General features: G+C 45.4%; 4 protein-coding genes and 3 long non-coding RNA genes across 18 annotated transcripts; 4 read left to right on the top strand and 3 right to left on the bottom strand.

The window, feature by feature from the left end:
* The first annotated feature begins 286 nt into the window (after positions 1 to 286).
* Positions 287 to 30,803, top strand: HIKESHI (heat shock protein nuclear import factor hikeshi). Of its 8 annotated transcripts, none has more exons than XM_042855991.2 (6): positions 367 to 489; positions 6,537 to 6,774; positions 18,488 to 18,639; positions 27,392 to 27,510; positions 27,751 to 27,813; positions 30,585 to 30,803. In XM_042855991.2, the coding sequence occupies exons 2-5, from the start codon at positions 6,624 to 6,626 to the stop codon at positions 27,809 to 27,811; spliced, it is 483 nt and encodes a 160-aa protein (XP_042711925.2). In that variant the 5' UTR covers positions 367 to 489; positions 6,537 to 6,623; the 3' UTR covers positions 27,812 to 27,813; positions 30,585 to 30,803. The 8 variants fall into 8 exon arrangements, with proteins under 8 accessions (XP_065437767.1, XP_042711925.2, XP_023963272.2 ...); XM_024107504.3 differs by lacking the exon at positions 367 to 489 and adding an exon at positions 5,028 to 5,183; XM_024107505.3 differs by lacking the exon at positions 367 to 489 and adding an exon at positions 5,041 to 5,175.
* Positions 30,804 to 35,033: 4,230 nt separating this feature from the next.
* CCDC81 (coiled-coil domain containing 81) lies at positions 35,034 to 83,007 on the top strand. 2 transcript variants are annotated; one of them, XM_065581690.1, is made up of 16 exons: positions 35,034 to 35,336; positions 36,352 to 36,413; positions 37,503 to 37,659; positions 39,354 to 39,610; positions 40,945 to 41,030; positions 42,707 to 42,834; positions 44,365 to 44,482; positions 49,629 to 49,752; positions 56,650 to 56,796; positions 58,226 to 58,333; positions 58,937 to 59,106; positions 61,489 to 61,567; positions 62,495 to 62,721; positions 63,397 to 63,522; positions 67,652 to 67,794; positions 82,655 to 83,007. In XM_065581690.1, exons 1-15 carry the CDS (start codon positions 35,258 to 35,260, stop codon positions 67,791 to 67,793), a joined length of 2,010 nt encoding a protein of 669 aa, XP_065437762.1. In that variant the 5' UTR covers positions 35,034 to 35,257; the 3' UTR covers position 67,794; positions 82,655 to 83,007. The 2 variants fall into 2 exon arrangements, with proteins under 2 accessions (XP_065437762.1, XP_023963271.2); XM_024107503.3 differs by lacking the exon at positions 82,655 to 83,007 and having other exon boundaries at positions 67,652 to 71,525.
* ME3 (malic enzyme 3) lies at positions 70,069 to 259,526 on the bottom strand. 2 transcript variants are annotated; one of them, XM_005287523.5, is made up of 14 exons: positions 259,071 to 259,526; positions 163,827 to 163,960; positions 161,480 to 161,629; positions 144,384 to 144,459; positions 136,603 to 136,764; positions 128,952 to 129,055; positions 101,221 to 101,330; positions 85,271 to 85,368; positions 82,396 to 82,509; positions 81,600 to 81,705; positions 80,192 to 80,334; positions 78,741 to 78,914; positions 77,788 to 77,886; positions 70,069 to 73,158 (listed from the first exon to the last, which is right to left on the bottom strand). In XM_005287523.5, the coding sequence occupies exons 1-14, from the start codon at positions 259,251 to 259,253 to the stop codon at positions 72,997 to 72,999; spliced, it is 1,815 nt and encodes a 604-aa protein (XP_005287580.2). In that variant the 5' UTR covers positions 259,254 to 259,526; the 3' UTR covers positions 70,069 to 72,996. The 2 variants fall into 2 exon arrangements, with proteins under 2 accessions (XP_005287580.2, XP_005287582.2); XM_005287525.5 differs by lacking the exons at positions 80,192 to 80,334; positions 81,600 to 81,705 and having other exon boundaries at positions 259,071 to 259,401.
* Positions 259,527 to 327,058: 67,532 nt separating this feature from the next.
* LOC112059929 (uncharacterized) lies at positions 327,059 to 335,590 on the bottom strand. The gene is made up of 3 exons (XR_002889201.3): positions 335,495 to 335,590; positions 334,577 to 334,655; positions 327,059 to 327,487 (listed from the first exon to the last, which is right to left on the bottom strand). It is a non-coding gene; the product is annotated as an uncharacterized LOC112059929 (long non-coding RNA).
* An 87-nt stretch (positions 335,591 to 335,677) lies between these two features.
* On the top strand, positions 335,678 to 347,741 carry PRSS23 (serine protease 23). 3 transcript variants are annotated; one of them, XM_065581691.1, is made up of 3 exons: positions 335,697 to 336,099; positions 342,311 to 342,375; positions 344,388 to 347,741. In XM_065581691.1, exon 3 carries the CDS (start codon positions 344,401 to 344,403, stop codon positions 345,517 to 345,519), a length of 1,119 nt encoding a protein of 372 aa, XP_065437763.1. In that variant the 5' UTR covers positions 335,697 to 336,099; positions 342,311 to 342,375; positions 344,388 to 344,400; the 3' UTR covers positions 345,520 to 347,741. The 3 variants fall into 3 exon arrangements, with proteins under 3 accessions (XP_005287579.1, XP_065437763.1, XP_065437764.1); XM_005287522.4 differs by lacking the exon at positions 342,311 to 342,375 and having other exon boundaries at positions 335,678 to 336,099; XM_065581692.1 differs by lacking the exons at positions 335,697 to 336,099; positions 342,311 to 342,375 and adding an exon at positions 337,158 to 337,181.
* A 26,403-nt stretch (positions 347,742 to 374,144) lies between these two features.
* Positions 374,145 to 389,048, top strand: LOC135984031 (uncharacterized). Its single transcript, XR_010601968.1, has 3 exons — positions 374,145 to 374,280; positions 375,525 to 376,135; positions 387,306 to 389,048. It is a non-coding gene; the product is annotated as an uncharacterized LOC135984031 (long non-coding RNA).
* Positions 389,049 to 393,920: 4,872 nt separating this feature from the next.
* LOC135980938 (uncharacterized) lies at positions 393,921 to 438,219 on the bottom strand. The gene is made up of 2 exons (XR_010597905.1): positions 437,998 to 438,219; positions 393,921 to 398,184 (listed from the first exon to the last, which is right to left on the bottom strand). It is a non-coding gene; the product is annotated as an uncharacterized LOC135980938 (long non-coding RNA).
* Positions 438,220 to 438,813: the final 594 nt, after the last annotated feature.

Genomic DNA, 438,813 nt, shown 5'->3' with positions numbered 1-438,813 from the left:
TTGCTGTCTGGAACCAATTTATCTCCATTCTTTTCACTTGCCCTCTTCTGACTCTATAAACATGCACAACCCAGGAATAATGTACTATGGTAATATAGAAACAAACACGCCATCCCTAATAATGCATCGGGTGCTCTTTTTTTTGGTCTGTAGAGCTGGCTCAAAGGTTGTCCTCCACAGCACCAATTTGAGGCATGTCTGGCTCTTCCTGTTAGAAAAAGCCACTTCAGCTATTTCTTAACTAATCCTGCGAGATTGTAAATGTTTCACTTTCACAGGATCACCTGTCCAGTTAGGGAGTAATATGACCAACACTCATGTTAGAATTTGCTTAGTGATGTCTTCTAATATCTGCAGGCTCTCAGGAAGAATAGAACTAAAGCTGAAAGGCAGCTCGTAAGTGTTCAGTACGTGAGATTCTGAGTTTTAAAAAATACTACTTGTTTGGACATAAAGCGTCGCTGGAATTGGAGAAACTATACTTCCCACGTAAGTCTGCCTGAGCATCTCTACTGAAGTTGCCTGGGTTCTAGACCAGCGGTTCTCAAACTGTGGGTTGGGACCCCATTTTAATGGGGTCGCCAGGGCTAGTGTTAGACTTGCTGGGGCCTGGGGTCAAAGCCCAAGCCCCATCGCCCAGGGCTGAAGCCCAAGATTTTCAGTCCTGGGTGGCAGGGCTCAGGTTACAGGCCCCCCGGCCAGGGCTGAAGCCCTTGGGCTTCAGCTTTGTCTGGCTTGCCCACCCGGGGTGGTGGAGCTCGGGCTTTAGCCCCCCTTGCTTGGTTAGGCTCAGGCTTCTGTCCCCCCTCCTGGGGTCACATAGTAATTTTTGTTATCAGAAAGGAGTCACGATGCAATGAAGTTTGAGAACCCCTGTTCTAGACCATCTGACTGTTTTGTACTGTATTTTGCTGCTTTTAATTTTTGACATGCCCAGCAAACTAGTCGATTCATCCCTCTTGCACTATGCGTTTCAGCTCAAAGTGAGGGAGGGGATTAGACAGATCTAAGGAAATAATCCTTCATCTTCTCTGCTTTATATATGTTACTGTCACCGTGAGATGTCATGGTTAATGCTGTGAAAAGTCACAGAACGATGGCACAAGCCAGGAAAATCTTGGCAAAAACCCTGAAACAGCAAGGGTGGCCCTATCCCCAGCCTTATTAGCCACTGCAGTGGAACCCTTGGCTGCACAGTAGGGCAAATCCCCAGTTATAAAGGGGTTCAAACCATTCAAAGGGGAAGAGATTTTTAGTCAAACTTTCTAAGATTTATAACAAACTTAACAAATACTTGAGAGAAGAGCTCCATGAAAGGTTAAACCACTACGGTACATTGAGAGCTCCCACTCTCATTGAGTCTGCTAGCAAAAAACAAAACACTCTCTCCCCCACCAACACACATGGCTTCATCTTCCTCTTGTATCTAATAAGGTATAAAGCACAGTGCTTTCAAAATCCTCCTCTCAGGCTGCTTTTATAAGAGCATAATTATGTTCTTCCCTCTCTTTCCCTACCCTTTTCAAGCCACCTTTAATTCAGTGTTCATCTCTTTGCCAAAGTGCATAATTCACTGTCTCTCATCTTGTCTCTGGGTTTGCTGGAAGTGGGATAGGTAGGGTCATGGCCCCTCTTCCTCCCTACCTTTCTCTGCCGCTCATAGGATGGTTTGTGGGCCAAGGAGGAAGTTGTTTCAGGAGACTGCAAGTTTTACAAATGTACCCCATTCGAAGCGGCTGTAAGTTGTGAAAGTTCTTGTAGCCTTTGCTCCACTGCACCCACACTTTGTGCACCCACTTATAGGTTGGCCACACTTGGTCTCCTTGTTTACTCTCGGCGCACTGGGGTCCTCCTGCCGGTGTGGCTGGGAGCTCTGGGGGCCACTTGCTGCCCGCAATGACTGGGAGCTCAGGGGACCACCTGTGGCATCTTGGACCTACATGGGCTCCTGCTGTGGCTCAGCTCTGGCGGCTTGGAGCTCCGGGCAGGCACCTGGCAGGCTCCCTACTGCCTGCGGGGGCTGGAAGCTGTGTGTGTGTGTGTGGGGGGCCCGCTACAGCCTAGAGCTCCCGGGCTGGCAGCTGCAGGGTTCCTGTAGCTGACAGCTCCAGCCCCCCCGCTGGATTCTGTAGCCTTAATTATAAGTATGGTCAGTAGAAGCGCCTACAATTAAGGTAGCCCAACTCTTCCCATTATAAGACTTTTCAGTTGCTTGGACTTATACTGTTTGGGATGAAATTTTCCATGTCGGATGCTTTCCCCAGGGTGAGTTTTTCTTTTTTCAATTTCAGTCAAAACCGTTCAGCCATTTCCAAGAATGAGGCTATGGAAATACATGTTTTGTCCATGTTAAATTCTAGTGGCTTTTTGAACGTCTCTAGCCCCTGTGCTTTGGAGCAGGAACTTGAAATGTGTGTCAGGGAAGTGCCTCTTGTTATCCCCCCTCCGCCCCCCAAATCTGCCCCAATTTGCAAGCCTTTGAAAAATCTCAGTTCATACTTGCTCACCATAAGCTTCTTAGATTTCACTAGCTATAATTAGGCCCTACCAAATTCACAGTCCATTTTCATAAATGTCATAGTTAGTATTTTAAAAAAATCTTGAATTTCACAATTGTAGATATTTAAATCTAAAATTTCAGAATTGTAACAAAGCATGAATATTTATTGAAAAATTGCAAAATACAAACATATAAAGCCCTTAAGTCAGCATTTCTCAAACTGTGGTCCTACCCAAAAGGGGGTTGCAAAGCTTGCGTCTGTGTGTTTGTGTGGGGAGGGGGGAGTTATAGTATTGCCACCATTACTTCAGTGCTGACTTCAAAACTAGGTAGCTGGAGCACAATGGCTGCTGAGCTATGAAGGCAGCACTGCTACCAGGAGCAGTGCAGGATTCAGAGCTGAATTCCCAGCCATTCCCACCAGCTGCCGCTCTCCAGCCACCCTGCTCTGAAGGCAGCACAGAAGTAAGAGTGGCAATACTGTGACCCCTTTTCAATAGGCTTGAGTCCTCCAGTCCGAGAAACACTGTGTACTTGTATCTATGTTTACCCTACAGTATAAAAGAGTATAGTATAAGGTAAAAGTATAAAAAAGACCACATTCACAGTCGGTCCAGGATGTGTTTTTCACAGCTGTAAATTTGGTAGGGCCATAGCTATAATCTCCAAAGATTCTGTCCAGCCAACACTTGCAGCTGGTAATGCTGCCCAAAGTACACATATGCTATCCCCACTGAACATATTCTAGCCAAGGGTTACAGGGGTGAAGATGAACTTTCCCTATAATTAGTGGTCCGGGCTGGGCACCAGCTAAGAGCATGGAACCTGTCTCCTGTGCTCTCAATAACACCCCCCTCCCTTTTTGGCATCCAAGCACTGAAGAGGAAGAAGCTGCCTAGCTCAAGCAGAAGAAACAAGAGCTGGACTGTGGGGCGGGAAAGGAGTAGAACAGATGGGATAAAGAGCCCGGTGAGATGGTACTCTGAAAAATCAGGTCCTAGGCCTCTTGTAAGGGGCACCCTAAATTAGTGGACAATTTTGATCTTAATATCTGTGCTTCCACTCCTCTCTGAGGATAACAAAGTGAAGGTTATGGGGTGATTTGATAAGTCTATAACAGGCGTTCTCTCAAACTGGGGGTTGCAATGCCTCAGGGGCTTGCGAGGTTATTACATGAGCGTCATCAGTTGTTAGCATCCACCCCAAACTCTGCTTTGCCTCCAGTATTTATAATAGTGTTCAAAATTAAAAACACCTTTTTATATATTTAAGGGGGATCACACTCAGAGGCTTGCTATATGGAAGGGGTTACCAGCACAAAAGTTGGAGAACCACTGGTCTATAATTACCATAGTGAGCAAAAAAAATTGATAATGGGTTGTTCAATCCAGCAGACAAATGTAGAATAAGATTAAATGGCTGGAAGTTGAAGCTAGAGAAATTCTGGACTTGCAGATTTTTAACAGTGAGGGTAATTAACCATTGGAACAATTTACAAAGGGTCATGGTGTATTCTCCATCTCTGGCAATTTTTAAATCAAGAGTGGATGTTTTTCTAAGATGCTTTAGTTCAAACAGGAATTAATTCAGGGAAGTCCTGTGGCCTGTGTTATACAGGAGGTCAGTTTAGAGCACTACTATAGCCCCTTCTAGTCTTATTTATGATTCTGTAAAATGGGGATACTACCTGTTATAAGGTCATTGGCTCTTTAAGGGATGATAGGTCCAGCCCCACTTGAGAGAGACTTAGCTCACATCCTCAAGTGGAGAAAATAAGCAAAGTCACACGACAGGCAAGTCATTTTATGGCTTATTTATAGCTGCTTCTTGTGCCTTCACAAATACTAGTTTTAGGCGCCAGGAGAGAGCATGTTGAAGGAATTGCAAGAGATGAAGATAAAGTGCTGGAGAACTGTGCTTCACATGCTCTAGTTTGCATGTGTATTTGTTATTCCATGTGGCTCTTGCTAGCGAAGCCTGTGCAAATTTAATGGCTTCTGAAACACGTTTAGGGCAGTACAGGGCCCCCAGAAGCTGTTGCATCATCTTGATGAATAGATGCAATATGCGAATTTGTGTCCTTGCAACCTGCCCACATGATCACAATGTGGTATGGTGCTTTGCTCTTGTATGTCAGGGTACCTGGGTACCAGTCATCCACTGTAGAGAAACCCTTAGGACAGGGCTACCTACAATCTTCTCTGAAGGACCTTCTTGGCAGCTAGATACAAATCCAGAATGCAGCATGCACCACCCGGTCTCACCCCCATAAAATCAGAGTCTCTAGCACGCTCTAATTTAGAACCCAGTAGGACCCAGACTGACAATACATATCCCAGCATGCATTGCTCCACAGCTATCGGAGCGGGGGCGTTAGGTGACAGACTACACGTCCCAGCATGCACTTCCCTATCCATCCGCGGCGCAGCCTGGGACTACAGGTCCCGGGATGCAGCTCCGGTAGCGCGGTTCATACTGGGATGTGTAGGCCTCGACGAGCCTAGACGAAGCCCCGCCCCTTCCCCGGAAGTAGTTCCGTAACCAGGGGTCACAGGCAGGGGCTGTTTCCGGGGGGACCAGGCATTATGTAGGCTGCGGAGTGGTCGGCTGTTTCGCGAAGCTTCTGCGGCTGTAGGGCTCTGTGGCTGCCGCCATGTTCGGCTGTTTGGTGGCGGGTAGGCTGGTGAGCGGTTCCCCGGGGCTTGGCAGGGCGGCGCTTCCGGAGGGGCGGGGCCTTGGCGGGCTGGGTGGAGCCTCTGGAGAGACTAGGGTGGGGGAGGGGCTCATGGAGAGGGGCCTTTGGGAGGTGGCCGGAGAGGCTGTGCGGGAGGCCTCGTACCGTTCTGGGGCAGCCTGGCCTGGAGGGCGCCTGAGGGAGGCGGCTCCAGCCGCTGGGGGTGGGGTTCAGGGGAGCGATCTCGGGAGGGTCCTGTGGGTGGGAGTGTTTCTGGGAGAGGACGGGAGTGGGGGGCTCAGGCTATGGAGTAAGGGGTGTCTCTGGGGGAGGATCTTGAGGAGTGGTGGGGGGTGGGGCTCAGCCTATTGAGTGGGGGTGAGTGTTAGGGGGAGGATCCTGTGGGGAAGTTGGGGGCTCAACCTGTGGAGGGTGTTTCTGGGGGAGGATCCTGAGGAGTGTGTGGGGCTAAGTTTAGGGAGGGGGATGTCTCTTGGGGTGTGGGCTATGCCTGGTGATAGCATTGGTTGTGAGGAAGTTTGGGAAGGGCCATACTGTGGAGGGCAGGTTCCCAGCTGGGGTGGCTCTGATTTTTATTTCCCATTGTTGCTTTTTGGGAGCAGCTCCCATATAAATGAAATGTGTCACTGTGTCTTCCTCCCTCTCCAGATGTTCAAGTTCTGTGCAGACCCCATCCCAGTGTGCCTTCCTTCCACTCATACAGGGTGGCACCCAAATTTTATTGGCTAAGGGGTGGGTAATGTCACCTTGCCAGTAGATTGCCCCAAGTTGCAGCAGTCTGCAGCCATGTTTGGTAATATCGATTTTTGGGCATATGGGAGGCGATAGATAGGGCCAAGCATTTGCTCCGAGTAGGAGCTACCTATATCAAGATGTATGCAGTGATGTGTCATGTACATGGAGTCAGTAATAAAGACAAGGGTGGCTCTGTGCCCTGACCTTCAGCCATCCTTGAACTAAGTGTATAAAGTCATGTCTTATTTCTTAGAGGTTTCCGTGATTAGGATTCTGCTAGCCATGTGGTTGACAGCCACTACTTTATAGACTTGGGGACTTCTTCTGCACCATATTTTACCACTATTCACATTGGGGGCTAAGGTACTCTGATACTCCAGCCCTAGGTGTGATCTAAAGCCTCTGTAGCTAAAACAAGGACTGTGAATCCTTGTTAGCAGCCTATTGCACAGTTCCCATGCGGTTGTGTTTGCCACTCTGTTTACAAACTAGGACTGGCATGTGCCTCACTTCCCCTTCTTTCAAACACTAGATGGATTTCTGAAAAGAGGGCTCACAAGTTTCAGAATTAAGATTTCTAAACTAAAACTTGGTTTTATATTCTAGGTGCAAGCAGTGGCACAACAGGTGGCCCAGGATAAGTTTGTATTTGACTTGCCTGACTATGAAAACATCAACCATGTGGTGGTCTTTATGCTGGGAACTATCCCATTTCCAGAGGGCATGGGAGGATCTGTCTACTTCTGCTTTCCTGACCAGAGTGGGATGGCAGTATGGCAACTCCTGGGATTTGTCACCAATGAGAAGCCAAGTGCCATCTTCAAAATTTCTGGTTTAAAATCTGGTAAGAGCAGTGAAATATAGCAGTTAAACAGCAAACAGTTAGACAATGAAGTGGATGTTTAGTCTCTAATGAATAAATGTAATAAGATCTTGGAACATATTGTGTTATTTTTTTTTATTTGTATTATGTAGCACCTAGGAACCCTGTTACTACTTCATACAATGCACCATCAACTTGTGGAACTTGTTGCTGGGGGATGTTGTGAAGGCCAAAATTATAACTGGGTTCAACAAAAGAATTAAATTCATGGGGGATAGGTCCATCACTAGCTGTTAGCCAAGATGGTCAAGGATGTAGCCCCATGCTCCAAGTGTCCCTAACCATCTGACTGCCAGACTGGACTAGTCGACGGGGGATGGATCATTCGATAATTACCCTGTTCTTTCTCTTTGAAGGATCTGACATTGTCCACTGTTGGAAGACAGGATAATGGGCTAGATGGACCATTGGTCTGAACCAATATGCCCATTTTTACGTTCTTATTCATAAACCAGGATCCCATTGTGTGACATGCTATATGCTGCAATGCTACTTGAAAAGCCAAATATATGTGTCTTTTCAAGTGGCTCTTAGTAGACCTAGCACTTATATTCTAAACAAAGCGACGAAGAGTCCTGTGGCACCTTATAGACTAACAGATGTCAGATGCACGTAGTGGAAATTTCCAGAGGCAGATATAAATATGCAGGCAAGAATCAGTCTATATTTTAAACAGTTCATCAAAACTGGCAGTTGTAGTATCTGATTGTAAATGAATGCTTGTGGCATTGTGTTTTTCACCCTTCAGAGTTTGCAGGCAGTTTTCACATGGAAACTTTGAAAACTAGAAGCATAGAAAATTAACATGGCACGCTTTAAATGGATTAAAAACTAGCTACTTGATAGATTTCAAAATGTAAATGGGGAATCATTGAGCAGGAGTGTTTCAAAAGGGCTCCCACAAGGCCAAGAAGCAATCCTTATACTATTTGTGAGAAAACCAAAATTGTCACTGATAAAGTTTACAGATGATCCAAAAATTGGGTGAGTGGTAAATAATGAAGAGGACAGGCAGCTGATACAGAGAGCTCTAGAGTGCTTAGTAAGATGAGTTTAAGCAAACTGTTTTAATCCAGCTAAATGCAAATGTATTAATCGAGGAGCAAAGCATGTACCTCATACTTAAAGGATAGGGGACTCTATCCTGGGGAGCAAACACTTTGAAAAAGATTTGGGGGTGGAGGTGGTTAATCAGCTTAACACAAGCTCCTGGCGTGATTCTGTGGCCAAATGGACTAATGTGATACCGGGATGCATGAATGGAAATCTTGAGTAGGAGTAAAGAGGTTATTGGGCCTCTATATTTGGCACTGGTTTGACTGCTGCTAGAATACTGTGTCCAATTCTGCTGTCCACAATTCAAGAAGGATGTTGCTAAATTAGAGAAGGTTCAGAGAAGAGCCACCGGAATGATTAAAGGATTAGAAAACCTGCCTTGTAGTGAGAGACTCAAGGAGCTCAATCTATTTAGCTTGATGAAGAGAAGTTTAAGGGGTGACTTGATTACAGTCTAGAAGTACCTGCATGGGGAACAAATATTTGGTAATGGGCTCTTCAGTCTAGCAGAGAAAGGTAAATGTGATCCAATGGCTGGAGATTGAAGCTAGACAAATTCAGACTGGAAATAAGGTGTAAATTTGTAACATTGAGGGTAACTAATCATTGGAAAAACATATACTTGTACACTTTGAGGTAAGAGGGGGACCATCATGATTATGTAGTCTGACCTCTTGCACATTGCAGGCCACAGAACCTTGCCCACCCGCTCCTGTAATAGACCTGTGACCTCTGGCTGAGTTACTGAAGTCCTCAAATCATGATTTAAAAGCTTCAAGTTACAGAGAATCTACCATTTACACTAGTTTAAACCTGCAAGTGACCCGTGCCTTATGCTGCAGAGGAAGGTGAAAACCCCCCAGGGTCTCTGCCAATATGATCTGGATGAAAATTCCTTCCCAACCCCAAATATGGCAATCAGTTAGACCCTAAGCATGTGGGCAAGACCCAGCAGTCGGACGCTAGATCTGTTCTGTGTGTATTTAGTAATATCTGCTCACTTTATTGAGTAAAATATGTTTTTACTACTCTTAGTGTTGCAGAGCCAACTTAAATCTGATAGAGCAAATTGGAGTCTTAGTTTTCTTGACTATCATCAGTTAAATTGTTAATTAAGTTTAAGTTGCAGAATCTTTATTGTTGAAGTCAGTCAAAAAACCAAACCTTGACTGTGGGCTCTATGGCTGAGTTTGCAAGGCTTGCAGTTATACTGTTCCTTCTTGTAAACTGGGTAAGATACCTGTTGTAGTTGAGATAAATGTTACCCCACAAGTCCATACTTAGAGTAGAACCACACTTTACTTTGACGCTACTTCCTCTTCCCTACCCTATCCCCAAGAATCCCAACACATCAATCCCCAAAAGATAACTTGTGCTCAGTGCCATAAAGATACAAAATTTATGACATCATCCACGGTATAAAATGCAGAGGGATAAATCCTACTAAGAGGGCTAGGAGAACCCTTCATCTAATCTCACAATTTCTAACTCATACCATAACCAGTTGGAGGATGGTCACCTGACCAGTTACAAGTAACACGATTCAGCTTGTATTTATACAGCAGCTTTACTGTCACAACTGAGTTAAAAGAAGAACAGGAGGACTTGTGGCACCTTAGAGACTAACAAATTTATTAGAGCATAAGCTTTCGTGGACTACAGCCCACTTCTTCGGATGCATATGCATATATCCGTGGGCTGTAGTCCACGAAAGCTTATGCTCTAATAAATTTGTTAGTCTCTAAGGTGCCACAAGTCCTCCTGTTCTTCTTTTTGCGGATACAGACTAACACGGCTGCTACTCAACAACTGAGTTAGTGCACCTGCAGTTACCAGTCTGCCTATCTGGGTTTCTATTGGTGCACTTTGGGAAAATCTGGACAGCTGTCCTATGTTGCCTCAACAGGAGTTAAGGTGCTCAGGGAGGTACCCAGAGAGCAGAGCCAGTCGCAGGAAGACTGGTTATGCACTTTGAAATGTCCTACTATACATGGAGCTGAGAGGAAAGATGACTGGCCAAACTGGCACATTTAGGAGTCTTGTCCATTCTGTAGAAAACCTAAACACATGCTGAACTGGATACAGGAAGGCAATCATGTGCCAGCCTAGCTCTCTGACAGAGGCAAAATCCAGTAACAAGGCAACTAAACATTTTTAACCATGTGTTGTGCAAATGCATCTTGTGTTTAGAGTTAACTATGCCAGTAACTGGTTATAAAGTTTGTTCAGTTGTGACTTGGACTGGGTTTTTACTTGCCTAATGACCATGGGGTAGCAAAAAAAAATAAAAATTACTCAAGTGGATGGGAGTGCTAAAACTTAAATGTATTGAAGGCCAAGCAGTACAGCTGTGAGAGATCAAATTCAAAATCTCCTACCTACCACATGTTAAGATCACACTTAAGCATAAAGTCAGGGAATATAGATGTTAGCTTTCACAATGTAACTAACTTGTCCAAGTTGCACATAATTATGATGACTAGTTGGATTATTAAATGCATACATTAATATAGTGTGTGCAATTGTTTTACTATTATGGGAACTTCACTAATGCATTTTTTAACTCTTTGTGTATACACTAAAATTGCATTGACAAAGATTTCTCTTTAGTTTCCAAGGAGAGAGCAAAACTGCCTGTGCATGTGAATATTTTCCTTCCAATTCAGCTTTAAAGTTCACACCTCACTGAGGCGAGGGCAGGATGACATTTTTGTAAAGGTGGGTCAAAGGGGTAACAGCACATCAGAGAGAGTAATGGGGACAGCAATAGGAAGAGAGGAAATTAGTACTTGGTCCTGCAGTCCCAACTGTAGTTGGTTACAGTTCCCAATTAAACCAATGGGAGTCTTGTCTGAGTAAAAGATTGCAGGAATGGACCTCTAATTTGAACCTCTTGGATGATGCAGCTGTGTTTCAATGAGACACTTTACAATCTTTCTCCGGCGGACAGGTCCAGCAGCAGCCCTCTCAGGCTGTGCAGAGAAACTATATTTTAATGTCTGCTTAAAATCTTAGATGTTTACTGAGTATGCTCCAAATTACATTATTTTTTTCCATTGTTTAATGTTCTAATTTCTAAACTTCCCAGAAAATCTACTATCATTGAGACTACTCTAAATTAGTTGCATGACAATTTGAGAATCTTTGTACAGTAGTTTGTATTATTGATGAGTAAAAAGTCTTGTGGGAAGTATCTGTTTTTGTACCTCAGTAATTCAAGCAGGTGAAAGAATTTTTCTGTTTCTTAAAAAAAAAAAAAAAAAAAATCACTTTGAAACCAATCATGACAGGAAAAGCACTTCAGAAAGGTATAAAAGTGTGATGTTAGACTTGGAAGTCCTGACAGAACCTTTAACTGCTCTCTTGCTACAAAGTGATTGTGAAGTCTAGACCACAAGCCACAATATCAAAATAAGTTATTGGTAGATTTAATTACAGAAATTATCCTACTTTGTCAATTAGAAGGACTTAAAGGAAAAAAAGAGAAGACCTTAGTTATATAGATGTAATCGCTCTTAATAAACCTAGACTTCCTACATTTTTACCCTCTTTTGTTCCTTTTTTTTTTTTTTGAGGTTTAGTTGACATGAATGCTGACGATCATCGTAATAATGATAAAATCTAAATCTTTTTCTCTTCAGTTTGGCCGGAAACAAGGCAACCATATCTAGCTTCAAATCAGAAGTCCCTCAATAAAGAAATTATCTATCTTCTGTAGGCCTAAGTGGCTCTAGCAATGTCTTGAAAAACATGAACGCAGTGACCATGGTAACAAGTCACTGGCTTTTCCGAGATTGCTGTGATCCATTTTTGTCCCCATGTTACCAAAAGACACAAATCAGGGGAATATTTCTGGTTTCTCCCTACAGGATTTTAAGGTAACCTGAGTAGATCAGAATTTTTAATAGGGAATCCAAAGGTCTCTGTTTAATGATACATTTGTATTTTTTCCTTTTGATCCCTCTATCAAACCTACAGATAGGTTCTTAGTCCTTTTCAATAACATGAAGGGAATGTTTCATATTAAATGCAGTCCATTTGCAGTACTAAATGTGTATATGTCCACTTAACCAATGGATATGGGAGTGAGCTTCTGGCAGCTGTTTAGTCTGGAGCAGGGGGTAGTTGAGCTGAAAGAGTAGACTTCTTCTCTGGGTCTCAGAAGTAAAGCAGGGTCATCCACTGCTCCAGGTCCCTTTCCTGCAGCCTAATAAAGGTGGTGAAAGATCGAACATGCTGCTCTGACCACTGCTGATGTAACACATGCATTGGATCTCAAAAGTTAGAGAAAATGGTGGTATACTCTGAACAAAGTAAAAACAATGTCATCTTAGGGATGCTTTGTATTTTATCAGCTCAGTTCATATAGAAGTTTTGGTTGCTACCAACACTGTAAACTCCTCCAGGGATTTGACAGTCAATCTGTTGCTCGTTTTGGATCCTGCATCTTCACCAGTAATAAGGATTCTGCAGTGGGGAGTGATTTAAGTGCCAGACTAGAAACTTCCTCACATTGCCAAAGCTTTATTGCCTCTGCAACACAAACAGGAGTAAAAAGAAAATAAATGTACATTTATGGGAAAAGTGAACAGATAGGATAGAAATACACAGGGAGCTGATCTTTTTAGTAAGAGATGTAAATTTTACTCTTTCTGATCAAAGCTACTGTTTATAAGTGTTTTTAGTAACAAAGGCTCTGGGGTACCAGTTTGTTCTGGTACAATAAGCACCCAGTAGAGTTAAGTGCCCCTAGCGTTGAATTAGGTACTTAAATATCCTTGCCATGCCATGAACTGATGCTGGGTCTTCTCACTTAAATCTTCAGAAGATGTCCTGCTTTCAAGCTCATTGCAGCATTTGACTTTTTCAGCTTGATACTGTGATCTCCTTTTAGGATTTGCTTATTCTCCAGTAGCAAAAGTGGGATCAGATCAATTTTGACTACGCTCCTAACTGAGTTTAGAATCTTTGAAATCATTCTTGTGGATACTGTACTGGGTTCCAATGATATATCATCATCTAGAACTTCTTGGCACAGAAATGCTGAGGTCTGAATGCTTCCTTTCCTGCTAGGCATGGGTCCAGAGGACAGGAACTTGTCTAGCAAGCCTTCAAGATTGTCTTTGCTATGCTGTTTTGGTGGCCTTTTTTTATCAGGTAGGAATGCCATAAGGAAAAGGTGCAGACCAAAAGCAGCAAACTTAAATGAGAACAAAATGGCACTGATGGAAGATGCTACCTCTCACAGCAGTTGTAGCCAGCCACCAGATCTTTAGAGCAGGAGCAGCTGTGGTAACACCATAGCAAGTGCAACTGCTTGCAGCTGTCTGCTCACTTTGTGTGCCAGCTTCCAAATCTTCCTTTAAACAGTGACTAACTTAAACAAATTACATTTGACTCTCACCAGGAAAGCGAGTGTAAAGATGATGTTTCCCTCATGAAGTGGGGAAGTTTGCTTTTATTTATTTTTTGCTGTGCCTAAAGTGCTAGGCACTTTGCTGTGAAAGAGGAAAAACATGCTCTTGACACCAAAGAGCTACAGTCTGATTGTAGACATGAGATGACAAGTGGGGGTAATATTTAGAGGTATAGGTCACCATTTTGCTCCCTCTAACTTTGTGCTATCCGGTGGTGTGATGGTTTACATCAATCTTTAGTCTCCCCCTCTCAAAACTTGTGGTGTAAAACCATGTTTGCATTTGATTAATGGAAATGGCTAGGGAATAAACACACACTTTCTGTTTTACCCAAACTAATTTCAAAGCCTGAAAGCACTCTGAAATGGCTGAGTACTGTGGCTAAAAGTTGGATAAAGGGAGAAAAGTGGGAGATCAGTATGAAGAGCCTATCCCTGCTTGCTCTTTTCCTGAAATGCTGAGATCTTTTGCAGCATTGCTGCAGAGGGTAAAATTGTGAATCAAGCATATTTAGTAGTCTGTATCTTGAGAAATATTTTGAAATACTGCATGTTCCTTGAAATTTATGATTTATATGTTGTGACTAGAAGAGCTAGGTACTCAAAACACATGTATTATTTTATAGGGATTGTGATGGTAGAATATAATCCACATACAGAAGAGGATAACTTCATTTTATCCCCACAAGTGGACAAATCTTGAGTATCTGTTCTGTGCTGTGTTCAACACTAACAATGTGTGCATGCTGGAGCATTGCACGGAGGAGCCAGCAATCCAAAGAGGGTCTGGACTTGCATATGAAGTGGGAGGCTGGGTATGCTTTTGGTTTCAAGTACACTGATGTCCTCTGATTATTTAGAAATATACTAGTGCTCAAAAGTTGTTGGATTGTTTTATACAGATGAAAAGCTGATTTGTTCAAAGGAAAGGGAATTGTAAATTTAACATCCTGATCATAAAGATATGGAGAATTCTACCAACTTGATTGCTATCAGCATTTTCAATCGGAGAAAACTGGATAGAGTTGGAATTTGAATATGATCTTCAGTTAGTCTGGTTTCCAATGGCTTTATTTTCTACTCTTGTAGAGCCTAATTATATAAAGCAAAGGGCTGTGATGTCTCTCTGCAGCATAGGCTGACTTTAAGTAAATATGCTACACAAAGCACTTCTAAGTAGTGGGTTAAAGCACCATGTCTGATTGTTACTTGCCTTGTGCTAAATTTATGTATTGAAGGACCAGTATGTGCTTTTCTCATGGGAGACTTCATATTACAGATTTTAATATTCAGTCATGGAGTCAGATTAAGGAAGCTGTCTGACATCTGAAGGTGTGCGTGTATGTACCAAACAGATGTCAGTTGAGGAGGTGATACTTGAGACAACTAGGGAAGAGGAGGGCAACAGCATGTGGGCGGGTTAAACCACCAGTAGATAGTGAGAGGGCTCTGGCAGCTGCCGTTTTTGGTGCTGAGACACTTGTGGTATGTTTGGATTGGGTTAAACTAAGAAGATCTCTTGTGAATCGGACCGTCTCTTATTGAGCTCAGTAGCTATTATTTGGCAAAACAAATCTAGATTTAGTATACAGTAAAGGTGGCAGATAATGTAACTGCTAGACTTACTTCATTGCACACTGTAGTGCTACATGGAAAATTAACAGACTCTTAATTGAGTTTCTACATAAGCCATGCTCTCCCCTGCTTTTTCAAAAGTGGGTGTTAATGAAGAGTTTTGGATGTGCTTTCCTAAGGAAGGACAGGGTACCGCTTCCTACATACTAATGATTTAGGCTAGGGGTCGACAACCTCTGGCACGTGGCTCGCCAGGGTAAGAACCCTGGCACCTGGGCCAGTTTGTTTACCTGCCGCGTCGGCAGGTTCGGCCGATCGCGGCTCCCACTGGCCGTGGTTCGCTGTCCCAGGCCAATGGGGGCTGTGGGAAGTGGGGCGGGCGAGGGATGTGCTGGCCGCGGCTTCCCGCCGCCCCCATTGGCCTGGGATGATGACCCACGGCCAGTGGGAGCCGCGATCGGCCGACGCGGCAGGTTAACAAATTGGCCTGGCCCGCCAGGGTGCTTACCGTGGCGAGCTGCGTGCCAGAGTTTGCCAACTCCTGATTTAGGCCTTCGCTGAAGAATTAACTGTCTTCTGGAGTCTTCAGATTTCCTTGATTCCTTTGAGTTGGGGTAGGGCAGAGACTTATGCTAGTTTCACTGGGTGAAATTTTAGCAATTGAGCTAGGTCACGTGGTGGCGTAGTCTTCATTTAGCCCAGTCAGCAGCTTGTGATACCACTTATTGGCGTGTGGACTATGGCATAGCTCTTAAATGGCTCTGCTCTTCCCTGCTAAGATGACCCAAAGGCTGGTATTGAGCAGTTGCTTCTTTATTGGGAGGATGTTCTTCTACAACATTCACTAGAACTTACGTGCAGCTGTGTGTCTCGTTCACATCTAATGGCATTACAGGCATTCTCTCTAGCTTCCCATACACGTTGAACAGGAGGGAGTGACCGATTTCAGTGAATTTAGATGATTGTCTTTATTTTTGGTGAGCCCCTGAGACTTGGGTTTAGAGCTGATTAAAACTCAGTTTAGAAGAGTCCGAAGTGATGCTGGAAGTCTGGGATGATGCCTGCACAAAAGGTTTGCTATTTATTAGTGCTTTTCAGCCGGATTGTTAATGGATTCTCTAATGGCTTTTGTGACCAACAGGGCCTCTTTATTTTGCAACCATTTCTTTCTGATGTGGACTTTGTTACAGTCATTGATGGCTTTATAATGCTGAGATTGGATTACTGCAGTGCATGCTACATGGGATAGCTTTGAAGATCACTCAAACCTCAGAAACAGCTGCCTACCTGTTTAGTGCAGTGTGAACCTCTGGAGTGAACCATTATACCAACCCTCAGAAGTGTTCACTTACTTTTTATTTGCTCTTAGGTGCTGTTCAAGGTGGTGGTTTATTTACATTCATTAAAAAAATTATTCAGCATCCAGAGACCATGATGGGGGGCTGTCTAAAAATAAATGCTGCATAATAGTTGTGTGATCCAAGGTGCAAATATTGTCATTTCTTTAGTTTGAATGAACGAACTAAAGGACTGTGGATCAGTACCAGGGGCGGCTCTAGGCACCAGCAAAGCAAGCACGTGCTTGGGGCAGCCCATTTGCAGGGGCGGCAGGGATCCAGCATGGGAGCTGAGAACCAACAGGGGGCCCTGGGAACTGTAGTTCCTTGGTTAGCTCCCTGCCTATAGAGCCAGCCCTGGAGCAGGGAAAGAACTATATTTCCCAGCATTCCCTTGGCCACTACCAACAGGAAAGAGGGGGAGGGAGTGAAGTAGCTGAGACCTCATGCTGCAGCCTGCTATGAATGGAGAGCTGCAATCTGAAGGGTAGGGATACCATATTTTAACATTCAAAAAATAGGACACTCCACAGGGAGGGAGGGTAGCCCCACCCTGCCCCCATCCACCCCCTCTGACTGCCCCCCACAGAAACCCCAACCCATCCAACCCCCCCTGCACCCTGTCCCCTGATCACCCCCTTCTGGGACCCCTGCCCCCCAGGACCCCACCGCCTATCTAAGCCTCCCTTCTCCTTGTCCCCAACTGCCTCCTCCTGAGACCGCCCCAACTTCCCCCCCTAGGACCCCACACCTACCTGTCCCCTGACAAATCCCCGGAACTCCCATGCCTATCCAACCACTGCCTGTCCCCTGACTGCCCCCCCAACCCTGACCCATCTAACCCCCCCTTCTCCCTGTCCCTGACTGCCCCCCCGAACCTCCGCCCCATCCAACCCCCCAACCCCCTTACCGTGCCACTCAGACCAGCATGTCTGGCTCCGCACAGCGCCAGACACACTGCTGCATACGTGCTGCCATGCTCCCCTGTGGAGCCACAGCCCCCTTACCCCCCCCCCCCCCCCCCCAGCACCTGCCTTCCAGATTTGAACACCTCAAAATTCAGGAGTGCTCAAGCTCAGTTTGGGCAGCTGTTACTTCATTTCTCCCAAATCAAATATACTGATCCACTGTAACTTGCTGTAGAAAAAGTAGGATAAAATTGAGCAAGAAATGCTTCCCAGTGGTTATTAGAACTGGAATTGCTATTTTCAACAGCCACTGCCTTTTTGTTTGTTTGTTTAAAAGGAAGACAGTGATATTGCATTGGCAAATTCCCCATAGAAAGAAAGAGTGGAAGAAAAGAATAATAAAGGCACCTCAACTTTTCCTCATTTATGTAGGACAGTCTTACAATATGCATCCAGATATCCTCCAATCACGCAAGCTGAAAATTGTTCCACTTTACTGCAGTTCTGTAACCATATGGGAACCAATCCTGTCTGTGTTCTGTGCACCTCTAAAATTCATGCTGAATGACCTGCCGTGGGAGCGAGTTACCAGTGACCCAGGGCTGCTGCGTAAGGAGGGTGCAGGTGGGGGAGGGGGGAGAGAGCCCAGGGCTGGGGCGGCAGGAGATGTATGTGGGGGGCAATGGTGGGGGGGAATGAGGGAGCCCAGAGCTGGGGCGGCAGGGGGCGTGGGTGGGTGGGGAGAGCCCAAGGCTGGGGCAGCAGGGGGTGCGGCGAGGAGCCCAGGGCTGGGGCAAGGGGCAGCCAAAATGTTTTTTGCTTGGGGTGGCAAAAAACCTAGAGCCGGTCCTGATCAGTACTTACTGGTTCTGGATTTTTCTGTAAACGTTTCTGTGGATATTAAAGGATGGGGTAGTACTGTAAAATCATACTCAGAGCTTTAAAAAAAAAATACACCCTGTTGTACTGGAAAAGTCAGTAATAGTAAGAGGTTCAAACGCTTCTGAATCTTGCATACAAATATACGACCCAACTGGTTCAATGGGGAGGTTAATTTACTACTTAAGGGATTTTAAAAACTGATTAACTCTTCCTTACAAAACTCCTTCCCTGTAAGGGTCTGTTAAGGATTGTCACTCTATTCCTCAGTTATTAGTAAGAGAAAAGATATTTTTATACATTAAAATTATCCATTGCATTTTTTCACACGCTTAGTATATGAGCTGTACACATTTTTTTTCATAATTCTGTATGTAGAGAAACCTCTACTTGGCAAGTAACAAGAAACCTCACACACAAGAAATCTTGGTGACTTAAGTTTAATATAATAGTTGCGCTGATGCCAAGTTTGACATTTCTGCTGCTTATGCTATTTCTTTCAGGGAAAGGCAGCCAACACCCCTTTGGAGCAATGAACATCCCTCAGACACCATCTGTAGCCCAGATTGGGATCTCAGTGGAATTGCTGGAACATTTGGCCCAGCAGACTCCTGTAGCAAATGCTGCTGTATCATCAGTAGACTCATTCACGCAGGTAATTTAAAAACATTGTTTCCAGCAGTCTTTTGCCCATTAGCATAAGAGCCAGTTAAGAATCAAGCTTTCTGTGAAGGCAGGTGTGAAAAATTGGCACAAGTAGTTCCAAAACTACAGCCCCCAGTTGTATGTTATCAAGCTAACCATAATCTGGTAGTCTGTTCATTCAGCAGAATACTTCAGATGAGTTTTTTCCTTAGGAAAATATAGAAATTGTGTATTTTTTGCCATTGCCATAGTCTGCATACTTACTCTAGCGTAAAATGCTGGTATATTTCCCTCTTCAGTCAAGTAGTTCTATGTACATGATTTATAATTCAAGTAAAATTTATTTAAAAGAATATTTTAAGCCTTTCCATCACAAGAGCTGAAACTGAAGCTTTAGTGCATTAAGAAGATAGCTAAAGTAGGACTCTCTAGGCTCCTAACTGTTGGGGGATCTTAAATACAGTGCCTAGACTTGGGGAATGGGAAACACTTGGGGTGGAATACCAGCTCTAATAGTGAGGTAAGTCTTCTGTCACAGAGTTACAGGGCTAGCTGCACCTCTGTCCCCTTCCTGGTGTCTCCAACTTCACTTGCCTTAGGCCTTGTGCCTTTACCAATTTCAGGGCAAAAGTTTGCAATTCCCCCACTTTTACACCAGGCACTGAGGTAGGTGTGTGTGTGTCAGTCAGTCAGTCAACTACACGTACCCTGCAGGTCTGACTGAGTTTGGGCAACTGTGGTTCGTCCCTTGGGAGTCTGTGACCAGTTGTGTACAGTGATCAGACAGTTTTCTTAAAACAAAAGTATTATTTTGTTTAGTAGTAGGCCCAAAGCACTAGAGGTGGGGAAAAGATTTTAACAGTCTACATACATGTGTGTCTAGAGTCTTAGGGTATGTCTACTCTACCCGCCAGATCGGCAGGGAGTGATTGATCTATCGGGGATCGATTTATTGTGTCTAGTGTAGACGCGATAAAATCGATCCCCGATCACTCTGCCGTCAACTCCGGAACTCCCACCGCGGCGAGAGGTGGAAGCGGAGTCGACGGGGGAGCGGCAGCGGTCGACTCGCCGCCGTCCTCACGGCCAGGTAAATCGACCTAAGATACGCTGACTTCAGCTATGCTATTCGCATAGCTGAAGTTACATGTTTTAGGTCGACCCACCCCCCCTCCCCCAGTGTAGACCTAACCTTAGGGCAGGCCTACACTGCAGGACCTATATCGGTATAACTGCATCGCTCAGGGGTATGAAAAAACACAACGCTGAGTGACATAGTTATACTGACCTAATCTGTGTATAGACAGTGCTATGTTGATGGGAGAGGTTCTGCTGTTGACATAGCTACCATCTCTCAAGGAGGTGGATTAACTATGACAATGGGAGAAGCTCTCCCATCTCAGCATAGGAGCATCTTTACTTAAGCACTACAACGGCGCAGCTGCATTGGTGAAACTGCATTGATGCAGCATTTTAAATGTAGACCTCCCCTTGCTGTCCCCTGATGTAACTTTGGTAGATCTAACATCTTCAGGCACCCCCACTAGGTCCCAGGCTGTTTCTCCACTAGAAAGACTATGCTGACATAACCCCCTGGTGCAGCCTACATCAACAGAAGAAGTTTTTGCATCATTATAGGCCCACCACCTCCCCAAACAATACGGTGTGTTGACAGAGTCACTCTTCCATTGACATCACCACTTTTGCATGGGAGTTTTACTGGCATAACTATGTTGAGGGGGGGTATTTTTTCCCCCACACTCCTGACTAAAGTAGCTATGCCGATAGTATGTTTCAGTGTAAATCAAGCCTCAGTCTGGTTCCCCGAACACCTACTGCTTCTCTTCTGAGAAAGGGTCCCTTTTAACCCTGCTATAGGTGTCTTTGTGGGTTTTTTTTTTCTTCTGTTTTCCCAAGGTTTGACTCTCCTGTTTAAAACCAATCCTGTAGGTACAGCAGGATAATGAGCCAGTGATTCCTGCATTGTCCTTTAACAGCTCACGTGTTTGCTGAAGAATGGCTTTATCTTGAGCCATTTTCTTTCCTGCTTGTTTTTCCAGACACTCTTGTCGGTTTAAACCAATGTAGTCATATAATAAATATTCCAATAACCAACATGCATTATTTATAATTATTACTGAGAAGCTCCAAATCTGTCACCAACATACTCTGAAGAAATTTACTCTTGATACACGACTCTGCTGCACATTGAAGCTCAGGACTGTTACTTGGGGAACAAAGGGAATGGCCAAAGCAGTTGGACTGGGCTTGAGGCAGATATTGTGATATCTCCATCAGCAGGCTTGTGCTGCTGCCTTAGCTAGCTGGATCCTCCTGCTTCTTGTGATATGTCGATGCACAGCTTTGCTGCTGGTGCAGGGACCCTGATCTACTCTATGCTCAACTGGATATATAGTCCCTTTGCCACGACCACCCTTTCTTCCTGCTCCAGCACCTCTGAGCAGTACCTCTGGCCCATTCTCTCCTCCCAGTCTCCTGACCATTCAGTGAAAAGGTACCTTTAAAAGCCCCCCCTCTTTTCTAGGGAAACTGCCCTGTACACTGAGGACTGCCATATTTTGGGCCTAGATTTAAGCAATGTCCCACCTCTCCAGGCTCATCTCAGACAGAGGGGGAGGTAAATGGGTTTTTGATGTTCACCTGGGCAATTGAACAGAGAGAGGGGATGAGTGTGCAGAACCACAGGAAATTATGCCAGTGGCAGCTGTTTGGGACAGACCCAGCTTTGGCTTCTTGATCCAGACAATAAATTGTTGCTTCAGTTCTGCAGAAACTTTTCAGGCATTTATGATCAACTTCGCTGCAGATAATTAACGGTTGTGGTGTGATAGGATCAATGACTCCTAAAGAGCTGTAATTGAGCACTTTGAGAAGCCTAATTTATTAGCAGTGTTAATCACACTGTTCACTGCTGTTCACAGTTGCCAACTTTCACGCGGTAAATAAGCACCCCGACTTTCACAATCAGCCAAAAATCAAACTAATCCCATTTCAAAACAAGGCCAAAACAAGCCAATCCCTAAGAACCCCAACACTCTGACTAGATGACCCCCGACGTGCTGTCTGGGACTGTGATGGGTCCGCTATGTACCACTGACTCTCTTTTCTCCCCCCTCGCCCCTGCTTCCCAGGAGCCGATTTAAAAAAAAAACAAAAACTTACAAGCCAAAAACTAGCCAACAAGCAACTCACAAGCCAGTTAAGCCAAAAACAAGCCCAATTTCTGCGGGTTTTTTGGTGGGTTTGGCATGTCTGCTGCTGCTTCCTCCAAATAAAGGTATAATCCAGTCTGCCATCACAACTAACTGTGGAGGTGTGATGGACTTCAGAGTGACTTTCAAGTGAGGAGTACTCAACAGGCGTAACTGGCACACCTAAACAAGTCCAGTTTTTATGTAAATATACTAAACATGCATGGGGAGGGAGAAGAGAAAAACGGGATGGTTTCTGAACAATATTTCTCTGAAGCACCAAATCTTCCATTACTGTTTGTTGCACCACTAAGATAATGTACTTGTGGGATAATTGACAAAGCAGCTAATGCCTTTTGTTGGTAGTTACAGTTAAGGGAGAGGTTTCAGAGTGGTAGCCACGTTAGTCTGTATCAGCAAAAACAAGGAGAAGTCCTTGTGGCACCTTAGAGACTAACAAATTTATTTGGGCATACAGCTTATGCCCAAATAAATTTGTTAGTCTCTAAGGTGCCACAAGGACTCCTCGTTGTTTTTTTTGTTAAGGGAGAGCCAGTTATTTGCAGATTACTTTTTACAAGTATATTCCAAGTTCAATTAATATCTAGTTATAAAAAATGTAAAAATGTGCTTCAGACTTAGTCTGCACTACAAAGTTTTGCCAGCATAGCTGTGTCGGCTAGAAGTATGGGGGGGAAATCACACCCACTAGCCAACACAGCAATGCTGATACCTCCCCTCCCCCTTGCAGATCCAACTATATTGACAGCAGAGTACTTCTGTTGGCTTAGTTAATGTTGTTCAGGGAGATGTTCTAACTATGCTGTCAGAACTCCTGTCATCTCCCACTATATCTCCACTAGGTGGCTCTGCTGGCACAGATATACTGGCAAAGGCTTGTACTGTTTCTCCGGAATATGGTTGCTCTAACACTAGGGATTATGACTAGGATGAATTACAGCAGTCCTTGGATTTACAACACAATTGGCTCCTGAAAATTGTGTCTTAAGTCGAAACGTCATAACTTGGAAACGCAATACACTCCATTGCATAACTGAGCATCGTAAAGTTGAAACCAATTGCTGTAAGTCGAATCAGGGTATCAATTCAGAAACGTTTGTAAGTGCCGTTCGTCGTAAATTGAACGTCACAAAGTCGAGGACTGCCTGTACTAGTTAAGGACCAGTTTGCAAAAGGAACAGTTGCAACTCGCCTGTATTAAAAAAAAAAAAAAAAAAAAAGTGATATGATTGGAAACATAGTTTTTAAGAGGTGGTTGTTCCATTTTATATTTAATCTTAATTTATAGCAAACTAAAATTAAGTTGAATTAGCTTGTATTGAACTTGGATTGTTCTTCTTCAAGAGATAGTCCCTGTTGTATTCCACTGTGGATTATGCATACACCCTGTGTACCCGGAGTTGGAGAACTTGAAAGTAGTGTCTGTTGGCCTGTGCATGCACCCTGGCTTGCCTCGTGCTTCTGACCGAGGCGATAAAGGGCAAGGCAGACTGACCATCTCCTTAGTTCCTATGCACCACGGCATGGTCAGGGTCAGAATCTTTAGCGTCCTCAGCCCCATCCTTCCCCATATCCCATTTGAGTACCAGACTTATGCCCGGTACTCTGGGCTTCAAACTCTGCACCTTCAGCCCAGGATCCTTCTCAGTCAGCGATGACCATCAATGCTGCCTCTACTGTCTCGGAGAGGCTCACATTGCGGCTCAGTACAGTATTTGTCAGTCCTTCACCAGCCGTACCTGAGAAGGACGGGCACTTTGCCTCTGTAAGTACCTCATGGAATTGACCATGAGGCCTCAATCGGACCCAGGCTGGGGACATCATTCTCCCTGCTCCCCCGCCTGGGTACCTGGGCCTGAATCCGCAAGGATTGCACCTCCTGCTGCAAAGTGTGACTTCAGTGGTGGAGGATCTGACCCCACAGCAGGCCCTAGTTGGGAGATTAGGAAGCATGGGACTAAATCTTCATCTAAATCCATTCCAAAGATACCGGACATACCTAGAAGCAAACCCACTGGCTCGGCTCATGAGGATGTCTTATGTCCGGATACCATCATCATCGCTGCCACCAATGGCCTGGACAGTAGGAGTCCCTCTTACGCTGGGAAGATCTGCACCACAGGATGTTTTTTCTGCCCTGGACCCAGAATTCCTCCTTCCATTGGGATTCTCCATTTTTAGGGAGCTTGTATCACCTCCGAGAGACCTGCTGCTGGGACAGAATTTATCACTCCCACTTATACAAAATGTACACCTCTCAATCAGCACCGACAGTACCACCATCAGAACCCGAGTCAACTGTTTCTTTCTCAGGAAACTTGGAACCATCAGAGGAACCACTTTTTCCTGTCCTGCTATTCCCCACGAGGCCCACATGACCCTAGGACCAACCACCACCTCCCCTGAATCAGTTTCACTGGTACCTGATGCCACCACCTGTCCACCCCACCTACTGGCCATATTGTATCCCCCTTTGGAATCTTTCTGATCCACTAGTGTCATCACCTGCCTCCCCTATGAGAGAACCTCAAATTTATCCCCAGTTCCAATAGAAGAGGCAGGGTATTAATTACACCCTGGTTCTGGCAGTTCCACCTGAACCAGCCAGACTGCCATCACCATCGCTGGATGAAGTGGTGGCTTTGGCATCCCCCACACCTGTGTCACTCCATTTGCAAGACAAAACCTTTGTTGCTTTCAGGCATGGCTACAGTCAGTTTACTCCCCAAGCCCCCATTCTATGAACCTCACACTGAAAGTTCCCACTAAGGTACCATTGTCCCTCCTTGGTATGCTTAGGGGTCCCCTTTCTCCCCTCCTTCCTGGACAAGGCCATTATTACAGATGTGTCCCTACTAAGTTGGGGAGCCCATGTGGGCAACCACATGCCACAGGGAACATGAACCTCTCAAGAGTCCAGAATGCACATCAATGTCCTGAAATTACAGGTGCTATTGAAGGCATGTGAGTGTCTTCTTCCTTTCATCAACTCTCACCAGGTATGTCCTCATAATGTCAGAAAACACTCCGATAGTTTTCTACATCAACAAACAAGGGGGGAGTGAGATCGGCCTCTCTGTGTGCAGAAGCAGTCAATCTTTGGAACTGGTGCATCAGCAATCAGATCTGCCTACCTTCCGGGTATGCAGAATATGCTTGCAGACACTTTGTGATTGACCACAAGTGAGAGCTTCATGACATGGGGCTTCATGACATTTTCACATGATGGGGGAACCCCAACCAGGGATCTGTTCACTTTCCGGGCCAACAACAAGTGTGCCACATGTTGCTCCAGGGGAGTCCTAACTTACTGCTCCCAGGGCGACCCTCTCCTTTTTCACTGGTCATACCAATTCAACTATGTCTTCCCTCCGCTATTGCTTCTGCCACAAGTGCTATGCAAGATCTGACAGAGCGACAGTCATCCTGATAGTGCCTTTCTGGCCCAGGTAGTTTTGGTTCCCCAAAGACTCCCATGCCAGTCATCTCATCCTCTGATTACCTTCCCAATCTTCCCTGAGCTCCTGACCCAGTGCAATGGCAGGATCAGGCATCCCAATCCACTACAACTTCACCTCAGGGCGTGGTATTAGATGTTCATCAGCCCTAGAATGGGTGTGCTCCTCGGCCGTGTAAGACATCCTTTCTAATAGCAGAAAGGACTCCCCTAGGAAACGTTACCAATCTAAATGGAAATGCTTCTCATCAGCAGAGAAGCGTTCTACCAGAAGCTATGGGTATCCCACTCATCCTAGACTGTATCCTATCTTTGAAGACATCGAACCTATTCCTCAGTTCCCTGAGAGTCCACTTGGCAGCTATCGGTGCATTCCATCCCCCTACGGAGGGTTTCTCTTATTTTCGCACACCTGCTAACCACTCGATTTTGGAAAGGACTGATAAGAACTTGCCCACCCTCTCAAAAGATAATACCCTATGGGACTTGAATCTCACTCTTTCAGTTCTGCCACAAGCTCCTCTGCCCCTTTGAATCCTTAGTGACTTGTTCCATGTCCCTCTTCTCCATGAAGGTCGCCTTTCTTGTAGCTATTGGCAAGGAGGGTTGTTGAACTTGGCACAATGATGGCAGACCTTCCATACACTGTATTTCACAAAGATAAAGCTTCTTTATACCTACACCCCAAATTTATCCCAATGTGTTTTTGGAATTTCACCTTCACCAATCCATTCCTGAAACTACACACATATATAAAGAGCATAGGCTCCACTCCTTCGATGTTTGACAGGCCGTGGCCTTTTATCTGCAGAGAACAAAACCATTCAGAAAGTCCCTGAGGCTGTTTGTCGCTGTCGTGGAGAGAGTCCGAGGTTATGCCATCTTCATCCAGAGAATTTCCAAATGGATATCCGTTTGCATTCTACTCTATCAGCTCTCAAACCTCCCTCCTCCATGAGAGCTCAAGCCACGACTGTAGAGTCTCTTCAGGACGTACCCCTCTTAGACATCTGTAAAGCGGCCACATGGAGCTCCATCCACATGTTTTTACAAGATGTTAATGTTCTGGTACAAGATTCGGCTGCTGATGCCTCATTTGGGATGGCAGTTCTCCATATGACCTTACCATCCTCATCCTTGCATCTCCTCTTACTTAGGTACTGCTTGTCAGTCACCCACTGTGGAATACCATAGGGACCATCACTCAAAGAAGAGGAGGTTACTTACATGTAACTGGAGATTCTTTGAGTTTTGTGGTCCCTATATGTTTTCCATAACCCCTCCTCTTTTCCCTCTACTTTGGATCTTATCTGATTTGTGGTGGAGAAGGAAGTGATGTGGCTGTTGGTCCACCCTGCCCTTTTTTGCCTTGGTCAGAAGCATAAGGTGAGCCAGGGTGCATGCACAGACCAACAGATGCTACTTTAAAATTCTCCAACTGCAGGCTCATGGTGCACATACATAACCCACGGTGAAATACATATAAGGACCACACATCTTGAAGAACCTCTAGTTACAGGTAAGTAACCTCTTCTTACATGGAATTATTACGAGGTGAGCAAATACAAAAAATGAGGTACTTGTAGGCAAAATCATCAACAGCAGGTGCTATTGGTAGGCTGCCACTAACTTGCTAGTCTAGTTTGTAGGACAAGGCCCAAGTCTTATCACTACATCATCCATTAGTCCCATAAGACTTTACAAATTTTAATTATGTTTATCTTGAGGTCGTTTAAGGCTTTCCTTCAGAAACTTACTCCAGGAAACTAATCTTTTGGAAAGAAACAATAATTGAATAAAAATCAAAATACTTTTAAGTTTCTAAGAGATAATCTCTTGAGAGAGGCGGTGTCTGAGGACAGGACTGTAAACTAGTAACTCTAGATCTAATCGTCTCTTAACACAGACTTCCTTTTTACTTAACCTCTCTGCCTTCCTTTCCCCCATCTGTAAAAGAAAGATTTAATCCACCCAACATGAGGCGTAAGGATTAACAGCACTTTAGATATCAAAAGCACAATCAAAGTTCTAAATATGGATTTGATTTACAATGTGGTTTTTTGGTATTTCAGTTCACTCAGAAGATGCTGGATAGCTTCTATAACTTTGCCTCATCGTTTGCTGTCACACAGGCCCAGATGACACCGAATCCCTCTGAAGCTTTCATTCCTGCAAACGTGGTTCTGAAATGGTAAAGGAAAATATCTCCAGCAATAAGCTAATTTCTAGGCACCAAAATTATGGGTTTCATAGCACTGAATTAACTTTCATGCCATACTGCAATCTTACTTTGAAAATACGTAACTAATAGTTCTCCTGTTAACTTTGCTACACTATAGTAGTTTCTTGTATTCTGTTCTATGTAGCCTCCTTAAATACTAAACTTAGGTACAGCATTTTAATTATCCATCTCACTCTTGTTTGCTACCAGGCAGTTTTACCCCTACTTGCAGTTTGTGGCTGATTCCGGAAGCTGCCTTTGCTCCTTGTAAAGGTACTGACCATGGGAAAGCAGAACACACTGCCGTCTCTTGGGCTACAATCAATGTCTCTTAAGTTCTCAGGAGTACTTAGTTAACAACATTGTGTGAACACTCCTAGTCCTTTCCCCACAAAGTCATCACCTCTTGGCCCAGGGTACATGTATTCAAAGGATGTTGACCTAGACTAGGTTTTAAAACACTACTTAAAAATGATTCAGACTGCCTGAACATGGTTTGATCATCTAGCGTGGGCAGGGCAAAGTATGTTAAATTAGTTTAGCCTAATTAGTTAAAAATTATGCCCCAAACTGGTTTGGGTAACAGTTCCTAGCCACTGTAGGTCTGGAAGTGTTGGGGGACAGACTTTTAATATACAGTAGAACCTCAGTTATGAACACCAGAGTTATGAACTGACTGGTCAACCAGACACCTAATTTGGAACTGGAAGTGTGCAATCAGGCAGCAGCAGAGACTCTCCCCCACCCCACCCCCCCAAAAAATAAAAGCAAATGCAGTACAGTACTAAAAAAAAAGGAAAGTTAAAAAAAATGATTTGACAAGGTACGGAAACTGTCTTTCATTTAAATTAAGATGGTTAAAAACAGCATTTTTCCTCTGCATAGTAAAGTTTCAAAGCTGTATTAAGTCAATGTTCAGTTGTAAACTTTTGAAAAAACAACCATAACGTTTTGTTCAGAATTACGAACATTTCAGAGTTTATGAACAACCTCCATTCTCAAGGTTTTTGTATCTCTGAGGTTCTACTGTAGTTAGTGGTTCTCCTTTGGGCTGGGAATTTTAAATCCTAAGATTTACCCTGAACATAGCTGGTCCGTTCTTATCCTTTGATTCTAATAGTACCGAGAATGTGCTAGGCACTGTACAATTGTAAAGGAAGGCAAGATCCCTGAAAGAGAAACAAAGGGTAGGGGAAAGGAGTTAAACAAATAGTCAGGATAGTGACTGGTCAAGTCCTGATACAATTTTGATAAGTCACAGGGAAGCTGGCCCTTGAGTGGCAAAACCCCTAGGGATGCCCAATCCCAGCAAAAGGACCTTTCCAGAGAACGGTAGGAGGTCCATTTCACTGGGGAGCTACACTCTATGCCCCTGCTGGGATTCTGGCGTGAAAACTTGCTTAAGTGTCCTTTTGGCCTTTGGTTAAATAAGTTAGGTTCCTGACGGGACATTGTTCACTACATAAATGCCTCATTGAATCTGTTGAAAAGCCATAGAGGCAGGGATGCACCCATTGCATTCAACCAAGCCATCAGGGGAACATGAAAGGTTAGGCCAGGACAGGCACTCTGGAGGTCTGCACAGGCTATACCAATACATTTAAAAAAAAAAAAAATTAGAAATAGAAAAACTGAAGTGGGCCAGAGCAAGACAGGATAAAGAAATCTCCTTAGCTGACAAAAGTTGAATTGATCTATTAATCTGATCACAGCCATATAGGGTACCAGTAGTTTGACCCAGCTGGAGCAAGAGTTTGAAGAGCTTCACACTCTGCTCTCATTTGAAGTTGTATGAGGTCTTTTCAGAGATGACTGTTTCTTTCCTGTGGCCATTGACTATTTCATCAATATGATCTGTGAAGTGTGAACAGCTTGTGTTGAAGTGAGGATTTTGAAGCTTGTTTTTTGGCTTCTGCAAAATCAAAGCCTGTAGTATATTTATTAAAAAGTCACACAATAAGTCTCCTATTCTGCCCTGTTTTTGGAACCTCTTAGATCATTAACTTTGATTATAAAAATTCATTGTTTTCATCACTTATGCTCTTTGTCCAAGATGGGAGCAATAGAGAAAGTAGGATGGTCTGTGAATAGTTAATTTCACTAAGCGTTAGCACACTGTAGGGAATGTTAGCATCTAAAAGCCCATTATGTCTTTAAATTCAGCACTGGATTTTTGTGAAGTGTACTTGTATTCTTAAAACATAAATGTTGGTGTTGAAACTACTGTCATTTCAGCATACATAGAAAAAATGGCAAACTACTTATCTGGTACTCTTCCTATGAATTATAAGGGAACATGACGCATATGCATTAATCTTCAATTACATAATCAGATATGATATTTTCCACAAGAATCAAGAGCCTCATTTATTTCACAAGATGGAATCAAAGGGGACAAAATTAAGGGTATATTGGCCACCTTTACAGGCCATTTTACAACTTTTGAATGCTTGACTTCGAAACCTGAATAATATTCTTATAATGTAGTTTAGTATGTAATCCAAGAAATGTTTTGGTTTTGTTAAGTTAAGCATGACTGGGAAAACAGGGTTTGAGAAGACCATCCAGGGGAAAGATATATTTAAACAGTTTTCCATGTGGTGTGTGGGGGAAATATTTTAAATATTGCCTCTGTACAGATGACTCTGTGGGTACATCTACACTACAGCGGGGAGTCGATTTAAGATACGCAAATTCAGCTACGTGAATAGCGTAGCTGAATTCGACGTATTGCAGCCGACTTACCCCGTTGTGAGGACGGCGGCAAAATCGACTTCTGCCGCTTTTTGTCTGCGGCGCTTACTACCACCTCCGCTGGTGGAGTAAGAGCGCCGATTCGGGGATCGATTGTCGCGTCCCGACGGGACGCGATAAATCGATCCCCGAGAGGTCGATTTCTACCCGCCGATTCAGGCGGGTAGTATAGACCAGACCTGTGATCTGGGCTAGTTTTTCAGTAATGGTTTGGAAAATTGAAAGCTAAAATTCTTGAGTTGCATCATTGGGAAGCCATTTTAATTGTGACAAGCTTTTGTCTCTTCTAGGTATGAGAACTTCCAGAGACGACTGGCTCAGAATCCTTTCTTTTGGAAAACATAAACTTCAATCAGGTCTTTTGAAGTGCTTTCCGACTATAGTCATGTCTTAAAGATACAGTAAATCACCCCACTAAAGAAAATTGGTGGAGTAATCAAAGTCAAAGCAGACTACGTGGATTTTGTAGTACCATTGAAACTTATTTAAAATTAAAAACCTGAAAACAACTACTCATCTTTGTTTTTTCTAGCTAAAAAATATTAAACTTCAAGAAGCCAGTGTTGTATCTATATCTTTATAAGTGTAATTGTATCAATTTGTAATTATGTCCCCTTTTAAAATGGCTGTACACCATATTTGTACAAATTTTATGAAGTATTGCAGCTTTTTGTTTAATGGTAAAGAAACCAAATTGAACCCTGTTCATCTTATTCTTAAGAAATGCTGTCAGCTAAATCACATTTTTACATTACTAATATCTTGGAACTAGAGATAAGAAGTGATCACTTCTTATGTTTTGCTCAGCATAACAGTCTAAGGGCTGGATCCCCAACTGGTCTAAACTGGCATAACTTCATTTTCCCTCTTCCTTTCAAGTCTTTGCAGGGCTTGATCCCAAGGGGTATGTGCTTCCTTCCACTTGTGGAATTCAGGGGCCCAAATTAATATTCTGTAATGTCAAGCAAAGGACTTGTTAATGGGTGAAAGAGGGAGGAAAGTTTGGGCAACAGAGGCTATTTATACTGGAGGCTCTTGTTGGGTTCCTACTTAGCCCAAGGGGTTTACTTTTTGTTTATGATGCACGATCTACTATGCAGGGAGGGGAAAGTTTAATACTTAGTATTCAGAGTTTCTTTTTCACTAGTATATAATAGATAGTGAGGTTGCAGCAGTATCTTACAACAGTAGTTTAAAGGGTCTTGGTTCTCATAGTCTTGCTTAAATAAGCTTATCATATGCAGTCAGTAACAGTCTTGTGTTGGCCTTGCTCAACGTGAAGCTGCCCTGACAACCAGTTAACATCTGTTTGACATTCTAGTCTCCTTTGTACTTTGCTGTGATTCTATTCCAAGGAAAAACAAAGGCACCTCCTATTGTTTCTGGTAAACTTTTCCTTCCCTTGTGTATTCCCAGTCTCAGGAATTTGAACTAAATCAGTGCCTTTTCATAGCCTTTTGTTAGAGGGAATCTTAACATCTGTTTCATGCTTAATGTCTCAGTAAAGTTCCGAACGCTGCAAACAACATTATATATTAATTTTACACACACACACACACACACACACACACACACACACACACACACACACACACACACACACACACACACACACACACACACACGTGTTATAGCTGCATTATACATTGCTCTCAAATTATCTAGCTCTTCACCCCTAAATTCTTATGCTGTTAACCGGTTTGCTGTGAGGCAGTGAAGTATTATTCCTATTTTACAGAGGGGCTAGAAATCAGTGAGTTGCATAATATGTTGGGTAGAAGATACTTTGCAGTAAATTGTTCATGCCTAAAAATAAAAAATGCAATTTGGAATTTTAAAGTTCACTTTAAGATTGTTTAAATCTAGTCTGTCTTGTTTTTCTAAGTGAGACAGTGGCTCAAATGTCAGTGGGAAGGAAGATAGTCCAGTGGTTAGAGTATTAGCCTGGGATTTGGAAGACCTGCTTCAACTCCCTGTTCTTGTAGACTTTGTAGTGACCTTAGAAAAGTCACTTAATCTGTCTGTGCCCTATCTATAAAATGGGGCTAATAGTACTTCCCTTCCTTACCTGGGTGTTATTCTTAACACCTTAAAGATTGGGAGGTGCTTTTAAGAGGACAGCTACTCTGCACCTCCTGAAGATCATTCTGCTTTACAGGGTCTCAGATTTGGTATGAAAAAGCAAGGCATTCAAAAATCACTAGTCACTTCTGAAAATCATGGCTGAGTTGTTTAATTGCCTGTTTCTCTGTGTTAGGGTGACCAGATGTCCTGATTTTATAGACAGTCCCGATTTTGGGGGCTTTTTCTTATATAGGTGCCTATTACCCCCAAACCCTTGTCCTAATTTTTCACACTTGCCCTCTGGTTACCCTCTGCTGTGTGTAAAAAAGATATTTGCCTTTGCAAAGTGATTTGCAATCTATGGGTGTAAAGCACTGTATCAAAGATGAGTTCTAGGCTTTATTGGCTAAATGAGATTCTTGTGTGTGCATATACACTCAAAGGAACATGTGCAGGGTAAGATACCAATAAATCAAAGTTTTACAAATGCAAGACTGAGGGACTGCTTCCAGCCTACTACGGGAAGTGCCTAGTTTATTTCCATTGTCCAAGGAAACAGCAATGCAGAAAGTAAACAGCATAAACAGTAGTGAGGTTAGTGGTCTATTACAGGAGTAAGTGGGTGAGATTCTGTGGTGTGCCATGTGCAAGGAGGTCAGACTAGATGATCATGATAGTCCCTTCTGACCTTAGTCTATGAGCACTAAAAATGAAAAGGAAACTAGATTTTAAAACTACATTTGAGTTTTAAAACTCATGTTATTCTTTTTCAGCAGATAATGTTCCTTTAATTCCTAAAATGTGGATAACTATTCCTCCACCTCATTAGTTGTTTTTTCATATATACTTATTACATGTGACAATACCCTTTCTTTATAACTCTCCATTTCCTTTGTGGCAATCTAAGGGCTTGGAAACGCACACATTGTACTGCTTTACATATACTAGTCTAGTTAAAAAGTAGTGCACCTCCCTTTAAGGTGGATGCAATTATACTGGTATATTCCTGGAAGGGAAAACAACTACACCACTCCAAGGCAACTTTCATACCACTCTAACTGTCCATGCTAGGGGTTTTACTGATATAGCTGTTTTGGTAGAAAATCACATTTCTGATAGCTAAATCAATAAAAAAAACTCGGTGTAGATCAGGCTTTAGTCCAGTCCCTGTAAAGAATAGTGTGCATGAGGAGGCAGAGGGGGGGGGGGGGCTGTTCCCATGTCAACCTTAATACTTTTCCTGGCATAGCTCTGTCAGTGAAGAGTGGCAGGGATCCCACCCTTTCACCAGATATAGCTGTGCCAGCAGAACTATGTAGGGTAGATGAAGTGATAATAGCAAAATTACACTTTTGAGAGTGTAGCTTATCTCGCTTGGGGGCTGGAATAAACTATACCCACTAGGAGTGCTTTGCTGGTATAGTATAGTGGTATAGCTACCCTCACAAAGTGCTCCTGCTGTAGACGTGGCCTTGATCTCCATCTTCCATCTAATGTACAGAACAATGCTACGTAAAGAACACACTGTAAGCAATGCAGCATGTTAGTTTAAAGGTAAACTGTGGGGGTGGTTTCGTATTTAGATAGATCAGCATGCATGTCCCAAAGGAGAGAGTCTGCATTACTCTCCCCAGTTGACAGATGGAGAGATAACCACATAGAAAGTGACTTGCCTGAAGTTGCACAATCAGAGGTGGAATGGGGGGGGGGAGAACCCATCTCTACACCCTTTCAGGCCTTATTGAACCCACCAGCACCAATGTATATAGCAAAGGTTAGGGCTTTTCTGTGGAAAAGGATAGCTTAGTTCTCCCCAAAGCTCTTCCTTTTTAAATGCTTAGTTGTGATTGATAGCCCAAGAGAGGCTAGTCTGACCACCCTATACATTACAATGTATTTACATGTGTCATTTTGGGGCTCTAGTAATGTGCTGTCAGCAGCTCTAGGAATTCCTATGATGAGATAAAACTGTCCTGGGAATGTTATATAGCTGCAACTGGGTCTTCTACTGTCTCTGTTTATGCAAAAGAAAATGTGTGTGCACACACTAAATCCTCACTCCCACTAAAAATCTGTATTCACCCCCCATTTAAATACTAATGTGAACTGTAGGCAGCTAAGCTCTGCCCTTTGCCCTACAGCGTGCTGCCTTTCATTCTGAATAGATTTTGATGACTATAAAAATTATTCCCAAACCACTCCCACAATACACAGATATTTTACACAGCAGTATTTTGCGCTTTTGTGCAGTGGTTATCTGCATTTTGAAGAGGATTCAGGTTGGATTTGCTTTTTAGTCTTTTTATTATTATCTGCTGGGAAGAGAGAGCAAACTAACTTCACTAAGGGAAAGGGGAAATGTTGTCCTCAAGCAACCAGGGGCTGTGGCTATTTGCATGGTTAGGTCTTAATGAAAGAGCAAATACAAATAAATCCTTCCTTCCCAGACTCTTAAGCAATGCATTAAAGTTCATCCAAAAGGAGGCAGAGTGGGCAGGTAAGCTTTCCACTGCCTGGCTGATGCTTGGAGTGCGACACACCCACCTGGGATCACCTCCCCTTGCGCTCCAGGCAGGAACTCACGGGTGGGCGGGGCCCTAGAGCCCCTATTATGACGTAAGCACTAGCAACAGTGAGCTTCTCTCGCGTCCTGGATACGGCTCCCCCCTCCCCCTGAGCAGCCCATTGAATCTCTGGCCCCAGCAGCTAGGTCTGTTGCCTTCTCCTTCCTTCTCTCCTCAGGGGCTCAGGGAATGGGGGAGAGGCTAGGAGGGCAGTGTGCTAAAGTAGAGAGAAGGTGAGAGGTGGGGAAGGCAGGAAGGTGACAGCCTCCTGGAAGAGGAAAAGCAGCACACGCCTCTCTGCTTTCTGCTGCTTCACCTTGGTGGGGGATGTAAAAATGCTGGACAATATCCATGCTGCAATCCTCGAGTCTGGCAGGACCGTGTTCCCAACGCTCCCGAAGCTCACGGCGGACGGTAAGGCCTTCACGCCCCCCGGAGCCTGATTCGTGTGAATTTCATCGGGGAGACTCCTAACTACAACAGTGTTCTCCGGAGGGCCTTTGTGTGTCTGGTGCATGCCGGGGATGCCCATCCATCCCGCCACTTGCCCTACAGCGCTATGTACAGTGCCTTAGGCACAGACATGGCAGTCAGGGTGTCTGGGTTCTAGTCCTGATTCTGCCAATGACTTTCTGCATGACCTTTGAACAAAAGTCACTTGCCAAAAGTCTGGGCCTCGGTTTCCCCATTTGTAAAATGGGAGAAATAGTAGTCTCATGGGAGGGAGATTTGTCCAACTTAACTCATCTTAGTTAGTGTTTGGTGCTCTAGAAGAGTATAGTGTGTGTATCTATCCAAGGATAAAATACAGCTTAAACATAACATGGTGTGTGAAATATAGGAGGATTGTTGGATCCTGTTATGCCTCTCAGTAGTCCAGTTCTCTCACGAGCATTTGCATGGAACTTCCATTGACAAGTTTCCCTAGTGACTGGGTTTAAGGTTTGCTTTTGGAAGGAAGAGGGGTATTAGGTTTTTTAATGAAAGCTTTAAGCTTCCTATGGTGCTTTGCTGTGCTGTAGTGACATTGCCAGAAAGGACAGGTCCTGTTCTAAATTAAAAATCTAAGCTTGTGAAAACTAGTTTTTAAACTCTGAACACCCGTCCACTTTTATGTGTCAGGCTGCAAGAACCCCTTGCCCAAATCATTTAGAGTTTGTAGAAAAAATCTTTTCAACTCCAGACTCTCACTGAGGGTTTTCGAAGGGACTGAAGTCCAAATCAGGTTTAAAATGGAACTTGATTGAAAACTTAACTATGGAACAAGTACCATTGCTCTGTAGTGAATGTATAAACTATGCAGGATGCTTGTGATTACACTGCAGTCTTATTAGTCAGAAAAGAAGAGTCCTATTTTCCATGGAGTGTGGTGAATTTGTGTGCTTGCCATCTAGAGATCATGACATATTGTGTTTCACTTGCATTTCAGAAGTCTTTAGTATTTGGGCCAATGTGTCTGAATTTGTGGAACGGCAGCTCTCCATGAACAAGGTGGGACTCACATCTTATTCCTCCTCTTGAACCCAAATGTTTCTAATGATTCTGATGCACGCCCATGCCACTAAAACCTGTTACACACGCCTCCTCTTAAAGCAAGAGGCATGCACAGGCAGATCAAACCAAAGGTACATTGTAGTCCACAAATGTGCCACAGGCTTCTCTTACCTAGTTTACTGGGTTATTCAGCACAGTGTAGCATAGTAAAGTTAGATTAAAAAAAAACCCCATAGATCTATATGTAAAGAAGCTTAACACTTTTTACAGAAGTGGGAATTTTAGCCCTTTATGCCTGTTTTACATGCTAAGAACAGATTAAAAAACCCCATTGTGCTCATTTCTTTTGTTTTTAAAGGGGAAGTAACCCCCTTATTTTAAAAATTAGCCATCCACAAAATGGCAAATATATTAAGATTGGTACCAAGCCAATAGATTGCTCTGGGGATTCCAGAAAAATCTAGCAGTACCCTAACGCACATCTTTGCCAATTTCAATTCACTGTGTCTAACATGCATCCGAAGAAGTGGGTATTCACCCACGAAAGCTCATGCTCCTATACGTCTGTTAGTCTATAAGGTGCCACAGGACTCTTTGCTGCTTTTAAAGAAATATACGTTTCATAAGGTATTTAGATTGCTAAGTTAAGCACTTAGATCTTGCTCCTGCCAATCCTTGCTTGTAGGAGTAGTCCTTACTCGGGAATGTAGTCCAACTATAGCCTCTGGTGCTACTTGTGTGGGTAGGAGGCTGACTCATTGGGGTGAGGATTTGCAGAGTCGAGCTCTTTGGGGCTTCTCTAGATTAGGGATATTTATTTTGCTGTTACTACATCAATGATTTTTTTTCAAATAGCGAAAAGGGAGGGAGAGGAGAAAAATAGGAAATATTTGGTGCTTTCAGGGAGCTCTGAGAACTGCCCCATCCTGCTCCCCTGCACCGGAAAACATAAGGTGTGGATGGGATGTCAATCACCACCATCACAATGCTCTGGCATAGAATGACAAATTATGAATTGATTGCGATTATTTAGAAGCAAAAATGTTTCCCCTCCTTCCTGAATACTTATTATTGGTTATTTTTCAGGGTGTCCAAATACCAGGGCTTGGAACATTCTCTTTTTTAAGACAAAAATTAGATGTTGGCAACAATAAATTTATCCTTATTCAAAGACCTGTGTTTCTTCTGTCTGAGAAACTAGCCCAGATTCATGGACTCAAACTTGCCAAAATACACACTCCTGGTAAGAAGTTTGATTATGGCATTTGCCTTTCCTTGAAACATATTTGTCCTGTGCTATAAAATATCTGACAAGGTTAATAGTTAAGAAACCAAATGTGATACATGTATAGAATTCCTTCACTGATAACAACTTAAGCTCTGTTGAAAAGACACCAAGAGGGATTTCTTTACAAGACACCGTTGCTTTTATGTTTATATCTTGTGTAAGGTTAGAATGTTTCTGTTCGAAATGTTCTTTTACCTTCTGACTGTATAATGCCACATCTGTGGAGCTTTTATGGTAGCTGCAATATATTCTAATAAAACTTTATTACCACTGAAGTTCCACATGCATCTTGCACAAGACTTTAGCTCTGCAAATTCAAAGCTTTGTGTCAGGTTTTACGCATGCACAACTCCAAGTCAAAAGTGGCCTGCAACAGCTTTTTTATTTTATTTTAGTGGCACACACCTTAATATAGTAATCAGCTGGAGACAGCTTAAAATAGACCCAAACAAACAATAGATTTTATGAAGCACATGTACAGCCGTATGCATTCTGAACAAAAGTAGTTTCACATCAATACCACCATGTTTGCACAGAGTGGGGAGCAATGGTATTGATTATGCCTCTTCTGCAGCACCATGGGGTTGCTTTAAAAAAAAATCCTCTTTTGAGTTTGAGTCTCAGTCTGGTGCCCCCCCGGTGAGAGAGCACTGGTACTGAAGGCAGAGAAATTGGCAGACAAATTGTTAGGGCACTGTACTGTCGAAGGTAACAGATCTAAGAACTGGCCAGCACAGTCTTTCTACCATTTTAGCTATATTGGTTTGAAACTGGTATCATTAAATCGATGATGAGTATGGATGCAGTTACACTGTTTTCAAGGTGCCTTATATGGGTATGGCTTCTTATGGGAATAAGCTGCGCTTATACAGTAATGCTTATTCCCATCATAAGCAATGCAGATATACGGTACCTTTATACCTGCATAAATAGTGTACACACTTGGGGTTGTCCTATTTAACTATATCGGTTTTAAAGAAAATTGCACTCTTAACTGGAACAGTTAATTTGGTACAAAAACTGAGCGTAGACCAGGCCTGATTCTCCTCTGCATTATGTTGGGCTTATGCGGATTTCAATAGTAATGCGGAGTTAATAGTTACACTGGTATGCAGCAAAGGGTGTAATGGAGTGCAGAATCAGCCCCATATCTCTAAGATGAGTTGCAAAATGAAAGTTCTGATCACTTGTGGTTATCAAAGATCACTGTATTTAAGAATGGGGTCCTGGTTAAATTCTCACTCTGGTTTCATGTTCCATCCCCCTGCAATTTCAACTGCACACAGTATTCTTCACTTCCTGTCCTGAAATCCTGTGCTGTATAGCTGCCATGTTTCATTTTTGTATTTTCATATTGAGGAAGTCATCCCTGTATAGCTGGCATATCAGTTTGCTTTTAAAGAGCTTGGGGTCCTTCAGGATGACGAGGTATATGGAGTTGTAAGAAGGTTAGTAAAACGGATATGATAATAGCCTCATAAAGGTTTTGTGAGGCTTTATTCAAGGTTGTAAAGTGCTTTGCGCCTCTTACAGGAAGGTGCTACGTAAGTGCAAAATGTGACCCATTAATTCACAGCCTTGTTGCTGCTGTTATTTAGGAAGTCTGCTTGCTGTTTGAATTACTGGGTTCCCCTGATTGTTGATTTCAGGTGATATCCCAATTATTCAACTGAACTTCATCATGTTATCCCTGGAGGGTCCCTTTAACAGGGAGATAGTGGAAGGATGTGTAAAAGAGACCCTGCTTTTTTTCTCACGATCCATCGCTATCAAACAGAATGTTGAATTCACTTTCAAGGGAATTGGAGTTCTCGTTATCCGGGACAACAAAGTGAAAATGAAATTTTACAAAGATTTCCTTCAAGCCATGGATGGCAGTGGCAATCTCGTGAAAGCTCTTTCCAATGTAAGTTTATCATTTTCCCAGGAGAACTTAAATTATTTTGAGTCAGTATCAGTCAATAATGCCTATTAGGCAAGTGGTGAGTCACTCTGTGCACACAGCCAGTCTTGTATTGTATTATTCTTACCTTGTCCTCCCATATTATTATAATTTATTTATTATTTGTTTTCTGGTAGCGCCTAGTGGCCTCCACTAAGTTCAGAGCCCTGTTGAGCTTGGTGCTGTGGATACACATAGTAAGAGACAGTCCCTGATCAGCAGTGCTTACAATCTCAACAGACAGGACAGCTCAAAGGAAACACAGTTATCCTTATTTTAAAGATGGGGAACTGAGGCACATACAAAGTCAGGGTATGTCTACGCTATAATCGGAGATGCAATTGCAGCATATGTAGACATACCCAAGCTAGCTTTATTCTAGCTAGCTCAGGTGAATAGCAGTGAATCCATGGTGGCACGGTATGAGTCTGCTAGGGGGTCTGAGTATGGACGCAGGTGGCTAGCCTGTGCTGTCATGATTTCACTGCTATTGGTACCTGAGCTTGCTAGATTAAAGCTAGTTTGGGTATGTCTACATGTGCTGCAATCACACCTCTGATTGTAGTGTAGACATGCCCTAAGTGACTTGCCCAAGGACACGCAAGAAGGCTGTGGCAGAGTCTGGAACAAAACCCTGATCTCCTGAGTCCCATCCAGTGTCTCTCTCCCAATCCTATGTATTGCATCTTGTCATAATGCTCTCTGGAACAGGGACCATCTCTTGACTACATGTTTGTTCAACCTTTAGCACAACAGGGCCCTGATCAGCACCTCTAGGTGCTACTGTTGTACAAATGAATAATAGTACTCTGGGCAAAGAAAAAGAAGGCCTGAGTTTGTGTCCTTCCTTGGTACGAGGACAGACATTTTAGTAGTGGGAAAGACTTGCTGCAACTTTGTGAATGAAACCTTAACTGAACTAATTGCAGTCTGTTCAAATCCATAATCTGCAGGAACTGTACAAACCAACCAACCAAGCAGTGCTTTAAAACCATGCTAGTAACATGTGTTAACCATGTACCTGTCTCCACTTGCTTCTCTACTGGAAAGTAAATAGCCTCTTTATTGAGTCTAATGATTCCTGACCACTCAGAAATCATGACAATATTATCATTCATTATCAGTGATTGGCTGGGACAGTTTCTATCAGTTACAATGAAGGGCAAATGTGAATGAAATAGGATTTTGTGACAGGATTTTGAAGTAGCAGCCTGTTGTTTTAGAAGTAGAAAGGGTTGCCTTGTTTGTTACCTGCTAGACAATGTCCTCTGAGTTATCTCAAATGTTTGTTGTTGTAGAGGCCCGGGACGGGGGATTCAGTTATTTCAGGAAGAGAAACTGCAATGTCTCAGTCCCGTGCTTGCAGTGTTGTCATGTTTCCAAGGTGAGTACTTTTGCTTCTTTACCAGTTCACTGACCAAGCTAGCATCTCCTATCTTACATTTGGGAGCCCTGAATCTATTGTGTTAGGGCTTGTCTCCACATGGAATTATTACTCCAGAATACCTATTCAGGGTAGCTATTCCAGGATAACTCTGTGTGAGCACTCTTATTCTTTAAAAAAAGATTAAGCTAAATTGGAACAAGGCACTTTTATCCCAGGATCAGAGAGTCCACTCATGGAGTTATTTAGGAATAGTTGTTGCACTTTAACTTCACACTTTAACATAATCTGAATTAACTTCCAAGTGTAGACAAGGTTAGATAATGATTTTCATAATGCTTCACTTGCCTCATCTCTTTCTTTTGTGTAAGATTTCAAAAAGTTAAAATATGTACACTGTCTGATTTTTACATGAACAGCTTCCCTTAAATTATGGATCTGGCCTTGGACTTACAAAAGTCATATGGTCATGTAATTTTACTGGTATTTGTGGCATTCAATTGAATGAATACCTACCACCAGTCTTCCTGGGTAGAAGATCCACAGTAAAAAGTGACAAGTCAAAAAGATATCTTGCTTCCCTCTTCAATAGCAATGGAATATGGTAATTCCCTTCCCTTCCTAACCTAACTGAGGTACACAACCTCCCAGGGAACCATTTGCTCCTTTCCCCCAGAGGAGGAGTTCCACCCTTTCTCCCCCTTCCTGCCCCCATGACACTGGTTCAGAACAGGAACTATCCATTCATGTAACAGTTATGGGCTTAAAATATGACACGTTGTGAATCATCGGGGTAGATTTTCACCATTAGAAAACAAGGACTTTCCAATAGTATAAATCATTTATTTCTAGTCCTAGTACCTCATGATATGTTGAACTGTAAAATTACAGCACTGTCATGATATTTTAGGTAATTTTTAGAGGTTTTTAAAATATATTAGTTATATTTTTTCCTCTCCCTCCGAGTCCCATTTGGGTGGACTTTAGGTAACTGAAGGGCTGATCCTGAGAGGTGCTGAGTACCCATTACCACCTTTACTTCTGCACTGCAGCTGCGGGGGCCGCTGCCTTCAGGGCTGGGTGCCTGGCCAGCAGCTCCTGCTCTCCGACCACCCAGCTCTGAAGTCAGTGCAGAAGTAAGGGAGGCAATACCACAACCTACCTACAATAACCTTGCGACCCCCCTCCCCTCACAACCCCCGTTGGGTCAGGACCCCAGTTTGAGAAATGCTCGTCTCCCCCATGAAAGCTGTATAATATAGGGTAAACGTACACAAAAGACCAGATTTCACGGGGGAAGACCAGATTTCACAGTCCGTGGTGCGTTTTTCATGGCCGTGGATTTGGTAGGGCCCTAAACATAGAGCTTTGGTGTCCTTCAGTATAAAAGGGGTTATAGAAATGTAAATGCTGAGAATAGTTAAGTAAATTGAATACTTTCTGCCTTACTTCATGACATAGATTGCCATAAAGAATAATTTTTGTTACTGTCCATTTTTATGTAAATCATTTTACATGCATAATCCTTAAGGCTGCTATATATTCTGCTTTTGAAAAGTACAATCTTTACAGTCGTGCTAAAGATACTTGTGTGACCAGGTTACTAATACAACACTGTGCCTTCTATTCTGGCATAGGTTCTACAAAAGAAACTGACGTCTTTTCCTTGTTTCCAGGATTGAGTTGAAGGAAACAGACAACAAAGCAGCCATGGAAACCATCATAGAAGAACGTGAAAAGTCCAACAAAGAAAAGGAGCTAATAGAAAAAGAGAGAGCTCATAGTAACAGTAGCAGTAAAAAAGGTAGGTTGTCAATTGAATATTGATACAGGTTCATTGTCATTCACTTGTTAGACAATAGGGGCCAGGTTTAAAATGTGCAGTTTGCACATCGTCTGGGACACATTTAACAGTTGTAAGTATCCATCGTGGCAATGATCAGTCATGCTAACCATCGTGGAAAGGAATCACAAAAGGGTCCAGCCTTTTCAATTCAAGAGGATATTTCCACTCAACTCTAATACCTAGGCTGTATTGCAAAAGGCTCTCTGCAGTTTTATGAGTTTGGCTAGGCAAAAAGCATTGAAAGTTGAGAAAATCTATTAGCATTCCAATATGGTGTGTGCCTCGTACAAAATCACAGCTGGCTTTTCTTTGGAGAGAAAGCATCCTCCTGTGATGATCATTTGAAGGCTGCCAGCCTATGCCAGTACCGAATTCTATCTTTAAAGCTGGGAAGCAATTTTCATTCTAACCCTCACTTTCAAGTTGCTCATAAACTTCACAAAAATAATCCGTTAGGGCTGTAAATTCTGATGCTTAGGGTTTATCTCCACAGGAAAGTTTTATCAGTATATTGGTAAAAATAAACTAGTATAACTCCCTGTGTGGACACTTTTATTTTGGTATAACTACAGTATATTGGTTTACAGTCACACCTTAGCTTATACTGGTGTAACTTTCCTGTGTAGACAAGTCATGAGTCTCAGCCCAATGAGCCACGTTTTGCATTGTGCTTTATCGATGGACAGGGAATGGGGTCTGAGTCTAGCTGGTCAATTTATGGATAAGTTAGGAAGAGACAAATAAATCAGAAGTTATTCAGAGAAAAGCAGCTAAAAATGCTTTAACCCGGAGGGATTGATAGCATTGATAGAAAGTGGCTGGCGTGCTTTGGAGGCTCTGAGCACCTGCAGCTCTCATTGAATTCAGCTGAAAATCAGTCCACTGCTGTATAGTTTTGCCAAATTAAGCAGGGCTGAGATAACCATCTTCAGTTATTTATTGTTTTGGGGCTATAACCAGGGCTTATGGGATGAAATTAAGCAGAGGAAAACTTAGACTAACTGAGCCAGATGCTGGAGCTACATCATTTTATACCGGCTGAGGCTCTGTCCCACTCTCATGGAAAATATTCCTGACACTGAGATCTATTAGGCTGTGCTACAGTCTCCCTATGGCACTGATAGCCCCATTCGTTGGAGCACAGTATAGTGTGGGGAATGATGCTGCACTGTAGAAGTTAAGAGCTGGGAAAGACCCATGATATGATTTTGTGTCAGACAAGTATTAAAACCTGTAGGCAACTGAAACTCCTCCATAACTAATGTAGTTCAGTGGTAAAAGAATGGTTTTACGGCACTGGAATCAATGGATGTACTCACAGAATAAGTGACTGCTAAGGCTATCAGAATCTGTTCCCAAGGCATTTTTAAATCATGGAAATGCTGCAGCACATCTATTGTGTGTGTCTTGTGTGAGCTCCCATGCTGTCCTGGTCTAAGTTGTCACAGAGATGCTGTTCTTGGGATTTTCCTTGTTTCACAATTACAGAGAATCTTCCCATTAAGCGCCTTCTGTCCCGACAATCTATTGTTCCTGCCAAAGTGTCAGGGTTCAATCTGACTGATGAGCTGGAGAAGAACATCAAGCAAAAGAATGCCCCTGAAAGGTGAGACTCCCTGGGAGCTGTGGATAAGGGTAACTATAAGCTTTTCAGTGTCTTGATCTTGCATTTAAATGCAGCTACAATGTCTGTATTAATTGTGAAAAGGAAAAAAGAAAATTATTTATTAAACTAATGAGGAAGGGGGATAAAATTTTCAAAAGTGCCCAAATCCCATTTTCAAACATGACCTGGGGGCAGTTTTCAAAGATATTTAGGCAACTAAAGATGCAGATAAGCGCCTAGTGGGATTTTCAAAAGCACCAAACAAGTTCCACCACTACCTTTTCCTGCTCCTCCAGTGGCTGTGTTTTGGGCGGGGCCTGATCGATAGACATGCTCTAAAGTGGCCCCTGAGCGTGTCTACTAAATCAGGGCCTGCAGGTGAGACAGGCAGGGGAATGCCTAGTTTGTGAATCCCATTGGGACTTATGAGCGAGTCAAGTTCTGAGCTTCTTGGTGGTGTCAGGACACCGGCTGTGCGCTGACAGAAATTTAGGCACCTAGTGGACTTACCAATGGAAACCTTGGTGCTTAGGGACCTTAGACTCCGACAAGGTTAGCCAGTGGCTGAGTGGGTTTTGAGGACCTACGTTTTGGACTTAAATGCCTAAAGTGGCAGTTAGGCACCTAAGTCCCCCTTGTGAATCCCACCTTTAGGAGCCTAAGTTCCATTGGCTTTCAATGAGATGTAGGCTCCTAAGTCCCTGAGTCACTTTAGAAAAATGGCAAATAAGCTCCCACGTCATTTAGGTGCTTTTGAAATTGTTACCTGAATCTGCTTGATGTGGCAGACTCAGGCTCTGAGTAAAGGCTTTAGAATGTGGCCAATATTTTGTATCTTTGTGTCCATTAGCAGTAATCCTCTGAAGTTGGCTAAGTAAGTAGATTTAATTTGTGTTTATTAGAATTATTGTACAAACATGTCAAAATCTAAGCTATTTGGGGATGAATAGTATAAATGGGCATCTTCCGTACAATGTCCCTGGGATGCCAAGTTCCAGCTTATCCCTCGATCAGTGGATCAGTGTACCAGTTTATTTTCTTGAGATAAAAGTTAATTACCTAAGTAAACTAAGATTAAAAATTCCCGTTGACTGAAGCTTTTATCATGCAACAGCCCTTTAAAAAACCCCAAGTCTACGGTAAGGGTGTGCTATTGGCTCATCTCACAGTGCCATTGGGTCATCTCACATTTTCTTGCTGGCTGGGAGGTATGGTACAGGTTTTTGTGAACGTCTGGTGTCTACTTCGTTTTTGTCTGACGCCATCTCCATTTTGTATCTGATAGTTTGGTAACTAAATGCAAACAATTATTCAAGAGGTTCAGGATCCTCTTACTATTCACTGTGGAGTTGAGTGAACCTGATCCTCCTCCTTGCTGAGAACAGTCTGCAGAGTTTATAAACATTTAATGGACGAGAGACTCAGAGTGCTCGTCTAATGGCTTCTAAATGTTTTCACTGCTTGTCTGAGCTTTGTTCGACACTATCAGTGTTCCGGGAGGTCACTGAGACCCAATTCAGCCATGATTAAACATGTAGGAGCTCTTTGTTTTAATTTGATGGATACTGCTTTACAGAGCAAAGTGAAATTCAAACTTCTCATGCACCAAGGGGATAGAACAGTGCCCGTCTCCATTGTTTGTCTGGGGTTTAATCAGTTAACCTAGAGGCTTTTTCTTTTGTACTAAAGCTTATTACTGTGATGGGCACAATAGAATCACCAGAGATCGATAGGTAGATAGAGTTGTTTCTCTCACCACATTGCTTTCTCTTCATTTACAGCTTTCAGAGTAGCAGCCGTGTTAGTCTGTATCCTCAAAAAGAACAGGAATACTGGTGGCACCTTAGAGACTAACAAATTTATTAGAGCATAAGCTTTCGTGGGCTACAACCCACTTCTTCGGATGCATATAGAGTGAAAAGTTTTCACTCTATATGCATCCGAAGAAGTGGGTTGTAGCCCACGAAAGCTTATGCTCTAATAAATTTGTTAGTCTCTAAGGTGCCACCAGTACTCCTGTTCATTTACAGCATTCGCCACTAGCAATCTATCTATACTGATCTTAGGTACTTATATGGCCCCCATCACCGTAGTGCCTCACAATCTGTAGTGTATTTAAATGTATGTACAATGCCGGGTGTAACTGTCCCCCCAAGTGCCTGACATTTAGATTACGCTGTTAGTTAAATAGCGAGAGGGGCCTGGATCTGAGACACCTTCAGCTTTAGGGAAGTTCAGACAAGATGAGAGTTGCTGTTCAGGATCGTCGTCTCCCCTTCTCTGTTCATTTGAATACAGTCAATGAAATAGGAGAAAACTGAATGCAAGTTTCCATTCCCTGCCTTATTTATTGGTCATTTAAAGATGTACATCGCTGCTTTGCATCTGAACCATCTCTCTGCCTCTGTGTCCCTTATCACCACAGCAGCTGTGCACCTCACAGACTCTATTGAATTTATTCTCGCCATGCGCCTGTGAGGGGGCAAGTGCTGTTATCCCTGTTTTACAGTCACACAGGGAGTCTGCATCAGAGCTGGGAACTGGGCCATTGGACCATTAACCATTGGACGATCCTCAGTAGACGATGGATTGGACCCTAAATGATTTGTAGCACATTTTTTATTCAGCAACTATAAATGCAAGTGAATTCCTGCAGAGTTCTGTGTACTGCTTTTCTGTTTCTCCATGTGGTAATTTAGTTTACTGAAGACTTGTTTATCCCTGTATTTAGGTATTCCTTCCTGGGCACATTTGGCTAACTGCGGTTTTACTGTGTTTCTACTCCTAGAATTGTTTCTGGGTCAGGCTGTGACGGGGTGCATGGTAAAGCATCATATGTGCACCCTGATGGCAAATTAGTTACTGGCTGTGACACAGGGTATGACCACACTGGCACTAGAGGTTTATTTCCAGCTCAGGTAGACATACCTGCACTAGCTCTGATCAAGGTTGTGATGGGTTGGATCACAGAAACCCCCTTGGAAGCTGACAACTGATGTGCCAAGGCTACCTTTGCTCCTGTTTTCCCTGCCAGCTCAGGACTCCAGCACCCTGTCTTGCTGAACCAGACACTCCCGTCTGCTCCAACAAAGACCCAGGGTCTGAATTACTTGTCCCAAAGCTGCAGGTTTACCTGAAAACAGCTCACTGAAGTGTGCTTGTCTTTATCACTCAGATGCCCAACTCCCAATGGGGTCTAAACCCAAATGAATCCGTTTTACCCTGTATAAAGCTTATGCAGGGTAAACTCATAAATTGTTCGCCCTCTATAACACTGATAGAGAGATATGCACAGTTGTTTGCTCCCCCAGGTATTAATACATACTCTGAAAAAAGAAGAACAGGAGGACTTGTGGCACCTTAGAGACTAACAAATTTATTAGAGCATAAGCTTTCGTGGACTACAGCCCACTTCTTCGGATGCATATAGAATGGTGGGCTGTAGTCCACGAAAGCTTATGCTCTAATAAATTTGTTAGTCTCTAAGGTGCCACAAGTCCTCCTGTTCTTCTTTTTGCGGATACAGACTAACACGGCTGCTATTCTGAAACCTTACATACTCTGAGTTAATTAATAAGTAAAAAGTGATTTTATTAAATACAGAAAGTAGGATTTAAGTGGTTCTAAGTAGTAACAGACAGAACAAAGTAAGTCACCAAGCAAAATAAAATAGAATGCGCAAATCTATGTCTAATCAAACTAAATACAGATACTCTCACCCTTAGAGATGCTTCAGTAAGTTTTTTCCTCAGACTGGACACCTTCCAGGCCTGGGCACAAGTCTTTCCTCTGGTACAGCTCTTGTTCCAGCTTAGGTGGTAGCTAGGGGATTCTTCATGATGGCTCTCCTCTCTCTCCCTTTGTTCTGTTCCCACCCCTTTATATATCTTTTGCATAAGGCGGGAACCCTTTGTCCCTCTGGGTTTCCACCCCCTCCTCACTGGAAAAGCACCAGGTTAAAGATGGATTCCAGTTCAGGTGACATGATCACATGTCACTGTAAGACTTCATTACCCACTTGCCAGCACACACATATACAGGAAGACTCACAGGTAAAACACAGCCATCTGCAGACAATGGTCCTGGTTAATGGGAGTCATCAAGATTCCAAACCACCATTAATGGCCCACACTTTGCATAATTACAATAGGCCCTCAGAGTTATATTTTATATTTCTAGTTTTAGATACAAGAGTGGTACATTTATACAAATAGGATGATCACACTCAGTAGATTATAAGCTTTGTAATGGTACCTTACAAGAGACCTTTTGCATGAAGCATATCCCAGTTACATTATATTCACTTATGATCATGTTTTTATAAAACCATATAGACTGCAACGTCACAAAGGTAGCATGCTAAAAATAGAAGTGTAGCTGTGGCGGCGCTTGTGGCAGGACAGGCTAACTGCCCCAGTACGATCCTGTCTGAAACCCTACTTGGGGGGATAGCTGGTCCTGTGGCTTGTGTTGCTGCAGCCACCTGGCTATTTTAGCATGCTACCTCGGTCAGAGCTAGCGCAGGTATGTCGACTGAGCTGGGAATTACACCTCCTACTCCAGCATAACCATACATTGGAACAGTCTGTCAGTTGAAGCTTATGGTCCTGATCTTATGGTTTTGAAGCCAATGCAAAGACTCCCCATATAAGCCCATGAGTTCAGAGGCCGATTAAGGCAAGGTCCAGGCCATGTAGCTGAGGAAGTGCAGGAGCCAATATTGCAGCTGTGAGCAACCAGGGGAGTAGCACACACTTGAGCACTGCTGAATGACTCGTGCTGCAGCAGGAACAAGACAGGGGCTAGCTCTCCAGTGCTCTGGGTGACAAGACCTAAGGGAAGAAAGGAGGGCAGCAGTTGAGAGCCCTGTGACTTGTGACTGGCTGTTTGGGAGCACCAATGAGGTTTTTTCTTTGTTCTTTTTACTCGAAGATGTAGCAACTATTTAGAGAATTTGGGCCCCGCTTAGTCTTAAGCCACCTCTTTATGTGTGGACACTATCCTCTGGTGTGCATTCATGAACATGTGTTTAGTGAACATGTGGTGAAGCAAACTCCACTGCAAAACAGCCTTATGCCCAGTGTGTTGGTGTCTGTACACAGCACTTGTAATAAACTGATGCACATGTCCTGTTGTGTATTCCTAGTGCAACATCACCTGCTCCTCCGTGTTTCTCAAAGACAGAAACTGACTGCGGTCCCAACCTAATTCATGCTACTGGACCCAGAACCCCATCCCCTCTTTGTCAAGATCATGGTAGGGCTGGACAGGTACAATATATGGATTTTATGTACTTATTATGTCACTTTTTAATCATAGCAAAATGTGGTTACCTGGGGATTGATTTTAAAACTGTCCCTAATGGCTGTTCACTATAACATTCAATTACTGTTTGTATAGGCCATATTGGATCTTACTTAAAAGAAGGGTAGCCGTGTTAGTCTGAATCTGTAAAAAGCAACAGAGGGTCCTGTGGCACCTTTGAGACTAACAGAAGTATTGGGAGCATAAGCTTTCGTGGGTAAGAACCTCACTTCTTGCATCTGAAGAAGTGAGGTTCTTACCCACGAAAGCTTATGCTCCCAATACTTCTGTTAGTCTCAAAGGTGCCACAGGACCCTCTGTTGCTTTTTACTTAAAAGAAATGCATTTCATTATACATGTATGAGCAAATCTTGTCCACCACTGTATTTTGAAGAAACATATAGTAATACATTATTTGAGACCTGGTTATTATGGAAATGTTAACCATAAGGCTCTTGATTCATTAGCGATTATGGGATTTAGAAAATAAATAGTTTCCCTTTTGTGCACAAGTGGTTTGCCAAAACAAGTGCTAAGGTTGCATATTTTGTCAATTATTGAAGTTTTCTGGCAGCTACTAAAGCAATGTGGGGACACTGCACTTCGCTGGTAATTAGTAACAATGGTCAATGATGGGATATTAAAAGTTACTACAGAGAACTTTTTCCAGAGGGTCTGGCTAGAGAATCTTGCCCGCATGCTCGGGGTTCAGCTGATCGCCATATTTGGGGTTGGAAAGGAATTTTCCTCTAGGGTAGATTGGCAGAGGCCCTGGAGGTTTTTCGCCTTCCTCCGCAGCATGGGGCAGGGGTCGCTTGCTGGAGGATTCTCAGCGATTTGAAGTCTTTAAATCATGATTTGGGGACTTCAACAGCTGAGTCAGGGGAGAGAATTATTCCAGGAGTGGGTGGGTCAGCTTTTGTGGCCCGCATCATGCGGGAGGTCAGACTAGATGATCATAATGGTCCCTTCTGACCTTAGACTCTATGAGTCTATGATTTGAAAAGGGATTAGATATTTATGTGGATATCAAGAAGATCCGGTGTTGTCATAATTAATGACAACAAACATTTTTAAAAGGATATTAAACCTTGTGATTCAGGGTTTGAGCCAAACTCTAAGAGAGACCAGGATGAGACCTGTGTGTGGGGCAGATTATCCCACATCTGCCTACTTAGGGACTCTTACACCTTCCTCTGAAGTTTCAGAGTAGCAGCCGTGTTAGTCTGTATCCGCAAAAAGAACAGGAGTACTTGTGGCACCTTAGAGACCAACAAATTTATTAGAGCATAAGCTTTCGTGGGCTACAGCCCACTTCTTCAGATGCATACAATGGAACATATATTGAGGAGATATATATACACATACAGAGAGCATGAAAAGGTGGGAGTTGTCTTACCAACTCTAAGAGGCCAATTAAGTAAGAGAAAAAAACTTTTGAAGTGATAATCAAGATAGCCCAGTACAGACAGTTTGATAAGAAGTGTGAGAGGGGCATTGCTGGCACATGATGGCATATATCACATTGGTAGATGTGCAGGTGAATGAGCCCCTGGTGGTATGGCTGATGTGATTAGGTCCTATGATGATGTCTACCAATGTGATATATGCCATCATGTGCCAGCAATGCCCCTCTGCCATGCACATTAGCCAAACCGGACAGTCTCTACCCAAAAGAATTAATGGACACAAATCTGACATCAGGAATCACAAGAACCAGTAGGAGAACACTTTAACCTGTCTGGTCATTCAATGACAGATCTGCGGGTGGCAATTTTGCAACAGAAAAGCTTCAAAAACAGACTCCAGCGAGAAACTGCTGAGCTGGAATTGATATGCAAACTAGATACAATCAATTTAGGCTTGAACAGGGACTGGGAATGGCTGAGCCATTACAAACATTGAATCTATCTCCCCATGTAAGTATTCTCACACTTGCTTCTTATCAAACTGTCTGTACTGGGCTATCTTGATTATCACTTCAAAAGTTTTTTTCTCTTACTTAATTGGCCTCTCAGAGTTGGTAAAACAACTCCCACCTGTTCATGCTCTCTGTATGTGTGTATATATATCTCCTCAATATATGTTCCATTCTATGCATCCGAAGAAGTGGGCTGTAGCCCACAAAAGCTTATGCTCAAATAAATTGGTTAGTCTCTAAGATGCCACAAGTACTCCGTTCTTTCCTCTGAAGTGTCTTTTAACAGTGAGGGTAATTAACCATTGGAATAATTTACCAAGGGTTGTGGTGGATTCTCCATCACTGGCAATTTTAAAATCAGGACTGGATGTTTATCTACAAGATCTGCTGTAGTTCAGACAAGAGGTATTTTGGGGACATCCTATGGCTGGCCTGTGTTATGTAGAAGGTCAGACTAGATGATCACAGTGGTCCTTTGTGGCCTTAGAATCTATGACTCTGGTGCTGGCCACTGTCAGAGACAGAATACAGGATTAGATCATCCACTGTGGCTGTTCCTGTGTTCAAACCATGAGTGCTGGCAACACTGATTGGGTCAGATCTTCAAAAAAACAGAAGTATAAAATTAGGCTCCTAAATCCATATTTAGGATCCATAAAATAAGATTTGTCAAAAGTTCTGGGCACGCAGCACCTCTGATTGAGGCTTATGTCCTAGTAATGCTGGCATAGTACTTGCTGAGATCAATAGGAGCTGGTGTCTGCTCAGCAGTTTTGAAATCAGGCCACTGATTTAGGAGCTTAAATATGTATTTAGGAGCTTAACTTTAGGCTTTTTTTTTTTTTTTTTTTAAATCTTGGCCACTAGCTATTGTGTCCTGTTTTTAACTAACCAACCAACGGAACACAGACAACAAATATACTAACAGCTGGGAAAATTTTCTGTTCCTCTCACCTGCAATATGCGCTGTAGAACCCTGCTCACTAATATATATAAACGGTGCAAAAACAACAAAGAGTCTGGTGGCACCTTAAAGACTAACAGATTTATTTGGGCATAAGCTTTCGTGAGTAAAAACCTCACTTCTTCGGATGCATAGAGTGAAAGCTACAGATGCAGGCATTATATACAGACACATGGAGAGCAGGGAGTTACTTCACAAGTGGCGAACCAGTGTTGACAAGGCCAATTCAATCAGGGTGGATGTAGTCCACTCCCAATAATAGATGAGGAGGTGTCAATTCCAGGAGAGGAAAAGCTGCTTCTGTAGTGAGCCAGCCACTCCCAATCCCTATTCAAGCCCAGATTAATGGTGTTGAATTTGCAAATGAATTTTAGTTCTGCTGTTTCTCTTTGAAGTCTGTTTCTGAAGTTTTTTTGTTCAATGACAGTGACTTTTAAATCTGTGATAGAATGACCAGGGAGATTGAAGTGTTCACTTACTGGCTTGTGTATGTTACCATTCCTGATGTCCGATTTGTGTCCATTTATTCTTTTGCGGAGGGACTGTCCGGTTTGGCCAATGTACATGGCAGAGGGGCATTGCTGGCACATGATGGCATATATGACATTAGTGGATGTGCAGGTGAATGAGCCCCTGATGGTGTGGCTGATGTGGTTGGGTCCTCTGATGCTGTTGCCAGAGTAGATATGGGGACAGAGTAGGCAACGAGGTTTGCTACAGGGATAGGTTCCTGGGTTGGTGTTTCTGTGGTGTGGTGTGTAGTTGCTGGTGAGTATTTGCTTCAGGTTGGGGGGTTGTCTGTAAGCAAGGACTGGCCTGCCTCCCAAGGTCTGTGAGAGTGAGGGAGAGAGGTTATGGGACAAACAACATCACTTGTCCCATAACCTCAGCCGTACAGAACGCAATGCCATCCACAGCCTCAGAAACAACTCTGACATTATCATCAAAGGGGCTGACAAAGGAGGTGCTGTAGTCATAATGAACAGGTCAGATTATGAACAGGAGGCTGCCAGGCAACTCTCCAAGACCACATTCTACAGGCCACTATCCTCTGATCCTACTGAGGAATACCAAAAGAAACTACACCATCTGCTCAAGAAACTCCCAGCTACAGTACGGGAACAAATCTACATGGACACACCCCCAGAACCCCGACCAGGGGTATTCTATCTGCTACCCAAGATCCATAAACCCGGAAACCCTGGACGCCCCATCATCTCAGGCATTGGTACTCTGACAGCAGGATTATCTGGCTATTTGGACACTCTCCTCAGACCCTATGCTACCAGCACTCCCAGCTATCTTCGAGACACCACCGACTTCCTGAGGAAACTACAGTGCATTGACGTTCTTCCTGAAAACACCATCCTGGCCACCATGGATGTAGAAGCACTTTATACCAATATTCCACATGAGGATGGACTACAAGCTGTCAGGAACAGTATCCCTGATGAGGCCACAGCAAGCCTGGTGGCTGAGCTTTGTGACTTTGTCCTCACCCACAACCACTTCAGATTTGGGGACAACTTATACCTTCAAGTCAGTGGCACTGCTATGGGTACCCGCATGGCCCCACAGTATGCCAACATTTTTATGGCTGACTTAGAACAACGCTTCCTCAGCTCTCGTCCCCTAGTGCCCCTCCTCTACTTGCGCTACATTGATGACATCTTCATCATATGGACCCACGGAAAGGAGGCCCTTGAAGAATTCCACCTGGACTTCAACAATTTCCACCCCACCATCAACCTCAGCCTGGACCAGTCCACACAAGAGATCCACTTCCTGGACACTACAGTACAAATAAGTGATGGTCACATAAACACCACCCTATACCGGAAACCTACTGACCGCTATACGTACCTACATGCCTCCAGCTTCCATCCAAGACACATCATACGATCCATTGTCTACAGCCAAGCCCTAAGATACAACCGAATTTGCTCCAACCCCTCAGACAGAGACAAACACCTACAAGATCTTTATCAAGCATTCGTAAAACTACAATACCCACCTGGGGAAGTGAGGAAACAGATTGACAGAGCAAGACGGGTACCCAGAAATCACCTACTACAGGACAGGCCCAACAAGGACAATAACAGAACACCACTGGCCATCACATACAGCCCCCAGCTAAAACCTCTCCAGCGCATTATCCACGACCTACAACCTATCCTGGAAAATGATCCCTCACTCTCACAGACCTTGGGAGGCAGGCCAGTCCTTGCTTACAGACAACCCCCCAACCTGAAGCAAATACTCACCAGCAACTACACACCACACCACAGAAACACCAACCCAGGAACCTATCCCTGTAGCAAACCTCGTTGCCTACTCTGTCCCCATATCTACTCTGGCAACAGCATCAGAGGACCCAACCACATCAGCCACACCATCAGGGGCTCATTCACCTGCACATCCACTAATGTCATATATGCCATCATGTGCCAGCAATGCCCCTCTGCCATGTACATTGGCCAAACCGGACAGTCCCTCCGCAAAAGAATAAATGGACACAAATCGGACATCAGGAATGGTAACATACACAAGCCAGTAAGTGAACACTTCAATCTCCCTGGTCATTCTATCACAGATTTAAAAGTCACTGTCATTGAACAAAAAAACTTCAGAAACAGACTTCAAAGAGAAACAGCAGAACTAAAATTCATTTGCAAATTCAACACCATTAATCTGGGCTTGAATAGGGATTGGGAGTGGCTGGCTCACTACAGAAGCAGCTTTTCCTCTCCTGGAATTGACACCTCCTCATCTATTATTGGGAGTGGACTACATCCACCCTGATTGAATTGGCCTTGTCAACACTGGTTCGCCACTTGTGAAGTAACTCCCTGCTCTCCATGTGTCTGTATATAATGCCTGCATCTGTAGCTTTCACTCTATGCATCCGAAGAAGTGAGGTTTTTACTCACGAAAGCTTATGCCCAAATAAATCTGTTAGTCTTTAAGGTGCCACCAGACTCTTTGTTGTTTTTGTAGATACAGACTAACACGGCTACCCCCTGATACTTGATAAACGGTGCAGTTTGTGCATGTCTGACCATACGTAAAACCAGGCTCTTCTGTGATTTTGTTGCCTCCATGTTTGATTGCCAATCTGAGCTAGAAAGATTCTACTTCATGTTCTGGGTTGGAAATTATAAAGTCTAAACCGACATAGCTGATAAGGGTAGGTCTACACTTGGGGCAGTGAATAGCGCACAGACACTGTGCACTCAGCTAGCACAGGTATAAACAGCAGTGGAGACGGTGAGATAAGGCTTAGGTGAGTAAAGACATGCCAGAACACTTACCTTTGTGGCTCTCTACACACCCAAGCCATGCCTCCCAGGTCTCTATTTTTAGTAGTGTAGTGTCCCATTGCCTTCCCACTGCTAGAGCTTTTCTCCACTGCAGTGAAAGACGCCAGCAGCAGGGAAAGGCTCTGGCAGAGGGAGGCAGCGAGAAAAGGCTCCACCACTGGGGAGCTGCCGGAGCCTTTTCCCACTGCCAGAGCCTTTCACTATGGCGTGTAGCTACATGTACCCTGCACGTCACTGCAAGTGTAGCCATTGCCAAGCTTTAAGAGAGAGGCTGGTAGCTTGTTTTTTTTTTTTTTGTCAATTTCATGTACCTCTCCTGCTGTTGGTCCCATGTAATCTTTTGCACGGACAGACTGTTCCACATCTAGCTGTGCTAATAGTTATCAGGGATGGGATTTTCTGAAGTGCATACAGATTTAGGAGCAAATCGAATTTCAAAATACGTTTTTTGCCACTACACAGGAACTGTGCATCTAGCTGCCTTTAGTAAGGAGGAAATCATTTCCCCCTAGTATTTGTAATTAAAACACCACTTGTAAGAAGGTTGGATTTTTTGAAGACTTGTGGAAGTTCATTGTAGGTGGAGAGTGACTAGAGGGTGAAAAATTAAAAGAGATGAAGGTAATGTGCATTCTTTTATATTTCTATGGGCCTCCAGGAAATGTGCTACCTGTGTATGCAGCGTGCTCAGAGGAACATCCCAGTGTACTTAAGCGAAGAGAGGCGGAGGAAAGAGCTGGATGATGACAGAATATTGGCGCAATACCAAACTATGAAAGACCAAGAGGCTCTTCATAGGCAGCAGGTATTCCATGCATCTGAAGAAGTGGCTCTTTTTACCCACGAAAGCTTATGCCCAAATAAGTCTGTTAGTCTTTAAGGTGCCACCGGACTCTTTGTGGTTTTCATTCAACTTGAAGCACTCAGAGAAACAGGATTCCTACCACCGGGGGGGACTGAGTTTTGAATGTTTCAAAGAAGTAGGCAGGAAAGGTGTCTGTAGATCAGTGGTTCTCAACCTGTTTGCCATTGTGGGCCACTTATGCTGCTCTCTCTTATTTCATGAGCGGGAGCTTAAGAAAAAGAATAAATATCACAAGACTGCCTATAAAATCCCAAGAGTTGTGAATGCTGAGCTCTCAAAGAGACATAAAGTGATCACTGCAAATATACAGCAAAATATCAACACACAAATCTGCTAGGTGGATTGGAGAAGAGACTTGTGCCCTTAGGGGCAGGGCCGGCTCCAGGCACCAGCCAACCAATCACGTGCTTGAGGCGGCACCTTGTAAGGGGTGGCCAATCTTGGGGTGGCGGGGCGGCGCTCGGGTTTTTGTTTGTTTGTTTGTTTTGTTTCGGCGGGGCGGCGCTTGGGGGTATTTATTTTTTTTTGGATCAGCGGGGCGGTGCTGGGGGGTTTGTTTTTGGTTCAGCAGGGCTGTGCTCAGGGTTTTTGTTGTTGTTGTTGTTGTTTTTGGTTTGGCGGGGCGGCGCTGGGGGGGTTGTTTTTGGTTTGGCGCGGCAGCGCTGGATTTTTTTGTTTGTTTTGTTTTTGGTTCGACGGGATGGTGCTGGGGTGGGGTTGTTACGGCGGGGCATTTGTTGTTGTTGTTGTTGTTGTTGCTTGGGGCGGCAAAAAAGTTAGAGTCGGCCCTGCTTAGTGGAGGTTGTGTGGCCTAGTAAATAGGGCCCTAGTGGTCAGGAGACCTGAGTTCTGTTCCCAGCTCTGCCACTGACCTGCTGTGTAACCCTGGGTAAATCATTTAACCTCCGTGCCTCAGTTTCTCCATCTGTAAAGGGAAGATGATGATACTCCCTTTGTAAGGCAGTTTTAGGTCTATGGAATGAAAAGTGTTGTAGAGAGCTAAGTGGTATTATCATTATTCACTATAAATATATTAGTTTTAGAAAGTATTCAAATGTTATCAGTAATATTCTTATTTTATGTAAATCTAATCTTTTAATGGTCCAGTAATAATATTAGGACCTAAACTATTAGGACTTGATCCAAAGTCCATTGATATCCATGGGAGTCTTTCCACTGAATTCAATGGGCTGGGGCTAAGGCCTTTAATGTACAGAATTATCTATTTCATTATAAAAGGAAGAACTTTAAACTGCACGTCCAGAGAATAGACATGTCATGACTGGAGGATTTCCTGGCTGTGCAGTGACATTACTTTTGTTTACACCTTCATTTAAAATGCCTCTCTTTTCTTTTCCTCCCACGACAGATGAAATTCTTGGCGAACAGAGAACAGAACCAAAAAAACGCTGCCTTTAACCTGGGGGTGGCTGAAGCAATGAGAAACCACAAGAATGAAAAATCCACAGAATTTTATGTAAGAGCTTTTATTTTGTTTTGTTTTTTAAGAAGAATAGTGCCATCCTGGTAACTTTTCTGCCCAAGCTGTGTATTGACTTTCCATTAGCATATATAACATGGAAAGAAACATCAGAAACTGGGTCACCCAAGGCATTAATAGACAAACCCTTTCAGTGTGAGAGCTTTCAGCAAGGGAGACTATTAATGCATTAACAGTGATGCTCAGATTTTGTCATCATTTAGTCTGACCTGCCTAACACAGGCCACAGGACGTCACCAGTAATTCCTGTAATGGAAGGAATTATTCTTCCCTGCGATGTAAGTGAACATTATCTAGCACAGAGTAACTGGAGCACAGTAATAACAATAGTGATAGTGGTGGGGCTACTTGGGGGCATTAGTGAGACCTTTGTCAACATTTTGCCACCAACCTAAGGGGAATTTTGGGGCGATTCCCCTGGTTCTGATGGGATTGTCTCCTTTCTGGATACTCCAAATGCATCTCTGCCTGAAATGATTCCGCAGTGTTCGTATTTAAGGAAGCGATGCCATGTTTTCATGGTATTGTCTTCTATCTTGTTTCTCCCATCAGATATGAAACATGTTTCTTTCCTTGCAGAAATCATTTGTTTTTGTTAAACGGCCGCCCAGCCCTCCCCCCTACATCAAGCAAGAGGAGTATTCACAAGACTTGTTGAAGCAAATGGAGGAGAAGAAGGAGAAGGAAGCAAAACTAAAGCAGGACAAAGAGCTGATGGATCGGCTGGAACAAGTGCAGCTTGCAGAAGAGTGAGTCTGCCTGTTGTCTCTGCCTAGGGTAGGAGCTGGATGTGGTGCTGGTGGGAGTGGGTCCGTTCTACACGTCTCTTGGCCTTGGCACTAGAGTTAGGACCCAAAGGCAATGGTAGTAAAGCCAGTTTTGTTTAGAGCTGAGTGAAAAATTGATTTTTTGGTTCTGTTGCCAAACCACTTAGTGTCAAACTGAAACTGAATTTTTCATTTTTTCTCGCCAAAACAAAAAACAAAAAAAGTTGTGTTCGGGCTGAAACGGAATGTTTTAAATGTCGATTTGAAATGACATTTGGAAACGAACCATTCCAACATTTCAGATTTTTCTTTTCCATTTTTTTTGTCCAGCTGAAACTGTTCACTGAATTCGACCTGAATTTCATGAATAGCTTTGGTGCCCTGAAAAAGGCATGTGTCAATGAAAGAAGTATATGCACGAAAAATGTTACCTACCCCTTGTCCTGTTCTGGTTTGAATGCTGGATTGGAACCCCCTTGAGAGTGTGATCAGAAATATGATTTTACAATATTTCTATTGTGTCTCTATCCAGTCTAACCTATCGAATCATTCCACACACCTACTGGTGTCTAAGCACCTGATGTTACAGGTCAGTTCTACAGCACAGGTCAAAGAGATACATATTGAAATACAACAACAAACCATCCCATAAATATCCTTAAAAATCTACATTCACCAGTTCACTCCTATACAGTTAGTATGGGGAATGAGGGGAAGCCACTGCTGCCTTATATGAAATGGCACAAAGATCAGGATTGTTGAGTTCAGAGTGACTTGGATTACTCTTGTATGGTAGAAAAGGGTCTTCTTGGGGGTAAGGACTGTTTTTATGTGTCTTATTCAGTGTCATTGCTAAGGTAGAAGAAAGTAATATTAGGCTCACAAATAAACATAAGGATCGAGATTCTGATTACGCTTATGCTGATGTAAATCCATTGAAGTCAATGGAGACACTTCTGGTTTTACACTAATGTAACTGAAATCAGAATCTGGTTCAGAGAGTAGTTAAGATGTAGATTTAACAACGTTTGAGTGCTGTGAGTGTAATGCAATATCCCTACAAGCAATTTAGGCAGAATTTATGCGCATGGGTGTGGAGAGAGAGGCTAATAACGTGGCACTAGCTTCCATGTTGATTTGAGCCAAAGGTTTTTGTAGCCAGAGCTAAAATTCAAGCTGAACCACTGTATGGGATTTGAAAAGAAAAATATGTGAAATGGTGAACGAGGACATTGTAACCATGAGGAATCAACTCTGGTTTTGTGTGTCTGCCCTGCATTTCATTTACAAGCAGGCACTTTGAACCAATCAGGGCAATGGGTAGCAGCCATTTCATTCCGTTATAGAATTACTCCAATCAGCGTTCTCTACAATAAAACGTTATCACCTCACCTTCCTATTCTATATAGCGTTCGCTTCTATGGAGATTCTTATTGCCGTAGTATCGAAGCGCCTTCCAGTCATGTATTAAATGACATGATTATATGTGCAGTGTAACTTCTTGATTTGGTCTGGGTTCAGTTTTGGGTTGTGTGTTGTTTACCTACATGCTACTCTGTGTTTGTGTTAGAGAAGGCAGGTGGAAGAAGTGCTCCTTGCATTTGAAGTGGAAGGTAGGGGGTGGTTTGTGATGGTTCTTGGTTCCTAGGGGAGTTCATCCCATGGTCTCGGACTGGCCCTGAGAATGCTCTGTCTCCTACACAGATGAATTTTACTCTTATGGTAGGAAATTCTAGAGGTTCAGACACTTGTGAACTGTTTTTTTTTTCTTCAAACATAAGGACAATGATTTAACAAACTAGCTGGCTAGGGTTCACTGTATGCATATCATTGCCCCCTGCCAGATGGAATCAGCTCATTTATGTTGTGTGTCTTAGGCCCTATACTGCTAATAGCCAATGGAGGCTTTCTTTGGATCAGATTGTAGGGGCTGACTGTGTTTTTGGAGCACGAGGAGGTCTCAGTTCAATTCCTGCTGAATTTAGGAAATTCCAAGCTACCGAAGTATGCAGCAGCATAGTGACAATCCTAATAATCTGACGTGGCCAGTGATTTGTTGCTATATTATCGCATGTAACCCAGGGTGATGCACACAGCTCAAGCTCAGTGTCATAAGTTGTCTTACTCTATCATGGAAGTCATCATTATTAATAATTATTGTTATAATCATTTTTGAGGGAGCAGAGCCATCTTGGTAAGAGAGAGAATCATGGGCTATAACCAGTAGCTAAGTGTTATGGACTCAGATGTACTATTGGCAGATCTGTAGTTCACAGGGCATGCCTGGATGAATCCTGCACACTTATTTCTTGGAAATATCATCTCAGTAAAACTCTTGTGACTCTTTTGTATTTTTATTTCTAGGCTAGCTGCCCAAAGAGCTAAATACCTGAAGGGCAAGATGGAAGAAATGCAGTGCTATAAGAGGGCCTTGGATACACAGGTAAAAACTTGTGATTAATAATTATGTGTTCCTCACCAGGCCAGGTCCACTGACCTGATAGTGACAAAGTTTTTAAAATAAAAAAAAAAATCCTGTGTTTAATAACTTTCTTACCTATTATGTGGCTAAGTGATGTGTCTTTAAAAACTGGAATGTTTCTCAGAAAGTTGTGGAGAAGGGTGGAAATACACCATATCTGAAGTGACATATTAAAAAACTCTATAATGATCTAAGCCATAATAAGATCTTCCGAAGTTTTAAGAATTATCACTATAGCCAGTATTTTAAAGCTGTTAAGATGGTGAGTCCATTTAGCACCTAAAATGAGGCGCAGTTTACAATGTTTCTATTGCTGGCTGAGAAATAGCCCGTCCCCCCTCAGACTAGTTATCTAGAAGTATCTGTTTGGATTGAGTAGAGCTATACAAAGTCATCATGGAATGTTTTGAGAAATTTTGAATGAAATTGCCACTAGATTCCAAGAGCTTAGGTAGCATTCAGTCCCTGCCCTGAAAATCTTACAGACTAAAGGGACAAACACACAAAGGGCAGGAGGGGAAACAGCGTCACAGAGAGGTGAAGGGATTTGCCCAAGGTCACAGAACAGGTCAGTGGCATAGCTGGGAATAGAACCTAGGGTGTTCTGATTTCCAGTCCAGTGCCTCATCCACTACATCATGCTGCCTCCTCTATAAGGTGATATTTAAAAAGGAAAAACATGGACTTGAATATCAATAAAAAATGCTTCCTGACTGAACTATAAAATAATCAAGGGAAGTGGTAGAATCCTCATTGGGTGTGGCATTTAAATCCAGAATTGAGAAAGTGGATTAGCTGATTTAATAGGTCTTTTCCCATCCCTACCTTCTGTCATTCAAAGTTTTCAGAGCCATGCATGAGTAAAATCTTCATATCAACCTAATACAGATAAAGTTGAAGCCGATACAGTTGCCGGTCTGTGAGCCTGACTCAGCAGATCTCATCTTTGGGAAGAGTGATATGACCAATGAGAAGCTTGCGGAAAAAAGGCAGCGAGCCCAGGAGTTCTACAAGCACCAGCTGCACGCCACAGCCCAGCGGAAGAGGACAGCTATCCTCAATCAGTTGGTGGAGCAGAGGAGAGAAACTGACATGCTGCAGAGAGCCAAGAGAGAGTAAGCCTGCAGCTCAGTCCAGTACACCATTTCCAATGAAGCCTTGAGAAAATTCAACAGCAGTAATGAAATTGCCTCACAGAGCTCTGGGGTAGGGCAAGAGGGTGCATTTTCTCCTCTTTAAGGCCCCAGTCTAGCAAAGCATTTAGGCACAGGCTTAAAGTTAAGCATATGTGTAGTCCTACTGTCTTCAGTGAGAACTATTCACATGCTTACAATTAAGCCTGTGCTTAAGTGCTTTGCTGGATCAGATCTAAGTGGAGAGACTTGGAGCCTTCTGCTGGGATTAACTCAGTCAGAGCTGAACTTTGTGGATTGGGCCCATTTCTGGCTGAACATTTCAGACCAGCGCCTGAATTTGTAGTTAATCTTCTCAGCTGAGCTGGTGGCCTTCATAGGCTCTGCCAAGAGCAGCCAGATCTGCACAAGGCTATGTGGGGTTTCTAAGCACCACAGGGTTTCTGGCTCAGGTAGTGCTCTCGGTCCACGTGAAAGTCATTAACTTTGTCACAGCCTCCAGCAGCTCTGTGGCTGGCAGGGAGGGGGAGTCATGTTAGACAGCCCACCACGCTGGGGCTGTGGTTAAAGAAACCCAGGGACAAACTGAGAAAGCGGGGGAGTGGGAGGTAGATTCATCCATGAATCATAGGAGAGACATTTTTAATAATGTTTCAGGTGGATTGCAGACAGAGGAGCGCAGTTTGAGAAAATATTCCAGATGAATTTAGCAGTGCAGGACGACTGGCAAAAAAGCGCTGGAATGAAAAGGCTAAGGGAAGTTGAAGAGAAGCTATTTGAGCGGTAAGATTCCCAAACACTGAGGGGATTTCCCCTTTCCCGTCTTCCTTTTTCTCCATTTTTGCCACTTTGCTACAGAGCCCATCTTTTCGCCAGTCATACCCACTGCAGTGCTTTGCCTTCAGTGCATGGGGAAGTGGCAACCCCCTAACTGATCTCAGTACTGCTTTGTGCTTGAATGGGTTAGAAGCAAAACCATATTAACGCAGTACAGGCCTTTGTCCCACTGTAGTAGCTGGACCACGTAAGAAATTTGAGTCCACCATGATCTCCAAGCTAATGGATGTAAGGACCAGATTTCTAAAGGTATTCAGGTGCCTAGAGATACAAATAGGCACCCAGTCATAGAGTTTAAGGCCAGAGGGGGGTCACTAAATCATCTAGTTGGACCTCCTGTTTATCACAGGCCACCAACACCAGAAGCTGGGTATGGGTGATAGGAGAGATAACTTGATGATTGCCTGTTCTGTTCATTCCCTCTGGGGCACCTGGCATTGGCCACTGTCAGAAGACAGGATACTGGGCTAGATGGACCTTTGGTCTGACCCAGTATGGCCGTTCTTATGTTCTTATGTAACACCACTCTGCACCTGCACACTACACCCAGCTACCAAAATCAGACCAAAGTATCACAGCCCACAGGAGACTAAACTGTTATGTGGCCATAGGCAGAGAACAGGAGGGGACAAGGTGCACCAGGGCCCTAGGCCCCTGCAATGGCAGGGACTTGATTAAGTGAGATATACCCAGTTAATCCTGGCAAGTGACCTGTGCCCCAAGTGCAGAGGAAGGCAAAACTCCCCACCCCCCACCCAGAGTCACTGCCAATAGGACTTGGGGCAAGAAAACGTTTGCTAGTATACTCAGTTTGAACAGAATCACGGGATTAGCATTCTTCACTTCCAGGATTTTTATTGCGGATTTGTACTGACATTTTATACTGTCTGTTTTTTGTTTGGGTGGATGGCAAGAAAGCAGGAGACGACAGTTAGTGGAAGGCTAGCCAAAATAATCGAGTTTTAAAGTGCAATTCTTTCCTATACAAGTGGCTCCACATACACTGTTTCTCACTGATTTACGGATCACACTTGCTCAAGTAAAAAGATGTTATTTCAAACGGGCAGCCCTGGAAACTCACTGAGGGCTCTGACAATCAAGCTGGGACTTTGCCATCCTGTGCATCATCACCAAGGCTCTGCAGGTCAAATTATGGCCTAAAACAGTGGTTCTCAACCTTTCCAGACTACTGTACTCCTTTCAGGAGTCTGATTTGTCTTACCCCCAAGTTACACCTCACTTAAAAACTACTTGCTACAAAATCTGACATAAAAATACATACGGCATACTATTAATGAAAAATTGCTTACATTCTCATTATATAATTATAAAATAAATCAATTGGAATATAGATATTGTACTTACATTTCAGGGTATAGTATATAGAGCAGTATAGCAAGTAATTGTATGAAATTTTAGTTTGTACTGACTTTGCTTGTGCTTTTTATGTAGTCTATTGTAAAACTAGGCAAATATCTAGATGAGTTGCTGTATCCCCTGGAAGACCTCTGTGTACCCCCAGGGGTATGCATACCACTGGTTGAGAACCACAGGCCTAAAATACATGTTAGAATCATAGAATATCAGGGTTGGAAGGGACCTCAAGAGGTCATCTAGTCCAACCCCCTGCTCAAAGCAGGACCAATTCCCAACTAAATCATCCCAGCCAGGGCTTTGTCAAGCCGGGCCTTAAAAACCTCCAAGGAAGGAGACTCCACCACCTCCCTAGGTAACGCATTCCAGTGTTTCACCACCCTCCTAGTGAAATAGTTTTTCCTAATATCCAACCTGGACCTCCCCCACTGCAACTTGAGACCATTGCTCCTTGTTCTGTCATCTGCCACCACTGAGAACAGCCGAGCTCCATCCTCTTTGGAACCCCCCTTCAGGTAGTTGAAGGCTGCTATCAAATCCCCCCTCATTCTTCTCTTCTGGAGACTAAACAATCCCAGTTCCCTCAGCCTCTCCTCATAAGTCATGTGCTCCAGACCCCTAATCATTTTTGTTGCCCTCCGTTGGACTCTTTCCAATTTTTCCACATCCTTCTTGTAGTGTGGGGCCCAAAACTGGACACAGTATTCCAGATGAGGCCTCACCAATGTCAAATAAAGGGGAACGATCACGTTCCTCGATCTGCTGGCAATGCCCCTACTTATACAGCCCAAAATGCCGTTAGCCTTCTTGGCAACAAGAGCACACTGTTGACTCATATCCAGCTTCTCGTCCACTGTGACCCCTAGGTCCTTTTCTGCAGAACTGCTACCTAGCCATTTGGTCCCTAGTCTGTAGCAGTGCATGGGATTCTTCCGTCCTAAGTGCAGGACTCTGCACTTGTCCTTGTTGAACCTCATCAGGTTTTTTTTGGCCCAATCCTCTAATTTGGCTAGGTCCCTCTGTATCCGATCCCTACCCTCTAGTGTATCTACCACGCCTCCTAGTTTAGTGTCATCTGCAAACTTGCTGAGAGTGCAGTCCACACCATCCTCCAGATCATTAATAAAGATATTAAACAAAACTGGCCCCAGGACCGACCCTTGGGGCACTCCGCTTGAAACCGGCTGCCAACTAGACATGGAGCCATTGATCACTACCTGTTGAGCCTGACGATCTAGCCAGCTTTCTATCCACCTTACAGTCCATTCATCCAGCCCATACTTCTTTAACTTGGCGGCAAGAATACTGTGGGAGACGGTATCAAAAGCTTTGCTAAAGTTGTCAGCTTATGCCCTCAATGTTACCTGTGCTAAACCTATTGTCTTCGGATTACTCCTTCAGTAACATCTGTCCAAGCCTGCTTAAGGTTAAAATCCTAGTGGGATATCTAGGCACTTTGATATACACAGGTTCCCTTCCTATCTTCTCACCTGTCTACTCTGGTTTTCCAGAGGTGGGACTCTTTGCTGCATAAAATGCCAAACAAGGTGGATTTAAAAAGATTTCTGAAAAATGAATAATAGTGTAAAGAGCCTAATAACAGGCATATCTAGGCACTTCAAATTGTGTTTTAGTGCTCCATTACCACAGCTCAGGTGGAATGTCTTAATGCCAAGTTATAAAGCACTTTAGCATCACATAGCCAGTCAGATCTCTGACATGGCTGGACATGGCTGGACATGTCAGAAGGGGGGAAGGATAGCTCAGTGGTTTGAGCATTGGCCTGCTAAATCTAGCGTTGTGAGTTCAGCCCTTGAGGGGGTCACTTAGGGATCTGGGGCAAAATCAGTACTTGGTCCTGCTAGTGAAGGCAGGGGGCTGGACGCAATGACCTTTCAGGGTCCCTTCCAGTTCTATGAGATAGGTATATCTCTACATATAATAATTGCTAGCCTTCTAATGCAGTACAGAGAGGGTGATACCTCCTGCTGTGTGGCTAGTGCATAGAGGGATCCCTTTGTTTACCAGGTCTGTTTGAAGGACTCACTGACAGGAGCCAGCAATCTTCATTTGAAAAAGACCAACAAAAACTAAGTACATTAGGTGTTTTGTTGTTTGCCATAGATGATGTATAGATGGCCTTAGAGGTGCCTTTGAGTTAGTGGGTCTTCTGTGGCCACCTCTTGTGGGCCAGAACCACTCTGCTCTGCCTTGTGCGTTGGGAGCCTTGTATCAGAACAGCTGATCAGACACCGCTCACACACAGAGGGGCACTTCTAGAGCGCCCTATACATTAAGACAGAGGTGGATTGCGTCTAAAGGGCTCTCTAGATTTACCAACAGGTGGGCTCCAAAGTCCAGCTTAGTCTGGTCTTTCTCTCATGCCACCTCCCAAGCAACCAGACTGGCAGCAGTCAGCTGTGTACTGCATTGATGCCTTCTGCACTGGCTTACTTCCGTTGAAGGGCCCAGATCCTGCCTTTCTCAGCCCCTATATGGATAGCTGCAAACTTTACCCTCCAGTTGTATTGTACAGGAGGGCTCTGTGTGATCCGTGACCCAGACACAAAGCCAGTTCTAACTCTGGCATTAGCAGGTATAATTCCCATTGACTGCAGTGGGGATGAGGCTGAATGGGTGCAGCTTATTTCTCTGTTTTCCCTTAGTCAATAACATTTAACACATTTCTCTTTACCTTTAGTGCCGGGGACAAGCTCATGCTACTTGATCAGTGCGAGAGGTACCGACGCTGTTTCCAGTGTAAGAGGCGCACGACCAACTGCGGGGAATCCAATGTGTGGTCAGAGTCTAGATACATTCCAGGATCCCGGTTAATGGTTTGAAGCAAGTTTTCACCCTATTTTTGTTTTCTTCGTGCGGATTTTTTCCCCCCCGAATGTGGTGAGCTATGTCTCACAGCTCAATGAAAATTGCTCTAAAGATTGTTGCTTTTGGACTTAGGTTTTTATGAGAATTATGTTGAATTAAACAAAGTTCCAAAGGAGTAATTTCCTTGCTTTGGTACCAGATCTGTAGGTTAGCTGAACTGATGGTAAGATCTGGAGGGGCAGAAAGAAGACAGCGTGGGAAGCAGGAGATTGTTACCCTGTCAAGTTGTCATTGAGTGATCAGCAATTTCTACTCCTCTGATCACCATTTAGTGCCCTGTAGGAAAGGAGTTGGTGTCCTTGGTCCAGTATCTAGGGGACAGCTACCATTATTTAACACCCTTCTTAGCAATCTCAGCAGAGATGAAGAACTGAATCAGCATGGAGACTGACCTAATCTCACACCAAGTGGTTGTACCTCCTGATCCGAGAGCAGGCCTTGAAGGTAAGGCAGCTTGCACTGCCACTGTCCATGGTGTCGTCTATTTGGCTGTCCACAATTTCACTCACCAGGGCTGTCATATAGACTGGTGCTTTTCAAGCCATTCAATTCACCTAATCATTGACCGTTGATGCCAGTAAACATTAATCTCTGCTGTGGAGTCTGATAGCAAGAGGCATTCTGAAAGGAAGTTCTGTTACAGATCCTGCCTGCTGTCCCACAAATATTGGGGGTACTAAGTGGAATAAGTATTTCCAGATGAACTCCTTCACCCCTTCTATGTGCTACAGTGTGGTGCTTGGGTGTGAAGAGCCCTGTGGGCGCTCTGCTGAAATACTAGCTCACGCAAGCCTTTTAGAAAATCCTAAACTCCTAAGTCTCATTTTGAATGCAAGCTCTGCAACGGAGTCCTCGGCTCTTCAGGCACTTGTCCAGCTGGAAATGCTGAATTGGAATCGGACGTGTTTAAAGGCTGAGATGCTGTGCGTTAGTGGAGACTGGCCAAGAGCTGGATCACAGCCATGGAAGCAAGGAGAGAAATGTGCTAATTAGGCGAGAGATCAACCAATACTGCCAATTTGCTACAGAACCCAAGAGAATACAAATTGTCCAAATGCGTGCCCTGACTCGCACTCCAGAGCGCAGCAGTGCTCTCTCTCACTATTGCTAAAGCCCTTGAGATTTTAAAGCCTGATCCTGCAGTATTCCTGCAAAGCTTGTTGAGCTCATCAGGCGTTTTGCAAGGGCTATAGCATTGGGGGCCTTACTTCTAGCTCTTCTTCTCCTTCCCTTGGTAGGGTGCAATAGCTGGTCTGTTACTGACAGCTGTAGGCCCCCCCCCCCCCCCCCGAAGGACATCACCAGCTACACCATTCTACTGTCTGAACAGACAGATCCCCAACATGAGCAGGGACAGAGATTGTTTCTGTACACTGGAACTGTATTATTATTGAATAGTTATACTGCAGTAGTTCCCAGCAGTCCTACACAAGCCCTCATTGTACTAGATGCCGCAGAAATGCTTTGGGAAGACATTGTCCCTACCTCAACTAACTCACTTTAGCAATCTGTGCAATCAGTTAACTAAGGCCTCCAACAGCCCGGTGAGGTAAATAAGAGAGACCCAATGCAGGCCTCCTTTGGGGCTGCAGGGGCTCTTGGACAGTGAATAGCAGTGCTGCATAGCAGGCTAGGACAAGCACTGAGAGTATCCTATCCAGTTGAAGCTGTAGTGAGGCATGTATGTGAGCAGGGCTGCAGGACTAACATCCGTAAGGTGCCATGGGATACATAATGGTCACAATTGTTCTGGTCTAGACAGGTTCTTAGCCCGTGCTCATCACCGAGCACTATGCAGGAGTGCATTAACCGCTGTGACTACCCATCTGTCACGTGTTTCTCTCATGCGCTCCACAGGTGGAGAAGTGGCTGGCGTGTTCTGTTTTGGAATTGATTTTTCTATACAGTGAGACGTTGTGAGGCTCATGGCTTGCTGTCTGAAAGGCGGGCGCTCCAACAGCACTCTGCCCCTAATGCACAGGTTCAGTCCTGACTAAGCAAAGAACTTGAACACATGAGCAGTCCCATTGACATTAATGGGAACCCTCACCTGCTTTGCTGGATTGGTACCCAAGAGGACAGGCAACACTGCATTAGCTTCCATTTTCAGGTGTAGTCTGCATGCCTGGCTCTCACTGACACATGTCTAGTACGGCATATGCAATGAATTTAAAATACCCTTCAGAAACCATTTGGCATACATGGTTTTTAAAAGAAGGGATGGTGTTGCACTTTTTAAGTAAGCTTTAATTGATTATACAAATGAAACATACACAGTACAGCAATCTGTCATTGCATTACAAAAGCACTGCATGTACAATCACTTACAGGAGCTGTTTAATGCTCTCTAATAAAATGGCCAGCACATTTAGCTTGTCTGAGGTCTTCATAAAATAACACTAAGAATTACTGAGGCAGTTTAACACAGTTTTACGGACAAAGTAACAATGAAAGGGTTCCATTGGACCTGTACATGGGAAAGCAGAAGACTATTGAGATTAACCTGTTATTATAGCACCTGATGACTGGAGGGGAGAATAAAGACAATGCCAAACTCCAGAAGGTGTTTTGGGCTGGAAGTGTGCATTGTTTTGGGAGTGCTTTCTTCTCCTGCTGCTTTAGTCACTGACTGAATTCAAAATGTGGTTTATGTTAGCTCATGAGCAGAGTGGGGTGGGAGCATGCCACCTGGGGTGTTCTGAATGCTCCTCACAGATTGTAGGCACTCATGCAAGGTATGCAAATAGCTTGAAGTAAGGGAGAAAAATCATTAGTGATTTCAGTTCAGATACCGACTCTTGTTTAGCGACAGCTACAACCTCCACCCTCTGTCCCGGTGGGATGCTGAATGTTTTCCTCCAAAATTTGGGGGTGATCAGCTCGGATTCTGGTGCATGCCCATCACTGGAGCTGAAAGTAAAGCTTTTATTGAGCCAAATACTGACTGAGGAGAACCTAAGGTTAAACCCTGAGAAGCACAGTAAAGCTCACTGCTTGCTGAAACATGAAGTCAATGGACTCAATGTAGAGTCAGACAGTCCGAATGGTTTAGGCCCTGATCCTGCAAAGACTTACACACACACTTAACTGAACCCACTGTGAGTAATTGATCCCATTGATGTGAGTGGGACTACTCAGTGTGTAAAGTTAAGTCTGTATGTAAAGCCTTGCGTGACTGGGACCTTAAAGCAACTAGAAAGCTCTCAATTTTGGCTTTACATATCAGATATGTTGCCAGTTTTCATTTTAACTGATATTTTAATTGGGAAAAGAAGTTAGAGGTCTTAGCTAATCAGGAAACAAACATTTACATTGCTGAACTGGTTGCAGCAGTTCAGAGAAAACTATTTGACTGCTGTGATATTAATGGGGAGGCATCAGATGTGATCTAACTGGTTCATCAGCGTTGCACATGGCAGCATTGCTGACTTTTGATACGGTCATGCTGAATTTCATTATGTGATGAGTCTTGTTTTCAGCCAACCATGATCTAAGACTTTTTGTTTATGCATCAATTAATAACATTTTAAAATAGATCAGATTCTGTTTTCCTTTTTTGTGTGCTAGTCTGAAAATAAACAGATGTCCATCCCTTTGCATTGGCAGTCAGATTTGATGAGGCAAGACTTGTATGGTTAAAGCCTGTATTTAACCCAGCAGCAGAAACATAAACTTGATTTATTGGATATGATGCTTTGGGTGCTATTTTATGTTAAGTAAAAAAAGACCCTCTTACTATTCCCTGAGACCTTTCTTGGCCATATTGGAGCCAGGTAAGGAGAATGTGTTAGGAAAATCAAATACTCTTAAATCTGTGGAGTGTAGGATCTTGATTGTCATTATATAGGTTACAGACATTTGATGATATGAACCAATAGAATAAGGCTTTAAATAAACAGAACAAACTTACACAAGGTCGGTGAAGTAATATATTATTGGACCAATGTCTGTTGGTGAAAGAGACAAGCTTTTGAACTACATAGAGCCGTTCTTCAGGTATGGGAAAGCAGAGTGTCACAGCTAAATACAAGTTGGAACAGATTGTTTAACGTAAGTAGTTAACACATATTTTAAGAAACCATTCAAGGTGAAGTGGCCCCATTAACATCTCTCAGTCATAGGACCAAAAATGAGGAAGAATTTTTGGACAAATGCACCATGAAACCAGCCATATGCCCTATCTTGTATTTAGCTGTGACACTCTGAGTACCTTTTCCAGACCTGAAGAGGAGCTCTGTGTAGCTCAAAAGCTTGTCTCTTTCACCACAGAAGTTGGTCCAATACAAAATATTACCTTACGCACCTTGGCTCTCCAGTATCCTTGGACCAACATGGCTACAACAACACTGCAAAGGACAAACTTGGAACTTCAAGTTATCATCTCTTTAAACACATCTTCAGGTTGGGCTGATATTATTCCCTTTTAGAGGAATCAATAGGGAAAGGATACTCCTCACTAATACATTCAAACTGATTGTTAAGGGACATATGCAGTGTTGTTGTACCCACGTTGGTCCCAGGATATTAGACACTCAACGTGGAAGATTTTTGAAAGGTCTTCCTAAACTTACAGCAAACTCCATTGGCTCCAGTGCAGCGCCTTCTGATTTCTGCTAGTGTCACTAAAAGGAGACTAGAGCGCCAAAACAGTAGTGATGCCACAGTGCCTTTGATTGCAATTCTTTTTGATTACTAATAAAAATAAAAAAATCACTGCGGCACTCTGTGTATCAAAGAAATGAAACGTCAATGACAGTTTTGGCCTCTACCACCATCGCTTTGTAGAAGAGAGCACCCAAGCCAGTTCCTTGGGAGCTATGTTTCCTGTGTGATTTGCTACTTTACAATTCATTCTTTTGATACAGAAGTGAGACAATTTGTTTAGAAGAGAATACTGTTTATGCAAGGTCACAGGAGTGCTTTGAAGGAAGGTGGAAACTACGGTGCAGGACTTCTTGGGGTAAGCCTTTAGACATATATGTCTCTGTCACTGCACATGTTGGCTCTGGCCTGTTCCCTAGTCAGGTACTTACAAAGTAAAAAGGCAGCTGCAAGTAAGAAAGTGCTTGTTTCCAGATACAATACAGTTTTGCAAGCCTGAAGATCGGCAATGATGGTAACAACTAGGGAGTATTAAGGATCAGAGTTTTAAAAAAATTATACATCCTGAATGTGCATGGCTGCTTGTGGCCACCTGTAGTTATCGATAGCAAATGACTCATATTCAGTGCTATAGATGAGGGCTTTGACAAAGGCTTCCTTGTCTTCTGGTTCTGGGTACCAGGAAGCCAGATTATGTTTGTAGGCGTAGTCAACAATCTGCAAAGAAAAAAAACCAAAACAATAATGAATAGCTCAATCTCTACTGCTATTTCTCCCCAAGACCTGGTCTACACTATGAAGTTCGGTTGACGTAAGCCATCCTGCGTTGACGTAGTTGTGCCTGTATCTACACTTTAATTTGTCTCACACCGATAGAGCCCCATTATGGAGACATGGTAACCCCACCTCCCTGAGCAGTGTTGAGGCAGAGTTGATGTACTGAAGTTGACACAGTGCAAGTGTAGATACTGCATTATCTATATCGGCTCTAGCAGTCCTCCAGCAGCCGTCCCACAATGCCTGACACTGACTGCTGTGGTCACAGTTGTGAACTCCACTGCCCAGAGGTCACAGAGACTGAAAGGCCCCTCTCTCTCTCTCTCCCTCCCCCACCCCCATAAAACCCTGCAAATTTTTGAAATGCCATTTTCTGATTGTCCAGTTTAGCAAACACACCTAGCAGTTCTCCACTGTTGTGTGCAACTGCCTGGGTGACCAGGCGGGCTACATGCTCCAGACTCGCTCTGGCCAGAAGTCGATGGGAGATCTTGGATCTCCTGAGCCTGCAGGGAGAAGAGCCTGTGCAGACATAGCTACGGACAAGCCATAGAAATGTGGACAGCTACGAGCAGCTTACGCAGAGGACGCAAGAGAAGGGGTATGACAGGGATCAGCAGCAGAGCCGCGAGAAAGTGAAGGAAATGCGGCAGGCCTATCAGAAGGCCAGGGAGGCCAACAATCGATCCAACACCGAGCCGCAGACCTGCTGCTTTTCCAAAGAGCTACATGCCGTACTTGGTGAAAACCCCATCAGTATCCCATGGATACCTCTGAAGAGCCTAAGACACAGACTCATGGCATGCACAGCGAGGAGGAGTGAAGGAGACTGGGGGACATGCAATCGGGGTTCCAGCTATGTCGTGAGCCAGGACCTGTTTGAGACTCCACCACAGTCAAGTCAGTGCCAGCAGTTGAGCATCAGTGAGCCCAATGCAGGGGAAGGAACCTTGGGTAAGTGTGTAAATGTATTTCCCAGTACCATGATGTCCCCCAATGTAACAGGCCACAGCTATTGACTTTTCATTAGTTTACTCATCCTAGAAGAGGTAGTGGCACAACAAGGAGAGGTAGAGTTGTTAGCTGCTCTTCATTCCTCTGTAGAGTTAGGCGGGAGAGTGGGGGTTTGTAGAGAGGTTTGTTTATGTACACAGGGATGTTCCTTGAATCTGCCTGAGAGATCTCAAAGAAATGTTCATGCTGGTACCCTGCAATCCTCTCCCGAAGGTTTCTAAGGATGGCAGCCTTAGGTCTTCCTCCGTAGCAGAACATTTTCCCACGCCAGTTGGTGATGACTTTGGCAAGCACCATTCCAGTCAAGAGGCTAGTGGCATACGGGCCCGGGCGACTTCAGGACACCAACTGCAGCTGGGCTGTCCAAGCATTTGTTACCCTCAGGAGTGAGATATCAGCTAAGATGACCACCGCCTGTGGAAATTGGTGCCAGTATTCAATGCCACTGCCCTATACTCAGTCCTTCAAGCAATTCCTTTCTTATTTCTCTCGCCCCTGGGGGGCCATGCTCACATGGCTGGTGCCAGTAGCGTAGCTAAGGGGGTTCAGGGGAAGCAGCTGCTTCCCTTCAGTAAATTTTTCAAAAGCGGCGCCTGCCGGGCCGCCGCTGGGGTCCTGCAGGCAAGTGGGGGGCAGCACAGCCGGACTCCGGAGGAGCCATTGTGGGGGGGCGGCGGGCGCGGCCAGAGGAGCGAAGGGGCCAGCTCCTCGGCCATTGCGCCCCACGCGGCCCCAACATCGCTGCCGCAGCCGCCTCCTGCGGCGGCTCAGGGCTCGACAGCTGAGCGCTCCGCAGTTGGCGGGCAGCTTCCCTCTCCCCGGCAGCTATGAAGAACAAGCATGTCTTTTTAAAACTTTAGGGGAACAAGGGAAGGGAGTTCTGAATCTTAATTTTTGCTGTCTGTAGTGACTATTCTGACAACCTGTGTGTTTGTTAGGGGTAGCTTGAGGGGTTTCCCCTCCATACTCGCAGGGTGCCTGAGCCAGATATGGAGGAGAAAGAAGAGGACTTAGAGTGACATGTTCAGCAAGATCCGGCAAGCCAGCGCTGCATTAGACCATGAACAGAGGGCCTGGAGGGTGAATACTGCAGGATGTATAGACAAGGAAAGAAAGGACAGGAGACAGGCCCAGGAATCCCAGCAGGAAAAGGAGAGGGAGATGCACCAGGACATAATGGGGCTTCTCTGGCAGCAAACACAGATGCTGCAGCCTCTTGTGGACCTACAGATTCAACAGCCACTCCCTTTGCCGTCTATGGAGAACTCCACTAGAGCACCTCCCTACACACAACCCCTTCAGCATTCCACGCGGCATCAGGAGCTGTGTCCCTATCTCGGCTACTCCACACCGGGGGACAGTAAGGCCAACCACAGCTTCACATACACTGACCTATTGGAGCCAAGGTTGCTGTATGTGTGTAGCCAAAATGGACATAAATGCATGACAATGGCACCCACCATGGATTTTCCAACTCCAAAATGATTTCCTGTTAATCGGTGGCAATTGGACATTGCAAGTTTCCACAGGGCGGTTGCCACTGGTTTTTCCACTTCAGTGCAGTTCTCATTCTGGTGTCCCTGCGATGGAAGGCTGCGGCAAGCTCAGCACATAGAGCCAGGAATGTGGCCTCCCTTGCACATGGAAAAGTTCTGCCGCGGCTGCTTGTCATCCCAAACTTGCCTTATGATGCGATCCCACCTGTGTGCTTGTTTCTTGGGCCCAGAAGTGGCGCTTCACTGTCTGCAGCTGCTCTGTGAATGCCACCAACAACCTTGCATTGGTTTTCACTATATCCCATGAAATCATCGTGTTCCCTGCTGATGTGGTTCTTTCTGAGGTTCTGCAAATACCGGAGGATTGTGTGTCCGGTGCATGGAACACTCATGACAATAGTGCAGAATTGTGCGGGTTCCATGCTTCTGTCAGAGATAGTGGAGAGCAAGGAGGGCCACGTAGGTTCGTAGGTTGTTTTTTTTTTTTTTAAAAGGCACGGAAATTATGGGATAAGTATGACATTACAGGAGGGAGAAAGATGCATGCTAGGATGTTGTCCCCTTGCTCCCAGTCACCCCTGCAGGACTCATTTCTGCCCCATCATGCATTGCCAAAACTTTCCAAAAGACAGTGCACTGGATGGTGGTGAGTTGCACCCTGGAATATCTACCCAGGAGGAGGGAGATTTCATTATCTGAGTTGCACTAAAATGCGGAAGAGAAGACTAACTGTTCAAGATCAGCCACGACTTCTGTGCTAGAGGCTGCACCATTAGTCTGTGAAGCAAGATGTGCTGTTGTATGTTTTGCACGGAAAGTGAGTGGTTTTTCTGCTTTATTTTCAAAAATCTATTACTGATCAGTTGCATATAGCACTTTACAGACTGCTGGATTCTCAAGACACCTCTGGGGGCAGCTAAGTATTAACATCCCCATAGTCAGAAAAGGTGAAACTGAGGCATGAGGTAAATTTTCAGAAGTGGTCTCTAAATTGGGGGGTACTATAGACACTAAGGCCAAGTTATTCAACCATGGGTGCCTACATGTACCCATAAATCCATATTTAATCACTGGCCTTGACTCTTCGTGGAACACTTGCAGCTCCAAGGATGATGGAACATGCCCTGGGTGCTCAGCACCTCTGAAAATCAGGCCACTTATTTAGGTGCCCAAGTTTAGACACCCAAAGTCTGACCATAAGCTCACTGAAATCAGTGAGCTTATTACTTCAGGCATCACTGGATCAGGCCCCCAAAGTCTGCAAATGTTGGCCCTGATTTGCCGAGGTGTTGATCACTCTAAGCTCCCACTGACTAAGTGCAGTTAGGGATGATCTACAATTCTGAAAATCCAGCTGCTTGCACCTGAAGATGGGCCACTTTTAACATTTGGGTCTCAACCATTTGCCCAAATACAGAAAGAACCACTGGAAAATCTCGGCTGAAACTCAGGAGTTTGTGAGTACTATTGCTTTGCTCACATCACACAAGAAAGCCACACAACTTAGGACAAGAAACAGAGCATGGAGCTTTAAACCACATGGGATTCATTTTCTTAGCATTATTAAGACTCTCTTCACCTCAACATCCTGATTCAGTATTTACAATGTCAGTAATTTGGAATGGATAAGGAGGCTTCACCGATGTGTGATGGAAGCTAATTTGGAATTAATGTCAGGCACATTGGGAGCCAACTGGGAGTTACACAGCGTGGGGCTACCTGGAATTGTGATTGGCCCATGGCACTGAATCAGCTCTGATAAACCTGAAAGATCTACTCTATCCCATGGAAAGTCACGGGGGGAGGGGCTGAGAGCAGCGAGCGAAGGTGTGGCCTCGGCAGGAAGAGGCGGGGCTTCAGCCAGAAGAGGCGGAGCAGGGGGCTAACCTCCCCAGGGGGAAGCGTCACCCACCGCCCATGTTTCTGGGTCTAACATAGCCAGTGCATTTATATTGGTAGTCATAACCACATCAAAGATGAGGGCAAGAGAAAAATCCTTGCCAACGTTACGAGAGGTTATATATAAACAAAAACTTCACAAGAATACTCGAATTCTTACTTCAACAGCAATTTTGAAGGACACCTCTCTGATGGTACTCAGGGGAGGATAGAGTCTCCCTTCAGCAAGATGCTCCTCCGTGACCTCTTCAGCAATAGACTAGAATGAAGAGAAGGTAGGTTATAGATGATGTTCTCAATCAAGTACAGCATGCACCCTCTTAAGGCTTTAACAAGGCAGTGTGGAGCTGAGACTTCAGTTGCTACGAGAACCGGGAGAAGTCCTTGTAATCAAAAGCAAAACCACTCAAAATTCAAATTTGCATACATTTCATTCTGAGCTTGAAAACGCAGCCCTTTCAGCAAAAAATGTGTGCACGACTAGCTACCATTTTTGAAAGAAGTGAGTCCATTTCTGAGAAACAGTTGGCTCTGCCTCCCAAACATGCCGCTTGGCTATATGTTATGATCTGAAAACAGACATTTTCCTAAAAATACAGCCTACAACAAAGGCTGAGGAAAATGCAAAGTAATGTCTTTGTGAGAGCTGCTGGCATGGCGGGGAACACTGGCTGCTTGCTTTTCCCTCCGCTGACGGGAGCCAGGCATCTCCTGCAGTAGGGGAAAGGCTATGGAATAAATTCAGCTGTTTCAAATATGATCAAAGGCTTTGGGGGATTTTTGTTTTCTTTTGGATTTGTTATTTTTGCCTGTAAGTAAAAATACCCAGGACTCCAGAGGACATGTCCCCTCGCCCCCCCCTCAGCTCCCTCCACAGAGGGGAACCAAATACTGGCTCATGCAGAGGACTTCTGTTGGCACAATGGAAGCTCTAGCATCCTGCTGTGTTGGGAAAGTCTGCAGCCTTTTGCTGAGGGGTTGAAGTTCACATGATACACATTGCCCTGGGCCCGTTCCTAGCCAAGGACTTAACTAGACTCCTGGGGCTCAACAAGCCTCATTCAAGCTGCTTTTTTATTTTTTAAAAGCACCAGTTAAATATAGATCTGAAACCTCTGCCGTGGTGAGGAAGATATCGTCGGAGATATGCCGGACCCCGCAGGCAATGACTCCCAGCGCCACTCCGGGGAACACGTAGGCATTATTTCCTTGGCCGGGGAAGAAGGTCTGTCCATTGGCCAGGGTAACTTTAGGGAACGGACTCCCACTTGCAAATATGCCTCGGCCCTGTTGAGAGAGACAGACACACACAGATATTGGAGAGGCAATGTCTACAATTGAGGGGATCCCAGAACCCAGCTCTGGGAGTACAGTGACTGTGATAGCAAATTCATTGATTATTCAGCAACAGCTCCACCACCATTAGGATCTGACTGCTGTTTAAACTGACATACAGTTTGTTTGCAAAGGGGAAAGAGCCATGTGGCATTTAGTTTCCATTTGGCCTGGTACCAGACAACGTCTCATTCTAACCTATTTATCTAGATACATACATGGCTCCTGTCAACACAGTGTCCTGTGATGCAGGAAAATATTCCCATTTTACAGAGGGGAAGGAGATGCGCAGAGATATTTAGGCCCAGATCCTCAAAGGTATTTAGGCTTAACTTCCACTAAAATCAATGGAAGTTAGGAGTTTAAATACCTTTGAGGATCTGGGCCTAAATGACTTACCCAAGGCCCCCCAGAAAGGCTAAGGTAGACCCTAGACTTGAATCCAGATCTCCTGAGTTCCAGTCCCGTGCCTTACCCACTCTCTTTCCCCTTGCCTGATCCAAATACCAAAGTTGCCTTCCATGAATACCTGAGCTAGAGCCCTCATGCATTTGAGGAGCTCACTGAGGAACACAGCTCTGATGGGCCAGCCTGAGAACGGAGTTTGGGATGGGATCAGGGCCTCCCTCCTCTCCACCTAATAAAAAGATTCAACCCCAACAAGGTTGTGTAGCTGGGCCCTGGAGGGGAGGAGGGTCTCTACATCAGGAACGCCCCCCTCAACAAATCACCACCATTAACGCTAAGGGTATGTCTCCGCTGTGCCAGCGTAGATGCTTCCTACATCGAAGGGGGTTTTCCATCGATATAGTTAAGAATTCTTCTGTCAACCTAGCCGCAGTCACTCTGTGTGTGTGTGTGCGTGTGTGCGCACGCGCACGTACCGGGGGTTAGTTCAACCTAACTATGTCGCACAGCGTGCAACATGTTTCACAGCTCTCCGAGCCGGGTAGCTAGGGTCGACCTAATTCTGGGGTGCAGACTAGGCCTGAGAGTTTATGAACGGAAGTTGCCCCCGCGGGACTGATCAACTGCAAGAGCCCCTCAGGCTGCCATTTTACTCGACATGAGCTGTACGTCAGTGGGGCTCTGCCAGGAGGTTACATTCATCTATGACCCACCAAAGAGCCCTCTGATCACTGTAGCACACAGAGAGGTTGCGCTGTGTGTTAAGTCTCTTTGGTTGTTCCACTCAGCTGCTGTGCTGGGAGAGACAGTCGCACATTTACCTCTGTTAGGTGATAGCACTGCTCGGCTGTGCACTCTGCTTTACTCGTGGGGTTACTTAGGGCAAATACGATGGGCCTGTCATTGAAAGACGCCATGTCCTTCAAAATCTTCTCCGTGAAAGCTCCTGCAATGGCAGCTACACCTGAGAAGTGAACAATTAATTCCTGATTCACTCTATGATTTCCAATGGATTGGGCCCATGTTTCCTTCAACCTCCGCTCTTGTTAGTGCTCAGTAAATTGAACTGTATGACTCTGAGGGAAAAGGCCACCCCTTTCCAGAGACCCCATGCAAGTCAGATTTACAGCGGCAAAACCACCTTCAGGACAAAGCCCTCCACTCCATCGAGCAGAGGATCAGCAAACAGCCCAAACCAAGTGTTTGTCTGGGTTGGCTTTGTGGCTACGCTCAGCACTATCCTTCAGGAGGCCTGGCACTGGTAACTGCCACCAGACTCTTGCTCTGCTGGTCAGTTGGGGATATATAGGGCCCTACCAAATTCATGGTCATGAAAAACGCATCACGGATCATGAAATCTGGTGTCCCCCTGTGAAATCTGATCTTTTGTGTGCTTTTACCCTATACTATACAGATTTCATGGGGGAGACCAGCGTTTCTGAAATGTGGGGGTGCTGATCCAAAATGGAGTTGCAGGGGGGGTTGCGGTATTGCCGTCCTTACTTCTGCGCTGCTGCCTTCAGAGCGGGGCAGCCGGAGAGTGGCAGCTGCTGACTGAGGGCCCAGCTCTGAAGGCAGCAGTGCAGAAGCAAGGGTGGCAATACCATACCAGGCCATCCTTACTTCTGTGCTGCTGCTGGCAACGGCTCTGCCTTCAGAGCTGGGCTACCGGGCAGCAGCCACCGCTCTCCAGTTGCCCAGCTCTGAAGGCAACGCTGCCACCAGCAGCAGTGCAAAAGTAAGTGTGGCAATACCGCAACCCCCTCTACAATAACCTTTGCGATCCCCCCACAGCTCCTTTTTGGGTCAGGACCCCTACAATTACAACACCATGAAATTTCAGATTTAAATAGCTGAAACCTTGAAATTTACAATTTTAAAAATCCTATGACTGTGAAATTGACCAAAATGGGACTTGAATTTGGTAGGGCCACAGGGATATACATGCTCAGCCTCTAGGAGCAGCAGAACTCTGCTTAACTCACGAGTGCCCCCTGTGGCCAATTAAGGGCAGCGCCGATTGGCTCCCAAGGGATCCCTATTCAACAGAAGGAGGGAGCTTGTGCTTCATAGCCTCAAGAGATGGGGCATGCTGGGAAGTAAAGGAAAAAAATGCAGGCAGGGAGGCCTTGGAAGTCGGACTGGACAACAGAGGAGCCCCTGGAACAAAGAAAGAAACCCCCCAAGAACTGGACAAGTGAGACGGAGCTCCCTTTTCTGGGACTCTACCTATAATAGCTGTCGGCTTCACTCTTTGCACTACCTCCTCCAGAGTTCTCATCTGGGGGTGATCTTGGGCAAACATTTCCTTCTCGTGGTTCAGGTGACTTCTCCCCTGCAGGGAAAAAGGAACAAACCAGCCTCTGGCAGGTGAGAAAAGTCTAGATCGATTATTTGCAAAATCTTGTTTGCAAGATTTCAGTGCCTCACCCTATTCTATATTCTGCTATATCGCACTTATCCCTGTAGTATCTGCGCACCTTCCAGTTGTGCATTACGTGACTAACATCTGTCACGTGTGGTTTGTTCTCCCATCCTCTCGCATGGGGGAGGATTGTGTGCAGTGGAGTGGTTTGTGTTGGTAAGTTTCTTTTTTGATGTGCACCTTGCACTTTGTGTGGAAGGCGGTGAGGTTTCTGATGGCCCTTAGTTCGGGTGGAAGTTCATTCCAGTGTCTTGGACCAAATCTCAAGAAAGCTCTGTCTCCTGGTGAGGAGATTTACAAAGTCCCCTTGGGCCTGAGGAGCAGAGTGGTCCCTGACCCTGCAGCTGTAGCTATCCCCAGAATGTCCCAACGCTGCTGGAAAGGGCATCAAAAACAGGAAAGCAAAGTCTACCCTGCTGTGTATAAGCAAGTGCAGCTCCATTGACTTCAACAGAATTGCAACCACTTACTCCAGGGCTGCCTGTGGCCCACTGGATCTGCTTGCTCTGGGTTAATGAGTCAGGCCCCATTGTACCCTGTGCCTGTTACACTGCATCTATCATGCACCACAGCACAGTAGTGCAACAGAGGCAGATTTACCTTGACAATTAGTCCCTTGGAGTCCACCATCCAGATTTTTTTGATGGCGTCTTCCCTCGAAATTCCTTCCTTTTCCATGGCCATAACGATGAGCTGGGCTATGCCCATGGCAGCCTGAAACCCATAAGCAGAAAGCAAATTCCGATCATTTCCTCAGAGGAACGTGCCTCATTTTGGAGAGGTTTAAAAAGATGACAGTTCCCCCCCCACTCCTCCCAAAAAGCACATGGATTGTAAACTCTGTTTTTGTTCTGTACAGCACCTAGCACACCGGGGCCCTGGGCCATGACTTCAATGCACACAGTAATACAAGTCATCATCATCTAGCTGAAACGTGTGAAGAAGGAGGGAGTGATTGATGGCTTCGAACACAGCAGACTGGTCAAAGAGGTTGAAGGTGGAGCATGGCCCTAGGATCTGACCAGGAAGAGGTTGTCTGAGACCTTCGTACTAGCAGTTTCAGTGGAGAGAGGAGGGTGGAAGCCAGACTGGTGTGGCTCCAGGATGAAGCCAGCAGAGAGGAACTCTAGACAACAGTGGTAAATTTGAAATGTTGAGAGGGGAACAGTCCCCTCTTTCTTCCCCCAGTCTCATGATAAAAAAACAAAACAACCCTGACTTGCTGGCTATAGTTCTTGGCATTACAGTTTCACTGAGAGGCCCCACCTGAGAGCTGGGTGGAAAGATGCTGAACACACCCATCTGTCGTGACTGTTAGATTGTAATCTCCATTTTACAGAGGGGCAACTGAAGGGTTAAGTGATTAAGTGATAGGGGGCTGGAGCACATGACTTATGAGGAGAGGCTGAGGGAACTGGGATTGTTTAGACTGCAGAAGAGAAGAATGAGGGGAGATTTGATAGCTGCTTTTAACTACCTGAAGAGGGGGTTCTAAAGAGGATGGATCTAGACTGTTCTCAATGGTAGCAGATGACAGAACAAGGAGCAATGGTCTCAAGTTGCAGTGGGGGAGGTTTAGGTTGGATATTAGGAGAAACTTTTTCACTAGGAGGGTGGTGAAGCACTGGAATGGGTTACCTCGGGAGGTGGTGGAATCTCCTTCCTTAGAGGTTTTAAAGGTCAGGCTTGACAAAGCCCTGGCTGGGATGATTTAGTTGGGGATTGGTCCTGCTTTGAGCAGGGGGTTGGACTAGATGACTAGATGACCTCCTGAGGTCCCTTCCAACCCTGATATTCTATGATTCTATGATTTGCCCAAAATCACACAGGCAGTTGGTGACAGGAATTGAACGCAGATCTCACAGGCCTCACGCCAGAGCCTTAACCACTAGCTACCCTCCCTCTCCCTGTTGTGCTAGGCACTGTACACATACAGAAGTAGAGATGGCTTCTGCCTCAAAGGGAAAGTGTGGCTCAACTCTGACAAATGATTATAAAAGTGGCCTGGGGGAGTTCTGTGTTTGTTGTTCCTCTGTGACGGGCTCAGATTACAAGGAAGAAGATTTTTGTTTTCCCTAACTGCCAGCTTGACAGACATGCCCTGATAGTCAAGCTGGACTCCTTTCAGTTCATGCATCATCAGTAATAAAGGTTCTGCAGGCCAAATTAAAACCCCATTGACACCTGGGCAGCCTCATGGCATTCAGTGGGTTTGCACGGAGTTGACTGTAACTTAAGTAAACCATTCTGTTGGTGATGCACAAGGAGGAACAGGCCCCAGCTCCAGCTTCATTTCAGATGTGCTGACTTCGGGCTAACAAGCAATGAAGACCACTCCTGGTCAGAAAGGTACACTAAGAGTAGGTTTCCCCTTTGCTTCTCCTTACTGAATTCCAGCCTGGCTGAAGACTTAGGCCCGGATCCACAAAAAGATTTTGGTGGAGCACTGCATGAAAAAAATCACTGGAACAACACTGATCTGCAAAGCCAAGTGAGGCACCCACGCTCCCTATATAATGCATGGGGAGAGACAGGTGCCTTAGAATGTGACCCCCACAAGCCAGCATGCTAAGCGAGGAGCTGCCTAAACTAGCCAATGGGAGAAGCCGGCAAGAGGGGTGTGTCCTAAGCCCTGCCCTCTGACGGAGATAGGCACCTGAGATGTTTCTTGTAAGAATGAGTTAGGTGACTGCTTCACACCACACAGAACCGTGGGGGAAGAGAGGAGGTGGTGCCCACCCGCTGGGAGATTCTGAGGTGGGCTCCCTCACTCTCTCCAGTTGAAGCTGTTCTATTTTGTATACATAATTAAACAGTGATTGAAGCAGGTGGACTGACCCAGGATCTCCCACGTGGGTGCCCTAACCACTGGAATACAGAATTGTTCTCATCCTTTCTCTGGCCCCATGACTCTATATATCCATAGCTTCCACAGGACAGACTGAGGGACCCCCACTTCAGAATATCCCAGAGCGTAGTGGTTAGTACACTCCCCTGAGAGGGTGGAGGCGCCTGTTGAGATCCTTCCCCACCTCTGCCTCAGGGGAGGATAGAATTTTAGGTCTCACACCCCAGGTGAGGGCTCTAACCACTGGGCTACAAATTATAATGTGGTGGCACCTCCTTGATTTTGAATGGGACCTGATCCAACAGGTGCCTCTGAGCACGATTACCAGATTGGGCCCATGGGTGAGACAGGCATTCTTCTGCCTGTCTTCCCCTGCTTTGTGGATCGCTCTTGGAGATAGGCCTCCAGGGACCTGGAGTGGCGTGGCAGTGCGCACACCAAGAGTCAGAAACTTAGGCCCCCACAGGATTCGCGGCAGCTGAGTGGGACTTTTGTGGATCACAATGGAACCCAAAACTGGGACTTAGGCACCTAAGTTGGTGGATCTGGGCCTTATGCTTCAATTTTTACCCCCTTCAAATGAAAAGACAAATACTGTATTTAGGGCCGAACCCGGGTGAAGCCTACCTCTCCGGCTCCTTGGAAAACAAACTTATGGTCGGAGAGCTTGTTCTTTGTGATTCTTAAGGCTGCGAAGATGCCAGCTACTGCAACAGAGGCAGTACCTGAAAAGAGACCAGAGACACAGTGAGCAAGAGGAGCAAAGGCAGAAGGTGCCATTCACTAAATCCAGCTGCTAGTTGTTTGAGAACTTGCAGGAAACCATCTCGCGGGTACTTAATTGGCCCCCTGTCACTGTCGTAGTATCTGAGCACCTCACAACCTTTAATATATTTATCCTCATAGCCCCTCTGTGAGGCAGGGCAGTGCTATCATCTGTTTTACAGATGGGGAACTGATGTGAAGAGAGACGTAGGGTGTGTCTACACTGCAATCAGAGATTGGATTACAGCTTGCCTGGGTATAGCCACACTAGCTTTAATCTAGCTAGACTAGTTTATTATAGCTAAAAATAGCAGTGAAGACACGGTGGCCTGGGCAGTTCATGCCCTCCTGCAACACTGGGTACATACTCATGGTTCTAACCTGTGCTATTGCGTCTTCACTGCTATTTTTAGCCATGGTAGCTAGATGAAAGCTAACCCGGGTAGGGCTACTTGGGTAGCAATTGCACCTCTAGTTGCAGTGTAGACATACCCTAACTGACTAGACCAACGTCACCCAGGAAGTCTGTAGCACAGCTGGAAATTGAAGCCAGGTCTCCTGAGTTCCAGGCTACTGTCCTAACCCCTGGACCTCCCTTCTCTCTTCCAATTCCCTTTCAGCTCCCTGCTATTTCTCTTCTCCTTCACTTCCCTCACACTCACTCCTGGCTCAGTGCCCAGCCTGTCTATTAGCCCAGAGCTGGGGAGAAAACTACCACTCCAGAGTCAGCAGGAGGAAGTTGGGTGGTGGCGGGGGTAGGGGGGGCGGAATTAGGGTTAGGGGGGAATGTATGGGGGGGGAGGGAGAGTGTCATGAAAAGCACAGATCAGCTGGGCATTGGCTACACTTGGGGCGATGTGTAGGCCGGGTATCCGTAGCTACACACCGCAGTGAAAGGCAGGCTGTGTCCACACTGCGGTGTGTAGCTGCATACAGCAGGGAAAGGTTCCAGCAGCGGGGAGGCAGTGGGACACTACACTGCTCAAATAGCAGTGTTGACATGGGAGGTAGGGTTCTGGCGTGTCGCTACTCGCTGAAGAAGTGCCTCAGTGTCTAGGCTGCCATTTATAGCCACTTACAGTGTGAGTGTGTGTGTGTGTGTGTGTGTGTGTGTGTGTGTGTGTGTGTGTGTGTGTGTGTGTGTGTGTGTGTGTGTGTGTGTGTGTGTGTGCGCCATAAGTGTAGCCATAGCCTTAGATCCACTGGTGTTACAGCCTCAGCCAGATGCTCTGCACCAGGGCCGGCTTTAGCAAGAGCGGGGCCCGATTCCTGGGGGCGGGGCTTGCAGCAAGCCCCGCCCCCAGGACCCAAGCCGCGCCGCGGGGGAGGGGGGGACGGGGGGGGGGGGGGGACCCGAGCCGCGCCGCGCCGCGGGGGGGACGGGGACAGGGGGACCCGAGCCGCGGGGAGGGACGGGGGGACCCGAGCCGAGCCGCGGGGGGGGACGGGGACGGGGGGACCCGAGCCGCGGGGGGGGACGGGGACGGGGGGACCCGAGCCGCGGGGGGGGACGGGGGGACCCGAGCCGCGCCGCGGGGGGGGGGGACCCGAGCCACGCCATGGGGGCTGCGCGGGGGGTGGGGGGGATCCAAGCCGCGCCGCGGAAGCCGCGCCGGGGTGGGGGGACCCGAGCCGTGGGGACCAGGCCGGGCCGGAGCCGGGCCGCGGGGGCCGGGCCAGCGCCGCTGGGGCCTGCAGGAACGGGCCGCGCCTCCCCGGAGCCCTTCTCCCGCCCCCACCCCAGCTTACCTCGTGCTGCTGCCTCGCCCCTGCTTCGTCTCAGACTTCCCATGAATCTCTGATTCGCGGGAAGCAGGGGAGGGGGCGGAGCGTTCAGGGGAGGGGAGAAGGGGGAAGTGAGCTGGGGGTGGGGCAGACAGCTGCAGCGCGGGGCCCTCTTGGTGCGGGGCCCAATTCAGCCGAATCGGCCTAAAGCCGGCCCTGCTCTGCACCATCCCAGCTGCTTCATCAGGACAGTTCAAAGTTTCCTCCATCTTCCCCTCAAACAGGGTTAGAGTATCTTGGACTGAGTCATTCCCCACCCACCCATGAATCACCAGAAGGGTGTATCGATGGAGTCTGGCCAGGCAAAGGGCCACAGTGGAAAGGAGCAGAGGGAGTTACAGGCTGGTGAGGTGCTTGTAATTGCGACAGACGCAGGGTATATAATATGGAAACACAGGCCCAGAGTTATGTACAATGTCTTGTGCTGGTGCAAAGGCTTCAATGGATATGGCGGGTCTGCTCCTATGCCCCTCCCCTGCTGGGCAGCCTGGATCTGCTCGAGGGGCCTCCCACTAGCCTCTCTGCTCTCACCATGCACAGTTAAGTAAAGAACCCTCCATACTCCAGGCAGGCTAAATACCCTGTTTTCCCCATGCTTCCAGCAGCTCACATTTTCCTGCCCTTCCTTCCCCAAGTCCAGCCAGGCAGAGTTTTCATCAGCCAGAGAGAGGGGGTGAGCCAGCCCAGTGGCTCGCCCTGATGTTAGCGCAGGGGAAGTGCAGCTTTCACCCCTCCACCCACGCCAAGGAGCTTAATGGAAGATGATGCTAATTAAGGGTGCATGAATGTGAGCTGTACAACCACCAGATGGCGCTGTACCTATTTCAATAGTAGGAAATCTCCCAGCAAAGATCATCATGGGATTGTGTGTCTGAAGCTTTCTAGTGTTAAGTGTGTGTGTGTGTGGGGGGGGGGGGGGGCATCAGTGCAAAACGACTGTTATTGCTTCAGTTTGATCCCCCTTCTCTTTCCTCCAGCTTGCACATAAAGCAAGGCTTTGGGGATACTGCAATTTAGTGCCTTATCGCCTACCCCCTGCATCTGGTCCACTTCAGAGAGTGGCTGCCTGTGGAGCAGAGAGAACCGCATGCGGTTGTGTTTTTGGAGGTATCTAATTCATGGTAAAGGCATCCAACACTCTGATAATTGCCATAGAAAAGCATATAATAACAAGCAACTGCTACTATAGAGAAACCCTCCGTCGGGGGACTAAGCAAGTTCCCAGGCTATTATAGAGATTCCAGTGTCTCTGCTTTACAGAACAGGCTAGTTGCTTTCTAAGTAGGTAATAGGGTTGCCAGGCATCCAGTTTTCGACTGGGAGGCCCGGCTGAAAAGGGACCCTGGTGGCTCTGGTCAGCACTGCTGACCGGGCCACTAAAAGTCCTGTCATAGAATCATAGAATATCAGGGTTGGAAGAGACCTCAGGCGGTCATGGAGTCCAACCCCCTGCTCAAAGCAGAACCAATTCCCAACTAAATCATCCCAGCCAGGGCTTTGTCAAGCCTGATCTTAAAAACCTCTAAGGAAGGAGATTCCACCACCTCCGTAGGTAACCCATTCCAGTGCTTCACCACCCTCCTAGTGAAAAAGTTTTTCCTAATATCCAACCTAAACCTCCCCCACTGCAACTTGAGACCATTACTCCTTGTTCTGTCATCTGGTACCACTGAGAACAGTCTAGATCCATCCTCTTTGGAACCCCCTTTCAGGTAGTTGAAAGCAGCTATCAAATCCCCCCTCATTCTTTTCTTCTGCAGACTAAACAATCCCAGTTCCCTCAGCATCTCCTCATAAGACGTGCTCCAGCCAGGGGCGGCTCTAGGGTTTTGGCCGCCCTAAGCAGCCAAACCAAACAAACAAACAAAAAAAAAAAGCCGTGATTGCGATCCGTGGCGGCAATTCAGCGGGAGGTCCTTCGCTCCGAGCAGGAGTGAGGGACCGTCCGCCGAATTGCCGCCGAACAGCTGGACATGCCGCCCCTCTCTGAAGTGGCCGCCCCAAGCACCTGCTTGGTAAGCTAGTGCCTGGACCCGGCCCTGGCTCCAGCCCCCTAATCATTTTTGTTGCCCGCCGCTGGACTCTTTCCAATTTTTCCACATCCTTCTTGTAGTGTGGGGCCCAAAACTGGACACAGTACTCCAGATGAGGCCTCACCAATGTCAAATAGAGGGGAATGATCACGTTCCTTGATCTGCTGGCAATGCTCCTACTTATACTGCCCAAAATGCCGCTAGCCTTCTTGGCAACAAGGGCACACTGTTGACTCATATCCAGCTTCTTGTCCACTGTAACCCCTAGGTCCTTTTCTGCAAAACTGCTTTTTAGTGATTCGGTCCCTAGTCTGTAACAGTGCATGGGATTCTTCCGTCCTAAGTGCAGAACTCTGCACTTGTCCTTGCTGAACCTCATCAGGTTTCTTTTGGCCCAATCCTCTAATTTGTTTAGGCCCCTCTGTAGCCTAGCCCTACCCTCCAGCGTATCTACCACTCCTCCCGGAAGCAGCCGGCATGTCCACTCCTAGGCGCGGGGTGGCCACGGGGGCGCCACACGTTGTCCTTGCCCTGAGCACTGGCTCCGCAGCTCCCATGGGCCAGGAACCATGGCTAATGGGATATGCTGCGTGCTTCTGGGAGTCGCCTCAGGTAAGCGCTGCCTGGAGCCCGCATGCCTCACCCCCTCCCACACCCCAACCTCTTGTCCCACCCCAGATCCTGCACCCCAAACTAGAGCTCTCACTGCCTCCTGCACCCAACCCCCTGCCCCAGCCCAGTGAAAGTGAGCGAGTGTGGTGGAGAGCTAGCGACAGAGGCCAGATGGAGTGAGTGGGGGCAGGGCCTCGGAGAAGGGGTGGGGCAGGGGCATGGCCTTGGGGCAGGGATGGGGGAGGGGGCAGGGCAAGGGTGTTTGGTTTTCTACAGTCAGAAAATTGGCAACTTTAATAGGCCATGCTGTTATGTATATGAACGCTGTGTATGTGGTGGGCAGACAACAGAAGGCTGTTGATGAAGAATGATGCTCTATATCACTCGACTGGGATTCAGGAGATCTGGGCTCAAGTTTCTGCTCTGCCACAGACTTCCTGTGTGACCTTAGGGAAGTCACTTAAGCCCTCTGGACCCCAGGTCCCCACCTGTAATGGTGGGCTGGTATTTTCCTCCCTCTGGTGTTATACGGATAAATTCAGTTAGGTTGTGATGTGCTCTAATACTCCAGTAGGGATGAGTGTGACGTAAGAAACCAGAGAGAAAGGCAGTTTATGTTTCACAAGAGTAAAGACACACAAAAAAACCCAAAGCAATAGGGATGTGCAAATGTATGACTGGCTATTGGGTGTATTTCATCCTTTCCTCTAGCATCTTAGGCCAGGTCCCCACTAGAAACCTTTGCCAGTATGGTAATGTCTGTTTGGAGGCCTTGCGATTTCTTTTTAGTGACATTTCTATACCGGCAAAAGCCCTCATATGGACACAGTTATTCTGGCATAAGAGCGTTTCCTGGTCTAATTTGCTTAGGGAACCCGGTATGAGCAATATCAGGAAAAGCACTTTTTAGCCAGTAGAAGCTGCATCTACACTAGGAAGGTTTACTAGTAGAGCGATACCAGCAAAAAATTTTTAGTTGTGACCTAGTCTAACCTACAGGAGGGAAGAGCTACTGCCACCTAATCAAGATTCTGACTTAGCATAAATATTGAGGTCGCTTCCAGTCCTACACCTCTATGATTCTACCAGTGGCAGAGGCCTGTTTCCAGAGCAAATTGTCCTGTGCTATCACCATAATGTGTGCATCTAGGCATGCAGCTAGGGACTGGTAACAATGTAATTTATCAGAGGCAACAGTAATTTAAGCATATAATTCCTAGGGATAGCTAGAGTAGACGGATAATTTAATTTCTCAGGCCAGAGTCTCTGAAACCAAGAGATCCTCAGATCTGTACCAAAGAGGAACCCCCCATTGTCTGCTCAGAGAACATCTCGTGCCAGTTTGTTTCCTGATATGGAACTTCTGGATTCAATCTCTTTGAAAGGAAAAAGACATCCACATCTTTAAAGGAATTGCTGTAATTGAATGTCCTGCTCAGAGGGGACTAAAGTTCATCAACTCTGGAAACCGAGGAACCGGAGGATCCTCGGTATGTGGGAAGCGTTTCCTCTTTGTTCCTCCTGTAATAAATCATCATCCCCTGGCTGGCATTGTTTGGAAAACCCAGTGGTCTCTGCCCACCGAGATGCCCATTACCTATGGCAGAGGAGAATAATTAACCCTTTCCTCAATGCAAACTTTTACACACTCCATGATGTTTATGGGAATGCAGGGAAACTGTGCCAGCTTCGATGTTGCCTTCCCATGGTGTCACTTCACTTGGCTTGTTAATGCTTCAGTTTTCTAGTATCCCCTTTGTTCTGCTTGTTCACTGGATTTCAGCAAACCCACGACCAATAGCGGCTCAGCTGCCACTGAGTCACAGAATAGGACCGTTCAGAATTCCTGCCCCAACCTCTTGAGCTAACAGAGAATGCTCCAGTATCTGGCAGCAGTACTGGACCTATGACCCCGAGATGAACAGATCCAGTTCCATTCAGGACAAAGGTATTCGCAGGCCATTTCATTACAGCGTTTTGACTGCACAAAACTCCAAACACCACAATGAGGTGGGGCAGAGCAATTGATCTGGGGAGAAGCAATTCTGGCAGGTGCAAGGGCCATGCAGGTCTCCATAAGGCACACAGGACTAGCAGTGATGGAAGCCTGGATATGGCCAGAAAGTGCATGTGGAAGAATATTAGAGAGAGAGAGAGAGAAATGAAACTGGAGAAACTCCATATTTCTCTTGGTTCTGGCCCATGTGAAATTGCTTTAAACCCCAGTGGTCATCTAGGGGCCAATAGGGAGTAACCCTTATTGTTGGATGTGTCTGTGAACCCGCATTAAAACCAGTGAAAACACAACTGGAACATGCTGCAAAAGAGACTTGATTCTTTTTAAACACATGTTATTTAAGCATTGTGGGAGAAGAGTGAATAACGGGTGCCCTGACTCAGGCTGCTATGTGATGTGCTTTCGAGCAGCCCATATGCCTATGGGACAGGGCGTGCCATTACTCATCCCTCTGCACTTTAGTTGCAGATATGCCTGAGCGATGGCTGGACTCTGCTCAGCTTTGCTGTTTATAACAATTCTCCTCTCTCTCCAATGTGTTTCTAATCCTCCTTCCTCTCTCCCCAACTGCAGCTCCCTCCCATTACTCAAGTAACAAAATTATGGTACCTTGGCTTGGGATCAATAGTTATCTTTGAAATTACAATTTCTGCACTTGAAGCAATAAAGCATCTCTGTGGAGAAGGAGAGCTCACAGCTGGTTTCTGTAAGACATTGGCTAATCAATGCGCTAATTCCAAAAGGGCCACAAAGGGAAAAACCTTACCAGAGGCTGTGGCAAGAAAAAGGCCTTCAGCAAGTTGGTCTCTGTTTTCCAAACAGATTGAATGTCATTATTTCAGATAACTACTTCCTGAAGTAATTACTGAATGAGGGCCAGGTTGGCTAGTCTGTTTTTGAGGCGGGGGTGGGGGGAGGTGTGGAGAGAGAAGGGTGAACGTTCATAAATCATGTTGTTCTTCAATCTTGAATGGAAAGCTCAACAGAGTATCACTAAATAGCTGACCAGCCCTCAGAGCCCCTCCTGGGCGTCCAGAGAAAGTGTCAGGAAAAGAAAATGGTGTCATATGTTTAAAAACAAAGCTGATACAGGTAACCAAAGCCAGTCTAGTAAGAAGAACCCCAGAGGCCATTTCTGAATATTGTTCTCATTGAGGGCTAAAATACTCAAGGCCTGATTCTCCTCTCACATTGGTGTAAATCGGGAATAACTGCACAAGATGTCAATGGAGTTGCGTTAGTGTAAAACCAGGCAGAGAGGATCACGCCCCTCACAATTATATACAGCAAATTACATCTTCGGGGCGTTGGACAGGCATTAAATAATTAAGCCCAGAAACACCCATGTGGGGAAGGCAAGTATTAACCCAGGTTTGCAAATTGGGGAAGCAGTTATGGAAAGGTTACACAATGAGTCAGAGGCAGAGATGGGATCAGAGTTAAAGGGAGAGTTAGGTCTAGCACTGATGTCACAATCTTTCCAGCATGACAGACACTAGCGGTTAATTAAGTGACACCCAAAGAATTGGCATGAACCGCGATCCTTTCGTCTTTAACCACAGTCTACTTCCACTGGGCCCCGACAATACTTTTGGGCAGAATAGTTCCTTTTTGCTTTGAGTCTTGGAGCTGGTCTTTCCCCCCATGGTCCTCTGAACCAGTTACTCTGCTGCGACAGATTAAAGGAGGAGCGGAAGAACCTCCACATTGTGATGGGCTGGCGACGGGGCTGATCCTGCCCAGGAGAGTGGCGTGTGGGAGTGGAGGGGCTTTGGGTATCTCAGCAGATGCACCAGGAGACATTGCGGGAGAAGAGAGGTCACCTCTTTGCATGCCTCTGGGCTGTGTTTATATACCTCCCGTATGGGCCCCACGTCTAAGTACACGAGGATAAGCGAGAGAAAGGGGCACAGAGCAGCCGCAGTTGTCTGAATAACTGGAAATACAAACCCTAGCCAGCCCAGCAGTAAGCAGCACAGGGCGCAGGGCTGCCACTGTGTCTACTGTAGCAAGTCCAGAGCCTCTAGAAGTACCCAGCTGCTGCTCTGCCACACACCATCGCAGAGCCAGTGGGGCAGAACTCAGAGCCGCCTGCTCCAAAAGCACAGATCCTACCACCTGAGCTCAGGGGGGGATCTCTAATAGCTATTAGCTGCATAGGGCCTGTGACAAACAATTGAGCAGTTCCAATTCCATCCAACAGGAGCAGTCACTCACACACGCGCACGCCACTTCACCACATTATCTTGGCCTTCGGGACAGGTGATACTCCCTAGCAGCCTTTGTATCTCCCTTGACCACAGTGTCCAATGCACCTGGTGGAAGGAGCTGACACTCAGCTGAGCCAAAATTCTAATCTCTAAGCCGGGCTCTCCGCCTCCTCCTAGTTCACTCCACCAAAGCCTCTCAAGAATCTGACCCTTAGCAAACATCAGGCACAAGGGAATAGCAAATGCCATTTTAACTGCTTTGTGAAAGGGGCAGCCAAAAATATGCGCTTTTATGGACATGGAGCAAACAAGCCCCAGCTGTGCAGCTTTTCCAAACCTGCCTTCATATTAATCCTCTGCAGCCGTTGCCATTCAGATGGTTATTGGTGAACGGCGAGTAGCCGTCCCAGATGCAATCCAAATACATAATTGAAAGTAAAACATAGCAAAATTATAGCGAGGTGAAGATCTCCGAATATTTTCAGTTTGACCTCCTAATCTCCTCTAAGTGTAACCAGAGTGCTCTTATTCTTCCCAAAGAGGATCTAGATAAAAGGTTAAAAAATAAACCATGAAATGGTATGGAGCCAGTCAGGCCGGGCGATCTAGCAGTACAGTAACGTGCTGACACTCAGAGGATGCTAGTTCAGACCCTTCACTCTCTAGTGTGACAGGTTTGGGACCACTGGAGATGCCGAGCATTTCTCACGGTGGGGGTAGATCTGCTCAGCTCATCAGTGACACTGAAGAGATTAAACCTCCTTCCCTTCAAAGGAAGGCAGAAGCCACTGCTATCCATTGCCCCAGCAACCTTGCCGGGGACAAAACTGCAATAGGAGAGTCAGTGCTGAGACCGGGCGTCAAACACCTTTTTAACACATTTTTAATATATATAAAAATCTTGTCTCCCCTGGAAAGTGACTTTGTATCATGCGCTTCATAGGAGGAGCTTAACAGGGAGGCAAATTATGTTGGTCTTTACAGCATGGGCTATAGGAATGGTTCAGAGACAGGGTTAGTAACACTGTCCAGTGAAAGACAAAAGCTGAATACAGTCTCAAATCTGTGCTGGTGTGTATGTGTGGGGGAAAGTGCAATGTTCCATACCCGCTTAATGGATCATACACATTGGGCCAGACCCTCAGCAGGTCTATATCAGTGTCGTTCCACTGAGGTCAAGAGTCTGGTCTACTATGTAAGTGTAACGCCGACAGACCCCAAGTTGTCGGCGGGCGGGATCGAACCTGGGGCCTCTGGAGCTTAGTGCATGAGCCTCTACCATATGAGCTAAAAGCCAACCGGCTCTTAGCTAAGGCTGTAGAGCAGACTCAATTAATGCTCTCTCTAAGGGCTGGTCTACACTGGGAGGGAGGAGGGTCGATCTAAGATACGCAACTTCAGCTACGTGAATAGCGTAGCTGAAGTCGAAGTATCTTAGATCGATTTACCTTGGGTCCTCACGGCGCGGGATCGAAGGCCGTGGCTCCTCCGTCGACTCCGCTACCGCTGCTTGCTCCGGTGGAGTTCCGGCGTCAACTGGAGGAGCACGTTCGGGGATTGATATATCGCGTCTTAACGAGACGCGATATATCGATCCCCGATAAATCGATTGCTACCCACCGATATGGTGGGTAGTCTGGACATACCCTAAGTGCTCTCGGTGCCACTAGAGAGGACAGAACCCCACACCCAGGAGGTGTGTGGGTTACATAAGCAGCCCACACAAAAGTCAGTGGGACCTCTGGGTGCATAAGGGATGCAGGAGGGGGAGCTGGTCCTTAGTCAGCAGCAGCAACTGCAAAGTGCTGGAGCCTCGTCTCTCACAGAGCACAGCAGGTCAGAAGGGGCAGGATAATGGAGAATCCCGGCAGGACTGAGAAAAATCTCCCCCTTTGCCTTCCCACGAAGGATGGGAAGGTCCCTACAGGGACATTGCCCTGTTCAGAAGCTGTCCAACAGCACATAGTTTGCTTTGTTTATAGCATTATATCTTCCAGTGCTCTCTTCCTATTCTGCTTCTCTTCCCTCTTAGTTTCCTGTCATAATGACCAATGCATATTCCATGTCAGCTGAAACAACAAAATAAAATACTGTACAGTTCAGTCTGCGGAAATTACAGAGCACATTGCCAGACCCTAGTCCGAGTCTACTCGGCCTGTGGACCTGTGCCTTCAGCCTGGGTCACAGCATGGAGCTCTGGAGTCCAACCCACCCAAACAGTGGAGTGATTCAGACTGGGAGGGCTGCAATAAACACACCTCTCATCTCACCTAAGACCTGGGAGTAGCATTCTCCTATAGTCCAAGGACTATGAGAAGACATAAAGAAGTTCTGAGGAATGAAATGAACCCTGTGCACAGAGTGCATTTCAGTTTCATTGTGCAACTGCTTTATATAAATAGCCAAGATTTTCAGAAGTGGCTAGTGATTTGGGGTTTTCATCCTGAGACACCTTGAAGAGGTCTCATTTGCAGAGGGCGGGTGTGCTGCTCTTTCTGAAAATCAGGCTGGCCATAAGGACACCCAGAAATAGAAGCACCCAAAATCAATTGTCACTTTTGAAAAATCTTAGTAAATATTATTATTCCATCAAAAAACTAATGTAGAGAGAACATCCAAGTTACTCAAAAGTAAGGAAATGCCAAAGTAGGGACAGCCATGCATCCTTATCTCTGCCCCTACGCATGATCTAGTCCTTTAATTACATGATCAAATACTACTTGTCAAGAGCACATCATAATTCTTTTCTGCAAGTGTAGATACACTTTGCACAGCAACCTATTCTACTAGGTACTGCTCTGGGCATGGCAGATGATCAGAGCCCACAAAAGTCATCCATATACTTGATATGCAGCAAATAAGTGGAGCTACTTGGTCCTGTTCCATGTGAGGAGTACCTTTACTGAAGCAAGGGCCCCTGGCAAGACCTGTTCCTTTAATCCATTGGTGTGTACAATTTTCCAAGACATGGAAAACTGTGTGCTGGTTGCACAAAAATTTCAGCGGTGTAAGCCAGACCTCCCACATTCAAGTCCACAGAAAGACTTCTATTGGTTTGGATGGCGCTGGATCATCACACACTTCAGCACACACTTTAGAAGGCTGAGTTGAATGAGACAAAGCTCTTGACTGAACAGTGAACGAGGCATGTGGCCATGTAGCTTTAGAACTGGGCAGATTTGCATGAGGCAGGGCTCCGATGGGCTCCTGCTTAATTCAACAGGTGCTTTCCTCTATACAGTGACGAGGCAGAAACATACGGAGCCCTGTCTCAATAGTGCACAAGATTTATTCCACTGCAGGAGTTCTGAATTGTTTCCTTTCTCTTCCCCATTGTCTGTGGGTAAGGGAAGTACACAAACCACAGAAGGGTAGGATATTCCTGATGCCTCTCCAGTCAAACATCCTGCTGCTCAGCGCATCCCTGACTTTTCAACGGGGTGAGGGAACAGGCAAAAAATAATCCCTTGTAGCTGAAATCCCAGCTGCTGCCCCATGAATGAACCGAGACTGGGCTGGGAAAGGAGTGATGTCATCATCCCCGGGGAGAAATGAGGAACAGTCCCTGAATGGGGAACTCCCACACAGCCGGGCACTGTGAGCCAGCGCCTGCCTCAGGCCTGGGCTAATGGGTTTCGTAATAAAAACAATCACCTCTTCCCAGTCTGTGATATATACATGGCAAACGTCCCACTCCGCGTTAGCAGTCTGGACAGGGCGGGGGAAGGGTTTTTATCCTCGGAGTCACTCTCACAGTGTTGCGTTAGGATGCTCTCTGAAGGAAGTCAGCATTGTTAACCAAACAATGGTGGGAATTAATCTTTCAAGAGATGGCGTCTTTTCTCTCAGACACCCCGGACCAAAGAAAGGGAGGCCGAAGCGATTCTGAGGGGTGGGATTCAGTATGGGCATTCGTCAGACCTGCTAATCCTCCCAGATTCCCGTTTGGCTGCACTGCCACTACAGAGACTAAGCCGGGACAACCCCGCAGTGTAGATGCAGCCTACTCCAATGGAAGGGGTTTTTCCATGGCTGTACTGCCTCCCAAAACGATGGCAGCACTCTTCTGTCAACGTAGCTTTGTCTACACTGGGGGTAGCACAGATAGATGTTTTTTTCACACCCTGCCTGACACCGCTATACCAACCTAACTCTTGTGTGTTTACCAGGCCTTAGATTCAAATCCACTTACTGATGGTGAATTTCCCCTGGGACTTTGGCCAATAAGCTTGAACTGTAGCCTGGTTGCACCATTTTAGCTAACAACGTGTTTTTAAATCTGATTTTGTTAAACCCGTGCAAACCCCTGTATGGACACTGTTACACTAAATCTATATAAGTCAGGTTCAGGTTGAAGTAAATCTATTCCTTAATGACTTGAGCTAAACTGAAGCAAGAGTGCTTACACACAGGGCCAAGCACTGGTTTAACTAAATCATTTAAAACCCGATTTAAGTTAAATTGGCACAACTTTGAAATGTAGACAAGGCCTGAATTATAAAGGGATCAGAAGAGGAGGCACAGCAGGAAAAGCAGGAAACAGGAGGGTATAAATTAAAGTCAGACTCCCCCTACTTTATCCCACACCTGAGCTTAGGGTGACCAGACAGCAAATGTGAAAAATCAGGACAGGGGGTGGGGGGCAATAGGAGCCTATATAAGAAAAAGACCCAAAAATCGGGACTGTCCTTATAAAATCGGGACATCTGGTCACCCTACCTGCGCTACACTTCTGTGCAGTCCCATATTTCTGGACTTAAGTATCAGAGGGGTAGCCGTGTTAGTCTGGATCTGTAAAAAGCAATAGAGAGTCCTGTGGCACTTTTAAGACTAACAGATGTATTGGAGCATAAGCTTTCGTGGGTGAATACGTCTGATGAAGTGGGTATGACATGCGTCTGACAAAGTGGGTATTCACCCACGAAAACTTACGCTCCAATACATCTGTTAGTCTTAAAGGTGCCACAGGACCCTCTATTACTTCTGGACTTGTCCTCCCCGCCTTTTGCTGTCTGACATACAATTAAAAGGCAACCTCATAAACCCTCCAAGACAATGGTTAACTTCCCTGACACATCTCACTGCTACCCAAATGATTAATGAGCAGTTGTGTCCTCATCTGCTACAATGCAACCAGCCCCAGCTGTGTGCTTTGCTGGAGGGGAGATCAGGAAGTTTGGAAAGTGGGAAGTGTCTATTGTTTTAGCATGTGGGGATTTTGCCTATCAGCCAATTTCCTAAGGGTCAGATCTTCAAAGATGCACATGTGCAACTGCACATGCCTAATGGAGGAGCACCAGCCAATACCTGTGCGCTGGCAGAGCCCCGCATGGCCACCCCCAAATCCTGCCGTCCTTCATAGTGGAACCACGCCAGCAGTGCTCTGGCGAGTTAGATCCAGAATTTGCTCCCAGGCACTCAACTGTGGGGTCTCCTCAGAGAGGGTGTTAATCCTCTCCCTAGATGGGCTCTCCACACCATCTGCCCTGTCCCCCAGGCTCAGAGCTGCCATGTCCTTTTCATCTCCTCCCTCTCTTCCCTCACACTGACAGTCACCAAATCCTGCTACTCTTCCCTTTGCAAATCTCAAAAAAGTCTGCCCAACCCTCTCTAGCCCCCTCACCAAAACCCTGTGCTCCAACCAAGCCCAGTCCTTCTTCTAATCTCTTTACTAGCGCCACACCTCTTCCCCTCTCTCCCCACCCCGCATATCAAATGTAAGCTTTGTCCTGGCTCTCAAGGCCTTGCAAAATTTGGCTCCTGCTTCCTGGTCTGCTCTCACCTCCTTCCTCCGTCACTCCACCCAAGCAGCATGGACTTACCATCCCCTTTTGTGTTCTTCTCCTACTCTTTGTCACTTGGACTTCTTCCCTGTTACTCCACATGTCTCCCTTTCCCAGTCTGACATGTCGCCACAAAATCCCTCCTCAGAACATGGTTCTTCCAGGATGACTGCTCATCCTACCTCTCTCTGCCATACACCTTCATCCCCCAAAGTCCCTCTGGGGGCCTGATCACTCTTGGACCTTCATCACTGTGAAGGACCTGTTAGACAGCATTGCAGGATGTTGCTGGAAGGAGTGTGTACATAGATACCTCTGGGAAGCACCTTGTGTAGGGACAGGCCTTGTGTGAAACTGGTACTGGCACAACATTTCCTTTCAATCTTTTTCAGACACAGATTAGGACAAGTCCCATTGTTTGTAAATAGCTGATTAAGATCAACCCTCTGAAACTCCTGCGTGTGCCAGTCAGGATGAGAAAAGGAAGAAAAAGGTGAGGAGACAAGAAGGAGAGGAAAAGGGCAGCCAGTTTCTAATGTGATAGGAAGATCCTGCTCTTAACTTGATAGGTGGAAGCGTATTTATCACAGAGACTTAAAACAAACAAAAAATCCCCACATGTGAAACACTGGCAGTGCAGCTGTCAAGGAAAGGAAGAGTTTATGCATTTGTTACGGAGACAGAGGGAGGAGGTCTAATGAGCTGAGCATCAGACTGGGACACCACCAGCTCTGATACTCACTCCCTTCCACATGTTGAGGAAACAGGGGGCATTGTGGGCTCTGGGACTGAGACAGGACACGGGTTCTAATCCCGGCTTTGTCACTCTCGCTGTTCTGTGGTTTTGGAAGAGTCACATTAATCCCTTTGAGGAAATTCTTCTCTTAGTTTCCTTAGTGAATACCCAGAGTTGCTCCATTTAACCTGGATTTACCCCAGTGGGGCTGACTGCAGAAGCTGTATACAAGGAGGAAGTCAACCGGCAAGATAATAGCACAGAGGATTTGCAAGGTTTAGGCTTGTGGAGCATTTGAAGACTAAAAGCCCTACAGAACTGCTAAGTATCATTTGTATTGTCTCAACCAGATTGCAGAAAATTAAGTCAACTCACTGAACTAACTAAAGCACTGGGAGAGCACACATGGTACATTTTCTCGCAGTGACAACTGCTGCAGAAATTTGCAGAGCAGCTAGCTTACTGGAAATGACAGGCACACTTTTCAAAATACATTACTGTGCTTTTGTTTACATTGTTATTGCTTGTGCGTAAACTCTATCAGGCTCTGAGGAAATTTGAGCTCAGTATATTTAATGGCCTTGTGAACTCAGTTGCATTTCCCTGTGAACCGGTCAGGATTGCATTGGCACTTACCCTGAATATCATCGTTGAATGTACAATATCTGTTGCGGTATTTGTTGAGAAGACGGAAAGCGTTGGCATTGGCAAAATCTTCAAACTGGATCAAGCAATTCATGCCATACCTGTAGTTTAAAGGACAATTAGAAGTGGATAAAAAACCCCACAACACAGGAAGAAAAGTATATATCTGCTAAAAATGTTTATAAAGAGAACATGGTTGTATGTACAGAAAATATATATAGAAAAAAGACTAGTGGCGATAACCATCCAAGGAAGTGGTATATTGAGAGTGCCTATGTGAGACATCAAAATCATCCACTCTAATCAGAGGGCTTGTCTCCACTTACTGGGGGATCAGCGCGCGGCAATCAATTCATCAAGGGTCTAGTGAAGACCCGCTAAATCAACCGCTGATCGCTCTCCCATCAACTCCAGTACTCCAATGGAACAAGAAGCATAAGGTAAGTCACTGCAATAGCATGAGGTAAGTAGACACCACAATAAGTTGACCTAAGATATGTCGATTCCAGCTACGTTATTCACTTAGCCCCGTAGTGTAGCCCTGTCCAGAGACTTTGCTGCCACTCTAGGGAAATGTATTTTAATTTGCACTGCATCAGGCCCTCCCATCTGAGTATCTCAATGTACTACAGAAATGACAATGAGTTAAACCTCATAACATCACACCTGGAGATAAAGAAGTTTTCAAGAGGAGGAAACTGAGGAACAGAAAAATTAGGTGACTTCCCAAGGTCACATAAGGAGTCACTGCAGAAATTGGATCCCAACTTGCTGACTCCATGCCTGTGTTTTAAGCATGAGATTATCCTTCCCATTTGTACTGATTATACAGAAGGAATTATGGCTAAGGCAGAGCAAGCAAGACATCTTAGTTCTATTACCTGGTCTGCCACTGATTTGCTACATAATCTAGGGCAAATCACGTAACCCCTCCTTGCCTCAGTTTCCCCCTGGGAACAACAATATTTTCCTAACGAGGGTATTCTGAGTATCAGTGCATTCATGTTTGTGACTCTGTGGAAGATCCCCAGAGGGAAGGCACTACAGAAGGACTAAGAAGTAGTATTACAAAGTCCCATCCATAAGGGACATTGAATTTGTATTTGGGATAATGTTAAATACTGAACTGACCAATTTTCAAAGGAGAGTTTGCATGCAAATCTCAGAAAGGGAAGGAAATCAACTTTTGAGCTTGATTCGGGTTATTTCTTTAGAAAGACAGTACCCTGCCTACAAAAGAAATATCAGTTAAAAGAACACCATCAACACCACTTGAAATCTAGGTGCTTGAAAGAAATTATTTTCACTGCATGCACCAGCCTCTGATCCCCCTACCATTGTGTGATTTGACTACTACATTCTCCTACATTAAAAAATGTTCCTCTCTCCCATGTTGCACTGAAGAAGATTGAAACACAAACAACGTTATACAAAAATCACAAAGTAAATGAATTAGAGGAAAATCCTTCTTTTCCCCTAATCTCTTTCTGTTACAGTCACCCTAGTTGTTACTTGTAGATAATTTTTTTCCAGACAGCAGTATGATTTCAGGTTTATGCATCTCTTTAAACTTTCAACAGTCATCTGACGCCTGTCTTTACTGCTAAACTAGTAAAATAAAAGAGATAGTGAATAGGGTTGTCTCTCAAATAACCATCATCAGACAACGGGAGGAGCATGAGGAATGAGCAATGCAGCGATTAGCAACCTCAGTGCTGTAGTTATGTCAAAGGAGGCTAAATGATTGTTGAGGTATTACAAAAATGACCCTCTCTGGGACCTTAAGCAATGCAAAGGCAGCACTTCCATTCATACCTGCCAGTCTCTCCCTTTTGCCATTGACATTTGACATGAAAAAGTGGGACACCAATACTTTAAACTAGAAAGTGATACCAGCGAATCATGCTTTGTTTAAAAGCCAAGATTACAGCCATCAAAAGCTCCATTCACAACTCTCCGAGTGGCTAGGCTCAGGCGCTCTCAGAGTGTCCCAGATTTTTTTTGTGCTACTTTCAATTTCTACCATGTCTGTCGGCAAGGAGACAATGACAAGCACATTTATTGTCCCTATTTACCACTCCATCATGAGAAATTTAATCAGGCTGGTCAGACATGTTTTATAAACCATCTGGCCTCTCTAAGAGGCAGCCTATCAACTTTCTCTCTCCCCACTTCTCCTGCCCCTCAAGAGATGTAGGGTAACATTTGTCAAAAAGTGCATAAGTGACTTAGGCACCTGCATCCCATGTCTAAAGTGACTTAGGCACTTAGAAGCCTAAGGCACATTAACTTTCAATGAGACTTAGGCTCTTAAGCCCCTACATTTTCTTTGAAAAATTCACTTGTAGTCAGTCTCCTTTTCCACTGGTCTCTTTCTTCCTCTTTTCAGTCCAATACACAGAATTGATCTATAAAAAGCATTGCCCTGTTCTCCATGTCGGTGTTTTTTTCACACCCCTGAGCGACAAAAATTATATCTACGAAAGTGGTAGTGTAGACAAGCCCTTAGTGCATAGCAAGTTGAGGTGTAAATCTACAGTGCTCCTAGCTTGCTGGGCACTAACTGGCTGTGTGGACCCTGCTACCAGGCACTAAACGGTCTGTAATGTGCTTTGGGGTACTGCTTGTGGTGTATTGAAAACTGTAAAAATCACAAGCTGCCACTTTATACCCTGATCCTGCTGACAGGCTAGAGGGCTCTGTAGGGAAGAATCAGGTTTTAGGCAGCCAGCTAGGTGAGTTGTGCCACGCTATTTTAGGGAGCAGCCTGCTTTGTTTCTCTCTGTTTTGGGGTTCTTGTGTTTTCTGCATTCTAAGCAACAAAGAAGTGTTATGTTTCAACCTTCAAGCATGAGCATTTTATGTTTTTATCTAATGTCTCTGGGTGTTGCTGCTAGTATATCAAAGCACACTAGAGAACTTTTAGTGCACAGGAGCAGGGTCCACACAGCCAGTTAGTGTGCAGCAAGCTAGTGCGCTGTACATTCACACCTTGGTTTGCCATGCACTAAGGCTCTGTGTAAACAAGCCCTAAGTCACTAGTTGGCAGAGCAACAAAGCAAGTCCACATTTCAGATACCTGGGCCTGTGTAATGGTTGTAGTTGGAGACCATATAGCAGGACTGGGTCCTATTCCTATCATTTACACTGACTTACTATGTGACCTTGGGTAAGTCACCCAGACCAACATTTTCTTACATGGTTGGCTATATCTAGGCACCTATTTACTTAGGTAAAGATTTTTCCCTGGTGCTTGGCACTGTAGTATTCGAGCGCCTCACAGAGAACAGCAGATTTCTCCTCACAACACTGCTGCAAGGGAGGGAAGCATTATTATCCCCCTTTTAGATGAGCAATTGAGCACAGAGCAATTAAGTGAGTTGTTTCAGGTCACACAGGAAGCCAGCCCACTGCCTAAGCCACAAGTCCATCCTTCCTTTCACAAAAATCTGTTTTATTAGTTCTAGTGGCCATAATGGGCTAGGAGCTTTCCAAACAGAAGGGAAGGTCCCAGTCCCTGCCTTATGGAGGTCACAATCTAATGAGAGACAGACATTTTCAGAGGTGCTGGACACCCACAGCTCCCAGGGATTACAGCTGGGTGGGGGTGCTAAGCACTTCTGAAAATCAGGCCCAGGGTGCCTCAGATCAGTCCCCCCAAAACGGAAAGCAACCAAACTTAGGGGCTGCTTTAGAAAGAATTGTCCTTACTGTCTAGAGCATGGGGAGGGGGGTAACCTATGGCCCGTGGGCTGGATCCGGCTCCTTGCTCATTTTCATCCGGCCAGCAGGCCAACGTACAACTCACCTGCCAGGGGGCGGGAGGGGGCTGAGACTCAGGGCTTCCTCCCATGGCAGGGTGAGCTGGTGCTCATGGAGGGACGCTGAGTTTCGGTGCCCCCTGTGGGGCTGGAGCCGCGAGCGCCGGCTTGCACCACTGAGGGGGGAAGCCCCGAGCCTCCGCACCCTCCAGCAGGTGAGTTGAACGTGTGTGGCCCGCCATTGATTTTTTTCAGTGGGTCAATGGCCCCTGACACAAAAAAGGTTCCCACCCCTGGTCTAGAGAACTGTTCCGCTGCTGAACGATCGGTTGCCCTCCTTCAGCTATTTTGGCTCATAGGTCACTTTCCTACCTCTACTTTGCCAACTTCTGGAATGGATATACTGCATCAGCCAGAAGAACATGAACCTTTGGGTCATGCTGCCCCCTTTAAAATTATTTTCCCGCTAATAGAGCAACCATTGGCTGAGATGAGAATGCCCCTGAATTCAGATATTGGGGTATTCCCTGACATCCTCCTCCCTCTCCCATTCCCTTTATCACACCACCCAAAGAGCTGTGGACTCCATCCTTGGGAATGGCTGGAGAATGCCTATTCTATTCTATTTATTAGAGCATAAGCTTTCGTGGACTACAGCCCACTTCTTCGGATGCATCCGAAGAAGTGGGCTGTAGTCCACGAAAGCTTATGCTCTAATAAATTTGTTAGTCTCTAAGGTGCCACAAGTCCTCCTGTTCTTCTTTTTGCGGATACAGACTAACACGGCTGCTACTCTGAAAACTATTCTATTCTGTTCTCTTTGGGTTCTTAAACTGTGCACCCATCACCGTGGCTTCATAGAGTCTTAGATGTTAACGTCAGAAGGAATCATTAGATCATCTAGTCTGACCTCCTGTATAGCCCTGGCCATAACATTACAGCCAGCTGTCCTTGTACTGAGCCCAACAGTGCTTGTTTGGCTAACACAGACCTTCCAGAAAGGCATCCAGTCTTGATTTGAAGACATCAGGAGATGGAGAATCCACCACTTCCCTCTGCAGTTTGTTCCCCAGAGGTTCATCACCCAAATTTCTGTCTTATTTCTCATTTGAATTTGCATGGATTCAGCTGCCAGCCACTGGTTCTTCTTGTCTCTTTTCCACTAAATTGAAGAGCCCTTTAATACTCAGTGTTTTCTCCCCGGGAAGGTACCCATACGCTGTAATCAAGTCGCCTCTCAAGCGTCTTTTTGATAAAATAAACAGATTGAGCACTTTAAGCATCTCACTATAAGGCGTTTCCTCCAGCCCTCAAATTATTTGTGTGACTCTTTTCTGCAGCCTCTCCAATTTTTCAACCTTCTTTTTAAAATGTGGACACCAGACCTGAAGTCAGTATGATAATTATTTGTATTATCGTATTGCCTAGTAGATGCTGTACAAACACAGAACAAAAAGATAGGCCCTGCCCCAATGGGCTTACAATCTAAGTAACAAGACAGAGACAGCAGATGGATACAGAAACAAACGGGGGCGTACAAAGAAATAATGAGACAGTATTGGTCAGCAAGCGTGATCTCAGCACATCAGCAGCCTAATCCTTAAGTTTTCTGTATTCTACTCTCAATCTCACCAAAGAGGTAAAATAACCTTCCTACTCACTACTCCCCTCTTTATGCACCCAAGAGACACATTGACTCTTTTTGCCACAGCCTCGCCCTGGGAGCCCACGTTCAGTTGTTTGACCACTGTGACCCCTAAATCCTTTCTAATATCTGGGTGCCTTCCAGCAGTGCAGCAACACAACCAGCATCCACAGTGTTTGGCCTTTCCTCCTCTCTCCAAGAGGAAAGGGGTGTGGATTATTAAAAAATTGCTTTAATAGTTGTTTTTATTGTGCTGTCCTACAGCTGCAATTGAGGGGCATTTACTCTAGAGACGACAGAGTCGTCTCTGGAGCTGTAGAACCCAACAGAACTTCTATAGCCTGATGGACCCATCAGGCCTTACTGTAGTAAACCAGCTACTTCTAATCTCATTTGGTCTTCTCTTTGGGGCAAATTGCGTTAGCTCTGGTTCAGGTACAGAGTGCTCCATCTTCCCATTATAATCACCTCTCTCCCTCCCTCCCCCCAAACATTAGAGCTTAAGGTTGAATTTTCAAAGGAGCCAAAGGGCTTTGAATTTCAATGGCAATGAACTGCCTTAGACTTGCCTAAAATATTTAGCTGAATGAAACTAGTTTTCATACCACTTATAAAATGGTTTGTATAATTCAGGGGCGGGCAAACTTTTTGGCCTGAGGGCCACATCAGGTTTCAGAAATTGTATGGAGGGCCGGTTGGGGGAGTCTGTGCCTCCCCAGACAGACAGGCCTGGCCCGGCTCCACCCCCTATCCGACCCCCCCTGCTTCTTGCCCCCTGACGCCCCCCCCCCCCAGGACCCCTGCCCCATCCACCCCTCCTGCTCTCTGTCCCCTGACTGCTCCCGGACCCCCCCGCCCCTAACTGCCCCCCGCCGCCCCATCCAACCCCTCCTCTCATTCCTGACTGCCCCCCCGGATCCCTGCTCCATTCATCCCCCCTGCTCCCTGACCGGCCCCGGAACCCCCACCCCTGACTGCCCCCCGCTGCCCCATCCAACCCCCCCTCTCCTTCCTGACTGCCCCCCCCCCCCGAGACCCTGACCCATCCAACCACCCCTTCTCCCAGACCGCCCCCCGGAACCCCTGCCCCCATTCAACACCCCTGTTCCCTGCCCTCTGGGACCGCCCCGACCCCTATCCACACCCCTGGCCCCTGACCACCCCCCAAACTCCCCTGCCCACTATCCAACCTCCCCTGCTCCCTGCCCCCTGCCCCTGCCCCTTACCACGCTGCCTGGAGCACCAGTGGCTGGCAGTGCGGCTGCACCAGGACAGGCAGCTGTGCCACCTGGCTGGAGCCAGCCACACACCATGCAGCACAGAGACCGGGTCAGGCCAGGCTCTGTAGCTGCACTACCCCAGGAGCTCGCAGCCCCGCTGCCCAGAGCATTGCACCCCGGCGCAGTGAGCTGAGGCTGTGGGGGAGGGAGGACAGTGGGGGAGGGGCCAGGGGCTAGCCTCCCGGGTCAGGAGCTCAGGGGCCGGGCAGAACGGTCCCACGGGCTGTAGTTTGCCCACCTCTGGTATAATTACAGCATAATGGGATAAACCAGAACAAAAATGGGGAAATACACGGTGTAAACAGAGTGAAGGAAAGAGCTTGACACCCATTTCTAACAGGACACATTCTTTTCCTTGCCCTATAAGGTTTCAAAGGGTCTGAGACCATGTTGTTTCAACTGAAATACCTCGCTGATCTTTTTAATTCCTTTCCTAGAGGCCACCAATCTGCTGCCAATTATCTGTGAGTTACACAGTATCTTTTGGGGGTGGAGCAGTTACAAGTTCCATGCACTTTTAATCTTTTCACATCATTGATTCTGGAAGCTACGGAGGAAACATCCAATACCATAATTCCTCCAAAATGCTGACCAATGACCAATGCCCCTTCCTCGTAATTGTGAAGCTTCCCAAATTTCTCTCCTCCACTAAAGCTTGGCAGCTAAAAGGGGTAGTCTGGGCTCCCATGGAATATATTCAAGGAATGAATAACATGGCAAGTATCTGGCAAATATAATTCTCTTATCGATTATCTGCCAAGTGAGTGGTTTTGCACTTGCAAGGGAAAAAGTCATGATCAGCAAAATGCCACATCACCGTTAACATGTGCTGACATTCGCCAGAGCTGAAGAAAAATACCACAATTGGACTATGTGGTAGGTCTCCTCTTGGCACAATGCAACTTCAAATACTATACAAACAATGGGATTAGCAAATCTTTAACTAGGCATGCAATTTTTAGACCAAAATACCAGGCAAGTTATTTCCATTAAAACCAGTCTGACCTCTGAATTAACATTAATTGGTTAGGAAAAATGGTGTTCTCGCACAGCAATAATTTGTGCAACCAGCACTTCAAACATCACAATGGTGGGATGGTCTCTATGACTATGAGATCATATTTTCATGAGGATTAATTACGCCTGAACCATTTCTTTTCTGTGTCAGGCACATAAATCTTTTCCTACCACACACAGTCCTCTCCAATAGCAGGCAGATGTGATGATACGGGGAAATTGTCTATGTACAGTTATGAATTCTGTTTGAGACTGAGGGGCTGGTTATGAGTATCTGAGCCAGACTGCAGCCTCCATTTTGAATGTGTGGTTTGTTTTCCTTCCCTGTTGTCCTTTTACTTCCATGTTGAACTGGAATTCCAAGGGGCAGTAAAACAATAACAAAGGGTTGTTAGCTTAAGTGCTCTCCCATTGAAATGGAACCACTCTAAACAGCGGGCTGGCTCCTATCCAGAAGGATGAGTCTACCCAGGTGGGTTAGTAACTAAGTAATAGATTAGCTGGTAGAGGATTCTGATCACCTGATGGGGCTGATCAGAGTCACTTGACAAAGGGGCTGCTGGGTCCCCATTTGAAAATATTTCAGGCTCTGACGAACACTTCCCGCCCCACCCCCAACATCCCATGCCACCCTTACTTCTGTGTTGCTGCTGGTGGTGGCGCTGCCTTCAGAGCTGGGCACCCAGCCAGCAGCCGCTGCTCTTGCAACCCCTCCCACAATAGTCTTGGGACTCCCTTTTGGGTCAGGGCCCCCAGTCTGAGAAACATTGGACTACGGGATATAAAAGAGAGGGTCTCTCGACAGCCATTTGAGAGAGAGTGGGATTGATTGGTTGATTGATTTATTCCATATTCTGGAAGAGAACCCATGTGCAGAAGGGATGAGGAAGGATCGTGACTTCCTGCGAGGATTCTGGCCTATTCCCAAAAAACTCTGCTGAGTGGTGAGGAAACTGAGGCAAGGAAATGTGTATAGGTGTGTTTATTATTTTGCATATGTCTATATATTTCTTGTGCTACCTGGGTAAAGAGCAATTGGGTTCTAGAATCCTGGGCAAAGTCTGTCTGTCAGCTTTCACGGTTACTAGCCCTGAAGAGGTAAACGCTAAACCAGAAGTCTCACACCGTCGGTGGGATTCTGGGGAATGTGCAAAAGCTGCTAATGAGGCTTGAGGAAGATGGCACTCGAGTACTGGACCGTGGGTTTCCCACTGCAAAGAGGGGTATTAGAGGTCTGTTCCTGGATTGTGTGCCTAAAGGCCCCAAACCAGGGACAGTGCCTGAACTCTGCCCAGCCCCAGCAAGCTGACACATGCAATTCAGCAGTCTGGTGAGTGTCCAACAGGGGGCACTGGAGCAGCTCTCCTTCCATCTATTTTTATCTTTAACAAACATTTCCTGAGGACAGTGCAAAGAGAGTATGATGCTCCATAAATATTTAATTTCTCTCTATGCCCCTTCAAGTATGGCAGGACAGTGATGGAACGCTGAATCTTTTTTCACCAAGGTATTTTTGAAGGTTCAGAATGGAATCAATATTGCCAACCCCAAATGTTCAAAAATCATGAGTCTGCCCCTCTCCCCCACAAAATCATGAGATTTTAAAATATTTTCTTTGCCTTCTGGTTTGTGAGATTACAGGCATTCTTAGGTCACATTTTCAGGCTTTTTCACTGTAACCATGAGGACTAGAAACTCAAGAACAATAATGAGAGGCGAACAGCAGAGGCTAACAGCGGGAGTTTGCCTGGGAGTTCGCGTGGGGAGAGCGCACTGAGGCTTTCATCTGCAGGTTTCTCTGAGTAGTTCCTGCAGCAGTTGAGGAAGCTCTTAAGAGGACTGTGATATGGAAGGTGAGCGATCAGCTGTTGTAACCTGCACAGGTTGTGCCATGTTTGTCTTTCTTCCACAGGACAGAAGCGACTTTGTCTGTACAAAGTGCAAGCTGGTCTCCATGTTGGAAGAGAAGGTTCGAGGGCTGGAGAAACGAGTGTCGACTCTGCGTTGCATAAGGGAAAATGAAGATTTCCTGGACAGACGTCAGGAGATGCTTCTACGGCCACAATGTTCTGAAGATTCAGAGCAGGCGCAGCAGGGACAGAAGGATTGTGAGGAGGTTTGGCAGCATGTGACCTCCAGAAGTAGAAAGAGGAGCGTCCATGCACCAGCAATGGAGATACAGGTGAGCAATCGTTTCCATGTTCTCTCTACAGGTACTAATGCGGAGAGTGGACTAGATGACCCATCTGAGGGAAGGGAGCAGAAGGAGATTCCACCGATTGGAAGACAAAAGATGCACTGTCCTAGGGATGGGGGTTCCACGACCACCACTCCCAAGAGGAGGAGGAGGGTGGTGGTGGTCGGGGACTCCCTCCTCAGGGGGACTGAGTCATCTATCTGCCGCCCCGACCGGGAAAACCGAGAGGTCTGCTGCTTGCCAGGAGCTAGGATACACGATGTGACGGAGAGACTGCCGAGACTCATCAAGCCCTCGGATCACTACCCCTTCCTGTTTCTCCACGTGGGCACCAATGATACTGCCAAGAATGACCTTGAGCGGATCACTGCAGACTACGTGGCTCTGGGAAGAAGGATAAAGGAGTTTGAGGCGCAAGTGGTGTTCTCGTCCATCCTCCCTGTGCAAGGAAAAGGCCGGGGTAGAGACTGTCAAATCGTGGAAGTCAACGAATGGCTACGCAGGTGGTGTCGGAGAGCAGGCTTTGGATTCTTTGACCATGGGATGGTGTTCCAAGAAGAAGGAGTGCTAGGCAGAGACGGGCTCCACCTAACGAAGAGAGGGAAGAGCATCTTCGCCAGCAGGCTGGCTAACCTAGTGAGGAGGGCTTTAAACTAGGTTCACCGGGGGAAGGAGACCAAAGCCCTGAGGTAAGTGGGGAAATGGGATCCTGGGAGGAAGCACAAGCAGGAGAGCGCAAGAGGGGAGGACTCCTGTCTCATGCTGAGAAAGAGGGACGATCAATGAGTTATCTTAAGTGCCTATACACAAATGCAAGAAGCCTGGGAAACAAGCAGGGAGAACTGGAAGTCCTGGCACACATGACTGGAGTACTGTCATGGATGGATATAAACTGTTCAGGAAGGACAGGCAGGGCAGAAAAGGTGGGGGAGTTGCGTTGTATGAGAGAGGAGTATGACTGCTCAGAGCTCCGGTATGAAACTGCAGAAAACCCCGAGAGTCTCTGGATAAAGTTGAGAAGTGTGAGCAACAAGGGTGATGTCGTGGTTGGAGTCTGCTATAGACCACCAGACCAGGGGGATGAGGTGGACGAGGCTTTCTTCTGGCAACTAGCAGAAGTTGCTAGATCGCAGGCCCTGGTTCTCATGGGAGACTTTAATCACCCTGATATCTGCTGGGAGAGCAATACAGCGGTGCACAGGCAATCCAGGAAATTTTTGGATAGTGTAGGGGACAATTTCCTGGTGCAAGTGCTGGAGGAACCAACTAGGGGCAAAGCTTTTCTTGACCTGCTACTCACAAACAGGGAAGAACTAGTAGGGGAAGCAAAAGTGGATGGGAACCTGGGAGGCAGTGACCATGAGATGGTCGAGTTCAGGATCCTGACACAAGGAAGAAAGGAGAGCAGCAGAATACGGACCCTGGACTTCAGAAAAGCAGACTTTGACTCCCTCAGGGAACAGATGGGCAGGATCCCCTAGGAGAATAACATGAAGGGCAAAGGGGTCCAGGAGAGCTGGCTGTATTTTAAAGAATCCTTATTGAGGTTGCAGGAACAAACCATCCCAATGTGTAGAAAGAATAGTAAATATGGCAGGCGACCAGCTTGGCTAAACAGTGAAATCCTTGCTGATCTTAAACGCAAAAAAGAAGCTTACAAGAAGTGGAAGATTGGACAAATGACCAGGGAGGAGTATAAAAATATTGCTCACGCGTGCAGGAGTGAAATCAGGAAGGCCAAATCACACTTGGGAGTTGCAGTTAGCAAGAGATGTTAAGAGTAACAAGAAGGGTTTCTTCAGGTATGTTAGCAACAAGAAAAAAATCAAGGAAAGTGTGGGCCCCTTACTGAATGAGGGAGGCAACCTAGTGACCGAGGATGTGGAAAAAGCTAATGTACTCAATGATTTTTTTGCCTCTGTCTTCACGCACAAGGTCAGCTCCCAGATTGCTGCACTGGGCAGTACAGCATGGGGAGAAGTTGACCAACCCTCTGTGGAGAAAGAAGTGGTTCGGGACTATTTAGAAAAACTGGACGTGCACAAGTCCATGGGGCCGGATGCGCTGCATCCGAGGGTGCTGAAGGAGTTGGCGGGTGAGATTGCAGAGCCATTAGCCATTATTTTTGAAAACTCATGGCGATCGGGGGAGGTCCCAGATGACTGGAAAAAGGCTAATGTAGTGCCCATCTTTAAAAAAGGGAAGAAGGAGGATCCGGGGAACTACAGGCCAGTCAGCCTCACCTCAGTCCCTGGAAAAATCATGGAGCAGGTCCTCAAGGAATCAATTATGAAACATTTAGAGGAGAGGAAAGTGATCAGGAACAGTCAGCATGGATTCACGAAGGGGAAGTCGTGCCTGACTAACCTAATTGCCTTCTATGATGAGATAACTGGCTCTGTGGATGAGGGGAAAGCAGTGCTTGTGTTATTCCTTGACTTTAGCAAAGCTTTTGATACGGTCTCCCACAGTATTCTTGCCGCCAAGTTAAAGAAGTATGGGGTGGATGAATGGACTGTAAGGTGGATAGAAAGCTGGCTAGATCGTCGGGCTCAACGGGTAGTGATCAATGGCTCCATGTCTAGTTGGCAGCCGGTTTCAAGCGGAGTGCCCCAAGGGTCGGTCCTGGGGCCGGTTTTGTTTAATATCTTTATTAATGATCTGGAGGATGGTGTGGACTGCACTCTCAGCAAGTTTGCAGATGACACTAAACTAGGAGGCGTGGTAGATACACTAGAGGGTAGGGATCGGATACAGAGGGACCTAGACAAATTAGAGGATTGGGCCGAAAAAAACCTGATGAGGTTCAACAAGGACAAGTGCAGAGTCCTGCACTTAGGACGGAAGAATCCCATGCACTGCTACAGACTAGGGACCGAATGGCTAGGTAGCAGTTCTGCAGAAAAGGACCTAGGGGTCACAGTGGACGAGAAGCTGGATATGAGTCAACAGTGTGCTCTTGTTGCCAAGAAGGCTAACGGCATTTTGGGCTGTATAAGTAGGGGCATTGCCAGCAGATCGAGGGACGTGATCGTTCCCCTTTATTCGACATTGGTGAGGCCTCATCTGGAATACTGTGTCCAGTTTTGGGCCCCACACTACAAGAAGGATGTGGAAAAATTGGAAAGAGTCCAGCGGAGGGCAACAAAAATGATTAGGGGTCTGGAGCACATGACTTATGAGGAGAGGCTGAGGGAACTGGGATTGTTTAGTCTCCAGAAGAGAAGAATGAGGGGGGATTTGATAGCAGCCTTCAACTACCTGAAGGGGGGTTCCAAAGAGGATGGAGCTCGGCTATTCTCAGTGGTGGCAGATGACAGAACAAGGAGCAATGGTCTCAAGTTGCAGTGGGGGAGGTCCAGGTTGGATATCAGGAAAAACTATTTCACTAGGAGGGTGGTGAAACACTGGAATGCGTTACCTAGGGAGGTGGTGGAGTCTCCTTCCTTGGAGGTTTTTAAGGCCTGGCTTGACAAAGCCCTGGCTGGGATGATTTAGCTGGGAATTGGTCCTGCTTTGAGCAGGGGGTTGGACTAGATGACCTCTTGAGGTCCCTTCCAACTCTGATATTCTATGATTCTATGATATCTGAGATTCTCACATACTCACAGGATTCCAGGAACTGGGGCTTTACATAAAACATCCAATATTGCATGACTTCCAATAAAATTGCGATAGTTGACACCATTGGAATGATTTTCAAGGACAGGTACTATGCTGAGGCCTTGGCTACACTTACCCGCTAGTTCGGCGGCTGGCAATCGAACTTCTGGGTTCGACTTATCGCGTCTAGTCTGGACGCGATAAGTCGAACCCGGAAGTGATCGCCGTCGACTGCGGTACTCCAGCTCGGCGAGAGGAGTACCGCGGAGTCGACGGGGGAGCCTGCCTGCCGAGTGTGGACCAAGGTAAGTTCGAACTAAGGTACTTCGAACTTCAGCTACGTTATTCACGTAGCTGAAGTTCCGTACCTTAGTTCGAATTAGGGGGGTAGTGTAGACCTGGCCTGAGACTTTCAGAGGATTTTAAGGGATTTAGGTACTCAAATCCCACTGAAATTAAATGAGTTAGACACCTAGTTTACTGGGGCCGGGTTGAAAATCTCACCATTAATGTTTACTGCTCCTTCCTAGCAATACATTTGCAGCTTTGTTTAATCAGGTCCATCCCGAGCCTGGTCACAATTCTGAGGGTGTTTTCAACACAAATTAGTTTATTTGTGTTTGTCAGAATTTCTGAGGAAAAAAATCTCCATTGCTTGACCCGCTCTATTCTGCTTACCTTGTGAGAGCTGCTGTGATCTCACATGCCCCAGGTGAGATAAGGCTGCAAGCGTCCATGACTTGCTTTATTATCTGCAGGTGCAGGATGCCTCTAAGAAAAGCAGTTGCCAAATGAGCAGTGTACGGATTTTGAGGATCTGCTCTATTATATTTCAGCACTCTTAAGTTTATGACAACGATCAAGGACAGCCAGAGAGAGAGCACCTGCAGCAGCTTCTAGTTAGAGGAGAGTCCTCAGGTCGGTCCAGCTGGCATGTTACCAGGTCTCATACAGCCATTTCAGACCCCCTCACTTCCCAGTTATGGCTCCCAGTCTGAGGAAGGATTGGGAGTCACATTAGGACTGATTGTTTTCCAGCAGGGGAAAGGCCAGGTGAGTTAGGACAGGCTTCTTCCAGGAATCTCTCCCTACCTGCTATTTGCTCCTCTTCTCTAGCATGCTCTCCTGAAGTCCATCTGAAACCCTAGGAAAATGTTCAGTGCCTAAGGAGTTAACCACCCAGAGTTTAGCTACCTTTATCATAAAGCAAAGCTGCAGTACAGGGATCGGCAACCTTTGGCACGCGGTCCGCCAGGTAAGCCCCTTGGCGAGCCGGACAGGTTTGTTTACCTGCCGCATCCACAGGTTCGGCCGATCACAGCTCCCACTGACCGCAGTTCACTGTTCCAGGCCAATGGGGGCAGCGGGAAGCAACGGCCGGCACATCCCTCGGCCTGCGCCGCTTCCAGCAGCCCTCATTGGCTTGGAGCGGCAAATCGCGGGCAGTGGGAGCTATGATTGGCCGAACCTGCGGACGCGGCAGGTAAACAAACCAGCCCGGCCCACCAGGGTACTTACCCTGGTGGGCCGCATGCCAAAGGTTGCCGATCCCTGCTGTAGTACATAGTATGTGGGATTTTGGTTTAACCTGGCTGGGGAAGCTTGAACAGATGGATGCCAGCATCCAAATTGCCTACTTCCATCCAATGGATATGCTGAGCAGATTGTTTATTCCCCTCTTCCAGTAAAATGCAGCTTTATTGCTTGACCTTCTCGTTTTGGACTCCAATATATTCCTGTTCCTCGAGGGCACATTAAAGTGTGTATTTATTGGGACTATCTGCTCTTGTAACTCTCTTTATGTAAAGGCGCCTTTCCAGTTTGCATGAGTAATTTTCATCTTCGCTGGCTCTTAAAAGTTAAGTTTTGGGAGACTGTTTTTGCATTTCTCAGCCCTCCTTCCAAAGAGCAGAAGACAGACTTAAAGGAATTCAGGCACTTTAAGACAGAAATGTAGGTATGAGTAGCAAAAAAAAACCAACCGTCCCCACACTAATATTAAACAAAATTTTCGTTTAAAAATATTTTTAAAAATGGGCTGTTTTGGAGTTGCAGCTGGAACACTGCAGGACTGTTTTAGTGCTTGAGAACTGGGCAATTATACTGATTGCAAATCGATGAGGCTAGTTTCAGGTGCACATTTTTAAAGTCCATGCTTAGGGCTCTGTATGAACTTTTGCACATGTGCAGAACACCTGATGTGCACGCACACCTGGGCCGTGTGGGTGGGCAAAGCGTGTGAATTCCCAACTTGGGTACAAATCACCTGAAGAAAATAAGTGTATGAGCACTTCTGAGCATTGGTTTTAGGTCTTCACCTCGCTACAAGAAACATCTGTATAGACCAGAGCTTGTGCACCACTGGGCAAGTCTGATTAAGTGCTGGCAATCCCAAAACACGGTCATGTAAGAGATCGGGAGGTAGATGTGAGCTGAGCACTCATCGAACGAGCCAAAGCCTGTCTATTTCCAGAGCGTGCGGCAAAGCCCAGCTGTTTGAAGAAGCCTTCTCACAACAGCAGGAGCCCACGGACTACGGGAATGGCCTGGGGCTTAAAACAATTCCAAGTTTAAGCAGCAAACTCATGGATGGCAGGAGCAGAGGCTACTAAGGACTAAGCCCTAATGAAAGGTTTCAGAGTAGCAGCCGTGTTAGTCTGTATCCGCAAAAAGAAGAACAGGAGGACTTGTGGCACCTTAGAGACTAACAAATTTATTAGAGCATAAGCTTTCGTGGGCTGTAGTCCACGAAAGCTTATGCTCTAATAAATTTGTTAGTCTCTAAGGTGCCACAAGTCCTCCTGTTCTTCTTTAAGCCCTAATGGTTTCTTAATTCTGTGCTCACCAGCTAGAGCTTTTGGTAAGCAGCACTCTGCAAACTTTGCCATCAGTAAAACTCTTATTTCTCAGCCTAAAGCAGATCATACATGCCAAGTTCCCTGCTATCCATCCATTCATCCCTTGAATACTTATACAGACCTCATTGCTATAGTATGCAAACACCGAAGAGGATGAGGTTCTCTCTCTTCCCCCAATGCTATCAAGAAGCAGGTTTATTATTTGTTTTGTTTTTTTATGAATCAGTGAGATTGAGGGTGCTAAAGCAGCAAGGTCCAATGGTCACTCTTATCTGTTCTGGCACCGAGTTCCATGTTCCTGGTCCAGCTCCTGTCTCCCATGGTCACAAGCCTCCTCCTATTGGTTGAGTGAACCATTGTTCTGGTGGAATGCAGCTGTTGTAGGAGGTCCTGCTTGCAGCGGATGAGACTGTCTCTCCGGTAACCAAGACTGATGCCATGCACATCTGTTAGGTTAGTATATACCATATTATACAAATGCCTGGCAGTTATAAGAGCTGAATGGGCCTATGTTTTTTCCAGAGTTCTGTTCACTCATGCTAAGCTACATCCCACAATCCCTTGTAATAGTGCAATTCAGCATATGGCATAAGCAGATAGGAAACATGTCAAAATCAAGATCCATTCGTTCTACGTCTTAGTACAAGTTAGGGAGGTAGTTTAATGGACTAGTGCCTGGAATGTTAGTATTAAAAAGGAAGCCATAGGTCTGGGTTACGGACTGTTGGGTCAGCCACGCTCACAGGGACTCCTGGATGCAGCTCTGTGCCTGGAAGTTTTGGTGCCCAACCACTCCTCCAGAAGAGCCCAGGCACTGCACCATGAGCCCAGTAGTCTGCCTCTGTCTGTGAGATGCAGCTCATTGTGATCTAATTGCCTTCACTTATTCCAGAATATATATTCCATTCTAATACTGAGCAAGAGTCAGACTGGGTCCATGTCAATGTGAATCCAGGGGCTGGGCCCTAGAGGCATAAAATCTGCTGAGGAGTAAGCTAGGGTTATACCAACGAGGGTCTGAAAGGGATAGTGCAGCTAAAATGGGGAACAGCACGTTCTGGGATTGGGAGTGGCCAGGGGATGCAATAGAGCTAGCATGGAGTCCTGGGCACAAACTAACCCTGCCTCATGGCAGAAAACACCAAAGGCAGCAAAGCCACCTGCCCTCCCTCCAGACATATCTTTTACCTAGAAAAGCTACAGTAAATCAGGTCTAGCTGTAAATGCACAAGCCAGAAAGCCCCAGTGAAGGATAAAACTGTTGCATTCCAAATCAGTCAAGGTCAAGTACAAAGTGTGAACGCCCATTACCAGAGGGACAGCATAGCAGCAGTGGCTGAAGTTCAGTCCTTAATCAGTAACAGGAAGTCGTGCTAGTGGAGCCAGGAGTACAGTATCAGTACTGCTCTCCCACACTCAATATCATACCCATCTCAAAAGCAAGTCACTCTGATCATGTGAGGAGTTCAGCTCTTTCACTTCATCACAGGGGTCACTCGAAGAAGGTCACTGGAAGGACCACAGGGACATTCCCGTTTAGGATTCCATGGCTGATCTGTCTTGTCTGTTTTGAGAGCCGTGCTGCAGCTTGGTAGTTTCGAAAGGGCTGCTCTGTGCATATTTAAAGCCACTTCACTCCAATTCCGGGTGGACGTAGAGGAAATTCAAGCCCCAAGCACCATTGAGGTAGAGATGAGGGACATGCAGCTAGCTCTCTGTGAAACCTGCACATCAAAAACTGAAACTAAGCCAATCTGGCCTTGATTTGAGGAGTTATTACTAAGCCCAAAATGGGGCTGGGTTCACAAAGCAGGATCCATTTATAGCTCTGGCCGAGCATCACGTTGATATTTTCAGTTCAATAAACGATATTAAATGTAAAGTCCAAATAAATAACACAGGGGATACTGTACCGATTATTTCGCATCATAAAAGCGACCACTGGATTCCCAGTCTGATGCATTAGAGAGCTGCTGAAACCAGAGGAACTTATTGCAGAACATATGCCCAGCTTCCTGCAGGGCACTTGGGACCTTGTCTTTAGCTCTGTACGTGGGTAAACTACTGGGCGGAGCTCAGGGGAAAACAAATCTAGTTCAAACCAAAATGAAAAGAACTACTTAGAGCTACTTCCCCTCTCTTTCCATTCGAATTCCCCAACACTTGGTCTCTGATTGTCTCCTGCACCCTGTCAAATGGAACAGGCTCATAAAAGAGACAGCTTCTGTTTTCACAATTACCCTGGTAATCAGCTGTGATGGGAAAGGAAAAGGGAGAGAAGTTATGACAGCTTAATGAGGCTTCAGTGACACAATCTGCTGGAGTGTGGAAGAGCCTCTCCCAGGGTCTATACTTTGTTTGCTCAACATCTGTCAGCAAGCGAGCGAGGCTGGCTTTCACAAGGGAGGCTGTTCGCTTTGGGATGGCCCATCCATCAGCACTTCTGGCCATTTGGAATCACGGTAACACTGTTACTTTACAATGGGACTATGGAAGAGATGATGGGAGGTGGAAGTGGAGTAAGAAAGAAGGAATTCAAGAGAAAGGGAGGAGGAAAAAACGTGACAATCTTTTTAAAACTCCACAGCTCAATCCCAGATCCTGATTAGTTTTTTTTTTAAGGGAGTTTGCCAATAAAACACATTATTAGTGTATAGACTGAGTCTCATCACACTGCAAGGGCATCTAACTCTCCACAGCACAAAGAAAATATACCCTGGCACATCAGCACCCCACTCAGGTCTTTAGATTTCGAGCAGTTTTCTCTGATATGTGGAGATTATGGGATATTCCTTCTGATAGGATCCCTGGATGAAGCAAGTGAGTTTTTATTCCAGCCTTGAAAATGTACCAGTCCAGGTGCGAAATCTACCCAACTCTCCTTTTGCTCCGGTGACTGAAGATAATGTAGATAGGTATATGTTACATGCCCATCATGTAAAATAAACCCCACCCCAATTACTTGCTGTGGGCAAGTAGCATTTTGCAAGGCTGCTTAATCCTAAATCCAGCCTGAGCTCAGTGGGCCAAATTCTGGCTTCCACTGGGGATAATGAGAGCTGCAAATACAAAAATTTGGCCCTTAATAGGAAGTCCTTTCTTGCTTTCTAGGTGAAACAGTAACAAATGGAGGTTTAGACACTGGGAAAATGCAGATAATTCTTCCAGCTGTTTTGAGAAGGGCCTTCATTAATAATTTGGTCTAAAAATGCACATAAGTCTCATTTTATTGGCAAATACATTAGTGCTAACTGTGGAGCTACTGCTATACCCATCCATTATTCGGTGGCTATTATGAAGCCTTGAGCCTTTGCCTCTGAGTGGAGATGCCTCCAGCCATAGACATTGGAATAGCATCTGTTTGATTTTATTCATACATTAGAACAATGACTTCACTCTATTCGCCTTCCTGTGTTCTGACACATTCCACTTCCTTGACACATGTCGCTGAAGCAGTAGTTACTAGCTGGGACAGGAGGTGCTCCGGCAAAAGAGCTGATCACTGACTTACATGAGAATTTAAAGGACCCTCATAAACTAGATTAAACTTTTTACATGACTAGCATGTCTCCATTTTGGAGAATTCAAGAATTGTTCTTGCAATACCTCTCAATATGAACCAAATTAACCTGGTTAATTAATCATTAGGGACCCAAAAGATCCCCCCCAAAATAATCAGACAAGCGCTCCCTTCAGATTGTGGGTTTATTCTCAGATGATTCTCGGATGATTCTGAGAAGTGCTATTCTTATGAATAACAAAAGACAGAGCCCAGAGTCCGGATTTCAGGGATCAGAGCTTTTCAAATTCAAAGGTCGCTGTACAAGTACCACTGAGGTTAGCTACAATATGACAGCACTTTCATGCCATTTTCTGCTTCATCTCATGACCTGGATGGAAGTTCAGGGTAACTGTTCAGGTGGTAATCCAAGACCAAATGAATGCATTGCATTCAAGCCTGCTGAATCCAGTTCAGCCTAGAGTTACCACCTTTCCCAACACCAGGGTCTTTGCAATAAGAATAACTATTAGAACAAGCACTAGAAGAAGTGGTAATAATACAATTCTATAATGCCTTGCACCCAGGTCTCAAGGCACCTAATGTACACAAATGGATTTGCCCTCCCAATACATCTGCAAAGTAGGTATACCAATCTGGAGATAACCTCTCTGGGTCTCAGGCTGTCTAAGTGATTTGTCCTGCATCCACTGGAAGAGTTGAGATCAGAAGCCAAGGCTCTTGACCCCAGCACCTTGCTCCAATCACTAGACCACACTGCCTGGGCATGTCATTCCGCTGAGTTCCATGGCTGAGTCCCCCCTGCCTTCTCCTCTGGGATTAGCCCATCTAACCCTGCCATAGGGAAACAATGGGCAGTCTTTTCCCAACAGCAAGCCCAGAAGAGGCATGCTGCCCGGGAGCACATTCCGATGGGTCAGGTGGCAGGCCAGGCCTGGCTAGCTGCCTATCTGTTTTGCCCTGTTCCCAAAATACATCTCGCAGTGGTGTCAGGGTTCATATCCTGCATGCTCAGCAATCTTTGCCATAGACACCACAAACAAAGCCCAGAGCCAGACAGGTGATGGGAGGGAGCCATTATCTAGGTCCTTATACCACTCATCACCATAGAAACCAAGTGTCTCAAGCTGTTGTCGCAGGACCCTGCTGAGCTCTGAATTCTCTCTCCCTGGTCCTGTTGTGGCCAGAGGAGAAGAGGAAACTTTAGGAGACATCCTTTCTCCACTGTGTTCATTAGAGGCTGGAGTTCAAATAAGAGAGCGTGCCAACAAAATACCAACTGTAAACAATCAGACGACAATTCCCTTCACCTCCCAATTGCTTTCAGTCTCTTGTGATTCCATAGATGTGTTTCTCTACTGCCAGAGTCTTCCAGATTAGACAAGACAGAATTCCTAATGTCAACACAAGCCACAAAAGATCCAACTTTTTAAAAAGAATAATCAGGCCTTTGTCCCTTATAAAGAACAAAAAGGCATAAGCTCAAATTTTCCCACTCTCTTTTAAGGTTCTCTTTTAAGCATTTCTAATGCACCCCTTGCCGAAGTGATAATGTTTATCACTAGTATTTTTTATCCACAGATCCAGGGGCTTCTAAAGCTATGTAATAATTATTAGCCCACGTTGCAGATGGGGAATCTGCAGCCCAGAAGAGGTGAAGGGCCTGGCCTAACATCACACAGTGAGTCAGTAGCAGAACTGGGAACGGAAACCTGGGGTGAAGTCCTGGCTCCACTGAAGTAAATAACAAAACTCCTATTGACTCAATGAGGCCAGGATTTCACCCCAATTCTCTCAGTCTAGCACCCAATTCCACTGGACCAAGGGCCAGTCACAAAAACTGAGGGTTGCACAGACACTGTCTCTAAAGCAGTCAGCTCCTTCAGGACCTACAGCTGCTGAAGGCACTGACCAATCCTCACCATTTCCCTCCTTACTGCTCCTCCCCACTCACCTGGGCATGGGGGAAGGGCACTGGTCATTTTTTTTTATAGGTGTTGCCCATAGAACCCTCCAGTCCTCCCTTATGAGAGACATAAGCCTACAGTTCGCAGCAGTGCACGCAGAAACAGCCTGCTGAGACAGAGGGAAACCTAATTCATTTAACTGACGTGGTGCCTTTAAATGCAAAGAACTGAAACAACAACAGTGTGGAGGGAAGACAAGCAAACATGAAGCACCTTATAAATCACTCTGCAGTCCCTGATTAACATCATCTGTTACTTTAGCAGAGGCAGAAAATGATGCTCAAGAGGTTAGGGCTTTTCCAGTCTGTTTTAAATAGCTGTTTTCTCTCTCTTCCTTCCAATATCCCCTTCAGTGAGTCGAGGGGATTGTCATGTACTTTCACCGTCCCCACCTGGGCACAAGAATGCACTGCAAAGCACGTAACCAATAGCCATGAGCGATGGTTCTCAGCTTTTCCCATACCATAACCCTGTGTTACAACAGAATACTATTCGGGATGGCCATCCCCTCCCTCCCAAATAGCCAGAAAGAAAGGAGAGGTGGTCGTGACCTTGAACCTACTGTAAGGATGAGAGTCCAGCGGAGATCAGCCCCAATCTGCAAAATCTGAATCCAAATTCCCCAAAGCTCAGGACAAGCAGGTAGGAGACTTTGGAGTGCCACGTGTAAAGCTCCAATCAGGACCTGAACTGCAGAGGTGTTTTTGGTCTGCTGTGCAGGTTTGGGCCCATATCTACAGATTTAGGGTCCAGTGCTGCAGTCCTTACTCTCGTGAGCAGTCCCAGTGATTTCAATGGGAAATGAGTGAGAGCTACAGGACTGGGCTTCATGCTTATGTATCAAACTCATTCAGTGGAGAGGGCTTACCTCCATTTTGAATGATGGTCCATGAGTTGAGGTATAAACAGAGAAACCCATACTCCCTTAGTTCACAGTGGATCTCCCACTGATGTCAATGGAAGGTTTGCATGAAGATCAAGATAAGGGGAGAATATGGCCTGTATATAGTGTAGGCCTTGCTGGAGCACTAGGCATAACTAACAGTGTGACTCAAAGGCTCTGAACCAGAGTAGGCCTGGCCTTGGCAAAACAACAACACACTAGATATTCACAGAATCATAGAATATCAGGGTTGGAAGGGACCTCAGGAGGTCATCTAGTCCAACCCCCTGCTAAAGCAGGACCAATCCCCAACTAAATCATCCCAGCTAGGGATTTGTCAAGCTTGACCTTAAAAACCTCTAAGGAAGGAGATTCCACCACCTCCCTAGGTAACCCCTTCCAGTGCGTCACCACCCTCCTAGTGAAAAAGTTTTTCCTAATATCCAACCTAAACCTCCCCCACTGCAACTTGAGACCATTACTCCTTGTTCTGTCATCTGCCACCACAGAGAACAGTCTAGATCCATCGTCTTTGGAACCCCCCTTTCAGGTAGTTGAAAGCAGCTATCAAATCCTCCCTCATTCTTCTCTTCTGCAGACTAAATAATCCCATCTCACTCAGCCTCTCCTCATAAGTCATGTGCTCCAGACCCCTAATAGTTTTTATTGCCCTTTGCTGGACTCTTTCCACATTTTTCCAAATCCTTCTTGTAGTGTGGGGTCCAAAACTGGACACAGTACTCCAGATGAGGCCTCACCAATGCTGAATAGAGGGGAATGATCACATCCCTCGATCTGCTGGCAATGCTCCTACTGATACAGCCCAAAATGCTGTTAGCCTTCTTGGCAACAAGGGCACACTGTTGACTCATATCCAGATTCTTATCCACTGTAATCCCTAGGTCCTTTTCTGCAGAACTGCCTCTTAGCCAGTTGGTCCCCAGCCTGTAGCAGTGCATGGGATTCTTCTGTCCTAAGTGCAGGACTCTGCACTTGTCCTTGTTGAACCTCATCAGATTTCTTTTGGCCCAATCCTCTAATTTGTCTAGGTCTCTCTGTATCCTATCCCTACCCTCCAGTGTATCTACCACTCCTCCCAGTTTAGTGTCATCTGCAAACTTGCAATCCATGCCATCATCCAGATCATTAGTGAAGATATTGAACAAAACCAGCCCCAGGACTGACCCTTGGGGCACTCCTCTTGATACCGGCTGCCAACTAGACTATTAGCTAACACCAAGTAAGCATATTCCTGACTGGAGAGGATGGTACAAAACCACACAGATCATAGAATCATAGAATCATAGAATCATAGATTATAGGACTGGAAGGGACCTCGAGAGGTCATCGAGTCCAGTCCCCTGCCCGCATGGCAGGACCAAATACTGTCTAGACCATCCCTGATAGACATTTATCTAACCTACTCTTAAATATCTCCAGAGACGGAGATTCCACAACCTCCCTAGGCAATTTATTCCAGTGTTTAACCACCCTGACAGTTAGGAACTTTTTCCTAATGTCCAACCTAGACCTCCCTTGCTGCAGTTTAAACCCATTGTTTCTGGTTCTATCCTTAGAGGCTAAGATGAACAAGTTCTCTCCCTCCTCCTCATGACACCCTTTTAGATACCTGTAAACTGCAATCATGTCCCCTCTCAGTCTTCTCTTCTCCAGACTAAACAAACCCAGTTCTTTCAGCCTTCCTTCATAGGTCATGTTCTCAAGACCTTTAATCATTCTTGTTGCTCTTCTTTGGACCCTTTCCAATTTCTCCACATCTTTTTTAAAATGCGGCGCCCAGAACTGGACACAATACTATATTGAACTGCTCCTTAGTATTGTCCAGGGTGCCTGTGTATGGCTTCATGAGCCATGGCATTAAGGGATAGGCTGGGTCCCCAAGGATAACTATTAGCATTTCAACATCCCCAACGGTTATTTTCTGGTCTGGGAAGTAAATCCCTTCCTGCAGCTGTTCGAACAGACCAGAGTTCCTGAAGATGCGAGCGTCATGTACCTTTCCCAGCCATCCCACATTGATGTCGGTGAAATGTCCCTTGGGATCCACCAGTGCTTGCAGCACCATTGAAAAGTACCCCTTGCGGTTTATGTACTGGCTGCCAAGGTGGTCAGGTTCCAAGATAGAGATATGCGTTCCGTCTATCGCCCCACCACAGTTAGGGAATCCCATTGCTGCAAAGCCATCCACTATGACCTGCACATTTCCAAGAGTCACTACCCTTGATAGCAGCAGCTCAGTGATTGCGTTGGCTACTTGGATCATAGCAGCACCCACAGTAGATTTGCCCACTCCAAATTAATTCCCGACTGACCGGTAGCTGTCTAGCGTTGCAAGCTTTCAGAGGGCTATCGTCACTCGTTTGTGAACTGTGAGGGCTGCTCTCATCTTGGTATTCTTGCGCTTCAGGGCAGGGGAAAGCAAGTCACAAAGTTCCATGAAAGTGCCCTAACGCATGCGAAAGTTTCGCAGCCACTGGGAATCATCCCAGACCTGCAACACTATGTGGTCCTACCAGTCTGTGCTTGTTTCTTGGGCCCAGAATTGGCATTCCACGGCATGAGCCTGCCCCATTGCCACCAGGATGTCCAAATTGCCGGGGCCCGTACTTTGAGAGAAGTCTGTGTCCATGTCCTCATCACTCTCGTCACCGCGGTGCCGTCACCTCCTTGCCTGCTTTTGCAGGTTCTGGTTCTGAACATACTGCAGGATAATGTGCGAGGTGGTTACAATGCTCATAACTGCCATGGTGATCTGAGTGGACTCCATGCTTGGCGTGGTATGGCGTCTGCAGGAGAGCAGAGTTGCAGCGGAAGCGGTGGCTGATGACAGATGCCACAAGAATAGATATTTATAGAGAACGACGAGAGGACCTGCAAGGTGGATTAATGACAGCAGGAGAGCAGAGTTGAAGCGGAAGCGGGAGCCCATGACAGCCAACATGGAGAAATTCGCTATCGATCGAAACAAGAGCAGGAGAGCAGAGTGGCAGCGGAAGCGGTGGTTGGAAGACCAGTTTTCCAGACCTATTGCACCGTCTGCTGCCAGCAGCACCAGGACACAACAGCGGCGGTGTCCGTTAGCTGAGCTGAGAGGGCTGCACGCTTGCCATGGTATGGCGAGACAACAGCAGGAGAGCAGAGTTGCAGCAGAAGCGGTGGATGACGACGGTCATATAGAGGACCTGCGAGGTGGATTCATGGCACCAGGAGAGCAGGAGAGCAAAGTTGCAGGGGAAGCGGTCATTCGATGATGATGGTTAGCAGTCCTTCTGAACTGTCTGCTGAAAGCAGTATGGCATCCGCACGGAAAAAAGGCGCGAAACGATTGTCTGCCATTGCTTTCACGGAAGGAAGGGCGATTGACGACATGTACCCCAAACCACCCGCAACAATGTTTTTGCCCCATCAGGCATTGGGAGCTTAACCCAGAATTCCAATGGGCGGTGGAGACTGGGAACTGTGGGATAGCTACCCACAGTGCAATGCTCTGAAAGTCAACGCCACCCATGGTACTGGGACGCGCTCTGCCGACTTAATGCGCTTAGTGGGGACACACACAATCGACTATAAAATCGCTTCCTAAAAAATCGACTTCTATAAATTCGACCTAATTTTGTAGCGTAGACATACCCTAACGATGTCTGGAGTGAAATACGTAACTCGTTTGTATAAAAGGATAAGTCATCGGAGGGGCAACTTTGTGCCAGCCTTGGGAACAGCAGCATTGTGATGTGCTGACTGAGCAGGTACCATTGCTGCAGGCGTACATGTGTTAGTGTACCTGTAGCTCCTCGGGGCGCTAGCACCTTGCTTTGTTGACAATAAACCTGGTCGGGCACCTTCACCACTGTACCAAGCCTGTGGTCTTATGAATAATATCGAGATCTGCTGCATGAACATGCTGCCCTGTCTGCTAGTGCAGCTGACACCGGAGCTCCAAGAACAGCAACCCTGGCAGCAGTAACAACGCTGCAGCATCAGCAGCAACATTCACAGAGTCACTTTGTTATTAAGTACCTTGTCGTGGCAGTCAGGCTCGCACAGTGGGAAAGTGGGCTCCTGCACTATTTCTGCCTTTCTCCTTCCAGTTTCGTTGCCCTAGCTCCTGGGATATTTGTCTATTTTAAATATTTATATGGCCCCCACTACCACGGTATCGGAGCACATCACCATGTTTAATGCATTGCACTACACTGGACAGGGGAGATGAGGCACAGACAGACTAAGTGACTTGGCCAAGGCCTCACAGGAAATTGAACCTGGGTCCCTAGTCCCAGAACTATCACACTAATCACTGGACCATCTTTCCTCCCGGTTAGTGTGTCTCTTCTCTTTTCATTTCTCTGTACTTCTTTCCCTTCCACTTCCACATTCTTTAGCCAGGGAATTCACTCCTAATACCTTCCCTGTTCCACCGCTAAACTAAGCAATATGATGGTTGATGCTTATATGTCTTCAGGCTTTAGGGTTAATACTAATGTGGTTACTGGCAGGCAGGGAAGCTCACACCTCTCAGAGAAAGTCATTTACAGGCTGCTTGCAGATTCAGGCAGACAGCCCCGCATTGAATTACACCCTGTTTACTTTTAGAAGGTTTACTTCACAACCATGACAGCTAGACACTTAACAAAACGAAAAAAAAAAAGAACGCTGAGATCGTGAATCTGCTATGTAGCTCACGTAAATACACCATGGAGACCGGATACAGCCCACAGGGCCCATTTGACACCTCTAGCCTAATGTATGGACAGGAAATGGATTATAGTCAGTCCCCTCTCAGCTCTCTAAAGACATAAATAATTTTGACATGGCGCGTTTGAGCACCCAGGGTCATTTCCAGACCACCCAAGGGGTTTGCATTAATGGATTTTCTTTGCTTAGCTATCAACTAAACTAGTGTTTACTTTGAGTGTTTTAACATCTTTTAAATGGAAGCAGCTAAGAGGAGACTCACACAAAGCCCCACTTACTTGTTAGTGACTGCTTGCATAAACTCATCAATCAGTTCATCGTATTGTTTCCCACGGACCCGCTTGTGTTTCAGTCCAATATAGAGTGGATCATTCAGGAGAGCCTAGGACACAAAGCATTCTGTTTATGGCACCTGCTTCTCTGCTAGACAGAGATTTACATCCAAAATGTACATGTGTCTCAAATTTATGTCTGCTTCAATCATTATTGATAAACAACAAAACATGGCGGCTGTCCAGTTCCTGGGCATGATGCAAACACAAATCCCTTCCTGAACACCAAATGTAGCTTTAGTTCATGATAAATAAACCCACACCAAGGAGCGTCTCACTGTGGAAATACAATCATAGGAATTGAGTGCTTGCTGGACAGCACTGGGAAGCAGAGTCCTCTCTCCACAGGATGAGGAGAGCTCATGCAGTGACAGTGCTTCCTTACGCCACCTTCCTGAAGTGTTTCACTCTTGCCCTGTAAGGCCCAGCTTGTAGGTAGTTCAGTGTCCATTGCTCATTCAGTTCTGGGTTTCTTACCTGAGACTGCTCATGTGGGGTTCACTAGGGACAGTCATGATTTTTGCAACATGGACTCCTCTCCATTAGGAACTAAGGAGGCCATCAATCCATTTCTTCTAAGCCACCAGATGCTAACAAGCTTTCTATTTTATTAACCTGAGCTGGATTTGAACCAGTGATCTGATTGCAGAGCCCTTTACTCATCTCCTGAACCATTTAGTCCTCAACTTCACCTGTATGTCTTTGCTTGTCTCCTTGATTTTGCTGCCATTTTCTAACTTCAGACTCAGATTTCTATTTCTCAAAGCCTTTTGCAGATATTGGACACAACTGCATACATTCAAGAGACTTACAAAAAACTGTTTTTCCAATCAACCCAACAGGTGCTGAACTGGGACCTGCATCCTATCTATGGCTGATAAGAAGCAGTTGCCTCCAAAAGTGGCGATTCAGCATGGAAAGAAATAACATCCGGGAGAATGTGACAGAAATAGCTGTAGCAGGAGACAGATGGGCCAGCTAGCGGGATGTTTTGAAGGTCTCAGTGAGTCATCAGAAAGAGATCCCACTTCCCCCGGCCTCAGGAACTGAATCATGGCTATCAGAGGGGGGCATCCTACCAAAGCCTATTGTCCTGTATCTTTGCAAACCTTAACTGTTGGCAGGTATGTTAAAACTAACTCTGTTTCCAGAGCCACAGAAACCCAGCTGTTTTTCCTTTAGCAGGGAATATGAAAGGGGTTTTCCGTTGATTTTGATTAGGTCTGTTCTTCTATGCCATGGTTCTTTAAAGAGAAGACACATATTTCCATTACTATATAGCACTTGAATACATTTTTAAGTGGTCTATGGCCTGTTGCTGGTTCTCTAAAGTGAGCTACCTGGGCGATTCCAAGTTCTGAAAACCACAGGCTGAGTTGCCCAAGCAGTACATGGAAGTATTCTGTAACACACTGACCAAGTATCCCAGTAGATGTGGGAAACTTCTGATTTAATAATGTTATCTCCTGCATAAAAATAACAAAAACCATCAATTTATGCCAAATTCAAAAACTCAGCTACATTACCTAGAATCATACATGTCAGCCCTGGGTGTGCATCAGCATAGGCTGTGGAGCTGGCATTGGGAGGCAGACCTGAGGCATGGCCTGACCATGTTTGGCCAGGCCAAACCTGAATGTGCATGACTCCATGGGCCAGATTGCAATGCCACTCACTCCAATTTGGCCTGGCCACCACCACAAATCTTCCTGAAATTAATTTGAAAAGCTTGATCTGTATGCTCTGGAGTACCAGAAAGATGGCAGGGAAGTGCTTTTAAATGGATCATTATGCACTAAACACAGACAGAGGCAAGTCATTTAAAAATTAAATTTATTATTTTTTTCATGAGAGTAGGATAACCTTGTGGTTTGAGCACAGACCTGAAAGCCAGGAATGCTTTTCATAAAAAGCCTGAGTACCAACCCAGTGTGGAGAACATGGGGAATATCTGCATTATTTTTATGAAAAGCATTTGTGATTCAGTTTCCCTCTCACTTTTGTATTGTTACCCCCTAGATAGGAAGGGGATAATGTCTTTCCTGGAACAGGGGATAAGTAATGACCCGACTGTGTGAGAGTCACATAAGGGTTGGTATGAATGGTCTATCAAGGACTGTCAACATGAGAATGGAGCTACAATGGAGACTAACAACCTGACCATTGACTTTTAATGAATGCCGACCAAAGGGGCTTTTTGGATCAGGATGGATAAATTACTTGTCTGACCCCAGTCCCTCTCCTGCCTGAGCCAGGGGAGCAGGGGAAAGTATCTGTACAAACCATGTGACTGAAATTAGAGACAAACAACTGACTCTGAGGTGTGAGCAGAGTGGAATAAGAATCTTGCTGGCCCAGTGGCCAGTGCAGGGTGATTGAACCCAGGGCAGAGCCATGGGTCTTCCCCTTGTCCGATATGGAGACCCAGCGTACGCTCCCAGAGAGACTGTACAAAGGCAGAGGGACAGTATGCCCTGTGGATCCAAGACACCCCAATTCTGACACTTACTCCCCTCCTGCTGCTGGCACGGGGAAGTCACTTAGACCTGAATTTTCCATAATGGCCTTTAATTTGGCTTCCTCAGTTTTTAGGCGGCCCAACCTGAAACACTGGGCCCCCCATCTAAAGAGGTGTTGAGAACCCACAATTCCAAAGGAAGCCCATGAGTGCTGAGCACCTCTCAAAAAATCAGGCAACTGATTAAGGTGCCTACGCTTGGATTGAGGTGACTGCCTTTAGGCATTCGAGTTCGAAATGTTTTCCCCACTGGTTTTTCTGTGCCAGCTGAGATTCATATATTCAGATGGCTTATGGTCAAATGAGAAGCAAATACATTTTAAAATAGTTTATTGCGTATTTGACAAGCATTGGCCATAGCAAATATCCACAGGAATTTATTTTAAAAACATATCCTCACAGCTGTCTCTTCTGGCATCAGTAAAATGTTGCATTTCAGCCCTTCTGAGCCAGAGTCATAAGGCAGAAAACTGTGAACAGATGGAGTCCTCCTGTCCTGTTATCATGTGCAGTAAAGTGTGCAATCTGACAAAACACTGCCATTAATTAAGCCCAAACCACCCAGTGGGGGTTCTCCGTTTGCTGAAATATAATCGCTTCCAAACACACCCAGGGATGTGTCAGTTTCCTTATGCTTTTCACAGGAAAAGTCAGTCTGTATCTGCATGGCTGAAATCTTTTAACTCACCTTATCATGCTGAAAGATGGAGCTGACCCTTCCACTCCCGTTGGCCCAGCTCCAGCTTCGCCTTCCCATCAGTGGAACATGAGGACAGCCAGTGTTTATCTGACCTCATACTACGAGCAAGAGTGCAAGCTGGCAACAGGGCTGGCCCACAACATTTTGGCACCTGAGGCGGGGAGCTCAAATGATGCCCCCTTGTCCCCTCGCTTGGGTCAAAACTTTGAAAGGTCTCAATTCTGCCTTCTTCCTATTCTGCTCCTCTCATGGTACTGCTCTGCTACCTACCTCAATAAAGGAGAACTAACAACTGAAAATGCCTTGTTCAAAAATTTTAAGTAACACATAACTTTCAAACACCTGAACAGCAAATGTAACTTTTCTTGTCTGCATAGTAAACGCTGGCATTTTTATCTGTTTGAATAATCAAAGTGGTGCTTTCTGTGCCTTCTTGTTTGCAAAGATTTGAACGGCTTCCTGCTGAAGGTCCACAGTCTGGGCCAGCTCATGCTCTATTGAGATGGTTGCAAGGCCGACCAGCCTCTCCTGTGTCGTTGTGGAGTGTAGATGTGTTTTTATTAACTTCAGCTTGGAGAAGCTGCGTTCTCCTCTGGCAACCGTTACAGGAAGTGTTAGAAGTATGCGCCGAGCAACAAAAGCATTTGGAAAGAGGATGGTCATCTTATTTGTGCACATATATTCCAGAGCAGCCTTTGGAGTTAATCCTGCTGAAATGTATCTTGAAAGTGTTTTCAGTTCATCACCTCAATCACTCGCATCAATATTGTGCATGTCATCATGTGTCAACACTGTCCCTAGTGCCCTGCATTGCTGGTGTAGGTCTTCTTCAGGTATAGTGAGGAGTTTTGGAATATCATACAACATCCCAAATATACTGCTGTGTTCCCTGAGCTGCCTGAAATGTTCTTCAACTGACTGTATTGCACAATCTAACACCTGGTTAAAGAATTCAACTTTGAATTGTTGTTTGGGGTCTCTTATGGGATTATCCCGTGCCTTGTAACCAAGATGTCTTCTTCTTCGGTGACTCTTGTATTCTTGAATGGGTGGGAAAATAGCTTCAGTGTGAAGTTCCTCTGCCAACTTCTGTGCACTGTTCAGAACGTTTTGAAATCCCTCATCTGACTGGTAAGACTGTAGGTATGATTTTGCTTTGTCCAGTTGTTCCATTGCTCCAGATATATCAAGGTCAACACCTTGGAGTCTCTTGCTTACAACATTTATTTCAAACAGTATGTCATGCCACAACACTAAGCCACACAGAAATTTTAAGCTATGTATGTTTCTGGTGATTCCATTTCCCTCTGCCACTGTTCTCCCACGAACAGTTCCTGTCATAGCATTATCCTCTATAATGGCAACTATGGCATCATCTATCTTCCCAATTTGGTGTTTGATAGGCGTTATCGCCTCCACTCGACTTTCCCATCGGTGGCACTCAGTGGTTTCGGTGTCAGAGAGGATGTTCCCAGATGTTGCTTCAAAATTTGCCATTGATGAGTTGATGCAGAGAAAAATACATAGATGCTTTGAATTACATTAAAAAATTCAGCAGCCTCACTGGAAGCTGATGCTGCATCACTGACCACCAAGTTCAATGAATGAGAACTGCATGGGACAAAAAAAATCTCAAGGGCTTAACTCTCGGATCTATGTCTGCACACCTCTGTTCTTTCCTCTCATGTTGGCATCATTATCGTAGCCCTGACCTCTCATGTCAGCTATCGCAATTCCCGTAGCTTCCAGCTTTTTAAGAAGCATATTTGTCATACCAGCTCCTGTAGTATCATCAATGTCAATAAATTCTAGAAAATGCTCTCTAACAGTCACCATTGCAGGGACATTTTCACTAGGTTCTGTTGTTGTTACAAAACACACCATTCAAGTCATTTGTTCCATATGGCTGATGTCAGGTGTGCAGTCCAGAATAACAGAGTAATATCTTGCTGACTTCAGATCTGCCACAATCATCTGTTTGACTTTTGTTGCCAGTAACTGAATGATCTCATTTTGAATTGTTTTTCCATGGTAGTGGTGTGTGTACATTTATTGGATGGTGACTCTTCTTAGATGCTCCTGGAGTACAGCATCAAACTCAGCCATCAACTCCACAATTTTAAGGAAGTTTCCATTGTTTGGCACATACAGCTGATCTGAAGTGCCACACAGTGCTAGGTTTTGGGTAGCAAGCATTCTCACAATGGCAATGAGCCTTTTCAGAACATTTTGCTAGTAAAGAGACTCTGATGCAATCTTCTCTTGATGCTGATCATCTATGGTGGCCTTTAACCTTAGTCTCATCTCAAGCTCTTTCCACCTATGGATGCTTTCTGGTGATTTGCTGCCTTCTCATGGCATGCCAGATTTCTAGCTAGATTTTTCCAGTCCTTTGTTCCTGTAGAACCCAATGTGGCTGGAACATTAGACTGGAAGAGTTTGCAACAAAAACAGTATGCAGCATTCTGGGTTTTTGAGTACATAAGCCATGGCCTCTCCACTTTGTCACCATTGGGGATGTCACGCCAGTAATGTGTTGGATGGAAACTTCTATTTTCATTGTCTTTGGGGAACATGTATCAGAGGGGTAGCCGTGTTAGTCTGAATCTGTAAAAAGCAACAGAGGGTCCTGTGGCACCTTTAAGACTAACAGTAGTATTGGGAGCATAAGCTTTCGTGGGTAAGAACCTCACTTCTTCAGATGCAAGTAATGGAAATCTCCAGAGGCAGGTATAAATCAGTGTGGAGATAACGAGGTTAGTTCAATCAGGGAGGGTGAGGTGCTCTGCTAGCAGTTGAGGTGTGAACACCAAGGGAGGAGAAACTGCTTCTGTAGTTGGATAGCCTTTCACAGTCTTTGTTTAATCCTGATCTGATGGTGTCAAATTTGCAAATGAACTGGAGCTCAGCAGTTTCTCTTTGGAGTCTGGTCCTGAAGTTTTTTTGCTGTAAGCTGGCTACCTTTACATCTGCTATTGTGTGGCCAGGGAGGTTGAAGTGTTCTCCGAGGTTCTTACCCACGAAAGCTTATGCTCCCTATACTTCTGTTAGTCTCAAAGGTGCCACAGGACCCTCTGTTGCTTTTTGGGGAACATGACGTTTTTCACTTGCTGTGGCCCATGCAGTACAAGGAAGTCCCTCAGACTACTGCTCAAGTGGGTCCACAGTCCTGGATCATCTAGACTTAGCAGCAGCTGTTTCTTGCGCCTCCACCACACTCTTCTCTGATCTACACTTTTCTTCTGGAATGTGCATGGTTACATCCATTTGAGATGGAGATATGGATGCTGCAGTAGCTGCCAGGTCACCTGCACTCTGACTAACAGGAAGATCAGGCATCTCCTCACCACTCACATCCTCACTGGGACCGGAAGGCTCACCGTGAACATCTGTGTCTATGTATCTCAGGAGAGCTCCTTCCTGCTTAGATAGAAAAGCTTCCTTTGCTTTCTTTCTTTTTCTGAATGCTGCCCCAGAGGGGCGTTTTCTTCTTTCACTCATGACTCCTGTTCTGTGCCAGCTATAATGGCCTGATTTAGGGTGTACTGTAGCCTGATTTAAGGTGTACTGATAATATTAATTTGGATAATATGGGAATTTAATTTAATATTAATTTAATTTTAATAAATAATAATTATTAATATTATTATTATTATTATTATTATTACAATTAAATTAATAAATTAAATCCCCATATTATCCAAATTAATATTATCAGTACACCCTAAATCAGGCTACAACACTCAATTGAAGGGGACAAATAAGCAGGCTGGTAGCAGGACCTGAGTGAGGGAAGATATCAGCGTCTTAAGGTCCTAACTGACTCCTACTACTTCAGTTGACTGCCTGTTCTCCTCAAGTGGGTTCAGGGAAGCAGCAGGAAACAGGAAGCTCCCTGAGAAGCTGGTGTTAATTAGTCCAGGCTCCTGGGGGTGCTAGAGAGGTACATAAGAGGCTCCTCCTCCTTTCTCTCCCTGCAGCTCCTGTTGCTTTCTGTTATTCTCTCTCACCGCTTCTCCTGCCTGCCTGTTATGTCTCTTGTGCCCTCCTTCCTCCAGCACAGCACTCCACCATCTCTGTGCATCTAGAGCAGAGAGAATACATATGCATCAGCAGCAGACACAATTTTCTGCACTCTGGGTCCTAGTGGCGCCCCCACCCCCACAGTCTGGCACCTGAGGTGCCGCCTCAGTTCACCTCATGGTAAGGCCAGCCCTGGCTGGCAACTTCCGTACACTGTTGGGTTAGCTGTCTTCTTATCTTAGATGTCTTTGACTCTAGCTCCGAATTCAAGGATGGAATCTCTGAGTTAAGAACCCAGCTTTAAATAAAACAGCTATTCTTTTTTTTAAATGCACAAAATAAGCAAGTAATCTTACCTCGTTGTCTGTGCCAACATCAAGCAGGACAGGCAGACACTGTTGTGGGTGAACTCCACCACAGGCTGTGTACAAGGCAAGTTTCCCTACTGGGATCCCCATGCCATAACTTCCTAGATCTCCTAGGCCTAGAATTCGCTCTCCATCTGTCACCACGATGGCCTGCAGATAATGAAGAGTGTCCATTATATAGCTTTGCCAATGCTTTATTTAACATTGTTTGCAATACCAGCTCCCTAGATTTTTATAACAATGCAGTTTTGTAGCCACAGTACGGGATGGAAGTTTCCCCCTTCATAGGTTACTGTACTACTAGTTATCACAAGTCAGCCATGGGGAGATGGCTAGGAGGGCAGCAAAGCATGGTGGAGAACATCAGTGAAGGACTCTGAGCCCTGGTCTGCCCTGCAAACGTATGTTGGTATGACTATGTCACTCAGCGGTATGGAGAATCCACACCCCTGAGCGATGCAGTTACGCAGTGTAGACAGCACTATATCGATGGGAGGTGGCGTACCTGTGCCTACAGGAGAAGCTCTCTCTTTGGCATAGGTCGCATCTTCACTAAGTGCAACAGTGGCACACGTGCACTGGTGCAGCTCTATAAGTGTAGACAAGCCCTTAGGTCAGCATTTCTCAAACGGGGGTCCGCGAGGGTACTCCAGGGGGTCCGCCAGCCCCACTGATCAACTCCTCCCCCTCTCTCCCTCAACTCTTCCCCCTCCCTCCCAGGGCCTCCTGCACGCCGGGGAACAGCTGTTCAGTGGCGTGCAGGAGGCGCTCTGAGAGAGGGGGAGGAGCGGGGATGGGGCATGCTTTGGGAAGGGTGCGGAATCATGTCCGGGGCCACTGGCCCCGCTGATCAACTCCTCCCCCGCCCTCCCAGTGCCTCCTGCACGCGGCAGAACAGCTCTTCAGCGGCATGCAGGAGGCGCTGAGAGGGAGGGGGGCATGCTCGGGGGAGGGGGCGGAAAAAGGCGGGGAAGAGGAGGGGCAGGGATGGAGTGGGGGGCGGGAAGAGGCGGGGTGGGGTGGGGCCTGGGGGGAAGGGGTGGAGTGGGGCCAGGGCCTGAAGCTGAGCAGGGGGCTTGGGAGTCCATGCGAAATTTTAAATCAAAATGGGGGTCCTCGGGTTGCCAAAGTTTGAGAACCGCTGCTTTAGGTAGTTAGTAATTATCCCGCTCCATGCCCCACCCGCCTTTATCTATTTTATCCACCTATCAGGTCCCTCACTAGCAGTCTTTGAAATGAGCCAATTTTGAAGACATGGGAAGGGCGAGACTGGATTAAAATGATATAAACTTGTTTAATTAAAAAGCCGTGTCATTTAATTACGTCTCTTTGCCAACGTCATCTTCTGCATCAGCCAATGCTATAAGATCTCACTTGTAATTCTACACTGGGTATAGTGATCACTATTCCCTTCACAGAACTGACCCAGACACAGGTCAGCTGGCATTAACCTAATGTTCTCTAATTGTTACAGCCAAGTTCATAAAGAGACAACTTGGCATTCATGTAGTGCCTTTCACCCAAGGATCTCAGAGCACTTTCTATGTATTCAGAAATTAAGCCTCACAGGCCCGTGACCCGACACCTTGGTCAGTATTATTGTTCCTGTTTTCCAGATGGGGACACTGAGATAGAGAGAGAGGCATAAGTGGCGTGCCTTAAGTCATGGCAGAGCTTGGAATGGATACTTGCTTTCCTGACTCTCATTGCGGTGCCATAACCCCAAGACTATTCTCCCCATCACGTTTTTCTTCTCTCCACTCTTAGGCCTAGCTTGACCTAGCTATGTTGCTCAGAGGTGTGAAAAATTCACACCCCCTGAGAGATGTAGTGAAGCTGACCTAGGCCCTAGTACAAATACCAGTAGGTCAACAGAAGAATTGTTCTATTGACCTAGTACTGCCTCTTGAGGGGGTGGATTAACTACAGTGATGGAAAAACCCTTTCATCGCTGTAGCAAGTGTCTACACTATGGTGCTAGAGAGGCCCAGCTGCAGTGCCATGGTTGTACCACTGTAGCATCTGTAGTATAGACGTAGCCTTACTTTAGACTTTTCTCTCATCCAGGCATTGACATCTACACTAGATTTGAGCGTGAGTTAGTCAATTGTCAGGTAACACTAGTATCTGACATGTGTGTAGGCGGTTAGTGTAGACACTTCCCATTCTACCAACTTCCCTTTTTAGCACTACGATGGCAAGCAAATATCTAGGTTGATCCCTAAGGGAATGTCCACTGCACTTATGTGTTTATTTGACTGGTGGTTTTGTTTGTTTCTCTGTGACAACCAGGGGGAAAAAAGCGTGGCCAAGATTTTCAAAATTAGAAGTTTGAAGTTAAGCAATTTAATCACCAGTCTGAGGTTAAGAGTGTCAAGGACCCAACCACAACTCTACCCGAGGTTAATTAGGCTCCTATCTTTGCCAATCTTGTTGGGTATAGGTGTGTGTGGTGGTGGTGAAAATTAGTAAGAACAGGACAAAATGGCAATTCTGCCTTAATGCAGGAGGAAAGTGCCACAGTGCCAAGACCTGGACTTCCAAACCTGGCCAGGAGCTTCAGGGAACGGAGCATTCAGATCCAGATCATGTGGATTATTCGATTGAGGGTGACTTAAATACCAATCTCTCTTGGATATCAAAGGAGAAGTACATGGCAAAATTGTTTTTATTTACTGATTCACTGACTTAATGCCAAAAGGAGACCCACATGCACTTTTAGAAGAAATAAGAGAATGAAGGATTATAAAATATCTCAACAGATCTCCTTTCTTTGGTGGGGGATCATAAAGGTGGGTTTATTGGCTAGGTCTATTTGCTAGGGCAAACGGGCTTTGTGAACTCAGGGAAAGAACAAATCACGTGATCAACTCTTTTAGTTCAGGAGGAAAATTTATTTTCGAATGTTCTCTTTCAGCATATTTCTGATGATTAAAGGGAGATACCATTGGAGGATTTAAACTTGTGCCATATGGTTTTAATTTCATTGCTGATGAACGGTCATACACTGTTATTCAACGCACACAATATAGATCTCCCAAGGATCCTGCAGTTCTTTTCTCCCCCGAGTTAACCCGTAATTTTAAACTGGAAAAAACAGAACTGCACAGAATTGGCTCATGAAAAATCATGAGACGGGTGAAAGAAATGGCTTGTTTGGCACAATGCATCCATGCATATATTTGTGTTTTGTCTCCCTGCCAAAAACTGCCGCACATTTGTGTAATATTGGGTGTACTAAAGTTATCATGAAGTGTATGCTGTGGTTGCTCTTGTGACAATCCCTGAGTAGGTGCCAACTAGGGTTGCCAACTCTCTAATGGCACAAAACCGAACACCCCTGCCCCACCTGCTGTCCAGCCCCTTCCCCGAGGCCCTGCCCCCACTCGCTCCATGCCCCCTCCCTCTGTCACTTGCTCTCCCATACCCTCACTCACTTTCACTGGGCTGGGGCAGAGGGTTGGGGTGCGGGAGGGGAGTGAGGGCTTTGGCTGGAGGTGGGGGCTCTAGGGTGGGTCTGGGAATGAAGGGTTTGGGGTGTGGGAGAGGGCTCTGGGCTGGGGCAGGGAGCTGGGGTGAGCAGGGGGGGTATGGGCTGTAGACTCAGGGTGCTTGCAGGCTCCGGGTGGGGCCAGAAATGAGTGGTTCAGGGTGCGGGACAGGGCTCTGGACTGGGGCAGGGGGTTAGGGTGCAGGGAGGGATAAGGACTCTGGCTGGAGGTGCAGACTCTGGGGTGGGGCTGGGGATGAGGGGTTTGGGGTGCAGGAGGGGGCTCCGAGCTGGGGCCGAGAGGTTTGGAGTACAAGAGGGGGTGTGAGCTCTGGCTGGGGGTGTGGGCTCTGGGGTGGGGCCGGGGATGAGGGGTTTGGGGTGCAGGAGGGAACTGGGGCAGGGTGTTGGAGTGGGGTGTGGGCTCCGTGAGGGTGTTTGGGTGCGGGAGGGGACTCCGGGCTGGGGCAAGGGGTTGGGGTGTGGGAGGGGGTGCAGGGTCCCGGTGGCACTTACCACGGCTCCCAGGAAGCAGCTGTCAGGTCCCTGCAGCCCCTAGACACATGGACAGACAGGGAGGCTCCGCGCGCTGCCTTTGCGCCCACAGGCGCTGCCTCCGCAGCTCCCATTGGTTACGGTTCCCAACCAATGGGAGCTGCAAAGCCGGCCCTCGGGTCAGAGGTAGCGCGTGGAGCCTCCCTGGCCGTCCATGTGTCTAGACTCTAGGGACTGCAGGTACCTGGTGGCTGCTTCCGGGAGCCACATGGACCTAGGGCAGCCTGCCTTAGCCCCAAGCGCCCACCACGCCGCCAACCGAACTTTTAACAGCCCGGTCGGCAGTGCTGACTGGAGCCACAAGGGTCCCTTTTCGACCGCGCAAACCGGATGCCTGGCAACCCTAGCGCCAACTCCTTCCTACCAGGAGTCAGGGTGAAGTTTCAATACAAAATGCATTAAAAATAACAGCAGGGCTGCAGACCTAGCAGAGGTTAAGCAGGGAATGCCATCAAGTCATTACAAGGCCATTGTAGTGGCAAGCCAATCACTAAGGGAAAACAGCACATGTCCTCTCTGCAGTAAATGCATTCATTTTCTTGCATTTGGGGAGATTTTCCTATTTACTTTTCTTTGTGAGTCAACACTAAGTGCTAGCCAGAGCTAGGAAAGCCTCTTTTTGGGTGGGCTCCATCTGTTTTTGGGTGGGCACTCCCTCTTTAACCACACCCGAGGCACACAACTGGCATTGGAAGATGGCAGATGTGGGAATATGGAAAGCAAAGAACACCTGCTTTGATGGCAATTGATGGTGAATCTAATGCAAATTCCATGAAAATTCTCTATGCAGAGATTCTTGTTTAAAATGCAAGTCATAACTAACCAAATGCACCACGAAACCAATGATATACCTGAGATAATGATATTTTCATCCTGTAGATGGATGACTTAAACTCCACCATAGTTTTCCACCACAACTTCAACAACCATTACCCATGAATTAAACTCTCTTGAACACTCCCACACCAGCATCAACTTCCTGGACAATCAGCTTCAACACTGGAATCTTACAGACAACTATATATAAGAAACCTAGGGATCATCCGATCTACCTCATAAATCCAGTAACCACCCCAAACACACCAAGAAATCTTTATTTACAGCCAGGCACTCAGATACCACAGAATATGCTCTGAGGAAAATACAGGCACTCCGGGATATACACTTTAACACACTCAAAACCACCTTCACCAAACAAGGACCAGAGAAGTAGATCACATCATGGAATGGGTCACCCAAATACCCCGAGAGAACCTGCTTCAATACAGAAATAAACCCCCCTCCAACGGCACACCCCTGGTTGTCACCTACCCCCACACTGGAACCCATATGGGGTTTTACCAAACTATAGCCCATGCTCAATGAGGAACCCATCCTGAAAGAAATCTTTCCTGAACCCACTCTCCTGGCCTTCAAACAACTCCCCAGCTGCTTCAAGCTCATCATCAGAAGCAAGCTCCCCACAGACCAGGACACAGCAACTCAAAGCAGCACCAGACCTGCCAGAACAACAGATGCAAAACTTGCAGACATCTCTCCACTGTACAATGATCAACCCCCCCACGACACCCCTTTCAAGATCCCTGGGACCTGCACTTGCCTATCATAACATGTGGTGTACCTCATCCAGTGCACTAAATGCCCCAATAACAACTATGTGGGTGAAAACAATCACTGCACTCTTGAATGAACTCACACAGGAAATGATAAAAGACAAAAACACTACATCACCTGTGGGTGAACACTTTTCACAAAAAGAACAGGAGTACTTGTGGCACCTTAGAGACTAATATCCAGGACACACCACACGATCCATTGTCTACAGCCAAGCTCTAAGATACAACCGCATTTGCTCCAATCCCTCAGACAGAGACAAGCACCTACAAGATCTCTATCAAGCATTCTTAAAACTACAATACCCACCTGCTGAAGTGAAAAAACAGATTGACAGAGCCAGACGAGTACCCAGAAGTCACCTCCTACAAGACAGGCCCAACAAAGAAAATAACAGAACACCACTAGCTGTCACCTTCAGCCCCCAACTAAAACCTCTCCAGCGCATCATCAAAGATCTACAACCTATCCTGAAAGATGATCCCTCACTCTCACAGATCTTGGGAGACAGACCTGTCCTCACTTACAGACAACCCCCCCAACCTGAAGCAAATACTCACCAGCAACCACACATCACTGAACAAAAACACTGACCCAGGAACCTATCCTTGCAACAAAGCCCGATGCCAACTCTGTCCACATATCTATTCAAGTGACATCATCATAGGACCTAATCAATCAGCAATACCATCAGGGGCTCGTTCACCTGCACATCTACCAATGTGATATATGCCATCATGTGCCAGCAATGCCCCTCTGTCATGTACATTGGCCAAACCGGACAGTCTCTACACATGCTCAAATAAATTTGTTAGTCTCTAAGGTGCCACAAGTACTCCTGTTCTTTTTGTGGATACAGACTAACACGGCTGCTACTCTGAAACTTTTCACAAAGCGATCACTTTATATCTGATCTCTCAGTCCTCATCCTTGAAGGAAACCAGCACAACACTTTCAAAAGGGTGAGTCTGGAGCTTAAATTCATAACTTTGCTAGACACTAAAAATCATGGACTGAACAGAGACACTGGATTTATGACTTATTACAACAATGTGTAACCCACTAACCCCTCCTTTTTGTCCTATGACTGCAGCAGTGTTAACAGGCCACTTCACCTTGAATGGTCCCTTACAGAGTATGTGCTAAACTGTTTGAGCTTGTATTTAGCTGTGACACTCGGAGTACCGACCTTTCCCAGACCGAAAGAAGAGCTCAGTGTAGCTCGAAAACTTGTCTCTCACCCTAACAAAAGTTGGTCCAATAAAAGATATTACCTCACCTACCTTGTCTTGCTAATAACCAACCAAATCATTTTCCTGAGTCTCAGATCCTGTCTCGTCCAGCTTAGCATCCTCAGCAAAGCATGCACATTTTCATTTAGGTCTTGTATTCCCATTATAGTGGGCAATTTCTTGAATCACAGATTCACCAGGCCAGACTGATGGTGCTGCACCCACTATGCACAAGTGCCATTGACTACACAAGGTGTGAGGCTGAGAATTGGAGAATTGGGTTGGCAGAGTGCAGAATGCAGAAGTTGTGCATGGCTGTATGGATTGGAGAGGAGAAAACTCACCCAAGTTTGCAAAGTGCTTTGGAACAAAAGGAACTATATAGACATAAGCTCAATAGACCAGCTAGTGTAAAGTTCTTAGTTGTACAGCTCCTAATGAACAAAGCTCAATGAACAGGGCATTTGCCTGTAGTTGAGAAAGGCAGGCTTGTGACTGAACCCTAGGATTAGGACTCAGGATTTCTGAGTTTTTTCCCCAGCTCTGCCACAGATGTCCTTTGTGACCTAGGGTGAGTCACTTAACGTCTCTGTGCCAGTTTCCTCCTTGGCAAAAACATATTTATCAGCTTCAAAGGGGTGCTTTGAATCTTAATTAAATAATGAATGGAAACCACTTTGAGATCTTTGCAAAGAAAGCCTACAGAAGAACAAAATACTTATGAGTTCTCTTTTGATTTGTTTGTTCCGATGCAAAACTTGAGCTCAGAGGGATGGGCTGCATTTCCTTTTGGAAGCTTCAAACTCTGTTGGATTATTGTGAGAAATGGAAAATATTTGAAAGCTTTTCTCAGCTCCATAAAAAGAAGTCAAACATACCTTTATATCTTCTTCAGGCCAGGAGTTTAGCATTGTTGCAATATGGCCTTTGTCATGAATGGTGATAAACAGTCCACTAAGAAATGAAACAAAAACAAACCATGCTATAAAATCAGTAACTACAAGGTAAGAGAGGACAGTAGGTGGGAGCTGATTTACTGAACCTAATCATTAGACAGTTATTACTTATTGGTGTGGAAATACTACCCCATTGTTAATATCAATGTTAGGGCTGATCTTATAACCTTTGGGCTTAAAGGCTACATGATTAGGCCTTTAATGTCACCTATGTTCAACCACCGAGACCAGTTTTGTCACTTTTCCATTTCAGTCTGGCAAGAGTCAGATTTAGCTCAATGGAAATTTCCTTAAAATAAGACCTTAAACATAGCAGAGATTGGTAATTCCACTTTTAGACCTTTAATAAGTGCATGGTTTTGGCTACAGAACACATGAGGAGGCAATGTGGCTCAGTGACTGGGGATACGGAGACCTGGGTTCCATTCCAGACTCTGCAAGTCATTTCACCTCCCTGTGCCTCTGTTTACTCACCCACCCTTTGTCTATTTTGTCTATTTAGACTGTAAACTCTTAGGGGGAGGCTGCATCTCCTTATGTATTTGTCCAGCGCCTAGCACAATGAGGCTCCCAATGCATCTAGGACTGTAGGCGCTTCTGTAATACAAATAATAATAATGGACTAAATTTCCAAAGGTCTGCACAAGGGGAAAACTGAAAGATACGTGCACTTCTGTTTCACCCCCCCTGCACTGGGTTTGTAGACACATTAACATGCAGTTTCATTCAATTACCCCGCTTGCAAACACAAACCCCTTGTTTGCCCAGCAAAATCCATTTTAAGTGAGTCAAGGGATGTATGTGCATTCTACGCAGCTCTCCCATTACGTAGTTCCGATGGCTGCGATGCCCAGGGTAAAATTTCAATATTCAAATATTTGCGGTAGTAATGGTGTACACCGTTCATGCTAGGTACCTCCAAAGACAAAGGTAGCCACCTGCCTATTCACTGGGAAAACAGATCAAGATGACAGCATTACCAGACCATCTCTCTTAACAGCTGCTTAGTGTTTTCAGATATAGTGTTTTCTTTGCTGTCACTCCGAGATGTACTACCCTCTGAAAGTGGTATTTCTAGAATAGCCTCTGCAGTGTTATTCAGAGTAACTGGCTTATGTTGTGATGTCTTTTTTTGAAACACTACTTTACCAGCGATAACGCAGAAAACAGCAGCCTGATGTATCCATTATATATATGGAAAGTAGGTGCCCAATCCTGCAAGGCTTGGTCTATACTGAGCTCCCTCCACTCCTGTTGGCTTGCAGATTAGAGCCCTTGATTTGGACTGGGTGTAAGAAATTAGAGGCAATATAAAAATGTGCTTTGGATACTTTGCCATATATAAATATATAGATCCATTATATTTTTATTTTTTATTATATATATCAGAAAGCAAATTTTTATATTGCCTCTAATTTCTTACAACCAGTCCAAATCAAGGGCTGTAACCTGCAAGATTTCCTGAAGCCAACAGGAGTGGAGGAAGCTCATCACTTTGTCAGATTTCCATTTCACAACCCTCTCTCTTAGGGCTACAAAATTAAGTCGACTTAAGTTGATGTACAGCCACCCCAATAATTAAAGTGGTGGTTCACATCCACACTTGCTCCTTCTGCCATCGGTGCGCGTCCTCACCAGGGACACCGACAGCTGGAGCCTGGCAGCTCTGGGGCTGACAGCGTGAGGTGTCAACACCATGTGCTGACAGCCACCCCAGCACTGACAGCCTGAGCTGCCAGCCAAGCACGGGTCTCAACTGGTGCTCGGCTGACAGCTTAGACTGTCAGCACTGGGGAAGGGGAGGGAGGGCACCAGCTGTCAGCCTCACTTGGGGTTGACAGTCAACAGGTGATGTAAATAACGCAGTGTCTACACAAACACTGCGTTGCCCTAACTACATCGACATAAATGCTACACCTCTTGTGGAGATGGAGTTATTATGTTGGTGAAGCAGTGGACTTACTTCGGCAGAAGCAGCATTCTAGTGTAGACACTGACAAATTAGGTTGACATAAGCCACCTTGCGTCACACTAACTCGGTATTGTAGACCAGGCCTTATAATGCTGCAGCTGTGTCACTGTAGCGTTTAGTGTAGATGCTATCTACGTTGATGGGAAAGCTTCTCCCATCAGCACAGGTACTCAACATCCCTGAGAGGCGGTAGCTAAGTTGGTGGGAGAAGCCCTCTCATAGCGCTGTTGCACCAGGGATTAGGTTGATACAACTGCGTTGCTCAGTGGAAAATTTAATTTAATGGAAAATTTAATGGAAAATCCACACCCCTGAGCGACGTAGTTATACTGACATAAGTTTGCAGTATAGACCAAGCCTTACTATCTGTCCCAAATCAGGGAACACATGCTAGTGATAAGTATTATTCTGTAAGACAGTTATAATTATTAACAACATAGCATCATGAGGGAGCTCTGGAGCCGCTGGAGAAGTAGCTCGGCATTTCTAAGCCACAAAAGCTATTCAGTCCATGCAAATACAGATCATTTAATGGTTTTGTCTTCCAATATAAAAACATTAGCTACAAAGGAGATATTTTATAGGGCTTCGAAAAACCATCTCCATTCCAAGCCCAGAACACTGCTGCATGAGCAAACCTAACTGGAAAGCAATGATTCATTTGAGAACAATTAAAACAGAAGAGTATACAACTTTTTACAGCCATTAGTTGCTTTTGGCAGCAGACAAAAGGAATTTTGCTGTGCACTAGACTCCTGCTGAGAATCTTGATAAAAAGACCATACTCTTTTAAAACAGAGGAAATACAAAATATAGTGATAATTTCTGTGGTAATCAAAACCTGAGCACACAGGAAAACTGGAAATGTAATAAAATTGAATCTATCGGTCCACGTACAATGCTTTTAAACAGTCCCCACTAACCAACAACAAGTTAACCACATACACATAGAATCATAGAATCATAGAAGATTAGGGTTGGAAGAGAGCTCAGGAGGTCATCTAGTCCAACCCCCTACTCAAAGCAGGACCAACACCAACTAAATTATCCCAGCCAGGGCTTTGTCAAGCTGGGCCTTAAAAACATCTAAGGATGGAGGTTCCACCACCTCTTTAGGTAACCCATTCCAGAGTTTCACTACCCTCCTAGTGAAATAGTTTTTCCTAATATCCAACCTAGACCTCCCCCACTGCAACTTGAGACCATTGCTCCTTGTTCTGTCATCTGCCACCACTGAGAACAGCCGAGCTCCACCCTTTTTGGAACCCCCCTTCAGGTAGTTGAAGGCTGCTATCAAATTCCCCCTCATTCTTCTCTTCTGCAGACTAAATAAGCCCAGTTCCCTCAGCCTCTCCTCATAAATCATGTGCCCCAGCCCCCTAATAATTTTCATTGCCCTCTGCTGGACTCTTTCCAATTTGTCCACATCCTTTCTGTAGTGGGGAAAAATTGGATGCAGTACTCCAGATGTGGCCTCACCAGTGCCAAATAGAGGAGAATAATCACTTCCCTTGATCTGCTGGCAATGCTCCTACTAATACAGCCCAATATGCCATTAGCCTTCTTGGCAACAAGGGCACACTGTTGATTCATATCCAGCTTCTTGTCCACTGTAATCGCCAGGTCCTTTTCTGCAGAACTGTCTCTTAGCCAGTTGGTCCCCAGCCTGTAGCAGTGCATGGGATTCTTCCGTCCTAAGTACAAGACTTCGCACTTGTCCTTGTTGAACCGCATCAGATTTCTTTTGGCCCAATCCTCCAATTTGTCTAGGTCACTCTGGACCCTATCCCTACCCTCCAGTGTATCTACCTCTCCCCCCAGCTTAGTGTTATCTGTGAACTTGCTGAGAGTGCAATCCATCCCATCATCCAGATCATTAATGAAGATGTTGAACAAAACCGGCCCTAGGACCCACCCGTGAGGCACTCCGCTTGATACCGGCTGCTAACTAGACATAGAGCCGTTGATCACTACCTGTTGAGCCCGACGATCTAGCCAGCTTTCTATCCACCTTATCCACCATTCATTCAATCCATACTTCTTTAACTTGCTGGCAAGAATACTGTGGGAAACCACTTCAAAAGCTTTGCTAAAGTCAAGGTATATCACGTCCACCACTTTCCCCATATCCACAGAGCTAGTTATCTCATCATAGAAGGCAATTAGGTTAGTCAGGCATGACTTGCCCTTGGTGAATCCATGTTGACTGTTCCTGATCATCTTCCTCTCTTTCAAGTACTTCAAAATGGATTCCTTGAGGATCTGCTCCATGATTTTTCCGGGGAATGAGGTGAGGCTGACCTGTCTGTAGTTCCCCAGATTCTGCTTCTTCCCTTTTTAAAAGATGAGCATTATATTTGTCTTTTTCCAATCGTCTGGGTCCTCCCCTGATCGCCACGAGTTTTCAAAGATAATGGCCTATGGCTCTGCAATCACATCAGCCAACTCCCTGAGATCATGCAGATCTCCTTCTCTGGCCTATTTCAAAAGCATTAACAGATGCTAATCTCCATTATAAAGATATACAGTAATCAAAAGCATATTCCTTATGATGGTCTTCACATAATTCTGCATGAAAAAGGGACTAGTTGACCAGATTTTAAAAGTACAAATTAGCAACATAACTAAAAAGCATATCCAAAAATAAATAAATAAATAAAAAATGTAAACTGTAGTAAGAATGTATTATTTCATGTATTTAATAGAGACACCATTGTGTTAATTTCTGGGCAAACTTTACATAGATTAGAACATTCATAATTTTTTTTAATAATAAAGCATATAACCTTGAAAATCCCATAGGATCTAATCAGCTATTTAGCCTCTTTAAAATGTCCATCCCTAGACATTATATGTGCCTTTACAGACCAAGAGCCAAATTTAGTGATGAGTCTAATTTGCATGATAACTTGCCACAAATTTAGTATAAAGTGTCCTCTGGGTTTGCCCAGGTGTAACTGACCAGCTCTGTCAGTGGAACCCAGCAAACAATTCTGTTGATGACTGCACAGGGAGGAACAGCATCCAGCTCCCATTCTGAGCTGCACTGGCTATGCAGGGACTACAGCAGGGAGTGGATATAAGGCAGGGTCATTTTTACAGTCACTTTTCAGAGTAGATGTAACACAGAGAGAGACACAGTTACTTGCTAATGAACTGGGAAATCCTCATACCTAATTAATGCCACCAACCAGAACACAAGAAGTATCTGAGTTACCGAAAGATAAAGTTCACTTAGAAGAAAACATGTAGCCTGAAGAACAGACTCCTGCTTCTGGCGTGCCCTCTATTCTTCTTTGGATTAGGTTTGTTTCCTGGAAATTAAAAGATAACTATATTCATGCTAGCCTACTTGGCACTTAATGAGAATGAAATTAGTTAACAAAAGGCCAATGACATTGCTCAAACCACTCGGGGGAACTGAGTACAGTGCATGTGCAATTCTTCTGACAGACTCATTTTTTTACTATTAATCTGTCATTCCAAGCATATTTCACTATAATGCAATGTGTGGTCCCTTCTCCCCACTCAAAAAATAAAAGAAGTGAATATATAAGTGGCTAGCTAGAAGCCAAACAGGTCAAAGGAAACAAAGCTGATTAAAAATTAACTGCGGTAAAATTAACCGAGTCCAGCCAGGATGCACAAACTCTGCAATTATCCCAGCTAAACAATAACCTAAGGAAGGAGCTAGCTTCATGGGAGGTAAGGTCACATGCCTTTCTCCAATATGCAGCACACAGTGATCCAATCTACACTTGTGACTGGGCTTTGGAGCAGGGCAGTTGGCACTGATATTGTATTTGGCTGCTTCCTCAATGCTGGTTTCACTCTAGTCTGCTCAGGGATGATGAACGCATATTTAATTCTAACATGCCTCTCACCCATTCAGCCTGCTAAACCACATGACCTCTATGGAGGACCATGAGATTTTACTCTTTCTTCTTTCCCAGATCTTCCCTCAGAAGATGGTTAGTCTCAGGCCTGGGAGACAGGAGACCTAGGGTCCATTTTTGTCTTCTCTGTGCCTCAATTCCATGATCTGTGAAATGGGGATAAAAAAGCTAATCTGCCTCACAAGGGCATTTTTCATCCACATGTCTGAGGCAGTCTGTCCCTTACACTTTCCTTTCTGCTTCCGTTCATAGAAGTGCTCTCTGAATAAACTCTGAAGCTAAAATTTTTTGCCTTTGCATTTGGTTACTTATCTCGCTAGCCATCCAAAACATACTGTTATCACTTAATATCTGTTAAGCCTGGACAATGTTCTTGGCACTATACAAGACCTGAAAGGAAGACAGTCCTGGCCCTAAAGAGCTTCCTGACCAGTAGACCAAACCCAAGAAGACAGGACACACTCCACGCCCGGCAGAGGAAACTACATCGGTTTATTGCTGATTTTTCTAAAAATAATGTTTGAGTGGTTCACTTCTCGTGGGCGTCCTGGAAAAAGCATAGCAGATGTTTGCAAATAAGAATGTTATTTTTCTGCTTTCATTTAATGAGATGCTAGTTTTCCAAAGACAAACTACTAACAAGAATACTGGTTAGGTCATTGGCCTAGGACGTGAGGGAGCTGGGTTCAAGTCTCTGCTCCACCAGACTTCCTTGGGCAGGTTACTTAGGCGCTCTGTGTCTTGGCTTCCCATCTGTAAAACCGGAATAAGAGCACTGCCCTGCCTCACGGGTGTTTGTGAGACTCCAGCCAGTGGGAAACGCAGAAGCCAACGCAGGGACTGTTCTATTAAGGGAAGGGGGTAAAATGGGACCCAGCTGGGCAACCCCTTCCCCCAATAACCTCTGGACCCCAAACTGTGCAGGGAGACCCTCTGCCCCAAATCTGGGGACACTAGGATCCCGGTGGTGCCTTCCCTCCCACCCACCATGTGGTCTTGGGGGAAAACTGCAGAGAGGAGCCAGTCAGAGCCCACAGCCAGTAGGGGCAGAAGCAACCAAAGCACCGGGCCTTTTTTCACCTCTGGACATCCCAGTCAAAACTGTTCTCTGGCCTGTGCTGGTTGGCTGTTTGCTCCAACCTGCTGCCTCCCCCCCCCTCACAGTCTCTTCCCCTGAGATTCACTTCACATCTGCCCTCTTCTCCCCTGCCCTGGCCCTGTTACCCCTTCCCTTTTCTAACTACCCCCCCAAAACAACCTAACAAACAGCCCCTTCTCCACTGCCCACATAGAACTAACCCGACATTGGCTGCTATCACACTGCTCGCTTTGCTTGTGTGTTCTACCCCTTCCTGCACCCTGGGTCTCTCAGGTCTATTGCGATTGTAAACTCTTCAGGGCTGGGACACCTACTACCGTGTTTGTACAGCGCCTAGCACTGGGGCTCCGAGATGCTACCATAATACACATAGCAATAATAAGTAAACTATATTAAAGATTGTGAGGGGCTCAGATGCCATGGTCATTGGAAACATAAGTACCCAAGATAGACAGGAAAACACAACAAACTCTAAAGCCCCCTAAAAGGGCTATTCTCATCTCAGAGGGAAAAAAGCATGATCAAGTGAGAGAGGAATCAATTTCTATAGTATTATTAAGCATTTCGATTTCAGCTATCGGCATACGTGGTGCTTCTCAGAGGGATGCGGTCCCTGGATCAAGGACCTTATTGTCTAGCTATTGGAACATGAAGAATGCAAAGTGCTTCACACACAAGCAATTAATGGAGCACCTTATCGTACAGCATTAGAGGAGAGAAACTGAGATAACGTGCCTGAGTCTCTAGGTAGCCACTCAGACATGCGCAGAGTGAGTGCCGCAGATCAAAATGGACATGCAAGGCCCCTGATCCTGCAAACACTTGTGCACATTCAATTGGGTCATCCAGTCTGACCTCCTGTATATCACATACCATTAAATTTCACCATGTGCATAGTCCCATTGAAGTCAATGGGGCTGCACACAAAGGCACTGCTCTTCCTGCATACCGTGAATTGTAGGACTGGGACGTAAATGACGAACAAGGCAGAGAATTATGGTTTATTAAAAACTCTTAAAATTGTGCTCTGTGTCTTTAACTTCTCAGGGGTTTTCTCAGACCTATGTGCAGGCAAGCAGGGGGTTCTGTATGGAAGCATGCAATCAGAGTAATCTTGCAGCCAGCCAGCCTAGAGTAAGGTGGGGAGAGTTGTGCCTCTCTATTTTTTTAAAGGAGCAGCCTGCTTTGTCTCTCTCTATTTGTGATTCTTGTGCGATATTGTTCCGGATTCTAAGAAATAAAGTAGTGTTACGTTGCAACCTTCCAGCAGAATATTTTATGCTATTTATCTAACTTCTCAATGTGTCTGCCATAAGCATAATGTGAAGAATCAGTGTTCTATTTTTCTATTTTGAATACAGGGATGGTGCTCAGGTATAACTGCAATGAGGACCTTATAGTAGACAAAAAGTAATTGAACATATCAGCTATCAACAGAGCAATATACATTACAGAAAATAAATGAAACAGATTTATTTGGGCATAAGCTTTTGTGGGTAAAAAAGCCACTTCTTCAGATGCATGGAGTGAAAATTTTGACGAACTGACGAACTGACTGAAGAAGTGGGTTTTTTACCCACGAAAGCTTATGCCCAAATAAATCTGTTAGTCTTTAAGATGCCACCGGACTCCTCGTTGTTTTTGTGGATAAAGACTCACACGGCTACCACCAAATACTTGAGAAAATAAATGAATACACCTAAACAATTTTGGCTAAGGGCAGACTGAAATACATCACAATTCAGTGCTACTGTCCAAAAAGGAAGATTGATTCTACAGATCAAACTGCTGACACGCAACAGGCAAATTTCTACATTCACCATTTGACAATTAAAGATAGAAGGTTGAAATCCTGGCCCCAGTTAAGTCAATGGACGTTTTGACTTCAGCAGGACCAGGATTTCGCACAGCGGAAGTAAGGAATCTGTGGAAAGCCGCTACTTACAAAATTATGGGCCAGATCCCTGGCTACATCTGAGGACTACAACATGGAGTTCAGAAATGGGCTACGAAGGTGGCTTTAAGCGACTTTTGCTTCTCTGATTCTGGGCTGACTGTGCACCAAGCCTAGTCCAGTACAGTAGATTGCTGGCTGCCAATAGCTGCAAAGGGGCCTATATAGCAGCTGGGGCTCAGCAGGGCATCAGTGATGCCCCAGCCACACCTCCTATCCTGGCCATTGCATAGTGGTGAACTACTTCATCCCTTTTCCTAGCTTTATGGGCCTGGCGGATTCCCCCTTCAGGGAATTTGGGGCCATTTTGTACTGGTGATGCAGTGCAGAGCAGCTACAGCACAGCCAAGGCTCTGGGCCTTTATGCTTCCAAAATCAAACATGAAACTGACACATTATGCAGCTTGGGTCTCCAGAGCCTTCTCAGTCAGCCACACCCCTTATTATTATGATTATTCTTTTGTAATCACTGTGGTAACAGGATTAGATGCTCTGATATAAACTTTAAAACTGGCTCTTTTTGGAAAGCTAGAGTTTGTAACATGCCTCTGGGATATCGTCTTTGGAGCCATTATGTTTTAATATGCACGTATTTGTCTCAATATTGTATAATCAATCACCAAACTGGACAAAATCAACATGGTAACTCAGTGATTTTTAGAAGTTTGTTTACATGTAGATGGAAGACTTTTTGGCAATAGTCAGATTTATTTATAATTCATGGAAATAATAACGTGTGGGTACTAATGAAAAACAAATAATACAATCCAAAGCAAGAGTGATTCTTATTATAGTCAAGTCAGAGACTTATAGGACAAAACCCTACTGTCTGTACATGATAAGCTTTATCCTGAAATAATCCATTTGTGGGAGAGGGAACAGGGCTGCCTTCACTAGTCATGTAAACATTTCTAAAGCTGTCATCACATACTTCAGATGGGAAAACCAGAATTTAATATCAGACCCAGAAGATGCAGTTTCCAAAGTTCATGATAAAAAGCCCCACATGTTTAAACATCCAGGATCCTGAGGGACTGGAAGTAGATATGCAGTACAGAGCATTTAAAATACTGTTTATGAATAAGTAAAGACAATTAAAAAAACAACAGATTCTCAATACTAATTAGTGCACAAGTATTTCAGATGGAGACCTGGATCCTGCAACTTCTTTCATTGGCATGGGCAGACTCCTTGCACATCCCTGGAGCGCCATTCACCACTTTGGGGTTCTGTGGAGGGGAGAACCCATGGCAGGATCAGGGCCTCTGTCATAACTTTTTGATCCAATTCATAGTTTTCCTCATAATTATCAGATTTTTTTTTAAATCACCCTAATATAGTACATAAATAAATGAGCCTTTCCCCCAGTTCAGAAATGGAGGGGTTAGCGGCAGGGACTGAGAGTGACAAACATCACGCAGAGCGCTTGTGAAGCAGCATGGGGGTGGACTGGATGCTCTAAATCCATCTCTAATTCCATTCTAAATTCTGATTAAGGATCGGTAATGAGCCACACGGCTGTGTCTGATCACAATTAGTTGCACTTATTCGAGCCTAATCACTCTCACGGGCAGGCTCTGCTACTAAGCAGAAGGGCTTTAACCCAAGTGCTCTCATGTATCCTTTGCCAATCCCAATGGAATGCTTCACATTATGATATTCAACAGTACAGGCCCCTCTTGGGTTTCAAGACTCAATTGAAGGCTTTATTCAGCCTTAATTTTCAGCAATTGTCGTATTTTTAAGTATAACCCTGGGAATGACCCTTGCATTTTAGAGGGCTACATGAGGATTGAGCCACAGAGCTCCTATTAAAGTCAACGTGTGGTTAAAATCTGTGCAATTCTGAAGATTTACAGCCTTCATTTTTACATGTTTGGAGCAACCGCAGCTCCCACTGGTTCACCAGTGCTGACTTGTGAAAAATTAGGCCGACAGTGGCTAGTCTATTGTATGATGGAAATACATAGGTGTGGATGGATCAGAGCCATGCTTCTGGCAAGACAGGAGATGCTGAGGGATCCCATCCACCATCTAATCAGTGTGCAGGTCAAGACTAGACTCATTAGACACTGCCCACGCGTGAAGAGCAGAGTGAGCCATAGGTTCAGGCTCAGGGATAGAAGGCTGAGTTCATTCCTCAACCTGTTCTGCAGCTGAGACCCCCAATCCCAGCCTCATAGCATGATGGACACTTGGCAATACCTAGGCAACTGAGAATTAGAGAGGGGAAAAGTGTACCAGTTTACCAGCATTAAGCATTGCAAAGGGAGGCAAACTGCTGCCTATGGCCTGTCTTCATCTATTATAACTGTCAGCACATCCTTTATTTCATTTTACGGGCTCATGCAAAGGTTAAGAGATCAAGTTTGCCTGGGGAAGTTAAACTAAATCCTAGCCTGATTGCATTTCCTTCTCATGCTGAGAAAACTCCACTGAGACCCACACCTACACTTTTCAAATGCACCGCAGGGAGCCCCAAGGATAAATGAAGAACTTGGACAAAGTGTGACACAGAGAACAAAAAAAGGAAAGAAAAATATTTGTACAGCATCAGGGCAATTTGCCTTCATTTGCCTAAATGAAGTCTAATCTGGCACATTCTGTCCTGGCTAAGTGGATACATTTATAAAAATGTCCCAATCTCTATTTTAAATTGCACTTATCAGACACACAAACATTAATGGCTATAAATTTTTCAAGTTACGTGCCTAAGATGTACATGGCTTGCTGTATCCTACGTTTAGCAGTTTATCTTCAGGGGTCTGCATATCAGGCATAAGACATGAAATGTTCGGAATTACAGCATTAATGACCCTCTGTTCATCCCACTCATAGAATTATAGCTGGAAAAGACCTATAAGGGCCTAGCTACTAGCCCCTTGGCTGGCACAAAATCGCTCCCTACACTTTATTTTCTAACGTTTTGTCTGGTCTATTTAAAAAAGCCTCGCAAGACCCTGATGCACCCAGAACTTCCTTTGGGAGACTGTTCCACCACTTAACAAATCTCTCCAGTAGAAAGATTTTCATGATAATCAATTTATCTTTTCCCTTTCACTTTCATCCCATTACTGCTTGTTATACACCCAGGCACCAACCTAGATATTTCTTCCCCCTCCTTGGTGCTTATCCCACTGTAACTCCTCCTTATATCGAGATGTACAAACATAGACCAGGGCTAAATTAACTGCTCTGATTCTCTTTCCTGAAAGGCTCCTGTACCTCAACCCATGGCATCTCTTTTCTATTTTCCGTTTCTCTATCAGCCCTCCTCCACTTCTCCTCCTTCCCGTCTCTGCCTAAATTCTTTACTAACAAAACTGATGCCATCTCACAAGAGCTCTGCTCCCTTCTGTGGCTTCCCTACCCCTCTTCTCCCTGTCCAAAGCCCTCCTGCCTTCATTCCAGTCACAGAGAAATCTCTCCTACTATACACCTCATACTCCACTTGTCCTGCCTCCTTGACTGCATCCCCTTCCACCCTGATACATATCCACCTTGCTTTCTCAGCTGGCACCTTTCCTTAGTCTGCAAATACATTCTCCTGCATCCCCTATCCCTGATCAACCCTCGCTTGACCTCCTCAAGCTCCTCCTTTGAACCTACCTAATCAGAAACTGCTTAGGGAATTCCACTGGCCTAATTTCAAAACAACTCTGACATCTGGAGTGAAATCCTGGCCTTCTTCAAGTCAATAGGAGTTTTGCCATTGACTTCAATGGGGCTGGGATTTCACCCCTGTGTTAGGCAGTTAGTTTTGATCTCAAATGTCACGGGTGCATATTCTGCCCCCGAGAGACTAGCAGGTGAGAGAGGAGGATGAAGAGAAGCAGAGAACTTTTTCCAACTGAAACAAATAGCTGCACTACATTATACACTATGTGCCAGCCATCCACTTAGGCCTGCTTGGCTTTGAGGGAGCATGTGGAAGGTTCCTGAACCTAAGACACAGCACAGACTTCCCTTAGCTAGAAAAACTCTTGAAGATATTGAGTTGCCTTGAAAAAGACCCTATGAGTTTAAATTACAATGTGGGGGAGAAAGGATGGTGACTCTTCCTTTCCCTGTCTCCCTCCTGGTTAACCCAGCTTCCTGCTTTGGGGGTCCCAGGGTGTGTCTACACAGCTCTTGGATGCATGTTAGGTAATTCACGGTATGGGAGTAGGGTTGCCAGATGTCCGGTTTTTGACCGGAACACCTGGTCAAAAACGGACCATGGCAGCTCCATTAAAAGTCCGGTCAGTGGTGCAGCAGGGGCCTTGGGCTAAGGCAGGCTTCCTACCTGCCTTGGCTCTGTGCGGCTCCCAGAAGCGGCCGATAGATCCTTGCAACCCTGGGTGCAGGGAAGCTCCATGCATTTCCCCCGCCCGAGTGCTGAGTCTGCAGCTCCCATTGGCTGGTAACTGCAACCAATAGGAGCTGCGGGGGCAGTGCCTGTGGGCGCGAGGGCAGCGTGCATAGCCTCCCTGGCTGCCCAGGCATCTAAGGGCCGCAGGGACCTGGCGGCTACTTCCTGGGAGCTGCGGTAAGTGCCGCTGGGACCCTGCACCCCCTCCTGCACCCCAAACCACTCATCCCCAGCCCCAAGCCACTGCCTGTACCCCAAACCTCTCATCCTTGGCCCCACCCCAGAGCCCGCACCCCCAGCCGGAGTCCTCACCCCCTCATGAGTCGCCACTGCTATCTGGAAGTTGGCTACTCCAGAACGCTTCCGGTCTGTAGCCAACCGATTTGGCATGGGGAGATCAATTGTGGGGGCCATTCTTAAGCAGTGGTGTCAAGTATCAGAGGGGTAGCCGTGTTAGTCTGGATCTGTAAAAACCGACAAAGAGTCCTGTGGCACCTTATAGACTAACAGATATATTGGAGCATAAGCTTTCGTGGGTGAATACCCACTTCGTCAGACGCATGTGGTGGAAATTTCCAGAGGCAGGTATAAATACACAGGCAAGAATCAGTCTAGAGATAACGAGGTTAGTTCAATCAGGGAGGATGAGCACCAGGAGCGCTGAGGAGCTGTTGAGGCTGCCACTTGCCGTTTACCCTGCTCCCGTCAAATTTTGAGGGTCCCACTCCCAGTGATTTCAACCGAGAAGTACTGGCCTGCTGCATTGAGCCAAATACTCTGTCAATCCAACCGCTTTGCTCCACAAGTTCCTCCACAGGAACAAGCACTACCACACAATTATAATCAGATCTGAATAAGAACAACAACATAAAATGAATGTTTCTCATGTGAATCTCATCACTGTAAATAATAAAATAGGAATTTTTCTTGTTCGAAGAATGACTATTTGTAAATAAGACTTGGGAAAACAACCTTTATCAAAGTCAAAACTGAAATTAGACTGCAGCTCACAGTATACCAGAAGAGAAACAGTATCCTCTGTAAAATAAGAAATCAACTGCAATCAGGGCATTATGGTTTGCCCTTTTCTGCAGAAGCCACAGGCTGGAATCCATAACAGTTCCTTGCCTAAGTTCAACAACAGAAACTCTTTGCAATGGGACACCAGTGCACGAGAGCAGATGTTCTTACCACAGTGGCAAAATAATGTAGGCTTTTAAAAATGAGTTATAGGAAGGGAATTCCTCCAACAGCAACAACTGCACAAAGTCCTGCGTGAGGAAAGACACTGCTGCTTTCCCTGAGATAACAAGAGGATTGGGAACAGAACTGAGGACAAGCCAAAGACATGGTTTAATCTCAGTGTTTGTTGTGTAGACTTTAAATCAAACTTCTCAAAGGGGGAGGCAGTGTGTTCTAGCAGTGTGACCATAGGACTGGAGGTCAGGAGCTCCCAGTTCTAACCTTAGTTGGTGAAAAGCCAACAATGTGCTGTGAATAGTGCAACAGTCCTTGTCTCAGAGTGCTCACAGATAGTGATATCCAGGAGGAGGGGCAACTTTAGGTTCTTTTCCCTTAGGACAAGGGTTCTCAAACTTTTGTACTGGTGATCCCTTTCACATAGCAAGCCACTGAGTGCAACCCCCCCCCCCCCCTTATACGTTAAAACACTTTTAAAAATATTTAACACTATTATAAATGTTGGAGGAAAAGCGGGGTTTGGGATGGAGGCTGACAGCTCGTGACCCCCCATGTAATAACCTCATGACACCCCCAGTTTGAGAACCCCTGCCTTAGGACCAGATTGAGGATCTGCCTGCACTACAGCAGCACATCAGCTGTAGCATCATAGTGTAGATGCTTCCTACATTGATGGAAGGTTTTTTTCTCTAGATGCAGTTCATCCACCTCACTGAGAGGTGGTAGGAACAATTCTTCCGTTGACCTAGCTGCATCTATACCAGAGGTAGGATCGACCTAACTACTACACTCAGGGCATAAACTTTTCCACAGCCCTGAGCGAGGTGACTAAGTCAATTTAATTTTTAAGGGTAGACCAGGCCTGGGACTTTAGTCTTGTCATGTGTAAAGGGCAGCACACCACAGGTCCTTCTCTTGTTTCCCTGTGCTTCAGGGCAAAGGGGTGGGGATGGGGAGGCAATCTGTTAGCTAGAATGGGCAGCACAGATGACGTCACCTTCTTCACTGCACACTGGTCAGTGAGTTTGAGAGTCAGGAGGGACATTAAGTTTCCCCCCACCCATGGGTGGTGGGTGAAGCTTCCCCTTGGGGAGGTTAGCCCCCTACCCTGCCTCTTCTGACTGAGGCCCCGCCACTACCCGTCCGCCCCTGGTGGCACAAGGTTTGGTGAGACTTAGCCTCCCCACGCCTCCATCATGCGCCGCCCATGCCCCCACCTCTGTGCAATGGAGGCAGGGGGAATAGCAATCCCATTCAACCTGCTTTCTCACACACAGAGCAGCGGGCCGGGTAATCCACTTAAGGGAGAAGGGTGGCTTTTCATTTCTGCATGGCATCATAAATACAAATGAAACCTGTCCCTAATCTATTCTTTTTCATATTTTGTGGAAATGGTCTTCAGGCCTCACTTACTCAAGGCCTTCCTCATACAGTACCTTCTGGGTATGTCTACACCGCATCCGGGAGTGAACCTCCCAGCCAGGGTCCACAGACACGTGGTAGTGAGGCTTGTTCTTGCACCTTACAAATAGCCCTGCAGATCTTGCTTTGATGTTGAGGCTCTCACAGGCTTCAGAGCCTGAACGCCAGCCCATGCTGCACTATCTGTACAGTTATTTTCAGAGCAATAGTATAAGCCCTGCTAGCACGAGTCTGCAGATCCAGGCTAGGAGAATCGCTCCCAGATGCAATATAGACATGCCCACAGTGACCTTGGGCCAGTCACATAAAGCCTGCCTCAGTTTCCCCACCCCTTATATAGGGGTCATACTCCTCACCCACCATCACTGGAGGTACAATGAGAGTGAAAATAGAAAGTGATATATTAATTATTATTATTATTATTCCACTCCTTTATTAGATGCAGATATTCTTGTAATACAAGTCTTTAGAGTAAAGCCTATGTTTTTAGCCTAGTGATGCATTTGAGGGATGGAAGAATAAAACACTTTAAAGGAATCTTCACTATTGAACTTTCAGGAAAGCACTAAAACCCTCATAGCTAACAACTATTATTAGAGCATTAGCTAATCAAAATTATTTATTTTTTAAAACTATATTATTACAAGGAATCATGCAGAATATTTCTCCCAAAAAATGCACTTTGCTGTGCAATCCATTGCAGGGCATATGAAACAACACAGGTTCTCCGAGTCACCAACAGGTATTTAAAGCCCAAATGTTCCTCAAAGGGCCGTGCTGTCAAAAGAACTTCAGTGCTATGGAGACAGCAGAGGAGAGAAAGGAGGGCAGGGAGTGGAAGGGTGTGGCTTCGGAGTGACATTTGTGGCTAAGTTACACAGACTGTACAGTACTGTTTCAGAACAAAACCACCCTCTGTTCACAGTTTACAGGAAGACAGCAGAGTTACTCCCGGCTACCCAGCTTGTCATTAAAAGCACAACAGCACAAGCTGTCTGACAAACCATCTTTTGATCAAGAATCAAATTTTATTTTTGCTGGGCCACGCACAGAAATATGGGTGCTCAATACAAAGGAACATTCACATCCAACTAAAGAAGGAAAAAAATAGTCAGTCTACTCACCGTGGCCTTCTGAAAGCTAGACCATACTGCTGACAGGCCAGGCCGACGGTGGGAGTATAAACTATGGGCATGAATCTCTCAATGTCAGAGGTCAGCACTTTGTAGAAAAGCTTCTCGTTTCTGTCTTGGAGTGTCATAAGAATAATGTATCTAAAAAACAAAAAAAGAAAAAAAACAGATACACACATCAAAGAACCTGGGTATGCATAATTCCACCAATGCCGTGTATGACTGAAGAAGCTAATGGACTCTAGATTCATAATGTCTCACTTGCTAAGAATGCAGGACACTCCCACAAGGGCCAAGTACCAGTCTTTTGATGGGCAGCCCAAGCCTGAAGTTCCAGAGGTACTCAGCTTCCATAGCCCCATTACCTTCGACAGGAGAGGTGCATGCTCAGTGCCTCTGAAAATCAGAAACTGCAGTATCCTCAGGATTTGCAGCACAAACATCGCTAATGAGGAGGATCAGAAGAACTATGCTGAAGGCATGGTTATGAGGGCCAGTGCCAGAATTAATCTATATCTGATTTAAATGTATCAAGTGATCTGCATGCTATACATATTTTAAGGACTACACATATACAAACTGCAATAGATTCATATTCCTAAAACTCTCCAACCTACCCCCAATAAAATTCCCGCCCATCCACCCACAGTCTTCAACACACATCAGCCTTCAAACCTTACATACCCCAATCAACCTATTCCCTTAGAAAGAGTGTGGGAAGATATCAGTGTTAAAAATGAAGAAGGATAGTTAAATTCCACACCAAAAAAAGAAACACTCAAATAATAATAATTTTAAAAATGAGGTAATAAAAAAAAAAGTTAGGTCACCTCTGTAACCTTAACTTTGCCCACCTGTGCATATGCATCATGACACAGTCTTAGATGATCACATATTATTTTTTGTGTGGGATGTAGGATTCGCTGATGTGCTTGAGCTATGTCAAAACATCTCTCCTATACTCTCTTCTTTCCTGAAAATGATTCCTGGGCTGAGAATGAATTTGTCAAATTTCAGCCACAAAAGTGCAAGTCTGAAAATATTCTAAGCAACTGGAAATGGCCCACTTACAATGGAAACGTGCAAACTTAACCGTACTATGTGTTCAGGGCCTAATCCTGCAAAGTATAGCATGTGGGCAAACTGCTGGGCTCCTCATAGTCATCGCAGTCTGTCTGCATGCTACATAATGCAAGACTGGTGCCTAAGTCTACGATAAAGATGGGCCAATGCTGCTGTAGCAGAAGTGCTAAGCCAGAGAGCAGGGTACAATTTGTCTGAATTTCTCAGTTGCTAGGCCAGCAACAGTGATGTAAAAGCAAAACACACAGGCACTGGGGAAAGGAAGCACCTAACATTTTTCCACAGTAACTCTTATGAGTAAGGATACGATTTCGTCATGAAGGTCACTGATTCCGTGACTTTAACGGACCGCTGTGACCGCCTGCAGCAGTGGGGCTGGAGGAGCTGTCAGCCCCTGCCACAGTAGTGAAGCTCCAGCTGTCAGTCGCCCCCAGACAGGTCGTGAGCTTCTGTGAATTTTTGCTTATTGCCCGTGACCTGTCTGTGACTTTTACTAAAAATAACCATGACAAAATCTTAACCTTACTTATGAGCAATACTGAAAGTGATGGTGGGTTAGGAATAGGAGGAGAAGCAAATGTTTATCACTGCATAGGATTTTTAAATTTCTCTTATCTGCTGGCAGGTTATTTTTGTTCTTCCATCAGGCATTTTACTGAACATGCTGATAGACAGAGTTAAGTGAATGCACTATGTTAGTGATCATGTTCTGTGTAGTGTCATATCTACCTTGGGAGACAACTGGAGTGAACAGAGGAGACAATGAGCAGGCTAGAATAGACACAACTGGCAAACTGTTAGGCCTTGGCTACACTTACCGGCAAGTTCGACGGCTGGAAATCGAACTTCTGGGTTCGACTTATCGCGTCTAGTCTGGACGCGATAAGTCGAACCCGGAAGTGCTCGCCGTCGACTGCGGTACTCCAGCTCGCCGAGAGGAGTACCGCGGAGTCGACGGGGGAGCCTGCCTGCCGAGTGTGGACCAAGGTAAGTTTGAACTAATTCGAAATAAGGTACTTCGAACTTCAGCTACGTTATTCACGTAGCTGAAGTTGCGTACCTTAGTTCGAATTAGGGGGGGTAGTGTAGACCAAGCCTTAGTTAACAAAGTATCCTTAGCTGGAAGAACAGTGATTCTGAAGAAGGGCTCTGAGCATGTAAGGCTTAAAACTGGGGATCCTCACATCTCCATGCGGATTGTAAAGACCACAATCCCAGCCAAAAATTGAAAACGGAGGAGACTTTTTCAACATACTTGTCTAGATCACTGGATTTGGTCTCGTAGCTTTTCATGACACGGAGAACTTGAACATCTTGGCTCAAGAAGCATGGAGGAAGCAGACCATGAATTCCAAGTTGTAGCCTCTCTTCAAGTGTAAAGGCCATCCCCTATGAAGGAAAGGCAAAGGCATATTTAAATAACAGAATATATCACAGTCTGCTCTTACCAGCCACAGTGACCCCTCTTCAGAATAATCTGCAGACGAGCCTGTCTTGATAAAAAAATATCATCCAAGGAACTTGCAAAAGGTGTCCTTCTACATTAAATGCTAAATATCGACTAAACTGTAATTCTACACACATTTATTATGGCAAATAAATAGGTTAGTACAACTGAAAATAAAAAGATGTAGACACTGATATAGAAATAAAAATAGAAACTTTAATACAGGAGGACCTGAGGTGAGCTCCTCCACAATCGTGTGTGTCTGGCACACTCCTCTGAAGGAGCTAACATCAGACAGAGTTGAAGCTAGGACATGGAACTGGATAGACCATTTCTCTGTTCTAATAGCACCTCTGAACCCTGTTTATACAGTAGTGCACTCCAGATGGATATGCAAAAAATGCATTATAAAACAATGGAAAGAGACTAAGATCTTCTGAGAGCAGTCCAAAAAATATTTCCCAAAAAAGCATGCCTGATATTGCCCAACTAAAACAGGAAGAAAAGTGTATTTTTCTCCTTTGTACTTTTGACATTTAGTCTCCAAACCTGCAAGGCTTCTGAAATAATAGAGAATAAAATCAACCTTGGACACCAGCTCTAAGTCAGTTCTGGGCTGTACAATGAAAATATTGTGGCAAAGCAGGGAAAAGGCTCACAGCTACTACAAATGTCAAAGTTTAGCTACAATGGATGTCAAAGAAAGAGATAATCACAAGTTCAAGCCATCTATTTCCTACAAATACAGAAGAGTGACAAGGCCAGCAGAAATGTTCAGCATTAAAGCAAGGCTTGAAAAACCCACATGCCCAAACAGAATGATCAATTTGGAGAGACTTATTAAGGTTTGGGAACAAAGCAGCTGATTTCATCCCTAGAGGGAAAGGGACAAACCTAGAAACAAAGAAATCCAGTGGCTGCTGCTCCTTTAGAAGAGAACTGGGTATAGTTACTGGCATAGCTATGTCTGTTAGGAGTGTGATTTTTTTAAATCAATATAGTTATGCCGGTAAAAACCTTAGGGTAGACAAAATTATACCCATATAATGTGCTTTATACCAGTATATCTTATTTTGCTTCACTGAACTAGAATATGCTATACTGAGATAGGAACTTTTATACTGGAATAATTACATCTACACTAGGATTTGTTTGTTTGGGGTTTTTTCATTTGTTTTGTTTTTTGCTGCTTTAACTACAGTTACAGCAGTAAAAGTTTGCAATGTAGGCAAGGCCTCAGTCACACAAGGAGGAGTCTGTGGCAAAGCTCGGAATAAAACCCAGGCTGCCAGTCCTCTGGGAGCATTGCTCCAGTAAGGTTATTAGAAGACTTAAAACAGGGATCGGCAACCTTTGGCATGCGGCCCATCAGGGAAATCCACTGGCGGGGCGGGACGGTTTGTTTATCTGGCCATGGTTCGCTGTTCCAGGCCAATGGGGGCTGCGGGAAGCGGCAGCCAGCGCATCTCTCAGCCCATGCCACTTCCCGCAGCTCCCATTGGCCTGGAACAGAGAACTGCGGCCAGTGGGAGCTGCGATTGGCCGAACCTGCGGACGAGGCAGGTAAACAAACTGTCCCAGCCTGCCAGCGGATTTCCCTGACGGGCCACATGCCAAAGGTTGCTGGCCTAATAGTAGGTCTGTGCAAAGAACCACTTGGTAAAACGGTTCTATGCACTGAGTTAATACAGCATAGAATAAACTTGGAAACAGACAATGTCCCAGGTCAAAAGCTTTGATTCACTGAGGTTTTTTGTTTTGTTTTTGAGATTCAAGAGTTGTGCCTAAAAGCCATATTGCATGGGTCATTTTTCTTGTGTTGATATCATTGGTAAGTAATGTGGCTACCTACTTCCTAAAAGAGCTAAAACCAATCAACAAGCATTCTGATCATTTTAAAAAACATATGGAAAATGAATCATTGTAGTGGATGGCTATCACTTCATGAAAAATAAAACAAAAAACAAATGGGAAAATCCAACCACTAGCAAAGCATAACATTACAAGGAAACTTGTTGGGGGGGCGGGTATTGCTGTAGATTCTAGCTCTAGTTAAGCCTCCAATGTTTAGATGATCATGATGGTCCTTCTGACTTAGTCTGTGAGTCTATGTTCATACCCGCTCTTATTTGAGAGGGCATTTAACGAGTAGATAGCAGCTTCTTTGCAACTGTATCCCATTCCCCATTTTCCAAGACGGGGAAAGGAAGATACAAAATGTCAGTTACAGCAAAACTACAGGGCCTGATCCTATTACTACTAAAATCAATGGAACACTCCTACTGCCTTTAACAGGAGCTGGATCAGGCTGTTGGAGTCTGATCTTATAGGAAGCCAAGTGTTATGTTGAGGGCATGCAGAGACGTTAGATAAAAACATAAAAATGCTCTTGCTGGAAGTTTTCCATGAAACATAACTTTATTTTTTAGACTCCAGAATGATAACACACAAGAACCTCAAAACAGAAAGAGACAAAGCAGGCTGCTCCCCAAAACAGAGAGGCACGTCACCCCTCTTTACTCTAGGCTGTCTGCCTGCTTAGCAGACTCTGATTGCACACCTCCTTTCAGAGCCCCTGACTGCAAACAGGACCAAGAAACCCCAGAGAATTTAAAGTAAGGAATCACAATTTTAACAGTTTTCAATACACCCCACTGAGCACCCACAACACCCATTAAAAGTCAAAGCCAGATGTAGGTGCTCAGGACCTCTCCAGATCAAGGCCTTAATTTGCATTGTCCTTCAAAAGCTCTGTATCCTACAATGCAACTAATTCCCACAGTACCTAGCAGTCCAGGGGCTGGTTGGGTGGCAGGACCAGTGATTCTGTTACAGGGAGCCATGGGCCAGTGCTTAGGAAACATGGCACAGAATGGCAATTTCCCTGTCTGATGAGAGCAATGTGATTGGCAATGAACATGGGTGAAATTAATTTACCTTCCCAATCCAATAGGGACAGAATTCATCCTGTAAACCACAAGCAGGTCTGTAGCGATACTGTTCCAGTCTATGGGCTGCAAGAGTGGCCAAAACTCCTTTGCAACCACTATTTGGTCAAGCTTATGGGAAAGCCTTACTGAATGTAATGAACTAAAAACAATTGGGTTCTACATAGACATTTAATAGGGTTCTATAGATGCTCTTTAAAATCTGTAGAGAATAACATCCTTTCCATAGGTATTTGGACCTATAAAATTCTATAGCAGGGCTATACTTAGATTGTAAACTCTTTGGGGCAGGGACTGTCCTTTTGGTCCATTTGTACAGCACCTAGCACAATGGGTCCTGGTCCATGACTGGAGTACCTAGGTGTTAGTATATACATGCAATAATTAAATAATAATAATAAATCTCTATTAAATTCAAATAATAAATTCAAAGTTTATTGTTTTCTGCTATGGTCAATAGCATTTTCCATAAGGGGCCCGCTCCTCTGACCCCCTCTGCACCAGCCAACTAAAGGTGGGTGCAGAGTACCAGTCTATCATGCATGGGATAGGGGAGGGATGGCGACCACACCTTGCACAGCTCCCATCACTCCTCAGTCCTTTCCCTGCAGAGCTCTATGGCAAAGCTTTAGTGGCACAGAGGGGCTTGCACAACCCCTCCCTTGCCCTACAGGAATTGTATTTTTTAAATATATATTGCATGAGTGGCGCGTGAGCCCCCCCTTTCAGGGAGGCTAGCCCCGCGGCCCCGCCCCTTCTACCTGAGCCCCCGCCCCTACTGCCCCCCATCCGCTGGAGGTTGGAGGAGCCCCGGTTGAACTGCCCAGGGCCACCGGCCGCCCCCAGCGTTGGGCCGCCTGCAGCACAGCCACAGCACAGGGCCGCCGGCCGCCCTCAGCACCAGGTTGCCGGCCGCCCCCAGTGTGGGCCCCAGCACTGGGCGACTGGCCTCCAGCGGCAGCTGAGCTCCCATCAGCTTGGGGGAAAGGGCGGAGCATGGGCAGGACTTGGACTTAGGGGAGGTTTAGCCTCACCTGGCATATTATACCTGCTGCCCATGATATATTATTTGTATAACATGGATCGAAGGAGCATGAAGGACATGGGGATGGTGCCCTCTGTTTTCTTATATCTTGTGGAGTATTGCCATTTTGATTTTTTAGTAAAAAACTAAAAAAAAAAAAAAAAGACAGTACTTGTTGCTTCTGGATTTTCAGGCGGCTTTACTCAGCATGTTTTGAGATCTCCTCTGAAACCCCAGAAGGATTTCCCATTACACATTCCCACTGATTATTGTTGTGCAAACCTTTTGTTGACCATGATTTACAAATTCCCTTTTAACAGTTTCTCTCTCTGGGTTCAAATCCCACGCTCCTGGTCATCCCTTCTTTACAAACCGGTGCAATTGTTGTTGGTTTCTAATCCAGTCGGACGGTAGTCCTTCCTCTCCCACGGAAACTAGGAACTTTCAAAAACGATCATTTAGCAGCTCAACTTTTCCTTTGCTTTGTAAAGACCTTTAGTACAAATATCGGAGTCTGGGGATTTAACTAGAGAAAGGTCCACTGACCTAATTATGGCATCAAGTGTATTAACTGCCATTGGGGCTGTAATGATATTTATTGCTTTGTGCAAGTTTGATTTATTTGGTTGGGCTACAACCCCAGGACCAAATACTGCTCTTGTTTACACCAGTTTCACAGCCGTGCAACTCCAAAGACTTCAGTGCAGTTACTCCTCATTCATGTTGAGTAAATGAGCACAGAATTGGGCCTATAAATTAAAAGAAGGTCCCTGTCCCAAAGTGCTTGCAGGCTAAGGGCTCATCCTGCAAACTCAACACAATTTGCATTTCCATGATCAGGACATCCCTAATATTAGATGCGAAACAATGAAAGAGTGACAAACAGTCAGGGGCACAAAGGCGAAGTACTGATAGTCCATGGCATTATTGGAAAGTTTGTTTATTTCACATTTTCTTCCACGTGTTAATTCAGAACCAAAGTGTTTACAAGGTTTTATTTATTGAACCATATGAACAATTTTGTTGTAAAGATCCCAAATCCTCACATTAGCCCTGCAGACCCCAGTGATGGGGTTATGCATGACACTTAGCAGAGAGCTCATTACTATTTCCCATGGGTTGCCAGGCCCCGGGGCACCAATTTTTCCTCACAAAAAAACAAACAGATCCATATGTTAGAAATTATAAGAGTTTTGACTCCCTTTAATATCCAGGCAAACAGATTTTCAAAACAGGTCTAGGAAAACTCCATAAAGAAATAATTACTAGTCCGACTGAATGCTTTTATAAGGGATCTTCCAACTGTATATATATTTAAAAATACCCTTACTAGTGTATTAGAAGGGGATATTGAGATGTTTTGATAGATAGTTTTTCCAAGGTGACTGTCAGGTAATAAATTATCGTAATTGGTTCTTAGAAAGCTCGAATGTTGGCCTGATTCATTTCCTGTTTCTTCTGAAAAAAGCCCCCAGCATTACCATAGGCCTGAGAAATAAAAACAACACTTATAGAGGCTGATCCAATAACTATTCAAGTCCATGGAAACACTTTCATCGATTTCATTAGTATTAATTCAGGTCCATAGTTGTTTTTCCATAGGAGATTCTCAGAGGGCTTTATAAACACCAGTTCAGTAAGAACCCTCTATACCCCAGTGAGATAGAGAAGTAATACTGTACCCATTGTACAGAATGGGTAAGCTGAGCCTAACGGGCACTCTGGGGTAGAACCTGGAAGATGACAGAAGAGACCTGACACATTATTATTTGTATTACAGTAACAAAGAGGCCCCGATCAGAATTGGAGCCCCATTGGGCTGGACGCTGTGTATACAGAGTAAGAGACAATCCCAGCCCTAAAGAGCTTAACATCCTAATACACCCACTTGCTGCATCCTGTCATAGAACAATCAGAAGGAAAAGGTAGGCGAGGGTAAGGCAAGCAGTAATGAGACTGTCAGCTTACATATACCAGCTATGTGCATAGCTAGATCTCAGGGAAATATTCTCCACATAAGACCTCTGCATCCTGCATTGGGAAGTCTCTCAATTCAGAAAGAAAGAAAAAACCTGACCCCAAACATATTGAAACATGAACTGGTGGCTTTCTGGTTCCTAGGCTCACCAAAGCTTCTGGCGGAACAGTTCCAAGCTCAGCCAGTAAGGGGCTCTGTTACACACATTATTACACTACCCCTAACCTTCTGTGGAGTTACTTGGGGATAACCAATTCCTCTAGTAGTGAAATACCACAACATCTCCAGTTTCATTTGCTAGGATCAAAGCTATAATGTTTGAGATCTTCTAGAGCATACGTTGATCACCAGCTGAGGGAGGGAGGTGGCTGATGGAGCTCTCCCTGACCCTATGGTATAGTACTTCATAAGTAGATACATTATGCTATGCATAGAATAATAGAATCACAGAAATGTAGTGCTGGGAGAGACCTTGAGAAGTCATGTAGTCCAGGAACTATGCTCAGGCTGGACCAAGAAAGACCATTCCTGACACGTGTTTGTACAACTTGGTCTTAAAAACCTCCAATGATGGGGATTCCACAACCTTTCTTGGAAGCCTATTCCAGTGCTTAACTACGCATCATGTCTTCCTTTGAAACATCAGGCAACAGCCATTGTAAGAGCTCCTCTAACTAGATGGAACATTTCTCAATTACAGTACAGCAGTCTTTATGATCTTATAAAGTCATGCTGATCCCAAGTACAGTACACACTCCCCCTGGACAAAAAGAATTCTACTTATTGAGGACTGCAAATATAAAATATAAGTATGAAAAACAGCCCCCCATGTTCAGGTCAAACAATCAAACCTGTATCCGGACAAAGATCAAGGCAACATCAAGATTTAAATTTGATCCTGAAATTTTGAATGGAAAGAGTAGAGTTTAAAAAGTCATTATTTGAGCTTGTCTGGTAAATGCCTCTGTTATGCAGACAGCAGATCATACTTGCATGTTATAGGGATTCCAAACTATTGAGAGTAATAACTTCATTTAGAGATCCTAGACACAACTGGAAAGCTAGCTAGCTAGTTAGCTAATTTTACTGTTAGCACAGGATCAGCACTTTAGTTTTTGGAGGACAAAAGTCTTCATGCTTACAGCACACAACTAATTCACTACAACAGTCATTCTGCCCCTTCTAGGTTTGCCCCTGTTTGAAGCATTTTGAGTTTGCCGTAGTGGTGGCCAGTTGTAGTCCTATGCACTTGAAGAGCATAGATGGAGTCTACTGTAGGTCACTGCTCATGCCATGGTGCCACAGACTAGCTTTATTAATTACTTGTATCACGGAGAGGCTTGGGAGCCCCAATCCTGGACCAGGATCCCACGGTGCTGCACACTGTACAAACAGAACAAAAAGGCAGCCTTGCGATACAAGTAGGGATGGGGTGTGTGTGAAATCCTAGCCCCACTGAAGTCAATGATAGTTTTGCTGCTGATTTTAATGGGATCAGGATTTCCCTTACCGTGATCATTCCCACATCAGGAATAACTACAACTGCAAAGGACCCCAAATTCAAGGGAAAGTATGGACATGGGGAGACTCCCTTTTCTGACAACATCTCAGTACACTGTAGTGCTCTCTATTCACTGCTGTGAGATCTTGTGCAAGACACAGTCTCTGTCCCTCAGTTTCCACAGCTGTAAAATGGGGTCATACTTGCATCCTTCACAGCCCACTGAGGGACATCATTAGTATATTCACCTCTACCTCGATATAACGCTGTCCTCGGGAGCCAAAAAATCTTACCGCGTTATAGGTGAAACCACGTTATATTGAACTTGTTATATCCGCTGGAGTGTGCAGCCTCCACCCCCCAGAGCACTGTTTTACCGCGTTATATCAGAATTTGTGTTATATCGGGTCACGTTATATTGGGATAGAGGTGTATAAAGCACTTTGACATCCTCAGACAAGAGGTGCCACAGAAATGGGAAGCATTAAGTCTCTAGACCCTGCCTGTCCCATCTTATCTTAAATGTGAAATTTCCTCACATCTTTTAAGTAAAACTAATACACTAATGAAAGTAATCCTAAATACTGTTTTCTCTATGTTATTTAACCACCAACACTCTAAGATGTAGAGCTGAATCTCTGAGACCCAGTGACAGTGCTGAAGCTAGCTGGGGGCTGAAACCCTGTGCCCTGTGGGCTGAAACCCCGCCCCCACCCCCAGCGGGGCTGAAGCACAAGCCCTGGCTTCCTGTGTGAAAGGTGGAGACTCAGACTTCCGGGTCAGCCCCTGGGGTGGGAGTCACCCTGCCTGCAGGTCAGCCTTAAGTACTTCTGGCCCAGCTCTGACTCTGCCTCCAGAGACTTTGCCTGCAAGGACTTCACTCCTTGGTTTCTGCCCATGGCCCAGTGAGTCTGATGCCAGTCTTGCAAGTTAGCTAGCTCCCTTTTCTGGTCATAAAGGAGCTATTTCAACAGGAACGGGACAAGTTCCACAGCACAGGGAAAACATTTGTAAGTGCAAACAATAAATATCAGATATGGATAAATTTGTAATGTGACCATCAGCTTTCAAAACAACAAAATCCACAGAGTGATGATAGCAAACTTCCTTCAGCAAGTTCAACCACTATAATGGTTGAAGAACATCAAGAAGGTGATGTGAGTAAGATACATAAAGCTGTTATTAACCTTGCAAAATGTAGTTAATATGAAGACAGCTATTTGAATTTCGGTTTGGGAGATATACCTCAGCCACAGTGTGTAATTTGTGCACAAGTGTTATCCAATGAATGTCTGAAACCCTCCAAATTACAGAGGTATTTAATTACAAAACATGACATCTATAAGGATAAGCACCATTCATTTTTTGAGCAAAAGGCCAAGGAACTGCTTGGTACTAAAGCAGTAATGAAATTCACAACTATTGCAGATAAAAAGCTTTTAAGGTCATACCACATAGTGGTGTAGAAAATTGCTTAAACAAAAAAATTACATACGCTTGCTGAGATTTTGATAATGCAATGTGCTATTGAAATAAATAAGGAAGTATTTGGAGAGGAGAAGGCCAAGGTACTGACAAAAATACCGACATCAAATGACTCTGTCAGACGACGGATCATTTCTATGTCAGAAGACACAGTTTCTCAGTGTATTGATCAGCTGCATGACAATGATTTTGCTGTACAACTAGCTGAATCCACAGACATTTCAAAAATGTCCCATTTACTTGCCTATGTTTGGTATGTGTAGAATAAGAAAATAAAGGAAGACTTTTTGTTTTGCAAAGAGCTCAAGACAACAACCAAGTCAGATGACATTTTCAAACTGTTAGATGATTTTTATAATTTCAGCAGAAATCAGCTGGACTAATTGCATTGGGGTCTGCACTGATGGAGCTGCAGCAATGACCCGAAAGCATTCTGGTGTTGCGCAAAAAATAAAAGCCGTTGCACCTCGCACTATTTGGACACACTGCTTTTTACACCGAGAAGCACTTGGTGCAAAAGATATTGAACCAGGTCTTCACAGTGTTCTGTACACAGCGGTAACCCTGGTTAATTTTATTAAATCCAGAGCAACAAACTCTAGGTGTTTTGCTGAACTTTGTGAGGAAGTGGGTGCAGAGCACCATTCCTTGCTCATGCATGCAGAGGTGAGATGGCTGTCTCAAGGCAGAATGCTTGCCTGTATATTTAATTTCAAGGAAGAGTTATGTATTTTCTTAGTCGATAAGAAAACTGAATTTGCCAAAGTGCTGAAAGATGATGTGTGGCTGGCAAAACTGGATTACCTCACAGACATATTCAGTGAAATGAATAAATCGAATAAAACTATGCAAGGTGGGAAACACTAATTGTATTGCCCAGCATGAAAGAATTGAGGCATTCAAAAGAAAACTACAACTCTGGAAAGTTCGTGTCTGTGGGGGCACTGCTGATATGGTTGAGCTCTTACATTCTTTCATTCAGAAATGAAACATTGACTTTGACGTCATTAAACCTCAGCTAGCAGCGCATCTGTCTGGTCTGCTTAACAAATATAATGCTTATTTTCCCAAACTCACACCAGAACAAGCTGCTACAGATGTGTGCACTACAAACACCTTTAGTGAGAACACTGAAGCTAAACTTCCATCTGCTGTTCCATCAAAATTGTTAGAAGAGCTCATTGACATTTCGTCAGACAGTTTCCCTCAGAACCAGGTTCAAAGAAATGCCCCTAGAGACATTTTGGTGTGAGTGTTCCGAAGCATACATCACAGCATCTTCTGCAGCGCTGAAAGTTTTGATCCGCTTTAGTACCACCTACTTAAGCGGAGCTGGATTTTCAGCCATGACATCAATGAAAACAAAGTACCGAACCAGGATGAACACTGATCATGACATCGTGTGTGCTCGTCAAAGATATGCCCAGGTCTTGACAGAATTGTTGATCAGCACCAACAACAAGTTTCAGGCTGAGTAAATAAAAAAATAATATTCAGTTTGTTTTTGTGCCTATATTATCCTTTTATGTATATTTTGTGTGTGTGTGTGTAACTGTATAACAATCCATTTAATACAGCTTTTAATCTATGGGATATGCAGAAAAAATGTTGTTGTGGCACAGGTGGGCCTTGGAGTTTTTGTAGCATTGTCGGGGGCGGGGCCTCAGAAAGAAAAAGGTTGAGAACCCCTGATTTAGAGCCTCCTTCTGCTCCCACTAGTCAATGGGACATTTACCTGAGCAGGATTAAGCCTTTAGTTTCTTCTACCCTTTGGCATTGGGACTAATTCCTGCCTCCATCTTCCCTTTAGAACAGTGGTCACCAACTGGTCGATCGTGATCTCCGGCCGCTAAAAGTCCAGCGGTGCAGCGGGGCTACCACTAAGACAGGCTCCCTGCCTGCCCCGGCCCCACACTTCTCCCAGAAGCGGCCAGTGCACCCCCGCAACCCCGGGGGAGGAGGAGGCAGGGATCTCTGTGCGCTGCCTGCAAGCACCGCCCCCGCAGGGCCCATTGACCACAGTTCCCTGTTCCCTGCCAATGGGACCTGTGGGGGCAGTGCCGGCAGAGAGGGGCAGCGTGCAGAACCACGTGCCTCCCCAGCACCTCGTACCCCCTCCTGCACCCTGACCCCCTCCCAGAGTCAGCACCCCATACCCTCTCCTGTACCCAAAGACTCTGCCCCACCCTGGAGCCCCCTCCTGAATCCAAACCCACTCCCAGGGCTTGCATCCCTCACCCCTCTTGCACCCCAATCCCTTGTCTCAGGTTCAGCCTAGAGCCCCCTCCCATACTGCGAACCCCTTGGCCCCAGCCCAGAGCCTGCACCTCCCCCACACCCCCCAACCCCCTGTCTCAGCCTGGTGAAAGTCATTGTGGGTGGGGGAGAGCGAGCAACAGAGAGAGGGGGGTGATGGAGTTAGTGGGGCAGAGCTTCAGGGAAGGGAAGGGGCTTCGGGGAAGGAGTGGGGTAGATCCTGGGTTGCCCTTAAATTCAAAAAGAGATCTTGGGTGTAAAAAGGTTGGCGATCGCTGCTTTAGAACGAGCTGTGAGAGAGAGGAGCCCTTTGTGCTGTTCTGATTTGGCAGCTGTCCCCGAGCATCTGAACTTCTCTCTTTTCAGCTTGAGGACATTTTTCTTTCTCTTCCCCAGCCTCCCATAAGACTGCACCATGGTTGTCTTCAGCCTGCTGCAATTTTCTTTTCTTTCAAGGCATCAAATGCCCTGCGCCTCTTTTTTTTTTTCTGAAGAGTGATAAATGAATAAATAAAGAGAGAAACTATATATGTTACTCCAAGATCATCTTTAGTTCTGGAAGGGCACTAGGCTGGGAAGCAAATCTGCTTCTCAGTTTTAACTTGTGTGTATCTCTCTCTCTCTCTGTTGCTCACTCACACACACTTCCTTCCCCGCCTAGCACGCTTACAACATTAACGGCCGTCTTTGTCCTGACGCCTGGGGGTGTTATTTTGCCAACACATGTTTTGTTCAAATGCTGGACTCAATCCAGACACCTCTATTGACGTCATAAAGGAAAAGAAGCTAGCTTTCTGTGACTGCCCTCTGACCCGAACCATCTCATTCTAGACTTTGGCCTGATATTTTAGTATAGTCCATTTTGATTTCATCCAAAGAAGAGCCAGGATGTCTAAGTACCAATAAAGATTTCACTTGACCTTTGACTTTTGTAACCCTCATGATCCTCGTATGCCCTCTTCCTGCACCTTGTGTTAATTATCAGCCTTTGCTGTGTTCATTCTAATTACATTGTGTCTAAATTTTATCCTATATATATAGTATTAGCCAGATGGTCAGGGATGGTGTCCCTAGCCTCTGTTTGCCAGAAGCTGGGAATAGGCGACGGGATAGATCACTTGATGATTTCCTGTTCTGTTCATTCCCACTGGGGCACCTGGTACTGACCATTGTCGGCAGACAGGATACTGGGCTAGAGGGACCTTTGGTCTGACCCAGTATGGCCATTCTTATGTTCTTATTATCCAGCATGATGGGGCCCCCATACAGAATGGGGCCTCTGAGCACTATTGTTATATAAATATTAAACAATGTCTCACACTTCTATTGCACTTTCCTTGCAAGCAGCTCTGAGCATTCCACAGACATTACTGAGTCCCAATGCCTTCTAATCTTCATGCCTCTCATCATCCACTACACCCATTTCTGCACCCTTTCTATCTCTGCTCTGTCATTTCCCCAGAAGGTCTGATCAGAACTGTACACAGTATTCCAGGTGAGGCCATACCATAAATAGCTTTATAACATTTTTATTATTATTGGATTTGGTAAAATATTCTTTTTTCAAAAAGTGCCCAGAGCACTAGAGAGGCACCTACCACTATAAATCAAATAAATAAATGAAAATAAAGTCTCTGAGATCATGCAATGAAAAGGGCTAAAAATCTAAGCTATGCATCTCCTCCTCCTCCAATTGTTTTTGATCAAGGACACCAATATAAAACAAAGACTAAGTTCTTCCAAGAACAAGATGGGAAGAAAATGTCTTGCATTGTTCAGTGATGAAACCGACAATAAAAATGCTTTCATGCTGCCAGTTGTCTGATAAACATTTCTATGAAACAAGAATTGTGGCAGAGATTTTATAGAATGTGTGTGTCAGTTTGCTTTACCATATGTCGATCAAAACAGCGATTGTTATTAGAAAGCCGTAAATCACCCTTCTGGTAAAGCTTCAAATAGGTTTAATAAAAAGTTTCAATTTTTGATTCCCCTAATATATGGAGATATACCTTCCTCATAGAACTGGAAGGGACCCTGAAAGGTCATTGAGTCCAGCCCCCTGCCCTCACTAGCAGGACCAAGTACTGATTTTGCCCCAGACCCCTAAGTGGCCCCCTTAAGGATTGAACTCACAAGCCTGGGTTTAGGGGGGCCAATGCTCAAACCACTGAGCTATCTTTGACCCCTGAGATTGGCAACCTTTGGCACGCGGCTCACCAGAGTAAGCAGCCTGGTGGGCCAGGCGGCTTTGTTTACCTGCCGCGTCCACAGGTTTGGCCCATCGCGGCTCCCACTGGCCGCGGTTTGCTGTCCCAGGCCAGTGGGGGCTGCGGGAAGTGGCGCAGGACGAGGGATGTGCTGACCGCGGCTTCCTTGCCCTAGATGCTATCACCTAAATGTAACGATATTGTTCTTGGCACAACTGCTGGCTGTCCAGCACAGCACAGCCATTGCTACAGCCTCTGCCTGCTAAGAGGAAGACTGGCTGAGGCCAACAAAGCAGTTTCCTTCCTCTGGCAATACAACTAGTCACTTTGATTATATCGCAGAGTAAGTCAAGTGATTCAGAGGTGAACCGTGACTATAGCAGGGGAAAACAAAGAGTGTTTATTCAAGGAATCTAGACTAATGTTAAAAATCTTTAATATGACGATCCTGAAAGGGAAATGGCAGAAGCAGCGGCACAGGAGCCAGCAAACAGAGCTAAAAACAGGGGAGTGGAGCGGGAGTTCGGGGGAAAGTGTGTGGCTTTTGGTGTGGGTGGGTGGGTTTCTTGGCAGGAGTTTAGGAGGGAAGTCTATGACAGCTACAGAGGCAGCAGTGGTAGTGACCAATAGAATGGAAGGGACAATGAAGATGACTGGATGTGGAAGCTGGGGGCAGTCTGCTGATGGGGGAAGGGGAAAGGGTTCAATTGCTCAAGGGGCTTGGCTACTTAAAAGGGCTTGGAAGGATGGGATAGTGGCCAGGCTCCTGCCGGGGCCTTTTATAGGCACCTCCTGCTGTACTGGGCCGACCGCTGATGTCACCCTGGCCCAGCCCACCAATCAGCAGGTGCCACTGCAAATGCTGCAAGATCCCTGCAGCATCAGCACCAGCACATCCCTCGCCCGGCCCTGCCTCTCCCCACCCGGCGCCCAGCCACAATGCAATAGCTGCCGCGCACCAGAGGGCAGCCAGGGACCCCCCAGATACAGCTGTGTGGGAGGGCTGGCTCAGAGTCAGCAGGGCTGTCTCTGTGCCTGCTGGCAAGGAACCCTCCATGGGGATATTCCCTGGGCAGTGGGGCCAGACAGCTGCTTTCTAGGGGGGGCATTGTCTGTTCTGCCCTGGGGCCTGGAATTGCTGTCAGTGGGCCTATCTGGGGGATGTACATTATCTTGGAGCGAGTATCTGAAAAGTGCTTCGTTTGTATGAAGTGCTGCTTGACAGATCTGATGGAAGGGAAGATCCAAGGTCTGGAGATGCAGGTAGAAACTGTGGTTGAGTTTTGAGGGGGATTTGAATGGATAATGGCGGGAAGGCAAGAGGAGGCTGAAGGGAAAACTCAAGACTTGCAGATGCAAGTTGAACTGGAGAACTGCGAAGATAGACTGCTGGATGAGGAAAGTGGCCAATGGAAATATGTGACTAAGAGACCCAGGCAGAGGAAAAGACTGCTAGTGAAGGAGAAATAGAGATGAAGAACTGGTTTGCTGAATCGGAGAAGCAGCCAGTAACAGAAGGTCGGAGAGCAAGGAAGAAGAGAAAAGCAGCTAGCCCTACAAGAAGAGGGGAAGAGTCAATGAAGATAGCCAGAATTTGGAGCCCCAGGAGGATACAGGATGACTTGCAGAAGACTGCAAATGAGAACAAAAGGCAAGAAGACTTCCAGCCAGAAAGAATAAAAGGAGGAAGGCTGGAGAATTGCACCAACACCAGGAAGAGGCAGGTCTACATGACTGGGGAGTCTCTACTAAGAACAGACAGATCTGTCACCAGAGCTGATCCCAGGCACAGAAGGATGTGCTGTGCACCAGGAGTTGAGATATGGGCTGTGGACCTGAGGCTGAAAGGATCCAAATGGGAGCAGGAAAGAATCCACTGATTGTCCTTCATGTGGGAACAAATGATACTGCTGGATTCTTGCTGGAACATATCCAGGGAGACTATGCCAGACTGAGGAAGATGCTTAAAGAAATGGAGGCTCAGGTGATCTTCAGTGGGATTTACCTGTCCCTAGAGGAGGAGAGTGAAGGCAAGACAAGATTATGATGATCAACAGATGGCTCAGGCAATGGTGCTATAAGGAGGGCTTTGGGATGTTCGACCACTAAGAGGCATTCAGCGGACAGAGGATTGTTCTCCTGGGATGGACTCCACTGAGTCACCAGGGGAATAGATTTCTGGGATGGAGGTTGACACAACTGATTAAAAGAACTTTAAACTAGGAATTCAGGGTAGACAGTTGGGAGATGCTCATGTAATCGCCAAACCTGATTCTAATATTGAGTGGGTGAAAAATCAAGAGGATACAGCAATGGAGAAAAGAAGAACAGAGGGTAGGAGAATGGATATCAAGAGGAACGATAGTGTCATTGGTATTGGCACTAACAGTCAGGTAGGAGATACTGGCAGTAGAATGACTGTACCTAATCAGCTGAGGAATCTGGGCGAAGTGAAGCAGAAACAACTAAGATGTCTGTACACCAATGAGAGGAGCCCGACTAGCAAACTGGAGGAACTAGAAGTACTGGTGCAGGATGAGAAACCAGATATTATAGGGATAACAGAAACATGATGGAATGATAGTCATGACTGGAGTACAGGTATTGAAGGGTATATGCTGTTCAGGAAAGACAGAAGAAAAGGTAAAGGTGGTGGAGTAGCATTGTATATTAATGACAAGGTAAACTGTAAAGAAATTAGAAGTGATGGAATGGATGAAACAGTATCTGTTTAGGTCAAAATCACTTTGGGGAAGAAAGCTAACAGAGTCTCTACTGGGATAGTGCTTGGGGTCTGTTATAGCCTCCCAGGATCCGATCTGGATATGGATAGAGACACTTTTTATATTTTAATTAAACAAATTCTCCTGGGAATTGTGTGATTATAGGAGACATTAATAGGAGGGGCAAGTGCTACTAATAATAGTAGGGTCCAGATATTCCTGGATGTGGTAGCTGACAGATTTCTTCACCAAATGGTTACTGAACCAATAAGAGGCCATTTTAGGTTTAGTATTGGTAAATAGTGAGGACCTCCTAGAAGAACTGATTGTAGGGGACAATCTTGGTTTGAGGGATCATGAGCTAATTCAGTTTAAGCTAAATGGAAGGATCAACAAAAATAGGTATGCAACGAGGGTCCTTGATGGAATTACTTAAAGTCAAAGTTGCAGAAACTACCTGAAGCCTAAATCCCAAGCAAGGGGGAAAAAATGTGTAGGGAACATTTGGAGACGAAACTGGATGAACAAGCATCTCAAACAGGTGATTAAGAGAAAGCAGAAGGCCTACAAGGGATGGCTCAGCAAGGAAAACTACCTCTTGGAGGTCAGAAAGTGTAGGGGAAAAGTGAGAATTGCCAAAAGCCAAGCAGATCTGGACCTTGCAAAGGGAATTAAACCAATAGTAAAAGGTTTTTGTGCCATATAAATAAAAAGAAAAGGAAAGAAGTGGGACCGCTAAACATGGAGAATGTGGTGGAGATTAAAGATAATCTAGGCATGGCCCAACAGCTAACCAAATACTTTGCCTCCATTTTTAATAAGGGTAATGAGGAATTTAGGAGTAGTGGCAGGGCGGTTTATGGGAACAAGGATATAGATGTAGAAATTACCACATCCATGATGGAAGTCAAATTCAAACAGCTTAATGGGAGCAAATCAGAAGGCCTAGATAATCTCCATCCAAGAATATTAAAGAAACCGGCACATGAAATTGTAAGATCAATAGCAATGATTTTTAATGAATCCATAAACTCGGGGGGTCATACCCTATGACTGGAGAATTGCTAATATAGTTCCTATTTTTAAGAATGGGAAAAAAGTGATCCAGGAAACTACAGGCCTATTAGTTTGACATCAATTGTATGCAAGGTCTTAGAACAAATTTTGAAAGAGAAAGTAGCTAAGGACATAGAGGCAGGGCGAGTGCAACCCATTAGGTGACCTAGGCGGTTGCCTAGGGTGCTACAATTTGGGGGATGGCAACTGTGGCGGTATTTTGGCGGCGGGACCTTCCACCACCTCTGTGGGGGGCGGCATTTCAGGGCGGGACCTTCCGCCGCCTAGGGCAGCAGAAAAGCTGGCGGCGCTCCTGCATAGAGGTAAATGATAATTGGGATAAAATACAACATGATTTTACAAATGGTAGATTGTGCCAGACCAACCTGATCTCTTTCTTTGAGAAAATAACTGATATTCTACACAAAGGAAATTCAGCAGATCTAATCTACGTGGATTTCAGTACGGTATTTGATATAGTTCCATATAAGAAATTATTAGTTAAACTGGAGAAGATGGGGATTAATATGAGAATCGAAAGGTGGTAAAGGAACTGGTTAAAGGGGAGACTACAATGGGTCATACTAAAAAATGAACTGTGAGGCTGGAGGAAGATTAGTAGTGCAGTTCCTCAGATTCCATCTTGGGATCAATTTTATTTAGCATTTTCATTCATGACTTTGGCAAAAAAAGTGTGTGCGCTAATAAAATCTGCAGATGACACAAAGTGCAAATATGGAGAAGGACTGCAATATATAAAAAGATGGCCTGGAAAACTGGAGTAGAAAAAATGGGATGAAATGTAATAGTGCAGAGTGTAAGGTCATGCCCTTAGAGACTAACTAGAATTTTTGCTATAAGCTGGGGACATACTAATTGGAAACTACACAGGAGGAGAAAGACCTGGATGTACTGGTAGGTCCCTGGATAGCTATGAGCCTCCAATGTGATGCGGCTGTGAAAAAGGTTAATGCAATCCTAAAATGCATCAGGCGAGGGATTTCCAGTAGAGATAGGGAAGTGTTATTGCCATTATACAAGGCACTGGTGAGACCTCATCTGGAATACTGTGCGCAATTCTGGTCTCCCATGTTTAATAAAGATTAATCCAAACTGGAACAGGTGAGAGAAGGGCTACTAGAATGATCAGAGGACTGGAGAACCTACCTTATGAGAGGAGACTTAAGGAGCTTAGCTTGTTTAGCCTAACCAAACAAAGGCAGAGAGGATATATGATTGCTCTATAAATACATCAGAGGGATAAACACCAGGGAGGGAGAGGAGTTATTTAAATTAAGGGCCGATGTTGGCACACAAATAAATGGCTATCTACTGGCCATCAACAAGTTTAGACTTGAAATTAGATGAAGGTTTCTAACCATCAGAGGAGTGAAGTTCTGGAACAGTCTTCCAAGGGAGCAGTGGGGGCAAAAAATCTAACCAGTTTCAAGACTGAGCTTGATAAATTTATGGAGGGGATGATATAATGAGACTGCCTACAATGGCATGTGGCCCATCTCCGATTGTTAGTAACAAATATCTCCAACGACCAGAGCTGGCACACTAGATGGATGGGGCTTTGAATTACTATAGTGAATTCTTTTCCAGTTCTCTGGCTGGTGGATCTTGCCCACATGCACAGGGTCTAACTGATCATCATATGTGGGGTTGGGAAGGAATTTCCCTCTGAGTCATACCGGAAGAGACCCTGGCAGTTTTTCGCCTTCCTCTGCAGTCTGGTGCATAGGTCACTCGCTGGTTTAAACTAGAGTAAATGGTGGATTCTTTGTAACTTTCATATTTAAATCATGATTTGAGGACTTCAGTAACTCAGCCAGAGGTTGGGAGTCTATTTCAGGAGTGGGTGGGTGAGGATCTGTGGCCTGCAATGTGCAGGAAATCAGACTAGGTGATTATGATGGTCCCTTCTGGCCTTATAGCCCATGAATAGCATTGATTTGATCCATGTGCTGTGTGGCTTCAGCAAACCTCTGTCCATACATCAAACCCGATAACATGCAATACTCCAATTAATTCTTGGCCTCAGTTGAGCAACTCCCACCTTGCTGAAGTTGCACCAGATGGTGTGCTGTGTTACAATGCCCATTGGGGTCCACAGTAAGTGACAAGGCCAAAATAATTTCTGCTTACGACCTACTATCGAGGATCTGATCCTGGAAGATGCAAAGTGATCATTGCTTCTACCTCTTCAAAGGCAGGTGCTGGAGCTCAGTACATCTCTGCCTCAGACCCCAGAGTTTGGATTTTATTACCTAGGGGCTTGATTCTTCATTGCCCTGCACCTTATGCAGTCAAGGCACTAGTGCAGAGTAGGTGTAAAAGCTACTGATCAGAAAGGTGAAGTTTTGGGCCTACTTAAATGACTTCATAAGGTACAGGGCAATGGAGAATCAGGCCCCAACTAGTCAGCGCTGAAAGGCTTGTGTATGTCCTAGGGAATCTAAAGTTAAAGAGAGGCTGACATGGATCCAACAGTGCTCGATGGACATGTGATGTAGTATGTACACCTGATAGTTATATTTAATGTGGCCTTTACTGCCTTTTGAAATGAAACTCATATGTGACAAATGTGCTGCGTACTAAGCAATTCCCACAAGGCCAAATCCTGCAGCTTCTTACCAGGCCATGAAAGGCTCTACTTCAAACGCAGCAGAAGCACTGTATTGACACTGTCCAATGAGGCCAGGAAGTACCGGTAGAGGCCAGAGAGCCAGCTCAGATACTTAGGAGAAGGGCATCCTAAGGACCTATATTGATAGACTTCACAGACCCTCATGTCCCAAGAGAGTGAAGAAAGTGAGTGAGAGAGTGTGTTCAGTGTGAAAGAGAGAGGACAGGATGAACTGTGAGGGTGCGCATGGCCAGTGGGTTTGTGAATTGCACACATCCACAACCCCACATGAAGTGGATGGGGGAAATCCAACAGGTGGTAACAGGCTGACCAGCTGTGCCATACACTACCTAATGGGAGAACTCCACTGCCCACGTGCCGGTGTGTTTCCTCCTTCTTTGACTTCAGGTTTGCACAGCATCCAGAATTTCATCCCGACAGCAGTTTTATTTTTTATCTTCTTCCATTATGTTTGAGCCATAGTGTACCTTTTACACTCATGGGTTCAAAACCCCAACCCTCTTCATCTCTTCCTTCAAGCATTCCTGGGGACTTCCTTTCAAAGAAAATGCAAGACGTTTAAATGCAAAGTCAGTCCCAGTTTTTAATTCCATAATCAACAACTAACAAGTTAATTTACAGACCAAGAATGGCTACACATGAACTGTAGTAATATCATTCAAATGAAAATAAAATAATCTAATTCCAGGATCTATAAAATCCTGGATATAGGGTGTGGGCCTCCCATGAAAGTCAGTGGAAATTTTGTGCATGTTATAGCAGTAACACAGCATGGGTGTTCCTGTGATGATTTCCTGATGGGGTATTTTTGATTTTTGTAAATATTAGCATGAAATATGCGTGTGTCAGAACCCAAGGAAACAACATGCATTTAGTGCCAAACCAGCAAGGTCAGCTTTGCTCCTCTTGGACCAAGTATTAAATACATTTCCCTACTTGACCTTGGTTAATATTACAGCTTATCATGCACTAAACTTTATTAAAAACAAAAATATCTGCCACTTAGTCCTCATAATAAACACGCCAGAAATATCTGAAATTTCTCTGTCTTACAAAAGGTACCACAAACAACTAACCAGCATCTACTTTCATCTCAAGATGAGCTTCTGGGTGCAAAGTATGAATTTCACCTAAAACTAGAACTAAGCATCATTTTTGCTTGACAGATTGAGTTAACAGCAAGAAAGTGAATACTATGGGCTTGTTGAACTGGAAGAACAGTGCTTCCCTAACAGTCAAAATTGATATGTAGTCTTGCACAAAAAATGCCAATTTTCACAGAAGAATAATACAAAGGTGTAATATGAAAGTCTATCCAATTTTGAAGGGTACTGATTGTAACAGGACTTTTGAGAGAAGGTAACAAGTATTTGTAAGGTACAATGTTTAGTGGTATAGTTGTTATTAAAGATGGTTAAAAATTGTTCAACAATGTTTTTAGCTAACAAAAATACCAAAGATGTTGGGTGTTGGCTTTTGGAACTGTGGTGGTTTGGTGTTTTGGGGTGCGGAGGGGTTCTTTTTGAAAAACCAGAAATCGTACACAAATTTTTTTGAAAAAAAGGCAATGCAATTTTTTCTTGTCTTTCTATATTTTCCCACAGAAGATATTTACCACTTTCCAAGCAGCTCTAGTTGTTGTAATAAATCTCTTTTTGAAAGCATTTAACTGTCTAGCCATTGATTGCTATTTAACAGAATATCAAAGTTAGAAAGGACCTCAGGAAGTCATCTAGTCCAACCTGCTGCTCAAAGCAGGACCAATAATCCCCAGACAGATTTTTGCCCCAGAACCCTAAATGGCCCCTGCAAGGGATTGAACTCACAACCCTGGGTTTAGCAGGCCAATGTGCAAACCACTGAGTTATCCCTCCCCCCTTCTACTCACAGCCCCCTAGGGGGGGGGTGGTATCTGCTCATCACCGCTCTCTCCTCCTTCTCTTCCCCTCCCTCTCCCAGTGTTCCTATGCCGGGAGGGAGCAGGGAGAAATCTGGGCGCCACCCCAAGCAGCACTTCCCTGCCAGCCGGGCGCAGTTTCTGACTTTACACCGGCAACACACACCTCTCTGCTACCATATAGCACCGCCCTTGACCCTGGTACTCCGGGGCGATTGCCTGGTGGAGCCCACCCCTAAGGCTGGCCCTGGCTATGGGCTTCAGAGGGAGTAACCAGACCAGGCGGCCATGGAGAGATTCAGCCCCTATAACATATAACACCACAGGTGGGCCTGGGATATTATTCCATTGTACTGACACAAGCCTCTTACCGGCACAAGTGTCATTCCACTGGATTCAGATGAGTTACTCTTGCTTAACATGTGTAAGGAGGAGGAGAATCAGGCCCATAGTCTCTGCCATGAGGAGCTAGAACCAGCTTGGGTAAGAAAACACAAAGCCAGGAGAGATGATATTAAGCAAAGGAGACAGAGGAAGCCTTACATAAAATACAGCTTTGTGGTGAGGACAAGAGTCCAGAATATGTTATCGAAGAAGAGGTGAAGCCATTTCTCTGTCTTTGCAGGGTTATGAGTTAACTGATCATCGGGGTCCATCCAGCAAAGCATGAAGCTCAATGGGATTACTCAAATTCTTGAAGTTAAACACAGGCTTAAATTCTTTGTTGGACTAGTGCCTTGGTTATGGAATGTAAGTAAATGATTACAAACAACAACTTCTTTATTGTATACTTTGTTTTTAGTAAACACTTAAGATGAAACAGTAGTCAGAGTAACATGTACCTTTGTGCGTGCAAGAAGCACTGCTACCATGATTAGAAATACACAGAGTGTGTTTTTTCCACCAGAAAAAGGCCGATATGCATGAATAATACTAAAGCTTCTAAGGACCATGCTCAAGTCCCCAGCCAGCTTCTGATGCCCGGTTAAGTCCTTGGTCCTAATTTTCAAAGCAATCAATGGATCAAGCCCTAGCTACACCAAAGGCTGAATTTTAATCTATGAACCACTGTGACAGATGTGTTCTTCTGGGACAAGGCAGATCACAAAGCCCAGGATGAAGCATTTGAGATCTGGGGACAAAGCATTCTCTGTCGAGGGGTGTCCTCAATCTTCCAGAGGAGTGCAGGCAAATCCAAAGTTTGACCATTTTAGGAAACATGGCAAAATCTTCCTCTTTGAAAAACCCTTTTCACCCACAATTCACATATCCTTTTTATTCCCAACCCCCTGCCAACTCTGCCTCCTTCCAAGAAAGACCCCCCCCCAAACCAAAAAAAAAACCTATTCCTAGCAAAGTCTCTACCTCATAAAGGGAGAAGTCCCAGAGACTCCATGAAGTCCATTGGGGACTTTGCTATTGACTTTATGTGGAAGACACTCAGATACTATGATGATGCTGGGCAGTATAACACACTAAGATAGTGCTAGTGTATATCTCATGCACAACACTTTAAAGCCAACTTAAAAGGGTTTTCTAAAATCTGAGCAGAAAACAGAAGCTGGCAGAGTTGTTTCAAGCATGGTGCAAACTTTGCTCAGCCAGGATCTGTGACTGAAATGATGAAGTTTGTGGCTGCAAAAAGCCACTGCCACACCCTGTATGTCCTGAAAAGAAAGAAGAAGAGAAAAGTGAACTAAGACTTCTTTGTTCCTTAGCTGGGGGGTATGGCTTAGTGGCCAGCCCAACCCTTCTTCCTCCAAGTTTAGGCAAATACTGAACTCCAGTTGTGAAATCTTGGCTCCACTGAAGTCAAAGGCGGCTCCCACTGACTTCAATGCAGAGTGAATTATAAACAAATTGTGTCCCAGATCTGAGCTATGGCCTTGAACAGGCTCTACTGACTCAGTTGTTTTTTGTCATGTAAACGAGTCCTTAGTTATATGGCTGAAATTTTCCAAAGTGACCTTTCAATTTTGGGTGTCTAACGAGATTCCTAGGGACTGGTTTTCAGAGGCACTGAGCACCCAAAAACTCCCCAGGGAGCTGTGTGTGTTTAGTACTTCTAAAATAACAGGCTGGAGATTTCTCAAGCTGGGTATCCCCAAATGAGACACCCAAAACCAAAAGTTACTTGGAAAAGCCTCTATTAATGGATTTAATCATTTAATTTAATGGAGAGAACAAACAAACAAACAAATCACAACACACCTTTTCAAATTTAACCACCTAGACTTTTCAACAATTATTTTTAGTTTAGAGGAATAGGAAACATTAATCCGCAGATATGAATAGCCTTGGATACAGATGCATTCAGTTAACATGGTTTTGTCAGCAAATCTGATTACTTGGAGCTGTCTTGGAGCCTGGAACAGTGCCAGTGGAGTGCTTGTTTACTGTGTAGGTCAGTCACTAAAAGAGATCCTTCTGCTTCCACCCACTGCCAAATCACTTGGAAAGGTGGCTGATGAAAACAGCTTGCTTTTATTGGTTACAATGCAATTCTTTCAGTGCAATGCTCTCTCCTCTCAGACATATTGTCAGCATGTACACAGGCTGGCGCTTCGTGACTTCAGTAATGAAGTCACCATAGAAATGAAATGACAGGCATTTATGACCTCTCAATAGCCTTTCCCGGTTTTGACATAAACTCAGCCTCAGTGTTATTTTGGCAACAACTGGCTTTTTTTGAAAACACTCAAATAGCTGGGCAGTTCAGATGGAATCTTTTCTTAGGCCAAATAAATCTTGTCCCCATTGTAGCCTATGGGAGTTTTGCCACTGGACTTCAATGGAGCCACAACTTGGCCAATAATACATGTAGATTTGCTACTGTTACTCAGGCCTGCTTTAGGACCCTGCTGTTTGATTCATTCTGTATTGGCTTGTTTCTACTGTAGAGGGAAGGGCAATGTGACCAGATAGACTCTGGAAATAACATTGTTATTCATGGGAAACTAAACACTAAGAACTGAGTAAGATCAAGGAACATCAAGATCTGGCCTCACTAAAAACAAAACAAACTATGCTCCAATTATGCGGGTTGGGGTGGGGAGGGATTTTAAATTCATGAATAGGTCAAAAGCTTTTTTTAAATTACAGCCTCTCCTGCATCTGGCTGTTGGGGCGACAGGGACAGTAATACATTTTTCACAGGAGCTACTTAACAGGGTATGCTGCTATTTAGTTAATATAGGATTTATCCAATTGGAGTAATCATTGGTATAATCATGCCCTCTTGAGGAATGTCCTCTACAGTCTATAAGTGTCTGTGAGGGAGCGGTTTCCACCTTTTCCAAGGATGCAGCAGAGAATTTGTCTCCACTATCTGTGTGGATTTCAAGTATTCTGTTTGAAGCACAGGGACATAAGAACGGCCATACTGGGTCAGAGCAATGGTCCATGTTGCCCAGAATCCTCTCTCTCAACAGTGGCCAGTACCAGATGCTTCAGAGGGAATGAACAGAACAGGGCAATTATTGAGTGATCCGTCCCCTGTCGTCCAGGCCCAGCTTCTGGGAGTCAGAGGCTTAAGGACACCCAGATCAGGGGGCTGCATCCCTGATCATCCTGGCTAATAGCCACTGCTGGATCTATCCTCCATGAACTTATCTAATTCTTTTTTGAACGCAGTTATACTTTTGGCCTTCACAACATCCCCTAGTGACCAATTCCACAGGTTGACCAAGCTTTGTGTGAAGAAGTACTTCCTTATGTTTGTTTCAAGCCTGCTACCTATTAATTTCATTGGGTGATCCCTGGTTCTTGTGTTCTGTGAAGGGGAAAACAGCACTTCCCTATTCACTTTCTCCACACCATTCATGATTTTATAGACCTCTGTCATATCCCCTTTTAGTCATTTCTTTTCCAAGATGAACATCCCAGTCTTTTTAATCTCTCCTCATATGGAAGCTGTTCCATATCCCTAATAATTTTTGTTACCCTTCTCTATACTTTTTTCTAAATTCTAATATATCTTTCTTGAGATGGGGTGACCAGAACTGCAAGCAGTATTCATGGTGTGGGCATACCATGGATTTATATAGTGGGATCATGATATTTACTATCTTATTATATAACCCTTTCTTAATGGTTCCTATCCTAACATTCTGTTAGCTTTTTAGACTGCCACTGCACATTGAGTGGATGTTTTCAGAGGATTCCACAATGACTCCACAATCTCTTTCTTCAGTGGTAATAGTTTAGGCCCCATCATTTTGTTTGTATATTTGGAATTATGTTTTCCATTGTGTATTACTTTGCATTTTATCAACACTGAATTTCACCTGCCATTTTGTTGCCCAGTCACCCAGTTTTGTGAGACCCCTTTGTAACTCTTCGCAGTCAGCTTTGGACTTAACTATCTTGTGTAATTTTATATTGTCTGCCAGCTTTGTCACCTCACCGTTTACTTCTTTTCCCCAGATCATTGAAGAATATGTTGAACAGCACAGGTCCCAGTACAGATCTGTGGGGACCCCCGCTATTTACCTCTCTGTGAAAACTGACCACTTATTCCTACCCTTTGTTTTCTGTCTTTTAACCAGTTACTGACCCATGAGAGGACATCCAGATAGATGCGCCAGCTCATTGTTTCCGTGCTGCTCTCTCCATGGAATACTGCCAGGGCTTCCTCAGCCAGCAGCTCATCCCAGGAAAATCCCGTGGGAAATGAGCCACAGCTAGGGGAGCCTCTATTAAGAAGCCATTATAGCTTTATGCTGTATTAAGTCTAGATTTACTGCTGGATGCTGAGGGAACCGTACAAAAAACTCCATTCCACCCCAACCCTCTTCCACACGTGGATTTCCCAGACTTGCAGGGAGCCAGCAGGTCCAGGGATGACACTGATGACAAAGATGCCTCTCAATCCCCTTCAACACAGGAAGACCAACCCCACCTTCACACACACACACACACACACACACACACACACACACACGTTGGGCCAGAAAAGCATCACTCGATCATCTAGTTTGACCTTCTTCAGAACATCTCTAATAAGGTACAGCATTAATAGTGTCAAAATATAGATATATATAATAGCATAGGCGGGGATTTTCAAAGCCATACATTTGAGAATGGGAGTTGAGTGGCTAAGACACCTAGTTGGCTCTGAAAACTCTCCGCTGTGGAGTCTGCCTGTCACTCACAGAGAACACTGGCTAATTTTAAGCCAGTCCTCAGACTTCCTATTCATATCAAAATTCTTTAACAGCTGTAGAAATACCATAATAACAATGGCAGAGAAATCTGTGGAAGGGCATAATGTTAGAGGACATCCTGGCTTGAGTGTCTCCTGGTAACAAGACTTGAGGCACTCTTCCCCTCATGTTTAACAATCCACATGAAGCCAGACCCCCGGTATTGAAGTCAATGGGACTACACGCATGTAAGTTAAGCATGTATGCAAATCTTTGCACGTTCAGATTTTCTTCTTTGGTCTAATATCTTAATTTTTCTCTCCCTCTGCCACTGCTAACTGAGGTCTACAACATGCTATCCATTTTTAAGCAGAACTCCCCTTTGAAAACAGTGATGAAACACTACCACCACTTAGCACCAGGGCCGCTGAGAGCGGGTTCGGGCCCCGGTGAAAAATTTTTTTCAGGCCCCCCAGCAAGGGCAGACCGGCTAAACAGGGCTGACAAGGGGGGGGGGGGAAGCTGGGCCCCGGGCCCCCTTCTGGACCGCCGGGCCCCGGTAAGGCGACGGGGGGGGGAGGGGGAAAGCCGGCTTCTCCCCCTCTCTCGTCAACCCTGCTTAGCACTTCTACAGCATTTTACATGTTCAAAAGCCTTTACAAAGTAATTCATCTACCTAAATTCAGGATTAAAAAAAAAGTGATCCAGCCCTTTATTGAAACAACTCCACACTGAGTATTTGGACAGAGTTTGTACTGAAGACTTTTAAAATGATTATTTATTATTTGTTTTTGGCAGCACCCATAGCCACAGTACTTTCCAAACATTCAAAAAAGGATAGTCATTATTCCAAGGAACTCACTAAAGAGACCCAGTCAGACAAAGATTAGGGGGAACAGGGACTACAAATATTAAAGTTGCGTTTCACAGTGTTAAAGCCCCCCCCCCACACTATTATTTGTTTTATGGCAGCATTTAGGAGTCCCAGTCATGGTCCAGGATCCCATTGTGCTAGGTGCTGTACAAACACAGGACAAAAAAGATGGCCCCTGCCCTGAAGAGTTTACAATCTAAGTTTAAAGCAAGAGCCAACAGGTAGATATGACAGTGGAAACATAAGGAAACAATGAGACAATGCTGGTCAGCATGATAGGCAGTGGCCTCAGCACAGCCTAACCATTGGTAATAATTATAAAATAAAACAATATCAGCTGTATTTTTATAAAAGATACACTTCTGTGCAAGTAGTTTTGCTCTAGGCCATACATTTTCCCTTAAGTACTGCAGAAAAGGTGCCTGGCTGAATTTTTTCTGTAAGAAATGAGCAAATCTCCCCATGGAAGGCGGATTTATTGTTTATTGGCCCATTGAAATGTTAGCATAGGAAATTACTACTACCCCTAAAAGACTACACACAGCCAACTGAGCATGCCGCGCAAACTAGAAACGTTTCTGCTGCAGTTCTCAGCAATAGCTGTGGGGAGAGACGCAGCTTAGCAAGAGACCAGGCTGAAGAAGACAGATGATGAAAGAATTTTTCCTCCAAGGGGCAGCAAGGCTGCTGAACAAACACTTGGGACTTGTGGGGAGAGAGCATGATTGTTTATTGTTTTTTTTTTAAAAAGGGGATCACATGACAAACCTGGCCTGTAATTGGGATGTGTTACCAGTCACAGCTGGTGCTTAATTAGCATAATTTACTTGATCATTATATAATATAATATAAGTGATATACCTATCTCATAGAGCTGGAAGGAACCTCAGAAGGTCATGGAGTCCAGGCCCCTGCCTTCACTAGCAGGACAAAGTACTGATTTTTGCCCCAGATCCCTAAGTGGCCCCCTCAAGGATTGAACTCACAACCTCGAGGTTTAGCAGGCTATTACTCAAACCACTGAGCCATCCCTTCCCTGTCTAATGAGTAACAGCTACACTCAGAATTAAGCAGGTGAACCAGAGAGTAAGGCCCAGCAAAGTAAACAAAGATGATAGTTACAGGAGGGTGGACTTTTTTTTCCCCTTGGCATTCCCCTCTGATATGGCTTACCTGCTGGTAAAAGTACTACATATCTGTGCTTTAACCACTGCATGGTCTAGAAGTGTTCAGAGAAAGTCTAGAAAATATGCTGGCTAAATGTTGGTGACTTCCCTACAGTAGGACTCCCACTGCTGGAGCTGGGGAAATTCCCAGGAAAAGATTCCAGTGTAGAGGAGGCCTATCTCTTTTTGATGGGGACAGCGGTTTGAGAAGATAGCACTTACCTTAAACAGACTACTGTAAACCTGCACTAGGAGGAAGGCACCGAGTATTGCTATGTATTGCTTTATGTATCATCAGGCTTAGTACCTGGTTATAGTCAGGTGGATGATGGATCTATACAGATACTACTTCTGGCAGGCAATACAAATAAGAAGGGGCATTAAAAAAATCAGAACACTAAACAAGTGCTGAAAGGGATAATTGAATGGTCCAAGCATCAAGTGTAAAATACCTAGATTCTCGGGAACCACAGGTCTGAATTCCAAGAGAGCTGATATTAGTCACTTATATCTTTCCAATGTAAGTGAATTCAGTGACATGCAGGTCATTGTGTAGGGATCCTTCTGAGGAGACTTTGAGAAGACCGCCAGTCCTGTTGAATCTGCATATGTACTAAAGATCCGGTGGCATTTTTATAAGAACTAGGGTTTGCCCCTATTCAGGAAAATTCCCTCTGACTGTTATGCAGAGCTGCTGGGCAACTGTTTGCTGCTGCTGAAGACATGGTCTTGTGGTTCAAGCAGTGAAGCAGGATTTGGAGGTCGGGGTCAGTTTCTGGCTCTGGTTCTCAGTTCCCCATATGTAACTGGGGAATCTCACTGCCCTAGATCATAGCGGAGCTGCGAGAATAAGTTAACTAATGACTGTGGAGATACTCAAATATTACACTGAGAGCCACATAAGAAGATGATTGCTACAGATGTTCTGACTCAGATGGCAGCTGCACTTCAATGCTGCTGCATTTATATACCTTGTGACGTGCTTCGGGATCTTTTGAAATGGACATACACTAAATGCATGCATGTACTGATTGACCTCGATTCTCCCAGTCTCACCTTCCATAAACATTTTACTGAAAATACGGACACACTTAGGCTTCCCAGTGCTGCTGCAACTCAAATGTACAAATAGCATTTCTTGATCTGTCTCTGGAGCATATGATGAGTTTTCAGTTTCACAGCACCAGAGGGATTTTTTCTGGGCTGGAGAAGAGCTACAGCCAAAAATTTAAATATACAGTTTCAACATTTCTATGACAGTGTACAAAATGTATTCCAGCACATTCCTTTAGGGAGAATGCTAGTTACAGTTGCATAGCACTTTATAGACCAGAGTGGTATTAATTCATTGCCTGATTTTACTTAATAAAACAGTAAGAAAACAACACTTAGAGGCTAAAAGAATGTTGTCTTTCCTTAACCCTTGGGCCACTGGGGAAGTCATGTGATGATCTGCACTACACAGATTGCAGACAGAAGCTACTCGTGGGTAACAATATTTCTTCTTTGCCCCAGTCCTGATGGGTGCAGTTTTCAGGAAGTAGGTGCTTGGGGCGGCCAATGGAGAGGGGTGGCACGTCCGGGTCTTCAGTGGCAGGTCTCTCAGTCCCTCTCGGAGGGAAGGACCGGCTGCCGAATTGCCGCCGAAGAATGAAGCGGTGCGGTAGAATTGGCTTTATCTTTTTTTTTTCTTTTTTTTCTTGGCCGCTTGGGGCAGCAAAAAAGCTGGAGCTGGCCCTGCACTCAAATTAGCTTCATCATCATCATCACTCCCATAACCACATTGGTCATTGGGGCACCATCATTGATGAGCAATCAACCAATTGTCTCCACCCCTGATGATTGTGTGTCAGTGCTTGAGTCTCCGCAAAGTCCATTCCTGTCTACTCTTTTATGTTGTCAATCCATCTCTTCTTCTGTCTACCTCTTCTTCTCTTCCTCTGTACTCTCCTTTGGAGGATGATCTTGGATAGGCCAGATGATCTTGTTACATGGCCGTACCACTTCAGCTTGTGCTTCTTCACGGTCATCAGGAGGTCTTCATATGACCCAGAGCATTGGGTGATGATGTTGTGGACCTCTTCATTCGTGACGTGGTTGAAGTAGGAGATGCCCAGGATTTTACAGAAGCATCTCATCTCTACTACCTGTAGTTTCCATTCAAGTTCTGCCGTAAGGGTCCATGTCTCACACGCATACAGAAAAATGGAGATGACCAATGTGTGCAGCAATTTCAGTTTGGATTCCAGGGAGATGTTCTTATTCCTCCAAATTGGCCTAGCACCACTGAAAAGCCCTCTTAATGCTCATTAAGAGGCAGGCTGAAACCAATGGAGGCATCTTAGTTGTGTTGTAGCTTAGCTTAAGTTACAACACAGCCGGCTGATTCAACTGAACTAAGACGATGGAAAACCACACCTTTTTTGCCCATGAAGACAAGGCCTTAGAAGTACTACGGCTTTAAGATTATGATTATATATACAGAGAGAGAAAGAGAGAGAATGCATTTTTAGAGCACCGTTTCAAAACTTCCCCTCCACAGCTCCCCATCCATAAGGCTGGAAATATATCACTATATTAGAGACGACCGTCATCCTTTCCAGAAAAGCTGTATCTGAAGTTACCTTAAGGTAAGGACTTTCATCATAGATTGTTCCCTCCTCCCTCCTCCCCCCTCCCCCCCAGTATCTCAGACCAAGTATTTAATCCATTTATTGGGGCTTTCACACATTCTTCATCATTCTTCCTACCACGTTTATTTGAGAGATTGGGGCAGAGGACAATTTACTCCCTCACAGTCCCTCCATGTTCTTCTCTTTTTTGATCATGGGGTCAAGTGATAAAGCCAGTTCAATGTGGCCCTTTGGGGAGAATCATAGCAATGCAGTGCAGGACTGGAAAGGACCCCAAGAAGTCATCTAATCCAGCCCTCTGCACTGAGGCAGGACCAAGTAAACCTAGACCCATCCCTGACAGGTGTTTGTCCAACCTGTTCTTAAAACCACTCCAGTGATGGCGATTCCACAACCTCACGTGGAAGCCCAGTCCAGAGCTCAACTACTCTTACAGTGCTGATTACTTCTTGTCCTACCTTCTGTGGACATGGGGAACAATTGAACACAGTTCTCTTTATAACAGCCTTTAACGTATTTGGAGAATAATTCCCAAAGCCACAGAACTGACACTCGACACAGGGACTCCAGTGGGTCTTTCACACTTTCAGTGGCAGAAGGATGAGCGAGAGCAGGGCTTAGAGGTCAGCAGGTGAAACCTGCCATTTTAACAAGGATTCCTGGATACTCCCTGTGATCACTATACATCATTCTTTTATGGGGATCATGTCTGTTTCCAGTGTAAGCATCAGCATGGTTGCCAGAGTCCTTTAGAACACAAAGGCATGCTGCAGGAACTGGGATTTTGTTGGTGCTTGTTATTTATTTCAAAAGGGTAAAAACCCCCAAAGCAGCCAGAATTTGGTCCATTATCTTGAATTTTTTTAAATTAAATTAAATTAATGGAGATATCCCATCTCCTAGAACTGGAAGGGACCTTGAAAGGTCATCAAGTCCAGCCCCCTGCCTTCACTAGCAGGACCAAGTACTGATTTTGCCCCAGATCCCCAAGTGGCCCCCTCAAGGATTGAACTCACAACCCTGGGTTTAGCAGGCCAATGCTCAAACCACTGAGCTATCCCTCCCCCAAATTTGATGTCGTAGTCATTTCCGCTGCAACAGACTGTGATATAAAAACAGCTTTACAACTTCCCGAAATAGAACCTGGGCTGCAAGGGAGAGGAGAGTGACTGAAAACACAACAAAACCACAGATGGGGTCAGGTAGAGCAAATGGACCAGAAATATCCTGGCAGATATTTTCCCAACATTGCTTGTTACAAGTAAAGTTTTACTAATTTCCCAATGTGAAGGTCTGCCTTTAGAACAGCCCCAAATCATGATAGCATGCTCACTCTCTACCAAACAGCCCCTTTAAGGGGTCTTCAGTTGTGCACCCAAAAAACTCACTAGTCACTTTTTAAACTGTTTAGCCCATTTTCCAAAATCCTTGACGTTTTTAGACAGATAACCAGGGCCACGTCACCGGGTGAGCATTACCCACAATGTGGGGCTCCTTGGCATAGATCTCCTTATCACACAGAAGGACATTTAGCCATCGCTGCAGTACTGTGCCCATCAACCTGGATCTTGAAGACCCACCATGGTCAGGAATCAGTGGCTGGGAAGTGGGCAGCAGCCTGGGGCAGGAAGGGATGTGTGTTATGAGACATCCCCCTCCCCTGAAAAGCCAGTGGTGAGTCAATGCAGTGCTCCCCTCTGCCCTGAAGGGGAACAAAAATCCCAGTTAAAGACTGGATCTAGGAAAAGCAGAAACTGGAAAAAGCCTCTGTAACATGGTTCCCATGCAGCTGCCCTGTCAGGAAGCTGAGGTGATTCATTAGGGTGACCAGATGTCCCAATTTTATAGGGACAGTCCCGATTTTTGGAGCTTTTTCTTACATAGGCACCTATTACCTCCCACCCCTTGTCCCGATTTTTCACACTTGCTATCTGGTCACCCTATGATTCATGAGGCGAAGGGTGGTGGGTAGACACGTCTTCAGGAGACTCGTGGTTTGGAAGGATTTGTCTGACACTGCCAATGACTAGTGCATGAAGCTCAGTCGCTATGCACAGCTAGCTTCTTTACTGAACCTGCCAACAAAGCAATGCTGCTGTCAATCAGGGTGGTGGTTTTTGTGAGGTGGGCACCTGTCTGGGGGAACTGAACTGAGATCCTCAGCTCTGCCAGGAGCCTCATTTAATTAATATTGTGACAGAGCACAGAGATCAAAAGGGATTTTTCTTTTTTTTTTAAATTTTCTCTGAATCCAAGAGCTCATCATTTATGACACTTGGATCCAAGGAAAAAAATAACTTGAATTTTCCTAACATAGGAAAGTTATTGCATATTTTTCCCAGCAGCACAGATCTTTGCTTATAGTTCCCTTGACTGCCATCCACTTTCACTGTTCACACCACAGAACATTTTATATTTATAAAGCGATTTTTCATTCAGTATTAAAAAAATCATGCCTTAATTACAGCCAGATGTATACTCAACTCTGTGACAAGGCTTTTCTCTACAAGCTTCACTTATTTTATTCCTGGGTCTGCTGCATATTTCAGGAATGAGTAAAATGCTTGATGAATTCTCCTTCTCTCATCCAGTGTTAATATTTTCAATGTGTTTAAAAAAATCCACATGCATACACACACTTTCCATTTTTTAATTTATTTACATAACTTAATTCCCAGATCTAACCTAGAAAATTCAGGGATAGATTGGAGCCAAAATACATCCATCCACCCACCCAGACCAACTTTCCTGGTGCTCCCACTGAAGCCAGTGGCAAAATTTCAAGGGACTTCAATGGAAGCAAGTTCAGGCCCACAAGAGCCTCATGATTTTTTCATCTCCTTTATTTATGGAGAAGGCAAAAAATCCACCAGTAAATTATTTGTACAAGTCAATAGCAGAGTCTGAGTTAGAACTCAAGAGTTCCAAGCTCCCAGACTGTGTTCAAACTACTACGCTGCTCCATGGTGCCATCATGTCAGAGCTAGGGGGGTTTCTTAGTTAGTTTTATGTTGAACTGGACCCCAACTTCGATTTCTCCCCTGCCATCCAAGTAAATATGCAAGGCTGCCACAGCTGCCTAGATAAATCCCAAATGATCTGATATTTTATGATCCTGAAACACTGGAGAGAGAAAAAATAAAATCTTTTTGATTCCTTAAAGTGTGGAGGAAAGCTGGTTCATATTGGGAGTTAAACAGCAATCTTGTTAAAAATCAGCTTTCACCAATACCAATGTTCCTCTTGGTGAAAAGGGCCATTGTTGTGTGAGGGGAGGGGGGAAAGCAGCTGTTTACAGGGCAGATGAGAGACCAGATTGGAGGGGATGTGAATGTCAATGAGCAAAGGGGTGCTGACCTGGGTGCCACATACACTTCTGTGTTTAAATTCTGATCACAGAATGCACTTGCAACTGAGGCACTAACTAACCTCAACTCAGCAGCATCCAGGGCAAATCTGATATTTTCAGTTGAACTAGTAACACTCACACGAAAGCTAATTCTCTTCGCATTTCATTGTCCCAATTGTGTGCTTCAAGGAACAAATTCAGCTCCCTCCTCCATGACAGTTCCCTGCCAGCAGAACTAGGCCGACACCATTATGTGGTGGGGGAAGGGGCAGAAGGCATTTGGAGGGAAGCCACACAGAAAATTCCCTGCCAGTACAAATCCCCCTGTGCAGCAGTGAGTGGATGAGGAAATGGGTGTGCGCAGCTACAGGTGTCCCAGCTCTTTGGACCCTCTGGCAGTGGTTCTCATCCGTGGTGGGGGTCTACTGGAGCTATAAAGTCTGGAAAAGCCTCTGCTGACCTGGGAAGTGCACCCATTATGGATCCGAATGAACAAAGCCCCAGCACACCGCTTTTTCTGGGGGCTGAAGCATAGAGCCATTCCAGCAATTCTCCAGCACCAAGAGAAGCCCCTTATGCCAGCGGTATTCCCCAGGCCTTTGACGTGGCTGGTTCACGGCCCTTTATGATGCTGGAGCAGCCAGGCAGGAACCAAGAATCAAGCCCTCAGCCATAAGTATTTGCATGAGGACATCACAATCATGTGCTGCACTAGGGGGAGCTCACTGGAGGAGAGTGTTTAACTGCAGCGCAGCAGCCAGAGTTGGGGGCTGGGTGGGTGTCTCTTCTCTCCTGGACCTCGGAGAAGAGCACAGAGGCAGCCAGCAGGGTTTCTAGTACCACCTCAGGACTCCTGTAATGGAGCTGGAGGAGCAGCAAGGTTAGGCCAGCAGCTCTCTTCCTTCCCTAGCCTCTCCACAGAGCCAGGGTACAAAGGAAGGGGAAGCAGGTAGGTGCAGCAGGGCACCTAGAGTGCAGCCTAGAGTCTCCTGGGATGCTACAGGCAGCTTTTCAGGAGCCTCGGAGGACAAGCTATGTCCTACTGCCTCAAGCCACCACCTCTTGCTCTGCCAGGGCCCTGGGCTTTGTGTCAGCCTCGCACTCTGGTGCCTGACGACACAACTCTGCTGTGGGAAGGCCGAGCCAGGAGCAGGAAGGCTCCCCAGTAAAAAAGAACCCATCTTAGCAGAATCTCCCTGGAGCCTGGGTGGACAACAGGTGGCAGCAAAGGGGGCAGGAGTCTGTGGGGCTGGAAAAAATCCAGCAAGCAGGGTGGCCTGCCGCCAGGTGTGTGTACACAACCCGGGCTCTGAACCCCTGCACAGAGGAATGGGGACAGACTAAGGGCCTATTCAGTCCGGTAACACCCTTCGGACAGTGGCCACACCTGATGCTTCAGAAGGAGGTGCCATAAATACTGAAGTGGACCAACTGGAAATTGCCTTGCCCATAAAGGCAATCTTGACCCAATCTCAGGAAGGTGGTTTATGAACTGAAGCCTCTATTTCTCTTTCGGTGTTTACAGAGCTCTATCGGTTAATGTATTTAACCTCACAACACCCCTAAGAAGTAGGAAAGTGCTAATATCCCAATTTTACAGATGGAGAATCGATGTACAGGGCATATTAAATTACTTGCTCAAGGGCATACAGTAGCTCAGTGGCAGAGCCAGGAAATGAACCCAGGGTTGCCTGCGTCCCAGTCCAGTGCTCACTGCCCTAGATCATCCTTCTAACAGGAGACCATGTTATACTTGCTCCATGCATAAAGTTTTATGTCCCCTATCCATTTTAACCTTATCTGGTGTAACTGTATTAGAGATCAATATTATCCATATTGATCTCTAATTGTTTTTTGAATCCTATTGAATTCTTGGCCTATTGTAATAACTTGAGCCTGACAGACCTGCCAATTGTGAGCTCAACTGTGAGAAAGTGGCTTAAAAGTTTATAAAATGTTCTCATCACCTATAACAAACGTTGATGGGAAAAGGTACAAGAGGGAGACACAAGACCAGGTTAATCCGAACAAAAAGGCCCACTGATAACATAACTCAAGGGCGGTTGTTAAGATCACATGTTGTGAGCAAGAGAAGTGGGGGATCGGAAAAAAATGGACTAATGCTGGAAATCAGACCTAATTGGCGAGCAGAATAATGAGAAGATGGGCCCTTTTGGGGTCCTTAAAAAAAAAGACTTCACAGGGAATGATCATAATACATGGCTGGGAGATGGGTGAACTGAAAGGAATAAGTTTCATCAGTACGGCTGCCACCCCCATCATTCCCTGGGTTCCCTGGATCCACCATGACATCACTGGACCTTCACTATCCTGTTCCTAAGAGAAATGTCCTGAGCAGAGAGAGGGACCCAGGTGACGTCGCCACCTCCACCAACTTTGGCTAAATACCAACCACCACCCAGGACGTGGGACTCTGGCATGTGCCCTTTTCTTTCCCCCACCTTATTTCTTCTCTTTCCTGTCTTGCTCCCTTTGCCTTACATGTAAGAAGAGTCTGGCGTTGATAGACAAGACTTTTTTGCAACACTGCTGTGAGCCTCTAATCAGAAAGGCAGGTCACAATAGCTACATCTTAAACAGCCCAATGCTGGCACAAGTTTGCCAGCTCTCAACGTGGCTGATACGACCGCATGGTGGGCCCCGGGGATCTTTAGAAGAGGGGTCGCATGGATTCAGCAACAGAGAGAGAAGCTGCAGCCTCTATCTTTGCTGTTCTTTTCTCTCCCTTAGTGTGTGCTTGGCTTGTTTTGTCTTCTAGGAAATGGGATCCAGCTTTAACAACAACAGTCATAGCAGCTCCAGCCCATCTTGCGAACTTTTCTCATTTCCCCAAAAAGGGTCGTTAGTGCCATCTTTAACGCCAGCAAAAGGACTGCCAAACCAAAGAGAAAATACAATGAAACAAAAATGGACAGCAGCAGGTAGAGTAACTAAACCCACCTTTATTTTTTTTTAAAGCCAAACTCATCTGAATTCAGTTGACAGTGTCCAATTTTATAACTCACAACATAGCATCTCCCTCTGTACTGTGGAAAAAGCAAACCACAGTCACAGTCCAGTGGTTTCATGTGTTCCCAATAGAGCCATTTAAGGTGCAGAACAAAAGCTGAATGGAGCCAGTTTAGAAAGCAGGGGTTGGGGTGCGGGGTGGGGGAGGGGGCGAGAGGGGAATGTACAAATCCTGCAAAATAGTCAGCATGTAAAAATGCAGGTCAGATGGTACAAATGACTTTAATTAGGAAAGTGAAACATGTTAATGGAATTGCTCCCTGTTTGGGTTCCATGTCAAGGCGTTTCCGCTTGACTGTCCCAGCAGACGTTTGGGTCTAACAAAGGAGATGAAAAAATGACAGGAAATGTATGCTCTGGCTGTATCTGTGTAAACCTGCTCACAGCAGAGATGTTATTGCAGGCTTCCGTCATCACAAGGGTACAAGAAACAAGAAGTGCCAGACCCCTGATGTTGCGTGGCTATTCTTCACGTAAAAGCCCTTCAACAACCTGCATCCGTATCCAATTAAAATCTCTGGCACGTTAGCTTATGGCTTTAGCAACTCTGGAAAGTTGCAGCAATAATATGAACAATGCTATGGCTCAGGGTATCAGTTTTGATAATGGAAGAACAAACAAGTTGTGTCACTGACTGCTAGGAAATTACTTTTATCCAAAGCACCTGAGCTAGTTTCCAATTGCAGTGGAACGAGCAACTCTCAAATACACCTAAGCAGTGGAGATAAAGGATTTCTCTCTCTCTCTCTCTTTTTTTTTTTGGTTAAAAATAATATTGCTCCTTGAAATCACTTACTGAAATTTTTTTTAAAAGGAACCAAATTATTTCCTTGACGTGTCACAGAAACTGAATCAATTACTCCCTGACTTTAATATACCTGTAGTGATAGAAACTGAGTAGTACCCCTTTAAATACTTTGTGAGCCTTCTAGTGACCCTTACTGTCTTCTGTGTTTCAGAAGCCTCCAGACTTGGTGGATGGGCGAGCTAAGGCATAGGTGCTATGGGTATGTCTACACTGCAGCTGGGAGCGAGCCCCCTCAGCCTGGGTAGCCAGACTTGTGTTAGCAAGGCTCACACTAGAGTGCTAAAAACAGCTGTGTGGCTGGTGGAGGTTTGGGTTAGCCACCCACGCTCAAGCCTTCCTTTCCCCTGGGTCCAACCTCAGGTGGCTAGCCTGAGCCTCTGCCAGTGCCGCAACATCCACACAGCTGTTTTTAGTGTATTAGTGTGAGTCAGTCTCCCTGGGCTGGTTGGCTCTCCCCCAGCTCCAGTGTAAACACACCCTGTAGGGCTGTGCCTAAGGTCCCAGCACCCAGAGTCACATGAGGACATCAGGCTCATCTTTCATATAGATATAAAGAAAAACTCAAAACACATGGCCTGAGTGTAACCAATAGCTTCCTGAATCCTAGACACTGCCAGCTGTATTGGTGGGGCAGGGCGGGGCAGGGAGAGGGGGAGCTACAGAATATTTAGATTTCCCGAGGAATTCCACCCAACTCCACACATGCTGGCCTGGCGGACAGTGTCCTTGAAGAAGGCTTAGCAAACTGTCCACTGCTCTGCTAGCTGGTATGGGAGGGACATCTCTACCTAACTGATAAGTCTAAAAATGTAACTGTAAATGGAGAATCATAATCAAGTGGGTCTGTTTCCAGTGGGGTTGCACAGGGATCAGTTCTTGGCCCTATGCTATTTAACACTTTTATCGGTGACCTGGAAGAAAACATAAAGGCATCACTAAGAAAGTTTGCAGATGACACCAAAATTGGGGAAGTGGTAAACAATGAAGAGGACAGGTCACTGGATTGCTTGGTAAGCTGGGCTCAAGCAACCAATATGCATTTTAATATGACTTAATGTAAATGTATACACCTAGGAACAAAGAGGTAGACCATACTTACAGGATGAGGGATTCTATTATGAAAAGCAGTGACGCTGAAGATTTGGTGAGATGGGTGGATAATCAGCTTAACATGAGCTCCCAGTGTAATGTTGCGGCCAAAAGAGCTAATGCGATCCTGGGATGCATAAACAGGGGAATCTCAAATAGGAGAGGTTATTTTACCTCTGTATTTGGCACTGGTGCCACTGCTTCTGGGATACTGTTCTCAGTTCTGGTGCCCACAATTCTACAAAGATGTTGATAAATTGGAGAGGGTTCAGAGAAGAGCCACCAGAATGATCAAAGGATTATAAAACATGCCTTATAGCGAGAGACTCCAGGAGCTCCATCTATTTAGCTTAATGAAGAGAACATTAAGGGGTGACTTGATTACAGTCTATAGGTACCTATCTGGGGAACAAATATTTAATATTGTGCTCTTCAGTCTAGCAGAGAAAGGTATAATGCAATCCAATGGCTGGAGATTGAAGCTAGACAAATTCAGACTGGAAAAAAGGCGCAAATTTTCAATGGTGAGAGTAATTAACCATTGGAACAATTCACCAAGGATCATGGTGGATTTTCTATCACTGACAATTTTTAAACCAAGATTGGATTTTCCTAAAAGATCTGCTCTAGGAATTATTTTGTCTGATGGGCTGTGCTCTGAAGGAGGTCAGATTAGATGATTGCAATGGTCCCTTCTGGCCTTGGAATCTATGAAAAAACTGTCTCCCCATCCTGCCTCATTTTAGGAACATACCATTAAAAGAGATTCGCAGGGGGAACAGGAATTGTACTTCCCAAAAAAATGTAGGCTGGGGGGACAAGCAGAGGCAGAAGAACCTTTGTGCTCGCCTTGCCCACCCACACTCCCTTCCACAGAGGCTGACCAGACTATGGAGATGAGCATTATTAATTGAAACTGACATTACCCTTAAACAGAGGATTATAGAACAAGGCAAACCAGCGTAGATTTTGTGTTTTTAAACAACATCAGTTATTCCTGAGTGTTTAATTAGGTTTGTAGCTGCCCTGGCCATTAGTTTACAAACAGTGTGTGTGAAAAATATATTCCATATGTCCATATTTCACCGAAGCACTGGAATCTAATACAGATTCTGCCCAGCATGAATGCAGAAGGTACTTGGAGCACATATTTTTTCCAAACCTGGGAGACAAAAGCTACCAACACATTTCTCGGCCTTAAATCTAGCAGATTAATTCTGACAAAAATTTCATTAGTTGGGACATACTTCACCTCCTGCAAAGGGTGAAATGGGCAGAGATGGTAAAAAGTGCTCCTGTGAACTTAGCCAGGCCTGAAGAAATACCAGAGAGATTCCACTGTGGGGAGCTGCAGACCACACCACCCTTCAGTTCACTCAGTGTACAGGAAAATAAATAAAATCAGAACCTAAGACCATCAAGTATGATTTGAAGAAAAGAGTGGCTCCTAGGAGATTGTTTAAACAAATAGCCCAGCGAGCAGGGACCAGAAGAGATGCATATCTACAACTATAGGAACAATCAGACCCATGATCAAGCCACTGGCCAATCCAGTCTTGTATGTGACCCCCAGCAGTGGCCAGTAGCTGATGCTTTAGAGGAATGTGAACCCTTCCCTCCCTCAGGAATGCTCCAAGCTAATTGTGCAAGGCTCTTGAGGGAGGAATTCCTTCCCAACCCCCAGCAGGTGATCAGTTTATGAATGTGCATTAACTCATTGACAGCCTGGTATTCTAGCCAAGCATTCTCCCTAAATCCTTCAAGTTTACATCAGATCATAGCTAATGGCCAAGAAAACATACATTCACTTAAAACTATAGCACAAGTGGGGAACCACATGACCATGAACAGATGACCTGATTTTACCTGGCAACGGGGGAAAGGGAAAAAATAAAGTAACAACGGCTATTAACCAGGAGAACTTGAGTTAGTGAGGCAAAGTAGCCAAAGGATTTCTCACTCAAGCCAAGTGCATAACAGCTCAGCACGCAAGCGGAAGCCAGACGCAAGTATTTGGGTCCCAACAATAAAGCTTTCACAGAAACGTGCTGGGTACAACATAGAAAGCCATGGATGACTGGAAACAAGTCAGCCATATTCGGAAGGGAAGACGTCACTCCCTAAGCTAGGTCCAACTCAAACATTTAAAATCTAGACTGCCTGTGTGCCTGGGACTAGGAAATATATATATATATATAGAGACATACCTATCTCATAGAAATAGAAGGGACCTTGAAAGGTCATTGAGTCCAGTCCTCTGCCTTCACTAGCAGGACCAAGTACTGTCCTTGAGAATTTTTTGTTTGTTTGCCCCAGATCCTTAAATGGCCCCCTCAAGGATTGAACTTACAACCCTGGGTTTAGCAGGCCAATGCTCAAACCACTGAGGGGTGTATGAGGACACCTGCTTCCCACAAAGCTTGAATCCTCAACAAGTAACAGATAAAACAGGATGAGAGTAGTTACAACTTTCCAAATGCCCAGACCTAATGGGAAAAATCCAGCCCTGTCATCAACGGAGTTGTGTCCTCTTGATCCAAAGTCACCCCTGTCTGAAATTGACGGAGTTCTGCTCACTTACACTTTGGCTGACTTTGACCCAATGTGTTATGGTCTCTTCCAGTTTCTTTATGTTTAAGCAAAAGTGGGGGGGTCCCAAGTCTACCGAGTTTGGTGGATCCTGAGATGGAGGAGGGTATAAAGTAACGGGAGGGGGAACTAGGTCTCTGCAACCAGGGCCGGCTCTGGCTTTTTTGCCGCCCCAGGCAAAAAAGCCTCCGGCCGCCGCCGGATAAAACTGATCAGGAACTATGGCTGGAGTGCATGGTTTGGGAGCACCCTTTGATGGGACCCCACACTGAGAGTGGCCATATACTAGTAAAGTTGGGAAGTGAAAGAGGGGACAGGGCTGGGCTCAAGGCGCTGAAGCCTGACCAGCTGAGGCTTTCTTGCTGGGAAGATAATGAGACAGAAAAGGGTTTTCAAGGATCCTGTAGGTTTCAGCACAAGTGCGGGCATTGTAGAGGTGAGCACGTGTCATTAGGCTGCCCGTGTGTTATGTGCGCTTTCCCTGGGGTCTGGCTCAGCCCAAGACCATGTGCAATGGGGGTTGGGCCAACATGGCTGACAAAGGCATCATCTTCAATGTCTTAGCCTCCCTGTTAAGAGATTATACCAAGGAAGAGGTTGCAATATTTTTGTGGAATGGCTTTGTTCAGGGGTTTAGGCTCCTTTATGAAGGGGAGAGGGTGCATGTCATGGCAAATAACCTCAGATCTGTCCAATGCATGGAGAATATGGCCAGGGACAAGATTCAAAGTCTCACGTGCAAAGAGCAACATTAAGTCACCCTTCTGCCTCCACCAGACCCTTCAATGGATTTTGACCTCTTGGGCATTTCTTATGATGGCCAGTTTTATGTGGACAAAGCAGTGCCCATGGGCTATGCTACTTTGTCTGCCACCTTTGAAAAATGTAGTACAGTGCTGGACTGGGCAGTTAGGAGGTGTGCAGAATGCCAGCAGGTGATGCAATGACTGGACGATTTCTTGTTTGTGGGGAGGGTTAGGTTGGGCAAGTGTGGGTGGCTGCTTCAGGTTTTTCATGAGCTGGTGGATAAATTAGGGGGCCCCTACTTAATTAAAAAACTGGGGGCCCTGCTACCACATGGATGGCACTGAACTCGACACAGTCCCAGGGCAGTCCTGACTTCTTCGAGACAAACTCACAGAGCTAAATCATCTGGTCATCTGTGTAAGCAGGGCCAAAAAAGGTTTGCCTGGGGGATCTCCAATCAATCACTGGTGGACCATTTGAATTCTGCATGCAAAGTCACACCCCCTGTGTTTCACTACTGTGAGCATCAGGTATGGACCATGGGCCACTTTATAAGGGTTACGATGGAAATGGGGGAAGACCTGGCAACTCGGCACAGTTTCCTCACTCACTATAACGGGATGTCCATGTGGAGGGATGTATATATGCTCAGTGCTGACCTACAGGTGCACTTGGACACAAGAGGTGTGATAGGTTTCAGTTTGTATTTCAGGGAGTGCTGGTGTGCCCATGAGTGGTCCTGGGAGTGGAAGGAGGCTGGAATTTTGAAGGACATCACATTCCTGGAGTTCTTCCTCATTCTGCTGGCAGTCACCATGAGGGGTGGGGAATTCAGGGAGAAGAGGGTCAGCTGTTGGTGCAGCAATCAAGCAGTTGTCCACCTGGTGAACTCTGAGTCTGCTAAAACTGCCAGGGTAATAAGATCGGTGAAGCCTTTCATTCTTCTCTGCCTCTAATGCAATATTTATTTCACTCTTAACGATGGCATAGTCAGAGCTCTCCCTGGACTGCAGATCAGCAGATTCTGAGCACTAGCACCAGGACCCATGGAAATGCCAAACAGATGTCGGCAGCCCTATGGAATCTTGATTGCTAGAAGCAGTACCCACAGCCCAGGGACCACTTACACTATATACACCTTTTTAGCCTATATAATGGTGTTTGAGGTGTTTCAGGCATTCGGGGAGACCGTGAATCTACTCAGAGCCCGGCCTATACCAGAACCCCAAATTTGGCGGTTCACAATCTCACTACATAGGCAAGGGCTGGCTCCATCAACAACAGCTAACCAGTTAGCTAGAGTGGCCTTTAATTGCAGGTCTGCAGGTCATCTGGACCCATTGGGGATTCATGGTCCACAGGATGCTGGAGGGCTGGGCCTGGACTGCCAGGACACGAAGTGACATCAGGAAGCCAGTGACCTCACAGTACTATTTGCAGAACATGATCTTAGGGAAAGCTCAAATGTAGCTCCATATTAATTAACCATATATGCAGTCATACTGAATAGAAAAGTGACCTAATCAAAGCACACACTTTAATCGGGATGGTTCTCATTCAGGAATAGGCATTTTAAACTATGGCCAGATCCTAATCTGTTTGCCAAGTAGCACATAAAACATCCATTATTGCAGCTGCATATGCAATAGAAGTCGCACATTATTCAGTCTAATAGCCAGTCTGCACTATGTATCTGAGATCAAAGTCGGGCCCCTGGTCTTGTCTTCACTTCTATCTTAATTGTAAGGCTATCACCCTTACATTCCTAAGGCAAATGTGACTAACTTTCAAAATTCTCTGAGGCTTTCAAAATCAAGTTTTACAACAGCTTTTCAAAGACTTCAGAGAAAGGGAATAGCTGTTCCCTTCACAGTTATTGCATCACATGTACAGCAACATTTTGATATACAATGTATGGGATTTCACCTGACAGCCCAGACTTCTAAGTGATTCAAAATTAATTCATGCTGATCCTTATTAGAATGCTTGAAATGTTTTAATGTATCCCACATGAGCACAACAGGACTTTTATTTTCAGGGCAATGATTTAATGCTCACTCCCACATAATGAAGTAACTGTTTTTAAATGGCTCACTGGGAAAAACTAACAGATATAATTCTTTGGCCCACAGTATTTATGGGAGTTTCTTTACTGATCACTAATACTTCTGAAACAATTCTTATGCAAATAAATGTCAACTGTATTTGGGCTGGGTTGCCACATGAGTGCTGCCCATCCTTCTAGCCACAGTTAAGGGAACAGTCTCACTTTGCAAAAAGAACAGGAGTACTTGTGGCACCTTAGAGACTAACAAATTTATTAGAGCATAAGCTTTCGTGGACTACAGCCCACTTCTTCGGGTCACTTTGGTGTGTGCAATGAGCCTAATTTACAATGGTCAACAGATATGAGGTTTTATTCTGATCTCACTTACAGCAAAGGAAGTTAGGATCAACTCTCATGAAGTCAACAAAATCACAACTGCATAAAATCAGGCTAAGTGAAAGAAAGAATCAGGTCCACAGACATACCTCCTAATATTTCCAGTGGCTAAAATGGTGCCACTCAGCTTTGGCCCATCCACCCCTCTGTAGATGGAGATGGAAAGGTGGACAGGTCAAACATGACTGGCATTGTGACCCCCATACAGCAGATTGCAAGGCCACTGAGTTTGGGGGCCCTCTCAAATAGGAGGCCACGAGCACATTGCCCTTTTTCCACCCCCCACAGGCAGCCCTGAATGCAGACAATGTTCACTTCAACCGCTGGGGTGGTGGAACAATTTTTTATAGTGGGGGTGCTGAGAGCCATTGAACCAAACTGTAAACCCTGTATATAATGGAAACCACTTCTAGCTAGGGGATGCGGTAGCACCCCTAGTTCCAGCACCTATGTTCAACAGGGACAGGGGATTTTGGACATCAAAGCAGGATAGTCCCATGAAACCCAGGACTGGTGGGAGGTTTGCATAGACATCAAGAAAGTTGCATCTACATATGCCAGGCCTCAAGCCTCAATTTGGCCTGATCTGTGTAACTGCTCTTTATGTTCATGTGAGGCCAGCATGTACAGTGGAGGGGAAAACAGGCATCAGTTTGGGGAAATAATGCATGTTGAAACAATATTCTTGGTTATTTCTACTCTCTGGTTTCCATGTTAAACCCGTTGACACAAACCATTTTAAACATGAACTTCATTCTGGATATAAATAAATATATGAAGAAAATTTCCCCCACATAAATTCCTCCTTTCACTCTTATGGAATTAAAACATTTTTCAGAAGACCATAATTTTAATTACATAGCCTGCATTTTTACTGCTGCGTTTCATACCAAACTTCATCTGTTGTGTGTTTTAGAAAAAGGTTATGAAAGCTACAAATTTACTGTGTTCAGTTCTGAGTGCTGCACTTTAGGAAGGACATGGACAAACTGGAGAGTCCAGAGAAGAGCACCAACAATGATAAGTTTTAGGACCTATGAGGAAAGGCTAAAAATCCTGAGAAAAGAAGACAGATGGAGAACCTGATAGTCTTCAAATATGCTAAGGGCTGTTATAAAGAGGACTCTAATCAATTGTTCTCCACGTCCACTGGAGGTAGGACAAGAAGTAATGAGCTTAATCTGCAGCAAAGCAGATTTAGGTTGACTATTAGGAAAAACTTTCTACGGGTAGTTAAGCTCTGGAATAGGCTTCCAAAAGAGGCTGTGGAATCCCCAACACTGGAGGTTTTAAAGAATAGGTTAGACAAACACCTGTCCGGGATGGTGTAGGTATACTTGGTGTGACAGGTTCCTCTCGGGGTGCCATCTGGAATTGGGGTACCACTGAGCCCTCTGACTCACCAGCCTGGGGTCCCTTTTACACTGTGCTGCTGTGACAAGCTGCAGACATGCTCCCGGTCTTACACTTCCACCAGCACATACACACGTAGGGACACACCGAGTTGCAGTTACATGCAGGCTCTCTGACTAGCCACTGCACAAACCAACAGTAGAAAGGCTAAAGCCAAGGTAATTCTCAGCTCATAAGAACATAAGAGTGGCCATACTGGGTCAGACCAAAAGTCCACCTAGCCCAGTATTTTATCTTCCGACAGTGGCCAATGCCAGGTGCCCCAGAGGCAATGAACAGAACAGGCAATCATCCAGCGATGCATCCCTGGTCGTCCATTCCCAGCTCTCCAGGCACGGACCCTCTCTAGAGCATAAATCCAAAATTATGCCATCCTGTGCTGCACAGGGAACTGTACAGCGTAAGCTCATAGAATTCACCCCCTCGCCCCGAATGTGGAGAGGAATAGGCAACAGCCTATGCCCCTTGAGCTACAATTTACCACACACTTCACTCCAACTCACTGGTTTAGACAGAGCAAAAACAAGTTTATTAACTCCAAAAGATACATTTTAAGTGATTATAAGTGACAGCAAACAGATCAAAGAAGATTACCTAGTAAATAAACAAAAATGCAAACTAAGTTTAAGATACTAGAAAGATAGGATATGAATTAGCAAATTCTCACCTGGCTGATGATACAAGCAGGCTGCAGATTCTTGAGGGACAAGCTGCACTTATTTTACAGCTTGGAATCCCCAGGTCTTCCATACACAGGCTAGAAATCCCTTTAGCCTGGGTCCACCACTTCCTCCAGTTCAGTCTTAGTTCCTTGGATGTTTCCAGGAGTCTTCTCATGTGGAGTTAAGAGCAACAGATGATGCCACTCCCTCCTTATATAGCTCTAGCATATGGCAGGAAACCTTTGTTTCAAAACTTGGTTCCCAGACTGGTTTGTGGAAAAATACTGACATCCCAAGATGGAGTCCAGAGACATGTGGTCTGGTCACATGCCCTTGCAGTGTTATAGTAGCCATTGCTTACAGGCTGGCCAAAACGTTCACAGGAAGATTAAGTTCTTCCAGGGTCCATTGTCTTTGCTGATGGGTCATCAGCACTGGCTGGCTTCTACATTGTTGTATCAGAAAGGCTAGTCGTGGGTGTCACCCAGAATAAGCATGATTGAAATACAGATACATAGTCAATATTCCTAACTTTAGATACAAAAGTGATACATGCATACACATAGGATAATCATATTCAGCAAATCATATCTTCTCCAATGACACCTCACGTGACCCATCCTGTACACAATGCATGGTAATTATGATATAATCATGTAATGATATCAATATGAAGAATATGGAGGCCAGTGTCACACTTGGTCCTGCCTCAGCGCACGGGCTGGATGACTTCTCAAGGTCGCTCCCAGCCCTACGTTTCTATGATTCCATGATAAATCTAGAGTTGGTGGGAAGTATTGGACTGACAGCCCTGGAAAGTGATGCCTTCTAGCCACAGAAGAGTTACACAGTGGGCAGCAGCAAAGCAATCTTCCACTACTCCCCACCCCAAGAAAACACCCAAATCCTTCTATTAGGAGTTTGTTTGGCATATTGTTGTGTGCTGTCTTGTTGATAAAGCACTGGGCTGGGAATCAGTAGATCTGAGTTCAATACCAGCCCTACCGCAGACTTCTTGCGTGACACTGGGCGAGTCACTTAGGCCAAATGTGTTGAAAGTGGCCACTGATTTGGGGCACTCAACTTGAGATACTTTGGACTTAATTAAATAGGAGGTGCAGAGTACCCGCAGCTCCCAGTGATTTCAGCTGGCATCAAGTACCACCTGAAAAATCAGGCCCAGAGTGTCTGAAGTTGGAGCCCCCCAAAATAAATGGACTGAAAATCACTGGCAGCTTTGGTCTCTTGCTTCTCTGTACTCTAGTTCTTTTTCTATTCAAAGTGGATGAAGATACTTCCCTACCACCCAAGTGAGTTGTGAGGATAAGTTCATTAATGCTTATGAGGCACTCAGATGTTATGAGAATGGGGAGTGGAGCATACAAAGAACTTACATAGATTAGATAGGGGAAGTCCAGCGGCATTAATATAGTAGCATAGCATAAGCTCCATTAGTGGACCAGGATCTCACTGGTGTTACACAATGTACCCTGGGGCGCTTTAGGGGACTTCCTCTTTTTTTGATGTGAAACTTGTAACTTCAAGAGCTTTGTCCCTAGGAAAGAGGGAAGGAAAATGGAAACAGACGTTCTATTTGGCATAGATTTTAAGAAAATATCACCCAGTGCCAAGAGTTTCAATTTAATGTCTGTCTCCTTTGAAAAAATAAATGTTACAGAACATTAAAATCCTACATTTTACATTTCTTTGCTGCAACAAAGTATCAATTAATGTCAAATGACATAAAAAGAATCCAACCAGTCATTTTTTTAACTAGTCATATGTTATACATTGTTCTTTAGACTCTTTGCTCGTGACTCAAACACAACCTTCAAGAGTAGACTTGCTCTCCTTGGTCTTTAGGACAGTACTGAAACAATACCCAACTGCCTAATGACTGGACTCCTCCATTACCATGTCTAAACAGTCTGAGGGGCAGCTGCGCTGCCTATTAAAGAAACATTTCTCTCAGCTAGAGGAACATCTCCTCTCAAAAATGAACAAGAAGCTAGGAATGGGGGACAGAGGATGGATCACTTGATGATTATCAGTTCCGTTCATTCCGTCTGGGGCACCTGGCATTGGCCACAGTCGGAAGACAGGATACTGGGCTAGACTGACCTTTACTTTGACCCAGTATGGCCGTTCTTATGTTCTTAAGGAACAAATAGCATTGTGGTCTGAAGATAATGGGGCAAGTTCTGTCATCGCTTATGTAGATTCACTTTGTGGGATAAAAAGAAAGAAAATGTAAATCATGTCCTTAAAAATGAGTCACGTTTCTGAAACTCTCATGAGCAACAAAGTTTTTTATAAACAAACCAATCAGGAACACACACCCCACCTCTCCAAAAAAACAGATCTGGACACAGCAGCCCGAGCAGTCTGACCCCAGTCAGGCAAACTGGACACCCTATGCCCCTGATCCTGCAAGTTCTACACAATCCCTCATCCACTTCAGGGGGGCTCCACACAGGTGTATGGGTCCCAAAGTGCAGGATCAGAGTCTGTGCACCCCCATGATCTAATGTCATTCTCATTGGCACCGACTCCGTGGGTGCTCCAGGGCTCAAGAACCCAGGGAAAAAATAGGGGTTGCTCAGAACCCACCAGCTCCAGCTGTTCGGCGGGGCTGCCAATCAGCCGGCAGGAGGTGCTTGGGGGAGAGCAGCCAGCAGAGGGTGGACAGAGGGCCTCAGGGAAGGGGCAGAGCCATTGCGGGAAGAGGTGGGGAGAGGGCGGGACCTTGAGGGAGGGTACGAAGTGGGAGTGGGAAGAGGTGGAGTGAGAGTGGAGCCTCAGGGAAAGGGTGGAGTGGGGATGGGGCCTTGAGGCAGTGCGGGGGTGGAGCACCCACCAGGAAAAATATAAGTCAGCGCCTGTGCTCATCCTTCTGCCCCACTTCTCTCCTTTTATCACCTCACTTGCTACCTGTGATCTTAAATTGTGAGTTCTTCACAGCAGGGAACATTTCTCACTATGTGTTTCAATAGCTCTTAGTACAATTGAGCTACAGGCTGCAACCAAATTTAGGGCCCCAGATGCTACTATCACACAAATAATACAATAAACTTAGTATAAGGTATTTAAAGATCATGCCTATCTCCAATGTATCTCTGGTGCTTATCCAAATGGTTATTTACTTCTTCCCCTCTCTGACTTTGCCTCATTTCTTTCCCACCCACCATGATACGGCAACAACAAAATCCCTCTTCTATTTTCCTTCTTCAGAAGAGCTCTGTGGAGCTCAAAAGTTTGTCTCTTTTGCCGACGGAAGTTGGTCCAATAAAAAATATTACCTCACCCACTAAGACATTTTATGAAACTTAGTAAGTAAAAACCCAAAGGTCATTTTTAACTTACAAAATGTTTTCTACAGTCCTTCTTTACCACTCCCCACTGTTTATTACCTCTCAGCTCATATTCGATCTATTCCCAGCTCTGCCATTGATTTGCTGTAAGTCCTTAGACAAATAACTAAGGCCCAGTTATTTTTAAAAATACCACTAATTTTCTGAGTAACAGCCGTGTTAGTCTGTATCCGCAAAAAAACCAGGAGAACTTGTGGCACCTTAGAGACTAACAAATTTATTTGAGCATAAGCCTTCGTGGGCTACAGCCCACTTCTTTGGATGCATAGAATGGAACATAATATTGAGGAGATATATATACACATACAGAGACAGGTGGGAGTTGTCTTACCAACTCTGAGAGTTGTACCATGTATATTGGCCAAACCGGACAGTCTCTACGCAAAAGAATTAATGGACACAAATCTGACATCAGGAATCATAACATTCAAAAACCAGTAGGAGAACACTTTAACCTGTCTGGTCATTCGATGACCATTCTATGCCTCCGGGTGGCAATTTTGAAACAGAAAAGCTTCAAAAACAAACTCCAACGAGAGACTGCTGAGTTGGAATTGATATGCAATCTAGATACAATCAACTTAGGCTTAAATAGGGACTGGGAATGGCTGAGCCATTACAAACATTGAATCTATCTCCCCATGTAAATATTCTCACACTTGCTTCTTATCAAACTGTCTGTACTGGGCTATCTTGATTATCATTTCAAAAGTTTTTTTTCTCTTACCAACTCTGAGAGGCCAATTAAGTAAGACAACTCCCACCTGTCTCTGTATGTGTATATATATCTCCTCAATATTATGTTCCATTCTATGCATCCGAAGAAGTGGGATGTAGCCCACGAAAGCTTATGCTCAAATAAATTTGTTAGTCTCTAAAGTGCCACAAGTACGCCTGGTTTTTTTCCACTAATTTTCTGTGCCTCAGTTTTTGGTGCCCAACTTAAGTTATCCAGGGTACTTGACTTCAGTGGGAGGAGCCTAATGGTATGTCAACACTGCAATACAAGACCCGCTGCATGGCCATGGTTGGGCTGCAAGCTTAAAAACTGCTTTGTAGATATTTGAGCTCCAGACTGAGCCCAGGCTCTGAAACCCTGCTCCAACCTGAGTCCACACATCTACTTCGCAGTTTTTAGCCCTGTAGCCCAAGCCACGCAAGCCCAAGTCAATTGACCTGAGCTCTGAGACTTGGTGCCGTGAGTTTTTTATTGCAGTGTACACATACCCTAAGTAGCTTGGCCCAGACCACACCGTCAGTCTGCTGCAAACAGAACGTAGACCTCTTGTCTCCGAGCCCGGTGCTCCCACCTCACAGAACTGAAAGCATTCTGGAGATGATTGCCATTTGGAAAACACCTAACTACCACTCCTGTGCCATGTAAAGGGCAAAACTAGGCAACCGGTTACTCTCATCTTAAGTTTGTTTTACTCAAACAAATTACATGTGATACAACAAGACAGCGCAGAATATGAAGGGTAATTTAGTTGGCGTAACATAGTGAAACCCCAAATAAGTTCAAATTTCTCATGTGTTTGCTTTTAATATTGTAATTTGGCCACAGGCATCTTAGTATTGACTTTCCCAGGCCCATCCATCCCAGAACCAAGGCACATGCCAGGGGCTCTCACCACAGTTAGAACAGAATTTGGAATCCTGAAACTACCAGAAAGAGGCTTGTAATAAGATCCCCTAATAAGGCAAAAGTATGTTCTAGTAGTTCACAAAGCACTAAAATAGCACAACTCCAAGAATGGCACAAATGGCTCCACATTGTACGATAGATATGAACCCTAACACCACAGTCGTATTTTCTCCTGAATATCCAAACTTTGTACCGCATGTAACAGGATTGATATTAATCAGATGCATTCGCTTTCCTAATGACAGGGGACTGGGAACGAGGTATTCAGTTTCAGAGATTTCTTCCCTTTCAGGTGCTTCCTTTCTAAATCTAGGGAATAGGGAAAAACAGGTCAAAGGGTGAGTGGAAGGAGGAAGGATACTTTGAGTCATTTTGGCTGGCCAAACTGCATGAACAGAGACAAAATACGTTTAGAAACTATTGATAGCCAACATCTTTACGTAGGCTGGAATGTGTTTTCTAAACAAGTTATGGTACCAGCCACCATAGGCAGCTAAAAATGTTGACGTGGAGTTAGTTTTAACATGGTTCAGGTGGCGTTATGAAAACGGTTCTGCTAAACATGATTCAAAGGCCCAGTGTAGCTTTGGACACAAGCAACATATACAAAGCAACCAGTGTCTTGCTCTAAACTGGAGGTCTCCGAACTAAAAAACAAAACATGTTTTCAAATTTGAAACATTTGGATGCAAGAGTGTCCCTAACGCAAGGCTACCAAGAAAAAAGGCTTCTACGGAAAGCCAAGTTACAAATCAGTAGCATCTTCTAATGATTGAATATACACAGTAAGTCATACAGTTTCCTGGCATTTCTGCAAGTCTGTATGGCCACAGATTGTTTTCAGAAAAGCAAACACTATTTGGACTGTTTCTAAAAAGACTATCAAGACACAAAGATCATCTTTGAACCAAAATAGGTACACTGGACCGGTGCTTTAAAAAACCCTCCAAATACCATGCGCTACATCTGTTTATACTTTATCTTTTTAACAGCACTTGCTGGATAACGTACTTGTTCTGTTCAGGTGAATAAGAAGGATAAAACTAGTGGTCTGTGAACTGAGGGGCATGGGACTGAAGAGCAGTATCACTTGTAAAATGGCTAATGTATCTGTGATTACGTGAAAGTCCTTTCAAAAGGAGAGAACACACAACACGGAAAGAATTTGTGTCACCCAACCAACTTCCTCCCCTCCATCAGCAGATCTGGATGAAACATAATACATAAAAGATGTGACAGTGATTCTGAACTGATTACCACCAAGGACACAGCCAGCAGGCTTTTCTTCGAGGCTGCCTAATATATAGGATTACCATACGTCTGGATTTTCCCAGACATGTCCGGCTTTTTGGTCCTCAAATCCCCGTCTGCGAGGAATTGCCAAAAAGCCGACATGTCTGGGAAAATAGGGAGGGGTCTTGGGGCTTGGGCTGGGCTGGAACCGCTGGGGCCGGAGCCAGAGACACTGGGGCTGGCGCCGCTCGACCAGGGCCGGGGCCGGCCCCAGCCGCTTGGCCGGAACCAGGGCCCGAGCCGAGCTGGGCCAGAGCTGCAGGGACCGGGGCTGGGGGTGCTTGGCCGCTGGCCGGAGCTGTTTGGCCGAGGCCAGGACCAGTGCCCTGGGGTCCAAGCCGAGCTGGAGTCACTAGGGCCGGGGGTGCTCGGCCCGGGGTGGGGGTGGTCGGCCGGGGCCGGCACGCTCGGCTGGAACTAGGACCGGCGCCCCAGGGCCTGAGCTGAGTTGGGCCGGAGACACCAGGGCCAGAGCCTCTTGGCTGGGGCCGGCCGGCTGCCAGAGGGAGCCGCTCGGCTGGGGGGGCCAGACTGGGCCGCGCCTCCTCGTGCCCCCCCCTGCCACCACCCCAGCCCCAGCTTACCTGCTGCCTCCTGGTTTCAGGCTTCCCGCAAACATTTAATTTGCAGGAAGCAGGGGAGGGGGAGGAGCAGGGGGCGGAGTGTTCAGGGAAGGGGGTGGAGTTGGGGCGGGGACTTTGGGGAAGGGGCGGAGTTGGGGCGGGGCCGGGGCCCCATGGAGTGTCCTCCTTTTTTTATTAAAATATGGTAACCCTATAATATGAGGCCCATCCCTAATAAGAAAAATAATATGGTTCCCTTTTAAAAGTGGCCTCTATACAGTACACGTCTTTATTTGTATTAGAGAAACTGGATAGGTCTACAAATTAGTGGACTACATTGGCAATGCTCCCCTTCAGCCCCAGCTGAAATCATGGCCCTGTAACTTTCCTTCATAGATGTATCAGATCTTCAAACACCCCTGGGCCAGCTCCAGGGTGGCACCGTGTGATGCTATAATTAAAGGTCATGTAAAGGTTTTTAAGTTGAGATAATGACAAAGTTTGACACTCAGTCATGAACAATTGCTTTAGGCTGAAACTTGTTCCATGAGGCCTTCGTCTCAGGAAAAGAAAAAGTTGAGAAATGTGAAGGAAAAAACTCATGGCAATATTCCAACTTACTAACAAAACTTCCACCTCCACCAAGACATTTGTTTTTGTAAGATCCCACTTCCTCGTGTGTGTATAACGCATCAGTACTACTGCTTGTATTACAGTAGCACCTAAGAGCCCCAGTCATAGGCCAGATCCCATTGTGCAAAGCTCTGTAAAACACGGAACAAAAGAGACAGTCCCTTTCCTAAAGAGCTTACAATCTGTGTTCTGTTTTATTCCTGACTGGGGGGGAGGAGGGTGTTATTTTATGGATGATGAGTTTTAACAAAGTTTTAGAGAAAAGTCCAGTTTCCCTTACTGTAAAATATTTGTTATGAAGCAGTTTCTTGATATTGGATTGAAAACTTTTTTTTGAAATACCAGTTACATTTTGCAAGTCCTTAGAGCTCCTCTTGTGGATTATATAAAAAAGATGTAATGCAAACTCATCCCTGATGTAATTCCAGTGAAGTACCATCTTGAAAGGCTTTTATTTGATGACCACAAATTTGTTTTGACTCTTTGTGACAAATTCAGAGGAGCTGAGGAAGGAGTGCACGTATCCTGCATGTGCCACATGTCAATAAGTGGGCAAAAGTCTAACTCACTCAGTGTAAGGGAGCCTTACCCAGTATAAGGACAAATGTTGAGGAGTTGCAAAAAGGTCTAAGGCCTTGGCTTAGCAAGGCCTGGCAATTCACAGCACTGCACTTGCTGCGTTCAGGGGTGTGAAAAAACACCCCCCCAGAGCTCAGCGAATGCAGCACTGTAAAGCGCCAGTGTAATCAGCGCCTGCAGCTCTGCACGCTCGCTCGCAGCACTGCAAGCTATTCCCCTCGGAGAGGTGGAGCTCTCGCAGTGCTGCGAGAGAGCTCTCGCAGCGCTGGCGGCGTGACTACACTTGCGCTTCACAGCGCTGCCACGGCAGCGCTGTGAATCCGCGAGTGTAGCCAAGGCCTAAGTCACACTAACTTACACTCTTCTAGGCTCCCCTCTGAACTTAACCCTTTAGCTTAGGGTTACCATTCGTCCCGATTTACCCGGACATGTCCTCCTTTTTGTGCTAAAAATAGCGTCCGGGGGGAATTTGTAAATAACTCAAAATGTCCGGGATTTCCCCCCTCCCCCGGCAGAGCAGAGCGAGCGGCTGGGAGGGCTGCAGGAAAGTCCCGGGCTGGACTCCGGAGCAGCTGTAGAGGAGCCGGATCCGCCCTGCATTCTGAGCCAGGGGCAGCTCTCCCCTGCAGCCCGGCTCCGGCAGCACTGTGCAGGGCCAGGGACCGGGTTTTGTTGTGCTGGGGAGCGCAGCCACGTGTCCGGCTCACACAGAGCCCAACACCCTGTTCTGAGCAGCAGGGTAAGGGGGCCAGGGGGCAGGAGAAGGGGCAGGGAGGTTCTGGAGGGGGCAGTCAAGAAACGGGGGGGGGGGTCGGGAGTTCAGGGGGGGGCTTTTTGGGGGGAGTGGAGAAAGTTTTGGGCAGTCAGGGTACAGGTAGGGGGTAGGGTCCTGGGGGGCAGTTGGGGGGGTCTTAGGAGGGGGCAGTTAGGGGACAAGGAACAAGGAGTCTTAGGTAGGGGGTGGGGTTCTGGAGGGCAGTTAGGAGCAGGGGTCCCAGGAGGGGGCAGTCAGGGGACAAGGAGTGGGGGGGTGGGGGGCTGGGAGTTCTGGGGGGAGCTGTCAGGGGGCAGGAGTGGGGAGAGGGATCGGAGCAGTCAGGGGACAGGCAGCAGAGGGGTTTAGATGTGTCGGGAGTTTTGGGGGGGGCTGTCAGGGGGTGGGGAGTGGTTGGATGGGGCGTGGGAGTCCCAGGGGTCTGTCTGGGGGTAGGGGTGTGGATAAGGGTTGGGGCAGTCAGGGGACAAGAGGCAGGGAGGCTTAGATAGGGAGTGGAGTCCTGGGGGGCAGTTAGGGGCAGGGGTCCCAGGAGGGGGCAGTCAGGGGACAAGGAACGGGGGGAGGGTTGGGGGTTCTGGGGGGCGGGAAGTGGGAGGGGCAGGGGCGGGGCTAGGGCGGGGCTCCTCCCGTCCTCTTTTTTGCTTGCTGAAATATGGTAACCCTACTTTAGCTCCAGTACTCCACGTGTTTTGGATATCACTAAGTAATCAAATATCTCACTTTAAAAATGTAGCTTCTTTGGAAGGAAAAAAACAAACCCTGGTATTTGAAACAGGATAAATGATTATTTTCTAATGTTGACAGAAACACCAGCCTTTGAAGGACTGAGACTAGACTGCTGGTAATATAGTCAGAGCCTCTTCCACCCAGCAGGCTCCCTGCACATTCTCTGCAAGGCTTGTGTGTATCGTGCACATTTTAGGTGAGTTATTTGTGTAAGGGTAAGCTTTCTTTAGGAATTTCAGACTACAAATGAATTGCGATAGAAAATAAGCTGGGGCTGAAGGGGAGCATTTCAGCTAAATGCTACCTCTGCTATAGGCAATGAAAAGAGTTAAAATCACCTAGAACACCACACTGGAACCCCATATGAGGTATCATCATCAATTGCAACCCATACTCAATGGGGATCCCATCTTGAAAGAAATCTTTCCTAATCCCCTCCTTCTGGCCTTCAAACAACCCCCCAACCTCTCCAAGATCAACATCAGAAGCAAGTTCCCCACAGAACAGGACACACACACTCAAACTGGCACCAGACCCCACCAGAACAACAGATGCAAAACCTGCAGACATCTCTCCTTTGCTACAATGATCAGCATCCTCCACAACACAACATTTCAAGATCCATGGCTCTTATGCATGCCTATCACAACATGTGGTGCACGAAATGCCCCAATAACAACTATGCTCTTGAATAACCTCACATAGGAAATGATAAAAGACAAAAACACTACTTCTGTGGGTGAACACTTTTCACAAAGCGATCACACTATATCTGACCTCTCAGTCCTCATCCTCAAAGAAAACCTGCACAACGCTTTCAAAAGATGAGCCGGGAGCTTAAATTCATAACTTTGCTTGACACTAAGGCTTTGTCTGCTACCACAGCCGTGCTGTTAAAAGGCGTGCAGTGTAGCCGCTGTTTGTCTGCAGGAGGGAGCTCTCCCACTGACAAAAAACTTCCACCCCCAACAAGCGGCAGGAGCACTCTCCTGACGACAAAGCGCTGTTCACACTTTTCCCCCACAAAACTTTTGTCTTTCGGGGTGTGTGTATTTTTTTAACACCTCTGAATGACAAAAGTTTTGTCGTTCATTTGCCAGTGTAGACAGAGTGAAAATCATGCACGGAACAGAGACACTGTCTGATTCACTGAGCATACCAATTCAAATATTATTACCACCACGAGATGTACGAACTTGTGCTATTAAAATATGAGTGTTAAGGGATTGCAACTGGGTTCTAAAGATAAGCACCAACATTGAATTATCATCAGTGATGATACTAGTACGGGCAGCAAACATGCTCATCCAGTGTAGTTTGACAAGTATGTTCTGACACTCATTTGTATTAATATTCTAGTGATCAGCTTAGAGATGACAAGTGCAGCTGAACACTGGCACTGTACCCTACCCTCATGTTTTGTTTTGATTCTGATGACCACTCCTCCACTTCCTATCCTTTTCCCCACTCCAACCCAAAAAAAAAGAAAAAAGAAAAAAAACCAACCTTACCAACTTGCACAAAAGCCAATGAGCATGAGCTCCAGGAGCTCATGCTTTCTGATCTGTGATTTCTACCCTTTAAGGATTAGTTTAATACTTAATAAAGTCTACTACCATGCCATCCTGGTACTCAGAATCTGAGACTGATGGCGCAAGAGGGACGACAACTAGAGCTTCAGTGGAGCATCAGGTGTTTTCCAAGTCAGGCGCTGAGTCAAAGGGAGCTTGCCTCGGCAGAGTCCAGCAAATCTTGATCAACCAAACTGTTCTGGGTGATTATTAGCTTAGTTACCTAGTTGTTCGCATCTGGTGACAGAGTTGAGGATTTCCCACAGTAAGAAGTTGGGATTATTTTATGGGTAACAGGGCCTGGCTCTGGGCTGCCTGCCCTCTTGACAGAAGAATCTGCTGTCAGAGGAACAAGAGCTAGGAGTATTTTCTGAGTGTCAGTTTATGACACCTTCTAAAGAGGATATGATATATCTATCTTCAAATGTGAAAGACTGTGGACAGTCAGTGCCTCAGAGGGGGCAAATTCTAGCTCAAATATCCAGCCATTGATTCAGATACTCTCCCCAATTGTCACACTATTGAACCTTCTAGTTGGGGGAAGATAACTACAAAAGTTGCAGCTTGAGCCGTAATGCCACATCTGGATCCTTTAGCTCTACCTGACCCCAGCCCATCTGTTTTTAAGCTTAGGGATGGTACTGAGCCAGCACTGCTGCTGGCATCAGCTGAGGATTTTCTCCCGATGACAGATACAGTCCGGTGTCCATGTGGGTTCTCCCATACCCACGAGGTGCCTTCAGCATCACTGACTATGAAGTGTTGGCCGAACTGGACAGGTCAATAGGGTCAACCAAATGGCTTTGCTCCCACCTTTCTGAAAATGCCCAGCAGGCAGTATTGGGCAATTGCTCACTTGGTTTAAGAGCTCTCTTATTCAGTGTACTTTAGGCTCCCAGTCTGCCACCCACATTGTTTAACATGGATGTAGGGACATGGAGGGCTATGACAAAACACAGGAAGTATACAGAGGACACGTTTCCTTTCCCATCTCTTCTGGTTCTTCCCAGAAGCTTACCCACCCCGTGTGCAACAAAGACTGGAAAGTTGGCAAGAGTGATTATGTCTAAGACTCAAATTGCTTGAGATGGAGCTAATGCATGTGAGATTGTGGAAGGTGAGGGGAAGAGATGGCAGAAGTTATGGGCTCCTTAACACTAAACCACAAAAATAATATGTAACAAAAAACTTACAGCGACAAGAACAAAATCATGTATCTGTCCATGCTATTCCCACAGACCTACTTAACCCCTGATGGTGCTAGGATCTCTGCCTTCAGCCAGGTATAGTCAGTGGTGTCCATTGCTGGCAAGTCAAAGTAGGCCTTCTGGGCCTCTCCACATAAAAAAGGGGCGAGAATGCTGGCCCACTGCTCCTGGGGCCACACCTCACCCTAAGCAGTCCTTTCGAATGAGAGGAGATATGCCTCTACGTCACCTGATGTCATCTTTGGCAGACAACCAGTGGCCCTCAGGGTTCACGTCCCCTGGCACCCCTGGACCTGGGTGGTGAGGATCTTCAGCTGGTCCACTACCTCTCGCAAGAGGGCACGATCTTGGGTCGCCTGGCTCATCAATAATGGATTGGTTTCCTGCTGTAGCCGCATAGACTCCTGTTGCGCCACTGCCTGAACCTGGGTGACCTCCTGCTGGGCTGCCATGGCTTGTACCAGAGCTCTTACCACCTCCTCCATTGTGGTGTAAAGCAAACAAACAAACCAAAACAAAAAAAAATCCAAAACCCCAGTGCACTTTTTTTTTAAACCTCTTTCTTCCGCCACGCTGTAAACGAAATCCCACCCCTGACACCATTTGTGACAAAGCTCTGTCCTTGTCTCCGTAGGTCCTGCGTTTCCTGATGGATTTTGCTAGCCTCAGAGGCTCACTGTGACCCTCCACTTAACCCTTCTCTCTCTCTAGAGACAAGGATCACAGTCTACTGAGCCATTTTCATCATAAGCCAGCGAGGGAGGTGAGAAGAAGCTATCCTCCCTTGCACAGTCTCTGTTGTCTCCCAGTCTCAGTGATTAATCAGGGGGGCAAAGAAGGGGGAGCCCGGGCCCGCCCTCTACTCCGGGCTCCAGCCCAGGGACCCTAATAGTATCAGCTATGTTAGCTGACCTTTTAGGAACTGGACACATACAATTCCCTGGGCTACTTCCCCACAGCAGCCCCCACTTTCTCAAGCTCCACTTCACCCTTACCTCAGGGCCTCCTTCCTTGTGCCTAATATGGTGTGTACAGCTCAGTCTCTCCAACAGCACAACTTCTCACAGCTCCTGACATGCGCACCCACCTGACTAACTGGGAGGCTTTTAACTAGTTTCAGCCAGCCCCTGATTGGCTTCAGGTGTCCCCATCAACCTAGCATCCTCCCTGCCTTCTGGAAAGCTCTTAATTGGCCCCAAGTGTCTTAATTGACCTGGAGCAGCTGCCATTTACTTATCCTGGTTTACTGTTTAACCTGGGGCTAATACACCTCTACCCTGATATAACGCTGTCCTCGGGAGCCAAAAAATCTTACTGCATTATAGGTGAAACCGGGTTATATCGAACTTGCTTTGATCCGCCAGAGTGCATAGCCCTGCCCCCCCTCCCCCCGGAGCGCTGTTTTACCGCGTTATATCCGAATTCATATTATATCGGGTCGTGTTATATGGGGTAGAGGTGTATATCTATCTCCCACTACTTTTCTATAGCCATCTGGCCTTGCCCCATCACAGTAGTCCACGTGGTTAAACATAAAAAAACCAGTCCCTCCTCCTACCAGCCTGCTCTTCATCATGCTGACGTTTTCTGAGCGGGGTGTCGGGTAGGGGGGGATGTGCGTACTCCCAGAACAATATCAAAATATACTGGGGAGGGGAGAGGTACAAAATCTTGTACAGAACATGGTAACGCTATGCCAAAGCTACTACTTGTGCCATTGTTTTCACATTCCCACTGAAATGAGCACAAGAGACCCTTTCTGATCCATGTCTTCTACTCTTTACTCTAATACACACTAGTGCCTATTGCTTAAACTCTTTTTCCTGTATGCATGTGTCTGGTATGTAAGAGAAGGATATATGAATAACATGAAACAGTGAAATATCACACCTCCTTATAAAATACTAAAAAGTAACCACAGAAAACAGACTGGACCATACTAGCGTGGAACTTCAGAGTTGTGATTTCATTTCATTCCTTTAAACCACAGACTTGAAACTATATGTTTCCCAAACATTTCCACTGATGATTTCATAGAATCATAGAATATCAGGGTTGGAAGGGACTTCAGGAGGTCATCTAGCTCAAAGCAGGACTAATTCCTAACTAAATCATCCCAGCGAGTCAACATTATTAAAAGGAGAACTCTGTAAAAGAGGCAAAAGAAATAAGATAGCTCATGAAGCACATCAAAAGGGCACTTCCTGGAAAACTTGCATTTGTAAGCAATTATTGACATAAAGACATGCTTATCATCTGATTGTAAAATACTGAAGTGCATAAAAATGATGGATCAGCAGAAAGTGGAGAAAGAAATTAGTTTCCCACAAGGACACAAGATCTGAAGCACGGAGTAATCACTGATCATAAGTGCCACAGATCAACCAACATGCACTTAGCAAAATACTGATATGATGCTATACATAATCTGTCTCTATTTCATTGTTAATAGAAGACAAGACTATGGTTTTGAACGTTTTTGTACTCGTCATGCATTCAGAGGCTCCAGCAGATTTTTTTACTGTGTCAAAGAAGCTGATAGTTTGCAGGTCCATGCAGAAGTCTCACTTATTCTATCACTAACTATCTTTGCTGAAGAATCAGAGAGGGGTTTAATTTCAGAGAACAGAGGGAAGAGGGAGTGTCTATTCAGTTCTCAGGATATGAAGACACCAAATACTAGCAATAGCGTTCTTACCATGGGCCACGCCTTCATAACTGGTGTCTAGATTGTATATACAGTGTCTATAAACTTACATGCCTAAATGCTTAGTTATGCACACAAATATGGGGGGAGAGGGAGGGTGTTGTATGCACATATGCACAATTTGGGCCCACGTTACTTTTAGAGGTTTGCCTTGTGACTTGCCTAAGTTATATAAATAGGTGCTCAGCTACTATGTTGTTAAAGACCATATAAACAGACAGACAGCCTTAGAATATTCCACTGCAGACTAAAATCTGTCATTATGGGCACACCGCTACAGTCCAGGATTCAAGTTAGTTTTCTATTATAAGCCCAATTTTGACAGTGCAATAGCCTCCCCCATGAATTTCAATAGCCTCCATCAAAATTTACTTTAAGTTGTGTTTATGATATTTCTCCAGCATGTTCTCTAGTCAGAAGAGAACTGTTGAACAAAGTTCAAGGTTACATGGACAAGGCAACTTGAAGATATGAAACATTAGATTTTTCCAAAAGCCTCTAACTTTGTTTGTCTTGGAAGATCATTGCTCAAACACAGCATGGTGTAGATGCTCCAATTTATTTTGCTCAATCGTCCTCAATGAAAATTCATGACTGAGTATTTTTAGGTCGTCTGGGTTGTTATTTTTAGGGTTATTCCCACCTTTGAACTCTGCTAAACCCTGATGGGAGAGTTCATGAATTTTGGGCTCAATCCTGAAAAGACTACTGGGCTTCAGGATCATAAGCAGCCTCGTTGAGATCCTGCGTGTGGCAATAAGCACTATGTCTAAGTAAATGGCTAAAGAAACGGGCCCTTTTAAGATGAAACCTTTAGACAGCACTCTGATCTCCACCTTCATTTTAAAAAAAAGTTTCCAGTCTTTTTGACCGCAAAGAGACGTGTAAGTGGAAAGCCATTAACTAAAGTTGAAAGTTTGTCATGGTAATTCTTTCTTCCGGAAGTTACAGGTTATTCACAGTCCTCCCCAGGAAGTAAATTAAATTAAATGCTAATCCTAAAATTGATGTGACATTAACATTGAGAAGTCAAGCAAGCTAATTAAGAGCATTCATTTCTACAGTACTATTGACTGACTCACATGTAGTATTTACTACTCGTGTCTTCCTGGTTAAATGTAAATAATATATGGCAAGTTACTTTGAATTGGCTGAGTCTCACTTCTCATCTTTAACTGGGCATTAGCCTTTGAGGTTTTTGTATTTAGGCATTTACCTTTCAGATCTGTCTTAATACAGTATATGCTATTGCATTTCCTTTCTGCACCTTTCCTTTCTGAAAGCAAAGCCACGGGACCCCAGAACAGGTTTACACTGTTAAGTACAGGCTTAAGGGCTTTGCTGAATAGGGATGGAATTACGCATGGACTTTTGGGCCTGATCCAAAGCCTTAAAAACTACCGCCAACTTTAGTGTGCATTGGATCAGGCCTTAAGTGCTTTGCCATAAGGCTCCAATTCAGGAGAGTAAAGCAAGAGGAAAATTGGAACAATAAATGCTCAGTCTTCATCAAATCCTCCATCACAGCACCCACCCAGCCAGTTGTTTAAGAGGCATCATGTACAGCAATCAATAAGGAGACAGACCGACAGACATCACAGCCAGACTGCCTTCCCACCAGCTTTCAGAGTAAGCTTTCATCTTACGTGAGCTCTCTATTTAAAATATTACTCATTCAATAACACACTCCAGGTACTTATCACAAATATACAGACGTTCACTTCTATAATCTAGCCACAACATAGCTGGAAATGTAATCTAAGTGATTAATGAAGTGCTTCGAATGGAAAAGCAAAGGACCCAGTTTTAGTGCTAGAATTACACCTCTCCCCAGATCAGCGGTTTCTCGCTGCTTGATTCTTTTCCATGCAACCTTTTGGCAACACAACATGAAATGTTTCTCCTCCTTTTATAAACATGAATGACTAGGTGACGCAGCAAAGGAATGCAGCAGCTGATCTGCCTGCTGAAATATTAGTATGTGTTATTCAATGAGCTGAGAATCGCATGCTTCCTTGGTGGAGACTGGAGGCAATACACTAAAGGATCTAGGGTGAGTAAATGGATGATCCAATGGTCAGGGCATTAGCTTTGGGAGAATTGGGTTCAATTTCCTGTTGCGCCAAAAATTTCCTGTGTGACCTTGGCCAAGTCATCTACACTCAAGCTGGAGGTGTGATTTGGGCAGAGGTCCGTGCTAGCTTTGAGTGAGCTAGCATGCTAAAACAAAAGTGTAGTTGTGGTGGCACGGGTAGTGGGATGAGCTAGCCCCTTCCCTCCTCCTCCAAGCACAATTCTATCAGAGACCCTAAAATTCTTCTATCACTTAGCACAGGGGTGGGCAAACTATGGCCCGGGGGCCGGTTCCGGCCCCTCAGGGCTTTGGATCCGGCCCGCAGGATTGCCCCCATGGGACGCGGGCCCCGCGCTGCTCTCAGAAGAGGCGGGCACCACGTCCCTGCGGCCCCTGGGCAGGGGGGCAGAGGGCTCCGTGCGTTGCCCTTGCCTCCAGGCACCGCCCCCCATAGCTCCCATTGGCTGGGAATGGGGAACCGCGGCCAATGGGAGCTTCAGGGGAGGTACCTGGAGGCATGGCAAGGGAAGTGCACGTGGAGCCTCCACCCTCCGCCCGTCCTCCAGGGGCCGCAGCGCTTCCTGGAGTGGTGTGGTGCAGCGTGGGGCCAGGGCAGGCATGCAGGGAGCCTGCCCTGGCCGCGGTGCACGCCGCTGCCACCCCAGAGCTGCTTTAGGTAAGCAGCGCCGGACTGGAGCCTGAATCCCTCCTGCACCCCGCCCCCCAACCCCCTGCTCTAAGCCCCCTGCCTGTATCCCGTACCCCTCCTGCACCCTGTCACGGAGTGTGGGGGGGACGACACAAGGCCCTGCACCTCCGGCTTCCTGCAGTTCACCATGACTCTCAGCCAGCCAATAAAGCAGAAGGTTTATTTAGATGACAGGAACACAGTCCAGGACAGGTCTTGCAGGCACAGACAACAGGACCCCCTCAGTTAGGTCCATCTTGGGATCCCAGGGGCACCACAGCCCCGTTGCGGGGGTCGGAGCCCCGTTTGGGCTCCCCTCCATTACCAGCCAGCTCCTGAAAAAACTCCCACTCCCTCCAGCCTCTCTCACCCAGCCTCCCCCGGCTCCTCCCCCAGCCTTTGTCCAGTTTCCCAGGCAGAGGTGTCACCTGGCTCCAACCCTCTTCCTGGGTTCTCACGTTACATGCTCAGGTATCTTCCCTCAAGGCCAGTCTCCAATCCCCCATTGCAGACCGTTCCAGCCAAACTCCCCACTCAGCATTCAAAAACTACATTAAGAACAGTCCCAGTTCGTTACACACCCTAACTCCCTGCCCTGAGCCCCCTTGTACACCCCGCACCCCAACCCCCTGCCCTGAGCCCCCTGCCGCACCCCACACCCCTCCTGTACCCAACCCCCTGCCCCGAGCCCCCTGCCGCACCTCACACCCCTCCTGTACCCAACCCCCTGCCCTGAGCCCCCTGCCGCACCCCACACCCCTCCTGTACTCCAACCCCCTGTCCTGAGCCCCCTGCCGCACCCCACACCCCTCCTGTACTCCAACCCCCTGCCCTGAGCCCTCTTCCACACCCCACACCCGTCCTGCACCCCTGCACTGAGCCCCCTCCTGCACTCTGCACCCCTTCTGCACCCCAACCCCTTCCCTGAGCTCTCTCATACACCCCGCACCCCTCCTCTGCCCCAATCCCATGCCCTGAGCCCCTTCCTGCACACCGCACTCCCTCCCACACCTTGCACTCCCTCCCACACCCCAACCCCCTGCCCTGGCCCTGCGTACAATTTTCCCACCCAGATGTGGCCCTCGGCCCAAAAAATCTGCCCACCCTTGACTTAGCAAGTGTGTAGAAAATAACTCAGTCTGGAACTCCCTATGTACACCCATATAAGTGGGGAGCAGCCACTGGCCTCTCATCAAGATCAAGACATCAAAATTTTTGTCCAATAAAAAGCAATTTTTGGTTTAGTTTTGTAGTCAGCTCAGATTAAACAAACAAACACCCACTCCCCCAAAACTTTAACATTCACTCCCTTTATTTACCTTCTCTGTGGGAGAAATCTTAAGAGGTGCTGAGCCCCGGCCATGGGAGGTTGAGGTACTGAGCACCTGAATTGTGTTATTCATTGGGCCCTGTGTCTCAGACTCATGTTGCCAAGAATTCCTGCACCTCCATACACTGAGAAAAAAAGTGCCATAAAAAATAACCAACCCCTCCCTGCACCTGGCCGAAGAAGGATCTGAATTCTTGTTAAAAAACAGATTTCTATTAATTAGTTAGACATGAATGTTAGTTTATTTTCAAACTAGGCAGCACAATGGAGCTGTGACCATTGACATCAGCTGAGGAGCTGCCCCCATGTTTTTAAAATATCACTTGCATCTCCCATCTGCCCTCCGTATTTGGTTTGAGGTTTTTTCCTCCAGGGATATTGAAATGGCCGAGAATCTCTGGTCTCCACAGGTATGTCTTGTGGGAATAAGCTGGGGAACAAAGCTATGCAATGCAAAAAAAGATGGTTGAAAACAGCTGTCTGCTTATTCAGTTTTATCATAGCATTATTTTGCCCTCTGCAGAGCACCATTCCTCCTGGCTCTCAAGACAGGTTGCAGACATCAGTCCTCCAAAAAGCCATGTGAGGTACGTAAACATTGTGACAGTCTTTATACAGTGGGGTAAACTGATGCATGGGGATTAAGTTACTTGCTTGAGTGACTAAAACTTTGTCTACACTACACACCTTTTAACGACACAGCTGTGCTGCTAAAAGGTGCGCGGTGTAGCCGCTGTTTGTCGGTAAGAGAGAGCTCTCCCTCCGACAAAAAACTTCCACCCCCATCGAGCGGTGGTAGCTTTGTCAGCAGGAGAGCTCTTCCGTCGACAATGCACTGTTCAGACAGGCGCTTTTCGTCACTAAAACTTTTGTTGATCGGGGTGTGCTTTTTTCACACCCCTGAATGACAAAAGTTTTACCGATGAAAGTCCAATGTAGACAAGGCTTAGGTCACACAACAAGTCAGTCAAAGCCTGGAAGAGAATTCCTCCAACTGCTGATATGTTGCTCTGCTACCTTATCCAAAATGCTATACATATAGAAAGTATGTAATATAAAATAGGCATGTGCACACCATAGGCACCGGCTCCGTGGGTGCTCTGGGGCTAGAGCACCCACGGGGAAAAAAATGGTGGGTGCTAAGCACCCACCGTCAGCCCCTCTACCAGAACCTCCCCCTTCCCCCAGTGCCTCCTGCCCACCAGCAGGCCCCACAGATCAGCGCCTCCCCTGCCCTCCCAGCACCTACTGCCTGCCACAGATCAGCTGTTTTATGGTATCTGGAAGTGCTGGGGAAGAGGAGACGGAACTGGCGGGGACGAGGTGGGGCTGGGGTGGAGTAGGGATGGGAAGAAGCAGGACGGAGGTGGGGCCTTGGGGGAAAGGGGTGGAGTGGGGCGGGGCCTGGGCAGAGCAGGGGGGGAGCACCCCCCAGCAGACTAGAAACTTGGCACCTATGGTGCACGCTATAATACGTGAGAACACATATCCATAAGGCTCCTATACCAACGAACCTCACTTCCACCTAAGTATTCTCTTGCCTGTAACCCAGCATTTATAGTTAGCTGTCTCAGAACTATACTGTAAGCACTTTGAATTCAGAAGGGACACACGGTAATTCTCCTTATAAAATGTGAAATGTAGTCTCTAGGGATCTGATACAAAGGGAAAGACCCCCATGACTTCAATGCGCTTTGGAAGGGTTTACAGTAACCAGCCCAGTTTTAGAGTCCAATCTTGAAACATCTTGGGAAAATTAAAACCAGCAGCTACCACCCAAGTGACTATTTTATCAAAGAGACTGAAATATATGCCTCCCACAAGCACACTTGATGGGACACAAAGACATTGAGAAACGAAGTCGTGGGCTGTATATTGCTTCCCTGAAGAGCCATAAACATGTTTACCCCACCTGCCCTAGTGTTTACAGTCCTGTGAACTGCTCTAATTATCCCCTACCAAAAATGAAGAATTAAAGTCAATTTGTTATTCCCATCGGAATAGACATTCAAAGATCCTTGCTCTGCATTGCAATCTGCAGTGCAAGCACTGTCATAGTTGCAAGTCAAGTGAGATGAACACGTCCCTGGGAAATCCTAATAAATGCCAGAAGGGTTTTCAGCTTTCCAGGAAGTAAGACTGCTGGACTCCCATCTACTTTATTTCTGGCTTCAATGGGAAGCTCATTTTGTAACTGTACTGCAAAGCTGTTGGGCTGCCGGTAGAAACGATATTTGACCTTGCACAGAAATCTGAAAGGGGTTTGTGCTAAACAAGATCTAGTTACATTTGTACCCTCACTGCCAACCTCATTAAGGTTTATCTTTAAACCTTAACTAACTTTTAGCAAGTGGACAATCACAGATGGCACTAACCAAAGCCTGATTGCTGCTTTCCTGCACCTTGTTTCTGAAGTATGTGAATTAGTTTAATTAGCTTCATTTGGAAATTGCATGAGCTAGTGAGTTAAATCCACAAAAGCAGGTCACCCTTAGGTAGACCTTACCAAGTCAGTATGCATTGATCATGAATCCATGCTGGCTTCACATTGATAATTTCATTTGACTGATAAAAATTTGCAAAGCCAGGTCTCAAAGGCATTTGTGTAATTTCCATAGGTAGTGTAGCCTAGAGGATAGAGCACTGGACTGGGACTCAGGAGAACTGGATTCTTGTCCTAGCTCTGCCACTGGCCTTCACCTCTGTGCCTCAGTTTCCCCAATTTACAGATGGGGATATGATACTGACCTCCTTTGTAAAGTGCTTAAAGATTTACAGACACAAGCACTATATAAGAGCTTGGTATTACTATGGGAGAACTTTAGGCTGCTACTAACCTTTCCTGGGCTTTTTAAGAAATACTCCTAACTTTTCTCCAATAACTGCTGTGAAAAAAATCTGAGTACACTTCCCAGCAGGCCACGGGGCTACTGTCAGTAATGAAAAGCTTCATTTAAATAAAGGCCTCCAAATGTTACAGGGAAAACTTACACTCAGAGGGAGATGGGTAGCATTAAATAGATGAAGTTAAGGGACAAGGTGCCACAAAGCAGTTTTGTTTTGGTGTTTTTGGCAGTGGCTGTTGAGGCAGTGTGGGCCTGCACAATAAGCATCAGTGAGAGTCAGTCACCAGTGCCAAACCCCATTGTCACCTGCTGAGATTTCAGCTTAAATAACTAAGAAGCTGCAAGTGTGGATAGATATTCCTGGTTCTACCGCACTTCGGTTACAAAGCAAGACTGGGAAGTTTCACATGGCACTGCCCGTAGTTCATACACTGAGCACCAGCAGTGACCCATCTCAAACTGTGTAGCTCCTTTTACTCAGAGGGGGCCTGATGTCCATGGAAGCCAATGGAAAGATGCCCAGTGGATAAGCCCATGCTGCCTTTTGGAAGGCAGAGTGCTGGAGTGATCTCTGTGCTGCAGCAAACAAAAAATTCCACCAGATTGTGTTTTCTCACAAAGACTGATCACTAGAAGTTGCTGGCGGTGGCATGTGAAATGAATGGAGGGATAGCTCAGTGGTTTGAGCATTGGCCTGCTAAACCCAGGGTTGTGAGTTCAATCCTTGAGGGGGCCACTTAGGGATCTGGGGCAAAATCAGTACTTGGTCCTGCTAGTGAAGGCAGGGGGCTGGACTTGATAACCTTTCAAGGTCCCTTCCAGTTCTAGGAGATAGGATATCTCTATTTATTTATTTATTTATTTACACATCATCTTATGATACACACTACTGTTACTCACGGCAGAGCACACCTGAGGTGCCTCCCACACCCATGAAGCAGCACACCAGTGGAGAGAGAGGCATGTTTCATGACTCCTCAGTATGGGCCCGGGAGACCCTTCAAAAAGTGAGAATGAATGAGTCCCATAATGCTTTTGAGTGGTGGAGTTTACATTCGAACGTGATTTAGCTGACAGGTGTTTATTAAAAAAAAATCCTATGCAAACAAACAACTCATTAGTGATGATACTGTGACAGAAGCTGCAAAGTACAAAACTATTCTAGCTAAGGTCAGCATTAATTTATGATTAGAACATTTTTCTACATCCTCAGGAACCACCGTATGGTTTATTGTAGTTTTTGCACCAGTTTCACCTATCAATCAAGCCATCCCCTCCATTAGAGGGTGGGGAAGGGTAAGGAATCTCTCTTAGCATAATACACACTTACAGACTCACAGAGATTTATTGGAACACTGCAAGTACCAACTCTAGCACATGGGCAGGACTGAACTTCCTGCTGACCCCCCAGTTCAGATCAACAGTAACAAACATGACAACAATTTAACACTAAGATAAAGACACAGCACCATCTATCGGAGGAGGTGCTGTCTACACACATCATTACATTTTTATTAATAAATCATGCTTATTACAGTAAAGCCTACGAGCCAACCCAGTATGGGACTCCATTGCGCTAGGCAGTGTGTCAATGCAGAGGAGTAGATGATTCCTGCCACAAAGAGCTTTCAGTCTAAATAGACAAGACAGACAGAGGGAGGAAGAAGGGGCCTGACACACAAGCAGGATGGCTAGTTTAGTCACGAGGAGGGTCAAATAGAAAGGGAAAAAGGGATGAGCGGGACAGGGACAGTCCAAAGGAGTTAAGTGTGGAGTGAAGCTGAGGTGATAAGATTGAAGACATTCTTTTTCCTTCCCAATCTTCCCTAGAGGAGAGTCCTTCTGAATTCTAAGCCAGTTCTCACTGCCCCGACTCAAAGGATTCAACCTGTAGCAATTCGTCATTCTCCCAGCCATGTTTTTAAAAGAGACCATATTTTAACAATCCCAATCAATGTGAAGTATGATTTCATGGCAGATGGTATCTAGACCTTCACAGTACTCAGGTCCTTAGTGCGTCCTCGCAGAATTTCCTTGGCTTGGTGAATCTTTCAGCAAGGGCCTGAATGTTCTTTTACCATGTTTTTTTTCCTGTGGTTTGTCTCTGCAGCAACAGTATACATAGGGCGTTATTTTCAGAAAGAGCAGTGTTGTACCTGCAGTTAGTTGTGGGCATAAACGACAGCATGCACCCATTTAATTACCTGAATGCTTCCACAGATCCGAGAGTTTGACATGTATGGTACATTCTCTCATTTGCACAGCAAATTGCAAACAAAATTTGCAGTTACAACACTGCACCCATAACACTGGAGATTGGGCTGAGGCACTTCAAAACAAAACAAAACTAAATTCATAATGAAACAGTCCTCTAGGAGGGGATGTGAGGAGTTATTTGCCTAGGACTGAACCATGCCAATAATTAAAGGCGCTGACATGTATCTAATGCTGCAGAACATAATGCTGCTTTATCTGAAATATCTGTAATACTTCCCTTACAAGCCTTGTTATGCAACATAATAAAGACTTAACTGCGTGTTTTACAAATCTAAATACACTTAATCTGTTTGGATGAGGGAGAGACAGGCTCGTCAATTCATAGTTTAATCCCGTGGAGAAAAATTCTCGGGGCCATATTGCTGATTACTTACCCATAACAAGCATGTTTATTGCAAACCCATCCTCGTTCCACACACAGAATGGGTCAAAAATGTACAGTCAGGGTGAGGTGAAGTGGAAAATTTTACCCATACAATATAAAAACAATGTTAAGATAGCATCCCTGCTAGGAGTGGTGCCTGAGCACTGCAACACATTTGGATCCCTCGAAGATTATACTGCAACACTGGCTGATGCCACATGCGATGGGAACAAAATCCATGATAAGTAGTGCCTTTAATCCATCCATCCATCCACCAGCAATACGAAAACGAGGAAAAACCCTCTGAGAGAGCACTTTCCTCTGTCTCCCAGTTCATTCAATGCTTTACTCTGTCATATATTAAGTGTGCCCAGAGCCACGCAAAACAGAGAACAAGATGGTTCCTGTCTTGAAGAATTTACAATCCAAAAGTGTTTGCAATCTGGTTAGAGCATAAACATCCAGTGTAGTGACTGTCTTCTTATGTTTTGTACTAAGCTAAGCACTCTGTCAAAGCTTAAAAAGATGATACATCATAAAGCAATGGCTCTTGGTTGGAAAGGATGATAAAAATGTTGAGTGCAGCAAATAAAACTATAGGGTGTAGGTTTGGGCTGGGGGCTGGCAGAACCTCTCTCTCTCTCTCTCTCTCTCTCAACACACATACACATACCCCTACATCATTTTAGGACTAAATTTAGTTTTTAGCACCTTTCAAAGTACAGAAGGCTTTGCTGTTTCAAACATTCTTAACAAAAAGAAATTACATTGAGGCAACAACATGTCGCCCAAGCATCAAAGATTTAAAAAGATAGATATCCTCCCAAAAGTGAGGTTTAAAATGGAAAGGGGCCAGCTTATCTTCCCTGTTGAAGAACATTAAGAATGGAGAGCAGATAAGTTTGCTGTTGTGCTAGCTAAGCCTTCTATTGATGTAGGCCACTCACAGAATGAGAGAGAGAGAGAGAGAGAGAGAGCGCCCTACTAGTATGAAGTGTTTACCGTCCCCAAAGCCTTAACGGCTTGTCTGACCTGTTTCTATTCATGGCAGTTCTAAAATTAAGCTCCTCCAAAAGATACACAGGTCTGAATAAGGAGTTTGAGTTTTAATAATAGCTCCAATAAAACGAAGTAGCAGTCTAAAAAGCTTCAATTTTTCAGCCTGACTTACCTCCTAGGTTTTGCTTGTATAATATTCTTGGCTTCAAAATCCCCAGCTTAGTTAAAACAATCATTTGTCTTTTAGCTCACTGCTCCCTCTACACTGAATAGAGATAGGACAGTCTGTGATCCCGTATCATCTCTAATCACAGCTGCTTAGCCAAGGTTTCTCTTGCCCAGGGCACCACACAGCACTCAATGACCAGTGGGGCATTGAAAAGGTGCATTTCAGCTAGAGAGTTGTGGGCCAGTTTTCCAGGGACTGCAGCTGCCCCAGTGCTACCAGTGGAGATAGAGCTTCCGCATTTTCAGCACTGTTCTAATGCGCTGGGCACTGAACCTGCATGGGGCTGAAAATGCCAGAGTCCCATCTGCACTAGTGATTACACTGTTGCTAGCACTAGTGCCTCTGAAGAATGGGTACAACATCTTCTAGTACAGAAAAGGCCCAAGAGGTGCAAGTGGGAGAATTTGTCTTAAGGCAAAAATGCCTTCCTTTGACCAGACCAGGTGTGATGCATTAGGGCCCAGGATGGTGAGTCCCTTCCACACCTGAAGGAGCCAATCATCACTAGGCCTCACTTGTAGGAACCAGAGAAAGGAAAAATATACCACCATTAGGAACACATTAGGTGTTATAAACAGTCATTCATGTCATTTGCCCCTCTCGGTGACAATGGAAATAACAGTCTATTTGATACACAAGTGTGTTGCTACACCCAAGGGCTCAATGCTGGTCCTCCTGAAATCAATGGGACTTTTGCCATTGCTTTCAATGAGATCAGGATTTGGCCCTAAGATTTGGTTCCGCCTCTTTAAACATGCTATACTTAACTCTCCTCCTTAACCATGATCCTGGATATTGAGGGTTCTGTATACTCCTGGGTATTAGAATAGTCAATATTTTATAAACAGGCGAAAATTCTGCTCTTGGACACTCTTGTGTCTCCCACTGATATCAAGGTGCCAGGGACAGAACTTGGCCTTACATCCATGCACCTCAGCAAGCACAAATTCATTGCTTAAATAACCCCAATGCCACCTACCCCAAAACAAGCTGGAACTACTCTACAGTCCGCTACATTCATTGCAGCATAATGACAACTAATGTACTAGTTTGGCTTGCCCTAGGTATTTCATCCCTTATCAAAGGCAAAGTAAAAAATTTAGATGAATCATGTTTAGTCTTCTGCAGATGCCAGAATAACGGGTTTTGGGAGGAGATTACTGCTAACTGGGTCTTTGAAAATCTCCCCCATTATTTTGTTAAAAAAGCAACATGCAGGCTTGGAGTTTAAGAAATGCTGTAAAGGTTTAGTAATTTTGCCCTAGTTGGCTCCAAAACAGGAACAAATTAATATCACTGTGAAATCCATGCTGATATTTTTTTAAAAAGAGTTTACATAATTTGACCACATCAGCAAATGAAAGAAAAGCAGAACAGAAACGATGCATGTGGTAATTAAAGATATCAGGATAAGGGTCAAGTTTAATGTCCAAAGTTATCCTATTTAAGGTCTATAAACTCATCTTGCATGTTTAAGTCCAATCTGCCTTGAGATCAGTAAATCAAAGTCCAAAAGAAATCTAATGTAGATACCCTCTCATCTCAACATTATATTAAATAGCTATGGAAAAACAAGAGCAGAGTAGGCAGGAAGCAGAAACAAATGGAAAAATAAGTTGACTTCACATAATTAAACTTTTTACTGAAGGCTGCTACATAACTCCTTTTTCCATCATCCTCTGTAACGGATTTAAACTTTTTTATGGGCTGCTCCCACTAAAGAATAAACTTTAACACTGTATTTCTATTAGCAAGTAAGTCCCCAGGAATTGCTATCCCAAGGGCACGTAGGACTAAGGGGTGCTTCTCTCCATAAGCAAGGACTCTGAACATCAAGATCTCAATCCAGAGGGGTCCTGGGCACTCAGTAGCTCATAGGATCAGGCTCTAGGACAGTTCAAGAGTGGAATTAGTCAGGTTTCCCATGCCTTCATTCCAACACATTGTTTGTCTTTTCTTTCGAGTTCCCATCTTCTCCGTATGTAGCAGCAGCAGCTCTCAACCAACCCTACCAGCCAAAATGGTGGCAACATCAGTTATGAGTTTAATGATGCTTTATGGCTGCCTACAAAGGGGGGCTCCAGAGAAATTCCGTTTGCATTCTTTCCATCCAAAACCAAGTCAGAGTTGCACCTGCTTAAACCAGAGCTGCATCTGGCCCAGTAAGCACCAAATCTGTAAGGCACAAAGAACGAGACCGCAGAAGTCAATCTCAGACGTGAGTCTGCCACAAAACAATGCAATAGCCCAGCCACTGAATCATCAATTACATCGGTATCTTCAAGAGAGGCACTAATGCGTGGCAAATCCAATGACATGTCTAGAACAAAAATAAACAAACAACACCCCATCCCACTGCTCCCCCACCCCCATGTTCTCAACAGCCACTTGAAAATGAAAATGTTAAAATTCCAGGTGCATCGAACCCAGACTCATTATTTCTATTAATATTTCACGTACCAGTGTATGTTTTACAGCACATAACTCACAGAAGGTCAATGACAATGTTACCCAGTAGCTGTAATTACTGTGTGCTACTTATTAAGGGCCAGATCCAGAGCCCGTGAGAGGCAATACAAAAAGATCTCCCATGGTCTTCAACTGGCTTTGGATCAGCTCCTAAGAGAAGAAACTCTACAGGGACTCACCCCACATACAGAATTCATCAGCCCAAAGTCTTCCTCAGACATCATGAATCCATCAATTTCCCAGTGAACTCTACTGGTTGTTTGCCACTGACTTCAATGGGGGCAGGCCCTAATAAAAGGTAATGTTGAATGTGCTATAACACACAGCTAGAGATACATTTAAAGTACAGTATTATGAAAACCGTTATTGCTGCAATTTTCAAATAATAGCTCATGTTGTTTTAAATGTGTTTCTCTTTTACACACACACACACACACACACACACACCCCTAGATTCAGCCCAGGCACAAAATGACTGAGCCTGGCTTGAAGAGAGCAAACTTTTCTTAAAGAAGACCTGTGGGGGTGGGGTAAAAAGCATAAGAAGTTGCCAAACTAGGGAACCTCTGTACTTTATGGGTTTTCATTTTTACAGTGTAACTTGCTTTCTAACCTGAGATTTCAATTTAAATTCCAGAGATGGTTTTTGGTCTGAGTTACAATTCTGGTTCATTATTTTGTTCCCGTTTTTCTGTGTGTGAATTTATTGCCCTGTGAAAGTTGCCCTCTCCTCTTATTTATTTGCAAAGGGCTAACAATGAGCAAGCGCTTATCTGTCCACAGAACTGGTACAGCACAAGCAGCAGGAGCACTATCTTCCTCACACTGGCCTGTCAGAATGATTAAGGCCTAGTCTATGTGTAAAAGTTTTGCCACTATAGCTATACAGGCAAAACCCTCCGAGTGTTGACACAACTTATATCAGCACAAATGTGCTTTCGCTGGTGTAGCTCATACTGGCTCAGCAAGTGAAATAAGCTATCCCAGCACAAGCTTTTTTTGTTGATATAAACGTATCTGACACGAGGGCTTTTGGTAGCACAGAAACATCACAAAATCCCACCCTTAACTAACACTGCTAGGCTAGCAACCATTTCCAGTGTAGTCCAGGCTTAAGCCCTGATATACAAACACGACCTTTAGGGTGAGCATCCAGGTCTCTCTCTGATCATTCAGTTCAGTCCAAATTCTTTATTGTTAGGGCATGTTAGGCTCCAAGGCCTAGTGTACATCGGGGATTTGCCCTGACTACAGCCACGGTTGCTGGTCAGCCACCAGGATAGCAGCATAGATGCTCACCCCTAGTGTAGACAAGTCATGCTGCTATTAGCACTTTGAAATGAGGGTAAGAGGCACCAGCTGGACTCCATGAAAATAAGGGTTAGCTAATATTGCTGCAGAGGGCTGCTAAACATTAGCCACCAAAACCTCATTCTCCACTACTGGATTTAAAAGCATATGAGCGTTGCATTTTGTAAGTTTCATAGCATCAGTGGATTGAGAATCAAACACAAAACACATCACATTCCTCCAGTATTGCAGAGCATTGCATGAAGGGTCCCTGCAGCCACAAGTGCATTTTCTCCCATTTTCCTGCGTACGTCAGTAACAAAATGCTAGGACGGTGCCTCTTGAACCAGGCTGCTGAGCAAGTATTTGGGGACAGCATGATCACATGTTATTGAAACGTTGACCTTGCTTCCCGCTGTATTAGGACGCATGCCAGCACATAGAGAGCATCTTTTGTGCTTTGTTCACAGCACCAAAGGACTTCTGAGAATGGATCTGGAACACATCAGAATAAACACAGGCCTGTGAAGCAAAGTATGGATGTAGATACAACTTCTCTGATGTGCCGGGGGAAGGGAGGGGAATAGAAAGGGGGTGTTGGCTCAAGAGTTGCTATATCAGTAGCCACACCTGTCACTGAGCATAGCTTGGCTTCCTTCACCATTAAAGAACTTTCAGTTAGGGCACGGACAATCAAAAACCTTCCAGGCTCGACTATGACAGACCCTGTATGCGTGTGCTAGCGTACGGGAGAGAATAAGGTACAAGACTATTCCCGTCCCCTTGTGCAGGAACTAATCTCATTCCTTATGCCCAAAGTGCATGCAACTAACCTCATCAACTGCACTAGCCTTCCCACAGGGAGACAACTGGGCAGGGCCACAGCCCTGCCTCCTCCTCTGCACCAGCCAAAGATTGCAGTAGAGCTAAGCTGGTCTATGCTCCAAGATTCACTATGGTTAAGTCAGGCTCTATGCCCCCAGGAGTTTCTGCTGGAGCAGAGCCTCCCCCACCAAACTCATGGTGTCAGATTTCACCATGTCGCGATCACCGCCATTCTCCCTTCTACACAGCCACTGTGTTTGTATGGTTTGATACCAGGAATAGACAGCAGGAACGTCCTAATCATTGTGATGGACACTTGAAGGAGAGGCAGCCTCTCAAATGGTCCCAACACATTTTGGGCCTTAGAGACAAAGCACAACCCAAAATCGTATATTTCACCCGGAAGTAAAGATGCGACCAGGGCAGATCTCAGAGCACCAACATTATACCCTCCTAGGACCCCAGACTGAAGAGGAGAATGCAGTGCATTCATCACCACCTACTTTTCAAGGGTAGCCCCAAGTAGAGAACACTGCAGTGATCCAGCCTGCAAGGGATTATGAGACAGGTAAGTGTTGCAAAGTCTATAGACGGGGAAGTTTACACTCTCCTAGCATGCCTTGGATACACATAAGAAGTACCAGAAGCGGCTGCCAAGTCAAAAGACAGAAGTGCTCACAAGCCAAACCCAGTTCGTGCCTTACGTAAGTTGCTTGTTCATAATACGATAAGCAGCGTTTTAGATTGCTGTCGTCAGTTGCTTCCTACATTCAATATCCTTGACTCATCTTCTCTGTCCCAAAATGCTACAATCTGCCCTTAGCAGGAAATATTTGGAAGCGAACTAAAAGCTTCGCATTGTATATGCAGGGCCTTGTATAAACAGTGACAAAGCAGTGGTGGATCTGGAATGAAAGAGATCTCCCAGGATACAGAGGCTAATTCATCCTTGCTGTAATGCCAATGAAGTCAATGGAGTTTCACCCAGGATGAATTTGGCCCAGCAATTGCAGAACTGGAGGAGACATTTCTCTCCATGTCAAATATTAGCAGAGACTCGGCATGCTGCGTGCTCCACTAGCCAGCACCATGGATTATGAATGTATTAGCTCTAGACCAAACAAGGCTTAAAAAGGATAACCTTCTAGGGAACACAACTGCCTCAGGTATTGTTTGTTCCAGTCAGCGTAATCTCCTGGGGTACTGCAGGCTGAGGAATACCGTGATGGAAAAGCAGCCATCTGTTTGGCAGCCAGAAGGGGACTCCTTAAAAATCAAAAGCACAAGCTCAAAACTCTTCCCATCCTACACCTAGATCATCAACTGAATAGAAAGGATAGAGATCCTCCCCTCCCCACAGCTCAGAGCATAGACACAGAAGCCTACTGTGATTCAGTCTTAGCACCCACCCAGTCTCAGCACCCATCTTATACCATGCTCATCTCCTTGATAGCCGTTCACCTCAATGCCTCATTTTGCCCTACATACACCCATCTTATTATTCTGGCTAATTTTAGGCTTAACCCCTTAAATGCTGCCTCATCTATTTGGTAGCACCCACATGGCTCCATGTGCACCAGGTTGTGTCACTGATTCCCAACATTCCAGTGGAACATTAGGGATGGGATACCCAGAAGCACTCAGCCTAACTCTGCACCCAGAGAGTGGATGGAAAAGCTTGAAAGCACACTCTGGCGTTCTCATGATTCGCCAGATTCCGGTGGTACATTCCAATGATGCTGCAGCAGAAACCAGCAGTGAGGGAGTTAATTTCCCTCCCCCTAACTGGGTTCATTCTTAAGTATCCAAACTAGTCAATTTGGTTTTGTATCAGTCCCCAAGATAGACTGCATGAAAAGTCCACGAGGGCAATCAGTGTACAGACAAACTATAATATATTAGCCAGACATAAAGACCTCCTTCTACCCACTGCATCTGCACTGCAGCTGTCAGAAAAGCATGTTATCTATTCGAGAGGCTGACAGGAACAATAATGCCAATATTCTGCCATCCTCTAAAAAGTGCTCACTTCCAGATCATCATGTCTTTAGTGTTTGCAATGGCAGATCTTCAAAGGAAAACATTGATTTGGCTCAAGAACGGACATTTCAGCAAACTTCATGAGTAATCCCTAAGCTACCAACTGAAGAATGCAGAACTTAAGGCAGTTTGGTGCGGGAGGAAAAAATACAATTGATTTCGGAAGCAATAACTTAATTCTTGAGCCTCCACAAATGTGTGGTCCAAGAGGGAGCTGTTTGGCTAATGAGTTTACACCTCTTGCAGCTCAATTAGCTGCCTAAATGCATTTGCACCCCGGGAGGCACAGCAGGTGGATTCACAACAGCCCTGGAAAAACTGGGGTGAATAGAACACATTTATGGATCAACGCAGCCAGAATGTGCAATAAGTAACAATCAGTAAATTGTCTTCTTACTTGAATTGCCCCAGTGCCAAAAGGCCCCAGACAAACCCTAGATGGCACAAGGAAGAGGATACAGCACCTGACCATATGAGGGCTGTGTATCATGAGACAACTCTGGGGAGGAAAATAGCAGGAAAAGGTGCCTCAGCCTCCTTAATAGAGTTCAAGATTCCCAGAGAAAAGTCTTCATGCTCAGCCAGGCACAGGTCGCACAGGTTCACCTCTAAATCTACCCAGCACCACCTTCTCCCCCTTCAGCTGATCACAGATAGGGCAGTCAGAGGAGCCAGGCCCTTTCCAACCCAATCTGTGCTGGGGTTCTACATCCTTGCCACACGGCCCTTGCAAAGGGTCACAGTGAAGATGCTACTGAAGTCGGTGTCTGTGACACAGATCACGGTTGCTTTTCTAGGGATAGACAGGCCTTACACCAAAGTGATGCAGGAGTTCTGCATCTTGGACAATATCCCTTCTATACTGGATACTGTAGCTGTCATACAACCCCTGGAGAGGATCAAGGACAGAAAATACGGGGTATAGAGATACAAGACACAATTAATCCATCAGTGAGATAGCTGTTGGCCATCCAGGAGGGAAAGGCGGTGTTTATGACTGCGTTGGCTATAAATCCAGAATCCCTATGTCCTGCCATTTCCTCCCTCAGAGTATTTACCCAGCTTACATCCTGAGTAGAAAGCCTCTGCTCTGTGTTGGCAGAAAGGGCTTTTGAGTGTTTAATCAGTAGCTCTTCCTGGAGGGGCATCATTTCTGTGACTATGGTGTTGATTTTGGATCTGAGTAGTTAGATTCCTCTTGCTCCCTTATTTTCTAAGCCATTTTTCCCACCACCTCTGCTTGTCCCAAATCTGGGGATTTGGACACTCTCCAAAGATATCTGAAAATAGACTGTGTTTATACTGTGCACGCAGGCCTCTAACATACATAAAGTGAGGACATCTGTATATATCTAGTGGGTGCATCAGCTCAGTCATAAGAATAACCATACTGAGTCAGACTACTGGTCCATCTAGTGCAGTGTCCTCTCTTCCAACAGTGGCCACTGCCAGATACTTCAGAAGGAACGAACAGGGCAATTACCGAGTGGCCCATCCCCTATCATCCAATCCCAGCTTCTGGCAGTCGGAGGTTTAGGTACACCTAGAGCATGGGGTTGTGTCCCTGACCATCTTGGCTAATAGCCATTGATAGACCTATCCTCCATGAACTTATCTAATCCTTTTTTTGAACCCAGTTATACTTTTGGCCTTCACAACATCCCTTGGCAAGGAGTTCCACAGGTTGGCTGTCTTATCTGAAGAAGCACTTCCTTATGTTTGTTTTAAACCTGGCGCCTATTAATTTCATTGGGTGAGCCCTGGTTCTTGTGTTATTAAAAGGGGTAAATAACACTTCCCTAGTCATTTTCTACACTCAGTTCATGATTTTATAGACCTCTATCATATCCCTGTCAAGTTCAGAGGAATAATAAGGTTATTTTTTCTCCTCTAAAGAGACAAAACACATGGCTTATCACTTCAATTCAAACAGCACTGGGTTGGTTTAGATTAAAAGTAAAACAAGTTATTAAGAAAAGGAGATAGGACTTTTAGTGAGTTCAAGTATAAAGGATAAAGTTAGAAATGGTTACAAGCAAATAAAAGTGAAAAGCACTTTCTAGAGATTAAGATTTAACAAAACTACAGACTTGGTTCAAGGTAAGCTTCTTACCACTCTTCTTTCCAACAAGATGTATGACTACACGCTGGGTCAGGATCTCCCACAAAGTCAAAGTGCTCAGTACCTTTGTCTTCTTAGGTGAAAGATAACTTGGGGTTCTTTGCCTATCCGTTTTATAGTCCAGTGACCCTTTGAAATGGATTCTTCTGAAGGTTACCCCCCCAAGATAAAGTTCATTCAAGCTGTGAGGAAGGAGACATGGGATCTGGTGGTGAAGGAAGTTCCATGGTGGTTTCTTCCCTCACTGGTGTTTGCTAAAATGCAGATTGATCCGTTCCTGCCCTCTGCCGATGCAAATGAATGGCCACTTGACGTGTGATGTTTTGCTAATTTAGGCCTCATCATTTTGTATGTACAGTTGGGATCATGTTTTCCAATGTGCATTACTTTTTAGTGAGATCCCTTTGTTACTCTTCGCAGTCAGCTTAATTCTCTTGAGTAATTTTGTATCATCTGCAAATTTTGCCACCTCACTGTTCATCCCCTTGAACGGGAGAGGTCCCAGTACAGATCCTCGGGGGACCCCAATACTTACCTTTCTCGATAGTGAGAACTGACCATTTATTCCGATCCTTTGTTTCTTAACTTTTAACCAGTTACTGATCCATGAGAGGACCTTCCCTGTTATCCATGCTTACTTTCCTTAAGAGCCTTTGGTGAGGGCCCATGTCAAAGGCCTTCTCAAAGTCAAGTACACTGTATTGATTGTTTCACCCTTCTCCACATGCTTGTTGACACCTCAAAGAAGTCTAATAGATTAAAGCATGATTTTTCTATAAAAAAACCTGTTGACTCTTCCCCAACATATCATGTTCATCTATGTGTCTGATAATTCTGTTCTTTCCTATAGTTTTAACCAATTTGCCTGGTACTGAAATTAGGCATACTGGCTTATAATTGCCAGGATCACCTCTGGAGCCTTTTCAAATGAGTGTTACGTTAGCTATCCTCCAGTATCTGGTACAGAGGTTGATTTAAGTGATAGTTACATACCACAGTTAGTAGGTATGCAATTTTGGATTTGAGTTCCTTCAGAACTCTTTGATAAATACACTGGTCCTAGTGATTTATTACAGATTAATTAAACAATTTGTTCCAAAATCTCCTCTATTGACACCTCAGTCTGGGAATCCTCTGAGGGGAAGACTGATGCAAAGAATTCATTTAGCTTCTTCACACTGGCTGGTCTTCTTTGCTCCTTTAGCACCTCAATGGTCTGGAGGCCCTACCAACTGTTTGGTAGGCCTCCTGCTTCTGATGTACTTAAATAACTTCCCTGTTAGTTCTTCTGTCTTTAGCTAGTTGCTCTTCAAATTATTTTTTGCATGCCTAATTATACTTTTACACTTGATTTGCCAGAGTTTATGCTCTCTCTATTTTCCTCAGTAGAATTTGACTTCCATTTTTGTAAAGATGCCTTTTTGCTTCTAACCACCTATATTACTTTGCTGCTTAGTCAGTGTCTTTTTAAAAAAATTTATTTGTGGTATACATTTAATTTGAGCCTCTATTATGGTGTTTTTAAATTGTCTCCATGCAGTTTGCAGGCATTTCACCCTTGTGACTATTCCTTTTAATTTCCATTTAATTATCTTCTTCATTTTTGTGTAGTTAAATGCTACTATGGAAAATGCAAAAGAAACTCACCAATATGAATGTTAAATTTAATTACGTTACGGATGCTATTACTGAGCAGTTCAACTATATTTACCTCATGGACTAGTTCCTATGCTCCACTTAGGACTAAATCAAGAATTGCCTCTCGCCTTGTGGACTCCATGATTAGCTGCTCCAAGAAGCAGTCATTTATGGTGTCTAGAAATTTTATCTCTGCATCCACTCCTGACGTGACATATATCCACTCAAATATGAGGATAGTTGAAATCCCCCATTATTACTGGATTTTCTGCCTTTGTAGCCTCTCTGTCTCCCTGAGCATTTCATAGTCACTATCACCATCCTGGTCAGATGCTCAGTAGTTTATTCCTACTGTTATACTCTTATTATTCAAGCATGGCATTTCTATCCATAGAAATTCTATGGTACAGTTTGAGTCATTTAAGATTTGTACTTTATTTGACTCTGTGCTTTCTTTCACATACAGTGCTACTCCCCCACTAGTGTGACCTACTCTTTCATTCCTATATATTTTGTACCCTGGTCGTCAAGTTGCAGTGGCTCAACAGCATGTGTACCAACCTCAGGGCAGACTGTTAAAAACGAGGGCACAAACCCCAAATTGGCTATGAGTTCTGTACTTAGAACCAACCAATTACAAAGTGCAAACTCATCACACACTATAACAGGAAGTCACAGACAGTCCCCTTGGGAACTCTAGTCTGTCTTGCCACCCAGGTGAGCATGCCTTTGTGATACATGGTCCCTTACACCAAGGATTACAGCAATATTCAGGTTGCTCCCAGTCCTAGAGAACCAGTCACTTACTCCAGGTCAATAGAACTTAAGATCTCACACCACAGACAACACTTGTAGCCAATCCTGTAATAAACTATATACAGATTTATTAATAGGAAAATTAAATAGGAGAGTTCTTTACAAGGTTAAAGCAGGCAAACATATATACACACAAATGAGTCCCAGTCTTACCTTTCAAAAAGTAATAAAAGCTTCTATGATAAGAAAACTCTATATGTCCTTAGGGCTAACCCAGGCTACGCACTGGGGATCTTTTGCTTATGCCTAGTAATCCTTGCCCCCAGAATCCAAGCAGCATAAAGATATAGTTCCTCCTTGTTAGGGCTTTTTATTCCATTCCCTACTTCTCCTTTGAATGGCAAACTCAGCTGGTGGGAGGAATTCACTAAGTCTCATCTTCATGGCAGGAGGGGAGAGAGTAAACAACAAAGGCTACATCTACACTACAGCCAGGATCGACGCTCTGACATCAATCCACCGGCGGTCGATTTAGCGGGTCTAATGAAGACCCACCAAATCGACAGCAGATCGCTCTCCACTCGACCCCTGTACTTTACCCCCGATGAGAAGAGTAAGGTAAGTCGATGGGAGAGTTTCTCCCATTGATCCCCCGTGGTGTAGACCCCACGGTAACTCAACCTAACATACATTGACTCCAGCTACATTATTCACATAGCTGGAGTTGCGTAGCATAGGTCGACTTACCGTGGTAGTGTAGACATAGCCAAAGTCTTTTGCCCTCTTTAATGTTCCACTCTAGTCCATCTAGTGTTGATGGGCCTTCCTTGACAGGCAGGACATAACACCTTATGTTGGAGATCTGCATTCACACTAATTAGGGCATGTCTACACTTGCCATTTAAAGTGCAAAAAATCCCCTTTTTGCACAAAAATTGTGGGAGCGTCTACACTTGCCAATGACTTCTTGCGGTGAAACTTAGAAGCTTCGCCGCAAACAGAAAACCACCTCCACGAGAGGCGAACAGTTCTTACCGCTAATTCTTTTGCGGTGATGTGCAAGTGAAGACACATTCTTCCTGTTTAAATAGCTTTTAGCCTCCGGAGGATATCCCACAGTGCCTAGGGTGATCACTCTGGCCACAGCTCTGTTGCTCTAACGCCAGGTAAAGAGACGTCCACCCCTCCCCCTGTAAAGCCCTGGGAACTTTGAAACTCCCTTTCCTGTTTTGTTTGCAAGTGCTCATCTGGCCAAGTGACCATGGCTGCTCCATGGGGAAAACAATCCCCCGCTTGGACCCTGTGTTCACTCCCCCTTCCCACAAGACCTATCATCAAAATGGAGAGAGCTGCACTATGGGATAGCTGCCCTCAGTGCGCTGCTCTCATCAGCGATGGAAGTGCTGCAAATGTAGACACTATATGACGCCTGTGGAAGTGAGTGAGTACACAAACCAGCGCTTTTCTTTCACTGGTTCGCTATCACCGGTGAAACTGACAGCGCAAAAACTCTGCAAGTGTAGACATAGCCTTAATGTCTCTCTCTTTTCTGGGGATCTACATGGTTATAGAGACTTACAATGCAACTGCTCAAATATGTTACAATATGGGATCCAGATGTTATAAATGAGATTAATTCAAAGCATTCAGTAATGTCTAAACACAAATACCTATTTAAACAATATTAACACACAGATGACCCAGACTGGTTCCAGCTATGCCTTTGTCAGTGTTCAGTGGAGATATGGGGAACCTGGCATGAGCTGGTACCTGGTCTGCCAGTGTCACACTGGTATCACCATGTTCCACTGATTATCCTCATTCCACCAGGTATCCACAATGCCTATTATATCAATAACCTCATTTAATGCCAGGTCATCTAGTTCATCCATCTTAGTATTCAGACTTCTGTATGCAGTGTTGTTGTAGCCATGTTGGTTCCAGGATACTAGAGAGACAAAGTGGGTGCGGTACCATCTTTTGTCGGATCAACTTCTATTGGTGAGAGAGACAAGCTTTTGACATTACATAGAGCTGTACAGCGCTGCATAAATGCAAAAGCTTGTTTCTCTCACTAACAGAAGTTGGTCCAATAAAAGATGGTACCTCACCAACCTGGCCTCTCTATTTAGACTTCTAGCTTTTGTATATAAGCACTTGTACATTTTGTCAATATTCAGTTACTTGCTTTCATGTGTTATATGTAAATGGGACTCTTTTACATTTGACTGTTCCTCACTGCCTCCTACCTGTACTTTACCAACTTCTTTCCTACCCTTTTTACTAGGATATAGAGTTCCCCCTTTACTAAACTCATCCCTGAGGATTTAATCCCGTACGCTCGACCCTTGTGCTCCCCTGCATATCGGCTTTCCCCCAACTTTTAGTTTAAAAAATCCTCCACAACTCTTAATTTTACATGCCAGCAGTCTGGTTCCATTTTTGGCCCATCCTTCTTGTACAGGTTCCTTCTTTCCCACAAGGTTCCCCAGTTTCTAATCAATTTAAAACCCTTTGCCTGATACCATCATCTCATCCACACATTAAGACCCTGAAGTTCTGCCTGTCTTTCTGGCCCTAAGGGTTGAACTGAAAGAATTCCAGAAAATGCTACCATGGAGGTCCTGGACTTTAATCTCTTATGTAGCAGCTTAAATTTGGCCTCCAAGACCTCTCTCCTTCCTTTCCCTGAGTCACTGGTACCTATACATACCAAACCAGTATGGCTCCTCCCCAGTACAGCACACAAATCTGTTTAAGTGTCTCATGAGATCCACAACCTTTGCACCCAGCAGGCAATTTACCATGTGGTTCTCATGGTCATCACAAACCCAGCTATCTAGATTTCTAATAATTGAATCCCCCATTACTATTACCTAGCTCAGGGGTTCTCAAACTTCATTGCACCGCGACCCCCTTCTGACAACAAAAATTACTACATGACCCGAGGAGGGAGGACCAAAGCCTGAGCCCACCTGAGCCCTGCTGCCCTGGGTGGGGGGGGCAAAGCCCAAACCCCACTGCCCCGGGCCGCGGGTAGGATGACCAGATAGCAACTGTGAAAAATCGGGACAGGGGGTGGGTGGTAATAGGAGCCCATATAAAATAAAGCCCCAAATATCGGGACTGCCCCTATAAAATCGGTACATCTGGTCACCCTAGCTGGGGGGCCAAAACCAAATGCCAGCCCCAGGCAGGGGGCCTGTAACCTGAGCCCCACCACCCAGTGCTGAAGCCCTTGGGCTTCGGCTTGGGTCCTGGCCGGCTTCAGTCCCAGACCCCAGCAAGCCTAAGACAGCCCTGGCGACCCCATTACAATGGGGTCACGACACACTTTGGGGTCCCGACCCACAGTTTGAAAACCGCTGACCTAGCTCTGCCTCGTATCTGGAGTTCCCTCCCCTTCAGGGCTAACCTCAGTGCGAGAGGAGACCATGACATCATCGAGAAGGACAGCTCACAGCCCCAGATATGGGATTGTTTCCCTCTGCTCCAGCTTGCTATTCTCCTTCCCTGAGACTTTCATCCTCCTTAACAGCACAAAGTCTGTGAGGCTGGTGGGGATACTGCTCTATTGTGTCCCTGAAAGTCTCTTCTGTGTACCCTTCTGTCTCCCTTAGCTCCCACAGTCCAGCCACTCTGGCCTCGAGAACCCATACTATGTCTCTGAGGGCCACAAGCTGCTTCTACCATATGCACACATACAGTAACTCCCCACTTAAGGTCCTCTCGCTTAACGTTGTTTCGATCTTACGTCCCTGCTCAATTACAGAACATGCTCCATTTAAAGTTGTGCAATGCTTCGCTATAAGGTCATTTGGCTGCCTACTTTGTCCACAGCTGGCAGCCCCCAATCAGCTCCTCTACGCCCCCTCGACCCCCAGTGCCTCCTGCCTGCTGGCAGACCCCGCAGATCAGCGCCTTCCCCCTCCTCCCCGCGCCTCCTGCCCGCGGCAATCAGCTGGCTTGCAGGAGGGAGGAGGGAGGAGCAAGGACTCAGTGCGCAGGCTCCCCCTCCCTCCCCTGTCTCCCGAAAGCCACAAACCAGCTGATTGCCGTGGGCAGGAGGCAGGGGAGGAAGGGGGGAGCCTGAGTCCTCGCTCCTTCCCCCTCCCTCCTGCCCCTGAAGGTTGCAAGCCAGCTGATTGCCGCGGGCAGGAGGGAGGGGGGAGGAGTGAGGACCAGCGCACAGGCTCCCCCTCCCTCCCCTGCCTCCTGAACACCGCAAGCCAGCTGATTGCCGCAGGCAGGAGGAAGGGGAGGGAGGGGGGAGGTGTGAGGACGCGGTGTGCGCAGTAAAGGGGGAGGAGGGGGGGAAGAAGAGGCGGGTTAAGGGTGGGGGCTTGGAGGAAGGGGGGGCGTGGGCAGGCTGAGGGTTGAGCCCCCCGCCCCTGGTGCTTGCAGAGTAGGGGAAGCTGCCGCTGCTGCTGCACAACGTGCTTCTCCTAGCCTACAGCACCTTCAGCCTCCTTGCCTGCCTCATTGTCTCCAGTGCCAGTGGGCTGTGCCTATGTGGGGTAAGGCGGGGGCACCTCCCAACTATAGTACTGTACTGTACTGTATGGCCAAAAAAAATTTCTCTGGAACCTAACCCCACCCCATTTACATTCATTCTTATGGGAAACTGGATTCGCTAACATCGTTTCACTTAAAGTCGCATTTTTCAGGAACATAACTACAACGTTAAGTGAGGAGTTACTGTACGTTTCTGGAATGTTGCATTCAAATTTGTTACATTAGTATTGCTACAAACAACTCCAAACACCCTCGCTGTCTTAGAAATACATCTCAATGTAAATATATACAGCTAGGAACAAGGAATGTAGGCCATATTTACAGGATGGAGGACTCTACCTGTGAAGCAGTGATTCTGTAAAAGATTTGGGGATTGTGGTGGATAATCAGCTGAACATGAGCTCCTAGTGTGACACCGTGGCCAAAAGAGCTAATGTGATCCTCGGATGCATAAACAAGGGAATCTCAAATAGGAGTAGAGAGGTTGTTACTTCTGTATTTGGCATTGGTGCAACCACTGCTGGAATATTGGGTCCAGTTTTGGTGCCCACAATTCAAGAAAGATGTTGATAAATTGAAAAGGGTCTAGAGAAGAGCCACGAGAATGACTAAACGATTAGAAAATCTGCCTTATAGTGATTGACTCAAGGAGCTCAATCTATTTAGCTTAACGAAGAGAAGGTTAAGAGTGATGATTACAATCTATAAGAACATAAGTCTGGAGCACCCAGGAAATTTAAATGACTGCTTTTGAAAATCCCACCAATGGCTTCTTAGGCAACTTGAGCATGGCTAAAATCCCTTGGGCGTTCAACTACCACTTGAACCCCTAGATAGTGGCCCAAATGCCTATCTGCATCTGCATCTGCCCAAGCTTTTGAAAATGTTAGCAAATGTGTGTAGACACCATCCCTTATGTGTTTCATGTTCTACTTCTGCCACATTCAAGGACAGGAAATTAAAAGCTGCTATATCTGCACTTTTAAAAAACCCAGTGACTAATTCCTCTCTCCTCCCCTCCATCTATTTTTGAGGCTTTTCTATCAATTTGAGGGCAGTAACCTCATTGTATTGCCTCAGTAGGCCAAGGGTGCCCTAGCATCTTGAGTGATTTTGGATGGGAGGAAATGCAGTAACATTTACAGAAGGGGAGAACGGCAGCACTTGGAGAGCATAGGATGACACAGGAGTAAGCTTGTGAAAATCCCAGCATCTTGTGCGCAGCCGAGCCCGAGCTTTCAAATAGCTTGGATGCCTGTCCTCAAATCATGTTTTTAAGCATCCAGCCATGTTGTTCTTTGAAAATGTCCCTTGTTGTAGGTGTGTCTAAAGCTGGCTGCTCAAATCCTCTGCAGAGCATCCGAAAGAGGTCACTTGAAAATTCCTTTCCATGTGTCTTTCTCCAAAGCCACATAAGAAGTCAGTGACAGAACTGGTAGCAGAACCTAGGCCTCCTGAATCCCAGTCCTCTGCCTTAGCCACAAGACCATCTTTCCTTTGTGCTTTCTGAAAGAGGTTGCAATATGTCCAACTCAGGCAGGACACACTGGTGCACTTTTAAGTCATAAGGATTTGCAAACTGGCGGTAAATATCGATCATAAGGATTTGAGACCCCAAAAGTTAAAGCTCCAACCACCACATCCCAAGCTCTAGATATCCTTGACAAATACTTAGAAATAAAATTCTTGGGCTTTGTGGTCTCCCCTGAATATCAGTCGATTCAGGCTATTTTAGGCAAAAGGGCAGGTGTGAGTTTCAAGTTTGAAAGGCCCTCACAGAGAGCCCCGAAAACAGCGCCCTTTGTATTAAACCAATAGAGCTCAACCATTTACACTGGTTACTAAACTAACTCACTCCCCATGTGACTCTGCTGCAAAGATAGTATCAGAGGGGTAGCCGTGTTAGTCTGAATCTGTAAAAAGCAACAGAGGGTCCTGTGGCACCTTTAAGACTAACAGAAGTATTGGGAGCATAAGCTTTCGTGTCTTGCATCTGAAGAAGTGAGGTTCTTACCCACGAAAGCTTATGCTCCCAATACTTCTGTTAGTCTTAAAGGTGCCACAGGACTCTCTGTTGCTGCAAAGAGACAGTCTTTTGGCCAATGGCGTCCTAAGCCATTAATGTAGACGTCAAACCCCACACCTTAAACTTCACCGGGGAGCTATTAGGCTACCACAGCAGCCAACAGAGTGTAGAGCACCAAGGTGCTCATTACACAGGACAACACTACATTTCTGCTATCTGAAAACGCAAGAGCATCTGGAAACCTAACCAGACCCCTAACTGGGAAATTCACATAAAAACAGCAGACTCAGACCTGAAACCAAAGCAGCAGCTATGATTCTTATCACATAGCATTCCGTGATCACAGATAAGTTGGATAAACTGCCTGGAAGATCCCACCTCAAATGAAGATAGTTTATTCTTTAGTAATTATAATATTCTGTGCTATGTCCAGTAAAGAAATAAAAGCCTGTTCTGAATTGCTCAGAAAGAACAAAGTACATGGCTCCAGTTTACTGGAGAGCCATATACAGGTATATATATCTATATCTATAGATATATATAAACCATGGACCATAATGAGCAGATCTTCCCTGCCTCACAGGGGTGTTGTAAAGATAAATGCATGAAAGATTGTGAGGCACTCAGCTCTTATCCTAACAGGGCCATATAAGTACCTAAGATAGAGATAGGCAGAAACATGGAATTTGAAACTGAGGTGTTGCACATTGTAACATATTTCACCACTGACAGAAGTTCTTCTTCTCCCCTTCCTCTGCATGCATCCGAGTACATTAATTCTTAACAAGAGTCTTCCATAGGACTCACGGAAGAAAAAAAACCCTTCACAAAAGGTTTGATTCTTAAGGAAGTGCCCAATGGGAGCTTAGCCATTGACTTCAATGGGAGTAGGATCATGTTCTAAAGAAATATCATGTAGAGATGATTTGTACCGGGTGTGCGAGCCATGCCAATTTAAAGCAATACTATATAGCATCATACCAAGTGATTCACTTTCAAAGGTTAAGGTAATAATTATTCAGTAATAATCAACACATGTAATCTCAGTAGCAACACCAGATATTTTGCTCTGCATAAAGTACTATTGCACAAGGCTAGATGACAAGATAGCATCTGAACAAAAAATATCTGCAGCGCTTTAGCAGTAGCAATTGATCAGTGTTCATGTATAGCTGACAATGTTCATAATCTTTTCAGCCTTACAGATTTTGCCATAGAATGATTCAAAATGACGCAGAAGTCCAGAATCCTAATATATAGATAATCTGCAAAGCTGCATATGCAGAACTGCCTTGAGTCATAGTGCTCCTATATATTTGGAGATGCAAAATCATATATATTAAAATAGCACCTGAAGGCCCCAGCCCATTGCACTAGGCACTGTACAAACATTAAAATAAAATATGGTCCCTGCCCCAGATAGTTTACAATCCAAGTACGAGACAAGAGATAATGGGTGGATACAACAGACAGCAGGAGTATAAGGTAACAGACAATTTTGATTAGTACAAAAGTGTTCACAGCATGTTAACTATCTAATCATTGCCAAGTTTATGGTAGGCATGATTTCATAGAATCATAGAATATCAGGGTTGGAAGGGACCTCAGGAGGTCATCTAGTCCAACCCCCTGCTCAAAGCAGGACCAATTCCCAACTAAATCATCCCAGCCAGGGCTTTGTCAAGCCGGGCCTTAAAAACCTCCAAGGAAGGAGATTCCACCACCTCGCTAGGTAACGCATTCCAGTGCTTCACCACCCTCCTAGTGAAATAGTGTTTCCTAATATCCAACCTAGACCTCCCCCACTGCAACTTGAGACCATTGCTCCTTATTCTGTCATCTGCCACCACTGAGAACAGCAGAACTCTATCCTCTTTGGAACCCCGCTTCAGGTAGTTGAAAGCAGCTATCAAATTCCCCCTCATTCTTCTCTTCTGGAAACTAAACAATCCCAGTTCCCTCAGCCTCTCCTCAGAAGTCATGTGCTCCAGACTCCTAATCATTTTTGTTGCCCTCCGCTGGACTCTTTCCAATATTTCCACATCCTTCTTGTAGTGTGGGGCCCAAAACTGGACACAGTACTCCAGATGAGGCCTCACCAATGTCGAATAAAGGAGAATGAACACATTCCTCGATCTGCTGGCAATGTCCCTACTTATACAGCCCAAAATGCCGTTAGCCTTCTTGGAAACAAGAGCACACTGTTGACTCATATCCAGCTTCTCGTCCACTGTGACCCCTAGGTCCTTTTCTGCAGAACTGCTACCTAGCCATTCGGTCCCTGGTCTGTAGCAGTGCATAGGATTCTTCCGTCCTAAGTGCAGGACTATGCACTTGTCCTTATTGAACCTCATCAGGTTTTTTCTGGCCCAATCCTCTAATTTGTCTAGGTCCCTCTGTATCTGATCCCTACCCTCCAGCGTATCTACCATGCCTCCCAGTTTAGTGTCATCTGCAAACTTGCTGAGAGTGCAGTCCACACCATCCTCCAGATCATTAATAAAGATATTAAACAAAACCCGCCCCAGGACCCACCCTTGGGGCACTCCGCTTGAAACCAGCTGCCAACTAGACATCGAGCCATTGATCACTACCCGTTGAGCCCGACGATCTAGCCAGCTTTCTATCCACCTTACAGTCCATTCATCCAGCCCATAAAAGAGCTAAAGTATTTTGAATAATTAGTAACAATATTAATGTAAAATATCTGAACCCAACGTTGCTGAAACATACATTTGATTCTCAAATTAAATCTAAATATGGAGCTGTATAATTCATAGCTAAATTACTTTCAGGTCCTATTTTGGATTCCCTGTGAGTTCTTCCTGAGTAAGGTATGCAGCATAGGATACTCTGCGATTAAGTTGGTCTATGGTGCAGCTCGAGCAATACTGAGAATCAAGTACTGGGAAATACTATTTAGGGCATAGTACAGACAGCTATAAACCCATTCAAGAGAAGCTTAAAAACCAAACGAAGCCAAAGCAAACAAACTCAAACTTGCTTGTCTTAATGCAAAGAAATAAATGTCTGGTTCTATATCTAACTACCAAGTACTGGGAAATGCATTGCAGTAGAAATGTTAGAAACCTGTTAGAAATGGTCTTTTAAGGAGCTATCATGTTTTCCCCCTGCACTAATTTTTGGTTCAATGGAGTTCTTTTGAATAATACACACTCGATTCAGTTAAATGTGTACCTGGCACAAGGGGGCCCCAATCGGGTCGGAGTGTTACCACAATACACACAGAAAGAGAGAAATGGGAGACTGCCCCAGAATGAAAAGGCAAGTGTCTGTGGCCATACCTAGGCCCATCAGAAAGTGAACGGTTCTGAGAGGTGATGGGAGAGAAATTTAAACGCACGCTGGGGTTATGTTATTTCACCCAACCCGTGACCCGAGCTAGAACCATTCCCGGGCTACATTCGGGACACTCATTCTGCGGACAGCTGAGCTCCTGTCCTGTCCGCGGCCGGACCCCACGCACCAATCAAAGCCGCTGCTATAAAAGCCGGCTGCAAGGCCGGGGTTTGATTGGTTAATGGCACGCGGAGGGCCCCCCCGGCGCGCTCCATGCCATAACAACAATAGCCAAGTAGCCCATAGCCCCTGGGTCTCTAGCTGTCCCCGCGTGCCCCGAGCACCCGCTCCGGAGGAGTCTGGCACTCGTGCCCCCGCGCACGATCCCAGCCGAGCCCGTGGGGCCGCTCTGCAGTGTGGACGCGGTGCAACATCCACGGCGCTCGCCGGGCCAAGCATCCCGCGGCCGGGGCGTGGGGCAGGCTCCAGGGCTGGCAAGGCGGGGCACGTACCTTGTTGAGATGGGGGTTCCTGGTGATGTCGTAGCCTCTCTTATTGGTGGCCTTGGAGGGGGCGCCCCGGGCTTCCCCCGAATGGCAGCCTCTGCTCAGCGGGGGGCTCAGGAGAGGCAGCCACTGGCTCGCCCCCGCCACCCGCAGCAGGCGGCGCCCAGCTCGGTTGCAAAGCGGTATCATCGCCTCGGGAGCCCGGCTCCACCTGGTCGGTGCAAGCCCCAGGCAGAGCGGTCAGCGAGGCAGCTTTCCCCAGGTACCTGCAACGGTGGGGGAGACCTGGGGACCTGCAGAGATGGGGGGCAATCCGGGGTGGGGGACCTCACCACCAGCTCTGGCCCAGGGGCGGGTCTGGAGCAGGTGCTGCTCGCTGCTGGTTCCCAGGCAGCGCAGGGCTCCGTGCTCATCACCCAGCACCAGCAAGTACCTCAGCCCCTGGAACGACCCTGCAAAAGCGAAAGCAAACCCAGGAAGCAGATCAAGTAGCAGCTGCAACCCAGGGCCTGGCTGCGGCGGAGGCAGCGCCTCCTCCCAGCCGTCCCCCCCACCCCGGACCCGTCAAAGCTCAGATGCTCGGGAGAGGGAGGGTGATCCCGGCATCTGCTTCTCCAGGGTCACCGGGCTGCCCCCCTGCGCTGGAGGGACGGAGAAGGTTGGTCCGGTGTGAGAGCGGCCTCCCCAGGATCGTGCAGCTGCTGGGCCACCAGAACAATCACAGCGGGCTCTGTCTTCCCTCCCCCCCCCCCCCCCCCCATCGTCCCCAAATCTAGCCCCAGGCACCGGGAGTCTGAGCCTCCCTCCTTCTCCTCCAGCCAGCTGGCAAAGGGGAGAGAGCCTGGAGTACAGGGGCTAGGTTCATTCCCCCTGCGCCACCCAGCCAGGAACCGGAGTGATGGAGCTACCCCCATCCCTTCGCTGCACCCCCTGAGCCAGCAACAGGGAGAGAACATGGGGGTAATGAAGCTTGATTCCCTGTGCCGTGAAAGGCCGCTGCAGAGGTTCAGACGCTGCCACGCTAGCAACAAGGACTTAGGGGGCAGGAGCTCTATGGGCCCCACCATCAAAACAAATAGATCTGGGGTGCCTGGAGGTGTGATCCCTGCAGAGCCGCACAGGAGTGCTGTGCTCACGCCCCCTCTCATCAGAGCGTGTTTATGGGACATGCTGCTGGTGGCATATTACGTAGATTACATACCCAGCAAATAGACAGAGGACAGATAGAAGCTTAGATATGTGGGTACTTTTTATTCAGTACTCAAAATACATTCACCTGCAAAAACTCCAGCACATTTGTCCAAATGTTTTGAATATTAACATTTGAGAGACATACTGGTCTGTTAAACCCATAGATAGAGATTGTACTCAATTTAATAAAGTCACTAGAAATGACAAGTGTTTTCATGAGACTCTCTGTATAATCAAAAACAACAAGGAGTCCTTGTGGCACCTTAGAGACTAACAAATTTATTTGGGCATAAGCTTTCCAGGGCTAAAACCCACTTCATCAGATGCATGGAGTGAAAAATACAGTAGGCAGGTATAGATATTACAGCACATGAAAAGATGGGAGTTACCTTACCAAGTGGGGGAGGTGGGGTCAGTGCTAACGAGCCCATTCCCAACAGTTGACAAGAAGGTGTGAGTATCAGAGGGAAAATTGCTTTTTGTAGTGACCCAGCCACTCCTAGTCTTTATTCAGGCCTAAGTTGATGGTGTCCAGTTTGCAAATTAATTCCAGTTCTGCAGTTTCTCGTTGAAGTCTGTTTTTGAAGTTTTTTTGTTGAGGAATGGCCACTTTTAAGTCTGTTATTGAGTGTCCAGGTAAGTGCTCTCCTACTGGTTTTTTGAATGTTATAATTCTTGGTGTCTGACTTGTGTCCATTTATTCTTTTGCGTAGAGATGGTCCAGTTTGGCCAATGTACATGGCAGAGGGGCATTGCTGGCACATGATAGCATATATCACATTGGTAAATGGGCAGGTGAACGAGCCCCTGATGGTATGGCTGATGTGGTTAGGTCCCCTGTTAAACAGAAAGATCTGAGGACTATATTCTTGTATAACGTCTCTTTAAACAAAAGTTACCTGTGGTAATGATTGTTTTGTTTCTGATATTTACATGGGAAGGATTTGTAAACTTGTTAAAACTTCCCCTCCCCCACCCCCCAAAAAAGAAAACCCCAACAGCTAAAGCAAGTGGCATATTAAGTAGGGCCAAATTAGTGTGACATTGGGGTCATGGGTTAAAACTGAGAGCTCTTTGCAAATCTAGGGAACATCAGTCCTTTCCCAAAGCCCTCTCACGCAACCTTCAACCATGAACAAGGAGGGAGATTGGGACAAAGGACTGAGGCCTGGTCTACACTACAAAGTTAGGTCGAAATAAGCGGCGTTAGGTCGAGTTAATAATGTGGGTGTCTACACAACTGAGTCCCTTCCGCCAACCTAAAGGGCTTGTAAAATCAACTTCTGTTCTCCACCTCCGCGAGAGGTGTAGCGCTTCAGTCGACATCCACACATCGACATGGGGATAGTGTAGACACTGTGCTGTATAATTTGAATGAAAATTGGCCTCCAGGAGGTGTCCGACAGTGCTTCACTGTGACCACTCTGGAGAGCACTTTCAACTTCACTACACTTCAGCCAGGTACACAGGAAATAGTCGCCCCCTGGTTAAAGCCCCGGGAACTTTTGAATTTTCATTTCCTGTTTGATTGGCGTGGAGAGCTTGTCAGGACAGCCAACAATGGATGATCAAGACCACAAACGTGCTCCAGCATGGAGCACACAGGAGGTGGTGGATCTGATTGCTTTGTGGGGAGAAGAGTCTGAGGCAGAGCTCCATGGACACCTCCCAGGCTGTCTTAAAAGCTGCAGCACAAGATCTCTTGCCCATGCCTTGTGGCCTTATTCACCATGGTTGTAGCAGCAACCCGACTCTTGCAGTAGCCAGCTCTTCTGCTTAAGTTGTGGTTTGCAGGGAAGTGCATTGAGGGGTGTTTCTTTTATAAAAAGATTTAACCTTGCACCAGACACAATGTATGCACTGTCAATACTACCTTGTGCTTTGTATTCTTTGCAACTGAAACCTAGTCCGTAGGCGCATCCTCCACGCTGGGACAGAGACTTTCCCAGATTAGAAGGCGGAAAAAGATGACTCGGGAGGACATGTTCAATGAATTAATGCATGCCTCCAAGAGTGACAAGACGGAGCTCAGCGCATGGAGGATTACACTGGCCCACAATGACCACGAGGACAGAAGAGCGTGCAGGGAACACAAGCGTGTCACGCAGGATGAGATGGTGCAGATTATGAGGGAGCAAACAGACATGTTGAGGCATCTGGTTGAGGTTCAAGAAAGGCAGCTGGATGCTAGAGTCCTGCTGCAGCCTATGGTGAACCTGCTGCCATCGTTGCCAAGTTCCACATCCTCCTCTCCGGGGGGATGTGTGTATGGGGGGGGTGTCCAGTATCCCTTGCATTCAACTCCAGGGGAGGGTACAAGGACCAGAAGGCACCCATTCCCACACTTTTGATTGTTATTGCAGTGCAATTGTAAGCAAGCTGTCCTTGTTTCTCCCTCTCCCCCCCCACCCCGCCAGTGTTATCAGCCCTTTTGCCCTAGGTTATCTTACTTTTCTTTGCTGTCTCAGTGTTTGTGAGCATAATAAAAATCAATGGATCGAAGAGAAAAGGCTTTTTATTCATTCAACGCACAGCAGTTAGTGGGGGTGTAGTTTACAGGAGAGTATATGCAATGAAGGGGACTGCTAGATAAGGAACAACACACAAGTGTCACATTATTGTGGGTCATTGATTAAATTAGTTTTCAAACTAGACTCAGTGCGCCTCGATGTGGTCTTCTTATTGCCCTGGTGTCTGGCTGCTCAAAATTGGCTGCCAGGTAAGCTGCCTCCACCCCACCAGAAACTTTTCTCCCTTTGTTTCACAGATATTATGGAGCACATACCCATTGTGGTTGCTATATTGCTTTCACTAAGGTCTAACCTAGTAAGCAAACTACGCCAGTGGGCTTTTAAACATCCAAAGGCACATTCCACCACCATTCTGCACGTGCTCAACCTATGATTGAACCGCTCCTTACTGCTGTCCAGGCTGCTTGTGTACGGGTTCATGAGCCATGGGAGCAAGGGTAGGCTGGGTCTCCCAGGATCATGATTGGCATTTCAACATCAGCAATGGTTATTTTGCAGTCTGGAAAGAAAGTTCCTGCTTGAAACTTTCTGAACAGACTGGAGTTCCTAAAGATGCACTCATCATGCACCTTTCCTGGCCATCCCACGTTGACGTAGGTGACATATTTCAATAGATGTTAGGAGCCTAAATACCTTTGAGGATCTGGACCTTACCCTTTCTGTGAATGGGGGATAGCATGCCTTACTTCGCAGGGGTATTGTGAGGACAAATAAGGTAATGGGGACCAAGCCTGTACGTTATCTAGATAGACATATTACCCACTTGAAATTTAAACAATTAAAAAAAAAATAGGTTTTGCTCCTACATTCGCCCAGGAGTCCCCTTCTCAATTTCATTGTACAACCCCATTTTCCTGTTTTTAAAACATGTCTCTCTTTCGTGCATTGTTGTGTGAAAGAAACAAACAAAAACACAACCAGGAAAACTGACTAACTCAGAGGAAACAGTGGTACTGATTATACACAAAGTGTTGCTCAACTGCACACGAAAAAATGAAAAAAAATGAAGAACTGGTTTCTCTCCTTACTTTCCTGCATGTTACTTGTGACAACAGTACTGAAACCATTTCCGGACATTACTGATTGGTGGCTCTTTCATTCACTAAAGTTTGGAAGATCCTCTGGAACTACAAAGATAAATGCCACAGAAATAGCTACAAATAAACAAGTCTGAGTTCAAAGCAGATCATTCCACATTCAGCCTTGCCAAATTACAAAATAAGATTATACTTGGCTCTGTGCATATATTTTCTCCACTTGCTCTAATAAGCTGAGATATAAAAAAGAACGGTGTAATTACAGAGTTCCTGCTGTAAATTATGTGCTGACACTCTGAGCTCCAGTTCAGCACTGATGTTATTAGTCCCAAAAAATACTTTGTATTCCTATAGCAACCTCCCCATCACAGAGAAGTACACTGTACAAATATTTGAGGCATCTAGATACCACAGAGATGGACAGGTAGAATTTAGCTTCTCTGAGGGAGATGAGTATTGTCATCACTACTTTACAGAGGAGAAACTGAGGCATAGTGAGTATCTATGTATCTGGATACTCATAGGGCTCCCAATTAGACTCACAACACCCCTGTGAGGTAGGGAAGTACTGTCATTCTCCATTTACAGATGGGAAACTGAGGCACGGAGAGATTAAGAAACTTGCCCAAGGGACACTGGCAGCCAGTAGCAGACAGGGAATTGAAACTGGGTCTCTCACATTCGTGGCTAGCATCCTAACCACTGGGCCATCCTTCTTCTCTTTAAGGGTAACATTTTCAAATCTGTGGTACTGATCATACACAAAGTGTTGCTCAACTGCACACAAAAAATGAAAAAAAAAAAAGGACCCTAGCTATGACTTGTGGCACTAGTATTTGAAAAATGCAGCAAAAGTGACCAAGCATTGTGACACAAGAGGTCTGTGGCTGAGCCAGGGAGAGAACCCAAATCTCCTGACTCTTAAGCCTGTACTTCAACCACAAGATCAGCCTTCTTTGGTGCATCACAAAAAAGGCCCAGTCATATATCTACATTTCCCAGGCGGGAGGTGTCCTTGGAGATCCTGCATCACTTTCTCCTCTGTGTACATTCGCGCTTCATGCCTTCCCTTGGGCTTACTCAAAGTCCCTCACTTCTAGACCACATAGAGTCAATCAGTTGTGGGTGTGCACCTTCAACCAATGGAGACCACACATGCTTTCAAACTCTTCAAAATGCTTTCCTCTGCTCACCAGCATCACCACTATCTTGCTTGGGTTCGGGCTCAGCTTCATCCAAGAGCTGATCTCATCCACGCACTGGCCAGCTCATTGGTAGTGGTGTGGTCATATGTGGTGAAAGATAGGTAGCGCTGTGTCTTATCTGCATATTACTGCCATTTGAGTCCATGTTGTCTGAGCAGTTCACCTAGTGGCTGCATGTAGATGTTGAAAAGGACCAGAGAGAGAATTGATCCTTGTGGAACTCTGCAAGTGAAGGGTCTAGTGGTGGAGATGCAGTTTCTCATCACTACTCATTGGGTGCATCCCTCCAGGAAGGACTCAAACCATTGTAGTATTATCCTGGATCCCTGTCACCTCTTTCAGGTGAGGTGGCAGTATCTTATGCTCAGGAGTGTTGAACGGGGTGGACAGGTCCAGGAGGGTGAGAGTGTATGCCCACTATCTGTTGACCAGAAGAGGTCATCTATCAGTGCCACTAAAGCAATTTCAATTCCATTTCCTGGCCTGAATCCAGATTATGCTAGTTCTAGAATGTTAGCTTCAGTTAGGTGAGTTTGTATTTGGCCTTTGGCTAGCTTTTCAATGAACCTGCTTCTCAGGTTGGATACTGGGCAGGAATTGGTTAGAACCAATGTCTCCAGGGTGGGTTTTGTTAGTGCTGGCTGGACTATTGGGTGTTTGAAAAATCTATGCAAGGGTTGAAAGAAGATCATTTTAATGGCAATAGTGAGGTGAGATGCAGAGAGGAAGTTAAAGTAGTCAAGATGAGAGGAGTCCAAACCATGGAAAACTAGTTAGCAACATTATTCTGTGTAGGGTTGTAAAGCACATACATAGTATCTAAGTCGGGTAAATTAGTTCTACATGGCACTATAAAGGTGGACAGGCTTTGAATTAGTCTAATCTCCTCTTTAAGCCCATTCCACAGCTGAACCCCTTCAGATGAGAACACCTTATTTCCAGCTCTCATTTGCTTTCTCCTTGGCTTTATAAATTGCCTTGTCCCAGAAGAGCTGTCTTAGAGGATGGTGGTCTCGTTGCTGATGTGGCCTGTTGATGGCTTTGAAGATCAGGACCAAGGCCTGGAAAGGTCAGTGGAAATGGCCTGAGAGTGAATAGAGGGATCAGAGTACATGTGTGATGTGCTCATAGAGACCCGACTCACTGAGGAGGTGGGTCGCTCTATTCTGCATGAGCAGGAACCTCTGCATGGCTTTCACTTTTAAGCCCGGGTACAGTGCGCTGCAGTAGTCCAGATTGGAGGTGATGAGTACATGGATCACAGTTGTAAGATCATCAACTGGGAGCAAGGGGCAAAGTTACCCAGTGCTCTGAAAGTGGAAGAAAGCATTTTTGCCACAAATGTTACTTTGTTGCTTAGCAATGTCAGACAAGACCCTGAGGCTTCATACTCATTGACGAATTGGGGCAGGGAGGGAAAACTTAGATAACAGTGAAGGTCAGTGTCTGGACAATTCTTCACAGCTTTTCCCCCTGCCAACCAGCATCACATTGGTTCATTTTGAGTCAGCTGCTGTCCATCCAGATGCTGATCCACTGTAAGCTCTGTGATGTCATGGGTTGTCTACGTACAAAATAGGACATATGACTGGGGGTCATGAGCATATTATTAGCAGCAGAGCCTATGGCAGGGATCGGCAACCTTTGGCACACGGCCCAACAGGGAAAGCCGCTGGTGGGCTGGGACGGTTTGTTTACCTGCAGCGTCTGCAGGTTCGGCCGATCGCAGCCCCCATTAGCCTGGAACGGCGAACCGCGGCCAGTGGGAACTGCAATCGGCCGAACCTGCGGATGCTGCAGGTAAACAAACCGTCCCGGCCCACCAGCGGCTTTCCCTGACAGGCCACATGCCAAAGGTTGCTGATCCCTGGCCTATGGTATCTCACCACCTTTAAGGGTGGTCTGATGTAGATCCTGAGAGACTCATAGACAGCAAAGATTAGCAAAGAAGAGCAACATCATGATTGCTTCATTAAGTCTAGCATGACTAGACTTTCCTAAAGTGAATTTTGGTGACAGGAAAAAAGTACCAGATTGACAGCATTGAAAACTGATTGCCTCTATGCACAGGACAAATACATCACAGGCAACAGTGCAAACGGCCCCACTAATGAGCCTTAAGCACAGGGCTCATAAACAATTGGGGGCACATAATAGCAGTCTTCAAATACTTGAAAGGCTGCCATGAAAAAGATGCAGAAAAGTTGTTCTCTCTTGCAACAGAAGGCAGGACAAGAAGCAATGGGTTCAAACTACAGCATATCAGATTTAGATTAAATCTCAGAAAAAAACTTCCTAACTGTAAGAACAGTAGGCCAATGGAACAGACCGTCTAGGGAGGTTGCGGAAGCTCCTTCATTGGAGGTTTTCAAAAGGAAGCTGGATAGCATCTGTCTTAGATGGTTTAGACCCAACAAACCCTGCATCTTGGCAGAGGGTTAGACTAGCTGACCTTTGCGGTCCCTATGATTCTATGTCTTGGAGAATCCAGAAAGGATCTTTCTACCTCGCCTTTTTTGCAACTGCATCACATTGCTGAAGTTTTCAGTTTGTGATCCACTATAACCACCAGACCTTTTCAGCAGTACGGCTGCCTAGACAGTTATTCCCCATTTTGTAGCTGTGTGTTTTATTTTTTTTTCTTCCCAAGTGTAGTAATTTGCACTTGTCTTCCTTGAATTTAATCTTGTTGATTTCAGACCAGTTTTCCAATTTGTCAAGATCATTTTGAATTCCAATCCTGTCCTCCAAAGTGCATGCAACCCCTCCCAGTTTGGTGTCAGCTGCAATACTTTTTTTAAGCATACAGTCCATGATCCAAATAATTAATGACAATATTCAGTAGTACCATCTCCAGGACAGACCTCTGTAGGGAAGGGTTAGCTCAGTGGTTTGAGCATTGGCCTGCTTAAACCCAGGGTTGTGAGTTCAATCCTTGGGGGGGCCATTTAGGGAACTGGGGTAAAAATCTGCCTGGTGATTGGTCCTGCTTTGAACAGGGGGTTGGACTAGATGACCTCCTGAGGTCCCTTCCAACCCTGATATTCTATGATTCTATGACCCCCACTAATATACAATTTCCTTGTTTGAGATCAAGCCATTGATAACTACTCTGAGTACATTTTTGTGTACCCACTTTATACTAATTTAATCTAGACCACATTTCCCATTGAATTGCACCCTTTGTGTCATACGATAACAGTGCTGGCTAAAATCCCTTTTGACCTCACTCATCCTAAGCTAACATCTCAAGTCACTGCCCTGTATGTGGTTGAATTCTAATTTGGGGTGTCATTTAAAACTGAACTGGAGAATAAACTGCAGGGAACACTCCTGCATTGGCCCAGGGATGGACTAGATGATCTGACTCAGTCTCACATGGCAGGTGCTATGGAACTACAAAGATTAGGTAAGAACTGGAGCTGGTTGAAATATTTGGAAACATTTTTTTTTGACCAGAATAAACATTATTACAGAACATTTTTGTTTTGGTTGAACTCATCTGGATAACTAAAACATGTTTTTTCAGTTAAAAATATTCTCAATTTTCAAAAACTAAAATGTTTTTTACTGAAAATAGTTGTTGTAGAACAATTTTTTCAGGTTTGCTTATTTGTTAAAATACCAATTACAAAAAAAAAAAAAAAACCTGCTGTCAATAATTTTCACCCTCCATTTCCTGTGAACAATAATGAACATCCTTCGACTAGCTCGAGCAAGACCATCTATTTTTCAGACTATTGCTTCGGCTGTTTGGAATCACTCAGCTGTAGGAAACACTGACGAGATAGTGCCTTTCGTGTTGGGGGCAGGGCAGGAAATTCTTGGCTTCTATAGCTACCAACCATGTAGCAAGCCTCCTCCTAATCCTCCCAACGGGCACTTCCTTTGTGCTCTGAGACACACTGCCTAGGCCTGCGTCAAGTGTTAGACAATTGGGCAACTGTTAAAGGCAAGATGCAGAAGCCCAAAATGAGCAGAACAGCTGCTGTGGGAAGAGAGCAGCTGATAATGAAGAGCAAATTTGCTCCCTGTGTTTGCTCGACAGAAGACGGGGGAGTTGAGGGGGAAGGAAAGAAATACTAGTGGGTATTTACCAACCCCGTCATTCATGACACTGGATAGATCTGCAGCTCAAGCTGATGTTGTTGGCTCCCAGCCAGATCCCGCAAGGTGCTGAGCACTCTCACCTCTTATTAAGTCAATGGGAAATGAGGGGTGGGGGTTCAGCAACTCTCAGGACTGGGCCCACTCATTACTCTGCTTCCTAATGTACTTGGAGGTGCACTTTCAGAAGCAGTGAGTGTGTCCTTGTGAATGAATCCAGCGTCAGCATAGGGGGGATGGGCTAGAGGACCTCTTGAGGTTCCTTCCAGCCCTACATGTATAGGATGCTGCAAGGGTGTGATGTATGCTTTCTCGCTACATGCACACAGTCTGAAAAACACATGAATTAAAGCCCAACTGAACTGACCCAATGCCAATGAAAGGACTCAACAGCTTCCCCCCAAAATAAACCAAACACCCCCCACCCCAATCCACCCTTTCATGCATGATGAAACAGGTAGGCCTCACTATGTCAACCAGTTCCAGCTCTGGTGGAGCCGCTGGGGAAGCGAATTCTAGACTCGAGACTACTGACAGCATCCAAGTCCAGAGAACACCCTGCCTTCAGCCCCAGACTGTGGAGTCAGCTTCTACTGAACCACTAGCATGAGGCTAGGGGAGAAGGGTGTTCTATAAACCAGACAGTATCTAAACCCTAAAGAGATCAAGATCAGGACCTTGATTTGCACCCTGTCTAGCCTGTGTCCATCAATTTATCTGATTCTCTGACAAAATTATAGAAATCCATATGAGTGCTCAACAACTCGTCCTGAGTTTTACCTTCTCTATCCAAGATCAGGTAGGAGGAGGAGGAAGATCACAGTAATGCCTAGAACCACCCCATTGTGCTCTACAAACACATAATGAGCTTTTGTCTAAACATACAAGACAGATAAAGATGGGAGGAGAAACAGAGGCACAGAGAGGTGAAGGGACTTGCCTAAGATCACTACACTGCAGGTCAACTGCAGAGCTGGGAATTGAGCCCAAGTCTCTTGAGTCTTACTCCAGTGCTCCAGCCACTACATTAAAAGAAGCACTGGGTTATTGCTTGCTGCAGAGGGCAGGACAAGAGGCAATGGGTTCAAACTACAGCATAGCAGATTTAGATTAAATCCCAGGAAAAACTTCCTAACTGTAAGAACAGTAGGACAATGGAACAAACCGCCTAGGGAGGTTGTGGAAGCTTCTTCACTGGAGGTTTTCAAAAGGAGGCTGGATAGCAACAGTCTTGGATGGTTTAGACTAGGTGACTCTTACGGTCCCTTCTAACGCTATGGTTCTATGATTCTGCAGAGGTTGTTTTCTGAATAGTCTTCAGATGTGGCTGCAGGAAGTCACTGCTGAGACCCACTGTGACTACTAATTTATACACACCTGTTTGACACTATCTTGTTCTCTTCTACCCCTAACACCATTTGTTGTGTATTGTCAAAATCCTAGCTACTGAGCTTTCAGGGCCCGGGAGCATCTTTGTGTTACTTTGGTACAAAGCCTATTGCAATGGAGCTGTGATTTCAGATTGTACTACCACAATAGAAATCATGATTAATAATAATTGCAATAATCCAAGCTGGAGCTGACAGAGGCACAGAAAACCGTTGTGAGGTCTCTATCCAAAAGAAAAGGCTGTCATAATCTTAATGGGCATAGGATGAATAAAACACTTCTGGATATTGTGGCTATCTAGCATAGACACACGTATATAAAGGAAGGTATGGGCTCAATGCAGGAATTTCTGAGTGAGATTCTAGGGCTGTCTTATGCAGGAGGTCAGACTAGATCACCACAATGGTCCCTTTTGATCTTAAAAATCTCTGAATCTGCAGCATGTTCCATAGCACCCCTGAGAGTTAAGTATTATCGTACCCACATTAAAGATGAGGAGACAGAGAGATTAAGTGATTTGTCCAAGGTCACACAGTGAGACAGTGATGGAGTCAGGAATAGAATCGAATCCATAAGTCCCGACTCTGGCTCCTCTGCTTATCACCCCCGAACTCCCTTTGCCACAATTTACTTCATGGACTTCATCACTAGCTATGTTGTTATTTTAGTGGAAATGGATTTAACCATCATCTAGACAAAAACCATCTGTAGCTGTGCTGTGAATTGCCTTGGCTAGACTTACAGACCCCGTTCCTAGCTTTGGCTGGTTGTAAATGATAATGATGATGACTTACTCTTATGCCTCTTAAAGTGAAGAATGGAATATCCTTATCTACATACTCAGTCATACTGACAAAGTAATCTCTCCTGCACTGTGAGGTCTTAATGGTATCAGTCTTTATTTGTTGGCAGATTTTATTGTTGTTTTCCATGTCCTGTCCAAAGTATTACATTAACCCTGAAATGCAAATGTATAATTCCCCAAGTTTGCTACTATCAAAAGCACAGCCACATGGGCACAGTTCTAGTTTACTCTTTTTATAGATTCAGCTCCTCCATTCATATAAGTTATCAGTGTCGTGGTATTATCACTGTTATCATTCAACCCAACAAACCAGCCATTGAGATTGCCATTGAACTCTGAACTTGTGTCTTGACAATAAGGTTAATATTTCTGGCTCCAGCCCAGAGTTATTGTTCCACATGTAGGTTATTCATTACCATGAATATTGATACCTTCCAAATCAAGAGATCAGAGATCCCAGCTGACAGATTGTAAGGCAAGTTCCGTCCTATTTCCCTCCTAGATCAGACTCAGATCTTGTCTTGGAAGTAAATAAAAGTTGGTACCTAAGTGTAATACATAAGGAGGGAAGGGGGGCAGAAGAGCAAAGACATCACACTACATAAAATCATACTAGTTCCTATTAAAATAAATGACAATGATCTGAAATTAACAAGTTTCAAATTTCTTGTTAATATCACATTAGTCCTTTGATAGAAATAGGCTCTGAACCTGCCCCCATGGGAGGCAAGAATTTCATTTTTTCCCCCTGTTGTTTAAAAACAGATCTTGGCAAAATGCAAGTGTAAGTTTTCATGCCTACACAATAACATCACTGCTTCAGTTATAGGGAGTATATTTTGAATTCCTCTGGCACAGTATTGGTGTAAGAAACAAGTCTTTGAAAAGTAAAAGTAGGTGAATCTTTCCCCCCCCCTAAATATTGGACAATTTAATGCTAATGAAAGGTGCTAGATTGACAGCAATGAAAACTGAAGTTGTTTATTCATCGACAGTGTACATACCGCACGTACAGCAGTAACAGGAGCTGAGTTACCATCCCTCAGCCATGCTGGAACCTGACCTTAAGGGATCATCCCTGAAGCCTTGTCTTCAAAATTTTATCATGTTGGACTGTGACCTTGACAAGCTGAGTTACCTAACACAATGCTGGCCATGACTCTGCAGACAAGGCCAAGTCCTGGTTAGTATCGGGTCAGCTAGTTATGATTAAAGCCTGGTCCCAGGAGGTTTAGCCACAACTAGCTGAAACAATGCTAAACACAACTCGTCCTTCTCTACCCCTACTGCACATGAATGGTCAGCATCCTCTGTATTAGCTTAGGTCTCCTAGGCCATGTTCTAACATTTTGTACTAAGGACAAGCCTTTAGTGAGAGATGGTAATTCTAGCTCCATACCCACTTTACTTATTGGCCTCCTTGCCGAGCCTGCTTACCAGGGTCTCCAGTTTTTATGAGTGTGTGTGTGAAAAGTTTGGTTTAATTTTGTTAATATTTTTTTTTTAGTGCCACAAAGTGAGACACACAACATTTTATCAGGCTGCATAAAAGTGAATATCATGAAAACACATCGGAGAACCAAAGTGAACAATTCCATTTCCTCACCCATCCCTTTGTGAACCCCATTGCAGTTCTCTCTTCATTTGAATAACCCTGTTCTTAGGAGCCAAGCGTTCTCAGTGTTATGCAATGACATAGGGAATTACTACAGCCCATTACTATAGCACTTATTCCATTACAGACCTTACAAACAATGTCAGGTCTAAGTATGAATAGCAGCAGCTACAACAGATCAAAAACTGCCACCTATGATAAGGTTTCTGAGTCCCCTAGAATGGTCTATGTAGTCCTGGTTTTTATCACTGACTCTGAGAATCGATTTATTTGATGAAGACTTTGGCACCCCATAATAACCAAATCTTAACTAAAGTTCTGCTTTATAACCAACAACCAATAACGGCAAGTTAAATGCCAGCAGTTCCTTCTCAGCATGAAACTGGTGTGTTCCGTTTTCTGTTTCATCATGGCCACCTATTGGTGAGTTCAGTGCATCAACATTATATCAGAAAGTGTGTTATCTTCAACCTTAGTAGTGAAGGAAGAATATATAGGAAATCTGCAGGTGTTAGCCAATTTACTGAGTGCAGCAGGCTTCCCTCTGGCTTTGTCGGTCCTCCTAGTTGCACGTTACACAGCACATCAGAACAACATTGACAAGATACCAAACTGATAATGAAAATAAACAAAGGGAAAGTGAGAAATAGTTTGAAAGGTCACTCAGGTGAAATAGATTATTCAGTAGGTACAGAAGTTCTGACCTACTGGAATGTTATCATTCCCAGAGCAAATCTCTTCTGAAAACAGCCATGTCTCTACCATTTAAAGAGATAAGGATGTAATGGCAACACACAAATACTTCAGCACCACACATTAGAAAAATCAGAGCTGCAAGGCAGTTAAGTGATGTAGTACAATGTTGTACTATCTCCTGAATTAAAGCAGAAATGTTATCTTCATGATTCTTCTTCTTATACATCCTTGTAATTAAAACATCGCAAAATCTTGTCCTTAACTGGTCCTGTAAACTCCAAGGAGAAACCATCAGAGACACTTGGGTCTGACCCTACTTACACTGGCAGAAATCAGGAGTAACTCTTTTAAAATTAGCACATCATATCCTCAGTTGGTGTAAATCAGTGTAGACTATGCTGATTTACACCATCTGAGGAGCTGGTCCAATGGAGTAATACACCTCTACCCCGATATAACGCGACCCGATATAGCATGCATTCTGATATAACGCGGTAAAGCAGCGCTCCAGGGGGGCGGGGCTGCACATTCCGGCAGATCAAAGCAAGTTCGATGTGAGGTGGTTTCACCTATAACGTGGTAAGATTTTTAGGCTCCCAAGGACAGCGTTATATCGAGGTAGAGGTGTACTATACAGCTAAGTTTATCAAGGCAATACCAATATAAAGCATTTTTCTTTTGTGTGTATATATTATTATGGAAACCCCCCAAACAAAGTCATAGGAAACTGACACACAAACAATATAAATTAAAATAGCAGTAAGGTACAGCCTGATAAAAGCCAATTAATCCAATTGAAATGCTGTATCTGTGATTAGGCCAGAAATGAGGAATACTTGTGGTCATCTATTCTTGCTGAGATGATGATAATGCAATCCAGGCAGTGTAGCTTGTGTCTCGGAATCTGCTTGTGTGTGTACAGTTGTAGGATTAGGGTTAAGGAGTTTTAATAAAGTATTTTTTATTACTGGCAGACCTGCTTAGCACGGTCTTTTGTAAAGTTTACCTAACATTTTTTCCATTATAACATCATCTTGAATTACTTATAACTTTGCCAAACTTTAACTATTTGGGTGAAATTTCCCATGTTGGGTGTCTGCCCCAGCTTTTACCTAAAATGGTTCTGCTGCTTCAGAGAACAAGTCTAGGTGTTACAATAGATTGCTTACCAACAGAGGGCATTACAGCATGATAGTATGCTTATGTATAGGATAATGTCTAGCAATGGAGAGAACACTCCGTTCACAAAGTGCTTGATGAGAGAGGACAGCATATGTAGAGCAAGGAATAAAGCCTAAATGTTGCTTTGTCTTGAATCTCTCTCTTTTTATGACCCCCGAACATGGTGTCAGAAGTGTGTTGGCTCCTGTTGGTATGTGAAATCAGAAACTAAGAATATGGGGGGGCGGGGCAGGGGGGGGTGAGAGAGAGAGAGAGAGAGAAAAGAATAACTGTGTCAGCATACCTGATTCCTGTCCAGGAGCAGATGGACATGTCACATGAAAGGGGATGTGTCTAGGAATTGGACAATCTTTAGATCACACTGGGAAAACTGACATTGCAATGGAGATGGATAAAAAGGAAAACAAGATAAGACCAGTCACACTATTCGCTTTAATAGAAAAAGGCTCCAACAGCATCTGGTTATGTCAGAACAGACCAGAAGGGCCCATATAAAATCCTAGAAGTGCTCCAAAAGTTTTTTGAATGCACCAAAAAGTCCTATACAAATGGTATCTTTTCAACAATTGTGATCAAGAACATGGAGAAACAAGAGATCAGTATATTGTCAAACGGTGTAAAATGACTAACTCATGCGATTATCAAATCTTAAAAGATGAACGAATTCTTGGTAGATTAGTAATAGGGGCAAAAGATACAAAAGCTCAAATGAGAATGCTCAGAAAGCCTTCACCAATGCTTCCAAGAGCTATACACATATGCAGAGCTAGCAAACAAGCTCACATCCAAACACAGAGTAAATGGAGGAGACACTGAGATAATTCACTAAGTAGCACAGGGAAAGCTGCAAAAAGGAAAGAAAATATATGGCAAGCCATTATTGAATGGAGAAATGCTCTCACTGAAGACCTTAATAGCAGCCTGGTACAATGCTTGATGTCAAGACATATGTGTACCTTGGTGCCTGTATCCCCAGCATTACTAAAACCAGCAGTTGTGTAAACAGCGGTGGACAAAAAGGAAGAAAGGCATGCAAAGGCTAAAGCCTACAGCAACTGACAAACTAAAGACCTCCCAACATCAAATCACCTGCAAGGTATACACAAGATGTTGTACAATAGTAAGACGTGAAAAAACAACCCCCCCAAGCCTTCATTCTCAAGCAAGTTAAGAATTAGTGTTAAAAAAAAGCTGGTATTTGTGTATATATTTATATATATATATATATATATATATATATATATATATATACACACATATACACACACACACACACAAATACCAGCTTTTTTTAACACTAATTCTTAACTAAAGATTAAGATCTAAAGATTGTCCAATTCCTAGACACATCCCCTTTCATGTATATATATATATATATATATATATACACACACACACACACATACACACATATATATAGACTTTAAGGGAGTACAATAGAATGTTAAATATGTAAGCAGGTTATGGTATTCATGTTTAATTTTACTAGCTGAAATAAATGTGATAAGAGGGACATTATGATAGCTTCCCAATAGGGGGTGTTTTTGCAGGATAGTAGCTTATGTATAGGGTAATGTCTAGGAACACAGAATTCTACTTTCAGGACATGCTTAATGAGAGAGGACTATGTCTGAGGAGGACGGAATAAAGCCTGAATGTTGCACTATCTTGACTCTTTCTTCTTAGGCTTGAACGCTGAACTAAGGAAAAAATGTTTTGCCCATGTAAAAAAAAAAAAAAAAAAAAGAAAATGGCCAAGTTATAAGCCTCAGTAGAGACTTGTTAGAGTTTGGCAGCTAAATTCTCTGGTGATTCCATCTGCACTGAGCATGCTCCATTGCCGGGATGCAGGGGCTGAGCAGGATTTTACCTGCAATTGCTTCTCTGGGCAACCAGGGGCTCCTGTCTTACCTGTGCCCTTCTTGCTGGCATCCAGGAGAAGGAAATAACCTGACTGGAATGAAGAGGGGGAAAGAGCAAGTTGGGAGAGGGGCCTTGCAAGAGCCAGTGGGATGGATCGGTGCAGAGGGTGAGGGGGACAGGGATGGGATAAGCCCAGAGGAGGAAAGGCAGGAATCAGGGAGGAGTGTGGGTGTGGATAGGCATAGAAGGGAGGGAAGTGTAAGCTTGGCTTGATATGAGTAATTGGACATCAGTGAGGCCTCATTTCTTGGCAGATAAGTTTAGGGAGGTAAATGGATCAAGCAGGCTGAAAACAGAATGTCTGTACTAGCTAAAATAAGGGGGCACACCGAGGGAACCATTTACAATGGACAAGATAACAATGGATAAGATAGTTTGGAATGAAAAGATGAGGTATAGAGTAGGTAGTGCATGGACAGTGTGGGAACAGAGCATGCTGTACAGCACTGCTTCCTACAGAGTGTCCAAGCCAATCCCAAAACGTGCTGGAACGTAAAGTAAATGCAACATAATGTGTAAATGTACATAAAGGAAGAGATTTGCTGTGGATCTGTGTTACATCCTATACCCACCCCCTACACTTGATTCTAATCAGCTCAGCGTAACTTTGCTGAATGCCAAAAAAAAAAAAAAAAGGAACCTGAGTGATGAGATTGGAGTTGAGCTGGGGAACCAAATGGAAGAGGCCTCGGGGGAACCCCCCTCAGGAATCATAGAAGCAGGAGTCTGGGTGCAGAGAAGGAGGCGGACAATAACCAGGAGGGCGGGGAAGCAGAGAAGGAGGGAGCAGGAATTAGGATGGTGGGGTGGACAGGTGCAGAGGGGTTGGGAGATCCAGGGTATTCACATTTGTATAACACTTTATATGTTCAAAGCACAGCTTCAATTGAGACCCGAGGATATCAAATTGAGCATCCATAAAATGAAGCACACACAATTAGTGACCACCTGTGAAAAGTCTGGTTTAAGTGACTTGGCTATCATCACCCGGAACTCTGAGCCAGGCATGGAATCCAGTTCTCCAGGATAGTATTCAACTGCCTTAACTATGAAACCATCCTATCTCTTCCTGCAGTTCCCTGCTTCTTTCACTAATCACTGAACACTATATTCACTATTAAAAACAAAGTTTTGATTTTTGATTGTTCCATGGCACTTTTCAGCTGTTAAGAAGAGTTTGGGTTTTTTGGGGGTTCATTTACTTCTGTTTGGGTTTTATTGTTTTATTATTGAAATGTTTATAACTAAAGAGTGAAAACAATTCTGGGAAGAGAAAAAGGGAAAAAAAATAACCCAGAGAAGAAAGAAAATATGAGCAAGAGTCCTTTACCCTAGTGAATATGTTGAAAAACAGTTGTATGTTATTTTGCATACCAGCTGCTCCAACTAGAATGTACAACAAAACTGTTTAGTGTCTTAAAATTAGCCAAACTTCTCCCACGTTTGATCAGACCGTCAGATAAAAAGGTTGACTTCCCCCACCCACTCTCCTTTCCCTAAAGTCTTAAAGGGTTTATTGACAACAGCTTGGCATGCATTTTGGAGCCCACGTGAATCAGATTTGTAGAGTATATTACTCACTGCTGAGCAATAGCTAAGAAATTAGGAGCTAAGGAGGTTGTGTGTAGGTGGCCACTGTATACACTATCTTAAATACTGAAGCTTTTTATGGGAGCCGCCAGGATCATCCCTAGTGTTTCGGCAGGGTTGTGGGACGCGGTGTTCCTGCCTTCTGGGCTATTTTTTTACTCCTGGGTGAATGAACTGACAAATCTGTCTCTACATGTAAGAAAATGATTTTTTATTCATTGTGGGAAAGTGAGTGTTACATGGGGGGGAAAAACATGTTTCACATTCTCTCCACATGATGAATTTGAGTTTCATGTGGAGATAAACCAAAAATACCCATGAAAGGGGCTTTGGTTTTTACACTGAGTTTCCACAGGAGACTCCCAGACTTGTTTGTTTGAAATAAGCAGCATAAAAGGAGACCCTGTGCCCATTCCCTGCTGCAATGCAACTGAAGTTTGGATCAGCATTTTCATTCTAAATTCTGATTTTCATGGTTTGTTTTAAAGGTTTGCTCCAGACAAACTTGACATGTAATATTTTGTACTTTGCCACAGTCTTTCATCTGAGGAGCTCAAAGCGCTTGGGGAAGATTAATCAAATAAACCTCACAACACTCTTGTGGGAAGTAAGCACCAGAACAATTATATCAAGGGGGAAACTGAGGCACTGAGGGTTACTGTCTTGCCTAAAGTCCAAAGGCAGAGAGAGGACTAGTGCACAAGACTTCTGGTTGCCAGTCCCCTGCTGTAGCCATTTGACTACAATCACTTCCTCCTTGTATTGTTTAAAGATGGCACTTTATATTTTTCCTATTTTGAAAATGTTTAAAACAGAATTGATTCACTTTTTACAAAGTGCCTGTGGCTTATCGTCAGTTCATGCAGCTTTATGATAAAATATAATAAAGTAGCTTCCACTTATATAGAATCATCCTGAATGATCCCAACCCACTTTACAAATGTAAGGTTTGCTTTGCTCACCACAGATATGCAGCCACCTCTGGGGTGACATACAGCAAATGTTAACACACTATAGCAAAACAATTAACAGATTAGGGTAGGGCATTTAAAACTAGCATACCCAGTGAAAACTGCAGAGGGAATTTTAAATAGATTGCAATTCCTGGAGCTGGAATTTGGCGAGAACTTTGTTCTCTGTTATTTTTTTGTTTTCCAGCAATTGCGTGGGAATCTTTAATGCCCAAGGGTATTAAAGGCAACTAAGACCTAAGTTTTACCTCTCATCCACAAAGAGGTGCCTCCAGCAGCATAGTGGCCCCTGGGGCATTGGTTCAGCACTTTCTCTAGCACTTCAGTGTTCCTTGGACATCTCCCATCCAAGTACTGAGCTGCCCTGGAGCTGCTTCAGGGTGATATCTTATAGGCTCACAATACAAGGCAGCAGAGTTGCAGGTGAAAATCTGATTCAGGTATCAAGGGAAAGGAATGTAAAGGTCTCAATATTTTTCTGATCATCTCTGCCCAGAAGAACGCTGGTGGTTGAATCATGGGAGGTACAGCAGGCCAGTATGCATTAGCAGAGCTCTGGAGGAAATGCTTAACCCATCTCTTTCTGCATTATGGCATGTCTGGCTCAAGCCTATTAATTATTAGTAGTAGTAGAAGTATTGCAGTAGTACCCCCTGTGAGCTGTAAAAACATAGAATAAAAGGTCGTTCCTGCCCCCCCCAAACTTACAATCTAATGTACAACAAGATGCACAAGTAGGGATAACAAAGAAATGGAAGGAATAAGGGAGGGAGGCCAAGTGATAGAAGCATGTTATTGATAGTAACAGTGATAGAAGCATGTGGTTACATTGGCCTGCAATCTTGCAGAACTAGATGGTTTCAAGTCATATAATTTTAAAAAATGGTAAGAGACAAAACATACAGTAAACGAAACAGCGCTGGGAAGTCTCTACTGGCCAGCAGCCTGCCTGTTATCAGCTGGCAATTTCCTGCAAGCATCATGATACCAGTGGGCCTTGAGGAGGTCTTTGAAGGAGGATAGTGTGATGGTTCTTGGGGCGCCCTAGGTTGTGAGTCACCCTGTTACCCCTGCCTCCAGCATGAGGGACTCTTTCTTGTGGTAGCTGGGTGTCAGCTCCCTGACACCACCAGCCTTTCAGCCACTCAAGCACTCTTCTCTGGGCTACGTCTGCCCCAACTTTACCTTGCAGGTAAACAATAGGTGTACCTGAGACCTTTGAATTGTTCCCCTGCAATATCCAGCTCCTGACACTGACTAGTCACAGAAATTCCTGATCCTCTGCATCCAAGAGTGCAGTGTACCCCAGTTTTACATTAAACCTCTGCTCCTGTAAACCACACAGCACTTGTGAGCACTTAGAATAAAACAAAAGTAGGTTTATTTCTGTAAGAATAAAGATTTAACTAGAGAAGTGAGGGAAACAAATGGGTACAACAGAAAACAAAACCCATAGAACATGAACCTGGGTCTACACTTACCAATAGTTACCTTTCCTGGCTAATAAAGTACGTTCTCCCCCAAAAGTTCAGTGTTTTACAGAGCTGGCTGGTTTCACAAGAACCAGAATCCAATCAGTCATGAAAGTCCCCCCGCTCCACAAAGGGTTTCCTCAGTGAATGGATCCAGAGAGCTTCTCCCTCCTCTAGGTTATACTGAAAACAGCCTTTTGTTCCTATTCACGCTCAGGGCAAATCCCTATCTGTGTTAATGTTTCTTTCACACCTCCAAGAGGTTTCAATTGGTCGGTAGTGCCCCTGATGGTTTCCATTGGCAGTTTTGGGAGGGAGCAAGGCGGATCAGCTGAGCCTTGCATTACCTTGCTGGTTGATTAGGGAGGAGTGACAACTCCCTCTTGCTTGGATAGGTCATCCTTTAGGTCCATTACCTCCCATTAATTAATTTCTACTCCAGGTCCACAAAGCAGACTTTCAATGTAAATACATTGTGCCTTAAATATTACCCATACATACATCTCACAATGATTATGAGTCTTGACAAGTTATGTGCTTTCTGAAGATACCTTACATGATATCCCTTACGGATAAGTACCCTGCAAGATATGTGTTTGGTGTGATGAGTTTGTTGGGTCTGAGGTGAATGTTGTTTACAAAGAACAGGGGACCCTTTGCCAAGGGCTTTCTGTGTCACAAACAGGATGTGACTTTCCAGACCATTTGAGAGAGTCTATTCTATGCTTACAGGATGGCATGGAAGAAAGAGCAGCCGTGCTTATGGGAGAAGCAGTCAGACAGGTGGAGTGGAGGAAGCAGGGGAGATGCAATGAGACCGTATCAGTTACCCTTTTCTTGAGCCCTCAGGTTCAGAAAATTAGAGAAAAATCAGACATGAAACTGTTTGTAAACTAAGAGCCACCAAAGAAGATCATTGGAGGATAATGGACATTGTGACAAATCTAGAACTAAATCTAGGTTCTAAACTGCACAGTACAACAGACTGCCAGTGATAAACACCGTCATCGCTGGGCACGCGCAGCCACTATAGAGGAATATGATCCATTCCTACTCTGTTTAAGTCGATAGGGGGGTTGGCTGGGGTGAGACTTTTGGTTCTGTGAAACTGTCCTCTCGCCGGGGCGAAATGGAAGAAAAAGTGCTTGAGCAGCCTTCTGCGCACAGTTTCACTTGCCTGCAGAAACGATTTCAAGAGGAGACTGTAGGCCTAGGTGTTTATTTAACAGGTGTGTGTGTGTGTGTGTGTGTGTGTGTGTGTGTACTAACCACGTGATGCTTGGAGTCCTCAAGGGGAAAAGCTGTAGCAGCAATAATTATACCTGCACTTACCCAGATCAAAGCTAAGATATGGCTCGTTTGGGAGCCTTAAGGGTCCTGTGTGGAGACTGTTCACAGTGGGCTTATGTGCACCCACCAAGCATCACATCACAGAGCTTTAACTAATGAATGGTGACAAGCCAGGAATGGAGACTGTGGAGTTACAACATGCCTTGAGTAAGGGGCAGAGCAGAGCTGCACTTCCTCAGAAGGAGACAAGGGACTGAATTGTGATTGAGTCATGATTCAGTCCCAGCTTCTCCTTTGCTCCAGGGGAAAAGTAAAGTGCCAGGCCTCACCTGATGCAGCTTACTTACCCCTCTGAGTCAACCCAGCTGCATCGGCCAGCACATTGAGGGGGGCCACTAATGCTCCAAGACCCCATCTAACTTGCATGGGACCCAAAGTAGCAGCCTGTGCACAGACTGGTAATGTGGCTGCCTTGCATCCCTTTACTCTCCTCCATAGGTTCAGAAGGGGGCTCACAGTTGACTCCCCCTTTGGCTGGAAGAAGGGGCAGCAGAGAAGGTTTTGAATTTGTGGAGTTCTTGATTTGCTGGCCCAAGGAAGTGGGACATTCTAATGATTTTTCCATATAACAGGGCCGGGCCTTTAAGCTATGTCACTGGGAGGGCTCAGAGCATGTTTGTTTAAAGTGATGACTAATGATGGAAGAAGACCCTAAAGATCTAAAGTCATAACAAATGGATGGGCTAAAGGAACCAATGTCCATTGCGAACTATTGTTTTTATCTTTTTAAACCGTCGTAGCACTAAAGGCAGTGGGATCAAAATCTACAAACACACTAGAGCAAAATGCAGCTTAGTTTGATCCTCTCTCCCTCTGGTGGTTGGACTCAAAGACAACTAACAGCCATTAGAGTTGCGCTGAGCTTAGCTCAGGTGATTTGGTTGTGATGCTCTGAGGTTTGATCTCCCCTGATGACCATGGGATCGACATATTTGCAATTATGGATCACTTCGCTGGCTGCATCTCCTTTAGTTATGCAGCATCACCTGTTACTCCCATGCTAAAAAAATACATCTTTTTAACAGACAGATGTTAAAAAGGAGGTCAGACTAGATGATCACAGTGGTCCCTTCTGGCCTTGAGATCTATGAATCTAGCCTGAAAGGGTATTAACCGCTACTACAGCTACCACCCAACCTAATATTTTTAAGCCTCCCTATTATAAACAAAATTAAAATCCCCTAAATGTCAGTAGGTCTGGAAATGCACTGTTAGGTGTTGAGCCAATGCCCCCACTGTGGTTTTTTTCCATGTCGGGGCAGGGTGCGGGTACACTGGCTTTTATAACAGGAAGCGTGTTTAATATTTCATTATGATGAGGTGACAATCTAGAACATATGGCCCCTAACAAGCTATGCAACACAGAGCATTCTAACTCAGAGGGTGCAGCGTCATACCTTGCTCTAATCAGAAAGGGAGGAGTTGATACCATTTGCATACGTTCAATGCCTATAGAGACAGGCTTCCATATAAATATTCTGAGGATGGGAGATATGCTGCATGAATAAGCACAATGTCTCACATATAAACTACTGTGAGGCCCCAAACCTTCATCTGTTTTCTGTCCAGCATTCACAAGCAAAATGAATAGCAAGTTTTGAAGTTTAATTTATCTCTAATGCAGCTGTTTAAAAAAAACACCTGTGATTTAATACATTAATATTTAACTTGCCTGTTTTTTACAGTTTCAGCCGTGTAAGTCTGTATCAGCAAAAACAACAAGGAGTCCTGGGGCACCTTAGAGACTAACACATTTATTTGTGCAAATTTATTTATAAATGTATTTATTTGTCCATGAAAGCTTATGCCCAAATACATGTGTTAGTCTCTAAGGTGCCACAAGGACTCCTCATTGTTCTTTTCAGGGTCTCTCCAGGATTAAGCAACAGAGGGTCCTGTGGCACCTTTAAGACTAACAGAAGTATTGGGAGCATAAGCTTTCGTGGGTAAGAACCTCACTTCTTCAGATGCAAGTAATGGAAATCTCCAGAGGCAGGTATAAATCAGTATGGAGATAACGAGGTTAGTTCAGTCAGGGAGGGTGAGGTGCTCTGCTAGCAGTTGAGGTGTGAACACCAAGGGAGGAGAAACTGCTTCTCCAGGATTAGTGCTTGAATGACTTACAGTATGAAATGACCATATCTATGTTTGTAATTTATTCACTCTAAAATACTTATATGTCCCTCTCTTGCTGCAGCATTGGAGCACCTCACAATCTTTAATGTATTTATGTTCAACACCCCTGTGAGACAGTGGAATACTATTATCCCCATTTTACAGAGGGGGAACTGCAGCACATACAGACTAAGTGATTTACCCCACGTCACAGGGGAAGTCTGTAGCAGAGCAGGGAATTGAAACTGTGTCCCAGGCTAGTGCCCGACCACTGGATCATCCTTCCACATGTTCTTTGGAGCTGGGACTCCAGCTGGGACTTATGTGTTTGTACACTGCCCATCACAATGGGACTCCCAGTGCTACCTCCATACAAGTAAATAACAACAACAATCACTGTGGTATTATATAAAACGCTAGATGGAGTGCCTGTGGGGAAGGGTACTGCTCAAAGTGATCAAGGACACCACATTCATTGTACAATATACGCTTTCACTTTCAGGGGTTAAAGACGTGCTGCATTTTACAACATGGGCAAATGCATGTGGCAGTGATCAGACATGGGCTTTCAGACAGCATCTTTTGAAGCCATACATGCAAACATAATAAACTGTTTTGACCATGTATCAGAGGGGTAGCCGTGTTAGTCTGAATCTGTAAAAAGCAACAGAGGGTCCTGTGGCACCTTTGAGACTAACAGAAGTATTGGGAGCATAAGCTTTCGTGGGTAAGAACCTCACTTCTTCAGATGCAAGAAGTGAGGTTCTTACCCACGAAAGCTTATGCTCCGAATACTTCTGTTAGTCTCAAAGGTGCCACAGGACCCTCTGTTGCTTGTTTTGACCATAATTCTGCACCAGTATTAACTCTCTTCCATACATAAAGTCAGAGTAATCCATGATATATCTGTTGGCTAGGCTTGATCATCCAAAAAATTACTACACAGAAAATTGCAGACTACAGATTACTAATAAAAAAGTTAACAAGACCTGCCCAGTGATTTATACTGATTCTATTTAAAAGGACTTGCTGTTATTCATTGCCTAAGCCACTAAATATCTGCAGTTACCTGCACATGGCCCATCTCTGAGATGTTCATTAACCACACATCACAAAGGCTATGTTTGAGAAGTGAGTTTGTCTAGACACACTGTGGATATAAAAGGGCGGAAGCAGGTTTGGTGTGTCATGCCTACACCCATCAATTCCACAGTTACGTCAATGTCTCTTTTATTTGTACAAGGTCAGCTTTGAAATGTCACTCTTGCTTCCAAAGGAGTTTTCACTTTTAAGTCTAATGAAGGTGGATCAGGTGCCTTTGGAATTTTTTTTATTTGAAGTTACTTTACTTTGGCTGATGGACAAGAGCCATATTTGAAAAGTTTGCTCAGATTTCACATGGCTGGGCACAGTATAAGAATCTAACTCGAGATAACTAGGGTCCAATTTGATTTGGATGGTGCATGATCACCCTTTTTGTTTGCATTCATTTCTCTTAAGTATGAAACCCTATCATTATTCCTCTACAAAACATGCACAGAGACAAGGTCCCGGCCCTGAATCAGATCAATCCTGCAATTGACTTCCCACAGGTAGGGTCCTGCATGCTCCACAAAAAGGTGTAACCTCACAAAGCCAGTTATGGGATCAGGGACGTGGGCAGAAATGATCCACTGGGCCACAGTTCAGAGCAAGAGTCCTGGAGACACTGTCACCAGACATGGGGGGGGGGGGGGGGGGAAAGAGGTCAGAGGAAGGCTTCACAAAAGGAGTGGCTTTTGAGGAAGGGTTTGGAGGAAGAGAAAGGAGGGTGTTAGAGGCTCAGGAAGCTGTAGGAAGCTTTCAATAATGAAGAGAGGCACTCAGGATCCCACAGTCCTGACCCCTTGAGGTGAAGAGGGATGTTCTGAGGGGACAGTTGATGAAAAGCAGCTGGAGTGCAGTTGGAAAATTGGCACTAAGTAGTGATGAGTCTCCTCGGTAACTCACAATTTCTTCGTTTTTTCTATTGACCTCAGAATTTTAAAGTAGATATTTTCTCTGAGGCCTCAAAAGCTTATCTTGAAACTGTTAGTTTAGGGGCTGTCTGATGGCATCCAGGTTGCATTAAACACTGAACTTGTCAAGTTAACCTGCAAGCATGAACAGGGGCTGCACAGCACTAAACAAATCACTCCACCTATGGGAAGATACTTGTAGTACATATAAAAGCCATTCACTGATGCATGAGGATACATGAGTCTCCTGTTCTGAGGCAACGAACCTGGCAGTGTACAACTGTTCAGCATTCTGACAACAAAGACAACCTACAATGAGCGACCTTACTTCACTTCCAAAGCCTGAGCTGGGAAGCATCATTTGAAGGAGTGCCAGCACCCAATTTCCTGTTGATCTTATTTAATGTGGGCAAGTCTGTACCTCTTAGTGTACACAGCTACTAATACGACAAGAATAGAGCACTTAGAATGGATGGGGTTGTGGAGACATCTGGGCAAACTTAAAAAAAATCTCATTAGCAAAGGAGAAACATGAACATACATGTGGAGTAGGTGTTAATGTGCTCGATTGGTCTTTCCTCTGAAGGGCACTAGCTCTTTCCTTCCATTTGTATGGCATATGCCCAGGAACACAACAATAGATGGTGACTGTACAGCTCATGAGATTGACAGTGGAATACAGATATTACTGCACCTCTTTGTCTAGATTTAAAACGACAGCAGGGAACAATAAATATGAGAAAAGGCATTTTTGTAAACTCAGCCCTCCCTTCTCTGCTATTTCCCCTCCTCCATTATGGGTTATATAGTCATTGGGCCAGATTCTGATCTCAGTTACTCAGATGTAAATCTGGAGCACTGCTATGGAATCAGTTGAATTATCCTGGATTTACACCTGTGTAACTCAGATCAGACTCTAGCTCACGGAGAACAGTTTTGCTGCAAAATGAATTAGATGAACATGTATCATCCACATCGGAGAGAACTAGAAAGTGCACTGGTCTGTTTTTCTGTTAGTCTCTGAAACAAAACTCACTTGTGTAATTCTTTTTAAGGCAAATCTAAATTAGAGGCCCCAACTAAGACTAGAACCAAATTTGTGCTAGGTACTAAAAAACACATAGTAAGAGAGAGTCCCTGCTCCGAAAGCTCACAATGTATATAGACGAAACATGGGAGAAAGGATGTATTATTTCCTCCATTTTACAGTTGAGGAACAGAGAGATAAAGTGACTTGTCCAATATCATATGGGAAAGCTGCAGCAGAACTGGGACTTGAATCAGGGTGTGATGGGACAGTCACCTCTCACTAGTGCCTCCTGCTGGCTGGGTGTGGTGCTGCAATCTTTTCTGCTCCTGGCGCCCCCTGAAGGCTGTTGACCTCACTAGATGGGTCTTCAGTGGCTCAACCCGCTAACTAAGTCACATAGTTAATAGGTGAATGGATGTAACAAAGATCCAACAAGGACTATCACTGTGCCCTTGTTAGCAACTTCAGCCCTGTCTGAGCTCAGTTCTCAGTCCCCTTCTGGGCTAACTTTAAGTCTACTGCTGTCCTGTTACAGAGCACTGCACCCAGGGCTTTCTCCCTGGACACTCTTTGTCTTCACTGGTTCTCGCGGCCCCAGCTCTACAGCCAGGTCATTTCTTAAATTCAGTCCCCTTCTGGGATCACAAAGTCCAACAAATGGGTGGCCCTCTCCATGGTCTTCAACCCCATCTCTGGGCCTGTTTAAATTTCAGCCCCATTCTTGGGCTTTTCTCAGGGCTTAGGCCACTTCCCTTCTCAGGGCTTAGGCCACTTCCCCAGGGGCCAGTGGAGGGACTTGGGCCTGCCCACTACCTCAGGTCCCAACCCAGGGACCCTATGAATAGCAGTCATGCACTGCTCCCTTCAGCTCCATCAATTAGCTGCTATGGTTTTCCTTGGGCTTCTTCCCACTTGGTCCCATCACCTTCACCCATTACCTTAGGGTTATAGTCCTTGGGTTCTCTGTCTTATCCATGCTTGAGCAAGGTCTCTCTGAGGCCTCTTTGCCTGGAAAGTTTTCCAGTCTTCCAGCCCTTCCTCACCCTTCTGGTCCCAGACAGCACCTGACTGGCTCAGGCCCTGTAGCTCCTTTTATCGGAGCCTGCTGCGCTTTGATTGGCTGCTACCTTGCAGCCTTTCTAGGCAGGCCTGGAGGACCCATCTTTACTGCTCCTTTCCTGGGTCAGGGTGTGGTAGGATTGCAAAGCCTCCAGTAGGGGGCCTCAGAGGGCCTGATACACTCTGTCACACAGATCGCTAGAGTCCCAGGTCATTGCCTTAATCACAAGACCATCCTTCCTCTCTTGCTATAACCCATTTTCCTTCATTATTAATACTTGGATTAAAGCTGTGTGATATATAATGGAAATTTATAACTATTTGAAGGAAGTAAACACTAAAAGTTATTATTTAGTCTAATAAAAGAGATGGAAAATGTAGACTAAATATAAGGAAAAACTTCCTGACAGGGAAATCTATTAGAATATGGAATCATTCCCAAGGGAAGTGGAGGAGGCCCTATCACTGGCACAATTTAAATTAAACTGGACAAAGTGCTAGTAACGGTACAGTTGGGAACAATCTTGCATTGACAGGCAGCTGGACTATATTACCTGGATTACTTTTCACCATGAATTAGTCCTAAAAGTACACTCCAGGGTCCCAGACAAGATTTTTTTTATGCAGATGATTTCTAACAGAACAGTGATCGTCAAGTGTGGTCATGGTTCAAGTCACCCACGTCGTCGGAACAACAGACTTCCCTAGGGATCTGTACTCACTCCAATATATATACAGCTGACCTGGCACCCAGCAGGTCAACTAAGGCAACTAAGATTGTGTACGCTGATACACCTGCCTGGCAAGAGCCAGAAGAAGTTTTGCGGATCTAGAGTCTTGCCTGTCATCTAACTGCGACACCTTGGCCAAGTATTTTTTGAAATGGGGACTAAAATTAAACGCACTAAAGACAGTATCATCTTGTTTCCATCCCACCAGCCAATTAGCTCATAATTATAATTAATGGAGATATCCCATCTCCTAGAACTGGAAGGGACCTTGAAAGGTCATCAAGTCCAGCCCCCTGCCTTCACTAGCAGGACCAAGTACTGATTTTGCCCCAGATCCCCAAGTAGTCCCCTCAAGGATTGAACTCACAACCCTGGGTTTAGCAGGCCAATGCTCAAACCACTGAGCTATCCCTCCCCCCCTCATCAACAGCTGCAGGTCCTTATGCACAATCAGCCAAACATTTTTGAACCATACCTTATTTATTAGAGATCAAGCTTGACCACTCTGTCCTTTCGACAACAGATTGAGGAGACAAAAGCTAAAATCCAGTCAAGAGTTGCTTTGCTCCACAGGGTTGCCGGCAGCTTACGGGGCAGTAGTGCTGTTACCTTATGGACGTCTGCCAATGCCCTAATTATTGCACTCGCTGAATACTGGGTGGCAGCATGGGGCTCCAGTTGTCACTGTGGCAAGTTGGACTCAGTGATCAGCTCTGCTCTTTGTATCATCAATGGTGTGGCCCGGAGAACTGCAGTCTCCAACCTTCTGTTTCCTTGCTGGCATTGATCCCACCGTGATTAAGTATGAAGGCAAGGCCCTTCGCTGCATTACTGTGCATAGCCAACCAGCAAGACAGCTTACTTCACAATTTCATCTCAAAGACACATCAAAAATGCCAGCTGAAGTCAAGACACCCCTTCTCTGAAACAGTTGAGCCTTTCAGACATGCCCTCAGATACGTGGTGCTGGACAATATTTGGATCAATGGAGCATTCCTTGGCAGATAGGTAACTCAGATCTGTGTCCCCTAGTCTCTCTGGATCAGCTCATGCACACCCCTCAGAACTACCATATGAACTGAAAGATCCTTCTTTGTTACAACAGAATACACTGGGGTGGTGGGTGGTTTAACTCACATTTTTATGACTGGGGCTTCTTGAGCTCTCCATCCTGTCCCTGTGGAGCTCAAGAACAAACAGCAAGCCATCTGGTTATGGACTGACCTCTATCATCTCGATGGTGGATGGATGCATTTGATATCACCAAATGATGCTGTCCTGACAGAGTGGCTACATCACTGACCCAACATCTAATTAATTGTTTGTGCTGTCAAAAGCCATATGCCAGAAGATTACTTTTTTATCTCTAGATTTATTGATTCTATAAGTGTCTGCAGCTATGTATTAAATACCTGCACATGACGGTCTAGTCTTTAACTCAATCCACTAACTTGTGTGAAAACTACAAACTGTTTTTTTTTCTGTAGGATTTTATCTCATGTTATTTAACTCAAATTAGCTAACTCAGGTGAGGAGCACAGCTTTTTTTCCTAGCAAAGACAAGGACTCTGGGACAACAGTTTTTAAATCTAATAGATTAGAGATTACTCCACTGCTCTCAAATATTAAGAATCATTGTAAAATAGTATGTAATGAATGTGTGTATGTGTCTGAGGGAAAGAGAGAGAACCACTGCCCTTTACTAGATAGAATCAGAACTGTCAATTGTGAGTCATGAATCCTATACTGCTGATCGCTAACAGAGATCTCCTTTAGTTCAAGTGATAGTAGCCTCTCCTTTTCAGAACCGTAACCTCTAAGCCAGGGGTCGGCAACCTCTGGCACATGGCTCGCCAGGGTAAGCACCCTGGCAGGCCGGGCCGGTTTGTTTACCTGCCGCGTCGGCAGGTTTGGCGGATCGCGGCTCCCACTGGCTGCGGTTCACCGCTCCAGGCCAATGGGGGCTGCGGGAAGCAGCGCGGACCGAGGGATGTGCTGGCCACAGCTTCCCGCAGCCCCCATTGGCCTGCAGCGGTGAACTGCGGCCAGTGAGAGCCGCGATCGGCCAAACCTGTGGATGCAGCAGGTAAACAAACTGGCCCGGCCCGCCAGGGTGCTTACCCTGGCGAGCTGCGTGCCAGAGGTTGCCGATCCCTGCTCTAAGCTGTTTCACTATTGCTGCTGTGAAATTCTAATGTGAAGCAAGATATCACCTGTGATGTTCTAAGTGGCTTCACTATTATAGAGGGAGAGATAGCTTGGTGGTTTGAGCCTTGGCCTGCTAAACCCAGGGTTGTGAGCCCAATTCTTGAGGGAGCCACTTAGGGATCTGGGGCAAAATCAGTATTTGGTCCTGCTAGTGAAGGCAGGGGGCTGGACTCGACTCAATGACATTTTTGAGGTCCCTTCCAGTTCTAGGAGGTAGGGTATCTCCATTAATTTATATGTATATTTATAAAAGTTATTAAAAATCACATTTTGGATGCTGCCTATGAAGTTGTTGTGCAATGTAACTTATAAGTAACAAGGTATTTTAAGTGGCCATGACCATAAAATGTGATCACATTGTTGCTCAACCTGTGTGCAGGAAGCATACACTATCATTTGGCAGAGCAACTCAGAATTACGGGACACTTTCTTTGCTTTAGCTTTTCTGAAAGCGTTGACCCTTCACACTGTTTCCTGACTCCCACACATTTATCTGACTAATAAAGTGATCAATGAAGTGATCAATGGCTCCATGTCTAGTTGGCAGCCGGTTTCAAGCGGAGTGCCCCAAGGGTCAGTCCTGGGGCCGGTTTTGTTTAATATCTTTATTAATGATCTGGAGGATGGTGTGGACTGCACTCTCAGCAAGTTTGCAGATGACACTAATCTGGGAGGCGTGGTAGATACGCTGGAGGTTAGGGATTGGATACAGAGGGACCTAGACAAATTAGAGGATTGGGCCAAAAAAAACCTGATGAAGTTCAATAAGGACAGTGTAGAGTCCTGCACTTAGGATGGAAGAATCCCACGCACCGCTACAGACTAGGGACCGAATGGCTCGGTAGCAGTTCTGCAGAAAAGGACCTAGGGTGGACGAGAAGCTGGATATGAGTCAACAGTGTGCTCTTGTTGCCAAAAAGGCTAACGGCATTTTGGGCTATATAAGTAGGGGCATTGCCAGCAGATCGAGGAATGGATCGTTCCCCTTTATTCGACATTGGTGAGGCCTCATCTGGAGTACTGTGTCCAGTTTTGGGCCCCACACTACAAGAAGGATGTGGAAAAATTGGAAAGAGTCCAGTGGAGGGCAACAAAAATGATTAGGGGTATGGAGCACATGACTTATGAGAAGAGGCTGAGGGAACTGGGATTGTTTAGTCTCCAGAAGAGAAGAATGAGGGGGGATTTGGTAGCTGCTTTCAACTACCTGAAGGGAGGTTCCAAAGAGGATGGAGCTCGGCTGTTCTCAGTGGTAGCAGATGACAGAACAAGGAGCAATGGTCTCAAGTTGCAGTGGGGGAGGTCTAGGTTGGATATTAGGAAACACTATTTCACAAGGAGGGTGGTGAAGCACTGGAATGTGTTGCCTAGGGAGGTGGTGGAATCTCCTTCCTTGGAGGTTTTTAAGCCCCGGCTTGACAAAGCCCTGGCTGGGATGAATGAGAAAAGAGAAAAGGGAGGATAAGATAATAGAGAAGACACTCCTAGATGTTATGTTGATGAGCACAGTAGAAATTCACTGGGGGAGAAGAGACAATCAATGGGAAAGGGCAAGGATCAATCAGTTGGGGGTAAAGCTGATGGTACTGGTTCCTTTGCCAGGTGCCCTCTTCACCCTGGTACAGGGGGCATGTCAGGGGAGGAAAGGCACATCATGGGCAGGGAAGCCTTTGTAAGTCTAAATAAATAACTGTCTTGGGTAAGGCACCTGTCACCATGGTATCTACGCACTGATAAGTTGCTTCTCTTTTATGGGAAAATTTGATGTAGCTGCTGCTGTGTTTGGGGAGGGGTCTGGGAAGTGTGGGGGTTGCCATTTCAGTTGTGGTATTGAGATCTGATAAAGCATTATAGGCCCACTGGTTGTGACTTACATAAATTGTCTGCGGTCAGTTATTTCCCCATGTGTAACAATGACCCTGTGGTCGAGGCACTTTTCTTGTGGCAGGAAATGGGGTAAGTTCAGCCACTCTCCAATGTTGATTTTCATTCTTTCTGCTTTGGAACCTGTTTTAATAACAGATTTGAATATTATAAAATTGCCTTGGGAACAAGAGATAACACAGTGAATTTCGTATCTGTAGCTATATCTTTTAATGTAATCTGAGCCCAGATCCCAGAGCATCCCTTGTGTATCATAAAACATGCTATGTAAATAAGTCATATTTTACTTAACTAAAGTAGGGGGTTGGGACTTTTAGCCTTTCCCTTTATGGTCTGTGTTCTGGGTATCTTAGAAACCAACACCCTCTGTGCTTTAACCAGTCATTTGAAATCAGCTGAGTTGTTCAAGATGACAGTTCTTAGATTTGTATGTAGTATTGTTGATGACCTGAAGAAGAACTCTGTGTAAGCTCAAAAGCTTTTCTGTCTCACCAACAGAAGATGGTCCAATAAAATATATTACCTCACGGTCCTTAGATTTGGCCATTTAGGAGCTGGTGTTGGGGTTTGCAAGTCTTCATTACTTCTTTTGGTCAATGCTTCCCCCTCAGTCTGACTGAGCCCAAGGCCATTGGCATTCTGGTGTATTTGCAAAGTCTAGTTATTCACTCAGAAATTTTCTAGGCAGCAAGGTTGAGTCAGTTGGGTCCTAGTGGCTCGGGGAACTCTTTTAGGGACCATCTACACTAGTAACATCACCTGTGTCTCAGAACGGTTGTCAACAACAGGCCCCTTTTGCCCTTCAACTAGTGTTGAAGAGAGTTTAGGTTGTTAGCATAGATGGAGTCAAAACCATTTTCAACACCACCTCAGAAAGGATGATAAGCCCATGTTCCACCTGGTCTTCAGCACATTATCTAATCTATGTATCTATCAATCATACCTAAATGGTCCCCATTGCTGTAACATCTGAGTGCCTCACACTCTTTAATATATAGACATAAAGGGTAACAAGAAGACATTCTACAAATACAGAGGAAGACCAAGGACAGGGTAGGCCCATTACCTAATGGGGTTGGGGGAGGAAATAATAACAGAAAAAGTGGAAATGGCAGAAGTGCTAAATTTCTTTTTTGTTTCAGTTTTCACCAAAAAGGTTAGTAGCAATTGAATGTTTAACATAATGCATGCCAGTGAAAATGAGGTAGGATCAGAGACTAAAATAGGGAAAGAACAAGTTAAAAATTACTGAGACAAGTTAGATGTCATCAGATCACCAGGGCCTGATGAAATATATGCTAGAATGCTCAAGATGCTGACTGAGGAGATATCTGAGCCATTAGCAATTATCTTCGAAAAGTCATGGAAGATGGGAGAGATTCCAGAGGATTGGAAAAGGGCAAATATGGTGCCCAACTATAAAAAGGGAAATAAGGACAACCTGGGGAATTACAGACCAGTCAGCTTAACTTCTGTACCCGGAAAGATAATGGAGCAAATAATTAAGCAATCCATTTGCGAACACCTAGGAAGGAGAACTGCAGAAAGGGATCTGGGGGTCATAGTGAATCACAAGTTAAATATGAGTCAACAGTGCAACATTGTGTCAAAAAAAGCGAACATCATTCTGGGATGTATTAACAGGAGTGTTATAAGCAAAACACGAGAAGTAATTATTTCATTCTACTCCACACTGATTAGGCCTCAACTGGAGTATTGTGTCGGGTTCTGGGTGCCACATTTCAGGAAAGATGTGCACAAATTGGAGAAAGTCCAAAGAAGAGCAACAAAAATGATTGAAGGTCTAGAAAATATGACCTATGAGGGAAGATTGAAAAAATTGGGTTTGTTTAGTCTGGAAAAGAGAAGACTGAGAGGGGACATGATAACAGTTTTCAAGTACATAAAAGGTTGCTTCAAGAAGGAGGGAGAAAAATTGTTCTCCTTAACTTCAGAGGATAAGACAAGATGCAATGGGCTTAAGTTGCATCAAGGGCAGTTTAGATTGGACACTAGGAAAAACTTTCCAACTGTCAAGGTGGTTAAGCATTGGAATAAATTGCCTAGGGAGGTTGTGGAGTCTCCATCATTGGAGATTTTTATGAGCAGGTTAGACAAATACCTGTCAGGAATGGTCTAGATAATACTCAGTCCTGCCATGAGTGCAGGGAACTGGACTAGATGACTTCTCATTGTACCTTCCAATCCTACATTTCTATGATTCTGTTTAGCTTCACAACATCCCTGTGAAGTAGGAAAGTGCTATTATTCCCATTTTACAGATGAGGAATGGAGGCACAGAAAGACTACATGACATGCCCAATGTCCCACAGGAACTGATTAGGTTAGTACACTAACCACTGGACCAGGGCCGGCTTTAGGCCGATTCAGCCGATTCGGCTGAATTGGGCCCCGCGCTAAGAGAGCCCCGCGCCACAGCTCTCCACCCCACCCCCAGCTCACTTCCCCCTCCTCCCCTCCCCTGAACGCTCCGCCCCCTGCTCCTCCCCCTCCCCTGCTTCCCGCGAATAAGAGATTCGCGGGAAGTCTGAAAAGAAGCAGGGGCAGGCAGGCAGCACCAGGTAAGCTGGGGTGGCGGGGGGCGCGAGAAGGGCTCTGGGGAGGCATGGCCCAGTCCGGCCCCGGTTCCGGCCGAGCGCGCCGGCCCCAACAGCTCCGGCCCAGCTTGGCTCCAGCCCGGCCCCCGCGGCACGGCTCGGCTCAGGTCCGGCCCGGCCCCCACGCCGTGGTTTGGGTCTGGCCCAGCCCGGCCCCTGCAGCGTGGCGCGGCTCCGGCCCCCCGGCCCGGCCCCCGTGGCACGGCTCCGCCCCCCCGGCCTGGCCTCCATGGCTCTGCTCGGCTCCGGCCACCGAGCAGCTCTGGGCCAGACCCAAGCCCGGCGAACCCGGCCAGAGTGCGGCTCGATTCCTGGGGGCGGGGCTTGCGGCAAGCCCCGCCCCCAGGAATCGGGCCCCGCTCTTGCTAAAACTGGCCCTCCACTGGACCATCTTTCCTCCGTCTCCTATAACAGCGTTGAAAATGGTTTTGCCCTGTCTTTGCTAGCAGCTGGTTTTCAACACCAATTGAGGGGTGTTCAAAGGTCACCCATTTATTATAACCATTGTCAACAGGTTATAGGTCTTTCTCCTAGGATAAAGGGGCCCTAAGTGTCACAGAGTCTTTATTATTATTATTATGTTTGTTCAGATTACTATCGTGAAGTACATTTTTAAATAAAAATGTAGTATTCTTGAACTACAGATATAATAGGTGTAATGTATACACTAATATTTATTAAATAGATCTCTCTCTCTCTGGGCGTGTGTGTGTGGATAGATGACTGTACCTTACCATGTGTTTATATACTGCCTAATCCAATGGGACTCTAATTCTGATTAGGTTACTGGGTGTCCAAGTAAATACAAGTGATTACAACTGAATACAATACAAGTAAATAAAAATTACATATACTGTTCCTTATATCCTATGAGAACAGATCTCCGAGAATACCATACATTGGACTAAATTTTCCCTCGTATCAGACTGTGGTCAAGTACGTCACTTTTTTTCATTTGTACTCATAATTGTTTTTTTCCCATAAAAGTATTTTTAATGACTTAAGTCTCTTAAGCCCTATGGCTCAAGATGCATATTTTAGTTGTTTGTCATATGCACAAAGTAACTTAGAAAGATGACCTGCCTTTCAGACCATAAATGATCTGCCAGCTAGAACCAGTTTACATGACCTTTAGCTTTAAAATGCCACTAAGCAGTTTTCATTAGTCTGAAAATAAGCCCTTGTAAAAGTGGTGTTTATGATTATTTAAAGCCTGACAGTGACAACTCAAGATTTTGTCAGCTGAAATGCCTTAAGGTTAATACTGAACTACCTATCGGGTGAAATACTGGCCCCTTTCAAGTCAATGGGAATATTCCTATTGATTTCAGTGGGGCCAGGATTTCCATCCATGCAGTTATTTACCTTTCAGCTTTATGGCATTTTGAATTACCGATCTCATAACAAACAATTAATATCTGTTTGGGGTAGGGTTTTGTACAATGCATTGCCAGGGCTTCCCTATTGTGGCTGAGCTTATGAGTTATTCAAACACACTTCTTCCAAAGTCATAGTTACATATATGCAAAATTAAACACAGATGTTTCTACAGATCAGCATGACACACTCCTCTCCTTCCCTCCATTAGCAAATATACAGCCTGCTTTCTGAGCCTTTCCATATTTCTTCCCACACGAAGCAACTAACAAACATGTCAAAGCCAGAAGCTGGACTAATAGGGATTCATTGGGCCACAGCCAAGGAAAGGCATGTGTGTACTATAGGCTAAATTGTGGTCCCACTGAAATCAATGGCAAAAAATTCCCTTGGACTTCAGTAGAAGCAGGATTTGGTCATATGTGTAGCCAGCTGCCCGTAGGCCTTACTTCAAAATGCCCCTTCATGTATGAAGCACTTTCAGGGAGGTCTACCCCTGGGAGAAGGATATGGGAACCAGAATGGGAACAGAATGCTCAAGGTCACTCAGGAGCATAAAACACCCATCTCTAAGTAGATGTCCCATCCTGTATGTTAGCCACAAGATCATCATTTCTCCCAGTTCAATTCTTTTCAAATTGTTTATGTTTTACTACATGCTAATTTTTATCCCTTGCTTCAGGAATTGTTTCAGTGATGCCCATTCAAAGGCTTTTGATCTTTTCACCCAGGAATGAAGTCAATACAAAGAGAGATTTACCTAAAAGGAAAGTGTTTTGAGTGTTCAGTTAAATATTTACTTATGCCTTTTTTGGCTTACTGATTTATTTCCATGTTCTTTGAGACATCAATATCAATTCCCACTGACTCTATGGACCCTTTTTCTGGTCAGGCAGAGTTACTCAATATTGTTTGGACTGGTCTACTACTACTTAACTGAACTGCAAATATTTTTATAGTTATGTTGTGAAGGTCAATGGGGACACCACAGACAATTTCCTCCTGTTCTCAGAGAAGCACATATGAGCGTGCTTAGGATTCAGACATTTAAAATTTGGCTTCAATAATATTGCAGGATCAGGCTGATAGTGCTGACCTAATGAGTTGAAATGGGAAAGCAACAAGACACATCTCCTGAGCCAGCTTGCCTTAAATATCAATTTGTTACTGTAAAGTTGACTCAAGATGGCCACCTGGACTGTCTAACAACAGCCTTCCCTGGTTCAACCATAAAGCTGCAGTCAGAGTTAAGACCCTGACCAGGCCAGCTTTCTTGGGTTAGGACAGGGGAAATCCTTCCTGTCTCAGCTCCACTCAGAACTGGCCCTAGAAGAAGCAGCCAGACTTTTTTTTTATCTTGCCTGCTTGGCTCTAATTGGCTTCTGCCTGCTCCATGCCCTTCTAGCCACTGGAGGACCACTCATTGGCTCTGCCCAGATTGACCCTGAATGGCCTCTCTGGGCTGCTCTTGGAGGTCTAAACTCTCTGATTTCCTGCAACAGGACACCTTCTTTTGGCAGAATGCGCCTAGGCAGTGGGGCGTTTATCAGAGGGCAGCAAATGTCTGGTAAACCCCCATCACAGTCTGCAAGAAGTTACTGAATGGATGGCTTGGATCAATTGTTCTCTCATCAAAACACATGCACTGGGTCTGGGTAAAGGGGGAATGGTTCTGGGGAGAAACCTTAAAAAAAGCCACTTTCATGTAGACTAGAAGACAGCCACACAAAGAGGGGCTTTTGAGGGCATGATTGGGCCCAGAGAGTGATAGTAAGTTACTGTTTGTACTCCAGAAAAGTGCCTTTCATGGGTTTTGCATGTCCACCCCCACTGTGATGTTGGACAAAGTCCATCTCTTCCTTGTGGGCCTGCAGCTTTCTCTCCACAAGGATCCTCTCCAACTGAACTCATTCCATCATTGACCAGCTTCTCCACTCTCAGGGACAGAATCTCTTCCAAGGCAGGGAGTAGCAGTCCCTAAGTCAGGTCTCTGCCAGAAGCTTCATTTTGCCAGATGACTTTGTATGTTATATTGTTCACTTGAAAATGTTAACGCCCAGGCTTTGTGAAATGTTATTTGAATAAATTAGACCTATCCCTAGACAGGCTTTGCCACGGTTACAACTGACACTTACATGGCAAAAATACAAAGCTGACACTGACCTTTGCAACATTACAGGATATATTTAAGATGTTTATGAACGATCTCCCCGTGTATTAAGTTTCATGGTTTCTGTCAAAGTCAGCCATGCATGTCTTTATTTGAATATTTTATTGTTGACAAACAATGTTGATGATGGTTTGGTAGGACTTTGTAATGGCTTTTTGCCGTTTATGATCAATAAAGCAGCCACTAGGTACACTTATTCCCAGTGCATACACAGAGGTTGCCATCAGTTACCAATGGCCAGGGACAGGTTATTCCTGAAGGAATGCTGCACCAAAAAATTAAAAATTCTGCACTAAAAAAATAAAAATTCTGCACACAATATTTTAAAATCCTGTAAAATTCTGCAAATTGTATTTGTCAATAAATACATGTGGAAACTCCAGCATGGCAGTGGGGAGCACAGGCCACTGGCTGCATGGAGGTGGGAAATCACCCTGCAGCCCCCCTCACCCCAGAGACAGGGACTCAGCAATGAGGCTGCATCCAACCCTGACACAGTGCAAGAGCCAGGCCTGCCCCAGAAACACCCCATGGTCCTGCCCCTCTGCGCCAGGCACACCAGGTGTGGGCAGGCAGGCTCAGCCTAGAAGGACCCAAGTGTACAGGAGCTTAGTGTGGGGGGATCCAGGTGTGGGGTAAGAGGGTTCTGTGTGGAGCAATCTGGGGGCAGGTGGCTGAGTGGGAGCTCTGGATGCACAGGGGCTCGTTGTGGGGTTCCAGGGCAATGGGACTCTACGGGGGGTCCAGGTGAAAGTGGTTGGGGCTCAACAGAGGGTCTGGGTGTGAGGGGATGGGGTTCGGGAGGGGGGTCTAGATCAGGGGTGGGCAAACTTTTTGGCTCGAGGGCTACATCTGGGTATGGAAATTGTATGGCGGGCCACGAATGCTCATGAAATTGGGGATTGGGATGTGGGAGGGGATGAGGGCTCTGGGGTGTGGCTGGGGGTGCAGGAGGGTGCTCCGGGCTGGGATCGAGGGGTTCAGAGGGAGGGAGGGAGGGGGATCAGGGCTGGGGCAGGGGGTTGGGGCGCAGGAGGGAGTCAGGGGTGCAGGCTCCAGGCAGCACTTACCTCAAGCAGCTCCCAGAAGCAACGGCATGTCCCCATTCCGGCTCCTACGCGGAGGCGTGGCAGGCAGCTCTGTGCACTGCCCTGTCCGCATGCGCCGCCCCTGTAGCTCCCATTGGCTGCAGTTCCTGGCCAATGGGGGACATGCTGCTGCTTCCAGGAGCCGCACAGAGTGGGGCAAGCCCCCGACCCCACTCCCCGCCTGGATCGCTGGAGCAGGGCAAGTCCTGGATCCTGTTCCCCAGCGAGAGGTCGAGGGCTGTAGTTTGCCCACCCCTGGTCTAGATGCTGAGAGACTGGGCCTTGTTGGGGTGTAGATCTGAGTGCAGCTGGTTGGGGCTCAGTGGAGTGGAGGTCTGGGTGCAGAGGGCTCATTGGGGTCATCCAGGTACAGGGGAGATCAGACTTATTGAGGTAGGGATTCAATGGGCCTGCTTAACAGGGGAGCCCCAGCTGCTACCACTGATGGGACACCACATGCTGGGCTCCCATTCCCCCCGGCCCTGGATTCCTCTACTCCCTTTTCTTCCCCATCCCATCCCCCTTTCCCCCTGCCTCCTGCCCCATCCCCTTCCTCTCCCCATTGTCCCCTGCCCCATCCCCCTCCCCTCATTCCCACATTACCCTCCCCCTGCCATATCCCACCCCCCCTTCCTTCCCTACAGCCTCTTCCCCTCTTTTCCTGCAACATACTGCAATTGGGATCAACAGACACAATTGAGCTGGAGTTGCCTTGGTATATAAGAAAGGGTTCTGCTGGCAGGGCATTCTCCATGAAAGCCACTTGACTGTGGAATCCCCTCCCCTCAACAGTCTGATATAGCCTGAATGTGCAGCAAAGTTCCTTTTTTTGGAGCAGGCATGTGGGTAGGGCTGTAGTAATGAGGGGCTGAGGATTCTCTGGAGAATTTTAGGGATGGGTAAATGTTGAGCTGGTTTGTAATATGTTTTTATTGCCTGATTCTTCTAAGGGAGGACCTTGAGTCAAATTCACTGGTGTCACTCCATTTATTTCAGTTGGGTGGCACTGCCTTCTGCTGGCAGTCAATTTGTCCTCTGAAATGTTGTGTGTTTGTCATGTGCATGTACGCTACAGAACTATTGTCCTGAAAATCCCTCTTCCTTGCAAATCCATGTTTCTTTACTAATGTTTAAAGTGAAACTTGGAACCATTGCCTGGGTTCCTTGTATACCCCAAATTCCCATGAAAGTCAACGGAAGTAGGAAATGCAGAACTGGGGACAGGTATCAGCTGCATTCAGTGTGTTCATATGATTCATTGTGGACTCTGGGTTCAATTCAGCACAATGCAGAGGCCCATCACAAGGTCTAGGCACCGCTTATGCCCTCAGAATGGGGTTTAAGTGATGCCTATATCTTGGGCTGTTGCTCTTAACTGGAGTGAATTTTCAACTGAGCTCTTCCTTTTGTCCATATTTGGAAGCTGCCTGCAGTACACGGTCAGCCTGCACCTGTAGTGCATCTTTTAATTTGGTGTTGATTTAACTCTATACTTGGAAAGCACAAGCATTGTCCTACAAATAAAAGCAACCATTGTGATTGATTTGCATTTGGCCGCCCACACAATTGAGATCGGCCATTCATAGTTTTGTTAAATTCAAGTCAAACAACATTTCAGTAAACTGCACCCAGAGCCGTTCTCTTGACGTTGCACAAGGCGAATATTTTAATGTAAACCAGGAGCAGAATTATGATACTGAGGATTAACCAAGGTAGTCTAGACTTCATGGAATATTCCCATACCCAGTCATTGCTGTGGTCCATCCAGAGCTCCAACTAAGCATAACCACAATGCGAGTTGCAACAAATCTTAAGCAGCCTAGTTTCAGTATTAGGTATGTTTCGTCTAACAATGTGATCGGAAAAACTCATTTAAAATGTTAAATACATTCTCTCCTTGGAAGCAGTTTGCTAAAATGATTATTTTATACCAGCTGGGTTCCTTTTATCCCCTTTCTACCCTGCTATCAATAACATCTGCAGTGTTAATGACTAAGAAATATTCCTTGGCGTTGCTGCTGTTGCGATGTGAGATTCTATGGATAGACTCAGTTTGATGGGATATAAAATGGCTGTGGCGTATAAACAAGAGAACTGAAGAGTTCTGGAAAGCTGTCAGCTGGAATGTGAAAATATGGTTTGGATTCAGTGGTATAACAAACTTTCCCAGAATGTCTCCTTTCTCTGAAACATTAGAGGGATGGCCCTTCCTCATCATTTACTATACTTGCTTGTGGGCGTGGGTGAATCTGACAATGATTAGGCTGCAATTTTGGTAGATGAACGAGAAGAACCTAGATCCTGGTTGCAGGGCATTGTGGTCAACTGGTTGAAGCAGGAGGCTGGGTGCCAGCTCCTGGATTCCATTCCTGAGTTTGCCACACCGACTCACTTCAGACCTTGGGCAAATTTCTTAACTTCCCTGATTCATTTTTCCCTGCAAGATGGGGATAATAATATGCCAGTGCAGTCAAGCTCTGTGGAAAGTGCTGTGAGAGCCTCTCATAAAAAGCACTATACAAATGCAAAGGGCCACATTAAGCAGCCCTGGCACATGTGCATTGAAGGTATGGATGGGGTGCAGAGGACAGGGGACAAAGCTTCTGCTCAGGTGGCCACTGCCTACCAAGAGCACAAAAGAGGAGGCTGCATTGTTATTAACTACTCTGTCAGCAGCACTGAACGCCCCAGGAGGGCTGTGCGTGAGCAGCTCTGAACTGCTGGACGATTGCTGAGACTGTGATCTCTGGTCTGGGCCAGTGAGGGGGCCTGAGCCTTGCAGTGGGGCTGTGCGGCGCTGGCAGGAGCCATGATTAAATCCATATTTAGGCATCTAAATAGGCAGTCTGGTTTTCAAGAGCACTGAGAGGCCAAAAGCTCCCACTGATTTCCTTGGGTGCTGCTGAGTGCTCAGCTCTTCTGAAAATCACTTCTTTAGGCATTTAATTTTAGGCACCCTTTAAAAAAATCTTGGCTAGTACTTTCAGCTGTGCGTGCCCAGGTGTTGCTCCGTCGCCCCCTTCATGTTATTAGCACTGCCACCACGGGTACCATATGGAAAGAATTAATCCTCCCATGGCCTTATACCACACAAATTCTGGTTGCTGAGCTAGATGTAAGGCAGCTGGGTGGTCTTTAGTAGCCCATGCTGTGCAGGAGGACAGACCAGATGATCTGGTGGCTCCTTCTGCCCTTAAACTCTGACTCTGATCTGATATCTTTGATTACTATAACAATACATCGACATTAAAGGCCTTGTTTTTACTAACAAGGCAAATTTTAACAGTAAAAGGTTAACCCTTCGCATTCATCCAAGGATCCCTTAGTGTAATTCATATTCTCAGCGTCCACATGATGTACACAGGCATTATCATTCCCAATATACAGACATGGTAAATCAAGGCACAGAGAGGTGAAAAGACTTACTGACATTTACACAGCCAGTCAGTGATGGAGCTGGAAACAGAACCCGCGAGTTCTGACTCCAACTCCTCCAACTGCTAGACAACACTCTGTCCAGCTGAGAAAGTATCTCATGTTATTATAATGAAGTTCTATTTGCTAGTGTCTGAAACACTTTGTTTCACAGGCGGTTAGCCCAGAATAATGGACAACAGAGAACCTTGATGGATCACAGTATGCCTTTGTAATTTGGGTGAAGAGCAATTAGTAATTGGCAAGCCAGAGCTCAGGAGCAGCTCGGTCAGTGTCCACAATAAGTATAGTTTGAGGCCAAACTGAGTCACTTAAAAGTTTCTGACCTGATGTCCCCAGCTGGGAATGGCTGCTAGTGCTGAATCTAATCCACAAGTGCAGACTCAATATGATTTTATAGCCATGTCACAAGAGAGGTTCCTGCCCTCAAGAGATAATAAGTCTTTGACATCTTTGAATAAAGTCAGGCTTGGCCTACACTTAAAATATAGGTCCACATGACTATGTCACTCAGGAGTGTGAAAAATCCACAAGTGATGTAGCTATGCCAACCTAAGTCCCGCTGTAGACAGAGCTATGTTGATGGAAGAATGCTTCCGTCAACCCAACAACCATTGTTTGGGGAGATGGTGTTCACAGTGATGGAAAAACCCCTTACGTCAGTGTAGGCTGCATCTACGCTACAGGGTTAGGCTACCATACCTATAGTGCCATACCTATGCCAGCATAGTCTCTGCACTGTAAACATACCCTCAGAAAAACAATGAGCGAAGGGAGAGGGCTGGTTATTTATATTTTAAATAGAATTGTGTTGTCCTTGAGCCCTTCTCTAAGGTCAATTTTCTTGCCAGACATTATCAGCTTCAGTGGTTTGGCTCACATTTTCGCTCAGCCTCTTTTGTTCGGTTGACTCTTGGATCAACTCTGCATTGGCTCTGTTTTTAAAGTTGCTTTATCCATATTAATGTTTAACTTAAACAAGCACTAAATCATAAATCTACCATGGAAGTATTTTGGTCTCCTCTCGGTTCCTTTCCTTGCTGGTTTTCTGAGCTGTGCACGAATATGGGTTCACTTGCCAGAAGCATGTTTGGTGTCAGTCTCATGATGCTCCTAAAGTACTGTTTGTTTTTAATGCACTCTAAGCAATGGAAAAATCTTTGACATTAAAGGCAATATTGGAGTCTAACTGGCCAAGGAAACTGATGTTAACTTCATACAGTGTCTAATCAATGCTGACCTCCCAGAAGAGGCTAGGGTCAAGCCTCCGCCCCCAACTCTGTGGATCCTGAGGATCTACAAGGAAAGGAAATGCCTCTCCCTGCCTAGTCTCCCCCTATGCACGGTTCTCCAACTGTGGTCCCTGCATGACCTTCCTACACACCCATCTGGGGAGGATAGATACAGGTGTGTAGGGGAAGTTAATGCTGGGAGGAGTTAATACCATGCAGATATCTGCTGGGATATCAGCTCTGAGGGGAACTTGCTGATAGAGTGGCTACTCCCCTACTGTCCCACCATGCCCTTGTACCTCAGAAAGGCTGAACAGAGGGCCTTCTGCAGGTTATTCTGTGGAATATGTTAGCTCCCTATTCCCCTCTTTTGCTCTTATTGGCTCCATTTTCCTTGTATCTGTTTCCCACTGTGCACAAGGTCAATACATCATATAAGTGTATTGTACACACTACACTTCCCCCTTCCAGGGCAGGGCCTCATGGTTAACTCACCAAGAGCCTGATGGCTGCCTCTAATTTGCATAAAATGGAGCTGACTGCAGTTGCCCTCCTCTTTCAGATGGAAGTGTCTCCTATAGAGACCTTGCTCTGAGAACCCCCCTGACTTTCAATGGGAGCAGAGTTGGGCCAACATAGAGCAAAAATTTCACCCCAAAGATTCAGGCTGCAGTTCTCCATGTTGATCTAAGCCGTCTATGCCATCTTCAGTCCAAGCTTCCTGCTCGTAGTGTTACCTGCACAAAATTCTGTTACTCAGATGTAAGCAGAGTCAGAATGGGCTCTACCTTGACATCTGGTGGTGAGCTGTGGAAAAGGATGTCAGGGGCTGATCTTGTTTGCATGGGCACACCCACACCGCCTAGCATGATGGACTGCTTGCCCAAATGGTCACTTTGGCTGCTGTGGGATCCCCAGTCTCTTTGTTATTGGGGCAGGAGTAATAAAGAGTTGTTATCCTGGTTATGTGAATCAAGGACAGTAGAACTGTACTTGGAGTTTTATGATGGAGGGACTCGCCCCCAAGTAAGTAGCCCTCGCTAGGCAAGGGTTCCAAAACCCAATGGATTGAGAGAGGCTGGGGACAGGTATGTGTACCTGGTAGTGTGGGCACCCAAACACCACTCTTACCCCTCCTGTCTCCACTGTGCAACAACAGAGCTAATTTTGACTCCATTAGGAGTCTTGTTATATGCTACAGAGCTGAAATCACTGGTATTGGGATCTAAGCATTTGACCTACTTTGGGCTAGTGGTGCAGCAGCACTGAGGCTCCTAGGGTGACCAGACAGCAAGTGTGAAAAATCGGGATGGGGTAATAGGAGCCTATATAAGAAAAAGACCCAAAAATTGGGACTGTTGCTATAAAATTGGGACATCTGATCCTTAGAGGCTCCCCTAATACCAGCTGAAGTCACTTAAGAGCTGAGATCACTGAGAGCTGTGTTAAGTTCGGGGGAGGGGCTGAACACAAGTTGGCGAGCGGCTAGCAGGATGGCTAGCAGAGAGGAGTGGATAGTGGAGAGACGCGGTTGCCGAGCAGATAGCAGGGTGGCTGGTGGAGTGGAGCAGCTGGTGGTGAAGACTGCAGCAGAACCCCATGGAGAGGCGTGGCAATCGGCCATCAACCCAAGCAGCAGAGCATGTAAGATGCCTCCTCCCATACCTTCCCCCACTTCCACCCAGACTGGGAGGTAAATTCTGCAGAGGAACTTCTGAACTCTGGGGGGCTGCACTGACCAAGGACAGAAACTGAGGGAGGGGTGACTGTTGGGTTGCTGGACTCAAGAACCAATCTGGGGCTGCACTGACCAAGGTCAGACACTGTGGGTGGAGTGACTGTTGGGTTGCTGGACTTAAGACCCTGAAGGAAAAAGGACACTGCCAAACTTACTTGGGGGTGGAACTTTTGCTCATGGTTTGTGTTATGAATCCTGTTTGTGGTGGTTCCCCAACATAATACCGCATTGTTTCCCTCCTTTATCAAAAGGCTTTTGCTACACTCAGACTCTGTACTTGTGAGAGGGGAAGTATTGCCTCTTAGAGGCGCCCAGGGAGGTTATATGTAATTGTCCAGGTCCCTGGGTGGGGGCTCGAGCTGGTTTTGCATTGTGTTATTGAAACCGAATCCCTAGATACTGAACCCGGCCCTTGTTGCTGCCAACTCTGACGAGCAGAAGAGTTACACACACACTCTAGGGGCCCATACCTTTACCCGGTTCCTAGGGCTCAAGGCGTAACCCTCTTAATTTAGGAACCCACCCTTACCCCATTCCTACGGCTCAAGCATAACCTTACACTTTATGGCACCTACCCTTACTCTGTTCCTGGGGCTCAGGCGTAACCCAGTCAATTTAGGCACCCATCCTCACCCATCCTCACCCTTCTGTGGGCTCAGGTGTAACCTTACACTCTAGGGGACCCACCCCTACCCTGTTCCTAGGGCTCAGGTGTAACCCAGTGGGTTTGCAGGACCTTTTACCAGTGAAAGAGCCTTACACAGTAATATCCTTATCCTCTATTTATTAACAATCACCAAAACCAGAATGCACACATTACACATACAGTGCTCACCACTCCCAATAAGAGTTAGATTAACTTTTCTTGATGGTCAGTCAGGATCAGGTCCATCTGGGGGACTCCAGTTTCTGCACAGTGTCATAGGCAGAGTGTTGAGGTCTGGCAGCTCTGATCTTGGGGCTGTGTCCTGGAGTTGGTTCCCAAAGAACTTCCTTTTGGACCCCAGTTTATACAGTGAAATTTGATTCCTTTTTAGCTATATCTTAAGCAATCATTTTACTAACATTTTACTAACCAATCCTAACATAGTGTAACAAAATTCTCTAACCAATCCTACCCCACCACCTTAATTAATTTACACCTAGCAAAATTAATTATGTGACAGACAGAAAAAATTAAAGAGACCATACAGATAAACAATAGGAAAGTGGGGACCGTAATGACAAAACAATAAAGAAATGAGGATTTCACAACCACAACTATTGATAAGTGATTTCTTGACAGACAGAATACTATCAAATTCAGTTTTCTTTAACCATCTTAAGATCTGTTTCTTTATCTGGTGATAGTGGGGGCCATTAGGACAGGATCTCCTTCTTAACAGACTGACATTACATTGTTTTAATGTAATTTAGATGGAATATGACGATGTGACTTCCTGCTTCCCAGGTAATGGCTGCTGGTCGGCTGCTCTTTTAATTTCACCGTAGATGAAGTCCTTACAATATGGCTGCAGACAAAGGCCTTATCCTTACAACAGAGGGTAACTGGGAGCAGCCTTCTAGAACTATCTGTGCTGCCTGTGAACCTGTGCATTCTAGGTTTGCTGTCTTAGGAGCAGTTCATAATAAGATTCACTCTGATTTAGTCTTTATTTTAAATAAACCAAAAACCTAAGAGCAGCATCCCTGGGATGGAATGATCTGGCAAATAGAAACTAAAGACACCCTCTTTAATGTGTTTGTTACATTTCACATATTAGAAGTCCCCTACTTGGTCTAAGTAGAAGGGAAATACAGTCTCTATAGGATCAAGAGTGAGCATGGAATGACAGCAGCTGGAAGCTTCTGCTGATGATCCTAAATATTCCTGGCCTGTGTTTACGCTATAAATTAATGTTGTTTCAACTTGGGGTGGCGACTCATGGGTCATTCGCCTGCCATGCAACAAATATTACTCATTGTTGAATAAGTGTTGTTGGTGCTCAGTGATGTACAAACAAAGGAAGGGGGAGGGCGTGGAGCTCAGCACTTCACAGGGCTAGGCCCTCAGCTATGTCACCAGTCTCTTATTAGCTTCCCCTACCTTGCCACTGTGAGCCAGTGTTATTTTTAGGACATTCTCTTCGCATTACACATGATCTTCTAAAGCCATAGCAGAACATTCTGCCTCTCCGTAGGCCATTTTTCTGAGGGTAAGTAAGCCTCTGAGTGGCTCCTACAGCTTTTTCCTCCCAAACTTGCATGCACTTTGTAAAGCTGATCGCCTACGTGCACAGTATATTTGTAGTTTAAAGGCCAGCATGCTGTGGAAATGTAAATATAGAACATAGGACAAAGTAATGTCTAATCTGATGCATTTCCAAATGGTGGTTGATTGAGGTTGCAGAATACTTCCTTGGAGCAGTTGAAACAGCAAGAAACCCCAATGGCTTTCTACCATTTAGCAAAGCATAGAGTGAAGATCTCAAAGCACTTTAGGAAATGTGACCTTTGCCTCCTCTGGTTTGGTGTGTGACAACTGTTTAACTGGGCACGCCACATTATATAGAAGAGGGAGTGAAAACAGCGTATTCAGCTGTAACTACAGGGGGAAATTTACATAATTTAGGCAGGGTGAAGAGCCAAGAGATGGCACAGAAGCAGCCTACTTGCCTGCCTATTTCTTGTTTGTGTTTCTCCATGTTTATTGCCCCTCATCTCCCAACGGGTGGGAGCAAGGCCCAGCTAGTGTAACGCCACTGACTGTTTAAAGTGAACTCTCAGGAAAAAATTCTCATCTCTTGGATCAACAACCTTTTAGCAGCCTAGCCAGTCTGGATGGATCCTATCCTAATTTAGCCCAGATGGGAATAAAATAGAATTAGGGCTGCAAGCCTCTTTCTGGCCATAACGTTTTGCTATGATTTCCAGAAAGCTATTTCTGATGCTTCTAGCAGAACCTGGCATTCAAGGTTACAGTGATGTTGCAAAAAATTACTAAAAGAGCTACAGCAGAGTCCTAAGTGCCTAAATTGGGTATTGGCTTGGACCCCAAGTTTAACAGTCTTACCTTGAAAAAAACTACAAGATCTTCATTGACCACAAGTTGTTAGGACCTTAGGTTGCCATCCTATGCAAAAGATGGCATGTCCAGCAGCACTTGTCTTTATACCATTCTGGAGTACTCATCCAGTGCTTAGTCAAAAAATAGTCATTTCCTATTTCCAGTATCGCTTCCCTCAGTAACATGGGCTCTTCTTAGAGGTCTCTTTTATAGTACTGGCTTGCCCTGCTGTTGCTTAGGTTAGGAGATCACAGCCTGAGGTTAGGTCTGTTACCTCTACCGGACTTAGAAAAACAGAAGAGAGCCAGTAGTGGTGAGCCCTACAAATCCCATGCGACTCCCTCACCACGGCTTTGGATGTGAGAACATTTTCTCACATTAGAAAGCTTACTAAGTTGCCCATGTGCACAGGATGAGGTAGGAGGGGAAATTCTGCAGTATTAGTTTGGCTTGGGAATGTGGAAAATCTCAGTGACACAGCTGAAATCTTTTGGCCTCATTTACCTCTGTTTGGCAGTGGAAAACAATTCTCCCTCTTCCAGCTCATTTGGATCCTACTGGTAAGGTCTGGTCAAGTGGTTATTAGTTGCATGTTGCCAAAGTTATGGGCTATTTAATGTTATCTGGGGTATTTTATTGGATGTAAAAGTACCAGAACTAAGCGATGGCTTTTTTGTTGCACTAAACAAACATACTGGGCCAAAGTCACCCCTGCAACATCCCATGCACTGAGGGAAGGGACACCAGGGAGGAAGCCGACTGATTACAGTTAATGGGTGGGAATGAGAGGCGCACACATAGTTTAGGTCTCCTTTAAATTTACTGGCAGTCTTCCTAGCCTCCCTTTTTTTCCAGCTATCACCAGTGATAGTTTGTTCCCACACCTCCCACTGTCACGTGAATTTTAAATTAATTAATCGGCGTAATGAAGAGAGAGGCTTTTTTTGGCTTAGGTGCATATTCTGAGTTAGGCCCTGGCTGCTGATATGAATCAAAGATCACTTTAATAAACAATTATGCCCACCCTGCTTTTGACAACTAGATGCTACAATACAGGTTAGCTGGTGTGCTTTTAAAGCTGTAGTGCGTCCCAGTGGAATCAGCTCCTTGTTACCTTTAGCTACCCAGGGAAAACGTCTCTCCTCTGTGAAGGGAATGTTACTGATGAGATCCCTCCAACGGTCTCAACAGCAAAGACTGTATCAACATTACTTGATAGATTGGAATGTTATGAAAATGAAGGTGTGGCTCTGCGGTTCCTCTCAAACTGGACTAAAATCCACCCATACCGTTAAAAAGCGCACCTTTCGTGGCACTCAGCGAGAGATGCAGGGATCCATTTGGTGCCATATGGCTATTGGGTGGATGGGGGCCTTCCCTAAGGTTAAATGTTTTCAAGGAATAGCATAATAAGAGCTTAAACAAGATTCCAGCTTTTGAGAATTGGTGACTTGCATGTCAAACTACAGGCCTTGTTCTGACTTCAATGGGTGCAGGATTAAGCCCTTATTTATAGCCTGTCTAGTGGGTTTGAGCTTCATTTATAGCAAACCCAATGAGCTGAGCTGATGTGTTTTAAAAAATCTCTGCCGGAAAAGGTTATTTGAGTCATAGTGACTCAGAGAAAGCCTTATATCAACATATCCTTGAGCACCATGCAAGGTAAACTTTGAGATTTTTAAGTCATTGGCACCAATCATAGACTGGCTGCTGGCTCATTATACTTCAGATAAGGCTTCAAGTTCACATGTGATCTTGATCTCACTGCTGTATTTTCACAGCTGTTTAGCTTCTTTCATTCCAGAGTGCAGCCTGCTCCTCCTCCAGCAGTTCGGCAGTCCCCGGGCAGCCCTACAGGGCTAGGGCTGCATCTCTTAACTACAGGTTTTGATTGCACGTAGGAGAGTGTTAGTCAGGGAGAACTAGAGGGCTGATCCTCTGGCTTTGTGTAGCTGTCGGACTCTTTCTGCAGGAGGAAGTCAGCAGCCCAGTGTGAAGAGCTAAGAGGTGGCACATATAAAAAGAAGCTGACTACTTGCCTGCCTATTTCTTGTTTATGTTTATCCCCTCTCATCTCCCAACAGATCGCAGCATTGTCCAGCTAGGGCAGGGTTTCTCAAACAGGGGTCGCTGCTCCGGGCCAATGGGAGCTCCTGGAAGCAGCGCGGGCCGAGGGACTTACTGGCTGCTGTTTCCAGCAGCTCCCATTGGCCTGGAGCAGCAATCTGCAGCCAGTGGGAGCCGCGATTGGCCGGACCTGTGGACGGGGCAGGTAAACAAACCAGCCTGGCCCGCTAGGGGCTTTCCCTACATAGGTGGTGACCCCTGTTTGAGAAACCTTGAGCTAGTGTAACTGCAGTGACTGTTTAAAATGCAGCTGGTTGTACTCAACATTCATTGGGGGTGGGTGTGAGGAATCACCTATTGGACAAAACTTTTTACCAGCTCTAAACAAGTGGCCTTCCAGGCACCCCTGCAAGTAGCTCTTTGGCTCAGTTTCCCCTCTTAGGTAACCCAAAGGACTGTACTTCAGACCCTTACTTAAAGGCTACTGTGACGGTACCTCCCATAAGGCTTTATGGAAATATGCTTAGAATGTGTTTTATGCTACACATGCCATGTAACATATCTCAAAGTTTATGATCTACTGAATGTATTAATCCTATTTGTATGCATGTATCATTTTTGTATTCAAAGTTATGAATGTTGGCTGTGTACTGGCTTCTAAATAACCTTAGTAGAGCATTTGGTCAGTTCCCGGAGAAAGGAATGTTGAAATTAAGTACCCAATTCACATAAGAGTACCCAATCCTCTACTTGAGGATGTTCAAGGTAGCATGTAAACAATGGATGCTACCTGTAAAAACTGAGAGTCATGCATGGACATGTGACTTGCCCAGGTGACTCCTAAACTCCATCTTGGAGCTGGACTTTGCATAGGAGTGAGGAGGGAGTCTCCACCCAAAGAGAAAGTCTATTTAACCCCCTGGGAGACCCCTCCATTGGGTCTTCAGCTGGCTAAAGAGAGAGCCTCTCCACCCCCCCAGGATACTTGAAAGAAACTGAAACAAAGGACAGTGACTACAAGGGGTGTAAGTGATCACTGGACCCAGGCTAAAAGGAGATTAGTCTCTAAAAGGGAGCATTCTGGAACCGGTGAGGATCTTATCTGTATTCAGTTTGATTAGACAAAGATTTGAGCATTCTATTTTATTTTGCTTGGTGACTTACTTTGTTCTGTCTGTTACTACTTGGAAACACTTAAATCCTACTTTCTGTATTTAATAAAATCACTTTTTACTAATTAATTAACTCAGAGTATGTATTAATACCTGGGGGAGCAAACAGCTGTGCATATCTCTCTATCAGTGTTATAGAGGGCGAACAATTTATGAGTTTACCCTGCATAAGCTTTATAAAGAGTAAAACGGATTTATTTGGGTTTAGACCCCATTGGGAATCGGGCATCTGAGTGCTGAAGACAAGCACACTTCTGTGAGCTGCTTTCAGGTAAACCTGCAGCTTTGGAGCAAGTAATTCAGACCCTGGGTCTGTGTCTGGAGCCAGACGGAAGTGTGTGGCTCAGCAAGACAGGGTGCTGGAGTCCTGAGCTAGCAGGAGAAGCAGAAGTAGTCTTGGCACATCAGGTGGCAGCTCCCAGAGGGTTTCTGTGATGCAACCCATCACAGCTACCCCTCCTGTGAATCATTTTATTAGAAAAACCTTGGGCAAATGGTCTATATTAAGAGTCCCCAAACACAGGCCAAGTAACCAAGTACATGTAGGCCTTGCTTTCATCATATCTTCCATCACAGTGAGGCTTTTATCAATCCTCTTCTGTCCCTCTGCCAGGACAGCCACCCCAGCACTTCCTTCTAGGGTGCAGCCCTGCTTTTCCCAACAGAATCTCCCACAGCATCCTTCCAAAGGGAGCATCCCTCACTCCCCCAACTCTCTCACTGTCCCTCCAGACCAGCAATCTAGCAAGGAGACATCAGCAGGTAAGCCCTTCTGCTGCACCCACTTCGTTCAGCCCTCTCCAGCCCATGGCTCTTCCTCCCCAACTTAGAGCCAGCAGGCATCTCCCTCTGCTGACACCACCATCTTCAGCTATCTTCTGCCCTGGCCCTCCAGCTTGGGGAGACCAGCCAGCAAACCCCTCTTACTGCACTGCTGCCTTCAGCCTTCTCCCAAAAACCACCGTCTATCTCTAGCAGCTCTCACCTCCTAGCTCAGTCTGTGCTGATGCTTGACTGACCTTTTATAACCCGCAGGGGCTGCCCCACCCTTTTAATTGACCCAACTGAGAGCAGCTGACCTGGAACAGGATCACTGAGCCCAGTTTCATGCAATGGGCCAGCTACCCTGTTACACCAGCCTATCCATGAATACAGCCTCAAACTGTATCTTATCCTAATATAGCCCAGCTAGAATTGTTTAATCTTTCATGGGAATAAATGAAAAGAAACAAAGAAAAACAATGCTTAGAGAATTAGGGCTGGAAGCCTCCTTCTGGCCAGCACATTTTGCTATGATTTCCTGAAGGCTACTTCCGATGGTGCTTCTAGCAGGACTTGGTATTCAGGGTTACAATGATTGACGGAGCTCAGGCAGAGTCCTAAGTACGCCTCCCTGCTGCAGAAGTGCGGCATTTAAAGCACAGACAGTTCAACTTGTGCGTTTTATTGCTGCATTTCCCACTGTACTGCCCTTAAATGAATACATTGACTGAATATTTGAATCAGGATCATTTCTAGGTACAGAATAATAAAAAACATTCAATATAAGTTTTCAAAATTTCCGTGATTTAGGCAGCTCCTTGTGTTAAAGATCTGGCTGTAGAGATCATTCATATACTGTAAAACAATCTACAGAGCAGTTATCCAAACTAATCCTTATATTAGGTTATGGCTAGATGAGTTCAGCAGCAGCAGTGGAGGACTACTGGGCAGTGGCCTCCCTGTTGTTCCACAGCATCATTTTCTTCATTTTCTTAGGAGGTGACCCTGCTAAAATTGCTATGGACACACTTCTTTCAAGGAGCAACTGAGTGTGGATACACCACTTGGAATGGTGGCCTGCCAAGACAGCAAATAACCACTGGCATTTTTTTGCCTTTGTTAAGGCTGTATAAGTTTCATGTATCAGATGTTGATTTGTAGGGGAATTCTGATACCTCTAGATGAAAGTGGTCCTTCAATAGAGGGAACTCAGGGCCATGTATTCTTGGCAGTGTCCTTGCTGCTCAGTGTTATCACTGACTTCAGCAAATGGCTAGGAGGGAAGAGGAATTATCTAGCAAGGTACAAGGGGAATATACTGTAACAAGGAGGAATGGGATGAAATATAAAAGGAAAATTTAGGCTGAATATCTGGAAATGGCTCTTGAGAGTGACATTCTGAGACTGGAATAATACTACCACCACCTATTTCTTATATAATGCTCATCAGTAGCTCTCAAAGCTCTTTACAAAGGAATCAGTAGCAACATCCCCATTTTACAGATGGGGAAACTGAGACACAGGCAGGGAAATGGAGCAAGCCCAATCTTTCAGAAAAGAACATAAAGGTGTTTTGGTGGTGAACTAGACAGCCACAGGGACTGACAATGGGATACTCCTCTGTCAGACATTCAGATCTGGCGCAGGTCAGTGGTCAATAGGAAAAGCTCACTGATGCTGGAAAGAAGTTGGTCCAATACATTACCTCACCTATCTTGTCTCTATCATTAATGGACACTTTCATTAGCAGTACCAGCAGAAAGGCCAAGGACTGGGTGGGGAAAGGAGACCAGAATATCCTCTCATCCTAAGAGCTGGGCTGCCAGGGCAGGGCTGAGGCATATTGCTAGAACAGCTTGGAGACAGAGGCGGATCAAGGTTTCGTGGGGCCATTGGCCAGAACAAGTGTGTGTGTGTGTATGGGGGGGTTCTCCCAACCCCTTCCACCTGCGGTCCCATCCCCGTTCTGCCCCTTCCCCTGCGGCCCCACCCCTGTTCCACCCATGATCCTATCCCATTCCGCCCCCCACTGCGGACCCGCAACCCATTTGATCCTTTCTCCCCCCCCCCCCCGCCAACTGCGGTCCCAAATCCGGAGAAGCTCTTTCCCCCCACACCAGGGCCCCGGGGCTGCGGTGGGGAGTGAGAGCTCCCCCAGCCCTGAGGCCACAGCTGGGAGCCAGAGCTCCTCCAGTCCTGGGGTCGCAGCTGGGGTCCAGGCGATGGGGTGTTCCCCACCACCCTGCGTTTCTGCCGGGAACTGGGGTTGGTGCGCGGAGACTTCCCCCACCTGCTCCGCCCAGTGCTTCTGCAAGGAAGCAGGGTCGGGGTGCAAGGGCTTCCCCCGTCCTGCCCCATGCTTTTTCCAGGGCTCTGGGCTTCTGCTGCCCTGCAGCGGATGTCTGCTGGGGGCAGGGTGCCCATTTTTCCAGGGCCCCCCAATTGGCACGGGCCCCGTCATCCCACTGGTTAATCCGCCACTGCTTGGAGAAACCCAGATTGCTGCTGCGTGTGCTGTACATCTTCTTTGTTTGGTTTAGAGAAGGGCTTTCAGGACATTTTCACCAACCCGGAAAGGAAAAGCAAGGCTTTTGTTACCTACGCAAAGAAAGGGCCTCTTTTTTTTTTTTTTTTAAAGGAGTTTCTTTTCCTGAATGGCCTCTGTAACAGGTGATATAATAAAATGAACCTCCCCGAATAAATAAACCACTCTGAGTTTCCCAGAGAACTTTCTGAAAAGCCTAGACACCCCAATCTGAACGGTGCCCTTTTCCAGCTCTGCATTTCTTTTCCTCACAGCCTCTCTAATACTTCTTTGCGGGGGAGGGGGAAGCAGCATTAAGCCCTTAATCCTTCTGCTTCAGATCTGTCTCCTCTTGTCTCTAACGCTGATAGGGAAAAAAGAAGTTAAAAAGCCTGCATCCTACTTCCACTGCAGCCAATGGAAGTTGCCCCATGGAATGAGGGCAGGGTTGGACCCTTGCTTATCAAATTTCGTACTCCATTCCTCACTCTTCTTTGGACCTGGTCCGTCAAGGCCCTGCCAGGTACTGAGCATTCAATTCCCATTGAAGTCAATAGGAGTTGCAGTCTCTCAGGGCTTTGCAGCAGATGCTCAGCCCCTAGTAGGATCTTGGGCATTTCTTTTTAGAAGGAAAAAAAGCATTTAAAACGTGAAGGGTGCTCCGATACCATGGTGATGGGCATGGACTCTGAAACCCACTAGAGCGGAGGCAGTGGGGTCTAGTAGACTGGGACTCAGAGATGTGGGTTCTATTCCTAGCACTACCACTGGCCTGCTGTGCAACCTTGGGCACATCACTGCCCCTGCTACCCTGTATCTGCCATGTCTGTTTTGACTATAAGCGCTCCAGGGTGGGGACTGTCATTGGTGTGTTTGTACAGTGCCTAGCACTCTGGAGTCCCAGTCCTGGTTGGAATCTCTAGGCCAGAGGTGGGCAATAATTTTCGCAGGGGGGCCACTCCACGAATTTTGGTAAGTCGTCACGGGCCACACATTTCTTTAATGGAGGGGGTGCGGGGTCTGGGAGGGAGTTTGGGTACAGGAGGGAGCTCCGGGCTGGTGCAGAGTGTTGGGGTGCAGGAGAGGGTGAGGGGTGTGGGCTCTGGGAGGGAGTTTGGTGCAAGAGGGGGCTCCAGGCTGGGGCAGGGGATTGGGGTGCAGGAGGGGGTGCAGGGTCTAGGAGGGAGTTTGGGTGCAGGAGGGAGTTCTGACCTGGGGCAGGGGGTTGGGGTGTGGGCGGGGCTGTGAGATGCAGGCTCTGGCCGGGAGGCGCTTACCACAGGCAGCTCCCGGGCGGCGGTGCAGCAGGGCTCAGGCAGGCTGTCTGCATGCTGTGGCCTCATGCCACTCCCAGAAGCGGCTGCGGCTGGCTGCTGCTGGCATGTCTCTCCGTGTCCCTTGGAGAAAGGGAGGCACTGGGTATCTGTGCGCTGCCTGCGCCCACAAGCAATGGCCCCACAGCTCCCATTGGCTGGTTTCCGGCCAATGGGAGCTGTGAGGACGGTGCTGGGGGCCTGCCTGAGCACCCCGCTGCACCATGGGACTTTTAGCGTCCCAGAGATCGCGAGGGGGCAGCTAAAGAGCCTGGCGGGCCGGAACGAAATGTTAGACGGGCTGGATCCGGAACCCCTGCTCTATGCTCTAGAGTAATACAAATAATCCATAATAACAAAATAGTCTCCTACAGTCCGTATTCAGCCAAAACGCCTATTGATTTCAGTGTAAGTGATGCCTGCTGGACTAGGTCACCAAATTACCAATGAAGGCTCAATCCACCCTTCCCATCTCAACTCTTTCCACTGAAGTTACTGTTGTGGCCTCATGTTCACTTTTGCACTTCTCCTGCCATTCCCTCTTCCTCCCTGCACAAACACCAAATTTAGGGTTACCATACGTCCGGATTTTCCCGGACATGTCCGGCTTTTGGGGGCTCAAATCCCCGTCCGGGGGGAAATCCCCAAAAGCCGGGCATGTCCGGGAAAATCGGGAGGGCTCGGTGGTGCTCGGCCGGGGCCTATTTGGCTGGTGTCGGGGCCGGTGCGGGGCCGGGGGCATGGTGCCGGGCCGGGAGCCGGGCCGGTTGCGTGGTGCCGGGCCGGGGTCCAGGAGCCAGGCGCGCGGTGCCGGGCCGGGAACCGGGGGCGCAGGGCTGGGCCGGGGTCCGGGCCGGGAGCCGGGGGTCCGGGCCCGCGGGGCCGGGAGCCGGTCAGGGGTCGTGGGGTCGCTGGGTCGGGGGTCGCGGGGCCGGGGTCGCTGGGCCGGGAGCCGGGGTTGCCAGGCCGGGCCGGGGGCCGGGGTCATGGGGCCGGGCCGCCGGGGGGTGCGCCGGGTCGGGCCGGGGACCGGCAGTGCTGGGCGGGCCGGGGGTGGTCGGCCGGGGGCCGGGGCCGGCACCCCAGGGCCCGAGCCGACCCAGGCTGGAGCCGCCGGGGGGCCAGCCTGCGCCGCGCCTCCTCCCCCCCACACCCCCCTTACCTGCTTCAGGCTTCCCGCGAATCAAATGTTCGCGGGAAGCAGGGGAGGGGGCGGAGACTTTGGGGAGGGGGCGGAGTTGGGGTGGGGGGGGGCGTGGGCGGGGCCGGGCCCCCGTGGAGTGTCCTCCATTTGGAGGCACAAAATATGGTAACCCTACCAAATTCACATTCAGAGCAAGATCATTCATGATGCAGTGATTTAATTCTGAGCCTGGCCTGAGGTTTCACTAGCTCTGTTAACATCTGAGCTTGCTCCGGGGCCAGGCTTTATTGTGAGCCTAATAAGTACACAAAGGCCCAGGAATTGGAAGCCTAGCAGTGAGCTTGCAAGCTTTAAGGGGCTTGCTCAGCTGGGCTGAATGACTGGGTAAACAGTGTGTTTCAGAGACTTGCAGAACCTGAGGAGGAATCAAATGCTCGGCATTAGCTGCCTTCCATGACATTTAAACAATCAAATATTTAAACAATTGCAGAAGTTCACATGGTCACTCCGGCTACTTGATAGACTTTCTGTTGCATTTTTTTTTCAGTGCAGATATGAACATGTTTACTGAGAACTTTTTTTTTTGAAGTTTCACTGCGCAGGAAGGGTACAAGTGTGGTTGTCCAGAAGTCAGATGGCGTAATATGTCAACAAGTACCAATCATAACACTGATAAGCAATGTACATTTAGACAAAGAATAACCTAAAGTGTTTCTGGAACAGATTACGGGGTAGCAGAGGGTTGGCTTTTAACAAAACATAAAAAGGGAATTCATTATTTTAAACCTGACTCTAGGCTATTAATTCTGCCTGTAATAATACAGTGGAGGCTTGTTTTATTTGCTCCTTCATAATGCGGCATGCAGGAAATATTTGGCAATTGATCTGTAGGTAATTATTTTTAAGTATCATTATTAATGGATTACGGCCCCATTTCAGCAAGGATTGAAGTCGATGTGTTTGAATGTTAGGCCTGTGGGCTAGTCTTCACTTATCGGCTGGTCCGGAGGCACGCAATCGATGTTCTGGGATCGGTTTATCGCGTCTGGTTAAGACGCGATAAATCGATCCCGGATCGATCCCGGAAGTGCCCACAATCGGCGCCGGTACTCCAGCTCTCCGAGAGGAGTACGCGGCGTCGACGGGGGGAGACTTCCGGCCGCGTCTGGACCCCGGTAAGTCCGGACTAAGGTACTTCGAATTCAGCTACGTTATTAACGTAGCTGAATTTGCGTACCTTAGTCCGAAGTCCGGACTAAGTGGGGACCAGCCCTGTGTCTAAGTACCTTGCTGAATCAGGACAATAATGCCTATCACAATCCATTTTAAGTAGATCAGGAGGTTTGCTAGCATACCTTCTACATGGGAAATTATGAACGTCTGTACATGAAGACATTGGCATGTAGTTTTGCTATAAAACATCGACTATGAGACAAATAGTTTTTAATGCTTTTCACTTCCTTTTGCCCTGCAAGACCACTCTCTCTTAGCTGTGTCAAGCTGGGGTCCAGTGCTTGTGTGTCCTCAACAGGTTTGCTGTTTACTGAGTTTCAGCCAGCCATATGTGTGCCTTCCCCATTGCCTTCAACCAGGACTGGATTAAGGGCTTGTCTTCACTGCAAAGTTAACTTCACTTGTAACTCAAGCGTTGCCCCCAACTTGAGTCCCATTCACCCACAAACCTTAACTTGAGTTGCTGGCCTGTCAGGGTGTATAGGCTAAAGCTCAAGTGAGCACAAATTGTCAGCTACTAGCACAACCACTCTGTAGTGTGGATGCAGGCCAGTTCTCCTTGAGTGCTGCTAGTCTTCTAGTACCTTGGCACAATTCTCTCCATGGGCTCAGAAAGGACAGACCATTTCTCCCACAATTCACTGGGAAAGAATGTATAGAGTGGCTCAGCATCACAAAGAACCATGGGATATGCCCCCTGGAAGTCTTAGCACTACACATGAGCGAGGGAAGTGCCAGTGTGGACACAGCAACTCAAGTGTTATTTCACAGTGTGACTCCTCTCACTCGGTCTAGGCTAACTTAAGAGGAGTAACCCAAGTGTAGATAACCTGAGTTAACTCTGCAGTGAAGAAACTCCCTATGTCAACCCAGACCTCTAGGCACATCATGACATGGGGCCCAGCATGGCGCTGCCCCCACAGCCCTGTCCCCACCTCCACTTGGAGTGGCAGTGATAGGGGGTCCCCTATTAATTCAGAGAGATAGGGGCAGAAGCAGTGGCATGGCGCCCCTTTCTCCCTGCAGGAGTGCAGGAGGTGACAGCTGGGGTGTATCTGAATGGGTGTGTGGCTTGGGCCCACTGCACTCTTCTCCTCCTGCCACACACAAAGCCCTCTGTTTGGGTGGCATTGAAGGGCTTCCCCAGAGCAGTGCAACTTGTTAATACTCCTTTGGGATGCACGGGAAAGTCCACACCTCACAGAGCTATAGTTTCAGGCTGTCAGCAGAATCAGGCAGGCATCTCTACATTGATTATGTTTGGTTCAGATTTATGAGCTTTTCTTTGCAACCACGAGGACTAGAAACTTTTTTTTAAGTGAAAGCTGTGATTCTGATGTAATCACATGACTTCTTGAGCTGGAGTCCTAGATATGGGCTGACAGTGTCCATGGTGTTATCTGGCTCTGCCTTCATTGGAGTTGCACAGGTGTAAGTGAAAGCTAGAGTTGTCCCTCAAAACCTCTTTTCTTGGAGAAGATTCACAAGATGGAAACCAGCTTCACAGGCCCAGGTTGAGTTTGCAGGGCTGTCATTTAGAAAAGCTCGGCATCTTTACTTGTAAACTGAACACATTTGAGACAGAAATTACTGATAGACAATAAAGAGGTACATGACTCCACAGTTTTAGTCTCAGAGATTGAGTTTTCAGAGGAGAAATGCACTTGTAGATACGCTAAGATATAAGCAAGTTATCAGAAATCCAGTCTTGTTGTAAATATCTTATGTGGTAGCTCCCCATACAATGTATCACCAAATGGTTTATTATAATCTACAATTGGATGCATTATAAATTCTAGAATCCTAGAATCTAGAGAAGGAAACGACCTAGTGGGTAATCCAGACTATTGCCAAGAAGCATGGGATTGCTCCCTGCAAAATATTTTGTCTAGTGCTTTGCCCAGTATCCCTAGGGATTGACTTCCCTGGGGAGAGTATTTCACAACCACATAGTTTTCACTGTTTAGCCTAAATGTTCCCTTTCTTAATCTCACCCCATTACTTATCAGTAGACTTTCTTGTGTCATGCTAAATAGTTCCTTCTTAGTCTGTTATACACTGCAAATACTTGTAGGCAGTTATCATGTTCCCCCTCAGCCAAACTATGCGAGATTAGCTCTCCATACATCAGCTCCTACCAGCCTCTTAGTCATTTTTGTTGTTTTTTTCCTGAACTCCCTCCAGTTTTGTCTATGTCTTTCTGGGCATAAGGTAGCTAGATGTGCATGTACCATTGCAGGTGAAGTCACAGCAGTTATACAAAAAGCAGCTGTTCCCTTCCTGGTTTGAGACATGATATACTGTAGCTGAAGGGGAAGGACCCCAGGTTAGCTAAATAAGTTGCTTCAGACAAAAATCTCCTCCATGATCTGCACAGTGGACACTCTCAGAGCTTGGAAAACTTTCTAGACCGCTACTAGCTAGAGGCCGGTCTCACTCTGGAAAGATGAGGGAAAGAATTGTCCAAGGGCAATGCACTGGTGAGAAACACAGTCCCTGCCCCATTCTGAGAACTGAGAAGGAAGTTGTTGGAAATCCCGTCAGGGGCTGTCCCTAAACCCTGCTCAGAGGGTTCCATTTTTCATGTCAGCCTCCAACCAGTAGATGTCTAATAAATGTCTAAATAAATAAACACCAACCGTGTCTGGCTGTGCTAGAGCAGGGAGGGTTTCTACTTCTTTACTTCTTCCCCAGCCTCTTGGCTGTTTCTGTAAGGGGAGGTGTCCCTGTTACTCTGACTACATTGTCTTAGGATATATTTGTGACATCCTGACACCCCAATATTCACCACTGTCATGTAATTAGGATATGTTTTGTACAAAGTATGTCTTGTGAGGTATCATTCTAAAAGTCTTGATCTGCTAGACATTAGTATCTCATTGGATTGTATGTGTTATCGTCGTATGTGAAGTTATGAAGTTTGGCTATGTACGTGTTACTGACACCTGTTGTGAGGCTGAAAACACCCACAAGCCGCCTTTCAGGTACAACAGTAAAAAGGCCAAACAATGTTAATGGCTTAGTGAGGAAATGCACACAAGCACCAGGATTACCCCAGGAACTGTATACAATAGAAACCTCTCAGAGATAGCACTACACAGTGGGAACTGTTTGACCCAGTCCACAGCAAAAGAGCTTTCCAGCAAGTGGGAAGATATAAAAGGGGGACAATGACATTATGGGGGGACCTCACTCTCCCTGCAACAATACACCTGGAAAACCTGAGGGGCAAGGACTGAACTGTGGGATGTGATGGTCCCAGGTTAGAAGGATTTTTAGCCCGGTGTATGAAAACCTGGGAAAGCCAAGGCAACTTGTGCCTTAAGAATCTGCCAGCCTGTTTATCACTCAGGGTGAGAATTTGCTATCTACCTATCTAGTGTGTTAAGCTCAGTTTGCGGTTTTTGTTTATTTACTAAGGTAATCTGCTTTGATCTGTTTGCTATCCCTTATAATCACTTAAAATCTAATTTGTATAGTTAATAAATTGTTTTGTTTTCTCTAATCACAGTTTGTGGAATTCATGACTGGGGCGGGGGAGGGAGGCAAAAAGCTGTGCATATCTCTGTCCACGTTGAGGGAGAGGGCAAATTTCAATGAGCTTACGCTGTACAGTTCTCTGTGCAATGCAAGACAATACAATTTTGGGTTTACTCTCCAGAGGGGGAGTGCACTTGAATGCTGGGCAATTCCCCAGCTGAGTCTTCCCATACAGAACTGATTTTAGTGTCTGTGTCTGGGTGTGTCCCTACCTGTGTGTGTGCTGGAGGAGGCTTGAGGGCCTGGCTCAGCAGGACAGGGTAAGAGAGCCCAGGCTGGTGGAATAGGTGGGCTCAGTGGTACCCCAATACATCAGCTGGCACCCTGGAGTGGGGGGTAACCTGTCACAATATTACATCAATGAGGGAATCTCACTTAACTAGACAGCAAACACATCAGATAACATTAAAGAGTCTTGGGAAAGGCCGAATGGGCCAAGTTCTGACTCATAGCATACCTTGTGCTACCACAGCATTCTGGATGGATTCACCCTAGTTAAGGTTTCCGTCTCTGTCCTGCACCAGGTAGAGGGTGCACCAGGTAGAGGGTGTAGGCAACTTGAAATTAAACTAGGGCTCCATTCCAGAGCTTCTGTCAACAGCCTCCTCGGTGAGCCCTGTATCAGCAGTGATGATGGCTTTCTGGGACATTCTCCTTTTGGTACTAGCACTGCCCACATCTGTTGCAGGCCCAGTTACTTACTCCCCTCTCCCTTCCCCATTGATCATCAACCTCATCGAAATCTGCTGCTGTCAGTGGTCCTCAATTAACCAGCCAGGATGCATGAAATCAACAACAGCATATTTATCATTCACATGCCAGGCGTGGAGTACAAGCTGCTTCATGCTGACAGAGCTCTGTGGAGATACCTTGAGAAAAATTCATATCATAGTTCTGGATATATTCCCCATAGAACCCTACGTCATAAATCCAAAGCTTTCCCCATCAGAGCTGAAGCAGGTTGAAGGAGAACCAGTCATGCACAGGATCTTGGGCTTTGTAGATGGGGACCCAACTGAACTAGTTAGAAGAGGACCTAGATTTATTTGAATTGGTTCTGCTTCTCCACCTGTCCAGTTTCTAGCAGGGCTGTGGAGCGGAGCCCGGAGCTGGAGCGCGGAGCAGCTCCGGAGCAGTGGAGCTGCAGGTTTTTGCCTGGAGCTGGAGCCGAAGCACAGCTCCAAAGCCCTGATTTCTGCCCCAGGTCCTACTAAGATACAAGGGTGATGCGAACTATAGAATAAACTAAGCTAGACAGACAGACAAATTGGCATATTTTTTCTACTCAGATAAATGCTAGTGGTGAATTTGGCCCAACCTTTGCATAACACTGAAGGATCTGTTCTTGAGGAAACTCCCTAGTTCTTGATGAGTTTAATTGTACTGCATGTTTTATTTTTCAGGTGATATTTTGGGATTACCTCACTCTATCATTATGTTGTTTATACAAGCTGTGAAGATATGCCTTGCATGAAACTTGAGTCCTGCTAGAGCAAACCCAACTGCCTGTTTTATTTTAGTCTGTTTTCATCATCTAGAAATCAAAGGGACACTGTCAACTTTAAAATGATCACAACAATCCTCACAATCAGTATAACTGCACAAGACTGCAGAAAAAAATTTCCCCGTTTTTTCAGTCTGTTTATATTATGCATTTCACACCCCTTTGGGCAAATTTTTCAAATGCAGCCACTGATTTTGTGTTCCTCATTTTCTGCGTGTTCAATCTGAGGTGCCCTACTCAGCTTTTGAAAAGAAATGAAGATCCACGGTTGCAGTTGAAGTCAATGGGAGCTGCAGGTGCTCGGCACTGCTGAAAGTCAGGACGTATGCCCAAATTTTCAATGCGGGTGCTTAACGTTAGATTCTTAAATAAAAGGCATGTGGTATTGCTCTTGATGCACGTGAACTAAGAGGAAAGGAACCCTAGAGCTGTGAAATAAATGACCTATTTTAGTCTTCCCATAGTTCTGTAACTAATCTGTAGCCACATAGTACTTCATGGATGTGTGCAGCATATAAAAGCCACTTAGAACTCAAACTGATTAGAAATTTTCTCTGTGGACTGCCCTGGGTGGGGGACCTACGGCTTCCAGGGTCTCTGACTCCGGGACAGCCGCAACATGCGAACTGCCCCAGGGCCAAGGATCCCAGGGTTTACTGGGTCCACAGTTCCTGGGAAACCTCACCACATGGCTTCTGAATCAAGCAGGCTCCCAGCCACTGAGCTGGGACCCTCAGTGCCAGGAGCCTGGCAGTGCAGGGATGGGTTTTCAGGGTCCATGGCTCCTGGGCAGCCCCCCCCAGATGGACTGTGCCAGGTTGGAGAACCCAGGGCTTCCTGACTCCTGGGCCAGTCAGCATAGTGGGGCTGTCCTGGAGCTGCAACACTGAGAGGATGGCATCTACTGACAGAAACTAACATTCTTGTCAGCTTCACCAGTCCCGGGGAGCAGATTTTGTTTTGGAAGCACTATGTGTTGGTGTTTCTGAAACAAATATCCTTAGAGATTTCCAATTCATGAGAAATTTCAAAATATCAAAATTTCTTGTGAAATGTAAATCCTGAATTTCAGCCAGTTCTACTTAGAACCTTATAGCAACTGAAGGGATAGAACACAGTCCCTACAACTTGAGTTAAAGCGAGAAACTCTGATAGATGTACAGCAGTGGTCTCCAACCGTTTTACGCCCAAGATCACCTTTTGAATTTAAGGACAACCCAGGATCTCCTCCGCCCTTCCCCGAAGCCCCGCCCTGCTCACTCCATTTCCCCCCTCTCTCCATTGCTTGCTCTCCCCCATCCTCACTCACTTTCATCAGGCTGGGGCAGGGGGTTGGGGAGGGTGTGCAGGCTCTGGGATGGGGCCGAGGGATTCACAGTGTGGGAGGGGGCTCTGGGGTGAGCCTGGGGAAATGGGCTGGGGTGCAGGAGGGGGTGAGGAGTGCAAGCTCTGGGAGGGAGTTTGGGTGCAGGAGGAGGTATGGGGTGCTGACTCTGGGAGGGGGCTCAGGGCTGGGGCAGGGGCTTGGGGTGTAGGAGGGGGCATGAGGTGCTGGCTCCAGGAGGGGACAGGGGGTTGGGGTACAGGGTCCCGCCGGGCAGCACTTACCTCAGGTGGCTCCTGGTCAGTGGCGCAGCAGGGCTAAGGCAGGGTCCCTGCCTGCCCTGGCCCCACACTGCTCCTGGAAGGGGCCAACGTGCCCCTGTGGCCCCTGGGGGGGGGCACGTGGCTCCGCGCGCTTCCCCTCTCTGCAGCCACCACCCTCGTAGCTCCCATTGGCCACAGTTCCCTGTTCCTGGCTAATGGGAGCTGCTGGGGCGGTGCTTGCAGGCACAAGCAGCGCACAGAGATCCCTGCCTTCCTCCCTCCCCCAGGGCTGCAGGGGCGTGCTGGCCGCTTCCGGGAGTGGGGTGGGGCCAGGGCAGGCATTAGCTGCAGCCCTGCTGCACCGCCAGAGATTGCAATCAACTGGGAGAGTCTCCAGGATCGACCAGTTGATGGCAATCGACCGGCTGGTGACCACTGATGTACAGGGTCTATGACACTGGTTGAGCAGTTCTTATTCCATCCAGGACAGGACATTGGTACATATACACATGGGACAATGTATTTACTGGCATGAAATGAGCTGCCTAACACTGTATCTGAAACAAAACAAGGTGTAGGATTAAGAATGCTGGAGTCAAAATGCTTCTCCACATGAAATACATTCTGTACATGTTGGCTGAGTTTTATTGTGCTTACAAAATGTAACGTTACCTGTTGTGTTTTCCAGGTGGTTGCAGTTCACTTTGCTGATGATTTTAAGAGGTTTACCTCAGGCCCTGGCTGTCTTAAGATGAGAGCATTGTTGTTCATCAGCATGTTCTTGCCTGCAGAAGGGAGTGCACAGTCTAATTCCTTATTGCTGCAGTGAGAGGGTTAGCTGCAAACAGGTTTAAATCCTCCCCTTTGTGTAAGGAAGAAGTCAGACCTCTGGCTCCTTAGGCCCCTACCTTATTTCACTGCATCATTTCCTACTGTTGAAAGGACTGCTAGCAAGATGGAATAACCAGAGGACTTGGGCCCTGATTCTCAAAGGTATTCAGGTCCCTACATCCTAGGAGTTAGTTGCCTAAATATTTTGAGGATCTGGGCTTTGGCTTCCAGTTCTTCCATCCAACCAACGTAGAAACTTAAGGACCAGCTTCTAGGGCTTTCAGCCCCAGTGGGTTTAGGGCCTCCTGGGAATGACATCTTGGTTCTTAATAGCACTACCAAGTGCCTCCCCCAGCCGCCATCATCTCCACAACCTTGTAAAGCTGTGGAGAGGGAATTCATACTGATCAGGGTAGCAAGCTTTTACATTGCAGTCACTCTTAGATACTTATATGCCCTCTATTCCCATAGTATCTGAGTGCTGGACAATCTTCAATGTACTTAACCTCACAACACCCATGTGAGGTTTGAAAGCATTATCATCTTCATTTTACAGATAGGGTACCAAGGCAGAGATGCTAAGGGACTTGCCCAAGGTCACACCATGAGTCAGTGGCAAAGATGAGACTAGAATATAGGTCTCCCAAGTCGTAGGCTAGTTCCCTAATCTCTGTAACATCTCTCCTCAAATTCTGCTGCCTCAAAAAGGCTATTTAGACTAAAGCACCTTATCCTTGGGCTCCTCCCCTCTCTGCTTCCATTGGAACCGCCAAACCATGATATTTGTGTGCAGGTGGTTCTGACAGCTCAGAGGGAAAGGAGTATTGCTTCCATTTCAGTGATACCCCTCTGGCCTATTCCTGACTGCATTGGATCTCCACCACAATAAGAGATGGAAAGAATCATTTGAGCCATAGTCCTCCATGTGACAATCTTTTCATTCTCTCCCCCAGACCCCACTGCTGGATTTGAAATATCTACTGTAACTCTAAATAAAGTAGCAGTGGCCACCATTTGATCATCACTTCTGGCCTTAAGTCAATGACAGTCTTTCCACTGACTTCAATGGAATTTGGATCAGGTTCAGAATGCCAGATTTCTTCACTTCCATCTCAGAACAGAGGATTCCTTCAGCCAGGAGAAATTATCTCCAGATAGTGCAGTCCATCAGGGCCCCAGCTCTAGGCTGTCTCATTTGCAACTTGTTCATGAGGTGATGACATATGTTAGCAGGTGTGTTATCACTTGATAATACTGCACTGTTAATATACCTTCACCATTATTTAAGTTGCCACTCCTCACTGTTTGCCTACAGAATGGCTTACAGTAACTCAGAGAGCTCAGAATTCAAGATTTTTTTTATGCAGGGGTGGTCTGATTTCACAAGATAGTAGGAGGTCTTGTTTCCTAGGAAATACACGTATGAATAAACTGCAACAACAATGCCTCTAATTTTAACTTAATATCCAAAGGAGGAAAAAGACCAATGCTGTTACCTTACTGCTCCCTTCATCTCCTTTTCCTATTTTCACCAGATACTACAGTGATAAGAGCCTCTGAATACCTAGATTGGTAGGGCTTTCCTGTCACTTTAAGGCCCCTTTACACTTCAAGAGTGGCATAATGTGGCTTTAGTGTAAATGAGAATCAGGGCCATGGTCTTTGCACCTTCTCTGATGCTGGCCCCCGCTTTGGACCAGGCTCTCTTGATTTTGTCCATCTGGAATTCTCTCTCTTCTTTTAAATCCTCATTCAAAATCTATCACCCTCCCTTCTCAGTGTCAGGCCTGAGATATGGGTTGTCTGACCTGTTGATTAGAGCCAGAGCCCAGCCTAGTGATTCGAGGCAGAGGACAGAAGCCAAAGCCAGAGTCAGAAACCAGGAATTAAGCCAAGGGCCAGAGCTGGAGTTAATAGCCAGAGTCAGAAGCCAATAACCAGAACCAATGTCAGAGCCAGAGTCAGAAGCCAGGCAAGGGAGCTGGGCTGAGGGGATTGGTGCAGGACCAGAACAGGGCAGGAGCAGATTGGAGCAATACAGGAACAAGGCAAGCACAGAGTGATTGCAATTGCAAACATAAGCATTGAGCAGCCAGCAACCTACTGCTGCTGCTGAGCTTAAACGTTGACCTGTTGGCTCCATTCAGCCAGTTGGGTGGGCTGGCCAAGCAGTCAATCATGCAGCAGTCCATCTGGGTTCATTAACCTGCCTGAAGGCTGTACCAACTAGCCCTGGGGGCTCCTGATGCTGAACACCACAAAACCTTAATAAATTTCTCCTCACAACAGCTCTATTAGGTTGGGAAGTGCTGCTACCCCCATTTTTCACATCGGGAATTGAGGCATGAACAGACCAAGTTACTTGTCCAAGGTCTCACAGGGAGCAGAACCGGGATCTAAACCCAGAACTCCCAGATGCCTCTGTCCATCTCTTCAAGCAACTCCTGCTCCCTTCTTTTAATCACTAATGATCCCCACCTCCAGCCGCTCTCTTCTTTTTTAATAGTTGTCCAGTGTATTGTGTATTTGTCTTAGATTATAAACTCTTTGGAGCAAGAAATGTGTCTTAATCTGTTTGTAAAGCTGTGTGAATGTATGGTTCAATGTAAACATTTATTAAAAACAATTAAAAAGCTAAAATTGAGGAGGATTTTATTCAAAAGTGTCGGGTGTTGACAGCTATGGGAACCAATTGCCTCAAGATCAATTTTAATTTAAAGCTACCGTACCACAGCACTTTACTTGTGGCTTCACCCCTCTGGAAGAGTCCTACAGACTCTATCGAGAGTGGTTTAATTCTCTACTCATATTATCTGTCTGTCAATCTTAAATTTTGCTATAGCACCTGTCAACATAATATCTAAGTGCTACTCTAGGATGGTGACTGTTTTGGCTCTTGTCTGGAGAATAAGTAATCCCTCTAGAAAGCAACAGAGGGTCCTGTGGCCACAGGGCCCTCTGTTGCTTTTTACAGATTCAGACTAACATGGCTACCCCTCTGATACTTAATCCCTCTAGAGTTATTCATAATCCCTTCTTTCCTAATATTCATTCCCTCTTCCTACTGGCTCAACAGCAGCTGAGGTCCTTGAGATGCCATGGTGATGATAGATGGACTAGATGAGCTCCAAACAAGAGGAATGGGATTTGGGGAGCAGTTGTGTGGAATGCTGAGGATTGAAGGTTCCATGGCAATTGGGAATGACAGTTTGTGCGTTGTGTGCAGTGTTGTTGTACCTCTGTTGGTCCCAGGCTGTTAGAGAGTGTGGTGCACTGGATGAGGCACACCACATGTTGTGATAGGCATGTGACAGGGATCTTGAGAGGGGTGTTGTGGGGAGTGTTGATCACAATAGAAGTGGAGATATGTCTGCAGGTTTTGCAGCTGTTGTTCCGGCAGGGACTGGTGCTGGTTTGAATTGGTGTGTCCTGGTATGTGGGATGATGAGCTTGGAGAGACTGAGGTGTTGTTCGAAGGTGTATCTCATCCTAATTGCCCTAATAACAACCATGTGGGTGAAACCAGACAATCACTGTGCTCTCACATGAATACGATAAAAGACAAAAACACCATATCACCTGTGGGTGAACACTTTTCACAAAGTGATAACTCTATATCTGACCTATCAGTCCTCATCCTCAAAAGAAACCTGCACAACACTTTCAAAAGACAAGCTTGAGAGCTTAAATTTGTAACTTTGCTAGATACTAAAAATCATGGACTGAACAGAGACACTGGATTTATGGCTTATTACAACAATGTGTAACTCACTAACATCCTTGTTTTGTCCTATGACTATGGGGTATTAACAGGTCACTTCATCTTGAATGGTCCCTTAGGATATGTGCTAACTACTTATGCTAAACAATCTGTTCAATCTTGTATTTAGCAGTGACACTCTGAGTGAGTCCCGGTCTACACTACAGAGTTAGGTCGACCTAACTCTGTAAGCGTCTCCCCAAAATGTAGCTCCCACCGATATAACTTGCGCACTACACTGATTTAATAACTTCACCTCCATGAGAGGCATAGTGCTTAGGTTGATGTAGTTAGGTCAGTATAGGCACTGTGTTGCTTACATCGACTGTTGCTGCCCTTCAGAAGCCATCCCACAGTGCCCCACATTGACAGTCAAATCAGTGGAAGCACTCCTGGTGAGGACATGCACCGCTGACACAAGGAGCGTAGGGTGGACATGCAAAAGCAATTTAGTTACTGCAGTGGCTGTACATGGATGTAACTTAGGCCAACTTAATTTTGTAGTGTAGATTTGCCCTTAGTTTCCCAGACCTGAAGAAGAGCTCTGTGTAAGCTCAAAAGCATGTTTCTCTCACCAACAGAAGATGGTCCAATAAAAGATATTACCTCATCCATCTTGTCTATCTAAGTTTGTGCTTCATCAAAAGAGGAAGAGCGACCTAAGGGCCTGATTTTGTGTGCTGAGCTCCTACACTTAGAGAAGCCCATAGTGAGATATGGTCCCCAGAAGAGGGAGGCTTGCTGAGTGAGTGGTGACTGGGAACAATGCACCTGCTGGCTGTTCAGTGGAACTCAAGAACCTTATCAGAAAATTGTTGCAGCATCTGGTGCCACATGATCCACTGTCACAAGATTTTGCCTCCTCCCAAGGCAGCTGAATATCCTTCTCCATCCATGCAGAATAGCAAAAGTTTTTTTTCCCCTGCCTCACTGAGTCTGTCGCCAAGAACCCTACAGCAGTGAGACTTCATATCTTTAATTAGGGAGCATATGTTTCAGGGCAATAGGAGTTTGAGCTTTATAGCCACAAGGCCCAGAGTAGATTTGAAGCCCCGTTGAACTCTCCCCAGGAAGGGATGGTGATTAATTTATCATCAGTATCACTCTGGAGGACCATATCCTGGTTCTACTTGTTAACCCTTGTCTAAAGGTGAACTGACTAGTAATATTTCTGGGGTTTGCTAACCATTGCACAATGTGCAATGCTAATTTCCCTCTGAGCTAGTAGTGGCTGACTTAGTACCAACTGCGTCTCCCTGTTTACTTTTTAGTGCCTGCCAGTACATTAACTTGGGTTTCTGATGGCGCTGAGTAGGTCTTTGGAAATCAATATGTGATGCTGTAATCAGCCATTTTAGGGAAGCAAGGATACGTGCTGAAGCCAAACTGGGTGACGTCATGCACAATTAATATGTATTTCTAACTGTGTTGTTCCCCCTTGCTCTTTCCAACCTTCACTTTAAAATCCTTTTGTGAATCCAAATAGGTCATTCTCATTGGCTGACAGGGCACCTACAATCTGGGATTGGTTTAAGTATCTGTATATTCTTTGAACTGAGGTTCCAGCACCATCTCAGCTCCTAAGAGTATCCACGCTGAAAAGCAATTTTTGGCTTATTTAAGTAGAGTTTTCTCTGCATTTCAAGCTTTACTAGTTCTTTGTAACGTTAGGATTAGAGAGAAGGCTCGAGTCAGCACACAAATTGATTCCTGAAGAATGTATACTTATTGCATGGACTAATGGAAATCAGCAGGGAATTCTGGCAAAAACGACAGGGATTTCCCCCTCAAATCTGCACGATTTTTGCATCTGTGTTTGTATCTGTTTTTCTTGGCTCTTCTTTTCTTTTCCTGCCAGATATCATTATAAAGATTCAACAAAGATGGGCAATTAAAAATAAAAATAGACATAATATATCATACAAATAATTAGAATCATATATTTGCATGATGTGGCAATAGCTTTGGGATACACTGCAGAGCTGTGTGACAAAATGCATTTGAACTCATCCTGCAAACATGCATGTGAGTAAATTAACGCACGTGATGAGCCCCACTGATGTTACTACTTGGGTGTGTGAGGTTAAACGTGTGGGAAAGCATTCACCAGTCAGAACAGGGGTCAGCAAACTATGGCCCACGGGCCACATCCGGCCCGTCAGACCATTTAATCTGGTCCTCAGTTCCCGCCAGGGAGCGGGGTCGGGAGTTTACCCTGCTTTGGTGCTCCAGCCGGGGAGCAGGGTTAGGGGCTTGCCCCGCTCCGCACAGCTCCCAGGAAGCAGCTGGTATGAGCCCCCTCCAGTTCCTACGTAGTACAGGGAGGCGTGGCCCCGCGGCTCTGCGAGCTGCCCCGTTTGCAGACTCTGCCCCCGCAATTCCCGACCAATAGGAGCTGCAGGGGTGGGGCCTGTGGATGGGGCAGCACGCAGAGCCGCCTGGCTGCGCCTCGGAGCCAGAGGAGGGACATGCTTCTAGGAGCTGCTTGCGGTAAGCACCACCTGGATCCTACACCCCTGAGCCCCCCCCCCATGTCCCAACCCCCTGCCACAGCCCTGATTCCCCTTCCACCCTCCGAACCCCTCGATCCCAGCCCAGAGCCCCCTCTTGTACCCCAAGCCCCTCATCCCCAGCCCCACCTCTGAGCCCGCACCCCCAGCCAGAGCCCTCATCCCCCCATGCTCCAACAGCCTGCCCATCCCTGATCCCCCTCCCGCCCTCTGAACCCATTGGTCCCAATTCGCAGCCCCCTCCTGCCCCCCAAAACCCTCATCCCTAGCCCCACCCCAGAGCCCGTACCCCCAGCCAGAGCCCTCCCACCCCTCCTCTGTACCTCAATCCCCTACCCCAGCCCTGATCCCCCTCCCGCCCTCCGAACCCCTCGGTCCCAGCCTGGAGCCCCGTCCTTCACCCCAAACCCCTCATCCCCAGCCCCACCCAGAGCCCTCAGACCCCCCGCACCCCAACCCGGAGCTCCCTCCCGCACCCTGAACGCCTCATTTTGGCCCCACCCCAGAGCCTGCACCCCCAGCTGGAGCCCTCGCCCCCTCCTGCATCCCAACCCCCAATTTCGTTAGCATTCATGGCCCATCATACAATTTCCATACCCAGATGTGACCCTCAGGCCAAAAAGTTTGCCCACCCCTGAGTCAGAACCTTCTTTATTAAACTGAATAAGTAAACTTTGTACACAGGGAGAAATCCTGTTCCCATTGAAGGCAGTAGCAAACTCCCATTGACGTCAGTGGGGTCAGAATTTCACCCATAAAATTCATACTTATACCTTAAGGTCTGGTCCCAAAGCCGTTATTAGTGTGAGTACCTGCCCATCCTGCCTTTACTTTGAATTGACCAGCTGACTCCTGCAAGATAAGTTAAGGCCTATAATTATCATTTATAATAACATCCTTTATTAAGCAATAATATCACAATTGTACACTAACAGCCGTGAACACGGCAGCCTCACTATTGTAAGTTGTGCTTTAGACCATAACTGCAGAATTCAGTGTGCTGCAGTACGGGTGTGAAAAGCCGAGAGTGGGTTAGTTCGAGGGAGTCAGCTGGTTTCCCATCTATTTTATTCATCTGATTAAGATCGTAAATTTCTCAGGCTAGGTCTACACTACCCCCCTGAATCGGCGGGTAGAAATTGCTCTCTCGGGGATCGAATTAGCGCGTCTCGTCGGGACGCGACAATCGATCCCCGAATAGACGCTCTTACTCCACCAGCGGAGGTGGGAGTAAGCACCGTCGACGGGGAGCCGCAGAGGTCGATTTTGCCGCCGTCCTCACAGCGGGGTAAGTCGGCTGCGATACGTCGAATTCAGCTACGCTATTCCCGTAGCTGAATTTGCATATCTTAAATCGACCCCCCCCCCCTAGTGAAGACCTGCCCTCAGGGAAGGATCCCTGCCTTTTTCCATGGCAGTCAAAGCCCTGCGTCTTCACATATGGCAGTGACAAGCTCAGTATTGACGCCACCGTGGATGGGGTAGGCGGCACCTCCCGCGCAGAGGACCGGGAGCTTTGGGATCCAGTTTTCAAACAGCGAACCAAGCGCCGGACAATCACCCGAAGCCGATTAGGCATTGGCCGTTCCCTGGGGCTGGAAAGGAGCTGCGGGCTGCCCCGAGGATTTTTGGAGGGGGGTGGGCAGAGGATCTTCGCCAGAGAAATGCCCGCTTGGAAGGGGGGAGCGCACCTTGCATCTTTGCAATTCTCCCCACGGGGCGGGTGCAGGGAGGCGGAGAACGGCCGCGGGCTGCTCTTGGCGCAGCGAGTGCGCACAGAAGGGGGGTGTGTGCCGGGAGGGGGGGGGGGGGGGGGGGCTGCGCGGGGGGAGGGGCAGTGGCTCTGCACACCAGGCCAGCCTCCTGCGAGCTCCAGCAATCCGGAGTGCGGGTGGGTTGGGTCACATGGCGCCTGCGCTGCTGAGGCGCCAGTCGCTGTTCGCAGGAAAGTTTTGGTAGCAGCAGCAGGAGCCGGAGGGCTCTAGGGTGACACCTGCAAGGAGGACTTAGCTGCCTCTTCCAGTCTCCCCCCCTCTCGGAAGCTTTCTAGCCAATGCAGGAGAGTTGTGCATTGGGGATCGCGAGGGAAATGCAACTGGAAACCCCGAAGTGTGTGTAGGAACCTGAGCATTTCACTGAGGGGGTGATAGGAGGAGGCAGGTCTGAGTCAGCGAGAGATTCCATCAGAAGGCATCAGATCAGCCTGGAGTTATGGGACCAGACCCTTCACCTGCCTGATCTTGCTCAGAAGGACACTTAGCTGTAAACCTGACTGAGCCTTGCATGTGAGGCGGCGGTAAGTAAAGCGATCCTGGATATTAAGGTTTTGGAAAGGAGTGCAAGTGTAAACCGACCTGGCTGGCATATGCTCTGCACAAAGCTAGAAGGGGACAGTTCCTTCTGGGGCGGGGGATGCTGACTTTTTTTTAAGGGGGAGTCGTTGGGTCTATAACTTTTGCAAGCTATAAACAATCTGCTACCAAAAAAAAATGCAAATTCCTTCAGCAAATCACTGATCCATGGATCAGTATTAGCCGAGGGTGGACAAAGGGTATTGGATGAGGATAACCAAGTTGCCCAGATAAGATGTGTTAAAACTATTACTAACTATCTCTTTACTCGGTTAAAATAGTTTTTGTGCTGAGAAAGGTAGAAGTACAAAATCTCACCGAGATCTAATCATCAGACATAGTTGACAGGGACAAAATAGAAGAGTAATTTCAGGCTAGAAGATGCGGAATCCAAAGTCAATATCACATTTCCTAATTGAGAAATAGTCTTGGGACCTTTAGACGGGTGCAGTTTATTTATGAAATCATTGGCACTAGTTATCAGAAAGAAACTAGCCAGTACATTAAATAGAATCCAGGGAATTATTTCATGACAGCTGTCTTTCCTCCACTGATTTTGCCTGCCCTCAGTTTTGTTCACACATTTTTAGGAAGCATAAGGCAATTTCTTTGGGTGGAAATTAATGTTTAACTCTTATCTACATGAATGTGAACACACCTTGGCCAACCTCCCTCCCCCCAAAAATATATCTAGCAAACAAAAAGTAGAATAATGTTTCTTCATGGATTCTGATTGTGAACTGAAATCACCTAACTCCTGAAACTATAGTATCAGTATTTGTTGGATGCAAACACTTCTTTTTCAAGCTATAATCATTCATCATTAGTTGTTAATTTTTAAAGAGAAGAAAAAACATGCCTAGTAGAAGTGACATTGTGCAAATTACATCATTTCGAAATACAAACAGGGACTGGCAGAGCATCTTATGAGAAAATAGCTGATAAAAAATCATGTTTGCTTTATTTCACACTGGGTGACACCCAGGAGACATTCACAATAGCCAGCAGCTGGAGCAAGTTCTCCTAGGTAAGGAGTTGCGGTGCTGAGCTCTGCACTGAATGGCTGCAGGTCTATTGATAATCCATTTTTGTTAAAGAAAGATATTAAATTATCTGTATTTTAGGCTATTGCTACAACTGGGGACGTTCAGTCTTGTTCTGAGGGTGGGTGATAGCTTGAGGGAGATCTGCTTTGTAATGTCCCAGAGGGCAATGGCTCTCAACCTTTCCAGAGTACTGTACCCCTTGCAGGAGTCTGATTTGTCTTGCGCATCCCCAAGTTTCACCTCACTTTAAAACTATTTGCTTACAAAATCAGACATAAAAATACAAAAGTGTCACAGCACACTACTACTGAAAAATTGCTTCCTTTCTTATTTTTACCATATAATTATAAAATAAATCAACTGGAATATAAATAATGTACTCTCATTTCACTGTATAGTATATAGAGCAGAATAAACAAGTCATTGTATGAACTTTTATTTTGTACTGATGTGGCTAGTGCTTTTTATGTAGCCTGTTGTAAAACTAAGCAAATATCTTAGATGAGCCGATGCACCCCCTGGAATACCTCTGTGTACCCCTGGTTGAGAACCACTGTCAGAGGGAACAGTGTTTTGGCAACTGCAATAATGCCTGTCACACTACATTACAGTGTGTATTGCTCAGGTTGGTTGATATCAGTGACCATGTGTATCATCACTTGCAATTTGCTAGTTTAGAGAATGGTCCATAATCTGTGATCCTGTGTAATGAAAACCAAAACTATTTTATAGCAAGGGGAAAAAATGGATGGGGGTGGGTGAGTGGGGAGGCAGACAGAAAAATCTTCTAAAGAAATTGAACTAATTGGTAAAAATATAAATATGGTTCTATTTCTTTTTTTGTGTCACTCTAGTACATGTGCCAAAATGCCCGCTGTGCCTACTGTATATGTTGGCAGATATCTCTGGCTTGCTAGTATCAAAATCTGTTTCAGGTTTTCCAGCAATTCTCTTCTTATAATCTTCAAACTAGTGGAGAAGGGACGGAGTGAGTGAAACTTTACTCAGCCACTGGCCTCACTGTTCAGTGTCACTGACAGACTAATGCATATGTGTTATGTTTTAATTGCACTGGGGGCTTTGGTAGCTCTTAAACTGGTGCTCGGTTAGTTCTGTGTTTTAACAAGTTTCATGACTAAGAAACGCAGCTGAGGTATTTTGGCACAGTGGTAACAGTAATTTGGTTCATTTCTGTCATTTGGATTGAGGTAGGTTTTGATTGGTTTTTTTGTCACAGCCCTATGGAAAAACTTTCTTCATTTCAAAATGTAATGGAGACTAGTCTGGTCATAGGATTTCACACTGTACGTACCAGGATTTATTTTCATTTTACAGTCTATTACGAGTACCACCCCTGAATGCGGAACTCTTCCAAAAATGTACTTGCTTATTAGAAGATGATTCATGTATACTCCGAACAAGGCAGTTCTCTTTCCCCAGCATTTTCTTAAGGCATGCCTGTCTATTGCAGACAGGAAAATGTGTCTGCAAGTGTCCTAGTAGCATGAGGAGCCCCAGAGTAGCAGTCAGTGTTTCCATTCCCAAAGCAATTGTAATGCCATTATCACACTTGATCATGTACAAAACACTTTCTGGAGGTTCCTATCCTGCATAGCAGAACAATATTTTGTATTGAGTAAAAGAGTATGCAGCACTTCTGACATAATTCACTAAAGTGTTATTGTAGCCGTGTTGGTCCCAGGGTATGAGAGTGGGTGTGGTAATGTCTTTTATTGGACACTCTGGTTACCTTCTCCAGACCTGAGGAAGAGCTTGAAAGCTTGTCCCTTCCACCAACAGAAGTTGGTCCAGTAAAAGATATTACATCACCTCCATTGTCTCTCTCAGAATTCAATAAAAACAGAATAATAGTTTCTACAGTATAAACAGTTGTACATTACAGAACAGTATTCTCACCAGTGAACTAAAAATATGTTACAATAATCAGTCAAAACGTGCTTCACTTCTTTTCCATTTTATCTTGTTTTCTGATATCTTTGAGCAAGACTTGCAAAATAATCATTATTTGAATCTAGTTCAAGGGTAATATGGCACAGAAATGTCCTGCCTACTATTTATTTTCTTTAAAACTAGAAATGAAGGGGTAAATACTAGGCTCCCTTGGGATAAATTTGGCATGGTGCCTAATTTTGGTTTCAGAATTAGGGAACATCCACTGGCTTTAAAAAATAGACTCATGTTTCCCTCAGACAACTTTTTAAGATGATTCCCCCACATGGAAAGAAATGACATGCGGTGGTTTGCATTCCATGATAAATTGTACAAAATTTGTTCTACTTACTGTACATCAGAATAGGCTTGTTTAGATCTATATCAACCTGAGTTTCTTAGGTTTTAACAGTGAAACAATAGTAATTTATTATCTGGATACATTACACAGATTGAAACAAATGTCCCACTCTGTAATCAGTTTTGGCTACTAATCTGACACAGAAGCTTTTGATTTTTTTCTCTCTAGTGTCTTATTTATGTTTTGATAAGAACTGAGATACTAGCTGATGAAACGGCCTTTACATCCAATAAACTCACAATGGGATCAGGCAGCACTAAAGACAGGGAAAAGTTACAGGAAGCTTTACACAAATGCATTAATTGCTGTAAAGCCCACTTTAAAAAAGTTCAGAGTAGGCCCAGATGGGATTCATTCTTTTGAAACGTGTTTTCTGGGCACATGTACAGTTCCAACACACTCATCTTCTTATTCTCCTCATTGGAAGGCTACCCTCTGCTGGCTGAAACTACATTTACACAGAGAAGGGGAAACGTGCAGCTTTGGACAAATGATGGTCTACAGCAGTGGTTTTCAACCTGTGGTCCGCAGACCCTAGGGTTCCATAGACTCTGTCTAAGATTTCCAAAGGGTTCCGTAACTCCATTTGAAAATTTTTAAAGGTCTGCAAATGAAAAAAGGTTGAAAACCACTGGTTTACAGCATGAAACAGTTTCATTCCCCCCCTTTTGCCCACTCCTAAATAAACCAGCTAAGGGTGAGTGGCAATTGTGTCCCCAGGAATGGCTTTCTATGACAAATTAATTAAAAAGGAATCCGATGTGTATGTGTGAAACTTCATCTGTCTTAAGGGGAGGTCTTCATGTCTAGAACTCTGGGAAAGACAGAGGACCAAAAAGAAGCATGTTAGTGTGCAATTCCAGTAATGGGATACATTACTTTGTGCACTACCTAGCCAGAATGACATCTATACTAAGTTCCTAATGGTTCCCATATATGGTCCTCCCTATCACAAATAAGGTTAGCTCTCAGCTGACTAATGCAAGAACATATGGTCTACAGAGCTGGAATGGTAAGATTTGTTTTTGTTAGTTTATTATTCTGTACTTTTCCTCTCACTATATATACAACCAATGCTCACTATGCCATCTTTCTGCCAATTTGCGGCTGCCTAATTCATTAGATTTAGCAAGACCGACCCCGCCAGTTTCCAATATTAATCCAACACTTTGCTGTCTAAATCGTGTATGTGTGTAAGTTCAGGATGCAAGGAAGGAAAGGGAGTATGAGAAGTTAACATTTCTAGCTGAATAAATGGGCAGCCATTTCCCAGTCTTATGAGGTCTCTGATTTTGTGATTATTATTGATATTCAAGGCTGGCTAAGATTTTCCAGATGTTCCAGAAGTGACTAATGATGGTGGGTACCTAACATCATGCAGCCTTCAGAGGGTAGGGACTCAACACTTTCTGAAAATCAGGCACCTTTAAGGTGTCTATCGTTTGGCATTCAAAAATCGAGGCACCCAAAATCACTAGTTATTTCTGAAAATCGTATAACCACTTCTGGGGCTAGGAACTGGGGCATTATGCTCAGCCCCCATTCACCAAGTCTATAATCTACACATCTTATCTGCTTTTTAGTGGTGTGACAGAAATCTAATTTGCTGTGAAACGCAGCTTATGTCCTGAATGTAAGAAGGCCATGCTAGGTCAGACCAATGGTCAGTCTAGCCCAGTATCCTGTCTTCTGACAGTGGCCCGTGCCAGATACTTCAGGGGGAATGAACAGAACAGGCGAATTATTAAGTGGTCCATTCCCTGTTGTCCAATCCCAGCTTCTGCCACTCAGAGGTTTAGTTGTGTCCCTGACCATTTTGCCTAATAGCCATTGATGGACCTTTCCTCAATGAACTTATCTAATTCTTTTTTGAACACAGTTATACTTTTGGCTTTCACAACGTCCTCTGGAAATGAATCCCACAGGTTTACTGTGCGTTGTGTGAAGAAGTACTTCATTATTTTTGTTTTAAATTTGCTGCCTCTTAGTTTCATTGGGTGGCCCCTGGTTCTTGTGTTATGTGAAGGGGTAAATAACACTTCCCTATTCACTTTTTCCACACCATTCATGATTTTATAGACCTCAATCATATCCCCTCTGAGTTGTCACTTTTCTAAACTGAACAGTCCCAGTCTTTTTAATCTCTCCTCATATGGAAGTTGTTCCATCCCCCTAATCATTTTTGTTGCCCTTTTCTCAACCTTTTACAATTCTAATATATATATATACTTGAGATGGGGCAACCAGAACTGTACACAGTTTTCAAGGTGTGGGCATACCATGGATTCATATAATGGCATTATGATATTTACTGTCTTATTATCTGTCCCTGGCCTAATGGCTCCTAACTTTCTGTTAGCTTTTTTGACTGCCATTGCACATTGAGCAAATGTTTTTGAAGATCTATCCACAATGACTCCTAGAGCTCTTTCTTGAGTGGTAACAGCTAATTTAGACCCTGTCATTTTGTAATATAGTTGGGATTTTATGTTTTCCAATGGGCATTACTTTGCACTTACCAACATTGAATTTCATCTGCCATTTTATTGCCTAGTCACACAGTTTAGTGAGGTCCTTTTGTAACTCTTCACACTCAGCTTTGGATGTAACTGTCTTGAGTAATTTTGTATTGTCTGCAAACTTTGCCACCTCTCTGTTTACCCCCTTTTCCAGATCATTTATGAATATGTTGAACAGCACTGGTCCCCGTACAGATCTTTGGGGGAACCCGTTATTTACTTCTGTCCATTGTGAAAACTGACCATTTATTCTTACTCTTTGTTTCTATCTTTTAACCAGTTACTGATCCATGAAAGGACCTTCCCTCTTATCCCATGACTTCTTACTTTGCTGAAGAGCCTTTGGTGAGGGATTTTCTGAAAGTCCAAGTGCATAATATCAACTGGATCACCCTTATCCACATGCTTGTTGACCCGGTCAAAGAATTCTAATAGATTGATGAGGCATGATTTCCCTTTACAAAAGCCATATTGACTCTTCCCTAATATATCATGTTCATTCTGAAAGATGAGCTTTGCGTACCTTTGTCTTAGTATCGATTACTATAAATGATGCTGACTGTAAAATTATCCAGAAATAATATTTGAATCAGACACCTTTGTCCTCTGCCAGCCCATGGTTCCCGAAGGGCTCCCCAGCACAGCTTAGGAACAGAGAACTGGTTTGTGAAGAGTTGGGGAGACTTATTTTCTTTTTAGTTCTTAGACACCTTCTGCAACTGTTTGTTGTAGTTTATTCACTTGAGGCATTTCAGGAATGATCATGCAGCCATTATCAGTGTAACCAGCCGGGTTTCAATATACATAAACTCAACATAATTGTGATGTTTTGTTTGTATAATCCTTGTTCAAGAGAAGTTCTGCCTGCCTTCTCGCACCGAGCAGTATGGCTCCTGCAGCGATTCAGCTGTATGGCTAATTTTCAAATCAACTTCAGTTACACATTTTCTTTGTTCTCTGCTGCTTGAGACACTCTGCCTGTGGTTCATAAACAATTTACAGTCCCTCTGCGCTGTGAGAGGGTTGGTTTGCATTTCTAATTAATTTGATTTACTGTGGAATAAGTCAATATGTTAGCTGAAAGTTCCTTCAGTACCTATAATCGTTTCTTCATTAGCTACCCTCACATAATAGCCAGATCTTCCCCATGCAAGCCTAAGGGGTAAAGTCTGTTAAGTAGACTAGAAACCCTCCTCTGTCTTAAACTGCAGGGGAAGCAAGCCTCTAATATACCAATGCTACAGAAAAATGCCACCCATGTATTTACTTCATCCACTTGATTAATTGTTAACCAAGATTATAAGCCCCTTGGAGCAGGAGTCCTCTATTTACTGCTTGTTTGTACAGTGCCTGGCACTGTGGGATCCTGATCTCAGTGAGGGCCTCTAGGGGTTACTGTAATGTACATAGCAACAGAGGGTCCTGTGGCACCTTTGAGACTAACAGAAGTACTGGGAGCATAAGCTTTCGTGGGTAAGAACCTCACTTCTTCAGATGCTTTTCTTACCCACGAAAGCTTATGCTCCCAGTACTTCTGTTAGTCTCAAAGGTGCCACAGGACCCTCTGTTGCTTTTTACAGATTCAGACTAACACGGCTACCCCTCTGATACTTGTAATGTACATAATGGATTAAAAGTCAATTCATTGTAGCTTCTGAATGCAGGTATATGCTAATAGCCTGGCATTTTTTTCTGCTCCCCTAAAGATGCTGAGTACCTGCAGTTCCCACTGATGTCCATGGGAGATGCTGGTGCGCAGCACCTCTGGAGAACCAGGAGGCCACCTATTTACAACTGTGTAGCCAAATTTAGATTTAGTTTCCTAATCTTGGCACCCACATTTGAAAGTGCCAGCCTGAGGGGTTTGTTACAATGTATACATTAACCTAGCAGACAGCCTAATACCCAGTAAAAGAGGAATTTGAAACAATTGGGACTATTAAAATTCCTGGTTGGGAGCAGGGAATTCTTCTTAGGGGGCTTATGAAGTGGAGTCTGCAGGCTGGGTGATCTAGGCTGCCTGACATAAAATTGTGCTATACCTACAATGCTACCAGGTTGCTAAGAACAGAAAAACAATCAGTTGATATCTCAGGGCTGGCAGTAGGCCACATAAATAATCCCAAGGTCAAGTACAAGCTTTAAATGAGCTATGATGTATTATACAGAACTTTTCCTTCCCACAGTTACAAATGGTCTGATCCTGTGCACTGACTTCAATAGGATCAGGATTTAGCCTTAAGTAGGGATAAAATTTCAGAACAATGCCAGGCATTTTGTTTGGTTAGCAAACTATTGCTTTGCAATGGTGAATGAATGTTTGCTTTAATAACCAGAGGATTCTTTTCTTTCCCCAGATTGGTGTTCAGCATGGCAGGTGTGCCAACTTTGATCCTCTTCCTGTGCACTGTTAAGGATGTTCTACCCTCCAATTCCCGCTGGAAACCAACCTGGCCGTCTTACAAAGTTCCAGTAATCCTGCCACAATCTACCCTTAATCTAGACAAACCACAGTTTGATGCAGAAACCAAACTGGAGGTAGTATCCTCTTGCGGCCTAGAGTGCCACAAGCGTTCCCCGCTGCCGACGTATGAAGAAGTGAAGGACTACCTGTCCTATGAGACCTTGTATGCCAATGGTAGTCTTGTTGAAACTGAAGTAGGCATTTACATTATCAGCCGTGGCGGTGATGGGTCACAAAGCAGATCTCGAACAAAGAGGCAGATCTATGGCTACGACAGCAGGTTTAGCATTTTTGGCAAGGACTTCTTGTTGAATTACCCTTTCTCCACTTCGGTGAAGTTGTCCACAGGTTGCACGGGGACACTGGTGGCAGAAAAGCACGTCCTTACCGCAGCTCACTGCATCCACGATGGCAAAAGTTACGTCAAAGGAGCCCAGAAACTGAGGGTGGGCTTCCTGAAGCCTAAAGTGAAACATGGTAACAAAGGAGCTAATATCACGAGCTCAACAATGCCTGCAAAAATGAAATTCCAGTGGATCCGAGTGAAACGGACACACGTCCCTAAAGGATGGATCAAAGGAAATGCCAACGATATCGGCATGGATTATGACTATGCCCTGTTGGAGCTCAAGAAGCCACACAAAAGAAAATTTATGAAGATAGGTGTGAGCCCACCAGCTAGACAGTTGCCTGGAGGGAGGATTCACTTCTCTGGCTATGACAATGATCGCCCGGGAAATCTGGTTTACCGTTTCTGTGACGTCAAAGATGAAACATTTGACCTCTTGTATCAACAGTGCGATGCCCAGCCAGGGGCGAGCGGGTCTGGGGTGTATGTGAGGATGTGGAAGAGACAGCATCAGAAATGGGAGCGTAAAATTATTGGAATATTTTCAGGGCATCAGTGGGTGGACATGAATGGCGCCCCACAGGATTTCAATGTGGCTGTTCGCATCACACCCCTCAAATATGCACAGATCTGTTACTGGATCAAAGGCAACTATCTTGACTGTAGGGATGGATAAAGACAATGAACCTTCCAGAAAGCACTTAATAGCCTTAATTACTTATCCAAGGAAAAGCCAAACTTCTATTGTTACAAATATGTGTGATTTGACTTTGAAACACCTGGACATAATTTATAAAATTACAAGCAGGCCACCTTGTTCTTTGGAAGGTGATTGTGTGACATAATTGCAGTTAGAAAATGTTAATTTGAGGAGGTAGAAAAACTGTTGGGAGGGGAGAGCTCAGGTGGAATTGCTGACTTTGCAGTTCTAGCAATTTAAGATTAACTTGGAGGTTGGTAAACAATGCAAAATCTGAAGGGTCTCCAAAGAGTTGTATGAAAGGAATGCTGTCGGGTAACTCACACCTGCTTTGTTTGTACCCCAAACACAGGATTAATAGAAATGTTTTAATCTGAAATTTTAAACGAAAATATTTCTATTATATCGGAGGTAAAAAAGGGTGTTTAACAACAAACCCCCACCTGCAGTGTTTGCCACCCAAACGTTGCCGTATTGTGCTAGTGCATGAGAACCAGAGTGCAAGAGGCTTACATTGTTGAAGATGAATGTCATGCAAATAACATATAGGGTAAATAAATAGATGTGATTTTTTCCAATTTTAACGTTTGAGTGATTTGAGGCTTTATGAGTAACATAGGTAGGAAAATACTTTTTAAACATCTAGGCCATAATCATGCAAAGCCAGGCATGCATGGAATTTGAGTCACGCAAGCGGTGCCATTGAGTTCTGCTCACTTAAATAGAGTTATACATGGGATTACATTTTTAGCATCTGGGCCACAATTGTTAACATGACAGTGTCCCTATACGTATATTGTGTAGAAGGTGTATAGGGGGAAGAGAGTTGTTTCCTGTTATGACTTATCTAGATTTTTAATCATGGAAAATGTCTAGCTGTCAGCGTCCCCTCCAGCAATGCAAGCCCTTTGGGAGGGGAGAAGAACCATCCTTAGTCTTCTTGGCTTCCTAAGTTGTAAGGCCTTAAAGTAAATAGAAGGAGAGAGGATCATGTAGCTGTTACTGCATTTTTCCTTCCATCCCTGGGAAATCAGTGCCCTTCTTCCCACAGATGGATGAGAAAGAAAGAAAAGATTTGTTAATTAGATTTCTATGTGTATCTCTCCCACCCCACTTTGACAGTGTACCTTAACCCAGATCTTGACTTCTTATTTTTTCTTACAGCATTTGGGGCAGTTTTCTTTAAACATTGCAAGTTATGAGCAGTTCTTGACACACACAGCTCACCAGTTCTGCAGCTGTAATAGAGCTAATTGAAAGAGCCAAATTGTAGGACATAATCTGAAATATGGATAAAATGATGCACTGGTGTCTCTTGTAGACCTTGATGCCTGTAATTTTACTGTAGCAAAATTATAATTCCAGCAAGAACTACCTTGTTATGGGTTGAAAAAACCCAGCCAAATACTGTTGTGCAGCAAACAATGTCAGTAAAACAAAGAACTTTCGACACATAATATTTCTCAGGTGGATTACACCACTGTATTTCAGTAACATTGCTAGGCTGGTGTCATGGCAGCCTGTCACCACTCTTTAAATAGGAAGGTGGACACTGGTTCAAACTCCAGTCTCCATTCCATCCATGCATCTCCCGCTACCGTCTGAAGCTCGTTGAGTTATGCACAGATGTTACCGGGGCAAAGAGCAGCACTGTCCAGGAAAATGGCTGAGTTGAGCAAGATTGAGTCTAGGTAGGCTTGTTCCTGAGCTTTATACGACAATTGTAATTCAGTTAAGCCTTATTTTTCTTTCACTTTACTAATTTTTGTGGTGTGGGAAAACACACTCCCGATGGTGCTTTATCTTTCTAGAGGCTTTGGCTCTAGTTCTGAAAGCCATTTTTGCAAGAGCAGCCTAAAGATGTTTTTGATAGCAGGTGCAGTGTTCAAAACTGTGGTACCCTTCCTTGCTGGGTGTTTGCACTCAGATACATACAGTTACTAATGCTTTAAAAATATGAGTAATCACCATATGTATTTGACAGACTTCTTCTGCCTTTTTTATTCTAGATTTACCTTATTTTGTGGCTGTTAGCCGGAGCACTTCTGTTTGAATGTATCACAGTGAATAAAGAAAAGTATTGGAATTTCAATGCAGACACTCTTGTACTTGTACCATACCTGGGTTTGTAACTTCAGTCTCTTTTAGCTGTTACTTATTTGTAAAGACATTCAAATACAAGCACAGTTGTATCCACATCCTCGATGCTGTTTCTTCATTTATTTCCTTTCAGCTTTCTTTCCTCCACAGTCATTGCAGATAATCAAATGTATTTCAGTAGAGAGGATTTTTTAACCCTACTGAAAGGCCTCTGGAAATCCTCGCCTGCATGGGATCATTGCATTTCCAAAACAAGAGTCATAGGATCATCTTCGAGATGAAAATGACCTATTACAGCACATAGTCAAACTCATTCTTAGCGTAACTCCATTGAAGTAAAGGGAGGAATTTGGCCCAATGATTCCGTCTCCTGCAAGTACAGGATATAGTCCCATGACAAAGGCCTGGTCCCCACTAAGTCCCCACTACGTTAATAACGTAGCTGAATTCGAAGTACCTTAGTCCGAACTTACCGCGGGTCCAGATGCGGCAGGGAGGCTCCCCCGTCGATACCGCGTACTCCTCTCGCCGAGCTGGAGTACCGGCGTCGACGGCGAGCACTTCCGGGATCGATCCCAGAACATCGATTGCCTGCCGCCAGACCCTCCGGTAAGTGTAGACATACCCAAAGAATATAATGGACCTGATTTTCCTCCTCTCACATTGGTGTAAATTGGAAATAACCCCTTTGACAACAATAGTTACAGTGAGAGGAGAACGGGTCATTGAGTGACAATATGTTGCATGCACTGAATTTTGGTTTTAGATGTACAAGATGGTGTGTGCAATTTTGAGAATTTAGTCCCTGATTCATTGAAACACATAAGCACATGCTTACTTCCCATTAAAGCACGTTCTTAAGTGCTTTGATGGACTGAGGCCTTAGCTCCCAGGTATTCTAAAGTATCTTAATATAAATATAGAGATGCTGTTAAGGCTGGTGGAGTGAACATTTTCAGTAGGCAAACCAACTGGTATGTATAATTTTTTATCAGTCGAATTACCAGCATGCTTATGCAGCAAGTTTAGAAAGAGGTCGTGGGGGATCACTTTCCTCTTACCGTAATGCCAGGCATGCACTAGGTTTTTAATGAGAAACTCAAGGGAATTTGTAGACATTTTGGGTGGAATTTTCATATGTGCTCAGCATTGGCTTAACTGCTCCCAGTCACTTCAGTGGAAGTTTTGCCACTGTTTTCAGTGGGAGCAGACTGAGGCCAATGATTTTTTTTAGGCCAGTGGTTTTGAAAATCCCGCTCTCTGAATGTATTTATCTTGATGTTATAATTGGGGCATATTTTAACGAGAGAAAACCAGCTCATCAAGGGGGCAAAAATAACTTTTTTTTTAAAAAGGCACAATATGGTAAACCACATCTAACAATATACCACATTGCTTTTATATCTCAGTATAGTGTGGAGAAGGAACCTGGATATTCTGGTTAGTTTTAGATTCTGGTATATGGAAAGGATTATATGGGATGAAGCGAACCTCTCCTGTTACAGCATCCTTACAAGACTGACATAGGGTAAGTCCTGGTTAGTCTGAAATAACTCCCCTCTGGATGGAGGGGTTGCGGTGGGGAGGATGGAAACTGAAAAGAAGCAAGAACACAGAACATTCTCAGCTCTCCCAGAAGACCATGCTGAGCTTGTTTCACTGAGAACTGTAGAATGTCAACATGGTCCATTGTCAGAGCAAAGGTATTCTCCTTGAATCTGTAATTGCTTTGCAATGAAATTCCCAGGCCTGGCTGCGTATAGTGCAGTGATGATCTTAAAGTTCCATGCTGAACTCTGAGCAAGTATAATACATGCTTGAAATTCTTTTCCGTGTTGCCACTTAATCTGCCATTTGTTAGCCCTTCCTGGTAGAGTGCCAACTCAATATGCACACTGTCTTTTTCAAGAGACGCTTTCAAAGAATGGAAAGAGCATGCCGGGTGGGTAGAAACATTTCTGTTTTCTTGGAGTGAAAGGAAATGGTGGACAGCCCAAAGCAGCAGAGAGAGGAGTGGAGTTAAATAGGGCATCACTACAGCATACAATAAGAACAGGACTTAAATCAGTGTATTGGTCACATTTTATAAATGATGATTTACATTTCCATAGCATTTTTTATCTGAGATTCTAAAGAACATTATAAGCATAAATTAATCAATCAAAATGCCTCTGTGAGGTAGGTAGGTAAGTAGTAGTATCTGACTTTTTAAAGACATGAAAACTGAGATATAGAGAGCTTAGGCCAAAATTTCTAAACATAGATGTCTAAAGTTAGGCATCTACAGATAAATAAGTGGCCTGATTTACAGGTGTCCTAAACGCCTATTTAGGAGCTCAAATATGGAGCTTGGTTGTCCATAGTTAGGCAACCAGACTTGAAAATTCTGGCCTAAGTGACTCCTCCATGGTCACACAGGCATCTGAAAGGTGTATTAACCATGGATACTACTTGAATGTGGATTCATGTAGGTGAGGAGAAAAAGGGGAGAACAAAACTGGAAGGGAAAACATCTGAGTGGCCTGAGCTCTTGCCAATAGTAATGAGAAGTTGGGTGAAAATTAGCAATAACACTTTGCATGTCTATGAAGCCTGATTCTGAAATCAGTTGGTGTCTTTCTATTAACTCAGGAAAAAGAACAGGAGTACTTGGATGCATCCAAAGAAGTGGGCTGTAGTCCACGAAAGCTTATGCTCTAATAAATTTGTTAGTCTCTAAGGTGCCACAAGTACTCCTGTTCTTTTTGCGGATACAGACTAACACGGCTGCTACTCTGAAACCTGTTATTAACTCAGGGAGTCTATGAATCAGGCTCATAGTGCTTTTTGGCTAAGGATTTGAAAGTACTTCACAAACAACTGCTGAGTGAGTTTATATAAAGTTTGGGGATAGTGGAGGAGAGACGCTAATATTCTTATGCAAAGATTTTATTGGATGGCTAATGTTTTTGTTAAAAGAAAATAAAACATAATTAACAGCATGAATGTAGACAGATGTGTATGCACAGCTGTAGTTAAAGAACTAGACACCTTTATTACTCAGTCAAACATATGATTATATTATACAAGAAATTCAATTCACGCCACATAATGAAATTGTCTGTTATATGTAACTGAAATTCATCAACATTCACTAACTTCGGATTCAGAAATCACTGGTTACTGTACTTTGAAGATTTTCTTTTCCTGATAAGTGACCATGGAGGATCGTGTGTAATACATGACGGTAGAGTGTAGTATGAAGGTTTTATCAGGATTTCTTTGGGATGACAGACATTCTCACCTGTAGTGAATCCATAATAGAGTTTTGTGTGTCATCCTAAAGTTCTAAGAAAATGTTTTTGCCACACCATCATGTACTTGGCATATGCCATATGTGATACAGAAAAAAACTATACTAGGAATGATGTAGACTTTAAATCTTTTTTACTGGAAATATTTCTCGTATCATTCTGCCTGTAAATCCAGAGGCGTTTAGCTAACCTGTGGGGCTTATTAGGGGGAAAATATTGATTAGTTTTAATTTAAAACATCTCCAAAAATTACTTAATGGCTTTTCTAGTCCTAAATCCAGATTCTGAGCTGGAACCAAGACATATTTACCACAGCACGGAAGGGGTTGGGTGACACAAAGATCGGTTTAAGCTGAGTTGTACCCTTACTTTTTTGCTGGGCCTTATATACTGGTACTATTCTGTCCTCAGTGTATGGGGGACGGACTCAGTGCTCAGATGTTGGTACTGTAGCTTATAATCAATACTCTAAACAGAATTCTATAGTAAGTAAAAACTCATTTGGTAGCTGCTTTGTTGTGATCTTATTTCTATTAAATAGAGGAATTTAATTACATGGGAGGGGGAAGGGGGTTCGGTAGGGAAGGTAGTTAGTGGGTAGGAGAATGCTGCCATAATGGGGATATGAAATAACACTTGGCTTAAGGGTTAAATAAACCATTTCCAGTGCTATTCATATCATAGTGATTCAGGAGCCAAATTATCAATCAACATTACCCAAAAGACCCATAATAGTTGTTGTAGGACAGGGATTGGCAACCTTCGGCCCATGGCCCACCAGGGTAAGCCCACTGGCGGGTTGGGCCGGTTTGTTTACCTGCTGCGTCGACAGGTTCAGCCGATCGCCGATCCCACTGGCCACGGTTCACCATTCCAAGCCAATGGGGGCTGCGAGAAGCGACCAGCACATCCCTTGGCCTGCGCCACTTCCCGCAGCCCACATTGGCCTGGAACGGCGAACCGCGGCCAGTGGGAGCCATGATCAGCCAAACCTGCGGATGCGGCAGGTAAACAAACTGGCCCAGCCCGCCAGGGGGCTTACCCTGGCGGGCCGTAGGCCGAAGGTTGCTGATCCCTGTTGTAGGAGCAGCAATGATCTGTACGTTCTGTATAACCTGTATGTTCAAAAGGTCTGTTACACCTTCCCCCCCTTTTTGTCTTCTTTCCCTCTTTGAATACCTGTGAAGTGGCTTTCCCCCTTCCTCTCCCTCCTGGAATGCTTGTGAAATGAATGGGCTGCTTGAACAGCTGGAAGATCAGAAGAGCTCCCAGGTAGACAAGGGGACTCTAATTAGGCAGCGCTCACACACCCAATGCATGGACACTGCCCGAGGTGGAGTATGACCAACTAGACGCGGCCAAGTCATCTCTAGTCGCTGGCCATGACACTCTGATTAGGCAGCGATCACACACCCAATGCATGGATGCTGCATGGACACTGTCCGAGGTGGAGTGTGACCAACCAGACACAGCCAAGTCATCTCTAGTCGCAGGCCATGAGGAACAGGTCCTTAAAAGGGGAAGGGGCCATGTGCTCAGGAGTGCACTCACAAGCTTGTACCTCTCATGAAGGCCCTTCGCCCGGACTGCCTGGCCCGTGGTCCACCACATTGCATTCCATCGTGCCTCGGGAAGACTTACCTCCATCGCACCATCCATTGCTGCACTGTGGGACACTTACCTTTAAGGATCCTGATATCTCCAGTGCTGTGCCTGTCCCGGGAGCGTGAGTATGCGAGTGTGACCCTCCCCCTTCTTTTGAGCTTAGCTATCAATATAATAAATGTGCTGCTTTCTGCCAAACTCTGGTGGGTCATTAGTCCTCCCTAAGTGTATTAGCTGGCCCAATTTCGGGTAACAGTAGTGTGAATGCATTGTTCCATTTCCTATAGTACTATATATCCATATTTAAACAGTATCCCGGGAAATATTTAGTTTATATATATCATTCTCACAGCAAAATGACTGACCAAGTATTATTATTTTATCAACTACAAGTGGTTATTAACACAGTGAAAGCATCCTGATTGGTTAATAACTTAGGTTGGTTAATAATTAAGTCACACACTTAATTTTGTTTTAATATCACGTGCCACAAAGAGCCGCAGGAGATACATTAAAGAGCCATTTGCGGCTCGCGAGCCTCAGTCTGAGAATCACTGCATTAGACAGTTTTCAATGGAATCCAAAGGCACCATATCTAAGGCTGTCTACGCTGCAACCTTGGGCTGTGATTCCCCTGCTTGTGTAAGCATACATGACTAGTTCTCCTCAAGCTACTGTGAGTATAAATTGCAGTGTAGCTGCACTAGCACTGATAGCAGTAGCGAGGGCACGTCTGAGCTGTGCCGAGTATATACCCACCGGTTTCAGGTGGGTTTGTACGCACCACAGGGGAGCTATGCCTCAGCGGCCTGTGTTACTGGCTACACTGCTATTTATACTTGTACTAGCTCAATGAGAGCTCGCGCGATGTGTACACGAGCAGGGGAAGCAGTGTAGACATAGCCTAAGTCACGTGGATGTATTTTGCGCCTAGTCCCTCTGCAAAACTGCAGTGAATATACTTGTTCAGTTTCCCCTTAGCTCTGAGCTGGAGGCTGTGGGTGAGAGAATAATTCCATTTCCATCCTTCCATGTGAGAATGGTGATTTGCTGGGAATGGGACAAGGATGCATTTGCCTTATTTCACTGAAGAGCTGGGGGATGGACAGCTTCCTTTTGTTACTGCCCAGGTTTTGGTTTTGAAATCGCAGCCTTCAGGTGCACTGTCGCTTTTAATGCTCTCCTAAGACACAGACATCAAGTCTCCACCAGGGGATCTGTGCTAGAATGTAAAGTGATAGTTAGCCTGCCTGGGGAGCATAATGCTACCAAACTCTTTCAGAGGGACGTGGCCTTTCTGCGAAAGCCAATTGATAACTTCTCCAGTAAAGTGTTACCAGAATCTGGCTGGCAAATAAGCTTTCTTGTGCGAGCCTTGTAAAAACGTGGGCACTCTGGCCTGCATCGTGTCACAAAAGTTTCAGTCAGCAAAGAAGTTTGGGGGCGGAAGGAAAATGTTGCAGTGGACCTAATCCCACTCCCACTGAAGTCAGTGGGGAGTCTTGCCATTGACTTCAGTTGGAGCAGAAGGAAGGTCTGTGTGCACAGTAAAATGCCATGAGACTTAACAAATGCCACTGGTCATGTGAGAGAGCGCTTCTATCAGGCCAGCTCTTCTGAAAGGGCATTGTTAGGAACAGAAACAGAGGAGAAGATGTTTTCTAGCACTTGTTGGGTCGGAGAGTGGGAATCAAATGCTCAGTAAAGCAGGAATACAGTAGAACTTCAGAGTTATGAAGACCTCGGGAATGAAGATAGTTTGTGACTCTGAAATGTTCGTAATTCTGAACAAAACATTATGGTTGTTCTTTCAAAAGTTTACAACTGAACATTGACTTAATACAGCTTTGAAACGTTACTATGCAGAAGAAAAAGGCTGCTTCTAACCATCTTAATGTAAATGATACAAGCACAGAAAGTTTCCTTCCCTTGTCAAATCTTTTTTTTTAAACTTTCCCTTTATATTTTTTAGTAGTTTACGTTTAATACAGTACAGTACTGTATTTGCTTATTTCTTTTCCCCCCTGGTCTCTGCTGCTGCCTGATATTGCATACTTCTGGTTCCAAATAAGGTGCGTGGTTGACCAGTGAGTTCGTAACTCTGGGGTTTGTCATTCTGAGATTCTACTGTAATTCAAAAAAAGAAGAACAGGAGTACTTTTGGCACCTTAGAGACTAACAAATTTATTAGAGCATAAGCTTTCGTGGACTACAGCCCACTTCTTCGGATGCATCAATATATGTTCCATTCTATATGCATCTGAAGAAGTGGGCTGTAGTCCACGAAAGCTTATGCTCTAATAAATTTGTTAGTCTCTAAGGTGCCACAAGTACTCCTGTTCTTCTTTTTACTGTATTTCAGAATCTGTCAGGATATGGCACACATTCTGTCAGTTGACTCACTGTATGTATTATTTTGTAACTTATTTTCCTTAAAATAAGGGTTTAAAACTTAAAGCCCTGTAGGGCAATATTTAGGACTTGGCTACACCAGTTATTCAGGAGAGTTAATCCTAATTAAATAAAATTATGAATATAAAGTGAATTAGTTAACCGCATCAAACCCCTGTTTGGATAGGCTTATCCAGAATAGAAGTGGCCTAATTCAATTTAGTTAACTTAATTAAGCTAAATTGAATTAAGATCACTTTAATTCTGAATAAGAGCATCCATGGGCTTAACGCAGTTTAAGTACTCCACTTTAAAAAATAATTAGGTTTAACTTTCCTTAGTGGCCCCATGGAGACAAGTCCAAAAGTGATAGTAGAGACAACATGGAAGGAGGAATAGAGGAGGAAGATTTGAGAATCAATGTTTCAGTAGGTAGAATTATTGAACCATTATGGGACGCCATGAGACCTATTCAGGACTCTTGGAATCAGGGAAGCAATAATTGTCACACTTTGTATCTTTGTGTGTGAGAGAGAACATGATATGCGGATTCTTGTCAATGGATCATTAAATACTGCTCACCTCCATTGCCCCGTACGTAATGGAGCTCTCTCCTTGGTGGGAAGAAGCACAATGAATATTTATCTGAAATTCTGCACTAGAAGCAAGATGTCGTCAGTTTAAAGAACCAGTGAAACAGCGCGTTTGCAAATGGGGGCCCCAAATGCACTAACATCTTTTCTAGAGGCTCACTGATGCATGTGCATGTCATTTAATATTTCCATGGCTGCAGTGCTTTAGGATCCCAATCAGGCCTAATGGTCCCAGTGTGCTAAGAAATGTACTAACAAGTATAAAGCCAGTAGCTGCCTCCTCAAGTTCAGAATCTAGGATAAAGCATGCACTATTTCATAACCTTCCTTTTTGAATTGTTATTTGCTAGGCTCTTGGAGATGAGACCTCAAAATCACCCTGAGCTTCAAGGTTAACGAAAAGTTCTATAGATCTGTGTTTTTTCTCAAATGATCATTCAACGCTTAAGGATCGTCTTGATTTTTTTCAGGCATAGTTGATTATTAAACAGGTAATAAACTACAGAAATTAGGAACTGCAATCACTTATGTTCTATAGCTGCCTCATTGACACTGTTGCTAACTTCTGAGCAGGTATCTTTAGCTTCATCAAAATCATAAAACAGGTCGTTCTTTTGATGAGAATGAGTAAGACGTATTTTTGATGGGACTCTGAAGCCCAGTGCTATAAAATCTGCTTTTTCACAAGTGATCATTTCTTTCGCTGAGCCTGAAAGGATTGTGAGACATCTGGAAATATATGAATCTTTTTATTCTAAAATATAATGTTGCCTTCATTTTCTCCAGATTTTGGCTCTCACGATCTTGGAAAGGTTACAATAATAGTTTGTGATGTTGGTTTATTGGAGGCTTTGGCAGCAAGCCCCTATATAGAACACAAAATATTTTGGATATTTGAAAGGGGGAGAGTTACAATCACTAATCAAATTCAGAAATGTCAGCTCTGAATAATACAATTCCTCATCCTCAACTATTTCAGGGAACCTGAAGATGCAAACATTACAGAACTTGGTATAGTGTTCTGGAGCTCCATTCTGTTTAAATCAGACACTACCATGTATCAGTGTATGTTTTTCTCTAATCTCCTTTACTGTGAAAGCCTCTCAAATTTCTGCAACATTGTTTTATTTCTCTTTGTTCTATGGTTAGTTACATGTGGGGAGAATTGCAGTCACAGGGGAAAAGAATCTAGATGTTCCATATACTTGTTACTTTACATAAAAACCTGAGACTTTCCCTGAAGATAATACCAGCAAGACAGGCATGTTTTGTGTGCTAACTGGAGACGGCCTGTATGTGGAGGGTGAAAGGGGATAATAAAGCTGAATTAACTAACTAACACATACATCACTTTTCAGCTGCAGGTCTAAAAGCACTTTACAAAAATGGGAAGCAGCAGCATCCACAGGGAAACTGAGGCACAGAATTAGTGACTTGTCCAACCTTACTTAGTGAGTCAGTGGCAGAGTGGGAATGGAACCACGTCTTCTATCTTCCAAGACAGTGTGCTACACATTGTACCATACTGCCCCCTTTAGCTCAGATGAGTTCTGTTATGTAGTTGGGATTATTTTTAAATTATATGTAAGCAGGGGTTGGGGAACTTTCCAGGTTTATGCACTGCCCCAGTGGAATTGGCTAAGGTGTCCCGACTCCGGGATACACTCTCCACTCTGGACACTTCCCTGACCCACTGATCATCACATATAGTTCAAAGCAAATACAATTTATTAAACATCAACTAATTAAAAGAAATAAGGGAAAAATGGAAAAGGTTAAAAGGAAAACATGTAACCCCACTCTGTGGGCACAGGGAACCACAACCAGCCATCTCTGGAATGTAAGGGAAGTTCACAGTCTGTTCTTCACATGTTCCAGCCTCCTTCTGAGGCCCTTGCTGTGCTGCAGGGATGCCACGGGCCAGACACTTGCTCTGGCAGTGGTAGGGTTGTCAACTTTCTAATGGCACAAAACTGAACACCCTTGCCCCTCCCCCTGCCCCGCCCCTGCCCCGAGGCCCCACCCCTTATGTGAGGCCCTGCCTCCTCACTCCATCCACCCTCCCTCCATTGCTCACTCTCCCTCACCCTCACTCACTTTCACTGGGCTGGGGCTGGGGCTGGGGCAGAGGGTTGGGGTGGAGGAGGGGGTGAGTACTCCAGCTGGGGGTGCAGGCTCCAGGGTGGCACCAGAAATGAGGGGTTCAGGGTGCAGGAGGGGGCTCTGGGCTAGGGCAGGGGAGCGGGAGGGGGTGAGGGCTCTGGCTGGGGGGGGGCTCTGGGGTGGGGCTGGGGATGAGGGGTTTGAGGTGCAGGAGGGGGCTCTGGGCTGGAGCTGAGGGGTTTGGAGTGCAGGAGCAGGCTCAGGGCTGGGGCAGGGGTTGGGGTGTGGGAGTGGTTGCAGGATGCAGGCTCCAAGTTTGGGTGCAGGACCGGCTCAGGGCTGGGATGCAGAAGAGGGTGCGGGCCCATGTTCCTTCTAACTTTTTATGTCCATGTGCATAAAATCAGCTTCATATTGGTGCACATAACAAAATTCATGTGGGGAGGTGGGACCGAGGGGTTCAGAGTGTGGGACAGGGCTCATGGCTGGGGCAGATGGTTGGGGTGTGTGTGGGGGTGAGGGCTCTGGCTGGGGGTGTGGGCTCTGGGGTGGGGCCAGAGATTCAATGTTGCAAAATCTATCTCCCCATGTAAGTATTCTCACACTCCTTATCAAACTGTCTGTACTGGGCTATCTTGATTATCACTTCAAAAGTTTTTTTCTCTTACTTAATTGGCCTCTCAGAGTTGGTAAGACAACTCTCACCTTTTCATGCTCTGTGTATGTGTGTATATATATATCCTCAATATATGTTCCATTCTATGCATCCGAAGAAGTGGGCTGTCGCCCACGAAAGCTTATGCTCAAATAAATTGGTTAGTCTCTAAAGTGCCACAAGTACTCCTGTTCTTTTTGTGAATACAGACTAATACAGCTGCTACTCTGAAACTTTTTCTGTAAAAAAGAGAGGGCCCTAATTTATCCCAAATTGGCCAAGGACCTAACCACTCTCCTTTGGGAAATTTTTTCTTGGGAGCTAGTTCAATTTTAACCATAACATGGCTTCCGATTTGCCACTGTTTGAGATCACTGTTTTCATCAAACGCCTGATTCATTTTTTGCTGTTCTGCATCTTGCTATGCTGCAGCTGCTCCTTGAAGGGTGCCCGGCCACTATTTAAAGCTGTTCATCCAGACGGTGGTTGCCAACGCTGTAATTGTTTCCCAATCTGGGGGATACAGCAAGTTTTCCCAGCCGGGCATAGGTCTCCCAGAGTATTTCATAGGGACTAAATCCTGTCATGCGGTTTGGACGGCTTCTGGGCCTCATCAGAACCCATGGAAGTGCCATGTCCCAATTTGTTCCCAGCTCATTGCACACTTTAGACAGTTCAATTTTAAGAGATTTATTCATCCTTTCCACCTGTCCCCCAGCTTGAGGGTGGTACGGGATGTGTAATGGTAGGGGAATACCGGCCCAAGTACCCATACTTCGGTATACCTGTCCAATAAAGGGGGCCATTGTCCTGTGTGGCAGACCCCATCTAGGAAAAACTTCAGTTATTAATATTTTTGTGGCGGCCCAGCTGGTTTCTTTTCTAGTCGGAAATGCTTCCATCCATTTACTGAAACTCCACGATTACAAACAAAAATCTATTTTTTCTAGGGGTGGTAGGCAAGGGTCCTACAAAATCAACCTGTAAGCTTTGGAGGGGGCCTTTTAACATTTGGTGCATCAACTCACCATGTCTTTTTCTGCTAGCAGGGTCTTGTGTAGCACATGTCAAACAGCTATGAATATGCAGGTTTAAATCCTCTTTCATTCCAGGCCACCATCCCAGTTTTTTAAGTTTTTCTAATGCCTCTTCCAGTTTTGGGTGACCTCCCACAATTGAACCATGTATCCATCCTAAAAGGAGATACTATATCTACTGAGGGATGTCATCAGACATCACCGGCGTGGTGCTCTGCTCTGTTCAATGTTGATAACAGTCGGCTGCGTGCGTGTGTTCCCTCTGTGTGCTGCCCCAGCTCTGCAGATCGCTGACACAGCAGACCCTGAGAGAACCCCCAATGACTGAAGGGTACGAAGGCACCCAGCCAGGTTTATTGTCAAACGAAGCACAGTAATAGTTTCCCACAGACTCTACAGGACATACTACGAATATGTGCCCCCTGACAATGGACAGGCTCAGTCCGTGGCGGGATTCTCCACTGCCCCCTAGGCTAGACAAAGACAACCCTTCAGGGGTACATTTTTATACACAGGTACAAACAAGTTACACATCACTCCCGACGTATAGAGGTGCAACCCCTCTACATGTTAGGGTGCCGCCTCTGACCTTGTACATGTTGGTTTGAACAAAACAACTCTATCCATCATATTATCCTCCTGCCCCTGTCTTTAGGATGGGTCAGCATGTTCCTTGTTATCTATGTGGAATGTGCTAGTCCCGGAATGTTCTGGTATCATCCCGGCGCATGTTTATATTACTAGTGCTTAGTACCTTTTAGGTATGTGTATATTTGCAACATCAGGCTTCTTCTTGCCAGCTTCAGTGAGCAGGGCCTGCCTCTGGCTCACAGCTTAACTTTGCTTTATGTTAGCAAAGTCTTGACCATTACTTTAGTTCAGGCCTTAGGTCTCATACCGGGCCTTCGATACAATGGTTTATGTTACAGGGCCTCATCTTACCACACAAAGAACTCTCCAGAGTGGTGAGGAACTTGAGGCAGGGAAATGCATTTCGGGCTGTTTATAATTTTGTATAGCTCTGTGTATTTCTCATGCCACCTAAGAGTAATGGTGTAAAGTCTGTCTGGGTGTCTGTTGGCTTTCACTATCACGTGCCTCTTAAGAGGTGAACTGTAACCCAGAAGGTAAACAGCATGAGTGGGATTCTATGGAATGTACAAGAGCTACTAGAGAGGGTTGGAAGAGATGGTACTAGCTCAAGGCCTAGGCAATGGGACTGTGGGGTCCCCACTGCAAAGAGGGATGTCAAACTGAGGTCTGAACCTGGAGTGCATGCCTGAGTGGCCCAGCCCCAGCAAGCTGAAGGCATGTGGGATTCAGTGTGTGGATTCTCTCACAGCAGTCTGTGGAGTGTTCAGTGGGAGAAGCTCAACCAGATGTGTGAAAGAGATGGACTGGGAGTCGTCTCTTTCTCTGGGACCAAACTCAGTCTTCTGGCAAAGACAGATGGGAGCTCCCCTCCACACCAGCAGCTAGAGGAGAACTGTTGCTGTTATACCCAGGAGAGGGAAGAAGATCCTCAGATCCTTGAGAGAGAGAGAGACTGGATGAGGGGTTGAATTTCTGTTCATTTGGGGCTTTCTGTACCCTGGAAGGGGTGAAGCTTTAGTGTAGCCAGAGGCAAAGGAGAGGAAAATTGAGATAATGACTATGTTTGCATGACAGAGAGGTAATCCACTGCAACAGTAGCTTCCCAGACAGTAGTTTTAACCTATAACCTTAAATAATTATGTGCAGCTTCTACAGAAAAATTACAAACACTTACATTGCACCACTGCAACTAACCAATGTGTTCTAGGACAGAGGTCACACTCTCAGACTAGTGTAGAATTTAGTGCCAAGACTACATTAATATATAAGTTATTAGTAGAGACCAGCTGAGGAGGTGCTATGTGATTCTGGGTGAAGTGCAAATTTGAGACAAAATAAGGTTTGGTTTAAGGTTTAAGTAGTAAAATCAGGTGATCTGATCTTGTGCATGATTTCCAACATGGTGTAAATTTCAAGATTAGCAATCCAGGTGAGATTTATGCTATTTTGGAAGGTAGAAATCCTGCAGGATCTACCATAGTTTCCATCTGTGACCTTCTTTAAGGAATTTAGTCCCTCTGCCTCAAACCCTCAAAGGTATTTAGGCTCCTGACTTCCATAAATTTCAATGGAAGTTAGGAGCCTAATTACTTCTGAGGATCTGGCCCTCTGTGCCTCAGCTCCCCCAGCTGCAAAATGGGGATAACAGTACTTCTCTCTCTCTCACTAGGGCACTGTGAGGATAAATACTTAAAAAATTAGTAGGTCTTCAGATACTACAGTAATGGTGGCCATATAAGTACCTTAAAGACAGGGTCTGTTTGGATCTGGAGATTCAAATGTGACCCCTTCTCCTCTTAAAACCCAAAAGGGTCTCAATTTGAGGTTCTCTTTTTGGTACACCTTTAATTATTCTATTCAGGCTCTTGTACTGTGCCCACCATCATAAGGTGAGCCAATTGAACTGAGATTATTGGGGAGATGTTGAAGGAAAAGTCAATCAACTCTTCCCCAACACAATCTAACTACAAGCACCAGCCAGCACTCTATTTGCTCACTCTGCTCTACCCTATTGTGCTGAAGAGCTTGTGAGATCTTCAGGGCAGGGATTTTACTCTTTCTTTAACTCGTGTGCCCTTACAGTGGTACAGAAATGATTACATTAACTAAAGACATTAAGAAAACTATGATTTAACCTACTGCTGCTTAATCACCTAGTACAATGGTTCTCAAACTGGGCGTCGGGACCTCAAAGAGGGTCACAACCCCATTTTGAAGCCCAAGCCCCACTGGGGTGTGTGTGTGTGTGTGTGTGTGTGTGTGTGTGTGTGTGTGTGTGTGTGTGTGTGTGTGTGTGTGTCAGAAGGGGTTTGTTGTCAGAAGGGGGTTCTGGTGCAACGAGGTTTGAGAACCCCTGACCTAGTATTTAAAATTCATTTGATTGTATTGGCTTATTCCTCCCTCCCCCGATTTTGGCAGAGCTATGTGCTTTTTGGTGCCACCCAGTTTCTTTTTCTTTCCTTTCTTAACCTGAAAGTAGCTTTTGTTTACTGCTGGATATGGCTCCCAGGACCAGGGCATGGTCCTGAACTAGAAAAAGCAAATCAGAAACCACTGTGAAATTTGGGGAACTTTGTATACGGTCTGGTTCCGGATTTGAATTCCATTGTTCTGACCCTGAGTTAGGTCAGATACAAAACAGAGATGCCCATGTTAGCCAAAGGACTTTCCCACTTCTACCAAATCTCTTCTGGGAGTTTGGTTTGGGAACACGCTCACTTTGTGACCCTCAAACAGGATTTCCTGTTGCTCTTACACCATTGGCTGATACATGCCGATTAAATAAAAAAGACCTCCGTCACTTCCTGTATCCTTGTTTCCTCTCATCAATAATCTGAAGTATTTAGCAACATAAAAGTCCCCCCCCACACATGTTAACTTTCCGAAGTCACGCAAGGGACTTGGTCACAAGCCCAAATATGTCTGATCTGTCCTCTTTGGCAGGAAAGTCAAGGCCTTGAATAATCCTGGATTAAGGGCTGGTCCACAGTGGGGGGGGGGAAATCAATCCAAGATACGCAACTTCAGCTACGCGAATAGCGTAGCTGAAGTCAAAGTATCTTGGATCGAATTACCTGGGGTCCAGATGGCGCGGGATTGATGGCCGTGGCTCCCCCATCGACTGCGCTACCGCCGCTTGCTCTGGTGGAGTTCCGGAGTCGACGGTGAGCGCGTTCGGGGATTGATATATCGCGTCTTAACGAGACGCGATATATCAATCCCGGATAAATCGATTGCTACCTGCCGATACAGCGGGTAGTGAAGACGTACCCCAAGTGTGGCTCTTTGTTTCCATTCTTCTCCCCAGCCATTAAAAATTCTAAAGCACATATTAGTGGAGTGCCTCATAGGGCCTCTTCTCCCTGGAGCAGATGCCACACAAACTACACTCACTTTTTAAAAGATTCTCTCAAGCACTACCATCAGAGCAGTAGAGAGCAGGGTTTGATCTCTACTACAGATGGGTAATTTCTTCCCCTAAACAAACATACTAGTCTAAGTCATGCTACAGACTGCATCATGGGGTTCACTAGTTCTTAATGGGGCTGTAACATTGTTTGCGACTGAGCATGGACACAAACTGTGTCATATGTGTAAACAGGTTTGAAAACTGGCTCAAGGGCAGTTACAAGCCTGAGTGCGCAGAAGGCCTTAGATTTCTGGATCACGTAATCTGACCATACAATGCCTGGTCTACAGATGCTGTGGCCCACATGAGTCTTGCTCTAACAAATAGGACTGTATCACCAGGGCCGTCCCTAGCCATTTGGGTGCTCTATGCAGCCCCCCCATGGGGGGGAGGCTGTGTGGGGCCCCAGGCCTCCCCCCACAGGATCTGGGAGGCAGGAGCTGTGGGGGGCCACTTTTGGGGGCCCCAAAGGCCCAGAGTGGCCCAGGGATTAGCGGGGGCCAGGAGCAGCCCACTCCACTTCCCCGGCCCCAGCCGTGTCGCTCGGGGGACAGGGCTTGGGGGAAGATACACACACTCACTGGCAGCGTCGGGAAGTGGAGCAGCCCAGCTCCAGCCTGCTCTACTCCGCCAGCTCCCTGCCATGGCCCTCTGCTTCCCGCCGCCGGTGAGTGCAGGGGGCGATCCTTTCCCCGCACTGACTGGTGGCAGGAAGCGGAGCGCTGCGGTTGGGAGCTGGCAGAGTAGAGTGGGTTGGGCCGGGTTGCTCTGCTTCCCGCTGCTGCTGGTGAGTGCGGGGTCGCTGGGGAAAGAGGTGGAATGGGGGCGGACCAGGGGCGGAGCAGGGGGGAAGTGGCAGGGTGGAGGGAGTTGTCTGGTGCCCCACACCCCCTAGGGACAGCCCTGCCTCTTGCAAGTGGGGCCGGCCAAGGGATAGGGCTGGTCACCAGGGCTGGTGCTGCTGCGTATGCAGCATGCAGCTGCCTAGGGCACCAAGAAATTAGGGGCAATTTGGTGCCCCAAATTTCATGGTGCCCTACGCAGCTGAGTATGCTGCGTATGCCTAAGGACTGCCCTGCGTATCACCACATCCTCCTTCACCATCATCAGCTTCCTATTCAACTCCTCCACCTGTTAGAAATCCCCCTCCCACTTTTCCAAACTTTCCATGGAGATTATCTGCCATCTAGTGCTGACTTTATATCCATGTGCTACCCTGCCCACTCCTCCAATCCCACCTATTTACTCTCCTAATCTTGTTTTCCAGTTTCTCCTTTACCTTGACTCAGTACACTGGGGGTTTCCTTTTCATTTGTGCTGCCCCATCTATCTGTCACTTGCTTCCCCTCTGAACCATTGAGCTTCTGTCCTGTTTAACATGTTGCCTTTAAAACCTCCCTTTTTTCTTTTTCTGCTGATGAAACACCAGAGTGAGTTAATCTGATGCCATGAGTGAAGGAGGTGACAGAAGAATGCATTGGATGCTGTTATCTTTGACAGAAGGCCTATAATAAGTTGCCTGCTGGTTTTGCTTCCATCTCACAGACTGATTCTGACAGCAGCCGCTAAGACATTTTCCTCTTTGTGTTCTTTCGTTTGGTTGCACTAACCTTTGCCAGTGATTTCTGAGTATTCTAAAAAGCTCATCGCATCATATTAACTGAAAGAAATCTTGTCACGAAGTCATCATAATAAACCAGCAGTCCTAGTAGGTTCATCAACTTTTACAGCAATTTATCCTTTTTCCAAATCTGTGCTGCTACTTTGTCCTTAGTAGGATTCTAATGACTTAGACTCATAGACAGTAATGTTGGGAAAGACTGATTGCATCATCTAGTCCAGCCCTCTGCTCTTGTACAATAATTCCCTAGAGCAGGGGTTTCTCAAACTTCATTGCACCGCAACCGCCTTCTGACAATAAAAATTACTACACGGCCCCAGGACGGGGGATCGAAGCATGACCTGGTTGAACCCCACAGCCCCGGGCAGGAAGGCCAAAGCCTGAGCCCTATTGCCCTGGGCGCGGCGGGGCGGGAAGAGGGGGGGTTGCCAAAGCTGAAACCTGTGGCCCACCACCCAGGGCTGAAGCCCTCAGGCTTCGGCTTCAGTCCCAGGCAGTGGGGCTCGGGCTTTGGCTTTGGCCCTGGGCCCCAGCAAGTCTATGCCAACCCAGGTGACCCCGTTAAAACGAGCTACTGTGAGCGAGCTACTTTATCCACTTTGTGACTCAGTTTCCTCATCTGTAAAAAAGGAATACTGTTGTTTACCCATTTGTACCTTACACAACAAGGACCAGACACAATTAACAATAACAAAATTCCACCCAGCCTGGAAATCTGTGCAAACCCCCCAAGCCCTGAGGAAGCAGCAATGCCCAGAAACGAGTAGTGATGGAGAGTAGTTGGGCAGCAGATCAAAGAGGGAGTGCGTACTCTGAAGGACGCGTAATGGCTTTGTTCTGAGCCCCAATTCTGTTCCCGCTGAAGCCAATGGAAGAAGTCCTGTCAATGTAAACTGGAAGCAGGAGCAGGCCCTTGTACTGCAAATGAAAATGATTTTAAAGGTTTTTTCCCTCCCCCACACTCAGAGTATGGTGACTCGTGGTTATTCAGATTGAGACAACTGTAAATTTCCCCAGTGTTTTTCCATTAACTTTAATGGTGTACCATAGTCCTTTCCTGGGCTAGGCAATGGATAATTGCTTGAAGCCAGTCGTGTGTGAACACCTGGCTTGGGAGCTGCCCCTCCTCACTTAACTTCTCACCGCCCTGCTGTGAGGTGTAGCTCAGGTTGCTAACCCTCCAGGATTGTCCTGGAGTCTCCAGGAATTCAAGATATAATCTTGAATTAAAGATTGTCATGTGATGAAGCCTCCAGGATAACATCCAGCAAAAACTGGCAACCCTAGGTATAGCTGAATATTGCAGCACAAAATTATGAACACCATTTTATATACAAGTACATACATTCATAATGATAACCTGTATCCATATCTCAAAATGATTAAGCTTAGAACATTACAAGCTTTCATAAAAGACCTTTCTTGACATTCTTCTAGCACAATAACATTGTATACAATCAGTTGATCCTACGGCTCATTTTTAGGGCTTAAATCTTCTGTTCTTCCCTGAGACTCTCATTGTTACATATGGACACTGCATACTGCTTAAATGCTGAGCTTTAACCCACATAAAATTGTGTGCTAACAAAGAGAAAAGCTATGATGAAAACTATAGCTAACTCTGCAAACTTTTGCCTTCTACTTTTAGAGACCAAGAGAATGAAAGATGTGAGAAAAAATAGCTATTGTGGGTTAACAGAGGCTCAGTGTAAAAAACACAAAGGATGCTGCGTTTTAAAATTTCTCAGCAACCATCCTTGGAAGATATTTAACCGCAACTCTTGACTGTATAGGGTGATGCTTCTCATTGCCTGAAGCAAGCTAGGAAATCACACTACAGTATCTATAGGAGTTGATTAATCTTTCAGTTTTAAAGGAGAGCTAGCAAGAATTTCACATCTCTTCTTTGTTTCCACTAGTTCTTTCTAAACTCAGATGCTCAGAAAAATACCTCCTGAGACAATGAAATATGTCTTTTCAGCACAGTAATAACTATGCTTAGTCATTCATCCAAGAATCTTAGCAATCTATCTGCCACTATATTCATGTGGTAGGTAAGCTTTGCAGTGTCTACTTGCTGCAAACACTAATTAAGCCTGACAGCACCTCTAAAAATAAAGAATTGTTATTCTTATTTACAGATTGAGACTGCAGACAAGTAATTCACCTTTTCTGTGCCTTAGTTGATCAAGGCCAGTCTTGTAGGTTTGGGAATAGGAACTACAACTCCCAATCCTTCTCTATTGCCCCTCTCCACACTAGGGCACAGGGCCGGCTCCAGGCACCAGCACAGCAAGCAGGTGCTTGGGGTGGCCAACGGTAAGGGGCGGCACATCCAGGTCCTTGGCGGCAATTCGGCAATGGGTCCCTTGGTCCCTCTCGGAGGGAAGGACCTGCTGCCAAAGTGCCGCCAATCGCGGCTTTTTTTTTTTTTTGGCGCTTGGGGTGGCAAAAACGCTGTAGCCGGCCCTGCTAGGGCCCCACCATGGAAATTAACCCTACTCCTGTAGCTCTGTTTCCTACCAGACCTTCCCCTAGGACCACCCCCAGAAGAGGGAACTCACCCTAGTGTTTTTTCTCTCCTGGATCTTTTCCCCTCAGGTGATCTCCCTCAGCTCTTTATACAGTCTAGCTCTGGGGTTCTCAAACTGGGGATCGGGACCTCTCAGGGGTTTGTGAGGTTATTACATGGGGTGGTCGTGAGCTGTCAGCCTCCACCCCAAGCCCCACTTTCCCTCCTGCATTTATAATGGTGTTATATATATAAAAAAGTGTTTTTAATTTATAAGGGGGGGGGGGTCGCACTCAGAGGCTTGCTATGTGAAAGGGGTCACCAGTACAACACTTTGAGAACCACTGGCCTAGCTCCACCTCCTCTGGCCAGGAGACAATGGGTTAATCACTTCCCCGGTGCAGAGAATCACTAATTAGGTTCTCTCTCTTGTTTGTAGGTGATGGGGATTAATCCTCATCATAGTAAGTAAAATTAAGTTGTTCCTCCTGTTTCTTTATAATTTAAAATTCAGGAACGTTATTGAGCTGGTAATCCTAGAGACTGAGGTCCTGTTTCTCCACAGCACAGGTACAGCACAAGCTTCTCTTCATGGCTCTAATAAAGCACCTTCTGGAAGTGGCCACCTTGACAGCATAAGACAGTTCCAGGTGTAGGTAGCAGCTATTTTCCACCTACACCACAGCACATAATGTTAATGTCTTTGAGAGGTTGCATTGACTAGCGGTTGGAGCGGAGGCTTGGAAGCCAGAACTCCTGGGTTCTATTTATGGCTCTGAGTAGGGCATTTATTCCCTCTATACTTCAGTTTACCCAGCTGTAAAAAGGGTATAATAGTCACCTAGTTCATGAAGTTTAGTTAACTATGTGTAAAGTGTTGTGAGATGCTCAGAGCAGTTATTTTTAGGCAGCCGTATGTGCACACAGATTGAGAGTATGACATTTTATTATCATCACCACCACCCTCTGTGCAAACCTGCAGGGAGGGAGATTCTGCTCTGAAAGGTGACTAAGTTTGTGCCATATTTATTGTCTCTCACTGGCATCCAGATCTAAGCTGCTGAATTTATAACTGCTAGAGCTGTAAACTCAGCCTCAAATCTGAAAAGCACCAATCCAGTGACCCTGAAAGTCAATGGGAATGTTTCTACTGACTTCACTGAGTGTTGCATCAGGCCAGGGTTTTCCTGGCTCTTTTATAGGATGTCAGGGTTGGAAGGGACCTCAGGAGGTCATCTAGTCCAACCCCCTGCTCAAAGCAGAACCAATCCCCAGACAGATTTTTGCCCCAGATCCCTAAATGCCCTCCTCAAGGAGTGAACTGACAGCCCTGGGTTTAGCAGGCTAATGCTCAAGCCACTGAGCTATCCCTCCCCTCACCAATATTAAAGATTCTGCAGCTGGAAGTTAATTAAAACATCTGTTCTTAGTGCAATGACTCTAGAGGCAGTTAGCAGGTGCATCTTGCTAGCTAACTGCTACAAGGGGTTAATCTGGCAGTAGTGAAATATGCTAGAAGAGATGGACGCTGTTCTTGCTAATGGTATTATGGAGTAGATGAACCTAAGTTACTGTTTCAGTTTTAATAATTCATGTGAATATGGGGATAATGATACTGACCTCCTTTGTAAAGTATTTCGCTATCCACTGATGAAACACTATATAAGAGCTAAGTAGGCATTATGTCCATTAGCAGTTTACTGGAGTAACACAGTGCTGAATCTGGCCTAGACACTTACAATCCAAGGGCCTGATCCTACAAGATACTGAGCACGCTTGGCTCCTATTGACTTCAGGGAGAGTGAAAACAGCAAGTACCATGGGTTCTTGGAAGCCTGAAGCCCATCCACTCTGGACTGACAAATGAAACATCCACATCTGTCTTTAAGACATGATTATCCTCTGCACTGTTCCTAGAAATGGGCTTGGGCCAAGATGTTTGAAGCCATATCTGGAGCTAAACTTAACCCAGAGTCTTGTTTCTGGGTCATTGATTCCCTAACTACTTTCCTCTCCATTATTTCCTTTTGCTGTCAGATCACTTAGTGTGACTCTTCTGCTGAAGAACCTCCCCACTCTATCTTCTAGTCAGATAAGGACATGAGGATTTTAATTTTTTAACAGGAAAAAGCCACTTGGCTCCACTAGTCTTTCTTCATTAATCTTATCTCAGTCCCCCCATTACCCTCCGTCTCCTATGTTGCTTGGTTACTGCAGCTTGTAATACTTCTTCTCTTGATAAAGACCCTGGCTCAAATTTAGCTATACCATTAACTTCAATTGCCTTATTTGGCAATTTGTTCTCTTTGTGATTGGCCTGTTTGTTCATTTTTTAAATTGTGGTCCGTGATTATAAAAATATATCTTGCATTAATTCAAGCACCATTTCCACAGTCCCTGAAAAGCACTGCAACCATTAATTCATGCATTCACGAAACAACCTGTGTCTTGGTATTATTATCCTCATTTTTCAGAAGTATAAATAGAGGCACAATGGGCCATATCATCAGCTGGTAAACTGACATAGTTCTACTGAAGTCAATGGAGCTTTACCAATTTACACCAGATGAGGATGTGGCCTAGAAATACACAGCAGCATACATTTAAAAACAAACCAAACCCTACTAAAACAAAACATTCCTCTACACGGGTTTCTCTCCCTGGGGAAAGGATGTGACAGATGTTAGCGTAATGCTGCCTGCCGTGACTCAAGAGCATGAAAACCAACTTCAGGGCTGACTATTGTGGCCTGGTTCCTAATCCCCAAATTGGTTGTGAGTTCTATACTTAGATTTCACCAACCATTTATCCAGTGTCAACTCCTCAGGCACTATAACAGCCTTAATATGGAGTCACAGACAGTCCCCTGGGATACTCCAATTTATCTAACCACCCAGGTGAACATACCTTTGTGATAGATGGTCCCTTACACCAAGAATCACACCAATACTCAGGTTACTCCGAAGGACTTGTCACCTACCCCAGGTCAACCGTATCTTAGATCCTACCCCAATGACAATACGTTTAGCCAATCCTATAATAAAATATATAAAGATTTATTAAGCAGGAAAAGGAAACCTGAGTTATTTATAAGGCTAAAGCTGGTAAACATAGATACACAAATGAGTTACAATCTTACGTTTCAAAAGTTCATAAAACCTTCTATTCTCAGCAAGCTCTTTATGACCTCTGGTGCTAACCTAGGCTAAGCAGCTGGGGATCTCTTGTTTATGCACAGAAACACTTTGCCCCCCAGAGTCCAAGCAGCAAAGAGATACCAAGTTCCTTGTGTTTGGGGTTTTTATCCCACTCCTGCCACGTGCTCTGGGCAGCTAATACAGCTGATGGGAAGAGTCCACTTGCATGACTCATCTTCATGGGGAGGAGAGCAGAACAACAAGTCTTTTGTCCTCTTGTTGATGGTACGTAGGGAAATTCTAGTTGCAAGATCCCACAATAGTCCATCTGGTATTGATGGACCTTTCCTTTTGGGAAGAGTGTAACACTTTCTGCTGAAGGTCAGCCCTTCACACTAATTAATGTCTCTTTCCTATCTGGTGATTTACACGGTCACAGATGTTCACAATGCAACCACTCAAATATTGCCTTACAGTATGGGATACAGATGTTATAAGTGAGATTAATGCATGCAGCAACTCACAAGCATTCAATAAACACTAAACACATTTGTATATTTCTAATATATATTTTAACATCACTAACACTTCGGTGAGCCAGACTGATTCCAGCTATGTATTTGTCAGTGTTCAGTTAAGAGATGGCGTAAGCTGGCAGCTGGTCTGCCTGTGTCACGAATAGTCGCCTTGTTTAATGGATGACTGGAAGGCCCTCGGACACTACATTGATGAGTGTGTTATAAGAACCTAAGCAGAACAGAACAGAAGGGCCTGATCTGCAGAGGTGCTGAACCCTTGCAGCTGCCCTTAACATCACCTGAAATTGTGGGTGCTCAGCACTTCTGGAAAGCTGGCCCTTAAGGATATGTCTAGACTGCAATAAAACACCTGCAGCTGGCCTGTGTCAGCTGACTTGGGCTTGTGGGGCTCAGGCTGTGGGGCTATAAAATTGCTGTGTAGACAGTCGGGCTCAGGGACCTTTGCAGAGTCCCAGAGCCCAGGCTCCAGTCTGAGCCCAAGTGTCTACACTGCAATTTTATAGCCCCGCAGTCTGAGCTCCACAACTCCAAGTCAGCTGACGCAGGCCAGCTGCGGGTGTTCTATTGCAGTGTAGACATACCCTCTGCAAGTTGGGCCATGTCAGTGGTAGACGGGGGAAGCCGCAGATGTGATAGATCTTGATTTTAGTAAGGCCTTTGACACTGTCCCAAATGACATTCTCATAAGCAAATTCCCTGATCCAGGATAGGATACCAGGGTTTACTCTCCCCCTGGACTTCCTCCTTGTCCCTACCCTACTCTCTCTTCCTTTAGAAGTGACTGCAGGCCATTTCTCTATAGCCCACCCCACTCCTGTTTTCACTTCCTTTATAATTCAATCCCAGCTCCTCCTGCTGCTGGGCCTTATCAAGCCTTGGCTCCCCTCCAGATGCAGCATATAAGGCTAATTAGCCCCTTCTGGCCCACATTAACCTGCTCAGGGCTTGCAGGGGGTGAACACCTCATCACAGATGTATTAACAGGAGGATGCAAGACACAGGGGGTCACTGCTGGTGAGGCCTTAGCTGGAATATTGTGCCTGGTTCTGGGCACTGCACTTTAGGAAAGATGTGGACAAATTGGAGAGAATCCAGAGGACAGCAACAAAAAGGGGGGAAATTTTTTTTTTAAAAACCTGACCCATGAGGAAAGATTTAAAAAAACTGAGCCTGATTAGTCTTGAGAAAAGGAGACCAAGGTGGGTGCCTGATAACAGTCTTCAAATACGTGAAGGGCTGTTATACAGAGGGCTGTGATCGATTGTTCTACACGTCCATGGAAGGTAGGACCAGAAGTAATTGGTTTAGTCTGCAGGAAGGGAGATTTACATTAGCAATTAGGAAATGTTTCTAACTATAAAGGCAGTTATTCTCTAGAACAAGCTTCCAAGGGAGGTTGTGGAATCCTCTGCATTGGAGCTCTTTTAGAACAAGGTAAACAAACACCTGCTAGGGATGGTCTAGGTATACTTGGTCCTGCCTGAGCACAGGGGGCTGAACTAGATGACCTCTCAATAGGGTTGCCAGCATTGTATTTCAAAAAGAAAGGACAGTTTCCTTAGAACCCTGCATCCCACCTCCTGATATTACTATCATCATAATCAATAATAAGCAGTAGCCACCTATATTTGCCAGGGATATTTCTTGTTGCTTTTTGCAGCACTCAACAACTCCCGATCTTGTGGTACAGAGATGAAGAAATAAGGTCTGTCCCTTGTAATAAGGGACTGTTGGGAGCCCTACCTCTCAAGGACCCTGCAGCCCTACATTTCTATGATTCCATTAGGCTTCTGCAATCAGAATGAAGCCGGATACTTTAGCCTCTTCTGATAACAAGCGATTCTCAGAAGAACCTGATTCCCTACACTACACTTTCCGTAGTGCAGTGATAGCCTCCTTACCCACTGAAGAGAAGGATCCCCATTTGACGTCTGGATCTGAACTTTCTCAAAGTTTTGGGTGTTCCTCTCAAGGATTTGGTATGGCCACGGTTGTTATCCAGATCTATATTTCAGTTACTTACACTGATCTACTTGACATTTATATTTATATTATGGTAGGGCTCCCAGGCACCTAGAGATCATGATAGGTACACTTATATACATTGTAAAGCTACATTGTGGCACTATCACATAATCTAAACACTCTTAAATGACTGCAAGAAAATTACTTCTTTTCTGTTTCCTTGCAAAGGTCTCCAGGTTATTTGAATAATCCAAATAGGGACATCACTAAAATAAAATATGTAATGTTGTTACTGCTGTAGCACCCAGACATCCCAATAAGAATCAAGACTCCATTATGCTAGGTGCTATGTGAAGAGGGAAACATAGTTTCTGCTCTGTAAGAAAGAACTAAAAATGCCTGTCAAAATGTTTAAAGCTGGGTGCCTTCAGATAAGTTGTTAAAGTCACATTTTGGCACCTAAATTGATGACCTTGCTGATTTCCTGCTGTTCTCATTGACTTCAGTGGTTTTCGGGGGGCCTCAGCACCTCTCAAAATCAGACTGCTTTTTATTTAAAATATGGATTTTGCATCTTAACTTTAGATGTTTTGGTTTGAACATTTTGACCACTGTTTTTGTTCTTAGGTTTAGCCCTGTAGCCACTGGTTCTGGATGAAGTCTAGCTAACCAAGACCACTCTGTATTTTTCCAAACCCTGCCAACTTTCCATAAGTATTATAACTTGTAATACTGTGAGTCATGTGCTTTGGCATGGGTAGGTTGCTCTATTTATACAGGGCTTTATACTTCTTTTGCTTTATAAATAAAGTTTAACTGAACAAATTTATCTACGAACTTTACTATGCATTGAAAATTCAGCTCAGTGTGTCACGACAAGGGGGTACTTGTTTCTTTTTTTGTTTGTTTTAGATTGAGTTGATTTGGGGAGGGGATCAAGCAAACAAGACTCTTTTGAGCAAGGCAGGTGCTGTGCAAATCTTTCTCAGTTTTTTTGGAGCACCTCAGTTCTGGAATGTAACAGTCCCTGTTGTTGTTGCAGTGTTGACCCTCTGTATCAAAGCCTGCCAGTTATAACAAAGGATGTAGTAGTCTGTGACATGCACAAATGGAGATCAGCAGAAGTTCCCATGCTTATCTTCACTTGACGCCTAAACCAGCACCTGAATCCAGGTCTCCAAAGGTAAGGCGAGTGCAGTTGACTACTTTAATTGTGAGCTCTTTGGGGCAAGGACTGGCTTTGTGTTCTGTGTTTGCACAGTGTGTAGGACAATAGGAATCCTAGTTATGGACCAGGGCTCCCAGTAATACCACAATACAAACAATAAATAGTTAACCCATGGCACCAGCTCAAAAGCAGGCTACCAACAGTGGTCACATACCCTCCATTTGACAAGATCTGTCCCCCACACTCTCTAAAGTCTTCACTAATCGCAACTTGTACCCAACTTCTCTGGAACTGTAGTGTTGAGAGCTCTCTGTTGTTGTTTTGGAGGCCGGGGGGTGGGTAGAGTGACCAGACAGCAAGTGTGAAAAATCGGGACAGAGGTGGGGGGTAATAGGAACCTATATAAGAAAAAGACCCAAAAATCGTGACTGTCCCTATAAAATCAGGACATCTGGTCACCCTAGGGGTGGGGGTAGGGCAGACAGCACGTCAACCAATTTTACTCTGAAGTTCCAAAAGGTTCACCACTGTGATAAGAAGCAGCATTGAAAACTTCAGCCCAAAAGAATTAGCTTGGCCAAGTTCTGGGCAACTGAAAAAGGCCTAATCCTTGAGTGCCAAACCTGCTGTCCACACTATGCATTTTCAAAGCATTGACTGGTGATTTGGTCATGTGACTTCTAGTCGAGTGAATGGTCGTTATGTGGGTAAAGGCTCAGAGAGGAAGGTTGGGCTTGCGGTTCAGGCACAGGCTTGGGTCTAAAGAGCTCACGTTACAATCCCTGGCTCTGCTATCTGACCTTGAACAAGTCACTTAAACACTGACACAATTCCCCACCTGTGAATTGGGGAAAATAAGGCTTCTTTTCACCTACTCTAGGTCTTTTCTATTTAGAAAAGAAACAATTTTGGGCAGGGACTGTCTTACCGTGTGTATGTACAGTGCCTTGGTTGGTGCCTATTGGTGTTTCCATAATACAGATTATTATAAATAATAAATTCAAAGCTTTGGGGAAAATAATGGCTTAAATGTCATTGTTGTCAGGTGGCACCAGGGAGACTTATTTCCTTGGTTCTCTAGTTTAGATCATGGATCATCCGTTTGTTCCAAATAATTCAGTTTAGTGACTTTTTTTTAAAGGAGTTCAGTTTCTTGGGACAGACATTTCTTTCTAAAGGGTATTTTGCAAAGGAAGGTCGGTCTAAATGCTAAGCAGTTCCCGAAGAAAATCATGTGCTTTTTGTCTCTTTGCTTCCAGACAGCGAGTGTTCATCAAGCATAAACAGTAAATATCTCATCCCAAAAGTGACCTTGGAGACATGCAGCTGAAATGAAAACAATGTTTAATTGCAGTGGGATTGAGTCACACTTTAACGGAGCTGACACTGAGAGGAAGGTTTTGCCGTGTTTCCTTAAACTGGATTTCCTCTGGATTTGTCTGATCTCCTCTTGACGTTTGTTCCATAGCGAGATTCCATTGACTGAAAAAAATGCTTTGTTCCAGCTCTTGTGTGTTTTGTCCTTGTGTTTGTGATCTGCATTGTCCCAGAGGAGTGCAGCTGCTGTGGTGGTTCACAGATTGAAACTCAGGCTTTGATGTAGCTGATCCATTGACTGCTTTGAAAATTAGGACCCAGGCCTTATACTGGCATCCAAAGCTGATGGGGGCCAATGGAGGGACTTGCACATGGGCCTGATAAGCTCAGGGCAGTCTAAGCCCTGGGCAACTGCATTCAGTGCCAGCTGAAGCCTGGGCATTTTTTCACATCCAGTTTTAGATACAGTCAGTTGCAGTAATCCAGCCTGGAGACGATTGAATAAGGACTGGGAATGGCTGAGCCATTACAAACATTGAATCTATCTCCCCTTGTAAGTATTCTCACACTTCTTATCAACCTGTCTGTACTGGTCTAGCTTGATTATCACTTCAAAAGTTTTTTTTCTCTTACTTAATTGACCTCTCAGAGTTGGTAAGACAACTCCCACCTGTTCATGCTCTCTGTATGTGTGTATATATATCTCCTCAATATATGTTCCATTCTATATGCATCCGAAGAAGTGGGCTGTAGTCCACGAAAGCTTATGCTCTAATAAATTTGTTAGTCTCTAAGGTGCCACAAGTACTCCTGTTCTTTTTGCGGATACAGACTAACACGGCTTCTATTCTGAAACCAATGAATTCATGGATTCCTCTGGCTAGCTCCTCATGATCTGTGAGGAAGGGATGAAATTTTTTAGAGAGCCGGAGGTCAAATAAGCCAGTTTTAGAAGCTGATACTAACTGGCCATCCAAGATTAATGAGGAGTCAAACAGAATGCTGAGGCTTTGTGCTCCCATGATGAATGGGAGTGGTGAGCCTTTGATGGAAGGTGGAAACAGTGTCTTGGCAAGTTCTTCAAGGCATTTCCTCTTTCCAACCAGCACCAGTTCAGTTTTGCCTGGGTTCAGTTTGAACCAGCTGTTCGTTATCCAAGAGCTGATTTCCTGCAGTCATTCTGACTTTTTAGCAGTGGTGGTGGTTGCATCCATTGAGAATGAGATATATTACTAAGGCCTTGTCTCCACGGCCACTTTACAGAGCTGCAACTTTCTCACTCAGGCGTGTGAAAAATCAACCCCCTGAACGTTGCAAGTTTCAGCGCTGTAAAGTGGCCGTGTAGACAGTGCACCAGTGCTGGGAGCTCCTCCCCTCGTGGCGGTGGGTTTTTTACAGCACTGGGAGAGCTCTCTCCCAGCGCTGGTGCTGTGACTACACAGCCATGTGGCAGCGCTTTAACACTGCTAGTGAAGACATACCCTTAGTGTCATCTGCATACTGTTAGCAGCTGAGCCCATGGTGTCTCATCTCTCCCAGCGACCTCATGTAGCTATTGAAGAGAAGCAGGGATAGTCTGGATCCCTGCAGGATACCATAGAGGAGGGCTTTAAAGAGATAGAGCAGTTATCCATCACCACTCTGAGTTTTGCTGGAGAGGAACAAATTGGAGCCACCGTAGTGCTGGACCATCTACTCCTACTAGATCAGCATTTCTCAAACTGGGGTCCGCGGACCCCTGGGGGTCCCTGAGGATACTCCCGGGGGTTCATGGGCCCTGCTGAGAAACTCCTCCCCCTCCCTCCCAGCATGTCGGGGAACAGGTTTCCTACCTACCCTGGCTCCGCGCCACTCCCGGAAGCAGCCAGCATGTCCCTGAGGCCCATGGGGGCGGGGGGCAGGCGGGCTCTTCATGCTGCCTCCACCCCGAGTACTGACTCTGCAGCTCCCATTGGCCAAGAACTGCGGCCAATGGGAGCTGCAGGGGCAGTGCCTGCAGGCGGGGGCAGCACACGGAGAACCCTTACCCCCACACACACCTAGGAGTTGCTGCTAGAGGGATGTGCCAGTCGCTTTTGGGAGCCGCCAGAGGTAAGCACCGCCCCCCTCACCCTCTTCCGTTCCCCAACCTTCTGCCCCAGCCCAGAGCCCGCACCCCCTCCTGCACCGAAACTCCTTCCCAGAGCCAGCACCCCTTACCCCCTCCTGCACCCCAAGCCCTTGCCCCAGCCCTGAGCCCCCTCCAGCACCCAAACTCATTCCCAGAGCCTGCACCTGCACTCACATCCCCTCCCACACCCAAACTCCCTCCCAGAGCCTGCACCCCACACACCCTCCTACATCCCAACCTGCTGCCCCAGCCTGGTGAAAATGAGTGAGGATGGGGAAGAGTGAGTGACGGAGGGAAGAGGGATGAAATGAGTGGGGGCGGAGCCTCAAAAAAGGGGCAGGGTAAAGGCTGAGTGGGGTGGCTTGAGAGTCCCCGAAAAAATGTAAATCAAAATGGGGATCCTCGGGTTGCTAAAGTCTGAGAACCGCTGTGCTAGATCATATATGTGTGTTAGCAGTACCTTATGATCCACCCTGTCAAAGGCTGCAGAGAGGCCCAGCAGTATGAGCATAGAAATCTTGGCTTGTCCATAGCCATGAGGCAGTTGCCTTTTGGTGCCACTAGAGCGGTCTCCGTGCTACGCTTTGGTCTAACCCTTGATCGTGAGGTATCCAGGCTGTTGACCGATGCCACATGTTGTTGGAGCTTGGAAGTTGCTGGTGTCGCAGTGATTTTACCCAGGAATGGGAGGTTGGAAACAAGATAGTAATTGGAGAGACCGCATGGGTGGCAGGTGAACCCTCCGTGTGGGAAGGCTAGTCCTCGGCCCCACCTCTTCTGGTTTGGGCTATGCAGGCTGGGTTCATTATGTGGGATATCTGTCGGCAGTGATTCTGCCCGGTTGATTGCAGAGGGGTAGAATGCTCATTTTTTGCCTCCTTTGTGGCAATGGTATAGTCCTACAGAGTCGTTTGTACTGCTGGTGGAGGGATTCCGAATGTTTGTTTGCTTTCTGACTTTCTCTGCAGTATTGCTGTAGCTACGTTGGTCCCAAGCTATGAGAGAAACAAGGTAGGTGAGTTAGTATCTTTTATTGGGCCAACTGGTGTTGGTGGAAGGGATGAGCTTTCAAATTTCACAGAAGACTTTCTCCAGACCTGAGGAGATAACCAGTGTCCAAACTAAATACGAGGTGAGACAGGGCTCTTCTGCAGGCGCATTTCATTTGCTATAGTTAATCTGTGAACTATGCCATTCTTCGCAGTCAATGTGGGGGAGTGGGCAGCTTGAGGCCAAGATGCTGATAATAGAGAACATCGGGTAATTGTACAGTTGTATTAACTCTCTGGTATGTTGGCCTTGAATTTCTGTGGCTTGTTCTAGGTCAAGTTGAAAACCTAGGGAGTTTAGCTGCTTTTGGGGGTGGATCAGTCAGCTTTGGTTGTTCGCTATCCTGATAGGAAGGAGGGGAGGGTCTGATCTTTGTTCCATGTGGAACATCTTCCGTATGTGACATCAGAGGGGAACAGGACTGCTACTCCACCTCTTCTTTTCCATTTTCTTGTGCATTCTGGGGACTGCCTTGGCGTGTGACATTCTGAGTATCCTGTGGGGACCACCTGTGCTAGGGTATGAGTGGAGGTGGCATTGAATCATATCTTGGCGAAGCAAGGCTGGGTGCTTAATCCAAAATGAGATCATGGATGGTGCTGGTCTTTATTGACTGCTTTAGGTTGTTTCTTCTTCTCAATGTTTAGCAATTTTCCTGATAGAACATTGGCTTCAGGTGCCTGGGCTTTAGGATTTGTCTTTTGGTACGGTGTGCTTGGAAGATTTCTTTTCAGTCTAGTGATGGTTGGGATTTGGGAGAGTGTGGGGGTAATTGGGTTCCAGATATGCTGATGGTGCAGGTAGTCCAGTTCTCCAGATTCCAAGGGTCTGATAGTGTTGTATTGTGCTGTAGTCCATAAGATGTGCATGAGGGTCCTTCCATGGGCAATGCTGACTATGGGTGGTGGTGGTGGAGTGTGCTGAGAGTGATAGGGGGCATTTCTTTCCTCCTCCTTTTACCCCTTTATCAACAGCATGGAGCACATCATACTCCTGTGAAGGCTGATGTTGTGGAGAGGATATGCAGCTAAGATGGGCACCACACAGGACACTAGGTGGCAATATGGAGGACTGGGTAGCCATCTAGGTGGTTACTAGTCCTTTGAATCATCTAGATGCTGGTGAAGGGGGAGAGCATCACAAAAATACCCACCAAAACAACAAAAGCCAGGCTTATGCGTAAAGCTGTGAGGGTGTTTTTAAAAGTTCCTGTCAGGTGCTGGTGGCAGCTGAGGCCCTGTGATCCCAGCTAGCGGGGGGACATGCATGAGCAGAGCGAGAATCCTGCAAACAAACAGGAATTCACCGTCCTCAAATACAGGAAAGGAAAACAGGAATTCACCACTTTGAAAATAAATGAGCTAGTTTAAGATGTTGATGAGAAATTGAGATATAAATAGAAGCTCCCGAGTAAGAAAAAAATTGTGTGTGACTAACACTGAGTTCAACTGCAGTAAAGAAACACAAAGCAGGTTAGCGCTACCTGGTCTGCATTAGCTGAAACATTGGCCAAGCCTGTGGAAGACTTGACAAGTCCAGGCTGAGTTCAGGTGCAATGGGAATTTGTTCAAGCTCAATCCATACAAAACTCAGTGGTTTCACATAGTTTGACTATAGAGTGAGTATGTTTGATCCCTTGTGGAACTCAGGAAGATTGTCTTTATTTATACCTCTTTCATTATGGATTGTTCCATTTGATTCTCTTAGAAGTTAATCTTCACAAACACTTTTATCCATTAGACCCCTTCTGGAGTGCCTTCCATCACAGTCTTCAACTACATCAAGGCCTTCCTGAGTTCATAGATTCCAAGGACAGAAGGAAGCCATCTAGTCTGACCTCCTGTATAACACAAATAATTCCTACAGCAAATCTTTTAGAAAAACATCCAGTCTTGATTTCAAAATTGTCATTGAAGGAGACTCCACCATAGGTGCAGGGCTGGCCTTACCATGAGGTGAACTGAGGCGGCCACTTCAGGTGCCAGACTGTGGGAAAGCGCCACTAGGACCCAGAGTGTAGAAAATTGTGACTGCTGCTGGTGCATATGTATTCTCTCTGCCCTAGATGCACAGAGATGGTGGAGTGCTGTGCTGGAGGAAGGAGGGCACAAGAGACATAACAGGCAGGCAAGAGAAAAGGGGAGAGGGAATAACAGAAAGCAGCAGGAGCTGCAGGGAGAGAGAGGAGGAGGAGCCTCTTATGTACCTCTGTAGCACCCCCAGGAGCCTGGACTGATTAACTTCTCAGGAAGCTTCCTGTTTCCTGCTGCTTCCCTGAACCCACTTGAGGAGAACAGGCAGTCAACTGAAGTAGTAGGAGCCAGTTAGGCCCTTAAGACACTGAAATCTTCCCTCACTCAGGCCCTGCTACCAGCCTGCTTATCTGTCCCCTTCAACTGAGTGGTGAGAGCCACTATAGCTGGCAGGAAGGAGCTCTCCTGAGATACATAGACACAAATGTTCACGGTGAGTCTTCCAGCCCCAGTGAGGATGTGAGTGGTGAGGTGATGCCTGATCTTCTAGTTAGAGTGCAGGTGACCTGGCAGCTACTGCAGCATCCATATCACCATCTCAAATGGATGTAACCATGCACAATCCTGAAGAAAAGTGTAGATCAGAGAAGAGTGTGGTGGAGGTGCAAGAAACAGATGCTGCTGACTTTAGTTCCTTAAGTCTAGATGATCCAGGACTGTGGACCCACTTGAGCAGTAGTCTGAGGGACTTCCTTGTACTGCATGGGCCACAGGAAGTGAAAAACTTCATGTTCTTCAAAGACAATGAAAATAGAAGTTTCCATCCAACACATTACTGGCGTGAAATCCCCAATGGCAACAAAGTGGAGAGGCCATGGCTTATGTACTCAAAAACCGAGAATGCTGCATACTGCTTTTGTTGCAAACTTTTCCAGTCTAATGTTCCAGCCACATTGGGTTCTATATGAACAAAGGGCTGGAAAAATCTGGCTAGAAATCTGGCATGCCGTGAGAAGGCAGCAGATCACCAGAGAGCAGTCCATAGGTGGAAAGAGCTTGAGATGAGACTAAGGTTAAAGGCCACCTTAGATGATCAAGAGAAGATTGCATCAGAGTCTCTTTACTGGCAAAATGTTCTGAAAAGGCTCATTGACATTGTGAGAATGCTTGCTACCCAAAACCTAGCACTGCGTGGCACTTCAGATCAGCTGTATGTGCCAAACAATGGAAACTTCCTTAAAATTGTGGAGCTGATGGCTGAGTTTGATGCTGTACTCCAGGAGCATCTAAGAAGAGTCACCACCCAAGAAATGTACACACACCACTACTTTGGAAAAACAATTAAAAATGAGATCCTACAGTTACTGGCAACAAAAGTCAAACAGAAGATTGTGGCAGATCTGAAGTCAGTAAGATTTTACTCTGTTATTCTGGACTGCACACCTGACATCAGCCATATGGAACAAATGACTTGAATGGTGCGTTTTGTAATAACAACAGAACCTAGTGAAAATGTCCCTGCAATGGTGACTGTCAGAGCATTTTCTAGAATTTATTGACATTGATGATGCTACTGGAGCTGGTATGACAAATGTGCTTCTTAAAAAGCTGGAAGATACGGGAATTGCGATAGCTGACATGAGAGGTCAGGGCTACAATAATGGTTCCAACATGAGAGGAAAGAACAGAAGAGCGCAGACACAGATCCGAGAATTAAACCCTCAAGCTTTTTTTGTCCCATGCAGGTCTCATTCATTGAACTTGGTGGTCAGTGATGCAGCATCAGCTTCCAGTGAGGCTGCTGAATTTTTTAATGTAATTCAAAGTATCTCTGTATTTTTCTCTGCATCAACTCATTGATGGCAAATTTTGAAACAACATCTGGGAACATCCTCTCTGACACTGAAACCACTGAGTGCCACCGATGGGAAAGTCGAGTGGAGGCGATAACGCCTATCAAACACGAAATTAGGAAGATAGATGATGCCATAGTTGCCATTATAGAGGATAATGCTATGACAGGAACTGTTTGTGGGAGAACAGTGGCAGAGGGAAACAGAATCACCAGAAACATACATAACTTAAAATTTCTGTGTGGCTTAGTGTTGTAGCATGACATACTGTTTGAAATAAATGTTGTAAGCAAGAGACTCCAAGGTGTTGACCTTGATATATCTGGAGCAATGGAACAACTGGACAAAGCAAAGTCATACCTACAGTCTTACCGGTCAGATGAGGGATTTCAAAACGTTCTGAACAGTGCACAGAAGTTGGCAGAGGAACTTCACACTGAAGCTATTTTCCCACCCATTCAAGAATACAAGAGTCACGGAAGAAGATGACATTTTGATTACAAGGCATGGGATAATCCCATAAGAGACCCCAAACAACAATTCAAAGTTGAATTCTTTAACCAGGTGCTAGATTGTGCAACACAGTCAGTTGAAGAACGTTTCATGCAGCTCAAGGAACACAGTAGTATATTTCGGATGTTGTATGATATTCCAAAACTCCTCACTATACCTGTAGAAGACCTACACCAGCAATGCAGGGCACTAGGGACAGTGTTGACACATGATGACATGCACGATATTGATGCGAGTGATTTAGGTGATGAACTGAAAGCTCTTTCAAGATACATTTCAGCAGGATCAACTCCAAAGCCTGTTCTGGAACCAAGGCTGGCTTTAGGCCGATTCCCCGGAATCGGGCCCCGTGCCTAAGAGGGCCCTGCTCCCCCAGCCGGAGCGCCGGCCCGAGCCTGGCAAGCCCCGCGGCCCCGCTGCCCCGGCCAGAGCGCTGGCCCGAGCTCTGCAAGTCCCACGGCGCTGCTCCCTGGTCGAAGCGCTGGCCAGATCCCAGCAACCCCATAGCCCCGCAACCCTGGCCGGAGCATGGCAATCCGAAGTGCCACTGAAGACTCGGAGTGCCGCCTGATGAGTACAAGCCCCACGAATCGGGCCCCGCACTTGCTAAACCTGGCCCTGTCTGGAATATATGTGCACAAATAAGATGACCACCCTCTTTCCAAATGCTTTTGTTGCTCTGCGCATACTTCTAACACTTCCTGTCACAGTTGCCAGTGGAGAACGCAGCTTCTCCAAGCTGAAGTTAATAAAAACACATCTACACTCCACAACGACACAGGAGAGGCTGGTCGGCCTTGCAACCATCTCAATAGAGCATGAGCTGGCCAGAATGTGGCTCTTCAGCAGGAAAGCACCACTTTAATTATTCAAATAGATAAAAATGCCAGTGTTTACTATGCAGACAAGAAAGGTTACATTTGCTGTTCAGCGTTTGAAAGTTAAGTGTTACTTAAAATTTTTGAACAAGGCATTTTAAGTTGTTAGTTCTCCTTTATCGGGGTAGGTAGCAGAGCAGTACCATGAGAGGAGTAGAATAGGAAGAAGGCAGAACTGAGACCTTTCAAAGTTTTGACCCAAGCGAGGGGGCATGGGGGCGTCATTTGAGCTCCCTTCCCCAGGTACCAAAATGTTATGGGCCGGCCCTGCATAGGCGCCAACTCCATGGGTGCTCCGGTGCTGGAGCACCCACGGGGAAAAATTGGTGGGTGCTCTGCACCCACCGGCAGCTCCCTGCCCCGCCCCAGCTCACCTCCACCTCCGCCTCCTCCTCTGCCTCCTCCCCTGAGCATGCCTTCCCCGCTTTTCCCCCCTAGCTCTCAGTGCTTGCTGCCGCAAAACAACTGGGAAGAGGCGGGGCCGGGGCGGGGATTTGGGGAAGGGGTCCAATGGGGCAGAGAGGAGGCGGAGTTGGAACGGGGACTTTGGGGAAGGGGTTGAAATGGGGGCTGGGCAGGGCCAGGAGGAGGCGGGGCTGGGGTGGAGTCGGGGCAGGCCGGGGGCGAGGGGCGGGTCAAGCACCCACCAGCGCCAGGAAAAGTTGGGACCTATGGAATCCACCACGAATTTTCCACCTGGAATATTGTTCCAATAATTAATTACTCTAACTTTAAAAAAAAAAATTGTACCTTATTTCTACTCTGAATTTGTCTAGCTTCAACTTCCAGCCATTGGATCGTGTTATACTTACTGACTGTAATCAAGTCACCCCTTAACCTTCTCTTTGTTAAGCTAAATAGATTAAGCTCCTTGAATCTCTCATTATAAGGCATGGTTTCTAATCCTTTAATTATTCTTATGGCTCTTCTCTGAACTCTCTAATTTATTGAATCCTTCTTGAATTGTGGGCACCAAAACAGGACAAGGTATTCCAGCAGTGGTTGCACCAGTAGCAAATACATAGGTAAAATGCCTAACTTTAGTAGCTTCTGTTTGACATCCTCCAGAGATACTAGTGGAATGGAAAGAGTGTTATCACCACATAAGACTATATCATCTGTTTTTCCCCAAATACAGATTAGAAATATTTATTGAACACTTCTGACTTTTCTGCCTTATTATTCCTAATTCTACCACTTCCATCTAGTAATAGACCAATATCAACATCAAGATTATTTGTTATATATATTTTCATAGCTGCCTTTTCCCCTCTAAACCAGGTTGGTTTTTTTAACCAGTTCAGCCTTTTCCCTCTATTGTGATGTTGTGGCTTTTTGGGCATCTAGTAAGGTGTTCTTAAATGATTCCCAATTATCATTCACATTTTTCTGATTACATTATTTTTCCCAGCTGATTTGGCTCATAATGGTTTTCAGCTTTGTGAAAATGGCCCTTTTAAAGCACCAAGTATATATCTATTACTGGTCTGCACTTTGTTCTGCTTTCATATTATAAATGTGACCAAGTCATGACCACTCGTACCTAAACTACCATTAACTTTTAGTTCTGTGATCCAGTCTTCTTTATCATCATAGGTGCATAAGGAGATGGTCATCGTGTTCCCTAGTGTGACTTGGGGGTCTATAGCAGACACCAGCTACACCCCATCTTGTGCTTTATTTATTAGGACATTGATCCATACGCACTCAAGATCATTTTCTTCTGAGTTATCAGTGACTTGGAACCAGATAATGCCATTTTTGAGACAGTGCCAGTGCCACTCCCTCTCCCCTTTGCCCACTTGATCTTTCCTAAGTATGTTATAACCATTGGTTTTTAACATTCCAGTGGTGTGAATCACCCCACTAGGTTTCAGTAATACCAGCTAGATCATAAATGAGCAATTCCAATTCCTCTTCTTTGTTGGTTCTGCACAATATTAGGTTGTTCCGCTGTAAAATATACTGCTTGCTGCATCACCCTTAGCTTGGTTACATTGTGGGTGTTAAAGGTTTTCCCTGCTATTTTATCACTTTAGCAGTACTGTTTTCTTACGTGCGTGAGCCTTTGAACGTGACTTTACCCTGTTCTGTAATGGAAATGACAAGTGGCTAAAAGGCTTCTTTGTTCCCCAGTGTCAGAAGGCCCATCTTAAGCACTCTGTGGCATTTTTCATACAAGTGCTTCAATTGTATCATGCATGTTTTTAAACTGTTGCCCCAGAAACATTCTGCCCTTCAGTAGTGGGAATAATGCTGATTTTCTTAAATAGAAGAAGGCAATTGTACCAAACAGTCGTGGGAAATTTGGGCTGACTACGCTCAAGGTTCACTGTTTTTACTGTTTTAAAGTGTTTATCCTGCTCTGGGTTAAAAGAACAATGATGTCTGCAGAAAACTCAGAGCTCCTGTTGAACCAGCACACACTTTTTTTAGGGGGGCCCCACTGAATTAAATGAGAAATGCCCCAGACTTGGGTTCATTGGTATCTTTCCCAGACCATTAAGTGCATTGTACCACAGTTCTAGGGACAGAGCCTGGTTCTACTTTTTGCTGCTCTAGGGGTGCAAAGGAGAGGAGGAGCTGCCCTAAAGCAGCAGCCAGAGATTCTTCCTGGGTGTAGGGGGTGAATCAGAGGGTGGGGAAAGGATGTAAAAATAGCGGAGCTGAAGTGCTAGGCACTCTGCATTACCCTCAGCAGGCGGAGCAGTCCCTGTGGTTCCAACCAGTGCAATTGTAGCCAAAAGGTGGCTTTAATAACTTGTGTTAGAGGCTGTTCTGGCTCCCGACTGCTTCCAAAAGTGGAGAGGTGGCTTATCCCTGCATTTCCCCCCACCTTCATATTGTGTCATGTGCTGGGCATAGCTTGGCTGGACCTGATGATCTGGACCCAATTATTAAGATATTTTTATACCCAAAGGTAATGCCTTATGTGAGGCTCGGGTTCAATACACTTCCCTTAACTTGGCAAGAGAATGCACATACTTAACCTGCTAGTAATAAAAGCAGTCTCCAAAGACTGCTGCCGTATCTATCAGACCCTAACTGAAGGCAAATCCGAGGTGTCTTAAACACTGCGATGAGAACACACTGGGCATTTTCTTTTCTTTTTGTTAAAGGGAGCGTTTTAAAAGGCATCTGTTTGCAAAGGGCCTGTCAGAATTTCTAGGCAATGTGCACAATTGCACTAAAGGTACAAATATTTCTAAAAAACACCTATTCCCCTACCACCACACGCACAAAATTAACTATGATCTGCCCCTTCAACACCCTTTTACTGAAACTGACCAAGAAATATATGAGCTTTTCAGCACACCCTAAATGTCAACATAATTTTGTTTTGTAGGATCAAGGAAAGAACTCCAGAGTTAAGAACCCTTCACTGAAAATGGCCAGCCCTTCCACGTATTTGGGGGTGAACCGCTGTAAGTCTGAACACATCAGTGGCCTGGTAAAGCACAGGGTGGAGGGGGAATCTCAGATACTGGGACTGAAACAATGTAGGCCTGAATCAACACCAACAACTTGAATTGCGCTTGGAAATGAATTGGAAGCCGGTGCCACGTGGCGCACAGCTGCACAGTAATATGCTTCTCTACACGCAGCTCTGCTAATAAGTAGGCAGCTGTGTTCCGCACTACTGAAGTCTCAATGATTTTCAGGAGTAACCCTGTGTAGAGCATCTTGTAACAATCTAATCTGGTCTGGAGGTGATAAAGGCTGATCACAGCAGCGTCCACAGGATAAAGTCCAGCAGGATAAAGTCCTGGAGGTCAGGGCTGATCACAGCAGCGTCCACATCCATCAGGAATGGTCAGAACCTCCTACCCAAGTACAGACTGAATAAGCATTCCTAACTGTGACACTGACAGACAGGTCAACTTGTGTGTGACCCATAACAACTTAACAGGAGGCACTGAAATGGTAAACAGAGCCGTTCCTTGTAGATAGTTATCAAAGCCATGTTAAGTAGACTAGAATCTTTAATATGTTTGCCTGTGTTAGAGAATCAAAGGGTGGATGTTCACCTATATCTCAGCGGTTCTCAAACGTCATTGCACCACAACATCTTTCTAACAACAAAAATTACTATATGACCCCACGGTGGGGAACCGAAGCCTGAGCCCGCCCGAGCCCCACTGCCTGAGGTGGGGGGCCAAAGCAGAAGCCCAAGGAATTCAGCCCCGGGCAGGAGGCCTGTAACCTGAGCCCCTTGGGCACTGGGGCTTGGGCTTCGGCCCTGGTCCCCAGAAAGTCTAATGCCAGCCCTGGCAACCCCATTAAAATGGAGTCGCGACCCACTTTGGCGTCCCAACCCAGTTTGAGAACCGCTGGTCTATGCCATAATGAGCTATCTTGATAAATTGAATGGTTAATATCCTTATGTTAATAAATACCACTAGTTACCTGTGTATGCAGAGGAAACAGGAGATTAGCTTCAAAGCAACAGTGTCCATTACCTATTCTTCATCTGAGCAAGGCCCTGCTGTGACAATTGCTGGCTGAAAAGCAGCTTTCGGGCCTGATCCTTTTTTATCTCAGATCTTCTTAAACTTTGACAGGAAAAGTCTAAGCCACAAGACTGAGGGCTCCAGGTTATTTACCGTGGAATTCTCATGGAAGAATTTGAACAAACTCTGCACATAGACTGCCTCTTGGACTATAACCTTTTAAACCAGTGTCCCCAAACTTTTTTTGGGGGGGGCCTTACCCTTGTCTGTGCCCCTTGTCCCCTCCCTCCCCTGACCCAGGGCTGGGAGCAGGGCTGTGGCTCAGGGGAGTAGAGGGTGGACAGGGATAAGGGGGCCAAGGCTGAGGCCACAGCTGGGAGTGGGGCTGGAGCCAGGAGCAGGCCAGGGCTGGGAACGGAGTCGTGGCCAGGGGCCGAGGCTGGGGGTGGGGTCCAGGCTGGGAGCAGAACCGTAGCCAGGCTGTGGTGGGGAACGGCAGCTGGGCCTGCAGTCGAGTGCAGAGCCGTGCTGAGGCTGTGGACAGGTCCAGGCACAGGGCTGGGAGCCACGGCCATGGCTGGGGGCGGGGCTGGAGCAGAGCTGGGGGCAAAAGGGGATGGGTGGCTCTCCCTCCCTGCGCCCTGTGGGTGCTGGCCTGGCCCACTGCATCCCCTCCCGAACATTCCTCCATGACCCCCTGGAGGGTGCCCCACAGTTTGGGGGCCTCTATTTAAAACTGATTCCAGAAAGCCTTTTTTACAAATCAGCAGCCTCACCATTCTGCTATGAAACTAACCTAAGGACTTTACACATTCATATATATATTGATCTCTTAACTGTGTATAATTCTTTCTTTTTTTACTTTAGTAATAAATCTTAGATTTAGTTAATAAGGATTGGCTGTAAGCGCACATTTGGGTGAGATCTGAAACATTCTTTGATTTGGTGTACATGTGTCCAGTCTCTTGGGATTGGTAGAACTTTAAGTATGGTGAACAAGGTTTTCAGTAATCTCTCACTTTATTAGACTTGACTGTCTGGATGGGAGCTAAAGGCTGGATTGCTTAAAGTGGACTGTAGTTTGGCTTCTTGGTAACCAGTGTGGTATTACAGAAGCTGTTTGGTTACTGGCTTGGTGAATCTATCTAATTATAGAACAAACCACCAGTTTGGGGGATTTTCCTTGCAGTTTGCCCTGACTAAGAATTCTCAGGCACCATCCTCACACTAACCATGGGAGACATCTGAACACTCAAAAGGTATAAAGTTCTCCTATTACCTTATCAACTGTGTGGAGCAGGAGCACTGATGTTTCAACCTACAAAACTTGTGAAAATAATACTAGCACTTCATCTTCAGAGCATCTTACAAATATTAATGCAGCCTGTGAAAGGGTTAATATCAACACGCCCATTTTACAGGTGCGGGAAGTGAGATGGGGAGTTTGAGTGACTTTCTCAAGGGAGTTGGTGTCAGCGCTGGGATTAAGGCTAAGGAATTCTAGCTATTTCTCTATACCTAGCACTGCTCCACTGCTGCTTCACATAGTGACAAAAATGAGATCCTCATTATTTTCCAATTTTGTGGTGGCTTTGTGTCCTATCGACTGCCACATTCCAGGCCCTTCAGTGGCCATGATGAGGACTTCATGATATCAAGCTTGCTGTGAAGCCAAAGATCTATAGAACTGCAGTTACACCAGCTCCAATGTACAGTAGTGAGCATGGGTGGCTGAAGAGCAGCAGAAGGGCATTTTCAATTGGCACCATCTTTGTCTGCTGTTCCATATTAAGTGGGAAGACAAAAGCAGTGAGAATATTCATGGCTGAACCCTGATGGAAGACCAACAAATTAGAGCCTGCTTACCAAGGACTGCTGCTATACAGCTAGCAATCACGTGGTTGCCTAGTGCTTCACTGATATGATAAGATCACCAATGACAGACACAGGCAACATCCAGCCAGACCATCTTAAGGATTTAGCTAGAGCTCCATCCGGGTGATGCTTGATCTGCAAGGATGTGACATTCCTTTGGGATTTGCCATGATGACGATTTTCCCTCATCAGAGAGTATTCTTATCAGAGCAGGCATAATTTTGTGTTTTGTCACTGCCTCTGCTATTCCACTCTTGAGCCTGCCAGTTATATCAGCCTGTGTGGTGGTTATTGTGAGATGCATAAAAGGGATTAGCACAGACTCTCATGCTCCTTAGCACGTGTGACCTAAACGAGGATTTGGATCTAGGGCCCCAGGAGGGCAAAACCCATGGTCTTTTTTTCTTCTTCTTCTATTAAACTCCCTCTTAACAAAGGCTCAAGGCACTGAGATTCCTTGCAAATGATATTTTTTAAGGCCAGTGTATGGTGCTGATATTTTTAAACTAGGGTATTTCCATGATGACTCCAAGCACTAAGATTTACGCCCCCCCCCCCCCCCCAACACACACACACACACACACCTTTTTTTTTTTTTAAATGAAGAGCTATTTGGTACTCGCTCTGTTGCAGGAAGCCACAAATGGCTTTAGCAAGAGTCAGGCTAGGAGGATGATAGTTTGATCTGGATTTGGTGGGAAGTGGGTCTGGAATCCAGGGTGAATGAGAGCCTTGATCCCATGCTTTGGAGCTGAAGGTATAATAATTTCATTATTTCTTGTCAGACAGACTCAAAATGACAGAAATCTCATGAGAACACAAAGGGAGCGCACACACATACACCCGCCTCCTGGGTTCAGCTCTAACCCAGAAGGAAAGGCATCACACTGGGTTTGTTTCCATGGATTCCATTATGGACCAAAATCTGAAGGCCATTGTGGTTCCTGCTCAACGTTAGTTTTAGGAGGCGTGCTTGTGAGGGAGCACATAAAAAGCCAAGAAGTACATTCACTCCTCGTTTCTCCTCAGATGAGGTTTGATCCTGCTGAGTACTGAGCACTCGGGCCCCTCCAACAAAACACATGCTTAACTTTCTACAGATGGGCAATGTCATTGACTTAGCTTCAGTAGAACTTTTTACTCATTTAAAGCTACACGGGTGCTTAAGTGTTGTGCTGGATTAGGGCCAGAGTGCTCATCTTCTTGCAGACTCAACCCTCATATGAGAGGTACGAGGACTTGTATGTACTATGAACAATCTCTGCTCTCGCTGGAGACTTTATTTTTTAAATGTTTAAATTTCTGTCCCAGCATGAGTCTGTTTTTGTTACATTCATAGGACCCCCTCTGGTGGCTGCTTTTAGGACTTCTGAAAATTTTCCCCTAAGATCCCAATCCAGCAAAGCATTTAAGCATGTACATAACCGAAATGCCGCCAGACTCACTTGCTTAAAGGTACGCAGTTGCTTAAATGTTTTGCTGGAGTGGGGCCTAAGGTAGCTGAATTTGGCACAGAAGGGCGTAAGTTCAAATCTTTATGCAAGATTAACTCCCTTAATTCAGAGTTAACGTGTATTTTTTTGTCCCAAATAATAAGAAAAAAGCTTAATTTATTTTCTAAGCCAAAGTAATACCTCATCGAAGTCCACAGGCTATTTAAAATTAGACAAAACAAAGTATTAATAAAGTATGATCAATCCTGAAATAGCAGGGCCTAATAGACTAAGTTTTCTGGATCCTATGACATATCTATAAGAAAAGCCACAATTGAAAGAAGTTAATCACTTCACTGATGGGGGCTTGAAGTGGCAGGGAGGTTGGAAAAAATGGTATTCTCCTAACAATTAAGTTAAATAGTCTTGGAGGGGGGGGGAGAGAGAGAGAGAATGACTGAATCCAGAGGTGAGCGACAAAGATGATCAAAGGGATGGAATGCAAGCCATATGAGCTAAGGCTGAAGGAACTGGGTATGTTTAGTTTTGAAAACAGGAGATTAAGTGGGAACGTGATAGCGGTCTTCAAATACTTGAAAGTCTGCATTAAATAGATGGAGAAAAATTGTTCTTGCTTGCCACAGAGGGCAGGACAAGGGGAAATGGGGCAGCATAGGAGGTTTAGATTAAATCGCAGGAAAAACTCCCTAACTGTAAGAACAGTAGGACAATGGAACAGACTGCCTAGGGAAGTCATAGAATCTCCTTCACTGGAGGTTTTCAAAAGGAGGCTTGGACGGTTTAGACACAACTAATCCTGCATCTTGGCAGCAGGTTAGACTAGATCAGTGGTTCTCAACCTTGTTCGATCGCGCCCCCTTCCTTGTGTCTGTAGTACGTTACCCCCCTCCCGCCACACAAGTACATATACCAATAAAAAAAACATGCAACTTTCACTACATATTAAAAACAGTGATTCAAACAGAGCCAACGATCCATTGTAATAAGACCAAAAGCAAAACTGATTGTGGTTGATGCTCACAATGACATGTGCACAACGCGTTGTAGCAAATGGATTAATGTACAGATGGCAACAACTTGGCATAATGCTTTGCAAGCTTAACAAATCCATCAAAATTCACAGCGCCCTCTGGAGTCAAATGCACAGCACCATCTGAGGCCCTGATATGTCTGGAGGAAGCAGCTTTGCTAGTTATTCATTGCTGTGGGTAAAATGTGCGCAGTAAGGTTTTTTCCCTAAAGCTTCTCATGCCCTCCCAGAACACATTCTGCACACACCCCCAAGGGCCCCATTCCCCAGTTTCAGAACCTATGGACCTAGATGACCCTTGCGGTCCCTTCTAACCCTATGGTTCCATGACTCTGTAGCCTAGTAGTTAGAGACCTTCAACAGGAGATATTGAGAACCCCACATGTGCATATCCCAAGCTCAGTGGGAAGAGCTGAGCTATGGGACCCCATGTTCATATTCTCTCCCCCTCCCCATCAGACCGAGGGGGGAATTGAACCTGAGTCTCCCACATCCCAGGTGAGTGCTCTAACCCCCAGGCTAAAAGTTGGGGAGGGGTCACCTCCTCTGGCAATTTTATGTGGGGTTCTGCAGGGGCCTAACTCATTCTTGCAAGAAACACTTTGGCACCTAAGCCATCTAATTCCAGGAGAAGGGTTCCTCGCAGTGGATTGCAAGCAGAGATAGGTGCCTACCCTGGTAAGAGGGGCAGGTCTTAGGACACGCCCCTCTCGTTGGCATCTCCCATTGGCTAGCTTAGGTGGCTCACCGTCTAGCTTGCTAGCTTTTGTGGATCTCATTCTTAGGTGCCTATCTGCCCCCATGCATAGTATAGGGAGCCTGGGTGCCTAACTGAGACTTTGTGGACCCCCTTGTTGTTCAAGTGATTTTCTAAAAGTTAGGCATTGCAGCACCTAAGTCCCTTTGTGGCTCCAGGCTTAAGTGACTTGTCTGCTGTCGCTTGTCCCCTGTGACAGAGTGGGGAGTTGAATTAGGGTGCAAGCCTGGAACTTGGGAAACCCAAACTACTGGCCCTTCATCTCCTGGAAAACAGGTGTCTTGGCAGCATACGGAATTAATGTCAAAGAGCTTAGAGGAATGAACCAAATTAAAAGACAACAAAATACAAGTAGACAGTAGGGAAACAGTCAAATTAATAAACAGGAAGCATCAAAGTTATGAGGTCTTCAGACCTTTATTTAGAATTATCAAGCAAAATTAGTAAGTTTGGAAAACAAACACTCAGGGAAAACAAAATCTAAGCAAAACACAAATAAGTCAACAGTTCCCAGAAGAGCGTTAGCAATGCTTATGGGTTTTGTTTGGCTCACTTGGACTGAGGAACTCAGCTAGATAGCTATTCACAAGTAATTATCCTTGTCAAACAGGAAATCGTGGCATCTTTTACAGATAATGTAATGCCCTCCCATTTTATACAAGGAAGGAGAAGCCAAGATTTTTGTAAAGGAGTTTATGAAAGGTCAACCTTTCACATGATAGAAATCAGTCCTTGGAATAAATTAACAGGAATATAAACAGTCACATAGCACTACCTATGCATGTGAAGCTTTATAAAGCATAACATTACACACAGTTCTGGCTCGGTAGGGCTGACATTCCAGTCTTGAACAGGAAAAGTCTAAATCAAGTAAAGGTGACTACTGCGTAACAATCAAAGGGGTTTGTCCAACGTGTGAAATTCAGGGTCTGGATCAGCATTTGGAGCACCACAGAGCTTGGAAGTGCTTGGATCTGTGGTTTTGGTTTGGGCCTATCCCAAAATAGCACTGGGCTTGGTCCTTGCATATCATTCTAATGTTGAAATGGGAGCTTTGGATGCACAAGGAACACAGGCTGGGGTCCAATAACAGTCTGACATACAGGATTGTACTGACATACCCCCGCTGTTCAAAAAAATCATGAATCAGGCCCCCCACAATCATAAGATTTTAAAAACTAATAAATGGTCTTTTAAAGTTTCCTTCTGCTGTTTGAGTCTTTTGAATACACTTGAGTCACATTTTCACATTTTGAGTACACTGGAGTCACATTTTCAAGATTTTCTCCACAACCATTAAGACTAGAAGTATTTTTGTTTTTAAAAGGAAAAGCCACTATTCTCCTGTAACTGCACCACCCCAGGAAGGATAAAGAAATATCATGCTAGTTGGCAACAAAAAACATGATGCAGTAATTAACAGTGGACCATTGTTTGAGGCTTGATGCAGATATACTTCAAATAAGCAACTTATGGATGCTTATCAGAAGCCACCTATATCTCCTGGAAATTGGTCAGGCTCCCTAACAAGGTTGTTCAGCATGACCTGGTTCTGACTGCGCCAAGGTTATCCCAAAAAGAGCTATTTCACTGATAGTTCTGAGCTTCCTCTTCTTGGCTAAACCTGAGGCACAGAAAAACATAACCAAAGCTCAGAAAGATTCAACGTTAGTTCTCTCATCTGAAGTGCTTTTCCCACTTCTAATTACTCCTCTGGGGATTCTGCACCAAAAAATTAAAAATTCTGCAAAATTCTGCACATTTTATTTGTCAAAATAATACAATATAATCACACCAGTTTCAATTGTTTTGGCAAGTTATTTAAAGTACAATAGAGAAAAAAATCACAATAACTATTCAGAATTTTCTAAACACATGAAAGTTATGTTAAAAATACTTGGTAACTAATACCCTGCATTCCAGCTATAATCCTGGATTTTTATTTAAATTACATTACAGGACACACACACCCCAACCTCCCCCCCCCCCCCCCCAAAAACCCAAACAAACATGTAGAATGTCATTTTAAATAGCTCAAACTTTCACACATGAAAGTCATACAGTTTTGCTAATCATTGTCCTGGACCTGGCTAGATACTTTGGGAAGTGCTTGGTTCTGATTGTCCTGACATTTTATTGACTGCTTGGTAAATGTTTTATTTGCCCTTGAAGTCTTTTTTTAAATGGGTAAGTAAAATAAATCCTGAGCTGTAATCTAACCCCATTGTGCCATTTTGGCACAGGAAAAAAGTGAGAAAGCACATAGATCTTCCTAGCTGCTTCCCTTACTGTCATTTATAAGGCTTTACATCACTCAGGCAATCTAGGGCCTTAAAACTTTTACAGGTTTTTTGCTCCCAGGGGAATTGACTCAGAATGGGAACAGTTAACTAACACTAGGAACATTAACCATGTTACTATGCAGGCAGGCTGATACATTTCTACCTCAGGGAATGAGATGAATTAACCATCAACAGCAACATTAACAAAATGTGTGTGTGTTTTTTTTTTACAAAAGCTATATTCTTCAATTTAAAAACAAACAATTTTCAGTAACATGATACTAATATTTAATTGAGTGTTTTTTTCAATCCTCAAGAAGTTACAGACATGTTACTGGGCAGGCAGGCCTGCTGCTACATTTCTGCATCAGAGAATGAGATCAATTAGCTAGCAGGCAGGCTGCTACATTTCTGCCTCAGGGACAGAGCCTTTCTTGTGCATAATAAAAAGACCTACCCATCCCCACGCCCGGCAAGCCACAGTAGCAAGCAAGAGGGATAGAGTCTCTCCCTCTTGTTGGCCAGCCCTGCCCCCATCAATGATCAACATCTCCCCTGCAGGCACACATGCCCAGCTCCCTCCCCCTGGATTGATTTGTGGCTCTGAGACTGCTCTAGGCATGCTGGAACAGATGTGCTGCCTGGGCTGCTGGGGAAGAGGCGCGTGTCTCCCCCCCACACACACACAGATTATTTTTGCATTTTTCTGTGTGGGGAGCACAGAAATATGCAGACCATATGAATTCTGCACCCCCAGGAGTATTCTAATGTTCCTTGTCCACCAAGTAGAAAATATAAATGCGGAAGTAAATTTTGCATTGTCAGACAATATTGTACATTGAGAATTCCTCAAAAGGGTCAATAGGATACAAGTTCCATTAGCTGCCTCATATCAGTTTCACTACAGTGGAAATGTAAAGTACTTCAGCATCAAAGGGTACATTTACATTTGAGCTAGGAGGGGCGATTCCCAGCTCACATAGGTGTATCTGAGCTAGCTCTACTTGAACTAGCATGCTGAAAATAGCAGTGTGGCCAGGGTAGCATGAGTGGTGGCTCAAGCCAGCCACCCAAGTACATACCCATCTACACTCCCTGGGTACATACTCAGACAGCAAGCCCAAGCCACCACCCAGGCTACCCTGGCTATATTGCTATTTTTAGCATGCTAACTCAAGCGGAGCTAGCGCAGGTGCATCTGCATGAGCTGGGAATCACACCTTCCAGCTCAAATGGAGGTATACTCCAAGAGAAAGTAGCATACAGACTTCAGAGACATCTTATCAAGAGAAATCAGAATATTCACTGATTTTTAAGGCCAGAAGGGTCCTTTAGATCATCCAGTCTGACCTCCTGCATAACTCATGCTTTAGCACTTTATTCAGTTATTCCTGTACTGAGCCCAATGATTTTTGTTTCACTAAAGCACATCTTCCAGAAAGGTGTCCCGTCTTGATTTGAAGACTTCAGGAGATGGAGAATCCTCCACTTTTTTTGGTATCTAATACTGATGAGTCTGTACTAACAGAGAAGATTGGGTAACACTTTGTGGCTTCATATTCTCCAATGGACCAAAGGTTCCAAGGTTCCCTCCAGAAATGTCAAACAGAGGCTAACAGATGTACCCATAATAAACCAAATGTCACCAGCTTAACTGGAAAGAATGAAATCATAGAATCTCAGGCGGTCATCTAGCCCAACCCCCTGCTCAAAGGAGGACCAACCCCCAGACAGATTTTTGCCCCAAAACCCTAAATGGCCCCCTCAAGGATTGAGGTCAGAACCCTAGGTTTAGCAGGCTAATTCTCAAACAACTGAGCTATCCCTCCCCCCTGCACTATGATAAAGACACATTGTGGACAGGAATGCGTGATCTGTAGTAACAATTCATCAATAAGGCCTTCAAAGGAGATTAACTCTATCCAGTATAAACCAGCGGCAGATACAGAAGGGAAAGCATGGTAAGTCTCTGATATTATACAGAGGTCTTGCAGCTGACCTAATTCCCTGGAAGCCACATCTCCTCTGCCTTCCCTTTCCGACATTTCTTCTTAATTCCAGGTACAGGCTGTCCATGCCTTTGTCCTCCAGGAGATCTCGTGAGGGGGCCCATCAAAATGGTGATGAGCTGAATGTTTAGGTTAGGTTACACTTGTTCTTCAGATCTGCTAGGATCCAGTCTTCTGACTGGTTCCACTTGTGTGGATTTGCAGCATCCAGAGCAGATGTATTTCAGGAAACACAAATAAGCACTCCCCGATAGGATAACAGTTACAATGATGATAACAGTAGCACTGAAGGCTGGTGACACGGTGTCCTCCAAAACTGAGTGGAGTCCTCCAGTTGCTGAGAAGGGAGGCAGATCCGTTTGCTCATCTAAACAGGACAAAGCAGTAGCAAGTTAGACAACTTCTTTGGAATCATATTGTAAACAGTAGTCTGATAAAAATTTAGTAAAACAATAGCCCGTGTATTTTATAGTTTGTTATTATTTACTGCTATTCTGATAGTGCCCAGAGGACGGAGACCCATTAGCGGCACAGAGATGTAAGCTCTTCAGAGCAAGCACTAGTTGGCCCATTCTTATGATCATATCCTCAGAGGCGGAGCCACATTGAGCATTTCGGTCATTGTCATCCAATAGCTATTTGGAGGTGATCTATGCTACATGTAAGTGTGCTTAGTGTTCAGAGGGGTCTACATCAAACATGATACTAAATGAGGCCTTCAAAACCAAGAGCCTGTCTCCTCTTTTTGATAGGCCCTGAATAATGGTTCCCCACCACCCTGTTGCTGGGCAGCATGCTGTGGATTGGTGGAAGACCGCAGTCAGCCCCAGAAGTAACAGCATTTCAGTGGTGCTTTATGCATGTGGTCTGTGAAATGCTATTGAGGAATGGCAGGCTTATGAAATATTACAGCTGTCATTCTTGTTGGCAGCTTCAGCAGAGGGCACAAGAAAGATGAACTACCCTCTCACCCCAGAGGTATGGCAGGGCGGTGTGCAGGTACTTGCATTGCTGCTGCCGCTTGAACTGTATATGTTCTGTGGCTACTTTGAGGACTTCATGAACCAGGGCTATTAATGCAGCATTTGCCATGAGCATTAAATGCAATGAATGAAACCTACAAGGCAGTTAAGTCAGGTGCTTTTAACATATTCAGAGCACTGTGCCAGCACTAACCAACCTGCACACTACCCTTCTGAAGAAGGCAGATATTATTACCCTGAGAGACAAATTGAAGTTAAGGGAGTTGGTCAAGGGAACACAGTAAATCAGTGGTAGAACCAGAATTAGAGCTCAGGAGTTCATGGTGCTCCATCCATTAGACCGGGGTGGGCAAACTTTTTGGCCTGAGGGCCACATTGGGGTTGCAAAACTGTATGGAGGGCCGGGTAGGGAAGGCTGTGCCTCCCCAAACAGTCTGGCCCCTGCCCCCTATTCGCCCCCTCCCACTTCCCGCCCCCTGACTGTCCCCCTCAGAACCCCCGACCCATCCAATGCCCCCTGCTCCTTGTCCCCTGACCACTCCCACCTGGGACCCCCCCACCCCTAACCCCCCCTGGGGCCTCACCCCCTATCCAATCCCCCTGCTCCCAGTCCCCTGATTGCCCCGATCCCATCCACACCCCTGCCCCCTGACAGGCCCCCTGGGACCCCCCGCCTATCCAACCCCCCCGCCGTTCCCCATCCCCTGACCGCCCCCTTCCCAGAACCTCCACCCCATTCAACCGCCCCCTGCTCCCTGTCCCCTGACTGCCCCCCAGAACCTCCCGCCCCTTATACAACCACCCGGCCCTGGCCCACTTACCACTCACCACGCCGAGCAGAGCATGCAAAGCAGCATGTCTGGCTGCTGCGCCGTCCAGAGCCAGACACGCTGCTGCTCTGCTCGGCAGGAGCACGCAGCTCCGCCGCCCAGAGCGCTGCCCGTGTGGCGGCATAACTGTGGGGGAAGGGAGATAGCAGGGGAGGGGCTGGGGGGCTAGCCTCCCCAGCCGGGAGCTCAGGAGCCAGGCAGGATGGGTCCTGCGGGCCGGATGTGGCCCGTGGGCTGTAGTTTGCCCACTTCTGCATTATACCATGCTGCCTACAATGGTGATTTACTTGCCAGCATAAAGGACTGACTCAGATAGCAAAAGCTGGAGAAGATGGTAGTTGCAAGTGGCAATGGCTAGGGATGGAAGGAAGTTATAGGAGTTTAGTGATGCTTAGTGTTAAGGGAGGCCAGTTTTGTTCAATTTATAGATCAGTGACAGAGAAGAAGGAACACACAATAGCATGATGACCCAAAAATGTGGAGATGGGAAGAGAGTCACATTTAGAAAGTCCTGGACAGAATTGTGATAGTTAATGTAAAGCAACATAATGGAATGAGGCAAGGGTCAAAACCCATGAAAAAGGCTGAGCAGGAGAAGGATCTGCAAACCGTGATGGAGAAACTCTAAAACCTCTGACACCACTAACTGGGGAGGGGAAGTAAAATAAATGATTGCAGTACCTGGATCAGCTAAGGCTCATTTTAGAATAAGGTAAATATTAGCTGACACCTTGCACTGTTTTTTTTTAACAGCTAAAGTGTTTGGAATTGCAACTTGGCTAACATTTAGATGGTTCTCTACCTGCTTGCACCTGAAACAGATTTAAAAACCAGCAGAACAAATAGGATGGTATGCCAAGAGTTGGGAAGAAAAGAGAACTTAGAAGACACAAAAAGGTTATGTTGGTTAGGAAATTAACAAGAATGGGAACATGTGAGCTTTAATTTTTAAAAATATAAACACTTTTTTTCTGGCCGCATGAGTTCAGTGTGGCTAAATATAACATTATCCAAAGTTTCAAACAGAAGCATAAGAAGCCTTAATCTGATTTCTCTCACACTAGATTAAATCAGGAGTAAGTACAATGAAATCAATAGAGTTGCATCCGTGTGTTATTAATTTGTCCTCAAGCAACTAAGTACCCTCATCCCTGCCCATAATGAGCATAAAACTGGTGTGAGAGCAGAATCAGGCCCAACAAATCTGATCTTCTATATACCCAAAATCCACAGTGATTGAAGATTTAGTCTATCTGGTTTAATTAATTCAGACCCCATTTGTTTTATGTTGCTGGATGAAGGTAGATATAATCCCCGTCGGGATCAGCCATTTATCAGTGAGATGTGTGTTGGTAGTGACAGTAAAGGAAGGAACAAGAAGCCAAAAACTAGAGCTCCGGGGGGGGCGGGGGTTTGGGCCGCCCAAACCCCCGAGCGCCGCGCCTGGCCGCCCTAACCCCCGCCATCCCCAGTGCCGCTGAAGCCCCCGCCCCCCCCAGCGCCGCGCCACTGAAAAAAAACCAAACCCTCGAGCGCCGCTCAGCCGAACAAAAACAAAAACACTGCGAGCGCCCCCCGCCACTCCAACATTGGCCGCCCCTTATAAGGTGCCGCCCCAAGCACGTGCTTGGTCGGCTGGTGCCTGGAGCCGGCCCTGACTCCAGGAACTGAAAGTTACACTAGCCTGAAGTTCTGTACTTCCTACAATCAGTGAAAAAAGGCTCTGCTAGTTGGAAAGACCAGGATAGTCCAAGATCTGCTATTTCATAAGCTGGCAGGGTTTGGAGGCAATGCTTGATACGACAATGAAATAAGCACTCACTTCATTACAATTTCTCCCTGCTGTTTACCTCACACTCCCCTTCCCAGGTCTATCAAAAAATGCTGCCAAAAAAAAAACAAACCCAAAACAGTTTCCCCTCCCCAGCTTCTCAAACCATGTCACTCCCCTGTTTGAATCCCTTCTCTATCTTACACTTGCCTACCAAATCAATATCAAGCTCATGGTCCTCGCATTAAAGGCTCCAATCCTGTTTACGGCCCTAATTCAGCAAGATACTTTTTAAAAAGTAATTTTTAAGCACATGACTAACCCATCCGAAGAAGTGGGCTGTAGTCCACGAAAGCTTATGCTCTAATAAATTTGTTAGTCTCTAAGGTGCCACAAGTACTCCTATTCTTTTTGCGGATACAGACTAACACGGCTGCTACTCTGAAACCACTTGAAATCAGATCCTTAAAGTTAGGCATGTGAATAGGTACATTGGGGCCTATGTCTCTGCTCTCATTTACCTCAGACTCCTCAATGCAACTACTAGGAATTATAGCCTCACAGCACTCCTGTATATCACGTCTCCACACAGAGACAGGCATTAAGTGGTTTGACCACAGTTGCACATGGGTCTGATTCTTGACTGCATTGTGCCTTATTCAGTCATTTACACCTGATTTCCACAACTGAGTCTTTCCCCCACTTTGCACAGGGGTAAGTGACTTCACAAGATACAAACCAAAGGAGAATCAGGCTCAGAGATTTTATGACAGAGCTAAACCCTCCTGTTGCCCAGTTCCCTTTAACCCCCCCGGACCATTCTCCCTTCTCTTATCATACAGGAGGGCTTTTTTCATACTGCACATTCTAAATGCTCGGCATGTCCCCTCTGACTTTATTAGCAAAGAGAGTAGCTGAGTAGTTACATTTTCCACGTGGTGTTTCATCCAAGTTCAAAGCACTGCATGAAGTGTTTCGAAAGCCGTTATCCATCCGTAGGCACCCTGAGGGAATCCATGGAGAAACAGCTTTAAAATATTTTTTCTTCAAAAGCAGCTCTAAAAGTCACCATTCTCCTCCAAGATCTTCTCTCTAATCAAGGCCTGATTTTTCCACCCTTCATCTCACTGAGCACTACAGTGGTCACACACAAGGTTTCTACCAGTCGGAGAGAGACTACCACCCTTTCCAGTATTTCCCATTTAAAAGTAGGGTTCCTCTTGCAAACAGGTAGAATATTTCTAACTGGAAGGCTCTTTAAGTGCACCCACTGCACCTTACTGCGTAAGCAACCCCATTATTTCAAGGTCCCACTATTTAACACTGACATCTGCTGTGATGACAGACAGTCATCACAGACAGTCATACAAGACAGTCCCCAGTGGCTAGGGAGCAGGCACACCATGACTGCTGCTTAACATACTGAATATGGTGTTTGCAGTGTTGTTGTAGCCATGTTGCTCCCAGGATATGAGAGAGACAAGGGAGGTGAGGTAATATCTTTTATTGGCCAACTGCTGTTGGTGGAAGGGACAAGCTTTCAAACTACACAGAGCTCTTCTTCAGGTCTGGGAAAGGAAATCAGAGTACACCTCTACCCCTATAACGCGACCCGATATAACACGGGTTCGTGTATAGCACGGTAGCAGTGGCGCTCGCCAGCGCTTTAAAGGATCCGGGGCTCCGGCTGCTGCGGGGAGCCCTGGGCCCTTTAAATCACCGCTGGAGCCCTGCCGCCCCTATCCCGGGGCTGTGGCAGCGGGGCTCCGCCGGCGATTTAAAGGGCCTGGGGCTCCCCGCAGCAGCCGGAGCCCGGAGCTCTTTAAATCACCGCCAGCGCCCTGCCGCCCCTACCCCAATATAATGGGGTTTCAGCTATAACGCAGTAGGGATTTTTGGCTCCCCATGGCCACGTTATAGCGGGGTAGAAGTGTATCTCTTAATACGTTCTCAATATTAAAGTGTTACTTAATATGGTCAGACTAGATTATCTTAATGGTCCCTTCTGACCTTAAAATCTATGATTATTTCACAGTTACCTTTGTCCTCCCCCTCTGTTTGTTTGTCTCCATCTTTTGTCTCTCCTCATATGGTTAGACTGTAAGCTCCTTGGGGCAGGGATTGTCTCAATTATAAATGTATACAGTCAACTTTTCCTAATTGGGACCTGTCATGGCTGGGTCATGGGCAGCCAGAACCACAGTCTGCAGTCATGAGACAGGAGTCAAGAGTCAGCTGGGTCAGGACATCAGAGGTAGGAGTCAAACTGGAGATCAGAACCGCAAGTCAGGAACCAGAGTCAGACTGGGTCAGGATACTAAGGGATCAGAGGCAGGAGACAGACTGGAGGCCAGCAATCGGATGGCATGGGCAAGGGCCCAGTTATTCAGAGAGCTTCCTGTTCCTGCTGCTGCTTAAGTAGGGCCAGCAGGCCAATCAGCAGCTCAGGGACCCCATCAATCAGGCCTCGGGGAGGAGCCTCACAGCAGGCTGGGCTTCATGGATCCCAGATAAGATATTGTCAGCAGGCTGCCAGATGGAGGGTTGAAGTGTGCCTGCTCCTATGGGTCTGGGTTAAAAACCTATGAGTTATGACAGGGACTCCAGATTCTACTTCAATACAAATAAGTAATAATACTCAGTGTGAGCACGGAGTGGCAGAATCTGGCCCTGCCATTCAGTTGCACTGAGAAAAGCAAAGTTTGCAAGAAATATTGTCCAATGCAGCAGCAATTAAGAAGCTCCTACAAAAGCTAATTCTGCTCTTATCAAGATTCATTTAGAGGTCTTTTTTTTTTTTTTAATAAAACTTTCCAGCATCCTTACTAGTAGCTACAATTATTGGGTCATTTTTCACCTAGCCCATCTGTTTTCTTACACTCCTGGTAAATTGTAGTAACCTATGCATAGCATCGCCTTGGGGATTGCGAATGCAATAATCCTAGAATCCATGTCATTTTGATAAGCTGCTGGTGCACAAGACCCTTCTTTCATTGACATAAATGATATGCGAATAGACTGCTAACCCTTATTAAACAGATGCAAAAAGTATACAAGGCCATTCCTGCAGTAAAGAGAGAACACAGATGATTGTTCAAGTTTGCTGTTTCTCTGTAATATTTACTTTTCTTATTATGTTATTCTGCCTCAAATTTTTATACAGCTATCACACATTCCAATTTTTCACAGCACAGGCTTTTGCATTCATTGCCAGGGAACTGAAATGCCCAGGAAGAAAAGGGGTTGATGTCCGATACCTGTAGGGAATGGAGTGAGAGTGGATGGTGGGAAGATCAGCACTTTGAGGGCAACTTTAGCCAGACCTTCTTCCAGCCTGGGCACTCAGTATAGTAGGATGGGTCAAAATGTCATTTCCAAATCTGGGTAGTGGAGTCTGACTCTGACTGAAGTTTGTAGATTGTCCTCTTATTTCATAAGATGCCTCTTCCTGCTGGGAGAAGATTTCTTGAACATCCTGGATCCAGCGTTTTAATGATAGTAATGGAGGGGATTTTCTACATGAGAAAAACGGTACCCTTGGCTTGTGATAAAGCTATAGGGCCTGATTCTCCACTGCCAGAATGTAGCATTTTACACTCTCTCTGCACAGGTGTAAATGGCCACATAAGGTGCAAGACAGTGGAGCATCCAAACTGCCTGAGAGCTCCAAGGAGGAATTCTGCTTGGAGACTCCTGCACCCTATTCTGGTGGCTTGAAAGTGCCAGTCTAGCCCTCGGTGCTGGGTGACGCAGGATCTTCAGACCCCTTGGCATCATGCTACCACGCGTGGCTATTTCTTGACCCCAGACTTTGTGGAAAAGTGAAAAACTGCACATTGTCTACATGAGCACCAACATGAGAATTCAGAGCTGAGGCCTTGGAGACCTAGCTAAGCAGTAACAAAGTGCATTCAGTTTACGCCCAGATACTAGAGGAAAAGTCACTGTGATGCTGCAGATGCCTTGAAGAAAGGCAATCAAGGACTCTGTTTAAGCTCCCAGTCACTGACTGAATTAACATATGCTCTCTCTTGGGTATAGAAAATGTTGGTGGGCCCCATGAAATAACTTTAAGTAATCATAAAGGGCAGGAAGCAGCATCCAAAATCCACTGAACTAAATAACTCTGCTCTTTTTAGAAGCCAGACTGGGGGAGAAAACAGTTTGATTTTATACTGAAAGATACAACAGACATAGTGTCTGATCTCATTTAATGTACCAGAAGTGCCAGTTGCTAATGATTTTTGAAAATGAGACAAGGACATGTGGATTCTTTGTCTGTAATTGTATATATCGGAAACACAGTCCAACACGGTTCCTTTGATCGTCCAGATTCATTAGTTCAAAATGCCATTGGTTAAACAATTTCAAAAGCTTTTATATTGATCAAGGTAGGGAGAAGAAGGAGAAAAGACAAGGAGGGATTGCGGTGGCAGATAAAAACGTGCAGTGCAGGGAATCTTGCCTGACATTTATTGAAGGTGGTGTCTCACTTTCAATGACAATCATTTCAGTTTGAGAAAATCAGTCTTTACACAGCAGGGACTGAGTGCCTGTTGCCACTTTGGGCCCAAGAAGTGGGTTGTAGCCCACGAAAGCTTATGCTCTAATAAATTTGTTAGTCTCTAAGGTGCCACAAGTACTTTTGGTTTTTTTGGGCCCAAGAGGTTAGCCAATATTTGGAGTCTTGCTGGGTGGTTTCCATTAGGAGGAGAAAATGAAGGTATACAAGTCAGGTATTTCTTTGGTGCAACCCTGCTTATTTACAAAGAATGTACACAAAGTCCTGTTTCCCCGAACACAGTGGAAGCAAACAGCAGACCGTTTCCTTGTTCAGAAATCCAAGTCTGCCTTTCCAGCTAATACTATGCCTGTAAGAATTGCTATCATCTTCCTCCCAGGGCTATACTCATCACTGCTTCTCTCATGCAGTGCTGCTTTGTGCTTGCTTTCACCTTTCTCACACAGCTTGCCAAAAAATCCCTTAGCCCATGAGTTTACAATTAGTTCCAGGGAAACCCCTCAGACTACACAGCAAGTTTTGCCATGCAATCCCCTGCGTGGTGGCTTCCTATTCTTTCCAGTTCTTGCTATATGAAAGGCATTTAATTGCTCCTTCCATTCAGCCTGAACGAAAGGTGCTTAGCACACCCATTAGCTTTAACAAAATCTGAGATTGTCTATAGCTCAAACACCTGCTTCATGTCAGCGATTAACATCTTGTAGCACAACAATATTCTTATCTCCTGTCTCAGAGGAATTTGCCTCAATTCCCATTTCATTAAGACAAACCTGGGCAGTTTTTCTTGGTAGATGACATTTTACTTCTTTTTTCCCCGCATTTGCACTTACTCACTGACACATCCTTCTCACAGGGAAGGATTTTTTGTTGTGAATGAGGATGACAGGATGCTGAACCCACATGCACTACCAGTTCAGATCCTATATAACTGAGGACTAAAGCCAATGTGATTTTAAACTGAAGATGCAGATGCCTCACATTGTAGGGCTGGGAAATAAGACCTCCTCTTCCTATGGCTGTTTTTAGCTCTAGGGGCCTGATCCAAAGCCTAATGAAGTCAGTGGGAATCTTTCCATTAACTTCAGTGGGCACTGGATCCAGTCACAGACACATTAATACCAGACAGGAGAATATCAGTATATTGGAGAATTCAGAGATGGGGTGGGAGCTGAAGGGATGGATTTCTGAAGGAAAAACGAACCAATATGAATATTGGATAAATGAGAAGGAGAAATATGATACATCTACAAGGACTGTAACCGAGTGGTGTAAGCACCATAGAAGGATTGCTCAGGGTAGACACCAGGGGATAGAACTAAGGGCTTGTCTTCACTACCCACCCGGATCGGCGGGTAGAAATCGATCTCTCAGGGATCGATTTATCGTGTCTCATCGGGACACGATAATCGATCCCCGAATCAATGCGCGTACTCCACCAACCCAGGTAGGAGTAAGCACCGTCGTCGGGGGAGCCACGGTGGTTGATTTGCCGCCGTCCTCACAGTGGGGTAAGTCGGATCAGATACGTCGAATTCAGCTATGCTATTCCCGTAGCTGAATTTGCGTATCTGAAATCGATTCTCCCCCCGCCCCCGTAGTGTAGACGTAGCCTAAGAGTAAGAGGAGGAAACTTTGTAAAGGAAAATTTAGGCTGAGAGGAGTAGCTGGAAGTTTCCCAGTACTGAGGCCTCAGACTGTGGAATCGTGTCCCAAGGGAAGTGGTGGAAACCCCATTGTTTGAGTCACTGACAACTAGACTGAACAAAAACCCACAGACCAATTCTGCCCATGGAGTCAATGACGTAACATGTTTTTTCTCCATTTTTAATGCCTGAAGTTTTATTGGTAAACCTCGCAGAGCAGCAGAGTCTGACAACGTTTAAGAATGACCCAGTGTATCTCAGGCCAGATTGCTTCAGATATAGGAATGTTTTGCTTTGCATTTCTCCAAGGTCTGATAGGGTGAACTAAATTAGTGTATAACTTTATTCCAAACAGCATTCTTTCCCTTCTGAAGAAAACTGAGAAAAACACCCCCCTCCCTGAAATCATCATAAAGACTAGGCAAATACGAGTTGCAGTTACTGTGATTATTGCTATTGACTGATTTGTTATACCTACAAACTATACACACAGCTAGCCTGTACTGCTGTTATTATTGTTACTCCGTCCTCCCTCCCAATGCCATCCTCCCTCCAAATCTGTTACATTTGGTCTTGTCTAATTAAGTGTTAAGCTCTTTGGGGCAGAAATGTCTCTTATTCTGTGTCTATGCAGTACCTACACAATGGGGCAGTGACTTGGCTGATGCTGCTACGCACGAGTGTAATACAAATAATAATCCTAATCTAGATTTCTGAGCATGGATCCTCTGTTGCAATCACTGGGCATAACAGTTTCTGAGGAAAAGTCATTGGTGGACCCTTCTAGCTGTGATCATTGCTAGTAGTGTCGCAGTACCATATAGGAGCCCCAGTCATGGATTAGGACCGCACTGCACAAGGCACTGTACAGACACCTCACAGAAGGATGGTCCTTACCCTGAGGAGTTTACTGAGTACATTCAACCTCCAGGTCCAGCCTATGGGTATGGGCAAATCTCTTCAGACTGCTTTATCATGCCCTGTCACCACCACCTAACCACACTATTATATATCTTCCTAACCTAATGGGTAAACAATGGACCACTCTGCTGCCCTGTGAGCTGGTAAATTGGGAGGAAGGGGATGCCAGAAGGCAGTGTATTAGACACCTTGCCATGGAGAGGGGGTGGACTACCAGGTCTCCCTCATCAGTGGAATGAGACCAGAACCGAATCCCTAAAGGAAGGTCTGGCTTCCACACTACCCAACATACTTTGAAGCTATCTATTTAATTTCTTCAATATAAATGAAATGGCTGACATGAAGGGCCAGATTGTGGTCTTTTGCCACTGCCTTGCATTGGGGGCAATGTGGGGCCACCTGTCCCAGAAACAGCCGCAGGAGGAATTGTGCTTCAACAGGCACAAGCCCTTCTGAAGTTCCCTGCCACATGTGGCAATATGATCTGCTAACCTCTCCACCCCCGGCAAGATCCATGGGCAGATGTGGAGAGGGACAGGGTGATGTATCAGTCGCCTTCCTAGCCCCAAAGGAAGGCATCCAGGGGGATGCATGCAGCATATTAGTCCCTTGTGCCCCCACCTCCCCCGTGCAAAGAGACAGCAACTGTACCCAGCTCCTTGTGCATGGAGGATCTGGCCCTAAGGTATTCTTGGCCCATATGTGAAAGCTGCTCTTTTTTCTAAATGTGATGCGCAATCACAAAGCTATCTGCCAAGGTAGCGTAACTCCCCGGGTGAGGAGAGGGCTAGACGTTCATGCATTAGCGGTCCTAAAACAGCTCTGTAATTAAAAGTAACTTGCTTCAGCTGACTGCTCAACGCCTCTCTACAGCCAACCTGGGCCACCTCCTCTCCACATTTAATATCGCAGCATGAAACTGGCACATGTCCTGCTTAAATTACCATACACAGTGAGTCACTCTTTTCCCCTTTCCATCTCCTCTTTTTAAAAATAATGTCAGGGTGCAGTGATGTGTGAGCAGGCACTGACCAGTGACAGATCATAATGCCATGGTCTGGCCCACCACTGCTTAATCAATCAAGCCTGTCTGGGAGGGGGTTGCATATTTTCTTCAGTATTTTTACTCAGCCTATGTTTCTACAGTGCACTAGGTGCTGTGCAAACTTAAAGGAAAGCACAGTCCCTCCCCCGAGAAGCACATAATGTAAGTCAGTGTGATGAATGCAGGATTGGGAATCTGGCTGTTCTGAATACTCATCTTGGCCCTGCCATGACTCCCTCCGTGGCCTTAAGCAAGTGCCTTCCCCTTTGTCTCTTGTAACTGCAGCGCTCTTGGTCTGTATATATGTAGATAATTAGTTAATAGACAAGGTGCCAGCAGATGGCGCTCAACCAGCACCCTCCCTGCTCCAGTGGGTTCTACCAGCCCAGGGCCTAGTGACACAATAATTCAAAATATGTGGCCTACGAGGCAGGCACCTCTACACCTGCTTCCTGGGCCTCTTCCTACCCTGGCTTCCATTCCTCTGCTGGTGTCACTGGTTTGCTTCCAAGTTCCCCCTGGAGTCCTGTCCAGCTATGGTCTGGCGGGTCTTCTTCTCTCAGTCGGGGCTCTTCGCTGCCGTCCTCCTCAGCTGAAGGGCCTGCGTTGGCTTGATGGTGGGGCCTGGTCCCAGCCAGATCGGCAGGAGCCGGCACCACACAACTGCTCTCCTGCTCTGCCACCTAGATTGAGCTAACCTGCTCCCATTTGGCCTCAGCATCTATTGTGAGCAGGGCCAGCAGGAGCGGCTGGGTGTGGCTTTCTGGGCCCAGAGCTGCTCCTTAACCCTTCCCTCACCAGTGTGGGGCTTGTACACCCCATCACAGACATCCCTCTCCATTTAAATGTATAGTACCCAGGAAGCAGCACATCTTTTTCAGTAATGGCTACAAGTCCTTGGGGGGAAGAAGCAGAATACATGGGAGGGAAATCGGACTGCAGTGTGCCTCCTCATCCTGAAAATGGTACTGGTGGAAGAGTAGGAGGGTGCGACCATGTTTGGTCTCCAGCTCCTGCTTGAGGAAGGTCCTTCTTTCTTCATTCTCGGCAGGTCCCTTTGTGCATGCAGTGGATGTGGTTGGTGTTGCTGACACTGCACAGCTGGGCTGCATTAAGTATCTCTGGGGCTGCCTGCAGTGTTCAACTGATTACAATTGGTTGCTGATTATTATTATTATTACAGCAGTGCCCAGAAACCCCAGTCAGGATTGTGGCCCCATTGTATTAGGTGCTGTACAGACACAGGGTGAAATCCTGTCCCTCGAAGTTAATGACACAACTCTCATTGTCTTTGATGGGGCTAGGATTCAACCCCAAATAGCTTAGTCACCTATTGCAGTAGTTCTCAACCTTTTTTTTACCTAGGGACCCCTAAACTTAAATAGACAAACCTGCGGATCCCCAACCAGAGGCGACACCCGGGGCTAAAGCCCAAGCCCCACTGCGCAGGACTGAAGCCTGAGCCCAAGCCCTGCCACCTGAGGCTGAAGTCTGGTCCTTGGTGGTACACCTGAAACCTGCTTGTGGCCCCCCAGTTGAGAACCAGTGACCTAGTGGACAGCCTACCAAGCTGGATGTTATTATGTGATCTCAAAGAAACAAAAGGTACAAAAGAGCTTTGGCATTTCACACCAGACTAAGCACGACTATGTATTACCATAAACTTCCTTGCCCTCAGAAGGAAGGTTGAAATTTTAAATTTTAAATTAATAGATGCCTCCTTGACAGCAAGATTTGCAGTGCAGAGGGAAGACTGCTAGGAAGAAATTTTGGCAATGTATAAAAACCCATCTTTCCTCCATCCCGCTCTCTCTCTCTCTTAATGTATTTATGTACACAATTCCTGAGAGGCAGATAGAAGAGAATTTTATACCAGAGAACACTAATGCTATTCTGTTTGCCCATAGCCCTGAGCAATTTAGCTTTGCTAATGAGAGTAAGAGTTTCTGGGTTGTGATCTCTGGCGATTATTACAATGTTGGCACTGGGTACTTGAGCAGTAGCCTAATAGTTGTCCAAACAAGTTCTGGCAGAGTTACATCTTGGGGCACAGAGAGAGAGACGCACTGTTATGGGTGATGGCATTAGGGTTTCTGATATATGAAATGAATCTGAAGTCCTTTGAATGTTGAATGTTCCAGGATTCAAAGTGAATTTTTTAGCAATCACTTGGAGGAGGGATTTTTGTTACTGCATTTTACAAGGAGCAATAACTTCAGGGATAATAAGACAACTGACACCTATTTGGGTTCAGAAGTAGTTCTCTTGCATGCATTTCTTATCAAAAACTTTCTGCGCCAGAGGCCAAGCAAGCTTCCTAATCAGAAACACAGCAGAAAACTTCAGAGAATGGACATTCACCAGGGACACCCTCAAGATAAGACTGGTAATTTTAAAATAAAACTTCTTATCTATGTTACCAATAACTTGGCTGACAAAAGAAATTGAAAGGACTGGATTTTTGAGTACTCTTCGAAAAGTCATGGATAATGGGAGAAATTCCAGAGGACTGGAAAACGGAAAATATAGTGCCCATCTATAAAAAGGGGAATAAGGACAACCCAGGGAATTACAGACCAGTCAGCTTAACTTCAGTACCCAGAAAGATAATGGAGCAAATAATTAAGCAATCAATTTACAAACACCTAGCAGATAATAAGGTGATAAGTAACAGTCAGCATAGATTTGTCAAGAACAAATCATGTTAAACCAACCTAATAGCTTTCTTTGACAGGGTAACAAGCCTTGTGGATGGGGAAAAGAGATAGATGTGATTTATCTCAACTTTAGTAAGGCTTTTGATACTGTCTCTCATGATCCTGTCATAAACAAACTAGGGAAATGCAACCTAGGTAGATCTACTATAAGGTGGGCGCATAACTGGTTGGAAAATTGTTCTCAGAGAGTAGAGTAGCTATCAGTGGTCTGCAGTCAAGGTGGAAGGGCATATTGAGTGTGTCCCTGTCCCAGAGGGATCGGTCCTGGGTCTGGTTCTGTTCAATGTCTTCACCAATGATTTAGATAATGGCATAGAGAGTACACTTATAAAGTTTGTGGACGATACCAAGCTGGGAAGGGTTGCAAGTGCTTTGGAGGATAGGATTAAAATTCAAAATGATCTGGACAAACTGGAGAAATGGTCTGAAGTAAATAGGATAAAATTCAATAAGGACAAATGCAAAGTACTCCACTTAGGAAGGAACAATCAGTTGCACACATACAAAATGGAAAAAGTCTGCCCAGGAAGGAGTACTGTGGAAAGGTATCAGGGGGCCGATCATAGTGGATCACAAGCTAAATATGAGTCAACAATGTAACACTGTTGCAAAAAAAGCAAACATCATTCTGGGATGTATTAGCAGGAGTGTTGTAAGCAAGACATGAGAAGTAATTCTTCCACTCTACTCTATGCTGACACGGCCACATTTCAGAAAAGATGTGGACAAATTGGAGAAAGTCCAAAGGAGAGCAACAAAAATGATTAAAGGTCTAGAAAACATGACTTATGAGGAAAGATTGGAAGAAATGGGTTTGTTTAGTCTGAAGAAGAGAAGACTGAGGGGGGACATGATAACAGTTTTCAAGTACATAAAAGTTTTACAAGGAGGAGGGAGAAAAATTGTTCTCTTTAACCATTGAGGATAGGATAAGAAGCAATGGGCTTAAATTGCAGCAAGGGTGGTTTAAGTTGGATATTAGGAATAACTTCCTAACTATCAGGGTAGTTAAGCACTGGAATAAATTGCTTAGAAAGTTTGTGGAATCTCCATCATTGGAGATGTTTAAGAGCAGGTTGGACAAACACTTGTCAGGGATGGTTTAGATAATACTTAGTCCTGCCAGGAGTGCAGAGGACTGGACTAAATGACCTCTCAAGGTCCCCTCCAGTCCTACGATTCTATGTTTTTCATCAGGTGAGGGCAAGACAGCCTTTTTTGCATGTCTACTTTATGCATTTCAAACATAAAAATAGCTGACAGAGAGATGTCTAGCATCTTGAATGACATAGGTTTCTCAAGATCCCTTAAAATTTCCACTATCTTGCACTGCAAAAGACACAGAACCAAAGAGCAGGCCCCTGATGGTTTTGATTCCAGTCCACCTCCAAATCTGTTGGGGGCAGATCCAGTTTCTAGAGGTCTGAATCTCTAGCACCCTTAAAATATGGCTTGAGGAGTGCTTAGATCTGAGGTTTCAGTCCAGACCCATCTCTAATAGAATGAACTAAGTGAAGAAAAAACCAAAATGCTGGAATTCTGAGAAGGCATCTCACTGTGAAATTCACACCTCAATGAACCCCAATTTAAAAGAGAAGAGACTGAGATAAAAACAATGGTTTAAAGAGGAAGGTTAATGAATTGTCACAGTTAGTAGTTTGGTTAGACAATCCAAGGTATAAAACTTATTTTTCTGCTCATAGAAGAATCACAGGCAAACCACACAATGGTTTGTGAAATATCCCTGAGGTTTCAGACAAGTGCTGGAGGAGGAATTAAATTTGCAGTCTCAGCTGTCACGGGGCAGCAAACTCATCGCTGGACTGGGAAACCTAGGTCACAGCTCAGATGAGATATGATCCGAAATTGGTTCTAAAGAGAATTCCTCAGCAGGAGAGAGAGGCTTGAAAGACATAGTGACCAATGCAATAGTATCTATACAGGGACCCAGAAATACTACCTAGCTCATTTTCCTTCTTTGCCTCTGTCCAGAGTACATTTCCTCTTACAAACAAAACAATACTTTTAGTAGCCCATAGAAGGTGCTCCTGGAACTTAGTGGGGACACCTGGCACATCTTTCCCTCACCTTGATCACTGCAACCTGATCTATGTTTCTGCATTAACACTATTCAGCCCTCAGTGCTCTCCTTAGTACAACCAGTGAATGAAATTTCGTCAGAAATTTGTACAATATTTAATAGATAATGAAGGGCTGGCTACAGTCAGTGGCACCAGAAACGTCAAGGGCTTATTTAATGTTCCAGTTGCATAGACACACTTGTAAAAGTCAGTGCATGTTTTAAAATTTTTTTGCTACACAGACATGTCACTGCACAATTTTTTCAGGCCCATAGTTTAACATGGAGCACTTATCACCGAGCACTGAACAGCAGTCATGTCAGAGGATAGACCCAGCTGTGTCAAACCATTTAAGAGAACACCTTTCTCTCCATTCTTCTCCTGAGTGACCCTGAGTGATGTGCCTAGTCTCTCAGATCCTTTGGGTATGTCTACAGTGCAAATTAAGGTGTAATTGTAGTGTGGGTATCTCTACACATGTTAGCTTTAGTCTACTTACTCTGGGTAAGCAGTGAAGATGCAGTGGCATAGAATCTGGTGCAGGCCAGCAACTCAAGGCTGTAAGTCTCCAGGAGGCTTGTTCTAGGATAACTGGCCCACGCAGAAACCGGTTACAGCCTATGGCATACTTTGAACTGCCTTTGTCTGATATGGCTTCCCTCTGAATGGAACAGAGTGTCTTGCAAGTCCCATATTCTATCCAATTGTAATTTTGCTTCCTGCCATTACTGCAGACCCACTTCTTAGCCCCTGGATCTTTGTGTTATTAAATGTCTGGCAATTACCACACATTGTGATCAGTTAATAAAAACGGAAATGTAATCAAAACTCACTGTGTCATGCTGGCTAAATGAATTCTCTTCACAGCAGGAACTGGAGGGCATGTGTAGTGACACAAACATCAGCTTTTCTAGACAGGACATGTTTCACATTCATTTATTTCAGTGTCTATCTAATTGGATATTTTAATGGTTTTATATTTAAATCTTCCTTCCCACATACGCACACATTCTCCTGATATTACAGCAGCTTCTTGCATAGGTTGAGCAATATAGCCCAATCATTCATCAGTATAGTCTAGACTAGGGGACCCTTACATGGGTGCATTGGGTTGGGGGAATGGGGGACAAGGAGGAAGGCATAAGGACCCAAGGTGTGTCCTGTTCAAAGGCCTGTCACAATTGTAGTCCCTGTGCTTAAACAAGTCACCATTGCTTACTAGTTCACTGCTAATCAGAACACTGAAGGAAGAAGAGGGACAATCACAATTATGAAGATCTAGATGACCCACTGTGTCACCAGTGGCTGGAGCCTGGATTGTGAGCAGAACAAGCTGAGAGGGGAGAAGTGTAGCCCAGATGGGAATCTTAGCTCCACAAAAGGGCCAATGAGGCATCTGAGTCCACTGAAAAGTCAAACACTGGGAGCCCGGAAGAGCCCAGATAGTATCCTGTGCCTCTTCAAGAGACAACCAAGTCCCAGGAGGTATCCATGCCCTACCAAGGGGAGTCAAACCCAGCAGAGGGCATCTGAAGCCCATCGAAGAGAAGCCAAGTCTGAGGACCCCAGCATGATCATATTTTGAACATCTTCATAATCTGCCAAGGGTGGCATTGGATTTTGGCATATGGTTATTGCATCTCAGGACCTTAGAATACCACTGAAGTGCTAGCAAAATCCAGAAATTTAAAAGGCTATTGAATGATGTGACCACTCTGATGGCTGAACTAATGGGGATAATGTTGGAACTAACCTGGGAAGGAGATGTATAACCAGCTGCAGCTATAATTTTATTTGAGTCCATGTCAGGCATTATGACAATCAGAACAGGGGCTTCAGAAAGCAGAAATGTCATAATGGCATAATAAGTTAAAACGTGTGCAGTGTTGTTCAGTGATCTGAAGAAGAGCTCTGTGTAAGCTCAAAAGCTTGTCTCCTTCACCAACAGAGTCTAGTCCAGTAAAAGATATTACCTCACACATTTTGTCTCAATAATAAGTTAAATAACATTCCCAACTACAGAAATAAGATAAGCACATATCTGAGTAACAGTAGCATGGATTCCAGTGCATATTGCAATATCTGGAAATGACATGGCTGACAAAGCAGCAAAACAAGCTGCTAAAAATGCAGATGTGGATATTAAGACACCCTTAAGTAGACAAGAATTTAAAAGTGTGTTCACAAAGGTGTTACAAAGAAATGGCAAGAATTCGTTGCATCAGTCTTCACGGCAGAGGTTGTGAGGGAGATTTCTACACGTGAGCCATTCTTTTGAGGTGACAAATTTGAGGAATTTTCCCAGATTGAGGTGTTAAAAGAGGAGGTTTTACAACAAATTGATAAATTAAACAGTAAAAAGTTACTAGGACCAGATGGGATTCACACAAGAGTTCCGAAGGAACTCAAATATGAAACAGCAAAACTATTAGCTGTGGTATGTAACCTATCACTTAAATCAGCTCCTATATCAGATGACTGGAGAGTAGCTAATGTAACACTGCTTTTTAAAAAAGGCTCCTGAGGTGATCCTGGCAATTACAGGCTGGTAAGCCTGACTTCAGTACTAGGCAAATTGATTGAGCTCTGTGTCTGCCATAGTGAACAATCTCATGAGGTCTTCACGAGAATCGGAATACCAAAAGAAATATTGACGGACCATCTAACATGTCATCTAAACTAATGCAGGCGCTGAGTGAATTGCTAAAGATCAAGACTCTCAAGACCTCCAGCTACCGCCCATAGACCGATGGGCTGGTGGAGCGATTCAATGGGACTCTAAAGGCCCTGCTGATAAAGTTCGTGAACTCAGACCCCTGACACTGGGACCAGTTACTGCCATCATTACTGTTTGCCATATGAGAAGTCCCCCAAGCCTCCTCCAGATTCTTGCCCTTTGAGTTTCTAGATGGGAGGCAGCCCAGGAGGATTTTGGACCTCGCCTGGGAAGAGCAGGAGTCCCAGATCTTGGGCTCAGTGCCCTACATGCTTCAACTCCATGAGAGACTGAAGACGGTAGGGGTCTTAGCCAAGGAAAACCCGTTAAAAGCCCAGCAAACACAGTAAGGTGCCTACATCCAGGGGGCCAGGATGCAAACTTTTGAACCAGGTGACAGGTTATTTTTGCTCCTCCTGGCTATGAAGTTGGCCAGAGAGGCCCTACGTTATTACCTGTTAGTCAACTCCTTCATACTCATCACTGCTGGCTAAACTCTATGAAAGACGCTAAAGCCAGAATTATGAGGTGGTACCTCTCCCTATAACCCTACGACTTCCAGGTGCTCCACCGCCAAAGAAAAGCACATTCAAATGCTGACTTTTTTTTCCTGGGAAGGGGGAGAGGTAAGAGCAGGAGGAAGACCACCGCCGGGTTCTAGCCTGAGGGCGAGGGTGTGTGATGGGGTGTACAAGCCCCACACTGATGAGGGAAGGGTTAAGGAGCAGCTCTGGGTTCAAAAAGCCACACCCAGCCGCTGCTGCTGGGCAAGCTCACAATGGAAGCTGAGCTCAAAATGGAGCAGCTCAACTCAGTCTAAGCCAACTGAGCAGGAGAGCAGTTGCGTGGTGCTGGTTCCTGCTGAGAAGCCACTGGGGCCCCAGGTGGCTGGGAATGGGCCCCATCACCAAGCCAATACAGGCCCTTCAGCCACAGAGGACAGCAATGATGAGCCCCGACTGAGAGAGGAAGACCTGCCAGACCGCAACCAGAGAGGACTCCAGGGGGAATTCAGAATCGAATCAGTGGCACCAGCAGAGGAACCGAAGGTGGGGTAGGAAATGGCCCAGGGAGCAGGCATAGTGGCGCCTGCCCCCTCGGCCATACATTTTGAATTCTTGTTTCACTGGGCTCTGGGTTGGAACCTCGTGAAGCAAGGAGGGGCCAGGTTTCCCTACTCCCAGGCATTGACCCTTACTACTGGGTGATACAGACACTGACTCCTGCTGCTAGCCAACACGCCCATAGACTCTCACTGCTGAGCAATAGCACCACAGACTCCAGCCACTAGGCAACACAGTTATTGACTCTTGCCACTGGGTGACACGGCCACTGACTCTTGCTGCTAGGCGACATGGCTGTGGACTCTCGCCACTGGGCGACAGAGCCCAGAGTATCATCAATAAACATGGCATAAACACCAAACCCTCCAACCATCCCCAAGAGGGTCTCCCTGCCTGTGTCAGGGAGAGCTGGGAGGCCACTGCCATTGTTGTGTTTCAGTTCCAATGCAGAATGTTAACTGAGTCACTGTATGCTCTCTCTCATGGAGACTTTATTTTTATTTCTTGTTAAGGGAAAGAAAAGAAAGAAAGAATATAATGTACATGGGGGAAATACATGTGCAAAGGAGAACGTAATGCCCAGCTGGAAGGAGAACGGGAAAGCGAGTCTGCAGCAGAGCGTGGGTGGGTTTGTCCAGTGTTGGCATGTTGCTTTGAGGATTTTTATTGTATTGATTTGACTCTGTGCACAGCCCAGCAACTGCACTATTTTCTACAAAGCTAAGACCATGTCAGGCACAATGAGAAATGAAATGGTTATTAGTTTTCCTGTAATTGCATGTGAAGCTTTGACCTTGGTGATTGTTACACTGATCTAGTATACAATCTAGTTACACACAGCTCTCAGGTCATGAGCACCTCAGCGCAGAAAAACATAATGAATTGACAGGAATTCAGAGAAAAACAAGTTAATAAAGGGGTAGAGACAGTGATTTATGTGGAAAGATGTATTTAAAAAATTAAACATGTATAGCTTGGCCCAAATATTAAATTCAGCTACCATGCAAATACATGAAGGATTTAAATACCAAGAAGGATAGGAATTGTTCAAGATGGCCCATGAGAGATATGACCGTGAGTAACAGGATGAAATTAAGCACAGGAACATTTAGGCTGAATTACAGGAAAAAATTACTAATGCTGAGCTGGTTAAGACTGCGTGATGGCCTCCCAAGGGAAGCAGTGGAAATCCCAACATTTTTGTGACTTGAAACCAAGTTATACATAGCTCTGGTCAGTAGATTGTTGGGAACAATTCTGCATTGATCTGTATGGGATACAGTGTATGACCCAGCTCTGTCTTGCATGTCTGTCACTCTCATGGCAAATCCTACTGCAAAAAGCCATGTAGGGCCAGATTTTCAAAGATGTTTAAGCACCTAAAGGTGCTGGTAGGCAGCTAGAGCCTCACTCCCATTAGAATCAATGATTTCCCCTTCTCAGGATTTCAGTTAAGTGCCTAGGCCCAGATCCACACAGGGCCTTTTCTGATCAGACGAGATAGGTCTGTCCTTGGCTAGTGTTGGGGCTTAGGCATGAGACTGGCCTCCAGGGGGCTGCTTGAGGCAGCAGTGCACATGCCCAAAGGGCTCCAAGGGTACTTTTATAGTGAAAATTTAGGTGCCAAGGGATTTTAGGCACCGGCAGAGTTACACAGCAGCTGAGTAGGATGTTTGGAGATCTCAATGGTGCCTACGTTTTGGACTTAGATGCCAAAAGTGGGAGTTAAGTGCCTAAGTCCTTTCATGGATCTGGGTCTTAGGAACTTTTGAAAATCCCATTACATCTTTAGGTGTATAAATGCCTTTGATAATCTGCCCCACAGTGCAAAGACTTTGGAGGTATAGAATGAAGAAAACAATTTTATTGCTCAGATATGTAGTAAAACACAGCCGTAAAAAAGTAAAACCAGCTGGTGCTATATATATATAGAGAGAGAGAGAGAGATTCCTTCTAGTTGAAGTGCATAAAACAAATATTCTGTTGCACAGAACAGGAATACTAAACTGCAGATATCAGAGGGGTAGCCATGTTAGTCTGAATCTGTAAAAAGCAACAGAGGGTCCTGTGGCACCTTTAAGACTAACAGAAGTATTGGTAGCATAAGCTTTCGTGGGTAAGAACCTCACTTCTTCAGATGCAAGTATAAAATTTATACTAACCTTTGTATTCAACATGATTAGGAAAAAGAAAGAGAAAACCTACTTTCAACACCTCCCCCCCCCCCCAAAAAAAAAAAAAAAAAGATTACAGCGAGGAAAATCCTTCCCTCAGTTATACTCATGCACACCGTCTGGAGTATGGAATGCGATTAAGGGTGTTTCCATGCTGAATAGAGTCCCTGCTGTTTTCCCTTCCACTAATAAGAAAAGGGGAAGCTACAGAAGCAGGAGCAGACCCACCTTAGCCTCAAATCCTCCAGCACTCCCTGCCAGGGTCAGAGCCCTGTTGTGATCCTCCCTCTCTCCGTGCAGCTCTCTGCCCCAGAGAACTCATTTCTATGTTTGCCAAAAGGCACAAAGGCTCCTTTTCCCACAGACGTAAACTCCTTTCTGCAAAGCCCACCTGCCTTTGTACCAGCAGCTGCTTCCCAGCAGCAGAGAGGTTTAAAATAGCCTCTTTTTTTCAGCCCATTGGAAATTTGCATTTTTGCTGTTGTCCCTCACATCAAATCCTTTTCAGTCCCCTAGCACAGTTCCTAGGTCAGCTTCTTCACTCCAGATACCTTCTGCTTGGGGCAGGGCACATCCCAGGGCACACTAGGAACAGGGCTTATACATTTTGATGACATTTGGATCTTTAGGCACCTAAATACCTTTAAAAATCTGTTTTTTAAGCACTTGGAGCCTAAGTCTCATAGGAAGTCAGTGAAAGTCCTATGTGTCTCATAGGAAGTCAGTGAAAGTCCTATGTGTCACTTTTTAAATGGAACTTAGAAATCTAAATCACTTAGGCACTTTTGAAAATTTTACTGTCTCTAAGTCACCCTAAACAGCTTTGAAAATCTCAACTCATCTATCATTTTACATTCTCCTTAACAGAGTTTGTAAATCACATGAATTCACAAGCTCACAAGAGCCCATCAGCACATTTCAAAGTGATGCAATTCAGTTTAAAGACTTTCTATCATTTATATGTCAATCCCCACAGCTCAGTTTACTTTTTAATGAATTGGGGGAAATATTTTAAGGCTGCTCCTCTCCATTTTTTGTGAATTCAATCCTTTTCTTCTGCCTACTGTTGTATTCGGAACCTTTCAGACCATTAAAAACTTAAATTAGTTCCCAGAGGACTGAGAGTAAAAACCACAGGCTGAGTTTGTCCAGAAAAAGCCTTCCCTGTTTTAAGTTCTCTATACAATTAAAAACTGGATCTCGTTTTGCATTTATGTCTATTAATGAGTAAAGTAATGGAATTAACTCTGCTTCTACGGCAGTGGAGGACACTACTCACACAAAGTGCGTTCTTAGTTTTTTTGGATAAACATCTCAACTCTAACTGAAGAAAGAACATAAAGAGAGATTAAGGAGCAGGTCCCACAACTGGTGTAAAATCAGCATAGCTTCATTAACTTTGGCGGAACTACCCCAGCTGATACCAACTGTGGATATGGCGCTAATTTTGTAGGCGGATTGGTTTTTCTCATATTCTCAAAGATTTATGGAAACTAATTTTTCCTTTATGAGCCCTCCTTTCAAGCATCTGCTATAAAGGTTCACAAATAGATTCTGTGTGCTACAACCGTAGTGCTTCCTTTTCCTAATAAGCATAAAATGTGTGGTGCAAACTGTCATCCTTAACATCTGTCATCCATCTTTAGCCCACTCTGAATAAAGATAGATTTTCCAAACGAGCTTTGTTTCCGTTTCCTTCCACATGCTTCCACCAAAGTGTTCTCTTCCCACCTAACCTCAGCTAGAAACATAAAATGTGAAATATGGGATGAGACCAAAGATCCATCTTGTCTGACATCTGACCCCAAGGGTTGCCAGGTGTCCGGTTTTCAACTGGAATGCCCCATCAAAAAGGGACCCTGGCAGCTCCGGTCAGCTCTCCTGACTGGGCTACTAAAAGTCCTCAGCAGCACAGCGTGGCTAAGGCAGGCTCCCTGCCTGCCCTGGCTCTGCATGGCTCCCAGAAGCTGCCAGCATGTCCGGCTCCTAGGCGCAGGGGTGGCCACAGGGGCTCTGCATGCTGCCCCGCCCTAAGCATCGGCTCTGCAGCTCCTATTGGCTAGGAACTGTGGCCAATGGAAACTGCGGGGGCAGCGCCTGTGGGGGTGGCGCCTGCCGGGCCTGCACTTGTGGGCACAGGCAGTGCGCAGAGCCCCTATGGCCACCCCTGCACCTAGGAGTCGAACATGACAGCCGCTTCCGGGAGCCGCCTGAGGTAAGTGCTACCCGGAGCCCGCACCCCAACCCCCTGCTCTAGCCCTGAGCCCCCTCTGCACCCAAACTCCCTCCCAGAGCCTGCACCCCCTCTTACACCCCAACCCCCTGCCCCAGTTCAGAGCCCCCTCCTGAACCCCAACCTCCTCATCCCCAGTCCCACCCCAGAGCCTGCACCCCCCAGCTGGAGCCCTCACCCCCTCCTGCACCCCAGCCCCTTGCCCCAGCCCGCTGAAAGTGAGCGAGTGAGCAAGGGTGAGGGAGAGAGAGTGACGGAGGGAGGAGGGATGGAGTGAGCGGGGGTGGAGCCTGGGAGAGGGGGCAGGCAGGAGTGGAGATTCGGGAAAGGGGCAGGCCGGGGGCAGGGCAAGGATGTTCTGTTTTCTGCAATCAGAAAGTTGGCATCCCTACCCAACACCCTCCATGCAGAATGCACCTAGCCATGGTGTATTGAAAATTGTAAACTGTCACTTTATAGATTCATAGATTCTAGGACTGGAAGGGACCTCGAGAGGTCATCGAGTCCAGTCCCTTGCCCGCATGGCAGGACCAAATACTGTCTAGACCATCCCTGATAGACATTTATCTAACCTACTCTTAAATATCTCCAGAGATGGAGATTCCACAACCTCCCTAGGCAATTTATTCCAGTGTTTAACCACCCTGACAGTCAGGAACTTTTTCCTAATGTCCAACCTAGGCCTCCCTTGCTGCAGTTTAAGCCCATTGCTTCTTGTTCTATCCTCAGAGGCTAAGGTGAACAAGTTTTCTCCCTCCTCCTTATGACACCCTTTTAGATACCTGAAAACTGCTATCATGTCCCCTCTCAGTCTTCTCTTTTCCAAACTAAACAAACCCAATTATTTCAGCCTTCCTTCATAGGTCATGCTCTCAAGACCTTTAATCATTCTTGTTGCTCTTCTCTGGACCCTTTCCAATTTCTCCACATCTTTCTTGAAATGCGGTGCCCAGAATTGGACACAATACTCCAGTTGAGGCCTAACCAGAGCAGAGTAGAGCGGAAGAATGACTTCTCATGTCTTGCTCACAACACACCTGTTAATACATCCCAGAATCATGTTTGCTTTTTTTGCAACAGCATCACACTGTTGACTCATATTTAGCTTGTGGTCCAATATAACCCCTAGATCCCTTTCTGCCGTACTCCTTCCTAGACAATCTCTTCCCATTCTGTATTTGTGAAACTGATTTTTTTTCCTAAGTGGAGCACTTTGCATTTGTCTTTGTTAACCTTCATCCTGTTTAACTCAGACCATTTCTCCAATTTGTCCAGATCATTTTGAATTATGACCCTGTCCTCCAAAGCAGTTGCTTTGGAGAAATGCTATCTGAGTTTTCTGGTCCTGTTTGCAGGTTAGGGAATTCTGTAGGGAAACTCAGGAACTGGGCCAGGCAGCCTAGAGTAAGGTGGGGTGAGTAAGGTGCCTCTCTGTTTTAGTGAGCAGCCTGCTTTGTCTTTATCTGTTCCTTTGCATTACCATTCTGCTTTCTAAGAAATAAAGTAGTGTTATGTTCCAGCCTTCCTGCAAGAGTCTTTTATGTTTTTATCTATCTTCTCGGTTGTATGCTGTAAAATATAACACTTTGATTCTGGCAAGCAATCAGTTGAAGCATGATTCCTGAATATATTTATTACCCTTGCTTGAATATCTATGAATGTTTTTAGTCTTTTGTCTCATTTTATGGACATAGTGGGCCTGATCCTAATTCTGCACTGCTTTGTGTCTTGTGTGGTCATTTGTACTTATACCACACACTGTGCCCTCATTTTGCATAGGTGTACATGACTACACAAAGTGCAAGACTATGTGGGGAGACGACCTTATCATCTTCTAAGGAATGGGCAAACTGACTCAGAAATTGCCCCAAGCCACTAAGCCTCTGCCCTTTTTTAGAGCCAAGCCTATCTGAGGTTCTGAAATATTCCGATAACATCTCACCCCATGTTCAGATGCCTTAATATTTCTGGCTTCTGGCAGGGACTGGAAACACTGAAATAACACGAGACTGTTCTCATGGGATTTCAGAGTAGGACTGAAAACAGAAGTGTCAGAAGTCTTCCAGCCCAATTTTACAGTTTCAAGGGAATTGGATAAACATCTATGATGCACAAAAAGTTTTGGATGTGACCAATTATGTCTGCTCCTGTCCAAGTGAACTACCTGCTAGCACTTTGTCTTTATTTTCTCAACTTCATTTTCTGGTTAGCCTCATGTATAACTTGGTCGATTGTCCCTTTCTCCCCAAAACATACACCACACAAACACACTTTTCCTTGCTTCCCAGTGAACATACCCAGGACAAAGAGTGCATTTTTATGCTGAGTTTGAATGGCTTTCTCATAAAGAATATAATGAATAAAATATATAACTATGAAAATTTAATGCTTCAATGCCCTTATGAAAACTTTCATCTATGCTTTTATGTGTCCAAAAAGTATAATTTGTTTCTGAACCTATAGCCAAAGGAATATTAAACAATGCTCTGAGGTGGTGCAGCTGCAGCTATTTTAATTCTCATAGAAATTGCAGCGCATAAGTCAGTCTTGAAAAGCAAAGAGGAATCTTTAGAGGGGAAGGGTCTGCATACTAATAGACATGAACCGGCCATTTCTATATCAAGTGAGTGAGTCCGAATTGCAAAGACTCTTTTGCTATTTAGAAATGAACGTATTGTCTTCACAGAGGGGACAGTTGTGGGCAATAGAGATGTCAGCACATCACAAGAACCTGTGTTAGAAAGGCAGGCTACGGGAGTTGTTGAAAACTTTTTGTCATTGGAAACAAGATATTATGGCTTAAACTAAGAGTCTCACAGTGCTAAGGCATTGATAGTCACATGTATTAAAAATTCAGTAACAAGGCATTTAAAAAAACTGGGGAACAGCATCTAAAATGTGGAAACTAGAAGTAATTAGATAACTCAGGCCCCAAATCTGATCCCAGTAGTAATGCCAGAGTAAGAGGACTTTTCCCACAAGAACTATGCAGGCCTTGAGGGGGTAGGATCCACCCCCAGGCACTTACAGAACTGGGCTTCCAAGCCTGTGAGGCAAAATAGTGGATTTCTTCCACTGATCCCCTCCCATCCCCCAAGGTTTTCTGGCTATGACTCCACCCATATTCCCCATGTGAGGGTGGGGAGGGGAAGGGGAGCAGAGTCCCATCTCCTACAGCAGGGATCGGCAACCTTTGGCACATGGCCCATCAGGGAAATCTGCTGGCGGGCTGGGATGGTTTGTTTACCTGCAGCATCCAAACCAGCTGATTTCCCTGATGGGCCGCGTGCCAAAGGTTGCCGATCCCTGGTCTAGGTTTACTTGGTCCTGTCTCAGTGCAGGGGGCTGGACTTGATGACTTCTTGGAGTCCCTTCCAGCCCTACATTTCTGTGATTCATTGGAGTTACACCAGCTGAAGAGGTGGCCCACAGTACTGTATGCACCGTATAATGCAGTGAGCCTCAGAATACAATTAAATCTGCTGTGAGGGTTACATTTGTGTCTGGACAGGCCATTGGAAGTCAGAAATTCTATTATTAACGCTGATGTTAAGGTATCAGTGGCCAGCCATGGAATATAAAAAGACTCACAATTTTAAAATAGATTTTGCTTATCATAACATAACCAAATAGCATTTTACAAAAATTATAAACCAATTCCTACCAGTCAATGTTGTGAATATGAAGCTTTTGTCTGAAAGAGTATAACTGTAATTTTAGGTACCTTAAATCTCTGTATCCCTTGTATTTCCTTTTCCTGCAGCTATACATGATAATCTGCAGGGGCTCATTCAGTTAATGCCTCACAGATGAAATCCTAGCCACACAGAAAACAATGGGAATTTTTCCATGGACTTCAATGAGAGCCAGCTTTTTCACCCCAGTTTTCTCAGCTTCTAACTACAAAGTTAACACACCAACACACAGGACCCTCCAACCCTTACAGAGCACAAGAAAGTAGTGATGCAGACACAGAGTAATGTGACAGAACACCTGTGCAAATATATGCAGGGATTTTTATAGATTTATAAGCCTTTAACATACTGTCAGACAAAGTTACAATAACTGGAGTACAAAACTCTGGAGCAGGCTTCCAAGGGACTCCCATTCATTGGAGGATTTTAAGAACAGATTGGACAAACACGTGTCAGGGATTGTCTAGGTTTACTTGGTCCTGTCCCAGTGCAGGGGGCTAGACTTAGTGTCTTCTCGAGGACCCTTCCATCCCTACATTTCTATGATCCTATGATGACAGGTGACACAGAGAATTCTCATGCAAAGGCTGCTCTAGTTATAGGCAAACTCGGCAGCTGCCATGGGTGGCAGATTTCTGGGAGAAGTGATTTCACATGGTGCCACAGACCAGGCGTGGGAACTGTAGAGTGCTCGAACAGGTACTGCTCTAGCTGCGCCGTGTAGACCCTGCTGTTGTGAACTACGTTGATGTTATCTGTTCAGGCAGCCAGGGTCTTCTGCAAGGTTGGGGGGCAGCTCTGGGCCCCCAGAAGGGGCGGGGCCTTGCATGGAAGGGGCGGGACTGGGGACAAAATCCTGCAGCCAGACCTTCAGCACTGCCCGATCCACATTGCCTGGGGCTTCGGCAGCGGTTTGAAGGGCCAGGGCATCCAGCCGCTGGCGTGGTGATGGCAGCAACAGCCAGGAGCCCCTGGCCCTTTAAATCACTGCTGGTGCCCTGAGGCAGCGGCAGCAGGGACCAGGAGCCCTTTTAAAATGCCGGGCCCCGGGACAGCTGCCCCTTTTGCCCTCCCCGCCCCCATCAATGGCTCTGCTGGTATGGTCGGCACTTTCTTACCGGTAGACCGGACCAGCTTACTTTCACCTCTGGGCAGGCCACAGGGCACCTCCACATGCACAGTGCAGGGGCACCACATCTGAGGGCAGGAAGGAACAGCAGAGAGGAGCCTCCCCTCTCGCAGGGTTAGCCAGGTAAGAGGCAGGGGCAGCTGGGCACCTGTTCCCGTTAGATGTGTGCATGGGGGGGGGGGAGAGTGAACCAGGAGAACCCCTGCCTCCTACAGGCATCTAGCACCCTCCACACCTGCCCAATTCCCCAGCCTCCCACAGGCAGCCAGTGCACCACTGCCCCTCTAAACACCCATCACCCATGCCTCACCTGCCTCGCACACCATCTCCCTTGCCTGCCACAGGCATTCACTGCCCCCAGACCACCTGCATCCTCCCAGACATGCCTTACCCTCCAGCTCTCCCCAGTCTGGCCAGTTTAGCTGGCTGGACTATCCCCCTCCTGTGGTGAGGGACAAGGTGCCCATAGCCCTGGAACAACCTAAGCTGCAGTTGGACAGGAGCCTGCCTGTGGTCTCCTCTTCCTCCTCCTCCACTCCATCCCCCTGCAGGAGGAGCCCGAGCCCCCACCTGTCCCCTGGCTCCCTTGCCTCCCAAACTGGAACCCCCCAACCCAGGTCCGTGGGTAAGTGCTAAGGCTGCCACGTTCTCTGCCCCACAATACAGGCTTTCTGGACTGAGGCAGCACACTGAAGTTTTGCCTAGGGCAGCAGATTGTCATTAGCAGCCTCTGTTCCCATGGTGAAAAGGCTGGGCCTAGTTTTCCACTCTCTTACACCAGGTTTTCATTTCAACTCCATTGACTCATTATAGATTCCAACAGGTGGTTCATACCGATGGCTTATAAGCATCTCTAACACCTTCTACTGATGGGCTTATATATGACATTCTTGTCATGTCTGTAACATCCTTACAACATCTATTAATGATTTCTTACCCCTTTATAAGTTATTTACAAAAAGAACCTTAATATAAAGTGTAATCAGTGTAAAAAAACCACTGGTTTATTACTTTAATATGAGAGGTCTCCATGGGAATGTGGTTCATGTGCTTTATTTTTCAGTTTAGTTTTAACATATCTTTAGACACAGTTGTGGTATGTCCTAACAGATTTCTATCAGACATGCCAAACCCGCAACAAACAAACAAACAAACAAAAAACCCAATGCATAAATTGGGCTTTTTTTTTGCCTTAATTGGCCTGTGAGTTGCTTGTTGGCTAGTTTTTGGCTTGTTGCTTCTTTTTTTTGATTGGGTCCCAGCAAGCAGGGGTAAGGGGGGGCAAGCGGGGGCAAGGGACAAGCAGAGGTAAGGGGGGAGAGAGTCAGGAGTGCACAGTCGGCCCACCACAGCCCCAGTCTGCATGCTGGAGGGATCTAGTCACAGAGAGTGTTGGGGTTCTTAGGGACTGGCTTGTTTTGGCCTTGTTTTGAAATGGGATTAGCTTGATTTTTGGCTTATGGTGAAAGTCGGGGTGCTTATTTACCACGTGAAAGTTGGCCATTGTGATTTCTATCATGGTACTTTAGTTGGTTAGTAACCCCAAAGACTTCAATAGAGCTGCTACTGATTCACAGTGTAAAGGCAATCAAACACAGACCCAGGAGTTAGGAATTAGGGACTCTGGGTATGTCTACACTTCAATCAGACACCCAACAGATTTAATTGCAGTGTAGACCTTCAAGCTTTGGTTGCAGGCCAAGCACTGGGACCATCCCACCTCTCAGGGTCCTAGCAGGGCCGTCCCTACTCATATGCAAAGTATGCAGCTGCGCAGAACACCAGGAAATTTGGGGCAGGAGCAGCTGTGTGGTGCTCCTGCCCTTGCCCTGCCTTTTCCCCATGACCGATTTTAACTCTCATCTATATTTCTTTCTTTTTCTGAATAAACCTTTAGGTGATGCTAAAGGATTGGTAACAGCATGATTTATGGGTAAGATCTGACTTGTATATTGACCTGTATCTGGGGCTTGGGCCTTTGGAATCGGGAAAACTTTTTTTCTTTTACTGGGGTATTGGTTTCATAATCATTCATCCCCATAAGGAGTGGTGCTGGTGGTAAACTGGACTGTCTGAGGGAATTGCTTATATGACTTCTGATTAGCCAGTGGGGTAAAACCAAAGTCCTCTCTGTCTGGCTGGTTTGGTGTCCCTTAGTAATAAAGGAGCCCCAGCCTTGGGCTGTGGAGGCTCTGCTCCAAGCAATTTCTCCTGAATTGATACTCTTAGTAGTGTCCCACCAAAGGCAGCATTGTTACACCTTAGGCACTGTAACACTGAGTCCTGCCACCTAGTGGATTCACATCCCTGAGTTAGGTCCCAGTCTCCCTATACCAGGGGTCAGCAACCTTTCAGAAGTGGTGTGCCGAGTCTTCATTTATTCACATTTAAGGTTTTGCATGCCAGTAATACATTTTAACATTTTTAGAAGGTCTCTTTCTATAAGTCTATAATATATAACTAAACTATTGTTGTATGTAAAGTAAATAAGGTTTTTAAAATGTTTATGAAGCTTCATTTAAAATTAAATTAAAATGCAGAACCCCCCCAGACCAGTGACCAGGACCCGGGCAGTGTGAGTGCCACTGAAAATCAGCTCGTGTGCCGCCTTCAGCATGCGTGCCATAGGTTGCCTACCCCGCTCTATACAATGCATCAGGAGAGTTAGCCATCTTAAAAGGGGACTCACAGAAGCCAGCACACTAAGCAGGAGCTCCCTATGGTAGCCAGTGGGAAATGCCGAGGAGGGGGTGGGGCCTAATCTCCACTCTTCAAAGGGAGGGAGGCACCTTTCTTCACGTGGGATTCACTGCTGGCATTAGGGCTGATCTACAGGAGCGGCGCCAGGGCTTTTGCCGCCCTAGGCGGCAGCACTCCTCCTCTGAGCATTCAGGGGGCCTGGGGTCTTCGGCAGCAGGGGTCCTTCTGCTCCGCGTCTTTGGGGCACTTCGGCGGCAGGTCCAGGAGCAAGTGAAGGACCCGCCACCGAATTTCCGTCGAAGATCTGGAGCGGAAGGACCCCCCGCCACTGAATTTCCACCGAGGGTGGCAAAATGCAGCCCCCCAAATCTTGCTGCCCTAGGCGACTGCCTAGGGTCACCTGGTGGAAGCACCAGCCCTGCTGACCTAGTTTAAGTCACCTCCCAAGTGAGTTCCCTAACCACTGGCCTATAGGGTGTTCTAGGGTGAGGCTTGCTCAAATGCTCCTATTCAAGTGGTTCCACTTTGTATAAATAATTAAATATTCAGTGGGCCAGACAGAGCATGTGAATATAGCCCAGTGGTTTGGGTGCTCACTTGGGAACAGCAAGACCTGTGTTCAAATCCCTGCTCCAAATCAGGCAGAGTGGGGATTCAAACCTGAGTCTCCCACAGCCTAGGTGTGTGTGCTAGCCACTGGGTTTTTGAGTATAAAGGGGCAGGGGGCACCACCATCACTGCATTGGTGTGCACAGAGCATGCCTATGGGATTGGGCACTGCAGGTAAGATAGGTGGAGGAATATCTAGTGTGTGAATCCACCCCAGGGCTTTGGCAGCTCAGCATCATCAGGACTTGGGTGGCTTTGTGCCTGCCCACTGGTGGAAACCTAGATGCCTAGGGAATTTAGGTACCTCTAGGATTAGATGGCAGCTGAGCATGGGTTTAGGGCATACAAGTGGTACCTCAGTGTTGGACTTATGTGCCTAAGTCCCCCTGGTGGATCTAGCCCCAGTGTGTCTTTTCAATGAGCCTGTTCATTCCATCAGCATCTATCTCTGCAGCAGGTCTCAGTGTAATAGTTATAATGTATTATTATTTCAAATTGCTGTGTATATATTTTTACATTACTTTCCAGCTAGCATGGCTGAGCTGCTGTAATGACTTATAATGAGAGTTCCTAGCTAAGTGGAGTCAGAAAAAGTTTCACTTTTCAGGCTTCTGGACTCTAAATAATTTCTCTTATTACCCCTGGAGTTAGCCACCTAGCTGCATTATCATACATTTCCTAGAATATGAATGACAGTACCTCAGATAGTCAGAGTTATATTTGATAACCATCATGCTATTTCCTTCCAATATGTCCCTCGGCTCTGTGTAGGGGGTGGAGGGGAGAGCATTGAGACGGTCCAGCTGCATTTTTCTCAGCCAAGGCCATATTGTACCTTCTGCTTCCATGAGTACTGGGAAGGTGAAGGGAGAGGATAGGATCTCAAAGAAGTTGGACCAGCCCAGAGCCATGGAGGTGGTTTTGTTCCCCCCATCAATCCTATGGAGATCTTGTGGGTAAGTTAACGCTGAACCTGTAGGCATTCCCTTACCCATGTTTCCATTCTGTGCTTGGGATCCCCTTACCCCATTTGCAGAGCACCCAGTTCAAGCAACTAGTAAGGAAGTCCCTGTGAGTTCCTGAAGAGGACAGAGAGGCAGTGGTAGCCTGTGCAAAGATACAGGACCTCTGCACAAATACCCCACGCCTTTACGGATGCCAGTGGATTTACACGGATCTTGGGGCTCAATGCGCTGGTTTCAGAGAACAAACACCATCCGCCAATGGGAAAATGTATGGAAAAATCCATGAGAGGAATCTCACAGAGTTCCCTTTCCCTTATGTGCGTGTAGCTTTCAGCTAATAAGAGAAGATGGCTGGAATCACAGGCGCCGACACCGTGGATGCTCTGGGGCTGGAGCACCCATGGGGAAAAAATGGAAGCCCCTCTATCAGCCGCCCTCCCTCCTGCCAGCAGGCCCTGCTGATCAGCCTCCGCCCCCCTCCCTTCGCCCCCGCACATTGGAAAGTCGGTGCCTGTGGCTGAAATCTGCTTAATTTCACAGCCAGCATTCACTGGAATGTGCCAAATACAAGAGACTGATAGACCTAAGTACCATTCAGAATTTTGCTTTTGGTTGGAACTGAGTGACAGAGAGAGGCCCTGAAGCATTTAGAGTGCCACCTGCTGCTCCAGCTGGGAGTTGTACCAGCTTCGTGCCTCTGAGAGGCTCAGCTTAGAGCTGAGCAAAACACTGAATTTCCATCCCATGGGAAATTCCAATATTAAGACATTTGGTTTTGTCCAAAATTGGGACTGAAAAGTTAAAATATTGAAATATTTTGGGGAACAGCAATTCCCAAAATATTTTGATCTGGAAATAGGCAACAATTTTATTCAAATCAGTTCAGTGTCCCTATTATGTTCCTTTGCCTCATGGGAGTTATAGTTGTGGTGCCTCAAGCCTGCATTCTCCCATACAAACCAGGCTCCAGGGCATGACTACATCTCCCATGAGTCATCAGCAAGTAAATGACTCCTATGATACTCCATGCAGCTTGATCAGAGCCTGGAGAGACTCAGTTGCACCATGGGAGATATAATCTCCCCCATCTCATAGGGGAGAATGAGGCCCCGAACTGCAACTCCCATGAGGCAATGTGACACAACAAGGAAACGTAGTTTAATGTTGAACGGACTCAAATCATAACATATTGGGTCAGTTCAACAAACTGAAATATTTCAGTTTGCATCAAACAAATCCTAAATGGAAATGTTCAGTTTTCCCAACAGTAAATCAATTTTTTTTTAAACTTCAATTTTTTTGAAACTGCATTTTCTGTCAAAAAATCATAAGAACATAAGAATGGTCATATGGGGCCAGACCGATGGTCTGTCTAGCCCAATATCCTGTCTTCCAACTGTGGCCAGTGTCAGATGCTTCAGAGGGAATGAACAGAACAGGGCAATTATCAAATGAACCATCCCCTGTCATTCAGTCCCAGATTCTGGCAGTCGGAGGTTTATGGACACCCAGAGCCTGGATTTGCAGCCTTGACCATCTTGCCTAGAAGCCATAGATGGACCTATCCTCTATGAACTTATATAATTATTTTTTGAATCCTGTTATACATTTGGCCTTCACAACATCCTCTGGCAATGAGTTCCACAGGTTGACTGTGAATTGTGTGAAGAAGTTCTTCCTTACCTTTGTATTAAACTTGCTGCATATTAATTTAATTGGGTGACTCCTGGTTCTTGTGTTATGTAAAGGCGTAAATAACCCTTCCCTAGTCACTTTCTCCATACCAATCATGATTTTATAGACTTCTATCATATACCACATGAGTTGTGTCTTATCTAAGATGAACAGTCCCAATTTTTTTAATTTCTCCTCATGGAAGCTGTTCCATACCACTAATCATTTTTGTTGCTCTTCTCTCTACCGTTTCCAATTCTAATATATCTTTTTTTGAGGTGGTGCAACCAGGACTGTATGCAGTATTCAAGGTGTGGGTGTACCATGGATTTATATAGTGGCATTATGACATTTTCTGTCTTATTATCTATCCCTTTCTTAATGGTTCCTATCTTAACATTCTGTTAGCTTTTTATTGACTTCTGCTGCTTGCTGAGCAGATGTTTTCAGAAAATGATCCTCAATGACTCCAATGACTCTTTCTTGAGTGGTAACAACTAATTTAGACCCCATCATTTTGCATATACATTTGGGATTATGTTTTCCAATGTGCATTTCTTTGCACTTATCAATATTGAATTTCATCTGCCATTTTATTGTTCAGTCACCCAGTTTTGTGAGATACATTTGTAACTCTTCGCAATCAGCTTTGGACTTAACTATCTTGCGTAATTTTGTGTGGTCTGCAAATTTTGCCACCTTATTGTTCACCCTCTTTTTCCAGATCATTTATGAATATGTTAAACAGCACAGGTCCCAGTACAGATCCTTGGGAGACTCCACTATTTCAGTGTAAAGTTCCCAACCAGCACTAGTTCGGATGTATTTTATGCTAGTGCATCACACAAGGAAGTGCACTTTCAAATGATCTAGGAAGCAATAAAACTCCTTGGCTTACCCCCTTTTGCTTTTAGTTAATTTAGTAGTTCTCGAGGTGGACATCACACCCAACTGCATATATTTTATACCATATTGATACTTGACTGAAGTCACCAGCTTTGCTTTTACACTGCTGGAATTCCTTTGACTTCAGTAGAATACTTCTGATTTACGCTATAGCAAGACATACATGTGGCATACTGGTTCATTGTTCCCAGATTCACCAGTGTAAAACAGGAGTAACACCATTGAAGTCAAAGAAGATACACTTGTATGACAACTGTGTAAGTGAGAAGAAAAACAAGCACATTGTCTACTTTTTAAATTTTGATGGGTTAATAATTGCTATTGAAGTTTATATCATATATTCATTTTCAAAAATGTTCCTCAGGTAATATCTTTCATTGGACCACCTTCTGTTGGCGAGAGAGACAAGCTTTTGAGCTACATAGAGCTCTTCTTCGGGTCTGGGAAAGGTACTCAGAGTGTCACAGCTAAATACAAGATTGAACAGATAATTTAGTATAAGTAGTTAGCACATACAGATGCTCCCCGACTTACGCAAGAGTTCTGTTCCGGAATGACTTGCGTAACTCAAATTTTGCATAAGTTGTAAACGTATACCCGACCATTACGCAAAAAAACAAAAACAAAAACAAAACACTATTTCTATCTTACGGAACATTTTCCGTAAGTGCGGATTTGCGTAAGTCGGGTTTGCATAACCCGGGGGGCATTTGTATTCTAAGGGACGATTCAAGATGAAGTGACCCATTAACACCCCTGTAGTCATAGGACAAAAAGGGGGGCAAGTAGATTACAGACTGTTGTAATAAGCCATAAGTCCAGTTTAGTTATGTACATCATTGGTTTTGTGGTGCAATTGTCCAGAAATTCTTCTTCAAGTTGGCCCATGAAGAGGTTGGCATGTTGTGGAGCCATCCTAGTACCCATAGCTGTTGCCATGGCTTGGTCAAACTGTTTGTTGTTGAATGTATAATTGTTATGGGTGAGGATGAAATGAATGAGTCTGGTGATGAGTTTGGGGTGGGTATCTGAGGGTTGCCCATTGTCTTGTAAATATTTGAGGCAGAGAGCTATGCCATCACTGTGAGGGACGTTGGTGTATAGGGAAGTGACATCCAAGGTGGCAAGGATGGTCGGAGGGAGGTTGTTAATGTTGCAGAGTTTGTGGAGGAACTTCATTGTGTCCTGGAGGAAGCTGACCCTTTGGGGGTGAGTGGCTTGAGGACGGTTTCTAAGAGTCCTGAGATTCCTTCAGTAAGAGTGCCAGGGCCAGATATGATGAGTCTGCCTGGGTTCCTTTGTTTGTGTATCATAGGGAGTATGTAGAAGGTCCCTGGGGTCAGTTCATGGGGGATGAGTTTGTAGAGTTTCTCCTGGAGTTGTGCGAGGAAAGATTTGAGGATATCCTAAAATTCCTGGGTAAACAGTGGTGTGGGGTCTTCTTTGAGTTCTTTAGAGTAAATGGTGTCAGAGAGTTGTTGGTTGGCCACATCCATGTAGTCAGCACTGTTTACTAAAAGATATTACCTCACCCACCTTTTCTAATATCCTGGGTCTGACATGGCTGCAACAGCATTGCATACATACTTCCATTATGACATTGTTCAGGGGAGCAAGGGGGCATAAGCCCCGCATACAAACTCTCTTGCCCATTTTACCCATTCAGCCATTCTGTGTACTGGGGTGATAGCAAGATCAGGACAATTGAGATGCACTAACTCCCCCATCCCTCCAGGGTGGGCAGGGAAAGCACAGAAGGGTGGGGAACATACTCACCAGTGCAGCTAATCTGATGCAGAGGGGGAAATAATCTGTGCCTCTCCAAGGTCTGCTAAAACTGACTTCAATTAAGCTATTCTTGATTGACACTGATATGAGATCAGAATCAGACTAATTCCTAGCAGTTCAAATCTAAACCTTGAGTTGAGAAAAATAAAATTAGGGTCAAATTTTCAAAAATGCCTAAAGTCAATGGGATTCATGACTAAGTGATTTAAGAGCCTTTTTTGTAAAAAGTACCCTTTGTCTTTTTCTGCTACGTGCAGCTCTCACTCTGTGAGCCCTAGAGCTGGTCAGGAATGGAATTGCTGTTCCATAGGAAATTCTGACCTGTTGAAATTTGTTTTCTTTCTGAATTGGAGAGGATGGCTGAAATTTCCTGAAGAACAAAAATTCTGAAATAATTTGACTTACAACCGCCAAAATGTTTTGTTTCAATAATGTCCAATTGTTTTAAGGTAAAAACATTGTATTATAAAATATATTTTAATATAAAAGTCAAAATAAAATGAATAAAAATGGTCATTGCAATAAAACAGGTTACCTTTTCAAAATGGAACAAGAAAGTCAGAACTCTTTGTTTTGACTTTTTCCTGTTGAAAGTTCTGAAGAAATTGATGTGTTCATAGAATATCAGGGTTGGAAGGGACCTCAGGAGGTCATCTAGTCCAACCCGGTGCTTAAAGCAGGACCAATCCCCAGGCAGATTTTTACCCCAGTTCCCTAAATGGCCCCCTCAAGGATTGAATTCCCAACCCTGGCTTTAGCAGGTCAATGCTCAAACCACTGAGCTATCCCTCATGAAACAGTTCAATTTTGACAACACTGCATTTTCTGACAGAACAGAGTTACACCAAAAGCATTTCGACCAGCTCTAGTGAACCAATAGGAAGCTGCCTCCAGCCAAAGCAGGGCAGCCATATCTCTCATCTCAGCTATGTATTAATTTAAAAACTGGGGGCAGTCTTGCTCCCCTGGGGAGATTGACCACTGACTTCAGTTTGGAGCATGATCATGCCTATGGCTGGAACTACTGAAGTAGGATTATTAAACGCAAGTAGATTCTTTTATTCCACACAGCCCCCCTCCCCATCACAAACACACATGCACACATTTAAAAAAAAAATCCGAACCAATTGAACCCTCCCCGTGTTACTTTTAACTGTGCAACTTTGAAGTTGCATTAAAAAGCAGGAAGTGCAGCTCTTAGATTCCATCTCCAGCATGGGGATAGAGCAGTGGCTCTCAGACCTGTGGTTCAGGAACCAAATTAGCAATCAACACATTACCCAAAAGGGCCACAGTAGTGGGACTTCATTGTTTCGTTTAATATTTGATATAGATTATTCTAAGAGCAAAATGACTCACCAAGGATTATTATTTTATCAACTACAATTAGTTAATAACCTAGTACAAGCCTCCTGTTTGGTTAATCACTTAGACTGGTTACTAATTAAATCACTCTGTGGTTTAACATCATGTGCAAAGAGCTCCAGGACCAGGAGACACAATAAAGAGCCACTTGCAGCGCCGGCGCCTCAGGCTGAGTATCGCCTGGCTCGAGTCTGTGATCTGCCTCCCAGGAGAGGAGACGTTCAGACACCTGCCTGCTAGACTGACTGCCACCAGCGTCATTGCCAAGTGGCCACCCAGGCTGCGCGCTGGGGCCGGACAGGGGGAGCTCGGGCTCAGCCGTGCCCCCTTCCAGCTCTGTAGTCCCACTGCAACCCACCGCTGCCCCTTTCACTCTGGGGAGCGGACCCTGCCTTGCGCCTCCGCCTGGGGCGCCCCGGGCAGCCAGCTCCTGCGCTGGGACCTGGCGGCTCCAGCCTGCCCCCGAGGAGCTGCTGCTGCCCGGGGAAGCGCTGCCCTGCGCTCCGTGGACCACGCCAGGCTCGGGCCAGCCCTGCCCAGGCGGGCTGATGCCCCTTGCCGAGACTCGCTGGGGCTGGCGCTCTGTGCCGGGAGCGCTCCGGAGCGGGCTCCTTCCCCGCAGCTGGCCCCGCGGCGGCGCCCCACTCACCCGTCAGGCCGGAGGCAGTGAGCAGCAGCAGCAGCAGCCAGGGGACCGCCGCGCCTCCCAGCACCGGCGGCATCTCCGCTGGTTCCCGGCGCCAGCCCCGCAAGAAGTGGCGGGGACGGGAGCGCAGAGCTGGAGCGAGCCTGGTGCCCGCGGCGCGCCGTGAGGGGCACAGCTGGGGAGGGGGCTGAGCCCGCTGGGGGGGAGCGGGAGGCTGCTCTGCCCATCCCTTCCCTGGGAGGTACTGGGGTGGGGGGAGGGGCTGCGATGGCCGTGGGCCCCTGGGTGCATTCAGAGGTGCCCCCGCACCTGGGGAAGGGAGGGGAGTGCTCCAGACCCTCCCCACCGGTGCCTCCCTCTGCTCCTTTCTCCCTCCCCCAGGGCTAGCCTGAGTGACGGGGGGGAGGGGGGATTCCCCAGTAACTGGCCTGGGCAGGTGGGGCAGTGCTCAGGTAACCTGACTGGGTCTCCAAGCAGGGGCAGTGAGAGCGGAGCCTGCCTCTGCTCCCCTGCCGGGGGGCTGCAGGGAGCCTTGCCGGGGAGGGACTATCTCCAGAGGAGTGGGGTGGGGAAGCATCAATACAGCCTAAACCCTAAGCACCTCGGTATAACTCTGTCTATTTCAGCAACACTACCACAGGTGAGCCAGACTAAGCCCCGCTCTGTCTTTGTCAGCGTCCATGAGCTGGCAGCTGGTTCACCAGCATCACATAGGGCAGCGGTTCTCAACCAGGGGTCTGCGGGGCCGCGAGCCCTTTCGGGGCGGCCCAGAGTCCCGCGGCTGAAACCCGCTTCCCCGAGCCCCAGCGCTGAAACCGG

This window comes from Chrysemys picta, chromosome 1 (assembly GCF_011386835.1).
Source record: "Chrysemys picta bellii isolate R12L10 chromosome 1, ASM1138683v2, whole genome shotgun sequence".
Taxonomy (NCBI): Eukaryota; Metazoa; Chordata; order Testudines; family Emydidae; genus Chrysemys; species Chrysemys picta.
This window is presented reverse-complemented; position numbering and strand designations above follow the sequence as displayed.

What these genes read in the sequence shown, in the direction of transcription:
- PRSS23 (XM_005287522.4), top strand. Translation starts at nt 344,401, where the DNA reads ATGGCAGGTGTGCCAACTTTGATCCTCTTCCTGTGCACTGTTAAGGAT.
- HIKESHI (XM_024107504.3), top strand. Translation starts at nt 5,154, where the DNA reads ATGTTCGGCTGTTTGGTGGCGGGTAGGCTG. An exon ending in GTTTGGTGGCGGGTAGGCTG is followed by an intron (nt 5,184 to 6,536) that starts GTGAGCGGTTCC and finishes TTTATATTCTAG; the next exon opens with GTGCAAGCAGTGGCACAACA. An exon ending in GCAAACGTGGTTCTGAAATG is followed by an intron (nt 27,511 to 27,750) that starts GTAAAGGAAAAT and finishes GTTTGCTACCAG; the next exon opens with GCAGTTTTACCCCTACTTGC.
- ME3 (XM_005287523.5), bottom strand. Translation starts at nt 259,253, where the DNA reads ATGATACCGCTTTGCAACCGAGCTGGGCGCCGCCTGCTGCGGGTGGCG. An exon ending in GGAACCCCCATCTCAACAAG is followed by an intron (nt 163,961 to 259,070) that starts GTACGTGCCCCG and finishes TTTCCTTCATAG; the next exon opens with GGGATGGCCTTTACACTTGA. An exon ending in TCTTCCTCACCACGGCAGAG is followed by an intron (nt 77,887 to 78,740) that starts GTTTCAGATCTA and finishes TCTTCATTCTAG; the next exon opens with TCTATTGCTGAAGAGGTCAC.
- CCDC81 (XM_065581690.1), top strand. Translation starts at nt 35,258, where the DNA reads ATGCTGGACAATATCCATGCTGCAATCCTCGAGTCTGGCAGGACCGTG. An exon ending in AAAAATCCACAGAATTTTAT is followed by an intron (nt 58,334 to 58,936) that starts GTAAGAGCTTTT and finishes CTTTCCTTGCAG; the next exon opens with AAATCATTTGTTTTTGTTAA. An exon ending in CTGCAGAGAGCCAAGAGAGA is followed by an intron (nt 62,722 to 63,396) that starts GTAAGCCTGCAG and finishes ATAATGTTTCAG; the next exon opens with GTGGATTGCAGACAGAGGAG.